This window comes from Myotis myotis, unplaced genomic scaffold (genome assembly GCF_014108235.1).
Source record: "Myotis myotis isolate mMyoMyo1 unplaced genomic scaffold, mMyoMyo1.p scaffold_m19_p_14, whole genome shotgun sequence".
In the NCBI taxonomy this organism is placed as follows: Eukaryota; Metazoa; Chordata; class Mammalia; order Chiroptera; family Vespertilionidae; genus Myotis; species Myotis myotis.
Genome location: NW_023416318.1, coordinates 13735189 through 14178079, shown reverse-complemented (window position 1 = coordinate 14178079; position 442891 = coordinate 13735189). Strand labels below are relative to the sequence as shown.

The following is a 442891-nucleotide window of genomic DNA, read 5'->3' as shown; positions in this document are numbered from 1 at the left end:
GTTGCTTCCCCCGGCCGGCAGGCTCCAATCGCCCGATGGGGAACAGGGAACCAGGGGTGGGTGGGTGCCAGGCCAAGGCCCCCACCCCACAGGTCACCCCACACACAGAGGGTGACTGGCAGCGGGGGGCAAGGCTGGCAAGCGGGTGGGAATAGCCAACCTCTCAGTCCATCCCCCCAGCCAGCAGGCTTCGATCACCCAATGGGGAACAGGGAACCGGAGGTGGGCAGCAGGGGGGGTGGGGCTGGCTGCCGGCAGCCAGGGAAGATGGCCCTGATCGCAGGCCAGGCCTAGGGACCATACCCGTGCATAAATTTCTTGCGCCGAGCCTCTAGTGTCATTATAATAGATTATTTTGATGCCCTAGGCCAGTGGTCGGCAAACTCATTAGTCAACAGAGCCAAATATCAACAGTACAATGATTGAAATTTCTTTTGAGAGCCAAATTTTTTAAACTTAAACTATATAGGTAGGTACATTGTTATTAACTTAATTAGGGTACTCCTAAGGCTTAGGAAGAGCCCCACTCAAGGGGCCAAAGAGCCGCATGTGGCTCGCGAGCCTCGGTTTGCCGACCACTGCCCTAGGCAACCAAGTTTAGTGCCTGCATTCTTATCCTCAAGATAATCCTAATGCTAACTGGTATATTTTACAAGAGTGTATAAATCATGCTAAGCTTCATTGGGTTTACATATGCAAGGACAAAATGTAGGCCTACCATTTTCTCTTTTCAAGGTCTGGTTTTGGAGTCTTGTTGTATGCTGGTTTTGTGTGTGTTTTTTTAGGGGAAGGGAGGATATTGTTGGGTTTGTGGTTTTGTTTGTTAGTTGGTTGGTGCCTGCCAGTTTTCCTCAGTTTGTCGACTAATTTTTAAATTTGAACATGAATGCAAATATGTTGTATCATCAGTGTTCTTTCATTCTTTTTTATAATGTGTTATTCTTTCACTGTGGCTCCTACTTTTCCTCTTCATCTCTTTGGCCATGTAAACATCCCTGAATTTGCAGTCTTTTTCAGATTGTTTTTCTATGACCTCAAGTTCAGAGTTATTGACTCTTCTGCTTATTGTGTCTGCAAATTCTTGTTCATATTTTAAACTGAAGACTCATCTTCAACTGAGTTTGATTTTTCAATGGAAAGCTCCTATGTCCAGAGTGACTTTCCATCTGCCTCTGCATGTGTCCTAGAGGTAACATAACTAGGACCACTCTCTATGTGCATCTCTTAGTTAGGGTGTCCACTGATGGGCAGTATGCATTCAGTCTCCAGAACCTCTCAAAGCATAAGCTTGTGATTTCACTTTTTCAATTTTTTTCCCCCAGAACCCAGGTGGAGGCAAACTTTCTCAGCATATTCTTGATGCAATGACTGGATTTTTTTTTTTCTAGTCCTCCTTTCATGCAGAGTTCAGCCCTGCAATTGCCCGCCTTTTTGCTTTCTTCTTTAGGCCCTTATAGCATTAACTGAAGGCCTTAATGCATCTCGGCATGGACCCTCTCCCAGCCTAATGAGAGTTCAGACAGACATACCCACACCCCTGGCTTGTTGCAGCTCTACTCACCACTTCCAGCTGTTTTTCCATTCCCTCTTCAGTTCCAGCAACTAGATTAATTTGGTTGTCTTTTTACTTGCATTTCTATGTATTTGTAATAGGAAGAGTTCCCCATTGTTCCACTCCTCCAAGTCCCCTTTTCCTTCACAGAGACCCTCAAAAGCAAGCAGGCCTTAAACCCTCTTATAGGAACCAGAAGCAGATGCCTGTGGGGTCTAGGGTAGACCCTACTGTAGGAAGTATCTCCAGAATTTGGTCAGAATCTTTTTGAGAAAAAAAAGGACGGGGCTTGTCTGATTACTAACTGGATAATTCCTGCTTAACAACCACCTTTCTGTTCTTGTGCTGGGACGAAATCGGAATGTGTCTTCCCTGCCAATTTCAGTGGGTGAGATCAGCCTCACAAAGTCCTTGGGGAGACATTAAGTCGGGAATCTTTTATAAAAGAAATACATGTGGCATGTGAGACTTGATGGATTGTCTCTTTGAGAAATAGATACAGTGGGGTCTCTATGATGCTTTTGTTGTTGCTTTGGGAAGAAGGTTTTCCAGGTTTTTGTTTTTTAACAAAAAATAGCAATAAGCCTAGGAGGTTGGTCCTTTATTGAGAGAGCACATACCTTCACGGGTCAGCAGGCTGAAGGGTCACAGCTGAGCTCTCTGACAGTGGTCCAAACTGTCTCTTTCCAGCAGGATAGCTGTGGGAAGGCAAGAGGAAAGTCTGCAAGTATCTCAGAAAAGGAGAGTCATGGAAAAGAGCCCAGATTTTAAAGTTCATGACAGAGACAAGCTCCTTGCAGTCATTCCAGGTGATGGCTTTCTTCTACATAGAAAGCCGGGTGGGCACCACACCCATGCACCTGGACTCGAGAATAATCAGCCCAAGAATAATGTACAGAGATCTCTTGATAGAATTCCTGACCTGTAGACGTACTGATGTCTTCTTTCCAGGATAGTCCCTTTACTCCTTTTGTTCAAAGCTCAATACCCTTCTTAGAGTCAGAACTGGCTCCAAGGAAAAGTTTGAGTCATCTGCCATCGGCACCTTAATGTGAGTTTAACCCAAGGTATTACCCAATTTTTAAGAGATATGTTGTCCCTCACCAATGTGTCTTAAGAAGAGTAGGCTGGAGCCTCTTCTCTGGTCTATGAGGCCCAGCCAGACCTTTCTCTGCCTCGGGGAGCAGCAGCTCGGGGCAGGTATTGGTGATGAACATGCCCAGGTTTTATTTCTACCACCTCAGTCCCCACCAGTCAGATCTACTTGCTGGGATCATACAGGAAATAGAAATGGTGAGGAAACTCAGTTCTTTTCTCTTGGGGAGTTTCACCTCATGGGGAAGTATCTTGGAGGCCCATTAGCTAATGCTTTCCTATCCCCTGGGAGATTTCAGCATCTCAGGGAAATAACCAAAGGAATTTTCCTAAACCAATATCATTCATATCAATCTAAAGCCCAATGCACTAAACTCTTTTGAGGGTGTTAATCTCATTAACAGCCTCTTTTATAAAGTTGCTGAAACACCATCCACAGTTTCTATGGGCCCAAGTTTGGAATATAGGGCCCCAGACCCTGGCCAGAGCTGACTAGAACCCACGTGGATACCTGGCCCAAGAGAAATCACCCAATTGGTTGGGTTGAGCCAATCAGATTCGCCCTTTCCAAATGAGAGGCCCAGAGGGTAAGATGGAGGTAGACACTGGATCTGTAATTCCAGATCAGGCCAGATGTGTGCCTTGGTGAGCTGAGCCAAACGCAGGATGGAGATAGATGCCCATAGACATGAGAAGTGGAACTGCACCCTCAATCTGAGGTCAGCCAGAGGCAGCAAGAAAAAGTTATGAGGGCTCATGTTCTTTACCCTGCACCTGGATGCCCCATTGGAACAGAGCGGGAAATGGGGAGAAATCCTGAAAGACAAGTAATTACCCCACAAAGCAAGAGACCTCACAATTACAATGCATCTGAAATCAGACAATCAATGGGTTCAGGCTGCCTGTCACTACTTGAGCCAATTCAGCAGAGACAGGGTTGAATCATGTATGAGCATTTATTCCAATAATGCCAGCAGTATGGGAGAGCAGCAAGTCATCCACGAAAATCTGGTCTGCACCCCGCCCCCCCATAATCCGGCTGCTTATATTGGGTAGAAGGACAAAGATTACACGGGGAAGTGGGCAAAAGTAATAAGAATGGGTATAATGGTTACAGGTTACAGGCATTTGGGGCTGGGCCTGAAGCCTCCATTGTTTGGCAACAAGGTTGTTATATTTCCTTGATAATAGGCAGTTCTCCTGATAAGGAGAATAGACCTCATTTCAGGTTAACTTCCATGTCCAGAGGGTACAACCCCCAGCCAGGTTAAAATGTGCTTTCTTTAATCAGAACAAAACAATCACAGTTAACAGAGCATGATTAACATTTCTTATAACTATAGCTAGTCTCCACTATTCAATTTCTTCTTCCCGCCCCTAACATACCTAGTGTCGAATGCTGTGGCAGAAGCAATGGTGATGGGAGTGAGAACAGACAGATGCATAAAGGGTGGCCCATCTGGTAAAAGAAATTAGGGACCACAGAACATGAAAAAGGCCTCCTGGCTGCTACTTCTTCTTTCATTTTTTTTCCAGATGTTTCCAGTTTCCCTCCTTACAGCAGCTTTTTCTAAACTTCTTATTCTATCCCTCACTCCTACATTTTCAGATGCAGATCTGCCTCCTCTGTCGATAAAAGGATCAAAGCACCCAATCGGAGGCCTGTCAGTGACCCTCACTCTTCCACACACTCCCCATCCCATCACCCACCCATCCCTCTTCCTTATCTGTTACCAAGGAAACACGCCTCCTTTACAGAGCTGATCTTCCATGTCTTGTGTTGATCCTACGGCCTCGCCCCCCAGGACCCCTCCATCCATCATCCACCTGCTCTGCTGCATCTTCCATCTCTCCTCCCCTGATAGCACCTTCCTGTCTGCCTGCAAATGTGCTCCAGAGCCTCCAACCCAGCCATCCCCTTCCTCAACCGGGGTGTTCCCTCCAGCTACTGCCCCACTTCCTCATTCCCTGCACAGCCACGCTTTCTGAAGGAGCAGTTTATACTTCCTCGAGTCTCATTCAGCCTTCAACTCACTATGCCCATCATGCTTGGGAAATAGCTCTAGGGAAACAAAGCAAGCTCTCAGTTGCAAAATTTTATGTCCTGCTTCCAACCCTCCTCTTGCAATTTAAGACAGCAGGCCATCCCCTCTCTATTGGTCAGGGTCCAAACAGGATGCAGATGGCGCACACAAGCTTGGTTGCTTTTCCCAAACTATCTCACACCTCTATAAATAGTCCCTTTATTCACGGGGGATGTTGCAGTAGACTGGAGCCAGCAGCAGAGAGAGGAGCTACCAGAAATAAACTGGACAACCAATGGGTCTGGGCTGCCTGTCACTACTTGAGCCAACTAAGCAGAGACAGGGCAGAATCATATATGAGGACTTATTCCAATAGCCGGCGGTATGGGAGAGCAGCAGGTCATCCACAAAAATCTGCTCTGCACCCCACCATAAGCCAGCCGCTTATACTGGGTAGGACAAAGATTACATGGGGAAGTGGGCAAAAGGAATAAGAATGGGTATGCAAAATGGGTATTGTAAATATGGGGGAAATAGGTACTATGGGCTAGGACAACTCCATTTTGGGGCAATAAGGTTGTTAATCTCTCTATGATAACAGGCAGTTCTTGAAGGAGAATGGACCGCATTCCAAGGTTGACTCCCAAGTTCAAGACTGAAGTGGAGTTTAGGGGTTGACTCCCAGGTCTCCAGGCAGGCAAACAACTCCCAGCCAGGTTAGAATATGCTTTCTTTAATCAGAACAAATCAATCACGGATAACAGAGAATGATTGATATTCCTTATAATTATAGCTAGTCTCCACTATTCTATTTCTGCCAGGAACGGAGTGAGCTATGTGCAGAGGGTCACCGACAGGAGTGGGTTTCTGTGGTGGAGGGTAAGAGCCAGGGAAATACACCCCCAACTCACGCTGCTCTACCCTCCAACCTCCAGCCAGCGCTCCCCCTTGGCTTAAATCCAACCAGAGTCCAAAAGGCAAGGAAGCCCGTGGCTGCATGTGAGAGGCGCTTCTCCCAGGGCTCAGGGCACCTGAGAAGAATGGGGGTGGAGGATCTGCACCCACAAAGACCCAGCACTCTCTGCTCTATTCTCTGTCTCCAACAGGCTTTTAAACCAGCCCCTCCTCCTCCTGACTTTCTTCTAGTGGAGGGTTTCTGTCTCACCTATTCTCCTGGGTGTTCTCTCGATGTTCTAACCATGCCTTGTCAGTCCCCTCTGTCTTCTGAAATGTCTTGCCCTAGCCCAGTGGTCGGCAAACTCATTAGTCAGCAGAGCCAAATATCAACAGTACAACGATTGAAATTTCTTTTGAGAGCCAAATTTTTTAAACGTAAACTATATAGGTAGGTACATTGTTATTAACTTAATTAGGGTATTCCTAAGGCTTAGGAAGAGCCACACTCGAGGGGTCAAAGAGCCACATGTGGCTCGCGAGCCGCAGTTTGCCGACCATGGCCCTAGCCAGGGGTGGGCAAACTTTTTGACTCGAGGGCCACAATGGGTTCTTAAACTGGACCGGCGGGCCGGAACAAAAGCATGGATGGAGTGTTTGTGTGAACTAATATAAATTCAAAGTAAACATCATTACATAAAAGGGTACGGTCTTTTTTTTTTTAGTTTTATTCATTTCAAACGGGCCAGATCCGGCCCGCGGGCCATAGTTTGCCCACGGCTGCCCTAGACCCTCTGTACTATTCTTTTTTTTCCCTTCTCTCTCTCTCTCTCTCTCTCTCTCTCTCTCTCTCTCTCTCTCTCTCTCTCTCTCTCTCTCTCTTTCTCTCCTTTCTTTAGCAATTTCATTTCCCCCAAGGCATCCACTATAACCTCCTACGATCCAGGTCTACATCTTCAACTCTCACCTCTCACTCACCTTTTGCTGACTTCTCATTGAACTCTAACCCCGCGAGTCATCCCCGTTCAATTTCCCACAAGGAAAATGTGAGTGCCTCAAACGCAACACATCCAAACAGAACTAATGCTCTTCCCCCTCAGGCCCTTGCCCATGTCCCCCTCCTCATTGACCGCAGGCACCTTTGACTTCTTTCTTTCCTTCACAGTCTCGATACTCAAAGGGTGGTTCACCCTTACCCCCGGAATCACAATCTGCATTTGAGCAGATCCCCAGGTGGCACACACACAGGAAGATGTGGACGTGCTAGTTTACAGCATGTATCACAACCACGCCTCCTTCCACTTAACACGGTGTTAACATGGACCAGACTTAGAGGCTTAACACTGAAACAGAAAGAAGTCAACTCCGCACAAACAGGACCCTGTGGATCTCCTCTGCCTCCCATCCTCTTCGTCTTCGTGGAGCTGCCTTAAGGAGGAGGGTGTGCTTAGGCTCCTGTTGTTTTAAGAAATCCTAACCTTTTTCTTCTTTTTTTAAAATATAGTTTTCCTTTCTTTCTTTCTTTCTTCCTTCCTCCCTTTCTTTCTTCCTTCCTCCCTTTCTTTCTTTCTTTTAAGAGAGAGAGGAAAGGAGAGGAAGAGGGAAACAGAAACATCGATGAGATAGAAACATGCATCAGCTGCCTCCTGCACACCTCCTATTGGGGATCAAGCCTGCAGACCGGGTATGTACCCTGACTAGGAGTCCCCACCATGCTCACACACATGCACTAACATGCACTTCCACATGCATGCACACACCCACATACACCTGCACACGCAAGCTGATGCATTCACACATATATGTACTCCCATACGCTCACACATACACATTTGCATTGCACACACACAACACAGCCACAGGAACTCTGGGCACTTTCCCCTGATGTTGATGGGGAACTCCAGAAGTTAAAAGTATTTTAGCTTTAGATCTATAGCTAATAGGCTTGGTAATTAATGCGTGAAGAAAGCTGTTGTTCCAGGGACCGGTATGTATGACCTGCCCTGACTTCAGGAGACCCACAAGCAACTCGATTTTTGTGTCCCAGGAGGACTGCAGGCCACCAAGATCCGGTCTGAGCAGGTGACCAAGACCGTGTCTGAGCCGGAAGAGACGTCTGCAGCCCAGGCCACAGATAAAGAATCACGGGTCATCAGGTAAAGGGATGCCCGGAAAATCACCCAATTGCAGCTCTTCTCTGATTACCCTTTTCCCTGCATTCCAAACCCCTTACCTACTGTCTTCTAAATCCCAAACCCCTTTACCTACACCGTTCTTCTCCTTATAAAAAGGTCAGCTTCAGATGAGATGGAAGATGGTTGTAGGGTACAGAGCCCGCCGTCTTCTCAGATCGCTAGCCATCTGAATAAAGCGCCCATAGGAATCAATCCTCGTCTCGTCTCATCGGTTCTGGTAACACAAATGCCGACTCTTCGGGTTTCAATGTCCCCGGCATGGCCTCCTGCTCTCCAGATCCACTCTCTCTCTCATTAATGTTTCCCTCCCCCTCCCCTCTCACACACATCAATGTCTCTCTCTCTGTCTCCTCTCCTCTCCTCCCATTCCCTCTCCTCTCTTCTCCCTAAACATATCCTCGGCTGAGGATTAATAAAAACACGAGTTCTGTCCACACCACCGCTGCCTGCATACACAAAGAGGCCAGTCCTCTCCATCAGCCTTCTCTGAATCCCAGGCTCCATCTAAGCAGATGCCATGGACACCAACATCAAATGTCCATGGACTTCGGGAAAGCCGCCGTGGACAGCGCCTGCAGGGAGACTGTGGAGGCTCAGCCTGTAAGAACTGACCAGGCCTCCGCCCTCAAATCAACACGCTCTACCCTGGCTGGGTACCGCCGGGGGTTAAAGGACTTGGACAACAGTTCTTGCTCTAGAGAAACATACATGGCGCTGGAGGCAGGGCAGAAGGCACACATGTGGGGAATAAAGAACCCCCCAAGGCAGGATGTGGCCAGAAGCTAAACTGGGTGGCACAGATGTCAGCTGCTCTGAAACTTCAGAGAAGAAAGGGAAAGAGCTGTGTGGATAGAAATGGGAAGGCTCAAGAAAAGAAATCAATAAAATAAAGAAAAAAGAAAAGAAAAAGGGAGGCTCAGGAAGGGGCCCTCGGAAGGCTGGGTCCGTGAGGGCGGGAGGGCACCCCAGAGGGACCAGCTCGGGCCAGGGCACAGAGTGTGGCTCGTTGTGGTGTGTCTGTAGCAAAGACATGCATTTCTGCTGGTTAACTGCTTACGGCTTATTTTGACTAATGATTCACTTTGAAACCAGCCCCGCCAGGGCTCCATGTGGCCCCGGGGCCTGGCTGGTGAAGTCATCTCTCTTGCCCATCCGTGTAAACACATCACAGGGCAGAGCCAAACCACTGGGAGCTGGTGGGACCAGGCGAGGGGAGGCAGCCTTGGGACCAGCGCTCCCTCCCTCTTCAAGGTCCCGGGAGGAAACCAGGCCCTTCTGTCTGCGTGCAGTGTCACCATCTCACCACCTGAGCTTGAAAACACAGACACTGACGCTGCGGGAAAGAGTTGCAGAGAAGCCTGGAGAACTGCTCAGAGCTATCGGCAAATTTACCCACCTCTTCACCTTTGACTGATTTTTTTCTTACTTTTTTTTCTTTATTGATTAAGTTATTACATATGTGTCCATATCCCCCCATTGCCCCCAACCCCCCCAATCCTGCCCTCACCCTCACCCCCTGTTGTCTGTGTCCATTGATTTTCCTGATTGACCGAAGTTCCCTGCAAGATGAAGTATCCTGAGCCCAAGGAGATCGCTGTGGTGGGGGGCTTCCAAGATGGCTCCCAGTGCCCCCCACCTCCTGGGAGGGACCTGGAGACATACTTCAAATGAGGAGAAAATGGTCAGAAAGTGAGGGGAGTCACTTCCGAGAGGATAAGACCGACTTCCGCCTGGCTTACCTTCCACTCTCTCTGGTTCCTCTAGCTCAGCGATTTTCAACTGCTGTGCCTCCAGAATTTCCCCGATCCCCAAGGGCACATCTCATGGCTCTGCTCTGCTCTCCGTCTACAACACAACCGCCGGAGGGCTCCCCACGTTGCAAGCACTTGGACACGAAGCTGGGGCCCCGGGGAGCACAGCTCAGGGCAGCTGGCGGCCCACAAGGGCCTCGGAGGCGAAGTGGGAAGCGCCCTGGCAGGCCCGCGGCACCCGCAGGCCCCCGGTGTCCAGGCGACACCGCAATCTGCGCGCATCTGAGAAGGGAGGTGAGTTTTTCTGAACATCGTAGCGTTATCCGTGCAGAGTTTCCTGCCTACCCCACGGTTTCAGTCTGCATGCATGAGAAGGTTTAAATCGCATTCGATTTATTTCATTTCAACCGTTTTGTTTTGAACCTTTGGCAGGTGTGTTCACAAATAATTTCAAGTAATAGCTATATTTTCTTTTGACTGGAAAGAGTTATTTTTATTTTTAGGCAACAGCGTTCCATTTGAAATGGACACGTTTCTAATAAAAACACGCAACTTCGAGGAGAGCGAAGAAAGCGATGCCAGTGCATCGCGTGCTGCTTCGCCCAGCACGACAGCAGCTGACACTCGAGCAGCACCTCACTGCCCCGCGTCCTTCCAAAGCTGAATTAGAAACGACGTTCGCCATCACGACAAAGATGATCGTCACTCGGCTTCTCGCCCAGTGAAGAAAATCCGCCGTCCCACATGTGTCGTTTGTGGAGAAAAAATCGCAACCAACTTACGGTCCCAAGTGAACGCCAACAAGGTGTGTTGCTTGTTTTGCTCCATCCTCCTGGGTGGGAGGTGGCATCTCACTGTGGTTTGAGGTGCATTTCCCTGGTGATTAGGGATGTTTAGGATTGTTCCCTGGGCTTATTGATCATTTGTACAGAAGATACGGGTTTCTGAGTTGTCAGCAGACGGGTGCCAATGTCACGGGTGATCCCTGCTGCTGCTTTCCCATCCAGTCTTCATCTCCTCCTTCTTTCTTACTCAGATCTGCTTGTCCCCGGCTAGGTCACTGACTAATGACACCCTGGAGCCAGGGAGGACGTGGGACCTTGTTCTGCCACGGGGTGCTGGGGGGACTCCTGAGACGGCATTTATGAAATGCAACGGACTCAGTCAGCATCCTCCTTTTGGCTTTGCTTGTTCCCCTTCTCCTTCCTCCTCCCAGGAAGGTAGGCGTGATGCCTGGAGATGTGGCAGCCATTTTGCTCCCCAGGGAGAAGAGCCACACGCTAATGCTGGCGAAGCAGGCTTTTAAACAGAGCCCGGTCAAGCCTGGACTGACAGCCTTCCCCAAACTCTGTCACAGGAGACAGCTGAGCCTCTTGCTTATATCAGCCGCCATCTGTTGGGGTACATGCAGCCTAACGAACGTATCACAGGAGTGGGTCTGCTCAGGTGCGTGCATAGAGGACAGAACAGAAGAGAGCGCTGCCCTGGGACATGCTGGGAGGCATAGAAGGCAGCGGAGGAGTCCGTCAGGTCAGGGATTGACTGGGAATGACTAGTGAATGGGGAAAGCATGAAGGTATGATAGCAAATGAAGGAAGGAAAGACAGCATTCAAGAGAGAGAAGGCCAGCGCACTAGAAGCTATAGCAGTGATGGCGAACCTATGACACGCGAACTCATTTTTTTGGTTGATTTTTCTTTGTTAAACGGCATTTAAAGATATAAAATAAATATCAAAAATATAAATCTTTGTTTTACTATGGTTTCAAATATCAAAAAAATTCTATATGTGACACGGCACCAGAGTTAAGTTAGGGTTTTTCAAAATGCTGACACGCCGAGCTCAAAAGGTTCACCATCACTGCGCTATAGAGACACCCAGTAAGGGAACGGAACCTCGCAGAAACTCCACTTCCTTAACGTGCGCCCTTCCTCCTTTCTGTCTGACCCCTTAGGACAGTGGTCGGCAAACTCATTAGTCAACAGAGCCAAATAGCAACAGAACAACGATTGAAATTTCTTTTGAGAGCCAAATTTTTTTAACTTAAACTATACAGGTAGGTACATTGTTATTAACTTGATTAGGGTACTCCTAAGCTGGCCTTTGCTGAAAACGTCCTCAATCTGATGGAGGTACGTTCGCTGAGGTCGACCCCTTCCAACTTTCCCATCCACACTCGTCTTGTATGCTTGTTTCAGATAGCCGAGTGTGGATGGGAGTTGGAAGGGGTCGACCTCAGCGAACGTACCTCAAAACAATGTGCCTCCCCCGCGCTGCGTATCCCGCGGCCCGCCTGCGCCATGTCTCCCGTCGCCCCACCGACCGACACCCCCCACTTCTTCTAACGCCACTTCTTCAATAGACTCGCCCAGGCCGAAAACCGACTTCTGCGCATGGGCCACGAAGTTTCAGTCGCACTGTATGTGCACCCGCACGTGGAATTTGTGGAAGAGCCACACTCAAGGGGCCAAAGAGCCGCATGTGGCTCGGAACCACAGTTTGCCGACCACTGCCTTAGGATATCAGATTCTGATTAGCATCGAACTGAAGCACGGAGCCTCAGGGATGTCACCTGCAGGGACAGGGTTTCGACAAGCTGACGCTAAAGTCTTGGCTTCAGTTTTTTCAGCCCCAGGCCCGTGAATGCTGAACAACCCTACCCGCCACAAGCTCATGCAACCAGACAGAACAAGGCCGTGGCTGACGTCAGGACCCGGTGCAACGATCAGCGACTCCCTACCTCGACCCCAGCTCCTTTAACAACCATGAGGAATGATTTTTCCCCCTTAATAACCTGTCCCCTGGAAGCCATCGGGGAGCCAGGCTTTGAGCACTAGCTTACCTGTGACTCCAGGTTTGGCGCCATTTCCTCAGCTAATATACCCCTGCCTTCTTGGCTGCAAACTCCTGTTTGTGTTTCATTGGGTTTTGATGCACGCAGACAAATGTACCCCTTTATTCCCCTAACACAGCGGTTCTCAACCTGTGGGTCGCGACCCCTTTGGGGGTCAAATGACCCTTTCACAGGGGTCACCTAAGACCATCGGAAAACGCATATATAATTACATATTGTTTTTGTGATTAATCACTATGATTTAATTATGTTCAATTTGTAACAATGAAATTGGGGGTCACCACAACATGAGGAACTGTACTAAAGGGTCACGGCATTAGGAAGGTTGAGAACCACTGCTTTAAGTGGAGCGTAGAGTCCCAAAGCTACCTCAACACCCAGGAATTCAGACTTCTTTTGAATAACCAGATTCAACTTCCAAATCAGGGCAAAAATTCTTCTCACCTTGGACCACATCTTAACTACAGCCGGAGACAAAGGTTCCCTGGTCACACCCCAGCCTCACTGACCTCAGCTGTATTCCTTGTGCCAAAAGGGGTAGCAGCCAAAAAGAAATGAGGTGTGAGAGAACAAATTTTAAGGAGAAGGATATTTACAGATAGATTCACCTTTCAACACTGGAGCCATGAAGCCAGGAAAGTTGCAATTTGCAATCAAATGTCAGACATGTAGACTCCTGGCTGAGGAGTGTAATTGTGTCAGCTTCCTGAATTGTATTCTCAAAACCAGCCTGGTGGGCACAAGATGGGCTTTAGCCACCAAAATGTAGAAAAGAGAGAAAGCATAAGGCTTTACACAACTGTAGGAGGGCTTTACACAACTGTGGGAGGGCTTTATGCAACTGTGGGAGGGTTTACACAACTGTGGGAGGGCTTTACACAACTGTGGGAGGGTTTACACAACTGTGGGAGGGCTTTACACAACTGTGGGAGGGCTTTACACAACTGTAGGAGAGCTTTCCGTGTTGTGTAAGTCCAACGCCTAATTCAACACCTTAGGGAGGTCATCCATCAGCCAGGAACTCATTTCCAGGCTGCTCCTCCTTACACAAGAAGGCAGGATTCCCATCTGGACTGGCATGGCTCAGTGGTAGAGTGTGGACCCATGAACCAGGTGCTCATGGTTGGGTTCCCAGTCAGTGCACATGGCCGGGCTGCAGGCACAATCCACAGTGTGGGGCATGGAGGAGGCAGCCAATCAATGATTCTCTCTCATCATTGATGCCTCTCTCTCTCTCTCTCTCTCTCTCTCTCTCTCTCTCTCTCTCTCTCTTTCTCTCTCTTTCCCTCCTTCCCTCCTTCCTCTCTGAAATCAATAAAAATATACTGAAAAAAAACAAAACAAAAAGAAGGCAGACTCCCCACTCAGCTCTCCCAGGCTACAGCCCATTTCCTGGATCCAGCTAAGGAGGCAGAAAGAAACCACCGAAATCTAACGGATACAAGGAAACTCAGTTTTCAGTCTAGAGCAAATTGCCCCACAGACACCAGCTCATTTACTCCTGCCTTGACCCTAAGTGGAAGGCAGAGGGCTGCATCTTGCAGGTGAATATTTATCTCTGTGTTCAGAGTATTCTTGAGAATTTTCTGAGCAAGTCGGGGGAGGAAGCTGGTTCAAAGAACTGCCATGCTTGCCCCATCACCGTGACTTACTGTGGCCCAGAGTAATACAGTTTGGTCCTTGCTATCACCGCCCTTTGGTATCTTCAAGCGCCCCCTTGTGGTCACTGCGCGCCCCCGCAGCTTCGGTCGCGGCACCATTCCCAGTTATCCTAGCCACACCCGGGGGTGCAGGAGACGCAAAGATGTGACAAGCTGAGCCCCTTTGACACCTATCCTTCCAAAGCAGGAATCATCGACGGCGGCATCCACCGCCTGGCCCGTCGCGACTGAGGCTCCAGGAACAGGTGGAGGTGGCGGCCAGGTGGGAGGAGCTGCGGGGGACCTCTGCCTCGCCCCTCCAGAACCAAGTTCCAGAACGGTCGGTACCCGCAGGGCCTAGAAAAGTGCCTGAAGCACAGTGACTGTTAACCACGCATTTCTGGAAAGGGGGGCAGGGAAGGCCGAGGTGCTGGAGAGAAGGGGCGGGGAGAAGGGCTTGGAGGCAGCCTGCCCAGTGCCGCTGGGTCTGCAGCGCGAGATGCTCCTCAGGATGGCTCTTCGCTTCTGCTCTCTAGACCCGGTCTGGACCCATCGCCACCTCCAGCCTCCCAGGGCAATCACACCCCCGCAGACGGGGGGGAAAAAAAAAAAAAAGGAAAAGAAAGAAGAATAAAGGAGGCCTTGCCTGGTGGCTACATTCTTTCCTTCGACTCCCGCGGGATTTTGCCCAATGAAACAAGGACAAGCTGGGACGACCCTGCCCCCTGGTGGCTCCTTCCCGTCACAGCAAGTGTTTTAATCCTGGGCGCCATTCAATTTTTCCTAAGAGATTTTATTAACAACTTGGATGCTCTGTCCATGGAATGACCCATTGCTTCCTCCCGGTCACCCCACCTTGGGGTGAGTTCAAGAGGCTCACAGTAACAGCACAAAATGGCACTTTTATGCTTCAGCCCCACCTGCAGAATTGTGGGTACTGTGAATCCCCACAAGTTCCAACCAATTCGTTCTACATATCCCAGGGAGCCTGAGCTGCCTGTGACTGCCAACATTTCCTCTTGCTAAGGTGACCCCTTTTCTGCCCTTTGCTCTCCCTCTTTTCCTAATACTCTCCTGTCTGAGCCTCATGAATAAGACTCCACTGCTCTGACCCCGTGAGCTCTGCCTCACTCACAGTTGTCCTTTACCTCTAACCATAAGCCACTGTTCTTAGGCAAGTGGGTGCTATCTTCTGACGCCTCCTTCCGTAAGGCCCTGGTGCAAATAGCTGCTGTCAGTATTATTCCACTGCCTTCCCCCAAGGTTCTCCAATTAGATTCTCAAAACTAAACCCCCTACCCTAGCTGGTTTGGCTCAGTGGATAGAGCGTTGGTCTGCAGGCTGAAGGGCCGCGGGTTCGATTCTGATCAAGGGCATGTATCTTGTTTGCAGGCTCTGATCCCCAGCCCCAGTCTGGGTGCCTGCAGGAGGCAACCAATCATCTCACACCAATGTTTCTCTCTGTCTCTCCCCCTCCCTTCTACTCTCTCCAAAAATCAATGGGAAAATATCCTCCCTCAGGAGAAGATTAACAAACAGAAACCTAAAACCCCTGTTTGCAAGATGCCTCTTTTAACATTTTTTAATTTTTATTTTTGAAATTATGTATTTTATTTTACATATTTTGTTATTCAGTGAATTTTTTACTTTATTTTTATTGACGTTTTATTGTTGACAGATGTCCCTATTCCTCCCACCTTTGCCCATCTTTGCCTCACCCCCACCCACACACACTCCCTTTTCCTCTGGCCATCACCACACTGTTTTCTGTGTTTGTGAGTTATGCATATATGTTCTTTGGCTACTCCCTTCATCTTCTTTCATCCCGTCCCTCTCAATCCCTTCCCCTCTGTGACAGCTGTCTGTTCCATGTATTCATAAGTCTGTTTCCACTTTGTTACTTTATTTTGTTCATTGGATTCCACATGAGATCATATAGTACTTGTTTTCCTCTGACTGGCTTATTTCACTTAGCATAATGCTCTCCAGTTCCATCCATGCTGTTGTGAATGGTAAGAGTTCTTTCTTTTTTACAGCAGAGTAGTATTTCATTGTGTAGATGTACCACAGTTTTTTACCCACTCATCTAATGATGGGAACTTGGCCTGCTTCCAAATCTAGGTTAATCCACTCATCTGCTGATGGCACTTAGGCTGTTTCCAAATCTTAGCTATGGTAAATGTGCTGCTATGAACACAGGGGTGCATATATCCTTCCTAATTGGTGTTTCTAGTTTCTTGGAATATATTCCTAGAAGTGGGATTACTGAGTTAATGGGAGTTCCATTTTTAATTTTTTGAGGAAACTCCATACTGTTTTCCACAGTGGCTGCACCAGTCTGCATTCCACCAGCAGTGCATGAGGGTTCCCTTTTCTCCACATCTTCAACACCTGTGTTTGTTGATTTATTGGCAGACATTCTGGCAGGTGTGAGATGATACCTCTTGTGGTTTTAATTTACATGTATCTGATGATTAGTGATGAAGAGCATTCTTTCATATGTCTATCGGCCATCTAATATTTTAAACAAACAGTTCTCTCAGATATCTCCGAGAGAGAGAAATGATTAATTGGTTCTAAAGGGAAAAAGCAGAGAATGAAGACATCTGGATCCCAGCCCTAGTGGTCACCGTCCAGCTGTGCCCCTGGAGGTCATGTTGTACCTGTCAAAATAGCAAGTGATAAGGAGGCGCCTGGAAGGGTAGGGCCTGTGGTGTTCATGGAGGGGAGAGGGGATCAGGGGGTCTTGGAGGAAAAGAAACTTGAAAAAGAGACAGTGGAGCAGAGGATGAGAGAGTGAACATGGCATGTTGTCACAGCCTCACCCACTCCAGGAACTGAACCCTGTAGTATCCCAAATGTCTGCAACTTTTTTGGGGGGTGGGGTGACCAGAGAAGAGCTTATTGGGGCCAAACATGGCCCTGAGGAGAGGACCCAATCCAGACCTGCAGGAAGGAGACACGGATTTGTTCCCCAAACACAGAGCAAAATGTTTTCCTGAGAAGTTTCAGAAATGCCCAGACACCAAGGTACTGGGGTTGTGAGGGGTCCTGAAGTTTGGGTAATAGAGCTAAACAGATTGACTGCTCCCAGAGATACCTGGGGACATAATCCTGGTTAGTCTGGGTCACTGGAGTCCTGGTGCTTGGCCTGCGTACATCACGCACGTTGCGCTCCCTTGGACTAGAACCAGTTTATCCATTAGGGAAACCCTGGGAGGGCATCAGTAGAGAAGTGTGGTGCTCACAGCTGATAGGGACCCCCAGTGCTCCCTGCTGGCTTTGCAGACCAAGTGAAGAGACCCCACGGGCTGCTCTGAGCCTCTGGGCAGGTGTAGAGATGTGTCCAGATATCCGGGAGAGAGAACACTGCAAAGAGCTTTCCCCAAGCTCGTGGAGATCTCTGAGCTTGTTCCCAGGGAAAGGATGCCTAGAAGCTCTCTTTCATTCAGTTCCCTAATGTGCCAAAACCTGGGCATGAAAGCTGGATCCAGCGATTTCTGCGGCTAGATCTGCCCCTGCTTTTCCCGTTACAGGATCCAATAAGGGTTTTTCGTTACTCATAACCACCAGAGTCCTCTCACAATACAGGAGCTTGTTAAGACTTCACACGATTGGATACAGGCCAAGAGGAGGGCGACATCTCAGGCGATGGCCGTAAGAGGTGTGGTCGATTGTGAGGGCTCTTAAGAGAGACAGAAAAGTTGGGGGGTGGAGTACAGTTAAGTCAGGCATGTGAACTGAATTAAAATGTCAGTCTACTTCTGAATGCTCAGTGCAGGCTGGTCCAATAGACTTCAGATCTGGGAAAAGCCCATTTTACATTTTTATACTGCAGGTTAATCTCTCTTCCCATCACTAAACACCCCTTACCCCGGCACTTCAAGATATCAGTACTTAACATTTAATTCTGAAGTGTATTGGGTGCCTAAAAACAACCACACACCATAATAAAGTTCTACCCAAGTCTAACTGGCATGAACTAGCTACACAAAAAGAGAAGAGGCCCTTGTGGATTGAGGATTATTAAATATGAAGTATGTTTGTCAGGAAAAACCTTTGTTTATATAAACAGTAGAAACACAGCCATGGCAACCCTGCTTGGTTTGCTCTGCAGTCCAGAAAGGCCTCCCAGCCAAATACCCGCCTCCTTTTTCACTGCTAGCCTAAAAATTTTTTTAAAAGATCTCCAGCCAAAATTCCATGATCTGCCTGGTTTCCAGGCTCAGAAAATATCATTTACAAAGTGCCGGGGAACCAGTTGAAGCCACTGCCAAAGGTTCTAAATGAAAGCTCATTTCTCACACACACACTCACACACAAAGATGCATGTTGTTTGCCAACTACAGTATGCTTTCCCTTCCTTATGTAACCCAAGTTTCCTTGGGCCCCACAAGCCCGCGGGAGCAATGAAATCACATAAATGACCAGCAGTAACCCATAGTTCATCTGGGTTCTCACACCTGTTCAGAGGCCTTCAGCCTCCTAGGAAGTGCTCCAGAGTAGTGTAGGGGGTGTCCTTAGATGTACCTCTGAATAAATCCTCTCTGCAGTAGTGTCCACAGGGTACCCCAAAACCCTGAGGGGGGTCAGGGCACTTTGTGGGGTGGTGGAACTGAGAACCCTTCACCTCCCTGTGTGTCTCACTCAATAAACACAGCCCAAACAGGCTGCTGTGCCCCGCCTTATCTTACTGACATTTTTAGTGAAAGACTCCCCTTCTATCCAAAGAAAACAGCCACCCATCCAGGAGCTGGTCTAAGTGGTGGCACCAGACTCTTCTCAGGATTACCATCCCCTCCAGGAGCGATGGTCAGTCATCCTGCCTAATCAGCAAGAGGCTGCTCAGGCCTCATCCAAGTAGGCTTGTGGGGAGTCCCAGCCCACCCACTCAGACACAAACATGTCCGGCCCCACTAACACCTAAAGAGGGACACCTGATCCATCAGCAAGAGAAGCCATTAAAGAATTCAGCCCTAGCTGGTTTGGCTCAGGCCCATGGACTGAAGGGTCCTGTGTTTGATTCCGGTCAAGGGCACATACCTAGGTTGCAGGCTCCATCCCCGGCCCTCATTGGGGCTCATGCAGGATACAACCAATCAATGTGTCTCACATAAATGTTTCTCTGTATCTCTCCCTCCCTTCCACTCTCTCTAAAAATCAATAGAAAAATATCAAGTGAGGATTCACCAAAAAATAAATAAAAGAATGCAGCGGGCCCAGCCGGTATGGCTCAGTGGTTGAGCATCAACCTATAAACCAGGAGGTCACCATTCGATCCTGGTCAAGGCCCATGTCTGGGTTATGGGCTTGATCACATGTGGGTTATGTAGGAGGCAGCCAATCAATGATTCATCATTGATGTTTCTCTCTCTCCCTTCCTCTCTGAAATAAAAAAATAATTTTAAAAAATTCTTTAAAAAAAGTCCCTGTGAGCCCTAGCCAGTTTGGCTCAGTGGGTAAAGTGTAGGCCTGTGGACTGAAGTGTCCCGGGTTCGATTCTGGTCAAGGGCACATGCCCGGGTTGCAGGCTTGATCCCTAGTAACGGGCATACAGGAGGCAGCCAATCTATGATTCTCTCTCATCATTGATGTTTCTATCTCTCCCTCTCCCTTCCTCTCTGAAATCAATAAAAATATATATTTTTTAAAATTTTTAAGTCCCTGTGATATAAAAATCCAGCAGGGACAGCCGCACTCTTGCCTGCGGCAGGTGATCTGGGCCAGGCCCTGGGGAAAGGATTGCTCTACTCCAAGAGGAAAGTCAACTGACATCAGATTATTTTCCTACAGCTTTTCCCACTTCTTAACATTTGCCACATTGTATTCCACATTCCAATTTTCAAAAGGACAGGAGCATTACTAATATATTTTTTTAAAAAAAGAAGTAAAATTAACTGGAGTCAAGAAATTTATTATTTCCAAATGTATAAAGCATGAGATTTATGGCTGAGCATCAAGTATGGCCTTTATCTGAAATGTTCTCCTTGAGCAGGGGTCCTCAAACTACGGCCCGTGGGCCACATACAAATACAAATATTGTATTTTTTCCCGTTTTGTTTTTTTACTTCAAAATAAGATATATGCAGTGTGCATAGGAATTTGTTCATAGCTTTTTTATACTATAGTCCAGCCCTCCAACGGTCTGAGGGACAGTGAACTGGCCCCCTGTTTAAAAAGTTTGAGGACCCCTGTGAGAGACCAGGGAAATCGGACCTGCAGAGATTGGGTGCTGTTGCAATATATCCAGTTAAGTTTGGTCAAACTTAAATTTTTCTTTCTCTTTTTTTAAAAAACTTGGCTTACTACAGTTTTATTTTTTTTAAGTTTTTTAAGTTCTTAATAGAGAATAAATAATACCTGTCTCATTTACCTACTTCTCATTCACCATTTCTAATTTACCCATTCTTCAGTGACCTATGGACTTTCCAAAAGTTGTCTCATTAATATAAAAACCACCTTTATGGTGCTCATCACTTAGACAATTCCAAGGGTTTGAGGAACTCTGTGCCAGAAACTGGACAAAGCCAAATACATATTTGTTATTGTTAAGTCACAATACAATACTATACAAGGTACTTCTGCTCTTATTTTACTCAGATTTGGGTCTATAGGAGCACAGGGTGTCACCTCCCATACAATGATCTGAACAATAGACTTCAGTTGGTCAACCCATAAATATACAGGTAAATGATTACTGAAAATTGGAATGAACGTTCTCCCCATCAGGGAGACAGAGCCAGGGCTCACACACATTCTTGCATGAGGTTGTACAATGAACCCCATGAAGCTACGATATCTAAAGATTTTTCTCAAAGTGTGGGCCTCCACCATCCATATCCAGATCATCTTTACTAAAAATGCAAATTACTGGGCTCCAACTCCACCCGCTGAATCACAGCCTCTGCCATTGCCCTAAGAATCTGCACTTTTTACTTGGCTCCTCGGGCCTGCAATTCCCCAGCCTTCTAGTAGCTGTGTCAGCCCAATTCCCCATATTAAATCCTTTTCCACCAAAAATGCCAGCAAGTAAAGGAAACTGAAAGAAAAAAAATAAGGAAAAAAAGCTATTTAGAATATAACTTAGGTCGGCAAGTATTTTATTAAGCTGCTACTATGGCAAAGTCATTGTGCTTAGGCACTGAGAAGTATGTATGTTGTTTAAGCAGAGTATGATCTGTGTACCTGAACTGCCCAAGGTGAGAATGGAAAAGCAAGAGTTGGCTACTCAATTGTGTGACAGGCTTATCCATTTAAACATTGATCCAAGTTTTGAAGCATCCTATTTGGGCACAAGCCAAATCATGACAGATCCTTTAATTTAAAAAATAATAACATTTAAAAAATCAGCCTTACCTTCTGACAGGGTGATTGTCAACATGCCCAGTGCTGCCCATACTTAGTTTCAACATACTGAGCCAAAAATAACAACAACAACAACAACAAAATTTGAGAACCATCAACTTAAGAAGATCACACTTTGGGAAGATCAAGTTGATGAGACCAATGATTCCGTAAGTCAGCTAGCTTCTCTCTGTTCCGGGCAACAGTTGTGGTCCTTCATTCCTGTGTACGTCACAGGAAGAACCAGGAATTTACAAACAAACTCATACACATCGACTCTACTGAGAAAACAACTCAAAGCACCTAAGTTTCTAATATGTCAGTAAAGTCTATTCTGCATTCAGAGGCCAGAGTATTTTTCCACTTCACTTAACGCATAAAAAAAAGACTACATATATGAAGAAGTTTCAAAATTAATTTTCTTTCAAACAAGGAAATGCTTTAAACTTTAGTAACTACACATGGGTCCAAGTTTATAACCAAGAACATAAGAGAGAAATCCTACAAAGACTTCTGACAGTTCCTAGGTTTCTACATAGCAGCAGTAAAAGTAAATTCAACAATCCGTTTACATTTTATTCCAAGGATAAATATAAAATTAAGAGATGAAATTCAAGCCCTAACCAGTTTGGCTCAGTGGATAGAGCGTCAGCTTGCGGACTCAAGGTCACAGGTTCAGTTCCGGTCAAGGGCATGTACCTTGGTTGCGGGCACATCCCCAGTGGGGAATGTGCAGGAGGCAGCTGATCGATGTTTCTCTCTCATTGATGTTTCTAACTCTCTATACCTCTCCCTCTCTGTAAAAAAATCAATAAAATATATATATTTTTAAAAAGAGATAAAATTCAAAGCAAATATGCTTAACATTTCAAAACACGTCTAAATACAAAGAGGGTTTAAAAAAAAACACCCACAAGCCCCATGAATCAAACTAGCTAGACATTCAAATCTAACAGAAAGACACAAATTTAATGCAATTTTGCCTGCCCCCAAACTAAAATCCTTTATTGTCTCAGGTATTTTCCATCCCATTGGCGGGGATGGGGGGGAGACAAAGCTTCCTAATGAGTGCCTCTCACATTTAACTTGCCATAGTGAAACTTCCATGACTGATACCACACTGGCTTTTCCTAATGAGGAGAAGGGCCATTGACAGAATCAATCTGTAGTGATTCAGATACATCTAGACCTTTGCAGCCTGGATGTTGTATACAATATAAAATTAATTGACATAAGACTTTGGATTTCACAAATTAAGAATGTATTAGTTAAGCCTTAGCTGGTTTTTCTCAGTGGTTAGAGCGTCGGCCCTCTGACTGAAGAGTCTTGGGTTTGATTCTGGTCAAGGGCCCGGACCTCAGTTGCAGGCTCAATCCCCTGTCCCAGATCAGGGCACCCGCCAGACGCAATCAATCAATATGTAACTCTCACATTGATATTTCTCCCCCTCCCTCCCTTCCACTCTAAAAAACAATGGAAAACATATCCTCGAGTGAGGATTAACAAAATAAACAAAGAGAATGTATTAGTTAAGAAACAAGGGATCGCCCTAACCGGTTTGGCTCAGTGGATAGAGCGTCGGCCTGCGGACTCAAGGGTCCCAGGTTCGATTCCGGTCAAGGGCATGTACCTTGGCTGAGGGCACATTCCCAATAGGGGGCGTGCAGGAGGCAGCTAATCAATGTTTCTCTCTCATCGATGTTTCTAACTATCTATCCCTCTCCCTTCCTCTCTGTAAAAAATCAATAAAATATATTAAAAGAATAATTAAAAAAAAAGAAACACGGGATCATTGGCCCTTTAGGTATAACAAATCTAGAATTCTGAATGAGTATTTACTTATACACTTTGGAAAATTCTGGCAATGTTCATTCTAAGCCCTCAGCATATTTATCTCCATTTCAAAACATACAAACCTGAGTGACAGAGACAAAAATTAACCCCTAAAGATGCCCAGGATGTGCAATGTCTGTGAGTTCCATGATATACCTTATTTGGTGGCACTGGAGTTTGAATTGTTGGATGCTTCTAAATCATTCATTATATTGCAGAAATAAAAAACATATGAAAACATGCAATTGCCTTCATCCTAACAGGTGTAAAGTCTTTTTAATTTTATATAAACATATAGACAGGCAGACTAATAAATGAATGGGAACAAAATAACTATAATCCTATCCACAGAGCATTTCTCCACTGTTTATAAGCTCCATTCTTTTTTTTGTTAAATATTTTACTGATTTTTTACAGAGAGGAAGAGAGAGGAATAGAGAGTTAGAAACATCCATGAGAGAGAAACATCAATCAGCTGCCTCCTGCATACCCCCCACTGGGGATGTGCCCGCAACCAAGGTACATGCCCTTCACCGGAATTGAACCTGGGACCTTTCAGTCCGCAGGCCAACACTCTATCCACTGAGCCAAATCAGTTAGGGCATATAAGCTCCATTCTTGATTCCACAGTTTTCAATTACACACCCACACATTTAAAAACCTCCTGAAATATAAAAAGGAAAATATGGCTACGTAACAGCATCCTCTATGAGAAAACTAGTGACCCTTGGAACTTGAGTCAATGAATCATGTTAATATGAAGTTCACAAATGTTTTTTCAATCTTAAAATAATCTCTTGTATACATGCTAACCAAAAAGATAAAAATGAATTTATCTCGTTACATATATATTTCCAGGGAATGAGTCTAGTTAAATGACCTATCACCTGGCATCTCCTCTGATATTACTATAAGATTAGTTTGTAGCTCTGGGATGCTTGTTAAGCTACTAAAGCTCCTACATCATTTTTGAAAGTGAGGGAGAACTATTTACCTTTGGATTAATGAAACTCAATAAGAACTTCGTTCCCTCATCCAAAAAAATGAAAGAATTTGTTTTTCCCTAAATCCCACTCCAATGAAAAGTGGCCTCTTAACTCAGGGAAATTGTTTCTTGGCCTTTAATAAGCATGCAGTTTACTGACAGCCAATTGAGGAGGATTTAAAGACAATTACTCACTTAGGAGTAAAGCTGAATTTTATGTCAAAAATGTGTCCTGTGGAAAAAATGATCCCTGCTGGGTGGCAGCTCTATGTTTTGCTACAGAGCAATACAGAGTGAGAGAGACAAGAGACTGGGCTCAATTCTCTGGGCAGGCAAAACAGCACATCTATTCATTCAAACCACCCTCGTATACCGGTATTCTGCAAAACACAGCAAGTGCTGTGAGCACTTAAAGACAGAAATTATGGCTTGCTGTTTATAACAGGATCCTGTAAAAGGAATCTTTGTTCTATGATTAACAAATTGCCAGATCTACAGAAACTTTAAATCTGGAGTACAATTGACCCTTGAACAACATGGGGGGAAGGAGTGCTAATTCCCTCCACCCCAGTCAAAAAGCCACATGTAACTTCTGATTCCCAAAAAACGCAATAATTACTGTTGACCAGAAGTTTTACTAGTAACATAAAGTTGATTAACACAAACTTTGTATGTTTTATGTATTATACTATCTTATAATAAAGGAATCTAGAGAAAAGAAAATGTTATGATCATAAGGAAGAGAAAATACATTTATAGTCTATTGAAAAAAATCTGCAATTCAGCCCAAACCCATGCTGTTCAAGAGTCAACTGGGCATGCTGTCTTGCTACTCACCCATTTTAAATATCCTTCGTTTGCAACTAGCAATTACCTTAAAGTTACTGATCACTGGTACCCTGGCAATTTGCTAGAAGCAACACATTATTAAAAAAAATTTTTAAGACTTGAGAAAGTACATGCATGCAGTATGACATCAGAAGAGTAGAGCCTTTCTAAAACACCTGTGAAGTTGGAGCAGAGACATGTCACTTTTGATTATATTAAATGCAATCATGTCTTCTTTCTAAAAGCAACAATAACGAATAAACTTTTAACATCAGAAATGTTTACTAACAATTCAAGTAAACATTGGCTACATTCTTAGTACAATACAATCTTTGACACAATTACAAATATGTATGCATTTCAAATATTAGCAAATTGCTTCAAAATGCAATTCTCAGAAAGTTTTAGTAATTTATTCACAGTTCAGGATTAAAATGACTGGACTTACAAGGCATGAGGAAGAAATGACCAATTGGCTCAGTTAACTAAACATTCATTTTAAAGAACAGAAACTAAACCAGCAAGGATGATTCTAAAATTTCCAGCTCACAAACAATATAAACAAATACAAAAAGTTTTAGACAAAAAAAAAATTCAATCACATAACATTTAAAAAGCTAACAGGATCATTTCTATATTCACTCTGAAAACTAGTATGGTAAGAAAGGTAATTCAAGAATTTCCTAAAATGTTCTCACTAGCCATTATTTATGGTATATTCCCTAACACTTATATCAGCCTATTATAGACCTACAAGTTAATGTTATAACTTTACCATCTTGCTATTTAGGATTTTATTTTAAGCCTGGATATTATTGGCTCAAATCTAATATTATCAGTCCTATTGGTTACCATGTCACAGTTCTGAAGATGTGGTTAAATTAATAAAGCCAAGGAAATACTGATATATTAACAATATTTAAATATTGTGGGAGAAAAATGATTTAAGGGTTATAACTTCCAAATTCGATTCTAACACTAAAAACTAAGCAATCTGAAATATGCTTTTTTATTTTTTATTTTTTAAATATATTTTATTATTTTTCACAGAGAGGAAGGGAGAAAGATAGAAAGCTAGAAACATCGATGAGAGAGAAACATCGATCAGCTGCCTCCTGCACATCTCCCACTGGGGATGTGCCCACAACCCAGGTACATGCCCCTGACCGGAATCGAACCCGGGACCCTCCAGTCCACAGGCCGACGCTCTATCCACTGAGCCAAACCGGTTTCGGCTGAAATATGCTTTTTTATTGTTTAAAGTTTTACATATAGTATTACATGTCTCCCTTTTTCCCCATTGACCTCCACCCAGCCACCCCCACCCTGAAATATGCTTCTATGGGTAAAACAGTCTATCTAATATCCTGGTATAGAAAAATCTACAAAATGTGTGGATATAAGACTACAATATCTTTCTTTACTAACCATTTCCTTCAATTTCTTTGGCCTTCACAAATTCAAAGGGAACTATGAATTCTTTTGAAATAAACACTTTTCAATGACATTGTACTTTTTCAGAAAAATCACTTAGGTTGTATCATACCATAATTAACATTAGTGTTTCCCTTTTATTGTTATAGCATATTCTAATTAAAAAAAAAAAAAGAGAAAAAACTGACCCCAAAGGATTTCTTAAAATGTTTGTTAAAGCAAACTTTCAGCTGATTTTCCTCCCTTGAAGAGTTAACAGAAGAATCAAAGGAACATCACCAAGGAACCAAGAAAAAGGCTCCTTTCCTTCCATCCAAGGGGCCTGTATGTGTTCAAAAGGATAAGACAATACCATCTCAGAAGCAATTTTCTAAAAAACTAAAGAAAGAAAATCTGTATTAGCTCCCTTGCCCAACAGCCCCATCTGCACATTACCCTGTGTCAGTTCCCTTTTAGTAGTACTGATGCTTGTTTTTCACCTTTGCATTTAATGAGTGCTGTTCCTTAGTGAACCACAGATACAAGGATCTACACATAGCCTGTGGTAACAGCTTACTCTACAAAATGCACTTCATCTCTTCTGAGCATGATATAGCCCAAAACTTGGATCATGATTTAAGTGAAATCCACTCATAGCACTTAACATTAAGGGTACTCTCTTACCCTTTCAATGACCCCAGTCTTCACTTGTGATGAGCCTACCTGGAGACAAATGGGCTTTGCTTTAAACAAGATGCACCTTTCAGTTCCTAGCATAGTGACTTGCCCATAACAGGCTGTTGACATAGTTATAACAAACTAAAATCAGTTAATATTATTTCTCTCTTCTCATTTATTTCTATGGCATAAGTGATTAAAGAAGATCAAAAAGCTGACTCTGAAGTAACTATCATTTCCTGGGTCCTGTGTTAAATGCTACACAACCCCAGGCCTGAAAAGGGCTTATGGCCTGGCTGGTGTTGCTCAGTGGTTGAGCATTACCAAGAGGTCCCAGGTTCGATTCCCAGTCAGGGCACATGCCCTTTCTGTGATACACAAGCAGAATTCTATGCTTCTCTTGCAGCAATGGCTGTCAGAAAATCTCCATCTCATCAAGAAGTTCAAAAACAGAGAAAGGAATAGACTGGGCTTACATAATTTGCTAAATCTCTTACCTTCACAATTTTAAAGTGAAAACTTTTGAAAGAGGACTTAACCAAAACATAAATATCCTTTGCTATAAAATCCCCAAGATGTGGCCAAAAAAGTTCCGTGAAGAAATTACAACTTTTTCAGTATCAAACTCATAGTCTACTCTAAATATTTTAATCTAAATTGTTAAGTTCCATTTCTGGCACTAAGCAGCTAAAGTCACCTCAACATCAATTTATTTATATCTTCTTCATTCCTAAATAAATTGAAGGGGTAGATCACAAAAAATACAGAGACAAAAATACCTAGGAAATAATACAGGCATACCTCACTTTTTTGTGCTTCACTTTATTGTGCTTCACAGATGTTATGTTTTTTTTACAAACTGAAGGCCAGACCCTCAACCAGCAGAAGGATTATGACTCGTCTACTGCAATCCTGGCTTTATTACTGTGGTCAGGAACCAAACCCGCAATATTCCCAAGTTTTGCTTGTACTGAATTTGACGCAATCCTTCATTAATTTCAGTGTAAAGCACATAGTTTTTTCTAAATATAGCCCACCATATAGAGTCAAATGATTAGTCAATAGACTTGCAAATCTTCCAAACTATTGCAAAGAGTTTCCAGACTCGCAGGAAGGTACTAGTTTTATAGAAAGTAGTGAAGGGATTTTAAATTAATTGCAGGAAATTCTTTGGGACAAAGTTGAAGCGAATTCTGAATATATCAATACTGATTTAATTTGAGACATTTGATGACAACTCTGTGTGGTGACTTCAAAGAACAAGATAAAATATGTCATTCAGCTGTGATTAAAAAACTACAGATACAAGAAAATAAAAACCATTTTTAAGAGATGAAAAAACAGAGTCGGAAATCCAATAAATATATATTCCATCTTCAAATTTAAAATTATACTGTTAGCTGTCCAAAGCAGCTCAAATTTAGTTTGTGCTATGAAATTATACAAATATTTTCTGTTAAGGGCTGGAGAAAACCAATGCACTACGATACTATTTAGCTTCCTAAACTACCCTGACCTATAGATAACAAACAATAAATTTGAGAGACTAAGATTAACTTAACTTAGGTAGAAATCCCACCAAGAAAAGTTTGTTTTTAAGTACACTAACAAATTTCAAAATAAATCATAGCATCTTGTCTTTATATATAACTTAGCAAAACTGTAATCAAATGTCCAAATACATTGCCACTGGCTTTAGATCTTCTAATAAATGCACTACTCTTTCATTGGTCTGAATGAATAAAAGCATGGTAAAACAAATGCCAATTACTTTTAAAATACACAATCCTCTCAGATTGAAGCAGAGTCCAGAAATCCAACACTCAGCATCTTTTAAAGAAAATGAAAGCTAGCCCTGGCCAGTCTGGCTCAGTGGTTAGAATGTCAGCCCAAGGACCAAAGGGTCTGAGGTTTGACTCCCGGTTAAGGGCACGTACCTGGGTTACAGGCTGATCCCCACCCTGGTCGGGACATGTATGGGAAACAACCCATCGATTTGTGTCTGTCTCACATTGATGTTTCTCCCTCTCTCTCTTCCATCCTCTCTCTCCTTCTCCCTCCTTCTCTCCCTCCCTTCCACTCTCTCTCTAAAAATCAATGGATAAAAGATCCTCAAGTGATGATTAAAAAAAAGAAAATGAAAGCTAACTGTTTCTGATAATGATTTCACTTTTCAAACTTCCCCACAAATTACTGGAAAAATATGAGGTAATTTCCCAAAAAGCACAAATTTAGTGGAATTATAACTGATATATAAATAAGGATTTACTAAAAAAAAAAAAAAAAAAAAGGCTTAAAGGAGTGATATTTTAAATCAAGATTTTAAATACAAAAGGTGTCTTGTGTTGCTTAATCGCCTAGTTTCAGATGCTCCTCATTCTACTGTTACAGATTTGGCAAGATTCCGGGGGAAATCAACCTGCCAAAAAAAAAAAAAAGGGGGAGATGGGGGACAAGATTAAAGAGATTATACAGATTGGGGGGTGGTTGTGTTCTATAAGCAAGTTATTTTTGTAAAAACAGAAAACTTATTCATTAACCATCTTTACTATAGACTACAAAGAATCAGATTAGAAAATATAGTCACATAATGTCTCTTTAAAAGTCTTGAAATCAGTTAGGAAAAAGAATCCTAAAGAAGCCAGTTCTGCACAGGAAGAGTCCAGTGATGGCCTCCAGAGGTGGCAGGCCTCCGAGGTGACAGCAAAAGTGTAAGGGCAGGATGTTTTGGTTGTCACAATGACTGGGGGACAAAGAATTGTAAAAGTCCTGAAACCTGTGAGATAGTCCTAAACAAAGAATTAGGAAACAGAATAAAAACAGGCAGAGATTCCCTAAAAGGGTAATCTCTGATGGTGGCTATAATCTCCAAGATTCCTTTTAAGTTCTATGGTAAGAAAATGTTATGATGTAACCTACAAATTGGGCCAAGTAAATGTAACAGGTGACAGATAGATATTATATATATATAGTAGAGGCCCGGTGCACAGATTCATGCACATTGAAAGGAAATTAATTAGAAGGTGGCTGGCAGGAGCAGGACTGGGTGAGACGGGCTGGACATACCCTGGAGCCAACCTCCCACAGTCCCTCCCTGGCTGGCGCACCTGGGGCAGCACCGGGGCTCAGAGGGCATCTGCGGAGTGAGTGGGGTCCCTCTGGCAGGTGGGGCCTCTCGGCCTGGCCTGCAGGGATCGGGCCAAGACTGGCCGTCCGATATCCCCCGAGGGGTCCCAGGGTGTGAGAGGGCACTCTGCAAAGTTGCTGTCACTCAGCAGCTCCTGCGTTGAGCATCTGCCCCCTGGTGGTCAGTGTGTGTCATAGCTACCAGCTGGCCAGTCGGTGGGCTGGTCACTTAGCCTTTTATATGTATAGATGTTATATCTATACTAATAAAAGGGTAATATGCTAATTAGACCAGACGTCTTCCAGATGTCCTCCCACAAAGCTGGAGCAGCTCAGTGGCAGTGAGGGCTGGGGCTCCGGCAGCTGTGAGCTGCGGCGGCTGGCAGTGGCAGCAGCAGCAGAGTGATGGGGGTGGCGCCTTGCCCTGATCGTCCCAGTTGCCTCCCGCCCAGCGGGGAGTGGGAGTAGGACATCTCCTGAGGACTCCAGGACTGTGAGAGGGGGCAGGCCAGGTTGAGGGGGAACCCCCCCCCCCCGCCACCACCACCCAGTGCATAAATTTTTGTGCACTGGGCCTCTAGTATATATATATATATTGTGTGTGTGTGTGTGTGTGTGTGTGTGTGTGTGTGTGTGTAGTGGATTTGTCAAATGCTATTGCTAAATATTTAGAAGGAAAACTATTAGAATGTACTCAGGTAAAAAGCCAGCCCTAAATTTCTACAGTGCTCCATCACTTACATCATAGCCTCTCAGCACAGCAAGGTGGAATGCCAGCAACTGTAAGGGGATCACACTGAGAATGCCTTGCAAGCAGTCCACTGAGTGGGGAACCTTGATTGTTCTTTTTGTGTTCTTAATGGTCTCGGTATCTTCCTTATCACAAATCACCACTGGGCGTCCCTGGGAAAGAAAGCCACATACACAATCACAAGTAAACAAAGAAAGAGCTGTAGCAAGTGAATGTGCAAATTTTACATTCAATAATTCACATGTGGCCTCACTAACACAGACTTATTTAAACTCACAATCCTATATGGTAAGTCAGATTGATCTCATAGTCAAGGAAATTAAAGCTTGGTGGGAGTAATTTATTTAAGCTCACACAACTAAGAAACACCAAGCTCAATACAGATGCTCCTCTACTTATAAACCCATCATAAGTTGAAAATATAAGCCAAAAATGTATTTAATACACCTAACCTACCAAACATCCTAGATCAACCTAGCCTACCTTTAACATGCTCAGAACACATATTAACTACAGTTGAGAAAAATCATCTAACACAAAGGCTATCTTATAACAGAGTATTGAATATCTCACGTAATTTATTATGCATATTACTTCCATACCATTGTAAAGGCCAAAAATCCTAAGTCAAACCACCATAAGCCAGAGACCATCTGTTCTTGAATCCAGGTCTGCCTGCCTTCAAAACCCAAGTTCATAACAACTACACTGTGAGAAGAGATTAGTATCTTTTGATTATATGTTATATATTATATATTATAAAAGTATCTTTATAAATAAAGCCAAATGATCAGAGGAAAACTCAGTTAAGCACATCACCAGTAGTTTTAATATAAAATCTAGTTCCTCCTGAAATTCACATGTAAGAATACGTATTAAACTAAAAGGGAGCAGCATAAGCTAATTAAAGAGGACAGGATTTGGAGAGCCAGACTTTGGTTTTGGTCTCAATTCTGCCTATTGTAAGATCTATGAGCTGGGTCCTGTCAAAACTCTGAGAATCTAATTCCTCACATGTAAACCTCAACATGTTTTGTAAGCTATCTATTGGGCCCTGGTCTATCACTTTAAATGTCATAAAATTCAATTAAGCTTTAATGGCCCATCTCTTAGATTCCCCAAGGTGTCCTCACAGCAGCCCCTGACTTACCTGCCTAGCAACCACCTGCTGAAGAGCATTCTGACACTTGGCATAAGTATGATCTCTCATAATGATCATGATGACAGGCATTAACTTATCCACCAAAGCCAGAGGACCATGCTTCAATTCACCAGCAAGGATGCCTTCAGAGTGCATGTAAGTGATTTCTTTGATTTTCTAATAGAAAAGAACTAGATTAGTCTTCAGTCTCTTTTTCAAAAACCCATTCTTAATTAAGCATTACACAAATATTAGATATCTGGAGTCGCTTTTTATCCAAAAGTATTAAAGGACCACCGATCTATAAATATAGCCAACAGGCTAACAGATCATTGTTTCTATAATATCTACAGTGACTAGAAGCTTTAAGACCTACAAGGACTTTTTCAAGATTTAATTTAATTTAAACTTTTTTTGTTAATCCTCACCTGAGTATATTTTTTCCATTGCTTTTCAGAGAGAGTGAAAGGGGGTGGGGGAAGAGAGAGAGAAACATCGATGTGAGAGAGACACACATCGACTGATTGCCTCCCACACATGCCTCAACCAGGGGTGGGAAGCAAATCCCCAACCCAGTATGTTCCCTTGACAAAGAATCGAACCCAAGACCCTTCGGTGTGTGGGCTGACATTCTAACCAGGGCTTTTTCAACATTTTAGATTCACATGAACATACTCATGTAACTGTTCTACTTGGTTAATGTTTGACCTGAATTAAATCCCACACTTAGAGAACTTAATCTTTATTTCAGTCGTATCTGGACAATAAATTAACCAAAGCTACTTGCTAAACCCAAGCTATCATGCTAAAATGTACTCTTCTTTATTTTCACTAAGTATAAATTGTTACACCTTCTCAGGGCAAACAAACCAGAATGCATAAAAACAAAAGCACTTGTAAAAGTTTCACCTATTTCATTCAAACTAAAAGTATGACTATGTACAAGGTCCATAAGTCAACAGGCTGAAATTATAAGTGAGAAGACTTACTAGTGCCCCTTCAAGACAAGTAGCATAATGATAGCCACGCCCCATTATCAAGACCGACTTCTGATGATAAAGTTCTGTTGCCAGTTTCTGAATTTCATCATCTATACTCAGTACTTCCTTAATCAAATCTGTTAAGAAGTAACATTATAAACTGTTGAACAAAAATAGACAGAGGCAAAGAAGCATTGAACAGACTATCAAACTACAGTGGGAAGGTAGGGGAGGGTTGGGGGGTAAGAGATCAACCGAGGGACTTGTATGCATGCATATAAGCACAACCAACAGATGCAAGACATTGGGGGGGTGAGGGGGTGGTGAAGGCAAGTGTCAGGGGGTAGGGGAGGCCCGGGCCCGGGGGAGGTCAATGGGGGAAAAAAAGGAGACATATGTACTACTATTTGTAATACCTTAAACAATAAAATAAAAAATAAAAAAAGAAGTAACATTAGCAACATCTATGAAAAAGGATAATTAACCGAACCAATATAAAAACAATAATATATTGGTAGCAACTGACAAAAGACCAGTGTTTCTATTCCCCTGTGATATCAGAGAGGAATTTTTAAATACAAAGGTGCAAAAGTAGAAAGATTTATTGACTAAACAGCTAGAAGCCACAGCTTCAAGTACAAGAAGAAAATGACACCCATTACGGCTCCCTTAGACAACAAAAGTGTAGTATAAGAGCATCTTCGTACCAGGCAGCCGCTTCAGTCCAAGCATGATCTCTTTGCGTCTCTCTTGCATGGAAATCCTGTCATCACACATCATAAGGGCAAACATCACAAGGGATACAAACTGGCTGGTGTAAGCCTAAAATACCACAAAAAAGCAGTTGTATTTTAAGAACTTAGAGTTTTTCATTTAAAAAATATGCAAACAAATTCCCATTGGTTTTATAAGCACATATTGTCCATTTTCTTTTTTTTAAATCTTCACTCAAGGACACGCTACTGATTTTATGGAGAGAAGGAGTAAGAAAGAGAGGGAGGGGAGAAGAACAAAGGGGAAGGAGGAAGGAGAAAAACATGGATGTGAAAGAGAAACATCGATTGGTTGCCTAAATGCTGGCAAGGATGTGGAGAAAAAGGAATCCTAGTACACTGTTGGTGGGAATGCAGACTGGTACAACCACTATGGAAAACAGTGTGGAGTTTCCTCAAAAAATTAAAAATGGTGCCCTGACCGGTTTGGCTCAGTGGATAGAGCGTCGGCCTGCGGACTGAAGGGTCCCAGGTTCGATTCCGGTCAAGGGCATGTACCTTGGTTGCTGGCAAATCCCCAGTGGGGAGTGTGTAGGAGGCAGCTGATTGATGTTTCTAACTCTCTATTCCTCTCCCTTCCTCTCTGTAAAAAAATCAATAAAATACATTAAAAAAAAAAATTAAAACTGGAACTGCCATTTGATCCATAGGAATAATTACACTAATAACATGCTATTAATAACTTTTGTGAATACTGCCTTCTAATCTCTACTATGTTTTTCCTTTTTATATTGTTTAGAAAATTAATTCTTAGCAGGTATAATTTTATAACTTGCTTTTATTTTTGACATAATAAGTACTTTCCCAAGACAGAATGCTTTCTTTCTTACTTACTAGTGTGTAATTATCTTAAGGAACTTTTTCCATCTCTTTAGGCCTCAGATGGCCCATCTGTTAAAAGTACACAATACTTACACGATAATCATGAGAATAAATGAGACAAGTATAAATCAAACAACATAATGTCTGACATATAGGCTAAAAACAAACTTTTTATTGATGAAAGCTTAAACTAAGACTTTAATTCAAAAAAATTTTTTCTTAACTACAGACTTGTGAATATTTTAAAACTTGCAGTCATGCTGCCGGGACTATTTTTAATCCCATTAGCTGTATATAAATGTAAGATATGACTGCTTTTTCACATTCTTTACAATATTGAGAATTATCCTTTTAACAAATTTTTACCACTGACTGATAGACAATGGACTCTTTCTATCCTTTACCATGTACATCTTGAATCTAAAAAAATTAAGATTTTTATTCATGCTTGTTAGCCATTTATGTTTCTTCTTTTAAGGTTTAACTTCATTGTTCTTCACTTATTTTCAACTTTGGCCTTTTTTTTTCTTTTAAGTGGGTCGTACCCTAGCCAGTTTGGCTCAATGGATAGAGCGTCAGCCTGCAGACTGAAGGGTCCTGGGTTCAATTATGGTCAAGGGCACATGGCCAGGTTGCGAGCTCGATCCCCAGAAGGGGGCAGCCAATCAGTGATTCTCTCTTGTCACTGATGTTTCTATCCCTCTCTCCCTCTCCCTTCCTCTCTGAAATCAATAAAAATATATTCTTTTAAAAAAGTTGGTTGTAAGTCCAGGAAGCGCAGAGAACCCCAAACAAAAGGAATCCAAAGAGGACCACACCAAGACACATCATAATTAAAATGCCAAGAGCAAAAGACAAAGAGAGATCTTAAAAGCAGCAAGAGAAAGAAAGTCAGTTACCTACAAGGGAGTACCCATACGAATGTCAGCTGATTTCTCAACAGAAACTTTGCAGGCCAGAAGGGAGTGGCAAGAAATATTCAAAGTGATGAATGCCAAGAACCTACAACCAAGATTACTTTATCCAGCAAAGCTATCATTCAGAATTGAAGGCCAGATAAAGAGCTTCACAGATAAGGAAAAGCTAAAGGAGTTCATCACCACCAAACCAGTATTATATGAAATGCTGAAAGGTATCCTTTAAGAAGAGAAAGAAGAAAAAGGTAAAGATACAAATTTTGAACAACAAATACACATCTATCAACAAGTGAATCTGAAAATGAAGTGAATAATCTGATGAACAGAATGAACTGGTGATTATAATAGAATCAGGGACATAGAAAGGGAGTGGACTGGCTATTCTTGGGGGGGGGGGGGGGGGAAGGGGTGTGGGGATGCCAGAAGAGATTGGACAAAAATCGTACACCTATGGATGAGGACAGTGGGTGGGGAGTGAGGGAGGATGGTGGGATGGGAACTGGGTGGAGGGGAGTTATGAGGGGAAAAAGGAGGAACAAATCTAATAATCTGAACAATAAAGATTTAATTTAAAAAAAAAGTTGGTTGTAAGGTCTTTACTGTTATGTATCAAATACTTTTTCACAGTTTGGTTTAACCTTTTATAATGGTGTTTACTGACACAGAAGTTTCATTTTTTTTTAAACTCTTATGTAGTACTTTTAAATTTAAAGTCCTTCCATCCTAACATCAGTTAAGTATTATTATATTTTCTTAATTCTATTGTTATCATTGTCCCATATTATTTGGCTTTTCTTTTTTTCACTTTCAACATTTCATTTATTTGACTTTTTTTAAAGTATATTTTTATTGATTTCAGAAAGAAAGGGAGAGGGAGAGATAGAAATATCAATGATGAGAATCACTGATTGCCTCCTGCATGCCCCCTACTGGGGATCCGGGCATGTGCCCCTGACTGGACTCAAACCTGGGACCCTTCAGTCCACAGGCTGTCTATCTACTGAGTCAAACTAGCCAGGGCCCATTTTATTTGACTTTTTCACTTCATTTTTAAACCAACTGAAATTAATTTTAGTACAGTGTTAACTTATGTTTTTCTATTTTTATAAATAACCAATTTTCCCTTCATTTCAATTTCACTCCACCCTTTCTCTACTAGTTTGCGATATTCATTTAATGTAGTGGAGTTATGTTGCAGAACTATTGATTCCGTCTCACAGATCTGTCATTTTTTTTACAAAATAATCTTCCCATCCAGAAATATGGTATTCCACCAATTTGTGTTGGGAATTAAAAGTCTATAAAGTTATACAGTTACCATCTATATTCAACAAATATTTATGGAGCACCTTATACATTTCTTGGTAAAATTATTTTAAGTGTTTTTTATAGCCATTAAAAATAGAATCCCCCTCCAAACACACACATTTATATCATTTGTAAGTAGTCACTACTTTAAAAAATTTATAAAGAAAGTATTTTTGTATATGTTTTATATAAAGCACTGAGAAATATTTTACTTTTTATTTTTGAGCTTTATACAGTTAGTGAATCATATCAATTGCAACTAAGAAGAATTTTATTTCTCCTTTCAGATTGTTTTACTTATTTTTTCCTATTAAACTGGATAGAACTCCTAGAACTGGGATAGCATATATGTTTCACAGAGAGCCAATCCTAACTCATTGTACTCACAGTGAAACATCATGTTGAAAAAGATTCTAGTCTAAGGCCACCTTTTTTACTTCACAGTAATACAGATAAAATCCTAGGAAGATTCCAGAAGAACAGCAAGGGCCCTCTAAGAAGAAGGTCCTGAAGCTTTCCGTTTTGCAGTTCCTTCATTCACTTTTCTCTATTATTTAACTCCATTGCTTTATTGAGTTTCCTTTTTCTAGTTTCTTTAGTTAAATACTTAATTCATTTTTTAAAGATAAGCATTTAATGCTATGAATTTACCTCTAATTATAAATTTGGCCACATACTCTAAACTTTTACTCACAATGTTCATTATCATTATTTCTTCTAAGCCTTTTAAAATAGTAGTTCTGATATCATTTTAACTCAACAGTTATTTAAAGGAATGTTTTAATGTTTCAGGTATTTGAGGTTTTTACTGACACATTTACTATTAAATCACTAGGATTACTGTGGTGTGGTCAGCTATAATGTTATCTATAACTTTAACTTTAGAAAATTTATGTTGAGTGTTTTTTTGTGTGTGGATTATATGCTGACTTTCTGTTACTCTTCTCTGGATAAGGAATGACTTCACTAGTGAATATTTTCCTGTCAGAATGTGGATACTGAGCTTCCAATATAACAAAATCAGTCTACCAATGCTCCTTACCTTCCCAACAGTTCAATGAAATTCCCAATTTCCTCTTCCTAGACCTCCCAGCTATCAGCTGCTCAGATATTCCTCCACAGGCAGCTACCTGTCCCTGTGCTGCTATGAATTCCACTGATGCACTGGGATTTTTTTTTCTCTATAGCACTGAAGTGGATTTGCAGTTCTTTGCCTCCAGCACATCTATATTCTAAATTTCAGTTCCTCCCAGTCTACCTCTTCCTACTGAAGTTTACTTTACAATAAGCCAACTAATCACAGATTACATTATCAGGACAGAGGGAGAGACCCAGTATCCTGGATGCCTGGGATACCTAAACTGTTTCTAATCCAAACTGATCAGATAATGAGTATTTCAGTTTCTCTATACCACAACTAAAAATGTTACTCTCTAGAGTAATGTTTCTTTGTTTGGACCTGAAACATCTAAACACTGGTTTTCAAGTACAAATATTAAACAGAATAATCTTAATGCACATATTTTTCCATTGAATTCCTAACACAGCTTAATTTCAGTTTCATGTTTTTCAGTTCCTCAATAACTACCAGGAAACCAATTATGAGAAAAATAAGTTATACCTCACATTTTGAATTTATTGAGGTTTGAAAGAATTTACCAGAAAAATGTTGACTCTGAACTTTTAAACTTGGTTTTACCTTTTACTCAGCAAAAATAAAGTTATATTGGTTTATTTTTTAAAATCAACAAAAGTCAGCATGGTGGTGAAATTCTAGACACCTACAATAACATACAAAATCACTGAACCTGTACATTTATACCCATCAATTCCTACAGATATATCAAATTATCTATGGTATGATACTATGAGAAAGTTAATAATATCTTTCTAACCCTGACAGGTTCTCAGGCAAAGCTGGGAATTCATAATCAAGATTACAGTATTCTTGTGCTAGCTCCATCACAAGGCCCCCAATGATGAGCTTCTTTGATCATCCATTAACATATTTGCCATTCAGAAATGGTCTATGACTAAACTTTTCAAGATTGTCTAAGGCTATTAAAGAACACAAAATTACTTTAGAATCCAAGAAAAATTAAATGTGACTAAATTACCATACTTACTAATATTTTTAAAGGAGTTATTTTATTATTAAAGAAATTAAAGTATGTACTTTAAAAAGATACTTATTTTCTTATGTAAGATGTAACCACTAGGGGAAACTGTGTAAAGAGTACATGGACTTCTCTGTACTATCTGTACAACTTCCTATAAAGCTAGTGATTTCAATATAAAAAGTTTTTTTAAAAAAAGGACTTACAAAAAAAGAACCACTGATATAAATAACATGAATAAATCTCAAAAAAATTCATGTTAAATGAAAGAAGACAGCTATTAATGACATGTATTATATAATTCCCTTTTAAAGAACTTTCTAGAAAATGATATAAAAGAAGACAATAGTAGTTGTCTGAGCTTGAGGGGTAGAAATGAGGACTGACTATACCAGGCACAAGGAAACTTTTTCAAGTGAGTAAGTGTTCTAAAATTGGACTGTGATGATAGTTACAGATCCAAATTTACTAAAACTATACATTTAATAACTGGTGAGTGTTATTTATAATATGAAAATTATAGTTCAATAAAGCTATAGAAAAAAGGTTAACAGTAAAATCGAGGTAATGGTATATGAATTGTTAATGTAAAATTTTTTTAACTCTGCTATATGTTTGAAAATTATTGTAACAAAATGTTGAGCAAAATTAAAGTTTTCATAAGCTATACAATTAGAAATTTTAAAAAGTTGTCTTTCCCATGGCAACTCACAGTTTAAGAAAGATTTAATAAAAAGTCAACAAAATAGCATCCATTCAATTGATGGATGTACATATACCACATGAAGCCCTTGTTTCACAATGCGTTGTGAATAAAAGGGCCCTGGGATTCCAATCCCCAATCAAAGCTGTCCAGAAATCCACAAGGCCCTGTTTAGAGCAGTTGGTTATTTATTCAGGCACAGACTGGAAACCCAAACACAAATATCTTACATGTTTTAATTATCACACAGAGAAAATTCAGGTTTCAGCTTTCTATAAAGTATAGTGTTGGCAGTATCCAAGTAACCAACAAACACTCATCAGAGTTTTTACATAAGAAGAACGAATTTTCCACAAAAAAATTCTCCATGAGGTTCTTTAAAAAAATATATATATTTAAATGTGGTTATGTATGTTAATATCATCTTTCACACGCCTTTAATTAGAATCAAATCCACCAATACCTAAGCATCTTACCAGACAATCAGCAAGAAATACTGAACTGCCGAAACCGGTTTGGCTCAGTGGATAGAGCGTCAGCCTGCGGACTGAGGGGTCCCAGGTTCGATTCCGGTCAAGGGCATGTACCTGGGTTGCGGGCACATCCCCAGTGGGGGGCGTGCAGGAGGCAGCTAATCGATGTTTCTCTCTCATCGATGTTTCTGACTCTCTATCTCTCTCTCCCTTCCTCTCTGTAAAAAATCAATGAAATATATTAAAAAAAAAAAAAAAAAGAAAAGAAATACTGAACTTAAGCAGAAAATTAGACAACTGTAATTTTGTAATCATAAAAGTAATGCATTTGTGGAAAGAGAACATCTTTGCATATACACACTTAATAAGATTCCTATTTTTATTAACATATTATGTACATCCTAATTTCAAAGAGCAAAGTAGTCTCACTAGGCCTTAAAAAAAATGAGGGTGCTTTTAAATCTCCACGAATGTAGTATCTAAAGAGAAACGGACAATTATATAATATTCACTTTTCTTTCTTTAATTTCCAAATTCTGTACTAAAGGTGTACTCCTCTTTACAAGATTTCAAAGGTAGTATGTATATTTTGACATATTTATTAGAAACTATAAATATGTAAATAAAATTTCAAAAATTATTAAAATTAAACTGAATGTTTCTAATCTGTTATTTTTCTAATTCCCTACTATATATAATAAAAGAAGGGAACATTATACTTACCTATGTACCTGGCAGGAGGATATAAGTGATGAATGGGGACAGCAGCAGAGACCTTTTCAAAACGGACTTATGTTATATACATTTGTCCTTTCAAATTCTTAATATGGAAGTGATGAAGGGGACAACAAGTGTTTTATCTATTGTTGACCCTTAAGTCTTACAATAATTAGTAAACTCTGAGTTCTATAAGTGCTAACAAGCTAAATACAAGATATGGATTAGTCTATTTCACCAACACTATGATTAAATAATTACATAAGAACTAAGTCAAGAATTTACCTTTGTGCTGGCCACGCCAATCTCGGGCCCAGCATTAATGTGAACTCCACAGTCTGTCTCCCTTGATATGGAACTGCCGACAGTGTTGGTGATCCCCACAGTTAAAGCTCCTCTCTCCTTGCAGTATCGAAGACCCATCAGGGTATCTGCTGTCTCACCTGTGTATAAAGGAAGACAAAAGTAACACATACAGCAGTTAATATATGCTTTTTTAGATGTAAAAACAAAAAACTGACTACACTTTCAACAAAAAATCATTCATTTTAAATAAAATTTAAAATATGCATTTAAAATAATAAATGAGCAAAACTTTAACAGGATCCTACTTTTTAGGATCTCCTTTCCTTCTTTGTCTTTGGAAATTCAGCTCTTTAGTGTAAACTGTGTTTATTTTACTAATTCATTAAGAATCACATATCAAAATAAATCTCTATTTGCCATTTGCAATATCATTTTATCTTTAAATATCAATTTTTGCCAAGATAATTCTTAGAAAGAATGACTTTCCTTTTCGCCAAGTCTTTAAAATTAGCATACCTGACTGACTAATAAAAAAGCAAACATCATCTCGGAAAACTGGCGTGTTTCTATCCAGGAAATCACTGGCTAGCTCTACCATAACCGGCAACTCAGTCAACTCTTCAAGAACTTGACGTGTCTGTAAAGAAAAAATTATTTGGTCAAACAACTTTACTTCAAATACTCTTTTTCACTGGCCTTCTTTGGCCTCAATGTATAGTTTTCACTTTTCTGATTATAAAAATGAAACATGTGCATTGTTAGAAAATATAAACAATACAGATTAAAGCACAAAAAAATAAAAAATAATCAAAATTTCACCATGCAGGGAAAAGCACATGTATAAAATATTTTGAGAAGCAGCAAAAGCACTGTTCTGAATTAGCTTGTATGTTATCTCTAACTTCCCAATTCTAATCTTTAAATGATGATTCATAAAATACCAAGCCAGAGAAATTCCAAATAAGATAAACACCCAGTGAAAAATTAAACACTTCAAAAATACTACATATTCATAAGTAGTACCATTCCAAAAAAAAAGTCAATACACTTCAGAAATCTAGTTTGAAAAAAAGCTCACTACTTTCAAATTTTGTAGTATGGAAAGTAAAGTAGGAGGTAGTATGCTTTTGCTCAAAGAGCACCGTAAATTCATTTTAATTAAATTCCTTTTACTCTAAATATCAGAAAGTTAAAAACAACAGAAAAGTAAAATTTTAGGCAGCAAAAATTTTAGGCCCTTCAGTCACATACATTTAGTTGCCTTAATAATAACTATGTAGATCACCTACTTATTTAGGTAAGTGGCCCTACCCATTTTTTGCCCCATCTCTGCATTCCTCCTCCTTCATGGAAGTGAAAAACTGTAAAGGTTTCCTTACTTCATATCCCTTTAACTTTCTTGCCACAAATGTGAACTAAATCATTTTGTTCTATAACTTTGGTTGGCCCCTTTTTAAAAATGTTATAACATCATGTACAGAAAGTCTTCGAGGATAAAATGTTCCTATTTTTAACTAACTTTTTTCCATTGATGTATAAATTTACTAATCCTATATAATAAAAGGCTAATATGCAAATCGACCAAACAGCAGAACAATCAGTCGCTATAATGTGCACTGACCACCAGGGGGCAGACGCTCAATGCAGGAGCTGCCCCCTAGTGGTCATTGGGCTCCCACAGGGGGAGTGCCTTTCAGCCAGAAGCCGTGGTGAGCGCAGCGGCGGTGGCAGGAGCCTCTCCTGCCTCTGCAGCAGCACTAAGGATATCCTATTGACACCCACCAAGGGCTCCCAGACTGCAAGAGGGTGCAGGCCAGGCTGAGGGACACCACCCCCAAGTGCACAAATCTTGTGCATTGGGCCTCTAGTTTTACATAAATGACTGACACTAAGATGCTAAATGTTTTCCCTCAAACATGAATCAAACTTTCCTGCTCCTGTTTACAATGTAAAGTTATACTGAAATTATACTCTTCAAAATTAAAAGAGAAAGATACAAATCTGGCAACTTACCAAGTATTTAAAAACTAGAGGCCTGGTGCACAGATTCGTGGACTGGTGGGTCCTTTATTTTTTTTATATCAGTGCGCGATCAATTGAGGCTGGGGAGGGACTGCTGGAGGCTCCAGGGTGTGTCTGGCCCATCTTGCCCAGTCCTGATCAACCAGACCCCAGAAGCAAGCTAACCTACCGGTCAGAGCATCTGCCCCCGGTGGTAAGTGTGCATCATAGCTACCAGTAAAATGGTTGTTTAGGCTTTTATATATATACTAGAGGCCCAATGCACGGATTCATGCACTGGTGGGGGGCATGGCCTGCAGGGATTGGCCCGCTGCAGGAGCAGCCATTCATCCCAGTCAGCCAAAGTGGCACTCCCACTGTGGGAGCACACTGACCACCAGGGGGCAGCTCCTGCATTGAGTGTCTGCCCCCTGGTGGTTAGTGCGTGTCATAGCGACTAGTCGACCAGTCGTTTTGCTGTTCGGTCGCTGGGCTTTTATATATATATAGACTAGAGGCCCAGTGGACAAAAATTTGTGCACTCGGGGGTTCCCTCAGCCCGGCCTGTGCCCTCTCGCAGTCTGGGACCCCTCGGGAGATAACGACCTGCTGGCTTAGGCCTGCTCCCGGGTGGCAGAGGGCAGGCCCAATCCCTAGGTGCAGCCCCTGGTCGGGCTCAGAGCAGGGCCGATGGGGGAGTTGGGGCACCGCCCCTGTCATGCACAGAGCAGGGCGGATCGGGAGGTTGCAATGCCACCCTCAGTCACGCTCAGGGTAGGGCTGATTGGGGGGTTGGGGCACCGGCCCCTGTCACACCCAAGGCAGGGTCGATGGGGAGGATGCGGCGCCACCCCCTGTCACGCACAGAGCAGGGCCCATCAGGGGGGTTGAGGCTCCGTACCCTGTCACACACAGAGCAGGGCCCATCAGGGGGTTGGGGAGCTCCCCCCTGTCACACACAGAGCAGGGCCTATGGGGAGTTTATGGCTCTACCCCATCACACACAGAGCAGGGCCCGTGGGGGGCGGTTGGGGCGTCGCCCTCTATCACCCACAGAGCAGGGCCGATCAGGGGGTTGGGGCACCGCCACTATCACACTCAGGGCACGGCCGATGGGAAGGTTATGGCTCTACCCCATCACACACGGAGCAGGGCCCGTGGGGGGTGGGGGGGTTGGGGCGCCGCACCCTGCCACACACACAGCAGGGCCGATCAGGGGGTTGGGGCGCCGCACCCTGTCACACACAGAGCCGCAGGGCAATCAGGGGGTTGGAGAGTTCCCCCCTATCAGGCACAGAGCAGGGCCAATCAGGGGGTTGGGGCGCCTTCCCCTGTCACAAACAGAGCAGGGCCGACAGGGAGGTTGTGGCCCCGCCCACTGTCACACACAGAGCCGCAGGGCGATCAGGGGGTTTGGGCGCTGCCCCCAGTCACGCTGATCCCGGTGCCGGGAGGCCTCGCAGCTCCGCTGATCCTGGTGCTGGGAGGCATATTACCCTTTTACTATATAGGATAGAGGCCTGGTGCACAGGTGGGTGCCGGCTGGTTTGCCCTGAAGTGTGTCCTGGATCAGGGTGGGGGTCCCCACTGGGGTGCCTGGCCAGCCTGGGTGAGGGGATGATGGCTGTTTGCAGCTGGTCACACACCCTTCAGGGTGGGGGTCCCCACTGGGGTGCCTGGCCAGTCTGGGTGAGGGGCTGAGGGCTGTTTTCAGGCTGGCGGGTGACTGAAGCTCCCAACTGCTCCTTTTTTTATTTTTTTTTTATTCTGGGCCAGTTTTAGCTCTGGCTCCAGCTCTGAGGCCTCTGCTGCTGAAAGCAGGTTTCTGGCCTTTGTTTACTTTCTGTATTTGAAACAATGTTGCGATCCTGCTGGCTGAAGCCCAGTGACTAAAGCAGGTTTCTGGGGTTTTGTTTAGCTTCTATATTTGTAACATAGTTGCTTAGAGTTGCAGCTCAGAGGCCGGCAGCGGCAGGCGGGGAACGTTGGAGTCCTCCGTCACTGAAGCAAGCAAGCCTCATGTTCGCTTCCAGCTGCCTGGCTGCTGGCCACCATCTTGGCTGGCAGTTAATTTGCATATCGCCCTGATTAGCCAATGGGAAGGGTAGTGGTCGTATGCTAATTACCATGTTTCTCTTTTATTAGATAGGATAATACACCTCAGAAAGTAATCTGAAGGTATATCTGTGCTAATAGTTTGTTCTTTCAATAGAAGCAACTCTTCAGAAATAGACAGAATGACATATTTTCATCATAAGAGACTAATTTAATGTTAAATTCCATTGCATGCCACTGGAAAAACCCAAGACAATAAACATTTTGAAAAGCAATCTATACTTAGAATGATTTTAGTTCACTGTTATTGTTCAGGATACACAGTATATACTAAAAAAGCAATTATGCAAATGTGTCATTCACATTTGACACCACCAAAAACAAACAAAAATCTACATAGAATTAATGATATTATTTTATACTAGAGGCCCGGTGCACAGAATTTGTGCACGGGGGGGGGGGGGGCGGGGTGTCCCTCAGCCCAGCCTGCACCCTCTCCAATCTGGGACATCCCTCTCACAATCCAGGACTGCTGGCTTCCAACCGCTCGCCTGCCTGCCTGCCTGCCTGCCTGATTGCCCCTAACTGCTTCTGCCTGCCAGCCTGATTATCCCCTAACCACTCCCCTGCCAGCCTGATTGACACCTAACTGCTCCCCTGCTGGCCTAATTGCCCCAACTACCCTCCCCTGTTGGCCTGGTTCCCAACTACTTTCCCCTGCAGGCCTGGTCCCCCCAACTGCCCTCCCCTGCAGGCCTGGTCCCTCCCAACTGCCCTCTCCTGCAGGCCTGGTCCCTCCCAACTGCCCTCCCCTGCAGGCCTGGTCCCTCCCAACTGCCCTCCCCTGTAGTCCTGGTCCCTCCCAACTGCCCTCCCCTGCCAACCATCTTGTGTCCACATGGGGGCGGCCATATTGTGTGCTGGAGTGATGGTCAATTTGCATATTACTCTTTTATTAGATAGGATGATAAACCATGAGATTGCTAATGTTAGTTAACTATAGTAGTCTCAGCATCCACAAAAACAAAACATAGCCAAACCAGCTTGGGCTATGTTTTGTTTTTGTGACTAGAATGTCAGCCTGCAGACTGAAGGGTCCTGGGTTTGATTCCAGTGAAGGGCACATGCTTAGGTTGCAGGCTCGATCCCCAAAAGGGGGCATGCAGGAGGCAGTCGATCAATGATTCTCTCTCATCATTGTTTTTCTCTCTCTCTCCCTCTCCCTTCCTCTCTGAAATGAATAAAAAAATACATGTTTTAAAAAATAGATTAAATCTTCTCAAATTTCAGAGTTAGAAAAGCCTAACAGATCATATAACTTCTGCTCCAAAATTCAAACTTAGCATTAGATACAACATTTACTCAAATTTTTAATTTCTGAATAATGAGCTTATTCAGTAATAGACCTAAACCACCACTAAATTAACCAATCCCTTAATTTACACTATCATCTTTCATTCTTTCTTTCCCATGCTCAAAACCATCACTTTTTACAACTCTTCCCTTTGATACTGCAGACTTTCCTTTTTAGGACTATGTAATTTCTTTTTTAAGAGAAGAGTAAAGCCTGTTGAAATTCAAGGTCTGGGTGATTAGCTAGTTTTAAATCACTAAATAACTAGCTCCCACAGTTGTAGACAACAAATATTTATGCCCCAGCAAATAAAAAATTACTATGTCATGAACTTTAAGAATCATCCTCAAAGTAGCAACTGAATATGAAAGGGTCTTCTGTACTTATGGGAGCTGACATCAGCGCACATAAACTACACATGGATCTGACTTATTGGAGTAAAAAAGATGGTTATATTCCTAAGCTTGTGCACTGACAACAACACACTTCTTTAATATAAAATTGCAGCTTCCAAAATAACAGTTTAAAGAACAAAGTCTGACATAAGGCAGACTTCCTTTCCTTGTAGAAACCTGCCTGCCAAGTAAAATCCTGGTGAGGTTCACCCATGGTACCAGCCATCTCATCTGTCTGGGGTAAGTGAACAATGAGAAGCAAAACTCAATGGCTGCTCTTGTAGAAGTAGGCATGTGCACTAGACCACAAGGCTAAGATGGTGCAAAAACTTTCCCTCTCTTTGCCTTTCACTAACGAAGTCATTTGCAGACATTCTAAGATCCTTTCTAAAGCAGATCTTCCATTAATAAATAATTCCAAGGATCTATTAAAATTTCTGCCTCCAACCTTCTTGATTTTTGTCATGCAAACTGAAAATATAACATGATGTTTTAACAAAGGAGAGTTTTACATGGTGTGTTACTGGAGGTATTATTTGTTTGCAGATATATTCTGATACCAAACATATTACAATTAAGATTTTAAGAAGCTACTTACAGCTACACCAGCATGATAACTTGTTCCACAAGCAATAAGAATCAAGCGCCGGCACCTCTGGATCTCCTTAATGTGATCCTTCAAACCGCCCAAATTCACTGAAATAAAAGTTCATGTATATAACTATTTAGGAAAGAACCATATGAAATAAGCAATCATTTTTGATAAGTGGGAAGCAACAGAATTTTAAAGAATTTGTATTCCTCTGAGGAACTCTTATAGAAGTAGGCATGTGCACTATCCACTAAGCCAAACTGGCTAGGGCTCCTCTCAGTCTTTACCATCTCATTCACCTAATGTCAGAGTCATCCTCATTGCTCCTATCCCTTCTCCACATCCACTCGACCAGCAAGTCCTAGGAACTCCACCTAGGAGTTCTCTGTAGTTCGTTTGTTTTCTTTTTTTTTTTTTTCTCCTTAGGTACCTATTTTTTGAAAAGTAATTAAAATAAGGCACAACTTAACTGGTTCCCCAGACTTGTAAGTAGCCTTATTCAGCTCCCTACCACATGTCCACACTACTACAGTATGTATCAGACTTTAACTTGTTTGGTCAATTTTACATTCCTTTCTTTTTTAAAAAAAAATATATTTTATTGATTTTTTTAGAGAGGAAGGGAGAGGGATAGAGAGTTAGAAACATCGATAGAGAGAAACATCGATCAGCTGCCTCCTGCACACCCCTCCCCACCCCCCCCCCACCCCCCCGGGGATGTGCCTGCAACCAAGGTACATGCCCCTGATTAGAATCAAACCTGGGACCTCTCAGTCCGTAGGCCGATGCTCTATCCACTGAGCCAAACCGGTTAGGGCCATTCCTTTCTTTAGATTAAAAATTATCTTAAAGGCAAAACTATATGGACACAGTAGATGCTGATGTCTGGAGGTGGGGAAGTTGCTGATTACAAAGGACACAAGGAATTTTTAGAGGAATGGAACTGTGCTATGTCTTCATTGTTGTAGAGGTCAGCATTATGAGCATGTTATGGAAGTTTTTTGAAACTCACTGAATTATACAATAAGAACAATAAATTTTATTATATCTATACTAATAAAAGGGTAATATGCTAATTAGACCAGATAGCCCAGACATCTTCCTGACGTCTTTCCTGACAAAGCCGGGGCCCCGGGCAAAGCCACCCAGAGTCCCAGGTGCCTGTGGCTGGCCCAGGCTTAGCTGGCCCGGGTCCCGGGTGCCTGCAGCCAGCCAGAGGGAGGGAAGTCTGGGTTTTGGGTGCGGGGGCCAAGGCAGAGGTGGTTAGGGGCAATTGGGCAGGCAGGCGAGCAGTTAGAGGTGATCAGGCAGGTAGGCAGAGATAGTTAGGGGTGATCAGGCAGGTAGGTGAGCAGTTAGGGACGATCAGGCAGGCAGGCAGGCAGGCAGGCGAGCGGTTAAGAGCCAGTGGTCCCGGACTGCAAGAGGGATGTCCGACTGCCGGTTTAGGCCCAATCCCAGAAGATGGATGGTGGGTCATATACAAGAGGGATCAGGCCTAAACCGGCAGTCGGACATCCCCTGAGGAGTCCTGGATTGCAAGAGGGTGCAGGCTGGGCTGAAGGACCCCTCCTCCCCCCCCCCCTGCATGAATTTCATGCAGTGGGCCTCTAGTATCTCTATAAGCCTGCATGGGAGAAAAATAACTTAGTTATATTCAGCTCCCTACCACATTCTCCTATGGTACCCAGAACAGTGCTCTGAACATAATATAAACCCACTCTCCTCTCGGTCTTTTTTTTTTTTAAATATTTTATTTTATCTTTAGTTAATCCTCACCCGAGGATATTTTTCCATTGATTTTTAGAGAGAATGGAAGGGAGGGGGAGAGACAGAGAGAGAAACATTGATGTGAGAGACACATTAATTGCCTCCTGCACACATCCCCGACTGGGACTGGGGATTGAACCTGCAACTGAGGTATGTGCCCTTGACCGGATTCAAACCCAGGATCCTTTCAGTCCAAGGGCCGATGCTCTATCGACTAAGCCAAACTGGCTAGGGCTCCTCTCAGTCTTTTCTAACTCATTCACCTAATGTCAGAATCATCCTCATTGCTCCTATCCCTTCTCCACATCCACTCCACCAGCAAGTCTTAGGTGCTCTACCTTCAAATCATATCTCTACTGCCATCACCCCAGTCCAACATTTCTCCCCTGGATGAGACCATTCTAACTATTCTCTCTTCAGTTTTCCACTTCCACTTGGCCTGTTCTCCACACACAGCCAAAATAACCGTTAAAGTGATTCTTTAAAAACATGAATCTGATATTAAAAGCCTCTTGATGAGTCTGTCCTCCTTCTATGTATATATTCTTCTAAGAGTACCTTGTCTATGAACACTTCTACACAAGGCTGGTTTTCTACCTGTGAGAAATTTTCATTCAAGAATCATTCAAGTATTGAACTAATATTTACTGAGCACTCACCAAGTGAGCATACTGTCCAAGGCTATACTGTGTGGCAACCAGAGCTCTCAGACAGTTCAGAGTCTGGCTGAGGAGACAGATGTGCACACCCAGGCAGCATCCTCCTGCATATGACCCATCATCCATCTGCCTACTTTGTGTCCCTGTTCTTCATCTCCTTAATTGGCTAAAATGTGGAACCAAGGTGTATGCTTTTACTTATCTTTTTGAATAATTTTATGTTCTTCCTTTATAGTATTTCTTTATTTTTAAAAATTAGTAAAGTGGGAAATAAAATAACAAAAAGGTTCCCTGGCTTCCCAAATATCTTAGAATAGAATCCAAACCCCTTATTATGGCCTTCAAGTTTCTACATGCCCTGTCTCCTGCTTAACTCTGACCCAATCTCCTCATATTTCCTCTCTCACCCAGGCCACACCAGCCAAACTGACCCTCTGGCTAGACCAAGCCTGTTCATGTACTTCTACCTACAATGTTCTTCCACTGACCTTGGCATGTAGCAAAAATGTTTGGGAAGAAAGGAAATAACACTAAGAGGTTGGGTAAAGGTTGCACAAAGGCAAATCAGTTTGGAGATGACTCAGTATAAAAGCAGACATACTGTCAGAGAGACTTGTATTTCAGATTATGATCAAGAATGACAGGGATGCCCTGCCAGTGAGGCTCAGTGGTTGAGTGTGAACCTATGAACCAGGAGGTCACGATTCGATTTCCAGTCAGGGCACATGCCCAGGATCCCCAGTGTGGGGTGTGCAGAAGCCAGTCAATCAATGATCCTCTCGCATCACTGATGTTTCTATCTGTCTCTCCCTCTTCCTTCCTCTAGGAATCAATAAGAATATATTAAACAAACAAAAAAAGATGACTGGCAGCCATATATTCTATAAGGCTATTGAAGACAATGAACTTTCACGCTGTCAATGCCAACCCCCAGACTTTGAAATAAAAAATAATTGATATGTAATTACCAGTATAGTCATCAAAGTTGACTCTTCCTCTCATTGTGTTCACAACTGACTCTGGCTGCTCAAAAATTTCCTTCTGCATAAATGAACTGAAGTTGCCTAAAGGAATATAAATTATATCATTAAAACAAACAAACAAAAAAATAAGCCAAAGAATAACAAATTTGTACAAAACTGAAAATCTATCTCCTTTGACATAATCTTAGTAAATGAAATGAAACAAAAGGTCATGCCATTGAGGACAATGCTCATATATGACATTCTACCTATGTGAAGAAAAATGAACAAGGAGAAAGAATCATGTAAAATATGCAGTTACAGATAAACAGGGGAGTGGGACAAGCTTAAGTTTTGGATTCAAACCTAGGTTTGAATTAAGGATGTTATTAGCTAAGAGACCCTGGGGAAATACCTTAATCTGTAAATTAAAAACAGCAACTACTTCATAGCATTGTAGTATGGACATATACAGACTTGACACATAGCTATTACATAGTGTTACTTTTTTTTTTTTTAAATATATTTTATTGATTTTTTACAGAGAGGAAGGGAGAGAGATAGAGAGTTAGAAACATCGATGAGAGAGAAACATCGATCAGCTGCCTCCTGCACATCCCCCACTGGGGAAGTGCCTGCAACCCAGGTACATGCCCTTGACCGGAATCGAACCTGGGACCCTTCAGTCCGCAGGCCGACGCTCTATCCGCTGAGCCAAACCGGCTTTGGCCATAGTGTTACTTTTTATTCCCACTACAACCCCACCAGAAAGGAGAATAAAAGCCACAATCACAATAATTATCTATAATAAAAATGTAATATGCTAATTAGACTGGACGTCTTTCAGGACACCCGGGTCCCAGGTGCCTGCCTGTGGCTGGTGGGAAGCCCAGGTCCCGAGTGCCAGAGGGACGCTGGTGCCAGTAGCCGGGGGAAGGAAGGCCTACTCTTGCATGAATTTTGTGCATCAAGCCTCTAGTAATAGATAAGAGCAGCAAACGTTATGTAGGGTTCATCAAGTGTGTCAGGCACTATTCTAAGGGCTTTACATGTATTGGCTCTCTTAATCCTTAATGAGGTAGAACCTATTATCCTCACTTTATATATAAGAAAACTCAAGCCCAGGGAGAATAAGAAAGAAATAAAGAGCAGAACACAAACTATGTTTATAAAGCATCTTAAAATTTTCAAGTACTATTTAAATCATCTCTTTTTAATGTTAGAAAAGAAAACCATGGATTAATTGGAGGAAAACTATTATAAAACTAACAGATAATTTCTTCAAAGAATCATCTCTTTTCCTGTGGCTGTCCCTTCACTACTCATGTGGACAATTTCACTCAGCACTGTGTTACCAGATTTCTACACTAGGACAGGAAGTAGAATGAACCCTTTCCAATAAGGACACCAAGCTATAACATGACAAAACTTTCACCCTTCATGATCTGCTGGAGTTCCATCTGGAGGGTTTGCACAGCTCTTCCAGGGTGATCTCCTGCAGTTCGTTTAATTCGATGGATAGAAAGACGGCCATCTACCACCGCTGCTACGTCATCATCTTCAAGGAAGATGACGCGATTGGTGTGTTCTATGACAGCACTATAAAACATTCAAGAACATATTACAATCAATAATCAAGGATGATTATTAAAACTATCATTAGGACACAAAAATCAAATTTAAATAAAAACTCAGATTTTTAATTATTTCCTACAACTTTTGTGATATACTGTTAGTACAGTTTCGGTAGTATTATTATACTTGAAATCCTTTTTTTCTTGAAATATTAATGTTTATTGCATGTAACATTATATTTGAAAAATAAACTTAAAAAAAAAATACAAACTCTATCATTCTGCAATATTTCTGATAGCTTTCTGGTTATTGATGCCATTCCTTACAGGGAAGTCAGGGTGAGGGGTGGTCACTGTGGACAGTAAATAAAAGGATCTCTATGCAGCAACCTAAACCAAATTAGATTAGATCTGAAAGAAAACATGGTTGTTTCTTCCTCATTCTATCCATCACCAAATACTCCAATTTTAACTCCTAAGTATTTCTCAAAGCTTCTATGTCCACCACCACAAACCAGTTCAAGCTATCATCAACTCTGCTGAACTACTATAGCAACCTCCTAACTTGTCCACCCACATTCCCTCTAATCTCTCTCCATCCACTGTCCATTTCTGCCAAAATGAATATCAAAAGGCAACTCTGATCAGGATTTCTCTCTCATCCAGCAAACCACATGACTGCTTCCCTTTGGCTCTTAGGAAATCAACAAAATGCGTAACTGTGACCCCTACCTCCTCCTCTAGCCTCATTTCCCACCTCTATTCCAGCCCACACTCCCACCCATCCCAAGCTCTCACAGGCTGATCAATCTGCAGAGAATGAATGTCCTTTCCTCCATCTCTCACCTATTTAACTCTCATTTCAAGCATCATTCCCTTAAAGAAGTTTACTCATGAGGGTAAGTCACCTGTTATAAGCATTCTATAACTCTCATCACAGCTGGAATTCTACACTTGTGTGACTATTGATTAAAATTTGTCTTCTCCATTAGAAAGAGCTCCTTGCCCTAGCCAGTTTGGCTCGGCAGATAGAGCATCAACCTGCAGACTGAAGGGTCCCCAGTTCGATTCTGGACAAGGGCACAGGCCTGGGTTGCAGGCTCGATCCTCAGTAGGGGGCGCGCAGGAGACAGCCAATCAATGATTCTCTCTCATCATTAATGTTTCTGTTTCTTTCTCCCTCACCCTTCCTTTCTGAAATCAATAAAGATATGTAAAAATAAAAAAGAGCTCCTTAATGACAAATAATATTTTTTACTCACCATTATCTCCTAAGCACAGTACATGCTTTGCTAGTATGCAGTTAAGACCATATGAATGAATGAGTAAAAAACGGCTGAGGTGTTTCTGCAACCTCTTTTATTTAAGCTGTAAGCGTCAACTCTGTAACAAACCTACTTAATGACGGCAATGACACATCTTAGCACTGACTATACACCTGTAAAACATTAAAGCATAAAGCTTGTTTTCCCACTGAGATAATAAATTCTCTAAAGTCCCAAACTCCATCAGTTTTCACTTTTAGGTCCCTCTACTTTCAGGCACAATGAATGACTCAAATACATGTTAGCAATTTGAATGATTCCATTTTATATCCATTACTAGAGGCCCGGTGCACAAATTCGTGCAGGGGGCAGGGGGGCAGCTAATCGCAGCCGATCAGACAGGGCCAGCCAGGGGGAGAGGACGCGGGAGGTTGGCTGGCCGGCCCCAGCCATGATCAGGGGGAGGGCCGGCTGGGGGAAGGGACCATAGGTGGTTGGTCAGCCAGCCCTGGCCCCTGGTCGAACTCCCGGTTGAACTGCCGGTTGAGGGGACAATTTGCATATTAGCCTTTTATTATATAGGATTATTAGTATTTCATTTATAAATGCATCTAAGCATCCCACTGCATTTTCTCACATAGTCTAGTACTATTTCCTTTGTAAAACTGATTATGTTGCCAATTACTTCTGAATTAAAAAGATAAACGTCTACATTAGACTAAAAGTAAAATGGTTTAGCAACTTTCCTATACTTGGTAGGATACTAAACTATTAACACTCCAATCTAAAATCTTTCATCCTGCCCTGGCTGAGTAGCTCAGTTGGTTATAGCACTGTCCCAATATGCCAAGGTTGTGGGTTCAATCCCTAGTCAGGGCACACATAAGAGACAACCAATGAATGTATAAATAAATGGAACACCAAATCAATGTTTCTATTTCTCTCTCTCTCTCAAATCAATAAATAATAAATTTTTAAAAATCTCTCCTCCCTATAAAACCTAGATAAGGCTCCTAAAAAAGGAGAAAAAAATACATGAGCTCAGCATAAATACATTGGAACAAGTCTCAAGGTTTATTATCTGTTCTTTATTGATCTATGTGCTTTGAATTGAGAGAAAAGGTGTTCTTAAAACCCATCTCCAAAAAAAGGTCACGTTCACTTTCTTAATTAACAAAGTTCTCCTGTACAACATGACCACATTAATACAAAATGACTTTCTGGTTTCCTGTAGCATCACAAGTTTCACTACAAATTCTCTTTGAATCAACTAAGGGAGCTCACCTTGCATCAGAAGCAAAGTAATATTCCACCGCTTTTTCCTCAACAGGGAAAAGGCAAGTTGTGCTGTCCACACGAGAGAGATTGCAGCTTCCTTTCTTATCTTTGCCTAGAGCGCAGAGTTAATAGCTAAGCATGTAGTAAAATATACATAATTTTCTAGAAAAATCAACAAAAAACCATAGCAACACAAAGTAATTTGAGCAGCTTTAAATGCTGAAAAAAAAGATCACTTATTTCCATGCAAGAAGAAAAACAGACAAAGCATGTACAGTGAAATAACAACTATCAAAGAGAGTACGGCCGATAACTGTGCTATAATATAAATGTTTTTAATATTTCTTTTCCAGGTAAAAATCAAAACACTTTATTAATATCACTCTTTTTTAAGAAAGTGTGTATATATATATATATATATATATATATATATATATATATATATATGGAACTAATACATGTTTGTATACCTAAACTTATCATAAAATCACATTAAAAATATCAAAATTGTATAATAAAAAATAAAGACAAGTGGCATAGTAATTTTTATTATCTCATAACAAAACTTCTCTAGAGTTTAATAATAATTTTGTGCCCTGCTGGTGTGGTTCAGAGTTTGAGCATCAACTCATGCACTGAGAGGCTGACAGTTCAATTCCCAGTCAGGGCACATGCCTGGGTTGTGAGCTCATTCCCCAATGTGGGGCATGCAGAAGGCGGCCATTTCTCTCTCATAGATGTTTCTATCTTTCTCTCTCTTTCTTTCTCTCTCTCTCTCCTTCTATCTCTAAAATCAATAAAAAACTATTTTTTAAAAAATAAAAAGCAAACAATTAAAAAAATAGTAAACTGACCTAACAAATCAAGATATAGTCTCCACTAACTGTAATTTAAAAACAAAACAGAGACGCTTATAACTCTAACAAATAAGGAATGAAAATATAAATGCAGAACCTCTTCTTTCTTAAAACTGAGTTTTCTGCCGAAACCGGTTTGGCTCAGTGGATAGAGCGTCGGCCTGCAGACTGAAGGGTCCCGGGTTCGGTTCCGGTCAAGGGCATGTGCCTGGGTTGCAGGCACATCCCCAGGGGGAGGTGTGTAGGAGGCAGCTGATCGATGTTTCTCTCTCATCGATGTTTCTAACTCTCTGTCTCTCTCCCTTCCTCTCTGTAAAAGATCAATAAAATATATTTTAAAAAACAAACAAACAAAAACAAAAACTGAGTTTTCTAACATTTAAGTTCGAAAAAAGGAGTAATGGTCCATTTGCATTGACAATATCCTCTTAATTCTAGCACTTTAGAATTTTGGCATCTCTACTTAATTCGTCAATCACTGATGAAGATTTTTTTCCTTTTTGCTCATTCACAGCTAAAGTCAAAACTGGAAAGCATACTGAAATTTGACAAATTAGCAAATATATTTTTTAATCTATTAATTGAAGACTATATAAATGTCAAAGAGACAAAAGAGCACCTTTCTCTAAAATCAGGACATAGTAACTATATAACCTACGTACACAATGACCAGACATCATCATAAATATACTTGCAAAAAATTCATAATGTGTTAATCCTCTAAAATGCATGTCTATAAAGACTTGGAAGTAATTATTCTTAGAAATACACATCCAAAGTTCTCCACAATCCATGATTATTTGGTGAGGTTTAGGCATGAAAACCAAATATTTCTTCCCATCCAAATTCAATAGCAGAAAAGATACTGCACTTCAAAAAATAAGTATTAGGTAACATCCTAGAAAAGATAATACTCAAGACAGATAAAACAGATCAGTGTCTGCCAGAGGCTGAGAATGGGGACCAGGGTTGATTACAAAGTGGCAGTGAGAGGGAACTTTTTGAGGGATGGAATTTTTCTGTATCTTGACTGTGGTAGTGGTTACACACCTGTTTGCATTTGACAGAACTCAGGAAATTTTACATGAAAAAGAGTGAGTTTTATTGTCTTTCAAAAAGTGAATCAAGCCTTAGCCAGTCTGGCTCAGTGGGTAGAGCGTCGGCCTGTGGACTGAAGGGTCCCAGATTCGATTCCAGTCAAGAGCATATGCCTGGGTTGCAGGCTCGACCTCCAGTTGGGGGTGTGCAGGAGGCAGCCAATCAATGATTCTCTCTTACACTGCTGTTTCTATCTCTCTCTCCCTCTCCCTTCCTCTCTGAAATCAATAAAAAATATATTTAAAAAAAATAAAAAGTGAATCAGGAAATACGTAAAATGCATACTGACCGGTGTGGCTCATTTGGTTGAGCATCGTCCCATGCACCGAGAGGTCATCAGTTAGATTCCTGGTGGGGGCACACACCCAGGTTGCAGGCTCAATCCCCAGTAAGGGGCGTGCAGGAGGCAGCTGATCAATGTTTCTCTCTCCCTCTCCCTTCCTCTCTCTAAAATCAATAAAAACATCTTTTTAAAAAAATAGGCAAAATGATAGCCCAGCACCTACATTTTTTTAAATAAACACAACCAGCTTTGGTTATATAATGCACTAATGGGGCTGAGTTTCACTATACATATTCTTTCTCCAAATATTGGTTATTTCATTCTTCAAGTAACAAAGTATATTTAATTATAATATTCAGAAGAAGTTAAGGTATCATTGCCAATTTAAATGAAAAGAACACTACTACTTGACACCTATATGACTCTTAAAATCTATAAAATGTCTTTCTATATTCTCTCATCTGATTTCATTTAAGTGGAATACAATTATCATCATTCCACTTTATTTGGTCACCTGGAGAAAATAGTAACAGCCTAAAAGCCAGTTCAGGGTTCTCCTCTTTACACAGCCTCTTCAATAAGAGGCCTATTTTTTAAATTACTCTGTTGAGCACACTCCCTACCTATTAGGAGCTAGAGAAGTAAGGGTTACTAAAACAGAAACTCTCATCTCAAAAAGATCTGTTCCGTGATAAACGTTTCCTCCAATTTCTTAAAACCTTAGCCAACGTTTTCCCATTGTTTCTAAAAGCTTAAAACAATGTACAAGGTAATATATAGGTAATGTATACACAGCAGAATTATTAACAGAAATCTGGAACTCTGGATCCAAAATTTGCACTCTCACTGATAGACTAGTTTTTCTTCTGAAAAGGGAGGGAGGGGGATGAGGAAGATAAAAAATTCTAACATCTCAGAACTTTTATCTGCTACAGATAAAATAGTGAAAGCAGTTACAATCTAAAGATGAATAGGTTTAGAGTATTTCGCTAAATTTTTTTCAAGAAATCAAGAATTACACATTAATAATATAAGTTCTAATTTCCTGAATTTACTTTTAGTAATAAGCAAATGGTAAGAGCACATCTTTTTAAAAATCTAATTATATCCATGAAATGTTCCAGAGTTCATATAGCTGAAAGTCTTATAAAAAATTCAAACTTATTAAAAAAGAACAATTCCAAATCCAAACAAAGCCAATCAAGATACTGAATGTAAATCTAAAAATAAAATGTCATGCATAAAATAAAAACCATTAAAACCGACTATGTCAGTTAAAAATTAGGCTGAATTATTCAAATTGTAACTAAGTCCAATCTGTAGTAGTCTAGAACACAATGCTCTTTTCCCCATCTTGGCATCTTAGTTATAATAAGGTATCCTACATGATTTTAATTTAAAGCAAAGGAAAAAAACTATTTTTTTCAAATCTCAGAGACTTTAAAGAAACCAATTACTAAAAGCAGTTTCCTAAATGCCAAAAGCAGACAGACAAAATATACTCTGCAAGTTAGAAAAAATGTCAAAATATATTTCCCCATAAAATAAGCACATTTTTAGAGGCCCAGCACATTCATTCACTCCAAGAACAAAGAATTAGTAAAGCATAAACAAAACAGGATAAGATTCCTCCCCATCCATGCAGTGCATTTCCCACCTCTTTCTCCCTGTGATCCCCACCGTGTGAATTTTGATCCAATCTGAGTCCTAGCTATGGATATACAACAGAAAAAAATTCTACTTGTCAGAGAAATCACAAAACAAGTACTTTTCATGTCTAGACAGAAGTATATATGAGTGGACCTGACCAAAGAAGCATTTATTTCAATTTAAGGAAAACAATTCTTCATTATCTACTGCATTCAATTTATACATTCTACCCATGGCATGATGTAGGAACAGTTTTTACCTGTTCTGTAGAGTATTGGAATGTGATCAGTAGAGAGTTTATGTTCACTTCGTACACCAATCAACAGAGGGCTACCTCGTCTGTTAGTACAAAATTAAACATAATTAAACCATTTTTACAAACCACACATGAATGATATAAAATTTATATGTGATGACAACAGAACACTCTTCAAATAAAGTTTAAATTCTCCCTCCAAGCTCAACTTCAGATATAACAACAGATCAATATAAACAGACGTTTTAAACAAAACATTCAATAACAGAGCTAAGCAAATCTGTGTTCAATTTTTATTGGAACACAGTCATGCCCATTCTTTTACATATTTTCTACAGCAGCTTTCACACTACAAGAGCAAAACTGAGTAGTTGCTATACAGGCCATTATGGTGAAGGGAACATTTATAGTGTACAGAGAATAAACTTATAATTCAAAAGTTTCAAAATACATATAATTATTAGGCATTATTAAATTTACACATACCTTGTGACAACTGCTTGGCCAGGAAAATGAACACTTTTAAATACAAGTGCAAAAGCACCTTCCTATGGAGGGAAAAAAATGAGTCAGCAATACGTATGATAATCAATTATCAAATGTGACATGTCTAATACATACTGGCTTTACCACAGAAACTTTTTGTTTACATAACCACTTTTTGCACTAGTTTATAAATGAGTCTAAATATTAGGCAGACACTTCCTCTTGAGCTTTGGTGTATAAAAGAGTCACTTTTTAAACAAGCTTACTCTTCAAATAGGCTCAATAGATAAATAGCTCCAAAACAGACCATTTTAATGGAAAGAACACATTTTTTTTTTTTTGGTCTAATCTATATATATAAAAGCCCAGCAACAGGAATGGCAGAATGACCAGAATGACTGGTGGCTATGACACATACTGCGGCACCAACTGGCCTGATTCAGGCCCCGATCAGCCCCCCCAATCCCAATCGGGAGTGGGGCCAGCCAGCCAACCACCCACAGCCCATCCCCCCCGCTGGACTGGCCTATGGGCCCCCATTGGGGTGAGCCAGTTGAACCCCACTCGTGCACAAATCCATGCACTGGGCCTCTAGTTATATCAATAAAATGTTCTAGGGTTTTTATAGCTGAAAGTCCTATAAAAAATTCAAACATACTACCAATGTTTCTCAATAAATCAATCATATCTCCCATATTATACATTAATAAAGGGAAGATAGAATTAGGAAAGGACCTAAGTTCAATACCCAAAACCCATTTTATACCACTGTTAACTTACACTTTTTTTTACCTTGACATTGGAGATAAATATATACAATCACAATTATTAACATGCATATCATACCACCCCCTCCACCCAACCTCCTCAAGGACAGGGCCTAAAGAAATCAAGAATGAATAAAGGAGGAACATGAGGTAGGAGAAGGAAGAAAACACCATAGAACACAAACTGGGTTATACATTGAGTAGAAATAAGACAAGACTGGGAAGGCACAATACTCTGCCTTGAGTAAAGGGATGGAATGGACCTCTATTTTCTTCATCTTTCTGTCTCCTCCTTTACTGTAGATATCATAAGGATGGGAGGAGGTGGGAAATGAGGGCTGGACCTTCACTGAGAAGTAAAGGGCTTTTAAATGGGAAAGCTAGAGCTATGAGTGGGGGAGGGGGATAGAAATCACTATGCATTTGGACTTTTGTGGATCTTTAATCTTTATTTAGGGCACTTTAGATGGGATCAAAAAGAATACCACTTTTCTCTTGGACTGGGAAATACTTTTCCATAGAGGCAAAGAGCCAAGGAAAAGTCCCCATAACGAAAAATAAGGAGTTGACTAGACTACTCAGAGATAAGCAAACATTATCCCAGAATAAAAAGTGTACATTTCACTGAAACTAACCTGAGCAGGAAGCAAGAAAATGATGAGTCCCTGTCTATGTATACTGTATGCATGTTTGTGTGTGGTATGTATGGGTTTGTATGTGTTTGTGTGTGTGTGTATGCATGCATACGTTTTGGACAAACTGATTTTAGGTTACTTCAATTCCCCTAACACAAAAGTACAGTGAAAGAAGCAGGATTTTAAGCGTGTGGGAAAGGAGGGTTCATCAGTGAAACAACAATCCCTCAAAATTATTCAGGTTGAAAAGTTATATATGAAAAGTAAAAGCCAAAAATATTTTAAAATTAGCATAGTTCCTGCTTCTCAAACTTAATTTTAAGGACATATTATTAAAAAAAGATATATTATGATTAATGTTTGGAATAATTACCTTTAAAAAGGGGTAGTTTAAAGACTGTTGGTTGCCAGGGGTGAGGGAGGTTGGGGTGAAATAGGTAAAGGGATTAAGAAAAGTACAGATTGGCAGCTACAAAATAGTCCCAGGGATGTAAAGTACAGCACAGGCAATATAGTCAATAATATTGAAATAATTATGCATGGTGCCAGGTGGGTACTAGAAATATCAGGGGGAACACTTTGTAAAGTATATGATTTCCCAACCACTATTGAGTGAAAATTGTAATTAAAAAATAATTTTTTTAAAGTGTGATTTAATACCAATTGTTGGATAACTCTCTCCACCAAGGTAGTAAAACTGGTATCTTGACTTTCCCGATTGTCATACATGTACTTAACAAGCTTGGCAATTGTTTCTGTGTCTGTTTCAGATTCAAAGTCATAACCTTTACTTTCCTGTAATTAGAAAGAAAAAAAAAATTGACACATTTAAGGAAATATTCATCATATCCAAATCTTATCTACAGATTTTTTTTTTTTTCCCTCAAAAATCTCACTAATCAATTTCTAATCTTTTTGACCACCATATGCCATTACCCACTGTTCAAAATTAAGGTAACAGGAGGCAAGTCGAGATGGTGGCATAGGTAAACGCAGTACTCGCCTCCTCCCACACCTACATCAAAATTACAACTAAACTAGAAAATAACCATGATTCAGAACCACCTGAAATCTGGCTGAATGGAAGTCCTACAATTAGAGAATTAAAGAAGTAGACACATTGAGACTGGTAGGAGGGGCAGAGGCGCAGGGGCTGGTCCGATATCCATATGTGTTATCTTTTTAATCAAGAGGACTATCTTGAGCCGAAACCGGTTTGGCTCAGTGGATAGAGCGTCGGCCTGCGGACTGAGAGGTCCCAGGTTCGATTCCTGTCAAGGGCATGTACCTGGGTTGCGGGCACATCCCCAGTAAGAGATGTGCAGGAGGCAGCTGATCGGTGTTTCTCTCTCATCGATGTTTCTGACTCTCTGTCTCTCTCCCTTCCTCTCTGTAAAAAATCAATAAAATATATTTTAAAAAAAAAAGAGGACTATCTTGGCTTATGCAGAGGTTCCTAATGAGGAGCAAAGGGTTCCAGCCCCATACCAGACCCCTCAGGCCTAGCCCCACACCAGACCCTGGGAAGAGAAGTCTCTAACTTCAGGCTATAAAAACCAGTGGAGATTGTGGCACAGTTGGGTTGCTGAAGTCCCAGGCAGTTCCTCTTAAAGGGCCCACACACAGACTTACTCTGACTCACTGCCTCTGAGCTCCAGTGCTGGGGCAGCAACTTGAAAGGATCCAGGAACATATGGGAGGAACTAATTTGTCTGGCATCAGGGCAAGAACTGGGGCAGCTTTATCCCACACAAAAATGCTGGCAGAGGTGCAGAGAAGACCTCCCTGCCACAATGCCAACAGACAGTTGCAATATCTGAGTATCCATCAACCTGGCCCACTAGTTCACTCCACCCTCATGATTCCCTGAGACCCCACCACACCCAAATTGTGTGCCCACCCAACCTGTTTGTAGTGGCTTTTCCATATAAATGGCCTCTTGGCTCAGGCTTCAGACTTTCCTAATATCTCTCAAACAAGCAGCAGCTGGCCTAGCATGCCCCATACCTCTCGATAAGTGGCCCTAGAACCAGCAATAGCAGCAGCCTGCCTTGGCCTCTCCTGGGCACCTCCAAGCCCAACACAAGTAGCAGCCATCTGCAGATCACTCCATAGCTTGACGGGTGTCCCCAGGCAGGGCACAAGCAGTAGCTGACTTTGCACCTCCCAGGAGGCCCCAGAGCCACTGTACCCGGTGGTCAGCTTCAGACCATGCCAGATTACAGCCTATCACATCCACCAGTGACATACTGAAGGGGCAGACTTGGTGAGCACCAAAGCCCCACTAAAGCAAGTCCTGCTCCATAAGGGTGTCTCCTACACAACAGCTCTTCCTCTGTAGTCAAAGCTGGTCTGCACAGCCAATTGGCCTGGGGGTCAATCCCTCCCAGTGATGCCAAAAGCAATTGAGGCTCAACTACAACAGGAAAGCACATACAACCCACACAGGGGCACACTTAGAGTGCCCAGCTCAGGTGACTGGGGAGGCTAAGCCACAGGGCTCTACAGGACACATAATACACAAGGCCACTCTAACAATTCCAGGTGACATAGAAGCTCTACCTAATACAAAGAAACAAACACAGGAAAGCAGCCAAAATGCAGAACAAAGAAACATGTCACAAATGAAAAACAGAAAAAGAACTAAATAAATGGAAGCAAGCAAACTACCAGATACAGAGTTCAAAGGATACTCAAGAAACTCAATGAAAACTTCAAGGAACTTGGTGAGAACCTCAAGGAACTTAGTGAGACCCTCAACAACATAACAAAGGAAAAGTCAGAAATGAAGTCTACACTAATTGAAATGAAGAATAATTTACAGGAATCAACAGAAGAGGATGATGAGAATCAAATCAGCAATTTGGAATGAAGGAGCAAAAAACACCCAATCAGAAAAGCAAAAAGAAAAAAGAATCTAAAAATATGAAGATAGTGTAAGGAGCCTCTGGGACAACTTCAAGCATACCAACATTCACATCAGGGGGATGCCAGAAGGAGAAGAAACGAAGCAAGAAATTGAAAATCTATTTGAAAAAATAATGACAGAAAACTTCCCTTACCTGGTGATAGAACAAGACATACAAGTCCAGGAAGTGCACGATGAACCCAAAGAGGCCCATACCCAAGACATAATTAAAATGTCAAAAGTTAAAGACAAAAAGAGAATCTTAAAAGCAGCAAGAGAAAAGCAGTTAGTTACTTACAAGGGAGCACCCATACGACTGTCAGGTGATTTCTCAACAAATTTTGTAGGCAAGAAGGGAGTGGCAAGAAATATTCAAAGTGACGAAAAGCAAGGACCTACAACCAAGATTATCCAGCAAAGCTATCATTTATAATTAAAGGTCAGATAAAGAGCTCCATAGACAAGAAAAAGCTAAAGGAGTTCATCACCACCAAATGAGCATTAATGAAACGTTAAAGGGTCTTCTTTAAGAAGGAAAAAAAGGATAAAAAATATGAACGATAAAATGGCAATGAATACATATCTATCAACAACTGAATCTAAAAATCAAAATAAATGAACAAGGAATCTAATGAATAAAATAAATTGATGAATAAAATAGAATCAGAAACATGGAAACATGGAACACACCAACAAATCTCAGAGGGAAGAGGGGGGGTGTGGGTGGAAAGTGATTAACTAAAGAACTTACATGCATACATGCATTACCCATGAACACAAACTATAGAGGGGTGAAGGCCTGAGGCAGGGTGGATCCGAGTGGAGGGGGACAATAAGGTGAAGAAAGGTGGGGAGGGGTGAGGACACATCTATAATATACTCAACAATAAAGTTTTAAAAAATAAAAATAAAATAAACAACCCAGCTGGTGTGGCTCAGTGGTGGAGTGCCAACCCATGAACCAGGAGGTCACAGTTCGATTCCCAGTCAGGGCACATGCCTGGATTGCAAGCTCGATCCCCAGAAGGGGGCGTGCAGGAGGCAGCCAAACGATGATTCTCTCGCATCATTGATGTCTCTCTCTCTCTCCTTCTCCCTTCTTCTCTAAAATCAATAAAAATATATTTACATAAATCTATATGCCAATATGAATTAAATTTTAAATAATTAAAATATAAGAAAATATATAATATAAAAACAAATCCCATAATGAATATAATAATTCTTTATTTAACAATGATATTTTACTATGCAATACTATAGACATTAGATATACGTGGCTATTTAAATTTAAATTGATTAAAGTGAAATAAATTCAAATTTAGTTCCTTAGTCATACTAGCTCAAAAGCCATATATGGACAGTGGCTACTATATTGGACAGTACAGATATGGAAGGTTTCCATCACTACAGAAAGTTCAGTTGGACAGACCTGAGAAGCCATTATAAAAGTCATCATCATGATCATTACTAGGTAAGTACATAGCTATTTAGGGCATAGAACCTTCATTTAATCTGTTCTGATTCCTCTTACATATCCTAGAATCTTTTAAAAATGGCAAACAAGGTTCCTCTTAATGCAAAAGACATAACCCCAAAATTCCAATTTTAGTTGAGTTTCTGGATCATTCATAACAAAGCCAAATAATTGTTTCCTTTTCATATAAGGAACAAAAATGTTCCACTGTCGACAAAGAAAACTCCAATAAACCACCATACCCTTGAAACTGTCTTAAGTATTACTTGATCACACCTAGATAGTATTTATTGCACATCTCAACAAACAACCTCACTGCTCTCATTAGAAGTATTGTCAAACACTGGTGGTCTTTTTAGGTCAATTTACTTACCAAAAACTTTTTCAAGTCTTTGTAGTTGGTGATGATTCCATTGTGAATAACAATAAATTCTAAAAGAGATAAAGAAATTAATGACCAAAAATTACAGGTCTAGTAAACATTATAAACAGTCATTACTGGTAAAGAGATTTTTCAAAAAAGACAAAAAATGTGTCACATGCTATACTTCAAGGTGTAATCAAGTAGTATCTACTTTTTGTTACCAGGTTATCCTTGGGTAGATCAGCAGCACAGTTTATGTGGCTTAGTGGAAGTAAAGAGTGCCAGGGAGGTGGGTACAGTGGGGAAATACAATAAGCTGGTGTCTAGAGTCATCAATTTCAGCTGTGGCTAAATTACTAACCCAATGTCATCATGTGAAAGGAGCAAATTCCTTGGGTATATGTGCTCATTTGCAAATTGAGAAGGTTGAACTAAATAACTATTATTCTCACTTCTTTATTCATCCATTCTTATGCATAAAACATTCCTAAATTTAAAGAGAAACCTTTCAAACTAATACAATTATCTGATTGCACTAAATGAACTTAAGAACTAAAGTTAAATAAATTAATAAGAAAAACCAGACATTATTCAGTTCTATAATTAAATCTATTTATCTGAGGTCCAGATAATTCCTAAGTGATAAATAAATGTTAAAACAGAATTCCAACATCAAATACACATGATAGTGGGATAATTTTCAACTTTATGAAATAACTTTGAAGAATGTAAAAATGGATAATCAAGAGTTGACAATATTATTATTTATAACTACTGACAATGTAAAGATCACTAATACGAATTTATTATTTAAAGTTCATGTAAGTGAAGAGAGAAATTACCACTAAATTCAATTTTATATCAAATTATAAAAATGCTTTTAAAATACTTAACAATCTGATATTTTGACCTGACATTAAATGTCAAGACTAAATGCATTACAACCCAGATAATAAATTAAGCATTTTCACTAGATTTTTTAAGAAAGAAAAAAATGATACCACAAAATACTACCACTACCAAAAAAAAACTAAATATTTTTAATGCTAGAACACAGAGAATCATAAATAGCTAACAGCTGACATAAAGACTTAATTAAAGCCAATTTCTCAAAATATAATCTAGATATGTTTTTAGGAATTTTTTATAAAGGCCTTGTCAGAATTAAACGTTTGAGAGGTTAGGTTGTTAGCATTCTAATCTGGTTCAATGATAATTATGTGAAGCATAGAAACCTAAAACGGCAGCTTCTTAATTATACAATCTTATCTCAAAAGGGATGTATATACACACACATACATATATATATACACACACATACTTTTGTATGTATTTACTTATTTAACTAGAGGCCCGATGCACAAAATTTGTGCAAGAGTAGGCCTTCCTTCCCCCAGCTGCCGGCACTGGCTTCCCTCTGGCACCCAGGAGCCGGGCTTCCCTAGAAGCCCCGACTTCATCCAGAAGGTCGTCCAGAAGGATGTCTGGTCTAATTAGCATATTATGCTTTTATTATTATAGATTTTTAATTTTAGAGCGAGGAAAGAAGAGGGAGAGGAAGAAGGAGAGAGGGAGGGAGGGAGAGAGAGAGAAATATCAGTTTTGTTGTTCCACTTATTTATGCATTCATTGGTTGATTCTTATATGTGCCCTGACTGGGAATCAAACCCACAACCTTGCTGTATCGGAGGGACACGCTAACTGAGCTACCTGGCCAGGACTTTCTTTTCTTTTTTAAAAAACAAAAGAATAGACTCTTTTAAATGGTTATTTCCAGGAAAAGACGGAATAAGAAAAATAAGACAGAAACTAGACTTATTTTAACATGCCTATTTTTTTATTTTATTTATTTATTTATTTTTTTGTTAATCCTCACCTGAGGATATTTTGCCATTGATTTTTAGAGAGAGTGGAAAGGAGGGGAAGAGACAGAGAGAAATATCAATGTAGGAGAGACACATCGATTGGTTGCCTTCTACATGCAGCTGCACTGGTAAGTGTCCTTGACCAGAATCGAACCTGGGACCCTTCAGTCCACAGGCCATCACTATTCACTGAGCCAAACCAGCCAGAGTTTAACATGACTTTTTTATAGGTGTGACCTCAGAACAATGCAAATATTTTCATTTGAAATAAAATTGATTTTTTTTAAAAAATCAATCCCTAAAACTCAAAATAAAATATATTAATAGAATGCTGTATCCAGCTGGTAGCACAACTACAGATAGAAGGATTATTCCAAGTGATTCTAAAACATAGAAATTTGATTATATATATCCCTAAAGAGATATACCCTAAGGACAAAAAATTAACAAGAAAAACTAACAAACAACAGTAAATATATTCTTAAGGAAGTGTTGGTATTATGATTATTTTATGTATATCATGTAACAGATAAATAAGTATGTTACTGATGTTAAGAACTACATGAATAAAAGAAAATACATAGATCAATCAGGTAAAGTCAAAACCTTACAACCCTGAATCTGAGTTAGAATTGTTAGTGTAAAATTACGTTGTTTTATCTTTAAATTTATACGTGTACAAGTGCACACACAGAGGTATGTGTATCTCCTAGCTCTGCCCACTGAAAAGACCTATGTGTGATGAACACTTCTAAGACCTGGCTTACAGTCTTTACGTATCATTTCCACTAAAAAGAACTGGGGCTTCCTTAGAGAAATGGCCGATTCCAAGCATGGGGCAGGAGTAGAGGAACGTGGAACATCTTGGCCTACCAGAAAATAACAAAGACTATTGAGTCTACAGGGGTCACGTCAAAAGGACTTAGAAGACAACCTGAGTAAGTTCCCAATGGCCAAAGATTTTTGTGTATCAATATAGACAATTACTTCAGTGTTTTGAATCATATGAAATATTTTAAACCCATGATTTTATAATTTTAAAAAGAACTCATTATTCATTTTAGAACATATGAACCACTTCGTTTTTTAAAAATGGTAAATGAAGGGGGTGGAGGGAGATAAAACATTAATCCTGCCTTTCCTATATGCTCTGTAACTCAGGGTAACCAAGCAGTTGATATGGAGAAGATTCTCTTTATAGGGAAGTATTTGAGATAATAAATGAAAGAAGGAATGATAGTACTAGACTATCACCAATTTAAAACCCCTAAAGAAATAATCTTGGCAATGATCATCAATGACTGCTAACAACACAAAGAAAAACATCCAACATTATGACAAGAAAAGAAATTCTGAGATGTCCTAAATTAAATTACAGCAGGCCAGAGGGTGGGAAGAAGAGGCAGGGAGAGTTAATCAGTTAACAGAAACAAACAAAAAACTGCTAGCATTCCTTAATGTATGTTGAAGCTTTGAATCAACTTCTAGGCCCCTATTTCAGTTCTTATCTAGAGAGAATAGCCAACCACCAGATGGCACCCACCGCATCCTGTTAATGCATAACCTTTCTGGGCTGTTGCCCACAATCAATCCAAAAGCAACAAACACTTCTTCCTTACCATACACCTCTCCCAGAACTAGCCCTGCTTCACCTATTCCCACACCCCTTATCTATAGCCAATGTAAATTCTTTCAAAACAACTTACAGCTTTCTTCTCCAAAATTATCGTATAAAAGAACTCCATCAATCCCAGGATGGTGGGCATATTTGTCTTCCCAACTAGCCCTACTGATGGTGGTCTAAACTGTCCCAGAAACTGGTCCTTTTTCTGCCTAACTTATGGCTCAATAAATCCTTTCTTTCAGAAAAACGTTCAACCTCAAAGGTTATCATTTAACAATTATATACCTGCAGTTGTAAACAAACACTGTACCAATCCTATATAATAAAAGGCTAATATGCAAATAGACTGAAAGGCAGAATGACTGGTCACTATGACACGCATTGACCACCAGGGGGCAGACACTGAACACAGAAGCTGTCCCCTGGTGGTCAGTGTGCTAACACTGGGGGAGTGCCACTCAACCAGAAGCCAGGCTCATAGCTGGCAAGCACAGTGGCAGTGGCAGGGCTAAGGATGTCCGACTGACGGCTTAGGTCCGGCAGGGACTGGGCCTCAGCCATCAGTCGAACATCCCCTGAGGGCTCCCGGACTGCGAGAGTTCGCAGGCTGGGCTAAGGGGACCCGCCCCCCCCCTTCCCCCCAGTGCACGAATGTCGTGCACCAGGCCTCTAGTTTATAATAAATAAAATGGACAGAGAAACGTATTAAATGACCCACAGGATGCATGCAATTAACATGATCTAAACTATAAAAAATTCTATAGGACAAACAGAGTAAACTGTAAGGAAAAAGGAGAGAAAGGGAGAAGTCTCTTAAGAGACATATCAATCTACTAAATCCTTACCTTTTAGAGATACACTCTTAAATATTTACAAAATAAATATTATGATATCTAGCTATCTGTGATATATCTATCTATACAATATCTACTAGCTTCCAAGATAATCTAGGTAGGGGCTATGGATAAACATAACTGATCAGATATTGATAAATGTGGAGGGTGGGTAATGGATGCCTCAGGTTCTATATATTCTCTATATATGAATATGTTTTAAATTTTCCAAATTAAAATTATGAAAACATAAGAGCTTCCATTCTTTTCCCATTATCGAGCCTCTACAATCATTCCAAAGCATTTTTATGTCCATACCATTATTTTTATCAGAGCGCTGGGGATGGCTATTGACAGGATTGGGTTCGCCGTGTGTTGCCCAACGGGTATGAGCTATTCCAAGGTGTACATCAAATTCTATATCCAAATCCATATCCTGTTGTTCTGAAGATAAAATGAAAAATTCCAATATTAAATCATGCTGTAGAGATAACGCTATATTTCAATGTAATTATTACAGCACTGTTTACCTGGAATATACAATTATTAAAACTGAAGATCAGGCATACTCAAAATAGTAATTAAAAGATTTAGAGGAGTTAATGTAGGATGCAGCTGAAATATTTAAAACAAATGGTTCCAATAACAACCCAAGAAAATGTATTCAGAGAGATAAAGCACCCTGGCCAGTGTGGCACATTGGTTGGAGCATTGTCCCATGCACCAAAAAGGTAGTGAGTTCAATTCCTGGTCAGGGCACATATCCAGGTTATGGGATCAATCCTGGAAGGGCACATGCAAGAAGCAACCTATCAAAATTTCTCTCTCTCTCTCTCCCTCTTCCTCCATCACTCTCTCCCTCCTTCCCTTCCTCTCTCTAAAATCAATTTTTTAAAAAAAGATAAAGCAAATGTGACAATGTTAACAATTGGTAAAGATAGATGAAATATATGGGTGGTTAATGTATTTTTTCAACTTTTCTGGAGGCTTAAAAATTTTCACTCAGGAGTTAAGGACAAAGAGAGTGAATGTGATTTTTTAATCTATATTTAATCTTCACTTTGGAAATAATCAGTACTGTTTTAATTAGACATGTAAAAGTAAATTCATTTTCTCAGTGCCACAAGCCTTATAACTATAATTTCTTTGGTCCCCAAACATATCTCACAATATAAACTGCAATTATGGAGAGCTTCCAAAATCAAAGAATAGGTTCTTGTGAGCAGAGCAACACTGTGAAAATATGGGATTACAGACTGATACTCCTTGATCTTGTAAAGCAGCTATTCTGATTCCTTTTCCCTATGAGCTCTCTCTTCTTGCTTCTTCCAGGGATAGAGGGGGAGAGAGAAAAAAAGGATAGTTCTAGTTACTTAATAGTGATGCCCTTCTTCTAATTTCCTAAATATAAAATTCATTTAGCTAAGATAAAGCTTATCAGATAACAAAGTTTATCAGAATTAGGTCTAAATTAGGAATAAACTGCTCAGAACTCTGAACGTCCATGCACTTTAGCTTAGTCTTAAGCATAGTTTTTGTGGTTTTTATACTGGCTAATGAGAGGTCATTCTAAAATACAAATCTGATCAAGAAATAAGGTTTAAAATCCATGAATAGACTTCCATTGCTTTAAAAAGCGGTATGCACATATGAATCATCCTAAACCTAGTCACAGAGATTTGCAAAAAGATCCTCAAATTCTAACATATAACCAGAGAGCCATTTTCTCAAAATAAGGCCCATACCTTTTCATAGCATATAAGGTACTACATATCTATCCCCTATCTACCTTTCTATCCTCATCTCCCACCCCTCATCACTGTGACCCACGCCATCACCATCTCTCACCTGAACTACTTCGACAGAATTCTCACTAGTTCGTTTCCTTGTATCCAGTCTTCCATCTGTACAATCTAGTTCTGCACACTAACAAAAGTGATCCTTTCAAAACGAAGTCAGATTGTGTCACTCTCCTACACAAAATTTTCTAATGGCTTTGCATGACACACACAGTAAAATCCATCATTCTTAAGATCCTACATGACCTAGCCCTCAGCCACCTCTCTAGCTTCATTTCCCGCCACTCTTCTCACTTACTGTACCCTAGCCTCACTGACTTCCATCCTGCGATAGCCAAGCCCTCACAGGGTCTTTGCACTTGGTGTTCCCTCTGCCCAGAATTCCCTCTTTCAGACAATCACATGGCATCTGCTCAAATGTCACCTCTACTATACTTTTTCTTCATAGCACTAATCACTACTTAACATTATATATTTATCTGCCTGTTTCATTAAACAGTAAACTCCATCATGGCAGAGGGTTTTGCCTATCTTGTTCTGTTTTGACCTCAGGACCTAGAATGATGGCTGGTATATAATAGGTACTCAATAAATATTCATTTTACTATTGAATTCTCAGAATACTATGAGGGGAGGAGAGGCACTGTTTTCTCCATTTTACAGATTAAAAAAACTGAGGTTCAAAGAGATCACAAAATCTGCCTACCAAAGTTCATAGTGAATAGTAAGTAGAGATAGGATTTCAACCCAAATCTGGTTTACCCCAGAGCCTAAATTTAAAACCACAATGGTGCCCAGCCAATGTGGCTCAGTGGTTGAGGGTCAACCCATGAACCAAGAGTTCACCAGTTCAATTCTCGCTGGAGGCACATGGCATGCCCAAGTTGCGGGCTCAATTCCCAGTAAGGGGCATGCAGGAGGCAGCCAATCGATGTTTCTATCTCTCTATCCCTCTCACTTCCTCACTCTCTAAAATCAATAAAAACATATTTTAAAAAAACACACAATGGTAAACTCTGCTGCACTATTTATTACATTTATGACGTTGTCAATCTGGCTTCCATCAGAATTTGAGTTCTACAAAAGCAGCAGCTTATCTTACTATCTTTGAACTGTAAGCACTAAAAGCTAAATAAATAGGGCAGATACTCAAATCTTTATTGGATGGCTCCAACAATAAACAGATACAATCATCAATGCATTCTTTCCTGGCTTACCTGTGTTCTGAATAATTAAGGTGGCCTAATAAATGACCTCCAGATAAAGGATACTGTTTATCACTAGTTAACAAGCTAATGCAAGTAATAAAAGCATCTGATTAATTTAAAAAAGGCTAACTATAATTAAAGCATGTCCCCCAACACGTTGGCAAGCAACACTGGAGAAAGAGTCTTTAACAGGAATCTGTAAATTAAATCCATATCAAGTTCATGCTATTTACCAACTCTATTTACTTAACTGTTGCCATTTAAGAAACATGTACCCATGTTCCTTATTCATTAAGCTGATAGGTCATTCAATTCCCCAGCCAGTCATGACATCTTTTCTATTCTCCTTAAGCCTCAATACTACCTATATTCCTTCAATTTCCACTTTATTAAGCTTTTCCCTCTTACCTCATAACTGTCTAACTTAGCTTTTCTTTTACGTTTGACTCCTATAAAGGTTAACTCTCTCCCTGTGCCTTCACTTATCTGAGCTGTAACCCCTCAATAATTTCCTTACTTGTATCTTGTGTCTTCTCACCAACTTCATGCCCAAGGCTTTTTGCCCTCTTCATACCTTTTCTTAGATGTGACCCTTCTCTTTTTTAATAATTCAAATATTCAAATTTGCTGGCAGTGATAAAGACTCAAATACCTACATCCAGAAATAACAAACATCAACATAAATGGTCCTACTCCTTACATATCCTATACTGCAGGTTGCTTTTTTCGCTCAACATTAGGTTCCCCGTAATTCTCCAGGTCCCCACATGCAGAACCAGACCCAGTGCCCTCCTTTCAAAAGCTACATATGGTCACTCACTGTCATTACAATTTATTATCCCATTCCCTTACTGGTATTAATTATCCAAAATTAGCCGAAACCGGTTTGGCTCAGTGGATAGAGCGTCGGCCTGCGGACTGAAAGGTCCCAGGTTCGATTCCGGTCAAGGGCATGTACCTGGGTTGCGGGCACATCCCCAGTAGGAGATGTGCAGGAGGCGGCTGATCGATGTTTCTCTCTCATCGATGTTTCTAACTCTCTATCTCTCTCCCTTCCTCTCTGTAAAAAAATCAATAAAATATATTTTTAAAAAAATTATCCAAAATTAATAAATCACTTTGAAGAGCAATCTGGCCATGTCTATAAGAGAGATGCCTATACCCTGTGCCCAAGCACCTCTACTGTTGGTTATATACTTGAAAAAAAATACTGTGGACAAGGAGCATGACAAGATTCATTGCAGCAAAATGTAGAAACAACCTCTATGTCTACCAATATCACCCCAATAAATTTAATTTAAAAAAATTTTAAAAAGACTCTTTCCCACCCAGCTGGTGTGGCTCAGTGGTTGAGCATCAACCTATGAACCAGGTCATAGTTCGATTCCCGGTAAGGGCACATGCCTGGGTTGCGGGCTCAATCCCCAGTGTGGGGAGTGCAGGAGGCAGCCGATCAATGATTCTCTCTTATCATTGATGTTTCTACCTCTCTCTCCCTCTCTTTTCCTCTCTGAAATAAATACACTTTTTAATAAATTTTTTTAAAAATTTTAAAAAGGACTATCTCCCATTCCATCAACAAACTTGCCTTCCTTATGTTTGTCCTATGAAAGGCCCTTCCTCACAAATTGTGGTTACTTCATTTTAGAATACTGATCTTGCTCTAAATGCAGTGGACCTAACTAATTTCCTTCCCTAATTAAAATGATCATTTTTGAAGCTCAGGTATATTTTAAAACAGACAGTAACAAAACTACTTTTCTCCCCTCCCTTCAATATTAATAATCACTAAATGGGCCCTAAAATATGGGAAGAATGGTAATTTGATAAGGGAGAAGGAAGAAAAGGGGGAGGGGGACAAAAACTAAACTAAGTACATTACTGTGAACTTCTTCATCCAGTGCTTTTACTTTCCCTTTCTTCTTAATGAGCTGGATTTTGCCGGCATTTGCTTCCCAATCTTTGTCATTGCCTCCATCAACTCCCACACCTAAATCATCAAAAGGCAGAATAGCAAGATTTAAAAACTGGCTATTATTTAGATTATCAGTGTGAGGCAAAATTTTTAATTAAAATATTTTTAATCTAATTAATTCATTAACTTATTACCAATTCAACATATACTAAACATCCATTACATGTCAAGAACCAGAACAGCTGCTACAGACAAAAATGAAAATAACCCAGTTCCTTTCCACAAATTTCTAATAGTGTATTGAGAAGACAAAGACAAAAATAATTATATTCAGTCTGGTTTCAGATTATAAAAAAGTATTATACTAGCTTGTGAATGGAGTAGAGTAGAGAAAAACAGAAGATGGGCACCCACCTCAGAAGCGCGATAAAGAGGGAATGTCAGGACGTTCTCTCTTCAGATTCTACTTAAGATCCTAAGGAGTCTGACAAAGTTACTCTGAAGGTATTGGAAAAGCAGAGTAATTTGCGGTAGAGAAATCACATGACAAAAAAAGTTTTAAAAATCTCTTTGGAAACAGTGTAAGAAGTTAGACTAGAGAAACAGAAAGAAGAAATCAATTCTCAGAAGTTATAGCTATAGCAAATCTAAAAAAAGAGGGCCTTAACTAAACAATGGGAATGAAGATAGATATGGGTGATATTGAGTAGAAATGACTAGATATAACATGAGAAAGCAGGAGAAGTCTGGGTACCTCCTAGGCTCAAACAAAGGACTTGGTGATAAAAGGCACACAGAAAGTATTGATTGGAGAGTGGGGTGAAAACTGTTACTCAGTTCATGCCGAAATCGGTTTGGCTCAGTGGATAGAGCGTTGGCCTGCGGACTGAAGGGTCCCAGGTTCGATTCCGGTCGGGGGCATGTACCTGGGTTGCGGGCACATCCCCAGTAGATGTGCAGGAGGCAGCTGATCGATGTTCCTCTCTCATCGATGTTTCTAACTCTCTATCTCTCTCCCTTCCTCTCTGTAAAAAATCAATAAAATATAAAAACAAAACAAACAATCAAAAAAAAAACCTGTTACTCAGTTCAATTATAAACATACAAAAGTTCTAATATCTTAGTTTATTGAGGAAGAAATATCTAGGAGGCTGTGCAATTTGGGGAAAACATCGGGATTTTAAGTCACCAACATATGGGAAGCTGGTGAAGTCAGAGCTCACCCATGAAGAAAAGTGAGCCTAGGACAGTATCTTGAAGAACATTAATATTTAAGAAAAAGAGGCCCCAAAGCAGACAGAAAAGAAATAATCAGTATGTAAGGAAGCTAATGAGATGTGTTGTCAGAGAAGCTAAGGAAGGAGAGAATTTTAAGAACAAAGTAGTTGAGGAACTGACTTGCCATTAATTGAGGAAAGTCATCCTATATAATAAAAGGCTAATATGCAAATTGTCCCCTCAGGAGTTCGACTGCTTGCTATGATGTGCGCTGAGCATCAGGGGGCAGTGCAGAATGAAAGAAGGCCCTGATTGCGGCCAGCAGCTGGAGGAAGGCCCTGATCAGCCCTGACTGCCGGCCAGGCCTAGGGACCCTACCTGTGCACGCATTTCATGCACCAGGACTCTAGTGAAAGATAAAATGCCCATCACAGCTGGCAATGTTAAATGTATAGAAAAAGAGTTAACAGAGTAGGCCTGACACTGGTATCCTTAGAAATGCCTGCTTACAAAGTGGGCCTTGGATTTCACAAGGGTTCCCACCACTCTGATGAAAAATAGTTCACTGCACCTAAACAGTCAGTACACCATGTGACTTAGGATGAACAACTGTTTCTCTTCTAGGAGTGTAATTTTGGTACATATTAGACAGAGGGTGTCTACGTGACCAGTCCCTGATAAAAACATTGGGCACTCAGGTGCCAATGAGCTTCCCTGGTAGACAACATTTCACACAAACTATCACAATTTTCTGGGGGAATTAAGAGCACCTAGTAAGACTCCACTGGGAGAGAACCCTTAGAAACTTGTGCCAGATTTCCTCCAGACTTCACCCATGTGCCTTTACTCTTTGCTGATTTTGCTTTCTATTCCTTTGTTGTAATAAATCATAGCCATGAGTACAACTATATACTGAATCCTTCCAGGAAATCATCAAATCTGAGGGTAGTCTTGGAGACCCCCAATACAGTTAAGGGAAGAAGCTAAAGTAGAACATAAAGTTGACAAAAAGTTATTTTTATTTGCTTTGTCATTTATTTCAGGTAGAAGACTCTTAAGAAGTTTACTTACCAAAAGTCTGGAATACCTGGAGAAAATCAAATTAAATTCATAGAAAAGAAAAAAGATAATTTATGGACTAAGTCCTTCAAAATCTTTGTTCTACCATGAAACTGCCCCAGATGATTTATGTTTTTACGGTAACATTCTTAACAAAAGAAGATACCTATAAGAAGCAATACTTAACATAAGTGATAATAGTATTGAAATTACATGAACAAACCTTTAAGTATGAGGTTAAAAATTGTTCAGATTTTAGATTTGCCCAAAATAAAGCAAAGATTACTACAGGATCTAGTCACCTAAAACAAAATTTTTCCATTTAGATTCAGTAATCATGCAAAATTCATATTTATTTTTAAAGGAATTACCAGCAGAATCGTATCCTCTGTATTCCAGTCTCTGAAGGCCTTTGATTAGGGTCTCCAAGATTTCTCGTCTTGTGCGAGGGACATGGTAGTTTAAGTAAGCAAATATACCTGCAAATAAACAAATACTTAATAAAAAATTCTGTCTAAAGATTAAAAATTAACATATTACATAATCTTCATTTGCATAATTATGCCTAAGATGTGCAAAAATGTGAAGCTAGAGTCCATCTTTAAAAGAGAAGTAAATCCTCACTTCAAATTGTCTAAAGGCAATGAAACTTTTTCAAAGGGGGTTTTCCATTTGTAAAAGACTAAAGCAAATATGTCAAAATAAATGCTCATTTTTGCCCAGCCAGTGTGACGTAGTGGTTGAGCATTGACCTATGGACCAAGAGGTCACAGTTCAATTCCTGATCAGGTCACATGCCCAGGTTGCAGGCTCCAGCCCCAAGCAGGGAGCATGCAGGAAGAAGTCGATCAATGATTCTCTCTCATCATTGATGTTTCTCTCTCTCTCTCTCCCTCTCCCTTCCTCCCTGAAGTCATTAAAAAGATTTTTTAAATAAATGTGTGTGGTTTTTCCCAAAGCAGCTCATAAGGGTGGTCACATCTTCCATTACTGCCATTTTGTTAAGTAAAATTTAATTTTAAAAAACTAACCAATCAACAAATTTGCTAAATACTGAGCATTATGTTTAAAGAAAATCATTTCCTGGAGTATTTTAAGCTACATATGGATCTTACGAAACTATACAGATGAAATAAATTTTCTTACTTTCAATAATCATGTTATCAATAACATTTAGGAATAAGTAATTTATAACTATTAATTATGTGAAAAATATTACCTAAATATTCTAATAATATGAGGAAATATTAAAATATATATATAATCATGTTAAAAGAAAATAGCTTGAATCACTTATTCACCAGTTACTGGCTAACAACAAGTAACTGCAATGTTAACAACTCTTAAGAATTCATAGAGGGTAAAAAAATAAAGCAATAATTTGGAAAAGCAAAACTAGAAATAAAAGAACTAGTACATATGAACTGAGCAAGGCAAACAAAGAAGTAGTAAACAACACAGGCAAAAAATATCCACACTTTAGGAATAGCAGTATGGAAATTATCTGAGGCCTCCCATGATTATGCTTTGGTCAAGGTGGAGAGAGCATTGAAGACCAAAATATGAGGAAATTATAAGCTCAAGTTGCTTACTTATGAAAGAATTTCCTTTTTCTTATATTACACTATAGTGTCACTGAATCATAAGGAAATAAAATTAACTCAGTGAAGTAGAATTCCAAAACAACTAGTCTTTATTTCCATTTGAAAAGATCTCATTATTTCTATAAATAGCTTGGTCCTATTGAAGCATTTCAGCATCCAAAAATACTGAATTGTTAATATCCAACAAAGAAGCCATAATAATGGTTTGCTGAGCATCATGATTAGTATAATTTTTTCAAACAAACTATCATGCCCTTGAAAAAAAAGGAAATCCACATTTTTTCTTTTAAATATGTTTTTATTGATTTATTATTATTTTTTAGAGAGAGAGGAAGGGAGAGGGAGAAAAAGATAGAAATATAAAACAGCAGCCTCTGGCAAGTCCTCTGCTGGGGATGGAGCTCTGTAATCTGGGCATGTGTCCTGTCTAGACTCGAACTGGTGCACTGGATGACACTCAACCACTAACCCACATTGGCCAGCCAGGAAATCCACATTTTAAAACTAAATCCAAAATAACCTGAAACAACTGTTTAAACTTTCCCCAAAAATGGAAGTATAAGGCCAAGAACTTATAAAAATTCTATATTTCATTATTTAAAAAAAACAACCTTACAATTGAAAAGATTTTTTAAAGTTATCGTATGTTATACAAGCATCTTATTTTCGCAGACACAACCTTGCATGAGATCTGGGGTTTTTATTGTTACTGCTGTTCCTTCATAAAGTAGCTATAATATGAACAAACTAAACCAATTATCAACTGTAAATCAAACTTTCATGTGTTCTACACTTATTCCCCCTATGGGTCACTGACTTATGATAAAGATTAAATGAAGAAAACTATCAGTCCCAAATAAGTATTTTTATTCGATCACTGAAGGACAACACACAGAATATAAATCTTTTCCTCAAATCACTGGACAAGGACTGGAAGAAAAGGATGACACACACACAGAAATTTTCTAAGATCAAAGTATTAGAGATGGGAGAAGGAAGAAAGGGAATTAACCTAAGTAATCCCTGGTTAGGAAAATGAAAGATAAAGAGATTAAATCTGCCAATTTTATACACCAGCTCCTTGACAGAAACAGTGGCCTAAAGACAGTCCACCTCTTGGGATTAGTGGGTTATCTGTAATCTTGGGGTTGCTGGGAAAATAGAATGGCATATAACCTGCCTATCAGGCATGCAAGGGCATGTTTACAAGGGAGGTATTCTTAATTTAAAACAGTGCTTATTAGGGTAGAAATCACTAGATTGCTCCCATTTCCAGGTCTTTAACTTGTCTTATCAAACCTCCCAATAAACAGTTCTGCTTAGGGTAACTACAAAATCCTAAAAATACTCTCCACTGCTCTTCAGTAATTGCTCCCAAACCACACAAAGTAGTTGTAGGGAGCACAGGCCATTCCCTACGCCCAAACCAATAGATCAATGGTTCTCAACCTTGGCTGCACATTAGAATCACCTGGGAATCTTTTTTAAATCCTGATTTCTGGGCCTCGCCCTCTGGAAATTCTGGTAACAAAGAAACAGAATTTCCGTATGATGAGGCCCAGAAATCAGGATTTTCAAAAGATTCCCAGGTGATTAATGTGCAGCCAAGGTTGAGAACCATGCAATAGATGCTCCAGGTGTCATTCTCAGAAAATGGCAACTTAAATTCAAAGCACTTAGGAGCACCTTGCTTAACAACCTGGATCATGGACTTGACACACCTGGTTAAAAGCAATTTAGTCATAAGTAAAGATTTTTAAGCCTTATTAAAATGAAAACTGAATACAACTTAGCTAACTAATCAAATCATTAAAGTGCCTAGGTCTGCTTGAATTTATGTCCTTAAGAAATTTTACTTCTACATATTTTTTCACTTAGCAACTTCAGTATGTTGAGACCCTAAACAGAACTCATCAGTTTTGTGTTCAGATTAGTTCTCTAAATTTTATACTTTCTGAATCAAACTCCATCTACAATAACAATTAAATTTCATCTATTTGTTTTACTTTTTGTTAATCCTCACGCAGGGATATTTTTTCCCATTGTTTGTTTGTTTTTTTGTTTTGTTTTGTGTTTTTTTTTTCAGAAAGAGTGAAAGAGAGGGTGGGGATGAAAAAGAAAAAAAGAGAGAGGGTAACATCAATGTGAGAGAGACACATGGATTGGTTGCCTCCCGAACGCGCCCCAATCTGGGCTGTGGGTCGAACCTGCAACCCTAATATCCACCCTTGACTGGAAATCAAACCCACGATCCTCGGTGCATGGGCCAATGCTCCAACCACTAAGACACACCAGCCAGGGTCAATTAATTTCATTAAAAAATTTTTTTCTTATAATGCAAGTTTACAAATTAATTCACCGCCATTATTAAAGATTCGAATTACACAAAGGCTACAGAATGAATTGTGAAAATCTCTTTCTAAAGGGAAGATAACCAACATTAATTCAATGCATATTGTCCCAATCTTTCAGCTATAAATGAACCTAGATATATATGGCTTTAAAGGGCTTTTTAAAAACACATAAATTGGATGACACTGTATATATTGTTCTGTACTTGTTTAATTAAAATGTTGACATCTACCCAATTCTATTTAATGGCTGCATACCAGTATATAATAGTCATATTTTACCTAAGCATTTCCCTACTGAGATGTTCCTACCTCTTTGAAATTATGAACAATACTGCAATTAAAGTTATACACATCAACTAAGTATTTGTCATAAAACAGTCAATACTACTATAATTGTAGAGACACATTCAACAGGTAAGACCCCTTTAGAAGATGAAATACTATGAGATAAAATTTTCTACATTCCTAAAAATAAAGTAAAAATTGTATAGAGTCACACAATGAAGGATTTCAATTATTTATGTGTTTTCTAATTGTTTAAAAATATTTTTCGTATTTACAAATGTTGGTTTGAGTGTCCCCTAGTTTGTTGGAAATATACACTGCCACTGGAAGGAGCTCTATAACACCTCTCCCTGCACATTTAACAATCTAGAACTCTAAGCACTATTTAAACCCTGACACCTCTAGTTATACTATCCCTCACAGTCAACTTATGTCATCATCTTTCCTGGGAAAAATCATGCACTTCCGCTCACAAATCTTCAAACGTTTAATCTCTCCCACTTCTCTCTGATCAATCATATCAAACCAGTTTTCCATTATCCTCCAAAGCCAGCTTTTACTCCTGCATCCCTGACACCCTTACAGTGAGGTCCATCCACCCATTTCAGGTTCACTTGCAAAACAGCCCTTCCAACAGCTGACCAATCTTGTTAATTCATAGTTTGTCTAACTTTCCCCCAGATATTTTTCTAAAGTCTAGAATCAACTATTCTCAAATTACCATTTCTCCCTTCCCAGATTCTTTCTCATTTTTGGCAGATTCTCACTTTATAGAACCGAAGTCTTCATCTTCATCTTAACAGCATAATACATGATGTACCCTTATCCTTCCTTATAAGCTCAAAACAGAAAACATTCTACATATCTGAACCAGCCTCTCCTACTCATAACTGTTGATAAGTATGGAGGAGAGATTGTTCTGTGAGGTGACTGCTGCCTGTCCTATAAGCTGGACCCAGATGGCTTTCTGCAATCCCTCCTTACAGACTATCTGATCATAATTAATGTTCACTCTGACATCAATCAGCACCCCTCCCTTGCCTCCAGTTATGTATTGGTCCTGGAACAGATTGTTGTCCTCGTCAATGTAATTTCCATACCTGCTAACATTCATATACTAGTACCTGTTACTATCTCCATACCATTTCTACCCTACATAATTCTCTGGTGCCTGCCAAGTTTCCCTTAATAAACTCTATTAATTAACAGATTGGAGTGGCCCGTATCTTTCTTCAGTCTTTCCCTGCCCTCCACTTACGAAGGTAGATTTTCAGTCCTGTGTTTTTTTCCCTGGGTCTATGTGTCCTAACATAAGTAATTCTTCAACTTTGTAAATACAGAACTTTTTAAAAATATATATTTTACTTATTTCAGAGAGGAAGAGAGATTGAAACATCAATGATGAGAGAGAAGCATTGATCTGCTGCCTCCTGCCCACCTCGCACTGGGGATTGAGCCCTCAAGCCACGTATGTGCCCAGACTGGGAATCGAACCGTGACCTCCTGGTTCATAGGTCACTCCTGGTTCATAGGTCAGTGCTCAATCACTGAGCCACACTGGCTGGGCTTAATACAGAACTTTTTGTTAACATCAAAATATTTTGAGGATCCTATACAATAGTGGGTAGAATTTTTATTATCTAACTTTTATTCAAATTACAGATAATGCTTAGAACATGAATTGACCAATGAATGCTCCATAACAAGTTCACAGCTCATAAATCAAGGACCACAGCTCTAGAACTCAACTTTTCAACTCTATCAGAAATCTCAGTTCCACAACACTCCCTTTGTTAGTATACTTGCCCTCCTCCTCAACACAAATTCAGGTCCTTCTGCCTTCATATATGCAACATCTCTAAGGATTTTATTATAGCCCAATGCAATTAACTTCTCTCTACAGTATTAAACATGGATGACCTTCTTCTACATTTGCAGATTCTATCCAATGCAATACATAATACTTTGGAACTCTTTTGCCTTTAACCACAGGTCTTTGGCCTCTTTTCCTGGCACTTCTATTTCTTCTTTCAAACCCGCTGGCAGTAGTTCTCAATTTATTTCTGACTCCATTGATTGTTGGGTAGCATATGCCATCAATACCTTTTACAATGTATTAGTTCTCTACCAGCTGGCACAATTACTCAATGTAAAAGTCCTGCCCAATCATCTATAACATTCCTGGCCTAACCAGTTTCTCAATTTCTATTCATTCCACTAAGGGTTTGTAACATGGCAATGAACAGGGACTGTGTATTATCACCTACACCTGTTGCATGTGTATTCATTGTTTCCTCAAATCAGACAGCAATTCCTTAAAGGCAATTTCCTTGTTTTAGTCTTCTCTCCAAATGGCAGAGTGCCAAATATAAAGCCATCATTTCAAATATCTTCTAACACTTTTGAGGTACCTGAAATGTAGTAAAAAATTCCAAGACCACAAAAAAAGAACACTATTTTGCAGATGCTAAATAGGGATGAAGTGAAAGAAAGGTTGCATAATTAAAGGTTTAAGAAATACTGGTTCCAGGTTAACAGGCTTATTTGTAGATCTTCTTAGAGCCTTTAATCTCGCTAAGTGCAAATCTCCAAAAGCAGAATGTCCCAAACTTGTGTGTTATAAAACTCTTTCCTACCTTTTACTGCTCATTACCAGCAGTCAACTTATTAACTTCTCCCTTTCCAGGAAACACAATTGAGGAAATGCTTAGTAAGTAATTAATTTTCTTTAACAACTACTTTATATCCAGTATGATTTCTTTTTTTTTTTTTAATTAAATCTTTATTGTTCAGATTATTACATTTGTTCCTCTTTTTTTTCCCCCCATAACTCCCCTCCTCCCAGCTCCCGCCCCACCCTCCGCCCTCACTCCCCACCCACTGTCCTCTTCCATAGGTGCACGATTTTTGTCCAGTCTCTTCCCGCATCTCCCACACCCCTTTCCCCCCCAAGGATAGTCAGTCCATTCCCTTTCTATGTCCCTGATTCTATTATGATCACCAGATTATTTATTCACTTGATTCTTAGATTCACTTGTTGATAGATGCATATTTGTTGTTCATAATTTGTATCTTTACCTTTTTTTTTTCTTCTTCCTCTTCTTAAAGGATACCTTTCAGCATTTCATATAATACTGGTTTGGTGGTGATGAACTCCTTTAGCTTTTCCTTATCTGTGAAGCTCTTTATCTGACCTTCCGTTCTGAATGATAGCTTTGCTGGATAAAGTAATCTTGGTTGTAGGTTCTTGGTATTCATCACTTTGAATATTTCTTGCCATTCCCTTCTGGCCTGCAAAGTTTCTGTTGAGAAATCAGCTGACAGTCGTATGGGTATTCCCTTGTAGGTAACTGGGTTTCTTTCTCTTGCTGCTTTTAAGATTCTCTCTTTGTCTTTTGCTCTTGGCATTTTAATTATGATGTGTCTTGGTGTGGTCCTCTTTGGATTCCTTTTGTTTGGGGTTCTCTGCGCTTCCTGGACCTGTAGGTCTATTTCTTTCACCAGGTGGGGGAAGTTTTCTGTCATTATTTCTTTAAATAGGTTTTCAATATCTTGCTCTCTCTCATCCTCTGGCACCCCTATAATTCTGATGTTGGTGCGCTTGAAGCTGTCCCAGAGGCTCCTTACACTATCTTCATATTTTCGGATTCTTTTTTCATTTTGCTTTTCCAGTTGGGTGTTTTTTGCTTCTTCGCATTTCGAATCTTTGACTTGATTCTTGCGCTCCTCTGGTCTGCTGTTGGGTGTCTGTATAATATTCTTTATTTCAGTCAGTGTATGCTTAATTTCTAGTTGGTTCTTTATCACAACATCGAGGGTCTCATTAGATTTCTTGAGGATCTCACTACATTTATCGGCGGTCTCACCAGTCTTTTCGAGGGCCTTACTAAGTTTATCGGCAGCTTCTAGACAGTTCTTAAGAGACCTTAAAAGTGTGGTTCTGAACTCAATATCCTCCATTGACAGTTTTGTCCTGTTTCTTTGTCTCCGCATTTTTTATGCTTTCTTGGTGCACCCCCTAGTGGTCTTTGTCCGCAGTCTTGTTGCCTTTAAGCCTTGATTGATGTCGGCAATACCGGGGTGATTTTCCAGTATGATTTCTAAGGATATGTTAATATTACTGGTTTTATGACTCATCCTAGCAGCAGTCTCAATATTCTTCAATTACCCCCAAAGTCATTAGACAGTATACTTACAAAAAGCTTTTTAAGGATTCATTTCATGATACTTTTAAATTGCAGCTCCCTTACTGCTTTTAAATATAACCTCACTTAGAAAAAGTCTATTTATATACACCATCATTTATTTAAAAAAAAAACAGCAAAAACTGTTACAAGATGCGGGTAGCTTCAGCAATGTGGGGCGCAGCCACAGTGTTTTGGACAGGTTCAAGCCTTGGACTACTGAGAGGGCACAGTCCTCTCATTGCCACATGCAAGTTCCAGCTTGGATGGCAGAACCCTCCCAGCACAATTATAGCCAACAGCTATAGCTGTAAGCTTGAGCCTGTGGTCCGAACACGTGGCCCCACGTGCCTGAGTGATAGAGTTCAGGTGCATGTAGTGGAGTGGGATTGAAACCAATGAGAATGTTGTAAACAACTTGATCACGCCCTTACTTTGCCTCGTGGCACCTGCTAGAAAATAAAGGCACGGCTTGTGAGTGTCGTTGCTGTCTCTCAGAAGCAGCGTCCCACCGAGACCCAGCTTTTGTTCTCATGTCTGTCTTTTCTTAATCCTTTCATCACCCCCACTGGGGTTCACCCTTGGCAGTGCTGGAGCAGCACAAGTGGTGCCCGAACAGGGACTGAGTTCTGGGACCAGGGACTGAGCTATGAGGAACAGGGCCTGAGTTCAGGCTCCCCACACAGCAAGTTGACAATCTCTCACCAAAGCCAAAGGTTAAAAAAAAAAAAAAAACACTAAAAAAGAACAAAATGTATTCCAAAGAACCAAGAATAAGAGGAAGATAAAATAAATTTGGGACATAAACATGCTATTCTTCTCTGGGAAATTCATAACTCTTAGCACATTAAAGTTTCCAAGAAGTCCTCCAATTAAAAAAAAAAAAAGACAGTTCAACATAGTTTAATCTGTTGCTCTCCAAATGAAATCTTTTTTTTTCCTTAAGCATACCACAGACTTATAGCCTTCATTCCTCTGCTTCAATATTATGCAATGTTGAAATAAAATAATCTTTTAGAAAAATCTGAATAGGCAGCAGGAAATCAGAAGGTAAATCTGAATTTTCCCACCTGATCTCATTCCCCACTCAATTTTTCTGTCTAAAAATTTTACTGCAATGACTAAGATGTGGGAGGAAAATAAAGATGAACTTTCGTCCTAACAGTTAACCTTCATAATTAAAGGGAATAAATTCTAGACCTTATTCCAGATCATGCAAAATTGTGGTCTGGATAGGATTAAAAGCAGGACCTCAAAAATAACTCAAATACCAGTTGTTTATTCTTTATAACCTGTTTCCTCAGCAATAAAACATTGGAATGGGGATGTTGGCTAAGTGATATGCGACATCTAGTCTCCACCCTAAAAGCCTCACTCTAATTTGCACCTTTTCTGAACCAGATCAGGTTTTTTCTTTTGTAGTACACTAGAGGCCTGGTGCACGAAATTCATCCACCGGAGGGGGGGGTGTCCCTCAGCCTGGCCTGCACCCTCTCCAATCCGGTACCGCTTGGGGCATGTCTGACTGCTGGTTTAGGCCCTTTCCCACAGGGCCTAAACCGGCAGTCGGACATCCTTCTGGCAGTCGGACATCCTTCTCGCAATCCGGGACTGCTGGCGCCTAACCACTCGCCTACCTGATTGCCCCTAACCACTCTGCCTGCCTGCCAGCCTGATCTCCCCTAACTGCTCTCCCCTGCCAGCCTGATCGTCCCTAACTGCCTCTGCCTTGGCCACGGTGGCTTTGTCTGGAAGACATGGGTCTAATTAGCATATTACCCTTTTATTAGTATAGATATTAGTATAGATACTTTGGCTTCCTTTTTTTCCTGGAACAAGATGAAGAAATTATCTACAACCAGATAGCCAGGTACTTAACTCAGTGCACACCTCATCATTCAGGGACAGTTAACTAGCAAATGAAGCACATTGGGGATTAACCAGTTTACTACTCACAGCTCCAAATTAAATTATGTGTTCTTGCAAACCACTCTACTATCAGAGCAAAAGTATATCTAATGCTAAAGTCAGCTCGACTAATAATTTCAGAAAGGTATTTAAAGATTTTCTTTTTTGTTTGTTTTTTTAACCTACTCTAAATTTAAACATGCTCCTCTTTTTCAGAAGCTGAAATTTTAAATTTAAACATGCTCCTCTTTTTCAGAAGCTGAAATTTGCATAAAGTTTAATACAGGAAAAATAAAACTAACGAGAGCTTGTCACCTCCTGCTCAGTTCTTGCAAAAGGCTACAAAGAATAAGTTTCCCAGATAGTTTCAATTCCATCACAAGCATACGTCCCTTTCAAAAGTGTTATGTTTTTTTCCCTAAGGTTAGTTGTAAATTTCAATGAGAAAGGTAATGAATGAGACAATTCTTTATACTGACAATGAATGGCCAAGTTAATACCAATTTTAGTGCAGATCAGTCATTTCAGATTCAAACCATTCCTTTTAGCTAACACTTTTAGGTACAATTAAAACAACTAAGTCTCAAAACATGGAATAAAATGGCCTAACTTTTTTATTCTTATGTTAATCCTCACCCAAGGATATTTTTCCATTGTTTTTTACAGAGTGGAAGGAAGAGAGAGAGAGAGAGAGAGAGAGAGAGAGAGAGAGAGAGAGAAACATCGATGTGAAAGAAACACATCGATTGGTTGACTCCCTTACGGGGCTCAGGGATCGAGCCTGCAATCGAGGATCGTGCCCTGGATCAGAACAGAACCCGGAACCATCTATCCACTGAGCCAAATTTGCCAGCTACGGCAGTCCTAACTTTTTTAACTTTTCAGGTAAAACATTCACTAAAGGTAGACCATTATTTTTCATTGATATTTTAAACGGGTGCACATGCAAGTGATAAATGGCATGTGATCTATCGCCACGGTCACTTCCGGGCCTCTTTCCACCAGATGATCAGGTCTCACCCCACTCACCAAGTTACTAATTAGCAATGGTTTCTGTTGAGACGGGGATGGCAGGAAATAAGACCATGTGTAATGCCACTGTCATAGTTCTAGTTAAAGTTCTGTTCTCTACTGGGCCTGGCGGAAAGACAGCACTAAACATAAGTATTTTTTAAAAGGTAAATCCTAGGAGAATACAAGGTCAGTCCAAGAGAACCTCGCCCGAGGTTCCACAGGTGGCCTCCCGCACCTGGTGGGCTCCGGTGAGTCCGCCCCGTCCACACCTCAGTTCCCTCGGCCCCCTCTTCTTTCCCGGTTCAGCACAAACATCTCTCCCCCTCCCGTCCCCTGCTCTGCTCCGCGCCTCGCCGCCCCCTTCACTCCTCCAGACCGCTCCAGGGCCCGCCCCCCTCTCAGGTGCCCTCCTCAGTCCACCACACACACACACACCCCCACCCCCGGCTCGCAGAGGCCGGCCCCCGCGCCCAGCCCCCGCGGCTGCCGCGGGACGCCCCCCGCCCATCATCCTGACTCCGCACCCTCCACACCGCCGCTCCCGCCGGCGCCTCGGGCCTCGGCAGTGCCCGCGCCGCCCCGCAACACGCCCCCCGCCCGCGGCCCCTTACCGCACATGATGCCGGCGGCTCGCTCGGTCCGCTAGGAGAGTGGTGAGCGGCTGGCGAAATCGGGAGCACACGGGAGCTGTGGGGCTATCAGCGGGCTTGGGGGTAAGGAGGTACCCGCACGACTCCCTCGAGGATGCGACAGCCGAGGTAACGACTCCCTTCTTGGCCTCCGGGACTCGCCAGCAACTGCCTCCTGGCCCCGCCCCTCGGCACGCACCGCGCCGCCGCCGCCTCCGCCTCCCGCAGGTCCCATTGGGCCGCGTCCGCGCCACTCACGCACAGGTCCCGCCTCCCCGAGCCGCCCCGCCCACGAGCCCACGCAGGCGCTGGCCTGCTGGCAGCGAGGACGTGGCAGCGGCTCCCGGCGCATCCGCTTTAGGTTCCTGGAGCCGCCCGGCCCCGGGGCGAGTAGCGGGAGGAACGGCGCCGCGGGGGAGGAGGAAACTTGTAGGCTGGCTGGAATGAGAGGAAGATTAGGAAAGAGGAGGATGGGTTTGTTAGCAAAGCAAATAACGTTGGGGGCGCGCCCTAGTTCAATCCTAGGCTCCAAGTTCCAGCCCGCCAGGAAGCGGGGAAAGAGGAGGAAGAAAGCAGAGGCCAGCCGGACAAATAAATCAGGGTGGGAAAAGGATATAGACCTAAAAAAAATTGCAAAGAATTGAGAGGAAGGAGGTACCAAAATTCCTGGTTGCAAAGCGCTATGCAGGTTCTGTTAGTCTTCCAGGTGGCAGGCAATTCAGTTCCCGACTTAGGCTCTATGTTATATGCTTGGCCTCCAAAGGCCCTCCGCCCCCATTCATTGACTCCCTAACCCCGTTTTATGGGTTTTTTTTGTTTGTTTGTTTTTTGTGTGTTTTTTGCAGAGGGGCAGGGGAGACTTTGCTGGCCCACCTGACAGGACTGTAGGAATTGCCCAGATTTGACAGCCTTACATTTGACTCATCAACGATTAACTAATTCTATTAATTAATGCACCATTCCTGCCAAGAGAAACTTAATCAAAGAGAGATGATGTTTCTGAGAATTTATTACCTGAGCAGTTGCTTAGTAAGATTTAAATAGTATCTTTAGTAAAATGTAGATGGTTATCATAACTCTATTAATGACTCGAGTAGAATCAAATAAAAACTTATACGGCACATAGAACATGGCATGGACTTCTGACCCCAGATGTCTCATCTTACTTCACACTGCTGCTCCTTTCCTACCACACCTTCCAGCTCTTTGCACTCCAATAACACTGAACAGGTGATCTCTCAATTGGGCCAATATTCTCAAAACTTTTGCACACTTTGGTTACTCTTCATGGAATCCACACACCTTCCCTACTTAAATGCTACCTCTTACGGAAAACCTTTTTTGTCTCCCCCAGAGAGACATAAGGATATGCATTAACCTCTCATTCTTTGAGTTGCCCCTCTTAAAGCAATATACTTTAATTTTTTTACTTTTGCTTTTTGCATATTCCTCTACTAGGCTGTTTCTTGAAGCTAGAACAAGTGTTTGCATACTCAACACCTAGTATAGAACTTACCACAAAGTAAGGGATCAAAAATGCTTTTGAATGAGTGAAAAAAAGTCTAATGTTCTTAGTAGAGTTTACTTTCTATGGCTGGTTTTATGATCAAGTGAGCAAAGGGCTTTTCAGTTTTTCTTGGGGGGGAAGGGGGGGCGGGGAATGTCTTTGTATCACTGGCCTCAAAGAGAGGCCAGAAAATGTAACATTGAACTAATCAGAGTATTTCTAACATGAAAATCCTTTAATATTTCAGGCCCTTAAACAGGTTCCTATATCACCCAGAGCAAAGTTTATAAAACAACAGTGAGCTATTTGAAAAGAGACAACACATTTGGGACATAAACATGCTATGTTTATGAGGCAAAGTACATGTTAGCCTCAGACCCTCATCTAAGAGTTTCTGGTAAGCCTTCAGTAATACTTCCAAGATGTCAAGGTATGATTACAATCATACCAGGAATTGAACCCGAGACCCTTCAGTACACAGGAAGACACTCCAACCAACTGAGCCACGCTGGCCAGAGCATGATTACAATGTTTGAACACCTTTGTAAGCTGCCAAAAATCCTGTCAATGCCACAAAGAAAAGCCAGCAGGACCACCAAAGTACTCATGCTCAAACTATAATTGTTGAACCCCTCTGCTTTCCTCTTCTGCTTGTTTCTCCATCATGACTATCAATTTGTCTTGTCCATCTCCATTTTACAGCTATTTTGGAAAGTGCTTATGCATCAGTTGAGAGGAAGAAACTTTTAAGGCCAATTATTTCCCCAGCTGTTTAATACACGCAGACCCAGAGACAGCCCCAAGAATGAAAATTTACCTCCATAAGTGGAAGGCAGAGAAAGACCAAAGAAAGAGGCTGGCCACTCTAGTCAGGTAATTAATAAAATTTATAAAGGGGAACTTACAAGGCATGTCTTGGGTAGCTGCAAAACAAAATGGGTCCCCATGCCATTCACTGCCAGATACCAAAGAATGACATAGGGTAAAAGTGGGCAATAATCACAGGCACTAGTACCTGAATGCTAGAAATTATATGCTTGACCAAGTCAGGACAACAACCTGTTCCAGGAGCCGGCATATCACAGGGAGCAAGAGAGGCATTAATTTATGTCAGAATGAACATCAGTTCAGAGAGTCTATAAGGTGGGTTTACAGAAAGCAACCTCTGTTCTGGTCTAGCTCTAGCTCACAGGAGAGGCAGCGGTCACGTCATGGAACAGCCTGTCCTCCACACCAACCCAACCTTGAACAACCTCACCAACCCACTGAAACAAAGAGCCCTTTGTAACCATGTGCCAGTCCAGACACTGATATAGAAGCATTTTGTTTGTCTGAACCCCATCTACAGAGCTTTGCCTGAGCTGCACCTTTGGAAATCAGAGCTGCAGAAGAAAAAATTAAATTACCTAGGAATGAATGGAGACATCTGGGTCTTATTCAAACATCTGAGGAAATGGAAAGGATTTTTTCTCTGATCAAAACTTTTGAACAGAATTGAAAAAATAAAAAGTGATGATGGTGTGTCATTTATTGTCTCTTTATGCTACTCGATTTCCCAGGTTAGTCCTGTGAAATCTAATGGTTCTCAGCCTCCTCCTTGCTATGCCTCAGGGCTTCTAGTTGTCATTTCTAAAGAAATGAAGAACCATAACTGAAATAGCTGTATAAGATTATCAAACTTTCACATTTGTGACTTTTGTTATCCCTTGGCTGACTCCCAATATAAATAGCAATAAAATTGTTAAAATTAAAAAGGCCTGCGTGGCTCAGTGGTTGACCATCGACCTATGAACCAGGGGGTAATGGTTGGATTCCCAGTCAGGGCACAGGCCTGGGTTGTGGGCTCCATCCCCGGTGGGGAGCACGCAGGAGGCAGCTGGTCAATGATTCTCATCATTGATGTTTCTCTCTCTCCCTCTCCCTTCCTCTGAAATCAATAAAAATATATTTTAGGGGAAAAAAGCAACCAATGAATGCATAAATAAATGGGATAACTGATGTTTCTATCTCTCCCTTCCTCTAAAAATCAATAAAAATTTTAGAAACAGAATACTATCTCAAACTTTCATATATTTGCACTTGCCCTTTTTTGAACACATCAGAAAGGGAACCAGATGTTAAATAGGCCTTGACTATAGAGAACTGGTCATTTACAAAATGTGATTATAGGAGACCAAAAAGTTTCCTGTCCCAAATTACCTCCATTTATTGGCTATCACATGCCTAAAGTCCACCTGTACATTTACACTGAGTGGCCATATTATTATGACCACCCCATCAGTACTTCGTTGGGCCACCTTTTGCCTTCAATACTGCGGCGATTCTTCATGGCATTGACCCCACGAGATGTGGAAAGGTGATGCGAGGAATCTGACACCATGCCTGATGAATAGCACTGTCCAGTTCTGTGAGATTTGATGCTTGTGGAACCAGCTGCCTGATGGCTCTTTTAACTTCGTCCCACAAATGCTCAATTGGACTGGGATCTGGTGATTGTGGGGGACACCTAAGCAAGGTAAAATCTCTCTTATGTTCTTGAAACCACTCCTGCACAATACAAGCACTGTGGCATGGTGCACTGTCTTGTTGGAAGAAGCCATCTCCGTTAGGATACGCCATCAACATGATAGGATGAACCTGATCAGCAACAATACTTAGGTATGTTGTGCTATTCAGACGTTGTTCCACACGAATTAAAGGGCCCAAATCATGCCAGGAAAACATGCCCCAAACCATAACACTGCCCCCACCAGCTTGAAGGGTTGTACTCATGCATGTGGGGTGCATGCTTTCATGCTGTTTCTGCCAAATTCTCACTCTGCCATATGCATGATGCAACTGGAAACGTGATTCATCGGACCACATGACTTTTTTTCCAATGCTCGACTGTCCAATTCTTGTGTTCCTATGCGAATTGGAGACGTTTTATCTTAGTAACTACAGACAGCAAAGGTGTTCGAACAGGCCTTCGGCTTCCATATCCCATACGATGCAGTGTACGGCTAATTTGCCTACAAACGTCAGGTGGTCGTAATAATCTGGCCACTCAGTGTGTGTGTGTGTATGTGTATATGTGTGTGTGTATATATATATGTGTGTGTGTGTGTGTATATATATATATATTTATATTCCACATTCAAAGGCTTTTAAATCCCGTTGTTTACCCATATCTTTGGGAAAAAAATCACTTCCACTATCGTGGTAAACAACCTGCTTCCCTATTTATAATGGCGTGGCCCTCTAGCAACTTCAGCGCAAAATTATAGCAAATTTGCCTACAAACGTCAGGTGGTCATAATAATCTGGCCACTCAGTGTATAGTTAATGCAGAACACCTCCCTCTTCCCTAGGAGATCTACATTAAGTCATTAAGATCTATTAACACTTTAGAGTGAAACTATTTATAGGATTACTTTTCATTTCCATACCAGGTGTGAAAAGGTCACTGAGGAAATGTAAATTTTGAAGGGACGATAATTCTGAAATCAGAAGGAAGGCAGACCTGGGCAGATTACCTCGATTGATGACACTGGGCAAAAACGTGACAATATAAGACCCTGTGGAATTGAGTATGGCAATGCAGAGAGAGGGGGTAAGATATGGAAGAAGGGATCAGATGAGTTAACCAGGGGCTCTGGCCAGGTAGGTCAGTTGATTAGAGAATCATCCCAATACTCCAAAATTGTCGGGTTTAATCCCGTCAGAGCACATACCAGAATCAACCAATGAATGAATAAATAAGTGAAACAATAAATCAATTTCTCTCTCTCTAAAATAATTTTTTTTTAAATTTTTAAACAGATAAGTTGGCCATAAAAGCAAACTTTATTCACTGTGACAGTTATTTTTTTTTATGTCACTTTGGCTCAGCCACAGTGCCCAGATATTAGCACACATTCTGGATGTGTCTGAGGGTGATTTTGGATGAGATTAACATTTAAATTGGTGGACTTTGAGTAAAGCACCTTGCCCTCCATAATGTGGGTGGTCCTAATTCAATCAGTTGAAGGACTGACTAGAACAGTGGTTCTCAACCTTCCTAATGCCACGACCCTTTAATACAGTTCCTCCTGTTGTGGTGACCCTCAACCATAAAATTATTTTTGTTGCTACTTCATAACTGTAATTTTGCTACTGTTATGAATCATAATGTAAATATCTGATATGCAGGATGTATTTTCATTGTTACAAATTGAACATAATTAAAGCATAGTGATTAATCACAAAAATATATAATTATATATGTGTTTTCCGATGGTCTTAGGCGACCCCTGTGAAAAGGTCGTTCAACTCCCAAAGGGGCCGTGACCCACAGGTTGAGAACCGCTGGACTAGAACAATAGACTCACCTCTCCAGAGCAGAAAGAATTCACCAGCAGAGCTGGACTTGGACTGCAACACAGGCTCTTCCCTGTCTGCAGCCTGATATCCCACCCTGCAGATTTTGAATTTGCTAGCCTCCATGATTGCATGAGTCAATTCCTAGTTTATAAACCAATTCCAAGAGTATATAAGCTGAATTCATCTATAATAGCTCAGGAAATACATTGTCCAAACTCAATTATCTGTTTATGTGAACCAAAGAACAAAAATAAAAACTTCAATCTTGGCATTCACAACTGCTGGAGTTCTTCCTATTTCTGTCCCTATCTTAACCTCTGTACTTTTGGAGACCAGAAATCCAGAGATGTAATATACCCATATTTCTTTTCCTGATATTGTTTGTGAAATGTTGTCTCTGAATTACTACAGAAAAAGGAGAGAGGATAATTTGCTATGTAGGCTATCTTAAAAAGCAGTACTCCTATAGTAGAGAGATAATTGTCCAAATTTCTGGCATGGCACAGACTATAAATCTCTGAGTCAGAAGCCAATAAAAGGACCAGATCAGCTTCTCATCTTTATTTCAGAGAGATTCTGCTTCATAAGATAAAGCCTGACCATGCTAAGGCAGTTTTTCTCAATTCAGCCTGCACTGTCTTATAATTAATTGAATTTTTTTCTACATTCTGGAATCTGTTTTTGTTTTAATCAATATTCAGCATTATGATTTGTTTGTGTGTGCATGTGTGTGTGTTTTGTCTCAAACCCACAACCTGGGCATGTACCCTGACCAGGAATCAAACTGGCCACCTTTCAGTGCATGGGACAATGCTCAAACAACTGAGCCACACCAGCCAGGGCAGCCTGATATCATTTTTAAACCAAAATTGTTTAGTTGGTTTTTTTTTAACAAGATAAAAAATTCATTAAAAATAGTTTCAAACATCTCACAAAAGCTAAGCCATTTAGAATATTTTTTAAAGTATATTCTCCCTATTCACTTCTGTATTTTAAAAATAAATAAATGAGATGAGGTAAAATGTATTTTAAACTGCTTCAAACATTACGCAAAGAATTAACCATGAAAAATGACTAACAAAAATAAAATATCCCTGAATAAAATTCATGTATACAGAAAATGATTCAGGATATTATAAATAACTCATATGAGGTCAAGTAAACATGCACTATTTATATATCATTCTCTGAAGAAAGGGCATATTTTATTAATCTACAGTTCCTTAGCAGTTAATAATAAAAGCAAGGTATACAGTATCAATAAGTCCGATTGCTGGGCCCAAAAAAAACTCAAATATTTTAAGGTGAATTTGTTTCTTTTTCATTTGATTCATCTTCCATAACCTAGAACCAAAAAAAAGAAAGAAAGAAAACAAAGAGAATTTAAGAATTAAGAAAATAATTAGAAATTGCTATTTTATTGTTTTTAACATTACTTTCTTACCTGAAATACTCTATTCTATAATAATGCAAGTCAATAAAAATAAATCTATTAACAGCCCCAAAGCACAAGGTTTGCATAGTAACCTGGTATCCTAACAACATAGAAGCAAACTGAATATTAGCAAATTAATTAAAAGCTCTGGTCTCCTTGTCCCAAAAGAGGCAACAGCAGAGTCTCAGCTGGTCAGAGAAGACTATAAAGATTAACTGGTATTTCCTAGTCATAAGACTAATGTAATTGATTACCCCCCTCCCTAACAAAACAGCATCTTATTTATTTAAATATATTCTGGGGTTCTATACCAAACTGTAAAAATATACATTAGAAAAATGAATTCTGAGCCCTGGCCGGGTAGCTTAATTGGTTAGTGTCGCCCAGATAGGCCAAGGTTTCCAGTTCGATCCCCCATCAGGGCACATGCAAGAATCAACCAATGAATACATAAATATGTGGAATCTTTCGCTGGTTTGGCTCAGTGGATAAAGCATCAGCCTGCGGACTAAAGGGTCCCAGGCTGGATTCTGGCTAAGGGCACATGCCTGGGTTGCAGGCTCGATTCCCTGCAGTGGGGGGCTTGCAAGAGGCAGCCAATCAATGATTCTCTCTCATCATTGATGTTTCTATCGCTCTCCCTTCCTTTCTGAAATCAATAAAAAATATATATTAAAAAAATAAGTGGAACAATAAATTGATGTTTTTCTCTATCTCTTCCTTCCTCTCCCTCTCTAAAAATCAATCAAAAAAATTTTTTAAGGAAAATGAATCCCCCCCAAAAAGTAAGTAAACAAAATATATTGGCAACTATTTTATCTTACTCAGATAAAAATTCATTTCAAACCTTAGAAAAATGTTAAGACTTTCATTTCTAGTAAGTTAATAAAACTAATGAACACTTGAAGAAAAAAATAAAATTAATGTCTTTTCATGAGTTAATATATTACTCAAATAATAAAGAACAACTCCTTTGGTAAGGAAGAGAGTTATATAAACTGAAGAATTTTTTTCTGTTCACCACACCTACTACAATTAAATGCCAATTCAAGTTTACAATCTGACAGCCAATTCATCACCCCACCCTGGACAAGTAAACAAAAATGTTCCTTTGTCCACAGTGTCAACTAATGTAATTTTCTAAAAGGGATATGGCCAAAAAAAGGAAAAGGCATATGGCAGAAAATGGAACAAAATGTTTGTTTGTTTTTAAATCTATTAATATACCATACTATTAGAAGATTAAATGAAGTAATATTTGTAAAAATGCCTGGCACACAGTAGGTATTCATAACACTAAAGTTAATTCTAAATTAAAGAGTCATAAAGTCTGATAATGATTATAACACTAAGATCCAGCCCTTGAAGAAAATGTCAGGTCATGAATTTCTTTTCTTCTCAAATGTTTATTTTAAATCTATTTGATATTTTAATATTAAAACCATCACATAATATTGGCATACCTGTTCTACGCCTTCTACTTCTGGAATATAAAACTGCAGCATGTTCTGAATTCCATTTTTCAGAGTAATGATTGAACTAGGGCAGCTGGTACAAGAACCTTGGAGTTTCAGCTGTACGATACCATCTTCAAAGCCCTTATATATTACATCTCCTCCATCTTCCTGCACAGTTGGCCTGTGGTCACAGTATATTTGTGATATTTAAGAGAATAGAAATTTTCAAAAAAATTTAATCAAAAAAATTTAATATAACTAAGAGCTTAGATTTTGTATTGGTATATTTACAAAGTCAGAGTTACTTTTACAATAGAGAAATGAGGCTAGTCTCATTTATAATTTTAATTTTGTCACTTTCATTCATATAAATATATGCTCTACTTTTTGTATTTAGTCTTGCTTATTAATTTTTTTCAGCATTTAAAATTTCAAATTTCCTAATAATTATAGTAATTACCCAAGATATACTCAATTTCTTTAGGGTGAATACAGAGAATTTGACACATGCTAGCTTTCTTTTTCTATTTCAACTTTTCATTGAAATATAACATTAATAAAAAAATTGTAGAAATCACGTACAATCAATTCAATTAATTTTCTCAAATAAATAAACACATCCTTGGGTGAAAAGGATATGCATATGTTCAGATTTAGCAGAAAAGGCTAAATAGTTTTCCAGAGTTATATAAACTTATATTCCCACCAGTGGTATAAGAGAGTTCCTGTTGCTCTACATCCTCAATAGCAATTGGTGTTGTCAATCTTAATTATCTTAACCATTCTAGTGGATGGGCAGTGATAGTTCATTGTGGCTTTAATTAGAATATTCACAATGACTGATGAGGTTGAGCACTTTCTCGTGTCTAGTGGCCATTTGGCTACTATAGTTTTTGAGTAGCTGCTCCAGTGCTTTCATGAAGAGACTGCTTCAGTCTCTGAATATTTGTTTTCTTAACAAATTGTAAGAGTTTTAAAATATAGTCTGTCATATCCTATCTAATAAAAGAGAAACATGGTAATTAGCGTACGTCTGCTACCCTTCCCATTGGCTAGTCAGCAAGATATGCAAATTAACTGCCAGCCAAGATGGTGGCCGGCAGCCAGGCAGCTTGAAACTAACATGAGGCTTGCTTGCTTCAGTGAAGGAGGAAACCAACGTTCCCCGGCCTCTGAGCCTGCAGTTTGTAACAATGTTTACAAATATAGAAGCTAAACAAAACCCCAGAAACCTGCTTTCAGCCTGCGGGATCTCAGAGCTGGAGTTGATACAGAGTTTCGAGTATAAAACCCAAACAAGCCAGATACCTGCTTTCAGCAGCAGAGGCCTCAGAGCTGGAGCCAGAGCTAAAGCTGGCCCAGAATAAAAAAGAAAAAAAAGAGTAAAAGGAGCAGTTAGGAGCTTCAGTCACCCGCCAGCCTGAAAACAGCCCTCAGCCTCTCACCCAGACTGGCCAGGCACCCCAGTGGGGACCCCCACCCTGAATGGTGTGTGACCAGCTGCAAATAGCCATCATCCCCTCACCCAGGCTGGCCAGGCACCCCAGTGGGGACCCCCACCCTGATCCAGGACACCCTTCAGGGCAAACCAGCCGGCCCCCACCTGTGCACCAGGCCTCTATGCTATATAGTAAAAGGGTAATATGCCTCCCAGCACTGGGATCAGCGGAGCCACGAGGCCTCCCAGCACCGGGATCAGCAGAGCTGAGAGGCCTCCCGGCACCGGGATCAGCATGACAGGGGGCAGCGCCCAAACCCCCTGATCACCCTGTGGCTCTGTGTGTGATGGGGGCAGGGCCACAACCTCCCTATCCGCCCTGCTCTGTTCGTGACAGGGGAAGGCGCCCCAACCCCCTGATCAGCCCTGCCCTGTGCCTGATAGGGGGGAGCTCCCCAAACCCCTGATTACCCTGCGGCTCTGTGTGTGACAGGGTGCGGCGCCCCAACCCCCCAGCCCCAACGGGCCCTGCTCTGTGTGTGACGGGGTAGAGCCATAACCTCCCCATCGGCCCTGCCCTGAGTGTGAGAGTGGCGGCGCCCCAACCCCCTGATCGGCCCTGTTCTTTGGGTGATGGAGGGCGGCACCCCAACCCCCTGATCCACCCTGCTCTGTGCATGACAGGGGGTGGCGCCGCAACCTCCCCATCGACCCTGCCTTGAGTGTGACAGGGGGCGGTGCCCCAACCCCCCAATTGGCCCTACCCTGAGCGTGACTGAGTGTGGCATTGCAACCTCCCGATCCGCCCTGCTCTGTACATAACAGGGGGCGGCGCCCCAACTCCCCAATCAGCCCTACTCTGAGCCCGACCAAGGGCGGCACCTAGGGATTGGGCCTGCCCTCTGCCACCCGGGAGCAGGCCTAAGCCAGCAGGTCGTTATCTCCCGAGGGGTCCCAGACTGCGAGGGCACAGGCCGGGCTGAGGGACCCCCTCTCCCCACCAAGTGCACAAATTTTTGTGCACTGGGCCTCTAGTATGTATTATAAATACCTTCTACTCTGTGCTTTGCTTTTCACTGTAAATGGCATCTTTTGATGAAGAGAGTCATAATTCTACTGTAGTCTAATTAATGTTTTTTTCCGTGATTTTTCTTGTATCCTGTCAAAAAAACTATTTTTGAAAAAACTCAAAAGTGATGCAGATACGTATTCTATTTTAAATTTCCTTTGTGATTTCTTTCTTGACCATGTTCTACCTCTGGTTTGCCCCCATTTCAACGGTATAGTCCTATAGGGAACCCAACTAAGGGTCTGGATGTTTCTTGAGGCCCCAACCCTCCTTGACTGGTCCTAAACTCCAATTTTTGTTACTCCCAGAACCGTACAACTGTCAAAACTCTGTTTAGTGTTCCAACTGCTTTTTGTTTGACCTCGTGGTCTCTTCTCTTACACAGCTAAGAATAAGCACGTGCCATGTGGAGAGAGCCTCTGAGTGTTAGGCTTACTTTTTCTTAACTTCTCTCTAGGATCTTGGCCCTTTAAGTCAAAGCTTTATTGACCCAGAATTTTAATTGTTGTCTTCCATTTCAACAAATTTGCTAAAAGCTATATGGTTTTCTGATTCTTAGCAGCTGCCCCAAGCCAGTTTCTCTAGCCTCACACCAAGAATCAGCAAATGCCCAGAGGGAAGCCTCAATGTGCTTTCTTCCCTACCAGATCTTGTTTGCTTTGTTAGCTATTTAATGTCTTCACACACAATTTTTTTAAAAAATTGTATCTTACCTAGCTTTTCTGGGACTTAACACCAGGGCCATTGGTCTGCTACAAGCAAAAAATCAGAGCAGGAAGTTCTCTACTTATTTAATTTTATTCTTTATGGATAATAGCCTAAAATACAAGTAATCCTCTCCTCACAATCTTCCCAAACACTATTAAACTAATTTTTTTTCTCAGAAATTTGGTATTATAACAACATCAAACCTAAATGGTAACTGTGAAAGATAAAGTACTTTACTGATTATGTTTAGATAGTTTTAAAATTTGGAGTGAATATAGACAACTATCATGGTAACTTTCTGTGGTTTACATTAACTTATACTTCTTTTAAAACTCTAATATAATCTCATAGACAACCAAACGTAAATTGCTATAATGAAAATTGGCTCTGCAGTATATATGATCTCAAGTAGAAAGATAAGCACATACCGTATTCTTGTATCTAATAGTTCTTTAATCATTGCCACAACTTCATCATCTTCTTCAGATCCTAGAAACAATTACAAATAAAACATATTAACAGTAGACATTTCATAACAGGCAAATACAAGTACTATTAAAATAGGATAATTTTAACCTAGTAATTTTAATATTTCATCTATATAATAAAAGCCTAAGCGACCGTTATGGTGGAACGACCAGAACAATTGGTTGCTATGATGCGCACTGACCACCAGGGGGCAGACGCTTAACGCAGGAGCTGCCCCCTGATGGTCAATGCGCCCCCACAGGGGAAGAGCTGCTCAGCCAGAAGCCAGGCTCACGGCTGGTGAGCGCAGCGGCGATGGCGGGAGCCTCTCCTGCCTCCGTGGCAGCGCTAAGGAGCAGCAACCCAAGTGGTAAGGAGCAGTGCGCAGACAGGCGTTAAGGAGCAAGGGGTCCCGGACTGCAAGAGGGCCAGCTTAGGACCGTGGGAAGCGGGCCTAAGCCAGCAGCTGGACATCCCCCAAGGGCTCCCAGACTATGAGAGGGCGCAGGCCGGGCTGAGGGACCCCTCCCTCCCAGTGCACGAATTTTGTACACTGGGCCTCTAGTTAAAAAAATAAAAGCACAGGACATGTAGCTTGGTACGGTGATAAAGTGATTTAAGGGAAATGAAAAGATCATTCCTTCAATTCTCTGAAAAAAAATTAAGAAGTACTGATCAATTCAATATCTGGCAATAAAGTGAGTATGCCAAAATAACTTAACCTACTAATGATAGTAGGGTTTCAGTTTTTTGGTCAATACATTTGTAAACTTTCCTCATTCTCAAGGATTGAAAAGTGAAAGAAAAAAAGAGGTTGTTTGGATACTGATGGAAACTTTGAGACAAAAAGGCACACCTACTTTCTCAGTTAAGTTACATTTTCAATTTCTTAATTTTGTGGTTTTCAAAATGAGGATCATACTAAATATAGATGTAAGCCTTATGCTAATTTCCAAAATGTTCTCCAAGTCTAAGCAAAAAGTTGTTTCTAAATTTTGTTTCATTTTTTTTTTTCTCTTACTTTGTAAGATTATATACTGATTTTCACCAATGCCTTTTTATTGGTTTTAAATATTTTTGAGAAATTTATTTACCATCAGGAAAACTAAAAATGTAGACAATTCAAATTACACTATAACAAACCCTAGATTTCTAGCAACAACATAGGCAACAACTATCAATATTAGATTATATTAACTTTGAATCTTTTTTAAAAACATAAAAATAAAAATAAAATTCTCTTACATCAGCAAACCTAAGTTCCGTTCCCCACTGTCACTTCCATAGGCAACCACTATCACGAGTTTAGTGAACACCCTTCTAATATATGTTTACATTTCCACGTGTATATTTACACAGATGAAATTCCACAATACACACTGTTCTATACCTTGACTTTCTCTATTTAATATATCTTAAAGGTACATCATGTACCATATCATCATGTACAGATTTCTCAATTTTAAAAATAGATACATAAAAATTTTTGTATTAATTTGTCTTTAGTTTCTTATTTCAGTTGTTTCTAGTTCACTGCTATTTCTAACAATCCTGCAGCATACATGCTTGTGTAAAGTATTTATCAGTTTACTTTTTAAAGTATATTTGTAAAATAAATTACTAGTGATAGGATATTTGGGTCAACAGGTTTATGTATTTTTAAAATTTGGTAGACATAATCAAATGGCTCTCAAAATATCGTATCAACTTTATGTATATACCCATCAAAAACACAACTAACTGGCCTGGCCGGTGTGGCTCAATGGTTGTTGACCCAGGAACCAAGAGGTCACCAGTGAGATTCCAGGTCAGGGCATATGCCCACGTTTTGGGCTCGATCCCCAGTAGGAGATATGCCGGAGGCAGCCGATCAATGTTTTTCTTTCATCATTGGGTTTCTCTCCCTCCTTCTCCCTTCCTATCTGAAATCAATGAAAATATATTTTAAAAAAACAAACACAAATAACTGTTTCATGCATAAATGGCATATATGTGTGTGTAAATAAATATACCCTCCACTTTTCCTTTATCACTTAATATTTCCTTTTATATCTTTTTATATTGATATCTTCCAATCTAGTTCATTTCTTTTAACTACTGAGATATGTTTTTTAAATATGTTTTTATTGATTAGAGAGATAGAGAGAGAGAGGAAGGGAAAGGGATATAGACAGAATCATTGATTAGCTGCCTCCTGCACGCCCCCTACTGGGGATCGAGCCCAAAACTTGGTATGTGCCCTGACCTGGAATCTAACCAGTGACCTCTTGGTTCCTGGATCAATGCTCAACCTCTGAGCCACACTGGCTGGGCACTGCTGATATATTTTTTAAATATTTCAAAGAACATGCTTCTACATGCTGTCTTGTGTACATTTATAAGACTCATTTAAGGTATATACCTAGAAAATGTAACTGTACCATCTAAAGGCATTACGCAAATGTTTGTGTGTATATACACATACACACATAACAATATCTTTATGATACTGGAGAAAGGAAAATCTTCATCAACAACAAATATAATACTTGAGCTAATATTTGAGCTCCATGTGCAGTTCCTCTTCTAAGTCCTTTACACAAAATAACTTATTTACAACAAAATACAAAAAGCACAAACACATAAAGGAAAAGATGAATATATGTGACTACATTAAAAATAAAAACTGCCACTAGGCCAGTGTGGCTCAGTATTTGAGTGTCAACTTATGAACCAAGAGGTCATGGTTTGATTCCTGATTAGGGCATATGCCTGAGTTGTGGGCTCGATCCCCAGTGTGGGGCATGCAGGAGGCAGCCAATCAATAGTTCTCTATCATCACTGATGTTTCTATCTCTTTCTCCCTCTTCTTTCCTCTCTGAAATCAATAAAAATACATTTTAAAAAAGAAAAACTGTGTTTGCTTTGGCAACACAAAAACTAAAATTGGATTGATAAAGAGAAGATTAGCATGGCCCATCAGCAAAGACAACACACAGATTCATGAAACATTCCATATTTTCTTTAAAAATTTCTGAATGACAAAAGCTATTCTAAACACAGAGAAAAAATAAGGTGTGGTTATGGAGATGGTATCTGCTAGAAAAAAAAACTAACAAAAAATTGACACTTAAAAACCTGGTAAAATTGATACAAAAAAGACACATAATTCAATTTTTAAAAAATAGGCAAAGATTATGAACAGGAAATATATTGAGAAGGAAAATAATGACCAGTAAATGTATGAAAACCTTCAGGCTCAGTATCATAATACCAAGGAAATGCAATTAAAACAAGACACCATTTTACACTTAAATACTGGTTAAAAAAATGTGAGACACTAAGTGATAATAAAGATATAAGAAAGTAAATTCTTACACACTGCTGATTTGTATGTACATTATAACAATTTATAATACAGCAATTCTATTTCTAGGAATATACGCTATGCTCTGGCCGGTGTGCTCCGTGGTTAGAGCATCGCCCCCACACCAAAGAGTTGTGGGTTCCATTCCTGATCAAGGGCATGTACCTGGGTTGCAGGTTTGCTCCCCACCTGCACTGGTTGGGACACATGCGGGAGACAACCAATCTCTCTCTCTCTCTCTCTCTCTCTCTCTCTCTCTCTCTCTCTCTCTCTTTCTCCCCTCCCTCTCTTCCTCTTCCACTCTATCTGAAATCAATGGGGGGAAAAAAAGGAATATATGCTACAGAAACTCTCCACATATGCACAAAGAGACAGTACAAAGATGCCCACTGCAATATTTGTAATAAAAATTGCACAAATAATTCACTTGAACATAAGAAACAAAATAATTAACTGTAGTTTATTCATATAATTATCCAGCACTTAAGCTAAATAGAACTACATTTTTTCAAAATGGATGTATTTCAAAATGTTATACTCAGTGAAAAAGAGGAAAGGTGCATATAGCACAAGTTATTTAAAGTTGAAAAACAAAAACCAATGTTATATATTCCCTGCAGAGACTTGTATTTGTAATAAATGTTTTAAAACAAACCGAGTTTAGCCCTACCTGGTTTGGCTCTGTGGACAGAGTGTCAGCCTGCAGACTGAAAGGTCCCAGGTTTGATTCTGGTCAAGAGCAAATGCCGGGTTGGGGGCTCGATCCCCAATAGGGGGTGTGCAGGAGGCAGCGATCGATGATTCTCTCTCATCATTGATGTTTCCCTCTCTCTCCCTTCCTCTCTTAAATCAATAAAAATAGATTTGGGGGGAAAAATTTTAAAACAAACAGAGTTTACAAACATCTCTGGAAGCAGAAAGGGAAAAGGGATGGGGGTTGTAGGGCTTTGGCTGTGTCTTTAGTATTTTATTAAAATATGGGTTTAAAGCAATTATAGCCAAAAATTAACATTTGTTAAATCTGAGAGGAGGCAAATTGGTAAGCTTTATACTATTTTCTGTATGTTTGAAAATTTTTATAATTGAAAAATTTACTTTTGTGTAACAGATTCAATTTATTTACAGATTTTCAAAAACGATGGGCAAAACTAGTATATATGAAATTTTATTTCCTCAGAATTGGTTCTAGAGCTAAATATAGTACAATGATAAAAATCTGTACATCCATGATTTCTGAAATCAAAACAAATGAGAAGAATGTAGAAAAGCTTTTTTAAAAAAAATGATAAATATTAATTACCCAACGTATCACCTGCTTCTCCTGAAGATGTTTCCTCAGTGACTAAGGGTAAGCCAGATGCAAAGAAATCCATGATTGTTGCATAAATATCTGGTTTCAGTAAATTCCAGTCTAACTCTTCACTTTCCTGTAAATATTTAAAGAAAAATGCTAAAATTTCTACCCAAGGGCATAGACAAATATAAAACAAGACTTCGTATCTTTTAAGCATCTTTATTTATATATATATCCTATACTATGCAACAGTACTCATTTCTGGAGAATACAAGTCAGGTCCAGTTCTTAAAGAATATGGCTTAGCCTAACTGGTGTGGCTCAGTGGATAGAGCGTCGGCCTGAGGACTGAAGGGTCCCAGGTTCGATTCCGGTCAAGGACATGTACCTTGGTTGCGGGCACATCCCCAGTAGGAGGTGTGCAGGAGGCAGCTGATCGATGTTTCTCTCCCATTGATGTTTCTAAATCTCTATCCCTCTCCCTTCCTCTCTGTAAAAAAATCAATAAAAAAAAAGTTAAAAAAAAAAAAAGAATATGGCTTATAATGACTTTCAGAAGATACAATCCTAGAACATTTCTCATTCATCCATTCATTCATCAAACTTACACTAAGTGTGCTGTATGTATATCATACCCTATATAGGGGATATCAAAATGATAGATATTTTTTCATGATGTAAAGACAGTTAAAATACTGAATAAGGACTATGTTAATGAGGATAAAGAGGCCCTGGCTGGCGCTGGACAGTGTTGTTCAGTGGTTAAAGCATCGGCCCGCACACTGAAGGGTCTCGAGTTCAATTCCCGGTCAAAGGCACGTACCTGGGTTGCAGGTTCCATCCCCAGCCCCAGTAGGGGTGTGTGCGGGGAGGCAACCAATCAATGTTTCTCTCCCCCTCCCTCCCAACCTCCCTTCCACTGTCTCTAAAAATGGAAAAAATATCCTCAGGTGATGATTAACAGAAAAATAAAAGAATGGCCAGGTAGCTCAGTTAGTTAGAGTGTTGTCCCAATATGTCAAGGTTGCAGGTTCAATCCCCAGTCAGGGCAGATATAAGAATCAACCAATGAATGCATAAACAAGTGGAAAAAATCAATGCCTGTCTGTCTGTCTCTCTCCCCCTTTCTCTCTCTCTCTAAAAATCAGTCAATAAATACTTTTAAAAATTTTAAGATTTTTTAAAGGGCTGAATTAAAAAAAAATCAACTAATGAATGCATAAATAAGTGGAACAACACAATGTATTTCTCTCTTTTCCTCTCACTCTAAAAAAAATCAATAATTAAAATTAAAATATATATAAAGAGGATAAAGAAATATCCCATTCTTTTAAATAGGATATAACTGTTTGATCAAATACATGATATCTGACAACTATTAAAAAATTCAATTTACATATATTACTTAAGAGTATTGACAAAATCCAATGACACAACTGTAGAACCAAAACTTCTAACATGTCTTATCCATGGCTACTGGGCTAAAAGACTTGTGAACTGTCAACAAGACCATATCCTCGCCCTAACCGGTTTGGCTCAGTGGATAGAGCAACAGCCTGCGGATTCAAGGGTCCCAGGTTCGATTCTGGTCAAGGGCATGTACCTTGGTTGCGGGCACATCCCCAGTAGGGAGTGTGCAAGAGGCAGCTGATCGGTATTTCTCTCTCATCAATATTTCTAACTCTCTATCCCTCTCCCTTCCTCTCTGTAAAAAAATCAATCATATACAAAAGAAAAAGACCAGTATCCTCAAGAAAGAATCGATAACTATTTCACCCCCAAATCTGATCGACTAGTTGATTCCATTAAAAAAAAAAAAAAAAGGTATAATTCTTAAATACCTAAATAGTACTAATGTCTAAAAAGAGAAAGGCAGGATATATTGTTTTAGGTTTGTTTTTTAATATTTTTATTGATTTCAGAGAAGAAGGGAGAGGGAGAGAGAAAAACATCAATGATGAGAATGAATCATTGATTGGCTGCCTCCTGCATGCCCCCTACTGGGGATTAAGCCCACAACCCAGGCATGTGCCCTGACTGGGAATTAAACCATGACCTCCTGGTTCATAGGTCGATGCTCAACCACTGAGCCTTGCTGGCTGGGCTATTGTTTTAGTTTTTTAAAGGAGAGCTCTTTAGTCTGACCAGGTACCTCAACTGGTTGAATGTCATCCCGTACACCAAAATGGTTGCGGATTCAATTCCCGGTCAAGGCACATATCTAGGTTTCGGGTTCAATCTCCAGTTGGGGTGTGTATAGGAGGCAACCAATCAATGTTTCTCTCACACATTGATGTTCCTCTCTCTCTCTCTCTAAATCAATTTAAAAATACACACACACACACACACACACACACACACACACACACACCCCTACCTCCTCAGGTGAGGATTTAAAAATAATTTTTTAAAAAGAAAAGGAAATAGTTTTTCTAGAAGGAAAAACTATTAGATGAAGTCTACTCAGACTCTCAGGAAACTGTTGGCTAGGGTCTATGCTTAAAGACTACAAAAAATTGAGGCTACATGCATAAGAATGATATTTTAATAGATTAAGAACCAATTTAAAGGCAGTACTCAGAGCGGAGATAAATGGGCACTGCTATGGATACAAAAGCAAAACTAGTGACATGCTTTAGTGAATGGGAATGGGAACTAGTTAGAGGTAATGTTCTAAAAAATTATTTGGAAGATGGACCAAAGGGCTACCTCAGATCTTCAATAAACATTGGGTTCTACTGAGTAAGGAAATCTTGGTAACAAAAAGAAAAATTTCCTCAAGTTGAATGAGACAAAAAGGCAGCATATAAGCTGAAAATACACTTACACATTTAGAAAAAAATGATAAATGATGCATAAAGAAGCCTCAGAATTATCAATTACAGATCAAAAGGGAAACAGGAAATCACTAAAGATGTCAGGTAAATGGAATAGTCCATAATGTGGAAGGTTAACTGAAAGAAAACAAATGCAGTCTGCTATTCTACCTATTAAACATCAATGTGTGCCCTCATTTGGAATATTATTTATTAGCTGTCATGTCATTAAGAAAAACTAGTGGAGCTGAAGAAATTTCAAAAAGGGTAACTAAATTATGAAGGGGAAGGGAAATAAAAGATGACTTACCAAAATCAAATCAAGAATAAAAACCCTGTAAGATATAATCACATGTTTTTATCTAAAAAAATTTTATATAGCATAGACTATATGTTAAAGAACTAAATAAAAGTGGCTTAAAATAAATACATAATTTCCTGCTTGTAAAATAAAGACTAGTTGCAAGAATTAAACCAGATAATATATGTAAAGCATTCATGCCATAGCCCACATGTTAGAGATATTAAATAAATGTTGGTCCTTTTTTCTCCCTCAAAAAATATCAAAGAAAGAAAACTGAATAACAAGGATAGGCCAGTGTCTCTAAACTGAAAAGACTAGGGATTAGTTAACACAGATTTGCTCACTATGATCCTACATTTGTGGGAAGCCACTTGAAGGCTGAAAATTCAATTTAGACACTGTTTCCTTCTAGAAAAATGTATTTGAGTGTACTAGATGCCAGGCATTGTTCTAGGTGATCTTTTTTTCTTTTTGTTTGTTTGTTTTTGATGTTGTTGTTGTTCTAGGGGTCTTTAAAAGATGGACAATTTTTATCTTTACAGAGTTTATATTCTAGTGCAGGAAAGACAGGGAATAAAAATAAAAAAATATGATTAAGATAAGCACGATGAAGAAAACGAACAAGGGCCCAGCTGGTGTGGCTCAATGATTTCACAGGGACCTATGAATCAGGAGGTCACAGTTGGATTCCTGGTCAGGGCACATACCGGGGTTGCGGGCTTGTTCCCCAGTAGGGGGTGTGCAGGAGGCAGCCAATCAATGATTCTCTCTCATTATTGATGTATCTATCTTTCTCTGCCTTTCCCTTCCTCTCTAAAATCAAATATATATTTTTTTTTGAAGAAAAATAAAATGAACAGGGCAATAAGCTCCTGGGAGAAGTGACACTTTTACAAATATGGTCAAGAAAGGACTTTCTGAGAAACAGCTACAAAAGAATACTGGACTAGATGTAACATGTTAGTGGACTAACCCAATATGTCCACTTTTTGGTACATGAAGAAGTCAGAGTAATCCTTTAAAATTGCTTAAGAGGAGTTGAAAGAATACTTTTTATTTTGATGGAAATTATACAAATGATTAAATTTGGTGTATACATATCAACTGATTTAAAAGGATACATAGTTCAAATTTAAATAGTTCATATCTCATTAACCTAGTAGACTTAAATATGAAACAGCCTTTTCTAGCAGATGCCATGTTAGCTGTTGCAATGGGTAACGTAAGAACTTAGAGTCCAGCCAAAGCCGGTTTGGCTCAGCGGATGGAGCGTCGGCCTGCGGACTGAGGGGTCCCAGGTTCGATTCCGGTCGAGGGCATGTGCCTGGGTTGCGGGCACTTCCCCAGTGGGGGATGTGCAGGAGGCAGCTGATCGATGTTTCTAACTCTCTATCTCTCTCCCTTCCTCTCTGCAAAAGATCAGTGAAATATATTTAAAAAAAAAAAAAAAAAGAACTTAGAGAGTCCACTGCTTTTATGGATGAAACTCTGAAGGGTTACTGCAGGACAGTAGAATGGGTCAGATGCCATGATGTAAGTGCCCGCTTTGAAAGGAGATATATATATTCAATCATTCTGTTGGTCAAATATATATTTTGTGTGATTATTTATTTCCTTCTCTTTTTACTCTATCAATTTAAATAAAAATTAGTAAAAATAATACTTGGAAGCCTAAATTCTAGACTTGTCAAGGTTAAGTCTTGGCCCTGCTGTAGGCTACCTATACAATCTTGAAGCTCAAATTTTTCCCTTTTAAAAAATGAGGGATCTGGAAATTATATTAAATAATTAACTTAAGAAATGTGAGAAGTAAACTTAACTTGAGGTTTTTTTAGGTAACGGTATGTATAAAATACATTAAGAATGGAAATTCTGGAGAGCATTTGACTCAGGAAAACTAAAAGTGCTTCACATCTTATTTTATATCCCCCTATGTTTACCTTTGTGACAGTGATGAAATCTGGTCCAAAGAAGACACTTTTTACTCCTTCAATCCTAAATAATTGCCTGTGAAAAAAATAAGAGATAATAAAATGTTTAATTATGAAAAGTTTATACATAAACAAAAGTACAGAGAAAAAGAAAAGAACTTCCATGTACCCATCATCAGTTTCAAGTCATGGCCAATCTTGTTTTATCATCTTCCCCTACAATCAAGCAATCCCACAATAAAAATATTAAACATTTTTATTACTGCAAAAGATCCCTCATTTCCCTTTGCATTCAGCCCTCTTGCTTTACCTCCATGTTCTATTAACTTTTGTTTTATGAAAATAACTTTTTACTTTTGCTTTAAAAAATGTTTCTAGCTTCGCTGAAATATAACTGACATAAAACATTGTGTAAGTTGAAGGTGCACAACATGATGACTTGATATACATATGTACTGTGAAATGATTACCGCAATAAGGTCAGTTAGCACATCTGTCACCCTGGTAACTATTGGTCTTTATGCCACTACTGCTTTGTCTTTGCTAGAGTTTCATATTAATGAAACCATACAGTCTTTGAGTTTGGCTTCTTTCACTTATCATAATGCTTCTGAGAGTCATCCTTGTTTTTTTGTATCAATAGTTCATTCTACTTCAGTGATGGCGAACCTTTTGAGCTCAGCATGTCAGCATTTTGAAAAACCCTAACTTAACTCTGGTGCCGTGTCACATATAGAAATTTTTTGATATTTGCAACCATAGTAAAACAAAGACTTATATTTTTGATATTTATTTTATATATTTAAATGCCATTTAACAAAGAAAAATCAACCAAAAAAAAAAATGAGTTTACGTGTCACCTCTGACACGCGTGTCATAGGTTCACCATCACTGTTCTACTTTATGTCAGTAGTATTACATTACTAGTATTTGGGCATTTATAATCTGTTTAGTCATTCCATAGTTGATGGACATTTCAGGTTTTGGGGATGAGGTTATTACAGATAATGCTACTATATAGATTTATGTGCAAGCCTTTATGAGGCATATGTTTTGTTTTTTTGTTTTTAGACATATAATAATCATATTGCACTTACTGTCCTGAAACTTGCTTTCTTCACTTAACAGTATGTCTTAGAGGTCATTCTGTGATGGTAAATATGGGTCCCTCTCATCCTTTTTAATATGTGAAGACTATGGATGAACAATGTTTAATTCTTCCTACTGATAAATATTTTGGTTGTTGCTAACTTATTCCCCCACCAATAAGGCTACAATGAACCTCCTTGCACACACCTTGTGTACATATGCAGGTATTCTCTAGAGCAGTGGTTCTCAACCTTCCTAATGCCACGACCCTTTAATACAGTTCCTCCTGTTGTGGTGACCCTCAACCATAAAATTATTTTCGCTGCTACTTCATAACTGAAATTTGCTACTGTTACGAATCGTAATGTAAATATCTGATATGCAGGATGTATTTTCATTGTTACAAATTGAACATAATTAAAGCATAGTGATTAATCACAAAACCAATATGTAATTATGTATGTGTTTTCCGATGGTCTTAGGCGACCCCTGTGAAAGGGTCATTTGACCCCCAAAGGGGTCGCGACCCACAGGTTGAGAACCGCTGCTCTAGAGAGTATTTTTCAAGCCCACCAGCAGGTTGTGAAATCAATTATGTAGTGACGAAAATTTTATCTAATAAAACAGAACAGAATAAAAAGAAGAAACAAAATATAAGAATGCATCACACATCGAAAGGGCGAAAATGTCCCATCAAACACTTGTTTCATACAAACATACACATATATGTGTACATATATATATATTGTGTGTGTCTATGTTCACATATATATGGATACCTGTATATCTATGTGTATGTGATGTGTGTATTGAGTCATAACATAAAACATTTCTTATTGTGGTTTGAATCAAAAAATTATAAAAAACAAATGCTCTAAGGTATATTCTGACAAGCAGCATGTTTAGGTCAAGGAGATATGTATTTTTATTAATTAGAGATTTTAAAAACCATTCTTGAGATAAGCATATTTCTGACCCCCCTAAATGAGATTTAAAAAAAGGGTATATATGGAGAAAATTATTTAAGTGATATTTTCCAAATATCCTCGGTAATCAGTATCAGGCACAGCTTACTAAAAATGTCAATTGATACTGACTCTTATTATAAATTTCTTTAGCTATCAGCTAAAAAGAGTTACATTCCAATGACTTTATTGTTTATGCTTTATCGTCTGATATATACTTAACTTGTCTCTGCTCAGTGAATTTAAAAACTGTCTCAACTGAGTAGTTTGGTTTTTTAATTGATTTAAGGAGAGGAAGGGAGAAAAAAAGAGAAACATCGATGTGTTGCCTCCTGGGGATCGAACCTACAACCTGGTATATGCCTCCTGGGAAATCACAGACGACACTCCAACCTAGTGAGCCACGCCAGCCAGGACTTAACTGAATAGTTTTGTTTTGTTTTTAAATCATCCCATATCTGATAACTATTATAATTTATAGTTGTGAGTGGAATATTTTCTAAGTGACTCCATTTGAGACATCTAGAAATTCAGCTATCCTTAAGAATTAAACAAGTAAGCTTTCATTCCTTATTAAAAACAGTTTTAAAGATTTAGAATGGAGCCCTGGTCCATGTGGCTCAGTTGGTTGAGCTTCGACCTATGAACCAGGGGGTCACAGTTCAATTCCCAGTCAGGTCACATGCCTGGGTTGCAGGATTGATCCCCAGTAGGGGGCATGCAGCCGATCGATAATTCTCTCTCATCATTTTTTTTTTTTTTTCCCCCCCAAGGTAAAGTGCCATGTTTATTTATGTACTAGAGGCCTGGTGTACGAAATTCATGCATGGGTAGGGTCCCTAGGCCTGGCCGGCAATCAGGGCCGATCAGAGCCTGCCTTTTTTTTTTTTTTTTTTTTTTTTTTATTTTATTGATTTTTTACAGAGAGGAAGGGAGAGAGATAGAGAGTCAGAAACATCGATGAGAGAGAAACATCGACCAGCTGCCTCCTGCACATCCCCCACCGGGGATGTGCCCGCATCCCAGGTACATGCCCTTGACCGGAATCGAACCTGGGACCTTTCAGTCCGCAGGCCGACGCTCTATCCACTGAGCCAAACCGGTTTCGGCTGAGCCTGCCTTTTTTCTTTTTTTTTTCTTAGATTCACTTGTTGATAGATGCATATTTGTTGTTCATAATTTGTATCTTTACCTTTTTCTTCCTCTTCCTCTTCTTAAAGGATACCTTTCAGCATTTCATATAATCCTGGTTTGGTGGTGATGAACTCCTTTAGCTTTTCCTTATCTGTGAAGCTCTTTATCTGACCTTCAATTCTGAATGATAGCTTTGCTGGATAAAGTAATCTTGGTTGTAGGTTCTTGGTATTCATCACTTTGAATATTTCTTGCCACTCCCTTCTGGCCTGCAAAGTTTCTGTTGAGAAATCAGCTGACAGTCGTATGGGTATTCCCTTGTAGGTAACTGAGTTTCTTTCTCTTGCTGTTTTTAAGATTCTCTCTTTATCTTTTGCTCTTGGCATTTTAATCATGATGTGTCTTGGTGTGGTCCTCTTTGGATTCCTTTTGTTTGGGGTTCTCCGAGCTTCTTGGACCTGTAAGTCCATTTCTTTCACCAGGTGGGGGAAGTTTTCTGTCATTATTTCTTCAAATAGGTTTTCAATATCTTGCTCTCTCTCATCCTCTGGCACCCCTATAATTCTGATGTTGGTACGCTTGAAGCTGTCCCAGAGGCTCCTTACACTATCCTCGCATTTTTGGATTCTTTTTTCATTTTGCTTTTCCGGTTGGGTGTTTTTTGCTTCCTCGCATTTCAAATCATTGACTTGATTCTTGCGCTCCTCTGGTCTGCTGTCGGGAGTCTGTATAATATTCGTTATTTCAGTCCGTGTATGCTTAATTTCTAGTTGGTTCCCCAATATAAGATCGAGGGTCTTATTAGTTTTCTTGTAGATCTCATTAAGTTTATCGACGGCTTCTAAACAGTTCTTGAGAGACCTTAAAAGTGTGGTTCTGAACTCTATATCTTCCATTGACAATTTTGTCCTGTTTCTTTGTCTCCGCATTTTGTTATGCTTCCTTGGTGCACCCCCTAGTCTCTCTCATCATTGATGTTTCTATCTCTTTCTCCCTCCCCCTTCCTCTCTGAAATCAATAAAATATATTTTAAAAAATAAAGATTTAGAATAGAAATTAACCATATTATCATTTTGATGGATTATTTTTCTTAAGTAAAGATATAAATTTTTATATCGTCACTAGAGGCCCGGTGCACAAAATTTGTGCACTGGGGTGGGCTGGGGGGGGGGGGCGGAAGAGGTCCCTTAGCCCAGATTGCAAGAGGGCGCAGGCCAAGCCGAGGGACCCCAGCAGTGCACAATCGGGGCCGGGGAGGGACTCGGGAGGGCTCCAGGGCATGTCCAGCCCATCTCGCTCAGTCCCAATCAGCCGTACCCCAGCAGCAAGCTAACCTACCAGTCAGAGCATCTGGCCCCTGGTGGTCAATGCACGTCATAGCGAGCTTTAGCATATTATGCTTTGATTGGTCCAGATGACCGGACAGTTAGCATATTAGGCTTTTATTATATAGCTTGATACAGATCTCTCAATACATCACTTTTCAGGAGAAGACTTTCCTAATATCAATTCTTAGTTTTTTACCCCTTATATGAAAAGGAAGTATCCTCTGAAAAAAATGCAGTGCACATAAAAATGCAATAGCTAAATAAAGCTGCCTTAACCGCAAAGTCAGTTAATTACGTTTCTTGGTAAAAGCAAGTGAAAACTAGTAATATACCTAGCCAGAGGGGAGCGAAATGCTGTAGCTGGTGTGGGGAAATCCATGGTCCTTGTCTCAAGAACTGGTTTTCCAGGAATAAACTTTAAACTGTTGGGATTTGGGGTATCTTGTGTTTGAATAAACATGTGTCTCACTAAAAGAGAAAAAAAAGAAGAAATAATGTTAATCTGGAAAATAAAGTAGTTAACAATTTATGGACTATGAAATGCTCATTTTCAGAGAACCAAAGAAGTAAGAAAAGTCAGTAAAAAGAAAATAAGACTTTACTGTCCAAACTGACAAAATAATAATTTTTAAAGACAAGAAGGCAATTTACAAATATATTTAGGATAACTGCATTGAATGCATTGAATTTTGTATTAATTTTGATTATTTAGATAGTTTTACTACTCAACAGATTCTAGTAATATCCTATACTTAAGTAGAAAGGTATATATATATTATAATTCAGGAATCATATATGTATTCTATTTGGTGACTTAAACCAATGGCTATCATAATCATAAATCATCATCACTGTGATATTAATACAGTAAAATGTTACATTCTCTTCTTCCAAAGTACTACCAGCCTTTTAAAGACAAAAATTTATAATAATAACTACTACTTATTGTGTGCTTAGTAGTTACATGCCAGGGACTGAGTTGAGTGCTTTTTTTAAAAAAACCTGATTTTTAGAGAGAGCAAGAGGAGATGGAGAGAGAGAAAAACATCAATGTGAGAGTGAAATATCAGTTGGCTACCTCTTGCACACCCATTACCAGGGCATGTGCCCTGACCAGGAATTGAACCAGCAACCTTTCAGTGTCTGGAACGATGCCCAAATGAGCCAAACCGGCCAGGGTGGGTCCAGTGCTTTAAATGTAATTAAGCCTTTAACAACCTATGAAGAAGATACTATTATTCCCATTTTACAAATGAAGAAACTGAGGCTTACAGATAAGTAACGTGTTACAAAGAGTTAAGTAACTGACCAAAAAGTGGTATAGAATTAGTGACACTAGAAATTATCATGTAAGTGGGAATCTATGTGACTTACTTTCTGGAATACTTAAAAATTATCTTTTCAGCCCTGGCAGACTGTGCAGTGGTTAGAACATCAGCTCGAGGACCAACAGGTCTGATTCCTGTTCAAGGGCACCTATGTGGGTTGCAGGTTTGATCCCCAGGCCCAGTCAGGGTTAGTGTGGGAGGCAACCAATCAATGCATCTCTCTCACATCGATGTTTCTCTCTTTCTCTCTCTCCCTCCCTCCCTTTACACACTCAATAAAAATTAATGGAAAAAAATATCCTCAGGTGAAGATTAACAACAACAAAAATATTGTTGTTATAGGTTCTTTTCTTTCTTCTAGGGCCATGATTAGATTGAGAATGAGTTCATTAAAGCAATAAAGAACAAAATCTTTAATTCCCTACCTTGTTAATATAACAACAGCTTGTAAGACAAAAGGATAGATAGATAGTACTGGGGTTTTAACAGTTTTAAAACTATTGAACAGGCCTTTACTATTTATTATGAAAACACACCTTCTGACCAAAAAACACCAATTCTCATCTTAGAGCAGTATACTGAAATAGGTTAATTCACTAGGTTATTAACATGTGCTGGGCCCTGGCCAGGTAGCTTGGTGGGTTGGAACATCATCCGATGCACCAAGGTTGTGGGTTCAATACAAAACCAGTGAGAGCCTGGATACATGAAACAATGAATCAATGTCTATCTCTGTCTCTTTCTCCCTTTCCTCCCTCTTTCTAAAATCAATAAATTCAAAAACAAAATAAACAAAAACATGTGCTAGGCATGATGCTAAGCATTCCACATGAATTATATCACTTACTCCTCACATTCTGCCAAGGAAGTAGTTTTTATCCTATTTTATAAATGAGGAAACTAAAGCTCAATGTCACTCAGCTATTTAAAGTGATAAAACTGCCAATTTTCCAGCACTGACTTGCTTAACCATTGTGCACAGTGCCACTCCATACTTATCAATGCCAAGCATAATAGGAAATAGGAAAATATATATAAAATCAATCTTCCTATAATCCTCATACCACACATCCTAGAAAAGATAGGAAAATATAAAAAAGGCAAGTTTTATTTTAAATTAGAGGTTAAATCTGGCAAAACATATGGTTGTTATGAAAGTGCTTTTCTTACAAGATTCTAACTTGACAGCTGAAGAACTGTTTTTGCACCTTGCCGTACAGTTCCAGCTAACTGATGTTGAGTCATTTCCTTGGTGAAGTAGAAATTAAAACTAAAACTCCATACATTTCACTTATTTAAGTCACTGTCCTATAAAATATCAGCTGGTGACTTGGTGACCAGACAAGTCCTACAGAAGAGAAAAATTCTGAACGATATCCTCAATGTTCAAGTGCTTGGTTTAAAATATTTATACCTCTAACCAATAAATGCCTCTGAAAATATGTGTTACAAGGAAACAATTTTTCAGATGGAACATTAAAAAAAAGGGCTTCCTGCAAATATAAAGATAACAAGGTTCTTCTAACTGTGGTTCTGACCAATCATTTCTTGCGACCTTTCTTAATAATTTATTGGTAGCCAAAAGCTCCACACACATTAGGCACTCTTCCAATATTTGCAGAATTAAATCTGGCTTTTACTCTACTCAATCCATTTATGTAAAACTATACATACAGGAAGAAAAATGTTTAGAAATACTTGAAGGTAAGAACCATAAGTATAAAAAAATTCGTTGAGAGCAAAATCTGACGTAGAAAAGAATATATGACATCACTATATAAATTTTCTTTTGACAATGAACAAAGCTATTTCAAAAAAGTGATTTGACTGGGTATTAACAATCATTCCAATTATGGTCTAAATTGGATTTAATTAAAAAATGATTCCCAGGTTCATCATCCAGAAAGTTGCCCCTGAAAGTGTCATAAGGGTTACACCAGGATAGAAAGACTGATCTAAAATAATTGTTCCTATTATGCTTGGCACTGATAGGTAAATAGCTAGGCATAAGTTCCTCCAAAACAACACATTAATGGTGCTTAAAGTCAGTATAAAAGACTAAAATCAGCAGCTCTCCAATTTAGAAATCCTAGGTGACCACATAATTCAGTCCCACAAAAATTTAAAGTCCAATAAAGTATCTTAATATGTTGAGATACTCAATATTTATACCTAAATTATTCTGTGATTCAAGAAGAGAGGCAAGGTACTCCTGGTCTTGCTCCAGTACACAGGGGAGATGTGGTCTGTAACCTAATCCAGCTCATGCCATTAGCCAGTCAGTCACCTTCCAGAGTATGGCTACAGGAGGTGTTCAAGGCAGTGAAGGAAATGGAGATGAGCCAGGAGCTGAATCCACTATTACAGCTCCATAAGCACATGCAGATAGGTATTTTACACACACATATCTGCCCTTTCCTCCCAAGTTTCCATAGCCACACAATAGCTCCTCCCAATATGACATGACAGTGGTCATCCTATCTAATAAAAGAGAAACATGGTAATTGGCATACAACCGCTACCCTTCCCATTGGCTAATCAGCGAGATATGCAAATTAACTGCCAGCCAACATGGCCACCGGCAGCCAGGCAGCTTGAAACTAACATGAGGCTTGCTTGCTTCAGTGAGGGAGGACTCCAACGTTCCCCGCCTGCCGCTGCAGGCCTCTGAGCTGGCAGTTTGAAACATAGTTACAAAAATAGAAGCTAAATAAAACCCCAGAAACCAGCTTTCAGCTAGCCGGGATCTCAGACCTGGAGTTGATACAGAGTTTCGATTGTAGAACCTAAACAAACCAGATACCTGCTTTCAGGAGCGGAGGCCTAAGAGCTGGAGCCTCAGAGCTAAAGCTGGCTCAGAATAAAAAAAAAAAAAGAAAAAGAAAAAAAGGAGCAGTTGGGAGCTTCAGTCCCAGCCTGAAAAGAGCCCTCAGCCCCTCACCCAGACTGGCCAGGCACCCCAGTGGGGACCCCCACCCTGATCCGGGACACCCTTCAGGGCAAACCAGCCAGCCCCCACCCATGCACCAGGCCTCTATTCTATACAGTAAAAGGGTAATATGCCTCCCAGCACCGGGATCAGCGGAGCCGTGAGGTCTCCCGGCACCGGGATCAGCATGACAGGGGGCAGCGCCCAAACCCCCTGATCGCCCTGTGGCTCTGTGTGTGACAGGGGGCGGGGCCACAACCTCCCTATGGGCCCTGCTCTGTTCCTGACAGGGGAAGGCGCCCCAACCCCCTGATCGGCCCTGCTCTGTGCCTGATAGGGGGGAGCTCCCCAACCTCCTGATCGCCCTGCGGCTCTGTGTGACAGGGTGTGGCGCCCCAACCCCCCACCCCACGGGCCCTGCTCTGTGTGTGACGGGGTAGAGCCATAACCTCCCCATCGGCCCTGCCCTGAGTGCGATAGAGGGCGGCGCCCCAACCCCCCCACCCCACGGGCCCTGCTCTGTGTGTGATGGGGTAGAGCCATAACCTCCCCATCGGCCCTGCCCTGAGTGTGACGGGGCAGCACCCCAACCCCCTGATCGGCCCTGCTCTGTGGGTGATAGAGGGCGGCGCCCCAACCCCCTGATCCGCCCTGCTCTGTGTGTGACAGGGGGCGGTACCCCAAATCCCCTATCGGCACTACTCTGTGAGTGACAGGGGGGAGCTCCTCAACCCCCTGATGGGCCCTGCTCTGTGCGTGACAGGGGGGAGCTCCCCAACCCCCGGATTGGCCCTGCTCTGTGTGTGACAGGGGGTGGCGCAGCAACCTCCCCATCGACCCTGCCTTGAGTGTGACGGGGCGGTGCCCCAACCCCCGAATTGGCTCTACCCTGAGCGTGACTGAGGGTGGCATCGCAACCTCCTGATCCACCCTGCTCTGTGCATGACAGGGGTGGCACCCCAACTCCCCAGTCAGCCCTGCTCTGAGCCCGACCAAGGGCTACACCTAGGGAATGGGCCTGCCCTCTGCTATCCGGGAGCAGGCCTAAGCCAGCAGGTCGTTATCTCCCGAGGGGTCCCAGACTGCAAGAGGGCACAGGCCGGGCTGAGGGACCCCCACCTTTCCCCCGAGTGCACAAATTTTTGTGCACCGGGCCTCTAGTATTTAAATAATTTTCAAATCCTATCCTCATACCTATTTCCAATATTAAAGAAAATAAAAGCATATAATACCAATCAGATTGTCAAAAAAACCCAAAAAACCCACTTATTTTGACCAGAAAAAAAAGAAAAAATACATTCAAAATACTACGTTCTATGGTGTGGATGAAAGCTAGAGATTTACCGGCTTTAGAGGTATTCTTATAAAAATAAGAATGGTAAGAACTTAAAATACCAATGATTCTTTGAAACACAAATTCATTTGTAACTTCTTTTTACCGTATTTTCATCTCAGAAATCATTTATTAAGCAACTCCTATGTTTCAGAGGATGTGTTATACAAGATACTGAAATTTCATAGCTCTATTGGACACTGTGCTTAGGATTCTTGAAATGTAATACCAATGATATGTGTAATCAAATAATTACAGCAAAGCGTGATGTTATGATAGGAAAAAAGTTATATTCTTTTATAGGCATCTGAAGATAAAATTTACAAATTCTCACCTTTTATGACCTACAAAATTTCATCCAAGCACTTTCATTAGCTTCTGAAACACAACTGCTCTGAAAGAGGTGAAATTTTACCTGTGTTACATAAGGCTGCAGATAGTGGGACAAGTGGTCTTTGTACAAACTGATGCAGAGGCTGTTTCTTAATGGTGTATGGATTCATCATGTCATATAACCTACATTTAAAAACAAATAAAAATGACATTTTAAGAATCTTTAAGTTGTTTCTACTTCTCATACATAAAAAACTATAATGAAAAAACCAAAAAAGCCAAGTTTTCATTTTTCTATCTACAACACTACTTCTACTTCCTCAGGCAAGAATAGCTACAATTTAAAAACAAGAGCTCAAGAGGAAATTTATATCCTTGATAACCGAGTGCACACAGGATAGTGCAGTATCTGCTGTTAGAAACAAATATATCTACACTGGTGATTCATAACCTCAAGTTCCAGACTCGTAATTAAGTTATGAGTGAAGGAGGCAAAGAACTACAAACTGTTTTTTCCCCTTATTTTACAATTTTTTTAGATGAGGTAATAGACTCACATGGTTCCAAATTTAAAAGGAAAAAAGAAAATACAGTGAAAAGTCCTCCTTCTTTTCTGTTTCTACCACATTTCCCTAGAAAGAGATAACCTATACTATACAGTTTGAAAGGTATTTCAATATTTCAAAAAGTCTAGCAGAAAGTATAAACTGCTAAAGAAGACACCATTTTTGACTGGAAGCATATTAGTCCTGTAACTTTGACTATTACATTACAATAGAGGAAGTGTTCATTGGCTATTTTTGCATGCCTTTGACAAATTAAAAACAAGGAGAGATCTGGCCGGTGTTCTCCGTGGTTAGAGCATCAGCCTGCTCACCAGAGGTCACAGGTTCCATTCAGGTCAAGGGTGTACCTGGGATGCAGGTCTAATCCCCAGTAGAGAGACAACCACTTGATGTGTCCTGTCACATTGATGTTTCTCTCTCTCCTGTCCTGCCCTCCTCCCTTTCCACTCTCTCTAGAAATCAATGGAAAAAATATCCTTACTCCTCCTGTAAGGATTTAAAAAAATAATAAAATAAAAACAAGGAGAAAGGGGAAAAACATTATTACTGGAAAAGAAATAAAAGGAGACTTTAGTAGTGAAAATTTTAGAAAGCTGATATAAGTTTTTGAAATGTAGTTTACTGTAAAATATTACAATTTTCATTTCACAGAAATCACTGAGGAATTTTAAGCATATATATGATCACTTTTTGTTTTTAACATCTGATTACTTTTTATGTATATTTTTTAATTGTTGATAGTATTCCACGTCTCCCATTTACCCCCCTTTACCCTGTCCTCCTGGCTCCTACCCACCCCCCAGATCTTCTCCACCCTATTGCTGATGTCCATGGGCTATGAATATAAGGAATAAGTTCTTTGATTTATCTCTTCCAGTCATCCCAACCCTACATCAAGGTATGTCAGTCCGTTCCATTCCTCCATGCTTCAGGTCTTATTTTATTGGTCAATTCATTTTGTTCATTAGATTCCACAAATAAGTGAAATCATGTGATATTTGTCTTTCTCAAATTGGCTTCACTTAGCATAAACATCTGATTATTTTCACTTGCAAACTCATTCATGGGAAGGACTGTCTTCATTTCTGTCCCTGGAGCAGCTAGTATCACGGCCTCAGTTCTTCATCCCTAAAATGAATTTAATATTCACAGCTATCTTACAAAGACTGGGGCAAAGATGGATCCAAATAATCCATGTAAAGTGCTTTAAAACAGTGCCACTAGGCCAGGGGTGGGCAAACTTTTTGACTCGAGGGCCACAATGGGTTCTTAAACTGGACCGGAGGGCCGGAACAAAAGCATGGATGGAGTGTTTGTGTAAACTAATATAAATTCAAAGCAAACATCATTACATAAAAGGGTACGGTCTTTTTTTTTTTTTTTTTTAGTTTTATTCATTTCAAACAGGCAGGATCCGGCCCGAGGGCCGTAGTTTGCCCACGGCTGCACTAGGCCATGTCGTTAGTGTTCAATAAATGTTAGCTACCATTATTATTATGTAACTAGAGGCCTGGTGCACAAAAATTTGTGCAAGAGTAGGCCTTCCTTCCCCTGCCGGCTTCCCTCCAGCACCCAAGACCCGGGCTTCCCTCCTCCGGCTGCCGGCAGGCACCGGGGACCCAGGCTGTCTTCCCTCCAGCCCCGGCTTTGTCAGGAAGGATGTCTAGTCTAATTAGCATATTACCCTTTTATATAGATAGATAGATAGATAGATAGATAGATAGATAGATAGATAGATAGGAATGACTCAAATATAAGAGAGATAGGTAACTAACAAAAAGTCCTTCTACAAACTTAATTCTTTTTTTAGAAATGCATTTAAGCTTCAAGAGCATCCTTACCACTAAAACTCCTTAAAATGAGATCAAATCCCATTGGGTCCTTTTCTCCTTTTGTTCCATAAGCGAAATTGGGGTGCACCTACTTAGCTCCTCAGTGCCTCTCACCTAACCCATGTTGGCAGATTATCACTGGCAAGGGCAGGGCCGGGGGAGACAAGGGCTCGTGGTGGGTGTAAGCGATGGGGGGAATGCAGGGGTCTGGGTTCTGAGTGCCACCACTTGGATGCTGTGCGACCTCAGACGGGTTACCCCCTTTCTGGGCCTCACCGGGAAAATGGAGAAATGAGAGGAGGTATTATTTTACGACATTCTGACTTTTCATGTTTAAAAGCCAAAGGAGGGCCGCAGGCGTGGCTCAGTGGCTGAGCAGGGACCTAGGAACCAGGAGGTCCAGGCTCCATGGCCGCAGGGCACCTGCCCACAGGGCTGCATCCCCGGGGAGGGGCGAGCAACAGGAAGCCCATCAGTGATTCTCTCTCATCATTGATGTTCCTCTCTCGCCTTCTCCCTTCCTCTCTGAAATCAAAAACATTCTTGAGAAATAAACATAAATAAAAGGCAAAGGATGGCATGCACGTGGTGAAATGCTAGAGGGGCCACACGATTTAAAAATAGCTGTGGGGCGGCAGGGGTCAATGGTGGGGGGAACATATGTAATACTTTCAACAATAAAGATTAAAAAATAAATAAATATAAAAATAGCTCTTGCGTTGGGTCTCTACAGCCAGGCTCTGCAAACCTCCCCTCCGCAGGGACTCAGGCACGAGGTCCCAAGCCCGGGGCCAGGCAGCGCAGAGCCCACCCCAACTGGGGGCTCGGAGCTGCCGCGGGAGGGACGCCCACTCCAGGGCTCAACCCAATACGGCGACGGGGGCGGCCCAAAGGCTCGGTCGGAGGCACCTGTCACCACTCCGTCCGAGGGAGTGGGCAGCGCCGTCACCGCTCTGCTGGCTAAACCCAGAGGCATCCCTACCCGGAGCTCGGGATTTGTCACCTACCGCCTGCGTAACCCGGCGGCACGGGCCGCAGCTCCCCAGCCCAGCCGGGCCGCCGCCGCCGCCATCTTACTCCGAGTGCGCAGGCGTGGGACAGGCCTCCCCTTTCGGCCGCGGCGCAAGCCTCGCGCAGGCGCAGTCCGGCCGCGAGCCCGCCAGGCTCCGTGGAGAGCGCACTCTACCGGTCGTAGGCGGAGCTGCTGCGGATGAGCCGGGCGGGCTTGCGCCTGGCTGTTTGCTGCCATTGCCTACCTCACTGCCTAAGCCTGGATGGACAGGGAGCGGGGAAGCCGGGAAGAAATCCCTAAGTAAGTCTCGCTTTTCTTACTCGCTGGGTCCTGCTCTTGCACCGACTGGTCCTGCGGTTGGAATGGTGTTCCCGACCCCCCGCCCCATTGCCATTTGTGGGATCCTGCTTGCCTCCAGACCCAGCTCAGTGACTGCCTTAAAAGACTCCCTGGAGCATCATCTCCACATCTATGTTGCTGCACCGCAAGGATCTTCTCAGTTTTTACCTTTCCTGTCTCTCTCCCTTCAATGATGTTCCTTGGGCTTCGCTGGCACCACAACTGCCAATTTTCCCTACTACTTTTCTGGTTACTCCTTCCCCTTCTCCCTTGCAGAGTTTCATCTGCCCACTTTTTAAATGTTGGTGCTTTTGCGGACCTCATTCCAGGCCCTCTTCTCTGCCCATTCTTTTGTGACTGACACACTTCATTTGGGGAAGCTTATACTAATTAGCATTTCAAGCAGCCACCAACATTTTTTTCTCTCCCTTGCAAAAATTGGATTAAAAAAAACAAACTTTGCCAATTCTTGGTCATTTACATTGCGTGAAAAACAAAACTGGTTGGTAACAGCACATGTAGTATGATCCCCTTTACGTAAAATCATTTGTGCCTATGTGTGCCTAGAGGTGCTGGAGGGCAGACTGCCAGTCTCTCCCTTTTCCCTCCTCTGGATGTTTTCAGTTCCTTAAATATGCCAAATTATTTCCCGCCTCAGGACCCTTTGGGGATCAGTGCAGAAAGCCACAGTCAATCCCAACCAAGGAAAAACTCTGCACCCTGATCCCAAGCCCCTCCTCCTGCCCCAACCGGCTGGAGGCAGGTGTAGAAGAGGAGGAGGCAGTCTCTGAGCCCAACCTAGGGGGAGGAGGGGAGCTCTAAGGCAGATGTAAGATGGGAATTTTAAAGACTTGGCTACATTTTTTTAATACTTGAAAGTAAGATGGGAAATAAGATAGTTTTTCCCTAGCTGGTTTTGCTCAGTGGATAGTACCAGCCTGCAGAGTGAAAGATCCGGGTTCGATATTGGTCAAGGGCACAAGCCTTGTACTTTGGTTGCAGGCTCCCATCCCCAGCCATGGTGTATAAGCCCCAAATTCTTACTGACCCCTTGAGTCATATTTTTCTGTGAACTACTGTATAAGTATGTGAATAAAAATCTCTTTTCTCTTGCTAATCTCTTCTGGCAGTTTAATCAAACTCCACAGTTTATTTGCATTTTACTATTTTCCCCCCCTAATGTTCTTTTTTTCTGCTCCGGGATCCTATGTGGGGTATATTATATTCACTTGTCATATCTCCTAGCGTCTTCTGGTCTGTGACAGTTTCTCAGACTTTCCTTGGTTTTGATAACTAACAGTTTTTGAGGAGTGCCAGTCGTATTTTGTAGACTGTCCCTCAATGGGATTTGTCTGATGTTATTTACTTGGGTAGATGGGGATTATGGGTTTGGGGGAGGATGATCACAGAGTGTGGACAAAAATAGAAGTCCTATGAAAGTAACCTCACAGGATGATCTGATCATAAATTTCTAACTGGGCCCTGGCTGGTGTGTTCAGTGGTTAGAGCGTTAGCCCATGCACTGGGTGTGTGGGAGGCAACCAATGGATGTGAGAGTTTCACATTGATGTTTCTCTCTCTTCCCCCTTCCCTTCTTCCCTCCCACTCTCTCTAAAAAGCAATGGAAAAATATCCTCAGTGAGGATTAATAAAAACAAACTGGGCTAACAATGGTGAATTTTCATCAAGAAATTCTCTGAAGCAACTCCATTAAGCCAACTTAATTCTTGGATCAATTTACTATGCAGTGCATTTCCATTTTATTGTAATTATGTTCATTGGGATCCAGGTTTTTTTATACACTTATAATAGGTATTTATTGTCAATTTGGAGTTCATTTCAAATTTTACCAATGGTATCTTCTGCTACTGAGTTCTCTTGTGGCCACTATACCTGCTAAATTCAAATTTCCCAAGCCAAAATTTTCACTTAAATTTTGTCAAGATTTCATTCTTCAATTAATTTTTAAACATGTGCAGTTTTAGCTGTTTTGAATATATCAGCTGGTAATGTTCATTATAACTGACTGAATAAAGGCTGATGGGTAAGATTTAATTTTTGGTTAGTATATGAGAAAACTGACCTATTTCCAAGGTTTCTCTAAAGAGTGAAAAACAAAGTAGGTCCTTGGGATCAAAAGGTCCTGCTCAAAAACAGGAAGAGACTTGGGGGAGCTCGTAGAACTGCTAATTTCACCATATCTGATTTTGGGAATTCCATATTTAGTGATGATCTTGGTGCCAAAACCTCAGCAATGGAGAACTTGGCTGTCTTCTGAAGGGAATACTTGGATTCCTTGTGGGCCTCTTGATTAAAATTACATAAAAGCAGGTTGAAGAATTACTTGGTCTCCATCCAGGTAAGCTAACATGCTAACTTAAGTCTTCTATATCTTACTACTCCAATATAAGGAAAGATAAACTCAAGGAAAAGTATGTAAACAGAAGGGGCAAATATTTTTGTCTCCAAATTCAGAGAAATAGGTCAAAACCATCTGCTCATGGCTTTTTCCTAGTTCTCACCTTGGTTCTTCCCACTTGGTTCTCCATTAGGGGGCAGTATAAGGGCATCTCTTCTTTGGTGTGTGTGTGTGTGTGTGTGTGTGTGTCTTTCTCTCTCTTTCTCTCTGCTAAACACTATATTTAAAGCTAAAAAGACATACACAGACAGGTTTGGCTCAGTGAATAGAGCGTCGGCCTGCAGACTCAAGGGTCCCAGGTTCAATTCCGGTCAAGGGCATGTACCTTGCTTGCAGGCACATACCCAGTGGGGAGTGTGCAGGAGGCAGCTGATTGATGTTTCTCTCTCATCGATGTTTCCAACTCTCTATCCCTCTCCCTTCCTCTCTGTAAAAAATCAATATAAGCAACACATTAAAAAAAAAAAAAAAAAAGACATACACACAATCCAAAAGAGCTATTTCCTGGTTGGTCTCTTATCAGCCAGTCTCAGGGCTGCAAAAGTGAGCCACGAAAGGGTGAATGCAAAGGAGCCCACCCCGTAGGAGCTGGAGCTTCTAACTCTGACTTTCCCTACAAGAAAGGCAGGGCTCAGACAGGTGAGCTCTGTCCACCTTTGCAGAAGGCTCTGACTCCGCATTTCAGTGGGGCTGATGTATCTGCAAGGGCTTCCACCAAAGCAGCCAGAGTCATAGCTAAGGAAAACGGTGCTTTTGGTCAATCATAACTTAAAATAGAAAAAGTGTAAGGACTGCACATTATAGAACTATACTTAAAGATAGATGAATCAAATCTTAAATCCTCAGAAAAAGTAGCAGACTTTGGTTTTACGCATGCATATTATGTCAGAACTTTTTGGATGCCTGGATCTTCTTTGAACATCATCTCTGTGAACTCAGTTCATCACCAATTCTCCCTGAATCATGGATGTGAAGCTCATTAAAGTTAAAATATTACTATTATTTCCCCAAATTTGGAGAGGAAATAGGCAGGCAGGTTCTTTCCCACAGTGGAGATTTTAAAAAATTCTTAAGTATAATGCATCCCCCCCCCCCAAGACTTCTTAGTTTCTTATGTTAATACCTCTTCAGGTTAATGCAGCTCACATTCAGATTAACAGACATATTAGATGCTCACAGGAGTTTGCATAGTAGGGAGCTCTGTTAAGTTTTCCCAGCTTGGTCTTTATGGCCTGATTAGCTTGTATTATTTATTTCTCCATAAAACATCTGGAATAGAAAGATCTCAGGAAATAATGACAACATTGGAAAGCAAGAAAGCAAGCAACCAACCATTGTTCTTGGAACTTAAAAATATAAAACTAGGCTTGGTACTAAAGTGAAAGGTACTTGTGGAGCTTTTTAAAATATATAGATATTTGTATTGATTTCAGGGAGGAAGGGAGATAGAAACATCAATGATGAGAATCATTGATGGGCTGTCTCCTGCACACCCACTACCAGGGATTGAGCCCACAACCTGGGCATGTGCCCTGACTGGGAATCGAACCGTGACCTCCTGGTTCATTGATCTACATTCAACCACTGAGCCACACTGCCCAGGCATTTATGGAGCTTTTTAATCCCAGGAAGATTTGACATAAAAAAAAATACAAAGTATAGATCATTTATTTTAATTAGGTTCACTTTAATAAAGTATATAGGAGTTTACAACTCAAGTATTCATAAAAACTATCAGATACATAAGATAGATCACACAAAGAGTGCAATAACATAATCCAATAGTCTGCAAATAAGAGGTACTGCAAAAACAAAGATTGACTTTATAATTGTCTTTCCCCTTCCTTTTTCATGTTCACAGCCTCGAGATTGCATGCACATATTGTTTTCTGAGATCTGATGGCCTCAATACCCCTTTCAGCTGGGTCACCCTCCTCATTCAGTCAATTTAAAATAGAGCCAGCAGAGGAAGTGCACTCTTCCCATGGAATGAGCATGGTCCAGGGCCTGTTTTGGTTTCCAGTTCCTAAAAAATGACCTGAAACATTTCCTCTTTCAAAGTAATATCTTGCAGGCCTGGTAGTGTTCTGGTCAGTTTTCCTCCCAATACTGTACGTGAGCCAAGAATTTAGGACAAAATTACTAAGTGTCGTTCTCGTGGATGAGAAGAACATGCTTATTGTGGAAATGAAGCTCAGGCAATGGCTGCTTTTTCCCAGCCTTATGTAGAACAACTTTAGTTCTTACTCAGAATTTTTTGGATGCCTGGATCTTCTTTGAACATCATCTCTGTGAACTCAGCCCGTCACCAGTTGTCCCTGAATCATGGATGCAAAGCTCTTTAAAGTTCAAATATTACTGTTATTTCCCCAAATTTGGAGCAGGAAAAAGCTATGTCTGGTAGCGTATTGATGATGGGATCCTGGGCATCACACATGGGAGGGGTGTTTCCTAATAAGAGTCAGAAAGCTGTTGGCAAATGGAACCAAATTTACTCATGCCCAATATCCACTGTCACCTCTTGGTATTCTTTGGATGCCTTTATTAGGAGGTCTTAACACCATGGCAGAAAACATGGGATAAACACAAACACACACACACACTCGCGTGCGCATATATACACACGTTATATTCACATTTCCCAAATAGGAGTCTTTGGTAGACTCAGAGAATACACCTGACTTGTCGTTTCAGAGTGAAAAGGCTACATCTTCTTTCACTCTCAAAGGCTCACTTTAACTGACATTGGTAAAAATTATTTCTGTAATTCCTTACCCAAAGGAATCAAACAGATTCCTTTAACATGCATATACTGGTATATTACAATGCAATGCAGATAACATTGACTAGATTTCAAGAACAAAACATTGTTAGTATAAACTCAACACATGTTGAGATTGCTGTGAAGTAGCTCAGACTAAATTTCCTATGTAATTACAAGTTATGGGAATACTGGACTAGGCCACCAGTGGGTTGGTTAACATTAGCTATTCTAGAGTCCCTTCACACATAAACTTGCCCCTGCATTCTAGGGCATTCTGGGACCTATGTTAGATCAAGGTGAATAGATACTTTTTGGTTGTTTCCACAGAGTAAGCTGGGGTCCTGCCAACCTTCCTTTATCCTCTCTTCTAGTCCATAAGAAATGAGGAAGGTGAGCCATTTCATTCTTATTTTGTGAATGATCCAGTGTGGTGAGATTATCACAGGCTAGGCTGAAATGTAAGGAGAAACTGTTTACAGTAAAAAGGGAGGCAAATAAAAATTAACATAATATTCATTCATACCTCTTAAACACTTATTGATATGGTTGTAATAGGGGGATGTCATGTGAGGAAATGAAGTGGGAATAGGAACAAGGAAAATGAGCCAGGAAGACTTGCAGGGTAAAGAAAGAGCAGGAAAAAGCTATGTCTGGCAGCATTTTGATGATGGGATCCTGGGCACCACATGTGGGAGGCCTGTTTCCTAGTAAAAGACAAGCTGCAAACGAGGCAGATAGGACCAGGAAGTCAGAGGGCAAGGTGGCATTCTGAGAATCAATACATGCCCAGTGTAAATTCCCACATCTAAGCTGAGCCAGCTTGTTGTTCTCATCAACCTAGCAAATTTATTTTGTAGCAAAAGAACACAAAAACAACTCCCAACCTGATACTACTTTTTATTTTCAAGCATTTTGAAATTCCCCCGTAAGTGAACTTCACAAGTCACAAGTTTGCAAGTATCCTGGTGGTTCAAAACAAAAAAGAACAAACAAACTACAAGTAGTAGTTAACAAAGGCATTGGAAACACTAAGAATTCATATTACATAATTTCATTTAAAATCTTCATGTTTACTCCATCAGGCAAGATTGAAGGATCAGACCTCAGGGGTGGCTGTGGTGCTTACAAGGTGCTCCTGCCTCCTTAGAAGGTGTGGCCCTTTCAGCAGCTCTCCTATGTACCTTTAATCGAAGTAATCTGGGTTCCTTATTTCTCAGAAACTTTGCAGTTTTCTCAAAAACTGCATCTGTGTGGTCAGCAGCCATTCCACAGTTGACTGGCATATGTTCTCCAATTTCAATTCCAAAGACATAGCAGAGAATAACATTTATTAAAGTGACTCCATTTTAAGTCATATCCTTCCTGTGAAAAGAGCTTGATCCTACCCTTCTCTAGTTTCCTATATGGTAAAGTTTCCTATTTGACATAATTATACATATTACAGGATCTAGGCTTTGGTGACTTTTCTTTATGGAATCAAATACAGCACGATTGAATTCCTCTTGTCAAACCACTCTGGTGATTACACTTATTTTATATAAACCTGCTATGAGTCCGTGAAATGTCTGTTGAATATCATACATACATGTTGAAAACACTGATATACACGTATTTTAAAACTTAAATAATGGGTCAATAAAATACTGTATTTTTCCTGGAGTTTAGAAAGAAATATCTTAGTTACCAAATTAAACTCAGAGCTAATATGGGAATATGAACACATACTCACTAATCCACACACGTGAAATTTTCAACTCAACAATGAATGGGCCCCAAATGAAATAGAGTTACTGACCTAGATACCCTTAGGTCCTGCCACGCATTTTGTTCATTCCATTTCCTAATCTAATAAGGATTTTGGAGCTCAGGGCTGTCTGTAAGCCCAAGAAACAGATATGTGAACTATTTTTCACCACACATAAGATAATTCATTATTTCAACAGTGCCTGTTAGTCAATTAGTACATGGTGTGACTCAATGCTTTATTCTGAATATATTCTGGCTCAATATGCTCCACTAAATGAAAGAAAGGTCACAAGTTCCTGCATTTCCTATGAGATGTGCAAGGCAAGGAACACATGAAACAAACTAAAATAAGAAGTGCCGCATTTTGTTGACTACACCTTTTCTTTTTCTCTTTAATATTAACATATTGCAGTGTAGTTGCTGGAAACATGCATTTACTACTAATTCAAAGCACCCTGAGCACTCCTGATTTCTTTAAACTAAATTTTCCAGATTTCCAGATGCAGGATGGCCTCTGGCAAGAACATTTTACCTTTCAGGGATGTATTTACCGTCTATGATCCAAAGTAGATGACTGCAGAATTCACTAGCTGCAAGCTAATAATTAATATAATCCCATAGTCACAAAATTTTCATGTATCAGTAACAATACAACAGTAATTTGTATGTGTTTTTATTCACTTCCTATTCAAAAAGGCATTTAGGGTCTCTAACCATCATAAGTCTCCAGTGAGGAGAAAAACAGGTTACGAGCCCATGGTTGACAAAGGATTCAAGTGCATAATAAAAACCACCATGATTTTATTGATTTTATCTTGAGGATTAAAATGGCTACTTGATTAGGAGGATGTGATGATAAAAAAAAAAAAAAAAAAAAAAAGGAAAAACATTTGCAGGGCTGTTAGAGAGGAGGTAAGCCTGAATATTTGGAAGAGTGAGTTAGAATAATGGTCTACTTTCTAAGAGTGATTTGGGGTGGAAACTCTCCTGAATATTCCTATCCTCTTGCCTTTGAAGGCTTTAATTGATAATATCAAGGGGAGGAGTTTGGGGTGCAAATTCCATATGCATTAGCTAAAACGAATTCATCCAACTGGAAAGATAATTTTGCATCCACTGTTACACAGCAAAATCAGAAATGATCACTGGGAGAAAGAAAACTCTTAGAATAAACATTTAACATCTAACCAAGTGAAAGATATTCATTTCTGGCACAAAGAAACCTCAGCTGGAAAAACCATCGCTAGTAGCTCTGATCCAGTGCCAATTATTTCACTTTATCCTTTAACCTGGTCATCTAAAATAGGTGGAGACAAAACTAGAAAAAGTCTTAAAAAGCAGTTGTTCCTATTTTACTGCCAAGATCCAGGAACTTTAAATTTAAAAACTTCACACCTTATCAAGTGCAATAGAATTGGACAAATTCAGGCTTGATTCTTGGATGAATTTCCAGGAATTCTTAAATCATTCATCTTGTTTGGTAAGCAACTTCCCCAATTTCTCCAGCTAATGGGGAAAAAAATCCCTAACATTTACTATAAGTCACAAGAAGCTTTCACATTGAAACATGGTGTAGCAACTCTTCCCATTAAGTTGAATTTCCTCAGCAGAAGCCTTACCATGGAGACATAAATTTCATCTTAAGGCACTAATAATAAAGGGTATGAAAACAGCTAGGAATGAGTCAGATCTTTCCAGAAAGAGAAAACATTTCAAAAACACAAGTCAGTCATCTATCTGGCTTACTTCAACATCTAAAGAGAGAATAAAAGTTTTCATGGCTAACAGATTCAGCTCTTTTCCATTCTCCCAAACAAACTTACTTACAAGTCTTAGATTTACATTCCGTAAGAGGCAGTAGAGAAAAATGGCAAGGATTTGGAACAAACAAACAAGCAAGCAAGCAAATCTAGTTTGTAGCCTAGTCTCATGATGACTTAATTCCATAATGATAGCCTGCAGTGCTCAGACCTAAGGTTTTTGAAGTACTTTTTAAGATCACATACCCAGTGAATGAAACTGTAACAAGGTGCTCTTTTCTATTGTCCTGAGGGGGAAATATAGAAAAATAATTAATTTTTCATGATCGGGTAAATGGAATTTGTTAATCACAAATAAAAAATTGTGAAAAAGAAATCTACTCTGAAACTTGTTTCAGCAGGATTTTCTTATACCTTCCAATGAAATAAATTTTACCACGAGAAAAGAACTAAATAAAAGTATCAGTTAGTGTAGGAGACCAATGCTAGTATATGATTGTGGAGGTAGGATTGTGGGGCAAGATTATCTTAAAGAAAAAATGCTTCCTATGCTCATGTACACACACACACACACACACACACACACACACACACACACACACACACCTGTGCACTCATACTGATTTACAAAGCAGCGAGGATGTAGGGAAGGCTCAACACTATGAGACATGAGCTCAGATATCTCATCCGTTTGCATTTCTACACAGGAAAAGATCTGACACATGCTAATACCCACAGACACACATGTGCGAGGGCCAGCCTGGCTGGCACAGACTCAGAAACAGATGCAGAGAATCCTAGAGCTGCTGGTTTTACAGGAATGATTATATCTGCAGGCTTACACTTCCTCTTGAGGTGCAGGATTTTTATCTTGCATTTCTTTCCAGAAATATCCCCTTTTCAAGGGTATTATGTCCTGGAGGGACTAATCTCAATTCCTCAATGGACATGACTCAGAACAGGACTGCAGGAATTAAAACTAGCAATAACATGGCCCTTTTGGGGTTGGAGTAAATTATTTCTGGATTTAAACGGATTCTGGGGCCCTAGCTGGTTGGGCTCTGTGGATAGAGCTTTGGCCTGCAAACTGAAGGGTCCCAGGTTTGATTCCGGTCAAGGGCATATGCGCAGGCTGCGCAAGAGACAGCTGTCAATGATTGATGTTTCTATCTCTCTCTCCCTTTCTGAACTCAATAAAAATATATTTTAAAGAAACAAACAAACAAAAATCCCAGTTTCGGGGGAGGAGGGAAGAAAGCCGAGTTCTGGGTAGAGTTGGAGATGGAAAAGCCTGAAAGTCCAGAAATCAATATAAACAAAAGAAATGAGCATACTTAAAGGGGTTTTGACTAAGTATCACTGCAACTGAGTTTGTTGACTGACATCTGCCTCTGACCCAGGGAACTGAAAGATCATAATTGATATATTTCTTCTTAGGAAGGCTCAGCTGGGAGTGATGTGGTGGGTTACTGAGGGTGGGGCAGACACAGAGGCCTAAGGCTCAAGTATTGCTCCTAAGGTTTCTGCTTGCCTGATTTTGAAGGAAAGGGTGCTAAAGCAAAAGGATCAGCAGCTGGCAGCTCCGTAGTCCTGGAAGGAAGGGATGTGATGGAAACAGAGCCAGCTATGGACTGCCTGTTGGTTTGCGAAACAATTTTGTAGGCAGCAATGGGCTGGGCTTCAGGACTTGGCTCATCTTCTGGGCTATAGTGACGGGAATATTTGGATAAAGACTGGGGGCGGAATGATTTGCCAGCCATGGGGCCCGAGGCAGCTTCTTTCTGAGGCTGAAGTCCTTTGTTTCTGTCGTTAAGATGGCTCCCAGATTCCAGGGAGGCTCCCCTGGGTGAGATGCTGTCAGGATGGTCTGCTGCTTGTACAGAATGGGAGGGGAGGTTGGATTGTTGGGCAAAACCAGCCATGGAATACTGAGATCGGACAGAGGAGTACACTGCTCTGTCAAGGCCTGAGAGCTGAGCGACCTCGTCTGTCTGACTGAGAAGACCGGCCTGTGTGGGCAACTCCTGGGAGGCGCTCTGGGCAACTGTTACCTCCTCCATACTTTTCTTCTTGGTAAAAGGAGCTCTTAAGAACACATCCGCCTCCTCTGGCTGGGAAGGAGCCACACTGCCCTTGGAGACAAAAGGGGCTTTGGAGAAAATGTCCATTTCATCCGTTGGAACCCTTGAGCTCTTAAAGGGGGCTGTGGCAAAAACATCTGGCTCACCAATACCATCAGTGGTTGGTTGTGTGGGGGCTTGAAACTGGTTCTTTTTTCCACCTTGCACTGCCTTTGCTGGCTCAGTAGAGGCTTCTGGCTGAGCGAACGGAATGGCTCCTCCCAGCTTCCCCTGCAGAGGCTTGCAGCTCTCATCCTCGTCTTCAGATTCCATGAGGAGCGGGCGAGACCCACTGCAGTCTAGCATGTCCCCCTCGAGGTCAGTTCCTTCCTCCTCGCTGCTGTGGAATGAGCTGTTGCTTGAAGGGCCATCTCTGGCCAAGTAGTCAGATTCTAAATTGTTCTGTGTTTTTGTGTCAGGTACTCTGGAGGGGTCTGGATAGAGGGGAAGGCCTTTAACACCCGTTGATTCTTTAAAGTGCTCTACAGTTATTACAGGACAGGGATTGGGCTCTCTCTGGAGACCTAGAAAAGCACAAAATGTAGAATTAATGCGCAGCTGGTTCAATTCTCCATGGAACATTTAATGGTCAACCCACAGCAGTAACATTATGGGACCAAATAATAGATGTTGAACATGGAAAAGGAAAAACAGAAAAATAAAAGTCAGGCAAGGAAACTGCACACAAACTGGAACACAACCAATCACTGTCTCACATTTTGGGACATGATAAGCACAATGTACAGGAAAGGAGATGAAGACGTTAGGCACACAGACATTTAGCGCAGCTATGCAATGCTCCTACTCACGGGGCTAGGCACTGACACTTGCTCTAGCTGGCACGGGCACATGATGGAATGAAAACAAACCCAGCCACTCATCTTCACGTATACCATGATGGTTCTGGAGTATGCAGAAATACTGTCTGGGGACAAATTCAATTCAGTATCTGACATGTGGTCATGCTCTGCCGGTATCTGAGGACACCCATCCTTTGCCCCCAAACAGCAGCAAAACACAGCTGCTAGATAAATGCAAGTTTACTTGCTGATTGACATAAAAGTACCTCAAACAGGAATACTGAAGGCACTTTCTCAGGGGAGGAGACATAAGCAAAATTATATTAAATTTCAACTTTAGCTGGAGTAGCCCTGGAATTTTGTTTTCTGTCTTTTAAGTTAGCAAAGATCTCCTCTGTTTAAATGATTCCGTCTTAAATTTCTTTAAACAGAGTAAAATGTATGGGAAATTACAGAAGTATTTGCAAACTCTAATATACTAGTCTATTTCTATCTAGTAGAAGTGCCTCTGGGTGCTCTGGCTTTTAACATCAAATAGACAATTATCAGAATGCAAGAGAGCTTACCTTCCAAGAAATATTAGCAGGTTAGAAGTATGTCATTGGGCACATGTTAGCAAGAGGGCAGGAAAAAGGCATATGTAACTAAGCAAGAAGAATCCAGAGAAAGGGTGGTTGGGGGTAAAGGTATCATTTCATCATGGGTTTCCCAACCCACCAGGATAAGAACATTTGGTAAAAAGATTTGGATTCTATAGATGACTTGGAACCTCTGTACAGAGGTAATTCAATCATCCCAACCCCACGTAGTCCTCTCCCCTTCTATGCAAACCATTTGCTCATAGAAACTTCTGCTAACAATATTCCCCTTTAAGTTTGCTTAAAGTAAGCACACAGAACACAGCTGAAGCAGCATCAAAATCAGTTTATTGGGAAACCAGTTGCTATTACATTGTAGAGTTGCAGAGAGAGACCCGAACATTTTAGAAGATACTGTACAAAAATACTATACTCTTCTGAATCCTATAACTTTTGAGCAGTGTTTCTTTTTAAATAATTCTGACCTTAAATATTGTTTCCAGAAACAAAAGGTATCCTCCCCCTCCTTCTTATTTCCCTTTCTAACAGTTGAAATGCATTTGATGAATCCCACATCAGAGTCTTGAAGTTAAATTCTATACTGGAGCAAATGGCTTTTTGAATAGCATTTGAAGAATAAGTTTATTTTGAAGAGGATAAATTTTTCCTCGGTTACAGCTTTAATATATGCACTTGCATGATATGAAAGCATTAGGGGATAGGAAATAAATGGAACACCTTCTCCCTTGCAATCTATGTGGAAAGACATAATCCTAACCTCTCAGGCAAGTTTACTGATATTAGATTTGTCACAGTGATTCCCAGATGATGATTTCTGGGAGGAAATTCAAATGAAAGGGGGAAGAGAAGTTTTCCAAAATAAGATTTGCCAAGCAAAGCGGTATGAGAGGCCCCCCCACACTCTTTGAATCACTTTCTAATAGCATCAGATGTGCAAATTTTCAGTTGCCAAAACTAAGGCACAAATTCTTAACTTCCAAATCTACCCTGAAAGTTGATGTTATTAAGCTGGTTCTGTGGGAGAACAAAATATCATTTAGGGAAAAAATGGCAAGTTTAGTCAAGCCAATGACTGATTCTGACATCATATAGATCAATAATGAACACTAGTTTGCCCGAGTTAGTGTTTTGGGGAAATTTAAATTAAATTCAGTGAAATATATTTGTGTGCAGAGATTGTCCCAAAAGCAGTTACCTATAGAACCTGGGTCACGTTGGATGCCCATAGTGTTTGATTACATTTTGAGAACTCTAAGTACCAATCAGGGGTGGCCATCTCCAGAGTTGGACAGGATGGAAGAACATGCCAGATTTATCAAAATTACTTCTGTTAAAAAGTGGGTTGTTAGTCAAGTCAAATGGAAGCCTACCAACTTAGAGCATATTCTATACCCTTCATGGTGCAATGGGAAAATCATACTTAAAGTTCCAACAGCTTTTAAAATTCACACACACAGCCACAAAAATGCTTTAACATACGAGTTCAAAGGGAAAATCGGTCTCATGTCCTTCAAAGCAAGGCCAGACTGCTTCATATCTCTTTCAGCATGAATCTGCTTACAGGATTGGAAAGATATATGTGAAGGTTTCTCCTGAGAAGGCCAAGTCCCTCAACCTGTCCATTCTTTTTAGTAGAAGGGCAGTGTGACCAAGGCAGAGAGCAAACACCTTCTGCAATTCTCCAAGCCTGGCACTTTGCAGACCAAAGAAATGCTGATTGATACGGAAAAGCACAGACAACCACATTCCCTCAGGGAATTTTGATGGTGACAGCACAAGAAACGGAGTAGTCAAGAAGAGAGATTCTAGATAACTGTAAACAGAAGGTAGACGTTGAGTTTTGTTGGGAGTTAGAGGTCTTTTTTGGAACATGAGTGTGTTCTTGTAGGGAAAACACGTGTTTTCAGGGTGAACAGTCTGTTTATGAAGATAGCCCTGCACCATCAGGAAACATGTGCGAAGTAGTCTGCTTACTAGCAATTAAAGGGTTTATACTAATTTAACCTCATGCCTTGGTCCAGTTCCTTTGGTAATTAATGGCGTGCACAGCAGATGTCCTTAACCACAACCACAGAGCTCAATAAAGACAGACAGTTGTTGGGGGGTTGCGGGGGGGAGTTAAGGCCAGGACCTGACCACAATGTCTGCACAGGGTCTTCCTTATCAAGAAGCTTAAGGTAGGGCATTTTGTTCTAATTCCTTCGAACTAGGTCATGTCTCTTTTTATTTTGGTTGAGCACATTAAATTAAGCAACAAGTCAAAACATTTCTTTTTCTTGCTCTGACGTAGGATTGTGTGCCAGGTTAAGGTTAAGCACACTTTTCAAAACTCCATTTTAGTCTATTTTGAGGCTCCAAAATTATATAGATTTCAGTAAGAGCTCACATGCTTCAGAGAGTAGGAAAGGAGTCCCAAAAAATATTTGATGACTTGGCAACTATCCTCACTAACTCTCAATTAACTTCAAAAGCAATGAGGAGTGTTGAATGATTTGGGAAAGGTTTATTCTGAAAATTTTATCAGGTGGACATAGTGAAGGTCATCAGCATGCTTTCTAAAAAATCAAAATGTGAAGACTTAAATTTCTGATTGGTTATTCCTTAATATAATACATCACGCACAACCCGAATTTCACTTTCCTCTATAATAACTTCTATGACCTTTTCGCTTAGATGATCAAATTAAGCATTTGGTTTGACCATATGCTGTGTAGTCGCATTAAAACCCACGACTGGGGAATAAGGGATTTGCTAGGAGCCAATGTTGGCTAGTGATGCTGTGCCTCTCAAGCCAATGGAGCAATTAAATGGGAGAGATTTCTCCCTGGGCATAAAACTGCTGTTGCCAACATAACATGTTTAATTAAATTGGCCTGGGTATATTAAAGATGAAATTAGAGGAGGATAGCTTCAAATCTGTGCTCCATTTTACAACCCCGTGTCTGATCATATCAAATGCAGGCGCACTTGGTTTTGTTCTCCCAGACCACAAGGTGGAGCCAGGGTAGCCATGACTTATTAAAATGTCCTCAGCATGTCTCTCACATGTGGCCACACTTCCCTTGTGCGCAGGTACTTATTGTCACTCAACAAAGTGTTTCAATCCTTTTTGCAAAAGTGGGTTTTCAGCTCAGGAAAACAGCAGCTATTTTAAGTTGTTTATAGCTCTAAACATCAATGCTCCTGTTTGAACAGATAAAAGTCTTTATTCCCCTGTATGTTTACATAAGAAATTTGTTTACAGACTTGTTTTTATATAATACTTGCGTAGCAATGTTCAAATTTCACATTTTTACTGCATAAGATAGCTTCATGTACCTCTGTTTGCTCTGTCTTCTTGGGAGAGCGGGGATAATGACCTGTGGTAAATATACATCCACGTGAGGAGGGGCGTGCAATAGGGCAGAGAGTACTGGCAGGAAAAGAGTAAATTCAGATACTACATCAAAGTGGGAACCAAGAAAGTGTCTTCCATTCTAGCAACTACCACCACTAGGTAATTTTGCATTACCCAAAACACCTCCCTCCCCCACCTCAGTGAAGGGACACCAAGGAGAAACAAAATGGTATCTTATTACAGATTATTTGAAATGGAAGCCATTCAGGATTCATTCTGACTCAAAAAACCCAAGCACATCCAGGAACATTACTAGCATGGACAAGGAAAAGGCTAACAGCTCATAAATGTATAGTCTCTAAAGGGGAATGAAAGATAGCTTTGTAATATCTGGAGTATTTCAGTAAATATTCCATTTTAAAACTCATGTGATAGTTTCTCTGTTCCGCTTGGCAGCCTCTAATTTGCTTAATTCAGTATTTTGGACAATCTTATCTTTTTTTCTTTTCTTTTCTTTTTTCTTTTTTTAAATGAGGTTACCCTGTCATTTTTATCTCCAAACTCTAAGTTAGTGGCTATAGTATCTGGATAGTCTTATAAACTGAGAAAGTTAAAGACTCATGGAGCTCACAAACTTCATCATGGAAACTTTATTTTGGCCCAAGGTATCTACAGTGTGCTGGGCTGAACAAGTTATTATCTTCATACCTCTGGGATGAGGTCAACCCCAAAGGTCCCCTGCTTACCACAGCATTGCTGAAAGCAAAGCTGTTTCTGATCTGGGAGAAGATTGGGCTGACTTAAATAAAAATGATCAATTATTGGTCAGGAGAGTGGGAAAAAGTATTATAAATAAAATTAACATTTCATCTTGAGAAAAACAGACTCTTTTTTTGTTTGTTCCCCTATAATTATTAGCAATCCAAGTTTTATAATTATAATTTAAGTGGCAAGTTCATTATCAAATGGCACTGAACAACGTGACAACCTATTTTAGAGGTATTTTAAAAATATGTATCTTCCAATTTTCTAAACTACACTAAAGACCTAAAGACAGGCTAAACCAGTCATTCACTTATTCAGAATATTAAGAAAGTTAAGAATGATCATTGTCCCTTTCCATTATAAGGTTCTTTCTGGAAATGTTCTGTGGATTATATTCTTTACTATCTTTAATAGTAACTACTCTTGATCTTAGGGTGGTGACTTTGCCTTTGGAAACAGCTAAATGTCACTTAGAACCAAGAGTGGTAGAAAAAGTAGACTAAAAAAACACACACCTATTTTCAGGTGCTGAAAGTGATACCAATTAGGTAATAAATAATAACTGATTTTCTTATACCTTATTACCTTCCTTGATAGTATTTCTAAGGAGAGCAGTTTCAAAAATAACTTTAATGATTAAGATAAGTATTAGGTTCCCAACTAAAACCAAGGAACAACACTCAATTAGACGTCAAAATTCCAATATGTCTGCTAAAGTAATCATTAATTATAATCATATTTTTAAGTGTCCACTTAAGCCTTATCTCTTGTGATATGTTTTTAAAAACAATGGGACTTGAATTTGGCAATCTAGTTATTAGAATGCTCTAAAGGGAAAAAATAATAATTTGAGATGTTGTCTACTCTTGCACAATTGGAATAAAAGCAAATCAGAAACATATGCTTATATGATTTTCTAACCACTTTGCTGTACACCTGAAACTAATACAGAATTGAATATAAACAATAATTGAAAAATAAAAATTTTAAGATAGTAAGATATCTAATTAAAAAACACATATGCTTACAGTATTTATCCATTTTTATATAGCAGATCATTGATTATATATTTTTTAAAGAATCGAAATTTGATATTGTTTTGTTGTACTCCGTGTGTGGGAATGTGCATGTGTGGGAGTGTGTAATATTAAAAAAAAGAACATCTCTGTCCAAAACTCTGTCATAATTTAGGCTTCTAATTCAGATAACCAAAAAAGAGCAACCCAGGTTAGTAAAAGCCCATTATAATTTTCTAAAAGGTAAACTCTGCTACAGTAAGAACTACATTAGATAACTGAAGAACATCAGGATATATAAATCCTTCATAGTCCTCCCAAAGCATAATAATATATACTTAGAGCCCTATAATTCTATAATCTTAGAGACCATGAAGTCCAAACCCATCATTGTCTAAACAAGGACAGCAGCTCTGGGAAGTGATGCATCTGCTGAAGTAACTCAGACAGTGACTGGCAAAGGTCAAGATGAGATTCCAGGTGCTCTGTCCTATCCAGGCCTCTTCTCCCACTACCCTGTCTCAGATCCTACACTTGTAAAATGAAGTGGGTGACCTAGATGATGACCTCTAAGGTCCCTTTTATAGCTCCATAAGTCTATTAATTATCAGCACACTACACTGATCTCAAATAAACCCTTTTAGCTTAGGGATGATGCTATATATATATTAAAAGGCCCCATTTATTGGCTCACTCACTGTATTCCTTCACAGAAAAATAGTTCTCCCCTCTGAGGCCCTACTCCTAAAGAATTTCATGTCATTGTCCCCCTTGGGCTTCCTCCATCCAGTCTCTGGCTTCTAGTCTGCTCTTTTCATTAATGGTCTCTATTGAGCCAGATGACTAGATAATATATCTCAATGTGATTAGGATAATACATGAAAGGAATAAGTTAGAGACACCTAATTTCTAAACTATACATTCCATGGTTTCAAGAAACTAAATATTCATTATATTTTTAACACATATGTATAAAAAAACAAATTGAGAAACGTAGGCATAAAACATTATTCTTATTTTAAAAATAAACATTTCCTTCATTAGTTTATACATTTTTTTCTATGTCCAGGAAACAGAATACAATTTTGATCTTCAATAATATTCCTGTCCATAAAGGGGCAAGCCACGTCCCATTTTCACTGCTATTCAACCAGGAAGAGCTCGTCAAGGATGTCTTTTTTAAATCCTTAGCAGGAAGGCTTGTGCCTTCCTCAATTTGGAAATGATCCATTATCCTCATAGAGGCCTTTACTTAGCTCATGTAGCTTCAGTTGGCATGGGAAGTGTTTCAAGTCAGAAGGAAGACTGAAAGATTCAAACTTTTTCTCTGATGCCTTTCAAAGGCTGCACTCACATTGTTGAGGTCAAAGCTTGACCTCCAAAGTGCATGCAGTGTTTTGCAGACTGTTGCTGTTCAACTTTCTTTTTCCCTCCCTTAAAGTGCAAATGTGAAGAAGAGACAAAAGTACCAGATAGAGAAACAAGCAAATGGACTTGGAATTTTATTTGTACAAATCTGACCAACTAAGAGTTTAGTTTCCCTCTGATCATGGACAATGGCACTCAACAAAGAGAACCACAGTGGGGTTCTCTGTGCCCACCTTTTTCAAAAGGGTAATTTTTAGAAAACTGCTTTCCATGTAAGGAAAAAAAATAGACTTAACTCAGTAAGGACATATACAGAGGGTGACCACGAGGCATGTTGTCGTGTCAGTGCAAGGTCCTTTATTTATTTTATGAACAATATTCTAAGGTTAGTGAGGAACTATGCTTTGTTTTATTTTTCAATCTAGGAAGCCAAGGAAAACCAACTGAACATTTCATTGGCTGCATCCTTCAATCAAACATCAGAGAGAAAGAAAGGTAAGTAGCCAGAGTCAAATTGTGCCTAGCTTGTCAGCACACTTATTTCTGTTTATCTGCAAATAAACAACATGCTTATTCTACAAAGACAGAAGACCTGCTGAAAGCTTATAGCAACGCACAAGTCTACTCAAAATGATTCCATATGTTACACTGTAGGATTGCAGTGTAAAGTTATACAAGGGAAAGAGATCAAAAACCCTGTACAGACACCTGATATCAGACTTGAAACGCCAAGTGGAAACAGAACTATTCAGCGTCTTCATTTATACACAATTTACAGTATTTGATTCAAAATAAAAATCACAAGAAAAATACATCTGTTTCTGCTACAATTCCTTCCCCTTCCCCAGCCACCCCCCAATGAAAAGTCTTCTAATAAAAGGTATCATATTATCACCATTGTCTTGTTTTGGTCTAATTCTGAGATCCCGGCTTGGGATGGTTAACATGAAAAGGAATGGCAATATCTGGGATTTATATCATGTACACATTTATCCAAGGATCTTAAGTACTTGCAGTCACATCTCCCGATCTGAGAAATTGCGGTTCAATGGAAGCCAGAATGCTGGATGAATGCTGGGCAGGTTGCATGGGGTGTAAAATCCCTTGGCTAAGTCTATGATCAAACAAAGTCAACGTTGGTTGGCTAGAGCTGGGCTCACTTTGTCTTTTCAAATATATACCATCAGTCAGTCAGTTTTACCCTTTCTTAAACCACACACCTGTCTCCAGGCTACTGCCTAGAGTTAAGACCAACTGAAGAAGCCATGTCTTCATAATAATGCAGCAGGATAAAAAGCGAAAGCAGAGAAACACATTCATCAGCATCTGGCCAAAGGAGACGGGTTGGGAGGATTGATTTGGGAGGCCATTCCTAGCAAGAATGAGGCAAAGGTGTCAGTTCACTAGTTTCAGTTACAGTTAAGCTTTTGGTGGAGTTGATTCCGTCTGAGGTGAAGCTCATGGCATCTAGTGCTTGATTTAAGATAATGCTATTGAAGAAGGGTAATGAGAAAACACAGCAAACAATCAGGGAGGAACTGGCCAAGAAATATCTGGAGGGCCAAATTGATTTTCTTTCCTTATCATTTCTATAGGAGAAGGCAAGGGGTAGGAGATAAGGCCTAGAGGGCCCCTTATTTGCAGATTTTTAAAAAAATCATTTTTCTTATAATTCCGTAATGAAAATGTATATTACGGTATGAAGGTTACAGAACTGCATCTGCTACTGGGTCACGGCTACAGGTCTATGAGCTGATCCACCAGCAGTAAAGACCTGGCTAGGTTGGGAAGACTGGACTCAGAGCTCCCACTGCTGTTTCTAGAGTGCCCACCTGGAAGTGGAGAGATAGGAATTCAGTACAAAACACAGAGGGTTAAGGGTTAGATGTGCAGAGCAAGCAAAGGAGAAAAACCAAACTAAAACAAAACCCTACAGAAGCAACAATTTACATTTGCAAACTCTTACATGTTGATTTTTAAACATATAAATTAGGTATCCGCCGCCTCCCGTAAAAGGCTCAGGCACTGTGTGCATACCATCCTGTAGGCAGGACACCTTTCTAATGAATATATATATTTTACCTGAGAACTGCTGGCTATATACTAACTTCTTGACAACATAGTATCATCTCCCTGATAGAGTAAAAATCAGTAATCTTGCTTTGGGAAGACAACAGTTATTAAGACCACTGCAATAAAAACATGCTTTAAATATATATATGTTTTGTGGCATGTTCAAATGATTTGACTCCATCAGAGAGGAAAAAGTATGTTCCACAAACATTCAAAAAATTCGAATTATATCAAAGCACCATTGTTAATCTCTTTGGGAAGAATATTTATTATAAATTGTTCTAATCATGATAAAAAAAATGTTCAGTGCTTTTTCTGATATATACCTTCAGGTTTCCACTGACTGAAAGATCACTTATTTTTGGCTTGATGCTTTGAAAAAGCAACTTTTGGTCAAACTATTTAATACTTTTCTTCTCTCTAAAGAAACACATGGCCAGGCTTTAAGATACCTCTATCAGTATCTCTATCTGTATCTGTATCTCTACCTATCTGTATTGGTCCAGCCCACAATGATTGTCATTATCCCCAATATCCTTCATTAAATGTTGCTCTTTTTTCCCCTTGTAAAAAAGGTACACCACTATTTTGTAGAGAGCTGATATCAAGCTCTTTTTCCAAACCTCTCTTTCTTACCTTGTGGGTTTTTGGTTATCAATACAGGAATAGGGTCAAACTCATCTTCTGCCACCTTGTCCGAGCCCTCAGGGACATCAAAACCTGAGATGAGATTACTATCTTCTGCAGCTTAATACAGAATGCAAGTACACAAGCAGAAACAACAGAAGCAGAGATTAGCAAATGAGAGAACATGTAAGAGGCACAGAGTTCCCAATTGTTTCTCAATCAATGCAGTTTTTTAAAGATGAAAATGCTTATTTTCCTGAGTTGAAATAAATGTAGCAAAATTGGAAAATTTAGGGAAATAGCAGAAAAGGTTTTAGCGCTGGCCATGTTAAGACTTTCATAAATGATGAGGGAGAAGGGTTATAAGATGAATTCTCTCTGCCATTATAAGATCATTAATTGTAGTTACTGTGAGGTATTTCTTCAATGTGAGTAATTCACAAAAGCACAGTGATTAGTCATTTATCTTCTTTACTGAACAAACAGAGGCCTAACAACATCTGAAAAACTGAAAACCATGAGGTGGGGTAGTTTCTCCTTACAAAGCAACAGCTATGTACAATGCAAATAAGTGCTTCTGAGAGGACTCACCGCCCTTTGATTGGGAAAACAGACTTTCATATACCTCTGATGCCTCAGGGAATGTTGGGGCACAGGATCACATGCACTGAGATTCCCAGCAGAAGCTTGTTAGAATATTCTTCTCCCTTCTAATTAAGGCTCTCCTACGAGCAAGTGCTAGCTAAGTGCCTATTTTGCAAGTACTGCTCCTCTGTAATTACACGTTGCCGCTGACACACTCCTGTCAGACATACTTGGTAAACAGGTAACTTCTTTCTACATGTTCTATAAAAACATAATCATTTGAATGCTATAAAGGGCAAAAACAAAAGCTCAGCTATTACCACTGCAAACCACAGGCTAATTACTTTTCAGTCAACTTGGGGAGGCTTCCTTTTTGAATTTCCTTCAGAAGGACTTCTAAACTGTTCCTTTTCTATGTATTTGCTCCTTCTAGAAAATCACATTCACTACCCAAGCACAGAAAGAAGTTTAGTGAATGCCTGTGTACAGTAAGCCAGGCACTGTGCCTATCACTTTCACAAACTACTCACAGAATAGAACTCAATGCAAGCTACTTCTGTCCAGCAGAATTAAAAACCAGTATTAACCTAAGACTAAGAAGTGAAAATGGTAGATTAAAAAGAGAAATCTTGTAACTGTGACTCAAATGTTAACTTAAATTCAAAATTTTTACAAATTCAATTTTTGAGGACTGGTGCCTATTTATCACTATCCAAAATGTTACACCATATTTGATGAAACATTTTTAAGTTCTAAGGCCAACAAGTATCATATTAATAATTATAGTCAGTGGTTAATCAACTCAACCATCTACTTGAATTGACTTCAAAGATATGTAGCTCGGACCTCCACCAATCTGTTGTCTAAGTCTTATTAAGTATTCTTTCTGAGCGGGACTATCACACAGTGGCTGAGAATACTAGCTCAAGTTTTGCACATAAGGAGGTGGCTAAAACACTTCACTAGCAAAGACTTTTGGTAAGAAAAAATTTTAGGAGGTGTTCAGTTCTCCTTTAAGGACACATGTGGGTCCAAGAAGAAGAAAGCATTTACCTTTATGGGCTGGAGCAGAGATCGCTATGGGGGCAAACTCTTCCAGAAGGTCGGTAGTAGGGTTAGAAAGCAGAGAGCAATCGATCAGGGAATCTTCCCCGGTGAGAGAATCTGAGTCCAGATTAACAGCGTCCCAGGTCAGTGGCGGCATTAAATGGCACACACAACAATATCACAGCATTAGACCTTCGCCTTTAAGTTACCGCGGTTACCAGTACACGTCATACAAACAAGCCAAGGCAGGAGAAAGAAAGCCAAAGGAAACACGTTAAACTCTCTGGATTTCATCTATAGAAGCATGTATTCCTCTTAACCTTAATATATCAATATGGAAGAATTTTTTGCTCAGAGGTTGTTAGATGAGCAAATATGTGATTTGGATGCCAATAAAACTTTAGCAGTCAGTTTTCAGCAAATGCCATTTGGGAAAAAGAACTTTTCAACTAAAGAGTTTCACTTAAACTTCCCCTAAACATTCATGGGAAAAGAATCACTATAGAATGAGGTGACCAATTTGACTAGAAGGGGGTTGTCTCTGGCTTATTATTAGTGTAATATGACATGATTAAACAGTTCTTTCCAGACCGCAAACAGATTCCTATGCAGAATAGAATGACCTTGCCCCTTACTAATAGTATTCTTTAAATCTGAATTGCTCCTTTGAACACATAATTTTGCTTTTAGATAAAGAACAGAAGACAAAATTCAGAATTCAAGTATTTTAACGCATGAATTATTTTCTGAAAAGTTTTCTAGAAGAAAATAGCCAAGTAAGCACAAGAAAAGGAAACCCTATTAAATTATTTTAACCTGGTGAGTTAATTTTCATACTTCCTAGACTTCTAATTGTTTCCATTCCTAGTTAGGATCGGACATTTTTATCAAGGTAATTATGGACTCAAAAAAAGGAAGGTTATCAAATCTGTATTTATGGGCAGTTAAGGAAGTCTACTAGGAGTGAACTTGGAAAAATTAGGGTGAAATGCTGGAAACAGCAAAGATTTCAACTTTGCCTACAATTTAATAGCAAATCACCTATATGATTAAAGCACTGTGCTAGGAACAGGGTGTCAACATCCAGAAATGAGCTCCATGGATACCACTGTTAAAGGGGAGAGACTGCTCAGTAATCTGGAGGAGTTAAGGGCATCCTTACAGCTCAGCAGAGTTCTTTAATTAAGGAGGTGGAAGGAATCTGCCACCAGTGGGGGAAAAAAAATCCTGAATAAAGATAGACTGTAATCAGAGAAAGCCCAGGGATCACTCTACAAAGAACTCCAAAAACATAATCTGCTTTTTGGCGAGGAAACACATCACTCAACATCTAGAAGCTGGGACTGCAACAATGCAGGGCATCCCTTCTGGGAGGAACTAACCAGGCTGCAAAATAAACCCGGGACCATCTGTCCGGTGGAAAGACTGCTCTGAGAGCTCACCACATCAAGCAGTCCCTGCCGCTGCAGACACTCCTGACTGACCTGTGCGGTTCGAGGTCACCGACTCCGTCTGAGATGGGAGGCGCTGGGGCACTGGGGGCTCCAGTCCTGGTATGAGACTCTCAACAGCAACATCAGCTTTTTCTTTTGTAACAGAGCATTAAAAAAGGAGAATAATGGGTAAGGGAAAGGCAGTCCGAAGTTCTTTGGACAATTCTATCAAGGCTTTCTCCTACAGGTTTCTAAAATGCCAGTCTCAGGAGAGGTGGAAAGCAGAAGTTACTTTATTTCTGCTGCTTTGAGTATCTGGGCTTCACTGATTGAGCAGGTCTGTGCAAAGTTAACCACTGTGGCCAGTCTCAGTGATTCTCAGTTTTTATAGATAAATACAGAATAAGAGCTATCCAGGAGATCTCTTCCATGTCAGAAAACAAACTGAAAGGCACCTTAATATCTTCTGTTAATTTTGTTTTTCTCAAGGGATAAACTTGGGAGCCTTTCACATCCTCTGTGCCTTGCAGAGGCCACTAGTCCATCTCTAATCCCATCCATGACGCAGTGTGGTGGTATGCTATGAGACATCCCCCAGCTAGAGGCCCAGCTCTCCGCAGGGTCATGGCCTCTCTGAGTTCTAGGACTTTGCACCCCTGGAGTACAGGGGTCCTGGGCATTTTGTAGGTCTTGCCTGCCTTGCGGTTGGAGCACAGAGAAATGTAAGGACAAGCAGACTAGCCCCTCCCTCAGTTTCTACCCCTGAGGCTTCACCACCAGGCATGTGTTGTGTCAGTTACTAACACCTGGCATGTAGAGAGGCCTTCTAAAGAAGACTCTGCTAAAGGTAGGGTCCAGCTTGAAACCAACTGTTTTTGTGAAGCTTTTGTAACTAAGTGTGAATTTTCCCACATTCTTCCTCATTCATAAGACATCACTCTAGAAATCTCAGGATATCAAAACAAGGCAAAAATAACAGTGTTGTGCAGCTGGAAGACAGAGAAAACACTTGATTTGAGGTGCTAACAAAGGAGATTAAATAACCTTGGCTTCTGGGTTAGCACAAGGCCTCGTCCAACAGCAGAAGGCTTGGTGGCATTTCCATTCCTCACCAGGGCTACTCACCAGGGGTCTGTTAACCAGTTAGATATCATTCTTGAAATAGACACACACATCATGCATTACTGAAGAAACAGATGATGACTTTACCAATTACAGCATCAGGAGTGCTGCCAAAAGGATCTGTCATAGGCAAGAGGTCAGGGAGCAGAAGAGAAGTGTCAGGAGATTTGAGTCCCTCAATTAGCTTTTCTAGGTCGGGCAGAGAGGTAAAGAGAAAGCAAAATGCAATGAGATATTAAAGCAAGCTGATCATTTTCCATTTTCTATGCAAATACATTTTAGGGGGTCAACATTTTGTATCAATTCATCATAAAAATCATGTTAGTATATTGTTAAAACTAGACTTTCAAAGTTTGAAGTTTAAAAAATGATTATTTCCCTAACTGAAGTAGTCAACTCTGGGAGGCATTCAAGACTAGGTTTGCTGGTTTTTAAATTTGAGGTACAATATACACTGAATAAAAGTAATCAATTTTAAGTGTATAATTTGCTGAATGTTAATAAATGTCCACATTCATAGAAGCACCACTGAAATAATGATGTAGAAAACATTTCCACCACCCTAGAAAGTACCCGTGTGCCCCTTTCTAATCAGTGTCTTCTTCTCACCCCCAGACTCTGGTGACAACTGATCTATTTTCTGTCCTGATAGCTTTGCCCCCTCCCTCCTTTTTTCCCTAGGATTTCCTATAAATGGAACCATAATGTAAGCAGTCTTTTCTGTCTGGTAGTCTTTATTTATCATAATGCTTTTGAGATTCCTCTTCATTGTTGCATGTATCAGTAGTTTGTTCTGTTCTATTGCTGGGTGGTGTTCTATTGTATGAATGCACATTTTGCTGATTCATTTACTAGTTGATGATGTTTGGTTGTTTCCAGTTTTTAGTTATTAAAAATAAAGCTGCCATAAACAGCCAAAGCCGGTTTGGCTCAGCGGATAGAGCGTCAGCCTGCGGACTGGAAGGTCCCAGGTTCGATTCCGGTCAAGGGCATGTACCTGGGTTGCAGGCGCTTCCCCAGTGGGGGATGTGCAGGAGGCAGCTAATCGATGTTTCTCTCTCATCGATGTTTCTAACTCTCTATCTCTCTCCCTTACTCTCTGTAAAAAATCAATAAAATATATTAAAAAAAAAAAAAAAAAAAGCTGCCATAAACATATGCATATGTCTCTGTGTATTCATATCCCTTCCTGGGCTCAGTTTTGAATCTCTCTTTTTTTACTTGCATTTAGAAGTGGTTTATAACTCACTAAGAGAATATAATAAACCATGCCCAAGTTAATGTCAACAATCATTTATTGTCTGCCAACTGAGAGTCTGTGACATGCTATTACTTTTGACATCTTGTGACTAAGAAACAAAAGGATAACAGAAGCCACCAGATTTGTCACACCTGGTAACTTAATGTGTGATAATCTATACACACTAAGATTCATAATTCCTTTAACCCTGATCCATCAACAACTATCCATTTACCTTTAACCTATTAATGCTAGAGGATTAACTTAAAACAAAGTAATAAGTCACAGAATTGTGTAGAAAGAAGGGAATTAAAAACTCATACGTCCTTTTGCTTACAAGAAGACCGAGGCCACATAAATTCTATAACTTGCCCAGTTAAAGGCCAATTATCAACAATGTTTTTTCTATCACCAAAATAAAATGCCATTAAGATAAAACTAAAATTAAATTGTTAGAGATAAAGAAAAAACTTAAAATTCAAGTATGTGTATATAACATTTAAAAAAAATTTAAATCCTCAACTGAGGATATGTTTTTATTGATTTTAGAGAGAGAGGAAGGAAGAGGGAGAAACATTGATCTGTACCTTATGCACATCACCTGGGAGTGAACTGCAACCTGGGTGTATGCCCTGACCTGGAATTGAACCTGTGACCCTTCGATGCATGGGCCAATGCTCCAACCAACTGAGCCACACTGGCCAGGGCTGTATATATAACATTTTAATGGATCTGTATTCATCTAGGGCCATCAGGAATTGAGATAAGTAAAGGCTAAGTAGATACTGATTGAGGGATAGAAACCAAATTTTAGGTGACTTGTAAGTTAGGTGATCTATAACTACACAGATGAAATAATAAGTTTTAGTGTCTTGGCAAGATCATTTGCTTTGGTATAATTAACACATTGCAGAAAAAGACACTTTAATATGTGAAACCAATTTACCACCTTTAGAGTATATGGCATGTAGCTATCTTTGACTTAAGTGATAACATGCTACATTCCTCATGTGCACCTGATTCACACCGAAGAAAGCAGGGACTTAAACAAGAAGCCTCTCCACAGCAGGGAAGAATACCCCAGGCACTAACCAAGCATACGGCATAATCACATCAGCCTTAATCTGAAACTATATGTGACATTTTACTATAAGAAAAGATGTTAAAATATCTTTAACAATTTTCAGCATATTGGTGAAAATAAGGTTTTCCCAAAACATCTACATTTTTATTCTGAACTTTAGCTTTGTTTTATTCCTCCCAAAAGCTTCTCTCACTTAAAAAAAAAAAAAAAAGCAATTGTTTCTTTCACTTTCAGCACTCATATATTTGCAATTTTGTAAAGCAATGGATAAAAAGTAAAGACCCAAAATTACTTGCTTGTTTTTCATACAGCAGTTTATCTTGGTGTCAAACATCAGACTAGCATTCTTTCAGAGTCTGAATTCTAGCCTCTTCCAGGGACTCACTGTGACCAGGGGTAGTTCCTTAAACTTCTGACACTGTCTCAACCGTCAAATGGAGAAACCTCCCCACACCTTTTTGTATTGGTCACTTAAATGTCATCATTTCCTCAAAGCCTCCCCCAACCCACCAACATTACGGGAACCTTCTGGAACACTCTGTGCTTGCAGTCCTTACAACATCACTGAAAGTGGGAAGGTGTCTTATTAACTCTGTATCCTAGTTCTTGGTTCCCTCTAGTTACTACTCTCTGTCACACCTCTGCCTTTTAGCTTCACTGGGGAGGTGGGAGTGATAGGGGATCAACTGGAAATAGGTACTTCAACAAGAATCTAATTCTTTTATTAGCCATTAGCAAAAAGTATGTAAGAGTATTAAAAAGTACATGTGCTGTGGTGAGATGAAATGGAGTGGAGATGGGGTAAGATGCTTGTTTTCTGACCAAACCTGAAAGTAACAGGCTGCTCACACAGGTAATCACTGCTGCGTGGGGATACTCAAATCCTGGAACTATGGCAGGGAGGGGGAGGGGACAAAGTAATACCAGGCAGAAAACAGGAGTGAGAATACGGCTGCAGCATCTGAAGGTGGATGGCATGTGCAAAACCAGCTTCTTTCACTCCTAGTACTCTCGAAGTAAGAAAAGGCTCTCAGGGCTGGTCCCCAGGCACCGTTATAGCAACATTCATCATTTACATTTGTAGAGTTCAATGTCAAACATTTTCATTTATCATTGACAAAAAACCCTGGGTTTGGAAATAACACAGAATTGAGGACAATGGAGATCAGAGACTGTGAGAATGTATGACTTGCCCAAAGTCATAGACGGGACATGGTAGAGCCTGGATTGGACTTCCACATGCTACCAACAGGGCCTGCCTATATCTACCAACACAGGAGGAAAGATCTTCACACAGACATGGTCCCATGTACAATGGTCAAGTCATAAAAGACATGTTGGCTTTGGAAAAAACCTCAAATCTTATCCAACAACTAGCCTTCTCATTTGCAGATGAAGAAACCAGCTTCAGAAAAGTAAAACAACTAGCCCAAGAGCTTATGGCAAGAACGCCAGGCAGCCAGCCAGGACTAGGACCCAGATCTTCTATGCACTAGAGATTCATTCCTTTGCTTTAACTAAGACCTCAATTGCTTTAAAATGTAGAGCTATCTTAGGAGAGATCACATTTAAAGCTATCATTGGTTCTTTGGTCACTGTAAACGAAGAACTTGAGGACAGGATGTAAAGGAGGCACAGGAAAGGTTACCGGAAGCTGACAGTCTACAAATCACATCCTGGAGGCCTCCCACGTGCTTCAAGGACTGGCCTTGATATCCTTCATTTTATGAATTCTGTCTTCTCTCTGAAGGTTTCATAAAAACACTCCGAGGCATGTATCATGGGGGTGGGTGGAAGAGTGGAAAAGAGCAGTGCAGAGAAGAGGGTGGTGAATTTAGGAAACTGTGCTGGAAGAGTTCTTTAAGATCCAAAACCTTGTTCAAGCTTCACATCGGCGTATCACGACTTGTTAATATGTAATGAACAGAGACTTTTAAAAATTTTACATGAATCATGGAAAATTACTTCTCTGGATACAAAAGCAAAACCCATCTTCTGGGACAGTTCACACTGAAATGTGCAGACTCACACTCCAATTCTCAATTATACAAGGTGATAGACCAGTAAAACCCAGAAATAATTATTAACTGCATTTTGCAATGATTTACTCTTCCTAAAAAACATTTTACAAGAGTTTCCCATTTCTTCTGTGTTAGACTCACAAGTACTTGACGCCATCATATTCCATTATGTGAAAAGTAGTGGGCAACTCTGGATAGAAGGAAATGGTCCAGTTCTTAGGCTGATTCTGATCATTTTAGTTAGTTACCTAATTTTTCTAAGCATCAGTTTTCTCACTTGTAGAAAGAGGATTACAACTACTTTAATAGGTTGTCAGAAATGAATGGGTATATTTACAAGAATTCATGTGTATGTGTGTGTGTGTGTGTGTGTGTGTGTGTGTGTGTGTGTGCGCGCGCTTGTGTATATCAATTAAAGTGCTTGGTACATAAAAGGAGATTAACTTTTCTTTTAGGATTAGATGAGGGATCACCAAACCACTAAGGCCTGAGATTACAGACTGAAAAATGGGTGCAATTCCATTTTCACCCTCAAACCTTGTTATGAGATCAAAATAAGCAGAATTCCTTGAATAAAGTGAAATGTGAGAAGGAGGCAGCATGGTCTTACTAGGAAGAAAAGGTACTCAGACAAGAGACCTGGGTTCTGCACTAAGTTTGTATGACACTTTGGATCTAAGTTTTCTTACTGATAAAATGAAGATAAACTTAAAAGGTCCCATCCAACATGAAAGAAAAAAGCAGGAAGTAGGAACTGGCTACTTAGAAGATGGATTAGAGATGAAACTGGAGATCTGAATTGGTAATAACTACAGAGGCGGACACTGGAGGGCACCTTGGTAATACAGGTAGGAGGTAAAATCACTGGTCTCAAGGTAGCAGGTTTGGGAAATGCAGAGCTGACTAAATATTCTGTTCAACATGCAAACAGGTCAGGCAGGCACTGCCAGGAGAGTAGGATAAGAAGGTGGGGGACTATCTAAGCGTGCTTCTCATTTGAAAAAAAAGGAGCTTTTAAGGTTTGATCCCTTATTATAAAATCAATACATATTTACTGTGAAAAATTTGGAAAATACATATAAACTTAAGGATAAAAGTAAGAGCTAACCAAAATATCACTTCTAGAGAAAAACACACCCTTAAGACTTTAAATGAATACCCTTTTAATCATTCCCTATAAATTTTAATCATTTGATAAGTATTTAAGCATACTCATGTTTTTTAAGAATAATTTTTTAGAAAAGAATTATGAAGTCAAAGAGAAAGTTAACTCTTAAAGGCTTTTGTTGTAAACTGCCAAACTATCCTCCCAAAAGTTGAACTGATGTTTCCACTAGCAGGATCTGAGTGTGTCTGTTTTCTTATACCTTCACCAAGCCTGAGGTGGTGGGTTTTTTTCCATCTTTACCAATCTGACAGTGGAAGTTGCAGCATCTCACTGTTTTATAATTAACTTGTCTTGTATTCATCAGAATGATAAGCTTTCTGAAAAATGTATTTACTAGTAATTTATATTTTTTTTTTATGAATTGTCTGCTCATGTTCTTCTGTTGATGGTGTTTTCCTATCACATTCCCATTTAGTATACTCAACTGTTTCTCATGTTTCTAGGGTTCCCAAGTAAAAATGAGTCAGATTAGGAGCTTGGAGAAGCACTGAAATCAAGGTTAAAAGACTGAGAAGGTGAACTCTTCAAGAACAGTACCTACAGAATTAGTTAACATGGGCAATGGAAATGGAGAGTGCTTTTAAAGGAGAGGATTGGTAATACCTTTAAATTAAGGGGTAGGTAAGAGAAAGCACCTTCCCCTCTTTTCTTAGACAAAAGTGGCATTTGAGACTAGGGGAAGAGAGAAGGAAATAGTTGCTAGAGTCAGAGGTAGGAATTAATCCATTTCAGGTTTTTCTCTTATACCTCTCCTCTCAAGACTTCGTTATTAAAAAATGTCAACTACAAAAAAAAAGTCAACTACAAGGCAAGAAGGTAATAAATCCTTCATAAACCAATCTAAGTTTAGATCATAAAAACCATTTCCTAGCATGAGCCTGGGAGGTACTGCAAGTTGTGAGTTCTCTTTTAAATATCTAAAGAGTCACTGGCTGGGAAACTCAGTTGGTTAGAGCATCATCCTGATGTGCTAAAGTTACAGGTTTGATCCTGGTCAGGGCATATACAAGAAACAACCAATGAATGCATAAATAAATGGAACAATACATCGATGTTTCTATCTCTCTCTCTCTCTTTCTCTCTCTCTCTCTCAAATCAATATATAAATTTAAAACATATATCAAAAGAGAAGATAAGTATATCTGTTTATTATAGGCCAATGAGATTAAGGGCTTGTTCAAGACCCATTCCAACCCTAATTAGGAACACAGGCATGAGGAATAAAGCAGGATGAACTTACCAACACAAAACGGGCTTGATAAGAGCCCCATCAAAAAGAATGATTTGGTTGCTACACCTTGGTGGCTTTGGAAATTTACTTCGTCTCTAATTTGGGTGTAAGCCCTGAAGTCTTGTGATGAGAGATGCTGTTTTTAACATCTAGGGCCTAGATTCCAGGCACTCTAAATAGTACCTATCACTGAGAAACCAGACACTAAAATCTGCAACTTAGAAGCAAAAGTCAACAGCTGCAAGTTAGAAGCAAAAGTCAACAACCATGCCCCATTCCAAGTTCATTCTAGAGAACTGAATTTGCAGGCAGATAAGCTTTAGAGAGTAAAGACACATACTATGATCAACCTTGACAGAAGCTGGAAATGAGGAAAACGCCAGGCAAATAGCTCCGAGAAGAATGCCTTGTGAGCACACAAATGCTCAAGCTGTGATTTTTTACAGCTTTTCTAAAAAAGTTTTTATGATGCTTTGGAAAATAAAAATGTTACTTAAGAAACAAATCCAATCATCCGTGCCCCTTCACCCATACTTTAACAATCATTCTATCAAGGACATCTAACAGCTCTCAGTTGTGCCAAGGTCAAAGGTTTAACTTAGAGGAAGTTTAATTTCTTATGGGAAAAGAAATATCACTAAGACATTAAGATAACTAGGACTGCCCCACTGCAAATAAGGATCATGGATCAAAGTTGTTACAGCATTTCTTATCTTTATACTAATTTAAAGTTTACAAAATGATTTCAAATACATGGCTTCATCTGCACCTCACAAGCCCCTCCATTAAGGTAGGTTTTACTATTGCCAATTTTGAGGACACAGTTTAAGTGATTTGACCAAAATCACCCAGCTATTAAGTGGCTCGGCCCTAGGTCTTACAAGTTCAAATTAATTTTGATATTTCCCCAACCCTCATATTTAGCTCTCTCGCCAAAGGCTTTATTGATCTTGGAACTGCCCCAAAGACAAAGAAACACTGATATGTTGCTTTATGTTTTCAACACACGGCTGGGGGATCTTGCTCGGGGGACGGGCCATGCAGAGGAGTGTGTGGAACAGCACAGACCCAATAGCACTGAGGCTTCACTTCCTTCCCCTGGAAAATGAGATTCCTCAACATACCATTCAGTATTATTTGTAGGATCAAAGGAAATTGCATGTGATAATGTTTTAAAAGCATAAAAACAAATGCGAAGACATTAAAATACATGTATTTGTCAGGAGAGTAAGATTTCATGATTCTTATCCTCAAGAAGGCTGAGCATGGAAGTTAAGCAAGTATGTAAAACAAAACAAACCTACCAAAAAACCTGACTGGTGCCCACAATGAGCGGAATGTAATGAAAAACTGGTTGCTTGGTGGGGGAACAGGAGGTGGGGAGGCACACTTGTGGTTTGTGGAGGTACCAGATACCCTAAACTCTTAGCACCTTCAGACATTTGAAGTCACTAAGGAAGGATATAGGGGCCTTGGATAAGAAACTACTGGTATATAACTGAATGGTGCTATGGGCTGAACATGAAAAGAAATAAAATAATCATAGATACATAACCACGCTCAGAACAAATTCTGGAGGGTACCATGAAAGGCTGGAGCTGAACAATCTGCTGAGCCTAGCTATCAGGCTGATCCTGGGGTCTGGCAGCTTCCTGACACTGTGGGCTGTGCCTTCATTTATACACCCTCAAAGAGTGGGTGGGAGCCTGGCTGGGGCTTGGCAGAGGCATAGATGGAAGGCTATGAAGCCAGTAACCTGGTATTTGGGAGTTGGGAAAGAAATGGAGAGTGATGGGGCCACCAGAAGCCTTCCCGGTTTTACTTCATTCATTCACCCAGTCTGCAAATATTCATCGAGTGCTGACTTTCCCTGGCAGCGTTCTTCAACACCGGCAACACAGTGATGAATGAAGACAGCAAGGTCCCTCCCTCAGGACACTACATGTTGGCGAAAAGAGTCAGACAATGAACAAATGAAAAAAGACAATGATAAACACTATGAAGAAAAAAGCCAGGACATGTGACTAAGTGCCCGTGGGACCACGCTGCACCTTTCTGAGAAGAGAGTATTTAAACTGAGACCTAAATGTCGAATGACAAGAAACAGAGCTGGAGGAAAAGCTTTTCAGGTAGAGCACCAGCAAGTGCAAAGGCCTGGAGGTGGGAACAAGTTTAGTCTATTAAAGGAAAGACTGAAGGGAAGAGGCTATGAGCTCAGGTTAGAGGAGTAGCCAAGGGCCAGATCAGTTAGGGCAGTGATGGCGAACCTATGACACGCGTGTCAGAGGTGACATACAAACTCATTTTTTTGGTTGATTTTTCTTTGTTAAATGGCATTTAAATATATAAAATGAATATCAAAAATATAAGTCTTTGTTTTACTATGGTTGCAAATATCAAAAAATTTCTATATGTGGCACAGCACCAGAGTTAAGTTAGGGTTTTTCAAAATGCTGACATGCCGAGCTCAAAAGGTTCGCCATCACTGAGTTAGGGCTTTGCAGGTCCTGGTAATAAGTCTTGATTTAATGCTCAGTAATACAGGAATTCACTGGAATGCAAAACACTGATATGTTGCTTTATGTTTTCAACACTCAAGTCTGGTCTGATGGATCAGGAAACAAATAAGACATTCTTGGAATTCTCTATTAGAATGTTTCATTTTAATAGATTTTCCATTAAAACCCAAGAGGGGTCATGGCTTAATTGGTATGAAAGTGTATACCACTAACACTTTAGCAGGAATCTTCCAGAATGAGAGAAATCTGGAAGGCCAGGAGACAGGAAGGATAACAATAAGGAAAGTAAGCATGGCAGCCAGCTGGCTCTAATGGCCCCCAGGCTCATCTTCACACCTTCAAAATGCATCTCTATAACCTGGAGTTAACATCCTGAGTCATCTGGGGCCAGGCACATGCAGCAGGTGACTTAATTCAAAGGGCTCCTGAACAGCTGCAGAGCACAGCTACCTGCTTGTGGGCTTCATCCTCTGGCTTGTGCCAAGAGGCCACCCTTTCAGCATACACAGCCATGGGCCATCTAGGTAAGAGCAATGCAAGAACCTGAGGGGAGTCAAAGGAAGAATGCCGTAATAATCCATTTTTCTTGTCTGATCCCATGACTGCTACAACAGGGAGGAAAAAGAGGTCAGTAGAACTCAGCTTGAGTTTGTAGTCCATGCCTCTCCAGCCTTCTGCTTGAAACTAGCCTGGCTAGCTACCGAGAGATCTGATTTCTTCTCTTTTCTTTAACTACCCTTTACTGAATCATTCCTCAGTGGTTTTAGACATTTTTTACCTACATCCACCATCTAGGTCCAGCAAGCTATAATGTCACACGATAATACCTGATCAAGGCAGTTTTTGCTTCCTCTTTAGAAGGGTCCACAACTTGCCTAAAGAAATAAAAACTATCTTGGTGCCCTAGCTACAGTCTGTCTTAGTAGGGAGAGGGTAAGAATATCACAATCACTTCCAATTTTGAGGCAATCAATCAAATACCTTTAACATTCTGGGGAGGAAAAACCCCAGCCAGATCCTATCAGTTTAAGACCAAGAATCAGCAAAGGTAAACACTGGAGAAAAGGAAAACTATCAGAAGCAAAACGACCACCAGATGCTTTGAAGGAGCTGGATCTATTTGCTTTTTCAAAGACACTGACAGAGATGAGAAAAGCGGCTTCTGTTCCTCACATCACGCTTCTCCCACCCCAGCCCCTCCCAAAAGGATGGGGAGGAGAGCAGGAAAGGAAATCTTTGGCATTCAGAAACTGCAAATTATGTTTCAAAAGCTGTTTCAATCAGAACACACTAACCATTTCTTCCTTTTTGGACTGCTCACTTAAAAATCAGGATATGGTAGATTTAAAGGGACATTCAAATTCATGCAGTCCATTTCACTCCACTGATGAACAGTCAAGCTTGAAGCTTTCCAGGTAGTGGAAGAGCTAGAAAGGGAACTCAGGTTTCCTGACTCACATTTCCTATCAACTTTTATTATGCATTTTTATATTATAAAATTAAAGTATATTACAGGAAAATAGAAACTTGACAGGAAGTAAGTCACCCATTATCTACTCATCATACTATAACCACTACTCACATTTTGTTCCTTTTATCACATGCTTATAGGCCTTCCCCCCATATTGTTATAATCATTATTGGACTAATATGGAATTCAGATCCTTTTCATGGAGTGTTTAAAACCAACTCTCAAGAGACCCTGGGACATAAGAATCAAGCTGGTTAACCTCAGATCAGGTCTATTTACCTACCTGGTGCATCAGGTACTTGAAGAGGAATGAAAGGATCAGATACGCTTAGAAGTGGGAGGCTAGAATCCACAGTCTGCCCACCCTTCTTTTTTTCAGCTGGAGTTGGTTGGAGGGGAAGGAAGGGTCAAGGAGAGAGAAAAAAGAGAAAAGCAGAAAATATCAAGTAAATCTAGATGAACTTACTATCTACTAATCCAACAGCTCAAATTAGAGAACAAGTCTAAACTCAGAGGTAGAAAAGGGATGAGTGGATATAATACAGTGTAACAGCAAAGTATGTATGAAATATATAATCTGGTCCTTGCAACATACTCTAAGATGTAATTAATGACAAAACTAGGATATGCACACATCTGAAATTCCACTTTTCCCTTTGTGGAAACCCACGGTGATCTTTTTCAGAATTTGTACAGCAATTACTGTCCATATTGCACATTTTGGCATGTAAACAAACATTATCTATTTTGTAATCTAGCATATATATATAGGTACTTCCTATGTAACCATTACCCTCTTGAGGTTGTTGTATCACCAAATGTCTAATATAGTGCTAGGCAGACAGACAGGAGGAGACAGACTTCTTGACTCCTGCAAGGTTAGACAACCCCTAATCTCTAGACTGCATCTTACATACTACTGGCATTCATTCTATAGTTGACAAACTTACAGATTTACAGAAATCTATGCACCCTATGGGATATCAGAGTTTGAAGAGATCTTAGGATTTTCTAGCACAATTTTCTTATTTTTCAGAAAAGGAAATAAAGCCCAGAAGAAGAGATTAGCCAGAGGTGCATCAGCAAACCTAGGATCAGAACCCAGGTCTCCTTGTTTCTACTTAACCATTGTTTACGATGCATTTTAATATTCAGTTTGTGATGCCCAGCCGGGTGTGGCTCAGTGGTTGGAGCACTGGCCTGTACACTGAAGGGTCGTGGGTTCAATTCCCAGTCAAGGGCATGTACCTGGGTTGCAGGATCGATCCCCAGACCCAGTTGGGGCCCATACAGGAGGCAACCAATCAGTGTGTCTCTCTCACATTGCTGTTTCTCTCCCTTTCTTTCCTTCCTTCCCTCCCTTCCAACCTCTAAAAATCAATGGAAAAAATATCCTTGGGTGAGGATTAACAAAACAAACAAAAAATACATAGCTCAGCAGAGTCTCAGGGTGATGTTCCTCAAATTTAGAAATATTTGCTTAAAACATGTCCATGGACTAGATAGAACAAATCCTATATATTACTTCCAGATCATCCTGTCATTTTAATTGAAAGTGACTCTACATCTTTCTTTATCCCTATCTTTTTTATTGGAAATCTCTGGAATAAAGGAAAATATTAAGTTACCACCAGGATTTTGGGCTCATTGGTATGCTAGAGTTATCTGTGAAGTGGAAAACAGTGTGAAGGTGACAAGAGTGAGTTTGCATTTCAGGTGCTTGCCATACTAACCATTTCCAGCAGAAAACGAAGAAGAGGCAAAAGCATCACTTTGGGTTGATTGAAAGCCTGGGATCAAACTCTCAGCTGAGCCTCCAAGCTTCTCAGGATGTTTGCCTGGAGGGACAAAACACCATTCAGTTCACGCCAGCAGAATCACAGAACACATCCCCAGTGCACTTTCTGCACTGACTTCTAGACTTCATTCCTTTTTTTCTGCGTTATGGTGACACCTCAGCCATTCAGAGGTCCTTCTGTAGTCACTACAGCAGCTGAGAGAACAACTGAGAAATGGAAGGAGGTTTTAAGAATCAAAAAAGAGAGCACATCAGTTTTGCAAGAGGGAAAGAGTGGCTGCACCACAATGCAAATGTAATTAACACTACTGATCTGTACACTTAAAAATGATTAAGCCCTAGTCAGTTTGGATCAGTGGATAGAGTGTTGGCCTGTAGACTGAAGGGTCCCGGGTTCAATTCCAGTCAGGGGCACATGGCAAGGTTGCAGGCTTGATCCCTGTAGGGGGCATGCAGGAGGCAGCCAATCAATGGTTCTCTCTCATCATTGATGTTTCTATCTCTCTCTCTCGCCCTTCCTTTCTGAAATCAATAAAATATACACATATATATATATTTAAAATGGTTAAGATGGTAATTTCTGTTATGTACATTTTACCACAATTAAAAATAAAAATAAATAATAGCAAAAGAGATAGCTAGAGCCAAAGCCCCAAAGCCAAAGCACAGCACTCAAACAGAATACCTCCAGCCCTCACTCAATCTATTTATTTATATATAGAACAACTGAAAAACTGGTCGCTGTGACGTGTGCTGACCAGGGGGCACATGTGGAACATGGCGGGCATCAGCTGCGGCAGGATGGTGAAGCAGGTGGGCGAGGGGCGCCAGGCCAAGGCGGGGCGCTGGTCACTGTCATCAGGACGAGCTTCTGGTGGTTACTGAAAATCCTTTGCTCCCACGCACCATGGTTCCGCCGGGTGCTCACACCTGCTGCTGGCACCTGGCACAGGTCCTGATCACTTGGCACCATCAGCGGGTGCAAGCAGTGGCTGCCAGCCCCGATCACCCCTTAGGGCTTCTCCACTGCTCCCTGCTTCTAAGGGGTGATCGGGGTGGCAGCCACCCCTTGCACCTGCTGCTGGCGCTGGCCCTAATCGCTCCACACCGTTAGCAGGTGCGAGCAGCGCTGGGCTGGCACCATCAGCACGTGGGAGCAGCGGGAGTGGGGCTGCCAGCAGACAGAGGGCCGGGGCTGTGGCAGGAGGGGCCAGGCAGAAGCACGGAAGATGAGACCCACCCCTGTGCCCACTGCAGCCTTGCGGCCCACAGTTCCTTTCAAAGTGCACAAATTTGTGCACTGGGCCCCTAGTTTTTATATAATTGTAATGAGTTTAATGATCTGTTGCAAGCAGTTTAGGAAAGCAAATGAGAAGAGGGAGTGATGGAGATGGCAATAGTGAGAGGCTGTGAGGGACAGGCACAATGCAGCAGCTTCATGTAAAAGCCAACAGCCGAACAAGAGAGGCAGAAAAGTATTCAAAATAGACACAAGAATTAAAAAAAAACTTGGGGCCTGGCTCAGGTGGTTGGAATTGCCTTGTATACCAAAAGGTGGGGGGTTGGATTCCCGAGCAGGGCACATGCCCAGGTTGCATGCCCATTCGATCTCTGATTGGGGCATGTACAGAAGGCAATCAATCGATGTTTCTCTCACACATCAATGTTTCTTTCTCTCTCTATCTCTCCCCCCCCCCCTTCCTTGCTCTAAAATCAATTTTAAAGAACTACCACCAACAACAAAAAACTTATTTTAAAAAATTTAAAAACTTGGGCAGGTCACTTACTTGAATGCAAAAATACTATAGTTTTCAAGAGTCCTAAAGGTATTTCTTTTATAGTCTAGAACAGCCGTGGGCAAACTACGGCCTGTGGGCCGGATCCGGGCCATTTGAAATGAATAAAACTAAAAAAAAAAAAAAAAAAAAAAAAGACCGTACCCTTTTATGTAATGACTAGAGGCCCGGTGCACAAAAATTTGTGCACTCGGGGGGAAGGCGGGGTCCCTCAGCCCGGCCTGTGCCCTCTCCCAGTCTGGGACCCCTCGGGAGATAACGACCTGCTGGCTTAGGCCTGCTCCCGGGTGGCAGAGGGCAGGCCCAATCCCTAGGTGCAGCCCCTGGTCGGGCTCAGAGCAGGGCCGATTGGGGAGTTGGGGCGCCGCCCCCTGTCATGCACAGAGCAGGGCGGATCGGGAGGTTGCGATGCCACCCTCAGTCACGCTCAGGGTAGGGCTGATTGGGGGGTTGGGGCACCGCCCCCTGTCACACTCAAGGCAGGGTCGATGGGGAGGTTGCGGCGCCACCCCCTGTCACTCACAGAGCAGGGCCCATCAGGGGGGTTGGGGCTCCTTACCCTGTCATGCACAAAGCAGGGTCAATCAGGGGGTTGGGGAGCTCCCCCATGTCATGCACAGAGCAGGGCCCATCAGGGGGTTGCGGAGCTCCCCCCTGTCACTCACAGAGTAGGGCCGATAGGGGAGTTGGGGCACCACCCCCTGTCACACACAGAGCAGGGCCGATCAGGGGGTTGAGGTGCCGCCACTGTCACACTCAGGGCAGGGCAGATGGGGAGGTTATGGCTCTACCCCATCACACACAGAGCAGGGCCCGTGGGGGGGGGGGGGGGGGGTTGGGGCACTGCACCCTGTCACACAGAGCCGCAGGGCAATCAGGGGGTTGGGGAGCTCCCCCCATCAGGCACAGAGCAGGGCTGATCAGGGGATTGGGGCACCTTCCCCTGTCACGAACAGAGCAGGGCCGATAGGGAGGTTGTGGCCCCACCCCCTGTCACACACAGAGCCACAGGGCGATCAGGGGGTTTGGGCGCTGCCCCCTGTCACGCTGATCCCGGTGCCAGGAGGCCTCGCGGCTCCACTGATCCCGGTGCCGGGAGGCATATTACCCTTTTACTATATAGGATATAGAGGCCTGGTGCACGTGTGGGGGCTGGCTGGTTTGCCCTGAAGGGTGTCCTGGATCAGGGTGGGGGTCCCCACTGGGGTGCCTGGCCAGCCTGGGTGAGGGGATGATGGCTGTTTGCAGCTGGTCACATACCATTCAGGGTAGGGGTCCCCACTGGGGTGCCTGGCCAGCCTGGGTGAGGGGATGATGGCTGTTTGCAGCTGGTCACATACCATTCAGGGTGGGGGTCCCCACTGGGGTGCCTGGCCAGTCTGGGTGAGGGGCTGAGGGCTGTTTCAGGCTGGGACTGAAGCTCCCAACTGCTCCTTTTTTTCTTTTTTATTCTGGGCCAGCTTTAGCTCTGAGGCTCCAGCTCTTAGGCCTCCACTCCTGAAAGCAGGTATCTGGTTTGTTTCGGTTCTATAATCGAAACAACGTATAACTCCAGCTCTGAGATCCCAGCTCGCTGAAAGCAGGTTTCTGGGGTTTTGTTTAGCTTCTATATTTGTAACTATGTTTCAAACTGCAGGCTCAGAGGCCGGCAAGGCAGGCGGGGAACGTTGGAGTCCTCCGTCACTGAAGCTAGCAAGCCTCATGTTAGTTTCAAGCTGCCTGGCTGCTGGCCGCCATCTTGGCTGGCAGTTAATTTGCATATCACCCTGATTAGCCAATGGGAAGGGTAGCGGTCGTACGCCAATTACCATGTTTCTCTTTTATTAGATAGGATGATTACTTTGAATTTATATTAGTTCACACAAACTAATGCTTTTGTTCCAGCCCTCACATCCATGCTTTTGTTCCAGCCCTCCGATCCAGTTTAAGAACCCCTTGTGGCCCTCGAGTCAAAAAGTTTGCCCACCCCTGGTCTAGAACAATAACTGACACACATAACAATGAAATAATTTGACAATGAATCATCAAAGAAAGTTAAATCCTATGCTCTATCTTCTGTGTGAAAAGGCAAGAAAGCAATACAAATTTTAAAAAGATATCTATAAAATAACAGTTAAACTATTATTCAAATAGTTAAAATGTTTGCTCTAAATTCTCTTGGTTCTGCCAAAACCGGTTTAGCTCGGTGGATAGAGCGTTGGCTACGGACTAAAGGGTCCCAGGTTCAATTCCGGTCAAGGGCATGTACCTTGGTTGCAGGCACATCCCCAGTAGGAGGCGTGCAGGAGGCAGCTGGTCGATGTTTCTCTCTCATCGATGTCTCTAACTCTCTATCCCTATCCCTTCCTCTCTGTAAAAAATCAATAAAAATATATATTAAAAAAATAAATAAAAAAATAAATTCTCTTGGTTCTGTTCATTCCTTTACCCTGAGATACTCTTTGAACTGTAGAATTGTTGTTTTCCAAAGTGTGTGTGTGCATGTGTGTCTCCTGCCTTCCAAATTAGACTGTGGGTTTGCAAGCAGAAAGGCACCTTCTATTTATTTGATCTCCTCAGTAATATAGAACTCTGATCATAGTCAAAGAATTAGTTTCTCTATTAGGGCACTCTCTCATGGGTAAGCACTTATAATTTTCTGGGACAATAAATCCCCTTAGGACAAGGGAACCATCATATTCCTACAAGAAATGACCAGGTATGACATTCTCATCCCAATCTATGCTATCCAATCTTTCCTAAAAGTTTTCCCTTCTCCTTGCCACCACCTATAGGAGACTGGGATTTCCTGAGGATGAAGACTTCAGTGCTCCAGTAAAATACAAATTGATTTGTACTCATACTTCAAAATCACATTGTAAGATATAAAATGTCAAATCACTATATTGTGCACCTGAAACTAACATAACCAATACAAGATTGTATACCAACTATACTTGAATAAAAAAAAAGAAATTGAAAAAAAAAAATCAAACCTTTGTGGGGCCCAATCCTACATTTTTTTTTTTTTTTAGTCCTCACCCAAGGATATTTTTTGCCACTGATTTTAGAGAGAATGGAAAGGAGGGGGAGAGCAAGAAACACTGATCAGTTGCCTCCCGCATGTGCCCTGACGGGGCCCAAACCTGCAACCCAGGTACATGCCCTTGACCAGGAATGAACCCAAGACCCTTCGGTCCATGGGCCAATGCTCTATCCACTTAGCCACACCAGCCAGGGCCCCAAATCTACATTTTTACATGTATACTCCTCTAGAATAAGGTTTCAAGAATCACAAAGACACCAATTACTCACCTTCCCCCAGCTTGGCAAAGTCCTTATTTAGCAGTTCTTCAGCTGTGAGTTTGGAGAAATTGTCATCATCAAAGGGATTCCACGTAGAACCTTCTGAAGGATTATAAACGTTTTGCTGGGAAGTCCGAGGAGAGCCTGATGGAGTGGTGGTTGCAGACCTAGGTAAGTTCCCACCCCCACGAAATAAGAAGACATATAAAAGTTAAAAAGGTTCAACCTATTTTCTCTTTGTTTCAAGAGCAAATTCTTTTCCGAGTCAAACCATTATTTTCCACAGTGGTTTTCTAAAAGGGCTTTCCACGGCAACTGGACAGTCGCTATAGATCCCTTTCCACTGTGTAAAATAAATGTTTCCATTTTCTTAATGATTCACTATCTCCCACTACTTCTTTAATCTCTTCCTTAGATTTTTGGTCTCGCCTGCAAGTCCTTTCAATTCAAGATTCCAAAGCAACCTATTGTGTAGCTTACAGCGCCCACTATAACCCACAATAATGGACCCCGGAGGGCTGGGACTGATGCCTGTTCAAGCTGCCTCCCATCTGTTGGATCTAGCATGCATACAACTATGGTCACCTATCACAGTTAAAGAGAAATAAAGACCACTATCTTGTGCTTCTAGGTACCATTACTTAATTTTATTCTAAGTCTCTCTTGATGCCCTTTGCATTTAGCTAATGAGTTAAAGATTTTTAACTTTAGAGTATATGGTTCCAAGAAAGCTGAGGGCCTGAAATTGCATTTACTCCACAAACATTCATTGCAATCTACATCTACTTTGTATCAGACCCAGAGCCAGTCACTGGATTTGCAAAGGTTGGTTAAGATATAATCCTTGTCTTGGAGGAACTCTCAGGCTAAGTCAACTAGATGAGATACTCATATAGACATACGCATAAATAATGATAATACAATGGGATACGTGCACAACAAATTATAAATGACACCAGAGGAAGGTTTAAAGGAGAGGTGGCCTCTGACATTGATCTTGATGAATAGATAAGCACCTCCTTGGTGGACAAGGAGAACAGTGCAGTTAAGGGAGAGGGCCTAGGCCAGTGATGGCGAACCTATGACACGCATGTCAGAGGTGACACGTGAACTCATTTTTTTGGTTGATTTTTCTTTGTTAAATGGCATTTAAATATATAAAATAAATATCAAAAATATAAATCTTTGTTTTACTATGGTTGCAAATATCAAAAAATTTCTATATGTGACACAGCACCAGAGTTAAGTTAGGGTTTTTCAAAATGCTGACACACTGAGCTCAAAAGGTTCGCCATCACTGTCCTAGGCTGAACAAAGCGCTTGTGAAGATGGAGAATGACAAGTCCACCAATGTGATGCAATAGGTCTTTTGTCTGTTAACCAATGAGTTCAGATAGTATCCCACAGGCAACCTGAGGGGTGTTGGGGCGGGGGGGGGGGCGGGGGGAGATGAAAGATTTTCAGCATGAAAACTTGGTCAGATCAAGAGTTTAGAACAGGGGTGGGCAAACTTTTTGACTCGAGGGCCACAAGGGGTTCTTAAACTGGACCAGAGGGCCGGAACAAAAGCATGGATGGAGTGTTTGTGTGAACTAATATAAATTCAAAGTAAACATCATTACATAAAAGGGTACGGTCTTTTTTTTCAATAGTTTTATTCATTTCAAAAGGGCTGGATCCGGCCCACGGGCCGTAGTTTGCCCACGGCTGGTTTAGAAAATACTCTGTGAAAATATGGACTAGATGAGAGAATGGAACCAGTGACACAAATAGGAAATTATTTCTTAAGATCAGTATGGTTTATGCACTACAGGCAAATTCAGTTTCTTATTAAACACAGATGCATACCACTGCATATACATCTACACACAAACATATGCAAAGAATCACACAGTAACGGCCCACAGCAGACCTTGCCCACAAAGTAAAGTAAGAAGAATAAAGGAGAAGCATCACATACTTGGACTTATTGAGACTGGCCTCAGCTGCAGCTGCCTGGAGCAGCTGGGTTGATTTGCTGGCAGGGACCCCAAAGACTGCACTGTGGGTTACGTCACTGAGAATCCGCCTGTGTCCAGCACGTTGGGTCTTGGGGGATGATGGAGGAGTGAGAGATCCGAGTTTCTGTCCCTGGACGGTAGGAGGTGGGGTTGTCTGAACTGTTGGCTGTTGTCTTACTGGGGCTTGTATCTGCTAGGAAGAGAAATGAAAAATGTTCCAAAACAAAGGAAAAAACAACAAACAGATTAGCATAACAAAAAAATGCCACAAGAGCTAACATAGAATTTAAATGGCTGAGTTTAATAATAACATCCTGAAAAAAAAACCACTGGGCTTTCACAACCTGAACTGCAACTTTGGGACTGATACCAATATGGTATTTATCTCGTGTGTACACACACACATACTAGAGACACAGCACACGAATTCGTGCTCGAGTGGGGTCCGGCTGGCCCACCCCCATCGGGCCAGGCCGGCTGGGAGGAGGGGCCACGGTTGTTAGCCAGCCAGCCCCGCCTCCTGGTTGAACTCCTGGATGAATTCCCGGTCAAGGGGACAATTTGCATATTAGCCTTTTATTATATAGAATATATATTTCAATCTTCATCAATGACAATGTACAGGGTAACCATATGCAAATTAGCCCAAAGCATAAGACTACAGAAGCTATTCTGATTTTTAATGGCTGCAGTTGGGTTATTTATTGTTTTTGGTTATTGAACAATTTAAAATGGCCATTCTTTTGGCCATTTTAAATAAGACGGCCACAAACATCTATGGCATACAACCATTTCCCTTTGTAGATTATTGCTTTAAGAGGGCTGCAATGTATATTTTTGTTTTAATATATTTTTATTGATTTTAGAGAGGAAGGGAGAGGAAGAGAGAGATAGAAATATCAATGATGAGAGAGAATCATTGATCAGCTGCCTCCTGCATGCCTTCTACTGGGGATCAAGCCTACAACCCGGGCATGTTCCCTTGATTGAAATCGAACCTGGGACCCTTCAGTCCACAGGCTGAAGCTCTATCCACTGAGCCAAACCGGCTAGGGCTGCAGTGTGTACTTTACATTCACTCACCTGCTTCTCTAGGTAAGTTCTGCCAAGAGTCATTAGGAAAGAGATGGTCAAAGCTGGAAAGCTCTCCAGCTCCTGGCACAAGCATGTTCTGCTCCTGTTCCCTCGCCACCCCCTTAACCAACTACCACTAAACAAAGCATTTTTTTTAATCCAAGGAACATGGAGAAATTTCACAATTCATTCCCAAGAGAGTGGATACTTTTGTCTGGGGAAAGCAGAGAGAACCTCATAAGAAGTGTGGCCTGCAGGAAGTTTATCATCTCATCCCCCCAGATAAGCATCTATTATTATCATCCTGAACACAGATCAGGACTCTCTGTTCTGGTCCCAGCTCTGCTGCTATCAGTCTGTGTGTCTTAGGTAATGACTTTCTATGCTGGGCCTCAGTTTCCAATTCCATTAAGTGAGGGGACTGGACTAGATAATTAAGATCTCAATTAGCGCCCTAGCCAGTTTGGCTCAGTGGATAGAGCATTGGCCTGCGGACAAAAGGGTCTCAGGTTCGATTTCAGACAAGGGCACATGCCCGGGTTGCGGACTTGACCCCTCCCCCAGTAGGGGGCGTGCAGGAGGCAGCCAATCCATGATTCTCTCTCATCACTGATATTTCTCTCTCCCTTCCTCTCTGAAATCAATAAAAAATATATATTTAAAAAAAGAAAGAAGATCTCAATTAGCTACATCATATGGTAATTTTTTTAAAAGCCCTTTTTCATTTAACAGGAGGAACTTTATCTCTTATTAAAAATACAGAGAGTAGCTATCTACTTCACTCCTGTGGGAAGACTAGAGTTGTTTCAGAAACCAAGGTGTAAAGACACTGAACACACACTTAGCTGAGACTTAAAGAAGAAAATCTATTTACGGCACTGCTTCCTTTGGAAGCAATGTAGGTTTTCTGGTTTAAGATGGGCCACAAAACTCTAGTAGAATTCAGTCCTCAAAAAGATGGTTTCCTATCATTCATCTAGTAGTTAGACTTCCCTGGGAATAAGACAGTAGCTGATATATTCTATTGGCTGGGTATGTAAAATGTCTTTTTCTATCACTATAAGATTATCTATCACTATCACTCAGAAAACTGTGAGTACAAAATTAAAGGCATTTATTAAAGGCCAAAACACAATGTGTTTGAGGATGTTGAAACAGTAGAGGTCTATCAGGAGAGGATGTAGTGATTCGGATGCTATATTCAGACATTATCTAAAAGTAGACATGCTCAATTTCTATACTGACAATTGGGCTCGAACAATACTTAGGTACTCTGGTGTCCAAAGGGATTAAGCCATGGCAAATGGTCCCAGGCATGCAGGCCCCCTTGAAGGGTGCTGTATGGTACACTCGATTGAGGTGGCCAATAATGTCGTCCAAGACAAAGAATAAACACAACACTGTCAGAACTCAGGGTAAATGTGGGGGTTCGTATGAACCTCCAAAGACAGAAAAGGCCATAATGGCCAAGCTGCCCCTTGAAGAAGGGAAAGGGATTAATTCTAATCCTACCTAGGTCCTTGGCTGCTCAACACAAGAGAAAATGAACAGCTCTTTCTGCCATCCTAATTTCAAAGTAATAAATTAAACCTTCATCAGTAGCCTAGAGTTATTTTTTAAAAAACCTCTACCATTGACGGATTACCTCATCCTGTTCTTGACTATCTCAAGAAAAGATCAAATATTTTAATCACAGGGTGGGGAATCAGCCTAGTTCTAGGCCAGAGGCCAACACCCAGCTGCTACAGCCTGTTTCCCAAGCCCTCACTGCATTCTCCTCTTCTTTTGCTCTCCGAGTCCTGGCTGATTCTTACCACTGGCTCCTGGGCAGGGGACTGCTGCGGAGCTGCAGCTGGCTGAGCCTGGGGCTGCTGTCCGGCTGCTACAGCAGGCTTCTGCTGCACAGCAGCCTGCTGAGTCAGCAGCTGTTGCTGATGCAGGTTTGTGGCCTGCTGCTGCTGCTGCTGCTGCTGGTAAAAGTTCTGTATCAGCTGCTGTTGAGAGCTTCCTTGGGACACCACAGGGAACTGGGCAATTGCTGGTTGCTGGGCTGCTGGGTGTACTGCCTGAAACTAAGCAGGAGAAAGGAGCAAGAAATGAGGAGGTAAATAAAAACCTGTCGCAGTAACAACTAAGACCAGTGATGAAGCCAAAGGCAAAGGAAGGCAGAAGTCTTGTAACTTGGCCTGAAACTCCTGAGGGGAACCTGAAGACATTAAAACAAACAGAGCAGCACCTTACACTGCCAGGCTCCATCCACTACACTATGCTGCCTCCTGTACTGCAGACCAGCTCCCATGTGGGCTTCTATGCCACGCCTGAGGGTGTCCATCTCACTACACATCTGTGACTCCATACATGGGAGTGTAACAGAAGCTAATAAATGATCTCCCAATCACAGAAGTAATTCTCCTCTTAAAGGGATTTAGAAGTAGCCACGATTAAAATTCTTCCCTAGATGAACAGGATGAAGCAATGACGGCACTGAAAATAAAACAAACAAAAAAACCCCTAAATGTTAACCCAACTATTAAGGCCATCTCTTTCTGAAAATTATTTCCCACTAGCTCTATCTTTACTAACTCTCCAACTTTAACCATTCAAAATATTCAGATTATTACACTTAATGACATTTTATTATATATTGGTAATGAATTGTGTCAAGTTATATTCTCTTATAAGGCATCCAAAAAATAGAGAAACTTCTTTTCTGTCTTTCTCCTACCCACTAAGGACCATGTGCTAGGCACACAAATAGAGCTCAAACAAGGGCCTACTGATGAACAAAACTCCAAGATCTTGTCTCTTAACATCCTAAATAGCTTTACTTCATTATAGAGCTAATTGACAGGATATTGTTTGCCTAATGAGGTAAAGTTAAAGGGTTAGCAAAGAAGCAGATGTCAGTAAATAGTTGCCTATTTATAACCGTGAAATGCTGGAAACAACCAAAAGTCTATCAACAGGAGACTGATTGAATAAACTATCCTATATACCCAACTCTCTAGTTATAAACAGGAATGAGGACTACCTCTATATAAGGGATGGAAGGGACAGAATTTTGCGGATTTAACTTTGAAACTATGTAAATATTTTACATGTTTGCAAAACAAAATTAAAACAAAATTTAAAAGTCAATAACTAAAAATCAAAAGCAAAATGAAGCAAAGAAACCCATGTGTCAAATTAATAGCCAAACTCCCTAGAAAATAATATGCTAAACATTCTAAGGGTAAAGAAGGCAAAGAAATCTTAAACTATTTTCAGTAATCCTATTAGTATTGTTTTCTTGAAACTATAAATCAAATAAGTAATTATGTTAATGTTATTAGGAATCAAGACTTCAATTAGAAAAAAAAATATATATATATATATAAAGCTTAATATGCTAATTGTCTCTCCAACCCTTCGACCAGTTGCTATGACAGTGCACTGACCACCAGGGGGCAGATGCCCCAACCGGTAGGTTAGCTTGCTGCTATGGTCAGGCCAATCAGGACTGGGCCAGACTGGCCGGATATGCCAACCTCCCACAGTCCCTCCACAGCTTCTAAAATATTTCTTCTAATTAATTTGCTTTCAATGTGCACAAATCTGTGCACCGGACCTCTAGTACAAATATAAAATCTAAGAAGTTAAACAAAAATCCTGTAATTATACATCTGAATTAGGAATATAAATTTGAATTCATGGTATATATTCTATTAAGAAAACAAAATTTATTTCCTAACTACTGTCCATTAAAAAGGTCTAAAAACAATAACTAACCCATTAGCAAATGAGTATCCTTAGCACCAAAAATGTGGTCTCTAAAGACCATTTCCATGAAAAGGAAATGAAGCTCTTTAGAGAAATGGGCTGATTTCAGGTAGAATGAGCCTGGAACAGCTTGTTACAATGAATAACAAGGAAACCATAAAGACTACTGGAGTCCCAGCTGAAGGATCTAGGAGCCAATTTGAAGACTTTCACCGGACAAAGTTGGAATGCTTTGAGCATCAAAATAAACAAAATTTTAAAAACTACAATGTATGGACACATATCAAATATGTTAAGATCCACAAGTTCCTAATGATACTAAAACAAAAACCTCATTATTCACCTTTGGATGATACTTAGAACAAACTCATTCTAAAACTGGTAAAAACAGGAAAAGAATCATAAATTTTTCTGCCTTTTCTGCACAAACAATACCTTAGGGTAATAAAATAGTTGATGAAAAAAATTCTTTATAGATAAATTCCAGCCCTTAAATGAAGAGGAAATGCTAGAATATTACCATTTTGCCATCCCTAATGAATTAATAGACTTAGGAAATGATTAGCAATGACTGCTAAGCTGATGGGGAACATCAAATGAATGGATCAAATGGACAACACCAAACCCACTTATTAATCTTAATATTATTAAAAGAGAGGACAACCAGACATTATATGCCCCTGCTGTGATATAACCAGAAAAACAAAGAACAATCAAACTGAATGGAATACTGAGCAAGCCTCGGGAAATTACCAGTTTACACAGGGGATGGAGAAACATATTAAACATCACCACAGGGATGCCATCAACCAAATCCAGAATGTGGAAAATTCTACAGGACAAGTGACCCAGTTTCTTTAAAAAAAAAAAAAAGACAAAAGGGGGTAAAAAAGGGAGAGGGTACCTACGGTTAAAAAGGGACTTAAAAGATGAAAGATATAGTACTCGTTATAAAATGAATCTGTTCAAAGTAAAATATGTGAAAAATATAAGAAAATATAATGAAAAAAAATCACACTAAATACAATATGTGGACTTTGGATCCTGATTCAAACAAGCCAACTTTAATTATGAGACATGATAAACACTTCTGGATATTTGATAAGAAATTATTGTATTTTGTTTCAGTATGATAATGGTCTTGTAGTTGTGTGTGAGAGAGAGGGAAAAAAAAGAGTTCTTAAAAATTAGCTCCCTTCCTGAAGTTCCTCAGTCAGGGGAAGAATTCCCAAGGCCTGAGAAGAAAGGTGAAAGGGGCAGAGTGATCCTGTGATTGCTCCACTCTGCAATGCTTTACAGTATTTACATCTAGGAGAAGCAGTGATGAGGTCATTAATGGATCAGTCTTCCCAAGGCTTCCTAAGGCAGATTTCCTGTTCCTAGAACAGCGGTTCTCAACCTGTGGGTCGCGACCCCTTTGGGGGTTGAACGACCCTTTCACAGGGGTCGCCTAAGATCATCGGAAAACACATATATAACTACATATTGTTTTTGTGATTAATCACCATGCTTTAATTATGTTCAATCTGTAACAATGAAATTGGGGGTCACCACAACATGAAGAACTGTATTAAAGGGTCGCAGCATTAGGAAAGTTGAGAACCACTGACCTAGAGGGTCTTTTCACAGTGATGACTGGGATATGCAATGCAAAGGTCACACTCTGACAACCTTACCTGTTGAGCCTGTGTCTGTGGCTGCTGCTGCTGGTAAAATGTGCCTGCTGGCTGCTGTGATGGTGGTGGTGGCTGTTGTTGTTGCTGCTGCTGCTGCTGCTGCTGCTGCTGCTGTTGCTGCTGCTTGAGGAAGAGTTGCTGCTGGTGCTGGGGTGTGGCCTGGGCCTGAGAGGGCAGACCCTGGGCAGGAGTGGAAGGCGTCTGTTGTGGGGTGGGTGGAGCCTGAGGCTGCTTGGGCTGGGACTGTGGTAGAGGTTGGCTGGGTGGGGGCTGAGTTTTTGATTGGGGAACACTGGCTAAAAGACCAGGCTGATTGCTGGGTCCTGCAATGAGAATAAATTCCATGTAAGAGCTCAACACTAATCCAAAAATGACTTCCCTTCTTGCCAACATAAGAAAGAGGGGGTGCTAAGTGGACAGATAATCCCCAAATCCATGTGCTCCTCACTGTCTTTGCACCTGGAATGTCCTTTCTTCTTGCTAATCTATGTACTTTTAAAAATATATATTTTTTTATTGATTTCAGAGAGGAAGGGAAAGGGAGAGAGGGAGAGATGGAAACATCAATAATGAAAGAGAATCATTGATTGGCTGTCTTCTCCATGCCCCACACCTGGGGATAGAGCTCACAACCCGGGCATGTGCCCTGACCAGGAATTGACCGTGACCTCCTGGTTCATAGGTCAACCACTGAGCTATGTTGGCTGGGTTGCACTTCATATTTTTCAAAACAAGGTTCAACAAACAATTCTATATTTGCCTCCTTCAAAAAGCTTTTCTTTATTCACCAACCCATTTAGTCAATTACTCCTTTAGTCAGTATCTTGATTATCTACAAATTTAAGTAGCCTTTGATGCTAATGTATATACATACAATCTTTGTACTTGTTGGCATTCTGCAGAATAAAAGCATTCTTTGATGTTTTATATGTAGGTTGCACAATTCCAGTCTGGATGCCTTGTAAGTAAATGGCTACCAAATTTACCAAAAACAGCTGCCTGGTAAGGGAAGTGATGGCTGAGTTCAGTTACTTGATAATTTGGATCAGTCCTCTTTATGAAACAAAACTTAGTCACCTCACCAGAAAGAATACCAAAGCACAGAGTGGTGACAGACACTTCAAGAGACAGAATTAAAGAAATAATTCCTCTATGTCAAAAAGAGGTGTGTCCTGGTGTTTAGAGGCAAAGAAAAGTATATAAAATAAAGAGGTAGGTCTAGGATGATGGGCCAGGGCACAAAATTAGGGCCAGGACTAGAAAAAATAGAGACAACAGGCTTCGGTGGTCTTGGTGATCCCCTGCAGAATTCAATGACAGGCCTCCCCTTTCACCAGCCTCCTGCCATATAATTTCAAGGGCAGCTTACCTCTTGGTCCTTAAAGAAAACCATTCTTCTTTTTTTAATCCTCATGTGAGGATATGTTTTTTAACTGATTTTTAGAGAGAAAGGAAGACAGAGTGGGAGACAGAGAGAGAGAGAGAGAGAGAGAGAGAGAGAGAGAGAGAGAGATAACAATAGGTTGCTTTCTGTATGTGCCCCGACCAGGGCTCAAACCCTCAACCTAGGTATGTACCCTGAACGGGAATCAAACCTGCAATCTTTTGCTGTACAGGATGGCACTCCAACCGAGTCACCTGGCCAGGGCAGAAAACTATTGTTCTTTATGTAGCTCTGTATTCCATTCCTGAAGCAAAATTAGGCTTTCCAAGACTTCTCATTATCCAGGATAACAAAGAGGTGTACCTGCAGCCTGAGGTGGGGGCTGAACCGTGGCCCTCTTTCGAGGTGTCAGGGCTGGCTGGATGGGAAGGATTCCTGGGTTTGGCTGAGTCTGCCCAGCTTTAGGCCTCTGGCGGGGTGCAATGGAAGTCTCTGTGGTGGGAATGGGATCTGTCAGTCTAGAAGAGGAAAAGAAAAAACAAAGATTCATATTAATGTGTGAGAAAATGGGGGAGGGGCAGAGTACATGATGGATTAGCTTTGTTCTCCACACTCATCCAACCTTCTAGATTTGCTTAATCAACATTTCCCAGCAGGCATTCTGTGTTACTAGATGTTATAAAATAAAGATTTCATGGGAAAATGTTTTAAAATTTCAGCAGAACCCTTCATGTGTATAGAGACCCTTAAAGAAAGCACTTTATAGAATACAGTGTTTCTCAAATCTATTTGACCTTGTGGCCCTTCTACCTAACATTTCCTAGAATTTCCCAGAATACACTTTGGGTGATGATGCAAAGAGGGGTTTGAAGCAGGTTGTTTTCAGATGTAGAGGGAACTCAAACTTGGTTAGAATTAGCTGTCAAAATGGTCTTTCTACTATAAAAAGTATGCAAATAAATTAATCCAATAAGGCAATTAAAAGAAATAAGTAAATAATTCAATTTGAAGTATTTGGGGAGTGTGACAGGAACTCCATTTTCTCCAATACACACATTTGTTTTTCCCCATGGTAATACAATATTTACCTTGGCATAGAGTCACCTATAGTAAAAACCAAATTGCCCAGTCTCTCTTATAATCAGGTGTGGCCATGTGTCTAAGTTCTGGCCTTACGTGTTATATACACAGATCGTTATGTGGCAGTTGCTAGAAACCTTAAGAAATAACTGGTACATGCCCTTTGTCTCTCTTCTTCTTTGGGCATTCCTTGATCCTGCTGCTTGGAACAGGGATGCTGCCACATTGGTCCATGAGGTCATGGCCACAGCCTGAGGGATGGCAGAGTGGTGAGCATGAAGAAGCCCGGGCACCTGAGGACTTTGTGGAGCAGAACTGCACTATCATCCCTGAACTACTTACCCCAGACTCTATTTACTTAAAGAAAAAAATAAACATCTATCTTACAGAAGCCACTGTAATTTTGGAGTTTCTTTAAGTCAGAGCCAAATCAATCCACATTAATACGGGGAGGACTGCTGTATGGTCTGCCTTTTCTTATGATGGTGCTAAGCCCCAGGTGGTGACTTCCATTCATTAGAGCGGTCCAGGGAGCCGACCCACTCAGATCAGAGTGGTTGTCCTCTGAAAATGTACTTTAGGGAGGACAGCTGACTGAGGCTAAGGCCAAAATAAACAAGCTTCGGGGATATTTCCAAAATATGCCTGGCACAGCCTCCATGAAATGCAAAACAGGAAGCAAAGCGACTGGCCCCATGTCCTTCCCTGTGACATACCTCCAAGGTATTCCATTCTGGACCCGTGGCTTTTCACTAGTATCCTGCTAGAGAATGATTTTCAGCCTTTTTCATCCATGGCACACACGTAAACCAATTATTAAAATTCTGTGGCACACCCAGAAACATATTATGTTTTTGGCCGATCTGACTAAAAAATAGGTATAATTTTGATTCATTTATACCAGAAGGCTATTGTTGTGTTGGCTGTTGTCATTTTTTTTTTACTTGACAATCTAAGGCAAAAGAGTCAGTACCCCTGACTAAATAGTCAGGTACTACATGTTTTTAAAATTCTTGCGGTACAATGGTTGAAAATCACTGTGCTAGAAAGAAGCTCTTATGCTGGGGAGAGAACTGATAATATAAAAGCGCTCACATTTGGGGAGGCTATAACCTGGGGGAGGGAGGTGGATAGGGAAATGGGACAGATGTTGAGAAAGGTGTAAGAAAGATAAAGCCAAGGGTCAGAACTTAAACAAACTTGAGTAGAAAAACAAATATTAAAAACTCCCACAGTGGACTTCTAAGGGTAATAATATCTTAGAGACACTAGGACTTAGAATCAAAGAAAACTATATTTGAGCACTAGGCTCCCTACCTACCAACTGCATAACAATGGGCATATCAATTAACCTCTTTTAGCCTTGGGTCCCTTATATGTAAAATGGAGAAAACAATACCTACATCATGAGGCGGATGTGAACACTACATCAGAGGCTGATGTGAACATCAAATGCAACAATGACTGTGAAACCATTTTATGAAATGCAGAATGTTTGAACTATCAGTTTGAACAGGTCTCAATATGCTGCGAAAAAATACAGACTGAGAAACCAGGAGACTCGACTCTAAGTTGTCCTCTCTGTGTGATCTTGGGCAAATCACTTAAGGTACAGAGTATAGAGCAGGGGTGGGCAAACTTTTTGACTCGAGGGCCACAATGGGTTCTTAAACTGGACCGGAGGGCCGGAACAAAAGCATGGATGGAGTGTTTGTGTGAACTAATATAAATTCAAAGTAAACATCATTACATAAAAGGGTACGGTCTTTTTTTTTTTTTTTTTTTTTTTAGTTTTATTCATTTCAAACGGGCCGGATCCGCGGGCCGTAGTTTGCCCACGGCTGGTATAGAGTGTGGATGCTCGAGGTCTGGTTCTTTTACTAACCCCATAGTGATTAACTAACTGCCTTGGGCAACTTAAAATTCTGAGTCTGTTGCCTCATCCATAAAGTGATAATAACAACTTCATAAATTTGTTTAAAACGGGGTGGGGAAAGCCATCTTATTTATGTAAAGTACCTAGTAAGGCATTTGGTATATAAGATGCCTCAATGAATAGTGGCCACTTTAAAAAGAGTTAGAAAGAAAAACCACACCTGTTAGGATTGGGGAGTAAATACAAAAATGAAATCACTGTAAATTATAGATAGGATGACTTAGACCCAAATCTCTTGGCTGTCATGTCTGTGTATTCTCACAGCATTATTGAGGTCCATAGAAATTAACAGTTTGGGCACTCTACAGTTTATAAAACAGCTGCACAGCCATTTATGCATTTGATACCTTATGACATAGGTACTATTTTATCCATTTTCACAACAGAGTACCACTCAAATGTTAATCGTTGTTATCCTTTTTACAAATGTGTGTGCTTTGTGGGAAGATATCTTTGCTTAGCCTCAGTACATACCATGTTTGGATCTAGTACAGAAGGCCGTAAACCCAAATACTAAGCTATTAAATTAGTTCCAGAAGCAATTCCCAGAGGTGAGCATGGCAGACTTAAGCAAGAAATAAAAAGACTGCAAAGTAACAATCTGAATATAGTTTGCTAAATTTGTTAAAAACCAAAGTCTCATTACTTTAGAGCCACATCTGCAGGCATTCTATAAACATTCAAGATTTTTTTAAAATGTAGAAGTTATTTTACTGTTCTATAAAAATTCACATATTCCCATCTAAGGTATTTTGTTGATAATTTGCTGCTTAACGTTTCCTTGCCATGGGAGTGTGGTAGGAAAAAAAGGGGTATAAACATCTCTGGGGCTACCCTTAGAATCTGCCATTGGGAAGGCATAGCAGTCATGAGGATGTGTCCTGCAGACCTTCATATACAAGGGATATGAAAGACCAAGCACTCCAGCTGCTGTGCTCCGAAATCCACTGCTACTGCTGTGTTTGCCCTGAGGCTTCCCATAGGCGGGCCCCCAGTCTTACTATCCTAGCCACAGGGATATTAAGGCAGACCAGGTCCTGGAACATAGGAGACTCCTCTGGTAGCTGACTTTGACCAAGGATTCCCCTTTGGCAAACCTTCCTTAAATTGTGTGGCAATTTTTAGGTCACTTCCACCCAACTTTCTCCTCCCACTCTCTAGGTCAGACTTATATCACCTTCTGATGGCTCTCCCAACCTTCCCTGGCTCCCTCCCTATTTTCTCTCTCAGGCATTTCCCCAAATAAAATACTAGCTTCTGTAGTCCTCTCTTATCATCTGTGTCTTGGAACACCCTAGGTTACACAGGATGTGATTAACTAAGATCCACAGGCTGTTTGGCTGTTTCATGGACTCAGTGCTTTGACCTGTACTTCCTTAATGTGGCCAGGGCCTTAGTGAGTAAAAAGAAAAGGGAGGTAGAGGATTAGGGTGCTGAAGGAGGCTAAACAAAGACCAGGACACTCTTGTACTAGCAATATTTAAAGTCTGCTGTTGCCTCATCTCTGAATGCTCCTGTGCCTAATCCCAAGCAAGGGAAACAGCTGTGGAATTTTTTATTCTCTTTCAAATGTAGATCATTGTATTTCATTAGATTCCTCCTTGCATTCCCAAAGGACAACTTCTGCCTACAGGAGATACAGCTGGCTTTCTTGTGCTGGGTAGCCTCTTGGCCATGGCAGTAGAAGAATCAAGAAATACAAGGCACCCTCCCTCCCCTGCTACTGGGGCAACAGAGCACAACAGGTGCTCAGTGAGGCATTTCTTACCTGGCCTTTGGCTGGGTCTTCTTTGCAGCTGCCTCGCTGGCTTTCACTGGCTCAGGAAGCTTTGTAGGAATGGGAGAGTTCTATAGAATGAAAGAAAAATTTTAAAAAAAACATCACAGATTTCTTTGTAGAAGAATGATCACCATGATTGGGCTGATGAAAATATGTGTTGGGTTTTTCCAGAGTGGCTTCTAGACCCTGATCTCTGGTAGAGCATATCCCACTGGACTCAGCCCCAGTCAGAGGGACAAAGTATCTGAGAAGAGGACAGAGCAACCCCCTGCGGCACATTCCCCTGCCATCATTCTCAGCCTTTTGTATGGCTGAGGTCACTGGGGTTTGATGTCAGTACCCTTCTCTCCTTAAAGCACAGCTTAGAAGTGGGGTTATGATAGGAATAAAAAGAGATGTCTGTAACCTATATTACTTAAAAAAAAAAATTTATAAATATTTTTATTGATTTCAGAGAGGAAGGGGAGAAGGAGAGAGAGATAGAAACATCAATAATGAGAGAGAATTATTGATTGGCTGCATCCTGCATGCCCCACACTGGGGATTTGCCCGTAACCTGGGTATGTGCCCTGACTGGGAATCAAACTGTGACATCCTGGTCAACGCTCAACCACTGAGCCACACCACCCAGGCTTTATTACTATTTAAGTTCTCAGCTAGATATTAGAGAAGTCAGAGCTGACTAGTGTGCCCAACCTTGTAGTCAGAATGCTGGGAGAGAACCACAGCCAGTGTGTCTAGTTGCTGAGCCAGCACCTCTTTCCAGCACATGAGGCACTACTCAGTCCACAAGCCACGCTGACTGAGCTCCCTGAGCTTGGATTCGGCACCATCCATCCAATACTGTCTCTCCAGGGAGCACTAGCTGTCTCTAACCACAAGACCACTGTTTACCACTGCTGAGCAAGCATCAAATGACTTGAGACTTGTGAAGCTGACTAATTAAAAACTGGTTATCAATCTGAATGCTTCCAATTATATTTCATATTATTTAACTTTATGAATGGGAAAATGGGATAGTGAAAGAAAACACGGTCATGTTAGATTACTGTACAGTATCCCCTGTTCTGGGTAACATGACAAACAAAATACTAGTAATGAAACTGGCTTTTTTAAAAAATATATTTTAATATATTTTATTGATTTTTTACAGAGAGGAAGAGAGAGAGAGAGTTAGAAACATCGATGAGAGAGAAACATTGATCAGCTGCCTCCTGCACACCTCCTACTGGGGATGTGCCCGCAACCAAGATACATGCCCTTGACTGGAATCGAACCTGGGACCTCTCAGTCCACAGGCCAACACTCTATCCACTGAGCCAAACAGGCCAGGACTGAAACTGGCTTTTAAGAGGATGTCTCATTTCCTTCACATTTTTAGGTGGGGGCAATTTCTGCAGAAAATGTCTCCTAGATTCTTTTTCACCCACCAAGTGTTCCTTTCCCAAGGGAGAAGGTGTAACTTATTTTACTGATAAGACTAGAATAAAAAGGTGAGCTTGTTTGGTTCCTTATGCTCTCCCTCCTTTAGGGAAGAGCCTGTCTCTCAGGAATCAGGTGCTCACTATTCAGTCATGAGGCTCTAATGTTAGGGAACTGGCCAAGCTATGTTCTCTGACTCAATCTTATTAGTGATAAAGCCAATATTCTGAGCTCCATCGGAATGACTTCCACATCTGATCCAAATGTGGGAGTGAAAGTGGAATGTTATTGATCAGCTCCCAAAATGACATTACAAGTTCATTCTTGGAGAAGCAGGCAAGACAATTTCAGATCAGAACTTGAGACGGCACCCATTAGTACAATATTCAAGAAAGTTGGATCGTACTATGACCAGAAAAATATGCCAAGACTGTAAAAAGGGTGTTTTCAAGAACTGTATTCTGATACTGAGAATGCAGAGTTTAGGATTAAAAGTGTAGAAAACATTCTGATGTGTGTGGGGAGGGTAGAGGAAAAGGAGTGTGAGTCACAGATGGCCAACAGCAGAAGCAAAATCAAGAAAGTTCTGCTGCAGTGAAGGAGAAAAGGGACAAGGGGCTTTGGTTCCAATTAGTGTGGGGGCACGTCTAGGCCTTGTCTCAGGAAAGCAGCTGCCTAACCATGTCTAGGTAAATACAATAAGCTCTTAGTGAATTGTGAAAATCAGCAAGACCATAGTTTAGTCAATCTTTACCCAAAGTGTTCAACTCGATCCCTAGGGTTTTTTGTTTTTCCCCAGTGTAATTACCTCAGTTTTAGAATTAAATTCTATGGGAAAAATGGATTCTGTTTAATAGCAATTACTTCCTAGCAATTTGCTTGAATGAGCCCTACTAGATAAGCAAGGGACATCTATATTCACTAAACAGCTGATTAACACCCCAAGAATTCTAGATGACAATTAATTATGTGTACGTCCCCTAAAAAGCACCTTTCACATACCTGAACATTTGGAATTGGGCATTCTTTCTTGAGTAGTTTAAATGAGAAGTAGGAGACCTGGTAAATATCCGGCCTTTTGTCAGGGTCTGGTTCCAACATATACCCTAAGAAAAACAAATGTTACCTCATTTAATAATATCCTAACAGTTATTACATTAGCTAGGAAGCAATTTTTTTTCCTCATAAAAGTCCAATTTGTCCTTTTCCTCCCTTCTTAGAAAGGGAAACTCTCACTTTCCTAAAATTTTAAATATCTACAAGTAAATAACGAAGTTTTAAAATCATAACAAAGATACTTGAAGTTCACTGTGCTCTGCACAATCGGGACTCAAATTCTCAATATGAAAGTTACTACCTTCATATTCTGGGACCTAGGAAGTTGCATGGTCTTGCTTCTGACCTCCTCAGTTCATATGATCTTGTTAATCAAGTGATTATTCTTAATAATTATAACCGAAACTTACATTTCATAAACTTATTATTTTTTTTGTTGTTGTTGGAGATCTAAGCTAGTTTTAAGGCTAAAAGAAATCATAAAATAACAAATGCATCTCTACTTTTAACACTTGTCTGTTTCTAGCTGCTCTTCCAGAAAATGGAAAAATCCTCAGGGAAAAAAATCTTTAAGGCACACAAACACACACTCACATATACAGTATATACAAACAATAATGCAAGGCCATTTATTGCTTAAGAAATCAAATGAATGGTTTAGACAGTAAGTTCAGAAAAAAATTGATCAGGCTACAGTCTTGTGAAGGGCTTGCAGACGAGGCGGGACTTGAGCTGGTCCTTGAAGGCAGGGAAGAATTTAGTCAGTCAGGGTAAAGCAGAGAAAAAGACATTACAGATGAGAGAATAGTCTGAGCAAAGATGAACTTGGAGAAAGTAAAAAAAAAAAAATAAAAAATGCCTGCTACCAGGAAATAGAGGAGCCAGAAGGCCAGGGCATTGATTTTCTTGTCAGAGAGTACAGGGAAATAAGGCTGGGTGGGCGGGATGGAACCAGAGTATGAAGGATTCTAAATGCCACACTAAGAGTATGAGCCCTACTGTGGCCATGAAGTTACTGAATAGGCACATGATAGGGTGGTATTTTACAAGATTAATCTTGTGGTGAAGGTGTGTTGGATTGACTGAAGAAAGAGGGGGAAGCTATGGACAATCCACTACTAAAGGCATGAGCTGACAGAGCCTGTACTGTATACAGAGTGGAACTTCGGTTCTCAAACTGAATTCACTCCCCAAGACTGTTCAAGAAAACCAAATCATTTTTTCCATTAGAAAAATGTAAATTGAATTAATCTGTTCCAGACCCCTAAATGAGTCTGTCTTAACCTTTTTTTAAATATATATACTAGTAGTACATGTCTAATGTACTGTTTAATCTATAAACAAACATTTCTTTTCTTAAATTTATCGAACCACCGCTACCAGCCTTAAATGACTCACTTTCAGCATTCATTTCATGGGTGCAGCCTCTTTGCTTTTTCACATCTCATTGCCTCGGAAATGCTGTCACTGAAATACAGTCACCAGCTAACTGCTTTTTCTTTATCCAAATCAACAACAGTTTTTCTACCTCTTCAACTGTCTGTGATCTTTGTTTTGTGAGCAGTTTCACACCTTTAGCAACATCAGCACTGGGATGGCCTCTTTATGCTTTAAAATTGTGCTAATCATCTATTTCACCAGCAACAAAAGCAAACACACACACACACACACACACACACACACACACACACACACACACAATATTCATAGCACAATTTCCTAAGATGTTTAACAATGCAAGGTTTAGTGGTTTAGAAATAAACTGACTCACATTCTCTCCTTTGTTTGTGGCCTGAGAGATGCTTTTTGTCATGCAGATGTACGTATCAGCACGAAAGGGTTGTCAGGTAGAAAACTGAAGTTTTGTTCAAAAACGAGGACATTTTTTCCATGAACAACTTGGTCAAAAACCAGAATTGTTCGAGATGGGAGATGTTCGAGAACTGAGGATTACTGTGCGATCATTTCAGTAATGAGAATGGAGAGAACAAAATGATGATGGGAAATGTCAAAGAAAGAACCTAATGCCATTTAGGAAATACTCCCTCTCTCTGAGTAGGCAAATCCAAAGAGAACCTTAAATTTCAGTCACCTAGGCTTTAGTGGCAACGCCATTAATAGAAATTGAAAAGAGAAGGGAACCTTGAATTGGTAGTAAAAGGGGGTGGGGAATGGCAATAAATTTAATTTAGACCTATCAGTTTAGGGTGACAAAAGAATCATCAAAAAGATTGTAAACTGAGTTTCGTAAAGATGTCATTCATAGAGTTGTTTTTTCTAATATGAATTTTCTGCACAAACGTTAAAAAGAAAAAAAATGAATTACAAAAAAATCCAATCATTCTAGCTAGCATCAAATTGGGACATTTTCTCATATTTCCTTCCAATCTCATTTAAATTAGCTGCAATTCTACAACAGATATAACACTTTACCTCTGGAAACAATCCAATAACCATTCCATTCCTTCAAATACCCTCCCTCACTTTTTTGTCAATAAATGGAAGAGGTTGATTGATAAAATTGGCATAATGGAATGGGTAGTCACTTAAAAACTATAACTATGTTAACTTGGATAAATTACCTATACTTTCCTCATTTGCATAAAATGGAGATAATTACATTTATTGTATAAGGTTTTAAGAATTAAATGAAGTATAAACTATGTAAAATTAGGCCCTCAAAAAATGTCAGATGCTTCGCCCACATTGGCTTCTATTTTCTTCAGAGCATCCCCATTTAGGACCCAAACTGGGTTGCTCAGGATTTATAATCCATAATGGTTAAAATTTAGATGCTACATGTGTTCACTGGTATAAAAAGATAATAAAAATAATCTGTTTCTTTAGCTTTTCAGTACAGGGGCTTATGCAAAGATTACCTGGTCTACCATCTGGTTAATGAACATTAGTACATACGGTTACTCTGACGATGCAAAAAAGTGGGGAATTTAAAAAACATTTAAAGCACTGAGTTTAAATACTTGTTATCAAAATCCAGTGATTAACCTAAATGAGAGGAAAAACCTAGTTCCATAGAGTTATACAGTCTTAATTATATATTCACTCCAGCCAATGCACTGCAATCATTATTTGAATTGCTTCCAGTTTTGCAAAGATGAATTTCTCATCACTTGATGAGTCAGCTGGACTCCTTTGGTACCAGAGCCTATAAAACAGACTACAAGAGAACAGAGCAGTACTATACTGCTCAAAGTACAGTTGGGATTTTTGCTCAGGTGGCTGGCTTAGGTGTAAACAGTGTGGATTTCTAGCAAAAAACAACAGACCACCACTCTCACTGGTTACTGTTATATTATGTTTGAGTGACCAACCATTATCAACTAACTTCTTTATCTTTGCATCCAACCCACCAGTCCCTTTACCCTTCAATTCAGTCCTAGAGATTAGCGATAAAAATATAAAACCAGAAACTTGAATACTTACTAATTAAGCAGTGCATGTCTTGGGAATATCGAGAGTTATCAGGAATTGTGAAGTTTCCATCACATATTGCCACTTGACTCTCCCCAAATGGCAAAGTGAAGTAGCATAATTTATATAATAAACATCCAAGAGCCTAAAAAAAATAAAGAAAGCAGATTGCTACTAGTGGTGTATTTACCATAACTACAAATGGGTCTACTGAGAGATACATTTACTAGCAGATATAAAAATTATGTACTATTAACCTATTAATAATTTGAATTAGAGCCCAACACCATTATTAAGCTGCTGAGTTACATTATTTCTACTATCATTACCAAATTGAGCTCTAATAAAGAACAAGAACTAGTATCACATATGTGACAACCATCTAAATAATGGGCAGGTCACCTGAATAATTCTCAGAGCTCTAAAGTCATTTTCTTTCACATGCTTAAAGAAGCAATGGTTGGTCACCTCGGGTTAAGAATAACCTCGAGAGATAAGTAGACAACAAGTTGGCACAGTGGCCACCCTTGCTATGGCAGTCTGGATTAAATTTGGGAGATTACAGTCAAGACTGCCGATATCTGAGATGTGGATAGGTTAGTTGACACCTACCCAAATGTCTGCCTTCGTAGTGATGATTTTGCCACTGTACAGGTTGACCATTTCTGGTGCTCGATAGGACAGCGTTGTGTATCTACAATCAAAAGATTCATTTTTTGTTAAATATGTCAATGATGTAAAGACCAGGGGTAGCAGAAATACTTCATAGATAAGCTCCCTGGGAGCAATCTGCAGAAGAGAGTATGAAATATTAGTGCAGATAAAATAAAAGGCTGTCCTTGGTACACACCCGTGGCCCTCTAGCAGCAGTCCTGCTCAACAGCATATGGGGACCCAGACACTGTGGCATTAAATAAACTCCAAAAGCAATCTTTCTTGGGTCCTCAAATAACAAAATTTTCTCCTATAAATCCCTGTTGTTTGATATTTTTTTTGCTGGTATGTTTTTTAAAATAGTAATCCCTTTTAATGTGACTTGACACAGAGATATAATACTGGCTAGGACGCTGGAGAACAGCAGAAAATGGGCCCTGGCTGGGGTGGGAGGTGGATAGATCTTCGCTGCTGGATTAGTGAAACAACAGTTTTCCTCTAATCTCTGGCTCAAGAAAAGAGGATATGAGCTCATCTTTAACGTGTCTTGGTATTACCAAGCATGTGACCTGTGCTGCTTGAGTCGCTAGAGCCCAGAGAGTACTGTGGTTTAGGTGTCCATTAGGGACTTGGACCAGAAGTTTTCCTGCCCTAGGCTTCGTTGCCAGGGTTGTGAAGCAGGAAACGAAAGAAAGGATCAGGATATGAGTGGGCATGCTAGACAGCTGATTTATTCGTAGTATTAATAGTGAGTGCTGTTGCCTGTAAAAATCCAACACTTTGGACAACAGGAAAAATGGGTCAGGTTCTTACTGGAGTCACATATCCAAAGAAGCTTTTCCTCATGAAAGTCAGTGACTCAATATCCGTAGAGACTTCAATACCCTACTCAGCCCTCCATATACTGCAGGTGAGCTCCTTATAAGAAGAAAGGAATACAAAGCAAGTTAGGGTTCAGTAAAAGTGTACCCAACTGACTAATAACATCACGGATGTTTTATTTCTATGATGTGTGTACTATTCAGCTTTTTAAGGGCAATTATGACATAAATAAAAATAGCTATATACAATTACCATAGGCCCATTGCTAAAGTGTACCAGAGTTATTTTACTCTACTGATCAATAACTATAAACCCCCTCCACATTCTCCAATTAAAATCAAATAAGCCAACCACCAACATAATTATCTAAGAAGAGGAACAAACTGACTAGCATCATTGTCATCCCACCCTGACCTTCTCATCCATAAGCTGAAAGCTGCTGATCTCCAAGAAAGAAGGAAAATCTTACTTCTTAATCTCATCTTCTACTGCATTCACTCCTTCAGTTTGTGGATTCTGGAATTTGTTGGTGGCGCTTCCAAAGTCACACAAGACGTAGTGGCCTCGGTCATGCAAGAGGATATTTTCAACCTGAAAAACATTCCCCAACCATCCATTCCAAGATGTCATTTAGTAATGTGTGTGAAATTTTGGATCTCATTAACATAAACAATATTATTTTATTTATGATAATCCCATTAATGTGCACAAGAAAGTTATTATCCTCTAAGTATATCAACAGGGGTCATCACAAGTGGAACAAAACAAGACGCACAGCAACAGGGGAAAATTAGAGTGGAAAGGGCAAAAAGAGGCAACTCCACATGAGCAAGAGTCTCATTTTTCTATTTCCAGGCTCATTTCTTACCTCTGCAGAAACAGTCCTTATATTTTCAAGCCTTTGCATCATGAGTGTGTGTGTGTGTGTTTAATTTATTTTAGAGAGGAAGGGGAAGGGAGAGAGAGATAGAAACATCAATGATGAGTATCATCAATCAGCTGCCTCCTGCACGCCCCACACCAGGGATTGAGCCCACAACCTAGGCATGTGCCCTGACCAGGAATCAAACCATTACCTTCCTGGCCATACGCTGACATTCAACCACTGAGCCACACCGGCTGGGCAAGCTTTTGTATCTTTTGTCATGTTCTTCTATCAGTCTTGAATGCTCTCTCTGATTCCCCACCTTTATCCAGCTATCAAAATCCCATTCCTCTTTCAAACTCCAGTTTAAATGCTGCCTCTTCTTGAAGCCTTCTTCAAGCCCCCACTCAGACAAATATCACTCCTTCCCTATGTTCTTTCAGTACTTTGTTCTTCCTGATATGCATTATTTCACTTGGGCCTTGTAAAAACATACATCAATTTCTTTACTACAAGAGGTTAGAATTTTCAGAATCAATAAATATTTGCTATATTTTAGTTAATTCTCAAAGTGATTAAAGAGCTGTGGGAAAATGTGCAGTATTATCCTTGTCTTTTTATAGATGAATTTTTTGGGCAGTTCTGGATAGAATGGAACTTACGAAGTCCAGAACCTAGTAAAATTCTGATATCAAAGGAATCTGTCAGTGAAATAACAACTCCAAAACAACAAGCACTACTTTACTCAAGACATATTAATTTTTGGTATAAGTAAATTTGAGACAGCATGAGGACCTGAGCCGGGAGCCCAAGAATACCAGATGGCCAGAAGAAGAAAAACCACATAGCTGGAGAGACGCCGCTGCTAGAACCCCAAGGATGCCAAAAGGCCAGATAAGTTCATACAAGAATGTCTCACACACACCCCAAAAAAGTCACCACTCCTCCACTGTGGCAGGAAAGCACTGTGCTGGCCACCGGTACTGCAAAGAAAACTGGAAACATGGGACTGAACTCATTATGGGCTGGCGCTCTTATGAATGGGGAGATGAGATAAGGCTGGGCCGTGGAGGAGTGAAGGCCTTAGAAAAGTGAAACTAGTAACAGGAACAAAGGCACAGAGGCAGGCATGATAACAACAATGGTATCAGCAACTAATAGCACTTACTATGTGCTAGACACTGCCCCGTGCACTTTTACCTATAGTATTTCATGAAATTCTTACAAAGCCTTTTTGTCCCCACTTAGATGAGAAACGGGATCCATTTCTAACACACCTGAGGTCACAAGACTGGAAGAGCAGGACTGGACTCAGGTTTTCTGACTGCTGGGACTACACTATCACCCAGTGCACTGATGTGTATTATGCAATTAGGGAATATGGGCAGTTCAGACTGGAGAAAGAAGGGCGCAGAAGGAGAGAAGACCAGAGAAGCAGACAGAGGGCAAACTGAAGAAGGCCACTAGGGAACCACTCAACATTTCAGCAGCAGATGAAGTGTTTTAGGAAAGTTGGCATGGTGATAGAGGAGGGAAAAAGAAAGGAGACAGTGAGGTGCAATTGTCCAGGTGTGAGGTGAATAGAGCCAGGTCTAGACTAGGGCCAGGAGGGATTAAATGAGATTAGGAAGGAAGAGAACCAATTGGATATTGACACTCATCTTCTGAAAGCTTGGGAGAATTTTTATAGTGACTTTGTTTTTGGCAATGTCCCTTTTAGGATGTAAGCCTAACATTGGTTATCATTGCTCACAATCCTCAAGTCATTCAGCTGAGAGTTTAATACACTGACCTTACTTCCCAAGCCACTGGCTTAAGAGTGTTATTGAAGTCATCACTCCCAAACTCTGCTTATAGCTTTAGCCAAAATGCCTGGAAAGCCACCTCCTACTGACCTCTTCATCTTGACATTATTTCAAACAGATATGGCATTCAGGCATTTCAGTCACAGGATTTATTATCACTGGAAATTCTGGAGGATTAGATGAATGCAGATTTTCAAGCCTGTGATTCTAAAAATAGGACAAGAATCTTCAGCCTATTGTACTTCATGAGATCCAAATCTCTTTTCTGACAAGACATGCATGACTTTTTAATCTAGATGCATTTAGTCTTAATCCTTTTCCCCGTTTCTTAAGTGCTGAGAAAAACACCATAGTACAGTAAAGCAAAACCAAACAAACAAAATCCAAAATGGGAGTAAAAATACCTCAGCCTCTGTTCCGATTTGGTCACGGAATTAACTGTGCAGGTCACAACCTTTCTGGTCAGAGGTCACCTGACTGGTCAAAGGAGAGGACTGGCTTAGGGGACCTTCCCAGGCTTATGATCCCATGATCTATAATAATAACCTCTATCTTTCCTCAGAGAAATAAAAATTTTAAAATGGGCGAAATAATTAAAATGTTAAAATAACATATTTGAGGAAGGATCTTCAATAAAAAACAGAACTTCTGTTTCAGTTATTTTTAGAACGTAAGCTGCTTAAGGACCAGCACCAATTTCAGTGTATTTCCCATGTGTAATGCGAAAGAAAGACCAGGCGGAACAAGGGGTTTTCTCAGTTCTGCATGTGAACAAGCAGAGCCCCACACAGGGTGGTACTGACTCAAGCAGGGGGTCCACAGCTGTCCTGGCCTGTGCTCTTCCCTGTGTCCCTTTAACTTTTATTCACAGTGGTGTCTCTTCACCAAATGGAAATCCTGCTCGCAGAGAAGCAACCAGAAGACCAGCAACCAACACTTCCCCTGGGCAGCAGAATAATGAACTTCTTGGCTCTGGCTACCGCTGGGTCTGCAGTGGCTGGTTCCGCAGTGACAAAGAGCTCAGAGTAGCCCAGGCTTTGTGATAAATGACACAGCCAGGGCAAACAAGACATAGCCAAGGCAAACAAGAGGTATATGGGGACTTCGCTCATGCCATAGGAAGCTGGCAATGTGGCAGGCAAAGGTGACTGCCCACCACGCACATACTATTAGGAATCAACAAAATCTAACATGCTAATGAAAGCATTTAGATGGCACCAAGTGTAATATTTGGTGAGTTGTAGAAAGCTTCAATCAAAACAACCAGGAGTCAACGACTAAAATCAACAGCAACAGGACTCCTCTAGAACAATCACAATCGGGAATTCTCCCATGGGCCCTATTTACGCTCCCTATTTCCCAGGTAGAGGAGAAAGGGAAACAAAGTTCCCCAAACCACTACTGGCCACCTGGCAGCAAGCCCGATGGTCTTCAATACTAATTAAAGCCCATCTACACAGCCCCACACTGCAGGCTGGGAATGTGTGGCAGCCTCTCAATCAGGCCGAGGCCTCACCCTCCGATTCCAGTTGGCTCCATGTTCTTCTGCTGAGACTTCGCATGGGCTGTTCAGTGCACTGAAGAAGAGTCTGGGGCTCTTGCTGCCTGAGCCCAAGCACTGACCTACTCCGTGTACCTTAAGTTCCCATCACTGACACTTACCTACCACCTCACAGCAGCACTGTGAACAGGGCATTAATATGCTGGGAATATGCAAAGTGGGTAGGTTATTTATAGGTGTAAAATAATTATCATGTTGGCCTCATTTAATCCAATAAATGTTTACAAAATCAAAATAACGGAAGATATTGTTTAAGAACACGGGAATAGCACTCTCTAAAGGGTGCTTGAGGGCCCTCTCCCCTTGCTCTCATCTCCGTACCCTCTCCGGGCTTACTGTGCAAGGGATGTGCCTGGACGGTGACATGCATGCTCTCATTAACCTTACAACCCTCACAAAGCTGGCACTGTTGTCTCCACTTCAGAAAGGAGGGAACCGAGGCTCATGGCTAAGTGTTTATAGGAGTAACCAACAGCCTGAGGAGCGGGTAGAGCACTATTTCACAGAGGGCAAGGGAGGAGACAGTCACACAGGAGTCAAAGGCCACAGGAGGAGAATAAGAGGGACTGAGAAGTGTCCTTTACATCCGGCAATATGAAGGACGCTGCCATGTTCATCTCTCACAGCACTTACAATTCGGTACAAGTCACACTGCAAGTGCTACAAAATCCAAGTTCCGTGTGAAACTGAACCTCATTTGACACAGGGAGAGAATGGGGCTCCAGAGAGGCTGGGGTTCCCACACTCACAGACCAGGGCAGGTGCTGCCCAGCCACGCTTCTCCCCTATTTTTTGCACCTCACAAACTCTTCTCCAAGGTAGGTAGCAGGAACAAAAGACAACTCCTAAAACATTGGTACTATTTATTTCAAAAGATATGCTAACAGGTCTAAGAATTTCACTCATCAGTAAAATATCAATATATACTGAGTGTGGTGTCTAGCTTGGTGTGCAGCCTGCCGTGCACCTCTCCATCTCACAGCCTTGTGGTTCCCAAGGTAGACCTCAGGCTCCACTCTCTGCCTGAAATGTCCTTCATCCTCTCTGTGACCACCCATATCCCACGAGTACTTCAAAATCCCACTTTTCTAGAAGATTCCAACCATCATTTCCCTGATCTCACTATCTGATCATATATTAAGCCACTTGTTTTTCATCTATTCATCACTTTGTTCTATAAAGTTCTGTATTTCACCTATTTCTGTTTCAAGTCTAAATATTTCATTTATGTCCTCTCACCAATACTTTAAACATCTTGACAGTAGGAACCATATTATATCTGTACAGAATTATGTACTCATACCATGCTATGCTCATAATACTTACTGAGATGTATTATTTTTTATTCAGAAAAAGGGCTGACTGTGGGCAGAGGTACATGGAGAAGGCTATCTGAGGCTTTGGAGGTATATATGTACGGTATCTTCCTGAAAGCTAACTCCTTTAGTATAGAAATGCCAGTATGTATGTACCATTTCACACCCACTATGAATGGCTAAAATAAAAAAGGACAATAACAAATATTGGTGAGGATATGGAGAAATTAGAACCCTCATATATTGCTAATGGAATGTAAAATAGTGCAGCCACTGTGGAAAACAGTTTGACAATTTGTCAAAAAGTTAAACATATTTACCATATGACCTAGCTATACAGCTATACAGCTAGCTATACACCCAAGAGCACTAAAAACATACACCTACATAAAAACTAGCACATGGTTGTTCATCGTAGCTTTAGTCATAATAGCCAAAGTAGAAACAATTCAAACATCCCTCAACTGATCCATGAATAAGCAAAATGTGGTTTATCCACACAATGAAGTATTCTGCCTTGAAAAGGAAAGAAGCACTGATACATGCTCCAACATAGATGAACCCTGAAAACATTACTCTAGGTGAAAGAAGTCAGACACAAGAGGTCATATACTGCATGAGTCCATTTACATGAAATGTCCAGAACAGGCAATAGAAAATAGATTTGTGGTTACCCAGGGTTAGAGGACCAGGAAATGAAGAGTGATTGCTAATGGATACAGGATTTCTTTCTGGGGTGATGAAATGTTCTGAAATCAGACAGTGAGGACAATTGCACAGCCTTGTAAATGTACTAAAAGCCACTGAATTATACACTTTATTTATTTATTTATTGAACTGTACACTTTAAAAGAGTGAGTTTTATGGTATGTGAATTATGTCTCAATATTTTAAAAAGAGCCCAAACATTAATGCCAGTATACTGCTGAACATACAAAAGAGTATACTTCGGAATATAAACCACGTGAGGTGCTTCTTAAGATATGAATTCCTGGGGCTCCCTGACACCACTACCAAAATTACAGCCCAATAGATTCAGTGTGGAACCCAGCAGCCTGCATTTAACAAGCGCACTAGGGAATGCTGATGTAAGTTATTAGCCATGAAGCACATTTCTCAAAACATGGGTATAATAAAAAGAAGCTGCAATTTAGAATCAGAAGAATTGTACTCAAACTCTGGTACTGTTCCTAGTTATGTGACCTTAGGCAAGTCATATAATCTCTCTACTCCTGAGTTGCCTCAACTATAAAGCGTAAAGAAGAATGTCTTCCTCCAAAGGGACAGTGTACATAAAGTGTCGAGTAGAGTGTGGCACACAGCTGGTGCTCCATAACTGCTAGCCAATTCTATGCAACAAACATTGTGAATCGACTACAACGTGAAAGGCCTGGTGCAAGCAGATGGTAATTAGCAGGACACATTTTTAAAGTAATAAATTAATAGATTTTGCAAAATAGGAAATAGACTTTAAAGACCAAGCATCATTGTTTATAAACTATTTAAATTAGATATAACTTTTCATGACCCTGGAAAAGTGAATTTGGCAATGTATCAGGAAAAATAAAAACAATGTGTGCTCAAGCATTTGATGATTATGAAGAATTTCTGAAAGCGACTTAATAAAACTGATACCTGTACTGTACTGTTGTGTCTTTTCTTCCTTTGCATTTTCTCTCCCCAAGAAGAACGAAAGCTCAGAATTTGGAACCATGCCTTACACTTCTCTCATATCCCCTAGTGTCTACCCCATCCCTGGGTCAGATAGAAAATACTCTGTAAGAACAAACACTTAATTAAATAAGTGGTCTGTTACCTTCAGGTCACGGTGAATAATAGGAGTTTTGCACTGATGCAGGCGAGCAACAGCTTCACAGGTGTCACAAAATATCTGGAGCACTTCGTTCTCTGTAAAGCCTGTTTGCAGGCGTTGGTTCATCAGGTTGACCACCTGGCCTCCTAAGAGGGGGGCAGAGGAAAAGAAGTTATAAACATTCAGACTCATCTCTTACCCAAGAGAATAAATGACTCCCCACAAAGCAGCAACCTGGACCAAGGTAACAGACATGATTACTTGGTTCAACAGACTAGTTGAGCCAGGACTAAAACCCAGCTGTCTTGATTCGCACCCTGGAATTAGTGTGCTGTTTTAACAATCCAGTGCTTTCTCCAATGTGTCAAAAACAGTTTCCTGCCCTAGCTGGTTGCTCATTGGTTAGGGCATAGGCCCATGGACGGAAGGGTCACAGGTTTGATTCCTGGCCAAGGGCACATACCACGGTTGCAGATCGATCCCCGGCCCTGGTCAGGATGCGAGCAGGAGGCAACCAATCAATGTTTCTCTCTCTCTCTCTCTCTCTCTCTCTCTCTCTCTCTCTCTCTCTCTCTCTCTCTCTCTCTCTCTCCCCTCCCTCCTCCTCTCCCTCTCTTCCACTCTCTCTAGAAAAATCAATGGAAAAAATATCCCCAGGTGAGGATTAAAAATCAAAAAACAGTTTGCTTATTCCATTATGCACCCCAGACATGAGCTGCCCTCATTATGGCTTTAAGATTAGTAATAGAGCTGATAATATGGTCCTGCTCTAGTTGCCTGGTTATACTGTCCCTGCTGTGTATGAAACAAGACCACAAGTTCAACTTGCCGTATCTTTTAGTAAGAATCCAATTGCACAATAAACCTCAGGAGAAGGAAAGAAGATAGCTTTTATAGTCTTCAGGAACAGCCTTGTCTTCCTGGCTTCACTACTTGCCGCCTAGTCTGTAGAAATGCTATGCCAACATTTAATCTCCAGGAGCAAAAGCCTAACGGCTTCATTTACAAAATTAGCCAGATCCCTGAATGCTCCTACTGCCTCATCTCTAAACATTTTACTGTCCAAAAAGGATTGGGCAGGAGGAAACAAACTGTCAAGTTCAAATTTGGTAGTATTTTTAAAAATCAGGTTAACAGATATTATATAGTAAAGGCTGAAATTACTAGTTGACATCACATTTTTGGGATAAGCAACATATTTAGTTTATGGACAGTATCTTAAGGCAAGGAAAATATTAGTGGAAGTAAGGGTGACTACATAACAGCGAGACAGTGACCCAAGCTTGTAAGTGGCAGCTGCTTAAACAAAAAAAGTCACACCTCCAAACAATGGTTGTATGAAATGCCGTCAACTCTGAATAAAATCATGTTATAGTCTGGATTTCCCAAGATAAACACTGCTTGAAACTCCATGCTTTCAACTACTAAACTCCACTGTTAAGAGCAGCATAGTTTGAATGTAGCCTTCCTGGCAATTATAGCACTCAAGCAAGGGGAGGAAGGTCATTTCCATTACAGGAAAAGGATTCTTTTATCCCATAACAAGGACGGTGGTGTGGGTGGAGAATAGAACACATGAGAGAGGGAGTGGGGAAGCTGAATTGTTTCTGTAGTCCATCTGGAGTTGGGCCTTTATTATGTGCCTTCATTATTGTTTTAAAGCACCACAAAGAACACATTCATTCTCATTCTGATACATTCTCATTCATATACAAGCACCCTTCCTAAACCTAAAAAACATGGAGTTTTGCATTATCCACCACTTTGAACTATTTGTACCACTGATCCCTGCCATTATCAGAATAACCAAGAGGTGACAGCAGGCTCTGTATCTTTTAGCCTCTTAGTTTTCCCATCTTTAAAACCAGAACAACATACATTAGAGTACAGTGTAATAACTGAAACAACCACCATGCCCTTGACAATTCAAGTGCTAGTGAAATGAGAGCTTAAGATATGATTCATGTACTCACCCCTACAGAAGTCCATCAGAATGAGCACTTCCCATACATCACCACTACTCACATTGTTGATACTAGAATCAATGTAACCCACAATGTTCTTGTGTCCCGACAAGTCCCTCTGTGAAGAAGAGTTAAAATATTATCAGTTACAGACACCAACAGAAACACAATGAGCCAGTCAGTTCCGTTAGCACAGATAACTTAAATACACAGAGGATAAGGAGCAGGGTCAAGAGCAGATTCCCAGTGGTCTCTGAGATTCATGGCCAGATCTTCAATAGCAATCCAAAAACCCTACTAAACCATAGCCCTCTCCTGAACCCTAGAACCAAATGGACACAGGGTGACTCCTTGCTTACTGCATTAGTGATCCATGAAAACTGGAAGCAACACTGCAGGACCACTGCAGAGGGGCTACGAGGAGAGAAACAGTATGAACTATTTAAACAGGTCAGTTTTTAATTCAGAAAAGTGAAACTGATGATTTTTCCTGGTTGTAGGGAAACAAGTAAATTCAACTTGACTTTTAAACTGTTCATACTGTTTTTCTCCCTTTAGGAATTATATAAAAGAATAACTGCTTTACAGTTTTACAGGAACTACAATGGAATCCAGACCTAAGCATTTTGCTTGTAATTAAGCCTCTCAAGCCAACCAGCTGGTATATAAATAAGATGGGTCATGTTTCCAGCTCTCTGGTTGGAACTGCATATGATCTCCTAGGGCTGCTTGTGGAATTTATTTTGTGTCAGGACCCAGTGAGGCACCAGAAGTTGCCTCTCACTCTGGTATAGTTATTACAACATCTAATAGGCAATTCTGTGTAGTGATGATGTTCAAAATCTAAGGTCATTAGTGAGCAAAAAATGAGCTAGCTGGGAAATATTTTTGCACAAATCTATTATTAACTAGTTTTAATAAATTATTTTGTTTTGGTTTAATAAAAAGTGGGAGAGTAAGAAAAATATGTGGTTCTGTAAGAGTTGCCATACAAATTTGGCAGTTTGTACCACAGAATAGTAACTATCACCACATAGAGATTCATTCCACTGTTTAAAGTAATAAATAAAGTCTCTTGCAATCTGAAATTACATAGCCAAATAAGAGGAAGCCTCACAATATCAAATGAACACAACTGAACCCTGAACATCAAAGTTAAAACTCATTAGAACTTTCCTCTGAATGAAAGATTAAAAATGTAGTTGCCTCAGAAGGTAGACCAAAGGCAGAAATGTGACCATTGCAATTGGCAATGGGGAAGTCGTTGGCGATCCACGCAAGAGCATTTTCAGAGAGGGCATGGAATGGAGGTAAGAATTGAATTGGACTTGCAAAGAATGGGAATTGAATATATAGAGCCAGCAACTACAGATTACTCTTTCAAAACATTTTGTGCTGAAGAGAGAAGCAGCACTGAGGAAAAGAATTTTTAGGATGGGAGAGAAATGACCAATGGAGAATGGAAGGAGCCAGGAGAAGAAAGCTGTAAGGCTGCGATAAATGATGGAACAGTCCCATAAGTGGGTAGAAGAGGTGAGGATTCAGAGCACTGTTACAGGGACTGTCTTAGACACGTCTTTTCTGGCAATCAGGAAGAAAATAAAAATGGATATGAATATTGGTTTAAAGCTAGGGAAAAAAATTTGAGTGAGCTCAGATCTACTGTTTTTGGTAGAAAGCAAAATCATCTTCAAGTACATGGGAATGAGAAAGAAGCTTGATGAGCAAAAAGTCTTAGAACAACTGCGTTGGATAACAGACAAGAGAGATAATGAAGCAGAAAAGCAGCCTCTAGAGTTCAAGTTTCTCCAAATAGAGAGTGATTTCAGGACTCAAGTTTCATAGGACTATTATTCCCTCTGCTTTTCAGTATTATTATCAACTCTTATGGAGTTGTTTCATTTACACAGTCCTGAAAATAGGAAGAACTGAAGAGAAGTTCTTGGAAAACAAAATGGAGCGGAAGATCATGTCCTCCAAATGTCCACAAGGAGGAATGAAAGACTAATATTTTTACAACTAACATGTTTGAAAAAGAATCAGCAATGTTGCCTGTGACTTTGTATTGCCCAAAGAGGAAAAGAAAGAATCTACAAGAAAAATAAAAAGCATTTGGCAGAGTCAAGAGGAGGTTAAGAGCTATTAGAGGACCCAAACTAGATAATTAACATCTGCAGATGGCATCCTAGAACAGCTTGCCAAGATGTTTGCTGATGAGTTCAAGTCCATCTTTATCTTCAACTGATAAAATTCCTGTTCATTTTATCTTCTGCAGAGATTCTGAGATATATCTACCAGAAAAGACCACCTCTTTGGAAGGAGACCATGACTTTTAATGACTTGATGATGCAGCAATAGCTCAGAACTTAGAGTAAAACATCACTGGTTTATATCTGATGGAGAAGATCTGTTTGAATAGTTTGAAATGTAGAAAAGGTCAAGAGAAAATCTTACTGCAAATTGAAGCTGATTTACATTGACGGTACACTGGTATAAAGCTCCCAGCAGCTGCAGGCCAGAAGATTCCCCAGCTTTCCCTGGCTTTAGTTAAAGGACCAGTCCAAGGCTTACAGAATAGACTGCATATAGAGGTATGGGATGAAATCCACACTGGGGGAGGGCAGGAGGGAGGGAGGTAGGAGGGAAGGAGGAGAGGCAATCTCAATAACTACCTAGTTATTCAGGAAGAGGCAGGACATGGGGAAGATGCTTTGATGCCCTTGGCTACAACTAGCATTTGGAGTATTGGGATAAATATCTATATGGTGAGTGTAAGTCAAAACCTGCGTTTTAGCGTGTGGAGAATGTTCACTTAACTATAGATCAGATCAGTTTATATTACATGATTTTAACAGTGATAAGTCTAAAGAGATTGTGTTGTCATTTCAAACTTTATTTTTAAATTAACACTAAGCAAGATTAATGAAGTACCGACAAACATGATATTAGAAGACCTACTTTATTAAATAGACACCTAAAGTGGTTTATAGGGAGCTTATTAACTTTCATATTTAACTGCTTTAAGTGCTTAAAAACTTTTTTCACAAACACACACAAAAACTATCATTTGAAAATCAGCCCTTCCTTAAACCCAGATCCTATAGGTTACAAATTTCAAGTTTATCTGGGATCCTAATTAATGATGCCTGTAGTACAGAACAGTATTCTATCCCTAACTTCACAATTCCTGTAGCAGAATGCCTACTTAAGAATCTTAAGGCCTTACAAGAAAACAGAGGTCTCGATTCCTAAATACATACCTAAAAACCTTTATACTCATGTGCAAGAAAACAAAGAAGATAGCATTCTAAATAGCACATCAATATCACTCACCTCAAAATAGTAAAAGTGAGTTTTGCATATAACTAATTTCCCTACATTTCTCAAGCTACCCTTCCTTGCAATGTCAGCATCAAACATACAGATTCCTGATTCTTACAGTGCTTACATTTGCGTAAAGTAAGTTTCCAAAAAGGTATATTAACCCGTTTTGACCCTCCATTCAAATATTCAATGTTTTCTGAATTTGAGTCAACATTATTGCTACCTACTTCTAGAATCACACTAGGGTTGCACAGACCCTTTTAACCAAATTTCAGCTTCTTCTTAATTTAAAGGTGAAGAAAAGCAGTACTAAAGCCTGAAATTAATTTCCCTCTCCCAAAGTTGCTTTGTAAAGGAGTCTTTTGCCTTACTTTTCCTTCTCTATAACTCTAAATTTCCTTTATAACTCTCTTCAAGGAGTTATTCACAGGCATACAAACACTGTCAAGCCCAGTGTAGTAGTGAAAGGAAGAACTCCAGGGCTGGTCCTGGAGTTATAGAAGGCCAAGGTATCTGGGGCCCTTGTGGGTTTACCTACATAAGAAGTCCTAGATATTCTCCTTTCTACACTCAAATGTACTCTCCTTTTCCCAAGTCTTACCATTAATTAATCCTGTACTTACTGAATAGATCTTTAAAGTCATTTAGAGTCTGATTCTAAGTAGTGTGGTCAAACGCTCATATAAATATGAATCAGCTGAGGATTCTGTTTAAAAACAGATTCTAGCCCTGGCTTAGAAACACAAAAAGGGAATCTTTAAAATTGAAATAATAATTGCTTAGTTGAAAATATATGAAATATCTAAATAAGTTGAAAATTATGCCCACACAAATACCTGCACACAGATGTTTATAGCTGCTTTACTCATTACTGCTAAAATGTGGAAGCAACCAAAATATCCTTCAGTAGGTGATAGGTAAACTGTGATACATCCATACAAAGAAATATTACTCAGCCCAAAAAAATAAATGAGCTATCAAGCCATAAAAAAGACACGAAAAACCTTAAATGCATATTACTGAGAGAAGCCAATCCAAAAAGGCTACATACTGAATCATACTGAATAACTTCAACTATATGAAGTTCTGCAAAAGGCAAACTAAATCAGTGGTTGCCAGGGATTGGGGAGGGGAGATCAAGAATTAGCGATGTCAGCATGTTAGTTAGAAATATAGCAAATCAATCAACTAAAAGTGGTTGCTTGGGACCCTGAAATGGCAAAGGAGGAAAAAAACTTGGGGAAATGCTTGATGTTTTTGTAACAAGTTTATTTAGTTCACCTACTCGAGTATTTAAGTTTTTAAAAAATATAAACAAAATTCAAAACAAAACTCCCACAGCTAATACCTGGCCAGACCAGAACTTGAACCCACATAATTTAATTCCTAATCAGGTCCATTAATTTGTGAGCTCCTATGGGGCCTGTGTCTTCTTAGTTCCTCTACTCCAATGCCTGCTTAGCACAAAGTAAGCCCTCGAACATGTTTATAAATGAGTGGGAGAAAGTTCAAGAGTGGAATTACTTTGCTAACACCAGAAAATGAATGAGAAGGACATTCCAGGCAGAGAAAATAGCAGAAGCAAAGACAGAAAATGAAGTGTGAGAGCTGAGCAAGGAAGGGCAAGGTGGGAGTAGTAAGCATCCAGAAAACCTATGAAGTGGATAAAGGAAAATACAGTGAGCACAGTCATTTTGAGTTGTGTGGCAAGGTAGTGGGAGAACATTGGTACCTGTGGACAGTTCCTCATGGCCCTGACTGTATTTATATGAGCCTTAGGGTTTTTTGCTTATTTGTTTTGCAATGATGACAGCAACACATTTCTATCAACAGTTACTTCCCAAATAGTTTCAGCTTTCTGAAATTCAAAGTATTACCAGGCTCTCTAAAATTCTGAGTTCCTTCAGTAGCTCAACTACAGTACAACTAGTTACTCTAAGTAGCCACAAAAAGGGCAATCCCACAAGGGGTGGGCAGGGGCAAGCAAAGCCTGGTGGGATCCCTACAATGCCCTCCTCATCCACTTTTTAGGTCTCTTTACAAAAGCATTAAAATCCAGAGCACAAATGAATCATCACCTCTTGATGAACATGCACATCTGTTATTACCATTACTCATACATTAATTTCATCCTAAGTTTATTAAGTATTTACTCTATGTCAAGCAATGCGCTAGAATATAAAGTTTCTGATTTTAAATAACTTACTTTCTGATAGCAGTACTATTTATAAAATAACAAGATAGACAATATAATTGGCATTAACGAAAGTACTGTGGAAACATGATGGAATAAAAGACTATTTACATTTTTTACGTGTAATCATAAATAGAGGTGAAAGAAGCAACTCCAACAAACTTACATATACCCATCACTCTGCCTTGATCATAATCAATTCATTGCCAAGCTTGCTTCTCTTCTAAATCCACTCATTAATTTCAAGATGTCATATTATTTTATCTATAAATATTTTGTCATATACCTCTAATAGACAGGAACTCTTTTTTAAAACATATTAATCTGTATCTTGAAAACTAAGTTTTTAAGATATAATTAACACATAATAAAATGCACAGATCTTAAGGTGCTCAACAATTATATAGGCTTGTGTAACCACTACCCAAAACAAGGTATAAAACATTTCTATGGCCCAGAAAGTTCCCACATGCCCATTTCTAATCAATTTCTTACATCCAGCTAACTGCTTTCTGACTTTTATTACCAAGGATCACTTTTGCCTGTTCTTAGACTTTTATAAATGAAATCACAGAGTAAGAGGTTTCTAGGCCAAAAAAGAGAGAAGCATTCCAGGTGGAAAGAACTACATGTACAAAATAAAAATGTGTGGAAAGATATGTCACAGAATGCTGAAGAGCTCAAGAGAGTTGAAAACTGGATTGGTAACTGATAGAAGACAAGACTAGAAGAAGAGGTTTGCTGAAAAGCTAGGTTTTCCAGATTAAACTCCACAGTTAATTCTGGGAACCATGTTGTGAAATAAATTTTCCCAATGTCCAAAACTATTTCTCTGACCTAAAAATATAGCTGTTCTTTCAATAGGTCCCTTTCTCTTCAACCCTGCAACTGAAGGTGACCAAGGCAGGAGCAGCATCCTACACCCCAGTGCTGTTCATCCCCATGATGTGCAGAGGCCTCTCTGCCACTGCAGGAAAGGGAACAACCCTCTCCCCCCGCCTTTATGAGAGGGCACAGTCTCTTTCCACCCCCATTTTACATAAGCAGTCTCAAGTCTGAGGGGCAGCCTTACCATTATCTGGATTTCTCTCTTGCACACTTGGAGATCATACTCATTGTTGACAAACATGCGTTTCAAGGCACATTTCATTCCGTTGCTTGTCCTTACTAGAAACACGATAGCAAATCCACCTGTGTGAGAAACAAACATACAAGTTCTTCTGAGTCATATTGGAAAAGTCAATGACTATGGTGGCTGCTGTCACTTTTGGTGGTGCTGATGCCACTGTCAACTACTCTTAGCACTGGCCTGGCTTTGAAGGCAATCTTAGATTCTCAGGACTCAGAAGCAATCGGTGGCAGAAATCAGAGAAATTGTTCCTAAACACCAATCTCAGAAGAAAGGAACAATAGTAACTATCTTCAAAAGAACCTACAAATAAACAGATAAACAGATGAAAGGGAAACAACTACTTCCAACTACTGCCCTAGGCACTTCGAGCTCTTAATTCTAACTACAATCCTATGAAGCTCAGTGTTATTTTTCCCTTTAATGCAATAATTACTAGCTGAAGCATTCTTAAATACTTTAAATTTGTTACACCTTAGTGTTCCACAAATCCTTAGAACTCCTAACCTTGTCATCACTCCCCATACACTGTATGAAGTGTTATGTGTAATTGTTAAAAGAGGTAATAGATAGATAAGGTGCTGCACAGCTGTCAAAGTTGAAGGTTTGGGATAGCGGAACCAATACTGGACACTTAGCCATCTGCCTGCTCGTGTACCTTCATAATTTACCTTGAACTATCCTGCGCATTGAGCCTATGTAACAACAACAACAAGTCACTGCACAGAGATAATCACTAATTGGATGAAGGAGAATGCAGAGGGAAGTCATCAGTACGGGAACTTGAGTTGAAGTTATGGCATTGGTTTGGGGCTAACAGCCACATGCAAAATTAGTAGAGCAATCATCATGATTATAGAGATCTCAGGCCTGAGACAGGACTTGGGTCTTGACTGCCACTCTAGTTCCTCTGAAGCCCAGCTGCACTTCAGCACCTGTCTGTTGATGTTCACAGAATTTCCTGTTGCATCTTTACAATAATTATTCCTTTTTAAGTCAGCTTGCGTAAGTTTCTGTTCCTTACAACCAAAGAGAGCTTTAATCATAAAGCACTGTTGCATGTTAAAATACACACATAATTCCATGTTAAAAAATTTTAATGGGTTCAAATGTTCCAATGTATTTTGATAATGATTTACTGGAAACTGCATGTTTGTATATTTCCTGTCACTATGTTCTTCTTCAGTATTCAGATAAACATAAAATTTACCATATAATCTTTTCTTTATTTATTGTCTAAAGTTTTACATATGTCTCCTTTTTCCCCGCTTGACCCCCCACCCCCAGTAATCTTTATTTTTTCTAAATATTTTTTTATTTTTCAATTACAGTGACATGTAATTTTATATTAGTTTCAGGTATAAACCCTTTGTTTAGACATTTATATAACTTATGAAATAATCAACCAAATTAATCTTTAATTTCCACTGTCATCTCTTTAATCTTTGTACTTCAATAACATTTTTCATTTTCTCCTAATACTTTAAATTACACTTACACTGTTCAACTGTCAATTGTAATTCTAGAATTTTGAGTATTTACAAAAAGAGATTTTTAACCCTCATATGCACTTATAAAGAGAGACCTTATCACACACTCACCCCCAAAAATGTCAATGCTAAGATGCAAATTTTTTACAATTTAATTTTTCAATATCTGAAATTTTCTTATTATAAATATGTACATTTAATAAAGTGCTATTTTTCTCCCCCACCCTTCAAAAAAATCTATTAAAATTCATGATGTGTCTTAAAATCAAGAACTGAGGAAAACGATAGTATAAAGTATAAAATTTCAATGTATATTCATACCTATTTTGTGAATAGTATAAGTTGTGTTTCATTTTATAGATATTTTGAATTTTGAAAAAAAATCACAGAACTATAGATTTTATACCAGTAGTGCCTGTAGAGAACATTAAGTTCAAGCATTTTGCTTTATGGGTAGAGGAACCTATTAAGGCTTAGGAGTCCCATGGCTAGTTATGGGCAGAACCTGGAACAGTGTCAACCTCCTGATTGTCCAAAATATGTTCTTTCCAGTTCATGTACCTTAGAGAAAACTGTGCAATCCCCCGTTAGTGCTGCAGAACAAAAATCGGGAATGGCTGTTTCCTGCAGTTCTGTGATGCATGGCACCACTAAAGAACAAGGCCGTCCTTGCAGAAGCAAGTTAATGATGCAGCAATTTGATGTAACTGCCACCAGGTGGGGGCAGTGTTGTTTTCTTCACCAGGTAGCAAGATGACCTTTCCAGCCAAGACTGAAGAAATGAGTCAGATGCCCACCACACAATCTAGGCAAGCATAACTGGTTGCGAAGAGCCAGCCCAAATTCTCAAAGCCCATGAACTTCATAAATCTAAAGGCAGAGCAATAAACCATTATGCCTAATAGAGACAGAACTATTTTATTAAGCATCTATGCCCATACAAGGGCCTATTTGCAGGTGAGAAGCATATAAATCACGGTTCCTTGACTGTGAGATCAAAATCAAAGCCTGAAAGGACTGCCAATAGAAAAATCTTGGCCAATATGAACTGAGGAGTTGACCAAATCGAGATGTAAGTTCCTAGAACAGGGGTCCTCAAACTACGGCCCGCGGGCCACATGCAAATGCAAATATTGTATTTGTTCCCATTTTGTTTTTTTACTTCAAAATAAGATGTGTGCAGTGTGCATAGGAATTTGTTCATAGTTTTTTTTTAAACTATAGTCCGGCCCTCCAACGGTCTGAGGGACAGTGAACTGGCCCCCAGTTTAAAAAGTTTGAGGGCCCTTGTCCTAGAAGGTAGAGGGGAGATAGCATTACTCAAGATACGTCTCCAGTACACATGGACCAGGGTTCAGGCCACTGCAGAAGAAGGCAGCTATATGACTGTTAATAGAGATGCTCGTTTCAGATTGAGTTGCATCACAAGAGCTTGATTAAATGGAAAAATTTTAAGCTGAGGTGGGGATGGTTTGAACAGAGGTAAGAACTGTTAACATTCAATAGAGCCTGGGTCACTCTCTCTGCCTACCAGCATTTTCTAAAATACTGAAATAATCTCCATGATTTTACTGGAATAAATTTTTTGGATAATCCATGAATTTACTGAATCACAAAAGGAAAAAGGATTTGATCCATTTTGTGAGGTAAGCAAGTAAAACAGGCAAGATAACTGTGGCACATACGCACTTTTGCCTATGAGATATATGGGAATATTTTTTTTTACTTCCACAAAGAAACATGTTTCCTCCCACTTTCCCTAAAATATATAGCACTCTTGGTCTAACTTCCTCCTAATTTTTTTTTTAAATATATTTTATTGATTTTTTACAGAGAAGAAGAGAGAGGGATAGAGAGTTAGAAACATCCATCAGCTGCCTCCTGCACGCCCCCCAGTAGGGATGTGCCCGCAACCAAGGTACATGCCCTTGACCGGAATCGAACCTGGGACCCTTTAGTCCGCAGGCCGACGCTCTATCCACTGAGCCAAACCGGTTCGGCTCTCCTAATTTTTGATAATGTAGATAAGTACTTTCTACTCACTCTGATAGATATTTTGTCTGTTTGGTTCCCCTCTGTATAATCATGTCCTAAACATAAAGAGGGCACTCTAAAATGAATTAACTTTCCTCTTAATGTTACTGTAGAGAATAGAAAAGGCTACAGAGTGTGGTGGAGACTGTGGGAAACTAAAGCATATGGCCCACAAAAAAACAACAGCTACTACACAACTTGAGGCACTTGTTGCCATGTAGGAATATGGACCCAGTTTTGTCATATCTGCTCACTTCTAAAGATAAACTGAAAAACAAACAATCAAAACAAGATAAACTGGAAACACAAAACTTTATGTGCAATCTCCAGTTTTAAACACTGGCAACTAGTCATATTTTAAATAAATGATGGACAGGCCGACACTACAGAGGCTAAAGAAAACACATTTGGAAGGCTTTAAAGAGTCTCTGAGCCTACAGTCTTCTACCTCTGATCTAGTCCAACCCTGTCATTTTACAGATGGATAGAAGGGAAGTGACACAACCAATGTTACACAGAGTTAAAAGATGACTTGCAAATACAATCCAAAAATAAATAAATAAATAAATAAATAAATAAATAAACATACATATATATATATGCTCATATATTGGTTATCACAGTTCTTGCCTTTCTTCCCTTAAGAGGAGTTTATGGAATTTCCCCCATAACCCCCACCCAGCATTTGTATATGACTTTATACTTTCTTAAAGGCATTTCAAAATAAATGATTTCATTTATAATCCACAATAACTAAATGGGGTAGTTGAGCTACCTATTGTCCCCATTTTCCCGACAGGAAAGAGATGTAGAGAGATTAAGCTCCTTTCACAAGAACACGAAGAGCTAGTTAGTTAGTGGTAGAGCTCAGAATAGATCCCTCATCTTTTAAAATCAAATTCATGTGTGATACAATGCACTCTCTTAAGTGTACAGTTTGACACATTTCCACAACATTCTTGCAAATATCACTGCAAAGAATTCCTCATGCTTACTTGTAGGCATCCACTCCCTCCTTCTCACACCATCCTATACTAGTATATTAACACATTGTATGCGGGAAACGTATTTATATGTTTTACGTATTTATACGTTCTACCAGTGTAGTAGAGCGCGGGACACGTATTAATACGTTTTTTTATAGACTAGCAGTAGAATGCGGGTAACGTATAAATACGTAAACTAAAGTTATTGTAATTTTACTGAACGTTGTCATTTGCGCAAAAAATTAGCAAAAATGGCCCACACCACCTGTTAGCGCGCGATAAAAACTACCCGCAAACAATGTGATAAAAGCCTAATATACTAAGTGTCCAGTCAACCAGTTGGCTGTTCAATCAAAGCGTAATATGCTAATGATATGCTAAGGCCATTCAACTGCTCACTATGATGTGCACTGACCACCAGGGGGCAGACGCTCCAACTGGTAGGTTAGCTTGCTGCAGGGGTTCAGCTGATTGGGACTGGGTAAGATGGACCAGACACGCCCTGGAGCCCTCCCATGGTCCCTCCCCAGCTGGCCAACCTGCCATGTTTCTCCCCGGCCCCGATCATGCACCGGTGGGGTCCCTAGGCCTGGCCTGCGCCCTCTCGCAATTGGGACCCCTTAGGGGATATCAGAGAGCCGGTTTCGACCCGATCCCGCAGGCCAGGCCGAGGGACCCACTGGTGCATGAATTCGTGCACTGGGCCTCTAGTCCAGTGATGGTGAATCTTTTGAGCTCGGCGTGTCAGCATTTTGAAAAACCCTAACTTAACTCTGGTGCCGTGTCACATATAGAAATTTTTTGATATTTGCAACCATAGTAAAACAAAGATTTATATTTTTGAGATTTATTGTATATATTTAAATGCCATTTAACAAAGAAACATCAACCAAAAAAATGAGTTCGCGTGTCACCTCTGACACGCATGCCATCACTGCTCTAGTCTCATATAACTTCTGACCTGCTTTCTGTTCTACAGATTAATTTTGCTTGCTCTAGAATAAATGGAACCATACAGTATGCACTCCTGTGTCTGGCATCTTTCAGCATAAATACTTCTTAAATTCATCTTTATTGCTACATGTGTCAGTATTTTAGTTTTTTAAACTACAGATTAGTATTCCATTGTATAGATTTTCCACAATTAGTTTATCCATTCACCTGTTGAAGTACATTTGAATTATTTCTAGCTTTTGGCGATTACTATAAATAAAATGTTCTCCACAGTGGTAGTACCATTTCACACTCCCAACTGCCACATGTGAGAGTTTGGGCTGTTCCATATCCTCACCAACTCTTGATACTGTCGGCCTTTTTATTTTAGCCATTCTTGTGATATTTCTTTGTGGTTTTAAGTTGCATTTTGTCATAGATCCTTCATCATTTAAATTCCTAGGATTAGCTGCTCCCACCATTTTTGTGATAAAGGGCTTTAATAAGCATCGGGTCATGGGAGTCACCAATGAAATTACTGAGATCATCTGGACTTCTCCCTCTCAAGCAAAGATGACAGAAGTGCCTTCTTCTCTCCTGACAGAAGAATGCAAGTGAGAATTTGTAATACACAGAGGGGGGAATTATAATCTCTAAAATCTCTTCCAACTCTGACATCAAGAGATCACGGTCGTCAGCATCATTACCATGACTGAACCTTTTAAAACAAAACCTCCTCAGGAGCCTGCTCATGATACTCAATACCATATCAGCAAAGGGGCTTTTGAAGAACTAAGTGTAGTACCTCTCCTGGCTTGGTCTCAAACACTGATGCATGCTAGATGGTACCAGACCCCAGGGGCAGTTCCGAAGGAATCAAGACATTAGTGACTTCTACTTACTAGCAGCAAGGAAAAGTGAGGGATGGGGGAAGTGAGGTGAACAGGAAGGAAAGAAAAACAGCAAACTGATTATCTGAGTAGCAATGTGCACAGAGATGAGAAACAGCTGGGAAGACAAAAAGAATGATTAGACCATGAGACAAAGAAGCCCATCATGGTGCTGAGGCAGGGTTTCTGGATTTGCTGCCAAAGAAGTTTTGGTGGATATTTTAAAATTGGGCCTAGATTCTAGGCATTAAAATCTGCTGCCTGCTTATTTACAGCAGGTTAAAGAAAACTTCCTTTGCTAACATCAGCCCCATCTACACCTTTAGGAATGGCTTCCACTTATCTGAGATAAAAGGAAAAACCAACCAAAGAAGGCAGACGATACTAAAATGAGAGAAAACAGCCAGACCCATAATCTGGCCCCCATCTTCCACTTTGTTTCTCTTTTAGAATAAGGTTTAACCCAGTGAATGTTTACTTAATGCAGTTTCTCTTTGAATCACAGGAGGAGAAATGAGCATAAAATAAAATAGCATTCTGAGGTTTTTCTAAACAATCAGATGGAGAATCCGTTACAGTACAATTTACCTGGAAGATATAAAAGAAGGGGCAACACTGGACAAATTATGGATCTCTTTGGCCTCTAATTCCTCAACTGCAGAAATTAAGACTAAATTATTGCTTTTAAAACTCGGTTCCTCAGAGCCCTAGGATTACAGGAGGTATATACTTCACTGCCCCCATGATGAAAAAATGACTCCACTTAAGGATAGGGCTCTGCACACAGCTTCCTTTTATCTATTTAATATTAATTCTGAAAAAGATGCTAGGACAAAAAGGGGGAGAGAACGCCCTTTAAAGAAGAAGAAAAAAGTACACAAAGAATAGTCTGTAGTGCTACATAAAAGTATTTTAAAGAAAAAAGGACAACGCCACTGCAAGTCATGCAAACAGCCCTTATCACACACCTCCTGCAGACATACATGTGTGGAGGCAGCTTCTGGGAAGGGTGGGCTGTGGCACTACATCCCTTTTACACTGAGACTATGTAGCATTCCTTTAGAGTCCACAGGTTCAGGCAAGCCACAAGCTCTCTGAGGCCCTGTCCTCTCACAATAAAAGGCCATTGAGATCTATCTCAGCTTTTGGAGGATTACATGATAAGCAAAGCACTGAGCACATAGGAGACATGTGATGAATCTAGGTATTCCCTCCTTACGTCCGCTCCTACCCCCCAAAAAATCCTTTGTATTTGTATGACACTTATCATAAAGTTCTCAATCTGGAATATCTTCTTGAGATCAAGGGCAAAAACCCAAATGCCTATAGCCAGACAGATCATCTAAAGGAGGGATACAGTCCAGGTATAACACAATATATGCAGGGAGTCTGGTGACATGGACTCACTGACCAGGGAGCACTGGAGACTGTGCAAACCAGATACGCACACCTTAGCTCATGAGGAGCCGTTTGTCAACATCAGTCAACTTTGGCCAGGGTGGAATTTGGGCCGAGGGTTGCCCTGTTTTTTGATTTTCAGGAGAAGCTGAATTTTTAGGTAAAACCTCCTGATTTTTAAATCCAGGCAACAAACTTTCAAAAAAATCTGTTGCCTATTTCTACGCTAGGACTGTACTAGACAGCCCAATCTTTATGGGAACCTTGTGAAGTAAGCAGGGCATGTATTACAACCTCCACTGTATTGGGAAACTGAGGCACAGCGAAAGCCTCAGTGGCCTCCTGCGTATTGCCACGCAGTGACAGGACCAGGGCTCAAATCCAGACGTACCAATCCCTGGCTCTCATCTTGGTCCACTCTCTCCTACTGCCGTCCCCTCCCGTAGCAGCGCACCATGCAGGCACATCTCCACCACCAGGGAAGGTAAGAGCTGAGACACAGTGAGGGCAAGGGAGGCTGACCACAGCTTCACCTCTCTAGCTGACCAGGTGGAACAGAGTCCTCTGCACAGTGAGGACTTGAGCACACTGTCCGCAGTGTCTGTGAACTCCCAAAGGCAGTGACAACCAAGAGGCTGACAGACACCCACCTACGATATATTCATATTGAAGACACTGCCAAAAGTTTCAGAAGAAACAAAAATTTTCAAAACTTCAGAACAGATGGCAAGGAGCAAAGCAAAGATTTCACAGGAGAAAAGGTCAATCTGAAGCATTCATCGCAGTGGGAACTTGGGGTTTGTTTTTTAACAGTCATCTCTCCACTTGCCTCAAATTAAAAATCATCATGTGCCAGCTCCTTCTGGGGAGCATGTAAAGCAGTCCTTGAACACCCAGATGGGGGATGACTTGAGGTATTCAACTTCCTCTCTTCCCATCAGGAGCTGTGGGCACAAGCCAGAGACTGGCAAACTCTGGCAGTGGAACAGAAGCACCAATGAAATCCAATGAAGGCCACAGCCCAGACTGAACATGGGCATTGGTTCTTCCTTTCCAGGATGGTAATAACTGGGGAGCATTCCCAGTTCAAGGTGTTGGGCAAGAGTATTTAAAAAAAAAAAAAAAAAAAAAAAAGACATTTCCAGGGAAGTCACCTGCCTGCCTGGAACAAAAGGTTAGAGTTTCAAGAAGTCGAGTTGGCTCACACACACCAAAAGCTTGTGAATTACTGCCCATAGAACCGCTGCAAATTGGGCCTGGCCTGTCAACAGCTAAGACCCACCAAAGGAGGGCCTTTCCCAGAGCTCCCTGGCCCACATTCCCTGTACCGTTACCATGGGGGTAACTTTCTGGCAAATAAAGAGAGAAATGATCACAGGCATCAGTAGGGCCATAATCTTTGTTCACTTAAATTCACTGAGTAGCTTCCCCACGCCAGACTAAGCCATCTTCTATTCTCTGTAGCGAGGGTGATCTTTTAAAAACAGAAACTGAGTATCATCCCCCTATTTGAAACTCCTTAGTGGCTTCTCGCCCCTCTCAGAGTAAAGCTCCAAATGCTGACGATGGGAAGCAAGGCCTTATGTGATAGGGTGTGATCTCTCTCTAGCGTCATTCAAACACAACAGCTTTTCACAGCTCACTCTGTTCCAGCCACAATCATCATCTTTCTTCCTCAATGTTGCTTATATCCCACCCTTCCTAAGGATTTTTGTGCACGCTTCTCCCTTTGCCCTCTTCACCTCATTCTTGGACTGACCATCTCCTCTCCTATTCCCTTGTTATACACAGCACCCTATATGTTTCCTTCAGGGCATCTCAGGAGTATATTCAATATTTAGGTGGGTAATCCCTAGTTTGGTGCCTTAGTTCCCTAAACCCTCCCTGTAAACTGCACAAGGACAAGGACAATGACTAACTCACTGTGGCCTCTGTCATCCAGCACAGTGCCTACTAAGAAAGGCACTCAAGTGTTTGTTACACAGTGTATGTGCCTAGTACTATAAAAAATACCCCCAAAAAAAACAAAATAACAAAAAAACACTATACAGCTCTGGCCAGTGTGGCTCAGTTGGTTGAGCATCATCCCATGCACCGAAAGGTTGCTGGTTTGATTCCTGTTCAGTGCACATACCCAGGTTACAGGTTTGATCCCTGGTCAGGGTGTGTATGGGAGGCAGCTGATCAATCTCTCTCTCTCTCTCTCTCTCTCTCTCTCTCTCTCTCTCTCTCTCTCCCCCCCCTCTCTCTCTTTCTCTCTCCCCCCCTCTATCTCTCTCCTTCTCTCTCCCCCCCTTCCTTTCCTCCCTCCCTTCCTCTCTCTCTCTCAAATCAATAAAAAAAAATTTTTTTTAAGCCAAAACAAAACACTAGAGTCTCAGCCTTTCAGAAGGTTAGAATCCAGTTTGGACAGAAGTGACACATTTTGTGAGAAGGGCCCTCCATGATAAGGTAGTCTACCCATCAGAGAAAAACCCAGCACACTGAGAGCTGTGTGAGACTGGAGCCCACTGGACGACATCCTGGGACAATATGTGCAAGGTACAGCTTTATGGAGAGCTTTACAGAAATCTCTGTGCTGTCGCAGAGTGCCACTTGTTCTATGTGCAATCCCTTCTTTTAAAAATAACACTTGAGCTGGATATAAAAACACTCTTCAGTTGAGAAGGAAAAGAAATCAAACACCGCAATGCTCAATCCTGCATCGATCCCTCACCTGAAGGAGTGGAGAGTCTCTTGGACATAGACTATCTCAGCCCCCTAAGCCCCGGTGCCAGCAATCTTCTAATAAGTGGTGTGCACACAAATAGAACAGCTGAGGTCAGCCAGAGGGTGTGGCATCCATGCCCAGATGTCAGCCCCCCACCGCAAACACCCAAGCTCTGGCTCTAATCATTTCCACCAAGACTTGATGTGTGTTACTGGTCCACGTTCTCCCAAGGAGAATTGGGGTTTTAACAAAGCCAAAGCTTGGCTGGCATTCTCCTGACTCTCAACTTTTAATTCCAGAGCACTCCACTTTAATGTCATGCTTCAAAGCTTACTTCGTTTTCTACACTTACTGCTTTTGCAATAAGATCAGGTCAACGAGCTGTGTTCCAGAAAGAGCATCCTGTTCCACAAAGAACATTTACTAGTGTGGTGATATGAGCTTAGCAGCCCCGTTAAAAGCTGTGACTTCTGCCCTAATAAGATATGCACTGGCATCAAAGGTATATAAGTTTCCAACAGTTTAGGTTTTGTTAGAACTGGTCTCTGAACACAACTGCTTTCCTAATCTGCCACAACCCTCCTAGTTGTCAGATAAGTTGAGTTCTCATCCTGAAATGCAGGAAGAGAACTCATGCTTCAAAGCTTATTTAGGTTTCTGACTTACTGCTTTTGCAATAAGATCAAAACATTTTCTCAGCACCCAATTGTTAATTCCAGAGCATTCCAATTTAACTTCATGCTAAAGTCTTTCCTCTGAGGTTCAGGATATCTGACTGTACTGCCTATCACCATCATTGACCAACCCCTAGGTGAGTGATGGCGAACCTATGACACACGTGTCAGAGGTGATACGCAAACTCATTTTTTTGGTTGATTTTTCTTTGTTAAATGGCATTTAAATATATAAAATAAATATCAAAAATATAAATCTTTGTTTTACTATGGTTGCAGATATCAAAAAATTTCTATATGTGACATGGCACCAGAGTTAAGTTAGGGTTTTTCAAAATGCTGACACGCCGAGCTCAAAAGGTTCGCCATCACTGCCCTAGGTCATGCTCCCTCACCTAGTACTTGTGCACCAGTTCAAAATCTCTCCCCCATCCCAAATCCTGCCATCACCCAAGGTGATTTCACTGGGTCTTAATAATTCTATCCCCTAAACCTCTCTAGAATCCATCCCTTCTACACCATCCCTGATGCTTCTTCAAACTCTCCTCTTTTCTTACCAGAAGAACTAAAATAGAATCCTAACTTTCCATGTCTTAGATCCTTTCTCTTCTAAAATTCGTATCTAATAACTACTCTTAGAAACATTCATTGGTTCCCCAAAGCCAGAAAAAAATCAAATTCCTTAACATAGCAATGCATAAGAACATTTATTTTTCCCCACTTTGTTATGAAAAATTTCAAACACACAGTAACACTGAAAAGATCATACTGCAAACATCCATATACCCACCACCTAAGTTTACAATTGTTAACATGTTTACAATTTATCAGACTTGCTTTATCACATATTTATCATCCATGTAAACATCAACTCATCTTATTTTTTATGCATTTCCAAGTAAGCTATAGACCTCAGTGGACTTCACCTTAATTCTTCAGCATGCACTATCTTTAACAGTGTTCAGAGTTCATGGTTCTTTTGGGGAGAAGGGTAGAAATAAATTATATTTATAGTGAAATGTACAAATCTTAAGTATATTTTTGGAAGAGGTTTTTTAACTGAATTTATTGGGGTGCTATTTGTTAATAAAACTGTATAGGTTTCAGGTGTACAAGTCTATAATACATCAACTGTATTATGTGTTCACTCACTATGGATAAGGTTTTTGGTGTTGTTTTTTTTTAATCCTCACAGGAGGATACTTTTTCCATTGATTTCCAGAGAGCGTGGGTGGAAGCTAGGAGGGAGGGAGGGAGGGAGAGGGAGGAAGAAACATTGATGTGAGAGAGAGACACGATTGGTTTCCTATTGCACACGCTCCTACCGGGGCTGGGGAACCTGCTACCTTGACTGGGAATCGAACCTGCAACCTTCAGTCTGAGGGCTCTAACCACTGAACAACCCAGCCAGGGCACCATGGATAAGTTTTGATAAATACTTACCTTCAAGTAACCCAGAACTCTATCAAAACATAAAGCCTTTCCATCACACAGAAAGTTCCCTCATGGTCCTTTTCAGATAATCCCACCCTCATATTCGAGGCAAGCACTGTTTTAAGTTTTTTCACCTATTACTAGTTTTGCCAGCTTTAGAACTTCATATAAATGGAATCATACAATATGTACTTTGAAATGTAAGGATCTTTTACTCATCATAATTGTTTACATTGTTGAGTACATAGAGTAGTTTGTTACTAATATTTCATTATTTAAATAAATCTGTTTATCCTTTCAGGCATTTGGGTTATTTCAAACTTGGAGCTATTATGAAAAAAGTTCTATGTGCATTCTTGTACAAGTCTTTTTGTATCATGTTTTCATTTCTCTTGGGTAAATGCCTAATACACCAGGTTATAAGTGCTGGGCCACTGGGTAGGTGTATATTTAATCTTATAAGAAATTTCCAGACCTTTCTCCAAAGTGGTTCATTTTATACTCCCACCAACAATGTATGACAATTCTAGACCTTTAGAATCTGAATACTGCCCCGTCCTGGCCCAAACCCATCTCCTAATGCTCTCTCTTCCTCTCCCACCAAGCTTTCAGAACTTGAACCTTTTTGCTGCTTTACATTCAGGAGATTTATGCACACTATTCCCTCTGACTACAATTTCTTGTCCCAGTCTTCTGCTTGATAAAAGGAGTTTAAAATTGTTAAAATAATGCCTCTTCTGTGAAGTGTACTCTTTCTCTGACAATCACCCCCAGGCTTTCATATTATGGTACAAATTTAGCCAGTTCCTCTATTATTATACTTATCATAATGCATTATGACTTATCTGTGATATGCTAATCTCTCCACCTAATAGGCTAAGTCAAAGGGGGAGCTACTCTTTTCTGCCCTGGTAGACATGACAATTGTTGTTATCATAATACTTTATAATATATGATACTTTTAAAAGTATTTTATATAAAATATATCATATATAGGGTGTCCCAAAAGTATATACACACACTTTGAATAATCATAAAGGCAGTGTTTATTAAAACACATTTCATTTTCAAAATTGAGCTATCAGTTATTACAGTGTATATACATTTTTTGGGACATCTTGTATACCTTTATGATACTTTCATATTATCATTAAATGCCAGTTTAAAGACTTTAAATACTGTGAAACCTTAAGGACAACATCCTACTTTGTTTTTTAGGTGGAGCACTTGAAAAATGAGTCCCCAAAGAAAATTAAAAAGACAAGAAGAGCTTCTTATTTCTCTTGGAATCCTCAGGGCTAACACAGTACTTGGTACATGGTAGATGATTAATAGCTAATAATGTTGTTTCCCTGCTTATAATTCTCTAGCTCTCAACCACCTAGAACAGTGGTTCTCAACCTTCGTAATGCCGCAACCCTTTAATACAGTTCCTCATGTTGTGGTGACCCCCAATTTCATTGCTACAAATTGAACATAATTAAAGCATAGTGATTAATCACAAAACAATATGTAATTATATATGTGTTTTCCGATGGTCTTAGGGGACCCCTATGAAAGGGTCGTTCGACCCCCAAAGGGGTCGCGACCCACAGGTTGAGAACCGCTGACCTAGAATATAAAATCCCAACCTAATTTGGCATGCAAGGCGCATCGTAACCTGGAGCCCATATTGAACTGAGTGCCAGAACAGCACTCTCCAGTGTGTTTTGCTTACATTCTCTATCTAGAATGCCTACTATCTCTTTAATTAGTAAACTTGTAACTGTTAAGTCCAAGTGCAGCTCAAACCAGGACTGCAATGTGAACTTTCACCTACAGAATGCCCATCTCCACACTACTTTCTTACTCTGATTATACCTCACTTGTCTGAATACCAGTCTTTCTCACTAGGAGTATATTATCTCAGAGGACAAAGATTTTATTTTATTTTTATTTATTGTAGGAAACATATTGGTCTAATTTACCATATCCTTCACCCCACGCTGAAATAATGATTAGATAATGTTATCAAGTGACGCCTTTCTCCTCGCCACTGCTAGCTGGACCAGGAATGGGCAACTGGCACACATTCTCCATTGAGAATCCAAGTGACAACCTCAGGAACTATAATCAGACGGTGTTGCACAGCCAAGTAGGCTAGGCTGGTGGCTACTGTCAGTCACGAGCATGCTCACAAATAAGCAGAGACGAGTGTTCTCCAAAAAGGCAAGAGAATGGGGTAGACACTGGAAGAAGCTGTAATCCGAGACTATGAGGCTCCAAGGAGAGACAGACGGAAGAGCCACCTGCTACCTTTCAAATTCTCACAAAATCCAGCTTCACTTCCTGCTGTTGGGTTCTGGAAAACTCCCCTGTATTCATCCAACAAATTCCTTTTTACTTACTCTAATCTGAATTAAATTTCTGTTTTTTGCACCCAATAACCCTAAGACACTTTGTACCAATATGTTTATAGAATACAGATGCTTTGATTCTAATAATTCTAACCATTATAGGCTCTTTTAACAGAAAGCACCTAGAACATGGTGTTAAAACAGAGTATTAAAAATTGCACTTGAAGAGTGAGAATTTTTAAGTTAAGAAACTAGGGTTTACATTAAAATAGAACCTGCATTACTATATAAAGATCTACATAAGAGAGTGGTCAAAAATCTACTTGGTGGGGGATAGGGGAGGCTAGGGGACTGTCTAGGGCGGGGGGATAAAATGGACACATATGTAATACCCTTTGTAATACTTTAAGCAATAAAAAAAAATAAAAAAAAAAAAAAAAAATCTACTTGGGAAAGTAGAGTCACAAGAAACCTGAACAGGGGACAAAGTCTGCATTGCAGTGTTTCTTGAGCTCATAGATCAGGATTAGGGAATGGGAAAGACAAAATCCCCAGCACTCATTTCCTCAGGAATGTCTTGAAGATGGTTTTACCTGGGATTATCAGAACGTAATCATAAAGAAGAGGTTTTAGTCCTCAAATGGGAGGGAACAGTTCGAGTGAAAAATGAACTCAGCCATGGACAAACCTGGAGAGGTCTGTCAAGAAGGCAAGTCTCCAAAAGGACCAGGAGCATAAGAGCAACAACCAATCCACTGAAGTACACGTGGGAAAAACGTCCTATGCCTTTGGTGTAAAACCAAGGTCAAGACTATGGTGAGCAGAGTGATGCCCTTGCCATAGGCACAAAAAGACAAAGTCAGTAGTACTGATTTTTCCTTTTGACTCAGGCTGCAGTATGGCTGGGCACAGAGCTGTTAAAGTGATCCTGACATTATTTTAAATTCTGATATTTTGTTCATCATGGTTTCTTGCACTCATTTTTATTTTTACATAGTGCATGCAATATTATTTATATTGATCACTAAGTTTTTGGGTGCCCCCTTAAATTCTGCACTTGAAGTGAGTATCTCACTCTAGTCCCAAACCCATGAGAAACTGCTATATGCACAGTAGAGAAATCTACCCAAGCATCACTGTCATGTTGTCCTTCCACTCTGCTCCATGGAAGACCCAAGAGATTAAGACATTCCTCAGGGGTGGGGAACAGAAACTCAATGGGTGCCTCAAAAAAGCGGGGTTGGGCCCGGCCAGCATGGCCCAGTGGTTGAGCATCAACCTATGAACCAGGAGGTCGCAGTTCAATTCCTAGTCAGGGCACATGCCAGGGTTGCGGGCTTGATTCCCAGTGTGGGGCATGCAGGAGGCAGCTGATCAATGATTCTCTCTCATCATTGATGTTTCTATCTCTCTCTCCCTCTCCCTTCCTCTCTGAAATCAACAATATATATATATAATTTTTTTTAAGTGGGGGCTGGGAAACAGGAAGAGAAGAAGAATTGTGGAGTCAGTTTCTGGCTCACATGGGAATTACAGTGATGTAGTAAAGCTCCAAGGATGGCCTACTCCCAAGCCCTCTTGAACACAGATGAGATCAGACTTGACTCAGGCGCCAAACAGGCATAAAGGAACCAAGCTTCACTGAAGCAGAGACACCAAATGAGTATAAGCGTAGACACCAAATGAGTATAAGCTCATCAACTAGCTTTATAATATATGAGTAACAACCAAAACAGAACAGACAATTATGGGTTAGGAAGAAAGGTGAGTCTTCCAATAACCAGAGTCTTGCGGGGGAGGGTGGGGTTGTCAACAAAGGGTTGAAGAAGGAGGCTACAGAACAGCCAGAAATCTAGGGGGAAATATCTAAAGCTTAATCAGGAAAGTGCTCACTCACTCAGCAGCCAAGACAAGGCACCAAGAGAAACCAAGATGTCACAGGGTTCTAAGAGATTTCGTCAGCCTGCGGACTGAAGGGTCCCAGGTTCGATTCCGGTCAAGGGCATGTACCTGGGTTGCGGGCACGTCCCCAGTAGGGGATGTGCAGGAGGCAGCTGATCGATGTTTCTCTCTCATCGATGTTTCTAACTCTCTATCTCTCTCCCTTCCTCTCTGTGGAAAATCAATAAAATATATTAAAAAAAAGAAAAAAAAAGAGATTTATGCCAAACAAGGAAGGGAAGTAGATCTGAAAAACAGAACCCCGCCCTACCTGAAGTAAGAGAAGGACAATTCCACCTAAGTATCCAGTACTACTCAAATAAAGTTGAGGAGAGGGAAAGGAATGAGAGCTGAGTATTCCCTAAGCTGTCTCAGCAAGCAGTCCGTCAGGCAGTCACAGGTCTGGTAGGAATGTCAGCTGGCATGTGCCTGGAAAGCAACATAGACATATGTATAAAAAGCCCAAAAGAACCTTGATGTAAAATGTTCACTTCTGGGAATCTATCTTAAGGAAATAATCTGAAATATTCACAAAATATGCACAAAAAATGCTTGAGATAAAAAAAAAACTGTAGGGAAAAATATAAATCACTTAAATGTCTAATAGGAAAAGATTTAAAAAAAATAAGTTTGTTCGTACAACAGAACATTATGTAGCCATTAAACATTTAACATTTTAATATGTTAAAATGCATATACATATTAAATGACAAGACACAAAGCTCTAAATTTATTAAGAACACAGCTATGTAATAATGCACATGTGTAGCAAACAGACTAGAAGAAAATACAAAATGCCGTGACTGAAACAATCAAAAAAGTTTTCTAAGACTGAGTTACCTATGGATGATGGGATTATACAATGAGTTTTCTTCCTTACCCTTTTCTATATTTTCCAAGTTTTCTGTAATAACTATATATTATCTTTCCTAAATTATTAAAGCAACTCTTTTAGTTGTTTGTTTTTAAATAAAAATCTGCCCTCCAAATCTGGGGAGGGGTATTTAGAAAGCACGTCTCCAAAAAGGACCCAGAAGCACAACAGCATCGACCAACGCAGTCAATTCTGTGCAGAGAACATTGCCTCTGCCTTTGGTGTAAAACCAGGGCTGGAACTGGGGTGAGGATAATGAGGCATTTGCCAGGAACTCCAAATTTAAGGGAATACCAAAACAAAACAAAAAAAGCAGTAATAAAGATAAATAATATTTCAGTTTTAAATGAAAATCAATGCAAAAAAAATCCATGATAACGAATTTTAAAGTTTTAAATAAAGTCAGGATCAATATTGATTTTTCCCTTTGCCTCAGGCTCCAATCCAGCTGGGCACAGCACTGTCACTGATCCTATCTTTGCTCATTGTGAATTTTTTGCATTAATTTGTTTTTATGCTTACTGTAATCCTAATTTCCTGGAAATTTTTTTCACCCCTGCAATCATGGTCAGGGCAGTGAAGTGTACCAATGCCTGTTTGGTGTGATGGCAGAACCGAGCAGGAACAAAATAAAGAATGATAATGCCTTGAGAGGGAGTAATCTGGTCTAGAGAGCCCCCATGTACTCTCCCAGATTCCCTCAGACCACAGCTCTAGCCCAACCTCTCTCTCCAGTAACTTGCTGGGATTAAAATGGAAAAATTCTTTCCATTCAGAAAATACATACAATGACAACCCCACCAACCATAGAAAGGTGCATTAGTTCTTAACAGAATATTATTTTAAAATATATGTTAACAATTATGCTTGAGTTTAAGGGCAATATAAACACATGATGCACAGATACAAATTCAAAGAGCAAGTTAAGGAAAGTGAATTATAATAATTAGCCCAATTAACCATGGTTATGGAAGTTTATCAAGGCCTGCATCCACCTGGGAACAGGCATAGGCACATATGCCTAGCATCACTACCCTGGACAGCAGTCTGAAAAACAGCTCTGGTAATAACACAAATATAACCTGAATATAAGGAGAAAGAAACATACACACATTATAATTCTTCATGGCATTAAGGTTACATGGCCAACTCTCAATCAGACCTTCATATCTTCCAGCTCCTTTATAGCATCTGTTTCGGACACATCCAAAAATAGCACTATTGAGATTCAGCTTTGCACCAAGCACTTTCACATGCATCATCTAATTGCATCCTCATGATAATCCTGTGAGGCAAGTATTATTATATCAGTCTACTCTGTAAGCAGCAGAACCCAAAGAGCCTGTGTGCCCACTGCCCTGGATCTGTGCCTGGCAGGCTCATTTCCTAAAGTTCACCCACAAAACATGCTTCCAAAGACTCCTTCAGTATATTCTGTGATCTTCTAGTCAAATTACCCCCATCACCCATTCAGAGACTCAAGTCCCACTTTACCAACAAGGAAAGTGAAACACACCAAAGCAAAGAATTCACTGAACTTTCCATTATCTGACCTCTGGCACCATGCACTTAAGAGTGGGCCACTGTGCTGTCCTGAGACACCAGGCTATCCTGTGGAATTTTTCCCCTACTGTGAGGGAGAAATGGTACCCTAACACTCCTATCGGGTTCCATTCTACTTAAAAACTCCATGACAAGGAGAGCTGAGTGACAATATAGGAGAGTGCCAGGTAACTACTGGTGCCTCGGTTTTCAGCGTATCTCCTACCTTCCAGCACAGTGGAGATCATTTCCCAGACCTGCCTACAGAACCAGACTGTGGGAGGGGTTTCAGCTACAAGGTTTGAGTTACAGCCCTTCCTTCCTGGCCGAAGCCCCTCTTCTCTTGTCCTTTGTATTTGCCCTAACAGCAGGAGGCAGGGTGCAATCTACACTGTTGCAGAGGAGGGGAGTCTTTCCTTATCCCAACCACATTCGATGACACAGGAGGGATAAAGACCCAGACCAAGCGGCAGCACATTTCAATGGGGACTAGCAGTTTAGGTTGAGGAGGCACTGGGGACTGTGGAGATGGTATTCTTATTCTTAAATTCAAATTCTTTTCACCATCCTTAAGTATCTCTTTCACCTTCATCTTCACTCAGACACCCAGGGGAATTCAGACTCCTAGGGCAATGGGCAACGACGGTCTCAGTTGGGAGGGGAAGGCCTGTGTTGGGGAGGAAGGAGAACGAACTGCACGCCCCCCGTCCCCCCCTCCCAGGACTGTAAAAGGTGACACAGGGCCTTACCTTTCAGCTTTCAAGCAGTAATTAATTATGGCAATTCAAGGGTTTTAAATGAAGCAAAAATTGGAGAGCATTAGACAAAATCAGACCACACACACACATATCCCAACAGGACTATGTTAGTAAGAGTATGTGATAGGGTGGTGGGAACTAATTTCAGTGAAATTTTGAACAGAAAGATGCCTTTAGGCTTCCTCTGATTGCTGAATATTAAGAGATGCAGACTGAGTCTGCTTCATTGCAATTAGTGATTCAATCCTAAGGAAACCTGAGAGTCCAATGCTGAGCATATCTACAGCCTGGCTCAGACAAGAGTTCAAATGCAACAAGATCCTGTTCCCATGTGCACCACCTTCCCCACAACTCTCACTAATCTATACAGTACAGCTGCCCACTTTTCTTCTTAAAATTCTTCTGAGTCAAAAGCATCATTTAAAATATCTGAAAGGGGTCTCAATTCCTCCCTTTCCACCACCATCCCTAACCTACCAACAATTTTGCAGTCCTGAAAAGCCCAGAATCCATCTAGTGCCCTTAACTTTCACATCCCTCACCCTTCTAAGTTAACTATAATGGCCCATTCCTTGCCTCTGTCTTCCTCCTGTCTCTGGAGCCCATCAGTCTCCCTTCAAGGATTTCATTCCAGAAATTCTCTCTCCTCTCTTGTATTTTCATGTGTGTGTGTGTGTGTGTGTTATTGATTTCAGAGAGGAAGGGAGAGGGAGGGAGAGGGAGAGGGAATGGGAGAGGGAGGAGGAGGAGAGAGAGAGGAACATAAATGATGAGAGAGGATCATTGATCAGCTAGCTGCCTCCTGCACATCCCGTCCCCCGACCAGGGATTGAGCTTGCAACCTGGGCATGTGCCCTGACCAGAATCAAAACGTGACCTTCTGATCAACGCTCAACCACTGAGCCGCGTCGGCCGGGCTCTTGTATTTTCAACCTCTCCTCTCTACTGCCTCTCTTCATCAGTATTAAAACATGCTCCAAGTCTCTCTGATCTTAAAAAGAAAAAAGGAGAAAAAATTATCTTCATGCCTTTCTTTTAAAAAAAAAATTTATTTATTTCAGAGAGGAACGGGGGGGGGGGGGGGGGGGGGGGAGGGAGGGAGAGAGAGAGAGAGAGAGAGAGAGAGGGAGGGAGAAACATCAATGATGAGAATCATTGATTGGCTGCCTCGAGCACATCCCCTACTGGGGATCGAGCCCGCAACCCAGGCATGTGTCCTTGGCAGGAATCGAACCTGGGACCCTTTAGTCCACAGGCCAAAGCTCTATCCACTGAGCCAAACCAGCTAGGGCTTTCATGCCTTTCTTGATCCAACTAGCTACCACCCCTTTCCTCTCACAAGCAGACATTTTTAATTGCCACTACTCTTCTCTCCCTCCCGCAATCACCCAGTCATTCAGAAACCTCTTGTAATGTGGTGTCTGCCCTCTCCAAGGCCCTCTCTGTGGCTCAATCCAGTACACTACTTTTCAAGTGCTATCTCAAGGGACAGCCATGCAGCACTGCTCGCTGGTGACACTCCAGAATCAAGCACTTTTTCCACTGTGTGTCGTCCAAAGGAAAGGACATTACATGTTCAGTTTTTCTCCTATGTTTCTGTCCACTTCTTGATCTCCTTTAGAGTTCTTCTTCCTCTTCTGTTCCTTAAATACCAGTATTTTTTTCAAGATTCAGTCTTGAGTCATCTGTGTTTACTCCATAAATGCTCTTTAGGCGAGTTCATCCATTAAGCAGTTAAGTATCTTTTAATTACATTCATAATATTGACAACTTTCCCCATAGATCCAGATCCATATTCGACTCTCTCAATTAACCTAATGAACATTTCCTTATAATTTTCATAGGCACTCTAAACTCAACGTATTTAAAACTAAAATCAAGCTCCCTGTCTTCCCAACTTCCAAGCTTCCTTTCCTGTGTTCCCTATCATTACGAATGTGACCACCATCTACCCCCCTTCCTTTCTTCAACAATTCCCTCTCCCCAATACCCAACTAATCACCAGAGCTTATTGATTTCTCTCCGTCTTGTCAAATCTGCTTACTCTTACCATACTCATTGCCATTGCCTTATTTCAGATCCTCATTTTTCTCCTGGAATTACAATTTCTTAATGCACTCTCAGAATAGAAAGCTGTGGGGTGTCTGCCCAACTCGATGATTCACCTTTCTCTGAAAATTCCCTTTTCCCCACCAGTCATGTCTGACTAAATAATACCTTTACCCCACCCTTGCCAGAGTTAATGGGACCAGTAAGGATATCTGACCTAAGCTTGGGCCAATCAGATTCTCTCTCTCTCTCTCTGGAAAGTGGAATTTGGTATAAGTCTGTGCAGGCAACCTAAACTGTAACAAGTGAATGTGAGGGCTTTATGGTAACCATACTGAATACATGAATGAATGAGCAGAAAAAGTCCATCTGCAGAGAAAAAGAGAAGACCAAAACAGGTGCAGGAAAATACACACAAAAAAGCCAGAGATATGAAAGAGACAGAAATAGAGACTCCTGAGGCCTTCTTTTCCTAATCTCAGACCCTTGCCCAGGGTTACCCACAGGCCCCATGAGAGAACCCCTCTCCCCACATGAACATACCTTATCTTTTTAACGTTTTCCTTTCTTTACTCCAGCTAATTTAAGTAGATAACCACTATGAGACTATACAAAGTCTTGATCAATACATTTGGATCAACTCATTTCTCACTGGGTCTCTAGCTTCCTCATCTCTAAAACTAAAGGGCTGAATTAGATGAACTCTATGAGAACATACTACAGTTTTCAGGCAGAGTCTGTGTTATTTCTACATTCAGTCTATATGCAAAAAAGGACAGTCACCACCTGCCCAAGAACAGCCAAATGTATACCTTAGGATCATGCTTTTTAATAATCAAGTTTCTAAAAGATGCTGAGTTTTAAAACAAATTAATAAAAAGAATCTATTTTTAACTCAAAGAAAGTGTTTTATTCACATCAATTTTCAACCCATTTACCATAAATGTATACTTTTAAATTACTTCCTTTTTAAAGCCCTGAATTAAAACATTTTTCTACAATTTAGTATATCTCATTTGGCACCCTGCAGGTGGGCCAGTCTATTATCTGAACATATTTAGAGAATGTGTTTCACTATTCATTCTTTATTTATTGCAAGAAAAAATTGATTCACTTTACAATGCCACATTGATTGTAGTACACTAATTTTTTTAAAAAAAGGTTCTGTCTTCTCAACAGGTTCTAGGTAAATTAATAAGCCACTGATTAAGTATCCAATATACAAAGTACATATTACATCACTGATAAAGTACTTGCTAAGTAGCTAAATGCTGATAAAGAGTCTAATTCAGTAGACCTAGGTGGGGCCCTGGGATCTATTTTTCAAAAAACCTCCCAGACAATATAGATCATCTGCCAGTTTGGGGAGCCACTGCCCCAGAATAAAGGGGCATTTCAGATCTTTTTAAAATAAAAAGTAAAAGCCGCACCTACAATAGAATCAGAGTATCTGTTTATATTAAAATCCTGTGTGTATATGACTAAATTAAATAAACCCTACCTATGGTTTAGAGGTGAGAGAGGTGATAGGGAAGTTTGACATGCTGCTGTCTTTGTCTAAGGAAGGGATCTAATGATTTTGCAAATTCCTATTCTCCTAAAAAGATCTCCCATGGGGAAAACAAAATATACCATAATCCACATTTTAAATGGCTATTCAAGATCCAACTAAGAAACCTCTTCGCCAGATACCTGCTCAAGCTCAAGTGTGAATGCTTGGAAAGTTGGGAAAAAGAAAAAGGTTATCCCAAGGTTATTAAAGAAACAGGGTCCAACAAGAACTGGTGGTCAAAGCGAAGAGAAGAGGCAGGCTCAGTGAGTAAATAAACCTTCGCTCCAAAGTCTGCAAACTCATGGAATAAAATGATGATGTCTAGCACCTTAAGACTATTTATTCCCTGTTGCTGTGAGGACTGTGCTGGAAGTTAAGACACCAAGGAGAGGTCGACATAATGCACAAAGGCAATGCCCATGTACTGTGCACTGCCACAGAACTCCTGGCAACATTTTATTTTATTTATGTTTTATTGGTCTCAGACAATAAGGGGGGGAGGGAGGGAGGGAGGGAGGGAGGGAGGGAGGGAGGGAGAGAGAGAGAGAGAGAGAGAGAGAGAGAGAGAGAGAGAGAGAGAGAGAGAATGAGAATATGAATATGAATATGAATATCCTGGGAACAATGAGCCAAGAGTCAGGAGACCTAGTTCTGTTCCAAGTTCCACATATGACAAACTATGACCTTGAGTAAGTCACTACACTTCTCTAGGTCTCCATTTCCTTATTTGTAAAATAAAAGTGTGGCACTGAATTAAAGGGACAGAGAAATTTCTGACCTTTGGAGTTGGGTACTTGCCACATTGTGGTGATTCTTTAGGGATATGAAACATACCAAACAACCTCCTAAATTCTATACAGGAACTTGAATGATCGGTTCTTTAGCAGACAACACTACTTTCATACTGGGAGATGAAGGGGGTGGCAGTAGAAGGAAATAAATTAAAAGAAGCTCTCTGATAGGTGGAAATAGAGGAAGGAATTAATAAAACATTACTTCCTTTGGGATGCTCACTGTTTATTACAGCAATCATTCGCTGATTTTCCTGATCCAGGCATACTTCAGAGATATGCAGGTTTGGTTCCAGACCACCACGGCAATAAAGCAGGCCAATCTTTTTGTTGGTGGAGGATCTTGCCTTCAATAATAAAGTAAGTTGTAATCTTTCTGCTGGTGGAAAGTTCTGCCTTCAATTTGTAAAAAAACTTAATATCTATGAAACACAATAAAGCGACGTGCAATAAAGCAAGGCAAGCCTATTTAGGCACATTTTCAAAACCTCAAAGCAAGGAGATTTCCTGTTACAGGTTCTCCTAAACAGTGTTTAGAAAGTTTGATTATTTTCCTTGAAAACCAGTCCCAGTATGTCTGGTGTACAAGCAGTGTGTCAGTATCCTCCTGGGTCTTATCTCTTGGCTCACAGTCCCAAGACTCCTTTCAAGCTAAGCACAATACCCACAGCAGGGCCAAGGACACACTCCCTTACCTGCCACTTTCCTGGTAGCCATATGATTTTTTTTCATGATTCTTGGCTCTCTGTCTCTTCAGAGGCAACTAATCAGGTGCCCTGAGCATAGTGGTTTGTATTTCAATTCTACATTAACTTAGGCCCATTTTCTCAGGATCCTGATTTAATGTTTTTATCCACAGTACAAACCACAGTAAAACAACAAAGTGGATTTTTTCATTCTTTCTCTGGATGGAGAAAGATGACTCAGTTGGTTCTCCCGGTTGGCTTGGAGTTTCTGGCCATATTCTGACAGCCACTTTCACCTAACAGCCCTTCCCATGATAAATGCATGGGGTCTCTTCTACAGAATAATTAACCTTCTACGACTGCTCTCCATGCTAATGGATGAGTCACATCTGTTTAGGAGCCCTCCAAGGCTGCTTCATTTCCCTCCCCTCACAACCTATCAACCTTCCAAGAAAGGAGGTGTTTACGTACCACACACACCCTGCTCCCTTAACAATCTAGCATCCTCCTTGAAAGTCGCAATCAGGGAATCCTAACCAGGCAGGCGTGACTCCTAAGCAGATGGCAGGCCTCATAATTAGGTCATTACATAATACCTCTTCTCTAACCAGCTTCTCTACACTTCACTCAGAGACCCTGTGTTGATGAGCTTTACACTATGGTTACTTTAATTATATAATTCACTCTTTGAGGACACAATAATACCATGTTTTAACTTTTTTTAAAAAAGGAAAAGGATGAGAGAGTGTGGGAGAAGTAAAAGATCGATGCTTTTAGCTCCAGTTTTGAGTAGTCCAGACTTATATAGCTAACTTTCTGTTGGTGCCTTGGTTTCCCAGCCTGTTACATAGACTCATGCCAACCCCAGTTGCATTGTTTCCATTACAGGAGTCATCTCACGTGATTAGATTTCTATAGAATACTCCATCACATTTAGGTGTCATGTTAGGCTCTCAACAACTCATCACCAAGCTAAAGACTACACAAAGGTGGTGTCCACATGCACATGGCAACTTCTGCCCTCAGTAAGACCTCAGTTCAGCATCAAATCAGGTTTAGTCTTTGATCTCCCTCAAATTCCAAATGCAAGCAATCAGAGATCTCATATACATCCCTTCCACTCCCAAGAAATCTAAAGCCTTTCAACCCACTCCCAATGCAGCTTCCCCACTCTGGTCTTGCTTCTCCTGGAGTTATTCACACTCCAAAAACCACTGCCCCCTTTACCCAATATCAAAACTGCCATTCTTGCCCCGGCTAGTGGCTTAGTTGGTTGGAGTGTCATCCTATACACCAAAGGCTACAAGTTCAATTCCTGGTCAAGACATATGCCTAGGTTGTAGGTTCGATCCCTGGTTGTAGTGTGTACAGGAGACACCCAATTGATGTTTTTCACATTGATTTTCTCCCTCTCCCTCTTCCTCTCTCTCTAAAAATCTACAACATATCCTCAAATGAGGATTTAAAAAACAACAACTGGCATTCTTACGGATCTGTTAGTTTTTAAGGACGCTGGAGTCTCATACCTAGTATTCATATGGATAGTCTACAGTTTGCAAAAGTCACTCACATATATATCTTTATTTCCTCATTACAATAAGCTTTAGTTATCACTTTGTAGATTCAAAAATTGAGGCCCAGATAAGTGTAACACACATACAAAAAAAGAGCAAAGTACATAAAAATTCAAGCTATAATTTAGAAAAGACTATTCCATTAAAAGAAGATATTAGTGATCTCTAGTTGGTATAATGTGTAATGGGAGATATTTCTGAACTGAAATCCATCTCTCTAAGCCACTTGTGGTCCCCCAAGAACCTTGGCTTAGCATTTATGCTTTTGTCACCCTGAGTTTTCCAAGTTCTGACACTGGCCTGTGACAGTGGCTGTGTTGGCCCCTGGTTCCAATGGGCTGGCCTAGGGGCTCGACACCTACTTTCACCACAATTCTCAGACAGTGATACCTAATGCTACCCTCTCTAGAGTCTGTCCCAAGTCCTTTACGTCTTCTGGATTGTTAAATCAAAGGCTTGATTTCTAAAAGCTACTGAGGATATAAAAAATTAAATTTAAGAGTCGCTTATCCAAAAAGTAGGTTCAAACTAGATCAAAAGCTTTACATATTAACATGGCATGTGGTCATGGGCCGCATAGAGACATTTCAGTCAACAATTGACCACATAATGATCATGGTCTCATGAAATTATAATGGAGTTGAAAAATTCCTACTGCCTAGTAATGTCATAGCCATCGTAAAGTCATAGCGTGAGACATTACTCATAAACTTATGGTGATGCTGATGTAAACAAACCTACCGCTGCCAGTCATAAAAGTATAGCACATACAATTACAGTGGTAGGCTATTCTATCTAGGTTTGTATAGGTGTACTCTTTGATGTTTACACACTAACAAAATCACCTAATGATGCATTTCTCAGAACATATCCCAGTCATGAAGCAGTGCATGACTGTACAAGAGAAAGAACATGACTTTTAGATCAGAAGGTTCTATGGTTAGATTTCTAGCAATGAAATGTACTTGTTTATGTAACCTCAAAAAGTTACTTAACTTCTGTAAGCCTGCTATCATCCATAATTCTGCAGATATCGAAACTCTCTCCTCCAAGGCTACTGAGAAGCATTAAAGAAAAAAATACACAAAAAAGGGTCTACCTAGCACAGTGATGGGCACACAGTGTTCTCCTCCTTCCCTCCCCAGTGACTGTGCTCCCAGACCTCCAATGCATTCACAGCACTGAGAAGTCTGAGAAAAACTCTGAAAAATATGCAGCCCACAAAAACACTGTGGGATGAGTCAGAAGACTGTGAACTATCAGAAAGCACAGCAAAAAGATCGGGATGACCACCAGTAGGGCAAGTTTTGTCCAAGCACTGCATTTCTAAAATAATTATTGTATAACTTTTCAGGCCTTTTCCAGGTGAGATGCTTAAAAATAGATGGAGAACAAAGCAGTGAACTGAAAAGCTGTAGGCCTGTGAACTTAAGGCAAAATGAGTGGTTGAATACCAGGCTGGTAATGAGGCAGAAAGGCAGGCAGGAGACTTCTGGAACAGGGAAGCAAGGGGCTTTGGGGGCCACTTACCACAGTGTTAAATAACAGGAACCATTTACACAGCGTGGGGATTCTCAAAGACAGCCTGGCAATGATAATATTAAAAAAGCTTTATATGCCATGGCCTGTGTGGCTCAAGAGTTTAGAGTGTTAGCCATGCACCAAAGGGTCTCAGGTTCGATTCCCGGTCAAGGGCACGTACCTGGGTTTCAGGTTCGCTCCCCAGCTCTGGTCAGGGTGTATGCAGGAGACCAATGTGTCTCTCTCACATCAATGTTTCTCTCTTTTCTCTCTTTTCTCTCTCTCTCTCTCTCCCTCTCTCCCTCTCCCTCTCTCCCCCTTTCCCCAATCCCTCCCTCGCTTCCACTTTCTCTAAAAACCAATGGAAAAAATATTTTTTAAAAAAAGCCTTTATAACCACAATAAAGTCGGAAAATCTGGGTTCCAATTGTGCTTTGCATTAATAGACTATGTGGACTTTAGCTAAAAACTCTTCAAAGGCAGGGAAAGTATTTTTTCTTTGCACTTTCTGAATCACCTAGAATAACAAACAGTCAATGCTGGGTAAGTGCTAGACTGAATGAAGAAGGAATATCTAGCTTCTGACTGTCTGGATCTCAGTTTTCTCTCACAAGAGGTTTAGAAATATTTCTAGGGCAACTCCAGGGTTCACATCTGTTCCATCATTCTCTCTATACAGTTTCTCAATCCTAACGCACACCAAAATTATATTGGAAGTCCTAGCCCCGAATCCAGAACCCACCTGGATTCAGAATCCTTGGGTTAGGGCAGTGGTTGGCAAACTGCAGCTCGTGAGCCACATGCGGCTCTTTGGCCCCTTGAGTGTGGCTCTTCCTAAGCCTTAGGAGTACCCTAATTAAGTTAATAACAATGTACCTACCTATATAGTTTAAGTTAAAAAAATTTGGCTCTCAAAAGAAATTTCAATTGTTGTACTGTTGATATTTGGCTCTGTTGACTAATGAATTTGCCCGACCACTGGGCTAGGGGGTTTGTTTTTTCTTTTTAAAAATCTTCACAAGTGGTCCTGATAGACAGCTGGTGTTGAGAATTATTGCAGCAGACTTTCAAAGGTAGCAATCTATGAAACAAGGGAATCGAGGCTGTCCTTACATATCGCCTGCCTTTCTGCTAAAATCAGCAGCTTCCATTTTCTAAAGCAAGCCTGCCTCATTCTAAGGAGCAAGGCTTTGGAGTTAGGTCCAGGTTCAAATCCCAGTGCGAACGCTCCGTAGTACTGTGAGCTCAGCTCATTTATAAAATGAGGAACCATCAGCAACTCCACAGAAGTGTTATGAAGATTACATGAAATAGCACCATAAAGCACCTGGCACATGTTTAACCACAGAAGCAGTCAACATACATTCATCCACATCTCTACTACCCCTTCCTTCCTAAGTAACATCCATTAGGTGGTGTCTGATATCACCTGCAGCCTTGTAAAACTAAACTGGTTACAGGAACTTTTGATGATATAAAATTTATTCCATTTTCAATATTTGTCATGAGCATCAGCTTCTCCATCCCTTATATTAAGGGGGAAAACTAAACCCATCCTCTTCTTAACATGACTCTTTATGTATTATAATGGTTTGCTGTCAGCAATAGATGGCTTCAGAAGATGCAAGTATCCAGAAATCCTTCCCTCAGAGGAAATGAGGCCTAGTCCTGAAACCACACCTGGCAATTTTGTGACTACTTAGTTCTGACATTTGTTTTACACTTGCTACTACAGCTAAATGGTTTTTTTCTTCTTTTGTTTTTTTGTGTGTGCGTTTTTTGTTGGGTTTTTTGGTTGTTTTTTGTTTTGTTTTGATTTTTGGTGTGTGTTTTTTTGGTCATGCAGGTTTTTATGACGTTTCCATTAAATAGACTGGTTTTATTGCGTTCTCCTACATTGTTTATTTTTATTAAATGGCACATCTAATCTGTGGATCAAGGTTTCCTATTGTTAGAACTATTGCAGTACATAATGTGGGACAATATTTATAAAGAGATCAATCTGGATCCTCCACCAATAAATGAAAGAATTGCTATCAAAAAGGCAGCCTGACTGTCTGTTGCTTTTTAGCTATCTGCAGCACTTCTGTTGCTTTTTAGCTATCTTTTATGGTGGGTGCAATCAATCCTAAGAGACCTATGAACAATATGCTCATAGAGTACACATATAGCACACATGAAGTCAGTCTTCTTTCAAACCCTAATCACAAATTCATCTGAGGTTAAGGATCACAGTAAAGATGAGAAACCAGGGTTCTAACTAAACTAGAGGCCCGGTGCACAAAATTCATGCGGGGGGGAAGGGGGAGGTCCCCTCAGCCCAGCCTGCACCCTCTCCAATCCAGGATCCCTCTCACAATCCTGGACCACTAGCTCCTACTCACTCACCTGCCTGCCTGCCTGGTTGCCCCTAACTGCCCTCCCCTGCTGGCCTGATTGCCCCTCACTGCCTCTGAATGCCAGTCTGATCGCCCCTAACTGTCCCCCACTGTCGGCCAGGTTGCCCCCAACTGCCCCCTCCCTGCTGGCCTGGTCACTCCTAACTCCCCCCCCCCCCGCTGGCCTGGTCACCCCTTACTGCCCCCACTGCTGGCCTGGTCGCCCCCAGCTGTCCCCTGCCCCCCCCCCCGCCAACTGGGTCAACCCCAACTGCCCCCACCACTGGCCTAGTGGCCCCTCACTGCCGCCCTTGCCAGCCTAACTGCTCCCCTGCATGCCCAGTGTGGCTCAGTTGCTGGGGCATCATCCCATGCACTGAAAGGTTGCTGATTCAATTCCTGGTCAAGGCACATGCCCAGGTTTCAGGCTCAATCCCCAGTAGGGGGCATACAGGAGGCAGCTGATCAATGTTTTGCTCTCACATTGATGTTCCTATCTATCCCTCTCCCTTTCTCTCTCTAAATATCAATTTAAAATCTTAAAAAAAAAATAAAAAAGATAAAGGAGTACCTTCAGATGACTTTGTGATTAGGGTTTGAAATAAGACTGAATTCTTGCGTACTATATGTGTACTGAGTCTGAGAAGCTGACACAAGTGTCCTTCAAAGCAGAGAGTAATCCCTAGGCATGACCTGCCTCAAGTGTTCAGATATAGATACAGAGCACCTGGACTAGGTAGTTCAGGCACAGGGAAGTCAGCAGCTCCTAGTTTGTTTTAAGGTAGCTTCCATTTTATCTCTACAGAAGAAACTAAGCCTATGATTGAAAGAAAACATGGTCCAACAGGTTCTGATAAAATAAACGACAGAAGCTAACTCTGCAAGGCTAGGGGATTAAGTCAAAACCTCTATATGACTGTGCTCGATGCATGGGACAACCAACAACAGAGGTCAGACATGCAGACAAGCTGGGAGCTTCATTCCCCATTCTATGAACTTAATAGCTACCAGCAAAGAATGTCTGCAGTTTGCATGCTGAATGAGGCATACTAACTTTCTGATCACTCCAGTCACACTGGAGTCTATCCCTAAACACCCAGTTTTAGCTGGTATTATCACAAAGCTCTATCAGTAGTAACAGAAATACTAAGGATTACAGCAAAGGACATTGGGACTTTGGTCAGCAAAGGGGCCTAAGAACAGGAAAGAACACACATTCCAAGAAGGGTATAGAGAGAAACTGTTGTATAGTCAGTCTGTATATCCACACCCAGATTGCTGTTCCGCAGTGCCTGTCCTTCCTGGAGGACAGCGCCAGGGCAGGAGTGATTCAGCATAAGCCATCCCCACTAACCTTGTACACAAGCCTACTTAATATAGAAGGCTTAGATGTCTCAATACTTTAACTGGCAACACTAAGATCCTACACACTGCAAATATAATGACAAATCAAAAACAGCTTTAGGTTTGGAATCCCAATACTTAACAGGTACTATCATTGGCTTAACCACCTATAAACTGGGTAATGCTGGAAAGGCTTTTCTAAAGCTCCATTTTCTGATGTAGTATGGAAATAATTATATCTATCCTAATAATCTTAAAGTTAGTAGGAAGACCAAATGAAATAAAACATAAAAAGGACTTACTGTAGTATAAAAATGTGATGTCCTATCAAATCCCCACTTCTACCTCCCAGAACAAATACTTTTATAATTTGTTGGCGAGACAGTCATGAAACAAAGAGAAGGGGGAAAAAAGTAAGCCTATAGAAAGACTAATGTTAGCTGGAATTGGTAGGAAAAGTTTCTTGGGACATGTGAAATTCTGATTGGATTATGAAGGACTGGTAAGATTTAGAAAGCCAAATCCATTCTGTATGTCCAAGTTTTACAGAGCATTTACTTAAAATGTAGTTAGAATATTTATAGTTAAGAAGTTAGTATTTTAAATATCTGCAATTTTATTACTCTCACTGACTTTGAGAAATAGGTAGATTTAAGGCATAAAGTGGATAAAGGAATTAATTCAAAAGAGCACAGTAACAAAGCAAAAAATGAAGTCCATTTCAGTACCCTATGTAACCTGTCTCAATTAGAATATGAAATAATTAGAAATGAATCAAAACTAGTAAGGTCTGCTAATCATATACAATGCCATTTTGATCACACACAAGAGATTTTGCCATTTGCCATCAAGGTATAAAAAGTGTCATTCCTACAACTTACAGTGAACCAGAGCAAGAGAAATAAAACCAGGTTTAAGGAAGAAGTCTCTGTAAATGACATAAATAACTTTACTCTGGAACCAAGAGAATCAGAGTTGGTTCTATATTTCAGACCACAACAGTCTAATGGAGCTTAAATAGGAAAGTTGGGGCAAGATGTCATCAGGGATCTGCTGACATTTTCCTAACATTTTATTAATAACTCCCAGTTATCCTCTCCTGGTACTCCTACTCCACCGAGGGGCAATAAGAAGATTGGGAAGTGAGGCAGAAGAACCAAGTGCCTTATAGAATCCACAAACTGCAACAAAAGGAAGGCTACTTCTCCAAATTCCCAGTTTCTCTAATTTCTAGACTAGAATTTTCAAGAAATGGTCCACCAGGATTCCACCAACCAATGAAATTTTCTCCTATCTTGCCAGTGTTTCTTATTGGGTAGCACCTAAACCCACTTCAAGATCTGTCACACCACTGTTTCTTGATAGGGCAATTTTGCCCACCAAGAGGAAACATTTGGTAGATATCTTGAAACATTTTTGGTTGTCACAACTTGGAGGAGTAGGGGGAACTATTGGCATTAAATGGGTAGAGACCACAGATGCTGCTAACATCCTACAATGCACCCCACATAGTAAATTATCCAGCCCTAAATATCAATAGTGTCATGTTTGAAAAACCCTGCTCTAGGCAATGATCTGTCACATATATATCCCAGGATCACATAAAAGTATATCTGTTAACTCATAAAGGTTGATAAATGACTGTGGCAGGAAGGTGAAAGTATTTAAAAGAAACAAATATATACCTTTAAAAAAATAATCCATCACAGAATTTCTACAACATGTAACATAAATAGATACATTCAAGTGTTTTTAAAGATTGTAGACACTTCTGAATCTGCCATAGGGAGAGACAACAGAATTTGCTTATCCTTCAAGTTTATATTTAATCACAGATAGCCTATGTATTGCTCAGAGTTGGAACACTGAATTCATAAAGTGGTGTATATGAAAACAAAATTAATAACTTTAAAAGTAACAACATTAATAAATAAATTTTGACACTATTTGGTTAATAATGAGAAAACAGATACTTAACTAATAACTTAGTAACAGTTCATTCACACTCATCACTAAAGAATTTGTTTTGACTTTTTCAATTGACTCTTTCAAGGAATGTCAACATATTTTGATTTTAATTATTTTTATAAAATTTTTTCAAATGTAATAAACTTGTTTTGGAAGTTTAAATCAATTAAGTTCAGCTAGAAGATCAAATAGAGAAATACTAAAAATATTCAGTATTCAGACTAAATGTTCATAACTTACAAAAAATAAATTCAAGAAAATTAACTAAAAAATAACTAATAAAAGTACAGTGAGAAAGCAATACAGAAAAATCTATAGTTTTGCAAAATTAAAAGACTGACAATCCAAGTGCTTGGTGAGAAGGTAGAGAAACAAAAACTTTCATACACTGCTGGCAGGAATGTAAAATTACACAACTTTATAAGAAACAAATTTTCCAAAGTTAAGCATACATTTACTATATGAGCCAGCAATTCTACTCTTAGAGAAGTGAAACAAATATCCACACAGACTTATAAAGAATGTTAACAGTCAAAACTCAAAAAATTCAACTGTCCTTCAAAAGATGAATGGATAAGCACATGATAGGATATCTGTAAAGTAGAATGCTATGCAGAATTAAGAAGGTATGAAGTTCCTTCATACTGATACAACCAACATAGATGAATCTCAAAAATGTAATATTGTAAAGCATCCTGAAAGAAAAAAAAGTACACTTACTACACACTCCAATCAAAATGTAGAGATGGTCCTTTTGTATGTGATTGCAGAAGCTGGGGCATTCACCTCCAGACCTTCTGGTACTTAGGCCTTAAGATTCAGACTGAATTACATCACTGGCCTTCTGGGATTCCAACTTAGAGAAGGTGATCATGACACTTTTCAGCTTTTATAGTGGTTAAATCTAAAACAAATAAGGGGACCTAAGATGTCTGAGACCTCTGGCAAGAGGCTGAGTCCCCTTGTTCCCAGCCATCGACTGGATTTACAGCTAAGTTACTGCATAGTCAGCTTGAAAAAACAAGAGAAGTATAGCTGATTGGACATATTTTATCTAAGGAACACTGAAGAAACTTCATAGAGACAACACCTGTATAACATGCTGTGGTAGTGGCTGAGCCTCAGTTAGACAACCTGAGAGGAGTCCTCCCTTGAACTGGACAATAACAATCAAGACCCAATTACAATAGGAGAGCCCAAATAACCCACAAAAGGGACATGCCTAGAACATACAGCTCAGTAGTACAAGGAAACCACACCACTAGGTCCCACAGGACATTTACTACAAAAGTCCACCCACAAAGACTGGGAGTCACAGCAGGCATATCTAATATATAGACACAAACACAAAGACAATTAAAATGGGGAGACAAAGAAACAAACCCCAAATTAAAGAAAAGGAGGAATCACCAGAAAAAGATCTAGATGAGATAGAGGTAAGCAAGTTATCAAACATAGAGTTTAAAGTAGTGGGTATAAAGATGCTCCACCAAAAAACTACTAGATTTAATAAATGAATTTGGTAATGTAGCAGGATAAAAAATTAACACCCAGAAATTGATGGCATTTATATACACCAATAATATCTCAGAAAGAGAAACTTAAAAAAATAATCCCATTTACCATTGCAACAAAAAAAATTAAGATACTTAGAAATAAACTTAACCAAGGACGTAAAATACTTGTACTCAGAAAACTACAGGACATTGAAAAAAGATAGAAAAAGATATAAACAAGTGTAAGAATACTGTTCATGGAATGGCAAAATTAGCATCATTAAAGTGTCCATGCTACCCAAAGCAATCTATAGATTCAATGCAATCCCTATTAAATTACCAACGGCATATTTCACAGATCTAGAACAAATACTCCAAAAATTCATATGGAACCAAAAAAAAAAAAAGACTCTGAATAGCTGTGGCAATCCTGAGAAAGAACAAAGTTGGAGGGATCACAATATCTGATGTCAAGTTATACTACCAAGCCACTGCACTGGCACAAGAATAGGCATATAGATCAATGGGACAGAACAAAGAACCCAGAAATTGACCCAAGCCATTATGCTCAATTAATATTTGACAATGGAGGCAAGAGCATACAATGGAGTAAAGACAGTCTCTTCAATAAATGGTGTTGGGAAAATTGGACAGGTACATGCAAAAAAATTAAACTAGATCACCAACTTATATCATACACAAGAATAAACTCAAATAGATAAAAGACTTAAATTAAGTCAAGAACCCATCAAAATCCTAGAAGAACGTATGCAGCAAAATATCAAACATCTCAAGTAGCAGAATTTTCACAGATATATTGCCTAGGGCAATAAAAATAAAGGAAAAAATAAACAAAATGGACTACATCCAACTAAAAAGCTTCTGCACATCAAAAGAAACCAGCATCAAAATGAAAAGGGAACCCACTGTATGGGAGAACATATTTGCCAATGATACATCCAATAAGGGTTTAATTTCCAAAATATATAAAGTACTCATATAACTCAACAAAAGGAAGACAAACAATCCAATTTTTTAAATAAGCAGAGCCCAGCCAGTGTGGCTCAGTGGATGAGCATCGACCTATGAACCAGGAGGTCAGAGTTTGATTCCTGGTCAGGGCACATGCCCAGGGTGTGGGCTCGATCCCCAGTGTGGAGTGTACAGGAGGCAGCCAACCAATGATTCCCTCTCATCATTGATGTTTCCATCTCTCTCTCCCTCTTCCTTCCTCTCTGAAATCAATAAAAACATATTAAAAAGAAAAACACAACATTGATGTTTCTTCCTCTCTCCCTCCCCCCTCCCTCCGTTCCTCCCTCTCACTCTCCCTCCCAGTTTCCTTCTCCCTCCTGTCCCTTCCTCTCCCTCTAAAATAAAGAAAAAACATGCCATTTCAGATACTATGTAATAAAAGAATTAAGGAGACCTTGTACAGAAGAACCCAGACTATAATCATCATCACCACCGCCACCATCTGCTTTGGGACTACACAGTGTAAAAAGTATATTATTCAGAGTACACTTGTGTTGAAACTCTGGTATTTCAGGGATTGACAGTTTTTCAGAACTCAAACAAAAGACTACATCATTCAAGTAATGGACAGAAGAGGAAGCACGCATAGAAGTAGGAGCTCCTTCAGTGGTGCTATTCTCTATCTGTAGCCGAAAAATAAGGCATTTTCCAGTAAGAAAGGGCACAGAATCCAACAGGAAGCATACCCACTCCCAATTCCAAAGGACCTGCCTGCAAAAGGTAGAGAGCATTCTGAAACCAGGGAAGTTAAAGAGTCTGATCTCATCCCTCCAGAACATCCAGAGCTCAAGGTTACAGTAACGTGACTCCCCAGTATTATTTTGACCAACTTCAGAAAAACAAAAGCTGCCTTTGATGCACTTCAATGCCCAGACACTTCAGAGAATCAGATCTTAAAAATTAATCAGGCTGGCAAGGCACAATTCCATGTTGGACAGCTCTACATATGAGATGGAACTCTGGGTGGACTTTGACCGAATGCTGATTTTTCGTTGTCAGGAACTCTACAACTTAGGTAGAGTTTCTTCTAGTATGGCCTGTTTCTTCTAGTATGTCTAATTCTGGTTGGTCAGGTCTGCTGTGACTGAGCAACAAAATTCCATCTGGTCTCACTACTTTTCTGTTCTTCTGCTCTCCAACTGCTCATCTCCTTCCCCTGGGCTTGCCACCTCCAGATCCAGGTCCTAACTGACCTTCTTCTTTCCTTTTCTACAGTTGGTAGCATAGACAAAATTCACATGCTAGCAAAGGTCAGTTGATATCTGTAGACAAAATTCACATGCTAGCAAAGTTCCAGCCACTACCTCTATTCTGAAGTAGGTCTATGGGAGTGGGATTTCACCTTATAGGGAAGGAAGAAAGGGACATTCCAGGCCAAGGCACAGACTTAAAACATGCTGAGGATAGATGACTTGAGGAAGAGGCAAGTGGTCCAGTGGGGATGCAGCTCAAGGTCCCTCTAGGCTTTGCTTCTACTGAGCTCCACAAACCAGGCTCTCCACATGGGGTTCTTCAGATACCTCAAACCCAATATATTCTGGGCAAAACCTTTCCCTAAATTTTGGCTAATAGAGCCATCAAACATTCAGTCAAACTCAAACAAACTTTGTCTAAACACATTTTATATAAACAATTTGCATCAATTTCAAAATGGTCTTGAATCCATTCCTCACTCTCAATTCCTACTACCATTCATTTTAGCTATATCTTTCACCTACACTGTTGCAGAACCCCAGTGTACGCTGCCCAAACTCTCACTCTTCCCTCAATCAGCTCAGCCATTGTGTCACTCACTATGACGCCTTCTCTACCCCCAGCAGTTTGTCCCCCCTTTTCACAGTGCTTTAAAACTATACAAAAACAATATTATTTAAAACGTATCTGTCTCCTCCACTCAACAATTCCTCAAGGGTAGGCATCATGTTTTATAACTTCCCAAGCATGTTACACAGTATCTGAAATAGCATTTCCCAATAAAATACTGTTAAGTAAGTGAAAGCTCTAATCATTCTCCTTGCTTCAGCTTCTCCTTCATCAAGTTTTCCTCCTTAAACTCTGCCCCACCCCCCCCCATTTGTTATTCTGAAGTGTAGATTCATAGGAAGTTGAAAAAAAACAGTACAAAGAGGACCTATATTCCCTTCAACAATTTCCCTCAATAGTAGCATCTCATAAAATTGACATTGGCACAATATAACAAAAACTTTTTTAAAAATTGATTTTTAGAGACAGAGGAAGGGAGAGGGAGAGAAACACTGATGTGAGAGTGAAACATCAATTGGCTGCCTCCTGCAAGCCCCCTAACTGGGGATTGAGCCTGCAACCCAGGCCTATGCCAACTAGGAATTGAACCAGCAACCTTCCAGTGCACAGGATGAAGCCCAACCAACTGAGCCACACTGACCAGGGCTATAATGGACACTTTAAACAGTGTTCCACTGCCTATAGAATAAAGTTCACAAATCTCAATATGGCATTCAAGCCTTCATGATGTGGTCTGGATCTACTGTTCCAGCCTATTCCTTACCTCCACCCCCATAAACTCACTATTCCAGCAAAACAAGACAACTTACTGCTCTAGGAACATGCTTTGTACTTTTCTGACTTTTTATCTTTGCTTGAGATGTTTCTATGCTTACTACATCCCCTCCCTGGTTTTTCTACTCTGAAAAACTATCTTTAAAGGCTCAGCTCAAATATCATATTTATAAAAAGGCTCTTCCTGACCTCCAACATCCCCCAAGCAATTGTTTTTTCCCTTCTTTGTGATCCCTCTCTTACAGCACTCAGATCACAGAATTGTTGTGTGTCTATGTCTTCCCCACTTTACCACAATCCAACTGAACACAGGAATATGTATTACATACTTTTGTCTTCACAGAATCCAGTGGTTTTTAGTTCAACAGACTATGACAAGTCTTTCCTTTTTGTGCTGTCACTAGTTACACTTAGTATCGGAGATGCAAAAATAAACATGCTTGTAAGAGGCTCTGAACTAGTATCTCAGTGCCTGGATATGTAACAAAAACTTAAATGAATGAGTGAATCCTAAATATCCAATCACTTTAAAATATTTTCAAGACTTAATGACCTAGAGTAGACACATCATCCATGATCCTGATGCTAAAGAAACATCATAGAGAAAACCCTGCATCTGAGCTGGAAACCAGGAAGGATACCATCCCACCTGCTCAAACTTTGAGGAATTTCTGCTAGATACAGTCAAGATGGAGCAGGACCACAGAAGGCCTAGCAAACTTTCTATAGAGAAGCAATGTGTTCTGGCAATAAATGTGTGTCAGGCAGTTAGAAAGAAATGAGCACAGCACGAATGATAGGCCAGGTACAGAAGGTTACCAGGACAGGTGCCTAGCAACGGGTAAAACTGGGAAAACAAGCACTTGTGCCTGTTTTCCCCCCCTGCCCCCCAGGGTAACCTTTCCTCCCCTAGTATACCACTAGTCATGTGATTTAGACCCCCTGATCTTTCATATCACTGGTCATACAGTTTGCACCGTCCCCTGACCTTTCTTCCCCCCACATGTTGCTAGTCATGTGGTAGACCCCCTTAGAGGAGGAACAAGGAGCAGGAGATAGCTTCATAGAACCCCCATACAAACTCTTGCAAAGACTAATGACCCCCTGCCCTGGCACCAACCAATCAGTAGAGATGATGACCCTGAAAGGACACACCTGAAGAGTTGTTGAATATTCTATTGAGATCCTCCCAGGAAACTTCCCTAAATTCCCCACCCTTAAAAGCCCTTAGGACAGAGGATACAGAGCACTCTCCCCCTTAGGAAAACACCCAATACCTTTCCTATCTCCCTCCTCTTACCCCCAGGTATGTTACCTTTACCATTCTTTCTCCAAAGCTCCAAGGGCCCTTCTTTTGCCTCCATAACTTGTTTCCTGAGCCCATTTCTTCTACCTCTGTGACTTTCTAAATAAGTTTTCTCTTATAATTTGAGTCTTGGCTCTGAATTCCAGTAAAGCACTAAAAGTAAGCTCATTATTATGGAGATGACTCTGAGGGTGACACAACTAACACTCAGGAGTTTGACCAGAAAAGGACTACAATTGTATTTTTGGTTTCCTTGTTTTTAAAATTTATCTTTATTGTTGAAAGTATTACAGTTGTGCCCCCCCCCCCCCCATTAGCTCCCTCCACCCTGCTCCCACGTGCCTCTCCCCCACCCCAGGCCTTCATTGCACTATTGTCTGTGTCCATGTGTTATGGATATATGCATGTAAGTACAACTGTATTTTTTTAATCATAATCTAGGGAAGATGCTTTTTGTTTATGTTTGTACTGTATTTAATTGATAAAGGTCCCTTCTATTATCTTCCTTAATAACCCTTGTCCCCTTCACCATTCAACCTTCCAGGACTAAACTATGTGCAGTAATTTTTACCCAGCAGGTCTCAATGTTGCCTAAGGAGGCAGGATATTACTTGGAAAAATTAAAAACTGGCACCTTCATGCCACAGTGGAAGACATGACCCAGTTTATAAAAAACAACCCAATCATGATCTCCAAGCTAGGCAAAGATTCCAGAGCCTTTGTGTCATTCACTCTACCTATACTCTCAACGTTACAGATTTGCCAATATTTTTGTTAAAGTGTTATTTGGAGAAGGGCTGGCTAGGTTTCTGGACCTTTAGAAGTACTATTATCGTTAGGGGATATTTGCATTTCAACAGAGTACTTTAACCATATATGATGGCCCAAGCTCTAGACCAGTGATGGCGAACCTTTTGAGCTTGGCGTGTCAGCATTTTGAAAAACCCTAACTTAACTCTGGTGCCGTGTCACATATAGAAATTTTTTGATATTTGCAACCATAGTAAAACAAAGACTTACATTTTTGATACTTATTTTATATATTTAAATGCCATTTAACAAAGAAAAATCAACCAAAAAAGTGAGTTCGCCCGTCACCTCTGACACGCGTGTCATAGGTTCGCCATCACTGCTCTAGACCCTGGGGAGACCAGGAATATCCAATGGAAGTGGGCAATTCAAGGTCTCAGGAAACCCATCCTCTCCCTTTATCTAATGGTTCCCTATTATACAGATACACTGTCAAGGAAAATGAAATATAAGCATTTGAAGGCACATGCGTGATACAGTCCCATTAGCTCCTAGACCAGGGGTGGGCAAACTTTTTGACTCGAGGGCCAAAGTGGGTTCTTAAACTGGACCGGAGGGCTGGAACAAAAGCATGGATGGAGTGTTTGTGTGAACTAATATAAATTCAAAGTAAACATCATCACATAAAAGGGTACAGTCTTTTTTTTTTTTTAGTTTTATTCATTTCAAACGGGCCGGATCTGGCCAGCGGGCCGTAGTTTGCCCACAGCTGTCCATGTGGCCAAAGATCAATAATCTAGGAAGAGAGGTCAGTGCAAGGCTCCAGCACCATCATCTGCTGAGTGAGCTCAGAAGACAAGCAGCAAACAATTACTTAATAAACATTAGAATTACTAAAATACATACTTCTGTTTGATTTACTGTCCATGATCAAACAAAAAAATACCAAAGAAAGCAAAGTACGGGAGAGAAAACCTCTGACAAGGAAGGAGAGAGGGAAGAGGAAGGGCTCACGGAAGAAACACAGATGTGGGTCAGATGGATAAAGGTTCACTAGGTGTGAGCTGAGGTCTAGTAAATTGTCTCTGGTAAAGCCAGGTCTGATCAGATCACCGCCAACCTTCCCCTGTGGAGCTGGCATTTCAAGCTAACAGCTTCCAGGGAGAGTAACAGCAATACTGTAGGTGCCCCGTGAGGGTCTCAGTTGTGCCACTTTCCACGACACCTTGTCTCCTGTCCAAATCAGGCACTCCGGGCACCTTGTCTCCTTCACCCCTGTGGCGGGCTGAGTGATGGCCCATGTCCTAAGCCCAGAAACCTGTAAATGTGACCTTATTTGGAAAAAGGGTCTTTGCAGATGTAATTAAATTAAGGATCTCAAAATGAGATCATCCTGGATTAATACCGGTAGGCCCAAAATCCAAACATAGGTGTCCTTAGACCAGAGGTGGGGAACCTTCTTTCTGCCAAGGGCCATTTGGATATTTATAACACCACTTGCAAGCCATACAAAATTATCAACTTTAAAATTAGCCTGCAACATTTGGTCAAACATTTAACTCACCCCTAAAGCCTTGGCAGGGCCAGACCAAATGATTTCCCAGGCCTTATAAGGCCCGTGGGCGGACGTTCTCCACCCCAGCCTTAGATCAAGACACTCAGAGGAGAGATACAAAGAAAAGAGGAGCCCTATCCAGTTTGGCTCAGTGGATAGCATGTCGACCTGTGGACTAAAGGGTCCCAGGTTCAATTCCGGGTTGTGGGCTCTATCCCCAACCCCCTCAATAGGGGGCGTGCAGGAGGCAACCAATCAATGATTCTCTTTCATCATTGATGTTTCTATCTCTCTCTCTTCCTCTCTGAAATCAATTTAAAAAAAGAAGAAAAATATAAATTGCTTACATTTAAAAAAAGAGAGAGAGAAGAGAGAAGAAGGTCATGTGAAGATGGATGCAGAGACTGGAGTGATGTATCCACAAACCAAGGATCCCCTAGAACAGTGGTCGGCAAACTGCGGCTCTCAAGCCACATGTGGCTCTCTGGCCCCTTGAGTGTGGCCACAAAGTTTCAATCGCACTGTACGTGCACGCCCACATGTGGTATTTTGTGGAAGAGCCACTCTCAAGGGGCCGCAGTTTGCTGACCACTGCCCTAAAAGAAGCAAGAAAGGATTCTCCCCTAGACAGAATGTGCTCCTGTGGACATCTTGATTTCATACTCCTGGCCTCCATAACTGTGAGACTATAAATCTCTTATTGTAAGCCATTCAGTTTTTGGTCACTTGTCACAGCATTCCTAAGACCCCAACTATGGGAGGAAAAGAAACACTTTGCTGTATTCCTTCATGGGAACTACTACCTAAATACTTCCTCCTGGGGAATGTTCACTTACATAGTCTGCCAAGGAAACTTCGTGTCCACTGACCATTACTGTGCTTTCCATGTGGACTTGGACCTCGGCTTAGCCCACATCTCAGGGGCTTTGCTGAGAAAGAGGCTCGGCAGGCCAGAGTTCAGTCCTGCCCAGACCCTGGCCCACCTTATCTCACTTGGGCTGATTCTTAAAGATCACACTGATGAGCAGCAGCATATGCAATTTTGCTTTTTAATCAATTCAAAAGGAAATACAATTGTCCCACCTGTATGGTAGAAATGATAAAGACAGACCACAATGAAAGATGTTTTAAGAACCAGCTTCGGACTCTGGCCAGGTGGCTCAGCTGAATGGAGCATTATCCCATACACAAAAATTGGCGGGTTCAACTCCCAGTCAGGACACATACCTAACCTGCAGGTTTGATCCCAGGTCAGGGTGCACAAGGGAGGCAACCAGTCAATGTTTCTTTCTCACATCAGTGTTTCTCTCTCTCAAAAATAAAAAATAAATAAATAATGAAAACATCCTTTGGTGAGGATTTAAAAAAAAAACAAACAACAAAACAGCTTAGGGAGGTTTTAAAAGAACCCGAAACACAGGATTTCCCCAGTGGACTACAGGGCAGGGACAAATGCCATAGCAGGAGTCCTCCTTCCTCCTTACTACTGGGTCTTGTATCTCTCTTCCTTTACTTTTTTCTTTTTGTCTTTTAAACTACTAATTTGCCCTTGAAAGGAACTTAAACACACCTAAAAAAACACCTATACTTTCTGCAAAATCACTTGCAGGACTTGACAACCTTGCGGGTGGGGCTTCAATAATGCCTCCTCCTCAGGGCCTATACCTGTTCTGCTCATCATAATTTCCAGTGCTTTAATGGTGCCCTCATGAGTAGGGCCTCAAAACACACTTGTTGAATGACCAGTCTGTATGAAAAGTGAAATAATAAAATGGTAAATTTTATGTTATGTATATTTTACCATTTTACCACAATAAAAAATAAAAGAGATACTGCTTTTTATACCTACTAAGATGGCTATCATTTAAAAAGAACAAAAACAAAAAACAAGTGTTGGCAAGGATGTGGAGACACTGGAACCCCCATACTTGCTGGTAAAATGTAAAATGGATCAGCCACTATGAAAAATAGTTTGGCAGTTCCTCAAAAAGCTAAACATAGAATTACCATATGACCCGGCAATTCCACTCCTGGGTATATGCCAAAAGAAAACCTGAAAAATAATTTTGTTTTTCAACAAAAACTTATACACAGATATTCATAGTTGCATTGTTCACAATAGGCAAAGATGGAAAACAATCAAAATATCCATCAATGGATAAATAGATAAACAAATTGTGGTATATCTATGCAATGGAATATTATTCAGCCATAAAAATGGAGTACTGATACATGAATGAATTTCAAAAATATTATGCTAAGTGATATAAGCCAGTCACAAAAGACAATCATGATTCATTCCATTTATATGAAATATGAAGAATAGGTAAATCCAGAGACAGAAAGCAGACTGGCGGTTTTCATACTCCTGGGGAAGGAGGCAATGGGAAGTAACTGCTTCAGGGTACAGGTTTTCTTTTGGGGTGATGAAAAGGTTTTGGAACTACATGGAGGTGGTGGTTGCACAACATCATGAATGTATTAAATGCAACTGAAATGTTCACCTTAAAATGACTGTTATAATAATTTCACCTCAACTAAAAAAGAATGAAAATAAAAAGGTGAAATAAATCCAATTTTGCAATTTAATCATGGAATACATATAAAACATAACTAATATATATAACATATATAACATAACTAATCATCAGGGTCTAAATCAGGGTTTCCCAATCTGAGTAAAATTGACTTTGAGCTAAATAATTCATTCCCTGTTATGAGGGCATGTTGTATGCACTGTACAATATCCAACAGCTTCCCTGGTGTCTACCTATTTGATTCCAGACACACACACACACACACACACACACACACACACACACACACACACATTTCTACCTCACTAATTTGTGACAACCAAAAACCAAAAACCTCTCTAGCCATTGCCAAATGTCCCTTGGCAGACAAAATAACCCCAGATTAAGAACCACTGGTCTAAATGAAAAAAAGGACTCTCCCAGAAATTACTAAGAATTTGTTATTTTTCAATCCTATCAACCTGCCAGTGTGACTCACTATTTCTGCCAACCTTACCAGCCACAAATGACCTACATATGAACTTTCGGCACCTGATTATAATATTCTTTTTTTCTAGTCTCAAATTTCCCCCAAACCACTCGCAAGTGCCCCAGACGTTCTGCTTCTGCCTGTCAGGCCAGAGATTATCCAGTACCTTTCACCCTATCCCCAGTGCATAGCTCCACATCTTCACTAGCACCCATGAGACAGAGGATGTCCTGAAGGTAGAGGTCAAGGAAAAAGCAAATCTACCAGTTTTACAAGTAGAACAAAGCCTTCCTATGCGTAGGCCCTCATTCCCCAATCTCAGTAGTTAAAGAACAACAAAAGTCACACCCATCATCCCATCCCCGAACAGGGTGACAGGTAAAAGAAGAGGTGGGAAGCCCCATATCCCTAGAAGATATAATTAAATTATCAAGAAGTTCAACTACCTCTAACTTTGGTGAACACATTCAATCCAGCCCTACTTGTTTTGTCATTAATCTTTCAGAAAGCCCCAAAACCTTGAGAGGAGAAATGGATTCTAATACCATCTGAACCTAGGTAGCCTTGGACAGACATTTAATCCTCTGGGCATAGTTTTCTATGTAAGTTAGGCTGTTTGAATTCTAAGTTCAATGCATTAATTCAACACCTATTTCCTAAGTATGTATCTACTTATTAAGAGCATATAAAAGTAGTAGAAACCTAACCATACCTAAAGGAGACCAGAGGTAGGTGGAGAACAGTTTAGAAGACAAAGAGATAGCCAGCCAGCCAGCCATACATACATACATGCAGAAAGATGGGACAAAAACGAAAGAAGTATTGTGCCAAGAGCTCTTGTGTGTATGAGAGAACAAACATTTTAAAAAACTAATCACATATAAAATAAATCAACAGATAACCCCAGCAGGGCCCTATGCAGAAGGTGAAGTGAGGAATGTGTAGTATTAGTGGGGAAGAGGCAACATTTAATGGAAACTTCCCAGCTAACTATTTTGGTTCTTTAGAAATATGCAAGATACCATTTATAACTCACAGATTAAGCATTTTTGCTGACACAGTCAGACCTCTTCCTTTATCTAGAGGCTGAAGAGCAAAGACTCGGGGAAGTGGTCCTTCATCACTGAGCAACCTCTGAGGTGAAGGGCTTTCCTAAGAGTTAATTACTAGTCCAGTGAGATAAAGAACCAACAGGCAACCAACCTAGCTAGGAGGGTCTAAAAGTTAGAGGTAAGCAGGAACTCCCAGCAATAAAATACAAAAGGCAAATCAAAACCACATATTAAGGATGTCTCTACAGTGACTATATGAGGTCTCTTTCTTCATAAAGCCAAGACCTAAGGGAAATTTTTTTTAAATTGTTATATATATATTTAAATACAAGTAAATATATTATGTAAACATATATGTAAATGTAAATAAAAGGAAAGTTTATTTATTCCTTTTCACAAGAGGAAAGCTGTCAAATAAATGCTATATATTATGTTTATAAACAATAATAACAGCCCTAACCGGTTTGGCTCAGTGGATAGAGCGTCAGCCTGTGGACTCAAGGGTCCCAGGTTCGATTCCTGTCAATGGTTATACCTTGGTTGCGGGCACATCCCCAGTAGGGAGTATGCAGGAGGCAGCTGATCAATGTTTCTCTCTCATCGATGTTTCTAACTCTCTATTCTTCTCCCTTCCTCTCTGTAAAAAATCAATAAAATATATTTAAAAAAATAAAAATCATCATTCTCCCCTAAAAAAACACACACAAAACAATAACAATTTAGCTCCAGAATCTAGCCAAAAGAAATATCACCCAAATTGCTTTGACCTGCTCCTGCATCAGCCAAGATCATTTACATCACCAGCTTTCTCTCGCCAGATTTTCCTACACCTCAAGAACCTCAGGGTAGGTCAGAAGGTCCCTTGTTCTCCTAAATTTATTTGAGATCATTACTTCTTGCTTTTTCATTACTCCTTGTCTCCCTTCCTACTCATTTCCCAACATTCACTGAAGCCTTTAGCATTCCAGCATCCTCTCTGCCACAATTCCTGCCATGATCCTGGGTGGTTTCAAAATCCACAAGGATGATTCATTCCTATACTTCAATCTCTAAATTTCTTCACTACAAAGACCTTTGGTCTTCTCAACCACCTACATCCATAGCTACACCCTAGACCTTGTCAACACAAATCTTAAATGTCAATCGTTCACTTTCTGACACAACTCCAGGCCTTCAGTTCTCTCATGCCTCATTCTGGCCTGATCTGTTCTTCAAACTCATCCATCCTCCAAGCTCTGACTGTATTTCCTCCCAATCAAAGAACCTCCTCCTTAGAGGGCCTTCTCTTCCCAATCTGACCCCATGGTTGACAATCTGGACTTCTCCTTTGATTCCTTTGCACCTGTGGCCTCCCATCACATCTATTCAACCGTGAATCAATACAAAATCCACCTATTTTGCTCATAACCCAAGTCTCCTGCGTTCTACCAGAAAAAAAAAAAAAATCAAACAGCCTTGCAAAATTGCATCAATTCATAGTCTTTATCCCGGCCTGGGTCCTTTACATGTCCTTGGATAGCTCCGAATCCCAAACCTCTCAGCAACTAACCCAAACCTTCAAGATTCTCTTCAGCCCCATACTCACCATTACCTTCAGCAGAATACCTTGCCTCCTTATTCCAGAAAACTGAAGGCATCTGCCATTACTACTTTCAAATTTCTATGTCCCCACACACCCCCAGCCTTCCCAGCACAAACCTATCTATATCCACACTGATCCATTTATCTCCTCCTGTCTCAAGAGTGAAATTTCCTCCTTATCCAACGACTGGTCTTGACCCCATTCATTCATTCACCTATTTCATCAACAAATAGTTACTGCTTACTCTGTGGCAGCTATGATTCTAGGCCTGTGAATAAAACAGACAAGTTCAGAAAGTTTACATTCTAAAGAAGGGAGACAACAAACACAATAAGTAAATTATAGAGCATATAAAGGCAGGAAAGAGGAATAAGGAGAGCTGGTGGAAGGGAGGGGTTGAAATTTCTAATAAAATGGCCAGAAGGACTCTCTGAGAAGGTGAAATTTAAGCAAAATGGGTGAGGAAGAGCAAGCTTTGGGGCTACCTAGAGGAAGAGTATTGCAGGCAAGGGAACAGTAAGTACAAAACCCTGAGAGGGAGGCATGAACTCACCCTGCTTTAAGGAACCACAGGAAGCCAGTATGGATAGAGTGCAATAACCAAAGAGGAGAGTAATAAACTAGAAAAGAAATAACTGTAGGCCAGAGCACAGCACTTTCTATGCCCACATCAGGACTTACTTTCAGTGAGATGCGGAGTCACTACTGAGGTTTTGAGTAGAGGAATAACATGGATTGATGTGCATTTTAAAGATCATTCTGGCTTTTGTGTTGAGAGGAGACTGAGGAGGCACAGGTGGAAGAAATGGCTAGTATAATCCTGGCCAACAATAGTGTGACCCAGGGAGACAATGGTAGAGGAAGTTAGAAATGGTTGGAATTTGGGTGTAGTGTAAATGCAGAGCAATCAGGATTTTTTGATAAACTAGATGACAGGTAAAGGTTATTGGCCTGAGAATATGGAAGGACCCAATTAAATGACTGGAGGAAAGGTTTTTGACCTGAGTAACTATTGCAATTCATCTCCCTCAGTCTCCTCTGGAACCTCACTCAATTAAGGAAACTACCCTCACTCTTGTTTTAATATTTCTATCTCTATCTCTATCTCTATCTCTTTCACCTTCTCCTGGTGCCTCTGAATCAGCCTATTAATATGCTCAAGCATCTCTTGATCTAGCTGCCACACTACCTCTCCTTTTCTCCTTATTTTCACTTCTCAAAGAAATAATCTAGATGTGCTGCTCCCACTCATCAACTCACCATTCTTCTGAAACTGCTCTGGCAGAGGCCAATGCCACTCCATTGCCCAATCCAGATGTTTTCCAGGTTTTGGTTTTATTTATTTTTTTTTTTTTAAATATATTTTAGAGGAAGGGAGGGGGATAGAGAGTTAGAAACATCGATGAGAGAGCAACATCGGATCAACTGCCTCCTGCACGCCCCCACTGGGCATGTGCCTGCAACCAAGGTACATGCCCTTGACCCGAATCGAACCTGGGACCCTTCAGTCTGCAGACCGACTCTCTATCCACTGAGCCAAACCGGTTAGGGCTGTTTTGTTTTGTTTTTCAAAGAGAGGAAGGGAGAGGGAGAGAGAGATAGAAACATCAATGATGAGAGAGAATCATTGGTCAGCTGCCTCCTGCCCTCCCCTGACTGGGGATTGAGCCCGCAACCTCGGCATGTGCCCTGACCTGGAATTGAACCATGACCTCCTGGTTCATGGGTCAAAGCTCAACCATTGAGCAATACCAGCTCAACCATTGAGCAATACCAGCTGGGCTGTTGTCGTTTTTATCCTACTTTATGAGATGACCACTCTGGAGCAGCTGATCCTCTTCCTTACTCCAACTTAGTCCCATGTGTGCAAGACACTGCAGTTTGTTGACTATCTTCGCGCCTCTCTGGATAGTCTTTCTCTGTCTTTTAAGGGCTCTCCTTACTAAGCTATCCCTTAAATGTTACTAAATCTCAATTCCACTCTCAGTCCATTGCTCTTCTTACTCTTGACTCTTCAAACTTGAGTACAAGTATCTCTGCATGAACAGCTTCAAATAAATCAATTTCATAATATTTAACTTCCCTAGGTATTCTTTCCTAAAAATAATCTGTCTAAGTTCCTCAAAGCCCTTATTCCACTTTACCATAAATAAATAATTTTTTAAAAGGTACACCCTTCACCCAATTCTCACTGCGGTACATACCCCAGAGTGTGAAAAACACCAGAGCTCTGTGTATAAACCCACAGGATTTCCTGTATTTCTCTGACACATACATTTCTGTAAGGATGAAGAATGGTGTTATATGCTTCATCACAGAAATGTGATATATTTGCTCATGCTGGGATGTTCTTAATTCAGGTATACAGTACAATAAGGTGGTAGGAGTAAAGACAATTTAACAGACCCCAAATGAGATGAGCAGAAGCAGAGATCCAGTGGAGACCCAGCAGTCAACCCACAGAATTATGTAATAAATCGTTGTTGTTTTAAGCCATTGGGTTATAGGGCAGCAAGAGATAACCTAAACACACTACAAACTGGGCATATTAAACTCATTATCTTCCCTCATTACAACTGTCTTCTCTCTTTCAATCTTTCTTCTCTTCTTGAATAATACAGCTCACTTAGTGTCACTGCTATCTCATGTACCTGGGCACTCAAACTAGAAACCTGTTATCACTCTTGATTCCAGACTCTTATTCAACCTCTAAAATCCAGTAAAGGACCAAATCCCGACGATATGACCTCCTAAATATTCGTCTGAGCTCTTCTCTCTCTGATTACCACTCTGCCAGTCAGATCCTCACTGTCTTTAACCTGGATCATGGCAACATCCTCCTAAATGCTCTAGGCTCAGCTCCCTAATGTCATCCTCCACAAATCTAACTAAACTGCAAATGTGACCATACCATCTCCCTCTTAAAACTCTAAATGGCTTCCTTATTGCTTAAAGAGAAACTTCAGGCTCATAGGGTCTCTGTGATCTAGGCTCTGTATTTCTCCTTGGACCTTACAAAGTATGATGCAAACAAAAATCATAAGAGAGTCGAAACCGGTTTGGCTCAGTGGATAGAGCATCGGCTTGCAGACTGAAAGGTCCCAGGTTCGATTCCGGTCAAGGGCATGTACCTGGGTTGCGGGCACATCCCCAGTAGGAGATGTGCAGGAGGCAGCTGATCGATGTTTCTCTCTCATTGATGTTTCTAACTCTCTATCTCTCTCCCTTCCTCTCTGTAAAAAATCAATAAAATATATTTTTAAAAAATCATAAAGGAAAAGCTGACATATTTGATTGCATAAAAATTAAAAATATCTGACTGGTCAGTGTGGCTCAGTAATTGAGTGTCGACCTATGAACCACAGGTCGATTCCTGGTCAGGGCACATGCCTGAGTTGCGGGCTTGATCCCAGTCAGGGCTGTACAGGAAGCAGCCAATCAATGATTCTCTCTCATCATTGATGTTTCTACCTCTCTTTTCCTCTCCCTCCCTCTCTAAAATCAATAAAAATATTTTTTTAAAATTAAAAATATCTGCAAAACTCCCTCTAACATCAATAAAAATATTTTTTTAAAAATTAAAAATATCTGCAAAACCCCAACTTAATAAGGTAAATGACAAATTAGGAGGAAATATGCTATATATAGATTAAGACCTTCAATATGTAAAGAACGTCTATGAATCATTAAAAAAGATGAATGCCCTAACAGGAATATGAGCAAATAAACATAAACAAAGAATTCACCATAGAAGAAATATAAAAGATAGATATATAGAGAGAAAGAGGGAAGAAAGAAGAAAGAACAAACAAACGAACAAATCCAATCTCATAAACAAGAAACACTCTGGTGGAAGTATATATTGGTTTAATCTTTCTGGAGGCTATTTGCAGCATGTATCAAAAGCTAAAATATGTATATCTTTTGATCCAGACATTTCACATTCAGAAATTTATTCTAAGGAATAGAACAAGTACTCAAAGACTTAAAAAATACATGTGGTTGTTTTGTAATAGCCATAAATAACCCAAATGTCTAGCCCTGGCAGATGGCTGAGTTGGTTGGAGCGATGTCCATACACCAAAAAGGTTGTGGGTTGGATCCCTGGACAGGAAACATATGGGAGGCAACCAAAATATGTTTCTCTCTCATCATTGGTGTTGCTATCTCTCTCTTCATCTCCCTTCCTCTCTGAAAGCAATAAAAATATATTTTAAAAATAATGATAATAATAATAAATATCAAATGGTAACTCATTATCTCTCAGAACTCAACCTTTCTAAAACATGAGTATAAAAAACTCTTACCTGTCACAGCAGCTCATGTACTTTAATCATAGACAAGACCCTCAAACTGTCACTAAGCCTCTTTATTATTAACCACAGTTCTAACAAACTTAGTCATCTAGTTTCAAATCCATAGATTAAAAGAGGCAAATTAGAGAAGCACTAATTCAGGAAGGCACATGGACAGCAGCAAGAAGTGACAGCTGACATTCTCGTAAGAAAGGAACCAGAAGACACTATAAAACACAAACATGAAATTCAAAAAGCATAGTAACTCGGGGCCATTTTATTCAGGAGCAAACTGCCTTACCCATATCAAGCACATATCCTACTCACTCTATAACAAAATGACATTCTAATAACAATGAATTTCAGAAATAAAAGAGCAGTAAGATATTAGAATTGGAAAGAGACTTCACCATCATCTAGTCCTCATTTTACAGATGGAACCTAATGGTCAAAGTTGGGAAGCAATTTGTCCAGAGGACAGAGCATGGTGGTCAACAACAGATTCAGATCAGGAGTACTTTCCACCTATGTTATGCTGCCTCTGTAGCATTTAATCTAGAAAACAGAAAATATATACTGTATTTACAAAAAAACACACAACCCCTATCCAAAATAGTATATATTTCAAAATTGATTAAACCTCGTGGGTCAGAAAAACCTCTTTCCATGATGAGTCATATCAAACGGTCTCTCCATATGACCAAGCCATTCTCTGTCAGTTCTTCTCTCCTTAAACTTAAGGAACTCCTTCACATCCTTCACTATACTCTTTAAACCCCCAATTCAACTCCCAGCCTGCAGTATTCAATAGAAAACAGTGAAGCCATGAAACAAGAACTCTCTCAACTTACCAAACCCCATCAATTTCTTTCTTGTACCCATTCTTGCTCCTCTTTCTTCCAGGTCAGTTAATAAAGTGATCTTTCTCCTGTCCAAAGTCACATCCTCCATCTGAGCTCATGATCCCATCCATCACCTGCCATCACTTCCTCAGCACTATTCCATCAAGAATCACCCCCCTCCCCCACCCATACTGTATCTCTAAACTCCTCCTCTCTGCTTAAGGTACTCAATATTCCACCATTAAAAATAATAAATTCCTCCCTGACTCAACGTTCACCCCACTTCCCATTCACTCATTTCACTGTTACCTGGACTTCGCTCCATTGCTTCACTTACACACTGCTCTAACAAAAGTCATGAATAATCTCTGTATTTACAAATCCAATAACCCTTTCTAACTTTTAACCCTCCCCTAGTATCCACACCCTCCCTTTTTTCTTTTTCTTTTTTTCTGGTGCAAAAGGAAAGAGGTTTATTCAGGTGCCACGACCTAGGAGATGGTGGATTCCCATCTCAAAGACCATCCATACCTTCCTTCCTTCCTTCCTTCCTTCCTTTAAATCTATTTAATATTCATTTTCATCATTCCCGCTCTCCTGATTCTACATGTATGTCTTTGATCATTCCTTCTGTCTTCTTCATGTGCTCATTCATTCATTCAACTGGTTTTCACTGAGCTCCTCAAATGTGCCAGGCACTACACTAGATACTAGGGATATAGCAATAAAGTAAATCAAGATCTCTGCTTTTATGGAGGTGAAATTCTAGTAGAGAGAGATAAACAATAAGATGAAAACCAGTTGACACATGCTAACTGGCAAAATAAAACATTATGGATTCCTTATATTGGATAGTCAAGGAAGGCTTTTCTGAGGTGAGATTTAAGTAAGATCTGAACAGGGAGAAACAGGTGCCTATCTATAGTCTAAGAGCTACATTCAGTGATCAATTTTAGACACCACTTCTGTAGATTCAACTTATGACTGAGCTGCAAGAGCCATATGGATGAGCCTTTTAAAAACCATATCCACCTTGCCCTGGCTGGCATGGCTCAGTGGTTAGACTGTCCAAGCCCTCACACTGAAGGGTCATGGGTTTGATTCCAGGTCAAGGACATACAGGAGTTGCAGGTTCGATCTCAGCCCTGGTCAGGGCACATGTGGGAGGCAACCAATTGATGTGAGATTGATGTTTCTCTCTCTACCTCTCTCCCCCCCTTTCACTCTCTCTAAAAATCAATGGGAAAAAAATATCCTCGAATGAGGATTAACAAAACAAAACATATCCTCCTTGATAAATTAAAAGTCTCATGTCCTCTCCCCACCCCACCTCCTTTATATGCCTCCTAAGAGGGTATATCAGCGCTCTCCATCCTCGTTTGAGGTTCTCTCCTTTCCAGGCTGGACCTGAGTTTTGTCTGTGCTTTTCAATTTATATATTCCTCCTCCTATCTATTCCCCCTGCTCCCATGCTCACTATCCCAAATACATGTTGAGAATCACTGCCCTAATTTCCTGTGGGTCAACAACCATCACAAGCTAGAAAATATTTACATTTTTGATACCTGACCTAATAATTTCCTTCATCTTCACAATATAGCATTTAAATCATTTTAGAATTCCTTTATATAGTTAATTGTACCTTATATCTCTATTTTTGAGATTTATAGTATTAGGTTCCCATAACTGAATCCAATCAATAAAGAGAAATTTACATGTTTTTCTGGAAGGTGTTCCACTTAGCTTTGAATTTTGTTATTTTCAATTTTACCAAAAACCTAGAAGATTCGATAGTTATTATCATTGTAACAGTGTCCCAAACATAAATCTACTATATTATTGAAATAGGGATAAGAGATGTCTGTAGGTTTCAAATCTGTCTGGTCTCTAGTGTCTGGTCAGTGAATCTGAATTAGTACTGATTTAATGTATTATTCATTCATTAATTTATTCTCCAGTACCCATTGTTACATTGTTCAAATTTAAGAGGCCTGAACTGGATACAAAATAAATCTAAGGTCCACACCCTGCCCCTAAGAACCAATTATCTAACCCTAGAAAGTAGATACAAATGAAATAGCTAAATAGCAAAAAAAAAAAAAAAACTTTGAGATTATGGGCCCAAAACAGTCAACATAGCCAAGCAAGAATGACAGGAATCCAAAGGAAAAGAGGATAAATGGATCACTTTGGCAGGTGTGGTGATACTGTGGTTAGGCAGGACAAAGGTTAGGTGGGATAAAGATAGGTGGGTGGGGAAAGAGAGCATATCACAGGTGCAGGGAACAATATGAGTAAAGCATTGGAAAGAACTAAACACATGGTACATGGGTGATGAGGAGGGCACCGGCCTGAATGAAGCACCAGGATTTGAAGATGGAAAGGCAGCTGGGGTCAGATATTCCTCAGGGACAGAGACACCCATCATAACTAATAGCAACTTGATAGGTTGGGGAAATTTTCCTAACACAGTTGGCTTTCAAGCAGGAAAAAAAAAAAAATCAAACCACAATACCTATCTGAGATTCTTCTCCTTATTCCTCATTCTGGGTTTTATGAATACTAGATAGATAGATAGATAGATAGATAGCCTTATATCCAAGACTCCAGCATCTCCAGTTTATACACACAGCAAAACAAATACTGCCTGATAAAAACAAAATTCATGCACCCAAATATTAAGAGTTATCATTTACAGACTGCTAACTATATGCTAGACACTATGCTAAGTGCTTTGCATAATTTCATCTAATCCTTACAACTACCCCCAGTTATTACCCGCATTTTATAAATGAGAAACCTGGGTCTTAGCAAGTTGCCAACATCACAGGGACAGGTCCAGGATTCAAGCCATGGGCTGCCTACCTCCAATTCTCATGCTTTTAAAGCACCACACTCGGTACTAACTTTGAAAGTCTTCTCCAAAGGAGAACATCACAGTGCTCCCTTCATTCCAGGGGAAGAAAGACAGTACTGCATATCAGGTTTTCCCCAATCATTTCCAAGTTACACCTTCTGCTCAAACCAAGAGTCTTTCCATTGCCAAAAGGCCAGGTACAATTATTTCTTCCAACACTTCCCACCACGTCACCACCAAGATTCCCAGACTTCTAAAAATAGTAGAGGACAAACAAAGATCTGAAGAACAGGGTGGACTACCAAACCAGTAAGATAATCAGCACTTCCTGAACCAACAAGATTCACTAACCAGGGAAAAATATGAGTCAAAGGTACAAGCTGGAATCCTGCCACCTCTGTAAATGTAGCTCAGGCCCCAATCCTCCAAGAAGAGCCCAACTGATAGGAAGAAAGGGTAATTTACCAAGGGTAATAAAGTCTCCATTTTGTTCACAAATTCATGCTCAGTACCAGAGGCACAACAGTCAATCTCTCATCCTAAAGTTCCCAGCACAAGAACTGCAAGCATCCTTAAAAACAGGCAACAGCCGAAACCGGTTTGGCTCAGTGGATAGAGCGTCGGTCTGCGGGCTGAAGGGTCCCAGGTTCGATTCCGGTCAAGGGCATGTACCTGGGTTGCGGGCACATCCCCAGTGGGAGGTGTGCAGGAGGCAGCTGATCGATGTTTCTCTCTCATCGATGTTTCTGACTCTCTATCTCTTTCCCTTCCTCTCTGTAAAAAAATCAATAAAATATATTAAAAAAAAAAAAAAAACAGGCAACAAACAAATTATATGGCCTTATACTGCTTTCTTCAAGATTCAAGTCCTAGATGAAAGGCATCATTATTGAAGGCCATTTTAATTACAAATGATAATTTAACATCAATGCTATGCTTGGCCTTCTATTATAATAATATAGGGATCCATAAACTCTTTCATCCAATAATCTCTCAGCTCTTCAAAAATCATAAATAACAAAGCTTCAATTGGCATTGCTATCCATCATCTGCCAAGGTTAACTCAAGCCCAAGGAGAAAACTGACCAACTCAAGCTCATTCACTCACAGCACACCTCAAATGAAATTCCAAATTTTTACTCTTTCAACTTTATTCCACCCTGAGGAACCCGCCCTCTGCCAAGGTGGAAGTCTCACTTATAGGACTCCTCTTTCCTAACAATTATCTGTAACTCAACAGAACAGAGGTTGTTTAAAGTATATATAATAGACTAAATAATAATAAAGATAACAGACTAAAAATAACAAAGAAAATAATGGAGAGAGAAAGTGGGCACAAAATGCTGCAGCCACTGTTGCCTTAATGTGCTAATATTCGTTATTCCTGAGTGATTCAAAATCATATAGAATGTATAGGCTTTTTTGCTTTGGGTATAAACACAGAACATATGATTTATTTATGAAGGCAGTTTTGTTCCTCAAAAGAGACCAAAGATGTTGCAATACTTGCTTCAACTTTACTAAGAATATAACCTATGCAAATGTGCTGAACTCAATCTTCCCTAAAACAAGGTTCCTCGAAGAAGGGAGTCTTAAGATTGTTAAGAGCAATCCACCTTCACAAAGTCTTTCCTAACCATTTCAGTCCTCACTGATCTCCTTCCCCTCAATCCTTCCAGAATTGGAGACTACACCATGCACCCCAACATTCCAATAGCTATTATTATCTTGTAAGGTGCACTTAATTTCTTGTGTGTTGATCATCATGTCAACTAGGAGGGGAGGAGTCAAGTCTTCTATTACTTCTCCATTTGTCATGGCAAGATTATTTAAATAGCCACTGGGGCTCATATGACTACTTTATTGGCCAGCACATCCCTGGCCCAGTAATAGATAACCGCTATCTCAAAACATATAGCTCCCAGCAAGCAGTGCACTTTCTGCTTTTGTGTCTTTGGCCATGTTATGCTCTCTGCCTAGAATGTTCTCTCGACCTTGTCCACCTAGTAATAAATTCTTATTTTTGAAGACATACCTCAAATATCACCTTTCTTTAGCTCTCCCTAACTACTACTCATCCCATAAAATTAATTGCTCCCTCATATCTATTCCCCTAGGCCTTTTACATCCTTAGAGCTATTTGCTCATGTGTCTGAAGCTCTATAACGTGAGCTTAAGGCAGAGCAATGGCTTATCATTGTATGATGTCCAGCACATTAGTGAGTGCTCAATAAAAGTTACCAAATGTGGCAATGAATGAACCAACAAACCCTGACCTCCCAATGTATACTGTAGTGCTCCTTCCGCTGCACCAAAGAACGGCTCCACAAAAGTAGACTGAAAGCTACTCTTTGCTACTTCCAAGTGCTAGATGCTATTCAACAGACAAACCACTTCTATTCTTATCATTTGGCTCTTTCAGATACAGATGTCACAATTATTTCTTAAACAGTTCAGAAAGCACTTATCCTTTGTAGAGTACAAGATGAAGGTAGATGATGGTGTTGGTCCCCTTTCTTTTTTTGTTTTTGTTTTTGAGTGGTTTGTTGTTGTTAATCCTCACCCAAGGATATTTTTCCATCGATTTTTAGAGAGAGTGGAAGGGACAGGGAGAGATAGGGAGAAACATCAATGTGAGAGACACACACATCGATTGGTTGCCTACCGCTGACCCAAGCTGGGGATCAAGCCTGCAACCCAGGTGCACGCCCTGGATCAAAATCGAACCCACTACCCTTTAGTCTGTGGGCCGAACTAGCTAGGGCAGTCCCCTCTCTTAAATGTCAACTTTCAAATACTACAAGTTCAAATGACTGCAGTAATATTTTTTCATATGCACCTTATTAATATTTATCAAGCTTTTTCTAGGTACTCTACATGCAGTCTCAGCTACTGAGGTACAAGTGTATGCCTCCCCCATATCCTCCTACTCAAAACCCATGTGAAACTGTTTCTCTGTTATCTCTCATTAAATGAGCATGACTTTGTTAGAAAGACCAAAGGAAAGACTCTGACCAAGTAATTGCTTATTCTGGATTTCACTTATGAGTTCTAGATTTGGCTATATTTAGCAAAGCTGTAACTGTCATCATGCCTGAAGCCAGGAAGAAGACACCATTCACAAACCACCCCCTGAAAATCTGCAGTTGCCACTAAAAAAACCAGACTCCCCAGCAAGGCAAAGACATCTGAAGTGGGAAGGATTAAATTGGTGTTTTCGTCACGAGAAGGCCTCAGATGCTTCTAACTAACCTCTCTGCCTGGTACTGAAGCTCTCCAGAGCCTTATTTCCTTTTCTTCTCTCTCCAACGTACCTTCTGCTCTGGTCAAACATCGTCATTTTCTCCCCTGACAACTCCTTTCTGAAACACTGGTCATCTCACTCCCCGGCCTGCTTCTGCTTCAACCTTCTGCTTTTCTTTGAACCTTCAGGACCACTCCTTGCCCCACAATTAGATGAGGCCCAGAGGAGAGCAGTGCATACTAGATACCTATTCAATAGTTACTCAAAAGACCCAGGGCCACTGGAAGCAAGCAGCAAGCACAGCCAGGGAATTGTAAAAAAAAGTTTCTTTCTACCATTCCATGTTCTTCTTCCCTTGATTCTGGAAGAGAAACTTGTACTGACCAAAATTATAACACTAGTCAGTATTCCAGGAAATCATACCATTTCACCATTGCACACTTTTGCATATGTTATTCTCTCTGCTTGCAAGACCTCAGGTAACCCTCATCTGGAACATCTGGGCAATTTCCATGTTCAAATTGCACTCACCTATAAATCCTCAACCCTAAGCCATTTCTCTTTATCATCTCTTAACATCTTTTTACCCCCTAACATCCACCAAAGGCCATGCTAAATGCAGGACATTTACCTTAGGGTTATTTGTTGGTCTATGAGCTCCGTAAGAGCTGAGCCTAAGTCTCATTCATCATGTAGCTCTGGAACCTAATACAGTGCCTGCAACAAGGAAGGCACTAAGGAATGTACACTAAATGAATACATGCATGCAATATATTGACACCGCCAACATGTTATAAATATATGCCATGTATGTATCTATGTACTAGTATGCTTGATTTTCTTTAGGTGGTTTCACACACATTTTAAAACCTCAGTACCTTGCACTGTAGGCAGGAGAAATTGTCAAAGTTTACTGATTTGGAGACTTACTCAGTAATTCTCATTAGCCCTAAACCTGGATTCCTTTAATGTAGGTGAGAAACTGTTCTGAAGAGCCATCTTGGCCACCCTATATAGAACTAAAGCAATTCTGGAATGTTGTTGTGGACACAGGAGGTATTCAACAAACATTTATTTTTGGTTTAAAGCTTAGATATAAGGCCTCATATAGCTAAGGAGGTGTGGATAAAAGCACAGCTTCTCATTTCTTCTTTAAGCATTGTTCCAATTTTCCTATTGAGCTCATTCTGGAAACTTAAACCAAATATTCCCTTGACATCACATGCCTATTACATCAGTCATGATCTCACATCTCGTTGTGGCATCTTTGCTGAGGAAGCTAGGAAGAAAATATCCTCCCCAAAACCCATCCTAGAGATAACCAAATCCCTCTGAACTCATGACTTAGATAAATTCCCAAGAAATTCTTCAGTTCCCAAGATAAATAAGCCCCCACTAGACTAGTTAGTGCAACTAGGCAAGCGGGGCTGATGCTGCTGATGGAGAGATGACAGGCCAGGCATTCTCCTGCCTGCCTCCAACACAGCAGTTCTCAACCTGTGGGTCGCGACCCCTTTGGGGGTCGAACGACCCTTTCACAGGGGTCGCCTAAGACCATCGGAAAACACATATATAATTACATATTGTTTTTGTGATTATAATCACTATGCTTTAATTATGTTCAATTTGTAACAATGAAAATACATCCTGCATATCAGATATTTACATTACGATTCATAACAGTAGCAAAATTACAGTTATGAAGTAGCAACGAAAATAATTTTATGGTTGGGGGTCACCACAACATGAGGAACTGTATTAAAGGGTTGCGGCATTAGGAAGGTTGAGAACCACTGCTCCAACACATCCTCCTTGGGGTGCTTGCAATTCCATACTATAAGGCATAGAACAGTACTGACCCACATCAGGGAAAAAGGGATGATCAGTGGGATGTGGTGGTAATAAGTCCCTGAACTTCCTAGCCACTGCCCTGGACACTCGATGTACAACTCTCATCAACCTCAGACAATTCTGGCTGGGCTGGTGTCCAGGTCAGCACTTGATATCTCAAACAGAAGAGGGTCCAGGAAGGAGTATGGCTACCCAAAACATCTGTTGACCCTTTGAGGAGCTAACTGCAAAGGACACCTGATTCTGTCCACCCACAATGGAGGAGGAGGTGGTAATTCCTGAAGACTGCTTTAGCCAAACTAGCCTTCACATTGCCACCCCCAATCCCCTTTATGATGCAATGTTGCTGGTAATTAGAGGCTATCATTTATTGAACACCTGGGGGAAAAGAAGTTAAATAATTTACATACAATGCCTCATATAATCTTCAAGACCACTTTATAGGCAGTGGTTATCAAACTTTAGCTTGCATCAGAATCACTACAGGAACTTGTTAAAGCCCTACACTCATGGCTTATGGAGTGGGCCTGAGAATCTGCATTTCTTATAAGCTCCCAGGTAATGCTAACGCTCTTGACCCAGGCTCCATGCTTTAAGAACTGCCCATAGGAAAACAGAGATTCAAGAGAGGTTTAAACGTCTTATCCAAGGTTTCACAGCCAGTAAAGGACACATCCAGAATTTGAACCTAGATATGCCTGACGCTACAGTGCTGGTAACCAAACTATGGTATGTGTGAAAGTTTGCCTGTGTTCCCAAATTCACTGACAGCTCCTTAGAAGCAAGCATTACACTTTAGATCTTCTTATATCCATACGCTCTGAATCTAGTTGTAGGTGCTACACAAATACTTTGTATACTGGCTCCCACATAGCCACATACATCTAAGAGCCACAAATTCAAACTCAATTCTAGTCAAAGAACATAAAGAGGGCAGCATTGCCAGACCTGGTTTTAAATGAGACACTCTCTCTCTTGTCACTCTGAGTCTGTGTCCATGATGTCACCACACCTGGCTAACTCCTACTCACTCTTCAGTCAGTTACTTCCTGCAGAAAACAATTCTTGGTTCTCTAAAATTGGGGGCCACCCTAAGTTTAACTCCATTCTAATTGGCTATTTTTCATCTCTCAAAGCTGGAGTTTATAAACTCCAGCATCTAGTTCTATATCACATCCCCAGAGCCTGGCACAGTGCCTGGCACATCATAGACACTCAATTGTTTGCCGAATGAACAAATGAATGAATGAATGCAGAACTGCAAGCCCTAAGGTCCACTTTAAAATATAATGCATGATGTGCAGTTCTCAGGGATGAATTCTGGGGAGGGAAGGGCAGACTTGACAATAAAAACCAATTTTCCTTTTCTCTTTCCCGTCACTCAGAATCTGAGAACAGGCACTGCTGAGGGTAGCACTGTCTGCAATGAGACAATATGGGAGCTGAACAAAATGCTCTTGGGTCAGCAGAGGCCATTCTGAGAGAAGGAGAGCTCTGCACCCCATCATTCCTCCCAATTTGTCTTTCACATACTCCTCCTTTCCTCCATCCCCCTGTGGTCAAGGGCTTTGGCACAGGGATGAAAGAGACAGATCCGACTTAAGGGTGCAGATCTGGCAGCGGGCACAGAAGCATCTCCCATCCTGCACCAAAACCCACAAGGAAAGATCCAGAGGGACAGTGACTCAGGCCCCAGATTAAGTACAGCTAGAGCAGCACTGAAAATGGAAAAGAGCAACAATTTCACAAGGACGTTGTCAGACCTTTTTAAAAACGGTGTTTTTAAAGTAAGGCTTCAACCCTAACCCCAGAAAACTGGGCCCAGCTGAATCTACTGCTTAGACAAGCTGAGAGCCAAACACAGCTCCTTCCTCCTCCCAACCCACCCCTCTGCAACACTGACCATGACAGGCATTTCCCAGGGCTGGGTTGGAACTCTTGCTTCCAGCTTAGCTTGCAAAAAGGCTCCTTCCCCAGTTAAACAGGTCCCCCACCACCACCATGTTGCAGTAACAGAGGCCTCCCCCATCCCCCATCCCTTCTCAGCAGATAACACAACCTATAGCAGGTTGGCCCTATCCAATTAGTTTGAATAGCTGTGTGCCAAAGAAATTGCTGCTTTTATTAAAAATAAAAGCACACTAAGCAGGCAATGGGCTGTAAAGGGTATGAGTCTGGCATAATTATGAAGGTCGAGGTTAAGGTTACCAAAAGAGACATACAAAGATTTCCAGAAGCCTGGGGAATAAAGACATAGATTTAGATATAGATACGGAATTTACACAGCAAACACAGCAGATCTAAATAACATCTCCAATAGAGGAAAAGCAAAAATAAGATGCCCCTCTCAAATAATTCTTTCGGCATTAAAAAAATAAATGTTTTTAACCTAAAACTGAAGGAAGGGCCTCCTGACTGGTCTCAAAATAACTACATTCATTGCATGTAATTTCTGTTATCTCACCCACATCCTGGGGACCTGATTACAGTTGGGTCAGGAAACCTTGTCAAACCCACCAAGAGCCTCAGCTCATGGCAGTGGGAAAGTTGGGCAGAAAAGAGAGAGAAGGAAAAAACCCTCTCTTCAGCCCTCACATCCATTATTTCAAGTTTTAGCAGGATGACAAGCCCACCACCTTCCCCTGATGTGAAGCTTCCCAAATTCACACGTAGGTTTTCTCGTCTGATCCTCATAATTCAGCGAGACGAACAAGATTTGTTTTGTCAATGTTTTTAAAAAAAAAATAAACGAAAAGGCCACTGAAGTAAACAATGTCCGGCAACCTCCCCCTGCCCCCATAAACCCTGTCACTCTCAACGCTCAGTTTTAAATTTCTCAAGGGCAATGATTCACACACAGGGCTAGGGAATGAGGAAGGGAGGGTCACCTGGTAAAACCCATTCATACAGGCAACAACTGGAAAAACAGAATCTTGCTGCATCAGCGCAAGATTTTCATTGAGGCGCACGCAGTCCCACCGTACCTTCCGCCAACACCTCGTCCACCGTGACCTGCTGCCGCCCAATGCCAAAGACCCTGCCGATGTAGCCACTGCCCAGGCCCGACGAGCTGCCCCCTCCTCCGCTGGAGCCGGAGCCCAGGCCAGAGCCGCCCTGCTCTCGCCGGGAGTCGAAAAACTTCTTCATCTTGCGAATAGGAAGCGGTACAACAAAAACACCGACAGCTTCTAGATTTTTTTTTTTTTCTATTTTTAAAGAAAACAAGAGATCCAAGGATTTCTTCTCGGATTTCAGCTCGGAGAGGAGCCACCCGAATCCGGCCGTGGGGGTGGGGGCTGACGGAGGATGCCTATAGGAATATGCGTGTCAATCGCGCGGCGCTCCGTCCCCTCCTCCTCTGGAGAATGATTCGTATAAGTTTAAACCTGTGATGACAGAGGGAGAGAGAGAGGATGAATCAGTAACACACTTAAAAAGGCAACTACTGCGTCCTAGGGTCAGCACAAGCCATCATCCTGGGGAAACGCTCCGTGAATTTTCTAAACGAGAAAAACGCTGGGGCTGAAAACGCGTCCCCCACCCCCAAACCAGAGACCCTGTGCCCAAGGGCTCGGAAAAAAAGAAGGAATTCGGGCCGCCGACTCAGCCGGGCACTGCCCCCCCTGCTCCCCGGTCCCCCCGCCGCCCCGCGAGGCAGCATCCCGGCGGCACCCACTTGAGATGGCTCGACGGCGGGCGCCCAGCTACCAGCCCCGCAACATTGTCACGGTGCGGGGCGGCCTGCGTCGGGGAAAGGAGGCGGCGCTGCAGCGAGAGCCGGGGCCGCGTCGGGCACCCGCCCGCCCACCAGCTGATCCCCGGAGCGCCCGGCGGAGACTGACCCGCCGCCCCTCCCCCGCGCGCGCGCTCCCGCCCGACTCCAGCCACCCAACCAGGAAGTGAACCGCCGCCGGAAGTGCCTCTCGCGGCGGCGCGGCTACGCGGCAACGGGTCAGGGCCCTCTTTCGGCCGCCGTTCTGTCGCGATGGACGGGAAGGGGTCGTCAGAAAGAAGAGGAGAGGGGAAACCGGGGGTCTCCGAGCGGAGAAAGTTTTAGAAAAGAACGTTGATCTCGCCCGGTCCGCAGAGCACCATGGGAAAGGTAGTTCGGCGCAGCCCAGCGGCTGGACTACAATTCCCAGGATGGCCCTGGAGGAGCCAGCGAGGCGGTGGCGGTGGCCTCCTCGGCCTCGAAGGTGGTTAGCGGGGTGGTGCATTGGTGGGGACTAGGTTATTTAAACACATCCGGTAAAGAAACTGCCGGGGACTAGGGTTTCCACCCTGCTGCGTGGTCCACCCTTCTGGAGCCATCTTATTTGCGGCTTGACCTCCCTGCACCAGGGACTCTGGGGTTTGTGGTTTCCAGACGGATCGAGACTTGACACTTGAAGGACGCGGCTTAACCGCGGAACCCCTAGCGGGTCCTGCGGGGGGCTTCCCGACGTCACCTGGGCGGAAGGTGGAAGGCAGAGCGCGATCGGAAAAATGTTGCTGGCAGTTAGTACAAGGGCCACACCCTCGCTTAAATAAAGCCGGTATCCTTCCGTCCCCAACCTCAAAAGCCGATTTTGCTCCCAGATGTTACTGAGAACCGGCTCAGCGGTCAGCTCTGAGCTGTGCTCTGTGAGGACGCCGAATACAGTGTCCCGTTTGAGAATCTACAGGAGAGACTCAAACCGAGAAACTTAAAGGGTGCGTGTAGGACAGATCCTAGGGTACCAGGAGGTCCGACCCCAAACTTTGGGGCTCGTCTGCAGACGGTGACCGTTAATTCTTCCACCCTTGCTGATGCTAATCCCTTTCCACACAAGAACCCCAGGCTGACCTGTTATTTCTCTCTCTCTCTCTCTCTCCCTCCCTCTCTCTCTCCTTGGTGCTTATTTTACCCTGATTTCGTCTGAGTGCCGAGGGTGGAGGATATACAATGTGATTAGCATCTATCAAATGCAGAAGATTTGCAAGGCCGGTCGGTAGCCTTCTCCATCCCTGGATTTCCTGATAGATGATGTCAAATCCTTGCGTCCCCCCACCCCCCACCCCCCACCCCCCACCCCCGCAAAAAATAAAAATAAAATAAATAAATCCATGATTTTTCGAACCCCTGAATATAGGTTATTTCTCCCCATCCCTAATTTTGCGACAGCCCTATTAGCTTGTAGTTCGTCCCAGATTTTTTTCAGCAGGCATTTGAGCGTGGAGAAGGGTGTTCCAGGAAAAAAAAAATGGTGCTTGCTTTTTCTAATCTGAATATTGAACTGAGCTGGCAGCGGTGTTGCTTCTGATGCTTCTCCTTCCTCCCCCTCTTTTTCTCCTTCTCCCTCTTATCCTTTTCCTCCTCGTTTCAAGTAGTGCCATTGAAGTTAAACTTCCTGTGTAAAGACACAGCATCTTTTCTTCCAAAGGGAGTCAATGTTGTCACCTCAGTTCACAAATTCTCGCAGCCACCTCCACGTAGAACGCAGCACCTGCTAAAACATTCCCTCAAAGCAAGCCCAGGGAGGCATGTTCTCGGCACTTTCCTTAAAAGGCTAGATTTTTGTCTAAGGAAATTTGGAATAGATCTTAAAATAGATGGGAAAGCTCATTTAGAATTAGATTCATTGACCTCCATTTTTCTCTGCATCTCTTGATCTTGACTGTCTTTTTTAAAGAAGAAGCTCTGTTGGGTCTTAGAATCTGTTGCTATCTTTTTGCTTTTCTAGACTTTCCTGTTACCAGACTAGGCCAGATTTACACAAATCCCAAATCTCACTTCTGAGACACAACAACTTATTTTTATCCGATAGGATTAAGGCAGATAACAGGTATTTATGAGCACCCACCTGGATGCTTTGATCAGCATCTGAGGGCGGAGGTTATGAAAAAGAAGATAATGTGGAATCTAATGCACAAAATAAACTGTTGAACAAAATAGATCCAGAGACATAGAAGCATGGAACAGTGTTGAATCTCAGAAGGAAGGTGGGGGTGAGTGGGTGGGGGGAAGAGATCAACCAAAGAATTTGTATCCATATATGCATAACCCATGTATATAGACAGCAGGAGGGCAGTGGCGGGCAATAAGGGGTGAATGGGAGAAAAAAAAAAAAGAGGGACTGTAATACTTTGAACAATAAAATTTTTAAAGCAAATACATAAAAAATATATAGATTAAAAGAATAGACTTTTGCCTTTCATTCTCTCAGAAGCTAATAAGGATTATAATGAAAAAACCCACTGTTTTTAATGCTTTATATATATTATTTAATCCTCACAACAGTCCTATGAAATAAGGTACTATTATTATACTCATTTTATAGATGGGTAACTGAAGCATAGAGATAAGTCACACAGAGAGTAACTGGCAAAGCCAGAACTCAAACTCAAACATTTTGACTTCAGAACACAGTGTTTAACTAGCTAGATAAAACTGCCCAGCTAAAAAGAGCAAACATAAACTGATTAATATATTTGAAAATAATTTGAAACATTATTTTCAGCAGCATGGGACCAGGACACAGGAAACCTCTGCCACTCCAGAGCTGTGCTCCTAGACCACTTAGATCTCTGGACCTATTTTCTCAGCCATAAAACGAGAGGTCTCTTGTAACTCTTAGTAATTCTTTAGTTCCTGAGAACAAAATAAAAACAGACCAGCCACAATAATCTCAAAACTTATACCACATTTACTTTCTGTATAATTTGTCCTACCCTATTTTTCATTCCCATTCAACTTTTCATGTATATTATCTCCTCAACCAAGTTCCTCAAGGTCAGGGAATAGCCTTCTACTTATCTCCTTGAACGTTCAATACAGTAGTTTAAATAGAGTGTACAGTATTCTTACCAATACTCAAGCCAAATAATTAACTTCAAATTAAATGTGACACAGAAGAGAGCAATCTGATTAAGGTGGAAAGATTGATTTGAGGTGTTCTGGGCTAAGTGAGCTTTTGAACTTGGTCTTGAAGATACTGTGGATAAATACCAATTAAAGGAAAGGAGAAAGGAAACTGACACTATTATCTCCCACATGCCAGTTACTGTATTAAGTGCTTAACAAGTAGCTTAATCCTCATGGATACATCTCTGTGAAGTATATACTATTATCTATTATATCAAAACTAGGGGCCCAGTACACGAATTTGTGCACCTTGAAAGGAACTGTGGGCCTCAAGGCTGCGGTGGGCACGGGCAGGTCACGGCCCACAGACCCCTGTGTGCTGGAAGCCCCACTCCCATGCGGTGACAGAGTGGAGCGATTGAGGCCAGTGCCAGCAGCAGGTACGAGCAGTGGCTGCTGCCCCAATCACCCCTCAGGAGCAGGGGGAAGTAGGAAGCCCTCAGGGGCAGTCAGGGCCACTCACACATGCTGAGAGCACCGAGCAATCGGGCCAGTGCCAGGCGCCAGCAGCAGGTGCGAGTAGGGCCAGTGCCAGCAGCAGGTGCGAGTGCTGGGCGGGACCATGGCACGTGGGAACAAAGAATTTTTAGTCACCACCAGAGGCTCACCCCGATGATGGTGACCAGCACCCCGCCTTGGTCTGGCACTCCTACTCACCTGCTCCACTATCCCACCGCGGCCAACACATGTCCCGCATTCTGCTGCCTGCTGCCACACCCCCTGGTTGTCAGCACACGTCATACCAACCAGTTGTTCCGCCGTTTAGTCTATTTGCATATTAGCCGTTTATTATATAGAATAGAAACTATTATACTACTATTCCCAGTTTTATAAATGAACAATAAAGATTTTATTAATAGCAGAGAGATATGCATGACTTGTTAGGTTTGGAGGAAATTATTTGATCTGTGATATAGCTAAATCATGTCACAGTAAACCCTGTGGTTGCAAATGTGTGGTGCATCCTTAGAGGAATCAAAGTGAAGAGGACCAGTATTAATTAAGGACCTTAATTAGGGCCACACTTTGTTGGCTACTTAATCATATCATATCATCCAGTTTTCACAATGCACTTATGAAGTGTGTATTACTTTTATTTTATCGATGTGGAAACAGTCTGAACAGGATGTCAACAGAGCCTGCAAAGGGCAGAGCCAGAATCAGATCCTGACTGACCTCAAAACTCAGGTCATGTTCACTACACCAAGTAGCCTATGTTGCCATCTGGTAGTCCAATGGAATGTACTAGAAATGCAATTATCAGGTCCTACTCAGATCCGCAGAGTGGAGGAGGGGGGCTCAGAAGCAGTAATCTCTTTTCAGAATTTTCAGCATTTAGTTTCCTTACAATCACCCCTTAGTTTGCCTACCTTTCTTTGATTCTTACCTACCTGACTGCCAGCTCCCTCCTTTCCTCTCATCTGTATGTTTCACCTATTATCTCTCTCTCTCTTTTTTAGTGTTCACTTTTCTTGATTTTTTTTTTCCCAAATATCACGTTGATGCTTTTTTCAGAAATTGGCTTTGGTAAATCTTGTTTGAGAGGGTAGCCTTCTTCTGCATCTTGTGCACTGAGTTTTCCTTTTATATGGTGTAGAATCTTTTCATAAACTTTTGAGGGTTTTCCCTTTTTAATCATCTTTAGATAAGCAGTATTGTTATGAGTCTTTATCTTTTTTTGAGCCATTGAGGAATTTTAATAAGTTGTTGAGAGAAGCTAATGGACATCTAGGCAGATACCTTCTTAAATTGGGACCCAGCCTTTTCACTTTGGAAGTCTGTTGTATTGACTAAAATGAGCACAATAAACAGTGAACTAAGATATACTTGTTATAATTGACATAAAATATAGAGGTTCCTGAAATGGAACCTAATGTGGATTTCACCCACACATGCATGAGATCTAGGACTCTAGTTTCAGTACTTTAGGACTGTTTGCCTGAGCAAACACTCTTTAAATACCCAAGTAAGGATGTCCTCCTATAAGCCTTATTCTGACTCCTTAGAATGGTGATACTCAAAGTGTGATCTGTAAATAAGTGCCAGTTTTTGAATTGTTTATTACTGGTCCACAGTAAGTACAGAAATTCAGAATAAACATTTACAGTAGGTAAATTACATATAATTTACCATCTAGGTCTGGCCAGCATGGTTCAATGATTGAGCATTGACCTATGAACCAGGAGGTCACAGTTCTATTCCCGGTCAGGGCACATGCCCAGGTTTCAGGCTTGATCCCCAGTGTGGGGCATGCAGGAGGCAGCTGATCAGTGATTCTCACTCATCATTGATGTTTCTATCTCTCTCTCTCTCCCTCTCCCTTCCATATATATATGGTTTTATCATCTATTCAAAACACTTTGAAAATTAAAGGGGGGATATGATTCTGCACCCCTGATTACAGTGTGTGGGATTTCCTGTACACCATCAAATCTCCATCAATTGGGTATCCTACAATTTTACTCAGTTCTGACACTATCTACCCGGAGATAGCACCAGATTTCACAAGTTAAGGACTCAGTCCTACAAGATGCCAGTCACAACTCCAGCCTGTCACCTGTACTTCTGACCAACTGGCTATAGATTGGAGGTTCTGACAACCACCTCCTTTGGTTCCATTAATTTACTAGACTGACTCACAGAAACAGTTTACTTACTAGCTTACCAATTTATTATAGAAGACTATAACTCAGTTATATACATAGAATATACTTAGGGCAAGATATGTGGAAGGGGCATGGAGCTTCCATGCTCTCTCAGAGAGCACTGCTCTCAAAACATCTTCATGTGGTCACCAGCCCCAAAGCTCTCCCAACCCCCATCCTTTTGAATTTTATGGAGTCTTCATTGCATAGACATGAGTGATTAAATCATTGACCATTGGTGATCATTCAACCTCCAGCCCTGATCCCCTCCTGGGAGGTGGGGGAAGGGGACTAAAAGTTTCAATCCTCCAATCACATGGTTGGTTCCACCAGCCTCTATCCTTGGGTGCTTTCCAAAAGTCATATCTTTAACATAAACACTGTGTGGTTGAAAGGGGTTTGCTATGAATATTAAGACACCTTTATCACTTTTTTCACTTACTTAGGAAATTCCAAAGGTTTTAGAGGCTCCGTGCCAGAAGCAGAGATGAAAACCAAATAGATATTTCTGATTGTAAAACGGGGGCGGGGAGGGGGCACTTTTAACAATTACCCCAGGGCAATAGACATTAACTGGACTATCCAGGCAAATTGGTATGTATGGTCACCTCATCCTTAGACTTCATTAGTGGTAGAGCCCCATGGGCACATCTATCAAATAACCTGGACCTTTCTTTTTCTAAGTGTAATATACCCTAACTCCCAAATCCAAGGCCCTATCCACTTGATAAGACAGCCTAGCAATTGCACTTGGACCCCTTGTGCCCACCACTTCCTAAAGCGCTCTTGGAAATTGACTTAGATTAGACACTGTGTCTTGCCCACTTGCCCCAAGCTGAGACTTCCTGCCAGTGACTGTCTTTCCCCAAGAGGGCATTTTTGAGAGCCAGACTCCAGTCCTCAGCCATACCTCAGTGAGGAGTCTTAAAACATGATGCATGGTCATGACCATTGAATAAACTATCGAATGCAGCATTGACCCTAGATTTTTAAGTGCTTCCCAGCAAATATTTTCCAAATAGTTCTTTTTGCTGGTGGACTTGATTTAAGGAGAGGTCAGAGATTAGATCACAGTCGAAATCTATAGGCTTTCAGCTGGGCCTCTCCTGGGAGCATCTGTGAAATATCATGCATTACTGGGAATTATTACAATGGTGTTCAAATGTTTTCACTGAGATAATCACTAGGTTAATTTTTTAAAACCCTGTATTCATATGTTTTAAAGTTGACATATAAAAATTTCATCATAAGTCTAAATAATTGCAAAGGATATAAATTATGGCATTTTATAAATACTGTCATTTAAAAATAATTATCTTTATACAATTGATTAAAATAATATAAAATATAAAGCAAAGTTTGATAAATTGACCAAAAGTACAAATATTTTGGGAATGCATTTTTTTCACAAGATGAAAGGGTCTTTAAAAAATTTTGTTCAATTGTATGCCTGTGTTTTGTTTTCATAGATGTAAGCACTGAGAAAACTTGTTAAATAAATAAATGGAGGGGGCTGGCTCAAAATGTTTTCCTTTAGCATTATCACTTAGTTCTTTGTATTCCTGAGATCTAAGAAAAAAAATTCAAAGGGATCATCTGTTCTCATAAATTTCTTTTAACACTATATCAACTTTAACTTGATTGATCTTTTTATAATTTTATCAAAAGCAAAAAAAAAAATAACTACCACTTGCAGACATGTGTCACGCAGTTGTTGGAGCTGTTCACTTCCTTACTTTCTGGGAAATGTATAAAAAAGGTTTTATCAAGATTTACCACGTGACTTCTATTCTTTCCCTTGGAGGCACCTTGTTTAACCCAGTATTCTCAAAAAGAGTTGAGAAAATAAAAACAATGCTAAGTCAAAGCACATTTCCCAGTAAATATTTCTTAATAAATTGCTGTTTTTATAATGTGATTTAAATATGTTTGTCAAAACTGTGGAAATAGATTTTCCTCATTTAATGTATAAAAATATATGTCATATAATCTGATTAGTAAAGTCAGTTCTCTTTGTCAAACCAACCAGGAAAATCAGAAAAAAATATATTTTAAAAAATAATAATAAAGATCTAATATAATTGGCTTTTGCATTTTATGTTATAAAACAAGATAAAAAGAATATGCTATTTCCTTATTACTTATTTTGAAATAATGAACTAATATATAGCTACAAGTAAGTCATCTATTAAGCAAGAAGTGTGATATAAGGCTTTGCATTATTTCTGTTAAATATGTGTGGCATGCATTAAATATGACTTTTCATAATGAGAATCATGTATAAAAATAAGAAATAGTTCATAAACTCTTTAGCTACCATGTTCAAACTCTCTTGTGTATTTAATAAAAGAGAAAGGTACAAACTGCTAAAAATGAATTGGCCTGGCAGGTAGCATATACTTTTATTTTAAATTGGAGATATAAAATATTTAACATTTAATTGGATGAAATAAAATGATGGAATAAATATTTCGTTATATGATTTTTCAAATAGATTTTAATTTATTGATTCACACTGAATTGTAAACAAATTAAGTAAATTGCTCACCAAAAGTCATGCATAGTAGCCCCAGAAAACACTAATTACATTTAAAAGAGTCAGTTTCAGAAACTTGTCCTGTCATAAAAATTAAAAATGTCTTTAAAAGACTGTCAAGAAAAACAAAAAGACAACCCACAGAATGGGAGAAAATATTTACAAATAATGTATCTGATAAGGGACTTGCATCTAGAACATATAAATAACTTGTACAAAAGCAAATGACTAATTTTAAAATGTGCAAAGTATCTGAATAGATATTTCTGTGAAGATATATACAAATGGCTAATAAACACATAAAAGATGCTAACATCATTAGTTATTAGGGAAATGCAAATCAAAATGACAATGAGATACCACTTTACACCTATTAGAATGGCTATGATTTAAAAAAAGATAGACAATAACAAGTGTTGACAAGGATATGGAGAAATTAGAACCCTCATACACAGCTAGTAGAAATGTAAAATGTGCAGATAGTAAATTAATCTGGCAGTTTCTCAAAAGGTTAAACATACCATTACCATATGACCTAGTGCTTCCATTCCTAGCTTTATACTCAAGAGAAATAAAAGCATATGTCTACACAAAGACATATATGAATGTTCATAGAAGATTATTCTATATTATATTTATACTAGAGGCCCGATGCATGAAATTTGTGCAAGAGTAGGCCTTCCTTCCCCCAGCTGCCGGCAACGGCTTCCCTCTGGCACCCAGGACCCGGGCCTCCCTCCGGCCACCAGCAAGCACCCAGGATCTGGGCTTCCCTCACAGGCCTGGCTTCGTCCAGAAGGATGTCCAGTCTAATTAGCATATTATGCTTTTATTATTATAGATTACTATATTATACTAGCCAAAGAGTGAAAACAACCCAAATGTTCATCAACTGATGAATGGATAAGTAAAATATGGTATAATTTGTACAATGGAATATGATTTTGTCATAAAAAGGAATGAAGAATTGATACATGCTACAACTTGGATGAACCTTTAAGGCATTATGCTAATTGGAAGAAGCTAGTCACAAAAGATCACATATTGATACAATTTTTATGAAATGTCCAGAAGGAGTAAATCGATGGAGACAGAAACTAGATTAGTGGTTGCCTAGGGCTAGAGTTGGTTGGGGAGAATTGGGAGGAAATGGAGAATGACTACTAAAGATTTCTTTTTGGAGTGATGAAATGTTCTAAAACTGTGGTGATGGTTGTACAAGTCTGTGACTATACTAAAAATCATTGATTGTATACTTAAAATGGTATGCAACTACTTCCATAAAACTGCTGAAAATTTTTAAAAGTCCCATAAAAGTATTATAGACTAAGATTTAGTATAATGTACAAAGCCTATCCTTAGGCAAAGGGATGAAATATTCTGTGATGTGATTGGTAGATGAAGATCCTGTGGCAAAATTTATATAAACTGTCTCTTTTTTCTCTTGGTTTTCTCCTCTCCACACAGCATATTATTTATTCTTTGTCATTGTATCAGTTATCCACTGACACATTGATGCTGGTAACAAATAATCTGAAGCCTAATTCTTATCTCTCACAAGTCTGTGGTAGCTGGACCATTAGCCACCATGCTCCTTACACTGGCCTGATGCAAAAGAGGTATCCAAGATGTGTTTGTCGAATTGACCTGAGCCATTGGCAGCACTTGACTGAGCTGCTGGTAGGACAAGAAAACAGCTACATGGCGACGTGGTGTTTGCAAACATCTGTTGTGTTCCCTACAGGTGCCAGCACTCCAAGCTCACATTCTCTGGAAACCTGGGCCTTTTGCAGGAGGCTGACAACAGGTATTTAGATTTTTTAAGATTTGGGTTTCATTTCAAATTAGGTTGGCAAGCTGGGCTCTACTCCAATGAGAAAAGCATTCCACTGTCTTTTCCTGCCTTTTTAACATTTAAGCCAAGTTCTTACACCCATCCACCCCTACAAAACTTTCTTGTTCAGAAAGTCATCTGAGCAACTGGCAAAGGCACCAACTCAGAGTTTTCTATTTTTATCCCTGTGTGTAATCAATGGGAACACGCTATGACGGAAATGGAGAATTATGAATTGATAAAAGCAGACTAGTGACATTTGCTTTCCTTCCTGAGTAAGGTAAAGGAGGAAAACGTGCCTGATGTGTAGAAATATGATGGAAATGTTATGGGTCAGTCTCTCTACAAAAGTACCCCGTGATTTCTGTATCTCTTTTCAGGTTAGGCTTGGAAAAAGTTTTCAAAGGAACTGATTTTCTAGAAACATTGAGATATAGAATCCTGTCAGCCCTTCTCCTATAAATTCTTAATCTGTGAATTCAATGTTTATTTTCTGCCCTCCTTTTATAAATCAGAAACTATCTATTCTCCAACTGGATTACACTTCATCTCAAAAACTGCACCACTCCAGCCCTGGTGGGTAAGCTCAGTTAGTTAGAGTATCATCCTCATATGCCAATTTTGGATTCAATATCTGGTCACATACAAGAATGCATAAAAACCAATGAATGCATAAAAAAGTGGAACAACAAATCGATGTTTTTCTCTCTCTTCCCTTTCCCCCTTCTTCTCTTTCTCTAAAATCAATAAATAAAATTTAGCTCTGGCCAGTGAGACTCAGTTGGTTGGGCATTGTCCAACGCACTGAAAGGTTACAGGTTAGATTCCAGTCGGGGCACATGCCCTGGTTTCAGGCTCGAGCCCCGGTAGGAGGGGTGCAGGAGGCAGCCGATAGATGTTTTGCTCTCATATTAATGGGTGTTTCTCTCTCCCTGTCCCTTCCTCTCTTTCTCAAATAAATACATACATACATACATACATACATACATACATAAAATTTAAAAGATTGAACTATCTAAAAATAAGTCATTTTTATTTTCGATAGTCTTCCTTTCCAGTCTTGCTTTAGACAAAGGTGTTCCTTTTTTATACAGTGGTATCACAGCAGTTTTGTGTTCTGTTATTTCTTTCAGTTGTATGATGTAGGACTTCAAGATCAAGTGGCACATGAATCTCACTTAGTCATGCTGATAATATATTATCACATATACATTCACATAAAGATAGATAAAAGTTTTATATTTTAGAAATATCTGTGTGTGTTTTGTTGTACGTAAATGTCATCTTAATTTATCAGGGGGGATGGTGTGAAAACCCAGGTAGGATATGGCTATTTAGCAGAGCATTCAAAAGAGGAGGAGTTGGCTGGTCCGAGTGCAGTGGTGTCTTACAACTAAAAGAGGTGGAGCAAAAACCTGAGTGATCCATAAAGGGCTGGTTCCATCGGGGCAGTGTTCACACCCCCTCCAAGGCTGTGCAACCATCTCATGCAAAGTCAACTATTAATGATGACTTCTCCTAGTTGGCCTTGATTGTGGCTCACCATCGTGATCGCTTCAATGTTCTGTCTAGCATTAAGATGGCAGCCCTAGCCGGTTTGGCTCAATGGATAGAGCATCTGCCCAAGGACTGAAGGGTCCCAGATTTGATTCTGCTCAAGGCCTGTACCTCAGTTGCAGGCTCAGTTCCTGGTCCTGGTTGGGACACATGCAGGAGGCAACCGATCGATGTTTGTATCTCTCTCACACTGATGTTTCTCTCTCTCTGGCTCTCCCCTTTTCTTCTACTCTAAATAAATAAATAAACAAACAAACAAACAAGCAAACAGAAAAATATCCTCGGGTGATGATTAACAAAAATTAAAAATATTTTTTAAATTAACAGATGTGATTTGTAGATTTATAGGAAATAGAAAAGACTTTGAAATTGTGGGCAGCCCAGAATTGGTAATTAACTTGTTAAAAGTCTGTCTTAGTTCATTCAGGCTGCTATAACAAAACACCAGAGACTGGGTGGTTTATAAACTATAGAAATCTGTTTTTTACAGTACTAGAGGCTGAAAGTCCAGGATCCGGGGGCCAAGCATGATCCGGTGTAGACTTTCTTCCGGATTCCTGTGCACATGTGTAACTTTACATAACTTTACAGCCTTTACATAACAGTTCTCTCCTTGTAGCCTCGCATGGTGGAAGCAGTTAGGGAGCTCTGTGGTATCTCTTTCATAGAGGGCACGAATCCCACTTATGAGGTTGCACTGCCATGACCTGATCACCTCCCAAACACCCCACCTCCAAATGCTATTGCTTTAGGGGTTAGGATTTCAACATATACATTTTGAGGGGAACACAAACATTCAGTCTGTAGCAAAGTGTCACAACTACTGAATGACAAAGACATGTGAAAGCCCAGGCAATTTTTACTAACCAATAAAAAATAATTAAAATTTTCAATTCTCTTATGAATTTGGACTTTTAAAGGTTATGTTTTAAATATTACATTGTGTTCAAACTTATTTTAAATTCATTCAGGTTTTTTTTATTTTTTCTGGTTTTAAAAATATTTATGATCTTTGTAGAAAGTTTGAAAAATAAAGTATATAAAAATTTAAAATCACCCATACACCCAGCCCAATAAATACTTGTTAATGTTTTGGTATAATTTCTTCCAGTCTATTTCTTATACACATAGTTGAAATTACTATACATAAAATGTTGTGTCCTACTTTTTCACTTAATATTGTATCATATATATTTACTTATTACAGATACTTCATAAATATAATTTTAAATGCTGCAGAGTATTCTAACTTATGGCCGCACCATAATTTGCTTAATCATTTCTTTATTGTTAGACATTTAGGACATTTATAATTTTTGTTATACATAATGATCTGCTTTGTGTATAAAGGTTTTGTCTGCATTTCAAATTATTACTTAAAAGAGAGTTATAGAAGTAGAATCACTAAGTAAAGATTATAGTTTTAAGATTCTTGGTTTATGTTGCCAAATTGCTTTTGAAAAAGATATTACAAATTTATACTTTCAGTAGAAATATGCTATCATCACTGAGCAAGAATCAGACCCAATATTCATCAGGCACGTAGTTTTTACCAGATTCTGACCTAATTATTTACTCTATATTAGCTCAACTTTAAAATGTTTAATATTATTGGTGAAAAACATTATCTATTGCTTTAATTTCATTTCTTTGATTACTAGTGATATTGAGCTATATTTTATTATTAATCCATTTGTAAGTATTTTTTTGTAAATTATTAGTTACCTATTTTTCTATTGTGACTTACTGTCCTTATTGGTTTATTGCTGGGGTCCAACCCCAGCAGGTCCAGGAGTCCCCAAAGGTGTGGACGGAGTCGGTGAAGGAGGAATGACACGGAGACAGCGTTCAGTTGATCAGCAGCCTAGCCAGGATCTCTAACCAGGATCTCCAGCGAAGTTCTGCTCTGGATCTCCAGCCAGGTTCTGTGTCCATGTTCTCTTGCTAGGTTCTCCAGGTTCTCCAGCCAGGTTCTGTAGCCATGTTCCCTCGCTAGGTTCTCCAGCCAGGTTCTGTCCAGGTTCTCCAGCCAGGTTCAGTCACCAAGTTCTAGTCAGGTTCTCTTGCCAATTTCTGTAGTCAGGTTCAGTCCAGGGTCTTTTGCCATGTTCTCTCCAGCGAAGTTCTTCTGTCTCTAGAGAACGTTCTGTATAGGTTCTGTGCCTAGGTTCTGTCTCTCTTCGTTCTGTCTTCTTACATCTGTATTTATACCAGTTGATTCCAATCCTATCAATCTCTATTTCAAAGGTTAGGGCGTTTCTTATCTCCATTCCAAGGAGTAAAGATTATGTAGCTTAAGCATGATTGTTCGTAGTTAAAGTGATTAATTACCCACCTGGCACTTAGTTAAGAGGTTTTATTCCCTCCCTAACTTCAGGGGAAAATCCCTACCTGGGGAAACAACCTTTCTCAGAGACCTCGGTTAAAACACATAGTGCCAAGAAGGTGAGCAAACATATTAAGAACAGTATGCCATATATGCCAGGTCCCTTGAAACAGCAAGCATGGACCGGCTCCCGGCAGTTTATATGAGCTCTTTATATATTATTATGATAAGCCTTTGCTATATTTACTATAGCTATTTTACTATCTTACAAGTTGTTTCTTTTTAAATTTTCTTTATGCTATTCTATATTTCTTTTTTTTTTAAATATATTTTATTGATTTTTCACAGAGAGGAAGGGAGAGGGATAGAGAGTTAGAAACATCGATGAGAGAGAAACATCAACCAGCTGCCTCCTGCACACCCCCTACTGGGGATGTGCCCGAAACCAAGGTACATGCCCTTGGCCGGAATCAAACCTGGGACCCTTCACTCCGCAGTCCGACGCTCTATCCACTGAACCAAACCAGTTAGGGCGTATTTTATATTTCTATCAAGTTTTACTTTGTGATTCATCCTTGCTTTTAAAATGTTCAATTTTATTTAATGGCTCAGTAATAATAAAGACACATATTACATATCTATTACATTCACTGGTTGTATACACTATTTCAAGCCTTTGCAGTAGGAACAACCAAAGCAGATTCTTGTACATGTGTTACTTTACATAACTTTACATCCTTTACATAACAGTTCTTTTCAAGCTTAAAAAAAAGTTATTTCTCAACAACCTATATTTCCATCCACATAGGATTGACTAAGTAGATAGAACAAACAAAATAAAAAGGAAAACTATGGAGTTCCTAAAAGTCATGCTATTTACATAAAGATATTAATGACTTTATTGAGGAGGAAGGAAGAATACAATGCTGCAAATAAAGAACAAGCCACTGGTGTACAATTACATGTACTAGTATATATGAGAGGGAGAATGTCTGGAGAGACTTACCCGAATTCTGGCAGTGTTTATTTCTGGATCATGAGACTTCAGATGATTTTTATTATCTTCTTTGTGCTTTTATGATTTGTTTCAGTTTTTTGCAATGACCATGTATCATTTTTACTAAGAAACCAAGTTATTTTTATTTTTATTTTTTTAAATATATTTTATTGATTTTTTACAGAGAGGAAGGGAGAGGGATAGAGAGCTAGAAACATCGATGAGAGAGAAACATCAATCAGCCGCCTCCTGCACATCCCCTACTGGGGATGTGCCCGCAACCCAGGTACATGCCCTTGACCGGAATCGAACCTGGGACCTTTCAGTCCGCAGGCCGACGCTCTATCCACTGAGCCAAACCGGTTTTGGCTGAAACCAAGTTATTTTTAAAAGTACAAACAAAACTTTTTCACATACAGAGAGACAACAATATTTGCCTTTTTTTCCTGGTATTTTAAGTAAATATTTACACACACAAATAACATTTTCCATAGAATTCAAGCAATTTCCAGAAAGGTATATACATTTCTACACGTGGGTTACATATACTCACATGTATCAATGAATACATTTGCTAAGAACTTTGGGACTTCTAAATACTGGCTAAACATTGCTAGTGCAAGGAGCTCTTAGGTGAGCTATTCTAATCTGCATACCCTCCTCCTGCATAACTTTCTGGGTGATGTCATACGAACCTCTTCCTGCAGCTGGGATTGTTTCCAGTGGCTGCATGTGGGAGCTTCCGGTTTTTGTTCTAAGTGAGTGATGTTTACTGGAAATGGAAGTCCACTAGCAAGATCTCAGTTCAGATAGTTTTGTGGGGGCAGGAAAAGAAATGATTGTCAGATGTATTTGGCCCAAAACTTTTACTTTCTGCCTTGTCATTATCTTGTTTTGATAGGTTGACTTAGTTTTGTTTTGCAATTACTTCTTGTGAAAAACCTAGGAGGAATGATATGGTCTGTCTTCGCCTTCCTCCTCCTCCTCCTCTCCCCACCAAAACTCTCAACTCAAACCTTTCTTCTCCATCCCTCCATACATGCCTGCACACTCACATCAGCTACAGAGAGTAGGTGGAGACAGCCAAGAACCTATAGACACGATAGTGGGTATTTTACTGCTCTCTTTTCTGAGATCTGCAAGGGACTTGCAACATTGAGATGTGAACAGAAGAGGCAAAGGGGTTTGCCCAAGATTGCTCAGCTAATTAATGGCGGAACAAAATGGAAAACCCAGGCTTCATATCTCGTAGTTAAGAGCCTCTGGGATAAAACCCATAAAGATTGTTAACATTTTTTAAGAATTATGTATAAGGGCAATTTAGAGAGTTCCAGGTAAAGGAATGCTGTATAACAAGAGTTGGTTAAGAGGTTGTTTTATGTTAAACATCAGCTAAGTAAAATGAAAGAAAAAGGCACCCAAATATACTGAGTTTTCCCTCTTTGTGGGTCCTCCTGATTATGATGTTGTGATATCAGAAGTAGCTACAGTTTTTTCCCCTAAATTTTTCAAAATAAAAAATTCGCAACAAAAATAACTGAAAATTTAAAGACTAATATACACCATGCTTCACTTTAGTAGACAGGGAACTTGTTGCAAATTCAAACAAGGATGTGGTGTTACAATATCTGAAAAGTCAGGCATCTTTTACCCAGTATCTATCCTGCCATCACATTGCCATTACCTGTGTTAGCATATACATGGGACACAGTCTAAGTATCAATAAAGCCAAAGCTCCAAATAAGATCAAGTTATTCTAAAACTAAACGGTTATGTTATGGCTGACATTTGGGTGTTACACTCTTTTTAGTGAAGTTTTGAAATGTCAAGTAAAGGATAGACCCTAAGGCTTGCAATCAATGGGGGATATAGAGAAAACGGAGCTCTTCCATTTTATTTTGTTTTTTACTTTCAGGGAAAGAACATTTCTTCTCCACATGGAATGAGTGAGGTGAAGAGGAAGAGAAAAAACATAATGAGCCCTAACCGGTTTGGCTCAGTGGATAGAGCGTCGTCCTGCAGACTGAGGGGTCCCATGTACCTTGGTTGAGGGCACATCCCCAGTGTGCAGGAGGCAGCTGATCGACATTCCTCTCTCATCGATGTTTCTAACTCTCTATCCCTCTCCCTTCCTCTCTTTGAAAAATCAATAAAATACATTTAAAAAAAAAACATAATGAACTTTGGTAAAGGAAGATGGACTTCCAAGATGGAGTAATAGAATGTAACAAAGCCTAGAGCTGATCCAAGTGAGTTCCAGCTCAGACTTGAAGAATAACATCTTAGGGCCTTGAGAAAAAGTTATCACGAGATTACTAGACAATTGTCAGTGACCTTGGGGCATCATTGAAAATAGGAGACATATCAGGAGACTGGAGACAGTGGAATATTCTCATTTTCAGGAAGAGAAAGAAGGCAGAGTCAGAAAATTTGTAGACAACTGTCTATAATTTCAATCTCAGGCAAGACTCTACAATGGGTTACTAGAGCAATAGTTTCAGGCACTAGGTGAAGAAGTACTGATTAAGAGCAAGACTGAGTTCACTAAGAACAAACCAAGGCTGTTTACCTCTTTCCCCTTTTAACAGGGTTACCAGCCCAGGAGCTCTGGGAAAGCCTGTATATATAGAGAGAGTATTTCATCATTGGTTAGACATTTAATGAGTTTCTCATGATATTTCTTTGGACAAGATGGAAAAATATGAACTGGACCCTGGCCTACTGGATGAACCAGTTGATTATACACAAGATGCTGACTAACAAATTGATGTCAAATTGTAAGAAAGTATATAATGATGTGTCCCAAGGCGGTGTCCTTTATCTGCCCCTCATAAATGCTTTCAGAATATATAGAAGGCATGCTCATCAAGTTTATAGGTAACTTGATGTTGGAAGTCTGATGAATATTTGGATGACAGAATGAGAATCAGCAGGTTGAGTCTAAAAGGATACAACTTAAACGTGATCAATATGAGGCCTAAGGAACTAATTGTAACAGTAAAAATAAGTCATATTGCACTTGTTTTAGCAGTAGCTAAAAGTCTTAGCCTAATTTGAGTCAGAAGTATAATGTGGTTGCCAAAAAAACAAACAAACAAAAAAAACCACACTAAGATTTTAGACAGAAACTAGTGGCATGGTAAATGTTTAACAACTGGCTCTCTGGAGGGAAAGAAACACCTTGATTTATATAGCACTTGCCAATTTCTGTAGTGTAAGTATTCCCACCACAGCCAGTTTCAAGCTACCAATATAATGTCACTGAATACAGAGTTTAGAAGAAATGTACACTAGCATACCATTATATGATATTTTTACTACATAAATACAATAGGTGTAAATAACCACAAGGAAAAGGATAATATAAAATGTAGCAAAATAATTAGGAAATTATGAGTTTTAAGTATTTTATACCTTTGTTTTAAATACAGTATATATAAATGAAGTTTTTTTTAAATTTCTTGATTGGTTAAGGTATTACAAATGTGTCCTCATCCCCCCATTAACCCCCAGCCTCCCCCCCCCCCCATAATTGAAGTTTGTGTAATTTTACTTTTCATTATGGCCGTGTTTAACAATTGGCTCATGAAGTCCTTGAACCTTTAACACTCAGCTCTTGGAACTTTGCACCCAGGCTCCATCCCCGGTAATAAGCAATGAGGTAACTGCAATTGTCAGGCCACACCCCGATCACTTCATTTCAGAGCCCATAACTTACAAGTCAGATGTTCTGAGATCAGAGCACAGCAGCCAGGGTGGTAGAAAACCAGTCATGGGTGCGTGGAACCATTGACAGAATTGGGGCCCTTTGGGCTGGAGCTCAAAAGACCTGCATGTGGCATAACGGTGAGAAGACAGCTGAATGGATTCTTATTTTCAAATATTTGAGAGACTGTTGTGTGAGGAAGGCTAGGGCTATGATCTATGGGTAGAAAAAAGACACAGGGAGACAGATCTCTGCTCAGTATAAGAAAGAACTTCCAAAACCATCCCAAGCGAATGGGCTGAAGGTAATCCTGCAGAATGCGGGCAACAACCTTTAGGAACCATGTAGAAGTGGGTCAAGCCTCACAGGAAGGAACAGGGCTGGATAATCTCGAAGGTCTACCCAGGCCTACGATTTTCTGATTTCTGATCCACTGCTTTTTCTAGGTACATGCAAAGAGGCACTGCCTACTCCTGGCTTTGCTTGGCTCTCATTAGAAGGATGGTGCAGTGTATTTAAAAAAAAATTTTTTTATTAAGAAAAATTTCGAATGTTAAAAAGTAGAAAGAATAATATGCATAGAATGAAAACATCCCCAAGTGTATGCTGCGTATCTACTATGTGCCTAGCTCTGTGTAAGGCTAACTGTCTTTGGTGTATTTAAGTGTGACTCAGAGTAGGCTTAATTTCCTTCTGTCCAGAGATCAAAAGATAAATGCCAGTACCTTATGAATCCTCAAAGAAAGATTAAATTATGTTCAGAATTGGTTTACATCAATTGATTTTATTGCATTCTAAGTAAGCATCACCAAGAATACTCTCTGTAGAATGCTAATGTAATTGGGGCGGGGGGGGGGGGGCGGACGTGGGGGGGGGGGGGGTGTCAGGAAGTGAAAGTGTTGATTGCCCAGTGTACTTTAGGAAACACTAAATTAAGTTAGTTTCTTCCCTGAACTTTCAGCATACTTCATAGCGATTAGTTAAATCTTCAAGAAGAGCATCTAATATGCAGTGTTCCCCAAATTCATTTGCCTAGTCAACCCCAGCTTTTTGTTGCACTTATCAATATACTCCAGACATGGTGTTCTGATCAACACGAGGAGAGTTGCAAATGCGGTTGTACTTTGAAAAGCGTGCATGCATGTTTAGTGAGGACTTCACAGGAAAACAGGAGCCTGTGTGAAAGTGCCAGTGATGAAGCTGCAGCAGGGAGAAAGGTGGCTGGAGGGGGAGAAGGCAAGGTTTGGGGGAAAGGCAGGGGTGAGGAGGTAGCAGGTCACTGGCTAGGGTCTGAGAGAAGGGGAGGGATCACAAGCAGACATTTGAGGAGCAGTTTTCTCCTTAAACTGTGTGAGGTATTTGGGGCACAAGAAGATGGGCTTTGGGGCAAGAGATAAAATATACCCCCAAAGAGGGCAGAGAACACTTCTATGGGAACATGTAGCTTGGCCTCTGCCCTCTGGGGACTCCCGAGGACATGACCCCCTGCCTGCAGCTCCCCGTGGGCTGACACACATCCTGGCCACAGGGATCAGTGGCTGTGGGGGGGAAAGAAAATGCAGCAGGCACACCGTGGGTGACCAGGTGGTTTCATCCACATCTGTGAAACCCACCCCCTAGGAGGCTCCTGGACATCGGGGTTGGCTTTAACAAGGGGCTGCAGCAATGGGGAACAAAAGCAGATGGAATGGGAGCCAGGGGACATCATTGGCTACTTCATTTGCAAGACCCGGTGCAAAATAAAATTAAGAATTCCATGATGGCAAGAGCAGTGCATTACAAGCCGGGGCCCATCTAAGCCGGCCCTGCCACAGAACTATCACGGGTCCTGAAACCCCATTTGAATCCCCTGGCCAATGTGGCCTGGAGAAACCAGGTCACACAGATGTTATGTAAAGGAAAGATCTCCTTCTCCCGAGGTGCTCAATTACCCTGGACATCCCGGTGACCAGCCATTCTGGGTAAGCCTGACTGTGCTCTAAGATAAATCTATGGACACATTACATTTCAGGAGTATAGTTCATGTGAAAACCCAGGCACATCCACGCTATCCCCAAATATAGTTCTCACATCACAAACAACATTCTTTCTTCTCCTGCCAAGAATAGAGACGGATTTGCAGCTGCACAGCAGAAATGTACCACCTTTGACTTTGTCCTGGGGTTAAACACCAGCATTTAGTCGGTGCTGAGGCAGCACTCAGCAGCACCCGTGCTGAGTTCTCTCAGAATGAAAAACAAACTCAGATGGAAAGTCCAGGCGAGCGATGTCATCTGCTATTTTTGGAGACGGGGGAGAAAAGGAAAGTTGTGGAAAATGTTGTAACCATCCTCACAGAACAACATACCATGAGTGTGAAAGAAAACAACGCCCGCATGCTCTCCTTGGTGACTGGATGGAAGCACCAAGGTGAAGGAGAAACCCTGGGGGACAGCTGGCATCCCCTAGCAAGGGGCCACTGGCTTCCAAACTGGGGCCTGAACGCATGAGTTACCTCACCCTGTAAGACTGATCTTCAACCGAACAGCAGTCCTACCTCTGATCCCCCCAGGTAGTCACTGTTTCCTCAAACGCCCTGGCCAGGAATCAAACAGGGAACCTTTCGGTGCATGGGACGAAGCTCCACCAACTGAGCCACACCGGCTGGGCAGACACTGAGTTTTTTGGAGCTGAACAACTGACCTCCAGCTCCATGTCCTTTGCGGTCCCCTTCCACCGGCCTCTCTCTTCTGTTTCTCCAACAGGAGCTGTGGTTTGCTGAAGGGGACAGGCCTGAGAGGGGTAAGCCATGAGGGGCAGTTAGAAGGAGACGATGGCAGCAGACAAGAATTACCAGAGGGCCTGGCACAGGGGTGTCACCTACAGAGAGGATGGATCCTGAGTACGAACTGCATTATAAGCTCTGAGCAGGTGGGGCAGGGCGGGATTGGGAGATAAACAAGAGTGAACTATTACTGTCTCCATTATACAGACGAAGGAACTGAGGCTCGGGGAGGTTAAGAGAGTTAGTGGTGCTAGAAGTCAATTTCCCTCCTTGTTCCTCTAAGACTCGTGTCCTTTCTACCATATCAAGCTTGATCCCCGCTTCTCAAGAATGTGATGTAAGTGAGAAATGCTCTGCAAGGGGGTGGTTTTGAGTTATAATTCCAATTAAGAGAGGAGAGAAGAGGTAGAGAGAAACTAGATTTATTTTTATAATTTGGATTATTGATTGAAGGAGTCCGCATCCTTCAGAAGGAAATAAGAGGATAAGAAGAGCCACAGGTGCCCTAGCCAGTGTGGCTCAATTGGTTGGGTGGCTCCCCAAGTGCCAAAGGGTTGCCGGTTCAATTCCCAGTCAGGGCACATGTCCAGATTGCGGGCTTGATCCCGGGTTGAAGGTGTGCAGGAGGCAGCCAATCAATGTTTCCTTCTCACGTCAATGTTTCACTCTCTTCCTCTCCCTTCCTCTCTCTCTAAAAATCAATTTAAAAAATCTTAAAAAGGAAGAGCAAGGAGGGGAGAAAAGCCAAGCAACAAAGCTTGGAAAACATGCTATGCTAATATCTTAAACAGCGAATGAATTGAAGGAAAGATTCTGGGGAGGGGGCACCTAAGATACACATTGTGAGTGAGAAGGAGGGTGCGATGTTCTTTGGCAAGCACGAGAACTGGCAGCGAGAACTTGGGGGTGAGGGCCGAGGTGGAGGTTGGAAGGTCTAGAGTTCATCTCCATTTCATAGATGAGGACATTGGGGCTAGAGTCACACAGTAAGTTGGTGGCCAAGCTGGGGCTAAACTGTGGTATTCTGGCTTGGGGGTCCAGCACTCTTTTCTCTACTTCGCCTACCCTGAGAAGGGAGCTAAAGGACCAAAGACACGGAAAACCATATGAAAAGTTAGAGGATGGTCACTTACCAAGAGGTTCAGGCTTACCACTTGCAGCGAAGATGGCACCCCGAAACACGGAGTGGCCCTGAGTAAAAGAGGTGCAGGGCTGAGGTGCTGGGAATGAAGGATTCAGGGCTACAGCTTTGAGGCTTTCAGAGCAAGAGCACCAATCATGACTGAGGAAAATTTATTTTCAAAGAAGTATTGAACTTTGAGTATGAACATTTTATTTTTTTAAATAGGTATTGAACTGATAGTACGTGCTATGCATGTACCAGGTGCAAGGAGAGTTACAAAGAGTTTGAGAACAGCTGTTTTTAGTCTTTTTTTCTAGTCTTTTTCTTAGTGATTTGTAAGAGCTTTTATAAATTAAAGAAGGCAACACTTCCAAAGACGTCCCAATGCTGTGTGTACCAGCCACAGTGAGGTCGTTTTGGGTTCAGACAGGGAAATGAGCACCTAGGAGTAATGGAAGGAGAGAAGGAAAAATGAAAGGAAGTTGCAAAAAGGCAAAATAACGTTTAAAATTATGATTTTGAAATTTGACCTATTAAAAAGATAGTGCCCTGGCCGGTGTGGCTCAGTTGGTTGGAGAGTTGTCCCATACACCAAAAGGTTGCAGGTTGGATTCCTGGTCAGGACATATGCCTGGGTTTCAGGTTTAATCCCCCACCCGACCTCTCCCCTGGTCAGAGTGTGTGCAGGAGGCAACCAATGTTTCTCTCTTCTTCCTTCCTTCCTTCCTTCCTTCCTTCCTTCCTTCCTTCCTTCCTTCCTTCCTTCCTTCCTTTCTTTCTTTCTTTCTCTCTCTCTTTCTTTCTTTCTTTCTTTCTTTCTCTTCCTTTCTTTCTTTCCTTCTCTCTCTCTTTCTCTTTCGCCCTCCCTCCCCCGCTTCCTCTCTTAAAAAAAAAACATTGAAAAACATATCCTCGAGTCAGGATTTTTAAAAAATAAAAAGGATGGTTAGATACAATATCCAAATGGAAATACATCTTGTAAACCATATGCTGGGGCTCACAATGTCTGGGTACAAAATGTTACATTTCCTTTGAACTTAGAAAAATAGAAAACAAATACATTCAAATGGGGGTGGGGGGGGAATCCAAACACTACATTAAAAATTTTTAATTAAATTTTACTAACACCACTCCTCTTCCCACTATTAAGAATGTATAACTCCAGAAAAATATGTTGTGGTTAGATAAAATTTATTCTAAATATATCTCACACACACAACACATACACTTTAAAAATGTATGCACTGGACCACGCAAGACACACTCCAGTAGAACTCTATTGCCTTGATTCCATAGTGATATATCTCAGAACGCAATCCACTTTTCCAAAATCTCTGCCGAGCTGTTGTATCATGTTGCTATAAGTTATTTAACCAATTTACTATTGTTTAAGTTGTTTGACATTTTTGCTGTGACAATGGGAATGAACATACGTGGCCTTTTTTGTTTGTATAACCTAAAGTAAATGTTTGGAAGTGGAATTGCTGAGTCAAGGGGTACGTTGTTGTTGTTGTTTTAATATGTTTTCACTGATTTTAGAAAGAGAGGAAGGGAGGGGGAGAAACATTGATGAGAAACATTAATTGGCTGCCTCCTGCACGCCCTCTGCTAGGGATGGAGCCCACAAGCTGGGTATGTTTCCTGACCCGGAATCGAGCCAGGGGCCCCTGATTATGAGAGGACACTCAGCCAACTGAGCCACACCAGCCAGGGCAAGGGGCGAGGGGGTATGTATTTTTATCCAATTTTTTTATTGTGGTAATATACACATAACATAGAATGTACTATCATAACTGTTGTTCAGTGTGCAGTTCAGTGGTGTTAAGTACATTCATATTGTCGTGCAACCATCACCATAATCTATTTCCAAACTCTTTTTATTTTGCAAAGCTGAAACTCTGTACCCATTCAGCTCTACCTCTCCATGACCCCCCTCCCCGCAGCCCCTGACGACTACCATTCTACTTTCTGTCTCGATGATTTTGACTATTCTAGGTACCTCATATAAGTGGAATCATATGATATTTGTCCTTTTGTGTCTAGTTTCTTTCATTTAGCATAATGTCTTCAAGGTTCATCCATGTTCTTCCAAAAGGTGGTACTAATGTACACTCCCACTGCAATGTGTAGGTACAACTGTCCACCTCCCCCCGCCCCCGCCGCCACACACACACACACACACACACACACACACACACACACACACACTGCTTTTTATCCTAAACCTCTTCAGGTTTGCCACCAATTGCTAGGTGGAAAATGGCATCTCATTATTGCTTTCCTTTGCTTGTATGAGTAAGGCTCACACGTTTATTCATTTTGTTTCCTTTACATTGTTCTGCCTGTTGATACCTTCACCCACTTTTTTCTTTTGGTTTGTCTTTTTCTTAGTGATTTGTAGGAGCTTTTATAAATTAGGGAAATCAATTCTTTTAATACTTATGCTGCAAATATTTGTCCCCAGTTTATTTATCTTTTTTAATTGCACATAAATTTTTTTCTTGCTATTTATTTTTTACTTTTTATTATGGAAAAGTTAAACATATAAAAAAGTAGAGAGAGAAACACCCTATGTACCCATTACCAAACTTCACCCTCACCCCACTCAAGTTATTCTGAAGCAAATCTCAGACATCCTATCATTTCATCCACAAGTGTTTCAGTAGGTATCTGTAAAGACAAAACCTTTTTAAAAACAAAAGTATGATACTACTATCGCATGTATGAGGTATTTCAATATAAAAACTGTTAATTTGTATGCAAATGGATCAATCATTTTCCATTTGTGTCATGCATAGAAATATCTTCATTAAGAAATTATAAATGAATTTACGTATGTTTTCTTCTAGTATTTATTTCCTTTTAAAAATATTTTAATATGTTTTTAAATTGATTTTTAGAGAAAGAGGAAGGGAGGGGGAGAGACAGATAGAGACATCGATGAGAGAGGAACATCATTGATTGGCTGCCTCCTGCACACCCCCTACTGGGGATTAGGCCTGCATCCTGGGCATGCGCCCTGAACAAGAATTGAACCGTGACCTCTTGGTTCCTGGGTCGACACTCAACCACTGAACCACAGTGGCTGGGCTCTTCTAGTAATTTTTTTAAATTCAAAAACCATTTAATAAGTTTTAAATGATTGCCCAGGACATGCAGGGTCCTTAAGTACTGGGAAAAGGGAGAGTGACAGAGTAATCAGGGCCAAGGCAGATCAATTCCTTTACCCCCTTCCTCACCTATAAAACATCTGCTTCCAAAAAGCACCCTTCAGACCCAGCTCCACTGTCCCTGACCTCACTACTTGGTTCAGAGCCTCCTGTGGACTCCCCAACTTCTGGCAGCTTTTTCTCCTTCTCCTTCTCCTTCTCCTTCTCCTTCTCCTTCTCCTTCTCCTTCTCCTTCTCCTTCTCCTTCTCCTTCTCCTTCTCCTTCTCCTCCTCCTTCTTCTCCTTCTCCTTTCTTCCCCTTCCTCTTTCTCTCCTCCTTCTCCTTCTAAAACAAGAGTGCTATTGAAATACTGTGTAATTCACATACCATAATAGTCACCCTTTTAAAGTATACTACAATTGGGTGGTTTTTAGTATTTTCACCATCATCACTATCAAATTTTAGAACTTTTTTATCAAGCCCAAAAGAAACTTTATATCTATTAAGTAGTCACTCCCCATTTCCCCCCCCCCCCCCCCCCGCCCCCGCCCCTGTCAAACACTAATCTAGTTTCTGTCTCTGTGAATTCCCAGGACATTCCTATAAATGAAATCATACAATATGTGGCCTTTTATATCTGGCTTTTGACTACTAGTACCTTTAAATAGTTTTATTTTAACATTTTATTACATTCCTGCTGGAATTTATTTTGATGATAGAAGTGGGGTTATACAGCTTGATTCTCCCCCCCCACACACACTCCAATACACCATAGTTCCAAAATTGTTTTTTATTCATTTTAAAAAAATATTTTTTATTGATTTCGGAGAGGAACGGAGAGGGGAAGAGAGAGATAGAAATATCAATGATGAGAGGGAATCATTGATTGACTGCCTCCTGTATGCTCACACTGGGGATTGGGATTGAGCCCGCAACTTGGGCATGTGCCCTGACCGGGAATCGAACCCTGACCTTCTGGTTCATAGGTTGACGCTTAACCACTGAGCAACACCGGCTGGGCCCCATACTGTTTTTTAAATAGTCCATCTTTCCTCTCAGGGGTTGGAAATGTCACCATTATCATTTACTAAAATCTCAGGTGTATTTCAGTCTATTTCCGGATAATCTATTTTATTTCACTGATCTATCTAAATCTTTTCTAGAACCAAACTGTTTTTAATTCTTGTAACTTCAAAATGGATTTGAATATCTAATCTAACTGCCCTCTCCCAATATATTTCTTTTTTTAAAAAATCATAGTTGTCATAGACTATTATATTTTCAGAGGTATGGCATAGTGATTAGATATTTACATACCTTACAAAATGATCACCGTAAGTCTGGTAACATCTGTCACTATACAAAGTTTTTCAATATTACTGACTATATTTCCAATGCTGTATATTACATTCCCATGACTTATTTATTTTTATCACTAAAAGTTGGTACCTCTTAATCCCTTCACTTTTCCACCCCTTCTCCCCACCCCCAATATATATATGTTCAGATTTTTCTTGTTTATTTCTACATATGAACCCAATATCATTTTTTCATGTTTTTAAAAAAAACTTGATATTTTTTATTGGGATCATATTGAGTATATAGATTAATTCAGCAAGAAGTTATATCCCTTAATAGAGATTTTACATTTTCTTTAAATAGGTCCTGTCTATTTCTGGTTAACTTTATTTTCAGGTAAATTGGTGGTAGCATTGCTACTGTAGATAGAATCTTTTATTCCATTATATTTTCTAACTAATCAATTTTGTACATTAATTACTACAAACTACATGCAACTTAAATTCTCCCATGATTTCTCTGTCAGTTCGCTTTTGTTGTGGTGGCTTATGACAATAAGCATGTGTTATTTCTCATGACTCTGAGTCAACCGGTCCTTCTAGTCTGGGCCAGCGCAGTTTATCTCTGCATTCAATTGGCACCTCAACTGGCCTAGATCATCTGGAACGCCTCACTCAGATGGCTGGTAGCTGGTTCTGTTCCCCTGGGGCAGTGTGAATGACTCAGCCACATTCCATCAGGCTAACTGGCAATTCAGAGTAGTGGTCTCAAAGTTCTTTAAAATGGTTAAAAAGGGCAAGTGCCAATGCGCAAGCCCTTTTCAAGCTTCTGATTACATCATGTTTGCTAATGTCCTATTGTTCTAAAGAAAGCCACATTGTCTAAATCAGGTTCAAAGTGTGAAGAAATAGACTCCACTTCTGAGAAGAACTGCAATATACATTGTAGCCTGTTTTGCAATTTCCCACAACTTTCTAACATTTCTTTGGCCTAATCTCTTCAGGTTTTTAGTTATTCTTAGATATCATTACAAATAATACATTTTTCTTACCTTAAGAAATACTTTAACTCTTAAATTCTTTTCTTAGTTGTAGTGATTAGGATTTCCAGAACACTACTAAAGTATAATATCATCTATTTTAATGAGTTTTAAAGTATGATGCTGGATATTTATAATGGCAAAAAAGAAAAGAAAATCTAACTATTCCTAAGATACTAAGGCTTTATGTGTTTTTTAAAATTTTTTGTTTTATTTGTTTAATCAGGAATGGATGTTCAATTTTGCTAAATGGCAATTCACTATCTACTGAGATGATTACATTTTTTTCCCCTTGATCTATTAATATAGTAGCAGAGTGATACAAACCCTAATTATGAACCATACTTGCACTTCTGGCATGAATCTCACAACCACAGTTGAGGAGTTTTTGTTTCAGCTGATAACGAAAAATTATGTCTCCGGATCTGCCTATTCTAGACATTTCATATAAATGAATTATACCCAGCCTGTTGAGCATCATCTCATGCACCAGGAGGTTGCCAGTTCGATTCCTGGTTGGGGTATGTGCCCTGGGTTCTGGGCTCGATCCTAGGTAGGGGGTGTGCAGGAGGATGTTTCTATCTCTCCCTCTCCTTTCCTCTCTCTGAAATCAATAAAAACATATTTACATGAAATTATACAATGTGTGGCCTTTTGTGTATGGTTTGTTTCACTTAGCATAATGTTTTCAAGGTTCCTCCATGTCGTATCATCTATCTTTACATCATTCCTTTTTATGGCTGAATAATGTCCCACTGTATGGATATACCACACACAAATCCTTTTGTGGCATCTACCAAGTCAACACTCACCTCCTCCTCCTCCTCCTTTATGTTGCTTTTCTAGGGAACTGCATGCTAGATATTCTGGTTTTGAAACATTCTTTCATTTCTGGATAAATCTTACTGGGTTGTGATCATTATTCTTTTAAAGAATTGCAAGATTCAATTTGCTAGTATTTTATTTAGAATGTTGGTATCTTTTAATAAATGAGCTTAACTTGTATTTTACATTTCTCCTGCTTTCCTCATTTGGTTTTGGTAGAAGAATAATGTTAGCACAGGAACTGTTGTATAAGAGAAAATATTTGCTCCTGGAAAGTTTCGTAGAATCCAATTAGAGATTCACAGATCTGGGTTTTGTGGGTTTATTTTAGGAAGTAAGTCTTTGGCTACCATTTCTGTTTCACCTATGGAAATTGGTTCATCCAATTTTTCTGACACAAAAAACAGTAAAGTTTACAAAACAGATTGCTGACATTTCACAAAGCAACACCCAGGTCAAGAGATACAACATCGCCAGTACTCCAGAAATCCCAAAAGTGATTCCTCTCAATCACTACTCTTTTTCTTTTCAAAAATAATTATTACCTTCACTTCTGTTATAACTATTTCCTTGCTATTTATTTATTTTAAATTTTATTGGGGTGACAGTAGTCTACATGAACATATAGGTTACATGTGTGGATTACTAATTTACAAAATCTGTACATAGGACCAGGTGCCCACCACCCAAAGTCAAATTTTCTCCTGTCACTTCATATTAGGACCCCCTTCTTCCCCCACCCCTCCTCCCTCTAGCAACCACCACACTGCTGTTTGTGTACATAAGTTTCAGTTTTATATTCCACATATGAGTTAAATCATATAGTTCCTAGCTTTCTCTGTTTGACTTATTTCACTTTGCATAATGTTCTCAAGGTCCTTGCTTTTTTAAAAAATAGTTTCTTTTCTCCTAAGCATGAAACCCTAAACAGTATAGTTTGGTTTTATCTGTACTTCAACTTTCTATAAATGGAATTATACAATACTAGAGGCCCAGTGCACAAAATTCGTGCACTGGCAGTGGTGGGTCCCTCAGCCTGGCCTGCACCCTCTCAGAGTCTGGGAGCCCTCGGAGAGGCTCCCGCCACTGCCACTGCACTCGCCAGCCATGAGCCCGACCTCTGGCTGAGCGTCACTATGAGGTCAGTGCACCTCATAGCGACCGGTCATTAAGCCATTCGGTTGATTTGCATATTAGCCTTTTATTATATAGGACTAGAGGCCTGGTGCATGAAATTCATGCACAGGTAGGGTCCCTAGGCCTGGCTGGCAATCAGGGCCGATCAAGCCCTCTGACTGCCAGCCAGGGCCTTCCTTTCCTGGCTGCCAGCTGGGGCCTTCCTTTGTTCTGTGCTGCCCCCTGGTGGTCAGCACACATCATAGTGAGCGATCAAACTCTTGGTCTCCCAGTCGAACTTCCGAGGGGACAATTTGCATATTAGGCTTTGATATAGATAGATACCAGTATATTTGTGGCTTTGGCTTCTTCTACTCAACAATATTTTTTTAAGAGGCACCCAGATTGTTATGTGTGGTTGTTGTTATTCTTCTACTTTGCTGAATAGTAATATGCCACTACATATTTGTTTATTCATTCTTCTGTTTATGGTCTTTGAAACAGTTTCTAGTTTGAGATGATTCAAATAGAGCTATTATGAACATTCTGTATGTCTCTTGGAGAACATGTGCACATATTTTTATTGGGTATATGCCCACTAATGGCATTGCTAGGTCATAAATTATTTACTTTATTCAATGTTATAAAAATTTTTTCCAAAGTGTTATATCAATCTACACTCCTCCAGCACCATATAAGAATATCTGTTGTCTACATCCTCACCAGCATTTGGTAGTGTTAATCTTTTAATTTTAGCCATTCTAAAAATGATGTCTGGTTATAGTTTTTATTTTCATTTCCCTGATTATTAGTGATGTTAAATATCGTTTCATATGCTTATTATCCATTGGGTAGCCTTTTTTTTTTTTTTCCCCTGAAGCATCTGTTTAAGTCTTTTGCCCTTTTTTTCTTTGGATTCTTTGTTATTTTCTTACTGGTTTGTAGGATTTCTTTATGTATCCCACACATGTGCTCTTTGTAGGTTATAAACTTTGCAAATATCATCTCCATATTCTGTATCTTTTAATGGCTGAAAGTTCTTAATACTAATGTTAAATTTAAATGTTAAATTGAAGTCAAATTTGTCAATCTTTTTCCTATGATTAGTTATTTTGGTTTATTTTTAAAGTTTTTCCTTACTTGTAATGAGGTTTTTAATTGTAATGTATTCAAATGTATTGATCTTTTTCTTTCTGGTTAGTACTTATTAAGCAATCTTTCCCCACTCTCTAGTCATTAAGCACTTCTTCTATATTTCCCCTCTAGAACAGCGGTTCTCAACCTGTGGGTCGCGACCCCTTTGACGGTTGAATGAACCTTGCACAGGGTCGCCTAAGACCATCCTGCATATCAGATATTTACATTATGATTCATAACAGTAGCAACTTTACAGTTATGAAGTAGCAACGAAAATAATTTTATGGTTGGGTCACAACATGAGGAACTGTATTTAAAGGGCCAGAAGGTTGAGAACCACTGCTCTAGAAGCTTTATTGTTTTGCCTTTTACCCTTACATCTATGATACATCTAGAATGAATTTTTATGTATGATGTAAGTAGGGGTCAAGTTCTTCCCCATTATTATCTAGTTGTCCCAGCAATATTTATTGAAAAGATCATGTTTGTTTTTTCACTGCTTTGCAGTGCCTCTTTTGTCATAAATTAAAAATCCATGTATACATGGATCTCCCTGGATTTATATTCTATTCCATTGGTCAATAGAGCTACCCTTATTTAAAATACATGTAAATATACAGAAGAGGAAGTCCTCCCACTTTGTTCTTCAAGATTGTGTGAGTTATTCTTTGCCCTTTGCATTTTTATCTTATTTAATTTCAAAGGAAAAAAAATCTTGGTTGGATTTTGTTGGCTGCCAAATTTAAGAAACAAAACAAACAAGAAACCTCTGCGGGGTCTTCTGAATAATCACTTGAATATTATTTCTTGGTTTCATGGGCCACTCACCAGCAAATATATGTAGCATGGCTGCCTTAGGTCAAGTAACAGACCTGGTTCAGAATGATCTCGGGTAGGAGCTGAATCACTGGCCTTCACAACATCTGTTTCCTTAGGAAATTACTTCCTGAGTAATCTGGGGCCTGTGGATTGTGGGGTGTTTGTGTACAGTCTCAGCACCTCCATAACTGTTTTCTGTAGCTGAAGTAATTGACAGAGAATATAATCAAATGGTTTATGGATTTCCCTGGCTTCTCAAGGGTGTTCACCTCAAGGTTGTCGTTCAACAGGCAACAACTCAAGGGTAGAGACTAATTTCCAAGGGGCATCAGAAGTTCTTTCCTCTCCATAAACCCAGTAATATTTGTATTCTTTCTAGTCTTCAGAGGATAAGAGAAGTAACTTTAAAACTGGAAATGAAAATCGGTAAAAGGATACAAATTACTTATAGGATAAGACTTTACAGGTGCAAAATGTATCCACAAAGTTCTTATTCCAAGTCTCCGATCTCAGTCCAGAGACCTGTGTGCTTAGGCTTTCAGTTCCTCCTCCATTTCCTCTTTCCATGCCTGTCTTTCTTCTTCTTAGCTCCAATATTTTCTTCAACCCAAAACTTTCCTCTTTATCTGCCCACCTTGCTTCCCTCCAGCTAAGTCTATGTTCTCTTTGGTCTTGTTTTAATTTGACTAACATCAGGATCATCTTCCCAAGTCATTGACCATAAGCTCAAGATATTTTGTATACTAAAGAGTACAGCTCACCTGGGTTTGGCTCAGTGGATAGAGCGTCAGCCTGTGGACTGAAAGGTCCCAGGTTTGATTCCAGTCAAGGGTGCATGCTCTGGTTTCGGGCTTGGCCCCCAGTGTGGTGGGGAAGGAAGGGGTGGCAGGAGGCAGCTGATCAATGATTCTCTCTTATCATTGATGTTTCTAGCTCTCTATTCCTCTCTGAAATCAATAAAAATATATATTAAAAACAAAACAAACAACAGATCAATACAGTGAATATCACAATAAAGCTAGTCTTAATCTTAAAAAAAAAAAAAAGAGTACAGCCTGGCCAGCATGGCTCAGTAGTTGAGTGTTGACCTAGGAACCAGGAGGTCACAGTTCAATTCCCAGCTCTGGGCATATGCCCAGGATGCAGGCTCGGTCCTTGGTGGGGGACGTGCAGGAGACAGCCGATCAGTGATTCTCTTTCATCATTAATTTTTCTCTCTCTCCCTCTTCCTTCTTCTCTGAAATAAATAAAAATATACTTTAAAAAAAAGGAGTACATGCCTGGAAAACAGTTCTTCAGAAAGCTACTTGCAACTTTGTAGGTTCTTCATAGTTCTGAATTCCATTTCAAACAGGAGAGTAAAACTGCCTGGAGTTCAAGGGCAGAGCTAGAATTATAGTTCAAAGGTTTTGGGTGGTCCATTATGCAATTAACTACCTCACTTGGTTATTAATGGTATCACAAATCATGCTGCAGTTCAGGTGAGCTTGTAAAGGAAGCACCACCACTGCTTTAAGCATTTACTTCTTTATGAAATTTTTTTTTCTTTTTAACTATAGCATGCTTCCTGTGTAAATCTTGAAAACTATAGAAAAGTATAGAGAATTAAATACCAGCCATAATCTTACCACTTAGACATTATCACTCTTATACTTTGGCATATACTTCTAGGCTTTTCTTAACGCATAGCTGATATTATACATAATTTTGTTTTCTGCTTAAAATTACAATAGTTCCCCCTTATCTGTGGGGGATATGTTCCAAGACCCCACCCCCCCAGTAGATGCCTGAACCCTCCAATAGTGTCAAACCATATATATATACTATGTTTTTTCCTCTACATAGATACTTCTGATGAAGTTTAATTTATAAATTAAGCACAGTAAGAGATGAACAATGACTAATAATAAAATAGAACAATTATAGCCTGGCCGGCGTAATTCAGTGGTCGAACATCAACCTATTAACCAGGAGGACAGGTTCGATTCCCGGTCAGGCCATATGCCTGGTTGTGGGCTCGATCCTCAGTGTGGGGCGTGCAGGAGGCAGCTGATCAATGATTCTCTCTCATCGTTGATGCTTCTATCTCTCCCTCTCCCTTCCTCTCTCTGAAATCAATAAAAATATAATTTAAAAAATAGAACAATTATAATATACTGTAATAAAATTTATGTGAATATGATCTCTCTCCACTCTGTCTCTCAAAATATCTTACTGTACTGTAGTCATCTTTCCTGTTCTTGTGATCAACCACAAAAGTCAGTCTGGTAATCAAGTTGGTGACTAAGTGACTAACAAGCAGGTAAGCAGGTAACATATACGGCGAGGACACACGGGACCAAGGGATGACTCGCGTCCCAGATGGGATGGAGCGGGACAGTGAGAGATTTCGTCATGCTACTCAGAACAGAGTGCAATTTAAAACTTACGAATTGTTTTTATTTCTGGAATGTTCCATTTAATATTTCAGACTGCAGTTGACTATGGGTAACTGACACCATGGAAAGCAAAATCGCAGATAAGGGGGGAATGCTCTACATCAAAAGCAAGTTTCTATGTCTTTAAATTTTTAATATCGTTAAACGACTTTAAAAATATTTGTTTGCATCATAAAGAAGTGAGCAGTTTCCCTTTTATTAGATTGTAACTGGTTTCCAATTTCGTCACAATTGTATATAATATTGATGGGAAAACACTTATGTATGTCTCTTGGTCTATACTTTGGGTTATTTCCATAGGCAAACTATGATACAGGACTTGTATCCAGAATATTTAAAGATCTTTTATAAATCAATAATAAAAAACAAACAACACAATTTTTAAGTGGGCAAAGAATGTGAAAAATTTACCAAAGGAGATACAGTATACCTAAGGCAAATAAGCACATGAAAATATACTCAACAACATTAGTGATTTGAGAAACACAAATTAAATGGACAATGAAGTAATAATACACTACACTTAGAGGGTTAAATTTAAAAACTGACAATACAAAGTGCTGGCAATGACAAGGAGCAACTGGAATTCTCATATATTCCTGGTGGGAATAGAAATGGTGCAGCCCCTTTGGAAAACAGTCTATCAGTGTTTTATAAAGTTAAACTACACGCACCCAGCAAATGCCTTCCTAGAAATGAAACAAAATTCTATCTCCAAGAGATGGAAAAAAACATGTCCATGCAAAGACCTATATGTGAATATTCATAGCAATTAATTTATAATAACCCCAAACTTAAACAATGCAAGTGTTCATCAACTGATGAGTGGATAAACAAATAATTGTGATGTGTCTCTACAATGCAATATTCCCCGTGAATAGAAATGAATGAGTTACTGATCTGTGCAACAACATAGCTAAATCTCAGAAGCAATATGCTCAGAAAGGAAGCCAGACACGAAAGACTGCCTACTATTTGGTTTCACTTACATGGCATTCTAGAACAGGCAAAACTAGATTGATGGACAGTAAACCTTCTGGGGTGATGAAAATGTTCTGTCTTGATTGTGGTGGTGGCTACTTGACTGCATACATGTGTTAAAATGCATTAAACCAAACGCTTAAAATGTAAATTTTGCTTGTGTGCAAATTATGTCTCAATAACGCAGATTTTTAACGTAAGAAATGATTCTGAGTGGCTTATTTTTGTCTTTATACTTGAGCTGCTAATGTGAAGTAGAACCTGAGAACAGGAGGGGAATTCAGCAAGAGAAGTAGGGCTCCGGGGGGTGAGGGAAATGGTGTCAGAATAATGACTTCTGGTTTGGAAGTGTTAACAAGGTTGAGATAATGAAGGCACACAGAGAGAAAAATACACGTCCACATGAGAAGGAAAAAATAACTGTAATGCAGCAAAAAGGGAGAAAACAGCGTGAAATTGAGAAAAGATTTGGTTTTTGTACACAGGCTTGTTTTGTGTTGCCTGTTTTTGTCTCGGTTTATTTTCTTTTTCTTCCCCCTTTTTTTCACTTGGTCTTTCTTTTTCCTGAGGGAGGAGTTGTCTTATACCTTGTATGTGACCATTCTGCCCTGCAAAGTCTCCCTCTAAATAGACCATACATATATTCCTACACACACACACACACACACACACACACACACACACCAACAATACAACCAAATGAGAACAATAGGGCGGAAAGTAAACCAAGAAAAGAGAAGGTAAAAAGTTTGGCACCTGCCAAGACTAGTAGGGAGGGTTCACTCTTGGTCTTCTACATTCTGTGGAGAGAAGCAGCAGAAAAGTACCAGGTTATTTGCCCCGAGTTTAAACAACTGAATAGGAAAATGGCTTTAATAGCTCCATTAGGACCCTGGCCAAAGGCTTCCTTTGGGTTTGTTGTGAATAATTAAAGGTTAATGGTGTCATTTTTCTTTCAGCCTGGGGGAGGCAACCACACCGGTCATGCTCCTAATTGAATCCAACTGGGAAACTCCAGAAACCTTCAGTAACGAATGTGCAGGGGTTCTAGGCCCTTTAATCTATGTCCACCAAAGGCAATGAAGCAGTATTTTTATTTCCGTGCGATGGATGAGGAAATTAAAAATTCAGAAAGCCACAAGATATACCCAGTCCCTTATATAAAGAAGAGCCAGAGGACAGATGTTAGGGGCAGGATCTCCATTTTGGCATTTTGCCCTTAGATGTGACACAAGAGAACAGGGCATGGACAGTCTTCAGTCTGCATCTCTGTCCAAACAAGTTCCCAATGACAGCAGTGCCTGGTGGATGCTCTCTCTCCAAGTTTTTGAAGATGGCTGAGCACATTTTTTAAAATATAAAATCTTTATTGTTGAAAGTATTACATATGCCCGGCAGCTGTGTTAACCCAGGAACCAAGAGGTCACTGGTTTGATTCCCGGTCAGGGCACAAGCTCAGGTTTCGGGTTTGATCCCCAGTAGGGGGCGTGCACGAGGCAGCCAATCAATGATATTCCTCTCTCATAGATGTTTCTCTCTATCCCTCTCCCTTCCTCTCTCTCTTTAAAAAATCAATAAAACAAAGAAAGTATTACATAGGTCCTTGTCTGAGCACATTTTTTACCTTCCTCTTTTGGAGGCTCGTCTCCTTCCATGTCGCCTTCCTACAAGCCCTGGCTCTTTCCCCTTGTTGAGGATGGGCCCTGGGCTGGGGTCAGGGTGGAGAAGTGGGAGCATTGTGATTGGCAGCCCCATCCAAATCCCATGGGATAACTTTGACTTCCTCAAAGGAGGAGCATATACAGTTTCTGGAAAGAAGGAAAGATGCTCTGAGGACCAACGACACCCCCCCCCCACCACCACCACCACCCTCATGACTTCAGATATAAGCTCTAATCCTAACCATCAAAGCAGGGGACGCATAAGATTGGACACTGGGGCCTCAGTGAGAGAATATGCCTGAGACCTCTCATAACATTCAAGCCTTCTCTAGTGCCAGCGTCGGAATATGAACCCAATTCAGCCAGCGTGCTATTCACAGTGCATCCACCGCCGGACCCACTGCCACCCCCGTGGACACAGGCTTCATTAAATATCAGGACTTTATTTCCTGGGACTCAGGCGGGGTTAAAAGGCTGGGTGGGCTCCCACCGACCTTCTGTGCTGTTCACTCAGCTCCTATACATGGGTGAGTGCTTACATTGGGCCTGTTTCCTGGGCTGGGGCCCAATTTGTGGTGAGATGCCCTGGGAGTCAACTCTGATTCAGCCTGAGCCCAGCCAATAGCCAGGAACCCACATCCAGAAGTTGCCTCAGTCAGTTGGTAAGACGCTGTGTCTGCTCCAAGTCTAGGTTCTGAGCCACAGCAGTTTTCTCCTTGGACTTCTTCCCAGGGTTTGTTCATAGCGCCCCCTGCTGATCATTTCTGGTTAACCTGTGTCTTCTGGATCCCTGGTCCCTTCTGTCCCAAAAACCAAATTCGGGGCCCTCTGGTGTGACATAGTGAAGTCAAGTAATAGATGTGAAGGTGCTTCGGAGAGCAGGAAAAGGAAGACTATGTAAATGCAGTGGACCATGATTACAATGCCATGATTGAGGAGGACAGAACTAAATGCCTCCCTTAGTCTCAAAATCTGCCTTATCATGCGTACCTTTTTAATGACATAATGTTTTATTGGACAGAAATGAATTGTAATGGGCTGAATTGTGTCCCCTCAATATTCGTAGGTTGAAGTCCAAACCTCCAGTATCTCAGAATGTGACTGTATTTGGAGGTAGCCCCATTGAAGTGGTAATTAAGTTAAAATGAGGTCATTAGGGTGGGCTGTAATTCACTATGACTGGTGTCCTTATAAGAGGAGGAAATTAAGACAGACGCACACAGAGGGATGATCATGTGAAGCTACAAGGATATGCCCCTTCAAGCCAAAGAGAGGGACCCCAAAAGAAAATGACTTGGCTGACATATTTTTAAAATATATTTTTATTGCTTTCAGAGAGGAAGAGAGAGGGGAAAGAGATAGAAACATCAATGATGAGCGAGAATCATGGATCAGCTGCCTCCTGCACACCCCCTATTGGGGATCGAGCCCACAACCTGGGCATATACCCTTGACCGGAACCTGGAACCCTTTAGTCAGCAGGCCGATGCTCTATCCACTGAGCCAAACCAGCTAGGGCAGTTGACTGACATCTTGATCTCAGACTTCTAGCCTTCAGAACTTTAAGAAAATAAATTTCTGTTCTTCAAGCAACCCAGTCTGTGGTAATTTTTATGGCAGTCCTAGCAAACTGATATATCAGTCTCTGATATATTTGAACCAGCTGTTATAACTGAGTTTTCTTATACCTAAAACAAGTCCCTGCCTCAAGTAATGCATGGTCTAGGAGGAGGATACAGGCAAATACAGATGATTAAGTGTTATGAGCATTATTAATAATAGTACATACTGTGTGCCAGACACTTTGCTTATGTTGCTTTGAATCCTCACAACAATCCTAAAATATTGTTGAGAAAGTAAAGGCATAGAGAGGCTTAACACGTTCTCAACGTCAGATAGTTATTATAAAGCCAATAATTGAATCTATGCCCATCTGGCTAAAAATTCTGTGCCCACTCCTCATTGATCCTTCTGCCTCTGCACAGAGGGCAACGGGGACATGAGTAGAATGGGACAGAGGGGTGAGATGGCTTAATAGACATGGGTGGTTTGCTTTTTTTCCCTGATAACAGCACCCTCTCTTTTATTGAACAGCTCCCCAACAAAGGGTGTACCCAGTCTCTCCACCTGCCCCATGTCAAGAGAAACAGTTCAGTCCAGCTGGTGTGGCTCAGTGGTTGACTGTTGACCTATAAACCAGGAGGTCACGTTCGATTCCCGGTCAGGCCACATGCCTGAGTTGCAGGCTCAATCCTCAACAGGGGGAGGCAGCTACTCGATGATTCTCTCTCGTCATTTATGTTTGTATCTCTCTCTCCCTCTCCCTTTCTCTCTGAAATCAATTAAAAACATAGATATATATTTAAAAGAGGGACAGTCCAAGGCCTGGCCAATCATAACTTTATTTCTTCAGCCATGGGTCAATGAGTGGGCACATGTCCCCAGCCAAGCTATTCTTAGACTTTCCCATAATTTTTACAAGCTGAAACCAGGAGAAAGAACATTGACATTGTTCCACCTCCACCTCAACCCCCGAAATCACCACACTGTTGTCCATGTCAATGAGTTCTTTTTCTTTTTTGCTCAATCCCTCTACCACTAACCCTCTCCCAGCAGCTGTCTGTCTCTATTTTGCTTGTTAGTTTAGTTTTTTAAAAATATATATACTTTTATTGATTTCAGAGAGGAAGGGAGAGGGGAGAGATAGAAACATCAATGACGAGAGAGTATCATTGATTGCCTGCCTCTTGCACGCCCCCTACTGGGGATCAAGCACACAACCCAGCATGTGCCCTTGACCAGAATTGAACCTGGGGCCCTTCAGTCCGCAGGCCAGTGCTCTATCTACTGAGCCAAACTGGCTAGGATCAGTTTGTTTATTAGATTCTGCAGATGAGTGAAATCACATAATTTAACTGTGATAAACCTGCATACAGTGCAGTGAACAAATCTTCGGTGCACAGCTAAGTGAATTTTTACACATTTATACACCTGGCGAACCACTATCTAGATCAAGATAGAGAATATTTCCAACACTCCAGTGACTCCTTTGTGCCCTTCAGTCAGTAGTCTCCATCTTCAGTAATCACTGAATACCACCAAGTGTAAGATCCTGATGCTATCGCCATAGATTAATATTACCTGTTTTTTGAACTTCATATATGGATCCAGAGAGTGTGTACTCTCCTGTGTCTGATTGCTTTCATTCAACATTTTGTCTGTGAGATTCATCCATGCTGTTGCATTGTGCCAGCAGTCCACTCTGTTTTAGAGCTATATTGTATTCCATTGTGTGACTATGTCACAATTTACTTTTGGTAGACATTGGGTTGTTTCTAGTTTTTGGCATCCCAAATAAAAGTGTACATTTATTTTAGTAGATATAAGCACGATTTCTGTTGTCACCTAATGATATTTTAAACTAGGTTTAATGAGGTAAAGTGTAGCATTCAGACCGGATTGGATTCATGACATGTGAACTTATAATACCTGATCTCTACCATTCAAGGGTAACTCCCAAAAGCTACGATAGGTAGTAATTTTGAAAACAGAAAATAATACCCATTTCACAAGTTTATATGAAGTCTAAAAGAGAAGGAACCCAGGACAATCCCAGCACAAATTGAAATCTGTTGTGTCTTTTCTCTCTAGTATGCACATTCATCACTAGTGAGTGAGCCCAGCCTTCTGCCCAGCCTTCCTAATCACTAATGGTTGTAGAGAATTGGAGGATTCTCAAAGAACTACAGACTGTTCACTGACAATGTAAGGGATCTACCGCAATTAATATTTTTTCTGTAGGGTCCTAAGAGGAGAGAAGATAAGGGAGAAAGATAATGAATTTGATAATGACTCTGAGGTAATGGCCAGTCCTAGAAAAAATTGTGAAGAAGGCTAGGTGCCTTTAAGGACCTCCCCAACCCATGCTTTTCTCTTCTTTGGAATATTTTGTTCCCTATTCTTCACCCTCCCCTGCCCCTCCAAAGCTTTGCTTCATCATCATGAGGCCCTGTATTGGTACTTCATCCAATATACTCATCTCAGTGAGGCCTAAGCTCCGAATCTGCCTGGATCCCTACAGTACACACTCTGGCGTTTGGCTTTCTACCAGGTGACAGGTAAGCTGAGAAGCTGACACAGCCTATGTGATCCCTTCCCTCTGGGATTTTATATCAGCAGTCTTCCAGGAAGAAAGCTGAACTTAAAAGTAGTTGTTTCAAAGGTGGAGAATCTGGCTGGGAAGATGCTGTCATAGGAGCCACAGAGCTGTGTGTCAGCTAGATTGGCAGAGCTCACCAGGATCTGCATTTCATTGCAGATGTTTGGTTTGGAAAGTCCCTTGACTATTTGGCTTCTGGAGTCCTCTCTCACCATGAGGCCCCTCTGTGGGAACACAGAATTCATCAATCACATTCCCCACATGTCAAGTTCCTGCTGTGCGACCCCAAGAGAACCCATCTACATAATAGAATGTTTGTCATTTCACCCTTCTGTCATTTCTTGCTTTTTTTTTTTTAAATACATATTTCTTTTATTGATTTCAGAGAGAAAGGGAGAGGGAGAGAGAGCTAGAAAGATCAATGATGAAAGAGAATCATTGATCGGCTGCCTCCTGCACACCCTCACACTGGGGATCCAGCCCGCAACCCGGGCATGTGCCCTTGACTGGAACCGAGCCCAGGACCCATTAGCCCGCAGGCCGACGCTCTATCCACTGACCCAAACCAGCTAGGCTGCCCTTCCTTCATTTCTTTCCGATCGTCTCTTAAACTCTTAAAAGTTGTTGGGGGATGTAATTCACAAGCCAGAAACTAAATTATATTTAACACTCTCAGATACTATTTCGACTACGTAATTGATATGCTAAACCGAACTTGGGGTCAGTAGAAGAGGTAACAGGATCATTCAAGTTCTGACTTGAGTTACTTGACTTTCCAGAACCTGCCACTCCTTCTTTTAACTCTAAAGCTGGAAGTACCAGTAATGTAAAGAGGTAACCATAGGTATATATGCAAAAGAATTAAATACAGCCACTCAAACACATACTTATATGTCAGTATTCATAGCAGCTCTATTGACAACAGCCAAAGGTGGAAATAACCCAGGTGTCTGTGAACAGGTGAATGGACAATCAAAATGTGTTATGTATGTACCATGGAATATTATTCTGCCATGAAAAGGAATGAAGTTCTGATACATGAAAAAACCTTGAAAATATCATGCTAAGTGAAAGATGCCAAACACAAAAGGAAAAACATTGTATGATCCTACTCATATGAAACACCTGGAATGGGGAAATTCATAGATACAGAAAGTAGGTTAGAGCTTACCAGGGAAGGATGGGACTGGTACGTTATCATTCATGGGTACAGAGTTTCTGTTTAGGGTGGTGAAAAATTTGGAAAGTGGTGCTGGTTGCACAACATTACATATGTAAGTAATGCCACTAAATTGTACACTTGAAATGGCTACAAATAGCAAGTTTTATGTTGTATACATTTTACCATAAGAAGGAAAATAAATAAATGGGTTCAACTTCAACTAAAGACACCAAAAAAGAACAACAGGGCAAACGTAAAGAAAATATCAGAAAAGAAATAATAAAGCTTAAAGCAAAAATTAATGAAATAGAAATAATAAAGTCAACAAATCAAAAGCTAATTCAAACGGGAGGGGAAAGCTAATTAAATAAATATAAACAAATCAGAAAGAAGTAATTATAATAAAATATGGTTAGTGCTAAAAAAGATACACAAATAAAGTGCTATGAAGAAACTCCTCCCTGCAGAGGGGAGCAGGAGAAGGCTTCACAAACGATATGATTTTGAACTGGGAACTTGGGAGAGAAAAGTAGGAGTTTTCTAGGGCACAGAGCCTGGTGTGTGTGTGTCTGTGTGTGTGTGTGTGTGTGTGTGTGTGTGTGTGTGTGTGTGTAGCCCAGTGTCTCAAACCAGGGTGTTTAAGAAATGCTTGCCAAATGAATAAACATCTTCACTATATTAGTTTCACAATGTGTCTTTTGTCTGTCCATGAATTTTAAAGTGTAAAATTTCCTAAACCCTTAACCTATAACTTTTGGATTTGTCCAATTCCACTCTACAGTCTTTCATAACAAAGCAGTGTGATGCTATTTTCCTAAAGACACTACAATAGAATTTCCCAACTTTGTCTCCATTTCACCTGAAATGAGGCTTTCAACAACCAGGCCTGAATAGAAACCAAAATTGATAGTGCTTGTTGAAAAGAAAACTGAAATTCACAAGGACCTTAAGGATTCATGTGAGAGTGGGGTGTGCCCATCCTGTGCCCCAGCTTTAGGGGTTGGTGTTTGCTGTGGGCATTTGAGGTGCCAAGGAAGGGACTGGTGCTTCATGGGGTCTGCAGTGTGTGGCGCGCAGGCTGTCCGCTGCACAAGAGCTCCTGGCAGAGTTGGGGGGGGACAAGCGGGGGAGGCTGTATCCACAGCCTGTACTCCTCTTACCAAGCCGTGCACCCTGGGATTTTTTCCACCCTAATGAAAGAAGCCTTTTTCTATTTGGCACAAATGCGTCAGTGAGTACGGGCCAATTGCAGCCCTGTGTTTTTGGCTGGCGTCGCTAATGCTGGAGAGGCAGTACCTGGGAATCCCTGTCTGTCCCTTCAAAAGAGCTCCCTTAGTCCTCTTCAGCTTCAAAGCTGCTGTTCAGAGGATCTAGTCGAGCCCTTTGGAGGATGAGTAACCCACCACTGGCAATCCACAGATGGAGAGTTATCTTCTGCCAGGAGAAGATAAAAAAAAAAAATAAAGACAAGCTCATCTTCCCCACGCCGCTCTTGGCCCTGCGATTGCCTCTCCTGCCACTAGATGGAGACCTCGCCCAGGAACCAGAAACAGGCCTTCCTGAGGGCTACATTGGGGAAACCAAAAGCCAGTAAGCAGGACCTGCCTGCCTGCCTGTGTAAACGGACTTACATTTGATCCCAGCTTTTTTATTATGTAATTTGGGAATGCCTTGTCACCCTACCACGCAGTTTTATTAATGGAATAAAAGTTTCACAGGACTCATCAAGCTCGGATAGACCCTCTTCTTTTCTTGATCATCTAACTGTATTTCAATCTGCAGACGTTCAAATCCAGTCCAGGAGACAGGTCAAGCCTCTGGGAACACATATCCTTGACACCTGATATTTCTGGGAAATATTAAGAAGCTTTAGTGATAACATAATGGGGTATTGGTTTAATAAATGCTGACTCTAGGCAACCAATAGCTATCAGTCATGCTGCATTCTTTTTTTTTTTTTTAAAGGGGGTGTCATAATTTACATACACTTAAAGGTACACATTTGAACTGTGCAGTTTGATGCACAAATGTATACACCAGTGTAACCACCAGCCCAGCTAGGACATAGATCATCCCCATCATGCTGGTAAATTCTCTTGTCTGCCTTCCAAGTCAAGCCCTATGACCTGAAGAAGACGCAGAGCAGTGCAAACAGTGGGAACAGGCCTTGAGGATAACGTGCACTGTAAGACGCTAAGTACAATTCTTAATGATTCACAGCCATATATTTTTGTGTTTTTCTGATAAAATAAAGCAACCATTTATTTTTAAGAAAGAAATGGAGGGCCCCAGGTGCCCACAATAAAGCAAGCATCACATTTTTAAAAAAAGAAAGGAAGGAAGAAAGAGAGAAATGGCATTTTAGAACCTGTTTATTTTATCCAGCGTTTTAGTACTATAATTTTCTTCCAGGTACGTAAGCACAGGAAATTCTCTAAAATATGTTTTGTCGTTGCTTCATGATTTAGTTCTTGTGTAATTCTTTCACTGTGCCGTTGTTAGGCTACAGCTGAGAAAATGATCAAAATTGTTCAGCGATGTGTTTTGAAAACCTTCTTTCTGGGATTCATCAGCCTAGGATTTGAATTCATTTGTCAGCCTGCATTACCTGTGTCCCTTTTACTAAGCTAGAGAAATGATGCGATTTCTACTGAGATGACTTCTTTGTTGTAAACTTTTTATGGAAGCATAACATGCATCCAGAAAAGAACACAGCTCAGTGAATTTACACGTCAACACACCTATGTAATCAGCACCCAGATTAAGCAACATATTACAAAAGTTTTCATAGCAGCATGATTTGTAATGACCAATAACTGCAAACAATTTATATGTGAAACAATATATAACCCCAGAAGCCCTTCTAGTCATTCCGAAGGTAACCATTACGATGACTTCTAAAAACAGAGGCGTCCCTGGCCGTGACTCAGTTGGTTGGAGCATTGTCCCAAAACCAAAAGGTTGTGGGTTCAATCCCCAGTCCAGGCATGTGCTGGAGGCAACTAATGTTTCTCTCTCACATCTCTTCCTTCCTCTCTCTAACATTCATAAACATATCTTTGGTGAGGATAAAACAAAACAAAACAGAGATTAATTTTATCTGCTTTGGAACTTTCCATAAAAAGAATCATGTAATAGGTGCTGTTTTGTGCCTGGCTTCCATCATTCAGTGTTTCATTTGAGAAAGACATTCATGTCACTATATTGTAATTCTTTCTCTTGCTCTATTCGTGTTCTATGGTGTGACAACTATTTATCCATTTCACTATATACTAGAAGCCTGATGCATACAATTTGTGCAAGAGTAGGCCTTCCTCCCCCAGCTGCCGGCACCGGCTTCCCTCTGGCACCCGGGACCCGGGCTTCCCTTGTAGCCCCGGTTTCATCTGGAAGGTTGTCCGGAAGGACGTCTGGTCTAATTAGTATATTATGCTTTTATTATTATAGATATTTTTTCACATATAAGTTGTTTCCAGTTATTGGTTATTACAAATAATGCTGCTATAAAAACTTTAGAAAATATCTTAAAAATATATATACTAGTATGTTTAATATATATAATATATATAATATATAATATATATATATTGATTGATTGATTTCAGAGAGGAAGAGAGAGAAGTATCAATGAGAATCATTGATTGGCTGTCTCCTGCATGCCTTCTATTGCGATCAAGCTCACAACCCAGGCATGTGCCCTGACCAGGAATCCAACCATGACCTCCAGGTTCACAGGGCGATACTCAACCACTGAGCAGCACAGGCCAGGCTGAAAATATCTTTTGATGTACATTATCTAAACCAGTGAGCTCGGCGTGTCAGCTTTTTGAAAAACCCTAACTTAACTCTGGTGCCGTGTCACATATAGAAATTTTTTGATATTTGCAACCATAGTAAAACAAAGACTTTTATTTTTGATATTTATTTTATATATTTAAATGCCATTTAACAAAGAAAAATCAACCAAAAAAATGAGTTTGCGTGTCACCTCTGACACGCGTGTCATAGGTTCGCCATCACTGATCTAAACATTGCTGGGTCATAGAATCTGCATTTGCTTAAATCCATGCTGCCAAACTGTTTCCCAGTGTGGTTGTGCTAATTAAACTCCCACCAGCAGTGTATGAGAGGAGAGGTTGTTCCAATTTGACAATATTTTATATAACTAGCCTTTTTCATTTTAGATATTTCATTGTGGACAGTGGTATCTCACCAGGACTTTAATTTGCATTTCTCTGATGACTAATAAAACCTTTCACATGCTAGGACTATTTGTATATCCTCTTTTGTAAAGTGCTTGTTCAAGTCTTCTGCCAAGTTTCTGCAAAACATTTGAGAAGGCACTTAACAAAAGTTTTTAATTATTAATTTTCATCTTGAAATAATTTTAGACTTTGGCAAAAATAGTACCAAAAAATTCCAATTCCTTTCACCCAGCTTCATATCTTGATATCTTGTATAACTGTAGTCCAGTTATGAAAATCAAGAAAGTAACATTAGTACTCATCTACAGACCTCATTAAAACTTTACCAATTGTCTCACTCATGTCTTTTTCTGGATCACGATTCAATCCAGGGTTACACATGTTTTTTAGTTACTATGTTTCCTTAGTCTCCATTAATCTGGAGTAGTCTTCTTCACTCTTACATTGTCTTAATTACTTTAACACTTTCAAAGAGTACTGGCCAGTTATTTTGTAAAATGCCCTCAGGTTGTATTTGTTTAATGTTCCCTCAAGATTCATTCAAGGTATGCGTCTGTGAAGGAGTGATGTTGTATCCTAGTGCATGATAGCACGAAGAACTTGGCGTCAGTATGTCTCATCAGTGGTGATGCCAACTTTGGTCACTTGGTTAAGGTAGTGACTGCCAGGTGTCTCCATTGTGAAGTTACTTTTCCCACTTTGTTGTTAGTAAATACCTCTTAAAGCTATATGTAAATATCCTAGTTCTTGTCATTCTTTTGATCTACAATGTTTTTAATGTATAGTATTACTTATATATTCTTATTAGTCCACTTTTTTATAGATGTATTGTAAATATCTTACCCTACTCTAAAGGCTTGCTTTAAAAAAGATAGATAGATTTATTGATTTCAGAGAGGAAGGGAAAGGGAGAAAGAGATAGAAACATCAGTGATGAGAGAGAATCATTGATCAGCTGCCTCCTGCACACCCCTCGCCAGTAATCGAGCGCTTGCAACCTGGGCATATTCCCTGACCAGGAATCAAACTGTGACCTCCTGGTTCATAGGTCGACACTCAACTACTGAGCTACACCAGCAGGCTTGCTTTTTCACTCTCTTCATGCCTTTTTTTTTTTTCAATTGTTTTATTGCTTAAAGTATTACAAAGAGTATTATGTGTCTCCTTTTTTTTTTCTCCCCTTGACCTTCCCCTAGCTTCCCATACCCCCCAGTGTCTTGTGTCCATTGGTTATGCTTATATGCATGCATACAAGTCCTTCGGTTGATCTCTTACCCACCCCCTCCCCCCCAACCCTCCCCAGCCTTCCCGCTGTAGTTTGACAGTCTGTTCGATTTCATGTCTTTTGATGAACAGAAATTTTTAAGATTAATATAATTAAGTTTATCATTTTTTCCCTTGTGGTTACCACTATTTGAGTCCTGTTTAAGAAATCTTTACTTCTTCCTCAGAAATCAGTTCTCTTAATATTTTGCAGGAAAGAAGGAATGAAATTTCTCTGAAATTTCTCTGTGATCTGTAGGTTACAAAACGGAAAGTGAGATGCCAAGACATTTTAGCTACTGGGGTAGAAGCTAGTAAAAACTTACATGCTAAGATTTAGATTAAGCTGGCCAGAGGTCTACCCCAGAGGTAACTTAGAATTTTTAGTAGAGGAAGAGCTTACACTGAGATGTCAGAAAGTATTCTACCATAAAGGCAATCCAAAAATATATATATGAGGCAGTTCCAAAGTCATGTAAACATAAAAACAGTGCGCATAATGCCTTTGACTCAGTTGGTGTTTAATAAACATTTGTTGTTTGATCAAGAAAAGAAAGAGCCAGCTGGTGTGGTTCAGTGGTTGAGCATCCACCTATGAACCAGGAGGTTGAGGCTGGATTCCTGGTCAGGGCACAAGCCCAGGCTCGATTCCCAGTAGGGGGTGGGCAGGAGGCAGCTGATCAATGATTCTCTCTCATCATTGATGTTTCTATCTCTCTCTCCTCCTCTCTTCCTCTCTGAAATTAAAAAATATATGTGTATATATATAAATATATATATATTTTTAAAGAAAGCTTTACCTATCTCAAGGTCATGATGACATTTGCTTATTTCTTCTTCTAAAAGCTTTATTGTTTTTCCTTTCATGGAAATTACAATCCATCTGCAATTGACTCTCTTCAAGGTAAGTATCAAGATTCATTATTTTTCCAATTTTATTGAGACATAATTGACATAAATCACTGTATAAGTTTAAGGCATACAACATGATGGTTTGACTTATATATTTATGAAATTCATTATTTTTTCATATGATATTAAATTGACCTAGCACCATTTATGGAAACATCCATCCTTTCTCCGCTGCACTGCCACCTTTGCCATAAATCTAGTGAGTGCATGGGTGAAGGGCTGTTTCTGTCCTCTCTCTCCTGTTCCATTTGTCTATATATCTATCTTTGTGGGAGTACCATACTGACATAAGGGCCATATTATTAAATATTGATGTCTTTCTATTTCTGCTTTGATCTTCTCCTTTAAGATAGAGTTGGCTATTTTTGGCCCCTTGCTATTCAGTCTACATTTTAGAATCAGTTTGTTAATTTCCATACGCATATCATAAACCCTTGATGGGATGATTTAAATTGTGTTGAATCTGTAGATGAATTTGGGAGCATTACATATTTACAATATCAAATTCCAATTATGACCCTACTTCTTCCCTCCCTTTAATTAGATCTTTATTCCTCTCAGTAATGTTTTATAGTTTTCAGTGTAGTTGTCTTATACAGTTTTCATTGATTTATTCCTGAGTTACTTGATGTTTGAGAATTTATTTTTAAAATAGGACTACATGAGAAGAGCAGGAGCTCTCAATGGGAGGTGATTTTGCTCCCAGAACATCTTTGGCAATTTGGTTGTCACACTGGGGGGAGGGCTACTGACAGCCAGTGGGTCAAGGCTGTGATGCTGCTAAACATCCTACTATGCCCAGAACAGTCTCCCACAACAAATAATTATCCACTCCAAAATGTCATAATGCTCCTTTCAAGAAACTTCAGTTAAGAATTTCTAGAAAAATGTCTCTTCATAGTCATTCTTTTATATATGTTATTTATGGATTTTTGTATTTCATGTGGCATAGTGATCCACAGTGACTTTTTAAAAAAATTTTTTAATCCATATTAAAAGGATATTTTTTTCTATTGATTTTTTTAGAGGGAGGGGAAAGAAGGGAGAAGCGGCAGGGGGGAGGGGGAGGAAAAAACATTGATGTGAAAGAGACACATTGATTGGTTGCCTCCTGTATGTGCCACAACAGGGGCGGGGTGGAACCTGCAACCAAGGTATGTGCTCTTGGCTGGGAATTGAACCTACGACCCTTCAGTCTCAAGGCCTACACTCTAACTGCTGAGCAAAACCAGCCAGGGTGTGACTTTTTTTACTAGTAATGTCCTCACCAGAGGACATGCTTGTTGATTTTAGAAACAGGGAGAGAGAGAAAGAGGAGAATGAAACCTCAGTGAGTAGCCTTCCCATTTGTGCCAGACCAGAGATTGAACCCAAAACCTAGGCATGTGTCCCGACTGGGAATCAAACTTGCAACCTTTTGGTATAGGGCCGTGGTTGGCAAACTGCGGCTCTTTGGCCCCTTGAGTGTGGCTCTTCCTAAGCCTTAGGAGTACCCTAATTAAGTTAATAACAATGTACCTACCTATATAGTTTAAGTTTAAAAAATTTGGCTCTCAAAAGAAATTTCAATCGTTGTACTGTTGATATTTGGCTCTGTTGACTAATGAGTTTGCCGACCACTATAGGGGATGATGCTCCAACCAACTGAACCACACCGGCCAAAGCTAGAGTGACATTTTTATCTTATTAAACTTATTCTTTACTGTTGGGGTGTAAATGAAACAACATTTTCAGAAGTTTATAAAAAGGATGTTATAATTGTTGAGACATAATTCTCCATGAGTTTTGGATTGACAATTTTGTTCAAGGATGTTTGCATAACAGACAGCCTTGGAAAGATAAAAACAACGACTCCCTGTAGAGGGATTTGGAGCTGTCCCTCCCTGTAGGTATTCCAGGATAGTAAAGCTTGGCCTTATTTCCCTACAGATTTGCTTACATTCCAGAGTGATAACATATAAAACCTCTCTCTGGGGGGGGAATGGTCAGTTTTGTTAGCAATGCCCTAATAAGTTTAGGGGTTTCCTAAGGCTCCTCAGCTGTGACACAGATCATAGTGTGCTCAGTATCTACCAGGACCTGCCCCTACATTGCCCCTATGGGACTTGGAGGCAAAAGTGAACCTTAGCTGCCTGCTGCACCAGGTAACAAACTGTGTAATTCCATTTGGGCTTGTTGTCTCCCTACTGGCTGAATCTATAGAAGTGTGCTGAGCTGACCTAGCAGCTGCAGTAATCTGCTGCTTAGGAATTGCTTGGCAGTGACTCCTTAGCAAGGCCTGCGGGCAAGGTAGGAAGGGGAGGAGGCACCATAATACCACGGAGTGTTTTCTCTATCCTGGAGTGATGATGTAGTTTGGATAAGGAAAACTGTGTCTCTATCAAAATGTCCCAAGACCTGCCCCTTAGATAGACGGGTTTGAGGTGCTGACCCTGCGACATTCAGAGGAGCCAACAGCCACCATGTCGTTGTCTACTTTCAAATTCACAACTTACCTGTAGTCATCAGAGGCCTACTAACAATTTGCCACACCTACCCGGACTTACCTGAGCCCCGTGGTAGCCACAATCTAATTCAAGCTAAAAGCCCCTACATAAAATATTGTATATGAGAAAGATGGGTGATCGTGCTATCTCTCACCCTATACTATTAGCAGCTGCTGTGATTTTGTGATTGCTAACTTACCTATGGTCACTTCAGGGCTGCCCATGTCATCTGGAGTATTTGTGACAACAAATGAGACCATGTTGATTCCTATGACCAGAACTAATTTTCATAATCTTGGGTTGATTTCACAAGGCATATATGTGAGCGGCAGGACAGCAGCAGGAAAGGTACAAGCTAGAACAGCAGATGTTTACGAAAGTCAACAATCTTTTTTGTTGTTGTTAACCCTCACCCAAGGATATGTTTTCCATTGCTTTTTAGGGAGAGTGGAAGGGGAAGGGAGAGAGACAGAGAGATGTGAGAGAAACACATTGATTGGTTGCCTCCTGCACACATCCTGCTGGGGCCAGAGATGGAACCTGCAACCCAGGTACATTCCCTTGACCAGGGAAATGAACCTGTGACCCTTCAGTGCCCGGGTCAGCGCTCCAACCATTGAGCAACACCAGCCAGGGCAAAAAAAAAAAAGTTAACAATCTTGAAGGAAAAAAATACCTTCTGGTCAGTGACTATGCCTCTGAGTAGGATGAGGGGTGGGGATGGGCACTTCCCCCAGAGGCAGTGATCTGCTAATGCATTGCTATTTGACAATCAAACTATGCTGCAGTTTATATTGCTAGAATGCAAATTATTCACCTCCCTGTGTTCAATAGCAAATGCTACTGCTTTTTCTCCCATATATATCCAGAATATTAGTCTACCACCGGATGGGGAATGAGGTTCAGGCTATAGGGGATTCATTGTCTTTGCTCAATATGTGTGTCAGGCAAACCTAAAGTTCTGAGATCCTATTATCTAAAAGTCAGACACACTGGGCAGTGGTTCTTTCCAAACACCAATGAAGTTCAATGAATAAAGATGACCACAGTACCAGAAGAGGACCCAAAACAAAAGTTTGTGCTAATCTCCGGCATTTGCCTTGCTTGTTGCCATGCTGTGCCTAAATTCCTTAGCAGCCCAGGTCGGGAGACAGTGATCTCCTGACTCGGGTTTGAGGAGGTGGGGAAAGGGGAAGGCAAGTGCTAATAGAGGTAGAACTGTCACTACCACTGGGCCCAGGGAGGGTCTGTCCCCAAACAGACCTGTCTCCCTGTAGACCTCCTTCTTACTGTTTCCCCCTCACTCTCGATTTAGCAGATTGGAAAACACAGGTTCTTCATGAGAATCCCTCTTGCAAACATTCATGGATTTTTTTTTTTTGATTTTTTTTTTTTTAAGCAAGCTTAATACGCTGCTGCAACTTGGGATTCTGGTGCCCTTTTGTATAACTTCAGAAATCATTGGATTTGTGCCTGAAGCAACACTAGTTGCCCGGCAGAAAGATGGGGGAGAAAAAGGAGATGGAAAACTGCTGTTTGTTTTGTAACAAGATTTGTAGCACTATCTTTCTCTTGAAATGATGTGCATTTGTAACTTTGATTTTTTTAAGCTATATTTTTAAAAATTTGGTAGATGAGCCGAATAGAATGGGACACAACTGAAAATAGAATTAATAAACTTGTAAGATTAATCCTAAGGATTCTTTTAAACTCAGGGCTAAAGGTCTAAAACAAAAACAACCAACAAAAGCAAGGTTAAGTTATATGGAGGCTAAAGTCAAAAGTTTCCTCGGTATCAAATAGAAATCCCAGAACAACAACAACAAAAATGGAGATAATGGAAGAGAGGTCATAGAAGAGCATTTCTGAGTTCTGAAAAGATTCAAATCTTCAGAGTTGCCAACCAAGACTAGCGAAACAGGTTCCACTCCTAAACACGTTCTTCAAGGGAAAAAGGAAATCTTAAATTTTTCTAGTGAGAAGAACTAGATTAAACTACAAAGGAACAAGACAATGGAGAAACATATTGAAGGATAGTGTCAAAATTAGTTTCCTATAAAGCCCCTAAACGTGACATTTACATGATCAGGTGATAGCAAATACTATGATTGGGGAAAGGAGTGATTGGTTAAAAGTTTTATTATTGAATTTTAATTTTATTTCATTGTGATCAGAAAAACAGCCAACACTATTGGTATACAGAGCATACAGTAAGCCAAGAACTCTTCAAATAATTTTTATCTATATTAAGTCACTTAATTTTATAACATAGCACTTATGATGTGTAGGCACTCTCATTACCCCCATACTACAGTTTTCTACTGAGGCACAGACAAGATTAATTACTTTCTTAAGCTTGTGAGCTAATAAATGGTAAAGCTGGGATTCAAACCCCATTTTTATTTTGGAATTTAGCCAAGTTTTCTTTGCAAATAAATATTTGTCAGTTTTTATAAATACAGGGTTGGGCAAAAGTAGGTTTACAGTTGTGAGTACACAAAAGTTATTTCTTCTATTATTACTTATTGATGATTGTATTATTTTCCATATGAACAACTGTAAACCTACTTTTGCCCCACCCTATATTCAGTAAATGACTGAAAAGAAGGTGCTTTCTCTGTAGAATATGGAGTCTGGTCCAGTTCATAACTATTAATTCTACCTCATGAACAATATTATTCAGATTACTTCTTTTTTTGTCTGTTTCATCTATCAAAGACGCAGCAGAGACAGCTTAAAATTTACTTCTGCTTCATATTATGAAACTTAAAGGAAAAAGATAGTTTCTTCCTCTGACTCTTACGTACTGTTTTCTTTTCTATGTTCCAGAATTTTTTATACTTCTGTACACTTTTTATGCTTAGTCATCCTTGAAAGTTAAAAGTTTTATCCACACTTTGCATTTGTTCCCCAACAGGATGAGCTCATTCTTCTTGGCTCCCAGCCTGCCTATTTGGATGCTATTAGAATCTTCTCGCATCTTAGACTAAAGAATTGATTACCTTCCAGCAGCCTAAAAGGATTGCGGAGGAGCCATCTGGCACTGAGCGTCACCCTTGCAGGCTTTCTTCTCAATGTTTTCCAAAGCCACTGTCCCGAGTGGCCGAAGGTTATTTGGCCTTCATCCTCACATCCTTCATGGCCAGTGGCCTGGCTATCCTCCTAAGATTGACATCTTCAGAGAGGAGCTTGCCAATCAAGGTAAGCATTCCCCTTCTTCACATGCCATGGGCCATCTCAATGAGTACTGGGAAGGAAGATTCAGAAGTCTGGGCTACCCGCCCCTCCCCCCCCCCCCCCACCCCTATCCCCCGCTCCCATCCTCCCCCCCCCACTCCCACCAGGCCACACACACTTTTATCTGAAAGTGTTCTTGGTTATCTATTGCTTCATTAAATAACACCCAAATTTTGAGGTATGGAACAACAATTATTCACTACTGTTATCTCTCATGATCCTGGTGATTGACTGGGCTCAGTATATACTTCTCACTCAGGTTCACTCAGTTGGCTGCAGCGAGACAGACAATGCTGGAGTCATCTTGAAGGCTTCCTCATTCACATGTCTGGCACTGGAACTGGGCAAGTTTAAACTGCTGGGTCTGGAACAGCAAGGGCCCCTCCAACTCTATCTTCATGTGGTCTGTCCATGTGGTCTCCACAGCACGATGGCTTCAGGGCAGCCGAACTTATTACATGGCTGCTCAGGGCTCCACAGGCATATGTTCTGAGTGAGAGAACTAGATAGAAACTGTATCACCTTTTAACACCCAGCCTTGAAAGTCACATAGAGTTACTTCCGTTGTATAGTCCCAGAAGCTCCCCCAAAGAGCCCACTCAAGTTCAAAGAGAGGGTCAGAGGTGCCATCTCTTGACTTGAGGAGAGTTTTCCAAGAGCATGTGAGACCAGTCTTGAAAATGCAATCTGCCATTGGAAGTTTAATACAATTCTGTTCAATGAAAAATGATTGTATATCATCAGTAGTAATACCTATTGATACCGATGTGGGGGTCCAGAACAAGTAACCCAAGATGCGCCTCTATGGTATGCAGATTGTTTTGAGCTAAAGGCAACTTTAGCTGAAGGCTCAAGAGAAACATCTGCCCCTCCCTTGATTATCTGGAAGAACTTTAATAGGGGCCTTTGCCTCTTTTGACTTATCTATAGGGCAGGACAAACTTCTATTTACTACCTGCTCTTCTTAAAGCCCCCAAGGCATCTTACCTTATCGCTACCTCAGAATGTTTCATTTAGCTGATCCCCTTTCTAATCTCTGAAACTCGAGTGCATGCAGGGGTCTCTGACTCATATCAAAGTTTCCGTGCCTATGTATGTATTAAATTTGGTTATTTTGCTAACCTGTTTCATGTCTAGTTGATTAACAAATCAGCCAGAAGAACCTTGAGGGTAGAAAAAAGTTTCTTCCTCTCCCACACAATTCTATGCAAGTATCTAACTCACAGAACTCTTGCAAGGATTAACTGATTATATCTAAAGCACTTAGAATACTGCCTGGCACATAGTGCTTATATAAATGTTAGCTATACTCTACAGTCAAGGAAAACTAGAAATCAATAAATCCAGTGTTAAATAACCACCCTTCCCCACCATCCGATTTTCAGTTGTCCATTCTGGTATTCACTTTTTTTAACCTTGTTTTGGTTGAACACACCATCTGAAAGCTTCATAAGAAAAGATACAGGGGATAAATATTTTGTAAAATCTTGCATGCCTGCAAATATCTTTATTTACCCCCACACTTGAACAATAGTTTGGATGGGTCTGAAAGTCTGTGTTGTAAATTATTTTCCCTTAGAATTGTAAAGGACTTATTGCATTGTCTTCTAGTTTCACATGTTGCTGTGGAGAAATCGGATGCCACCTGGTTCTTGATTCTTTGTATGAAACCTCATCCCCCATCTCCCCCCGGGTGCTTTTAAGATCTTCTCTGTATCTTCAGTCTTCTGAAATTTTATCTTGATGTTCCTTGATGTGGTTCTGTTTTTGTCCATTGCGCTGGGTTCAGCAAGCACTTGCAATGTGAAAATGTATGTCCTTTAGTTCTAAAAGAGCATAATTGAATTATTTAAGTGATTTTTTTTCTCCTCTGTTTCCCAGATGTCCTGAGCTGACTTTCCAATTTTCTTATCTTTTATGTCAGTGCCCAAGACAGGCTGCCCCAAAGTAGCCCACAATGGCATATTGATTTCTTCGAATTAACGTTACTTGACAAGCAGCCGGCGCCAGAAGGGCACCTTGGCCCTCCCTTGTCTCCTTGAGTGCAGGAATTAAATCTCCCACGTAGAAGGTGTCCTCCCCACACCTGGGAAGACACCCCTAATTGTTAGAGTTAAATAACTCAGAACCAAAACAATCTGTATAAACAAATCTTGTTGCTCTTTTCTAATTTAATGCTTTGTTTCAATTTCTCATTAATAAATACCCAAAATTAGACTCCATTCTAATGACCACTAACTTTTTTTTTGTCCTATCAATTTCTTATAAATTTATTATTTCTTTGTCCAAAAAGAGTCTCTTTCTTCCAAGTTTCTTTTTTTTTTTTTTGTTCTATGTTTCATGTCAAAACTTTCCCTTAAATTCTGATGACCTTCAGCTCTCTGCTCTTATTTAAAAGTGCCAGGTTTAGCAAAACAAAATAGGACACCTAGTTAAATTTAAATTTCAGATAAATAACAAATAATTTGTAGTATAAGTCTGTCCCATGCAATATTTAGTATATAAATGTTTTATACTTCAGTAAAAATTTATTTGTTGTTTATCTGAAATTTTAATTTAACTAAGTGTTCTGTATTTTACTTTGCAAACCTAAGAGTGAGATCTAAAATGCTGCCTAGACCTGGCTGGTGTGGCTCAGTGGTTGAGTGTCAACCCATGAACTAGGAGGTCACGGTTCAATTCCTGGTCATGGCACACGCCCGGGTTTCGGGCTCAGTCCCCCATGGATTCTGTCTCATCACTGATGTTTCTTTTTCTTTTTCTTTTTTTTTATTGATTTTTTACAGAGAGGAAGGGAGAGAGATAGAGAGTCAGAAACATGGATGAGAGAGAAACATTGATCAGCTGCCTCCTGCACATCTCCCACTGGGGATGTGCCCGCAACCCAGGTACATGCCCTTGACCGGAATCGAACCTGGGACCCCTCAGTCCGCAAGCCGACGCTCTATCCACCGAGCCAAACCGGTTTCGGCATCACTGATGTTTCTATTCCTTTCTCCCTCTCCCTTCCTCTCTCTGAAATCAATAAAGACATGTTTTTAAAAAATAAAATAAAATGATAAAGTGCTGCCTGGAAGCTTTGCTCGTGTGTGAGTGGGTGGGGCGTAACGACAGTGAGTTCACTAAAGGGTTGCTCCAGTTTCACTGAGTAATGATGACTGTCTCTTTAGATCTTTAACTCCTCCCCAGAGAAGAATAACTCCCCACCCTAGCTGCCAGTGTCCTGGCTGCCAAGGGAAGACAACTGAGCAGCTCCATATTCATCATATTAAGTTTCACATACATCTTCAGTTTCATATCACCCCCCTAGTCTTGGGTGGTAGATTAAAGCTGGCAGCAATTTTCTTTTTGTTAGTCTCCCTGAGGCAGGAGAGAACAAAGCTAGGAACATTCCTTGACAAGTGGAGTGGGGAAACTAAGAGCTGAACAAGCTGGCTGAGCAATTTACAGCCAGATGCAGGTCACCGGGGCAAAAGCCCCCAGGGCCTAGCAACGGGCAAAACTGGTGCTGGACCTCGCCCCCAGGGTGGCCTTTACTCCCCTGGCATATCATCTATGGTCATGCAGGTTAGACCCTCCTGACCTTTCCTCCCTAGAGATAACATCTAGGCCTCAGTTGCTTTTCAGATCCAGGCCCAGAAAAAGCAGCAAAACCAGGCAGGCGAGGCCAGGACCAGCTGTGATGATTAATGACCCCCTGTCCTGGAGCCGGCCAATCGGTGGAGACCACTATTCTGAAAGTTTATACCTGGAAAAGCTGATGAATATTCTGTTGGAATCCTTCCTAAAACCTTCCCTAAACTCCCAGCCTTTAAAGCCCTCAAGACGTAGGACACAGCACCCGCTCTCCCTCCTGGGAGCACACCCACACCTTCCCTTTCCCCATCTTCTTCTCCCACAGGCATGTTTCTCCGAAATTCTAAGGGATCCCAGGAGACTTGCAACCAGGGGAGCAATGGGCAGCATCAGCTCATCTGGGGCTCACCCCTGAACCTGTCCCAAGGCCCCTTTTCTCTGACTCTCCAGTGAGCTGACAGCAGCCCTGCCTGGCTCACTTCTTTCCCATAACGTTTTCAGAGAGCCGATGCAGCCCACCTACTCTTTCTCCTGATGCTTCTTCTATCCTAGGCTCTTCCTTATTTAATTGTCCCCAACTTTAATAAATGCAGTCACAAAATCACCTGGACTCCCGGTGTGAAATATTTCCTGCCCCAAGTCCAGATCCCAAACACTACGGGCCAGACAGAAGCAGACCCTCTCAGGGTGGTCCCTGTCCAATAACACGCCCATCAGGGTTAGAGCCTAATTGCCCTTCCCTGGAGTTTGGGCTGGCCGTAGTGATTTGCATGACCTATAGCAGTGGTTCTCAACCTTCTGGCCCTTTAAATACAGATCCTCATGTTGTGACCCAACCATAAAATTATTTTTGTTGCTACTTCATAACTGTAATGTTGCTATTGTTATGAATCATAATGTAAATATCTGATATGCAGGATGGTCTTAGGCGACCCCTGTGAAAAGGTCCTTCGACCGCCAAAGGGGTCGCGACCCACAGGTTGAGAACCGCTGACCTATAGGATGCAACGGAAATAACATTCAGGGACTTCCAAGCCTAGATAATAAGCCCAGTAACTTCTTTCTGGGTCTCTTGGAGTATCCTCTGTGGAAGCCCTGGGCCTTCGTGTAGGAAACCCCATTACCCTGAGACTGCCTTGGGGAGGGAGCCCATGTAGGAGGTCTGGCTGACAGTGCTGGCTGAGACCAGCCTTCCAGCTATCCTTGCCAGGGTGCCAGATATGTGAGTGAATCCTCCAGGCTGGCCCAGCTGCCAGCTGAAGACCACCAAGTGACCTTTGTTGATGCCACATGGAACAGAAGAATTGCCCAGTCAAGCCCTGTCCAAATTCAGACCCCCAAAATCATGAGGCATAACAAAATGGTCATTGTTTTAAGTCACTAGGTTTTGGGATAGTTTGTTCGGCAGCCTTAGATAACCAAAACACTTTATAACTGAAATGTCCCGTATTGGAGATCCTCTGCTTTATCGCCTCCAGCGAATGTTTCCAATTTTCCACCCAATTAGGAGAGAGGCAATGGCAGCTGTGCAGTGTGGAAAGGGGATGGAGGAGTCTGAGAGTTTCCTATACAGACTTAGAAAAAAAAAAAATCCTCCTGCTTTTAGTCTTAACTATACACCCACTTTCAAAAGTACCTGATGCAGCAAATTCCTGCGTATCCTGAGAAATTCTACAATATCATGTTGCTTCTCAGCTTTCCCTACTCCTGGTTTAGATGTCAGTGTTCTCGGGTCTGAGGAAGTCCATTATCACCTGCCACTCTGCTTTCGAGGTTTCTAGAATTTTGTTATTTTTTCCTCTCTTGTTTCCTTGTCCTCGCGAGATTAAAAACAAAACAAAACAAAACTGCTCTTTTATTGGATGGATTTCCAGAGGGAGTTGAAGCAAATGCGTGTGTTCATTCTGCTATCTTTAATTTAAAGGCTCCTTTGAGTGTTTCATTTCAACAGCTACATTAATTTTTAAAACACTGTGTCTTCGGTCAGGTTCCTCCAAGCAGAGCCTGAGATAGGGATTCTCCCAGGTAAGTGCCTCAGCGAAGGGATATTCTCAAGAGAAACTGCGAGAAGTAGGACAGTGTGCTAGTAGAGGAAGAAGCGGAGCAAAGATAGGGTCTCTGCTCAAATTTAGTCTCAGCCTAAGTCTGTGGGAGCTCTGGAATAGGAAAGGTGTCCCAGGTTTATTCCTGGCTTTGTGTACCCCATAAAAGTTAGCTTCTGACTGTGGCTTCCCAACCTGGGCTGGGAGAAGTTATGGGGAGAAAGGAGAAGCTGTGAGCTGCGAGCACTGTGAATGGAAAAGGCAGGTAATGACAGCATTTCCCTAATTGTTATTTTTAAAGGGATGTAATAGTCTCTCTGAGGAAATGAATTATCCATCTTTTATTCTTTTTCTACTGTTTGTCTCTTTAATTTTGCTTCCTCCTTGGTTCATAAACAGCAGCTCAGAAACTTTAAGTTTGCAGGCAGAGAAAAGGGGGCAAAACCAAGTTTAGAATCGGCATCCGTCTGATCCTTCAGCTACATCTGAAATGAAACCACTTAACTTTTTGTCTCCAGCTTGAAGGGTGCTCATAGCCGCTTGGAGTTTGGTCTGTTGAATAGTTAACACACTCCCCCAAAGCTACCTACCCTTGGTTAAAATCGGAATTTGCCTGTAGACTCAACGCATTCATTCTGCAAGCATTCACTCAGCGCTTGCAGAGAAACGGTACTGGGCGGGCGCAGGTGCAAAGACTTCGACTCAGTGCCTCCCAAAGGCTTGTTGTGTCCAGGCGGGGAGGCGACACGAACACACTAAACTTGTAAACAAGGAGCACCCGGGAGCTGCAGGCCAGTACCAAACCCGGTCACTGATCAGGTGAAGGGGGAAAGATCTGGGGCTGCTGCTAACTCCTGTCTCCAAAGGCTCCCCCCAAGGAAAGGAACTCAGTTTTCCACCAGAGGGAAGTGGAACTACTAGGAACTCTTGGACTGTATATTTTAACGCGCAAGAGGGCAATGATGTGACTTTCCACTTTTCCAGGCACAGGCTCAGCGTGAGCCCCGCAGTGAGAAAGTGCAGTTGACTCGCGGCGTGACTCCCGGCTGCAGCGCAGAGGCCCGCGGGCACCGGAGGCGCGGAGGGTACGGGAGCTCCCACTCTTCAGGGCAGGAGCGGGGCGGGATGGTACCGGGCGGGCTAGGCGATCCGGTGCCGGGAGAGTGGGACCTGCCGATGCCTGGGGAGCAGGCACGTGTCCGGTGCAAACCCCCCCCCGCCCCCCGCCTGGTGACGCCCCCCGCGGTCCCAGTCTGGGGTTCCGGTGCGCTTCGCCCCGGCCGATTTTCCGGTCTCGTGGGCCGAGGAACAACCAGGAACTCGGGCTCAGTCTCCACCCTGAAGTGGGGCGGGTCCGCAGGAATAAGACCGGCTGCCCAGCCCCGGCGAGGGTGTGACCTCCGTAGCCACTGAGGACAGGCGAAGCCCCGTCTCGGCGCGATCGGTAAGGGGACCCCGGGCCGGGGTCCTGCGCGCGGGGAAGGGGGCGCGGCGACCCCTGAGCGCCTGGGGGGGACGCCGGGCCTGCGCCGCGCTCAGGAGGGGGTTCCCGTCGCCGGCGAGTGGCGGCGGCCCGGGCGGCGCTGGGTGGAGCGGGAGGCCCGGCCCCGACTCGCTCCCAGGGGACAAACGCGGCCTTTACCCAGAAGGACCCCAGAGCAGGTCACACAGCTCTGGACCCCAGTCGTTCACGCGCCAGGCACTGTGCGGGTTTGGGCATTAAAAACGAAGGACTGAGCTCATATTCCCTGGAGCTGACTCAGTCTGACACCCAAGTTTTACTTTTCAATTCTTTCCTTGATCCTTTTAAGAAACTTTCTCCTACTTTCTTACCTTTTCTCTCCTTGTGTATCTAATGCCCTCAGCACAATGCCTGGCACATAGGACTCTATAACTAATATTGTTATTATTATTGAATCTGTTATTATTATATTAGATAATAATAATAATTGTTTAATCTGCCAGCGGTTCAGTTTCACTCCTTTGTCGTGGCTTTGGCCAGCTGGATGGAGACTTGAGGACCAAAGATATTATCGCTTTTCAACTATCTTCCCAACATTTGTGGGAAGAATGGATAGGACCCCCTCCTCTGAATGATCCATCCCATTGTCCATCAATTCTAGAAACCCACCTCCTCCTTCCATTGCAAGTAACTCTATTGATAGCCAAGCCAGGGACTTCTCAGATGGCAGACAGGTGGAAGAGCAAGCAGGAGAGGAAGGGGACAGGATTTAGAAAATGGGTAACCGTAGCCACCCAAGGCCGGCTTACTTCCCAAAGCCCTGTCTGGCCAAGGCCAGATCCCCTACATTCATCTTAGGCCAGATTTCTATTGCTTTGGGCACATACATACATACACACATAGACGCAGCATGCACAAACACACAACTACTGACTCAATGGTGTCAATGAATTTCCCTCCTAGGTGTTCTTGCCTTTGTTAGGGATAATTTTTCTCTGAAAGCGATTTCAAGTCAAGTGGGACCACACCAGCTCTCAGCATCTGAAGACTGAGCCTCCTGGTCACCCCCAGACTCATGTCTTGTGGCTTGTTTCTTTGCTTATGTCTGGTCACTCATTTGTTTTCCTCATCTTGCTAATCTGCTTGTAAACTAAGCCTGCTCCTCTCCAAGGGAGATGGAGGTGAATGGCAGGCCTTGGGGATGGTAGACGGTATGCCAGGGATCACCTAAAGTTTCAGAATAAGTAAGGGGAGTGGGGGGGAATTTTCCTTGGGTGTCAATTTTACCCAAATATTAAGGCTAAAAAAAATTTTTTTATACACCACAGATAAATTTTGGAGTAAAATTCAAAGTGTAGACACCTTTTTAATGTAAAACAAGAAACTTCAAAACATTTTAGCATAGGCTTTGGACTGTGATTTGGCCCAAATCTAGCCCTTGAGGGTTTGCTTTCACTGCAATTAGGGCTACTTATGAAGGCAGTTTGATAGGTGCTCCATTGTCTTTCCTGGAGGGACTTTAAATAACAGTTACCCAGGTTGCTCATTTTAATCTTTATTATACAGCCTGAGGTGGGGTTATTAACCTGGTTTTTTTTTTTTTGTTTTTTTTTATATTTTATTGATTTTTTACAGAGAGGAAGGGAGAGAGATAGAGAGTTAGAAACATCGATGAGAGAGAATCATCGATCAGCTGCCTCCTGCACATCTCCCACCGGGGATATGCCCGCAACCCAGGCACATGCCCTTGACCAGAATCGAACCTGGGACCCCTCAGTCCGCAGGCCGACGCTCTATCCACTGAGCCAAACCGGTTTCGGCTTAACCTGGTTTTATAGATGAGGATCCCAAGGCTCCACGCTGTGGTCCTTGGTCAGGGTCAGGCTACTGGAAACAGATTTAGTCTCTGCCCGACTATGGCTCCATCAGCGCTTGGTTCATAGTGACTTGAGGTTTGGATTTGTGGCTTCCTGGCTTATTAACTAAATCTTGACCAAATATCTTTCTCTTCCTCTTTAACTTTCCTTTTGTCAACCATATCTTTTAATATGGTTAAAAGAACTAGAGCTGTTTCCACTAGAGTGGGTAGACTGAGGTGGGTGTGGGGACACATGTTAATAGCCCTACATGCTTGAGGGGCTTGGCATGTGGATGAGGAAATCAACTCACTCTGTGTGGCGCTGGGCAGAGCTGGGTAGGTGTTTTTTGGGTGGTAGCTTCTGGTTAAATTTAAGGAAGTGATTTTTGAAACCCGTAGGCTGGGTGGGCTTGGAGTTGGTGAGAACTCTCTCACCAGAGGTATCTAGGCAGAGGTATTCACAGGCCCTTTCTAATAGAGCTGTGAAAGGTAGAAGGCTAACCTAAGACGACTTCTAAAGCCATGGTTTCCAAGCTGCAGGTACATCCCCCAGGACGCTTGCACAACATGCAGATTTTTGCCGCTCTCCTAAACATTCATATCTAGTATGACAGGGTAGGACCCAGAGATCTGCCTATTTAGGAGGCTCCCTGGATGATTGTAATTCAGGTGTTCCTTGGACCTTGCTTTGATAAACTAAGTTTTAGAAGCATGCTTCTAACCATTTTATGAATATGTGCATGTTTGACAAATATAGCATTAATGAAACGATAGGCCTGTTATTATGCTATGAACTGTAGATAACGTGGTAAATGCTGAAATTGGCCCCATTCTCAATGAGCATTAATCACACCTCAAATAAACCTCATTGGCTATGATATTGCCATTGCTCAAGGCTGAAATTGTCCCCATTCTCCCTTTTTATTATACCTCTTTATTATACCTATCACATCAAATTCACCCCATAGTTTTACAGTGCCCAACACCTCTAGACCAATATAGATTTCCAACAAGTTTTTTTGCTTATTTTAAAATAAACAAAGTTGAAACTGAGATGGGTTACTATATTAACACTAATTTCTCTCAGATAAATAGGGCTAGGGATGTAATGTACAATGTGATAAAGATTGTTAACACTGCTCTATGATATATAAGAAAGATGTTAAGAGAGTAAATCCTGAGTTCTCTTCATGTGGAGAAACGTATTTCTTCTCTTCTTTTTATTATATCTGAGGTGATGGGTATTGGCAGAACCTATTGTGGTAATCATTTCACAGTATATGCAAATCAAACAAATAAAAATAAAGTTTAATTTCTCCAGGAATTTAGGATTTCTATTAAGGCCTCTTGTTGGTTTTATGAGAGTAAGTTGTTGGTGTCCAGTTGTGTTTGAACTAGACTGAAAGTGTTTGCTATGGAAACCTGAACCACCACTCTGAAGAATTCTTTTGAAAGGCTCAAGATGTCTGAGGTCAGGAAATTGCCATATCACTTCTTGGTCTGGACTGCTAGACATGAATACCACAGTGAATCTTTTATCTATAATCACCAGCAGACATAAATTGCAGCTAAATGCCAGAATGTAAATTACTCTGGAAAAGACCTTTAACTTTCTTCCTCAACACCATTAACCCTTTAAGGCCTAGACATAAGGCAGCATGAGTAGCCTGACTTGTCACAGAGCAGGGATCCCCATGAATGGCCAAAGAATCACTATGGATTCGAAACTTTGGTTTAGGGCACTCACCTTTCCACTTCCAAGAGGTAATAGTAAGTTACTAGCAGAAAGTAATGTAGAGGGGCCCTGTGGTGATTGGGAGCAAGGTTCCTCACTTACGTGTAATTGAGCCATTTTCCTTGGAGGAGGTCCATTATAGGTACAAGCCCAGTGATAATAATCAGCCTCAAGCATCCCCCCCTCACTCCTCCAGGGAGCTCAGGAAAGCATTCCCTGGGCCCTGCTTAGCTTCAGCTTCTGCTACAGTTGCTTTTTGATGCTGTACAAGGACTTGTTGACTCACTGGTTCTTATCCTTGTTAGAGTCACAGACCCCTTTGAGAATCGGATTAAAGCTATGAATACTGTCTCGAGAAAAACACACATTTGACATTTTTCATAGTTTCAGGGGGTTTACAGACACCCTTCTAAACCCAGTCACAGACACCTAGTAGGTATATAGACATTAAGTTAAGAATTGCCCTGGATTGCCCAGTCTGTGAGCTGCAATATTGATGGCTGCCACCCTCATGACATCATAGATGACATCAACAAATCAGCAGTAGTGCAGTGGAATGCCCTGCTAGTTAAGAACTACAAAGGAGCCCTGGCTAGTGTTTCTCAGTGGTTAGAACACCAGCCCACGCATCAAAGGGTTGTGGGTTCAATTCTCAATCAAGGGCACATACCTGGGTTGCAGGTTCAATTCCCTGCCCCGGTCAGGGCACATGCAGGAGGCAACCACGCAATGTGTCTCACATTGATGTTTCTCTCTCTCTCTCTCCCCACACCTCTCTCCCTCCCTCCCTTCAATTCTCTCAAAAATCAATGGAAAAAAAATATCCTTGGGTGAGGATTAACAACAACAACACAGCAACAACAACATCAAAACATCAACAAAAGGAACTACAAAGGAGAATATTTCAATTAAAGATCATTTGATATGGGTGTTTTAGCTAAGATCATTTGATAACAACAACAAAAAAAAGCCCTGAAATTGGGCAATGTTTGTAAAAAAAAAAAAAAAAAAAAAAAAGGATTTACCTTTGTTCCAGCAATTTGAATTCTAGGAATTTATTCCAAAGATGTACTTGGGCATGTGTGTAGAGGCATGTTTACAAGGGTATATGCATTGCAGCCTCTTTTGTAGCAATAAAAGGTTATCAATGGCCTAAATGTCTATCAGTAAGAGACTGATTAAATTATGGACTATCCATGCAAAGCAATATTATGCAGCTTTTAAAAAGTAATACAGATTGCTCTGGCTGGGTGGTTCAGATGGTTGGAGTGTTGTCCCATACACCAAAGGGTTGTGGGTTTGATTCCTGGTCAGGGCACATAAGGAGATTGTGGGTTCAATCCTCGGTCAGGGCACATACAGGCGATAACCAATTGATGTTTTTCTTTCACATGGATATTTCTTTCTCTCTCCCTCTCTCTCTCTTAAAAAACATATCCTTGAGTAAGGCTTTAAAAAAAAGTAACGCAGACTGATAGAAATAGATATAAGATGATATCAAAGATACTTTTTTTCTTAAAAAAGCAAAATATAGGTTTTCCTGGTAAGCTACCATTTCTGTAGATAAGAATGACAGAGGCCATCTATATTCTTATATACGTGTTAATACATTAACTACTTCTGAAAGAATACACAGGAAAAGAGTTACCAATATCACCTGCCCATTTTAACATTGTAAAGAAGAAGAATGAAACAGAGATGAAGAATGAATAATTATCAAATTTTCCACCTTCAAACTTAATGTATGATCATATACGTTCTCATTTGAATACAAAGAGCCAACATGCAATTATGCTTCAGCATCCACTCAACTACTACACTACACACTCCATCTGCCTTAAGTTAATTTCAGTTCCTCTCATCTTCTAACTTATCTCATGGCAGTCCTAGTGTTTTGGTTTTGTCCTGAGTTTCTTCCTTTGTCTTCCCATACCTTCATGAGGTTTTAAAAAATATATATATGTTTATTTATTTTTAAAAGAGAGTAAGAGAGAGGGGGAGAGAGATAGAAACATTGATCGGCAGCCTTCTGCACACTCCCACCAGAGACAGAGCCCGCAACCTGGGCTGTTGCCCTCTTGGTACAAGGAAGGGTGCTCAATCCAATGAGTCACACTGGCCAGGCCAGGCCTTCATGAGGTTTTTAATGAGAATTCGGGAGAGGCTGCATCAGAAATAGCAAGTTCCTTATGTGAATCAGAAATCCCCTGTGGAAGATTTTTAACAGTTGTGTTTTTGTATTCTTCTGCCAGGGTCAACTTGGATTCTGGAAAGATTTGGAACTAGAACCCTGCCCTGGCCCACTGAAGGAGTGGCTGAACCAGGGCAGGGGGAGTTGCCCACAAAGCTAGAAGATTTGTAGGGCATAGGAGGCATCAGAATAAAATGGAACATTTGAGAGCAGTGTTTATTCTTAGCTCACTCCCAGATCTCTAAGGCTGCCCTGGCCCACTGAAGGACAATTCAGCTGCTTTTCCTATCCACCTGGGCAGTGTTTGTGTCCCTCGGGGGCAAACAGAAATGGTGTTGTAGGGAAATGACTAGACTGCATAATACCTGTTTTCTTACCTACAGGCAAATAAGACCTAGCAGGACAACAGGAAGCCTGGCTGCATGGCTGCCTTTCTCACTGACTCACTGCAAATCCCTTCCCTCCTGCACAGTATCTCCCCATATACACGCGGGATACGTTCCAAGAACCCCAGTGATGCTTAAAACTGCACATAGTACTGAATCTGATGTACACTGGGTTTTCCTATACAGGCATACCTATAATAAGGTTTCATTTGTAAATTAGACACAGTAAGAGATTAATAGCAATGACTAATAATAAAATAGATCAATTATAACAACATACTGTAATAAAATCAGTTGTAACATACTGAATGTGCTCTCTCTGTCTCTGATAACCAAGATAACAACTAAGTGACTAGCAGGCAGGTAGTGTATACAGCATGGATATTGCTGGACATAGGGGCGAGTCCCATCATGGGTGGAACAGAATGGGACAGTGCGAGATTTCACCCTGCTACTCAGAACAGCACGAAATTTAAAACTTATTAATTGTTTATTTCTGGAATTTTCCATTCAGTGTTTTTGGACTGTGGTTGACCATGGGTAATTGAAACCACAGAAAGTGAAACCGCGGATAAGGGAAGACAACTATACTTTAGTTTTCTATTCGGGTCTAGTCTGTCTCTTCCCTTTCTGCATCACAAGGATTTTGTAAAGAAAGATGCAGTGGATTTTAGTTTCTTTGGGAAAGATGATAAGAGAAAAGACCAGATGTTAAATTCAAGGTTCTTTCTTTTCCTGATGAGAAAATTATTTGAATACAAAGAGCCAACATGTAATGATGCTTCAGTATTCATTCTACCACCCTGGTATCTACCTCAACACCTCTTGGCTGGTTTGGGGGTGACTAGGGTCATTAATAGGTCCACCTCATAGTTCCTTAACTCAGGTGCTCCATCGAAGGCGCTCCTCTTGTTTTATCCCTAAGGCTTCCGGTTGCTGAGACAAGAGAAGCTATCAACCCTGGGATCTGAGCCTCAGGATAAGATAGCCTGTAGAGTGTGACTCATAGGGACAGGCCAGAGGTGACGCAAGTGCAGTTGGACCTATGAGAGTTCCTGGTAATAGCACAGACGAGAACTGGAGATCAATGCCAGTAGCTTATGATCAACTGGGTTCCCTCCATTAGACTGTGACTTGCCTAGAGTAATTTACTTATGGTATTTCTGAAGAAGGAACATGGAATTTAAGTGACCCTTGATTCTAAAATAACTCTGGAAATGAATCAGGAAACAAGATGAAAGCCTAACTATGCTGGACAATTTTTTTTCTTTGAATAATTGTTATACCTGAGGACATATGATTTTACCCAGGATGCTGTGCAAAAGATATATGGGTTTTTAGATTCTCCACTGAGTTGGATTTTTACCTTAGAGTGGATATCGCTAAATGAAGGATAACAGCAGCATGCTTCCCCTGAGAGGCCTCTGTCACCCTACAAAGCTGAGACCTTGGCCTCTTTTTATTGAGGCATAGTTCACATACAATAAAATGCACATATTGTTAGTAGTTAGTTTGATGAGCATTTTTTTATTTTATTTTTTTACAAATCCTATTATTTTTAAAAAACCTATTGTTTTGTTGATGAGCATTTTTAAAAAGGAGTTCCCATTTTTAAAATTACTTTTACAAATTGCAGTAAAATACATATAAGATTTACCACATTAACTATTTTTAAGTGTACAGTTCTTAAGTGTTAGGTGTACAGTTAATTATTTTTAAGTACATTTACATTGTTGTGCAATCATCACCAACATCCATCTTACGAAACTGAAACTCTACCTTTTTTTAAAATACATTTTTTATTGGCTTCAGAGAGGGAGGGAGGGAGGGAGAGAGAGAGAGAGAGAGAGTCATATATACTAGTAACTCTATATTAGCCCCTTCTTCCATCCCCTGCTACTGCCATTCTACTTTCTGTTTTATGAGTTTGCCTACTCTAAGTATCTCACTTAGCATCATGTCCTCAAGGTTCATCCATGTTGTAGCATGTGTCAAATTTCCTTCCTTGCCCAGCTGGTGTGGCTCGGTGGTTGAGCGTTGACCCATGAACCAGGAGGTCAGAGTTTGATTCCCTGTCAGGGCACATGCCAGGGCTTGCAGGCTTGATACCCAGTAGGGGGCATGCAGGAGGCAGCAGATCAATGATTCTCTCTCATCACTGATGTTTCTCTCTTTTCCTCTTGGTTCCTTTCTCTGAAATCAATAAAAATATTTTTAAAAAATTCCTTCCTTTTTAAGGCTGACTAGTATATCATTGTACGTATGTTCCACATTTTGTTTATCCATTAATTCGTCAATTGAGATAGCCACTTGGCCTGGAGGTCAAACCCTCCCTGGTATTAGCTACAACAATCAAGATTTAACTATAAGACTGCGAACAAAGACCACTAGGGGGTGCACCAAGGAAGCATAACAAAATGCGGAGACAAAGAAACAGGACAAAATTGTCAATGGAAGATATAGAGTTCAGAACCACACTTTTAAGGTCTCTCAAGAACTGTTTAGAAGCCGCCGATAAACTTAATGAGATCTACAAGAAAACTAATAAGACCCTCGATCTTATATTGGGGAACCAACTAGAAATTAAGCATACACGGACTGAAATAACGAATATTATACAGACTCCCGACAGCAGACCAGAGGAGCGCAAGAATCAAGTCAATGATTTGAAATGCGAGGAAGCAAAAAACACCCAACCGGAAAAGCAAAATGAAAAAAGAATCCAAAAATGCGAGGATAGTGTAAGGAGCCTCTGGGACAGCTTCAAGCGTACCAACATCAGAATTATAGGGGTGCCAGAAGATGAGAGAGAGCAAGATATTGAAAACCTATTTGAAGAAATAATGACAGAAAACTTCCCCCACCTGGTGAAAGAAATGGACTTACAGGTCCAAGAAGCGCGGAGAACCCCAAACAAAAGGAATCCAAAGAGGACCACACCAAGACACATCATAATTAAAATGCCAAGAGCAAAAGATAAAGAGAGAATCTTAAAAACAGCAAGAGAAAGAAACTCAGTTACCTACAAGGGAATACCCATACGACTGTCAGCTGATTTCTCAACAGAAACTTTGCAGGCCAGAAGGGAGTGGCAAGAAATATTCAAAGTGATGAATACCAAGAACCTACAACCAAGATTACTTTATCCAGCAAAGCTATCATTCAGAATTGAAGGTCAGATAAAGAGCTTCACAGATAAGGAAAAGCTAAAGGAGTTCATCACCACCAAACCAGGATTATATGAAATGCTGAAAGGTATCCTTTAAGAAGAGGAAGAGGAAGAAAAAGGTAAAGATACAAATTATGATCAACAAATATGCATCTATCAACAAGTGAATCTAAGAATCAAGTGAATAAATAATCTGATGAACAGAATGAACTGGTGATTATAATAGAATCAGGGACATAGAAAGGGAATGGACTGACTATTCCTGGGGGGGAAAGGGGTGTGGGAGATGTGGGAAGAGACTGGACAAAAATCGTGCACCTATGGATGAGGACAGTGGGTGGGGAGTGAGGGCGGAGGGTGGGGCGGGAACTGGGAGGAGGGGAGTTATGGGGGGAAAAAAAAGAGGAACAAATGTAATAATCTGAACAATAAAGATTTAATTTAAAAAAATAAATAAATAAATAAATAAATAAAATAAAGTAGGAGAGAGATAAGGGCTATTACTTTATATAGGATGGTAACATGAGCAAAGCCTGGAAAGACCTAAGCAGTCAGGGAAGCTAAACACATTCCTGGATGACAGGGTTGAGGCAGGGGGAGACCAGTGCCCAGGCACAAACATGTGTGCACTTGGCTTGCTTTAAAAACAGCCACAAAGGAGGATGGTGGAGTGTGGTTTCATGGAGGAAGAGTCATAACAGCCCTGCCCACGAGCCCACAAAATGACTAGGTACAAACACTTTGTCAACTGCTAGAAAATTATATTAATAAATACACAAATCTATGATTGCTGCCAATACCAATGGTACCCTCGGCGTGTGCAAAGCATAACTTGCAAATCTAAGTGTGGCCCAGAGCAGGAAATGAGATTGAGGAGAGGTTCAGACAAGAGATATCAATTTATGAGTCCACGGCCTACAGATGGTCTTGAACATTGTAGATCTGATGAGATGACCTGGAAGATGAGTATAAGCTGAAGAGAAAAAGTTCCAGACAGAGCCCATCCACACAATTATATTGTTTATTAAAATTTGTTATTTTGTCCTATTTTCTTCATATTTATATCCTGGGAACACAGAGAGACAAAGTGTGATGCTGCAACTGAAGGTGAAACCTTTTCGTTATTCATGTGCTCAACTGGAAATTCATTTACAGCCCATACCCCTCTCCTCCAAAACCAAAATAACAAAGCAAACAATTTTCAAGAAATGCTACTTCAAGCTTAGAAAGTTGTTTTACTTTGGGTAACTTTAAATATCCATAGATGCAGCCATGTTGTTAATTATCAGGTTTTTTTCTGTTGTAATAGATAAGTTTTTCTGACAATGGGCCAATTTTTGTTATTATTGACTATAGGAGGCTTATAATGGGTTTGGTTTATTAAGATGATCACAATGTATATCTGAGCTCTCAATTCCAGATGATAGAACACAACTTATTGGCCATGTGTCTGGATAAGCACAGATTAACTTAATGTAGGTTTACTCATCAGTATTATCACTATAATGTGTGAGCATCAGTGAGGAAACAAGAAGAAATGGCTCTAAAAAAAAAAAAAAAAAAAAAAAAAAAAAAAAAAAAAAAAAATAGAAAAAAAAAAAATAATTCGTCAATTGACACATGTGTTGCTTCCATCCTTTGGCTACTGCAAATAAGGCTGCTGTGAACATGGCTGTATAGATATTTCTGAGTCCAAGAAGTGGAATTGCTGGATCATATAGTAATTATTCTGTTTTTACATTTTTTAAAAGAATTTTTCCCCAAAAGAATTTTTATTGACTTTGAGAGAGAGAGAGAGAGAGAGAGAGAGAGAGAGAGAGAAACATCAATATGAAAGTGAAATATTGATCGGCTGCCTCCTGCATGCCCTCTACCAGGGATCAAGCCGAAACCAAGCATGTGCCCTGACTTGGAAAAGAACTGGCAACCTTTCAGTGCATGGGACGATGCCCAACCAACTGAGCCGCATTGGCCAGGCCTATTTTTAACTTTTTGGGGAGCCACCATGCTGTTTTCCACAGTGGCTGTACCATTTTATACATGGGTTCCAGTTTCTCCACATCTTTACTAACACTTATTTCTGTTTTGTTTTGTTTTATAGAGGCCATCCCAATAGGTGTGAGGTGAGTTCAGTGAGTTTTGACAAATGTATACATCTGAATACTACTACCCCAATCAAGATAAAGAACGTTTCTATTACTCCTTATAGTTCCTTCTCTTACGCTCCTCTGTAGTTAGTACCCCCTCTGCCTCACCACCACCCCCAATCCCTGGCCCCAGGCAACCATTTTTGTGCTTTTTAGCAGCATAGATAAACTTTTTTAAAAATACATTTTTTATTGATTTCAGAGAGAGAGGGAGAGGGAGAGAGAGAGAGAGAGAGAGAGAGAGAGAGAGAGAGAGAGAGAAACATCAATGATGAGAGAGAACCATTGATCGGCTACCTCCTGCATGCCCCACACTGGGGATTGAGCCCACAACCCAGGCATGTGCCCCTGACTGAGAATCAAACCTCGATCTCCTTGTTCATAGGTCGATGTTCAACCACTGAACCATGCCAGCCGGGCAGTATATATAAGCTTTGCTTGTTCTAGAATTTCATATAAAACTTTGTTTGGCTTCATTTATTCAGAATAATGTTTATTTATCAATATTGTCTTTTATGGCTAGTACTTTTTTGTGTCTTCAGAAATCCTTGCCTACCCCAAGGTAGAGAATACAATAAACCCAAGTGTGACTGGCATAATCGAAACTATGCTAATGCTTCTTTAGTGAACACCCTGGGGCTCAGAAACAAGGTGAGAGGAGGAGACTGTGGATATAGCTGAAAAGGCTGTGGGGAACCTTCCTGAGACCAGACCTTCAGGAAGCCCAAACAGCCAAGGTGATTAGAGCTGGTCCTGCAGCCGCCGGAGCAGCTAGTTCAGTTAGTCAGCAAGCATTTCTTGCAGGTGCGCTGTGCGTAAGGCTCTGTTAAGAATTCGAAGCGGGGCCCTTGCTGGTTTGGCTCATTGGTTAGTACATCGGCCCTTGGGCTATAGCAGCTGTGGGCAAACTACAGCCCTCGGGCCAGATCCGGCCCGTTTGAAATGAATAAAACTATTGAAAAAAAAGACCGTACCCTTTTATGTAATGATGTTTACTTTGAATTTATATTAGTTCACACAAACAATCCATCCATGCTTTTGTTCCAGCCCTCCGGTCCAGTTTAAGAACCCATTGTGGCCCTGGAGTCAAAAAGTTTGCCCACCCCTGGGCTATAGGGTCACAGGTTTGGGCTCAGTTCCGATCAACAGTGCATACTTCAGTTGCAGGCTGTGTCCCCAGCCCTGGTTGGGGCATGTGTGGGAGGCAGCCAATCGGTGTGTTTGTTTCACATCAATGTTTCTCTGTCTCTCCCCCTCCCTTCTACTCTCTCTGGGAATTAATGGGGGAAAAATGTCCTTGGGTGAGGATTAACAAACAAACAAAAGAATTAGAAGCAGGAAAGTTGGGGGCCCAGGATGGGCATCTGGTAAGCAGAGTCCAGGGAAGTGCTGTCTTAGAATTCAGACAACTGTGAGGGCAATGATTTTATCAGAGGGCACACACATACTCACACAGAGTACCTCATTGATTTGGTGGCCAAAAGGGAAGTCTGGTTTGACTTGCTGGTAGATGTGAAAGCCTGAACTCTGTACACCACAGATGTTTTTAATATGGGTTGAGTTGATAACCACGACCTTAGCTCACTGAACAGCTCACTAGAATATAAAGATAATGGGAGATACCTGGAGAGCAGAGTAATAAAAAGAATAGCTAACGTTTGTTGAGTACATAATGTGTGCACCTTTCTGATATAATAATTTGATTAACCTTTGCAACAACCCTATAAAATATTGCTATTAATTCCGTGTGACCAATGAGGAAATTGAAGTACAGAGAAATAACTTGCCCCAAATCATATAGCTAGGAAGTGGGTATGGAGGTTTACAGACCCAAGTGATTGGGCTCTGGACGCCAGCCACTCTGTTAGGATGGTGTGGTCTTTGAAGGAGGAGCTCCTGCCTGAATGGCCATCATGGGAAATTAGCAACTAGGCTGTGAAGTTGGCTCCCCCCACTCAGATCAGGACCTTCCCATAGCTGTTTCTCATCCAGAGGATGGCATGGATGCTCCCATCTTTTTTTTTTTTTTTTTTTTAAATATATTTTATTGATTTTTCACAGAGAGGAAGGGAGAGAGATAGAGAGTTAGAAACATTGATGAGAGAGAAACATCGATCAGCTGCCTCTTGCACATCTCCTACTGGGGATGTGCCCACAACCCAGGTACATGCCCTTGACTGGAATCGAACCTGGGACCTTTTAGTCCGCAGGCCGACGCTCTATCCACTGAGCCAAACCGGTTCTGGCGATGCTCCCATCTTAGTGGGCACTTGTGCTGTTCACGATGCCAGCACCTGCCAGACCTCGGGTCCAGTGAGTGAACCTGACACGTTGTTACCATGCACATTACACAGAAAGTGGTCTTGGGTCTGTTTTCTGTCTACAAAAAAGAAAGGGGTGGACTAGACACTCTCTCGAGTCTTCCCTACCTGATAATCCAGCACCGGCAGAAATGATCTCTTTAAGGGGGCAAGCATTCCTTCCCCTCCCGCCCCCCCTCGTCCCAATTTCTACTCCAGCTTTCTTTGTGTACTTACATCTCAGCCTCATTGTTATTGGAAAGGGGACCTGGCCCTCAACAGGCCTGCCTAGGGCCAGCCGGTAGTGTTGTACAGGACAAATTTCACAATGTGAGTCCAGGTGAATTTTATTTTATTTTTTTAAAAATATATTTTTATTGACTTCAGAGAGGAAGGGAGAGGGAGAGAGAGAAACATCAATGATGAGAGAGATTCATTGATCGACTGCCTCCTGCACAACCCCTACTGGGGATCAAGCCCGCAATTTGAGCATGTGCCCTTCACCGAAATCGAACCTGGGACCCTTCAGTCCACAGGCCAACACTCTCCCCTGAGCCAAACCAGCTAGGGCGAGGCCAGGTGAATTTTAGAGGATGTTTATTAAAGCTGGGGACAGTGAAACAAGAAAGGACTAGGGAAATGAGCCCAGGCTGGTCTACTTTGGCTCACTAGGAAGTCAGAGAAAAGGGGGGCTTGGGGACAGGTTCAGGGTTTGTCTGGGACAAACTGCTGCTGCCCATTGCCGACCTGGCTGCAAGTCTCAGAGTTTAGGAGATGCAAGTCTGTGGGGGAAGAAGGCAGGGGAGGTATGGGCAGGCGTGCTCCTGGGAAGGAAAAGGCTCGCTGAGTCTTTTGTCTGGAGGCTTTTATCTCTCTCTTGCAGGCAGGAATCTTAGGGGAGTCCTCAGGGGAGGGTTTCAACAGAATATTTATCAGTTTTCTAGGTGTGCTCCTTCGGGGTTGTGGTCTTCACTGATTGGTCAGTGTCAGGACAGGGGGTCATTAGTCATTGCTGCTGGTACTGGTGTCGCCCACTTGGTTTGCTGCTTTTCTGGATCTGGACGTGAGGTACTACTGAGGCCTCCTCTTTCTAGGCAGGTGACCTGTGTCTGCTGAAAATTGCTCTGCCAGTTTGTTCAGTTATCCGTCTCAGTTTCCCTGTTCCACTTGTCCTGGCTTACTGGCCTGCCGCATTGTAAACTCTGTGATCAACAGAACAGTTATGTTTTAGATCTAAAGGGGCACTGCCTCTAGCAGAATCAGCAACTGCCACCAAGGGCTTGAGAAAACATGTCATAGCTGTGCCAAACCCATAGCTTTGAATGAAAGTCTGTAATGGTTTTGGTTCAGAGCAAAAGCTAGAAGAGCTATTTCTGGCATTTCTTCTCTCACTTGCTACTGATGCATACTGGATAATATTATTATTGTATTAATGTGGCTAGCACTAGGATAAATATAATCAAAAGGGTAATTATTTCTAAACTCCTTTGATACTAGCTGCAGAGCACAGAATAAATAATACAAGACTGGCTTTCCTGATGCTGAGCCACTAAGCAGTGGCCGGCCTGTCCTGTGGAGGAGTGAGCCCCATGACCAGAGGGAGAATGACTAAAGGCTGGGAGGTGACCATTGAGAAAGGCTGTAGAGAGCCTTGCAGTGGGAAGGAAGTTCCACTGAGTCATCCCAACAGCCTCCAGAAAATTATTCCATATGCCTTTTTGGTTCAAGAATAGCTTCTTTTTTAAAAAATATATATTATATTTATTTTTTACAGAGAGGAAGAGAGCGGGATAGAGAGTTAGAAACATCGATGAGAGAGAAACATTGATCAGCTGCCTCCTGCACACCCCCCACTGGGGATATGCCCGCAACCAAGGCACATGCCCTTGACCAGAATCAAACCTGGGACCCTTCAGTCCGCAGGCTGACGCTCTATCCACTGAGCCAAACCAGTCAGGGCAAGAATAGCTTCTTTTTAAACAATAGTCTACTCTTGAACTGAGAAGGCATATGGGATAATTTTCTATATGAAGGGAATACAGGTGGAAATTGAAGTGTGCCTTTTAGTGCCCAGAATGTACCAGGCATGGACAGGCATTCAGATAATGCTTGCTGAATGAGTGAACATGAAACATCAGTGAAACTATCATATCAGTCTCGTGACTGTGAGCAAAAATCAGCATCACCAGCACATCAGCTTCTTGTTTCAGTGTTCACTGACGTGGGAGGAGGGGAATCCAGTTTGTCTGCAGTTAAAAGGCAGAATAGTTCAAAAACACAGACACCAACTGAAAACCACCCACTAGAATTCCCGAGGTCTCCAGTTCACAGATTGTACTAGGAGTCACTCAGATAACAAAAGAAAACCAGCCCTAGCTCGTTTGGTTCAGTGGATAGAGCATCCGCCTGCGGACTGAGTTTGATTTCAGTCAAGGGCACATACCTCCGTTGCAGGCTCCATCCCTGGGCCTGGTCGGGACCTGTGCAGGAGGCAACCAATCGATGTCTCTGTAACATCGATGTTTCTCTATCTCCCCCCTTCCCTTCCACTCTTTCTAAATATAATGAATGGAAAAATATCCTCGGGCCCTGGCTGGTTTGGCTCAGTAGATAGAACGTCGGCCTGCGGACTGAAGGGTCGCAGGTTCGATTTTGGTCAAGTGCACATACCCGGGTTGTGGGCTCGATCCCCAATGTGGAGTGTGCAGGAGGCAGCCGATCAATGACTCTTGTCATTGATGTTTCTATCTCTCCCTTCCTCTTTGAAATCAATAAAAAATATATTTAAAAAAATAAATAGAGCCCTGATCGGTTTGGCTCAGTTGATAGAGCGTCGGCCTGCGGACTGAAGGGTCCCGGGTTCGATTCCAGTCAAGGGCATGTACCTTGGTTGCGGGCACATCCCCAGTGGGGGGTGTGCAGGAGGCAGCTGGTCGATGTGTCTCTCTCATCGATGTTTCTAACTCTGTATCCCTCTTCCTTCCTCTCTGTAAAAAATCAATAAAATATTTTTTTAAAAAATAAAATAAATAGAAAAATATTCTCGGGTGAGGATCACCTCTGCCCCCTCACCCCCCCCCCCAAAAAAAAAGAAGAAGAAAAGAAAACCACTTGTGAAAAATTTCAAGCACTAAACTATGTAAGCTGAATTCAGTACCCAGAGAAACAAGGTAGGGTAGCTATCTATTTATAAAGCTTATTAGAATATGATTTGATTTATGCCCTACTAGAAGTTTCTGTCTGGGGAAACTGAGGAATTACGTGAAGTAGAAATAGAAAGGCCTTTAGCAAGGCGGGCATTGAACAAAGAATTGTACCCAACCAACTCTCCCAACAATCGTTTAGGCCACCTCAGTGCTCTTTTTATTTTTCTAATCTTAGTGTCTCCAAAGGTTATTGAGTAGCTTAGTAAGATAATGCAGAGGAGTATTTAATAGATGTTTCTTCCCTCTTTTCCCCTGCCTTTTAGACAAAGGAATCATTGGAGTAGAGTAGAAACTTTAATAGACTGCTGTGAATCAGTGGCTAAAACTTAGACAAAAGTCTGTCAGTAAGTTACTTGCCAGATGCTGGGTTGGATTAGATTCTTTCCTAAGAATACTTAGGCAGGTTTCCAAATTTGTCTGCTTTGATTTAGCTCACACCCTTTGTTTTTGATTAAATGTGTGTGTGTTTTTTGTGTTTTTTTAAAATATATTTTTATTGATTTTTTACAGAGAGGAAGGGAGAGGGATAGAGAGCCAGAAACATCAACGAGAGAGAAACATTGATCAGCTGCCTCCTGCACGCCCCCCACTGGGGACGTGCCCGCAACCAAGGTACATGCCCTTGACCGGAACCGAACCCGGGACCCTTGAGTCCACAGGCCGACGCTCTAGCCACTGAGCCAAACCGGTTCTGGCTTTGATTAAATGTTTGACTCTTATTTCTCCAGACTCAAACCCCAGCTCTTCAAGTTCCTTTACTTTTAGAAGGATCTTAAGTTCCAAGGAAAAAGAGTTGCTTTCATTTTCCTATTACATAGACAGTTTTGAAAGCCTTCGTGTTTGGGAGGGGCCCAGTCACACCCTCTACAAATCCACAGACTAGAAGTATAAATTTGTCAGCCTGTGGGTTGTAAAATGAAACCATGTACCAAAGGAAAATGGTGAATGACTCACTCACATGTGATCTTCCGGGAGGAAGAGGGATTCAGCAAGAATGTGACACAAGGACAGCAAATCCCTTCAGAATGACTGTTCTGGTTCCCTGTTCTGGGATGTGGGTCAATGTTATGAATCTGAATGGAGGCCACCAAGTTCAGTTGGGATCTCAAAGATAGTGTCTGCTAACTGGGGTAAATTCATCCTGTTGCCACAACCAGCAGGACCAGGGAAATTGTATTCATCAGCACATCAAGAAGGGGTTCAGCCGAAGCCGGTTTGGCTCAATGGATAGAGCGTCGGCCTGCGGACTGAAAGGTCCCAGGTTCGATTCCGGTCAAGGGCATGTACCTGGGTTGCGGGCACATCCCCAGTGGGAGATGTGCAGGAGGCAGCTGATGGATGTTTCTCTCTCATCGATGTTTCTAACTCTCTATCTCTCTCCCTTCCTCTCTGTAAAAAATCAATAAAATATATTTAAAAAAATAAAAAAAGAAGGGGTTCAACTCTTAGGGACAGTTTTATATTTGCAGGCTTATCACACACACACACACACACACACACACACACACTCATGCATGCACACATGCACTCATACACAAACAGACACACTGCTAATTTATTTACATTGAGAAATGCAGTTGTTACTTAGATAAAAAGCCTTATGCTCCAGTACTTTGTAGACAGGTACACCTGGGAAGCCAAACTCTAGTCCAGAGGTTGCTTGGCAACCATGGAAGTAGAGCAAAGGGTTTTCGATGGATAAAATTCATCTTCACAGTGGGGAAATAACTGACTCTGGACCATTGGATCCTGGGACTAAGCCATCTTTTCCTTTGGATTGGGCTTTGAATAATATTCCAGAGTAAGCCTCTCAGGATTTTGTGTGGAGCTTGCATTGCAATGGAAACAGTTTTTCTTTAAATATGCTGATACCTTTCAGCAAGTTAACTTCAGTTCAGGAGCCATTCGTTCTCATTGAAATCAGTTTGTATATCTTTGTTTTGGTGCTTATTTGATGATTTTACTCATCGATAGCTCAGGGAACAATATGATTTGCCTGCTTTCCAAATTTTGGGTATGTGGGGAGGAATGCACCACACAACCATCTCCTTGTAAAGGCCCACTGAAGTATTACTTGAAATCTGAGGTTCTTGTTCCACAGACCTGCCATCTGCCATAAGGACATAAGAAACTTTCTACTTGAGTCAGCACTCAGCTTTCAATTTCTGGCAGTGATACCAGTGGGCAATTTGTTGGATGGTGTAATAATTATCCTTCTAGACATTCAACCTGAAAACAATATGGATGTGCTCTCCACATATTTAATTTTTTCTTTATGAATCCATCATAAATTATCTCTGCAAATTTTTGTAATCTTACCTGAAGTAGGTTGAACTTACTTACAACACGTTATTTCCTTATGTAACTGCTTTTGGAATAGGTTTCTTATGTTTAGTTCCTAGCTTTCTTTCAGTTTGCTCTAAAACAATGTCTTAAAATCTTCAGGAGCCCTGCCATGAACCCTCATGGCAGAATTCCATATTGTAAAGAAGTTACAGTTTCCCACCCACATACTGCCTACCGCTTAGGTATTTTTAGTGGTCACAAACATATGGTCCCTTCCATCTTCATCGATCCTTCTTGAAGAATCCCGATGTTTTTAGGGTCATTTGAACCACACTCCGTCCTGAGTGTGTCTGTGTTTTATAGGTATCAAGGCTGAGCCACAGTTGTTCAATATTTTGCTCCACCTGTGAACAGCAAAGGAGATTTTAAAACCCCGACACAAAGTCCGAGTCATTGTGAACTTGGTCACATGGTTCAGTTTATGGAATGGCAAGCTGGCCCTCAGAGAGAGAGAGAGAGAGAGAGAGAATGAATCAAGGAAGCTAAGGCAGAAAAGGATTCCCATAAAGAATCCTTGGCTCTGCAGGGCGATGGGAAATTTGGGAGGACTTATAAGTGAGCTTCCCAGGGAGAAGGGCCTTTCGTCCTTTGGGGGCTGATAATTTCGTGCGGTTAAGAAGAGGCCTACTGCATTCTGTATTGGGAGAGGGGTGTGTGGGGTTCCTTCCCCTCTTTCCACTCCTCTATCCTTGCCAAGCATTACTGAGACCTTACTGGGTGCCAGATATTATGCTAGTAAGCATTAGTATGGATTAATCTTACATGGATTATCTGATATCTAATGAAAGAACCAAGGAGTACCTTTTCTACATTCGTTTCTCTAATCTATTTAGAGACCACTTTGGTACTAGTAAGTAATAAATGCACAACAGCTGTCTTTCTATAAATGGGATTATGCTGTGTGCTGTCCAAGTTTCAAAATAAATTGCCTGGCTAAAAGTACCCTGTGTTCAAGTACGGTACGTTTTTTCCTTTAGTAAAATATTTCTAGCTCATTGAATAATACCTCTCAGTTATTTGCAGAAGGCTTTTCTCAAACAGTCTTTCCACTTCTTGATGTGGACAAAAGAACTGAAAGTATTTGTATTAAAGTCTGGCTTCTGTGGGAGGTGTCCCCCTTCCCTGCTCTTTCACTCATTGTCCTTTAGTCCAAAACCACGTGGAAGCAAAGGGAGGGCCCTTGCTCCTAAAAGCGTCTGCCAGGCTGTCAACCAATCAGCAGCAATTCAATCCAACTCACATGTTGATTATATTAATGATGAATGTGGAAGCATTTGATAATTTATATGAGATAAAACAGGGCCTCTAGATCAGGGGTGGGGAACGTCCAGCTCATGGGCCATATTAGACTCACAAAATCATTTGGTCTGGCCCTGCCAAGGCATTAGGGGTGAGTTAATTAAATGTTTGACCAAATATAGCAGGCTAATTTTTAAGGTGATAATTTTGTATGGCCTGCGAATGATGTTATAAATATCAAGATGGCCGTTGGCAGGCACAAAATTCCCTACCCCTGCTCTAGATGAAGGAGTGGCTGAGGCCCAGGAAAGTCTCAAAAAGCCCTGCTCTTGGCTTACCCTAGCACATTCTGGGCAAATGTGAAAGAGGCACCTCTTCCTGCCTCCACAGATGGTCTTGGCCCTACTCCATCCCCATTTCATGCCACTCTGCCCCTTGTTCTTTTATTTTTAATACTTTATTTTATTGATTTTAGAGAGGAAGGGAGAGGGATAGGGAGATAGAAACATTGATCGGCCACCTCCTGCACGCCCCCACCAGGGATCTAGCCAGCAACCTGGGCATGTGCCCTTACCGGGAACTGAGCAGGTGACCTCTTGTGTCAGGGGTTGATGCTCAGCCACTGAGCCACACAGCAGGGCTGCCCCCTGTTCTTGAAGCTTTTTTCCATCCCTCAAACACAGTAAGTTTATTCTTGCCTCAGGGCCTTTGTGCTAACTCCTCCCTCTCTAGAACTTTGGATGGCTAGCCCCTTCTTAATTAAGTCTTAGCTCAATGTTATCTCCTTGACAGAACTGTCTATAGATGTGACAGTGCTCCAATAAGTCTTCACTGATGAACATTGAACATTGAGTTTCATATAATTTTCACACCTCACGAAATATTCTTTTGATGTTTTTTATCAACTATTGAAAATGTAAAAACCCTTCTTAGCTTTTAAGGCTGTACAAAAAAAAAAAAACAGGATTTGGCCCATGAGCTGATCCTCCATACCATGAACCTGTTGTATTTCCATCTTACTAGTATCTGAAATTATCTTATTTACTCATTCGTTTATTTGTTGTTCATCTCTCCAGGTAGACTGTGAGCTCCTGGAAGGCAGGTTCTTTGTCTTAGTCACTGTATTATCTCTGTCAACTAGAACAGTGCCTGGACTGTGGAGGTGCTTTATGAACATTTGGTGATAGGATGAATAAATCTATGTTTCACGAGCCACCAAATCCAACAAGGTCCTCCTTCCACATCTCTCTTATGTATACGCTCTTCCAAGTGCCACACCTACCCAGGTCTTTGCCTCTGTCTGTCTGTCCCTGTAGTAGTATCTCAAGCCTTCCTGACCCCTTGTCTCTCTCCAGGCTACCTTATAGTATAGTCCCTTGCTAAATAAAGTATGTCTTTTACTATGTCATTTCTCTGTGAAAACAAAAACCTTTTCCTAATTTTCCCATCACCTACAGTATAAAGTCCAATTCCTCAGATAGGATCTTACTAATCAGTTCACTGCCTGCTTTTCCAGCCTTATTTCTGAGCCTTCCCTGGAATGAGCCCTCTGCTTGAGCAGCCTCATCTCCTCATTCACCCTAAAGCCACTGCTCAGGCTGTCCCCCAGAACCCATTAGCATTCCCCTCAGGCAGGCATCCCCTGTGTAATAGGAGGTAAGTGCGGTGAGTGATGGGCAACAGGAAGGATGGAGCAGAGCCTAAGGAGAGCCGGAAGATGAAAAGGGAATGTGACCAAAGGTGACCCTGTCGGTAATAAAGTGGGTTAAGGAGGATTTAGTTATTAGGGGAATCATTGAAAAGCGCTGCTTGGTAGGGTAATCTGGGCTAGTGCTTTTCAAACTACTATGCAGACAGATAATCGAGGAATCTTGTTAAAATGCAGATTCTGGCCTTAGGTCTGGGGTAGGGCCTTAGATTTTGCATTTTTAACAAGCTCCCCGGTGATACCCATGCTTCTGGCTCTGGGATGATTCTTTGAGGATCAAGAATCTAACTAAATGCTTAGGAAAGGAGCCTTTTCCATAGGACTTAGATATGGAAACAGGAATTGGCCTTCCCTCAGAGACCGGCCTGTATATCATGAGAACCCCCAAAGGTCCTAGCCGACAATGAAGACATTTCTTGCGATCTGAATGACTGGATGAATGAGAGAGGATTTGTCTTCTTGGTGAAGCAGGGGTTGCTGAAGAGAACTAATGAGTGTGTTAGGCTGCAGCTTAAAGGAAGAAGCACCTTTAAGTCCCAAGTTGGTGGCAGTGAAAGTGGCTTTTGGGAAATGGAAAGAGGCTAATGTTGGTTGGGCTGCTGGCCTGTCATATCTCTCTCTCTCTCTCTCTCTCTCTCTCTCTCTCTCTCTCTCTCACACACACACACACACACACACACACACACACACACACACACACACAACCAAGGAGACACCTCTTCTGATCCACTAGAACATACAGTTCAGAATCTAGGTTTTGCTGGAGTACAAGCAATGTACTTCACTGTAACAAAAAGGAATCATTTCTGTAATGTGTATCTCCAAACAGAAGAGCAGGCAGGAAAGTATTTTGCTGGTATAATAAACTTGCGTGTTCAAACAGTTTCTCTTTAATTATTAGCCTGGCCCTTGTATCTTTGGCTAATCGATAGCTGGCCTTTTGATGAAATCGGGTGTCATTTCCCTGTGGTTTAACTTTGTGCAAACTGTAAATTGTCCAGATTAATGATTTTAAAGGCACTACCTTAACATCAGTAATTTTCCCTCTGCTTTTATCACAGAGGACCTGCTGCCCAGGTGACTGAACTCTGATCCTGACACAGCATGGTAAGTTGTGGAGTGCCTCACCCTACCTGGTGCCAGCCGCAGACAGGTACAGGATGCTTACTCAGTGGCTATTGACTTATTCAGAGGGTTGTTTGCTCAACAGAGGGCAGGGAGGAGGAAATGAAAAGGCAGTTTCTTTCTTTGTTTTTAATATTTTTATTGATTTCAGAGAGGAAGGGAGAGGGAGAGAGAGATAGGAACATCCATGATAAGAGAGAATCATTGATTGGCTGCCTCCTGCACGCCCCCTCTTGGAGATGGAGCCCACAACCCAGGCATGTGCCCTTGACAGGAATCGAACCTGAGACCCTTCAGTCCACAGGCCAACGCTCTATCCACTGAGCCAAACCAGCTAGGGCAAGGCAGTTGTTATTTTTTTTGTGTGTGTTTTTAAAAATATATTTTATGGCTTTTTTACAGAGAGGAAGGGAAAGGGAAAAGGATAGAGAGTTAGAAAAATCGATGAGAGAGAAACATCGATTCAGCTGCCTCCTGCACACTCCTTCCTGGGGATGTGCCTGCAACCAAGGTGCATGCCCTTGACCAGAATCAAATCTGGGACCCTTCAGTCCACAGGCCGATGCTCTGTCCACTGAGCCAAACTGTTTAGGGCCAGTTGTTTTTTAAAGCACCATTTTAATTTCTTTTGGGGGTGGTGAATAACTTGACCCTGAAAATTAATTCAAAGAGAATCCTTTGAATCCTTCTAACGTCCTGAAATACAGAAACAAGTTGTAGGCCATAATAGAAAATTTAGGCAAAGAAAAAAGAAAAACTGAAAACCCTGTAGATTATACCATCAGGAGATGAGTGCCGTCCGCATTTTGGTGTAACCACATGGTTACAGACTCATCAAGAAGGCAGTATCCAGCCATATGGGCTTGTCATCTGCCTTCTGCCTTTGACTGTGACTGGACTCCTCAGAGCTTGGTTATCTGATCTTTGAGACAGGCGGGCAATTGAATCCCTTTGAGGATTCCATAAAGTTCAAGATGAGATGGAAACTGAGACTCTTAGTTGCAAACATGGCTCTACCTGAGGCTGGCCATCTGCTCTCCTTCTCCCACCCAAATACGGTTTCTGAATAGGCAGGTGATTCTGACCCCTGGTGTTTGGGAAGAGAATAATAGAAGTAGAATCTTATACCTGGGGAGAACTAGAGATCCCGTCAGATCTGGATGCCTTCCTTTAGAAAGATGGACTTGTAAACTATCCCGAACAAATAGTAATATTTAAAAAAATGTTTACGTTAGACATTTTAGAATTTTCTTCATCATCTCTGTCAGTCAAAAGCTTACTCATGTCTGTTCCAAATCATTTATGCTTTCATTTAAAATTCATTCCTTCTTGATAGATTCTCCTTGGACATGTCAAACATTTATTCAGAAATGTTTACAGTGCCCTTACTTTGTGCCAGATATGGTATTTGGCTCTGGGGACTCAAAATTAATGGGACACTCCTCCCGTCCGTAACAAGTTCACAGCCTTCCCACAGGTGATGACTGTAATCAAGAGATCCTTTAATGTGCTTTCTACTCGAGGAAAATTACCTCAGTTGCTCTCATCTTTTCTCCTAGCGCCTGTTTTCCCATCATGATTGTTACTTATTGAACAGATGAAGGAAATTTTTTAAAATATATTTTTATTGATCTCAGGGAATAAGGGAGAGAGAGATAGAAACATCAATGATGAGAATCATTGCTTGGCTGCCTCCTGCACGCCCCCTGCTGGGGATCGAGCCAGCAAGCTGGGCATGTGCCCTTGACTAGAATCGAACCCAGGACCCTTCAGTCTGCAGGCCTAGGCTCTATCCACTGAGCCAAACCAGCGAGGGCCAGATGAAGGAAATTTTTAAAGGAAAGGAAAAACACACAATAGTCACAATACTGTAATTTCTAATTATTTTTCATCATTTTATTTTTATACCCTACTCAGATATATCATGGTTTTTAAACAAGTAGTAATAAGAGCATAAATAACAGTTAAGTATGTATTTACTCTAATTTTTGCAATGCTAACATGTTTATATTACATTTTGTACCTTATTAAAACTATTTACTCTAGATGATGAAAGTATGGATGTTTTCATTTTCTTCATAAATTTTAAAAAATATTTTCCAAATCTAGACAGTGATTATATGATACATTTCTAAAGGGAAAACGTGTTTTAAAAGCTATTGTACTCAGGCATTTAAAAAAATGTATAGAGGTTTAATTTACATGCAGTGAAATGCAGAGTCCGTACGGTTACTGGTAAATGAGTTTTGACAAATATTTGTACCATGTCATGTATTTCTCTAACACGATAGGACATTTATCACTCCAGGAAGTTCACTGATGCCCCTTTCTGTTTCTCACCCCACACCAGAAATGCAGCCATTTTTCTGATTGTTATCACCATAGATAGTGACTGTTTTGCCTGTTCTAGAACAGCCCATAAGTGTAAACATAGAGCTTGTACTCTTTTGTGTCTGGCTTCTATTGCTGAGCATTATACTTTTTGTAATCCATCTGTGTTGCTGTACCAGCAGTTTGTTACTCCATTGCTTTTTATTGTTGATTAGTATTCCCTTATGTTGCATCCAGTCCTTTTTACTTTTATCACCTTTATTATCATTTCAATAACTGGATACTATCTCATTGATTGTGATATGTCACCTATTTCTAGCTATTCATTTTTGTCATTCTCCCCCACATCCTTCCTGCTTCCTTTGCCTGCTATCACGAGAAATTTTTCTGGGGTGGAATCCCCTGCCTTCCCAGAATGAATAATGGTACATTATGCCCTGGAATGTAATCAATATAAATATTTTAGAGGTGACAGGAACAAATTTCCCAAGCTTATCTTTTTCCTAGAAAAAAAGAGTCACTAAGAATGCTAATTGATAAGCTGAACCATGTTTGCAAATCCCTCTATCGATTCATCTTGTTAGATAGTAATTTTCATCTCTTAGTCCCTTAGTAATGCATTTTGAATGTAGTATTTGAGTACCATCCAATTTTTTTTTCAACACTGGAGTTCCAAAAGAACCTTGTGAAACATTCAACTCAGGAAGCTGTCTCATGGTAGGGTCAAGGGCTGAATTAGGCCATGTTGGAATTTTGAATTATAAATATGCTTATTACAGGCAATATATAGTAGAAGAAAAGAAGTGCCTGTGTTAATTTCCTGTAACAAATACTACGAGCTGGGTGACTTAAAATAATAGAAATTTGTTTTATCACAATTCTGGAACCCAGAAGTCCATAATCAAGGATTGGCACAGCCATGATCTCTCTAAAACCTGTGGGATGGTTTACTGTCAATCTTTAGGTGTTCCCTGGCTTGCAGCTGCCTAACTCCCATCTCTGCCTTAATCGTCATATGGTGTCCTCGCTGTGTGGATCTGTCTTCACATGTTGGTTTCTTATAAGGACACCAGTCATATCAAATTAAAGAATCAACCTACTCCAGTATGGCCCCATCTTAATTTATTAATTATATCTACAATGATCCTATTTCCAAATAAGATCACATTCTGAAGTCCTGGGGCTTAGGACTTTAACATACCTTTTTTGGGGGAGGGGGATGCAATTCCAACCATAGCAGTATCCAAGAAAATTAAGATGATAGATTTCTACTTTCCTCTGCCAGGTGTATGAGGATGATGATCAAGTGCTGGATGCTGACCATGTCTAGGAGGTGAATGCCTGGTCTTTCAGCAGATGAGGCCCATACTCTGTGGTACCTGAGGGCTTTGGATGGGCTTGGTGTGGTCCATGGTGGGCCTGAGAGGGCCAGGCCAAGGTGGACCAGCTCAAAGAGCTCAAGTCTGACTTGCCAGAGAACTTCCCTAGTGTATAAAACTCCTCCATGACTTTAGATGACCCATATTGCATCATTGGGGCAAATTAAATCGTTAGAAAGCTTTACATCTATTCTACATGGTTTTTGACACCTTGTACAGATATTCTATTCCGGGTTTTGCTTTGGCATTATCCCATAGGCTTGCATTAGGGATTTTAACAGAAATATATATATACAGTATAAGAATCTCATAATTATGTTTATTTTGGAGATGTTGCTGAAGTCATATTTAATTATGGTAATGATAGCCACTGAGGTTGAGTTTTTGTTTTAGAGTTTACTGTTTGCTGGGTTCTATGCTAAGTGCTTTCCTATATTATCCTGCTTCATTATTACAACAACCCTGTGAGTTGATGTTATTATTCTTAATATACAGGTGGGAAAAATTAAATTTCCCATAGACCATACAACTAGGAAGAATTGAAGCCAAGATTCAAACTTGGGTCTATCCCACTCTGATTTCTGTGTTCCTCCCCACTAAGCTTTACTACCTCTCACTATAGCCTATAAAAAAATAAAAAATAAGAACCACAGTAGTATCATCATCATACCTAAAAAAATGTTTACACTGATTACTTATTGTCATCAATATTTTCAGTGTTCAAATTTCCAATTGTCTCTTAAATATGTTTTTTTACTGTTTGATTCAGGATGCAAATAAGGTTCATTCCTTATGATTATTGGTATGCCTTTCAAATCTCTTTTTAGCTGTAGTTCCTTTCTATTTCTCTCTTTTCTAATTTCCCTTGTAATTTACTTATCTATAACCCTGTGGTATGGGTTAATATTTTCTTCTCTCATATTTACTGTAAGTTGGTATTTTACTCTAGAGCAGGGGTGGGCAAACCTTTTGACTCGAGGGCCACAATGGGTTCTTAAACTGGACCGGAGGGCCGGAACAAAAGCATGGATGGAGTGTTTGTGTGAACTAATATAAATTCAAAGTAAACATCATTACATAAAAGGGTACGGTCTTTTTTTTCAATAGTTTTATTCATTTCAAACGGGCCAGATCCGGCCCGCGGGCTGTAGTTTGCCCACGGCTGCTCTAGAGGCTTGATCAGATTCAGATTTGATTTGATTTTTCCCTTTGTGTATGTCTGTGTTGGGAGGTAGGGAGTTGGGTGAGCAAAATTACTGCATAGGTTGCTGTATCACTTATTTGACTGCTCTGCTCTTTGCCCACCACCTTCAGCCACCCTGGCCTCCAGCTGCTCCCATAAAAGCCAGTTCCAGCCCCAGGGCCTTTGTCTTAGCTGTTCGCTCTGCCTGTAACACTTTCCCCCTGATCTTTGCATGGTCAGCTGCTTCATGTCATTGGGATCTCGGCCTGTATGTCCCTCCACAGAGCAGCCCCTCCAGGACCTCTCTATCTGACCCATAACACTTCTCACCACCGGACACTTGGTGGAATATTTGTTTGTTGTCTTGTTTACTATCTGCCCTTCCCTCCCCTCCCCCCTGAACTAGGACATCAGCTCCATGAAAGCAGGAACCTCGTCCCTCATGGTCCCTATTGTATTCCTCGCACCTAGAATAGTGTCTGGTCCATGGTAGGTGCTCAGCAAATTTTGCTGAATGAGATGCTTCCTTGTCGGTCAGATGCTGCCTCTCAGGCACCTCTTTCTCTGTGTTCAGGCAACCAAAGGAGGCACCATCAAAGCTGCTTCAGGATTCAATGCCACTGAAGATGCCCAGACCCTGAGGAAGGCCATGAAAGGGTTGGGTAAGTGTTGTGCGTCACAGAGTTGCACAGAGTACTGTGTCCACTGGCCACTGTGAAGAGGTCTCACTCTAAAAAAAACACAGTGGGAACCAGTTGGCTCTTCAGGACAAATTAGATGAAAGGGTCTTAATTATTAATTTGACTATAAAAATTCTAATTTAATGTCCTCATTCTATCTTTTTCCGATTATTTAAACCTGTTTTGCATCACAGCATTTTGAATCTATATATAAATATTTAGAAATGTATTTGTTCTCCAGTTAATGCGAGATGTGTTGTGCCATAAGGTTCATAAAGCACTTTCACAAATACTATCTCAGTGGGTATGTACAGTCACCCTGTGATTTCGTGAAAGCAGCTATTGCTACTGTTACTTTTGCCCCATTTTACAGATGTGAAACTGAGCCCCAGGGAAGTTAGGTAACATAGTAAGACACATAGTAAATAGAACTGAGCCAGGACTCACACTCAGCAGACCCAGTGCCAAGCTCGGCTTGCCCACGCTAAGGTCACATTCTTTCCCTTGAGTCCTCTGCCTGTTGCTGTGATAGGCACAGCTGCCCAGGACCCACGTGCAGTGTCTGGGACTTTATGTGACAAGACTGTGTGTACACGACTCAGAGGGCTTGCCTTCCCGTGCACTACCCTCCACTTAGCTCCCTGAGACCAAGGCTTCATGCCAGGTGCACTGCAGGCTACCCTGGCCCAGGTCCTTGCCTGGGTGGACATTTGGCCAGAGAAGTGCTCCCTGGTTGTAGCTGCTATTTAGAATTTCCCTGAGATTTAGGTAAAAATCTTGGCCATGAGGCCTCAGTCCTCAGTTTTTCTATCTAAGAAGAAATAATTTTACTTAGCCCCAATGCTCCTAATAGCAGCAGTAGCAATAACAATTATAATGAACATTTGGTAAGCCCTACTATGTGTCAGGCACAATGGATTACATGGATTACCTGTTTTAATCCTGATAGCACTTTTACTGATGTGAAAGTTGAGATTTAGCCTGGCCGGCATGGCTCAGTGGTTGAGCATGGACCTATGAACCAGGATCCTCGGTCAGGGCACATGCCTGGGTTGTGGGCTAGATCCCCAATAGGGGGCATGCAGGAGGCAGCCGATTGATAATTCTCTTCATTATTGATGTTTCTATCTCTCTCTTCTTCTCCCTTCCTCTCTGAAATTAATAAAAAAAAATTTTTTTTAAATGAAAAGAAATTTGATATTTAGGGAGGTTTGCTAACTTGCCCAAGGTCTCAGAAGTAGTCAGTGATAAAGTCAGGATTTTAAGCAATTGCAGATAGTCTGACTGCAGAGCTGGAGTTTGAGCCACTCTGCTATAATGCTGCCCAGCTCTGAACAGATCATTGTTCTAAGTCCATGTATTTATCTCCTCATTTTCTATTTTTCATTTTTAAAAATAGGAAAATGTACCTGGCCCACTCTTTTTCTCAGGTTTACCCTGATTCTTTGGTATATGTCAAGAACACCAAAATTTCAGAACTTGGACCACATGGCATTCAGAATTGTCAAATCAGTGTCAGGAGAAATTTGACAGAGCCAATGCTTTCAGTGCTGCTGTGTGTGGGCCGTTGGAAGTTGGACGGTTGGAGGAGGCGAGGGTTATAAAACCTAGTCCTTGTGGTCAACTAGTCCATGGAGACAAGGTGGCTAAGGCAAATGCAGAAATAACTGTGACCAGTTCATAATAGGACAGCAATAGGAGGGGCACAAATAAGATCCTATTAGGGTTCAGAGAGGAGATGGGAACCCCCACACTGCATTTGGGGACATCAGGCAAAACTTCATGGAGAATGTAGACTTTGAGGTGGGCCTTGGGAAACAGATTGAGTTTTAATAAGTAGCGCTAACAGAGAGTGCGTTTCAGGTGAATGGAATAGTGTGAACAAAGACATGGGATGAGTGTGAGGATCGTCCCATTCTCCAGTTTAGCTGAGGCCTAGGGAAGTCACGGTAAATACATGGAAAGGCTTTTAACCTGGGTGTTAGCATTTTAGAGATCCTTCAGGAGTTCTGGCCACCGACTAACAGCTCCCTCCCCAGCCGGGACCTCTTGGCAAGACTGTAACTAGTGATGTTTGTACAGCCAAAGACTCTATTTTGTGGTCTAAGGAAAATAAAATTGACTTATGTTTTTAAAAAAATACCTGGAAAGGTCTCTTGTAGCAGGAGGTACTTGCAAAGCAGGAGTTGGCTGCCTGGGAACTGTCTGAGAAGGCAGGTAGCAAAGGGAAGTCTTTGAGTGCTACTGAAAAGGCCACCTGTGGGGTCACAGACATGGAGGGTGGATGGCCCAAAGGCATTGGCCAGGAAACAACCAATGCCAGAATCATGATGCCAAGTGGAGAGGCTTAGGGAGACAAACCAATAGCCTGGCAGTGAAGGAGGCCAGGAGCATGGAGTACAGCACAGTGGGGTCAAGTACAATCAGTCAAGAGCTTAGTCTGTGGGTTTGGCTGCCTGGTATCCTTTTATATGGATCTCTCTTCACACTAGTGAATGGGATGCTGTACAGAGTCTCAAATGCCTGTAGTAAAGCCAGCAAACAGTGGGGAGCCATTGTGTACTCCTGGTTAGGGGAGGGGACACTGTGAGAGCTTTTCTTTCTAGGAAAATGAATCTGGCAAAACTTTAGAAAGACCGATTGGTAGGTAAGCATACAGGTTAGCAGACTTTTGCAGTCGTTTAAGAAAACAAAACCCTAAAATCCTGAATGGGAGTGGTAGTGGTAGGAATTTAAAAGAGGGACCAGATGCAAAAAAGATCCCAGAGCTAGATTTTGCATGACTTGGCAGGAAATTTGAATGTGGAGGAAGAACTAGGGTAAAAAAAAAAAAAGTCAAAGCTATTTTGAGGGTTCAGACTTGACTGGAAGAAGGATGGTGCCTTTCACAGAAAATGTGGTAAACAAAAGGCGATGAGCCTTTTCTCCCTACCTGAGATTTCTCAAAGAGTAAATAATGGTTGTATCTATTAGAGAGAGAGAGAGAGAGAGGAGAGAAGAGAGGTGGATGCCTAAGGTATGTAAGTTTAAAGTCTTGTAGTTTCTTCCCTACACCTCACATTTTTCTGGATCTCTGATCTTGCAAAGAATAACCCTGGTGAATTTATAGTTTTTCATTTCTCTCTGAAATGTTTCAATAGAATCTTCTGTAGCCCGTAACAACTCCCACACAGTACAAACAATGAGGAAACAGAAAACTCACAAAACATATGTGAACATGCAGCTATTGCTAAGACGAGGGACCAAAAAATCAGAATAAATGACCCTGTCAAAAAGTTGCTGCAAAAAAAGCAGGCAAACACAACTTAGGGCATTTCTAACTTGTAATTCATATTGGGAAGTTTTGGTAGGGTAGTGCGTCATGGAAATTTATGGGCAATTATAAAAAAGGAACCATCAAAAAAAAAAAAAGGGAACCATCTGAGATCAGGAAAGACGGCTTGGAAATGAAAAACACAGTTACTTATATTAAAATGCAGTAGATGCAGTGAGCAGCCAAAGTGCCAAATAGTGAATTAAAAGACAAATTTGAATTGTTTCAAAACTCAGAGAAAATTATAAAGAGATTAAAAATGAGGAGAGAAAAGGTAAGAACATAGAAATAGATACAGGAGACCCAAAAGGCAGTATAACAATTCCAGAGGAAGGGAAAAAGCATGCTCTCAATCAACATTTATTGACTAAGTGCTAAGTCAGTGATTTTCAACCTTTTTCATCCCATTGCACACATAAACTAATAGCTAAGATTCTGACAAAAATTTAGGTATAATTTTGATTGACTTGCAAAAAAATAATAGTAATTACGTAACCTTTTGCTCCAAAGTGACTTTTTAAAAAATCAGGTGCCTATACTTGTATATAAGGATTTCTGGTACCAAGAATTAACCAATCAGATGCAACCTTAATATGTGACATGAATAATAAGATGCAGTTGTGTTATATGACCTATATATTTATGGTTCAGATGGGGCATTCACACCCAGCAAACATTGTTGTGTTGGCTGTTGTCATTTTCTTACTTGGCAATCTAAGGGAAAAGAGGTCAGTGCCTTTTAAATAGTCAAGTATTGCATGTTTTAAAAATTCTTGCATCACACGGGCAAATCGCTCTGCTAAGTAATTCACTTAATTGTTCTAGGTAACACTTGTAGTGACCTTCAGATCACTCACATTTGTAGATAAGGAAACTAATGCTCAAAGAAGTGAACTATTTTGTTGGGTGGCATATCGTTAATTAGGGAGGCTAAGACTAGTGTCTGTGTTCCCCCAAAACAAACAAACCTCTTTTCTTAGAAAGCTCTCTGCATGAGTTTGGGCGACTTCCGTTTCCACAGAGGAACTCATTTTCTCATTCCTCTCTCAAATCACACTCACTGTCTCCGCTGCACCGCCAGGCACCGACGAGGATGCCATCATCAGTGTGCTCGCCTACCGCAACACGGCCCAGCGCCAGGAAATCAGGACGGCCTACAAAACCACCATCGGCAGGGTAGGTCACAGTCGCTCTGATCTAGATGCCCGAAGTGGCCCCGTGTTTTTGAAAGGTGGATGCTTTGCCTTGTTTAAAGATGTTCTTAAAAAAACACACAAAGCGGTTTCAACATACTTCCTCACCTCTCCTTGGCAAGAAGAGATTTGAGGGAGCTCCTGATTCACAGAGCTCAGGGCCAAGCTTGGTCTCTTCCCACCCAAGTCCTTGCAGGGACCTGGTTGTTGAATGGACTCAACCATTGAGCCCCAGGCAGAGCTGAGCTTGCAGCATTGCTCCCTGACCCTGACTAGGCTTCTTTTAGGCCACTGTGGATGAAGACCCTCCACACTGACTAAAATATTTAAATCCAGTTTGTTTTAAACAGGCTCTCCTAGGGTTTAGGGTCTATTCCGACACTCCCACATAAACCCGTCTGTAGCATATGTGCATTCCTTTGATGATCCTCAATTGAGGAACCCCTCAGATTCTAGAATGGGGCTTATGTGTTTGTGTATATGTGTGCAATTCATTAACGTATGCATTCAGAGGTTGTTTATTCACCATGTTTTCTCCTTCTGGTTTGAATCCTCATACCCCTCAGGAACCCTCTCTCTGTCATTTTCAACGACTCACTTACCAGAGTCATCACATCCTGTTTTTCCACATCACTGAAAACCTACCTGTGTGATGAGTGAGAATCTTTTTATTGAGGAAACATCAATGAGTTTACCAGGTCTCAGAGTTCAGAAACTCTGATAAGTGTTTCTATTCTTTTTTTTAAAATATATTTTTATTGACTTTTTTTTTTTTTTACAGAGAGGAAGGGAGAGGGATAGAGAGTTAGAAACATCGATGAGAGAGAAACATCCATCAGCTGCCTCCTGCATGCCCCCTACTGGGGATCAAGCCTACAACCAAGGTACATGCCCTTGACTGGAATCGAACACGGGACCTTTCAGTCCACAGCCCGAGGCTCTATCCACTGAGACAAACCGGTCAGGGCAAGTGTTTTTATTCTTGAGATACTTTACAACCAGTCAGATGTGGCTACTACTCAAAGATAGGCATTAAACTGCTGGGTGGGAGAGGGACAGGCCTGGCTCAGCCGCTCCCCAGGGCATCTGCATGCAAACCTTGCTGGGCACCCCAGTAGGGAATGTGATTATCCATAGCTCAGACTATCTCCATTCCCAATGAATTTTAATGACCGCAAATAGGCATGGGTGTGCATGTGATGTGGGAACTAAAGCATGTTGCCCCACACAGTTGGGGTTAATTATTCCAAACTTCAGAACTAAGCTAATCTAATGGCAGTTTCTTAAGATGACCAACCTTAATGGATTAAGCACTCATGTATTTGTTCATTCATTCATTTGATATGTGGATGTAATATAAAAATAATCACAATAGATTGAAATATTGTGCTATGGAATCAGGTTTGTGAGGACCAGAGAACTTGACTTGACTAGCAGCTTGGCTCCTTACTGGTTGGTTGATCTTAAGCTGGTTCTTAAACTCTCCCAACCTGGAAATGTGAATAAATGTTTTTAGAATTTGGTACTTTGTTCAAATAATTACAGTTCTTTTTAGGAATTGAGCTGTAAGAAATAATTATGAATGACCAAAAAGATACAACTAAATGCCTGTGTCTACAACATTAGAAACAGGGGACTGGTTAAAGAAATTATATTGCATTTATATATAGACATTTCTGCAGCTATTAAAAATGTCATAGGTGAGGACTCAGATACAGAGAACAAAATGACAGTTGACAGAGGGGAGGGTGATTGGGGGACTGGGTGAAAAAAGAGAAGGGATTAAGAAGTACACATTGAGCCCTAACTGGCTTGGCTCGGTGGATAGAGCGTCGGCCTGCGGACTGAAGGATCCCGGGTTCGATTCCTGTCAAGGGCATGTACCTTGGTTGCAGGTGCATCCTCAGTAGGGGGTGTGCAGGAGGCAGCTGATGGATGTTTCTCTCTCATCGATGTTTCTAACTCTCTATCCCTCTCCCTTCCTCTCTGTAAAAAATCAATAAAATATATTTTTAAAAAAAGAAGTACACATTGGTAGTCACAAAATAGTCATAGGGCCCTAGGCAGTTTGACTCAGTGGCTAGAGGATCAGCCTTTGGGCTGAAGGGTCCTGGGTTCAATTCTGGTCAGAGGCATGTATCTCAGTTGCAGGCTCCTCCCTGGCCTGGGCCCTGGTCGGGGATCATGCAGGAGGCAGCCAATAGCTGTATTTCTCTCACATCAATATTTCTCCCTGTCTTTCCCTCTCTCTAAAAATCAATGGAAAAATATCCTCGGGTGAGAATTTTAAAATTTTAATTTAATTTAAAAATAAAGTATAGCATAGGGAATATAGTCAATAATATCGTAATGACTATGTATGGGCAAGGTGGGTACTTGAAATATCAGGGGGACCACTCTGTAAAGCACATGATTTCTAACCACTATACTTTATATCCGAAACTAATACAGAATAATATTGAATGTAACCTGTAATTGAAAAAATGTCATAAGTGAATATTGACTGGAAATACACATATTGTTTTGTGTACAAATACATTTACATTAGTGTCTATAAACTTTTTGATCTCGTGACACCTTTATACTCTTAAATTATTTAGAACATTTTGTTTTTATGGGTTATATCTATTGATATTTACATATTAGAAATTAAAATTTAGGACATTTAAAAATATGTATTTGTTGTTAATTTATTAAGAAAATAATAAAGCCATTACATGTTAATACAAATAACATTTTCATGAGAAATGGCTACCTATTCCAAAAAAAGAATTTTAGCGAGAAGATTGGCATTGTTTTATAGTATTTTTCAAAGTTCTGTGTTGCCTGGCTTATTGGAAGACAGCTAGAGTCTTATATCTGCTTCTTCATTGTTTGCTATTGTGTGGTTTTGGTTGAAGTATATGAAGAAAACCTGGTTTTGTACAGATATGTAGTTGCAAAAGGGAGGAGTATCTTAATAGCCTTTTAACATACTTGTAGATTTGTTGATATATCAAATAGTCTTTGGAAAACTCCACTCTACAATTGTGAGAGAAGGACAGTGAGGAGGCAGATGATGTCTTAGTGTTATTATGAAGATAGCTTTGGCTTTGCAGGTCCACTGAAAGGGTTGCGAAGACCCAGGGACCACACTTGGAGAGCGACTAGTTTGAGTTCCCGTAGCGGTTAAGCAAGCTGCTTTCTTGCGTTGCAGGACCTGATAGATGACTTGAAGTCGGAACTGACTGGCAAGTTTGAGCGTGTGATCGTGGGGATGATGACGCCCACCGTGCTGTACGATGTGGAGGAGCTGCGAAGGGCCATGAAGGTCTGTGCTTTTCTCCTCTCGCGCTCCCCATGCTGCTGGTGCAAATGCTACGAGCTTTCTCCTGAAACCCTGACAAAGGCCCTCTGAGAGGGGAGGAGTGGGGCTGAGGCCTAGGAGAAAGATTTTCCTTCCTTGATGACAACTTAAAAACATGGCATTACACTATAGCAATTGTAACTTAAAAGTTCTTTTCCAGCCCGGCTGATGGGGCTTCATGGTTGAGCGTGGACCTATAAACCAGCAGGTCACGGTTTGATTCCTGGTCAGGGCACATGCCCGGGTTGTGGGCTGGATCCCCATTTGGGGGCGTGCAGGAGGCAGCCAATCAATGATCCTCTCTCATCATTGATGTTTCTGTCTCTCTTTCCCCCTCCCTTTCTCTCTGAAATCAATAAAAATATATATATATTTTTTTAAAAAGTTGTTTTCCCAAAAGGTATGGAATTATTCTCTTTCCTGTGGCTCCGTAGGGAGTGGTTATGGTGCTGTTGTTTTCGCTCCAGAAGCTTTCATGCCGTGTTAGCTACGTTTGAGACATGAAACTTTGCAACTGACACCTTGGGGGCCTCTGGGTCTGCTGCAGGCTCAGAACTGGCAGAAAAGCGTTCTCAGCCTCCCTGGACGCCAAGCCACTGTGCTTCAGCCCAGGGCTCTGCTGATTTTTAATGACCAAGTTTAACCTACAAATCCAAGTACTCTCCTCAACCGTGTCAATAAATATTTAGTCTCATGGATGGTGCTTGAAAAACAAGGTTCTTGAAAAACAAGGACATAACAGCCTTTGCCTGAAGACTCTGCCTTCCAAGGGGAAGCACAGCCCGATCTAGGGGAGAGTAAGCCCCTGGAGAACGGAAACTGCCTACCCTGGCACAGTAACCAACACATAGAAACACCCACACATGTTTGTTTCACTAGCAGTGACCACTGTATATGCGTTGGAATTTGAGCAGGACAATGAAAAAGGAGAAAATCCTGTCGCTAGAACCCTGTGGGTAGTCTTTATTCTCTGCAGATTCCTGGTTCTATTCCTTCTCTCTCTGGGCCTGGGCTTTGTGAACTGACTCACAAAGTCCTCTCCTCTGGGTTTCCCATGCAGGGGGCTGGCACGGATGAGGGCTGCCTGATCGAGATCCTGGCCTCCCGGACACCTGAGGAGATCCGGCGCATCAACGAGACCTACCAACTGCGTATGTAGCACCCTCAGGGGCCCTGGTTGAGGTTTCTTGGTGATCTGAGAACTAGCCTAGCAATGGCAGGTTCCCACGGGTCAGACTTTCTTCATAGAAACAACACTACGAGGGGTCCTCACTTCTAAGCTCCATGGCAAGGCAGGTCCCTGTCCAGACAAATGATTGTCTGTTGGCTTCCCATGACTTCTCAGGGGAATTTGTTGCTCTACGTTGGCTACCCAGTGCCTAAGGGACCTACTACCATTCATTACTCTGAAAGCTGGAAAGCTGTTTCTTATCATCAGGGAATCGAAGGTGCGTGTTCAAAAGTGGTGGCACCAGTGAATCTTAGCATTCCAGGGAATGGCCTGGAGGGGCTCTCTCGCCCAACTCCTTACCTTCATTCAGACTGGACTGTATGTCCTCCAGCCATCTCAGGAAGATAGCCATTATTCCCTTCTTAAAAATCTCCAGAGGCTGGTACATATGAAGAGCCTGAAATGATGCCTGCCTTTTTGCCCTAAGGATATAATAAAGAATGCACAAAGGTTTAGATCTCATAGTGTTTATTCGGTATTTGTTATATTAGCTAAAAATGTCCAACAGTTTAGCAGATTAGCTAAATAAAATACGGTACACCCACACAGCAGACTATTACGTAGTCATCAAATGTATATTGTGGGATATTATTAAGTTACATTAAATAGTATGGTATATGGATAAGTGAAAACTACAAATCATAAAATAGTATGACATGATCCCATCTTTTTAATAGAAGGAACAATAATATGGGTATGTGGGGTAAACATAAGGAAGGATATGCACCAAAATGTGATCAATAATTATTTTTGGGTGATTAGATTATGGTGAGGTGGGTTTTTTTGTTTTTAATCCTCCCACCCACCCCTGCATTTTACTTACTTACTTTTTCCTAAGTTTTCTGTAATAAATATGTACTACTTTGGTAGAAAGAAAACAAAAAAAAATAATGGTTTTTTGGTAAGTGTTTAGAGAAGGCTGTTCTAAACCTTGGGAGTTTGGTTCTACACTGGATGCCACGTCTGCCGAAGGCAGGTCACCCCCCCCCCCCCCCCCATGAGAAGGGCGGCTAGAGGGCTGTAAGGGTTGGAGCTTAACTGAGTGACATGGCAGAAAAGGCACGTGCTAGAACTGGGCTTGACAACCCCCAGCGTGTTCCCAAACGTGGTTCTGAAACCCCACTGTATTTGTTTTTCAATGGTTACTGTTCTCTCCGTCGCTGAAAACTGTTTAGACAGCCCCCTCAAGAGTAGGAGCAGTGAGGATTCGGCCCAGCCTTCTCCACCTCCGACTGTAAGGAACAAGAACATCTTGTTTCCGCTATAGTGACAAGCTGCCCTTATGGTGTCCATTTTACCAGAGTTGTTTTTGGGAAACTGTGCATGAAGTGAAAAACCTCATGAGGAGCTGCCCGGGTAAACAGGCTGTTCCCGGAGGGGACAGAAGGCTCTGGAGTGTGGCACAGCGCCAAACAGGGCTCTGTCCTGATGTGGCCAATCTTACTTTCTTGCTAGAATACGGGAGGAGCCTTGAAGATGACATTCGCTCTGACACGTCCTTCATGTTCCAGCGGGTCCTGGTGTCTCTGTCCGCGGTGAGTGGCGCCCTCTGCTGGCTGCTTCTGATAGGGGTTGGGCTTATTGGCATGCTCCCTGTATTCCCGTTTCCAGGCTGTCTTATCCTTTCAGCTTCCCAAATGTGCACATTCTTGGGCCTCTGTGGTGGTTTATCTTCTCTCCTTTAGAAACTCTGACTAGATATGTACATTCATTGGTTCTAATTCGTATGTACAAGTACCTAATATCAGCCTGGTCTCCTTATGACTTAATGCATTGGGAGTTATGAGGATGATTAACAGGCAGTTCCTGGGCTTTAGGAGTATCCTATACAATAAAAGGCTAACATGCAATTGTCCCCTCGACTGGAGTTCAACCGGGAGTTCAACCAGGGGGCGGTTGGCCCCTCAGCCCGGCCAGCCTGGCCCAATCAGCCCTGATCGCGGCAGGCCGGCCAGACCGCACCCGGGCACGAATTCATGCACTGGGCCTCCAGTATTATCATAGGGAATATATCAGGCACATGGTTGCTATAAAGGCTTGAAGCATACGTTTCTAAGGAGAGACACAGAGTAAAAGGAAGGTTCAAGGAGAACTTTGGCTACAGAAGCAAACAAAAGGCTTCACAGCAGAGGTGCAGGTTCAGAGAGGACTTGGAGTCTTGCTAGGATGTCAAGAAGCAGAGGCGTGGCTGGGTACATTCCAGACAAGAAAAAAGCAAGAAGAAGGCAAGGAGGCAGGAAACACGGGGTGTGATCTGGGAACAACAGACTGAGCAGCCAGGCTGGTAATTCTGTTAACAAGATGGAAGGATGAACTGGGATTCTATGTTAGGAAGAGTTACACTTTCTTTGGAGAGCAGTAGGGAGCCACTGAAGGGTTGGGAGCAGTAGAATGATGCGGTTAGAACTGCATTTTTACAAGAGTAATGTAATAGTCGTGGGTAAGATTAATTGTCATGGCAATGAGTTGGAGGCTGGAAGACGAGGTAGAAAGTCGCCTCAATAGTCTATATGAGAAATAAAGCAGTTCAGGGCTAGTGTGGGAGCAGGGGTGCCAGAAAAGAGATGATACACAAGATATTTCACATGACTTCCCAATTATATCTTTATCCCTGACCTCCTTCCTAAGTGTGAAATTCATTTCTCGCTGCTTTTTAGAGGTTTCCTTATAGATATTCTGCCATCACCTCAAATTGGTCCTCCTAAACTAAACTCATTTTGCCTCCACATTAGTTCTTCCTGACTTGTCTTTTTTTGTTAATATTGTTGTTGTTCAAAGCAAAACCCTGGAAATCATTGCCAACTCCCATCTTGCTCTGCCTCTGATATTTACTTAGTAATGCAGCTGGCATTTCTTACTTCTTACCCATTTTCCCCCTTTTCCTCCTATTTACCACTAGAGGCCGAGTGCACAAATTCGTGCACTGGTGGGGTCCAGCCGGCCTGGCCCCCAGTTGGTGCAGATCAGGGCCGGGCCTGTCGGGGGTAGGAGGAGATGGCAGAAGATTGGGGTGGGGGGGGCCAATTGAGGGCAGGGCCAGCTGTGGGGAGGGGCTGTGGGTGGTGGGCCAGCCAGCCCCGCCCCCAAATGGGGTGGGGGGGACCAATCGGAGGTCAGTGGCTGGGGAGGGGCCGTGGGAGGTTGGCTGGCCAACCCCATCCCCAATTGGTGGGGGGAGGGGCCAACTGGGGGTGGAGCTGGCTGGGGGTGGGGGTCAATCGGGAGTGGGGCTGCAGGAGGTTGGGGTAGGAGGGGCTATCAGGGGCAGGGCCAGCCGGGGGAGGGGCTGCAGGAGATTGGCTGGCTGGCCCCGCCCCCGATCGGGCAGTTTGCTGGCCGCAGTAGGCCGGCGCCGTAGCGACCAGTTGTTCAGGTCGTTATGGCGTTCTGGTTGCTGGCTTTTTATATTTATAGATAGGTTCTGCTGCACCATGCCTAGACCATAGAATATTGAGACAGCATAGCAATAAATATAGTCTGAGAAACCAGAGGAAAGTAGCCTGTTTTGCCACTCTTTAGCATTCCTCCTGCCCTGGTGCCCTGGTGATGTCAAAGGGGCATGTTTTCATGTGCTCCTTCAGCCCCCCCTGCTGGCTGGTCCCAGACATTCTTGATTCTCCTCTGTTCCAACCCATCTGGCAGAATTCATCCGTGTAGACTTGCCGGTTCCAAAGGCTTGAATCCGCTGGAAAGAGGCAGGACTGGGGGGCGGAGGGAGGTAGTCGTGGAGTGAGCAGTCAGCAGGCAGCACTCATTCCCCTTCCCTTTCTAATGTTGCAGAGACGGTGCAGCAGGGCTCTCCCGCTGGTAATGTCCTCTCGGCTCTGATCAGAGCCACAGGAAAAGCGCAGGCACCCTCAGAGGATGTCTGTCCTTTCTCCCTAGGCTGGAAGTGTGACTCCTGGTGGCATTCTGCCTTGTTATCGTGTCATTGGGTTCCCAGACATTCTGTCTTCTCCAAATCTTCGTGACTACCCTCTCGTTCTCTTTGGTTTGTTTTTCCCATCCTCAGGGTGGCAGGGATGAAAGCAATTTCCTGGATGATGATCTCATGAGGCAGGATGCCCAGGTGAGTAGAACTGCAGCTTCTTTCTTCTCTTTTGCCAGTAAGACAGTCCTTAATTGGTGAACCCCCTCTTATATTTCAGTGCATATTGGTCTGGCTGGGATATGTTAAGAAAAATAATCCTCACCGATAATGTATAAGCACAAGTTTCTTTCAGAAAAACCTGGGGCTTGCGGGTGGCATGAGGCATCATTATATAAGCACCCCTGGATTCTAGATTTCTTGACATTGGGGCCATGATGTGGCCGGAATCGAACCCGGGACCTTTGAGTCCGCAGGTAAATGCTCTATCCACTGAGCCAAACTGGTTAGGGCAACCCTTGGTCTATTTACTATGGCCAGATAACACTAATAATAATAGCTGATAAAAAGTGGGTCTTTTGCCCTAACTGGTTTGGCTCAGTGGCTAGAGCGTTGGCCTGCATACTGAAGGGTCCCAGGTTTGACTCTGGTCAAGGGCATGTACCTTGGTTGTGGGAACATCCTCAGTGGGAGGTGTGCAGGAGGCAGCTGATCGATGTTTCTCTCTCCCTTCCTCTCTGTAAAAAATCAATAAAATATATATATTTTTAAAAAAATTTTAAAAAGTGGGTCTTTTACCGGGTACCAAACACTGTTTTAGCTTTTATATATATATATATATATATATATATATATATATATATTATTGATTTTTTACAGAGAGGAAGGGAGAGGGATAGAGAGTTAGAAACATCGATGAGAGAGAAACATCGATCAGCCGCCTCCTGTACACCTCCTACTGGGGATGTGCCTGCAACCCAGGTACATGCCCTTGACCAGAATCGAACCTGGGACCTTTCAGTCCGCAGGCCAATGCTCTATCCACTGAGCCAAACCGGCTTCAGCTGTTTTAGCTCTTGATATGGTGTATGTCATTGAATCCGTGTAGTATTCGTGTGAAGTAAGTGTTGTTCCCCCTATTTGGTGGAAATGGAGACTCAGAGAAGTCAAGTTCCTTGCTCGAGTTCATAGAGGTAATATATGGCAGAACTGGGACTTGAGCCTGGGCAGTTGGATATACAACCATAGAGGAGGACTAGTCCCATTCAGTATGTGAGGTATGAGCCACTGTGGATTCTGCAGGCAAGAACCTGTTGCTGTCCCTAGAGGAGAGAGGGGTATGTGTGTCATAGACAGGTAGCATTCTGAGGACTCAGGGAGGCGCAGGCCACCCAGGAGACACAGGAAATTGCCTTCAATCCAGAAGCTTTGAGGAGGGAGAAGGTATTGAAAACAATGGAACTCTTGAATGCTTTTGTGAATGTCAGCTACCTCAAGGAGAGCATGTGGGGGCATGCTGGAAGGAACCTCCGGAGCCCAGGTGAGTCCCAAATTAAATGAAGACTTAGTGAGCAATTTACTCCTGAAACATTATATTCATTATCAAATTTTTGTGGGTTTGCTAAGTGCCAAGCATTGTGTTAACTACTGTACATGTTTTCCTTACGGCAAACCTGGGCAGAGATTATTACATCTGTTTTAAAGATTAGGAAACTGATGCGGATATTTCAATAACTAGTCCAAGATCACAAGGTTGGTAGAATTGGGCTGTTTGACAAGAAAAACCTTGTCAATCTTTGCTCTTTAATTTGCTTCAGCAACAAGGGTATCATTGGCAGACCTTGGCTATTATAGCCGGATTTGGATGTAGCAAAGTAAATGAGTTTGAGATGAGGAGAATGATCAGGTCAGGTGGAATTTGGTAGTAATTACTTATAAAAGGTAGAAATTTTACAATGTAGAGGCTATTATCTAACCAGTTCAATCTTTTCTGTTCTTGAGATGAAACTAGCACAAAGTGGAAATAATAGGTAGTGTTCAGAATTCCTACTTTAAAAAGAAAGTCATGATATATTAAAAATGCCCTTCAAAGCTTTTGCTAGAAGATGGCCCAGATTTGATTCCCTTGTTCTGGGGGGCCGTGTGGGGGGGGGGAGGACCAGGAAATGTAAAAATAGGGAAACCTGCTTCAGCACTGGAAACGACGGAGGAGGGCCATTACAATGCCAGATGGGCAGCAAACCTGGGCCAAGGGCGCAGGAGGGCCACCCTGTCCCAGAAAAGAGGCTAAGCTCCCTCCAGCTGGGAGCAGGCTTCATGAAAACAGGAAGAAACTCCGCAGAGAAGACTTGTGCTGTGTCTCGGCTGCCCTCAGTGGACTAGCTATACGTGCTCCTGCTTGAAATTCATCCAAATGAAAAGTGAGGAGCTCCTAGAAGAATCCACTCACCTTGTTCCGGGGCTGTGTGTTTGGGGGGTTGGTGGGGATCAGGTCTGCATAGACTGCTCATCATTTAAGGATGAAAGAGCTTGAAAATCAACAGATTCTCACCTCAAACGCCATGTGGCCTATAAACAAACTGAGGCATGAAGGGAACCAAATAGGGTCACGCTGTAAGAAAGAGAAAGATGCCAGATTGCTTTGGGCCCTAAAATAATTGAGGGAAAACATGGGTTATAATTAAATGAGAGCTTTAAATAAAGATGCAGTGAGAAAGTAACAGAGCTGAACAGGAGCTGGGCGAAGGGCAAGCAGAGTGCTTTGAAAAGGGGAGCTAGATGAGTTGAGGAGAACTGTTCTTAGATAAAACAGGGAAAACCAGGATTTTAAAGTTCATTAGAAGCAGGAATGATTTAAAATGATTTTGCTGAAAATGGAATTATTGTTGTGGAAAGCTATACAGAAAAAATATCTCCAGAATTCAGAAGAAAAGGATGAAGCAATTAGAGAAAAGGAGGAATGTAGAGGGAAAATGATGGCGATTAGAACCGTGACAAAAAGGATGTGGAAAACTTTGTACTGATACGTACTTAAAGGTATAATAAAGGTAAAAAATAAATTAAGGAATGTGGTCTTGGTGTAAGAATGTGAGATCCCAAGGAGTGATTAGAAAGTATAAGAGCAGAACCAAGCCTCTGTGGGAATAGACAGGCAGCATTCTAAATCTGAGGAAAACAGAGTACTCAGTGGAGTTGGGACAACTGACTAACCATTTGGGAAAGAAAAAAGTTAGATCCCAACTTTCATGTCATAATGAATTCCAAATAGATTAAGTGTTTAATGTAAATAAATGAGATCAGAAAGATACTATAACACAATGTTAAATATTTTTTAATCTGGAACTGGGAAAGGATTTTATATGCCTGACACACAAGACAAACCATAAAGGAAAATGGCTGGTAGTTTGGCTACATTCAAAAACAACAAAGCCCTAGCTGGTTTGGCTCAGTGGATAGAGCATTGGCCTGTGGACTAAAGGGTCCCAGGTTTGATTCTGGTCAAGGGCACATGCCCGGATTGCTAGCTCGATCCCCAGTAGGGGCATGCAGGAGGCAGCCAGTCAATAATTCTTTCTCATCATTGATGTTTCTATCTCTCTCCCCCTCTCCCTTCATCTCTGAAATCAATTAAAAAAAAATATATATATATATATATATATATATATATATATATATATAATCTCACAACAACATCATACAAATTTTTCAGATAATACCAGAAATAAAATTCAAGGTCAAATGATAGAATGGGGAAAAGTTTCACCTTATGTATAAATAAGCTTAACATATATTGTGATACTAGAGCATAAGAATGCTCTAGTATTTTAATAAATGGACAATAGACTTTTTATTGAACTTATTGGGGTGACTTTGGTTAATAAACTTATATAGTTTCCAGGTGTAGGGGCAATGGACTTTAACAGGCAACTCAAACAATTAAAAATAGAAATGGCAAATACACAAAAGTTGTTCAACCTCACTAGGTATTAAAAAGATTTTAACACAAAAAATACAATTTCCACCCATTATTTAAAAGGTTACTCTTTTTAAGGTCATTTTTATGGTATTTTACAAAAGTATCATTCTGTGACAGATTGTAAATTGTTTCTTTATCCACATGTTCTAGTTACTATTGCTGCTTAGCAAACCACCTCAAACATAGTGACATAAAAATAGTCACCATTTTATTATGCCCATGGATTCTGTGGGTCAGGAACTCAGACAGAGCTGCCTGACCTTTTATGATCTCTAGCCTCAGAAATCAGTGTCACTTCCACCATAACTTTTTTTTAGGCTTATTTTTTATTGTTGACAGTATTACAGATGTTCCCTATTTACCCCCTCCATCCAGTTGATTGAAGCAGACAAGTCTGCTCAAATTAAAAGTTGGAAAACACTGAATTAGATGAACACTTCATGTCCTCCCAGCTTTAAAATTTCATGATTCTGTGAGTTGGCACTAAAGCAATTAGGCAATTAGAGAAAGAAGGGAAGAAATAGATGAGTATTTGGAGGTAAGCCCAATGAATGACAAAATGTGTCAAGGGCATTTTGAAAAAATTAACAAGCCAGCTGTTCATTATAAATGAACAGTAGGGTTTTAAAACATTTTTTAAATAAAATACACATAACATACTAGTAAAATTTACCGTCTTAACCATGTTAAGTGTACATTCAGTAGTGTTAACTCTATGCACATTTGCAACCAATCTCCAGAACTTTTCCTCTTCCTAAATTGAAACTGTATACCCACTAAACAGTTTATTTTCCCCACTCCTCAGCCACTCACCATTCTACTTTGTGTTTCTATGAGTTTGACTACTCTAGACACTTCATATATAAGTGAAATCATACAATATTTGTCTTTTTATGACTGGCTTATTTCACTTAGCATAATGTCCTCAACGTTCATCCATGTTGTCATAATTTCTTTTTAAGGATACATCGTATTCCATTGTATGCATATAGCCCGTTTTATTTATCCATTCATGTGTCGATGGACATTTGGGTGGCTTCTACCTTTTGGCTATTGTGAATAACACTGCTATGAACATGAGTATACAAATATCTTCTGAAGAACATGAGTATACAAATATCTTCTGAAGATCCAATTCTTTTGGATATATCCTCAGAAATAGGATCGCTGGGTCATATAGTAATTCTATTTCTAATTTTTTGAAGAACGGCCATACTGTTTTCTACAGAGGCTGCCTTATTTTACATTCCCACCAACAATGCACAAGGATTCCAATTTCTCCACAACCTTGTTGGTACTTTTTTTTTTTTAATAGCAGCCATCCTAATAGATGTGAGGTGATATGAACAGTTGTGTCGATTTACCAATAGCATAGCTAAAGCAAGTAGAATCAATTTCTTATATTCCTACCTGGTTGGAATATAAGTCATTACTGATGGGTCTTGGTTTTACTGTGAGACCTTTGTAGCCCCAAGCAAATCACAACTCCTTTTAGAGCAGTGCTGTCCGATAGAACTTTCTGCGATGTGTGGAATGTTCTACTCTGCACTATTATGAGCAGCCACTAGCCGCATGTGGCCAGAGCACTTGACGTGTGGCTGGGAGGCTGAGGAGTTGAATTTTTATTTTTTTATTTAATTTTAATTAATTACAATTTAAATAGCCACATGTCGCTAGTGGCTATTGTAGAGGACAACCCAAATCTAGAGCATGCCTTTTAGCTCTTAAGACAGAACCATGTCGTCTGCATGTGACCGCCCTGACTCTCGTGAGATTTTATAGGGTCCCGTTAGTTATATACCTGAGGAAAAATCCTGAGTCATTACCACTCACCACCAATAACTCTTCTACTATCTCCAGCAAAATCAAACTAAGCCATCTCAGCTCTTTAAGTTCTGGAAATAATGTGGATATGTGCTGGCACCTTCTCTGTGGTGTTTTAAACTTGTGCTTTATTTGGCTTCAGGACCTGTATGAGGCTGGAGAGAAGAAATGGGGGACAGACGAGGTGAAATTTCTAACTGTTCTCTGTTCCCGGAATCGAAATCATCTGTTGCATGGTAAGGCGCTGGCTTCATCCTCCAAAGAACCTGTTTGAAAGCTAGTGAACACTATATTGCCCATAATTAGTGGATAACCTTTCCTCCTTTATTTGCTGCAAACACTGATTGTCCTGGACTGTCTTACATGTCTTACCTTGGAAATGTGTGAGTGTAATTATGTGCATGAGGGCCAATTTCTGAAAGATCAACGATGAATAATTAACAGATGTATTCATAGAAGTTTGGCATTCCTGTTCATAGTAAACCAACTTTCATAGTCAACCCTTTTTCTAGAGCAGCTCTATTTAAATTGAGTTACATAAGAAAAAACCTTCAGTACATCAGCGAGCAAGAAGATAGAAATAAATGTTGGTTGGCATTTATTCCTATTTAACATCCCGGTTGTAAAACTAACAGACGTGATCTCTTTGGGGGGTGTGTTCCATCAGTGAACAGTGGATAATTTAGATTTTATTTCCTAAATGGAATGTGTCTAATTTGCTTCTGACAATGCTAGTCTACATCATGTGCTTTTAACTTCTTTGGGGAAAATATACCAAACAATTGTAGAATATTTGTTGTCAGGTTTATTTTCTTCTTGTAAACAGCAATGAGAGTTTAATAAGATATTTCATTTTTTATAAGCTCTTTATGTCTTTATGCTAATGTCATAATTTTATAAACCCACTGTGGCCTTATAATCACAATTTGCAAAACTTGTGGGAAATTTGAGAATGAGTTTGCAAAACTGAAAACGAAGTAATTGAAAATTACAACACATTTGGAAGTTGGAATTATTTCAGATGTTCCACAGTGACGAGAAATAGGTGACTACTCCGTTAATAAGTGTCATGGACTATGTCACACACCAGATGCACCACCTTCTGACAGCTCCCTGTTCCTTTGCCTTGCCTTGCCTGATTACTGTGCTAATAACACAAATCTCCCCCTGGTGGTACTTTCCAAAAACTGCAAGTCCTCAGAAGTTGATTTCATGCAAATACATCTGTAACAAATTTCACTTCCAAGCACAAGTCAATAGTTGGGCAGTTATAAAATAATCTGTTTGTAAGCCACTGGAAGAAAATACTCTAAGCATTATTTTAATAAAGAAAACTTTATAAGTTTCTTACCCACCAACAATAATAAGAAGAATTCGTAACTAAGGTTTTGTTAATTCTCCAACTTCTAGGTGTTAGTGCTAAGCATATTATAAGCGTTGTTTGTTCAACATCCCAATGGAACAGCTATTATTTTCCCCATTTTACAGTGAAAAAGACTGAGGTTTAGAAAATGTGTCAATTAGATTTTTTTATTCCAAGCAATATACACTGATTCCAATTTAAGATTTTTTAAAAAAGGAAATAGTATAGAATGGGACAAGAGGGAAAATGGAGACTATTGGTGGCTTATTGAATTGAAGGGAGAGCTGAACAACTCCAGGAAGAACAGAAATAAAAGCAGATCTGGGGGGTCTCACTAGGAGGGAGTCATGGATTTTATTTCTAAGGCAGTTTCCCAAAGTCTGGTCTCCATGGAAAATGCTGATTCTTGAACCCCTACTTGAGTCTGGCTGACTTAGAACAACCTCTGAGAGTGACCCTCCAGAAGTCTAACAGGTCCCCCAGGTGATTCTTTTGTTCTCTGAACGTGATTTTGGCCATCCCCAAGATCTCTGTACTCAATTTAAACATTCCCAGGAGCGTGAGACTGATTGGTGCTAGCTGGGTGAACTGCTCACTGATTCGGTAGAGCTTATGGTATATGTTGAGGGACAGGGATGTTCTTGGATTGACAGCCCTGTGAGAATCACACTATTGGGAGGCCAGCATCCCAAAGAAGGTGATGCTAAGATGATAAACAAAACAGGTATCCACTCTAAGAAGGCAGCAAGAGAGGAAGATACATTTATCACGTTCAAAAACTTGACAAAAAAAGTGAAAAATGTCAGTATGTTAAAATCGATTAAAAGATGCAACCAATTTTGAAGAGGTTGGATTGCTCTAGTTTTGATGAGCCAAAAGGAGGATAATGGGTGATTGCCAAGGCCAAAATTATAAAAAGACACATTCATCTGATTACGGAAACAATGAGAACAGAAAGCAGATCTCTCCGAAGGTTATCCCCATTTGATGCGTGAGAAAACGGGGTCTCAGAGAAGGGAACAGACTTGTCTGACATCCTCCTCTCCTCAGGCTCATTCCACTTACCACAGGCCTCCTGGGTTCCACCCCATTGCTAATTAGCTCCTTCCAGAAATATGCCAAAGAATAGTGTGATCTTGTTAAAGGTGCTCATTCTCTCAATAAATGTTAATGTCCTCTGTTCTTTTTTTTATTATTTGTAATTCCATTTTGTTATTGTTTGTAGTATTTGATGAATACAAAAGGATATCACAGAAGGATATCGAACAGAGTATTAAATCTGAAACATCTGGTAGCTTCGAAGATGCCCTGCTGGCCATAGGTAAGCTTGGCATGGGTTGGGGTGGAGAAACAAATGTTTATAGACTTTGCTATCAGTTTGTAGTCATGGGATGTAGTAATTTTTTTCAGGGATAAAAAAAATTGTTTAAATCACTCATGCTGTGACCCACAATTTTAAACAAGAACTATTATATTCAAACCTGATTTTCATTGTACCATGTGGCTTTATATATTTTATAACCTCTGTGCCTTTGTACTTAAGGGTATGAGAAACATAATCCTTTACTAGCTGCAACTTATAAGTCTGTGAATGGTTAAAACGAATAACTTCATATGGTAGAGATGGTAATCATTTTTAAACTATATGCTGCCTTTTGCTTTAATGGCCTTTATTAATTACTTCTCCAGGAACTTGACAATAAATGAGTGCTTCCCATCTGTGAAAGTGCTTTCAGCATAGCCTGTCTTCATAAAACATTGCTTGGCTACAATTTTTCTGACAAAGAGATACTACTTCATAGTTTATAGAAACAGAAGGAACAACTGTCATGTTTTCTCATAGATTTTATCGGTAATCTTTTCATTTCTTTTTTTTAATCTCTTAACAGTAAAGTGCATGAGGAACAAATCTGCATATTTTGCTGAAAGGCTTTATAAATCTATGAAGGTAAAGGCTTCTTTTTAAGCATCTGAATGGCTCTGACTTGTCTTGTGTCCAAATAAGACAAAATCAGTCTAATATATTCAGTTTAATTGATCAATACTTCACTGAGTGCCTGCTAATAATACTACTAGGTAATATTTATTGAGTACTTATAATGTGTGATCATTCTAATACTCTGCATATATAGGGTGTCCCCAAAAATGTATATGTATACTTTGAATAATCATAAAGACTATGCTTATTAAAATACATTTCATTTCCAAAATTGAGCTACCAGCTGTTAAAGTATGTATACATTTTGGTGAGGAAACCATGTAGATTAGTTTTATTCCCAAAACAACCTTATGAGGTAGGTACTATTATCAACCCCCATTTTACAGATGAGTAAACTGAGGGATAGAGAGGATATGCAATTTGCCAGGGTCCTCATTGAAGAAATACTGGAGTTGGGATGCACACACTGGCAGTTTGGCTTTAGAACTCAAGCTCCTAACCATGCATTGTACTCTATGCCGGTACCTTTGCTGGGAACCAGGGCAGTGCAGGAAAGATGAAAATGTAGTCCCTGCTCTCAAAGAACTTCTAGCCTTGTGGGGAAGGCAGGTATGTGCAAAACACCAATAAGAACAAAATAGAATGCAATACAGTAATTGAAGATCAAAACGTTACAGGAACAGAGAGGATAGGGTATTTTTTTTTCAAACATTTGGTGTTTTTAGGTGTAGATCAGAAAAGAATATATAAAGAAATTGTTATGTTTAAGCAGGACCTTAAAGGAAGTTTGACATTGGAAGATATTACATGGGAGAAAGGGTGGGGAGGAAAGGATACCGTGGGTTGGATGGGTGGGAAGGAATCATTGCAAGCAAAGCTTGTAGCTGGAGAACACAGGGTATGTCTAGAGTGTGAGAACAGAGGATTGGGAAGGTGAGTTGGTGAGGAGAGGTATTCCACATGCCCCTTAGGTCGTGGCATAAAGGACATCATCAGGAGAGTCATGCACAGTCTTGCCCTGACAGACTAAAGAGCGCTGAATGGAAACCATCTAGACCTTAATAGGGTGGGATCTTGTTCTCTTCCCTAGGGCTTGGGCACCGATGATGACACCCTTATCAGAGTGATGGTTTCTCGAGCGGAGATTGATATGTTGGACATCCGGGCACACTTCAAGAGGCTCTATGGAAAGTCTCTGTACTCCTTCATCAAGGTAGGGAGTCTTGCCCTGGCCCCGGGGGAAGCTCTGATGAAAGGACGGGGTTCTGACCTAGGTATTTAGACACTTCTTATCCTCTCCTTGGCAGATACCATTCCCTTTAAAGGTGCTACTCTAATTCAGAAATTTCCAGTCTCTCTCCTTTCACACAGATGTTTCAATCTCTGCCAGGTTAGAAGCTGGAAATGTTTGCATTGTAAATATACTAATTATTTCACGTTGATCCCAGACACAGAAAGATTATATTTTAATGAATACTTTAAGAGCCACAATTTCTCTGTCAAGATAAGCAACTAAACCAATCCTCCAGAATCCGATCCAGGGCCGAGTGAGGTCTGCTGAGAATATAGGAAAGCATACACCATCATGTATTGCACCATCATCTTTTCCTGGCACTAGACTTCAGGGCGGGCTAACATGGCATGGGAGTGATGAGAAATGAGTCACATCCCTAAAAACCCCTCATTATTTGGGTTCTGCTTCTGGAGGAAAATTATGAGGCCATGAATATGAAGCCAAGACCCATTTCCCTAGAAGCTAGTGTTGCCTGCACAACAAATTCAAATCAGGATGTGATCTGTGAATTAAATATTCTGAATCCTACTGAGAGCTTGGAGAGGTACAACTATTAGGTGATTTGAGCTACAGATTTTCATGGTAGTATTATTTATTCAGGAACTTGCTTCTATTTCTATCTGGCCTATGAGGCAACTTTATTTTGCAGAGCCGATATATAGCTAGTTGTAAATAAAATACTTTAAAGATTCATAGATGGCCATAAACAAAGTTATGGGAAAAAATATTTATAACATATAAAATAGGGTTGGTATCTCTGTATTAAGAGCTTCTATAAATCACTAAGGGAAAAAAAAGAGAAAACCCCAAAAAACAAACCTGGGAAAGGATATTAAATATGCACTCATGAAAGACAAAACACAAATGGCCAATTTATAAAAAATACTTAATCTCATGAATATTCAATGAGTTGAAAATAAAAACAAATCATTTTTCACCTAATATATTCACAAAATTTGGAGAGTTCATAACCAGCATTGGGAGGGGTTGGGGGAAACTCACCATCTCTTATGGAAGGACAATAACACGGATCTAACCTTTCTGGATGCAATTTGGCAATTATCTGTTTGAAAGATGAACTCTACCTCTTGCTTAGCCATTACATGTTTAGGAATTTCTTTAGAAAAAAATAAAATTAAAGCCCATTAGTCCACAGAATGGGAGAAAATATTTGCAAATCGTAGCTGATAAATTAGGTTTATTATCCAGAATATATAAAGAACTACAACTCAATAACAAAAAGATAAACAACCCATTTTAGACATTTCTCCAAGGAAGTTATACAAATGACAAAGAAGCACATGAAAAGAGAGTCAACAATATTAATCATTAGGAAATGCAAGTCAAAACCATAATGAAATACCACTTCATACTTAGTAGGATGACTATAATTTTTTTTAAAAAAGGAAAATAATAAATGTTGGTGAGAATATGGAGAAACTGGAACCTCGTGCATTGCGAGTGGCACTGTAGAATGGTGCAGCCACTGTGGAAGAGAGTTTGGTGCTTCCTCAAAAAGTTATACATATAATTACCATATGACCCAGCAATTCCATGCCAGGTATATACTCAAAAGAAATGAAAACGGGGATTCAAACAGATATTTGTATGCCAACGCAAACATTATTCACAATAGCCAAAAGGTGGAAACAAGCTAAGTGTCCATCAACAGGTGAATGGATAATCGAAATGTGATATATAGACACAGACATAGACATAGACACAGACACAGACATAGACATAGACATAGACATTGACATTGACATTGACATTGACATAAAGAATGAGGTTTCTGAAACATGGATGAACCTTGAAAACATGCTAAGTGAAATAAACCGGACACAAAAGGGCAAATACTGTATGATATCACTTACATGATGTATATAGAATAGGTAAATTTATACAGACAGAAGTGGATTAGAAGCTACCAGGGACTTAGGGAAGTGGGGAAATGGTGAGCTACTGCTTCTTGGTGGCAGTTTCTGTTTGGGGTGATGCAAGGGTTTTGGAAATAGCAATAAGGGTTGCACAACATTGTGAATGTAAATAGTGCCACTGAATATATACACTTAAAAAGGGCCAAAATGGGAAATTTTGTTATATATCTATTTTTAGAAATCTGACAGAATCTGAATAAAATTGTTTTGTGAAATGTTAAAAAATATACTAAATATTATATTTTCATTGTAGCATTACTTACGTTATATTATTTCATATTATTTATATTTAAATAAATAATATGGCATACATTTTTGGGTTTTTTTATTTTTTTATTTTTGGTTAATCGTCACCCAAGGATATTTTTCCATTGATTTTTAAAGAGAGTAGAAGGGAGGGGGAGAGACAGAGATAGAGAAACATTGATGTGAGAGAAACACATCAGCTGGTTGCCTCCTGCACGCACCCTGACCAGGGCTGGGGATTGAGCCTGAAACCAAGATACATACCCTTGACTGGAATCGAACCTGGGACCCTTCAGTCTGTGAGCTGATGCTCTACCTACTGAATCAAACCAGCCAGGATGGCATACTTTTATAGTGTATAATGTATTATATATTCTCATTTTTTATTAACCAATGGGGGTGATTTAAATAACTTATGGAACATCCATACAATGTAATACTATATAGACACTAAAATGATGGGGTACAAAAATATAGGGTGGGGCAAAAGTAGGAGTGGGGCAACAGTTGTGAGTAGGCGAAACAGAGTTTAATCTTGTTTTATTATTTATTATACTAGAGGCCCAGTGCACAAAAATTTGTGCACTCGAGGGGGAGGGGGGTCCCTCAGCCCGGCCTGTGCCCTCTCGCGGTCTGGGACCCCTCACACACAGAGCAGGGCCGATCAGGGGGTTGGGGAGCCGCACCCTGTCACACACAGAGCCTCAGGGCGATCAGGGGGTTGGGGAGCTCCCCCCTATCAGGCACAGAGCAGGGCTGATCAGGGGGTTGGGGCACCTTCCCCTGTCATGAACAGAGCAGGGCGGATAGGGAGGTTGTGGCCCCGCTCCCTGTCACACATAGAGCCGCAGGGCGATCAGGGGGTTTGGGCGCTGCCCCCTGTCACACTGATCCCGGTGCCAGGAGGCCTCTCGGCTCCACTGATCCCGGTGCTGGGAGGCATATTACCTTTTTACAATATAGGATAGAGGCCTGGTGCACAGGTGGGGGCCGGCTGGTTTGCCCTGAAGGGTGTCCTGGATCAGGGTGGGGGTCCCCACTGGGGTGCCTGGCCAGCCTGGGTGAGGGGATGAGGGCTGTTTGCAGCTGGTCACACACCCTTCAGGGTGGGGGTCCCCACTGGGGTGCCTGGCCAGTCTGGGTGAGGGGCTGAGGGCTGTTTTCAGGCTGGGGGTGACTGAAGCTCCCAACCACTCCTTTTTTTATTTTTTTATTCTGGGCCACCTTTAGCTTTGAGGCTTGGCTCCAGCTCTTAGGCCTCCGCTGCTGAAAGTAGGTTTCTGGCCTTTGCTTACAATGTTACGATCCTGCTGGCTGAAGCCCGGTGGACTAAAGCAGGTTTCTGGGGTTTTGTTTAGCTTCTATTTTTGTTACATAGTTGCTTAGAGTTGCAGCTCAGAGGCCTGCAGTGGCAGGCGGGGAACGTTGGAGTTCTCCGTCACTGAAGCAAGCAAGCCTCATGTTAGTTTCAAGCTGCCTGGCTGCCGGCCGCCATCTTGGCTGGCAGTTAATTTGCATATTGCCCTGATTAGCCAATGGGAAGGGTAGCAGTCGTACGCCAATTACCATGTTTCTCTTTTATTAGATAGGATTATTTTCCATATAAACAACTGTAAACCTACTTTTGCCCCATCCTGTATTGATTAGCCTGGGGAAACATCACTATAAATAAATTTATATTACATATATATATATATATATATATATATGTAAATATATATGTGTATACATACACACAACACTGTAAAAGACTAAAAATAAGGAAATTATTGCCCATTCACTAACAATTTTCAGAAAGGGCATAATAGAAATATAAAATATGTAAATAATAAAAAATGACAAATAAGGTAAAAATGTAAGTTATAATAAAAATAAGTAAACTCTCAGGTAAGGTAAAAATATAAAATCCAACTCCATGGTATTTATAAGAAACAACTATAATACAGTGACATGTAAAGAAGCTTATAAAAAGACCAGGGAAAAGAACATTTGACAAACACGAAAAAGAAAGTAGGGTTATACTCTAAGTAAAAAAAGAATTTAAGAAGAAAAAGCATTAATAGGAAAAAGTGGATCACTTTATATTGATAAAGGCAGTGATTCACAACAGAGATTACATTCTTATGAAACTTTAGGTTCCAAATAGAATTGCATTCAAGTGTACAAATAAGACATTCGAGGCTCCAAAATAAGACATTGATGAAAATACTATGTGAGGGAGACTTTAACATACCCTTATTCTTTGGCAGATCAATGAGGCAAAGTATAAACAAAAATATATTACATGTATTTTAACAGATGTAAATTAAACTTTGAACCCTATAAATACAGATTCCATTTTTTTAGTGCCCATGAAGCACCAGCAAAAACTGATCTATTAATTAGCCCATAAAAATTTCTATGTAGAAATTATAGCACCTTCATGTAGGCTATTTTGCAACCCTTATCAAAAGGCGTAAGAAAACACATGATCATTAATCCAGTAATTCCCATGTTATGAAAATTTATCCTGAGTAAATCATCAAGGAAATGCAAAAAAATTGAACTATGATATATTTATTGCAGCAGTGTTTGTAATAGTGCAAAATTAGAAACAATATACATATCCAACAATGGGGGGAGATCAAATAAATTATTTTACCTATGTACAGTGGAATTCTCTGTAGTCATTAACTAATGATGCTGTAGAAGAATATTTAATGCATTAAAATAGGGAAATATTCAGGCTATATTAAGTAAAATATCAGAATATAAAATACTATAGTCCCATCATATAGGAACCTATATGCATAGAAAAAAGTCTGGAAGGATAGGCACAAACCAAAATGTTAAGAGTAGTAATCTCTAGATGGTGGAATTATGGATGATTTTTATGTTCTTTTGTGTCTTCACTTTCTTCATCGGACAGTAATATTACAAGTATTACTTTTGTAATAAGCAATAACAAATGTTATTTTTAAAACTCTGCGAAAAATCCAGACAAGCTTTACAAAGCTAGAGACTTCGAGCTGTGTATTCCATTTTAGAACTCATTTATCTGACTGTTAACTTTGCTTTCCTCCCCTCAGGGTGACACATCTGGAGACTACAGGAAGGTTCTGCTAATTCTCTGTGGAGGAGATGATTAAACTGAAATCCTGGGAAGATAAGAGGATTCCCAAAACCTTGATATTTTTTAACTTCATTTTTCTACACTGCTATTAGCATTATCTCAGAACACTTATTTCCAAATTAAAACGCCTACATTTGCCTCCTAGGCTATAGACTGTGTTATTATTCATCTATAATTATAACTCATGATGCTTGAAAGCTGAACTTGTATTTCAAAGCTTATAAAACTTAAAAGGAGATTTAAAATTAGAAATAATAATGTGCTCCATGTTTTTAACAGATTCATCTGTGTTTCACAGAAATTGGGATATATGAAATTATTTCATGGGGGGTTTTTTTGGTGAAAATCTATAAAAGTGGAAGACTGGAAGGCTATTCTAAATCACTTTTCTTTCCTAATTCTATTTTTAAAGTGGCTAGTCATTTCTTAATTTGAAATTGTGAGCTTCTAGTTAGTAAGAATATCTGTCCAATTTCCTATTTCACATAGTCATAGTATGAAAGCACCCACAAATGTTCTTTGTTTAGGTTTTGTTGATAGCATTAGTTGATCTTTACTATGTTTGATGTGAACTACTTCCTCCATCACATCTTATGTTAAGATCACTTACTCTCTCCAATTTGAAGTATACCAAAATCACCAAGTTGTCTGAACAAATTAAATTCTAACTGTGGTATACAGATCATATATGTCTGGTTACCAAACATAAATGCTGGACATTCCACAATATTTTTGTTAATGTCTTAAGTCAGTTTTAAGATGAATGTAATGCTCTGAATTTTACTTAAATTTTTTTGTGCTGAAAATAATTTTTTAAATCATTTTGGATTTTGTCAATTTGTATTCATTTACATTTGCACTGTGTCTTTCAACTTTATAATTATTTTGATTAAAAAGTTCCGTTTGTATACATCATGGAAAAATAATTTGAATAAAACATGGTGTCTTTAAGATGAGGTATACTCTTTATCCGACTTTACCACTTGTGAATTTTTTCTTCCTGAAACCTGAAAGGTATTTTTGAAGGACTTGTGTTACTCAGTTTCTATTAAGAACTACAACATTGAGGGGGAAAAAACAACATAATTAGTCTTATATACTGGTACACCTACTGCTGTAAAACTAATGTTCACATATACCAAACGGTATTCTTACTTAATGACATAAAAATAATGTATTTAATTTATTCTCTGAAAATGAGTGATGCTCTCCATTCTAAGTGGAACACTTATCTATAATAATAAAAGCATAATATGCTAATTAAACCAGATGACCTTCCAGACGAAGCAGGGGCTGCAGCTGCAGGATCAAGGCAGCTGCCAAGGCTGCGAGGGAGGGATCCAGGCAGCCACCAAGGCTGTGAAGGCCTACTCTTGCATGAATTTCGTGCATCGGGCCTCTAGTATTAAATAAGAATATTTTTCTTCTTTGTTCATTCTGTACTATTTGTATTTTGACAGGTGAAATATCAGGGTTTGTTTTTCAATTTGTGTCTACTTGCTTATTATACTAGTAAGTGCTCAAGCAATTGGTAAAAGCTATTTACATGAATACTTAGTAATTCTAGTTAAATATAGGAAATGGTACTTCTGCTTTGATACCTACTCAGAAGAGCATGAAATTTCCAAATAATTTTGATTTTAGAAGCATTACACTTTTTTTTTTGATAGTTTTACCTTTAAATTGTGTATGACTTAGCCAGAATTTTAAAACAAATTGCATTTGTTGACTAGAAGTTTTCTAGAGGGCATGATAAAGCCACCCTAGAGGAATGTTTGTTTTCCTATATAATAAAAGAATAGTATGCAAATTGTCCCCTCCACTGGGAGTTGTCCAGGAGTTTGACCAGGGGGTGGGGCTGGCCTGGGGAAGGGAAGGAGTACCCAGCCAGCAGCCGGCAGCCACTAGGGACCCTACCAGTGCACAGATTTTGTGCACTGGGCCTCTAGTATTCAATAAGTCTGATGTAATACTATAATTATGAAGTTACTTTTTCTCTCCCACCATTTATATTTACTTATTGGGCCCAATTCTTCTGTATTTAGATGAAAATTCCAATAGAGGATAGAATTATAACTTTTTTGGTTACTCTTAGATGATAAAAAGTCCTACTGTGCAGTCCCTTAAGGTCATAAAACAATGATTTCAGTAATTAATATGCCCAGTCAAAATTCCAAACCTGATTTATAATTGAAGCTTCTTCCTTCATTCAGCTCTGGCCTATTGATGGCATTGGGGGAAGGGTCATGGTAGGCCTCTCTTTGTCTACCTAGGCTTCCTTCCATACTCTATCCCTCAGCCCCCAACCTAGCCAGGGTTGTAGTAGTGTTGCCAGTGGAAATTTGGCACCCTCTGAATCTGTTGTGGGCCCCAGTTGGCTACTAGCTGAGAGAGAGAGAGAGAGAGAGAGAGAGAGAGAGAGAGAGAGAGAGAGAGAGAGAGAGAGAAGAGAAGAGAAGAGAAGAGGAGAGAGGCGAGAGGAGAGAGGAGAGAAGAGAAGAGGAGAGAGGAGAGAAGAGGGAATGAATTTGTTCCCTTGGGATTATGAGGTTATAATATCTCAGGCTTGTAAAAGACTAAGACCACCTTTTTCAAAATAACTAGCCAATTTCCCAAGCTTTCCAGACTGCACTGGGCCCACCTTCCAACCAATCTAGTATGGTATTTTCCCAGGCTATGGTCAAGCACCTCCCTAGGTGCCATTCTGACTTCTCTTGTGCATGTGCTTAAGTTCCTCTTCATTGTGCTATCCCTTCTCCCAGTGTTCTGTGGGGAACAGAAAGGTGGTTTCCTGGGGAGTGTGTGAAGCTGTGACTTCCTGGCAAAGCAAGCAAGCTCATGCTCCCCAGTTGATTATACTTAATAATATCTGACTCCATTTGCCTCCTGCCTTTATGAATAACTAGCTAACTGCCTCCACTAACATTACCTGACTGTGCTCTGGTGTTTATGGTCATGCTGTGTGCTGTTGGCAGATGTTTAAAGCTGATTCTTGTGGGCATTCTCTTGGGTTCTTTTATCAACCCCATCATCAGGGAATTACTCATCTTCGGTTCCTTTGGTAAGGCAAATGAAATTCTTGTTTTTCAGCCTTTAAGAATTTGATGATAACTTCAGGTTCTCTGTGCTGCACTGTTTGTCCTTCCATCCAGGCTTCTTGCTGGATGTCTTATGGTGGCCCACACCTGTTTCATGGCAAACACTGGCATATCCTTTGTGTTGACAGATTCTGGGCTGCTCCCCTTGCAGCCATCATTCTCCTTTCCTAGCCCTTACCCCCAAACTGCCCCAGCCAACCTTTCTCAATTCAGATTTCTCAGGGTAAGACACCAGTCCCCTGGGGCCCCCAAACTACATATACTGCTGACGGGAGTATAAATTGGTGAGATCATTTCAGAAGCAATTTAACAAAGTTTAAAGTTTCTAGTAAATTCACTTCTGGGAATTTACCTGGTGAATCTCTTGCACAGGGTGTTCATTACTGCTCTATTAAGAGCATTAAAGTAGAAAAACCTAACTCCTTCAGTAAGGGAAAAAAATAAATTATGGGTTAGTCACACAATGAGCACTGAAAATTAACTAGAGATTTGTCAGTTGAATAAGTCTCAAAAGTATAATTTTGAGAGAGGAGAAAGGTGTAGAATGATAGGTATAGTATAATTCCACTTAATTACATGCCTAAATGTGCAAAAGAAAGTATATTGCTAATGTGTGTGTGTGTATAAATATGTGTGTGCATATGTGAACATGCATGGGAATAATGATATACACCATCATCAAGATAGTGGTCACTGTGAGGGAGAGAGACAGACTGAGATGGAGAGGGAGTGTCTTCCTTTCTGTATCCCATCCTATCTAATAAAAGAGTGATATGCAAATTGACCATCACTCCAACACACAAGATGGCTGCCCCATGTGGACACAAGATGGCCGCCACAAAGATGGCGCCACAAAGATGGCCGCTGCAAGATGGCCGCCACAAGATGGCGCCACAAAGATGGCCAGCACAAAATGGCCGCCACAAAGATGGCGCCACAAAGATGGCCACCACAAGATGGCGCCACAAAGATGGCCAGCACAAAATGGCCGCCACAAAGATGGCGCCACAAAGATGGCCAGCACAAGATGGCCACCACAAAAGATGGCTGCCACGAAGATGGCGCCACAAAGATGGCCAGCACAAAATGGCCACCACAAAAGATGGCTGCCACAAAGATGGCCACCACAAAAGATGGCCACCACGAAGATGGCGCCACAAAGATGGCCAGCACAAAATGGCCGCCACAAAGATGGCACCACAAAGATGGCCAGCACAAGATGGCGCCACAAAAGATGGCTGTCACAAAGATGGCTGCTGCAAGATGGCCGCCACAAGATGGCCAGCAGGGGAGGGCAGTTGGGGGGAACCAGGCCTGCAGGGGAGGGCAGTTGGGGGGGACCAGGCCTGCAGGGGAGGGCAGTTGGGGGGGACCTGGCCTGCAGGGGAGGGCAGTTGGGGGGGACCAGGCCTGCAGGGGAGGGAAGTTGGGGGCGACCAGGCCTGCAGGGGAGGGCAGTTGGGGGGGACCAGGCCTGCAGGGGAGGGCAGTTGGGGGGGACCAGGCCTGCAGGGGAGGGCAGTTGGGGGGGACCTGGCCTGCAGGGGAGGGCAGTTGGGGGTGACCTGGCCTGCAGGGGAGGGCAGTTGGGGGGGACCAGGCCTGCAGGGGAGGGCAGTTGGGGGGGACCAGGCCTGCAGGGGAGGGCAGTTGGGGGGGCCAGGCTGACAAGGAAGGGCAGTTAGGGGTGACCGGACTAGCAGGAAAGGGCAGTTGGGGGTGACCAGGCCTGTAGGGGAGGACAGTTAGGGGAAATCAGGCTGGCAGGGGAGTGGTTAGGGGGTGATCAGGCTGGCAGGCAGAAGCAGTTAGGGGCAATCCAGCGGTTGGGAGCCAGCAGTCCTGGATTGTGAGAGGGATGTCTGACTGCCCATCTGGGATTGGGCCTAAACAGGCAGTCGGACATCCCTCAAGGGGTCCCAGATTGGAGAGGGTGCAGGCTGGGCTGGGACACACACACACACACACACACACACACACACAAATTTCATGCACTGGGCTTCTAGTTCTATATAAAAGAATGAATCAAAGCAAGTATAATAAATTTGAGTTTTTATTAAAATTTGTTATTATAGTTATGGTGGGTCCATAACTTATTACTAATTATTTATCTTATTACTCTGAGTAATTCATTATAAATATTTTATTTAAAAAGTAGCCAGAGGGAGTCAGGGCGTGAGAGTTGTCCAGAGTCCAGAGCAAGGGCTGCACACGCTGAGCAGACACCTGTAGCTTTTACGCAGGCACCTGTACATTTCGCTCCGGCCTCCAGAAGGCACTGGAAGCCCTGACCATCCCAGCGCAGACCCCACTGCCCCTGGGTGGAAAGGAAGGGAGTGCAGGGAACGTTTACCATAATCCGTAGGGGAAGCCAAGAATCGATGCTTAAGGAACCCAAGGGCCTAGCGTTCCAAGCCGCACATTCTAGGTCCTCCCTCGGAAAGCCAGGCCCGCCGGCGGCAGGGCGCGACCCCAGCACGTGGTGACTCCTCCACGGAAGCGCTCGAACAACACTCTTTGTGGCCCCCAGAGTAGCACAGGGCCCAGTAGCCCTCTAGAGCTCAAAGAGCTTTTGCAGAAACAATGAGCTGCAATTCCCGGTCCAGTTAACACAAAGGGTGTGTGCGAAATGATGCTGAAAGCTAAGTCGGCCCCCAAATTTAGGCCGGTGGGAGATACAGGCTGATCAGTGCGCAAGCATCACAAGCCCTGGAGAGCGCACGGCCCCCTTCACCCTCGTCCGGTTCCGCGCAGGCTCCGCCCCTTCCGGAGGCTCGCCGCGAGCATGCGCCGTCCGGCCGCGCTTATTTGCAAGAGCGAAGGGTTAAGGTCCTGCAGCCCGGAGACGCCGCGAGCAGAGACGCGGCGGGCGGGGCGGTGGATGGAAGCGGCGGCGGCGTTCCCTGCAACGGTTGAGGCTGCGCGTGAGAAAGGGGTCGTGTAGGCACTCGGGCCTGGTGGAGACCGGCGGCGGCCGGGCCATGGCGGGAGACCGGGTCCGCCGGGCTACCTGAAGTGCGCCCCGTGACATCCCGGGGAGCCGTGGCCCATGGGCTCGCTGAGCAGCCGAGTGCTGCGCCCCCCGGGGCGAACCCGGGCCCAGCCGGAACCGGGTTCCGGGGCGGGGGGCTCGGCGCGGAGGTCGGAGGCTGGCGGCGACGCGGCCGGCCACGGCTTCTGTTACTGCCCCAGCAGCCGCAAGCGTAAGCGGAGCAGCGGGGCCCTCTGCTACTGTCACCCCGAATCCGAGACCGATGAGGAGGAGGAGGAAGGGGACGAGCAGCAGCGGCTCCTCAACACCCCGCGAAGGTACGTGGAGGGACGCGCCCGCACCTGTTGGGCGGCTCCCGCGGCCGGGCCGGGGGACTAGCCGGGCGGCGCTGGCGGGGTGCGGCGTGTCCTGGACCAGGCACAGGTGGGAGCCGGCCCGATGCCGCGCAGGTGGGGAGCGCCTTGGGGGGACGCTGGGGGTTCGGGACGACAAACCACAGACGCCGCCCGGATGCTGTGACGGCCCCGAGAGGAGACCCGGCAACGCCAAGCCGAAGCTGGCGCCTCGTTAAACCGTGGACGCGACCTGCCGGCTGCCCGACGCGGTACACCTTTGTCTTCTCCGAGTGGGTGTCGGTAAAGTTAGCTGCTTGGCATCCGGGGGCCTTAAATAGTACAGACTAGTAAGCTTAGTGTCTGCGATGGGCACTCCCATGGTGGTGCACTCAGGGTAGCGGAAATGACTGCGGTTCTTAGCTGTGAAGGTGGCGTTTACCGATGGTTACCGATGGTACGCGGACGTTCCTTCCTCGGAACCGGCTTTCAAAGCCTGGAGCGCTTGACCGCTCACCGTGCGTGTGCAGCAGCTGGCTCAACCTTTTTTTTTTTTTTTTTCTTTTTTCCGAAGAGTTGCAAACCAGGATGTTGACTTGTGAACTACAATGTTGTTTCTAAGTAGGAAATGTTTTCACACACACAGTCTGGTTGCTCGGTTTGTTTTTAAAGGTCACCAGTGGGGTCACCTAGATTTAACTTTTGTAATGAAATTTTTTTTTTAATGATTCAAAAATTTTTTGCTGACACAACCACTGGGTATTGTAAAATAAAAGCGTTACAGATAACTTATGTTGATAGTTTGGTTTGTAACATCTTTCATACAGTTTTAGGTAAGAATGCTTGTCCAGAAATGGACACCCACCCCCCCCCCCCCACCCCCCACACTGTCAAATTGCTACCTTTGGGGAGAGTCAGCGTAATGTAGTTTTAACAGCTCAGATTCCGTATTCTAGTCTGTATTCTGCACATAATAGTCTTATTTCCTCACTAGTAAAATGGAGATACTAATAATTGCCGTAAAGGGTTTATTAAAATGCATACAATGAGCAGTGCTTGGTATAGAAGAACTCAGTAAATCTTGTCTCCTTGATGAATTGACTCACTATATCGTTACAAAATGTCTCTCTTTATCCCTGATAATATAGCCACTGCCACTTTATTTTAATAAGTGTTTGAAAGGTATATATTTTTCTACTTTCTATAACACTTTACCTGTGTTATATTTAAAGAGCCATCTACAGCATACAGATGGTGTGTGTGTGTGTGTGTGTGTGTGTGTGTTTTCAATGGGATAGTTTCTGCCTTTTAATCAGTATTTAGGTCACATATTTAATATGTCATTATTGAAATATATGTTAGGGTCTATTTGAAAGAGAAATCACACAGTAATTTGAACAGGGAAAATGTAATATAACCAAGTAACTGGAAATTAACTACTGAAGGTAAACTACTAAGGTAAAGAGATCTATGAAAAAAATAGAGCAGTCACTACTTTTAGGGCTGAGGCAGAATACCCAAGGAAGGAACAAATTTGGACTAGAGCTGCCTTTTCCAAGCTGAGATTCTGATGTTGAAGGAGGTGTAGCTATAGCCCAGAAATGAAGTTTGCTGAGATGTGGAAGGGTGAGGCTGGCAAGCAGGAAACTGCCCACTAAGATGCTGGCAAAATTTTCTTGGAGGCCATCTGGCTTAGACAGCTGAGAATATTTACTGTCTAGACCTTTACAGAAACAGTTTGCCAACCCCTGGACATGAGTGAACTGAAATGGAGACTTTTTAAAAAAAAATGTATTTGTATTGATTTCAGAGAGGAAGGGAGAGACAGACAAAACCATCCTATATAATAAAGAGGTAATGTGCAAATTGACCATCACTCCAACACACAAGATGGCCAGCACAAGGTGGTCAGCAGGGGAGGGCAATTGGGAGGGACCAAGCTTGCAAGGGAGGGCAGTTGGGGGGGCCAGGCCTTCAGGTGAGGGCAGTTGGGGGTGTCCAGGGCAGCAGGGGAGAGCAGTTGTGAGTGACCAGGCCAGGAGGGGAGGGCAGTTAGGGGTGACCACACCAGCAGGGGAGGGCAGTTAGGGGCAATTGGGCCAGCAGGGGAGCAGTTAGGCGTTGATCAGGCTGGCAAGGGAGTTGTTAGAGGATGATCAGGCAGGTAGGCAGAAGCAGTTAGGGGCAATCAGGCAGGCACACAGGCGAGTGGTTGGGAGCCAGCAGTCCCGGATTGTGAAACGGATGTCTGACTGCAAGTTTAGGCCTAATCCCACCAGGCGGACATCCCTGGAGGGGTCCCAGATTAGAGAGGGTGCAGGCTGGGCTGAGAAACACACACACCCGTGCACAAATTTCATGCACTGGGCCTCTAGTCAATGATAAGAGAATCATTGATAGGCTACCTCCTTCATACCCCCTCCTGGGGATTGAGCCCCCAACCTGGGCCTGTGCCCTGAACTGGGGATCAAACCATGACTATCTATAGGGGGATGCTCATCCACTGAGCCACACTCACCCGGGCTGGAATGGAGACTCTTTAAAGCAAACTTTTAGTAGAAAATGCACATCAGAGTTTCGTATGTGTATATTGGTGGTAGGTGCTTGGTTTATTTAGCGCAGTATGGATGAAGGTATAAGAAAAAAGACCCAGACTTTTGGCACTAATATGCTTCCTGAGGTTGCATATCCCACTTCAACCAACTACTGCATGAAAAGCTTGGCTACCAGGCCCACCTTAGACCTCATACCTTTTGTCAACTGCATGTTTTACTTTATATTAACAAGATTGTTAAAAACTCAGCTGTTCTGCAACCAGATCATGAGTGTTTTGTCCCTATACTGTCTCTAAATATTGAAGTCTATCATTAGTATTTGTTGTTATAACTATGTAAATACTGTTCACTGTAGTCAAGTAGAGTGCTAGGACTGTAAATAATACTTCATGGGCCCAATGTCACATCCCTCTGTTTTACTCATAGAGAAATTTTCTAACCTTACAGTTAAATGGAATATTTTTCTTACATTCCATCAAATGCATTGTCAGGCCCTGTTTTCATGTGTATGTTATGGAGATCCTGCCTTTTTTTATTGCTTTATTTTTCTAGTTTCTAACTACCTCTCCCCCTCCTCCCCCCGCACCCTCCTTGTTGACAAAAGAATATTCCTTCATCATATCTTCAGGTTTTTCTGTCTTCCCAAATACACCTGCATGGACTCCTTCTGTACCCAAGGCCTTCCTCCTGGGTCCTGTCATACTGCGTTCCCAGTCTGGATCCATTACTCTCTAGGTCTGCACTTATCCTGGGACTTACTTTCACATCATTTCTAGGATTGGATCCACTGTTTTCTGTAGCCTATATCTTCTTTCTCACTCATTTTAGGGAACTACATCCTGAAGTATTTTCTTAAGAAAGGATGTAAAAGGAGGTAATTTTTGTTTCCTCAGTGCTTCCTCAGAAGCCCACAGTGTTGATGAGAAATATGATGCTGGTGACCTTTTTATTTTCCTTTCTGGAACTTTTGGAGTTTTTTCTTTGGTATTTTGGTATTTAACTAGAATATGCTAAGTGTGGGTCTTATCATGGCCTTGGTACTTGTTGTATTGTTACAATCTAGAGACTACTTTAGTTGGAAAAAACTTTCTTCCATTCATTTTCTTTCTTCTGTTGTCTTTGTTTTCTCTTTCTTGGACCCTTTTTAATTGGATTTCTTGGATTATACCTCTTTTCTTTTTTCTTTTTCTTTTTTGTAATCCTTTCTAGGTCTTATTTGCTTTTGTTTTGAGAAATTTCCTTAACTTTGCCATTCAGCCTTGCTTAGGGCTTTTTAATTCCAGCAACCATGTTTTTAGTGTCTAAGACAGGGGTGGGCAAACTTTTTGACTCGAGGGCCACAATGGGTTCTTAAACTGGACCGGAGGGCCAGAACAAAAGCATGGATGAAGTGTTTCTGTGAACTAATATAAATTCAAAGTAAACATCATTACATAAAAGGGTACGGTCTTTTTTTTTTTTTAGTTTTATTCATTTCAAATGGGCCGGATCCGGCCTGCGGGCCGTAGTTTGCCCACGGCTGGTCTAAGATCTCTTTTATTTTATTGTTCTGAGTAATCCTTTATCATAACATTCTGTTATTTTATTATTGTAATATTCTAAGATCTCTAGATGTATTAATTAGACTATTCTTGTTTTGTTTTGAAGTTCTTTTTTCCCTGAATTATGTTTCTCTGGGGTCAGTTTCTCTCTTTTTAATAATACTCCATATTTTCCTCAGGTTGGATGATTCTTGGTTGTCTGCTTTTATTTAAGAACTAGAGGCCCGGTGCACAAAAATTTGTGCACTCGCGGTGAAGGGGGGGGGGTCCCTCAGCCTGGCCTGTGCCCTCTCGCAGTCTGGGATCCCTCGGGAAATAACGCCCTGCTGGCTTAGGCCTGCTCCCGGGTGGCAGAGGGCAGGCCCAATCCCTAGGTGCAGCCCCTGGTCAGGCTCAGAGCAGGGCCGATTGGGGAGTTGGTGCGCCGCCCCCTGTCATGCACAGAGCAGGGCGGATTGGGAGGTTGCGATGCCACCCTCAGTCACGCTTAGGGTAGGGCCAATTTGGAGGTTGGGGCGCCGCCCCCTGTCACACTCAAGGCAGTGTCGATGGGGAGGTTGCGGCGCCACCCCTTGTCACGCACAGAGCAGGGCCAATCCGGGGGTTGGGGCACCGCACCCTGTCACACACAGAGCCGCAGGTCGATCATGGGGTTTGGGAGCTCCCCCTACCAGGCACAGAGCAGGGCTGATCAGGGGGTTGGGGCGCCTTCCCCTGTCACGAACAGAGCAGGGCAGATAGGGAGGTTGTGGCCCTGCCCCCTGTCACACACAGAGCCGCAGGGCGATCAGGGGGTTTGGGCGCTGCCCCGTCACGCTGATCCCGGTGCCGGGAGGCCTCTATAAGGGAGGATACTATAAGGAACTGGAATTTACATTGTCTCATTTATTTCTCCCAGTAACGCAACGAAGTGGGCGCTATTGACACCCTTATTACATCTGGGGTAACCGAGCTGTGGTAAAGCTGGGACTCAAACCCAAGTCTGTCTACCACCAAAGAATGTGCTACTATTTCTTCTGCCTGTTGGGAAGAGATGTTAAATACTCTGGTTCAAAACACCATCTGAAACAATTCATTATTAAAAATATTAAAATTTGTTAACTACTAGGAAAGCTGTCAGGCTTGGCCAGGAATATAAAGATATTGATAAGCCTCTACCTAGGGCGTTTCATATGTACTAGACTAGCGGTTCTCAACCTGTGGGTCACAACCCCTTAGGGGGGTCGAACAACCCTTTCACGTCGGAAAACACATATATAATTACATTGTTTTTGTGATTAATCACTATGCTTTAATTATGTTCAATTTGTAACAATGAAAATACATCCTGCATATCAGATATTTATATTACGATTCATAACAGTAGCAAAATTACAGTTATGAAGTAGCAATGAAAATAATTTTATTGTTGGGGATCACCACAACATGAGGAACTGTATTAAAGGGTCGCGACATTAGGAAGGTTGAGAACCACTGTACTAGACCATCTTGAGCAATGACTATCAAACTTAAAAAAAATTCTTTGTTTATATTGCATCTTATGCAGAAATCCAAGATGCTTACAAATATAATATGTGAAGCCCCTCTGAAGTTAGGTGGGATGCTCTGCATTCACTTCTCGGTTCTTCCTGGTGGCTACTTTTCCATTGAGCGTAATTTTGAGAACCTTTGGTCTAAGGCTGCAAACTAATTGTCCACTTGGGGGTGAGGTGACATTTTAACTAGTTTTTAAAATAGTTTGATACCAAAGTAAATTAAATGTAAATTATTTTTAAAATTACTTAGATGGATGAAATTTTTACACATGTTCTCCATTCTGTAATTGTATAGTAGTATTATTATAGTTGTATTGAGATGCTCTGTAGTGCTGATTTCTAAATAAGGGAATAAGTAAAAATAACTCTGACTTATCTTAATTTACTGAACAGGTAATCAAACATTGCAAAAACATGTATAGTGAAAGATCTCACTCCCGTGCTTCCCCCATTTATCCACTATTACCCCTCTTGGGAATAGAATACCTCAGAGATAACCACTACTGTTAGTTTCTTAATGTACTCTTCTGTACATGAGCAAATTTAAATATATAATAGACCTCTGTCCTTTTACTCATTGGTTCTATTTAATAAAAATTGAATAAAAGGAGTATTTTGAGTTATTTGCAAAATCAGTAAAACATTCAGTTTTACACATATGTAACAGTTGCATTTCTTTTAACAGGAAGAAATTAAGGAGTACATCTAAATATATTTATCAAACATTATTTTTGAATGGTGAAAATAGTGACATTAAAATTTGTGCTCTGGGAGAAGAGTGGAGCTTACACAAAATATATTTATGTCAAGTAAGTATTTTATTTTTCTGTTTGAATAACTATATGTAAAAAACTCAAGCTCTTTTAAGTCATGTTCTTTATATTTGCATTTCATAGTAATCTTTTGCATGGACAGTGGTTAACTCCTATCATCTAATATAAAAAGTATTGTTTTATTAAGAACTGTGGCGAACATTGTTAGTGAAAGCTTAGTTTGGTCTAGAAACAGATTTTGAATTTTCATTGTAATAAGGGCCTAGCAATAAATACGTTTTGTCATTACTTCAGTAGGGTGCTTATTTTGGTGCCTTCTGTTGACAAAAGGGAAAAAAAAATGTTTAACATTAAGGCTAAGATTGCTGCATTTATTTAATATGTGTATGATTATTTAAATGGATGAACTCAGAATGTTGCTTTGTAGTTAACATTAAATGTGAATGGAAAGTTCTTGACACAATCTTCCTTTTCTTCTGGAAAATTCAGTTAAAGAAAACAACGAAAAAGTATATAGACTAACTCATTTAGCTAATACATTTTTTGATTTCTGTGCTAAAAAATATTGCTGTCACCACATTTTAAGATTCAAAAATTTCAAAATAAAAGAAAACATTGCTTTAATGGCTCAAATATTTTATTTATTTTCTTATCAAATCTGTTTTTTCTTCAAATCATTGTTCTAGGCACTTGGGATAGAGCAGTGAACAATTCAGTTCTTATCCTGTGGAGCTTATATTTTTTCCTCTCTTTTTCACCATTTGACAATAATTACTGGTAAGATAGTATAGTTTAAGATTTTTTAGTTTAACATTTGAAAGAAATTTTTCTCTAACATTTTAATCATAGTTTTTATTTAATTTTTTGGACAGTTTTATTTTGCCTTAAAGTATATAGCCTAGAGAATACATCAGAACATTGGTCTCAGCTTAAGGATATGGTTCATATCTTTCTTTTTAATCTCTCAAAGCAGTTTTGTGATTTTAAGGATGAAAATGCCTCTTTCCATCTCAAGAAAAACTGGATTGATTATAGTGCAAGCCACATGCTAAATTATAAGGCCCCTGAGGACAGAGGCAGTGTGTTTTCTTTACTGCTATATTCATAGTGCCTTGTATGTACTAAGTACTCAGAAAAGTTTTTTAAATAATTGGTTAATATTTGATCCATTCCAAAGTAATTCTGATTATGAGAGGTGCTATCTAGTAAGTAACTAAATACTTCACCCATTCTGGAATCTTTCCAAGAATTCAGGTTCATTCTGGAATTTTCTGATTAGATAAAATTAAACTTTGGATTTACCGTAATTTCTTGGGAATCATCCTATTAGTATTGACTTGGGACTGGTCTGGATCCTTTACAGCCACTGAGGTACAGTACAGTAGGGAATTCACAGTTTGAGGGCTTTATTCTATTCTCCTTCCTTGATACATTTTTATTTATCCACCTGTGTATTGTCATATGTTTGAGATACTTAAATATGTAACATAATTTCTAAGTTTCAATTTAGAATGTCATTGACAAGGAAAATATATACATGTAATATTCTCAAAAATTGTTAAAAGCTAATGAAGTTCATATATTACTATATAGGAATTCAGTTCAGATAACAATAGGAGAATTTGATTTAGTTTTCATTAAATTAGTACTAAATTGAAACTATTTTTGTATATCTAACAGTGTCCTTATATCAATTTCTTTCTCCTATAGACACATTTGGCAATTATTTTTCTCTTGAAATAATATGATAGGTTTGTTTCAGTAGAATAGTTGGCTTAAAGTTAGAAATGGGGAAATAATTTGGAAGACACAGAAAGTACTGGGTAATCATTTATTTTTTTTATTTTTTATTTTTAAGTCTGGCTACTTTTCTAGTATGTTCAGTGGTTCTTGGAAAGAATCCAGCATGAATATTATTGAACTGGAGATTCCTGACCAGAATATTGATGTAGAAGGTAACCACCACCACAGTTATTACTGTTATGCAAAATAATGAAAACAACTTGTTATTATACTTTTAATGGAAAATAAATATTTTCTAACTTTGGAAGCTAGGAAAAAGTTCCATTTAATACCAGAAGGCAACAACATTATATTGATTTAGTCTATAGTTTATCAGTTCTGACCTACTTATCTCTAATATTTTTAGTCATCTGGGCCATATCAATATGTTTACTTAGGTTTGTAAATAAATCTGCCTGGGATTTGGAAGCTGTAGGGTAAAGGAAGGAAAAGTATGACCACTTATTTTAATTACATAGAAAAGCTGGTGAATAATTCATTGATTATTCCCTATATATGAAGATCTTTTCTGGGAACAATAAAAGGACAAAGTATATAATCAATGTTGATTTATTTATTTAGTTTAAAAATATTTAATACATTTTGTTTATTGATTTCAGAGAGGAAGGAAGAGGGAGAGAGAGGAAAAACATCAATGATGAAAGAGAATTATCACTTGGCTGCCTCCTGCAAGCCCCCTATTGGGTATCAAGCCCACAACCCAGGCATGTGCCCTGACTGGGAATTGAACCATGACCTCCTGGTTCATAGTTGCTACTCAACCACTGAGCCGTGCCAGCCAGACTAATCAGTGTTGATTTAGAGCTATAAGGATTCTTAGATGAGGAAGCTAAGACCCGGAGGATTTAAGGTGCTTATGTTAGGTCTCAAAGCAGTTTAATGAGCCTACATCAGACTCTAGTTCTAGTAATTGCTATTCCAAAGCTGCTTCTACTTTCTTCTTTTTTACCCCTTTTTATTGAATTTATTGGACTGACACTGGTTAACAAAATTATACAAGTTTCAGGTGCAAAAATATAAAGTAAACCATGTGAGACATAGGTGCGAATACAGCAGAGAAAAGGATGGACAGGCTTATTAGATAGCTGTGGTGGCTGGGTAAGAGTATAGCCTGGATAAGACCATCAGCTATTCCACACCAGTGGTGAAGCCCTGAAAGCATTAGGGTTAATATTATCATTGTGCCTATATTTGTACTTAATTGGTCTACTCAGGGGTATCTTTATAAAACTTTTTGAAGGGTGTCTAAATTCTGACCACTAATTAATGTCAAGATTACATCTAGAATAATCCAACTTGATTTGTTAAAATAAGTGGAAATTTATAACATTATTAACTTAGTATCATTAATCAGTAACCATTACTAGCATTTTTAATTAGTGATAATTCTCTTATCCTTTTAAGTACATATTAGATTTAGATGTATGTCTTAATGTGTAAAGATAGTTGTTATTTTTGTAATACTCTCATAGATATAATTGTTATTTCATTCTAATTTTGCTTCCAGCACTGCAGGTTGCATTTGGTTCACTGTATCGAGATGATGTCTTAATAAAACCCAGTCGAGTTATTGCCATTTTGGCAGCAGCTTGTATGCTACAGTTGGTAAGTATGCACGTTATTCAAATAAAGGATTACAGTTGTATTTTTGTTTCAAAGTATTCCAAAACAAAAATAAAGTTTAGCTTTTTATAATTTTTAAAATAAAAATGAATTGTATAAATATGCCATTTGTGGTGTCATGTAAAATGCTTAACCGAAAGCAATTTATTGCAACCAAAGAGGTCATGATGTCTATGTAAGATGAGTGCAAGCTGTTTCTGTGTAGACATCTTAGAATGACTAATGTGGGAAAAATTTACTTGTCTAAGCCCATTTACAGATTTCTATTCATTAATGGCTTATTTTGACTGTTATGAAGCAGATGGCTTGTAATTATGTACTGATTAGTTCATGGGTTCAAAAAACATCGAGTGCTTACTATGTAAACTTTTTCTTTATTATGGAATAACTGTGTGTAGATATGTGTAATCAATTGTAGAAGGACAGATTGATTCATTCAGCAGAAGTGTACTGAGCATTGTACTAAAGTGGGCATAAAGATCCAAAGGTAAATTCAGATACTGTCCCCACCTTTAAGAAGCTCACAATATAATGAATGTCGAATGGGAGAGGGAGGGTTGATATGCAGATCCAAAGGTAAATAAGAGCTGTCCAGTGTTATAGGTACGATGATAAACATCCTGTAGGATTTAGTGGATGCACAAAGTGGTCAGTTCAACGTGTTTGTGTCAAAGAAGGAAGTTGTGTTTGAGGTGAGTCTTGAAAACCAAAAAATGTACTTCTTTTGCAAAGTAAGAAGAGGAGAGGGGGAGAGCATTTCAGACAATAAACTAAGACCTAGTGGTGAAACTGGAGAATTAGAGAATCTGAATGGAACATGGCTCTAGCATAGAATATAAGAAGGGTTGGAGAGAGGGAGACAGAGGCCAACTCATGAAAGCCCTCTATACCTTTTAAAAAGTTTAGGTTTTACATATAGTACATTTGGAAGATTTTAATCAGGGGAAAGACAAAGTTATGTTTTAGAAAAAAAGCTTCAGGAACAATGTGAAGGATGGATTGAAGAAAAGATGAGTATAAAAAACTATCGTAATCAAATGAGGGTCTAAATTAGGGTCTAAACATTAAGAATGGAGAGGAAAAACTGAAGTTTTCCACAGAGGTTAAACAGGGATAATCCACTGGATTTGGTGACAAAGATGTTAAGAGGAAAGGGGAGGAGTCTAGAATGACTTTCTCAGGTAAGTAAGTCAATGATTTATTTTGATCTTTAAAAAAGTTAAGTTTCTTTTTATGTGGCACAGGGGTCCTCAGACTTTTTAAACAGGGGGCCAGTTCACTGTCCTCGTTGGAGTGCCGGACTATAGTTTAAAAAAAAAAACTATGAACAAAATCCTATGCACACTGTGCATATCTTATTTTGCAGTAAAAAAACAAAACGGGAACAAATACAGTATTTGTATTTGCATGTGACCCGTGGGCCAGTTTGAGGACCCCTGGCCATTTGTATACCAATTTATTTGAAGTTTAGTTAATAGCTTGTTAAATATACTTGCTTGGGGTTATTTGATTTTTTTAAATGTTTTGATCCTTACAATTATTATTTCTGTGTCATATACTTTATTTTCTAACTTTAGTCCTGTGTGGTTTTGTCCTAAATGCACTTTCTGCATTATCTTTATGGCTTAACTGTTTAACCTAATAATATACTTGCATGCATATATTTTAGAAATTTGAGTAAACAGTGACAGTCTTCTTCACATATATTGAATAAAGTTTGTTTGAAATCTGTGTAAACATTTTAGATTAAAATTTCAATGTAACCTTAAAACAATAATATATTTGATTTAGGTACATCTCTTAGATATTGATAAGTGTTTTAAACTTTAATAAACACTTTCTGATGATTCATAGTTTACTTGCCTAGCCCATCACATGGTCTGTGTAAAGAGGTCTTAATTTAAAAAGAACTGATAAAACAGACAGAATATTGCTTAAATTTGCAAAGGTCCCCAAAAGGGAAGAATTGAAAGGGAATAATAATATTCATCTCTGCCTTACTTCTTTTACCCCCCGCTCTTCTACATTTAATTCCGAGTATTTAGTTGAATACTTGCTGGATTTTTTTTTCAATATTTTTACTGGACTTAACTGCTGCACTTAATGAGTTTCTTTCTTTCTTCCTTTTTTTAAAAAAACTTTTTAATATGTAAAAGCACATGTTCAGAGCTAATTTTTTCCCACATGAAATGGGCCTTTCCACTGCTTATTTATATTTACAGGATGGTTTAATACAGCAGTGTGGTGAGACAATGAAGGAAACAATTAATGTGAAAACTGTATGTGGCTATTACACATCAGCAGGGACCTATGGATTAGATTCTGTAAAGAAAAAGTGAGTTACCCTTTTTGTTTTTCCTTCCATCCCACTTTTGGGAATTTGGCTGCTTTGGTTTCCTAAGAGAATGTGTAGTGTGACAAAGAAAGAAAGAAAGGAAAAAAAAGATAAGAGAATAGAATTTTATTTAAAAAGTTCCTTTTTACATTTGGACAGATTAGTAAATTTCTCAAAAGTGTTGTCTTTGTAAGTGACCATGAGTGGGTTACTAGTATACCTGCTTATAAAAACTGTGGTCACTCTTTACAGTAGATCGTCTATAAAATCTTTCAAATAGTAGACATACTAGACATCATATCAGTGCAACTACTGACAATGTTTTTAACTCTTGAGAATTTCAGTACCCATTTTCAAATTATAAAGAAGGTAATGGAAGTATGTAAACCCTTTCATAAACCATTTAACACAAATTTGAAATGAGGTTTTTCTTAAATTGAAATGCTCTTATTAATATAAAGGGAATATTCCCGTAATAACTGCTGACAAAAATAATACTAGATTTTCAATTGTTAAATTAAAAATTTTGAGCTTGTCCTAGCAAGACTAATACTGTGTTTTCATATTAACTGTAAGTCATACTTAGTAAATAATCAATCCATGATATACAATGTAATAATTCCTTGTTTAATTTCAGGTGTCTCGAATGGCTTCTAAACAATTTGATGACTCATCAGAATGTTGAACTTTTTAAAGAACTGAGGTATTTGAATTTTAAATAACTTTGTAATCATTCTAAATATTGTTTTACATTTTCCAAAGTATGCAAAGATATTTTTGTATAAGACAAAAATATGTTACTTATGAAAAAATAAATAATTTTAAAAATATATATCTATTTTTTTATTTCAGAGAGGAAGGGAGGGAGAGAGAGAGAGAGAGAGAGAGAGAGATCAAAACATCAAAGATACGGGAGAATCATTGGGCTGCCTCCTGCATGACTGCTACCATGGGGTCAAGCCCACAACCAGGGCATGTGCCCTGACCGGGAATTGAACCATGATCTGATTAATAGGTCAATGCTTAATCACTGATCGATGCTATCTAGGTAAAAAAGTAAACAATTTAACTAAAAGTATTTTGACTGCATCCATGAACTTACGAAATGCGACACAAATTATAAATCATACTAGAGGTCCGGTACATAAAATTTGTGCACTGTTGAGGGGGGTCCCCTCAGCCCAGCCTGTACCCTCTCATAGTCCAGGACCCCGTAGGTGATGTCTGCCTGCCGGCTTAGGCCCGATTCCCTAAGCCAGCAGTCACAGTCAGACATTCCTCTCGGAGTCCAGGACCCCTTCCACCTTATCGCGTTCCTGCAGCAGAGGTGGGAGAGGCTCCTTCCACTGCGCTTGCCAGCCATGAGCCTGGCTTCTGGCTCAGTGGCGCTCCCCCTATGGAAGTGCACTGACCACCAGGGGGCTGAGGGGACTGGGCGCCGCCATCTTTGAGGGCGTGGCAGTCTATTAGCATATTCCCTCCTTATTGGCTGTGGGTGCCGCCATCTTGCAACAGCATGAGGGACAATTAGCATATTCCCTCTTTATTAGATAGGATAAAAGCATGTTTTATGACCAAGCAGTTCTCTTAAGCCTAGTTTAAAGGTTACTTTGAAGATCTAACTGTTTCATTATATTTTGACAAATGTTTTTGTTTGTTTTTAAACATTGAATGGGGAGGACAGGAAAAAGAGGAAGGCTGGCACTTTACCAGAGCATACTTATTGGGACCTTGCTTTAACTGGATTAATTAGCAGATCAGAACTCTTTTTGTTTTCCTATCAGTATCATCCCTGAGTTCAAATGGATTGTTTTCTGCCAAAGATTCTTTGTCTTGGGCTAGAAGACTGATTTAATTTTTAATTGCACATTTTCTTTTGCTAAAAAGACAAAGTTTTTAGTTCCACCAGCCTCTTTTAGCCTGTTCATGAAGATAACTCACTACCTCTATTTTATCTTTTCTAGTATAAATGTCATGAAACTGCTTATTGGTTCATCTAACTTATTTGTGATGCAAGTGGAGATGGATGTATACACAGCTCTTAAAAAGGTATTGATGTAATATAATGTGTGTAGGCTATCACCTCAGCATTGATTATAATAGTGAAAAATAAGTAACAGCTAGTGTCCAGTGATAGGGAATAAATAAAAGAAAATATGGGAAAATGTTAAGAAGTCTTTGTGTGTATTTGGTGCCATGATGAGTGATTTTAATTTGGTCTTCATACTTTCTATCCTAGAAATACATTTCTGTTTTTTCCCCCAACAACAAATAGGTTATTGTTATGCTATTTACATAATCAGAAATGTTAAATGTTTTACAGTTGACTCTTAAACATCTTAGGGGTTAGGGGAACTGAAATCAAACCTCCCTCCTTTAAGTTCTTGACTCCCCAAGAACTTAGCTACTCATAACTACTAATAACCTATTGTTGGTCTCACCAATTAGCACATATTTGGTATGTTATATGTATTGTGTATTCTTACAATAAAGTAAGCTAGAAAAAAAATGTTATGAAGAAAATCATAAGGAAAAGAAAATACATTTATAGTATTTATTGAAAAAACAAACACACACACACACAAGTGGACCTGAACAGTTCAAACCTGTGTTGTATATGGTTTTCAGAAATGTTTTCAAGTTGAGGTTTAAGTGAAGTAATAACTATAATGATATTTTCACACATGCTTTTCTAGAAAATGTTGAAATTATTCTCTTAAAGACCTTATTTGCATTCAGGCATATGTTTCATCCCATCTTTTTCAAAGATTTCAACATTTTAAATGTAATTTTATTTTCACCACTCTCTTAAGAGACAAATTGGCTATTCTTTTTTTGTAATTAAAAAAAAAAAATTATTATCGCCCTAACCCCGTGGTCGGCAAACCGTGGCTCACGAGCCACATGCGGCTCTTTGGCCCCTTGAGTGTGGCTCTTCCACAAAATACCACGTGCAGGCACACACATACAGTGCGATTGAAACTTCATGGCCCATGCGCAGAAGTCGGTTTTCGGAAAGGAGATGGAAGGGGTCGACCTCAGCGAACGTACCTCAATCAGATTGAGGACGTTTTTAGCAAAGGCCAGCTTAGGAGTACCCTAATTAAGTTAATAACAATGTACCTACCTATATAGTTTAAGTTTAAAAAATTTGGCTCTCAAAAGAAATTTCAATCGTTGCACTGTTGATATTTGGCTCTGTTGACTAATGAGTTTGCCGACCACTGCCCTAACCGGTTTGGCTCAGTGAACAGAGCGTCGACCTGCGGACTGAAGGGTCCCAGGTTCGATTCCAGTCAAGGGCATGTACCTCAGTTGCGGGCATATCCTTAGTAGGGGGTGTGTAGGAGGCAGCTGATCTATGTTTCTCTCTCATACATGTTTCTAACTCTATCCCTCACCCTTCCTCTCTGTAAAAATTCAATAAAATTACATATTTTTAAAAATCATTATCATTTCTATTATTCTTGTTCTATACATACTAAGACTTAGAATACTTACAATTACTAAGTGGCAGCCTTGAGGCAGAACCCAGGTATTATGAGTCCCAATCCATTGCTTTTCTCACTGCATAATTTTGCCATTAGGCTTTTGTCCCCAGCATGGCATCTACATTTAACACAGTTTTGGAATCTAGGAATGCAACACCTTCTAGTTATATCATTGTGGTTTGCTTTTATGGTAGGATGTGATTCCTATTTTTCTTCAAGAAAGTTTAGTAATGGGGTTATCTAATCATTAAAGGAGTGGTAGCTCATTTCTAAGGGTAGTAACTCATTTCTATCTCTGAGCCACTGGTAGCATTCATACTTTCCTGTTTTAACTGCTGTTATGCCAGTAATGATAAATGCTTACTGTGTGCCAAGTAGTATTCAAAGTGTGTTACACATACTAATTTTTTTAATGTTCTATGAGGTAGACATATTATACTCATTAAACAAATGAAGAAATTAAGGCCTGGAGAAATTAAGTAATTTGCCCAGCTATTAATTAGTAGGGTCAGGATTTAAAAGTCCATGCTCTTTACTATTCTGTGTACTGTCTCAACAGCAATAAGGTAATAAGAAACTCCTTTTTCCCTTGTTTAATTTCTCACATTTATAATTTCACATAGTATGTAGTAAAATTGAGTTAATAATTAGTATAAAATTGGTATCGAGTTAGTACTTAGGATAAATTAATATAAAATTTGTATAAATTTCCTAATGTAATATATATTAAGCCTTTACCTTTTTAGTAGTAAAACTACAATGTATTTGAGATCATAAATACTTTCAAGGATTAGTTTATTCTCTTTTTAAAAATATATTTTTATTGATTTCAGAGAGGGAGAGGGAGAGATAGAAACATCAATGGTGAGAGAGAATCATCGATTGGCTACCTCCTGCATGCCCCACACTGGGGTTCCAGCCCGCAACCCAGGCATATGCCCTGACCAGGAATCGAACCATGACCTGGTTCATAGTTGGATGGTTAACCACTGAGCCATGCTGACTGGGCAAGGATTAGTTTATTCTTTATTGCACACTCACCTAGTTTTTATTATTGGACAGTGATTAATGCCATGATTAATTTAAAGCTTGTAAGCATGTCATGTAATAGTTCTACTTCTTTCAATTGCTTGTAATGAAAATTAAAATTTTTAGATATTATGTTTTAAGGAGGAGGCAGTTTGAAAATTGTAAAATCATAATAGGCTGAAGTTTTGACATTTTTCTCTTATTTACTTTTTTAACCTAGTGGATGTTCCTTCAACTTGTGCCTTCTTGGAATGGATCTTTAAAACAGCTTTTGACTGAAACAGATGTCTGGTTTTCTAAGAGGAAAAAAGGTATACCTGAAATTTTTATTGAAAACTTGGTTTTTTTATTGAAATTTATTAAAATCATTATAGACCTAGAAAATTTTAGTGCTGGAGAGCACCTTAGCAATTGCCTAATTCAGCCCCTCATTTCCACTGAGAAAATTGAGGCTGGATAAGGAAAATGCCTTGGTTAGCAGTAACTGAATTATTACTCTTTAAACCATGTTTTGATCCCCAAAACTACTGTTTTTTAAATTTATCTTTTGTTTGACCATATTGAATTTTCCCTACAAATTAAATTAAACCTTGTATATTAGACAACAATTCTTAACATGGGGGCCCATGGACAGGCTTCTGTGTGTCACTAACCTCTGAAAGTGGATGCAAAATTGTGTGTGTATGTATGTGTGTGTGTGTGTTGTAATTTGGGGGGAAAGAGTTTCCATAACTTTCATCAGATTCCCAGGGAAAGTTGACCTAAAATTGGTTAAGATCAACTGCCATAAGGTCTTCCTTATATGGACAGAGGTAGAACGTGCAATATATTTATTTTATTCTACTAAAACAGATACAGGGAAAACATTTAATGGCCCTCAGGTAAGGAATTAGATAACTCATAATCCTTAACTTCATGATTTTTTTAGTTTACTGTCATTTTTGGTCTGTGCCTGGCCCCATTTTTGGTTTATTTTTAACTAAAGACCCGGTGCACGAATTCGTGCATGGGTGGGGTCCCTTGGGCCGGCCAGGGGGAGGGACCATGTGAGGTTGGCTGGCTGGGGGGAGGGACCGCGGGAGGTTGGCTGGCCGCAGGAACTGGCCGCAGGAGATTGACTGCGGTAGTGCACTGACCACCAGGGGGCATCTCCTGTGTTGAGCGTCTGCCCCCTGGTGATCAGTGCACATCATAGCAACCAGTCAACCAATTGTTCGGTTTCTTAGGTTTTTATATATATAGATAATATATCAAACCTCCAGAAATTAATCTTCCATTACTAGAACATTAATAACGGCAGTCTGTTCATGTGCTTCTTTCCTTTTGTGTCCCCTTGACTTTCCCCAACTACTGTCTTGAATTTTGGCTTGTTTATTCCCATGCTTTAAAAAAAAGTTATCACATATGTATGTATGTCTTAATGTACATAATACACTGGTGTGCTGGTAAACTGGCTCTTTGAAAAAATAATGCCCCATTTCTAGCACTTTTAAAATTTTCATTTTACAAATTCCCCAACATGGCTGATTTTAAGCTACCAACATGACATCATTGCATGTGGAGTTGGGAAGAAATGCATACCATCAGCACCTGTGAGCCAGTACGAGCCAGTCCCAGCACACCCCTGACAGTATGTCATTTTGTTTTAGTTGTTACTGAACTATTTCATATTGTGGATTTGATTTTCATTTCCTTAAAATAAAGAGATTGAACAGCTCCTTAAGTGTTTATTGGCCGCATGTTTTCTCTTCTCTGAAATACTTCTTCAAGATGTTTTCCTATCTTATTACTGTATGTTTTCTTAATGATTTGTAGACATTCTTTTTTTCTTTAATTTTTTACTAATTTTTAGAGAAGAAGGGAGAAGGATAGAGAGATAGAAACATCAGTTGGCTGCTTCCTGCACACCCTGTACTGGGGATCAGGTCTGCAACCCAGGCATGTGCCCTGATCTGGAATCGAACCTGTGACATTTTGGTTCCTAGGCCAAAGCTCTACCTCTGAGCACACCATCTCAGTTCTTTCTTACTTTCTTAGAGGTGTCTTTTACTGAACAGAAGTCTTTTAAAGTTTAGTGCTTTTTGTGTCTTGTTTAAATAAATGTTGTATAATTATTTTACATAGTGAGATTTCCTAGCTTAGAGCCAAATAAATTGTTTTTCTGTCAAGTTCATGAACATCTAAAGAACCATACCAGCCCTAACCGGTTTGGCTCAGTGGATAGAGCATCATCCTGTGGACTCAAGGGCCCCAGGTTCGATTCCGGCCAAGGGCATGTACCTTGGTTGCGGGCACATCCCCAGTAGGAGGTATGCAGGAGGCAGTTGATCAATGTTTCTCTCTCATTGATGTTTCTAACTCTCTATCCCCTCTCCCTTCCTCTCTATAAAAAATCAATAAAGTATATTTTTTAAAAAACAATAAAATATATTTTTTAAAAATAAAAATAAAAATCATCTTTCTCCCCTTTAAAAAAAAAAGAACCATACCAATAAAATCTAACTTGATTTACTTGAACAAAATACTAAACTTATACCTTAAATTATGCTTTAGTACTCCATTATGGTAATTAAAGAGGAATCAGACAAATTATAGATGAGAATATTTAAACAGGGAGAGATAGAAAACTGAAAGAGGTAAGTTGGGCAGAGAAACTAAAAAGACAAAGGGACTCAATAGAAACAGTAGATGTTGGGTAAATGTTGACATAACTTATACTCTTTTGAGCTCTGATGGATTAACCACAGTAGTTCATCAAGAGTGAAATTTACCTGTAGCTGTAGTAGCAGAAACCAGAAGAAACTGTGGTCCACTTCTGACTTTCGCACTCTAGGGTCTTCAACTTAGACTTCATAGTGTAAAAGTATACAGTTTAAGATAACGTTCAGCCCTAGCTGGTTTGGTTCAGTGGATAGAACATTGGCCTGCAGACTGAAGGGTCCCAGGTTTGATACCATCAAGGGCACATGCCTAGGTTTCGGCTCAATCCCCAATAGGGGGCATGCAGGAGGCAGCCAATCAAATGATTCTCATCATTGAAGTTTCTATCTCTGTCTCTCTCTCTCTCTCCATCTCTAAAATCAATAAAAATACATATTTTTTAAAAAGGTAACTTTCAGGGGGACATTTATTGCACAAAGCAAAATATATGTCTAATGCTCTTGCTTTTCAGAGAGGATGTTGAGATTATTTCTTACAGTTTTAAAATTATAAAAGATTAATAAAGAGAAGGTAAAACAGAAAAAACACCCATTATATTTTGGTATATTTTTCTTAGGTTTTCTTAATTATTTCACTTTTTAGATATATGTGGGTCAAGACTACAAGAAACAATAGAAATACAGAAAAAATTTTTACACAATTATATGTAGAGATTGATACTGAATTTGGCAGATGCAATTAATATAGCTACATGTTGTTTTTGTTTGTTTTGTATAGCTACATTTTCAAACGTTAGAATCTTTAAAACATTTTTTTAACTCCATGAATTTTTACAAAAGTAAATGAGGCAATCTCTTCTGTGCCCTTGAAGAAAAGTCTTCATGGCATAATTTCCAGATTTCTATGAGAATCTAGAATTAGATTTTTATAACTTGTTTATGCAATGGAGCATCCATAAAAACATAATGGCATTTTTAGTATACCCCATTAAATTGGCACATATAATTCATCACAAGAACTAGAGCCAATACTATTTTTTTTTAAAAAAAAGAGGCTGGCCTGTGTTGCCCTTTTAGTGTCAACCCTGAACCAGGAGGTCGCAGTTTGATTTCTAGTCAGGGCACATGCCTGGGTTTTCAGACTCTGTCCCCAGTAGGGGGCATGCAGGAGGCAGCTGATCGATGATTCTTTCTCATCATTGATGTTTCTATCTCTCCCTCTCCCTTCCTCTCTCTGAAATCGATAAACATATACTTTTAAAAGTAATAAAAAGTAAATTAAAAATATATATATACAACATGTAAATTCACAGTTACATTGCCTGTTGCATAAGTAAGCAAAGTTTATTAATTTTTTAAATGAGCTTACTGCTCTCTCTTGTTTGCTTTGTTTGACTCTAGACAGGAACCAAAGAAATACAGAAATGGGACAAAAATTTGAAAATTGTAGAAATTCTTTTCATTAACTTGACTGTTATTTTGCAATTTTCAGGGGGGAAAAATATATTAGTGGGCAACACCTCCTTCACCGCAAACCTGTGTTCCATGTGAAGCATATATAGTTTGAGTCATAATAATCTACAATAGCAACTCTTAACTTTTTCTCCCTATCCTTATTAGCAATAGGATTGAGTATACTCCCATGGGTAGGCCTTGTTTAATAGATAACAGACTAGGGCTTTTGCCATAGTTTGATAGTAGTAACTCTGTTTGATAGCAGTAACTCTAGACCTTTCCTTCCCACTATGAAAGTACATTGGAATGCAACTGAAAATAACTATTTTTAGAAATAACCTTAAATTCTCCCCAAAAGAAAAAAATTAAAATACTTTTTTTACTTTAAATAATTTTTGTACTTTTCAATTACAGTTGACATACTATATTATATTAGTTTCATGTGCACAACACAATGATTAGACATTATATAACTTAACTAAGTGATCACCCTAATAAATCTTATACCATCTAAAACCATACATAGTTACTATAATATTATTAACTATATTCCCTATGCTGTACTTTATATCCCTGTGACTATTCTGTAACTACCAATTTGTGCTTCTTAATCCTGTCACATTTTTCACCTATCCCCCAACCTTCCTCCCATCTGGCAACTGTCAGAATGTTCTCTGTATCTATGAGTCTGTTTCTGTTTTGCTTGTTCATTTATTTTGTTTTTTAGGTGTATTTGTGTGGTGTAAGTATTGCTACCCTGGCTTTTTTTGGTTTCCATTTTCATGAAATATCTTTTTCCATCCCTTTACCTTCAGTCTGAGTGTATCTTTCAATCTGAAGTGAGTCTCTTGTAGATAGCATATATAAGGGTCTTGTTTTGTTATTCATTCAGCCTCTATCTCTTCGGATTGGAGCATTTGATCCGTTTGCATTTAAAGTAATTAATGATAGATATATATTTATTGCTATTACTCATATTTTTTATCTTTTTTCTTCTTCTTAAAGAAGGCCCTTTAACATTTTTTGTAATACTGGTTTGGTGGTGGTGAACTCCTCTAGCTTGTTCTTGTCTGGGAAGCTCTTTACCTGTACTATAATTCTAAATGATAGCTTTGCTGGGTAGAATGATCTTTGTTGTAGGTCCTTGCTTTTTATCACTTTGAATATTTCTTGCCAATACCTTCTGGCCTGCAAAGTTTCTGTTGAGAAATCAGCTGATAATCTTATGGGAGCTCCCTTGTAGATAACCGCTTTTCTCTTTTTGTCTTTTTTTCCTCTCTAATATGTTTTTATTGATTTTAGAGAAAGAGGAATGGATAGAGAGAGAAATATCAATTGACTGCCTTCTACATGCCCCTACTGGGGATCGAGCCCACAACCTGGGCATGTGCCCTGACTGAGAATCAAACTGGCAACATCTTGGTGCATGGGACAACGCTCAACCAACTAAGCCACATTGGCCAGGGCTAATATTCTCTTTGCCTTTAACCTTTTTCATTTTATTATGCTGTATCTTGGTGTGGGCCTCTTTGGGTGCATCCCTTGTTTGGGACTCTGCGCTTCCTAGACTTGTATGTCTATTTCCTTCACCAAGTTAGGGAAGTTTTCCGTCATTATTTTTTTACACAGGTTTTCAATTGTTTGCTCTCTCTCTCCTTTTTCTGGCACCCCCATGTTACAAATGTTGATATACTTGAAGTTGTCTTAGAGACTGCTTATACTATTTTTATTTTTCTGGATTCTGTTTGGCTGTTTTCTGCTTCCTATCTTACAAAATCTCTGATTTGATCCACTGCCTCATCTACTCCAGTGTTGATTCCCTGTAATGTATTCTTCGTTTTAGTTAGCATATTCTTCATTTCTGACTGGTTCTTTTTTATGTTTTCTGTCTTTGTTTTTATGTTTCCTATCTCTCTGTTGAAGCTCTCACTAAGTTCATCTACTCTTCCCCTAAGTTCATTGAGCATTTTTATAACCAGTGTTTTGAGCTCTGTATCTAGGAGATTGCTATTCTCCATTTTGTTTAGTTCTTTTTCTGGAGTTTTCTTCTGCTCTTTCATTTGGGACATGTTTCTTTGTCTCCTCATTTTGGCTGCCTCCCTGTATTAGGTAGAGCTGTTACATCTTCTGGACTTGGTAGAATGGCCTTATGCAGTATCCTGTAGGGTCCAGTGGCACAGCTTCCCTGATCACCCAAATTTGGTACTCCAGGTGCACACTCGCCTTGATTGCTGTTGGCCCCTCAATGGAGGGATTTATCCCCAGGCCAATTGGCTGTGAGGACTGACTGTGACCACCTGGGAATCAGCTGTGCAGGGGCTAACCCCGTAGCGCAGGACTTATTTCAGTGGGGTTCTGGAGCCCACTGAGTCTGTACCTTGAGTGTGTTGCTTGTGGAGGTGGTTGGGTGGTGCTTTGACATGGTCTGAAGCTGTTCACCAGGTATGCTGGCTCTGGGCCCTCATGGGAGATTCAGGCCAAGGTCAGCCACCACCTGTGTCCTGCTCGGGGCCACCCAGCATAAGCTACAAAGCAGTCTGCAGATGGCTGCTATTTGTGCTGGGCTTGGAAGTGCCCAGGAGAGGCCAAGCTGTGAACCAAGGCTGGCTGCCACTAGTGCCAGGCCTGAGGCCACTTAGCAAGAGCTACGTGGCACACTAAGGCCAGATGCTGCTTGTTTTAGAGATTTTTAGGAAGTTCAAAGCATGAGTCAAGACAGGCCTTTTGTATGGAAAAGCCACTGAAACAACTTAGTTGGGCCTGCAAGTTAGATGCAGTGGGGTCTCAGGGAATCAGCAGGGTGAGGCTAACAGAATTAGCCAGGTTGATGGAGACTCAGTTATGACATCTGCCTACTGGCTCTGTGGAGGGGAGAGGGCCCGAAAAAGGAACAATGGCCTGTGCTAGTACTTCTGTCTGGGAGAAAGCCACTCCCCAGCTCTCACCCTGATGCCAGACAATTTGATTTCTCCCTGTATGTCCCTGGTTTCCCAGTGCTGGAACTCAGAGCAAGTGAGACCAATTAAGTCCTCACTCGGGCCTTTTAAGAGAAACACCTGAGACTCCAGCAGCCCTCTGTCTCACTAAACCACAACCCAAGCTGGTTTTCACAACCAGAAATTACAGGGACTTCTCTTGCTGGCATTGGAACCCTGGCCAGGGGGTCTGGTATAGGGCTGGGACTCCTCACTCTTCAGGGAGCACCTCTGCATCCAAGATATCTCTCCTGATTTTTATTCGCCACTCATGGGTGTGGGACCAGCCCATTCCACATCTCCGACCCTCCTACCAGTCTCGATGTGGTTTCTTCTTTATATCCTTAGTTATAGGACTTCATTTCAGCTGGATTTCAGGTGATTCTGAATGATGGTTGTTCTGGACTTTAGTCGTAAATTTAATGTGGTTGTGGGAGGATTTGAGTACAGCATTTACCTACTCCACCATCTTGACCAGTTGAGCCATATACTTCTTAAACTTGAATTATTTTAACATAAATACTATCCATGTGTACAGTGGCTATAGTGTTTTTGTATCTTATTTTATATTTGAATAAAAAATTAATAAATTGATTAGTGTTTATCGCATGTAGCTAAAGCATAAGTTAGAAGAATCCTAATAGACATTCCATGACCTGTGTATCTTTTGAAGACCCTAAGTGAGGCATCTGGGCTCTAGAGTTCCACTGAAGTTGTCAGTGCCTTGGAGAGGGTATCCTGGAGAGATACCATTATCCCAACTATCATTCTTAAGCATTCCTTTCCCACCTTGCTGCACTGTAAGCTCCAGACCCCAGAATGGTGTACAACTGAATTGTAGCAAGGTTCCATGTAGGACCAAAGTTAATTTCCTGTGGCTTTTTTCTAAATCTCCCCAAGTTTTTATCCACACATCTGCAATTTATAAAATCCTTTTATAAAAGGATTGCAACTAGCTTATTTGTAAATTTGAAAATTTTGCAACTAGCTTATTTGTATTCTAATAGATGTACATGTGTGTGTGTCCCCAGACCCATGACAACATTTAATAAAAAAGTAAATTAATAGATTTGAAAAGAATGGCTATTTAATTTGAACTATTTTTTTTTTTTATAGATTTTGAAGGTATGACTTTCCTTGAAACTGAGCAAGGAAAACCATTTGTGTCAGTATTCAGACATTTAAGGTTACAGTATATTATCAGTGATTTGGCCTCTGCACGAATTATTGAACAAGATTCTCTAATACCATCAGGTAAGAGAATACAATGAAATTATGATTTTAAGTAATATCTTTCTGATTATAATAGTAATATATATCATAGAAAAGCATACTTAAGAGATATTATCCTTAATCCCAAGAAGGTACACAGTTTTATACCAAAGCTGAATCATACCATGCAGGTAATTTTCTGTGTTCACATCATATATTTTGAGTATTTTTCCATATCATTAAATACTCTCCAGAATATTTAAGTGGCTGTATAGTTTTCTGTAATATGGGTGTTCTTTCATTTTATTAACTAGTACGCTACTTTGCACCAGACTTTTAAAAATGGTTTTTGTAGTATTCCTTAAAGTTTACAACTGCTTTCTTCTATTAATACTCCATAAATTTGCTTATTTTCTTTTTTCCTTATTCTAGTCTTAAAGCTCATATCAAAGCAAATGTAAAGCTCATATCTTTGCTAATTATTTAAATTTAAGACAATTACTAATTTAATATTCTCAGTTAAATCTCTAGTGCTTGTATAAGATTCAGTTTAGTACTATATATGCATATAAGTTAGAACAAAATTTACAAATCTGAATGCATTGCAAATAAGATACAGTCTGTGTGTATGTATACTGGGTCACATAAACTTTGCTTTTCAGTAATATTTACCTACTGGAGACAAATTGTGGCCTGAATATTTAGCAGATATTCTTTAAATAGCAAGAATAGTATTTTGGCGATGGAAGAATTCAAGACTTTTGAGGAACGATACCAATAAATCAGTACAAGTCATCTGGATACCTTTATTAGAGACTTATGAAGTGAAAATCCAGATTTTAATCACTCTAGGGTTTCCCCCTTCCTTTATTTTAGGTAGAGATTGAGAACGTAAAATATAGAAAAGCTGCCCTGGCCAGGTAGCTCAGTTGGTTAGAGAGTCACCCTGATTAGCCAAGGTTGTGGGTTTGATCCCCCAGTCAGGGTGCATACAAGAAACAATGCATAAATAAGTGGGACAACAAAGCAATGTTTATGTGTTTTCTCTCTCTCTCAAATCAATAGAAAAATTTTTAAGAAAAAGTAAAAAAATTTACATCATAAAAAAAAGAAAATCCTTTTCTTTGGGAATAAATAAAAGCAGAAAAATATGGTGCTAAGCTAATTCTACTTATATTTTTAATATAGCTATTTTTTCTTTTTTCTTTCTTTTTTAAAATATATTTTATTGATTTTTTATAGAGAGGAAGGGAGAGAGATAGAGAGTTAGAAACATCGATGAGAGAGAAACATCCATCAGCCGCCTCCTGCACATCTCCCACCGGGGATATGCCCGCAACCCAGGCACATGCCCTTGACCGGAATCGAACCTGGGACCTTTCAGTCTGCAGGCCGACGCTCCATCCACTGCACTGAGCCAAACCGGTTTCGGCTAATATAGCTATTTTTTATCTAAAATGATTTCAGCTTACACATACTGATTTGGTGGGGGAAATTATGTTTATTAAAGGAAAATATCTGCAATTTTTATTCCACTTATAATAATATAAATTAGAATTTTTATTTTTAAGAATAGTTATCTAAGTTTAATATGCTAGAATTATTTCTCCAGTGTGCATACTTCATCTGGTAATTTAAAGATGGTTTATTTTCTATTAATTAGTTATTTTTAGATAATAAAGGAACAATCCATTAGTTTCCTGTTAAAACTTTTGTAAAAACTGAAAATATTGCTTTAGGGTATGTTTCTCACAAATGAAAGTTATTATGAGTTATGAAAAGGAAACTATTAAATACAAGAATATACTTTTAGCTAACTATTTAAATTCTAATTTAAATGTATATAATGTAAGTAGACTCTAATCTAAGGCAAAGCAAAATAGCACTTACCACTTTAAAAATCATTAAGCCATATTGTTATAGCATATTTATAAAATATAAGTTACCAGCTTTATTTATTGCTATTCTAAACTTGAATTTAGAAAAAGTAACAATTTTATCAAATTCTTAAAAATTGTAAATCCTTTATATTCTTCCATGTTTCTAATATATTCATTTTTACATTTTAGGATGGCTGTCTTCTGTGTATAAACAGCAGTGGCTTGCTATGCTCCGGGCAGAACAAGACAGTGAGGTGGGGTAAGTATGTTACATTATATCATTTCTCATTAGAAAAAAAACTTTGGCTATATAAATTTAAGGGCATTCATTATATTGAAAAATCAAGCGCTGTTAAAGTAGAGCAAAGATCATGTAATCAGCTTTATTTTTTTTTTTTAATATATTTTATTGATTTTCACAGAGAGGAAGGGAGAGAGATAGAAAGTTAGAAACATCGATGAGAGAGAAACATCGATCAGCTGCCTCCTGCACATCTCCCACTGGGGATGTGCCCGCAACCCAGGTATATGCCCTTGACCGGAATCGAACCTGGGACCTTTCAGTCCGCAGGCCGACGCTCTATCCACTGAGCCAAACCGGTTTCAGCCAGTTTTATTTCTTAAATAAATTCATGCACTTGGGGTGGTGGGGGTCCCCTCAGCCCAGCCTGCGCCCTCTTGCAGTTCAGGAGCCCTCAGGGGATGTCTGACTGACAGCTTAGGCCCGCTCCCCACAGAGGCTTCCGCCACTGTCACTGTGCTTGCCAGCCGCAAACCCGGCTTCCAGCTGAGCGGCACTCCCGCCATGGGAGCTCACTGACCACCAGGGGGCAACTCCTGCGTTGAGTGTCTGTCCCCTGGTGGTCAGTGAGCATCATAGTGACCGGTTGTTCTGCCATCAGGCTGAAACTGGCTCTCCGACATCCCCTGAGGGGTCCCAGATTGCAAAAGGGCGCAGGCCATGCCAATGGACTCCACCAGTGCACAATCAGGGCCAGGGAGGGACTGTAGGAGGGCTCCAGGGCATGTCCAGCCTGTCTGGCTCAGTCCCAATCAGCCAGACCCCAGCAGCAAGCTAATCTACTGGTTGGAGCGTCTGACCCCTGGTGGTCAGTGCACATCATAGCGACTGGTCGACCAGTCGACTGTCAGTCCCCTGGGTGGTTGAGCGGCCTTAGCATATCATTAGCCTATTACACTTTGATTGGTTGAATGACCAACTGGACAACTGGACACTTAGCATGTTAGGCTTTTATTACATAGGCTAACATTATCAATCTTGTAAATATTTATTTTTCTGGTCAATTATAATAATGGAATGTTTGAATTGTCATTTGCTATATTAGTGAAATTGAGTAATTCATATACTTTGTTTTACCTAGTGTTATATTACAATTTTCTTTCAACATGTTGAAATATTACTTGGAATAATCCTATATAATAAAAGCCTCATATGCTAAGTATCCAGTCAGCTGTTCAACCAATCAAAGCGTAATATGCTAATGATATGCAAAGGCCGCTCAACTGCTTGCTATGACATGCACTGATACCAGGGGGCAGACAGTCGACCAATCGCTATGATGTGCACTGACCACCAGGGGAAAGATGCTTCGACTGGTAGGTGAGCTTCCTGCTGGGGTCTGGCTGATTGGGATTGAGTGAGACGGGCCAAACATGCCCTGGAGCCCTCCTGTGGTCCCTCCCCAGCTGGCCAACCTCCCACATCCCTCCCTGGCCCTGATCATGCACTGGTGGGGTCTTTTGGCCTGGTCTTCACCCTCTTGCAATCTGGGACTCCTTGGGATGTCGGAGAGCTGGTTTTGGCCTGACCCCACAGGCCAGGCTGAGGGGCCCCACTGGTGCACAGATTCGTGCACCGAGCCTCTAGTGCTTTCATAAAGCATGATTTTTATGAAGAATTTTGAGTCTAAAATTAATTAACATCCTCTGGTTACTTATTGCCTTACCCAAAAACATATGACCTTCTACATAAATATTTATGGGGAAGAAAATTATCTCTTCTTTCAACTCATAGTCTTTTGTGGTTTACAAAAGTATTTCCACATTTATTATTTGATCTTTATACTAGTTCCTTGGTATGAGCAGAGTGATGAGACAATCCATGTGTGAGTATATAAAAGAGGTCTTAAGAACTTTAATATTTTTGCCCCTGATCTCTTTTAACTATTTTTTTAAATATTTTTTTAATTGATTTTTAAAGAGAGGAAGGGAAAGGGAGAGAAACATCAATATGAGAGTGAGACATCAATGGGCTGCCTCCTGCATGCCCCCTACCAAGGATCGAGCCCAAAACCCAAGCCTGTGCCCTGATCGGGAATCAAACTAGCAACCTTTCAGTGCACAGGTTTCTGCCTTACCAACTGAGCCACACCTGCCGGGGCTAACCCATTTTTATATACCAAAGAACTTTCTAAAATAATGGCCTAGTTATGTTTATATCCAAACAATGAGTGTATGAAAGTTTTATACGAATTTATTATAATGATTGTGAGATTACCCAGAGTTCTTATTTCTACTTTATATCCCATCTTTTTCCAAATATATTCACATAATATTTATCTTATACAAACATAAGGTTGTTGAAACAGAAATAATAAATCAAAAACTAAAAAACAAAAGTTAATTCTCTAGAGGAATTCAGATTTTAAGCATTTTGGTAATGGAGGAAATACTTTATAAATCATTCTACTTCTTTTGTATATTCAGTTTTTAACTGTTGGATGTTCTTCATTTTTTAAAGATTTTTCTCATCTATATACTTATTGAATTTAAAATAGAGTCTCACCGAAGGGATTGAGCTAGAATAGTGGTTTTCTTGCTCTCAGAAGTATATAATTAATTATATTGGCCCTAATGAAGCACTCTATCCACAGATACTGAACATCTGCTCATTCTACAGAGCTATTAAAATGAGGACTAGATTTAATCAATGAATTCCTATTTTTATCTGCGCCAAAAAACATTTTTAACAAGTTTTAAAACATTTATTTTTTTAACTAGTAACAAGTTTTTCTGTTCTTTTAAACACACAATTCTTTTTCAATTTTTAGTTGCCTATTTCCTATGAGATTTCATGATTTATGTATATTTCTAGGCCTCAAGAAATCAATAAAGAAGAACTAGAGGGAAACAGCATGAGGTGTGGTAGAAAGCTTGCCAAAGATGGTGAAGTAAGTGTCGGTTGTGACTCTTAATAATTCTCAAATTGCTCTACTTTCAGTGCAAAATTCATTTTTTAGTTACAGTCATACACCAGAAGAGCTTTTTTGATACAGTCTCTATAGCACAATCTCCTGGACAAGAAGTTACATGCTCAGTGGTGATTGATTATTTGGCCTTGTATCAGTGTTGAAATTTTTGGGTCCAGAAAATAGATATGAGAAGAGGATCCCTGAGCAATAACAGAAATTAAGATAAATAAGCAAATATATGGGAGCTGTTACATAGTCGAAAAAGTAATTCTATTTTATAATTACCATCAAAGACATTCAAACCATTTAATTGCTAGAATGAAGAATTACATTTTTCATTACCACCCAAAATAAATGTATAAAAGTGAAACAAAAGAGTTATGAATCAATACTACTGCTGTGTCCAAAGATCCTATTTGCTATTTTATTTTTTTGTTTTGTTAATCCTTACCTGAGGATATTTTCCCCATTGATTTTTAGAGAGAGAAGAAGGGAAAGGGGAAAGAAAGAGATGTCAATGTGAGAGAGACACATCTATTGGTTGCCTTTCTCACACATCCTGACCCAGGGCCAGGGATGGAGCCTACAACTGATGTACATACCCTTGACCAGAATCGAATCCTCAACCCTTCAGTCAGCTAGGGCTCTATTTAATTTTTTTAAAAAGTGGATTGTCATTCATTAAATTTATTTTATAATGCACTAAAGGGAGATGAACTACATTTTTAAAAACTCCACCCCCTTCAAAATCTCCATTTCAAGCATATCATTTTTAGACTTTATCTCCTATTATCTTTCTAGCACTCTCCCCTCTAGCACCTGACTCCAACAGCTTTTTTTTTTTTTTTTAACTCCATCGATTTTTAGAGAGATTGGAAGGGAGGGAGTGGTGGGGGGAGAGAGTGAAACATACATCTATGTGAGAGAGGCACATTTATTGGTTGCCGCCCGCATGCACCCCGACAGGGGCTGGAAATTGAACCTGCAACCCAGGTACATGCCCTTGACCGGGAATCAAACCCAGGACCCTTGAGTGTGCAGGCCAGTGCTCTACCACTGAGCACACAGGCCAGGGCCCTTGGCTTGTATGCATATATCCCTCTGTCAAACTCACCTGGCAAAACCCAATTCTTATTAAATACCAACTTTCCATAAACTCCATGCCTGCTCCCAAACAGATGAATGTGACTAAAGAAAAACACCATACCCCACCCAGCAGGGGTTTGTAACTACATTTCAAGCAGGTCTTAAGTGTTGCATGGTGATCCTTCTAAAGTTCCCTGAGTGAATGTATCCTCCCACTCTGATAACTCTACCTTCTCAAAGGGGCAGTGCTGCTACCCTCATTCTTATTGATGGCCTTGCTTCTTTCTTCATTTGGAAAATAAGAGTAAGAGAATTTGTACATCCTCCTACCAATAATCCTACCACACTAGCTGCATCTGTAGCTATGTGCTGCACTTTTTCTCTTATTAGAATAGATGAACCATTTGCTTCTATCCTAGTCCATCCCCTTCTGGACTCCGTCTCTTCTCACCTGTTCAGAAGTTTTGTTCCTGCAGTTATCACCTCCCTCTCCTGCATCATCAGTTTTTCTCTTCTACTAGATCGGTCTCATTTAGCATATAACATGCTGCAGCATTACCCAGCTTAAACCATATCCTGACCCTACATTCCCCTCTAACTACCACTTTGTTTCTCTGCAGCCCTTGGAAGCAAAACTCTTTGAAAAAAGTTGATTGTGTTTGTTGTCTATAATTCCTGTTTTCTAATGTTCTTTTGAATCCACTCCAATTCATTTACTTCCGTAAACTCCAGTGAAGAGCTATTGTGACATTGCTACCAGTGATTTCCACATTGCTAAGTCAAGTAGTTTAGTTTTTAGTTTCAGAAAGCTCTTGGCAATGTGACACATCTGTTTACTTCTTCTTGGGGATATTCTTCATTTGACTTCCAGGACTGCATACTTTGCTGGTTTTCTTCCTACTTCATTGGCTGCTCGTTTCGCGTCTTTGCTAGATTCTTTTCCTCAACAAGTGTTGGTGTGACTAACAACTCAGTACTTGGACTTCTTCCCTTTCTTTGCTCACCCCTAAGTGATCTCACCTTGTCCCATGACTTTACTCTGATGACTTCTAACTCCAGATTCATATAGCTACTTGCTTGACATCTTTCTTAGAATCCTAGTAGCATCTCAAATATCCCAAGAGTCCCAAGCTGAATTCTTTGACTTCATCCCCAAGCTCCCTCCTTCCCAAATAGCCTCCAACCCGTAACTGGCTCCTCTGTTCATATTGCATAAGCTCCAAACTTTGAATTCTTCCTTCTTTCATACCGCACCTGTTATTCATCAGAAATTCCTCTAGGCTCTACCTTCAAAATATATTTTTCACATGTTTACTACTATCACCCAAGTCCAAGCCACCATTATCTCTTGCCTGGGCTGTATGGTAGCCTCATAACTGCTCTCTTTGTGTTTTACTCTTGTTCTTCTACATTCTATACTCCATACAACAGTGAAAGTCATCTTTATAAAGTCCAAGTTAGATCATGTCACTTCCTTCCATAAACTTTTCCATTAGCTCCATACCACACTTAGAAGAAATCCAAACTCTTCCTTATCATGATCTACAAGGCCCTACATTTTCTGGCCCCTGGCTGACTCTCATCTCCAGCTTTTGTCCCCCTCAGTTATTGCCCTAGCCACATCGCCATTCTCACCATTCCTCAGATAAGCCAAGCATGTTTTTCCCTACAGAGCTCTGTACTTACTATTCTCTTTGACACTCTTTCCCCAGATAGCTATCCAGTCCATTTCTTAGTTGACTCAGGACTCCACTTACCTAACATCTCCTTAGAGAGACTTTCCTTGACAACCTGTCTGAACCAGCAGGCTCCCCAACTGCAAGCCCCCCTCCTCTACCTTGTAAACAAACTTGTGAACCTAATATGGTATTTAAAATTATTCAGTTGTGTATCTGTTGGTTACTTACGGTACTTTAGAGCACTTTTAAAGCAAGGTAGATTTTAATGGGCTCTTACTACCTCCATTTAGACTCCTAGACCCTTAATATATACCTACTTAGAGTTGCAGTGAAAAGCCACATTATGTTTGATAGCATTACATCATGGAGTTATATAAAACAGATCATGAAGAGGTGATATTAGGAAAGTAAGGAACATTGATCATAAAGGCTGCTTTGGGGCTTTGAGGTATACTCTGTCTGTATGGTACACCTTTATATATATTCACAGATATAAGGAAAGCCTTAAGGGAAAGGCACTGACAAAAAGTATGGACCCATGAGAGAAATATTTGGAATGAGTTAGAGAGAAAAAACAAACACATTTTGAACTTTGATTTGCTAGTATGACAAACTGAAGTAAATCTTTCTCTTTTGTGTTTCTTAGTACTGCTGGCGGTGGACAGGTTTTAACTTCGGCTTTGACCTGCTTGTAACTTACACCAATCGATTCATCATTTTCAAACGCAATACACTGAATCAGCCCTGTAGTGGATCTGTCAGTTTACAACCTCGAAGGAGCGTAGCATTTAGGTAGGTTGAGATCTCCCCACCCTATTTCAACTCACTCCCAAAGAAATATAAAAAATGAAATAAAACCTTGGTAATTTACACCAACAGTAGTAGAACTTTGATAAGATCCAAATATATTAATGTGTAAGGAAATGATAAGCCTCCATTCCTGTAATATATTAATAATCTAAGTCATAAGATCTGGATCTAGTATGTCATGGAGAAAGATAGGCTGTAATACGAATAATAAAGGATTAATACTGAGCTTGATGCTGAAGCTGTTACTTGCTGCTATTCCTAGCAAGTAGAAGGTCCAAACTGGAAATACAGCAAGGTATTTTTCCACGAAAACATGCTTGGTATTATCCTTCACTTTCTAAAAGATTTAATATGTCCAACTTTGCCTGATAGTTGAGCTGGCAATATTTTTCTGAAGAGGATGCTGACAAATTAGAAAATAGCTTAATGAACATTTTTTTAAGTCACTTATTTATACTTACCTTAAACTATACACAAAAATTAACTCAAAATGGAGCAAAGACCTAAACATATAAGCTAAAACTATAAAATAACTCCTGAAAGAAAACACTAGGGAAAAGCTTCTTAGTATTGGAGCTGGCAGTAATTTCTACAATATAACACCAGAGCATAGGCAGCAAAGGAGAAAGAGAAATTGGACTTCAGCAAAATTAAAAATCATGCATAAAGAGCATTATCAACAGAGTGAACAGGCAACTCACAGAATGAGAGAAAATATTTGATAACCATATATTTAATAAGGAATTAATATCCAGGATATACAGAAATCTCCTAAAACTCCACACAAAACAAACTACCAGATTCAAAAATGAGCAAAGAACTTAAATAAGCATTTCTCCATAGAAGATATAAAGATGGCTTCGAGGCCCATGAAAAGATGCTCCACACCATTAATCATCAAGGAAATGTAAATCAAAACCACAATGAGATACCACCTCACACCCATTAGAATGGCTATTGCCAAAAACAAAACAGTATTGGTGAGGACATAGAGAAGTTGGACCCTTGTACATTGCTGGTGGGAATGTAAAATGATACATCTTTTGTGGAAAATGCTGTGGCATTTCCACAAAAATTAAACAATTACCATAAGATCCAGCAATTCTTATTCTGCATATATACCCCCAAAAAATTGAAAGCAGGGACGTGAACAGATTTGTACATTCATTTTATAATAGCACTAGAGGCCCCCGGCCCCACCCCCTGGTCGAATTCCTGGTTGAGGGGACAATTTGCATACTGTGCTTTTATTATATAGGATTATTCACAATAGCTAAAAGGTAGAAGAAACCCAGTTTCCATTGAGAGATGAACAGATAAACAAAATGTGGCATGGAATATTACAAAGGAATATTACTCAACCTTAAAATGGAAGGAATCCTGACATGCTACAACATTAACCTCAAAGACATTATGCTAAGTGAAATAAAGCAGTCACAAAAGAGCAAATACTGTATTTATTCCACTCACACAAGGCATCTGGAGTAGACAAGTTCACAGAGACAGAAAGTAGGATAGTGGTTGTCTGGAGCTGGGGTTACAGGAAATGGGGAATTTGTGCTTACTGAGTACAGAGTTTCAATGGGGCAAATGAAAAAGTTCGGGAGATAGATGGTGGTGTGAGTGCAGAACAATGTGAATGTATTTATTGCCAAGAACTGTACACTTAAAAATGGTTAAATGGTAAATTTTATGTATATACTACCACCATAAAAACAGCACTTATTTTTTCAGATATGTGTAATAGTACAAGCTTGTAAATCTAAATGGAATCATTTATAGTTTGAAAGACTTTTTAAAGTTTTTTTTTTTTTATCAAATAAAGACTTTTAGAGAATATGGAAAGCAAAAATAAATATGAAAGTGAAGGGGGGCTTATTTAAATTAATCTGTGGTTTTAAATAATTGTATATGTATTTTTTTATTTGTGGTGTTTGCTTTTTTTAAATCCTAGATTACGTTTGGCCTCTTTCGATAGTAGTGGAAAACTAATATGTAGTAGAACAACTGGCTATCAAATACTTACACTTGAAAAGGATCAGGTATGTTTGATTACTTTTTTATTTCATTATAGTATTTGTCTTTTGAATCCTTTTAATTAGAATTTAAATTCTTTGTATTGATTTCAGAGTGAAAGGGAGAGAGAGATAGAAACCTCAATGATGAGAGAGAATCATCGATCGGCTGCCTCCTGCATGCCCCCTACGCAGGATTGAGCCTGCAACCCAGGCATGTACCCTGACCGGAATTGAACCATGACCTCTTGATGAATAGGTCAACACTCAACCATTGAGCTACACCAGCCAGACAGAATGAAAATTCTTAAGTAGAAATAGCATGTGATTTAAAGGTTGGTTTGACAGTGTTTTTGAAGGTAAAGATGTAAGTATCATGTTCACTTCTGTATAAGTTACCCCATTCTAGAATACAACTAAGATAAAAAGAAAACACAATTTGATTTTGAGGAGCAGGGAAAAGCTTTAATAGGGAAATAATTATTTTTCCTCAAAGAGTTATGAATCTTAACTGCTTCATTCATTGTCTTCATAAGTGCATTTATTTATGCAATAGCAAATACTTTGAAGACAATCCAGTTTGTCTCTATATAGTTCTTAAATATTGAGAGAACATTATCCTCTAGCACAGCGGTTCTCAGCCTGTGGGTTGCGACCCCTTTGGTGGTCGAACGACCCTTTCACAGGGGTCGCCTAAGACCATCCTGCATATAAGATGTTTACATTACGATTCATAACAGTAACAACATTACAGTTATGAAGTACCAACAAAAATAATTTTATTGTTGGGTCACAACATGAGGAACTGTATTTAAAGGGCCAGAAGGTTGAGAACCACTGCTCTAGCACAATAGGTTTCTAAAATAACAGACATCTGTAATGTTCCCAGATTCTCTAAAGCCATTTGTTTCATTTTTCACATTCATGTTGAAGTTTCAAAATGTCATGATGAGAAAGTAAAATGAGAGCCGTTAAAATATTGCTGAAATTTATTTCTATTAAAACTAACCACCATTCCAAAGGACATGCTGTTTTATTAAAGGGTTCAGAGCCTATAGTTCATATAAATTATTAGCAATTTTCCTCAAACTGAAGAGCCTCTCATGGAACATCAGAGTTCAGCATTTCAGGGAACCCTGGAAGTGATAGTTCTAGCCTCACATACTCTGCCCAGCAGGAGCTCTGGCAACAGAGCTGACTCTCATGTGGTAGATAATATTTGAGTAGGTAAGAAAGTTCAAATCTGCCTCTATTGGAATTCTCTATCAATGTGCCCCCTGGAACTGCATGAAAAATGACTATCTTTACCTTCTACCTGGAACTTCATAAAAAAATATTGGCTCAAAGCAGCCAGAGACCTAAAAAGGACTAGACCAAGATAATAATTGTATTCCAAGTATTCCTTTATTTGTTCATTCAGCAAACATTTGTATTTCTGCCACATGCTAGTTTCTGTGCTGGAAGTAGAGAAAGTAAAGAGGAGCTTATGTTATACTAGAGGCCTAGTGCATGAAGTTCATGAACTGGGGGTGGAAGAAGGGGGTCCCTCAGCCCAGTCTGTGCCCTCTTGCAGTCCGGGACCTCTCACTCCTTACCACCCACCTGCTCACTGCTCCTTAGTGCTGCCGCAGAGGTGGGAGACACTCCTGCCACCACCGCTGCGCTTGCCAGCCGTGTGCCTGGTTCTGGCTGAGCGGCTCTCCCCTGTAGGAGCGCACTTACCACCAGGGGGTAGTTTCTGCATTGAGCGTCTGCCCCATGGTGGTAAGTGCGCATCATAGCGACCGGTGGTTCTGGTTGTTCCCTCGTAACAGTCACTTAGGCTTTTATTTATTAATTTTTTAATATTTTTATTAATTCAGAGAGGAAGGGAGAGGGAGAGAGAGATGGAAACATCAATGATGGGAGAGAATCATTGATTGGCTGCCTCCTGCACACCTTACACTGGGGATTGAGCCCACAACCAGACATATGCCCTTGACCAGAATTGAACCCAGGACCCTTCAGTCTGCATGCCATTGCTTTATCCACTGAGCCAAACCAGCTAGGGCTTAGCCTTTTATTATATAGATAGATAGCTTAGTTTAAGTAGCATGGTAGAGATGAGCACAGAGTAATGTGTAACATTGAGGGAGAAGTCTCTAACCCTTACTATGGGGTTGGGGGCAGGTGTATTTATTGGGGGAGTTTGGAGAAGGGAAGACAGCTCAGGGAAAACCACCTCTCCTGGAAAAGTTAACAAGTGAATGGATACCTGAACCAAACTTCAAATGATGAATAAGATGGAGGCAAGGGAGCACATGGGTCATTCAAGGATCTGAAAGAGGTTTGGAAGAGTTCAGTAGACTAAAGCCAGGGCTGTAGATGGAATTTGGACTTTTCTCTGAGATCTCTAGAGAATTATGGAAGGATTTTATTTGGGGAGTTTTATATGTGTTTCACATAGGTTGTAGATGTTTGCTATGGAAAAATTAGAAAATATAAATAAGTGAAAAGAAAATAAAAATAAAAAAAGAAAAGAAAATCATACTTATCCTACTTAGAGATGACACCAAAATTAAATTTTACTGTTAACTATTTGCAATCTGCTTTTTCCCCACTTTGTTGTGCATAGCTTTTCTTATCAATAAATACAGGGTGTCCAAAAATATGTATACACACCTTGAATCATTATTAATTTCAGTGTGTTAAATCTGAAAAAAAAAAAAATCAATTGAGTTATCAGCTGTTAAAGTACGTAAACATTTTCTTGGGACACCCTGTATTTAGCCACACATTTTTATTTCTGTATAATATTAGTTATTTTGTATATACCATAATTTAAATAATTCTTCCCCTTTTTTGGGGGGGGGGCTCACTATTATTGAAAATGTACATATATCTTTGTACATTTTTCTCATTTTTTTAAATGATAAATTCCAAGAGGTAGAATTCTTGTCAGATAGTATATACATTTCCTTATAGCCAAATTGCCCTCCAGGAATACTATCCAAATTACATTCCCGTCTAGCAGGAGAGTATAACCAAGATTAGTGTATTATCATTCTTTCTAATCTTTTCCCAATATAAAAAGTGGAAACAAATTGTATTTAATTTTCATTTCCTTGGTTACTGGTATAGTTGGGGTTTTTGTTTGCTTCTTGGTCATATTTTGTGTAAATTGACAGTTTATATTCTTTATTTTTAAATTTTTATTAAGCTGTTTGTTTTCTTGTTAATTTTTAACAGCTTTTATTAAGAGTAATAATGGCATTCTCCCTCCAGAGAGCACCCTTATGCCATTCTCTTTTCCTTCTCCTCCCCCTCCTAGGCTCTCCTGTTGCTTCTTCTATGCCCTTCCTTGTTTCACTGCCCTAAGTATGTTTTTCTGCAGTCAATGAATTCTTGCTTTTCTTTAAAAAAAAAAAAAAAAAGTAATACAATTTGTGATATGCTATAGTTTTCCCATTGTGTCATTTGTTTCTCAAACTTCATGAAGTATGCCCTGACTGGTTTGGCTCAGTGGACAGAGCGTTGGCCTGTGGACTGAAGAGTCCCGGGTTCGATTCCAGTCAAGGGCATGTACCTTGGTTTCGGGCACATCCTCAGTGGGGGGTGTGCAGGAGGCAGCTGGTCGATGTTTCTAACTCTCTATCCCTCTCCCTTCCTCTCTGTAAAAAATCAATAAAATGTATTTTAATAAATAAACAAACAAACAAATAAAAGGATTGCAAAGAGGTTTAGCGTAAAAAAAACTTCATGAAGTAATCTATCAATCTAATCACTTCATGATTTCTTCTTTTGGTGTGGTACTTAGTCTTAATAATTAGGATTATATAAATAGTTGTCCCTACTTCTTTTCTATTCTTTTTATTTTTTTACATTTGAGTATTTTGTGATATATCTGAAATGTATCAGATTTACCAATGTATTTGAAATGCCATTTTTATCATATACTAAATCCTTATGTACTTGGTTTCATTTCTAAACTTTCTGTTATGTTTTGTTGATTTCTTTGTTGCAGAGACAACAATACATTGTTTTAACTAGACTAACTTTAAAATTAATACCTAGTAATACAAACTACCTTCATTCTTCTCTTTTCAAAAATCTCTGGATTCTTTATGAATGATTATTCTATATCAGATATAGAATCATTTTGTCAAGTTTCCCCTCAAGACTTCTTATGAGGACTTTGATTTATATTTGTTAGTATATGTGCTGTTGAAGCAAGCACTGATTTATATTTGTTAAATATATACAATAATTTGTGGAAAATTGATATCTTCCTTTCTGGAAAATAATATTTTCCACATTTATTTAGGTCTTCTCTTATGTCCCTAAAATATATAGTTTGTCCCCCATGTTATTCCTGTATATTTCTTGAAAGTATAATGCTAAGTATTTTACATTTTATTTATTTATTTTTTTTAATATATTTTATTGATTTTTCACAGAGAGGAAGGGAGAGAGAGAGAGAGCCAGAAACATCGATGAGAGAGAAACATCGATCAGCTGCCTCCTGCACATCTCCCACTGAGGATGTGCCCACAACCCAGGCACATGCCCCTGATCGGAATCGAACTCGGGACCTTCCAGTCCGCAGGCCGACGCTCTATCCACTGAGCCAAACCGGTTTTGGCAGTATTTTACATTTTAATGCTAATATGAAATGATTCTTTTTTTCTAATAGTTTTTGATAACATATAGGAAATCTAGTGATTTTTGCATATTTTATAACTACTCATCTTATAGGACTAAGCTAACTAGATTTGCATTATAGAAGGCTCTCTGAGCAGTGGTAAGAAAAATTAGAGACATTATAATAGCAGGAAGATGACTTAGGTAAGAAATGGGTGTGGTTCAGTGGTTGAACGTTGGCCTATGAACCAGATGGTCATGGTTCAATTCCCGGTCTGGGCACATGCCTGGATTGTGGGCTCCAGCCCCAGTGTGGGGCATGTGGGAGGCAGCTGATCAATGATTCTCTCTCATCATTGATGTTTCTATCTCTCTCTCCTTCTCCCTCTCTAAAATCAATTTTTTAAAAATATTTTTTAAAGAAATTATGAGAACCTTAACTTAAGATAGCAATGGGGATGAAGAAATGTTAGTGGAATCTAGAAATAAAGCAGTGCAGTTGAAAGAATTTGGTTCCTAATTGTGTGTGAAGGTGTGAGAAAGAAAGTAATCAAAGGTAATTTCTGGTTTTCTGAGTTGGGCAACTTGGTTGATAGTAGTAGTTTTTTCCTGAGATTTGAACTATAAAAGGGAAAATGACATCCTGGCTGGGTAGCTCAGTTGGTTAGTGCATCATCCCAATATGCCAAGGTTGCAGGTTCAATCCTTGGTCAGAGCACATACAAGTGTGTGTGTGTGTGTGTGTGTGTGTGTGTGTGTGTGTGTGTGTGTGTGACATTTTTGTTCCCTACTTTTTTGTTGTTGTTAATCCTCACCCAAGGATATTTTTCCATTGATTTTTAAAGAGAGTGGAAGGCCCTGACCGATTTGGTTCAGTGGATAGAGCGTCGACCTGTGGACTGAAGGGTCCCAGGTGCGATTCCAGTCAAGGGCATGTACCTTGGTTGTGGGCACATCCCCAGTAGGGGGTGTGCAGGAGGCAGCTGATCGATGTTTCTCTCTCATCGATGTTTCTAACTCTCTATTCCCTCTCTCTTCCTCTCTGTAAAAAATCAATAAAATATATTTTAAAAAAATAAAGAGTGGAAGGGAGAGGGAGAGATGAGAGAAACATCGATGTGAGAGAGACACATCAATTGTTTCCTCATACACGCACCCTGACCAGGGCCAGTGAATCTGCAACCAACCAGAATCTAACTGGCACCCTTTAGTCCATCGGCCAACATTCCATCCACTGAGTCAAACCAACTAGGACTCCCTACCTTCTTTATCCAAATTTATCTCACTGTTTCCCAACACAGGAGACTATATTGAGCCAATGTCAGTCATGCAGATGTTCCAGTTTCAGTCCCTCTTTATTCCAGGAATATATTCCAGAAGCATCTGGCTTAGTAAAAAATTAAAAACTCTAGTTTAATTGAAACCAAATGAGAAATCTACATATATCTGGACTATGTCCATTGATAAAATATGTAGGTACTTGACAGAAATTTTTCAACAATGAAAATAACTACTATAATTAATTGAGCACTTCATATATGGCTGCTTTGCTGAGCCCTCTGTGTGTATTGTCTCATGGAATCCTATGAAGTGGGCACTCTTATTGTCCCCATATTACAGTGAGGACACTGCAATTGACAAGGTCAGTGACTTGCTCCAAGTCACACAGGAAGTGGGTGGGAGTTTTGAGATTCGAGTGTTGACTCTCAGACTGTAGATGCAAGTTCTTAACTACCCTACTGTCTCCTTCAGTTCATTCAATTCAGCAATTTGGTTTTCTGTTTGTTTTTTGAATATTACTATCTACTTGTCATTAAAGCAACAAATTTGTTTTATAGGAACAAGTAGTGATGAACTTGGACAGCAGGCTTCTGATCTTCCCTTTATATATCTGCTGTAACTTCCTGTATATATCACCAGAAAAAAGGACTGAAAGTAATCATCATCCAGAAAATACAGAAAATTGAGGACCTTTTCAGTTGGAAACAGTAGCACTTTGAAAACTTTTTCGGCCAGCTTTAATTTAATGGCCCTATGTTGTTCACATCTAAGGTGACTAACAATAACAAAGGCCTTATGAACTGTACAGATAAAACAGAAGACTATTCTCATTCTCGTTACATTTCTATGACTATATTAAAACATTTTAAAGACAAGAATATATCTGTCAACCCATTTCTGTTATAAAGATGTCAGCTCATGCTTTTAGCATCAGTAGAAAATCATTTAGGTAAATTTCACATTTCTCTGCAACCAAATATAGATTTAATTTTTAGCTTAAACTTTGATCTTACTTAATGTTAATGTACCTCAGTTATCCATCTGTAAATTTTGTCTATAAGAATGCTAAAGGAATAATTTGAAAGGCTAACTGTAAATTCTCTTTCAATTGACGCATTTAAGGCTGTTCTTTAATTTTTTCAAATGCTCTTTATGATTCCTCCTATTATCCTTCCAATATGTAGTTGTTTTTAATCATTAAATACTTTTTTTCATGGCTTTGGAGACTAAATTGAAGAAACTTTTTATTTACCTTAAACATTTTTTATGCTATTTTATTTTGCTTTTAATTTAGTTTTTCTAGGGTTTCAACAACAAAAGAATCAGCTTCAGACTTGCAAATGACTGGAATGGGGGAGAAAAATCAGTGTGATTCTGAGTATATTCTTTTGCCTTACATGGTCATTTTTCTTTTTTTTACATTTTTGTACAAGTTTATTAGCTCATAAGATTATTTATGTTCCAAATATTACACTCTAAATATTTTCATATTCTCTGCTCTTAAGAATTATTTATTTTCAAATTTTAGTTGGGAATCCTGTTTCCTACTTACTCAGGACTTTATAACCTCTGAATTGAGTGCCTTTGAGTTACACATGCTAATAGTTTCCTAGTAAATATAAATAAGGTTGGAGGATGTCATATAGAAGCTGGTAATAAAGCATTAATGTAAAAATAGATCTTATTTTTGTCAAAAATGAGATGTACACTTGTCATGATTTATATATGTTGGTTTCTTGTATTTACTGCTGTTTTGAAAATAGCCATGCTCATCGTCTTTCCAGAGTGAATTCTTTTTGTGGTTAATGTATATTTTTAGTATGTTTAAAAAATGGGAATCACTTTTATGTATCTGTACAAATGATAAATACCCATTTGGAAAATGAATAAATAAGTTCTTATATGAAATGGACAAAAAAGCCTTAATTGAAACCAGAATTTTTTAAAGTTAGATATTTTCCAATTAGATTTAACTTTTGGAATTTATGGATAGTTTTTCTTCCTCAGTAATATGTCCATAGATTTATAAATTGCTTTTGGCTTTCCAGAATTCATCCTCCAGGTTAATTTAAAGGAGGCTTTAAATGCCTCCCCTTCCTCTGCCCCCAGAACTGCAGTTTAAATGTTTCTAATACAATAATTTGGCTGCATCAAGAGGCTACATTTCTTATTCTTATATTTGCTATAATTATATTTCATAAGGTGCTTTTGGACTTTTTTCAATATTATAACATCAGAGCTTCTTTACCCTTTATATTTTAAAAAATGTAAATACCAATCTTGAAGTTTTTTAATAATTGAATTTTTACAAATCTTGGGAGTAAAGATAATTAAGGTTTTGAGTATCTTAGTAAAATTAGCTGTTTTGTTTCACTTATATAAATCAAATTGAAATTATATATGGTTCGCTCTCTTTTTTTAATTACATATGGTTCTTGTGTGTTGGTTCATTCCTGGCCAAATTGTGTCATCCACAAACAAAATAATTACTTCTTTAGTCACAGTAGGGTGTGTTCTCATTTGAGAAACCAGGAATTGTCAGTTAGTACTTCACATTGATAGTAAAGACCTGCTTTTGTTTTCTAACCCAATACTTTAATTTTTGCATACTTTTTACTATTTTCAATAGGAATATTTTCAATAAAATGTTAATATGAGCTGACATCATGTAAACTATACATGAAAGCAATTATACCCTTTGCAAAGTCTTTTTCTTAACATGCTATGAGTAGAAAAAAATACCCAGTAATAATTATTTTCATTTGACTATCAGTAAAGAAAAGGTATTTAAGAGAAAATGTTCCAGAGTCACATGCTAAAGTATTAAAGAGGGATATGAATGTACCTTTCTTTTAGAATATACATAAATATATATATTTGGTTTGAAACTTAACAAGCCAAAATTAAATGAACAGTACTAGTTACTACCTTTTTTTTTGTTTTTTAATTGATTTCAGAGAGAAAGGGAAAGGGAGAGATAGAAACATCAATGATGAGGGAGAATTCTTGATTGGCTACTTCCTGCACGCCCCCTACTGGGTAGAGAGCCCACAATTCGGAAATGTGCCCTTGACCAGAATCAAACCCAGGAACCTTCAGTCCACAGACCAACGCTCTATCCACTGAGCCAAACAGCCTAGGGCTAGTTATTAGCATTTTTACCAAGTGTTTAGCAGCCAACATTTTATTGAATTTCAAGCCTTTGAATACTATTACCATTGTTACTGAACAATTTGTAACATCACATGCAAAAATAGGGTTACCAAGACTCACTGTGGGTATCTAAATTTGAGTTCATTAAAATAAAATGTACTTTCTCAGTCACAGTAAGCACATTGCAAGTGCTTAGTAATCACACGGAACTACTGGCTACCATATGGGACAGTGCAGATAGAATATGCCCATCATTGCAGAAAGCTCTATCAGATAGATTTGGTCTAGAATACTGGACTGTCAATATTAAAACCATGTCAAAGGTTTTATTCCCTTAAAGGTGAACCCATGTAAAGAACAGTAAAGATAGTAGAGACAGGGTACAAATTAGGTGATGATTTGCCAATCACCTAAAATGATATGTTGAGTCATTTCAAGCAATGTGGATCTAATCTCTTGATGGCATTAAAAAAAAAAAGAAAAAGCATAGTACAGTTCTTTCCGCAACCAGAGCCTGCAATTTGTCCCAGGTTCAGGGTACAGATGTAAAAAAGCAAAGTCT

The 442891-nt window shown here is 40.5% G+C and overlaps 5 protein-coding genes, 1 non-coding gene and 1 pseudogene across 33 annotated transcripts; 3 read left to right on the top strand and 4 right to left on the bottom strand.

Annotated features, from left to right (window-relative positions):
* Positions 1 to 28284: 28284 nt before the first annotated feature.
* On the bottom strand, positions 28285 to 89588 carry GFPT1 (glutamine--fructose-6-phosphate transaminase 1). Of its 5 annotated transcripts, XM_036334280.1 has the most exons (19): positions 89388 to 89588; positions 77799 to 77906; positions 75118 to 75225; positions 70547 to 70672; positions 65916 to 65974; positions 61818 to 61952; positions 59756 to 59817; positions 59273 to 59352; positions 55132 to 55237; positions 52444 to 52607; positions 51015 to 51110; positions 47624 to 47721; positions 41737 to 41857; positions 41200 to 41357; positions 33792 to 33906; positions 33094 to 33221; positions 32114 to 32281; positions 30954 to 31115; positions 28285 to 29505 (listed from the first exon to the last, which is right to left on the bottom strand). In XM_036334280.1, the coding sequence occupies exons 1-19, from the start codon at positions 89392 to 89394 to the stop codon at positions 29461 to 29463; spliced, it is 2046 nt and encodes a 681-aa protein (XP_036190173.1). In that variant the 5' UTR covers positions 89395 to 89588; the 3' UTR covers positions 28285 to 29460. The 5 variants fall into 5 exon arrangements, with proteins under 5 accessions (XP_036190173.1, XP_036190175.1, XP_036190174.1 ...); XM_036334282.1 differs by lacking the exon at positions 32114 to 32281; XM_036334281.1 differs by lacking the exon at positions 61818 to 61952.
* A 6843-nt stretch (positions 89589 to 96431) lies between these two features.
* Positions 96432 to 125470, bottom strand: NFU1 (NFU1 iron-sulfur cluster scaffold). Of its 4 annotated transcripts, none has more exons than XM_036334275.1 (8): positions 125364 to 125470; positions 122041 to 122141; positions 116368 to 116503; positions 111529 to 111595; positions 106475 to 106601; positions 101789 to 101849; positions 98152 to 98326; positions 96432 to 96597 (listed from the first exon to the last, which is right to left on the bottom strand). In XM_036334275.1, exons 1-8 carry the CDS (start codon positions 125426 to 125428, stop codon positions 96553 to 96555), a joined length of 777 nt encoding a protein of 258 aa, XP_036190168.1. In that variant the 5' UTR covers positions 125429 to 125470; the 3' UTR covers positions 96432 to 96552. The 4 variants fall into 4 exon arrangements, with proteins under 4 accessions (XP_036190168.1, XP_036190169.1, XP_036190170.1 ...); XM_036334276.1 differs by having other exon boundaries at positions 106487 to 106601; XM_036334277.1 differs by lacking the exon at positions 125364 to 125470 and adding an exon at positions 124366 to 124506.
* Positions 104724 to 104830, top strand: LOC118669508. Its single transcript, XR_004971991.1, has one exon. It is a non-coding gene; the product is annotated as a U6 spliceosomal RNA (small nuclear RNA).
* A 6297-nt stretch (positions 125471 to 131767) lies between the features above and the next one.
* AAK1 (AP2 associated kinase 1) lies at positions 131768 to 272596 on the bottom strand. Of its 15 annotated transcripts, none has more exons than XM_036334260.1 (22): positions 271896 to 272596; positions 271204 to 271605; positions 206891 to 207009; positions 200310 to 200418; positions 198340 to 198482; positions 191446 to 191567; positions 190113 to 190194; positions 189513 to 189645; positions 186015 to 186118; positions 183579 to 183658; positions 179158 to 179312; positions 177411 to 177733; positions 173790 to 174047; positions 170862 to 171094; positions 168911 to 169086; positions 163756 to 163860; positions 162306 to 162401; positions 151376 to 151477; positions 150218 to 150319; positions 148740 to 148850; positions 147111 to 147221; positions 131768 to 137040 (listed from the first exon to the last, which is right to left on the bottom strand). In XM_036334260.1, the coding sequence occupies exons 2-22, from the start codon at positions 271364 to 271366 to the stop codon at positions 135911 to 135913; spliced, it is 3957 nt and encodes a 1318-aa protein (XP_036190153.1). In that variant the 5' UTR covers positions 271367 to 271605; positions 271896 to 272596; the 3' UTR covers positions 131768 to 135910. The 15 variants fall into 15 exon arrangements, with proteins under 15 accessions (XP_036190153.1, XP_036190155.1, XP_036190154.1 ...); XM_036334262.1 differs by having other exon boundaries at positions 168911 to 169068; XM_036334261.1 differs by having other exon boundaries at positions 170862 to 171091.
* A 60812-nt stretch (positions 272597 to 333408) lies between these two features.
* On the top strand, positions 333409 to 391328 carry ANXA4 (annexin A4). Of its 7 annotated transcripts, XM_036334255.1 has the most exons (15): positions 333419 to 333541; positions 345000 to 345021; positions 356906 to 356951; positions 362269 to 362351; positions 362437 to 362524; positions 366937 to 367031; positions 370245 to 370358; positions 371455 to 371545; positions 373081 to 373160; positions 375638 to 375694; positions 381436 to 381529; positions 383882 to 383977; positions 384546 to 384604; positions 385686 to 385808; positions 391141 to 391328. In XM_036334255.1, the coding sequence occupies exons 4-15, from the start codon at positions 362349 to 362351 to the stop codon at positions 391198 to 391200; spliced, it is 960 nt and encodes a 319-aa protein (XP_036190148.1). In that variant the 5' UTR covers positions 333419 to 333541; positions 345000 to 345021; positions 356906 to 356951; positions 362269 to 362348; the 3' UTR covers positions 391201 to 391328. The 7 variants fall into 7 exon arrangements, with proteins under 7 accessions (XP_036190147.1, XP_036190150.1, XP_036190145.1 ...); XM_036334254.1 differs by lacking the exon at positions 345000 to 345021 and having other exon boundaries at positions 333409 to 333541; XM_036334253.1 differs by lacking the exon at positions 362269 to 362351 and having other exon boundaries at positions 333421 to 333541.
* LOC118669583 lies at positions 336150 to 336315 on the bottom strand (annotated as a pseudogene).
* Positions 391329 to 397084: 5756 nt separating the features above from the next.
* GMCL1 (germ cell-less 1, spermatogenesis associated) lies at positions 397085 to 441084 on the top strand. The gene is made up of 14 exons (XM_036334251.1): positions 397085 to 397591; positions 403923 to 404046; positions 405869 to 405965; positions 407321 to 407418; positions 409659 to 409771; positions 410409 to 410474; positions 411736 to 411820; positions 414512 to 414602; positions 422498 to 422635; positions 424663 to 424732; positions 427589 to 427664; positions 431097 to 431242; positions 433215 to 433302; positions 439734 to 441084. The coding sequence occupies exons 1-14, from the start codon at positions 397332 to 397334 to the stop codon at positions 439860 to 439862; spliced, it is 1581 nt and encodes a 526-aa protein (XP_036190144.1). The 5' UTR covers positions 397085 to 397331; the 3' UTR covers positions 439863 to 441084.
* The last annotated feature ends 1807 nt before the right edge of the window (positions 441085 to 442891 follow it).

Coding starts and splice junctions, on each gene's coding strand:
- GFPT1 (XM_036334280.1), bottom strand. Junction 59,353..59,755: donor GGCCAAGCAGTTGTCACAAG/GTATGTGTAAAT, acceptor TTGTACTAACAG/ACGAGGTAGCCCTCTGTTGA. Junction 33,222..33,791: donor TGGACTGAAGCGGCTGCCTG/GTACGAAGATGC, acceptor ACTTCTTAACAG/ATTTGATTAAGGAAGTACTG.
- NFU1 (XM_036334275.1), bottom strand. CDS start 125,428: ATGGCGGCGGCGGCGGCCCGGCTGGGCTGGGGAGCTGCGGCCCGTGCC. Junction 101,850..106,474: donor AGAAGCAGGTGATACGTTGG/GTAATTAATATT, acceptor AATTGTTTCTAG/GATCTGAAGAAGATGATGAA. Junction 96,598..98,151: donor AAGTAGAAGGCGTAGAACAG/GTATGCCAATAT, acceptor TTTTGGTTCTAG/GTTATGGAAGATGAATCAAA.
- AAK1 (XM_036334260.1), bottom strand. CDS start 271,366: ATGAAGAAGTTTTTCGACTCCCGGCGAGAGCAGGGCGGCTCTGGCCTG. Junction 190,195..191,445: donor GTAGAAGATGAGATTAAGAA/GTAAGATTTTCC, acceptor TTTTGATTGTAG/ATACACAACGCTGTCCTATC. Junction 179,313..183,578: donor AAGACCCAGCCAAAGGCCAG/GTAAGAAATGCC, acceptor TTCCTCTTCTAG/ACTGACAGATCCCATTCCCA.
- ANXA4 (XM_036334254.1), top strand. Junction 384,605..385,685: donor GGCTTTATAAATCTATGAAG/GTAAAGGCTTCT, acceptor TCTCTTCCCTAG/GGCTTGGGCACCGATGATGA. Junction 385,809..391,140: donor CTCTGTACTCCTTCATCAAG/GTAGGGAGTCTT, acceptor TCCTCCCCTCAG/GGTGACACATCTGGAGACTA.
- GMCL1 (XM_036334251.1), top strand. CDS start 397,332: ATGGGCTCGCTGAGCAGCCGAGTGCTGCGCCCCCCGGGGCGAACCCGG. Junction 405,966..407,320: donor CCAGAATATTGATGTAGAAG/GTAACCACCACC, acceptor TTTTGCTTCCAG/CACTGCAGGTTGCATTTGGT. Junction 431,243..433,214: donor CGAAGGAGCGTAGCATTTAG/GTAGGTTGAGAT, acceptor TTTAAATCCTAG/ATTACGTTTGGCCTCTTTCG.